The sequence below is a fragment of the Chiloscyllium punctatum genome, chromosome 10 (genome assembly GCF_047496795.1).
Source record: "Chiloscyllium punctatum isolate Juve2018m chromosome 10, sChiPun1.3, whole genome shotgun sequence".
NCBI lineage: Eukaryota > Metazoa > Chordata > Chondrichthyes > Orectolobiformes > Hemiscylliidae > Chiloscyllium > Chiloscyllium punctatum.
The window spans coordinates 44190721-44767436 of record NC_092748.1 but is presented as its reverse complement, the minus strand read 5'-3'; the positions used below and the strand labels follow the sequence as shown (position 1 = coordinate 44767436).

At 40.6% G+C, this 576716-nt stretch overlaps 1 protein-coding gene across 13 annotated transcripts; it reads left to right on the top strand.

The window, feature by feature from the left end:
• The first annotated feature begins 110821 nt into the window (after positions 1–110821).
• On the top strand, positions 110822–485950 carry gulp1b (GULP PTB domain containing engulfment adaptor 1b). 13 transcript variants are annotated; one of them, XM_072579026.1, is made up of 14 exons: positions 111231–111815; positions 212848–212977; positions 260754–260806; positions 265773–265850; positions 325323–325400; positions 353582–353643; positions 377129–377200; positions 405900–405998; positions 416115–416252; positions 421482–421598; positions 433886–433978; positions 466316–466451; positions 466897–466991; positions 483137–485950. In XM_072579026.1, exons 5-14 carry the CDS (start codon positions 325373–325375, stop codon positions 483206–483208), a joined length of 912 nt encoding a protein of 303 aa, XP_072435127.1. In that variant the 5' UTR covers positions 111231–111815; positions 212848–212977; positions 260754–260806; positions 265773–265850; positions 325323–325372; the 3' UTR covers positions 483209–485950. The 13 variants fall into 13 exon arrangements, with proteins under 13 accessions (XP_072435128.1, XP_072435131.1, XP_072435138.1 ...); XM_072579037.1 differs by lacking the exons at positions 260754–260806; positions 265773–265850 and adding an exon at positions 462040–462264 and having other exon boundaries at positions 111212–111815; XM_072579027.1 differs by lacking the exons at positions 111231–111815; positions 260754–260806; positions 265773–265850 and adding an exon at positions 110822–111047.
• Positions 485951–576716: the final 90766 nt, after the last annotated feature.

Below are 576716 nucleotides of genomic sequence, written 5' to 3'. Positions count from 1 at the left end.
AAATAGATGATTTTCCTCAGGAATTGTTCTAGAAATCATGCTCAGGAGATCAAGAAGTTCTTTCATGCGTAAAGATAATCCCCATGTATTTTCCTTCGAAGACTATGAAAACAAACATGTGGTGACTTATCCTAACCTCATAACTTGTTTAACGTGTAGGAAATGAGGCAATTTCTAAGAATGGTATGTGTCAATCTGTGTAGATAGATTCACATAATTGGCAAATAATCAAATAAGCACAGTCACTTGGCAAAATTTGCTAATGCAATGGAAACATTTACCCAATTGACATTTTGCATTTCCAAATTTGTAAAATGTGCATCAGCTGATTTTTCAATCTCACAGTGATTCACTAGTACTTTGCGTATAAGAATATTGCTATTCAGATTCATCAGAGCTGTCAATTAAAAGTATTACATTTTTTTGTCTTATCAATCCTCTCAGTTTTGATGTTATATAAAATGGTCTCACCAAAGGTATTTGCTGAATGAGAAACAGTGCACTCATCATTTAAATTAAGAAATTTGGCTGAGTTATTTCGAAAGCAGTAAATTTATAACTTGCTTTTCTATTCATATCCCTTAACACAAATTATTTTTTAATTCAATTTCTACAAAAGCAGTTTTGAATTGGTAAGAGCAAAGTTCAATGCATAGAAGAAGAGCAAAATTAATTAAGATCAAGAAACTAAATGTATTTGCTGATATTGAAACCTTCACTCATCCAGACTACATTGCAAATATCTTTAGATATAAGAAGACACAAATGATTTTGAGGTTTCTTATTGTTTTAGTGGAGAGCTATAAACTTAGTCAACTAACCTGGGAAAACTAGAATAAATCCCACAAGTAATTGAAATGTTAGGGAATCAGTCAGAAGATAGTGGAAAGTAATAAAAGTATTATTGACCAACATCCTTAATAAGCGATTATAATTGGGTATGAGCCACCTAACCAAGCTAGGACTGATCATGTGTTGTTCATGCATTCATATGTCAAGCAGAGCACAGAAATGCAACTGGCCATGCATAAATGTAGTGGATAACTCAGGTTAGAAAGCAACAACTCTTAGCATCGAGGCATACAGTAATAGAGAAGATAGAAGAAGCACTTTGGTTAATCTAAGACAACAGAATAGGAGTCATGCACTCAGTCAGCTAGAAGTCATGAGCCAATATCCCATTGTGGACTGATGGAATCCACTATCTTAACCTTTTGTACTTATTATGCTAAACTAAATAAGTTCTGTAAAACTGGTGAAAACATGTTAATACCCATCCTGGTCTTGTAAAGCTAGTTAGCACAGAAAAATCTTTACATCAGCTCTCTCAACTCAATCTATGATTGTAATTGACTTAAGTCTTACAATTAGAGTTAAATAGAAAACTCTAAAACCTTACATGTCCACCATCACACTTTCCAGGGTAAATTGGCAGAAAAGTAGAACATGGCTGAAAGAGAGGTGCTGGAAAAGCACAGCAGGTCAGGCAGCCTCCGAGGAGCAGGATGATTGACATTTCAGGCAAAAGCCCTTAGTTTTTCTCTTGTAAATGGAAAGTTTGGAGTCATTCGTCATGGTGGGTGGATGTGTACAGGGACTGGATGTCTATGATGAAGATGCAGCAATGAGGCTGGGGAAACAAAAGTCTTGGAGGAGGTGAAGGGTGTGGGTGGTGTCCTGAACGTAGGTGGTGAGTTCCTGGACTAAGACAGGACTGTATTAAGGTAGGCAGAGGTGAGTTCAATAGGACAGGTATAGGCTGAAACAATGGGTCGACCGGGGAAGTCAGGTTTGTGAATCTTTGGTAGGAGGTAGAATTGGGCAGTGCAGGTTCACGGACAATGAGGTTGGAGGCTGTGGATGGGAGATGCCCAGAGGTGATGAGTTTGTGAATGGTCTGGGAGATGACGGTTTGGTGATGGTGTATGAGGTCATGGTCAGGTGAGCAGTAGGAGGTGGTATCTACGAGTTGGTGCCTGGCTTCAGTGGTGTAGAGGTTGTGGCACCAAACTACCACTGCACTCCCCTTGTCTGCTGGTATGGTTGGGGTTGGAGCAGAGGGAGTAGAGGGCTGTGTGTCGTGAGGGTGGGAGGTTAGAGTGGGTGAGAGGGGTGGAGAGGTTGAGGCAGTTGATGTCACAGCAGCAGCTAGAAATGAAGAGGTCAAGGTTGGGTAACAGGCCAGCACGTGGTGTCCCAGTGGATGGGATATGTTGGAGGTGGGAGAAGGGATACTCAGTGGGTGGGTGGGAGTCTTGATTGAAAAAGTGGGCCCAGAGGCAGAGGTGGCAGAAGAGGATTGCGACATGTGTCAAATGCATTCGGGAGCATAGAGGGATGAAGGTGAGGCCTTTGTTGAGGACTAAACATTCATCCTCAGTCAGGGGAGCTCTGCGGGAATAGTAAAGACATGGGAGGAGCTGGGAGCTAGAACCTGGGGGTGGGGTTGGAGCTGGGTGTGGGGCGGAGACAGTCACTTGAGTGGGCATGATTGTAGGGTGAGGAGTGACGTCATCAACAAAAGTAATGCTCACAATGGGGACAGAGGTGGGTCTTATTGCAGCATACATGGGGGTGGAAGTGACGTTGCACGTGATGGCAGCAATGTTACAGACTGGTTTTTGATGAGTGAAGTCATTGGTGGTGGACATGATGTTGCCGTTGAAATCATCCGTGTCCAGGTGACTGACATCTTTCAGGATGGAAGTGGCTATGGTGGCAGCAACTGCGGGGATAGTTTTCCGTATCCATAGTATTTTGCTTTCATTTCAGAGACAAGAATGTGTGATCTAATGCCTATCTAGCAACTCATTTATTTGGTAATTAGTTTCTTGATGATAGTCCTCCAGGTAGTCATTCTGAGAGTAAACTTCAACCCATTTACTGTAATGATATTGACTCTAACTGCAATCTAAGCTGCTGTTCCAGCTGAAAGCTCCATCTTGGCACCTTAGAGATTCTTCAGAGCCTGAGCAAACCAACAGAAAACCATTCCCTGACTGTCTGCAAAACTGTAATAAAACAGAAGCAGGAGAAATGATAATCACATAACCTATGTACACTTTATACCTGTAATATCACAACCAAGAAATGTACAGATGAATACATTACTAAGAATAAAAGCAGTACTGAAATAACTCAGCAAGACTGGCAGCATTTGTGGAGAGAAAAACAGTTAACTTTAAATTTCAAGATGAATACAATTAAACTTTGAATGTTGTCAGAGTTCCCAAGAGAGTCGTATTTTAAAATGTTAATTTTGTTTCTCCACAAGTGCTACCAGACTTGTTGGGTTTTCCTAGCATTTCCCATCTTTATTTCACTTTTCAGTATCCATAGTATTTTGCTTTCAGTTCAGGGACAAAAGTGATTAACTGGTAGGCTGAAATGAATGTTAAAAATACCAGTGAAACACCTAACTTATTAAATCTAATTAAATTCATAGTAGCTTGATTTAATCCATCGTAAAGGAGGACCGAATAAGTCAAGGAAAACTGGCCAATCAATTTGGTCATCTTTCAGAACTGATCATTTACGAATAAGCCAGTTTATTTGCTTATAATTTGCTTATAAAAAAGTGAGAACATAGGCATGACAATTATGGGTCTTAAATACTAATAAATATATCAATAAAAGGAAAGCTCTGCTGAAACTGCAAATCTGAAATAAAAACAGGAAGTCCGGGAGAAATTCTGCAGGTCTTGTGTTCTGATCCGAAGAAGAGTCATATTGGACTCAAAATGGTAACTCTGTTTTTCTCTCTCCACAGAAGCTGCAAAACCCAACATGAGTCTGTGTAATAAATTTGGTAATTAATGTTAGGGAGCTACAAAATGCTTCTAAGATATAGGCCTATCTTTCCAGTTTTGCCATGGATGTTGAGTTAGAAATGTACAAGTTCGGAACAAATGTAGGCTATTTGGCTACTCGAGCCTGCTCTGCCATTCAATAGGATCATGGCTGATCTGCTTGAATTTCAAATTCCAAACTGTTATCCACTCCTGACAAACTTTGATTGCATTGCCTAACAAATATCTATCTACCACTGCTTTAAAAATTGGAAGATTTTAGTCACAATTCCCAGGGTCTGAATGCTGCGCTTTCCACATAATATTGAAATGGTTATAATACATTAAACCTGAAGAAACAAAGTATAGGGACAAGTTGCTATGGATTGGGAAAATACGCTAAGAGATTTGACAATGGCTTGTATTTGAAGAAACATTATGTCATTTACAATGGATATACTTTCCTCTAAGTCACTAGCAACCTAACAGAGAGGTCAATCAAATGTGGTTAACAAAATAAATTACAGATTGCTTTAGATGAGGGGGAGGGGTCATGAGGGTGCCAGAAAACATGCTAAGCCTGTGATTGGAAACAATTTACAACCTAGTAAGAGGACCAGGGAACTGTTTTAAGAAAAAGAAAAGGAAACATGAATGCAAATTAGCAAGGAACATAAAAGCAAACTGTGAAAGCTGCTTCTGTTTTTGAAGTCACTCGTGGGATATTGGTAGCAATGACAGTATTCATTGCACATTCCCAGTTCCCTTCAGAAAGTGATGGTGAGCTGCTGTCTGAATCACTTCAGCCCATATGCTATTGGTAGACCCAGAACGCTGTTAGGGAGGGAATTCTAAGATTTGACCCAATGGCACTGAAGGAATGGCAAAATATTTCCAATCCAGAAAAGTGAGTGGCTTGGAGATGAACTTGGTGGTATGCCCATTTATCTGATGCCCTTGCCCTTTGAAATGGAAATGGTGTGGGTTTGAAAGGTGTTGTCTAAGGGTCTTTGGTGAATTTTTGCAATGCACATTGCACACAGTACACAATGCTGTTATTCATGTCAGTAGTGGAGGAATTGGATGTTTGTGGATATAGTGCCAATCAAGCAGATGCTTTGTCCTGGATGGTGTCAAGCCTTTTGAGTTTTATTAGTACTGCACCCATTCAAGTAAGTGAGGAGTATTCCAGCACAGTCCTGCCTTGTGGTTTGTCGATGTTGGACAGACTTTATGGAGTTAAGAGGTGAGTTACTTGCTGCAATATTCCTTGCCTCTAACCCGTCTTTGTAGCCATTTTATTTATATTGCTAGTCTGATTCAGTTTCCAGTCAATGGCAAACTCCAGGATGTTGGTGGTGGGAAATTCAGTGAAAATTACACCAGTGAATGTCAAAGAGAAAAGGTTAAATTGTCTCATTGATGATGGTCATTGCCTGGTATTTGTCTGGCGGGAATGTTACTTGGCATTTTTCAGCTCAAGTTTAGATATTGTCCAGGTCTAATAGCTGATACAGATTAATGATCCACTTATGGCCTTTAACTGTTTTGAACTCGGGAGGGGAAGATGGGAAAGAAGTAGTAGATTTTGATATTTGTCCAAACATGTTCAAATTCAGTAACAAAGTAGCTAGAAATTAGTTTGAAGTAAAAAAAAACACAGGAAGTGCTGGCAAGTCTCAGCAGGTTTGTGGTATCTGTTGGGGGAGGAATCGGAGTTCTGAAGAAGATTGGACTTAAAACATTAACTTTGGGTCTCTCTCCAAAGATACTTCCAGACCTGGTGGGTTTTTCCAGCACTTTCTCTTTTCATTTCTTCTGTCAGCATCTATAGTTCTTTCGAGTCAGAGAGACATACAGTTCGGAAACAGGTCCAACTCGTTCCATCCTGATTAGACATCCTGAATAACTCTAGTTCCATTTGCCAGCATTTAGCCATTTTCCCTCCAAATCCTTTCTGTTCATATATGCATCCAGATCTCTTTCAAATGTTGTCATTGTACCAGCCTGTACCACTTCCACTAGCAGTCCATTCCATACATGCATCACCCTCTGAGTGAAAAAGTTGCCCTTTAGGTTCCTTTTAAATCTTTCTCCTCTCACCTTAAATTTATGCCCTCTAGTTTTAGACTCCCCTATCCCACGGAAAAGACTTTGCCTATTTACCTTATCCATGCTCCTCGTGATTTTATAAACCTTTATAAGGTCACCCCTCTGCTGCTGACGCTCCAGGGAAACATCCCCAGCCTATTCAGTGTCTCCCTATAGCTCAAATCCTCCAACCCTGGCAACATCCTTGTAAATCTTTTCTGAACCCTTTCAAGTTTTGCAACATCCTTCCTGTTGCAGGGAGACCAAATTTGCATGTAGTATTTCAATAATGGCCGAACCAATGTCCTGTACAGCTGTAATATGACCTCCCAATTCTGATACTTAATGCAATGACAAATAAAGGCAAGCATACCAAATGCTTTCTTCACTATCCTTTCTACCTGCAACTCTACTTCCAAGGAACTATAAACCTGCAATCCAAGGTCTCTTTGTTCAGCAACTGGCCCCAAGACCTTACCATTAAATGTATACATCCTGCCCTGATTTGCCTTTCCAAAATTCAGCACCTCACATTTATCTAAATCAAACTCCATCTGCTATTCCTCAACCCTTTGGCCCATCTGATCAAGATCCCATTGTACTTTGAGCTAACCTTCTTCAATGTCCACTTCCAATTTTGCTGTCATTTGCAAACTTACTAACCATACCGCTTATGTTCACATCCAAATCATTTATGTAAATGATGAAAAGCAGCAGTACTGATTCTTGTGGCACACTGCTGGTCACAGGCCTCCAGTCTGAAAAACAACCTTCACCACCACCCTCTGTCCTCTACCTTCAAGCCAGTTCTGTATCCAAATAGCTAGTTCTCCCTGTATTCTGTGGAACCTAACCTTGCTAACCAGTCTACCATGATGAACCATGACGAATGCCTTACTGAAGTCCATATAGATCACGTCCACCGCTCTGCCATCATCAATCCTTTTTGTTGCTTCTTCAAAAAACATAATCAAATTTGTGAGACATGATTTCCCACACACAACGCCATGTTTGCTACCCCTAATCAGTTCTTGTCTTTCCAATACATATAAATTCTGTCCCTCAGGATTCCCTCCAACAACTTGCCCACCACTGACATCAGGCTCACTGGTCTATACTTCCCTGGCTTTTCCTTACAACCTTTCTTAAATAGTGGCAACCTCCAGTCCTCCAGCACCTCACCTGTGGCTATTGATGAAACAAATATCTCAGCAAGAGGCCCAGCAATCACTTCCTTAGCTTCCCACAGAGTTCTAGGGTACACCTGATCAGGTCCTGGGGATTTATCCACCTTTATGTGTTTTAATTTGTCCAGCACCTCCTCTTCTGTATTATCAAAATTCTTTTTCAAAATGTCACTATTTATTTCCCCACTTTCTCTACCTTATAGAAATTGGTTTAGAATTACATTTGTACAATGGAACATTTTGAATATCATATTTTTAAAGTGTCGTTTTCATGACAGATAAAAAGGATAGTTCTGTGCATTTCAATAAGAACACAGGAATCAGGAGATGATCATGAATTATATTAAGCTTACTCCAATATTCAATCTGATCTTGGCTGATCTACAATTCCACTCTCCTGCCTGTTCCCGATATTCTTTGATTCACTGAGAAAACAAATATCTGTCAATCTCAGCCTTAAATTTATTCAATGATGGTGCATCTGATGTCAAGCGAATTCTGAAGTGAGTGAGATTTCTCCTTGCTTCAGTCAAAAATGACAAACCACTTATCCCAAAACTGTGCCCATGTCTTTTACATTCCCTGACCAGCAGAAACAAAGTATCCGTACCTACCCTATGTGGCCTCTTCATGATCTTGAATGCTTCAATGCAACCACCTCTAAATTCCAGAGAGTATTTATTCAGTTTCTTATCAGAGGATAAGCCCCTCATCCCAACATCTATTCTAATAAACCTGAGCTGTACTACCTTCAATGCAAGTATATCCTTCTCTAAATATGAACATTTTACATAGTAACTCAAATGTGTTTTCACCAAACCCCGATACAATTATATCAGGACAGAATTATTCTTATACTCTAATCCCTTTGCAGTAAAGGTGATTGTGTCATTTGCTCCATTTGGGGTGAGAGATTAACTTATTCTAATGGCCCCAATATATGCACAATGTAATGTTTACCTTTCATCGCCTTGATCTTATCTGTGTCAATTATATATCTTTCTGTGTACCAGAAGGTTGTGTAATCATTTTAACTTTCCAGGCCATCTGCAATTATTCTTTTATAAACTTGTTTTCTTTCAATCCATTTTTTTCCATGTTTCACTTTCCATCTTCAACTGTGTTTGTGTTCTATCTTTAAAAAATGTATATCCCTTTAATTTATCTGCGTCTCAGTTATCTCTATGTTTTATCATTCACTGGTTCTTTGTTTATCGATCTTGTAGGTACTTATCTCTGCCTCGTGCATTTTTTGGCTATGTCTCCATCTTGTCATCACATCTGATTTTCTCTGTCCTTTTCTGTTTTCAATCTGTATCTCACCTTTGTATTTTATTTGTTTATTGCTTTCTCATATGTTTTACCATTTATCTTGTTTATTGCTAATTTGTTTTCTTGGGTCTTTTTTATCTTATTTCTGCTCTGTCTGAGCTATATCTTATTGTTTTGTATCTTCTTTGTTCTCCTCTCCATGTACACTTTGTCTCTTTTCAGAATTACATCTTTTCTTCAATGATATTATTTTCCGTACCAGTGTCTCTTTTGTTATCTCCCCTCTCTTACTTACATATTGAATTAGAATCCCTGTGTAGAAACTGGCCCTTCGGCCCAACAGGTGCACACCAACCCTCCAGAGAGTAAATCCCCCTACATTTACCCCTGACTCGTGCACCCAACCTACACATCCCTGAACACTATGGGCAATTTGACATGGCCAATTCACCTAACCTGCACATCTTTGGAGAGTGGAGGAAACTGGAGCACCCGTAGGAAACCCAAGCAGACACAGGGAGAATGTGCAAACTCCACACAGACAGTTGCCTGAGGCTGGAATCAAACCCACATCACTGGCGCTGTGAGGCAGCAGTGCTAACCATTGAGCCACCGTATCACCCTTTTCTTTTGGACTCTCTTGTATCTCATTGTTAGGATTGCTTCTCTGCCACATCTCACATTCCATTTTCTTGTTCTTATCCATTCAAAAGTTTTCTGTGTTAGATAAAGTCATAGAGTCATGAGATGTACAGCATGGAAACAGACCCTTCAGTCCAACCTGTCCATGCCGACCAGATATCCCAACCCAATCTAGTCCCACCTGCCAGAACCGGCCCATATCCCTCCAAACCCTTCCTATTCATATACCCATCCAAATTCCTCTTAAATGTTGCAATTGTACTAGCCTCCACCACTTCCTCTGGCAGCTCATTCCATGCATGTACCACCCTCTGTGTGAAAAAGTTGCCCTGTGCCCTTTAGACCTCTTTTATATCTTTCCCATCTCACCCTAAACCTAGCCCTCTAGTTCTGGACTCCCCCACCCCAGGAAAAAGACTTTGCCTATTTACCCTATCCATGCCCCTCATAATGTTGTAAACTTCTATAAGGTCACCCCTCAACCTCCGACGCTCCAGGGAAAACAGCCCCAGCATGTTCAGCCTCTCCCTATAGCTCAAATCCTCCAAACCTGGCAACATCCTTGTAAATCTTCTCTGAACCCTTTCAGGTTTCACAACATCTTTCCGATAGGAAGGAGACCAGAATTGCCTGCAATATTCCAACAGTGGCCTAACCAATGTCCTGTACAGCTGCAACATAACCTCCCAATTCCTGTACTCAATACTCTGACCAATAAAGGAAAGCATACCAAACACCTTCCTCACTATCCTATCATAGCTCCACTTTCAAAGAGCTATGAACCTGCACTCCAAGGTCTCTTTGTTCAGCAACACTCCCTGGGACCTTATCATTAAGTGTATAAATCCTGCAAAGATTTGCTTTCCCAAAATGCAGCACCTCATTGAGTAGTACAAATCAAATAGTTCATAAGTCATGTGAACAATACGTAATCAAAACACCAATAGACACTGGATTTTATAATATAATTTATTGCCGATTTGAAAATAATATATGAACTGATAAAATATTTCAGCTTGTATAATAACAATCATTTTAACTTACTCTCGTAAGGACAGAGAAGAAATAAAATAAGGGAATCAGATAAAAGAACAAGGGGTGAGAAATTCATATGTTTTATGACATGGGGGTTGCAATTCATGGTCCATCCATTTTATTTCCAATTAAGGTGAACAGCACGGGAATTTGGTAAATCCCCCTTATTTGTTTCGGATGGCATGTGGTCAGCACAGACATGGTAGGCTGAAGATATGTAGCTTAGGTGAATTGGCCATTCTAAATTGGCTATAGTGATTAAATTAGATTCCTTACAATGTGGAAACAGGCCCTTTGGCCCAACCAGTCCACACTGACCCTCCGAAGAGTAACCCACCTAGACCCAATTCCCTCTGACTAATACACCTAACACCATGGGCAATTTAGCATGGCAAATTCACCTGGCCCACACATCTTTGGACTGTGCGAGGAAACCAGAGCACCTGAAGGAAGCCCATGCAGACACGGGGAGAATGTGTAAACTCCATACAGTCGCCCGAGGCTAGATTCGAACCTGGAACCCTGGTGCTGTGAGGCAGCAGGTGCTAACCACTGAGCCACTGAGCCACCAAGCCACCCATAGTGTTAGGTGCATTTGTTGGGGGTAAATGGAGGGGAATGTGTCTGGGTGCATTACTTTTCAGAGGGTCGGTGTGGACTTGTTGGGCCTGTTTCCATACTGTAGGGAGTCTAATCTATTCTGGCCTTTATTTTTTGGGAGGGAATGGAGTATTAAAAAAGGAAAGTCTCACTAAAACTACACAAGACACTAGTGAGACCACAGCTGGAATATTGTGAACTGGTTTGGTCCTTCATCTACGGAATGATGTATTGGTATTGGAGAAGATTCACTATATACTAATCCTGGGTATGGAGGAGACACCTTATGAGGAGTGGTTGAGTAGATTGGACCAGCATTCATTGGAATTTAAAAGAATGAGAGGCAATCTTATTGAAACACACAAGATTGTTAGGGGACTTGAAAGACTGTTGCCCTTGTGGGAGAGTCGAGGATCAGAAGGCAAATCAAAGATGAAGAGGAATAAATCTGTGCATTTCTTTTACTGCAGAGGGCTGTAGAGTTTTGATTATTAAGTATATTCAAGGTTGAGAGAGACTGATTTTTAATCATGAAGGAAATGAAGGGTTATGGGGGAGAAACAAGAAAGTTGAGTTGAGGATTGCAATGTTGATTGCATTGATTGGCCTATCAGACACCAATCTATTATTATCAAAATTCCAGCACTTGGTCCACCTTGCATCTCCGCAGCTTTTGTTTGCAGAAAGATGGAGGAATACAGCCTGGACCCTTGTATTTGATATTGTGGTACCACATCTGTTATGAAGTTGATCCATTATTGTTGTTTATTTTATTTATTTAAATACTTATTAAACAGTTCATTTGAAAGACTGAGGATTTGCCTGGACACTTTTTTATAAAAAGGTTATTCAAAGGACACCAAGCACTTTGTATTAGAAACATTTGCTATACAAAGTACTTTCCTATTACCTGGCATTCCATCCGCCTGGCACACTATCCTCCTCTTATTCCCCTGGCACCCTAAGCCCACACTTACCTTCCACACTGTCAGACAGGAGCTGTCAACCTCTGGCTGTGATGCTGAGCATTTAAGTCACAGAACTCAGCACACTGAATGGTGCAATAGGAGGCATCGATGCTCTCTGCCACTGGATGTGTAAATTCCTGAGGTAAAAACAATGACTGCAGATGCTGGAAACCAGATTCTGGATTAGTGGTGCTGGAAGAGCACAGCAGTTCAGGCAGCATCCAAGAAGCAGTGAAATCGATGTTTTGGGCAAAAGCTCTTCATCTGGACAGGTTGATAATATGATGGCCCTATCCAGGAATCTCTACCACGGTGAACACCTAAAGGTAAATGGATAATTTTTAATCTGATGAGGGCTGGATGTAGAGTTTTGATTCAGATTGAAATATCTGGCCCATGGTTTCATACCTTCCAGTATATGCAGGGAATACCCCTCGCTTACGTCATTTCAGTCATGGAACACCACATTGGCTGTGTGGACAGTGGGAGAGGGTGCATTGTGGTCCATTAACGTGATACTCGAGCAGCGTTACAGATTTCAGATACTTACTTGAGACCTTCAGCATCCACCTTATTTCACTATGAGGCTCACACTCAGGAGCTTTACTTAGGTTAAAAAAAATCAATGAGGAATAAAATCAATGGCGTTCTATGTGTTCGACTACAATTCCAGATTTGTTCTATTGCTTTTCAAAGTAAAAACTGTGCAAGAGCTCTTACAAAACATAAAACCACCATCGACATAATAGTTACTCCTCCTAAAACAAGTTGAACTGATGAGCACCAAAGAAAGTTGCAGGAGTTTCAATTTAAAGTTTGCTGACCTAATTCATAAAGTATGTGTACAAAAGTGAAATGCCTGGTGGGGGTTGCCAAGAAAGTTCCTACTCATTTGATCATAGATAATTTAATTCGAAACAGATGAATACTTGCATAGGAATATTTGACACATTCTGGAGAAATCATTTGAGCAGCATTGATAATCTTTGCAATCCAAAGAATCTTTTGCATTTCTGTTAGTGAATGAGGCCATAGTGGAAAAGATCAGTGCCAATAAAGTAAAGATTTGCTCTATTTTGTAAAATATATAACTTGCTTTTCAGCAAAATGGTGTAGAATGACAGAAAAATGATGTATAATTGATTATATTAATAAATATTACCTTTGCAAAAAACATAGAGTTGGATTTTCACTAAATTGGCAGACTGACCTTGGTTTAAAGAGCCCTAATACACTCAACTGCTGTTTCAGGTGTGGGAGAATGGGATAGAGTTGGCCCTGCTATCCCCTGAAGCAGCCACAGGAGGAGGTAAGTGCTGAGATGGGCTGCTTAGAAAGTGTGCCTTGACTATCTAGGATTCATCCTTAGTTATGTTAGATGGTGCTTGATCTTCTAGCCTTCATCCTTCACAACATCTCACCAACCCACCCACTCCCCATGTCTCATCCATACTATCTTATGCCTCTGAGCCATTGTCTATGACACCTCCGTGGATAGATTAGACTCTCCACAATGTGGAAACAGGCCCTTTGGCCCAACCAGTCCACATCGACCCTCCAAAGAGTAACCCACCCAGACCCACTTCCCTCTGACTAAGGCACCTAACACAATGGACAATTTAGCTTGGCCAATTCACCTGGCCCGCACATCTTTGAATTCAGCACTAATACCAAATGGTTGTGCTGAATTTGGGTTTCCCAACTGTGTGATTCACACCCCTCCTCCTTCCACCTGGAGACAAAAATAGGATCTATTGGCGTGGGATTTCCACATTCAGTTCCCATTCATCACGCTTAAAGGTCTGAGGAGGTCGACAACTTCATTAAAAAAGCAGGCCCGCAGTTTCAGATACCCCTCAAGGCCTTCTCATTAAAAATGTGCAGGAGAATCAATTTCTTTGATAATATCTTCCAGCTGCTGGATTGGATCTGTCAGCATTGTTGTGAGTACTAAATATTAATACAGAAGTGAATCCTGCTGCATGCAACTTGAGCAAATGTGCGATGCTCTGTTGATTGCAAATGGAGCCATGCTGTCTGTTTAGCTGAATGCTGGGAAGAGAAATTCCAAACATAAAGGAGTTCTTAAAATGACAGTGTTTTGTTTAAGTAAACAGATTTATTCTGGCATTTTCGTTGCTGCTTCAATTCTTTTTTGTAAGGTATGTTCATATATTAATTTTTTTTCCTCTAGTTTGCCTTTTTACGAACATTTATGGAAATGAAAATGGCTGAAAATTAACATAGAGAATGTTAACATACAGGCACTTAGGAAGTAAATGGTACATTTACATTTCTTGCAAGGGGGTTGGAGTAGGAGCATAACGGCATTCTGCTAAAATTGTACAGGGCTCCAGTAGGAATATATTTGAAGGACTGTGTATAATCTTTGGTCACTTTTTTTTAAGGAGAAATGTATTTGTTGCGGAGGACAAAATGTAAAATTCATTGGAATGCTCCAAGGCTGATCAGGCTGTCCTGGAATGACGTATTGGGTAGAATGGACCCATACTCTCTGCAGTTCAGGACAAGGTGAGCTGATCTGACTGAACCATGTATGACTTTGAGAGAGCTTAACAAGGGAGATGCAAAATGGCTGTTTCCCCTAGCTTCAGGACAAAAAGAAGGCACTCATTGGAAACTGAGCGGAGGAGGGATTTATTTACTTAGAGTATCAAGACTTCAACGGAACAGAAGATGGAATAAGACTGAATTCAAACAAAACATTACAATATCAATTTTTCCTTAAAGAATGACATTTAAGCCTATTCCTCCCCAGTTCTAATGCAAAGTTACAACGTAAAAATAAACAATTGGGTTTTAACTTGTGCTTAAATTGCAGTAAAGGTTTATAAGATGATGGTCAAGGTTTTCTATTTTGCTGTTGAAGTACAGTAGTGAGCATCACAGGTGATGCCGTATCTACCAGTGCCTGGGGTGAGCTGTGTCATACAACCAAACATTTTTCAGCTCCAGATCCAGCTAAGGGAGAAGTTGTGTGAGGTAGTTGAGAATCTCAAGTAGTGAGTGAATCTGAATTCCTCACCACTTTAGAGGTGAAAGATGCTGGCACCATATATAAGGCCAATTAGGAAACATTTGAATAGGAATACTTTTCGTCAGTATTCACTCAGGAACAGGACATTGTTGTCGATATGAATACTGAGGCACGAATAAGTAGAATGGATGGCTTTGAGATATGTAGAGAAGAGGTGTTGGAAATTCTGGCAAGGGTGAAAATAGATAAGTCCCCTGGGCCTGATTGCATTTATCCTAGGATTCTCTGGGAAGCAAGGGAGGAGATTGCAGAGCCATTGGCCTTGATTTTTGTGTCCTCTTTGTCTACAGGAGTAGTGCCAGAGGACTGGAGGCTAGCAAACGTGGTTCCCTTGTTCAAGAAGGGGAGTAGGGATAATCCTAGTAACTATAGGCCAGTGAGTCTCACTTCTGTTGTGGGCAAAGTCTTAGAGAGAATTATAAGGGATAGGATTTATGCACATCTGGATAAGAATGATGTGATCAAGGATAGTCAGCATGGTTTTGTGAAGGGCAGGTCGTGCCTCACAAACCTTATTGAATTCTTTGAGAAGGTGACGAAGGAGGTAGATGAGGGGAAAGCGGTAGATGTAGTATATATGGATTTTAGTAAGGCGTTTGATAAGGTCCCCCATGGTAGGCTACTGCAGAAAATACAGAGATATGGCATTGAGGGTGAGTTGGAGGTTTGGATTAGGAATTGGCTCTCTGGAAGAAGACAGAGGGTAGTAGTTGATGGCAAAGATTCATCTTGGAGTGCTGTCACTAGTGGTGTTCCGCAAGGATCTGTTTTGGGACCATTGCTGTTTGTCATTTTTATAAATGACCTGGAGGAAGGGTTAGAAGGTTGGGTGAGCAAGTTTGCGGATGATACGAAAGTCGGAGGAGTTGTAGACAGTGAGGAAGGATATGGCAGGTTACAGCGGGATATAGAGAAGCTGCAGAGCTGGGCAGAAAGGTGGCAAATGGAGTTCAATGTAGCTAAGTGTGAAGTGATTCACTTTGGTAAGAGTAATAAAAAGATGGATTACTGGGCTAATGGTAGACTACTTGGTAGTGTGGAAGAGCAGAGGGATCTTGGTGTCCATGTACACAGATCTCTGAAAGTTGCCACCCAGGTAAATAGTGCAGTGAAGAAGGCATATGGCGTACTGGCTTTTATTGGTAGAGGAATTGAGTTCCGGAGTCCTGAGGTCATGCTGCAGTTGTATAAGACTCTGGTGCGGCCGCTTCTGGAATATTGTGTGCAGTTTTGGTCGCCATACTATAGGAAGGATGTGGAGGCACTGGAACGGGTGCAGAGGAAGTTTACCAGGATGTTGCCTGGTATGGTAGGAAGATCCTATGAGGAAAGGCTGAGGCACTTGGGGTTGTTTTCTTTGGAGAAAAGAAGGTTTAGGGGTGATTTGATAGAGGTGTACAAGATGATTAGGGGGTTAGATAGGGTTGACAGTGAGAACCTTTTTCCGCGTATGGAGTCAGCTATTACAAGGGGGCATAGCTTTAAATTAAGGGGGGGTAGATATAGGACTGATGTTAGGGGTAGGTTCTTCACTCAGCGAGTCGTAAGATCATGGAATGCCCTGCCAGTAGCAGTAGTGGACTCTCCCTCTTTATGGGTATTTAAGCGGGCATTGGATAGGTATATGGAGGATAGTGGGTTAGTGTAGGTTAGGTGGGCTTTGATCGGCGCAACATCGAGGGCCGAAGGGCCTGTACTGCGCTGTATTGTTCTATGTTCTATGTTCTATGTTCTATTTCACTTGCTGCAAGCCAGGAGCTTCCCAGGAGCTTGCCTTGGCCACCCCTAGAAACCTAACGAGAATCATAGAAGCCCTACAGTGTGGAAACAGGCCATTTGGCCCAACAGGTCCACACCAACCCTCCGAAGAGTAACTCTCCCAGATCCAAAACCTACCCTATTACTCTAAACTTACCCCTGATTAATGCACCTGACCTACACATTCCTAAGCCCTATGGGCAGTTGATCATGGCCAATTCACCTAATCTGCATATCTTTGGATTGTGGGAGGAAACCAAAGTGCCCAGAGGAAACCCACGCAGACACGGGGAGAATGTGTAAACTCTACACTGGCAGTCACCCAAAGGTGGAATTGAACCCATGTCTCTGGCACTGTGAGGCAGCTATACTAACCACTGAACCACTGAGCCAAAGACTGTGATGGTCAAAGGCACACCAGCAAGGCTTTCAGCTTTGTTACCCACCACCATAGGGACATTTACCTCTAGCTAGATTAGATACAGGGACACAATCAAATAAGCAGTGCACCACACATGTCTTCGAAATTAGCTGCAAGTCGCATGACTGACTTACTGAGAGAGGTAAAGAACCTCAGGAAGCTATCCCCATGGCCATCAGTGTACTGGAATGCAAGGTGTAGGACTCCATCCTCTTTCTCATGACTCCAGCACACAAGCACTTGGCGACCTCCAGGGAAAAAGTAGTAACTGCCGTGGAGACCCAGGTCTCCAGCAGAATGCTCAGTGACTGCCAGATCTGTGCTCTGGCCCATACTCCATCACTCTAGCAATGGGATTTAACATCAGTGGAAAGGTGAGGGGGAGAAAACACGTCAAACTCATTCCATGGTCCCTTCTTCTCAAGTAAACTGGGTGGTGCCAAATGGAGGAGCAATAGACAGGCATCCAGAGGGGGCTTCTTCTCACGACTGCCCAGAGGTGGCCTGTCACCTCCCCTTTGTCAGTGACCACACAGCCTTCAGCAGCTCAGACCAACAAAGCTGTCCCTGCACCCATTCAGGATGCTCTCAGCAGATCAGAAACCACCAGGCCCCGAGCTCTCAGCAGAGGTCTGCCAAAGATTTCAAAGTGACCAGTGCATGCCAGTCAGCTGTGGACATCAGGCCTGTTTCTGGGTGGAGTGGGAAGGAAATAGAAAGGAACCTTCTAACAGCACAGTTTTGTCATGGGTGCTCAATCATTGTGTGTAACCTGCACTTTTGTAAATACAACTTCACTTAATCTGTACTAATGTCTTTTGTAATCTTACTGTCCCAAAAAGACATGATAAGCTTCTTTGAAATAATGGATGAGGTGGGAAATGGAAAATGGGAAACTCGCATGTCAGTTTATGGTAATAGAAGAGGTGAATGGAGGGAAACATCTTTAAGCAAAATGTGCTACATTTTAGCAGCGTACCTTGGAACTGATAACTAGCGAGGTGGAGAACACAGCTATCATTGGGAATTGCAGTTAGAGTGCTACAGTTGAACCTCAGTGATATTGAGGAGAATAATAAGTGTGGGGTGGTGGTAGTGATGGAACCAGGCCAGAATGTCCACTTGCTGAACTATGGACCCTGCGAATGGATCTCGTGGGAGCAGTGGTGGAATCTATCACAGGCCCCAGGAAAGAAAGGTCTGTCACATGTCTGGGGTTCTCAACACCTTGCTATCACATTTGTGACTGCAAGGTGGGAAACGGGAAATGGTAATTCATGATAATGGTGGAACTGTAAGAACAGGACAGGTCTGCACTTTTTACCAACAGTAGCAGTACCTCAATGAGTTAGCTCTGGCATCACGAGGGTGACAGCAAATGCTGGGATAGTGATGGTGTAGAGCGTATGAAGAAAAATCTCAGAATGTGGGACTAGATGGCAACTGCTCTGCCCAAGACTGCAAGAAATTATAGAGAATTGTGAATGCAGCCCAGTCCATCGCAAAAACCAGCCTTTCACCCAGTGACTCTGTCCACACTTCCTACTGCCTTGGGAAAGCAGTCAACATAATTAAAGACCCATTCCACCCCGGTTATACTCTCTTCAACCCTCTTCCACCCAGCAGGAGATACAAAAGTTTGAAAACACATACCAACAGACCTAAGATCAGCTTCTTTCCCGCTGTTGTCAGACTTATAAACAGACCTCTCATATATTAGAGTTCATCTTTCACTTCTCTGTAGCTGTTAACACTAGATTCTGTATTCTGTTCTATAACTCAGATGTCATTATGTAACATATGATTTGTTTGGGTGGCACAATGTTTTCCCTGTATCTCAGTACACACGACAATAATAAAATCAAATCATGATGTGACACGTATGTCTTTGGCACAAGGTCCAAATATCTAGGAGCATGGGGTAGAGAAAGTGTTCACTGTATAACAGATGCTTCAGCACTAATGTTGGTCCAGGGCACGGTTTGAACATGGACTTTAACACTGATACTGGTGAAGGTATCAGAGCCTAAGTTGAAGTTTATTGCATTGAGAATCAATAGAAATACTACTGAGTCATTGCAGGCAGAGTGCTGAGAGCCAGCAGCATGAATTGAATTCTAAACAAGAACTGAAAGTGTCTCAATCAGTCTCAGTTGTGCTGGAAATGGGAAGCCATAAGGCTGTCTGCAGCCTCTTTCTCTCTCAGTGGAGTTCAAATCAGCCATGGTTTCACTGAAGACTGGAGAAATCCTGATGAGCTGAAAGACCTACTCTCGCTGCTATGTCTCCCTCTGCCAGAGCTGCAGCAGTTGCTGGCTGATGTTGGTGCTACTGTTAAGATGGCAGGTACTTTATAGAACTGCAGTCGCAAGATTTCTGCCATGCCTCTGCTGCTTTCAGCAGTAGTGTATTTATCCCTCACAGCAGTGTGGCCATTAGATTAGCTGCCAGCAGCCTGCATATGGAGGTCTGGTGATGTCAGCGGGCTGTGACAGAATCCAGGAATCAGCTGTGCATACATTGCTGCCCTCACCACATTCCATCCACACCAGGGCATGCACTGATTTCCACAACTCACTCCTAGCTCCTCAGGCCAATTCAGTCCAGGACGGCATCTGGGGAAGAGGAGCAAGTAGCTACTCAGAAGGAAGGGAAGCTTAGTGAGCCAAGATCCTGGTGTCATGCCAGGAGAAAGTGAGGACTGCAGATGCTGGAGATCAGAGCTGAAACTGTGTTGCTAGAAAAGCGCAGCAGATCAGGCAGCATTCAAGGAACAGGAGAATTGACGTTTCGGGAAAGAAGGGCTGATGTCCAAAACGTCGATTCTCCTGTTCCTTGGATGCTGCCTGACCTGCTGCGCTTTTCCAGCAACACATGATACCAGCAGTGCTATATGAGTGACAGCCACTGCTGCCACTTGGCACTTCATAGTGGCGTTGCACTGCATTGCTGTGTCCCTCCAAGTCAATGCTCATTGCTCCACCTGGTGGTCAAATTTTAAAAATCACACAACACTAGGTTATAGTCCAACAGGTTTACATGTATTCAGAAGCGCTAGCTTTCCGAGCGCTGCTCCTTCATCAAGTAGCTGTGGAGCAGGATCATAGGACACAGCGTTTATAGCAAAAGATTACATTGTCATGTAACTGAAACAATATATTGAACAAACTTAGATTGCTGTTAAGTTTTTCATCTTTTAAAATAGGTTGCAGGTTTTGGTTCATTAATATGTAAACCCCAGAATTTCTTTTAAGTCACATTCCCAAGATAACATAAGGTTTTATTTAAAAAAGGTGACCTGTCAGCTCAGACAATGCATTAAAGGTATGAGGTTAGAGTCCGTCTATATCTCCAGTTTGTCACCTAAGCCTTTGGAATACTTTATATTCCAGTCCTGAACTCCACCCTGATTCAAAATATCTGGACGGAGAAAGCACGCTAAGGTGCATCACACTTCTTGTCTCTCTTTACCAAGGGGATGGGTTCTACCAATTTCATAGTCATTAAAAGAAGTAGTTGGGAGAATTGATGAGGGAAACATAGATGAAGTGGAGCACCAGAAAGTAGGCTGCTCTTAAAGGTGGTACTCCCCAAGCCCAGCTGGGATACACTGGAGAATGAGGATGGAAGTAAAGGTGAAAACCGCAAAGGTACTGGTCCTAATTTTCCAACATTTCTGGGATACAGTTCCTGAGGTCTGGGGAGCTGTCAATGATATATCCTTGATCAAAATAGGGCAAAAAAGAAAACTATCAACTAGAGAAATAATAATTCGTGGTAAAAGCACAAGTATGGATGAATTGAGAAAGCATAGAAGTAAATCATAGAATCAGAGTTAACAAAAACAGTTGATGCAGGCAATGTAATTCATGTATGACTTTTTTTCTATGTCGTGGTATGTGAGCAGAGCAGTTGCCCATCCCGAAATGTCATTGTGAAGGTAATGCGATCCTTCTTGGAGTCATTGCAGTCCAACTGGTTTCGGGACACAATGGTGCTGTTAATTTGGGAGGCTCAAATGTTTGACACAAAGGCCAGTGACATAGCCCAGCATTAAGATAGCATGAGACTTAAAGTGAAACCACAGGTGCTGGTATTCCTATGCATCTGTTACTATTGTTCTATTTGGTAGGATTTGAGCTTTTGGAGGGTGTTGTTGAAGGTTTGGCAAGTTGCTAGAGTAAGTCTTGTCCATGGCATACTGTTGCTACTAATTTCTGGTGGTGAAAGGAATGAAGTTGAAGGTTGAGAATTGATGCCAATCAAGTGAACTGCTTTGTCCTGCATGGATTCAAGCTTCCTGAGTATTGTTGGCATTGCACTCATCCAGACAATAGGGGCATTTTCTATCACACATTCCACCAATCCCAGGGGATACTTCAATGGATTTCCAAAAAGCTTGTCAGCAAAATTGAAACTAATTAAATATAGATGTCAGTAGTTGCGTGTGTATGAATAAGTTACAGGAAACATCGAATCGTGAAGAATGGCTGTATTTCAGACAGGAGAAAGGTATACAGTGAATTTCCACAGGGGTCAGAACTCGGATCACTGCTTTGCTTCATCTCTATTCATGACTTCAGCTTTGGTGTGCAATACACAACTTCAAAGTATGTGGATGAGACAAAAGTTGGCAGGAGTGTGAACTGTGAGGAGAATAGTGATGGACGTCAAGAGAACACAGACAGCTTGCGATGAATATGTGACAGGTATAATTTAATGCAGAGCAGACCACACAGGACCCTGAGCTTTATAGAAGCTCAGAGACCAAAAGCAAGGAACTTAAGAAGAGAAGAATAATTTGGTTTAGCCTCCATTGGAGTATTTTATTTAATATTACCCTTGAGGGAGGTTTCAGAAAGGTTCCAATAAAGAATGATAAAGATGGTTTTGCAGATGCAGGGCTTCAGTTACATGGGAAGCTTGGAGAAGCTGTAATTGTCCTCATAGAAGAAAGGTTTGAAGGGAGATTTGATTGAGATGTTTCTCAATGTAAATTGAGAAAAGCTGTTCTCAGTGATGGTTGGGTCAAAAACCAGAGGGCTCAGGGATAAAGTGATTTCAAAGAAACCACCAACATCAGGAAAGAAGATTTGTTTTGCACAGTGGGTGCTCACAACTTGGAATGAAGTGCCTGGAAGCATGTTGCAAGTCGATTCACTTAAACCTTTCAAACAGAATTAAACAAACATCTGAAGAGGTTACAAAACATAGAAGGGCGATGAAGAAGGATGTCAGGGAGTGGAATAAGATAAACGGCTGTTGCAGACAGCCTACAGTGAAACAGGCTGAGGAGCTACTTACTGAATTGTAACCATTCTGTGGTGGGAAAATATGACGCCATCATGGCGCAACAAATACTCAAAGAAGACTTCCCTTTGTCATACTTTGGAGATGAGATTGACCTCATTTAATTTTCTATTTCAATTTATCCTCTCCCACACACTCTACCAATGAATTAAACTCAAATACGCATGCAATTAATTGAACGCAATTGCCACGTATGCTTACAGTAGAAATTCAGTAAAAGCTATCCTAATGCCATCCTAGATTGAAACTGACTAACTGATTTTGGATGAAATATATTTTAGGTTTCCAAGGGAAGAAATACTGGAGGTTCTAACCATCAGTATTACTAAAAGGGGAGAAAAATCAGGTAAAGCTATCTTCCCAAAACTGCTCTGTGCTTCAAGGCATGGTAATCGTTTGAACTTTGACTCTGCTTGAAGCTTAACTATTTCATACTTGGAATGAATGGAATTGAACCCCTTAGGAGAACACTCCTGGCAGCGGCACAACTGAAAGTGAATGAAATAGAAAAAGTTAACAGCTGGCTAAATTTTCAAATGTTTTATTTGCTTAGTAAAGCATTTTGCTAATATGATGGCCCATGGTTAGAATTTTATGTTTTTGGTTATGTGTTAGGTTTGCCAAGTTTCGTGGATGGTTTCATTCTGCGAGGCCTAACAAGATCTCTCACCGTATCTTATCCATAAACTCATACCATTAACTGCCTACCATATACGTACAATGCACCTCTCACTCATTTTTAACCCCATTCTACCATCTGTCTTTCACTAGATATTGACCAAAAGATCAGCATCCCTGGGGTCAATGCCACCTTCAAAAGGCTACTGTGTACCTGGACAAGCATTGGCAATCTGATATTACCCTTCACTGGCAATACCATTCTCTCAGACTAATCCAAATAGGTTCCCTGTACTTATCTATATCCTATCTAAACACCAGTCATCACTACTCTGTCCATAATGTCCATTGGACACTCAAATCTTATTGTTGTTCAGTAGGGGAGCATCACATCCAGAATAGCAACTAGACACGTTCAAACATATTGACAGTTAGATAAAGCAAATACAATAATATGAATGAAAGTTTCAGTTCACCCCACAGTGCAAACCAAATAATGGTCAATGGCTATTTTACATTCCACGATTGCTTGTTGCCCCCAACTGTCTTCTACTGGGACCTGGTATCAATCAGACTCATGAGAGGTTGGCACTTATCGAATGCCAATGTCTGTGGATGAGAGGTGAATGAGGCTGTGCCCTTAAATAATGCCCTGACATGCTGCTGGGTGGTGATCAACATAGAGATTCTTTACAGCCAGTGACAAGCTTAGATGACCACATATCCGCTCTGATTTCCAAGTTGAGAATTCTCTGCATCTAGCTTGCTCGCACAGTGGATCATAGGAAAGAAATCTGGACACTAATGAAGTGAGATGTACAGTTAATAATCCTCAAACAAGTAATTTGCTGCTGCCTCATGAGGGTCTATCCTTGACGTCTGGAATTTCATTTCAAGATGCAGCAAGTTTCTCCCAATGTAAAGAAAGGCTTTGTCAGATCTCACATGATTCTGTCACATTTCTCCACATACCCTCATGTCTCAAAACATTTCAATGTGTAGGCTATAAGGAACATTATTTTGTGCAAGGAAATGTAAATAACGCATCTTTAAAAGCATTAAAAGGCATCTACATCAGAAGATATGACCTTTAGAAATATGAACATCTTGTTGTATATTTCTTAATTCACTTTAAGTACATTGACTACTGCAGTAAGATTAACTGTGGAAAATGTTCTGTCCTTATTATGGTCTACCTTATATTTGAACTTACTACAATGACAGATCAAAAGAAAATGTTGATTCAGCAAACAAAATACTAGATAGTATCTATGTAGTTATTTTGATAAATTGATCAAATAATAGTGCACTTTATCCATATATTTTGAAGTATTCCAGTTATGTCATGAAGTGTTAGTGCAACAATGTGAGTGTGTTCTTTAAAGGACGACATCATGTTGCAGAATTTATGAGAAGACATCAAATAAAAACTGATGGAATTATCACAGCTGCCACCAATACTCTTGGGAGTCAAGAAATATGGAGTCACTTAGGCATTTTATAAAGTTCTGTACAAAATTTAAGGACACCATCAAGGTTCTATCTTAGTAAGTTTTCAGAAATACTAAGAATACAATGCTGAATTTTGAATTATCTGATTGCACCTAAAAACGTAGGTGATAGACACAGAATTGGTGACAAAGACTGTTTACATGAATTTATGAGATGAGAAATAGGCTTGCAAGCCTGTTACTAAGACGTAAATGCTGGTTACACTCTTTAACAGTCCATATAGGTGGATATAGACATTAACTACTTATGTCGAATGAGTCTTACTTTTTTTGTCGAAGTGTCAGTTTTGTTAAGTTTCATGGAGGGTTTCTCTCTGTGACACCTAATGAGATTTCTTGCCACGACTTACCAAAACTTGCCTCATTAACTACCTGCCCCAATCCCATGGCATTCCAGTTCTAGCCCAGTTCTACCACCTTGCTGAATGTAAAGCATCTTGTCACCGCTGGGATTTCCTGGAATGGACTGGTATCCCTGGCATTGGCATCATCTTTAGAAGGCCATTGTGTAACCGGTCAGACACTGTTAGTCCAGAGCTGCCTTACACCCAGTTTCTGACACTTGTCCTGGAAATTGCAGACAAGGGAAAATTTACTTTGCAGAGAGCTAGAGGTCCTGGTGAATATGGTGGTGCATAAATAGAACATCCTCTTCCCCCAGGATGAGTAGAGGAAACCACAACACCATGTCTGACAAGGCTACCCAGGTCAATGCAGTACCAGTTGTCTGGATGAATGCAAGCATTGTAGGGAAAGGGTCAATGACCTTTAACTTGCACAAGTGTCTGTAGAATCATTGTTTTGTCCAATGCCTCACACTACTTTATCTCTGCTACTGTACCATCTCCCACCAAGAGTTTTGGTCTATCACTCTCACTGAAACATTTTTCCTTACTCAGGATCACTACTCCAACACCCATCATCAACCAATTCTGCGTGACCTATGCACTGCCAATTCACTCACTTGAGCTAACTCCCCATTTGCAGCAATGTTAACAGCAGCGGTACCCATTTATAACTCCTTTAATACTTGACTTAATACCCCCTGACTGAAGGCTTTCTCCCTGACTTGACAGAACACTGCTGGCAACCCATGACAATCCTATTGGCTTTGTGTCTGTGCTAAATGGAGAGGCAAAACAATGGTACTGTGAGCCTGATATCTCTGGATGAAGGGCGAGATAAGGCAGAGATGCTGTGAACGTCCAGGTAGGCTCTCACTGAGTGAGCAAGTGAATAACCCAGAAATGCAGCTTGGCCCAGTTCATGATATGAGTGTGTGTCCCTGAGCACACAGTGTCCTTCCAACAGCAGGTAAAGTCACTATGATCCCTCTCTTATCACCATGCCTCAGGCAAAGTGCAAGGTTGAGAATGCAGAACTTCAGCCTCTGCAGGAATTGAAGCCATGTTGTTGGCATTACACACCAGCCAGCCAACCAACCAAGCTAATGAACCCTTTATTTCACACCAGCTTATCAAGCGGTCTATGGATTCGATAAGATTTTGACTAAATAACATGAAATTGAGTCAATGAATGAGGAAGTTTAATCTGATTCTGAATTTGTCTCATATTATTTCTAATACTTTTTGAGATCTTTTAACTCTTTGGCTGTCAGTTCTGATGTTAAGTCTGTGCATAACGCCATTCCTAACTTATAAGCAAATCACAATGTTTTGTTTTCCTGCATGAGATACACCTGAATCTAGAACTCACAGCTCTGAAAACTATTTAAACATTAACATTCTGTTCGAACATCTGCTGTGTTCCAATTTAATCTTTGTACTTTATGAATATCTGACAATAAGCCTATAACTATCCTTACTTGCTATTGATTCCACATACATTCTGATCACTTATCATTCTCAAGTGAGCTAAACTGTCTTCTCAGTCAGAATTTTTCTGATTACCGGGAGGGTGTCTCACACACTTTAGCACAATCTAAGATGTGTCGACTATGTGTTTCACTTTAGAATATCTTGCTTTCTTACTACTCAAGCTTCATCAGTAGGCTTCATCAGTACAGTGCTTTCTGCTGCTGTTTACCATGTTATGTGAATGATGATGGTCTAAATAATCACTCACCTGGGAGTGATGAACTTCATAAGTTATATTATCTAAAACAGGAAAACACATTGCAGGTTATGAAGAAGACGTTATGGCAAACCAACTAATTTTTTTATTAGCAGTTTGCAGAACCAAGAATTAACTGCCAAGCAAAGTGACAACATTGTGTTAACACAGCACATGATATTCTCAGGTGGACTCTGTTAAAGGCAAGGTAGTCATCCAACAGATTTTGGCGCATTGCAGTCCAAACGGTAAGTCTTGTATGTGGATCAACACATCACCAGGTATAAGTGGGATGCAGAGAGATAAATGCAGTAGGTTGGCATATATGTAAACACCACAGACAATCAGGTTACAGTTGAGTTTTACTCCCAAAAAATACAAACTGCGACCGTGGTGCAATGGAAAGTGCACCAGGCAATCTCCAGTCATTGGCTGGGGACATGGAAAGGTTTAGATGCACTTTGGCACAGGACAATATCCCAGGACTGGAACCTTTCCTTGCCACGATGGAAGAATTAGGTGTCAGCGAGCTGCTAACTCACTTCCACTTCTGCATAGGTAGGGGCCTCAGGAATTTTCAGATTCTCAGTGAAACCTCAAAACTGTGTATAAACATTCACCTGCATTACACTGTGAGCAATAGAGTTGATTTTTTTACCCCTGCTTTAATTGAGGGCCCAGCTAACATTTGTCTTTCATGTAGCCTCCAAGTCTGCTCCTAAGTTGAGTTACTTTGTTTCTGTGAGCAAAAACACGCACACAAAAAAAAACACACTTTTTATTCGTCGATCTGGAAACTACATGAATATTTAAATTGTTTTTCAAATTAACTGTAAACATCCTCTCCCCACCAAACTCAGAAGGGTCTTTCATTGTTTTAGTTCCACTTCCAAAGCTGACCTTATTAAATAAACACAAGCTGTTCTGCGAACTGTAAGTATCTCAGTTTTATTTATTAGTTCTTCAAATGGGTTTTTCCATTTACCTGCATTCAAATTCAATTCCCAAACTAAAGGTCATTTTCTAAACCATATGAATTATGGAACCAGATATTCACAGCGCCCATGTGATACACTGATAAGAAGCTGATTATAAAGTCTACAAATGTCACCAGCAATCCCCGAAAGGAGCTGAATGCAAAGAAATTCATGGCTTTGACAAACTTGATGACCATGAGCAATGTGCATATACTTGGAAGAAGATTATTCTCCCTATTGCAAATTTACCACAAATAGCAAGAAGATATTGATGTCAGTCATGTCCAGAAAGCTAATTGCTTTCCATTGCCATAATTTTGTCCTCTTCAATTTCATAGCTTTCTGTTTTGTGTATTACCTCTACATAGACAAAACACTGCTGGGACATTTTTCAATGCAGCATTATGATTCACAACCAGGAGGTGTGAGAAATGGACAGGAATAATTCTCTTGAATTTGTTCTCCTTGGTTATGAGAAAGTTTTGATTTCCACTTGTTCGTTCTCTCAGAATCTAAGTTGTTCTCCCCCAAGCCCGTGAGGCATCTTCATGGTGTATGGTTCTTCAGCCACTCTTTAGCTGTGGAAGATGTGATGACAAGGAAATCATGTTAATTACTTACACTATTAGTCTTTTCAAAACTGGTGTTACAGACCATACAAACTTATGAAAAGTGATGGATAAGAAATAACATGCAAGTCCATCCAGTCTGTCCCATTCTGTTTAGAAGCTTTAAGCATTCTAATACCCACAGTCTCCCAGAATTCCTGAGAGGAGCAGAAAGGGAAAACAGAACAAAAACAGTATAGCAATAAGTACAAGAAACACTGGTTAATTCAGCATCATTACAAAGATTATCAAGAACCAGGGAAAAAATGAATAACTCCATTGGGATCTAGAGCCGGACTGTTCCAAGATGTGGGACATTGTCAGATTGGGTGGTGCCTTATGCAGTCTTCAACTTTTCAGAACAGTGACCTGTTCCATAAGTTCACCACCCCCTAACAAGGAGCTTGATTATCAGCATGGGCAGAAAATAATGCAGCATTTTAAAAGGGAAGACTGAGGGACTGATAAATCTCTTCAAACATATGACAGTACTTGATTGAGTAAATATTTTACTTGTGGTTGAGACCAGAATTAAAGACTAGACATATAAGATAATAATACACCCATCAGGAAATTTAGGAAAAACATTTTACCCTAATAGTAGTTGCAATTTTGAGCTCATTGCAGGAATGATTAAGGCAAACATGTCGGATGCATTTAAGGGAATACCAGGTAAGGACATGAGGGAGAAAGGCAAAGAATGATATACTAATAGGCTTCATTGAAGTGCAATGGGAGGATGGCAGCATGGAGCACAACTCCACCATGCTGCTATTGGGATGAAAAACCTGTTTCTCTGCTGTAATATTTTGAAATAACTTATGAAAACTGTTGTATTAGCAGGTGAAACATCTGAAAGGGTTAATGCTGAAGAGTGGCTGAAGAACCACACATCATGAAGATACCTTATGGGCTTGGGGGAGAACAACTTAGATTTTGAGAGTAAGATATGCCATCTGGGTCTTCCTCTGGGTCTCTGTAACAATAACTATCATATCAATTTAACTTGTACCTAATTGCTTTCATGCAATAAACTCCGTCTTGATTAAGACAACAGTCTCTTCTTGTTAGACTGCCAAGTGATTTCTCTCCACCACATTAGGCCAAGCAGACCCTATGGATTCTGACCTTACAAGTGGATGGTAGCAGCAAATTAGCCAGATATTTGGCAACAGCACTGGGAGCTCATAAAATATGATGAGGCGTAGTACAGATTGCTCACATATTAACAGGAACTGTACAGCTACAGCTTTTAAAGTCTATTGCTACTGTGTTGAGAGCTCAATATTTCTTGCTTGACAAGAACACCTCAGTTTGGTAATGGTTCATGTGCAAGTTTTGTAACAAAAGAGGGGTTCACAGTAAGGAATATCAAAGCAACAACCAATGAAATTGAAAGCAGTTAAGGAAAAATACCAGCCTAAAATACCTGCTGAACTGAAGCTCAACCAGTATTGTACAATGTCAAGGAGATAGGTAAATTATGCATGCCAGAATTGCTTAGCCCTTATGTTGCTTAGCAACATAATTCAAGATACATGCCGAGGGGTCACAAAACAGTTTCACATATTTTTCTGTACTTCAGCAGGATTCACTCCATTAGCATCACTACAAGGCAAGACTATTTTCTTTTAAGCTCATGTCCATCGACACATGTATAGGTTGTAGAGCAAAAAATTTAAGTTTAATTTTTGTTTCTCTTCCAATTCGCAGCATTTCATTACTTCTTTGCAAAATCTGGGGCTGCAATAACAGAATACTTAACAGCAGTTCCCCAAATTTTAAACTATTGAATCAGTCTGAACACACCATACTTAAAATCCTGGGTGTGAGAACAAAGGGCAAGTGGTCCAGAGTGATGCTGACAGTTGCCTGAAGCAGCACGTTAATACCATCTTTCCTCTGTTCATTCAGTCTCTTATATACCTTCCAGTACAGCTACATAATGTATCTTATAAGCAATGCAACAGCTTATAAACAGATATTTTACAGCCTGCACTGTAATATATTTTCCTGTTCTGTTTCTATAGGTTTACCCATTGGAGTTGGTGACTGTGCCTGCAGGGGCACAGATGTTCATATTGATGGATTGAAATTTGGGCTAACCTGCAATAAGAAAACAAAAATTCTCTGTTTCTACTTTCTGTCACTTGTCCCCAGGATGATGATGGGTCTATTCCTTGTGTTGAGCATTTCATTAATTGAATTGACTGACCTTACTCTGGAAGAAGAGTGAAATCATTGGAGGCATGAAAGTTTTGGGCAGTGGTTATTTTCATTGGTACCAGCAGTGGCATTCCTGTGCATTGTGGGCTCTCTATTGATTATCTTTAACCAGAGAGCACAACACATACATTTTTTTGTGTGGGCAATAAACTCTACAAAGGCTGTTTTAATTGGACATTGTATATACACGTGCCTGAGTACACAGACACGGCACTGAATTTTATGATATTTTGCTTATATGTCAGTTCCAGCAAGTTTCATAGAAAGTTTCTCTCCACAAGGCCCAATGAGTTTTCTTACAATAAAGTCCCAATCATGCTTCATTAACTACATAACCCCTTCCCATGGCACCCCTCTTGTCCGATGCTAGTCCAATTCTACTACTTGCCATGTCCAAGGAACTCTCTGTAGCTGGGATATCCTAAAATAGACCTGGCATCCATGGCCCTGGCGCCATATTTCTAACTCCATTACACGTTCAGACAAGCACTGAAGTAACATGATGACATGCAGCAACATGTCGACCCCCTTGACCGGTTACTGCTAACACTATGTGTCTGTAATGAAAGGAATGGCTTAGTCAGCTACAGCAGGACAAGGTAAAGCACAGGAAGGCAAAGATACTGTGCGCAAGGTCAGTGAACGGGAAAACTGCAATAAGCATTCCTTTGATGCAGCATGGTCCAATCCGATAGCTGGGCACCTGTCCCTGCATACAAAATATCATTGCAGCAGCAAACAATAACGTGTGCCAGAGAGCTCCAAATTGGACCAATCAAATGCAGAGTGATGCTGTAAGTGGATCAGAGATGTGCCATGATTGTGTGGGATGCCAAGATTCACTGGCAAGGGGTGGCCCTTGTGCTTGTAGCGTGCCCTGACATTGATGCCAGGTATCCAAGATAACAGCCATGAGAAGCTGGAATTGCTAGGTGTCTGCTTTGACTTCCATGTTGAGAACTTTTGGCACCCAATTCCTGCTGGTGCATTGTAGAATAGGAGAAAGCATATTAAACCATATGCATTTGTATTTTTAAAATTAAAATAAGGTGCTTATCCTTTTGGATAAGCTAACTGTAGATTGGCAAATCACTAGTGAGTGGCACAGAATAAAGCCAGCAAAACAATCTCCCCCTGAACTTGTGGCATCTTTTTGCCTATTAGCCATATAAACAGAAGCCATGTCCTGTTCAAATGCAAAATATTGGGGATTTCAGATATCTAAAATAAAAGCAAAGAGTCTGGAAATACTCTCCGGTCTGGTAGCATTTGGGGATTGAGAAAAAGCTCCACCACTCAACATTCTAATTCTAAAGCAATAGACTTATTATGGAGCCATAAGGATCTAACTTCATTCAATACCTCTGAAACTTTAGCACGAGAAAATGTCTGAGAATGTCCAGGCACCTTTTTCCAATTTATATAATTAATGCAAATACAAAAATTTGACAAAGGAAATGATTAGTTGTTTCAATTCAGTTGCATTAAACTGATTACAAGCCATATCGATGATCGTAGTCACTTGCCAAATTACATTCAAAACCACTAGCACGGCATAAAAATGTGACCAGGATTCACAGTAGCATTGCTGAGTAGCTGAACTCCTAAATTTATTAGTAATTCTTTTAATGGTTGAACTGTACAAAAATAAAAATAAAAATGAGGATGCAATTAACAAATGGCTCTTGACATACACCTTACCAATTATGTTTACTACTAACTTGCAGGAACATTTTATTCAAATAAATATGTGAGATGAGGGTTTCTATACTAAGCAGGCATTGCTTGGAGAAGCAATCAATATTGTAGTTTTCTGAACTGAAAAATAAGATTTGGGTTATGCCCATGCCATCACAATTTTCTGGATCCAGCTCCTTACATGTAGATTCGATTCCCTACAGTATGGAAACAAGCCATTTGGCCCAACAAGTCACACCAACCCTCCAAAGAGTAACCCACCCACACCCATTCCTCTACCCTATATTTATCCCTGACTAATGCACCTAACACTATGGGCAATTTATCATGGCCAATTCACCTGACCTGCAGTTCTTTGGACTGTGGGAGGAAACCCATGCAGACATAGGTCAAATGTGCAAACTCCACACAAACAGTCGCCTGAGGCTGGAATTGAACTCAGGTCCCTAGCACTATGAGGTAGCAGTGCTAAACACTGAGCCACCACACCATCCAGTACTGAAATACATTTCAATATTTTACAAAAGCTGATTTGGTATATTGCTGCTCTAGTGTCACAAATTGTTAGGAGATTGATTTGTGCAACATCATTTGATAAACTCCATGAATTCTTGATCTGTGTGCAGCAGTTTATTGCCAATATCCCACATATTTGAATAATAGAAGCAGCAGAAAGCTCAGTTTTGAAGTGGATTTGAGCAATAACCTATCACTTCAACAAATCACTTGCCTTAGGATAGACTTTCACAAGCCAGAATGAGAATTTAAATGATGGGTCTTTGTAGATCTCCTTCTTGTATATGAGGTTGATTATTGAATCTGAAAATAAAAAGTGGTTTAATGCAACCTAGAATGGAAAAAGGAAGACCATTTTCAGTTTTTGATATTTTTATTTTCTTCAGCAGAATTTGAGATTGAGCTATGTTTGAGAGTTATATTTTAAAATAAAATAAAATTGCACATCCTAAAATGAAGGATTACAGGGATTGATGATGTAATAAAGCCAAATGAGCCAGTTTTTGAACTGTCACAACTCCGTCTATTTCAAGCTGGTACAATGAGAATCTATCATTTTGTCAAGGCTGTTCATCTTAGCTGACTGGGAATATTAAGCAATTTATCATCTCATCTTGATTGGCCATTACCATTCCCATCTATTCTGATAGCGGTGATTATATCCATGCATCATGACACAAGTGTGTATAGGGATATATGCCGAAAAGTGGAAGTGGTTTGTTTTTATAACAGTCTGATTGTGAAACCATGTTTGGGAACATTTCAGAGATATCAACCATCTGAATCTTGTTGTCAGAATTAAACATAATAGGAGGCCCAGAAACAGTCAGGTAATGAAAGGAAGAGTGTCAATAGTGACCTAAAAATGGGATAAAGTAGGTGGATTCTTACTTTTGAAGGAACAAGAATAAGAAGGAATGAAATTAAGAAGAAACAGATTTTATGCAGAAATACAAATTGCAGTTGAAACAATGGATCCTTTTATTTTCTTTCTAGACTCCTTCTAGTACTCACATACATAATACACTTAATTGGAGAAAGTGCACAGTGCAATTCACAAGAGACAACAACTCTCCCTTTCATTATAAATGAGAAGCATAGCACGCTTCAATGGTGTGTTTTCAGAAGTGGAGACAATAAATATAAACACTACACTGTTACATATTCCAACTTTTGTGTTAATTTGGCTATGTATAGCCATGAAGTAAACTTGTCACATTCTCCAGATATGATATAGATTACAATATTTATTCTTAGTTAAAAATCACACAACACCAGATTATTAGGTTTAATTGGAAGCACACTAGCTTTCGGAGTGTCGCTCCTTCATCAGGTGGTTGTCATGAATATTTATTCTGTTCTTTTTGAATGAGATTCGCGTAACAGACGTTCTGAGAACTTTCAGTGTTCCTTAATATTGTAAGGGAATATTTATGTGTTCCTGACATGTATTATGTATTATATTGACAAATGCTCCTGTATCTATTACCAAATAACCTATGTTCTATGTCATACATGGCTGGGTTGCTTTTGCCCAATGAGAGTAGAAAAGTATATTCAGAGCCATTCACCTCTACAATGGCTACATCTTTCACTCTCATGTGTATGTATACATGGCATCTTTCTGGTTGTATTGGTAAGTCATCCTAATTGGACATTACTCTGTGTAATGTTAGAGTCACAGAGCCTTTCAGCATAGAAACTGGCTCTCTGGTCATCATTTATTTAAATGATTCGGATGTGAACATATGAAGTACAGTTAGTAAGTTTGCATTGGAGGCATAGTGGACAGCGAAGAAGATTACCTCAGAGTACAACATGATGTTGATCAGATGGGCCAATAGGCTGAAGAGTGACAGATGGAGTTTTTGTTTTAAGATTAGATTCCCCACAGTGTGGATCAGGCCCTTCGGCCCAACCAGTCCACACTGACCCTCCGAAGAGTAACATGCCCAGATTCATTTCCCCCTAGCTAATGCATTGAACACAATGGCAATTCACCTAACTTGCACACATTTCGAATGTGGGAAGAAACTGGAGCACCCAGCAGAAACCCATGCAGACACGCGGAGATGTGCAAACTCCACACAGAGAGTCACCCAAGGTGGGAATTGAATGCAGATCCCTGGCGCTCTGAGGCAGCAGTGCTAACCACTGAGCCACCATGTCACCCTTAGCCTACTGCACCTGGCATTCCCAGGCAGTCTCCTATCCAAGTACTGACCAGGTCTGAGCCTCCGTAGCTTCCGAGATCAGACAAGATCGGGCTTTCTCAGACTAGTATGGTCATATTTAATTTAGATAAATGTGAGGTGCTGCATTTTGGAAAAGCAAATCATAGTAGGACTTATACACTTAATGGTAAGGTCCTGGGGATTGTTGGTGAACAAAAAGACCTTGGAGTGCCAGTTCAAAATTCCTTGAAAGTAAAGTCACAGGTCGATACTTCTGTTGTAGGAAAGGTTTTGGAAAGGATTATAAGGGATAGGGTTTATAATCATCTAGCAAGTAACAATTTGATTTCAGATAGTCAACATGGTTTCGTCAAGGGCAGGTCGTGTCTCACAAACCTCATTGTGTTTTTTGAGAAGGTGACGAAGCATGTAAATGAGGGTAGGGCAGTTGACGTAGTATACATGAACTTCAGTAAAGCATTTGATAAGGTCCCACATGGTAGGCTGATGGAGAAAATGCAGAGGCATGGAATTGAGGGTGATTTAGCAGTTTGGATTAGAAACTAGCTTTCTGAAAGAAGGCAGCAAGTGGTGGTTGATGGAAAATATTCAGCCTGGAGTCCAGTTACTGTTTGTGTGCCACAAGGATCCGTTTTAGGACCACTGCTGTTTGTCAGTTTTATAAATGACTTAGATGCAGGCATAGGTGGATGGGTTAGTAAATTTGCAGACGACGCTAAAGTCGGCGGAGTAATGGACAGTGTGAAAGAGTGTTACAGGTTGCAGGGGGACTTAGATAAACTGCAGAATTGAGCTGAGAGGTGGCAAATGGAGTTCAATGCAGCTAAATGTGAGGTGATGCACTTTGGGAAAAATAACAGGAAGGCAGAGTACTGGGTCAATGGAAAGATTCTTGGTAGTGTGAATGTGCAGAGGGATCTTGGAGTCCATGTACATAGATCCCTGAAAGTTGCCACCTAGGTGGATAGTGCTGTTAAGAAGGCATATGGTGTGTTCGTTTTCATTCATAGAGGGATTGAGTTCCGGGGCCGCAATATCATGCTGCAACTATACAAAACGCTGGTGCGGCCACACTTGGAGTTTGGATACAGTTCTGGTCACCATATTTTGGAAAGGATGTGGAAGCATTGGAAAAGGTGCAGATGAGATTTACCAGGATGTTGCCTGGTCTGGAGGGAAGGTCTTATGAGGAAAGGCTGAGAGACTTGAACCTATTCTCATTGGAAAGAAAAAGGTTAAGGGGGGATTTGATAGAGACATACAAGATGATCAGAGGATTAGATATGGTAGACAGTGAAAGTCTTTTTCCTCGGATGATGATATCAGCTTGTACAAGGGGGCATAAGTACAAATTGAGGGGTGATAGATTTAAGACAGAACTTTAAGGCAAGTTCTTTATGCAGAGAGTGGTAAGGGCATGGAATGCCCTACCTGCTAATGTAGTCAACTCAGCCACATTAGGGAGATTTAAACAATCCTTAAGTAAGCACATAGATGATTTTGGGATAGTGTTGGGGACGAGCTGAGAATAGTTCACAGGTCGGCGCAACATCAAGTGCTGAAGGGCCTGTTCTGTGCTGTATTATTCTATGTTCTATGTTCTATGATAGGATAGTGAAGAAGATGTTTGCTATGCTTTCCTTTATTGGTCAGGCATTGACTATAGGAGTTGGGAAGTCATGTTGCAGCTACACAGGATGTTGGTTGGGCCACATTTGGAATATTGTGTGCAATTCTGGTCTCCTTCCTATCAGAAAGATGTTATGGAAGTTGAAAAGGTTCAGAAAAGAATTACAAGAATGTTGCCAGGTTTGGAGGATTTGACCTATAGGGAGAGGCTGAATAGGCTGTGGCTATTTACCCTGGAGCATCAGAGGCTGAGGGGTGACCTTATAGAGGTTTATAAAATCATGAGGGGCATGGGTAGGATAAGTAGACAAAGTCTTTTCCCTCGGGTGGGGGAGTCCAGAACTAGAGGGCATAGGTTAGGGTGAGAGGGGAAAGATATAAATGTGACCTAAGGGGCAACTTTTTCACACAGAGGGTGGCGCATGTATGTAATGAGCTGCCAGAGGAAGTGGTGAGGCTAGTACAATAGCAGCATTTAAAAGGCACCTGGATGGGTATATAAATAGGAAGGCCTGAGAGGGATATGGGCTGGGAGCTGGCAAATAGAACTAGATTGGGTTGGGATATCTGGTTGGCATGGATAAGTTGGACCGAAGGGTTTGTTTCCGTGCTGTACATCTCTATGACTCTATGCCTTCACCGACCAACAAACACCAAACTTCACTAAATCCCATCTACCTGCACATTGTCTGTAGTCTATTTGCTCTGGCATTTTAAGTGCTCATACAGATGCTTCTTAACTGTTGTGTGAGTACCTGCCTCCAGTATATGCAAGTTCCATATTTTGGCCACTCTCTTTGTGGATTTTGTTTTCTCAGATCTCCTCTAAACTACTTCCTCCTCACTATAACTCTTCCCCTCTTGTCTTAGACATATCAGCTACATTCTCACAATCTCACTCTGGCTGTGCCCTCATAATTTTGCATACATCAATGAGATCCCCTTAGCATCAAGAAAAATGTTAACCTACTATTTGTTCCAAAGCTTGTTCCTTTAAATTGCTCTGGCATTTCCAGTTTTGTGTATTGCCAATCACTGTGTCATCCTGCATTAGAATCATCAGATCGCATGAAGCGATTGCACCATGACAACTCTGAGCAAAACAGAGGTTTTACGAGTTTCACATTTGCCACATTTCCCCACTGCTGTACTTCCAAAAATATTAAATGTATTGGTCAGATCAGCTCTGATAAATGAATCAACACATAACATGCAAATCTTTTTTTGTCTCTAACCATGTTATCACCGTTGTTTTCGATTATTCCGTTTGGTGGCATTTTTTTTCTGATCAATCTATCTTCTGATTCTGTGGCCTTAAATGTTGTAACATTTTCAAACATATTGAACGCAAGGTCAGAGATTCAAAGCATTAAATAAATTAACATCTTTGTCTTTAGAAAATAAAATGCATTTCTTGCCTCCTCCTGGATGGAAGTCAATGCCATCATTTCTTCAGCCTTTGAAACTGACAAGATTTCACTTCCAAACCAGATAGATGAACTTACAAAAGTAGCAGCTGGAGTAAGCTATTCAGCCCCTCTGCTCTGCCACTTAATAAAGTCATGGCTGATCTGATTGTAACCTCAAATCTACAATAATAACATTTTCACCCCTTAATTAATTAGAATATATTTACGTCTGTCTTAAAAATATTCACGGTCTCAGCTTCCACCACCTTTCAGGGAAAGAGTTCCAAACACTCCAACGTTCTGAGAGAGAAAACTAAATGGCTAAAACTTTGTTTCAAATGGGCCACCTCTGATCCCTGGTTATAGATTCTCCCTAAAAGGGAAACCCCTTTCTGCATCTACCCTGACAAAACTCTTCACGACTTTATATGTTTCAATCAAGTTGCCTTTTACTCTTCTAAACTCGGCTAGGTATAAGCCCAACCTGCTCAAGCTGTCCTCAAAAGACATGCTGCTCATCATTTAGTAATCGTTCCCTGAACTGTCTCCAATCCCTTTACATCCTTCCTTGTGTAGGAGTATAAACCACCTCTGACTGGGGATGGAGACTCAGGAGGCAGGCAGGATTCAGGCAGACTTTATTGGGCTTATGCCCGAAACATCAATTCTCCTGCTCCTCGGATGCTGCCTGGCCTGCTGTGTTTTTCCAGCACCACATTTTTCAACTCTGGTCTCCAGCATCTGCAGTCCTCACTTTCTCCCAGACTTTATTCTTATTCAAGCAGCAACCAGTTAATGCAGGGGGAGGGCCAAAGATCTTCCCCGAATCTGGCCTCGACGTGAGAACCCAGTCATTCTCTGAATCTTACATGCAGATCAGAAGAGAGATCAATACACTTTCGGGTTTTTACAGTGAAATACAGCATTTTTATACATTTTGTGTTGTAATAATCACATACAATATGGGCACTGTGTTCTTCCCCGCATTCTATACATCCAATCGTATGAAACATCTCATTGACATCTCCAGGTTCCCATGATCTTATGGTGTTTAACAGACATTGTAATCTTCAGGCCTTGAGATCTTTCTATGTATCCTATTAATCCATACTCCAAAGTTACTGGTTATACTCCTTCAGACCTTCCCAGACTTGCTTATCTCTAAGGACTACTCGAATTCTGTTATTATTGTATTTCATGTGCTATCTCTATCAAATTCTGTTATTCCTCTTATATTTTGCACTTCCCAGTTTTATATATATATAATGTATATATATAAAAGAAAGTCGGTTCTAACTAACTGCTATAAGATTTGTAATATTAATTTCTATTATACAGTTATATGTGAAGTTATACAGTTACGTCTACTGTTCGCACTTTTTCACTGAGTTGCGAATAATCTATTTTGTTAAAAATCACAAGTACAAATAAATCCATTTGACTAGAACCTGGTGTTGGGTGATTTTTAACTGTCCACCATAGTCCAACACCAACACCCCCACATCATAGCTACAATCTACTTTGTGCCATACATGTTTGTTTAGAGATAAGGAAAGTGTTTCCTGAGACTAATTAACTTTTCACATCTATGTTTTAATGTTTTTCCTTTATACTCCTATTATATTTTGGTTATATACGTATCTATAAATATGTTTCTGTGATTATCTGATGAATCTTTAACTGGAACCTATTTCTTATTATTGTGAGTAACTTCAAAGAAACAATTGCTTCGTACAAAACAATTTTTCAGCTGTTGCTTTCACAGTCAAGCTGACTGTTTCATGGACTGAGATTTATACCCCTCATTCCAACTTATGTTGTTCACCTAATGGGACAACATCCTTTTATTAATGAGGGTGTAATCAATCACTTATTATAGTTTAATGAACTTGCGTCTACCCTTAGACATCTTCTTCTTAAACTGTCTCGGATAGTTGTTTGAAGTAACCGAGTTCAAAGGTACCATTGTGCTTCACTTAAATGCAGGAGCAGGCATTTAATTCTGTTTATCCCTTGTTGGCCATTTTGTGTTTTTCAAATATAGGCAGCCCTTACACCTTGAATAAGATGACCAATACTGTGCTCCCGGTGCAATCTCACCAGTGCCCTGTATAACTGAAATACAATCTCACCACTTCTTTATTTAGTTCCCCTCATGATATATGATAACATTCTGTTCACATTCCTAAACAGCTTTTCGATTTGCATACTAACCTTTTGCAATTCATGCATGGCAGATCCCGCTGCTTTTCAGAGCTCTGTAATATCTCACCTTTTAGATAACATGTTTTTCTCTTCTTCCTGTCAAAATGGACAAGTTCACATTTTCTTACATTATATTATTTCCATCACATCTTTATCCACTAATTTAATATTTCAATATATTTTTCAACTTTGTTTGTTTTCTCTTCACAACTTAATTGCGTACCTATCTTGCAACCATGTCTTCTGTCCTTTCTTCCAAATCATGGAGTCCTAGAGTTATGCAACATAGAAACAGACCCTTCAGTCCAACTAGTCCACGCAAGGATGTTCCCAAACTAAACTGGTCCCATTTGCCTGCATTTGAGCCATATCCCTCCAAACCTTTTCTATTCATGTATTTATCCAAATGTCTTTTAAATGTTGTAACTGTACCTGTATCCACCACTTCCTCTGGTAGTTCATTCAACACATAAACCACTCTGTGTAAAAAAGTTGTTCCTCATATCCTTTTCAAAACTTTCTCTTCTCACCTTAAAAATATGCTGCCTAGCTTTGAACTCCCTGACCCTAGGGAAAAGACCTTTGCTGGTCACCTTATCTATATTCCTCATATTTGATAAATCTCTATAAGGTCATCCCTCAACCTCCTAAGCTCCAATGAAAAAGGTCCCAGCCTATTCCTCCTGTTCTTATATCTCAAATCCTCCATTCCCAGAATCATCCTGGTAAATCATTTGTGAACCCTCTCCAATTTAAAAATATCCTTCCTATAGCAGAGCAACCAGAGCTACACACAGTACTCTAGAAGAGGCCTCCCAAAGTCCTGTACAAACTCAATATGACATCCCAACACCTATAGTCAAAGGTCTGAGTAATGAGTGCAAGCATGCTAAGTGCCTTCTTAACCACCTTGCCTAACTATTATTTAAATACATTGTAAATATTTGAGATTTCACCACTGATCCCTATGGGCTATGATTCATTACATCTTGACAATCTGAAAAAAATTTATACCTATTCACTGCTTCATGTTAGGCAATCAATCATCTGTCCATATCAGTATGTTGCCATCTACACTATGAGTTTTTTTTTATTTCCTGCAATAACTTTTTGATTTGGTACCTTATCAAATGCTTCTGAAACTCTAAGTACAGTGCATCCACTAGTTCCACTTTACAGCACAATTACCTTCTCAAAGAACGATACAGTGACCTAACATGATCTCCATTTCACAGAACCATGTTGACTCTGCCTGATTACTTTGAACTTAATCAAAAATCCTGTTATATGTTCTTCAATAAAATAGCTTCTAATGTTTTCCTTTTACAGATGTTATACGATATAGACTTGCAGTTTCCTGCTTTCTGTGTCCCTCCCGTGTTGAATAAAGGAGTTACAATCGCGATCATTTAATCTAATGGGCCCTTCACCAAATCAAAGAGGTTCTGGAAAATTAAAACCAATGCATCAACTGTCTCACTGACCATTTCTTTTCGGATTGTAGAATGAAGTCCATCAGGCCCAGGACTTTTGTCAACTTGCATCTCCAACAATTTACTCAATATCACTTCTCTGGTGATTGTGATGTTCCTGTGTTCCTGCCTTCTTTCCATTTTCTGATTTATTGCGGCTTCTCAGCTGTCACTTATATCCTCCCTAGCGAAGACAGATGCAGATACTTGTTATTATAGCTCTTTCATTGAGTAATTTTTAGGACCACACTTAAGAGTTTGGTTTCAAGACAGACTGATCAAGAAGAAGGCAAAGACAAGCACTGTCTTCAAACTTAGGCTTTTAAATAAGTCTTGTTTAGTACATGTTAACACCACGTACAATGCATAGTAATCTGAGATCTACCATATTCTGGTCTAAATGTTACATTGTTATGAGACTGTTATTTCTGTGTGCTGTCCTCTTCAAATCTAATTAACTCCTCCTATACTATTATATTCATGCCCATTCCCTTTGACATCTTTGTAAGGATGTTAAAACATGCTAAACCTTGACACAACACCCCTCTGCAACCTTATTTTCCCTCTGTCACAAACATTGTTTAACATTTTTATACATCCTCATGATTTACGTGATTTTGTTTACATTTGTTTTCACAATATTCTTTTCTTTATGTATCACACCTCTCCCCAAGTCGTTGGCTTTATTCATCTGTGGTCACAGGTAGCCATTTAATGTCTATGACAGGGTATAAACATCTATGAGGTAAATTTACTGATCTTTCTGTTCCTCTTCTGGTTTCCATTAGATATTTAATCAATCTGATAGCCTGATCACATGTCCTGAATGGGTATTCTTTGCATTGATGTGAATGCAGAAATATTGGGTGGTTAGGTTGTTTAGACCATAAGACAAAAAGAAATAGGAACTGAAGTAGGCCATTCAGCCCCTTGAGCCTGCCCTGCCGTTCAATACGATCATGGCTGATCTGACAAACCTCCTGTCAACTTTCCTGCCCTTTCCCCGTAACCCTTAATCCCCTGACTGATCAAGAATCTATTGGGTAAAAGTGAGGATTGCAGATGCTGGAGATTAGGGTCGAGAGTGTGGTGCTGGAAAAGCACAGTAAGTCAGGCAGCATCCGAGGAGCAGAAAAATCGACGATTCAGGCAAAAGCCTTTCATCAGGAATCTAAGAATCTATCTCAACCTTTGATATACATAAGGAATCTCTCTCCACAGCTAACTGTGGCAAAAGTTCCAAAGACTCAAAACTTTCCGAGAAGCACTTTCTCCTCATTTCAATCTCAAATTGGCATCCCTCCATTCTGAGACTATGCCCCCTGATTTAGATTTTAGATTTTATTTTCATGTGTACACAAGTACAAAAGTATATAATGTTGCCACATCCTAGGTACATTGACATAGGTAGAAAACAAAGTAATAAGAGAAATGAGAGTTAAAAAGTTAATCACTACTTCATAAAATAGTAGAAAAATAAAGAAATAGGTAATAGTTTACATTAAAGTCTTTCATAGTTTAGACCAGGAAAACAATGGAATAAGTTAAAAGTTCGACAGTCTTTGATGAGTCCTCTGTTTGTCTCACTATGATGTCTGTTAATGATGTTCTCTGGTCCGAGACTTTCCCATAAGGGGAAGCATCCTCTCAGCATTACCCTGTCAATCCCCTTAAGAATCCTATATATTTCAATGAGATCACCTTTCATTCTTCGAAACTGCATAAAGTAGAGCCCCAGCTGCAGCAGCACGGTGGCTCAGTGGTTAGCAGTGCTGCCTCACAGCGCCAGGGACTTGGGTTTGATCCCAGCCTCAGGTGACTGTCTGTGTGGAGTTTGCACATTCTCTCCATGTCTGCGTAGGTTTCCTCCGCGTGCTCCAGTTTCCCCCCACAGTCCAAAGATGTGCAGGTTAGGTGAGTTAACTGTGCTAAATTGCCCATACTGTTCAGAGGTATATAGGTTAGATGCATTAGTCAGTGGTTTGAGTCTGAATTGGTTACTCTTCGAGTGTCAGTGTGGACTTGTTGAGCAGAAGGGCCTGTTTCCACACTATAGGGATTCTATTAATAAAACCTGTTTAACCTTTGCTCATAAGATAATTCTTTCAGACCAGAGATCTTCCCAATTAACCATCTCTGAACCATCTTAATGAAATGATGTCTTTTTTAGATAAGGGATCCAAACTGCTCACTGTACACCGGATATGGTCTCACCAGCACCTTATGCCATTTCATTAAGATGTCCTTACTACCATGCTTGAACCCCTTTGAAATAAGGGCCAATATTCCATTAGCCTTCCTGAGTACCTACTGCCTATGTAGGCTGTCTATGTTTTATGCTGACCCCTAAGTCCCAAGTCCCCTTCTACTGTTCTTCTTTTTCCAGTTAAATAATAGCCTGTTCTTTTGTTCTCCCTTCCAAAATGAACAACTTCACATTTTCCACCTTCTATTCCATTTGCCAACATTTTGTCAATCTATTTAATATTTCTCTGTAAACTGTTTGTATCCTTCTTACAATTGATTTGCCACCTAGTTTTGTGTCAGGTACAAATTTGACTACAGTACACTCACTTCCTTCCTTCAAGTCATTAATATGTATTTTAAACAGTTGCAGCAGTTTCTTCTTCATCATTAGCGTCTAGACCAGTTGATGGTGTTACTCCTGTAAGAAAAGAGTGATGTTATTCGTCCATATGCCCCATTGTAATAATGACTTGTTCTTTAAGATTCTGTTCCAATACACAATTATACATGTTAGCTTGGAAACTATTTAGCTCAATATTTATGTATTCTTTAGGCTGCAGCACATCTCTGAGAAGTAATCTCCTTTCCTGCATTAAACACCTTGTTGGACTAAAGCTGAACAATTTCTGACTTCATTGATGTGAAATTTTGCAACTACACCTGTGACAGGATACTGTTACATTGAATTGCTTAGAACTTTGAATACAAATTCTCAGACACAGTATATTTTTGAAACATGAGTTCTGTTTCCTCTGGTCAAATACTCTATTGTTCTTCAGTCAACTCTTTCTGTAGAACGTGTGGAAGATTTGGTGTATAGTACTTCTTGAACAAAGTTCTAGACTCTGTATCCACTGATATTTGAACTGTTCATTCCAGAGTAGATCCTTTGTTGACTGAAAAAGTTAAGTGATAGATTTATCTAATTAATCAAACATGATTTTGTCATAAATATGCTGTTGTCATATGTATCCAATGCTTACATGGTTGAATGGTGCACAAAGTTCATTGATTAAGCTATCCACAGTTTATTTAAGAGTGGTATTTGTTAACTATGATATCACCAGGGTCAGCTTCATTCTTGATGTGAAAAGTGATCAAAAGCTGTTATGAGACTTTTAAATGATATTTGCTTCTCATTGGTCTATTGCTTGTGTAACGGAGGATCTAATATTCTTCCCATGTAATGGAGAAGTGGGCTCACCTGTTCTGCCTTTGATTTAGCATCCAATTCTAAAGCTGTCCAAAACATGAGGAATTGAGCTTTCCTTATTTGTCAAGTTGCTGTTTTATCTCATTGAGTCACAGAGATATACATGGAAACAGGGCCTTTGGTCCAATTCATCTTTACCAACCAGAAATCCCAAATTAATCTGGTCACATTTGCAGCAATTAGTCCATATCCTTCCAATTCATATCAACATCCAGATGCCTTTTAAATGCTATAATTATACCAGCCTCCATAAGGTCACCGATCAGCCTCCGATACTCCAGGGAAAACAGCCCCAGCCTATTCAACCTCTCCCTATTGCTCAAACCCTCCAACCCTGGCAGCATTCTTGTAAATCTTTCTGAACTCTACCAAGTTTCATAACAGCCTTCCCATAACAGGGAGACTAAAATTGCACACAAAAGTGGCTTAACCAATGTCCTGTATAGCTGCAAAATGACTTCCCAACTCCAAAACCCCTCAATGCACTGACCAATAAAGGCAAGCATACCAAATGCCTTCTTCACTATCCTATGTGCCTGAGACTCTACTTTCAAAGAACTATGAATGTGCACTCCAAGATCTCTTTGTTCAGCAAACTCCCAGGACCTTACCATTAAGTGGTGATTGATGCTGTGGAAATTCGTATCAAGCTCCAAGTGCTGGCTGTCACATGGGACCCTCAATGTACAAAAAGATCTTGGATTCCTTTGATGATAAGACTGGTACTGGTGAGATTTGCTAATAGTAGCACAGGATACTGTGTTGTAATTAGTCTCCATTCTTCCTTGAGACATCCACAAATATGAAAACTTGTTTAAACCACTGGATTTCCCAAAACTACCTCACTATTTTTGGTTAAACATTATGCACATAAGATTTTTTTTCCATTTACAAGTAAGTAACTGATTACTACAATTTTTCTTAAGCAATAGCAAAACATAGACAAGTTAAATTGCTAATCTATAACTGTATAGCTGAAATTTTACACCTTTTACAAATTCCCACACACCTATGGAGAGATGGAATGTTCGGCTGAAATATCTTTATTGGTTTTTTAAATTCTGATGAAAATGAATACATGACACATGCGTTCTCATAAAATGCAAATTTATTAGTTTCAACTACTTAATTTATATTAATATTACTTACTAGCTTAATAAAGTGATTACTTTGATATATTCAAACAAGGTGAGTTTTATATCTTTTTGTACATTGAGGGTCCCATGTGACAGCCAGCACTTGGAGCTTGATACGAATTTCCACAGCATCAATCACCAATCACCCAGTCCGATAGTGAATTCCGACAAACTGTCAAAAGTCCCTGATATTAATAGTATACTGGATTAGATACTGAATTGTCCCTTGGGAGTACTTTTCCCAAGCATTTCTGGTGTCATGCACTACAACAGACACACAAAGGTGGACAAGACATAATATTATGGTGGATGACAAAACAAATCAGGGAACAGCAGCTTGAAGCATCATGGTGGTTGAGTGGTTAGCACTGCTGTCTCATAGCACCAGGGACCAGAATTCAAATCCTGGCTTAGATTACCTATAATGTGGAAACAGGCCCTTTGGCCCAACAAGTCGACACAGATCCTCCAAAGAGCAACCCACCCAGACCCATTTCCCTCTGACAAATTCACCTAACACTATAGGCAATTTAGCATGTCCAATTCACCTGACCTGTACATCTGTACATCTTTGGACTGTGGGAGGAAACCGGAACACCTGGAGGAAACCCGTACGGAGAAAACGTGCGTACTCCACAAAGAGAGTCACCCGAGGCTGGAATCAAACCTGGGACCCTGGTGCAGTGAGGCAGCAGTGCAAACCACTGAACCACCGTGCCGCTCTGGCTTAGGTAACTGTATGTGTGGAGTTTATACATTCTCCATGTGTCTGTCTGGGTCCTCTGCTTTCCTCCCATAGTCCAAAGATGGGTAGGTTAGGTGAGTTGTCCATAGTGTTGGTTGCATTAGTTTGGGGAAGGGGGCTGGGTGGGTTACACTTCAGCAGGTCGGTATGGATTTGTTGGATCAAAGGGCCTGTTTCCACTCTTTAGGTAATCTAATTATTTTAGATCACAGATATTGATGAATTATTTCCTTTTGCTTTCTTTCAATTCTTTTTGAAATGTTGCTGATGACATGAGGCTGTTGCTACCCTGATTCTTGAGTTTCCCTTCACTCATTGACAATTGACACTTTCAGTGCCTCTGAATGTGGTTTTCCCTTTGCCTTGTGACAGAGTATTTGCAGAGTGAGTAGCTTACAGAAGGAAGGTAAAAGAGAGTAACTAGCTGCTAGGGATTTTCATTTAATTTGCCGTCCAGGAGGGAGAGAAGGAGAAATTGCTGCTTTCTCTTTCCACACCAGGTTTTTCTACATCATTGTCCACACAAAAGGCTATGTGTCACCTTTCCAGAAACTGATCAGGAAGTTGTTACTATGTTGAACTCTCATAACCCCACAACAACTGGTGCTAATTGAAAAGCTAATCAAAAGACCGACTCAGGACAGAGTCACACAAACACACTTGTCCGGAAATCTCCCTCACTGTTTCAGTTAGGCAACATTATAGATAGAACTCACAACGTGCTGCAGTAACTTGTTTTCTTTAAACTGCAGTTATCTTCTGACAGTTTCCTTGGCTTAAAGCAGTATCATTTTTCATTTTTCACTCTACGATCCAAAAGATAAACCTTACAATAGACACTTGAGGTTGCTGATTCGTTTCTGGACTAGAAGATGATTATTAGAAAATTGATCTCCTTGAACTATGTTAATTTTGTTGCATATGTTTGTATTTTTTGTGGATTAAAGGTATTTTTATAAAGATTGTTGCTGACGTACTAAAGGTGAAAGTCGTTGAAGCTTCTGTTCATTTAAATGCTGTCAGGTAAAGGAATCTTTCCATCTTTCCTTTACCAAAATGGTGTCCTCATATAGATAGATAAAGATATTCCTTTTAAAAGATGATACGGGATTTTCAAAGGCTCGGTGGGTAGAATTTCTCAACATGGCTTCAATCAGTGAAATTCATAGACGTTTTCAGGAAATCGCAGACAGTTACCATGACTTCAATCACACCATTATTTTCTGATGTGACATATTTTTGCACCAAGTTCAGCACAATATGATCAGATCAATGCTGTGTTTGTTTGTATTCAGTGCAATTTTATAAACAATTAAACTTGATAAACTCATAACTACTGGATAAAACTTGCATCCTTTTACCCAAAACGTTGAACATTAACAATTTAGCTCACTTCACTATTAAGGCTTTAATAACTTCAGTCTTGCAAACAATTTTTACTTGCAAATTTTCTTCAATCAATCAATCAATGTACTTTACATCTGTCACTGAAATAATTTTCCCGACTTGCTTATAAATTTTCCATCAGATAAATAGTCTAAAGCCATTAAGTGACTATTAAAATCCTTACTTGTACTGCCCAGGCTAGTTTTTTGTGTTCTTCTGTAAGGTTGGTCTAAAATCCTGAAACCGCAATGCAACACTTCTCCCCAAGCTTTTTTCTCCCTATCATAAACAAGGCACAAGCTGCAAAAAATGTTACAAATTGGAAAGTAGTTTCATAGATATTTTTCAGTTCTCTACCCACATAGTGGAGAGATGAAGATGTTTTCATCTCTTCTATGATTGCAAATTGTGCCATTGTGCTTTGAAGTATCATAGCTACTTTTGCCAAGGTTTGGCAAATGATTGGCTCTTAATGCACTTCAAAATGTGATAGATATGTGATAGTACCACTTTGATCAGCAGTAGAATGATAGAGCATGATCAAGGATCTAGGATTGCATTACTTTAAAAGAAAATTTTCTCTGGAATGATCTGAGATATTTCTTTTTCCAATTAGATGGTTATTTTTATGAAAGGGATGTGTGTGTGTGTGTGTGTGTGTGTGTGTGTGTGTGTGCGCGCGCATGCGTGTATGCACACACTGTGAAGGACTATCTTGTTGTTCAACCCCAGCTGGAGTGCCTCAGGTGTGGAACGAAGTGGCGAGAGCTGCAAATTGTTCCCAAAATTCCCAGTTTAAAACAATGTCCTCAGAAACGCCATCAAAACATCTTAAACCTTCAAGTAATGTTCCATATTTTCACAATGTTCTTCACCATTGTGTAGTTTTTGGGAATGATTCAATAAGAGGCATTCAGAAACAGAAACAGACTCCCCTCATCTGTATGTGTTCACAATAGATTTAAGTAGACAAGTCTACTGTACACTACAGAAAGTAAAACTTTAAATTTTCACCACCTTAGGATATTCCAAAGTGCTTTAGCACCAAGGAAGTTCTTTTGGAGCATAGTCACTGTTGAACGCAGTACAGTGGCAAAGTTGCAGTCAGCAAAGTCACACAGACAACAAGCTTACATGGCTAAGACATCAAGTGAAGTTAACACCTCACCCATAAAATTGCACATCAACAGTGCTGTGAGGCAAGGGAAGAAAATCAGAAATAGAGGGGAGACAAACGTGCACCAATCTGAATTTTCCTGCATTAGTCACAATCCTGACATCAACCTTAAATCTGGTTGGAGAACTTGTAAATGACCATGGCAGATCTTCACTTCTGATCTTTCTGGGAGTGGCCAATTCTAAAGTTGCTCCCAGATGCTCCATCCAATTCAAGCTGACCAAGAAAATAGGAGGTCCTAATGGAGGGACTGCAGCAAAGACCAGCTGCCAGTCTGACAGGTGTTATGACCATGGCAATGAACCCTTCTGTTAATTAAAGTAAACACCCAGAAAAGCTCACCTCACCTCACAATCTATTAAAAATGAAAGACAGAGAACTCCCAAATTCCACTATTTGAAGAAAATAATCTCAATTTATTCTTTGCCTCCAAAAGTGAACATTAAACAACAACCATTCACAAATCTAAGCACCCCCCCACACACTTTCTCTTAACTGCTTATTACCTGCCTCCAACTCTACAATACTGTTCTAACAAAATACTTACTAAAATCACAATCAACTTAATTTCAAAGCCAAACAGCCGCTGTCATCTTTGGTGTTTGTCTTCTTTCAGCTGAAGATCTCCCTGGGTTGTCTTCTTTATTTTTACTGGGAAGATGTTTCATATGAAAATGTAACTTTGATATAGAGTGTTTCAATATCTTGGGCCTCTCTCTTGATAGCAGTGAATCCTCAATGGAGTTACTCTGTCTGACTTACAAACTACCTGCCTATTTTATACCCCAATTTCAGATCGTCTCATTGGTTCAATGCTGACAAAACAATAAATTCAAACTCGCAGGAAACTTTTAGTTTCCTGGGGCATAATTTAAATAGATTGGTTAAATTTGAATTGTCGAAACAGCAATCAACTTGGTATCTATTTCACAGCCACGTATTACATATTTTCAATTTTCCAGTACACTCCGAGACTGCTAGTTAGTCATATGACAGGTGCTTGGAAGCTCGCAGTTCAAAACAGCATTCACTGTCTCTTAAAGGTACAGCACATGCCTTCAACTTCATAACACATGGAACAGTGGCCAATACCAAGTCAGGTTCAAGATTGTGAGGGTGCCTTAGAGTTAAGGTGAAGTATGCAGCAATGGAAAGAAATTTAAACAATACATAACCATAGCTGTTAAGCCATTATAGCTCAGGGACTTAGAACATAGAACATAGAACATAGAACAATACAGCACAGAACAGGCCCTTCGGCCCACGATGTTGTGCCGAACTTCTATCCTAGATTAAGCACCCATCCATGTACCTATCCAAATGCCGCTTAAAGGTCGCCAATGATTCTGACTCTACCACTCCCACGGGCAGCGCATTCCATGCCCCCACCACTCTCTGGGTAAAGAACCCACCCCTGACATCTCCCCTATACCTTCCACCCTTCACCTTAAATTTATGTCCCCTTGTAACACTCTGTTGTACCCGGGGAAAAAGTTTCTGACTGTCTACTCTATCTATTCCTCTGATCATCTTATAAACCTCTATCAAGTCACCCCTCATCCTTCGCCGTTCCAATGAGAAAAGGCCTCGCACTTTTAACCTATCTTCATACGACCTATTCTCCATTCCAGGCAACATCCTGGTAAATCTTCTCTGCACCCTCTCCAAAGCTTCCACATCTTTCCTAAAGTGAGGCGACCAGAACTGCACACAGTACTCCAACTGTGGCCTAACCAAAGTCCTGTACAGCTGCAACATCACTTCACGACTCTTGAATTCAATCCCTCTGCTAATGAACGATAATACTCCATAGGCCTTCTTACAAACTCTATCCACCTGAGTGGCAACCTTCAAAGATCTATGTACATAGACCCCAAGATCCCTCTGTTCCTCCACCTGACCAGGAACCCTACCATTAACCCTGTATTCCGCATTCTTATTTGTTCTTCCAAAATGGACAACCTCACACTTGGCAGGGTTGAACTCCATCTGCCACTCCTCAGCCCAGCTCTGCATCATATCTAAGTCCCTCTGCAGCCGACAACAGCCCTCCTCACTGTCCACAACTCCACCTATCTTTGTATCATCTGCAAATTTACTGACCCACCCTTCGACTCCCTCATCTAAGTCATTAATAAAAATTACAAACAGCAGAGGACCCAGAACTGATCCCTGCGGAACTCCACTTGTAACTGGACTCCATGCTGAATATTTACCATCTACCACCACTCTCTGACTTCGACCGGTTAGCCAGTTTTCTATCCAATTGGCCAAATTTCCCTCTATCCCATGCCTCCTGACTTTCCGCATAAGCCTACCATGGGGAACCTTATCAAATGCCTTACTAAAATCCATGTACACTATATCCACTGCTCTACCCTCATCCACATGCTTGGTCACCTCCTCGAAGAATTCAATAAGACTTGTAAGGCAAGACCTACCCTTCACAAATCCGTGCTGGCTGTCCCTAATCAAGCAGTGTCTTTCCAGATACTCGTAAATCCTATCCCTCAGTACCCTTTCCATTACTTTGCCTACCACAGAAGTAAGACTAACTGGCCTGTAATTCCCGGGGTTATCCCTATTCCCTTTTTTGAACAGGGGCACAACATTCGCTACTCTCCAGTCCCCTGGTACCACCCCCGTTGCCAGTGAAGACGAGAAGATCATTGCCAACGGTACTGCAATTTCCTCTCTTGCTTCCCACATAATCCTAGGATATATCCCGTCAGGCCCGGGGGACTTGTCTATCCTCAAGTTGTTCAAAATGTCCAACACATCTTCCTTCCTAACAGGTATCTCTTCTAGCTTATCAGTCCGTTTCACACTCTCCTCTTCAACAATACGGTCCCTCTCGTTCGTAAATGCTGAAGAGAAGTACTTGTTCAAGACCTCTCCTATCTCTTCCGACTCAATACACAGTCTCCCACCACTGTCCTTGATCGGACCTACCCTCGTTCTCGTCATTCTCAGGTTTCTCACATACGCATAGAATGCCTTGGGGTTATCCTTGATCCTATCCGCCAAGGATTTTTCATGCCCTCTCTTAGCTCTCCTAATCCCTTTCTTCAGGTCCCTTCTGGCTATCCTGTATCCCTCCACTGCTCTGTCTGAACCCTGTTTCCTCAACCTTATGTAAGCCTCCTTCTTCCTCTTTACTAGACATTCAACCTCCCTCGTCAACCAAGGCTCCCTCACATGACCATTTCTTTCCTGCCTGATCGGTACATACATATCAAGGACACGTCGTATCTGCTCCTTGAAAAAGTTCCACATTTCCACCACATCCTTCCCTGACAGCCTATGCTCCCAACGTATGCTCCTCAAATCCTGTCTTACAGCATCGTAATTTCCCTTCCCCCAATTGTAAAAACTTCCTTGTTGTGCGCACCTATCTCTCTCCATAACCAAGGTGAAAGTCACAGAATTGTGGTCACCATCACCAAAATGTTCACCCACTAACAAGCCCACCACTTGTCCTGGTTCATTACCGAGTACCAAATCCAATATGGCCTCCCCTCTGGTTGGACAATCTACATACTGCATTAGAAAAGCTTCCTGGACACACTGCACAAACACCACCCCATCCAATCTACTTGATCTAAAGAGCTTCCAATCAATATTTGGGAAGTTGAAGTCGCCCATGACTACGACCCTGTGGCTTCTGCACCTTTCCAAAATCTGTTTCCCAATCTGTTTCTCCACATCTCTGCTGCTATTGGGGGGCCTATAATAAACACCCAACAAGGTGACTGCACCTTTCCTATTTCTGACTTCAGCCCATACTACCTCCAGAGGCAGATCCCCCTCAAACTTCCTTTCTGCAGCCGTTATACCATTTCTAATTAGCAATGCCACCCCCCCCCCTCCTTTTTTACCACCCTCCCTAATCTTACTGAAACATCTGTAACCAGGAACCTCCAACAGCCATTCCTGTCCCTCATCTATCCATGTTTCCGTGATGGCCACAACATCGTAGTCCCAGGTACCGATCCACGCCTTAAGTTCACCCACCTTATTTCTGATACTCCTTGCATTGAAGTATACGCACTTGAGCCCATCTCTGTGTCCGCAAGTAGTCCCTGTCAGTGCTACCTTCTCCACAGCCTCCCTACAGTCTTGGACATCCTGACACACAGCTAGCTTACTTGCTGGACTACAAGTCCGGATCCCATCCCCCTGCCAAATTAGTTTAAACCCCCCCGAAGAGTGCTAGCAAACCTACCCCCCAGGATATTGGTGCCCTTCTGGTTCAGGTGCAACCTGTCCTGTTTATACAGGTCCCACCTTCCCCAGAATGCAGTCCAATTGTCCAAATATCTGAAGCCCTCCCTCCTACACCATCCTTGCAGCCACGTGTTCAACTGCACTCTCTCCCTATTCTTTGCCTCTCTGTCACGTGGCACCGGCAACAACCCAGAGATGACGACTCTGTCTGTCCTAGCTTTTAGCTTCCAGCCTAACTCCTTGAGCTCTTGAATGACCTCCCCACCCCTCTTCCTACCAATGTCGTTGGTGCCAATGTGTACCACGACTTCTGGCTGCAACCCTCCCCCTTAAGGATTCTGAAGACACGGTCCGAGATGTCTCGGACCCTAGCACCCGGGAGGCAACAAACCATCCGAGAGTCTCGCCCATGTCCACAGAACCGCCTGTCCGTCCCTCTAACTAGAGAGTCCCCTATAACTAGCGCTCTCCTCTTCTCCCCCTTTCCCTTCTGAATCTCAGAGCCACAGACCCCTTCACTGCAGCTTACACCTGCAAGGCTGTCCCCCCCAACAGTTTCCAAAGCTGTATACTTATTTTTTAGGGGAACGACCACAGGGGAACCCTGCACTGCCTGCTTCTTCCCCTTCCCACCTCTAACTGTTACCCAGCTACCTCTGTTCTCCGGCGTAACTATGTCCCTGTAGCTTCTATCGATCACCCTCTCAGCCTCTCGAAAAATCCTCAGCTCATCCAGCTCCAGTTCCAGTTCCCTAACTCGTTCGGTGAGGATCAGGATCTGACTGCATTTCCTGCACACGAAGTCGGCAGGAGTATCGGTGGTCACCCCTTGCTGTTGTAGTCATCATGTTTTATATAAGTCTATCCTTTGGTGAGTGAAAGGAGATGTCAATGATCCTTTCGCCAGTGATTGGGAGGCCACTGCAAGTTAATTGGAACCAGTCCAGTGGGAAGCTCATTCACAATTCATAAGTTCCTTGTGGAACAATGGCCTTATAACAAGTGGCCAGTTCATGGGCCGAATCGGCTACCTGGCACAGTTGGGCACTTAACCACTGTCATACTGACCTAACAACTGGCAAAAACCTCTTAAGATGGAAATGTGTTGGATGGCTGACTTGTTGTTTTATTTTACAACTTTGCTTCCAGTCCTGTCTCCAAACTGACCTTCCCAGGTTGGAAAATTGCAGCGAGCAGTTTCTGTTCCAGTTGTCATGCTCTAGGATGCTTTCGGTTTTTTTTTTGCAGAAGGTATGTGCTGCCATTTGCTATTTCCAAAATGTGTGAGTTCGTCAGGGACTTGAATGATCTCGTGTTCATGAGGATCACCAGGATCCGGTCTAACAAAAGGAGTCTTGTCAAGTACACAAGGTGTCATTTGTTGCATCTTTGTGAGTATGTACAGGTTATGAGAATTGGTTCAACATTACTACAAAAACTATGAATCCTCAGACATTTGAGAGGTAGTTAATGTGTTTTGTGCAAGTAGTTTTTCCAGCAGTCCTCTAAGTAGTTTGTGTCCATGAGGGATAATAACATTGGGAGCGTTTTATTTTCTGATGTTTGTGCACTGTACCAGTCTTAGGTCTGCCTCTCACAAAATCCTACTCTATCTTCCCCCATCTTATCACAGTAGGTGGTGCATATTGTAATCAGACTCTTTCAGATTCATATACAATTGGAAGTGGTGGAATATGAGCTATTTTAAAGTATATGTTGAACTGAATCTTAACGTGCTTAAGTTCACAGGACAGCCTCATAGTGGGATATGAATCCACAGACATTTGAAAGGTAGTTAACATGTTTTGTGCAAGTAGATTTACAGCAGTCCACTTGTGTGTCCATTGTGGATAATAATGTTGGGAGCATCTGATGATTGCATACTGTCTGAAATTAGGTAGAGTCTCAACACTGAAAACATATAACCTAGATGTTGGAAATGGAAGTGCTCAGGAAGGCAGTGCAGTAGAAAAGTTTAAAAGATAAGAGGCTACAAAAGATATAATTCTGTCATTCTGTCCTATAATTCTGTAGGACAAAATACAAAGACATTGTCCCAGATATTCTGAGCTGGATTGAAAACCCTATTCCAATCCTGGTTTGGATTAAATTTTACTCACTTAACCTTTGGTGACTTCTGCGCAAAAGTGTCCTGGACAGGGGCTTTCTGTTATAAACCTGCCCAGGAATCCAAAACAGAATCAGCCTAACTACTATAGCTTTTGCAATTGTCCGTGTACACAGTTCTGCGATTTAAATGTCCAGCAACACAGCCAAACACTTTGAAAGCTCCTATGGTGGTGTTGGGTTCCAATGTGGTAGAGATGGGAGAGGTATCATTGTGTGTGTGTATGTCCTCAAGAGTGTGTGGTGTATGTGCAAGTGTGTGTCGTCGTGCGTACGTGCGTGCGTGTGTGTGTGTGTGCATGCATGGTTGAATAGTGAATGTAATGTTTAGTTTAATAGCCACCCAAGGGTTAGACTAGGTTTTCAATCCTGTCACCTTTTCTGGGTAACTAAAAGTTTAGGTGCATCTGTGCCCTCTCTATGATTCACTTGGTTGGCTCCATATATACAGACATCTCCCATCAGAGTCAGCTGCATCTTGGATTCCTAATGCTGCTGATGAACAAGCATTCCATGTCGCAGACACAACTCTCTGCCCTTTGGAATAGCTGGGTCCATATTTTCTCAGAATTAAATGCAGTAGTCCATCGAGATGGTTCAATCTTCTCTCTCTTTTAGCTACATACATTGTTCCAAATAAACTCAATGAACTGCTAACGGGAGTGAGGCAAGAGCAGGCTTTGGGTTAATCCTGCCTTTTTCTAGCTTTAACTTGAGCATATTTCCAGGTGAATGGGAACTCATTTGGAAAGTTTGAAATATTTACATCCCAAATTAACTCAGGATTCAACTCCAGTTTCTGGCTTTAATAGTTAGCAGAGATTTTTTTTTAAGATTCCCTACAGTGTGGAAACAGGCCCTTCGGGCCAACAAGTCCACACTGACCCTTCAAAGAAGAACCCACCCATTTCCCTCTGACTAATGCACCTAACACTATGGGACAATTTAGCATGGCCAATTCACCTGACCTACACATCTTTGGACTGTGGGAGGAAACCGGAGCACCCAGAGGCAATCCACACATACACGGGAAGAATGTGCAAACTCCACACGGACAGTTGCCGAGGCTGGAATCGAACCTGGCACCCTGGTGCTGTGAGGCAGTAGTGCTAATCACTGAGCCACCGTGCCGCCCCAAAAGATTTGCTGAGAAATGTAGAAATTGCCTGGATCAATCAGGTGAGTGCAAGGTGGAAAATGCTTCTTCAATGGAACTGACATGTTGGGAAGCCTTTAAAGATTGAAACTGAATAACTTCATCCCTGTTGTGGGAGAGTCTGTTACGACAGCACTTCTTCTGAGTGTGTTTTCACTGCTTCACAGTTGTCTTCTAGCTCTTTGGAATTCACTTTAGACTTCACTCACCCTGATCTGACTTTTCCTGTATTCAGCCTTCACTGTCACGTGGCAGTAGATTATACAGCTCAATGTTGGACTCTGATTAAGAATTAGAGGAGCAGCCACAGCAGCAGCACCGACAATCCCAGAAGAATTGTAGCAGCCTTCTCCTCAGGCAGATGATGTTCTATCGGAAAAGGAATGAGACAGATATCCAGCTCAGAAAAAGTGAAATTCCCCAACACAGAGTCTAGCCAGAGGATTAGCCCCCTTAACATGTGCACCTATCAGTATCTCCAAGGCATAACCTCCCATGGCAAAGTGGCACTTGCAGCCATCTTCCCAATGGACCTGGAAGGCAAGTGATGCCAATTTTTTGTCATTATAGCAATAACTGGGGAGCCACTAAGCCAGTTACTCTCCATGGATGTCTGCAGTTTGTCCTCCTGTAAGGAGAGAAAGCTGAGAGTTGTGAGTACGCTAAATAGATCCTGTGGAGAGCAGGGATAAACAGAAGTCAGGGAAGGTGACTGTTGAGCATGGGTGTAAGATAGCATAAAGATGGGATTGATTGTGACTGTTGGAGAGAGATGAATGAATGGAGCTATACAAGTTGTTGTCCTGCTATGTGGGAGTTATTGGAGAGGTTAGGGTGAGAAATGACACATTAAAATGGCACGCCAAGCATCTTTCCAACTCTCCTGAGATCTCTGAATCACAAACAACACTACATATGTAAAAATAAAGTTTTAAAATTTATGCAGCACATTTATGACTACCGGTTGTCTAAAAGTGCTTTATAACCAATTATATATTTTAATTTTAGGTTATAGTTACTGTTGAAATGTAGGAGATGTGATCACTAATGATTGCTAAGTAAACCCTCAGAATCTGAGGGTCCATTTCTTAATTGTGATAGCCTGAATCCTGGAGATAATAGATCAGGGTAGTCAGGATTTATTGAGAAAGCCAGCAAGTGGGACACTAATGCCTGACTGCGTTTCAGTGTCATGACAAAGCTTGTTTTAAGTACAGACAAATTTTCTATCTGACATTGCCCCACATTCCACTGGCTATGGTGGATTGATGAGAAGAGTCACAGTCCGTACAAATGTTCCACTCCAAATGTAATCTGTAGCCTTCAGTGGTATCTTGCCCCATTCATGTCTGTACTTTTATTCATTTCCCCTGTGAAGAGAAAAAGAAAGGGAAGCCAATAAAATCAGACAATAAAAAGTGACGAGTTAAGACGAGTGAAAAAGTAGAGAAAAGGAACAAAAATGACAGCAACCAAAAGACATTGTGTCAATGAGTGATTGACACATACAATGTCATGGGAGGTGGACTAGCAATAAGTCATTTTAATTACACATGAAGAAAATTTTAAGACAAATGTAATTAATCTAACAGTGATGTAACAGTGATTCATAGTTCCACATTGAATAATATCCTGGAACTATGAAGATGATATTTCGCACACCTATACTCACGTTACCACTGAAATTATAACAGTGGTCAATTTTTTATTTATTCATCATTATAGGATGAATGACAGCTCACTTTGAACAGTGAGAAATCACCTCACACTAACTGAAAATACTCTACGGTGCCACAATCATCTAATAGAAATCACAAAGAGCAGAACATTTTGCTTACTCCTTGATCATAGGTCCTTGTACCACTTTGACATTTTCCTGCAGGCCTTTGAAGAAGTTGCCAGCAATATAAACCATTTAGCAACAATTTACACTAACCAGTATTCCAGCAGGAAAATGTGGTAGGAGCAGTGCTGATTGATCTTCTGTAGGATACACTATAAATCAAGAAAAAAATGGGGCTTTGCATAATCCTGGGAGAATTTAACTTCGTACAAAGCGTAATGATTAGATTAGATTACTTACGGTGGAAACAGGCCTTTCGGCCCAACAAGTCCACACCGCCCCGCCGAAGCACAACCCACCCATACCCCTACATCTACCCCTTACCTAACACTACGGGCAATTTAGCATGGCCAATTCACCTGACCTGCACATCTTTGGAGTGTGGGAGGAAACCGGAGCACCCGGAGGAAACCCACGCAGACACAGGGAGAATGTGCAAACTCCACACAGAGAGTCGCCTGAGGCGGGAATTGAACCCAGGTCTCTGGCGCTGTGAGGCAGCAGTGCTAACCACTGTGCCACCGTGCCGCCCATCTATTGGTAAAAGTAGACTGGAGGATGAGCTCATAGAGTGTATTCAGGACATTTTCTCAGAATAATATATTGCAGAAGCAACCAGGAAACTAATAATTTTGGCCCTGGTAACTATTAGGCAGGATTAATACATGTTATTATAGTAAATGACCCTCTTGGTAAACGTGCTCATAACATGATAGAATTTTAAATTCAGTTTGAAAGCGAATGTATTAGTCTGACACTCACATCTTAAATTTAAATGAAGGCAATTACAAAGGTATGAAGACATAGTTGGTTGATGTGGTTTCAAAAAAATGCTCATAAGAGGTTAAGATAATGAAGAAGCAAAAGCATAAAAATAAGGGACTACTCCATAGCTCTCAACAAAAACACATTTTATTGAATAAGACAACTCTGAAAAGGATATACCATTCACGACTGACCAAGGAAGATAAGAATGGCTAAGATTGAAAGAAAATATTAAAAATTAGTGATAGAAGATTGAGAATAAAACCATAATACATAGGAGTAGAAATTAGGCCATTCAGCCCATCGATTCTGCTCCATCGTTCAATCATGGCTGGTGCATTTGTCCACCTCATTCTCCTGCTTTCTCCCTGTAACCCTTGATCCCTTTGACAATAAAGAACCTATCTATCTCCATCTGAAATATACTCAATAACCTGGCCTTCACAACCTTTTGTGGCAACGAATTCCATAAATTCACCACTCCTCCTTATCACCATTCTAAAAGGTCTTCCCTTTAGTCTAAGGCTGTGCCCTCGGGTCCTAGTCTCTCCTACCAATGGAAATATCTTCCCGACATCTACTTTGTCCAGGCCATTCAGTATTCTGTAAATTTCAATTAAATTCCCCGTCTTCCTCCCCAACTCCATCAAGTATAGACCCAGAATCCTCAAATGTTCCTCACACGTTAAGTTTTTCATTCCGGAACCTTTCCTGTGAACCTCATCTGTACCCACTTCAAACCAATATAGCATTACTATAAAAAGAAGTTCAAGTATGAGAAAAAAAACTAGCATTGAATATAAAAATAGAAAGTGGATTCTTCTATAAGTATATTAAAAGGAAAATAATGATGACAGAGAGCATTAGTCCCTGAGAGGATGGGACCAGGGAACTAATAATGGAAAATAAGGAAATAAACTTTGAACTGGTATTTTATATCTAACTTCACAGGAAAAGATTAAATAAAATCCTGAGAAACAGTAGAAAAACAGGGACAAATGGAAGGTAGGAACTTAAAATAATCACTTCTAATAGAGAAAATGTGTAGAAAAAAAAATTAAGACTAAAAAGTGCCAAGCCCCCTGGATCTGATGGCCTGCACCCAAGGATCCAAAGGCTGCAAAAATGATAGATATATTTCCTGCAGTTTTCCCAAGCTTCTGAGAGTATGGAAAATTCCCAGCTGATCTGTAAGTGCAAATAGAATGCAACTATACAAGAAAAGAGGAAGACAAAAATCAGGAAACTGTAGGGCAAATGATCTAACATCTGTCATTGGAAAAATGATAGAATTCATTATTAAGGGAGTTGTAGCAAGGAAATTCCAAAATCACAATACAAACCAACAGGATCAACATGGTTTTGTGAAAGGAAATGTATGTTTGAGAAATGTATTAGTGTTCTTGGAAGATGTAACAATCACGATGGATAAACAGATAGAGTGGGTGTACTGTATTTGCGCTTCCAAAGGTAATTGACAAAGTGGCACATCAGGTCACTGCAGAAGGCTCATGATGTTGGTGCTAATAAATTGGCACACATAGAAGATTACAGGAAACAGAGACTTGGCATAAATGAATCATTTTGAGAGACATAAACTGTATTGATGCTGTGGCCTCCACTATTTGCAATTTATTTTAGTGATCTGGATGGAGACACTGCCTACGTTTAATCCTACAAAAATAGGTAAAACATGCATATCAGATGTAAAATAAAACTGGGGCTGCGTCCTGCAGCAAGGATAAAATTTTCCAGCAGAAATGTGAGGTGATTCATACACTAAGTATTGGCTTAAACCTCATTTTTTGGCAAAAAAATGTTGTCCAATACAAAAAGTTAACTTAAGCACCACAGTCCATCCTACCGTCCTTTCTCAGGTATTAGCTGAAGTTTGATCTTGCATTATGACATTTCAAAAATTGTGTCATTGGCTGTGAACTGCTTTAGTTATGTAAACATGCTTACAGATTATTTGCCTAAAGATTCAAAGTAAATAAAACTTTTCATGCTGTTTCTAGCTAACTGAAATATTTTAAACAAAAAGGTTACAAAGTAAAATAATCAGGAAAGAATCAGAATTTTCCTGAAGTGGGAATTCAAAAGCTCGTTTTAGTAAGTGGATGAAGAAAGCAGTAAAACTGTACTAAGTAATGTGCTTTTGTTTGGAAGACCAATGCTAACAATCTAATAGAAGCGTAACACAATCTTTTTCTCTTGCACAATCTGCTTAGGACACTAAAGTAATCAATATAATTGTTATGTGAACATCAAATATTGTAAAAGCATGAATAATGTTAGTAACAATGCAAACTATTATTTGTATCTCCAAGGAAAATGTTACACACAAAGGTGAGCCTGTAATTTCCTTTTAAGGTACAGGTGATAGTATAAACGATTAAAACTCAAAATTAGGTAGAAATTTATAGCTTTGAACTTGAGTACAGCAGCCAAGCAATGTATTGCAAAAATACTACATGCTTTCTTTATACTCTGTCAGTCACATTTTCTACCAAATGTTTATGCAATATCCTTTTAAGTTATCTGAAGCTAAACTCTTAGCTTGCTCACCTGTCTTATTCGGAGTTATTAATATGTCGGAATTTGTGCTCATGCCATAAAGCTTTCCATACCTTGAGCACAAGTTACATCTTCCCATCTGGGAAAACAACCTTATTGTGAAGCACCCTCATCTCAGAATTCCTATTGTGAATTTGTATTATGTGATAAGGTATCCTAAAAGCAATCAATCATTAACATAGACATCTTAGAACATTTTGCTTTTGTTGGGGGGGCAGCAGTGTTTGCTGTCCCTGTAGCCCATTACCTCTCAATCTCCCCTCGTTCTTTGAACCCCTTTTACATAACTCTTAATGACCCCACATTAACCCAACCAACTTATGAATTTGGAAACCTCAATGCACTCATTGGCTTTACATCCTCCCCACATGGATGCGAGAGTAATCCTGACCTGTTTACACCTCCCTCAACTGTCCACAACACCTTGCTTCCCCCCATTCACATATGTGTCCCAATCAAGCATCTACATTTTCCCCCCTATGACCATTGCCTCAGATATTGAGTCCAATGAAACAGACTTCAAACATATGTAGCTCCCAGAGATGCTCATATTAAGACCATTATCAACCTAACCCCCATATTTTTAAGGTGAGAGGAGAAAGATTTACAAAAAACAAAAAGGGCAACTTTTTTACACAGAGAGTGGTTTGTATGTGAAATGAAATGCAGAGAAAGTGGTGGATGCATGTATACATACAACATTTAGAAGATATTTGGATAGGTTCATGAATAGGCAAGGTTTCGAGGGATATGGGCCATGTGCAGCAGGAGGGACTAGTTTAGTTTGGGATTATAGTCGACACGGACTGGTTGGACCGAACGGTCTGTCTCCATGCTGTATCACTGTATGACTCTATAACTGACCACTCTCCAGAATGATGTCTCAATAGCACCCTGACTATCCTACCCGTTTCTTTGAACTGGAGGCAGTTGAACTGCAGACCTGACTGTAGTTCACTCCCTGAACTGCGAGGACATGGATACCTGCACTTTGGGAAGACCTGACTGACAATGGCCAATGACCTGCAGTGTAAACAAATAAATGCTTTGACGACTGTAGTTCCCCATTCATCCCATTAAGGATTGCTTCTACCTGATTCATACTCATAGTTATTTGCTTGAGGCACATGCAGTGTTTTAACTAAATAGCCTACTGGCACACGCTGCAGCTCTGGCATAACAGTGCTGCACTGGAACATGGGGACCATCATTATCTGATAGATAGATTGACTCTTCATTGCTCCCTTCCATCACAATCTGCCTGGCTGTCCTTTCAATGATAAAAAGTAATGCAAGCCCTAGAGTCTGACAGACTGTATCTGAGCAATAAAGGCCCTGTGTATTACAAAATCAATGTGAAACAGATGTTGTGGTGCACTGGTAGGGTCCTTATCTCTAGCTCTGAAAGTCCAGGATCCAGTTCAACCCATCACAGAGGTTTGTCATAACATATCCCAACAGACTGAGCTTTTAAAAAAAACACAGCAACGTGAACATCATTGAAGCTGGATAGCTGTATGTTTGTGCTGAAGTCAGTGCATAGTAGGAAAGCAGTATGAAATGGAGAGAGGCTGACAACAAGTAACTAAGCACTGAAGACCATGTGCACTATGAAATGCATACAACTGATGCAGAGGCACCCCCTCCAAATAAGTGCTAAAATGTGAGAGTGCTAGGAAAGCAAACCAATAGTCGTAAGCTGCATGTTTCCACAGGAGTGCAAAAACATCTTACACAGATGCACGAGATGCTTATGTGTCCCTGCACCCAAAGTGACGTAGCAGAATATACAAGTTGTCAGTGCTCCCGAGCTCCAAAGAAAGTGTTGAATGTCAAAAACCCAAGTGTTATGTTGTGTTGAGTTTGGTTTGCCGATGCTGAATCACAAGGATGAAATGTCAAAGAGGTTGGGAATCATATAGCACGCAGGAATGCCTGAGGAAGCAGTTCATGAGCTGCAGCCAGGAGGTGCTTGCTCTATTTTAAGGGTAGGGAATGTGCACTGAATAGTTTCTCAGTGGAGGAGAATTAGAAACAACACATAAGTAAAGCAAGTTAGGGTTTTAATCAGATGCAGATGAATGGAAACGATGTTGTTATTGCTCAATGGTGAGATTTTGATGTCGCCATTTAAGCCTTAAAGGGAAAATCAGAACATGAATCTTGATGTTGAGAATCTGACTTTCTTCATTGTCATCATATTTTCTCACTCTTCTCACCATTTCTTATTACATTAAGGAGGAGAAATCTCTGTCCTATGAAAAGGAATGAACCTGGTGTGACCTGGGTTGTACAGATCCTTTAACCAAGAGCACTTCGCACAGAATGTTTGTTAAGTATCACGTTTTTGTTTGTAGGACCTTGGAGGAAAGGATTAGCGGACAGGGGATTTCAGAGCAGTCATGCAGAACCCAGATGGTGGTTAAACAGTGATATAAGGTGCCACGACTTAACTAGAAAGAGACCTCCAATAATCAGTTTCAGCCTCGTCTGGGTGACATTTGCACATTCTCCCCATGTCTGTGTGGGTTTCCTCTGGGTGCTCCAATTTCTTCCTACAATCCAAAGATGTGCAGGTTAAGTGGATTGACTATACTAAATGACCCACTGTATCTGGGGGTGTGCAGGCTAGATGGATTAGCCATGGGATGTACAGGGTTGCAGGGATGGGTCTGGAAGAGATGTCCATCGGAGGATTGGTGTGGACCCGATGGACCGAATGGCCTGCTTCCACACTGTAGTGACTCTATGATTTCAGAAATCAATTAATAGTCAAGCATATTCAGAGAGCAGTTAAGAGTCAAACTGTTGCTCATTGACCAGATTAGGTAGTGACAGCAGGTGGGCAGAAAGCTTTTTCCTGTATGAAGCTTTTCTTTTTAACTTTCTTAGTTTTTCTGTATACTGTATTCTTCACAGGAAAGAGAGAGAAAGGGAGAGATGGGTGGATCCTGTCTGAAGGCTCTGAATGCTCCCCCTCTGCTGCTCATAGCACTTGCGGCATTTTAGCACTATGCTTAACCAATCAGAAGCCAAAATCCTTAACGGGAAAATCCTTTTGATGGGCTCCGTCTTGAATTCTTCCTCTTATTGCTTCAAAAGGCAACATAATATTGTGCAACTGCACAATATAAGTAGCACTTGACTTTTTATAAGCTGCAAAGCAGACATGATATTTTAATGATATCTATCTAACTTCTATTTCAGTTGATAGTCGCAAAAAAAATTTAAAAATGTATTCTCTTTCAGAAGTGAATCAAATAAAACAGTTTAGACTGAATAGGACAGTTCACACTGAATTGACAATTCACACTAAATGTGGCAATTTCCACTTAATAGGGCAATTTACATTGAATAGGACAATTTGAATTGAAATAGAATAGCTAATTGCAGGAAAAGAATCAAAACCAGAGGTAATCGCAGTGAGACAAAAGTCTCTTTATCTAGCTAAGCTTGTGCAGAACAAATTTTGGAATACACTAACCAAACTACTACAATCATGTAGGAGGAAGAAGGGCTCATGCCCGAAACGTCGATTCTCCTGCTCCTTGGATGCTGCCTGACCTGCTGCGCTTTTCCAGCAACACATTTTTAACTACAATCATGTAGCCAACCTACAAATCTACACACCCAAAGAGTATTGTGCATTTGCTCATTCATATACATTTCTCATGATGTTTGCAGACCCCTTGCCAGATGACACAGACAGAAGTTAGGAATCAGTATGAAAAGTCCAGATGAACCAAAACAGGAAGATACAGGTCTTGCCCAGGCCAATCACCTGAAGCATAATTGCCTGATGTAATTGAAATTGTTTTGTTTAAATTTCTATTTAATTACAGTAAAGATGTTCGATTTAATTTGTCAATTGTTAGTCTTGGAATTTAGGAAACAAATGAAATCACCTCCAGCTTTGCTGCGCACAAGTTGCTGTCTGCAATTCCCACTTACAAAATCATTGCAATTCAAAAGTTTTTGATTTTCTTGTCGCATTTCAGAGATCTTGAGGCCCGATCTACTGTTGAGAGGTCTTGTTGTGTGATGTTGTATTTTGGGGGGTTAGAATGGTGGTGCTGCTGCAATTCCCTCAATGGAAGAGGGAGAGGTCCACACAATAGCTGAAACATGTTGAAGGTATGCAATTGCAGTCCCTCTGCTCTGTTTTCCAGGAGGCAGGTGGAGTACACACTAAGGAGAGAGCAAGCTCTGCACTACGCTCTTTGCCAACTTCATTCTTCATCATGACAAGAGGCAGTCACCCAGAGATGGTGAATGCATTGGTTGTAATTTTTCAAAAACCCTTGGATTCTAGAAAAGGACCGGAGGACTGGAAAACTGTCAAAGTGACATCGCTATTCAAAAAGGGTGGGAGGCACAAAGTGGGTAACTGTAGGCTGATTAGCCTGAAATCTATTGTTGGAGAAATGTTACATTAATAATTAAGGAAGTAACAGCAGACCATTTTGAAACTCATAATCTAAGCAAGCAGATTCAATAAAGCGGGAAAATCATCTGACTCATTTATTAGCATTATAACCATAGATCTCAACCAGACTGGACAAAGAGGAACCAGTGGATGTGTTGTATTTGAACTGCCAAAAGGCATTCAAAAAGGTACCTCATAAAGGATTAAGTCACAAAATAAGAGCCGATTGAGTTGGAGTAGTATATTGGCATGGATTGAGAATTGGGTAAGAGCAGAAAACAGTGAGTGGGGACATTGATGCATATTTTGTTCCACAAGTTTCTGTACAATGGTAGATGCTTTATTATCCGACAGCCGGCGAAAGATTCTCAATGTCCCCAAAAGTAGCTGTGTGTCCACTTGTGTGACACTTCTCCACGAATCTCTGCTCTACTCACAAAGGCAGTACTTTTTATAGGAATAATGCAAAAGGTCTATAAGTCACATGGTTGATTATCATTACATTGTTTAAGATATGCAATTATAATTTTCCAAGGGCTGGTGAATGTCAATGTCCTGTAATAATGAGTGAATGGATTACAGGGACTGATTTTCATATTCTTCATGATCATGTGTTGATGGGAAGAGATTAAAACAGAAGGGTTTTACCTGTTCTCAATGGGGATTCACATACCTATGCTAACACAGAGGGGAAGCAAGATAATGGGAGCAGGAGGCAGTTTAACAGCATTGTGGCCAAGGTTATCAGTCTTGTCTGGGGAGGACAAATGCCTCTGTCTAAGGCTGCAGAAGAATCCACATGTGTGGCTTCAGTCAGCCTCCTCCCTACTCAGATGTTCTGTCTATTCTGTAAGAGGACAGACATGCAACTGATACTGCAGTGAGTCTCTTTGGTAGTGGAATGTTTAACCCTTAAAGCTCCAGTATGCCTTGAAAGAGAAGTAAAACATGGAACTGGTCCCTTTGTGGCTTTCTAACTTCCTCAGGGATAAGGGTTTTTATTCTCTAGGTTGGTAACCCATAACCAGTGGGCTTCCACAGGGGGCAGTGTTAGCTACTATTAACAATATATTAGTGACTTCGAGTAAGGAAGCACTGTAGCCAGATATGCAAACAATATAAAAATAAATGGAAAGGCAGGTTGTGAAGGAGGTACAAGCCATTTACAGAGATATATTGATGTGTTAACTAAATGGGTCAAAAAGTTGACAAATGATGTATGATACAGGAAAATGGAAACTTGTTCATTTTGCAAGGGAGAACAAAAGAACAGAGTTTTATTTAAGTGGAGAAAAGCTGCAGAAAGTTGCAGTATAAAGGGACTTGAGGGGTAGCAGTGAACGAAACACAATTCTTGATGACCTGCACACAGAATGTTGACCCCTATTTCAAGGAAATTGGTGTATAAGAATAAGAAAGTCTTCCTCCAGCTGGACAAGGTACTGGTAAGGCCACACTGGAGTTATGTGAATAGCGTTAGTCCCCTTATTTAAGAAAAAGATATTATTTCATTGGAAGCAGTTCAGACAAGGTTCACTAAGATGGTACCCTGCATGTATGGATTATGTTATGAGCAAGATATAAACTCACTGGAATTTAGAAGAATGAGACATGATCTCATTTTTAAGGGATTAGACAGGGTAAATTTTGAGAGGATCTTTCCCCTCATGGGAATGTCTAGGACCAGAGGGCATAGTCTCAACAAAAAGGACACCAATATAAGACTGAAATAAGGAGGAATTTCATTTCTCAGAGGGTTGTGAGTCTTTGAAACTCCTTGCCTCATAAAGCTGTGGGTGCAGAGTCATCGTGTATACTTAAGGCTGAGGTAGATAAGGGCGGCACGGTGGCACAGTGGTTAGCACTGCTGCCTCACAGCGCCAGAGACCTGGGTTCAATTCCCACCTCAGGCGACTGACTGTGTGGAGTTTGCACGTTCTCCCCGTGTCTGCGTGGGTTTCCTCCGGGTGCTCTGGTTTCTTCCCACGGTCCAAAGATGTGCAGGTCAGGTGAATTGGCCATGCTAAATTGCCCATAGTGTTAGGTAAGGGGTAAATGTAGGGGTATGGATGGATTGCGCTTCGGCGGGGCGGTGTGGACTTGTTGGGCCGAAGGGCCTGTTTCCACACTGTAAGTAATCTAATCTAATAAGTAGATTCTTGATCAGTAGGGAAATCAAAAGTTATGGGGAAAGGACAGGATAGCAGACATGAGGAATGTCAGATCAGTCATGATCCTATTGATTGACAGAGCAGACTCAAAGGGCTAAGTGGTGTCCTCCTGTTATTATTTATAATGCTGTTATCTTCATGTTCATGATAATCAGTACTCCCCTGCATGCATCAAGTTCCTTTTCTGAGATCTCTGCAACAGAACCTGTCCCTGCCCCCACTTTACTGTGGGCTGGTCGATGAACCAAATACTGGATTAGTGGTGCTGGAAGAGCACAGCAGTTCAGGCAGCATCCAACGAGCAGCGAAATCAACGTTTCGGGCAAAAGCCCTTCGACGAACCAGTTTTCCTCCTGATCAGGCTGCAGCCCACTCAACCTGGATATTCAATAGGAGCAACGCAAGTGCATTTACCTCCTTGGACATAGGATATGCATGTGTCCTTGATCCCTGGTAGCTCTGCTCTGCTCACTTTTATTTTGTAAACATTGACTGTAGGAGCAGGCGTAGCCATTCAGCTCTTCAAGTTTGGACTGCTGTTCAATATTGTCATGGCTGATACTCCATGCCAGACTCCTGCCTTTTCTTCATACCTTTCGATGTCTTTAATATCTAAAAATGTGTCAATCGCTTAAAGAGTGTTAACAGATGTCTAGTATACTGTTTGAAGAATGTTTCTGCCCTGACTGAATACTTAAAGAATGTAGAGACAAAAAGAGATGGGTGTGAGCCTGCAGCATTGAATACTGTTAGGATATCATACAGTATCTGGATTTTAAGCACAAGTCCCAAGTTCTGCACATTGTTGCTGGCTGAAGGATGGGGGTGTGGTGGATTGAACAGAGAAAAGCTGGTATTCATGTTGGTAAGCTGCGTCACGTGAAATGCATTTACTGATTTTCAACACTCGTGTGAATTCTTTCAACATTTTATGGCACAGCTGCAGATCATTGGGTCGAGATACTGTAAATTGATCTTGTTGATCACATCCTTTCAGAGAGCTGGGATCCATGAAGCAGTTCCTGGGCCCCTGGGAAATGACTGTCCCCTTGCATCGTAATGGCACATTTCCCACATCTAAGAATAGGGAACCTCCCTCTGGTGTTCAAATTTTCTTCTTTAGAATCACGATAACAGTAATCGCTGATGGCGTCCTGATGGTCAGTTCCGATGGACTGACTGCCTTGAGGAACAGAAGGCTGGCTGCACCATGGAATATCACTGAACATTCCCCTAACCTTTGCTAAATGCACAAGTAGCAGCACAGGAGAACTCTGTTCCAAGACACAATAATTGAAATGTGCTGCCTACCACTAGGACTGGCATGAGCAGGTTACGAATCTTAACTCCTCCACCCAAAAGATGACAGTTTTTAGTCAGTTATCATTTCTTCTGGCTGTACATCATAAGATATTCATTTGGTTTTTGTGAGCTACTTTCTGACCCTGCATCTTTATATGTTTACTTCAAAATTTTCGCAAATTGCTCCCCTTTCCAGTCTCATTACTTTTCGTTTATCCATATTAAATGGTCAGTTACTTGTCAATATAACTTCTCAAATGATCTAAGTTTCCCTCAGCTGCATAGGACTGCTCTCACATTCTTATTGAGCTGATCATAACCTGAGAATCACTTTTAATGATTCCCTTCCTATTTCCTCATTACTTCCGCTGTCTGCTATGGACTAACCCTTGATCCCTCCTATTTCTCATCTATATGATGCTCTTTGGCAACATTGTGTGAAGGCACAGCATTAGTTTTCACATGACCACAGAAGACACTCAGCTATATCTCAACACTACATGCATTCCACTCCTCAATTGTTGCTCTGTTATCAGACTGCTTAACGGCCATCCAGTATTGGATGAGCAGAGATTTTATGCCATTTTAAGGTCAAAACCATTATTTTATTCCCTGCTCCAAACTGTATTTCTTAACTTCTGACTGCATTCTTTCCATAGTAAGAGTCTGGGATGAAGCCAGTTGACTCACAACCCTGGTGTCCCATGTGATCCTGAGAAAACCTTCCAACCTCATACTCATGCCTCCAAGGCTGCCTGTTTTCACCTCTGCAACAATGTTTGACTTCACTCCTGTCTCTGTTTATTTGCTGATGAAATCCAAATCCATGCCTCCAATATCTCAAGTCTTGGCCATTCAATGTCATTCTAACTGGCCTCCCACATTCCATCGTCTATACACTGAGGTCATACCAAAATACAGCAGCCAATATCTTAACTTGCAACAAGTGCCATTGGCATATCATCCCAATCTTGCTGACATACATTGACTCTCAAAGACTTAATTGGAAAGTTCGCATTCTTGAGACATTGTCTTGTCCCTCTGATCTCTGTAATCTCTTTGAATCCTCCCACTGTCCAAGTTATCTTTGCTCTTCTAATTCTGGATTGGATCCCCAATCATGATTGCTCCACCATTGGCAGCCAGGCTTTCAGTTAAGCTCCAAACTCTGGAATTCACTTCTTACACCTCTACGATTCCATACCTCACTTGTCTCCTTTAAGACACTTAAAACACTTTTTCAATAATGTTTTTGGTCATCTGAAGTAATGCCTTCGCATCTTCTTGTGAAATGTCACAGGACAGCTCATTACTTTTGAAGTTGCTTTACAAATATAATACCTTATTATTATTGTTACACTTCCAACATCCTCATCTCCTCCATCCTGCTCTCTAGATCACAGCCAACTTTATCAGCTTTGTTTTTGCCCTTTTTACAATGCACGTATCTGTATTATATAACAATGGCTGGTATATTGACCCCGAGGGACTTTGCAGGTCTCTTTCTTCTCAGTTGATACATGTTCATGTACTTCTCATCTGTGTTCATCTGGTTTTGTTAATCTCTCAGTTAATCATTTCTACAACATTTTTACCATTCCTCCATATCTACTAACCTTCTGTGTACCACAGTAATTATAAAATTATTACAGGTGGATGGCATGGTGCCTCAGTGGTCAGCACTGCTACCTCACAGCGCCAGGGACCTGGGTTCAATTCCTGTCTCGGGCAACTGTCTGTGTGGAGTTTCCACATTCTCCCTGAGTCTGCGTGAGTTTCTTCCCAGAATCCAAAAAGGTGCAGGCCAGGTGAATTGGCCGTGCTAAATTGCCAGAGAGAAATGGGTCTGGGTGGGTTACTCTTTGGAGGATTGTGTAGACTTGTTGGGCTGAAGGGCCTGTTTCCATATTGTAGGGAATCTAATCTAAATGTGTAACATACACTGAACTCTTCTTGTCAGGTTTGGCAGACAATGACATACTTTCCAAAAAAGCTACTATAACTCTCTTTCATAATTTCTAGATATCTCTTTATAGCCATTGTTTTTAGCTTTTCACAGTATCATGTTCAATACAGTAGTGTGTATTTCAGAAGGTTCTCTTTATATTCCTCCCTAATAAACTAATTTTGAATCCTTGGGTAACACTTGTGTTTCTTCCGATTCACTGACAATACCCACAAGGATGTGACTGATTTCATTAGCTGCTTCCTCAATTATCCTAGCAAGTTGACCTTCTCAAGTCATCAGATTCCATGCTTATTTCCAATGAATCCTCAAAGACCACTACAGGATGTGGTCAGATTCATTAGTTGTTTCCTTGATTGCTTTATTGTTCTTGCAGCTGTCTTGTCCTCTTTCAATGTACTCAGTCCATCATCTCTTGTAATTTATTTTGAATAGTTCCCTTTCTTGCCCTGAAAAGTCATCGATGTTGAGAAAACAATGCTCATGGACATGACATAGAGAATGATCTTATTATAATTATTTTCAATAGTTTGCTTCAGGGAAACTATTGTATTCTGAAGTCCTTCCTTGTTTGCACTAAATTCATAAAAGTCTTGTATGTCATGCTGTTCAGTTCTGATGGGTTACTATTCCTCTATTTTAGCTGTCCTGATCACTTCCATAACCATCGGTATATTTCACTTCAGCTCTTGATGCCTTGATCTATACTAGAAGTAAGGATGCTTTTGCCGCTTTCTCCTATGATGGTTTGCTGTTGTCTACATTCAATTTTTTGTATTCTTTCTTATCAAGCTATAATGACCATACATTTAGTTTCCTTCTTACTTTCTCATAATCCACTTCTTTAAAGTTGGAAATTTCTGTAAAATTTCTCTATTCTGTATTTCTCTATTCTGTAAAATTTCTCTATTGTGAGCTTGAATTCAAACTCTACCATAAGGAGATTACCATTTCCAAGGTGTTCACCCATTAGAAAGTTGTTTAACACCATTTGAGTGGTATCCAGATCAGGAACAGTATTCCAGCACCAGCTTCCTCTACCCATCCTTGTATACATTCCTTAACCATTTGATTTATAAAGCAAAACAGCATCTTGCCAAGATAATAATTTTGTTTTGTTCTCTTTGCCCCATTATATTACTCCCAATCCTTTCCTGGTAAGTTGAAGTCTCTCACAATTGCATTCTACGTGTGTTTCTGTGACTTGAATATTGAGTTCCGAGCTCAGTTTCTATTTCTGCTCTAGTAGCCTATGAACAAAAAAGAATCTACGTTTATATTCTACAATACCTTTGGAATAAGTGATACTCCTCTAAGCTTACCTACCAACCTACATTATTCATGTTGGAATCAACCAGTACAGGTCAATTAACATCTCTGGAGAGTGAAGCAGGGTTAACATTACAATTCAATAACCTTCCAGCACTGACAAAGTTATAAAATATGAAGCAATTCCTTGCAATTTTAAATTTTCGCAAATCAAAATAATTCCCATGCAAATTATTTTTCTTTAAATGTTTAGCAGTCACATTTTAAAAACATACATTACTCTTCTAGAATGCATTAAATATTATAATTAATCCCTGGAAAATGAAAAATTTCAATAAGAATACACAAAAAATCATTTTGAAAAGGAATCATACGATTTCCGATCATCTTTTACAATCACAAGAAAAAGAAATCCACCAGCAGCCACAATGGTATTTTCATGTCTCAAGCTTTCAAATACAAAATAAACTTGAAATGAATTTTAGAAAGAAACGCTGTTTGGAGTAAGTCCTTGTCAAGGTTTTAATCCAGTCTCGGAGTTGGAGAAAGGTCAAAATCCATTTCATGTTCATCATTAAAAATCAATTCTGAAAATCTCAGTTAGATCAAAGCCTTATAATCACACCCTGGTAGTTTGATTTTTTTTCACTCTGTGTTTCAATATAATGTGAGCAATAAAGATTGTTTCACTGATGCATGAACAAGTAGCTTTTTTTTGAGTCCAGACATTATTTTCCTTTGTGAGAATGAGATTCCATAATTAAACAGCTGTAAAATGAAGGCAGATTCATTGAACATAGTTTTAACTGCAAGACGTCCACAAACAGTAAATGACCTTGTATTTTAATGTGACGCTACTTTAGTATTTCTATATTAGTGTGCTGAGTAGAGTGCCCATGGTTACGTTAAATAGAATGATTTGAATATTTCTTGAACTGTTTACAGAGCAGACTTTCAATATAATTGACCTGCATGCAACAAGGGGGCTTGTCGCACATCAGGAAGATGTCTGTCAAAGAAATTGTCTTTGCCATAGATCTTTTACTCGTTAAACATTCCCTCCCACAAATATTGTCATTGCCTCATTCCCACTTCTAACACTGATAACACTTCCCTTTCTCTCCTTGCAGGATATGAGAGCAACTAATTCCTGAGAAAGACAGCTCTTGTCAGGGGAAGTGGGAAGGTAACTCCTCAATTATATCCAGCAATCTACCAATCTGGCCCACCAGAAAGGAGATCTTCTTCCTGCAGATAACTTGTCATAAATCATAGAATCCCTGCAGTATGGAAGCAGGCCATTGGGCCCATCGAGTCCACACCACCCCTCTAATGAGCATCCCACCCAGACCACCCCCTGACCCCAGCCCTGTAACCCTGCATTTTCTCATGCCAACTCACCTAGCCTGCACATACCTGGACACTAATTTAACGTGGCCAATCCACCTAGCCTGCACATCTGTGGACTATTGTGGGAAACATGAGCACCCAGAGGGTGCTCCTCACAGTCCTGGGAAAATGTGTAATCTTCACATGGACAGTCATCTGAGGTTGGAATCCAACCTGGGTCCCTGGCACTGTGAGGCAGCGGTGCTAACCACTGAGCCACCGCACCACCTCCTGATGGTTGAGCCTCCTGAGGCACTCAGGAACTTCCAGGAATTTGATCCTTCACTTGTAGAGTCAGTGTTATACTCAACATTCAGTACTGGTAGACCTCAGGATGTCATTTAAATGGACATTAAAAGAATTAACAAGGTTTCATATTTAATGATCCTTAATATGATTTTGTTTTAATTCTTAGAAGCTATTCAAAATGCAAACACACTCTTGATTGACCTGCCATATCAAACAGGTGGTCATTTAATAAACTCATTAAAGTCTGAACATGGTCCTTTGATGGGATAACTCGTTGAGATCCCTAACCTTTATGAAACATAGTTGTGGTCGAGAACCATGTGCTCAAAATTGACCCATGGCCAGAAAAATCAAGTCTGACAGAAAATTAACCAAACTAAGTTAAACAGGAGCCAGCAGCTACCGGTGACAGATAACAGTGAAATCCAACATCAAACAGGTTACAAAGGTTCAAGGGGAACCAGTTACATTGATCTGGAGAAGTATCAATCAGACCTTCTGGCATTTTGACTGCCTGAGTATGTGCACATTATACTTCCCAGCATGGCAACAGTGCAAAGTGTTGGTGCAACCTTATTGAATAATTTGAACCCAGCTCATGACTGCATTGACCCAAGGCCAAAGAGCAGTCTGGAAGGTCCTGTGTGAGGATGGAGAAGAACATATACTTGGACACCACTGTCTCAATGAAGATGCAGTGAAGACTTGTAAAGACTCGACCTGGCCCAGTAATGGAACTCCGACCATCTGGAGAGACAGACAGAGAGATAGCTACCCTGACCTGAGAGACCTATATTCATGGAAGAGAGTCAGACCCACAGAGGCGAGGAAGGAGATTATAACCATCTAGCTCAAACGCACACATCATTGCGGGTAATATCCTTAGTCAGAAGGATACAGCTAGAGATAGAGAGCAAATACTGTGGAAGCTTAGGAAATATTCAAATTATATTTTTAGTAAGGAACATTTTGTGAATAAATTCAGTTGAATTGCAAAATGATTTCTGTGACCCTTTGTCCGCCTCATTGAGAACAGCGCTGGGGTAAAGTGTTTTAAATACATAAAATGATTGATGCATTCAATGCCTAGACAACATAGTCCAGCATCCATACTAATCCTGGTTATACCAAAACACTAGGAAATATAAAAGAAATGAGTCCATTAAAACTGAAAAATCAATTGGCTTTGTTTTGAGCTGCATATGTGTTTAGTTTCCATTTCAAATTGCCTGCGAATCAACTGAGTAGTATATGCTTAGATTATTTTGTACTTTCAACAACATTGCAATTTTTTTTTCAAAATAAGTGAATTCGGTACATTTAAATATCAGATTGAAATATGACGGGTGAATTTCTCAGCATATTCTTCTCCAGTCTGGAATGTATATTGGCTCTTTCTCCATTTAGAATAAGACTGTAACACATTTCAACGTTTACACAATAGTTGTCAATGTGGTGGCCAATCTATCTCTGCAGGAGTGAGCATTCACTGTTTTAAAAACACATATACATTGGAATATAACACCTAATTATTGCATTTAAAGGTGCAAAAATATTTAACACTTACCTGTAAGAATATTCCAGACTCCTTTCAGGCTGATTGCAATGGTCACAAACTCTCAATCCTCGGGAATAATTTTCAGGGCTTCCAAAACCTACAGAAGTGCATAAAAAGATCCGATAAATCTCCCAACCTCAGTAGGGCTGCGAAAGGGGTTCATACTCAATGTGTTACTGTACATCAAAAGGCCATACAAAACGAGTACAGACTTGGGAGGTATTGCAAATTGGAATTTATTATTAATATTGCAATAATTGTTGCATTAATCAACAATATTTTTAAACGCTTTTTCAGAAAGTGCAAGATTGCTGGCTAGGCCAGCATTTATTACCCATCTATAAGAGTCAACCACATTACAGTGGGTCGGGAGTTACATGCAGGCCAGAGTAGGTCAGGACTGCAGGTTTCCTTCCCCAAAGGACAAAAGTGAACCAGATTGGATTTTGTAACAGTCAACAATAGTTATATGGTCACCATGAGGACATTTCTCCATTCCAGGTTCTATTGAGTTCAAGTTTCACCATGTTCCCTAGTTTTTAATCAAGGCCGAGCTTTGAAAGTTATGTTTAATTTTACCCGTTTAACTAAATGCATTGTTAATAATCTTGAGAATCCCTTTGGAATCCATAAATTTGATATATCATTGATTTTCCAATTTTATAATAATAGGTACAGTCTGCAAGAAATATAAATTCAAACTACTAAAATAAAGAATTATAATGCTACCTGATCTGGAAAGAACAGCCTAGAAAATTAACAGGGTATCTGCTCCAAAGCGATATGCTAATGTTGTTTGGAAGATAAATGGACGACAGGCAAATCACAGAAAGACATAAAAATAAAAGAAAACAAAAAAAAATTGCATTCATCTATCAGCTTTTGTGACTTCAGGACATCCTAAAGTGCTTTATAGCCAATTAAGCACTTTTTTGACATACAGTTACTCTTAATATAGAAAATATGCTGCTAATGTGCCCTGCCAACTGTAATGTGATGTATTTTAGTGATGTTGGTTCAGGAATAAAAAGAACTGGTGGCTGCAAGGGACACTTGACAAAGAAATATTAGAATTTCAGTTAGCAAGTAATGAAAATTACAGTGACCTTGCAACATACAGGTGAATTATGAAGTTATTTTACGTGTGAAGCATTTTGAAGACATAAATGTCTTAGGATTTCATTAAGTCTTTCCAAGTAAAGCAGTCAACATTATGTAGAGATGGCATGAAATACTGACTGTCAATTTTTTTCACATTTATCAAACCCATGATAACACCCACCCTCACCACTTCCCAAAGCGTATACCCTCACAACTCTTTCCATGTTTATCATCCATGGGATTGATGGAGCAGGAGGTGGATCTCAAGGAGGATATGAACCCAAAGAGAGCATGAGGTGACATCAAAAAAGAAACAAAATCAAGATGTGAGTTCAGAGCAAGGACAGGGTGGGTGTATACGTGCGTGTGTGTGTGTGTGTTTGTGTGTATGGAGGCAGGGTGTGAGCCCTCAGAGGTAGTTAAATAAAAGCAAAATACTGTGCATTACTGGAAATCTGAAACACAGAGAACTGGAGGCATGTAGCAGGTCTGTCAACATCTGTGGAGAGACAAACAGAGTAAACATTTCGAGTCCACTATGATTCTTCTTCAACTGCCTCTAAAATGACCTTCTGATCATTTAAAAAGAAAAAAAAATCACCTTCCCAGAACTTAAAAGCAAGAACCCAATTAACTCCAAAATCTAAATTCCCAAACACAAATAACATATGACAACCACCCCCCCCCCCCCACCCCCCACTCCCCATCATATTATTTGTATGTCCATGTGAAAGTTTATTATGAGAACCTTCTTCCCATTCTGCTAAGGTTTTGAAATTACTTCAATTATAGTTTGCTTTCTTGGAATAAATGTGACATTTAAACTTTATATAATCAAACAGATCCAAATTTTGCTTCAAAAATAATGGTGCAACCATCAGTGCTCATTGCGAAGAGTTTTCCTCACCATCATGTGGTAAGAATATTGGTGATAAACATGGAAAAGTACTGTGCGAGTGAAAAGAATTGGATTCTCAACATCAAGCAAACTTGTTCCTGATTTTCTCTTCAAATCTTAAATTGCATCATCAGAATCTCATCATTGAGTGGTGACTATTTTATGTCGATTGACTTGTCTCTCTTAAAACTCGAGCTCCACTTTTTTAGAGGCTATTTCTGATTCCCCTCTCCTTCACCAGAAAACCAGAAGGTGCAAATTCTCATCGAATAAGTCAAACTGGGTGCCTGCCAGCTGCGGTTTGCCATATACTGGTCATAGCCATCTTAAAATTGCTTCTTCAGTCATCCCTGCATGCGCCATGGCCTCCCTAATCCTTGATCATCGCAATTCCACATCATCAAGCCTGTTCTTGCAGGAAGTGTAGAGGTCAGGAAGGATTATTATCTTATGATGACGAAGCAGGTCATTGAGCAGACATGATACATGCAGTTGTGAGAGATATAGTCTGATAGACACCTGGTTGTTGGAGGTCAGTCAGCTCAGCTCTAAGGTCTCTCTGATAGAGTTCCTCAGGATAATGTCCAAGGCCCAAGCATCTTTAGCTGCTTCATTAATGATCTTCCCTCCATCATAAGACTAGAAGTGGCAATGTTTGCTGATGATTCAACAATGTTCAAAACCATATGAGACTCCTCAGATACTGAAGCAGTCCATGTTCAAATGCAACAACAGCTGGACAACATCCAGGCTTGGGCTAAAATGTGCCATATAACATTTGTGCCACGTAAATGCCAAGCAATGTCCATGTCCAATCGGAGATGATCTAATCAATGCCCCTTGACATTCAATGTGAATCCCCTGATCAACAACCTGAGGGCCACTATTCACCAGAAATTCAACTGGACGCAGCATATAAATATACTGACGATAAGAACAAGGCAGGGGCTAGGAACACTGCAGCAAGTAGCTCCCCTCCTGACTCCCCAAAGCATGTCCACCATTTACAAAGCACAAGTCAGGAGTGTGATTGAATATTCCACACTTTCTTGGATGAATGCTGTTCCAGCAATACTCAAGAAGCTTGACACCATCCCGAACACAGCAGTCTGCTTAATTAGCACCACATCCATAAATATTCACTCCCTCCACAATTGATGCTGAGTAGCAGCAGTACTTACTATCTACAAAATACATTGCAATAATTCACCAAAGATCCTCAGACAGCACCTTCCAAACCCATATCCATTTCCATCTAGAAGATCAAGGACAGCAGATATGTGGGATCACCACCACATGCAAGCTCTCCTCCAAGCCGTTCACCATCCTGACTTGGAAATATATCACCTTCACTGTCATTGGGTCTAAAGCCTGGAATTTCTGTCCTAAAGGCATTGTGGGTCATCCTCTAACACATGGATGGCAGCAGTACCAGAAGGCAACACATTACCACTTTCTCAAGGGCAACAAGGGATGGATAATAAATGCAGGCCATCTAGCAATGTCCAAATTCCACATGGGAATAAAAGAAAATCATTGGTGAGGTGTGCGTGCCAGTGGCAGAGCAATTGGTGATCCTGTAAGTGTAAGGTAGATAATGGCACTTAGTGTTGTAGAGCGCAGATTATCATTGCAGCACTGCTGGGCACCTCACTTTACTGGGGATGTGGCACTGGACTGGGCTCCATTCTGTAGCTTATCTGCCAAGGTATGGTGGCACGGCTTTCTATGACAACCAGCTGGAAAAAGGCCTGCCCTTCTCTCCACAAATCAATGCACCATGACCTCTCGGTATTGTCTGTGAAACAGGGAATGGGTTTTCCTTTTTTCTATGTCATGTGATGAATGTTGAGCCTCACACACGATAGTATGAGGGCCAGTTCCCGCACTGTAGTGTCTCAAGTGATTTCTGTCTGGGCTTTACTATGTTGCCAGAGGTATCAGCAGCAGTGAGCATTTTGCCTTTCCGGCCATCTGATTCACATAGGAAGATGCCCAGGAGTTCAGTTGTACAACAAATAAGGTGAAAGATAGAAGTTTATGTAAGAAAAGTCCCTCCAAACTATGGCAGACTGAGCACCATGAATTTCATTCAACATAGCAATTTAACTGAAAATGAGACAACTCAAACCATTGTTCCTGATGAGTAAATTACACAGGTATATCCAGCAATGACATAATCACAGTTAAAAACAATAGTGAAGAAGTTGTTGTCCAATTTCCCCTGCTCTTCCAGATTGCTCTTCACAATATCAGTACCTCACATCAAAAGCTGCATGAAGTCATGAAGCTTACACGTACACGACAGATGCCCACTAAAACTCACCAGAATGTTTCGCACATATCCATTTGTGTGAAGAAACTTTTAATGGCATAAAATTTCTGAATTGCTGTCAACTTCTCTAAGACTTTAGTAAGTTTAGTTTTAAAGTTGTGTTGTTCCATTCCTTTGATCGCAATTATTTATGGGAAACTGACAAATCAAAAAATGTAAACACACGTTGAGCATTTTACCTGCCTCATTAAGTTAGACTTATATTTGGCACACTTTCTTTATTTTGCTTTAGTTGATAACCTGACATTAAAGTAAATATTCTACTGAGTACTTCCTGGCTCAGAATGAACTGGGTGATTGAAACAGTCTTTATTTGGATAACATCAAGAAGATGTTATCTTGTTCATTCAGATCCTGAGTTGCCTGCAGAGGGCACTATGTCGAAACAGTTCACTAATTATAGCGAATTCTAAAGTTCACAAAACATTCGTTTGGCAGTCTCCTCATGTGGTTGTTTCAACACAAACAAAATGCCTGTGGGAGCATAAAAAGGCCCTTAATTGGCAACGTAATTGATTCAAAGGGCTGCATTATTTCCTGCCACTAGCAATATACTATGAAGGTGGGAGGATATTTGCAAGGCACTTTTAATTTCTCTTGTGTTTCTGTTTGTAAGTAACTGTAATTGGTTGTAATGTATACCAGCGTGTGGAGCGCAACATTGAGTGGGAGGAACATCGAGTGCAGATGATGACGGGAGAAGGATTCCAATTGAAGACATCATGACTGGGAGTCATGCCTTTATTAAAAAAATAGTTGTGGGTGAACAGGAACACTGATGCAGACAAGTCAAGACATATCAGTGAAACAGTAATGCACTAGAAGACACTCCGTCAACAATAACTAGGCCAAACACAGGCAGGTGGGACTAGTTTAGTTTGGGATTATGATCGGCATGGACTGGTTAGACTGAAGTGTCGATTTCTATGCTATATGACTCTATAACCCACAGACAATGACATAATAATGCAAAGAACTGTAGATGCTGGCGATCTGAAACAAAACAGAAAGTGCTAGACTCAGCAAATCTGACAGCAGCTATGGGGGGAGAGAAACAATTTGCTGAGACTTTTAGCTCGCTTGTTATATTCAATTACATTTGGGGATTTTCTTTTAGGAGACCATCTTGGGATAGTGTAAAGAACTGACCAAAAGGTTTCACTTCATGTCACGTATGACAATCTGTGGCATGAATCTGAACCAGATTGTCCAACATGAGGTGAATTATTCTTTGGCACAGCTATGCACTAGGCCATAACATTTGAAAAACAGACTCCAGTAACAACTACTGAAAAAAATTATGATTTATTCCCTCCAATATTCTTGTTTGATTGTTTCTATTTTCGAAGTCAATTTTTTTATAGACCTTCATTTTTTTTATTCCTTCTGCCTTTTTAACATTCCATCAATTACCTGATTACTCTATTCTTTCCACTTCCAATTTATCGACAGCCTGTGGTCATCTGATTTATTCAGTCTTTTCACAGTATGACCTTTCATCTTCTTTCACCAAGCATCAGTTATAACAGTCAGACATCTGTGCACATTGCGTACACATATTCTGACTATGCAGAAAATTAATTCTCTCCATCAAACAACGTGTAGACAGAAACCTGACAGCGCCATCAAAATGGATCATCTTTCTTCAGATGAATTTCACGATCTTCTTCAGATATCCAGAAATCAATATTTGGTCAAAATATAGGAAAGGTGAAAAGGTGCCAGTGAAAAAAATTGCCCAGTCAATCAAATACTGCAATTTTCGATAACATTTTAGCATATGTCAAAAACTGTTCATTGAACAGGCGAGCAAATGTTGTATAACTGAAATTCAATGGATGCAATATGTTCTAAATGATTTGGATGCAAGCATAAGAGGTACAGCTAGTAATTTTGCAGATGACACCAAAATTGGAGGTGTAGTGGACGGCAAAGAGGGTTACCTCAGATTACAACAGGATCGTGACCAGATGGGCCAATGGGCTGAGAAGTGGCAGATGGTGTTTAATTCAGATTAATGCAAGGTGCTGCATTTTGGAAAGCAAATCTTAGCAGGACTTATACACTCAATGGTAAGGTCCTAGGGAGTGTTGCTGAACAAAGAGACCTTGGAGTGCAGGTTCATAGCTCCTTGAAAGTGGAGTCACAGATAGATAGGATAGTGAAGAAGGCATTTGGTATCTTTCCTTTATTGGTCAGAGTATTGAGTACAGAAGTTGGGAGGTCATGTTGCGGCTGTACAGGACATTGGTTAGGCCGCTGTTGGAATATTGCAGGCAATTCTGGTCTCCTTCCTATCGGAAAGCTGTTGTGAAACTTGAAAGGGTTCAGAAAAGATTTACAAGGATGTTGCCAAGGTTGGAGGATCTGAGCTACAGGGAGAGGCTGAACAGACTGGGGCTGTTTTCCCTGGAGCGTCGGAGGCTGAGGGGTGATTTTATAGAGGTTTACAAAATTATGAGGGGCATGGATAGGGTAAATAGACAAAGTCTTTTCCCTGGGGTCGGGGAGTCCAGAAATAGAGGTCATAGGGTTAGGGTGAGAGGGGAAAGATATAAAAGAGACCTAAGGGGCAATGTTTTCACGCAGAGGGTGGTACGTGTATGGAATGAGCTGCCAGAGGATGTGGTGGAGGCTGGTACAATTGCAACACTTAAGAGGCATTTGGATGGGTATATGAATAGGAAGAGTTTGGAGGAATATGGGCCGGGTGCTGGCAGATGGGACTAAATTGGGTCAGGATATCTGGTCGGCATGGACGGGTTGGACCGAAGGGTCTGTTTCCATGCTGTACATCTCTATGACTCTAAAACACTGATCCCCCTATAAAGTCCACCTTACACGCACACACACACAGATAAACAGACAGGGTAAAATCAGTTGTCGGGCAGAGGGGAAAGACTGGAAAGACAATGGTGTAGTCTTTGTTCTCAGGTACTGTTGTTAAAATTTTCTTTATGATTCTTCTGCCGGCCAGCTCATTGTTTCACTTGTCTTCCTCTGAATGCTTCCACTGCTTGGTAAGAGATGCAAGGTGGTTGGTTCACTGACAAAAAATATCGGACTTATCAGTTAAAAGTCCCAGCATTCAACAAGTGCTGCAGGAATGAGTTTTACAATGACCTTTGACAGCAGGGAACAGGGAGACTCCTCCTGAGTTGGGGAAGAATTGAAAATGTCTCTTTCTTTCTTTCTCTCTCTCTTTCTCTCTGTAACTTGTTCCCAGTTCCAAGCTGTTCAGTTACCTGAGAACCAATTAGCCAAAATCTCCTTTATCCTGCAATGATAGTTTGTTTGGAACAAACTGAGAAATGATGCAACCAACTGGTAAAGTTCATTAAAAGTATAAACTTCTTCCTCGCTGCATGGCTTCCAGAAATGGAAGGCATGCAGTGGCATGATGATCAGTGTGCTCACAGAGAGGGACTATGGAGAGAGCCTCTGCAATCAACCAGTCAAATACAATGCATTTGTTGGTGACCAGGGACTTAGACATTCATTGGAATTACCATTGCTGAAATCTTCATCGTTGATATCTTGAGGGTCACTATCAAACAGCAACTTGGACCAATCACATAAATACTTCAGTTACAGTGAAGGTCAACACGAGAGTTTTCACCTCCTGGCTCCCCAAAGTCTTTCCACTATCTATAAGGCAGAATACACGTGTGTGATGGAACACTGTCTCCTGGCCTGAATAGGTGAAGCACCAACAACACAGATGAAGCTCAACACCATCCAGGGCAAAGCAGTCTACCTGATTGGCATATGCTACAGCAGGACTCCAACCACAGCACAATCTGTGTGGCACACAATCTTTAAAATTCACCACAGTAACACACCAAGGAATTTTTGACAGCATCCTCCAAACCTACCATCTCTCCCACCTCGAAGAACAGCAGCAGAGAACAATGCTCACTTCAATTTCAAATCCAAGTTGCACATCATTCTGACCGTGAAATATACCTTCACACCCATCACTCTCATTAGGTCAAAATCCTGGAGCTCTCTTCCTAACAACACTTTGGAATTGCAGTAATGTTAAAGGCACCTCACTATCCTCTTTCTCAAAAGTAGTTAGGAATGTGCAATAAATGTCAGCTGAATGAATGTCAGTGAATGAGAAAGCCATGTAGTCTAGCACTTGAAACGAACCACATACAATAACATGAGAGCATAAGAATGGGAGCAGCCGCAGTGACAATGGTTACCTAGCCGCTAGGAGGTCCTGTGCACACTCTTCGGTGTCATATACATTGACTGCAGCTTTGGGATAGCCCACAGAGCTCAGAGGCTCACGCAGAAAGAGGAAGTATTACAGGGAACGTCAAGCATGAGCAGACCATATTGCTTTTCAGGCTGCTTTGCCATTCAATACTATGTTGGCTGCTCATCATTTGCTTCAAATGTTCTCACATCCTTTGATATACATATATCCTTTCAATGCACTCAATGATAGAGCATCCACAATCATGTGGGGTCGAAAATTCTAAACATTCACAACTTTTTAATGATCAACTCCTTAACCTAAGAATAGAATGTAGAAATGTTGTAGCTGCTGGATCATTTGGCTGGATGGTTGGTTTGTGAAGCAGTGAAATGTCATAAAACATGGGTTCAATTCCCACACTGGCTGAAGTTACCGTGAAGGACTCTCATGCTCAACATCTCCCCTCACCTGAAGTGTGGTGACCCACGGGTTAACTCACTCAGTTTGCTCTCTCTGATGAGAGAGCAGCCCTGTGGTCTCATAGGACAATGGTGACTTGGCAATGATAGTTGCTGCTATGGTCTGAGATGCAGCATTGAAGTGCAGAAACATACTGTAAATAGATTGGAAAGTGCCATGGTGCATGAGGCACATGTAGTCATTGCCCATGCAGTATACTCTGAAATGAGTGTGCCCGCTTGCTAAAATAGGAAGTCGTTTGGAGCAAACAATGAGCTATAATCACCAGGTCAAGAGTGTAGTGCTGGAAAAGCACAGCAAGTCAGGCAGCATCCGAGGAGCAGGTGAAGCAACATTTCGGGCATAAGTCCTTCATAGGAAGTCCTCATTTTCTCACAGTGGAAAGCTCTGTCTTAATGAGGTAAGAACATCCCCTCCATATCCCCGTAACCCCACCATTTCCCATGGCTAGCCCATCTAGCCTGTACATTCCTACACACTATGGGCAATCTAGCATGGTCAATTCACCTAACGTTGAACTGTTGGAGGAAACCAGAACACCCAGAGGAAACCCACGCAGACACAGGGAGAATATGCAAACTCCACACAGACAGTTGTGCAAGGCTGAAATCGAACCTAGGTCCCTGGCATTGTGAGGCAGCAGTGCTACCCTCAGAGAATTTGGAGGACAGTTAGGTTTAAGGCAACTAATAAGTTCACTAGAGGTTTAGAGGGATGTGGGCCAAATACTGGCAAATGGGACTGAATTAATTTACGATATCTGGTAGGCATGGATAAGTTGGACCGAAGGGTCTGTTTTTGTGCTGTACATCTCTATGACTTCATAATATCAATCAGCAAAGTAACCCAAAATATTTGCTTACTAAAAGGACAGTCATTTTCTTTCAGCACATTTTTGTTTAATGAAGCATGATTTTCGGAACATTGTAGCATGTCTAATGAGGGATAGCTGGATTCTTATTAGGACAAAATTTGCTGGCAGCTCATGATGTAACCCCTTGAGTAAGTCTTTCTGTCACCATTTAAGCTCAAAAAATTTGTGTTGCAAATTACTGAAAGTACAAAATAATAATGATGTGGCAAAGTCAACAATGCATTAAAATTTTGGTAAATAAAGGGGCCAGAAAGTGCACCTTCTTACGCAATTTAATTTGCAAGATACCGAAGAACATGGCCAAGGGAAATGGGGTTAAGCAGCCTCTGATGAGATACAGGAAAAAGAATAAAGACATGGAAAGAAAGATTGGATGAAAAGATAGAAAGTAAAAGCAATAAGACAAAATTTTAAAAATCTGTAAAATCTCCAGAATTCGACTTCACTATTTAAATTGTACTCATTTTAGGTCAGATATTGAGTCGCATTACAGGACTATAAAACTCAGGGTAAAAAAAAGCATCTTTGCATCATTAAGAACCAGTCCCAATTAATTGTTGTGGGTTAAAATCATATTATCAGAGTAAATGCAGTAATTTATGGAGTTCCACATAAAAATTGATGACCAGCTGCTATTATTGTGAGGCTTATGATGAGTGGGATAAACTTTGCAGAAATCTGCATGGATTTGCAACTCAGAGCATGTTTCTTCCATATTACAAATTATACATCAATATCAGAAAGTATATTTAATCAAGAGGAACTTAGAAAATTATGTTATCATGTTACAACTGACATTTAACTGATGAATTGAAGAAAGGTACATGTGTTTACCATTTTAATATGTCAGTGGTTTTCAAAGAATGGCTTCTAGTTGGATTATTATTTCACATATGTGGTATAAACTCAATCTTAGCAAATTAAGTTTTGATCTCAGGAGATCTTAAGTTATAAAATTTGACCACTAAGGCCTCAAAAAATTCCACACGTCAGTTGTGTTATTCGAGTATTGCACAATAGTTTGGAATTTAACACTTTAGACAGCATAACCAAGATTACCAAAAAAACCACATGAACAAAAATACAGAATAAATTTATGATTGAAAATGAAGCAGTGATGAACCCCATTTTTACTCTTATACAACACAGACTCATTTTGTAATCAGGCTGCTTTCTAACTTTAAAAATGATTTAAAAATAATATTTTTCAAATATCAGTGTTAATCTTCAAATACTTGTTGCTGTCAATAGAAACCAAGGATGTGAAATAAACATAGGCATTTTTATTATTTTCTATTTTCTTCCAGGAACCATATTCCCACCCTTCAGTTTTGCTTGTGTTTGGGTTTAGGCTTCCTGTCTGATACAGAATCACATACTGGCTTGTTAACAGAGAGAAAGTTCAGTTAGCTTCAACTTCTCACTGACATTTTGCCTTGCCAGGAAGTAAGCTTGTATGTGTTTCTGCGTACATGCATATTTGTGTATACTTCTCCCTCTCCTCTATTTACTCTTAGATACATGGCATTTTTGTCAGGGAAGTGAAAAAAATGAATGCGTGATTTCTGAGCTTGCAATTCTGTGTGCAGAATTTCATCAGAAATATAGCATAATGTAGCATCGTTCAGGAGTTTATTTTCTATTTTCTCTATTTGAGAAATTTTTGCCAATTCAACATTTGTAAATATTTCATAAACGCTTTTGCATTAACTAAAAGTTAAAGGCTTAAATTTCAAGGCAGAGATTGCAAAACCTTGTTGCCAATGCAATGCTTCACTTGAAATGAGTTAATAATCAAACTAGAGTGTTAGATTAGATTACTTACAGTGTGGAAACAGGCCCTTTGGCCCAACAAGTCCACAGCGACCCTCCGTAGAGCAACCCACCCAGACCCATTCCCCTACATTTACCCCTTCACCTCACACTACGAGCAATTTAGCATGACCAATTCGCCTAACCTGCACATTTTTTTTTGGACTGTGGGAGGAAACCGGAGCACCCGGAGGAAACCCACGCAGACACGGGGAGAATGTGCAAACTCCACACAGACAGTCGCCTGAGGCGGGAATTGAACCCAGGTCTCTGGCGCTGTGAGACAGCAGTGCTAACCACTGTACCGCTGTGCTGCCCCCAAAAAAAGAAAAAAAATCTACAGTGTGGAAACAGGCCCTTCGGCCCAACTAGTCCACACCGACCCTCCGAAGAGTAACCCACCCAAATCCATTCCCCCTAACTAATGCATCTAACTCTATGGGCAACTTAACATGGCCAATTCACCTAACCTACACATCTTTGGACTGCGAGAGGAAACCGGAGCACACCCACGGGGAAGAATGTGCAAACTCCACACACAGTTGCCCAAGGCTGGAATCAAACCCAGGACCCTGGCACTGTGAGGCAGTAGTGCTAACCAGTGAGCCACCATGCCACACTGTGTCATATTGCAACTCTGTGGCAAGAGGCATTGATATGTATTGGTTCTCTGCAACATCATGGAATCTTTGTAATATCTGCTCTTGGATTTTTATTATGGCAGATGTGGAGGAAAATCTACAAAGTTACTGACAGATAATTGTATCAGATATGGGTTAACATTAATAAAAGAAATATATTGCAGATGCTGGAAATTTAAAACAAACACATAGAATGGTGGAGAAACTCAGCAGGTCTGGCAGAATTGGTGGAAAGAGAAACAGAATATGCATTTTGAATCTGGTATAACTCTTCTTCAGAACTGAATGGTGTTGGACTTTTTAAAATATTTTTGACACAGGTGGAGGCCCAGTACAAAAGACAAAGAAAGAGAAAATAAAGTGCCAAGTGGGTGTAAAGTAAGGTATGAAAGGGAGGAATAAGATCAAGTTAAACAAGACACAGACAAGGCTGTGTGTATGTTTGTGGAGGGGTGGGGCAAGTGGGGTAACAGAGTGTAAGAAAATGGATAACAAACAATGGTAAGATTCCCCTTGTCCTTACTTTCTACCACACTCATCGCCACCTTTAAAGGATTATCATCTGCCAATTCTACCACCTTTGAAACGATGCCACGACCAAACACATCTTCCCCTCCTCACCATTGTCAGCATTCCACTCCCACTGAAACCATTCCCTCTGCGATTTGCTGATACTGTCCACTTCTCAAACACTTCAACCCTGCTTGCTCACTCCCTGTGGCACCTTCCCAGGAAAAAGGTGTAATGCTCGCCTCTTTTCTCATTGTTCAAAGCCCCAAACATATCTTCCACTTGAAGCACTATTTTACTTGTACTTCTTTCAATCTGGTCTACTGCATTTGCTGCTCACACTGTGGTCTCCTTTATAGTGGCGAGACCAAATGCAGAGGAGAAAGTGAGGACTGCAGATGCTGGAGATCATAGCTGAAAATGTGTTGCTGGAAAAGCGCAGCAGGTCAGGCAGCATCCAAGGAACAGGAGAATCCACGTTTCAGGCAGGAGCCCTTCTTCAGGAATGAGGAAAGTGTGTCCAGCAGGCTAAGATAAAAGGTAGGGAGGAGGGGCTTGGGGGAGGGGCGTTAGAAATGCGATAGGTGGAAGGAGGTCAAGGTGAGGGTGATAGGCTGGAGTGGGGTGGGGGCGGAGAGGTCAGGAAGAAGATTGCAGGTTAGGAAGGTGGTGCTGAGTTTGAGGGATTTGACTGAGACAAGGTGGGGAGAGGGGAAATGAGGAAACTGGAGAAATCTGAGTTCATCCCTTATGGGTGGAGGGTTCCTAGGCGGAAGATGAGGTGCTCTTCCTCCAACCATCGTGTTGCTATAGTCTGGCGATGGAGGAGTCCAAGGACCTGCATGTCCTTGGTGGAGTGGGAGGGGGAGTTGAAGTGTTGAGCCACGGGGTGGTTGGGTTGGTTGGTCTAGGTGTCCAGAGGTGTTCTCTGAAACGTTCCGCAAGTAGGCGGCCTGTCTCCCCAACATAGAGAAGGCCACATCGGGTGCAGTGGATGCAATAAATTATGTGCATGGAGGTGCAGGTGAATTTGTGATGGATATGGAAGGATCCCTTGGAGCCTTGGAGGGAAGTAAGGGGGGAGGTGTGGGCGCAAGTTTTGCATTTCTTGTGGTTGCAGGGGAAGGTGCCGGGAGTGGAGGTTGGGTTGGTGGGGGGTGTGGATCTGACGAGGGAGTCACGGAGGGAGTGGTCTTTTCGAGACCAAATGCAGGTTGAGTGATAGTAGGAATCTGGAGGAATGATCCTGACCTCCCAACAGTTTGCCATTTCATTGCATCACCTTGCTCTCATGCTAACATTTCTGACCTGGGACTACTGCAATATTCCAACAAAGCAAACTTCAGGAACAATACCTCATTTTCTGTTTAGACACTTTATAGTCTTGACATCTCAATATTGAATTCAATAACTTCAGAAACTGATTACATTATATCTCTTCTCTATTTTTGTTACATTCTCCTCTGCGTGCCCTCTCCACACTTACCCTGCCCACCACACACACATAAGGCATGTCTTGTTTGTGTCTCATTTACTTTGCTCCTAGTATATAGGACCCATTCTTCCCCTTTCACATCTTAATTTATATCCACTTTACATTTCTTTTTCTCTTTCTGCACCATTCGCTTTGTCTTTTGTACTGGGTCTCTGCCTCTGTCAAAATTATATATTAAAAAAAACAACTTCCAACATCTTTCAGTTTCAATACTGGATTCAAAGGGTAAATCTGTTTCTCTCTGTGCAGATTCTTCCAGACCTGCTGAGTGTCTCCAGCATGCTGTACGTTTGTTAATTATTATCATTAAACTCAGCAAATCAATACGCATGGCCATGTAAAAGAAAATAATTCTATGTAAATATAAAATAACAGTGGAACAGAAAAAATCAAAACAACTGAAACCATTTCCTTACCTGAGAAACCTAATAACATTTGATGGGTAAACTGTTCAAGACATCAGGAAGTGCTCAGCAGTACAAATAAAACTGTATCAAAAATAAATGGAAAGGGAACAGAGATGCAGTTTCTGAGATGTACAATTGAGATTGTTTGGTCAACACACGCAATTGATGAGGAAATTTGGAAGACTGTTGATGCACAAGAACAATTTTTGAAGAGAGTCACCAAGAGGCAACAATAACTCTTTGGGCACGTAATTGCAAAGAAACTAGAACATCTGTTGGTGACTGGTAAAATTGAGGGTAATGGAGCAAGGAGGAAATCAAAGCAGAAATAAACTGGCAGTTTAAGAAGCAGAACAGATATAATATTTAGAAGGAAAACGCAATGATGTTGGACAATATCGAGGGCTTTGAAAATTGAGAGCTAAGATCGCTGATGTTGTAAACAATGGTGCCCGAAGGAGAATGACCTCTATTGCACCACCGAAATGCACCTTAACAGACTTAACTGACTTCAACTCATAATATTTTGTTCTTAATCTGTGAAATCTCAAATTTAGACAAATGTTCCAACATTTAATTTGCTTAGCTTTGATGCATTTTAGGCAATTACTTTACATACTTCTCTCTCAGAGCATAATATTAGCTTATTTTAAAAAAGTAAATTTTAAAGGATGTCTTAAAAACATTTGTAGCCAGTCAAGTGGGTTCCAAATTTAGTAACCATTGCAAAGTAGGAAGTATGGTAACCAATTAGTATATAAGCAGTCTCCTACAAGAATGACACTGTTTACCAGACAAGTTATTTTATGTAGATTGAGCAATAAATATTGACCAAGATATCCTGCTGTTCATTGAAAAGTGTCATGGATATTTTACATCCATCCAAGTGGGTGATAAAGGCTTCAATTAAATGTCTTGTCATCTGTCCCTCAATTTTACACTGATGTACCAGCAGAGACCATGTGCCTAACTGACTGAATTTGGATGTGAAGCTACAACCACTGATTCAGAAGAGAGCATATCACCTAATAGAATGGTGGAGCAGATCACGGATCATCTGTGTATTAACAAGATTCAGGGGTTAGATGGGCCCTTTCCTTTCCAAGCTTTTTCTTTATATACCTGCAGATAGATTTTTGGTCCGGAATTTGAGTTGGTAATGTTAGCAAAACTGCCTCTTCACTGTCTGTTATTACAGTGAAGAGGCTGACAACAAATACTGACGTAACATCTACACATATGCACTTAAAAGTGCAAATTCAGAAATTGCCATCAATGTTTTCCCACTCATCCAGAAGGTTTCATGTTGAGACTCCCACTGATATAAACCACTTCAATTGGCATTACCTTCTATTTTTATGTGGTCTTTTTACGGTAAAACTCCTGAAACATTCTACCTTCTTTAACACGGTGCAAGTTGTCTTTTAACATAGTACTAAATTCGTAATCACTTCTGAACAACCTAAAAAATTAAGTTTATATTCTGAAATGTCAAATTTCCTCTTTATGCTAAAAATATTACATGGCGTTTTGATAAGAAAACTCTGCACTTTAAAGTCATATTATGATATTATAATTCCATACTTAATCTATATGTATATATCCCATAGTTTATTTTATTTTCCATTAAATTTATAAAATGTGAAGTATAATCATTGCACTACACATTCTGTATTGTTGTACCTTGGAATTCATCAATGTGACTTGCTGCTTAGCCTGTTTTATGATACTTATGTTGCTGGACTCCAAATAATTGGCATCAAAATCAAATCAAATTAACATCAGGAAAGATGAAATCTACATTACAGAGATCCTACTGGGCAGCTTAATTCAAGATCAGTGTTGAGTACATCACTTTGCCCTTGATTGCAAAATCTATACCATTGTTGCATCATGTACCAGGTTATGAACCAAACTAGATGAATATTGATCTCATTTCATAGGATCTTTTTTTGTTTCTGTTCATGTTGAAAACAAGCTCTATGGGTATACACTTAACATTGATTCTTTTAATTAAATAACATCATTATAGTCTTGAAGTGAAACAGTAGGAAAGACATAATTTACACATGATATACTTTGCTAATTGTCAGCTATTTCTGATTGATCATAACAATTCCCTAATAACTCTGTACTACAAGTGCTGGCATTTAGTTTACTAACTAAAGCAATTATGCTGATTGACATGATCTGACAATGTTTGACAGTTGCAATTAGTTTACTCCAAAAGTAATTTGAACAGATACAAAGTGAAGTGTCCCTGACATTTTAATTTCCAATGGCTTTAAATATTGTACCATGAACTATCACTATACTATGCAGTTGAGAAATCGTTACCTCCTGTTCTAGTCATTAGCAGTCAGTGGGTGAAAAAATCTAATTAAAAATTTGATTAACTGGCCAACAATTATGAGTCTTATAGAACAGACTATTTTATAGTGACATCCAAAGAGCAAATTATAATAAAATATGATGAAATAATAAAGCATAAATATTATCCTCTGTCATTACACAGCTGGGACATTGAATCATAGAAAGTCATGCATAGATGACAGTTATTCAGCTGGAGTTATCATTACTAATTTTAACGCCTTACCGATCCTTTAATGAATTTCCTTTTCAGGTGCGATTTAAAATTTAATTTTAAATGATTTAATCACTGCCTCAATAGTTACCTATGTTCTCATAACATTATGTGTGAAACAATTTTTCCTAGTATCCGTATTCCCTTCCTTTGATCACATTCCTTAGTCTATGTTTCCTTGTCGCTAACTAGTTGAAACAGAAGAAACAATCATATTAATTATATCACAATACTTCAAATTTAATTTGAAAACCTGATATGTTTCTTGCCTAATCTTCCATGCTCTCATGGAAGAAGACCAAATTTTGAAATTTCCTTCATAAATGTAACTTATCTTGCCAGTCATCTTAGTGCATTTTCTCAACACATTTTGCATTACTCAAATACATTTCAATAAAGGGGGGGTGGGGGCGGGGGGTTGGCACAGAACAACTTACACATTTTGTATTAAACAACAACAAAAATAGTGATTACTGGAAAATCTCAGCAGCTGTGGCAGCATCTGTGGAGAGAAATCAGAGTGAACCTTCCAGGTCAAGTGGCTCACTCAACCCAAAACATTAACTCTGATTTCTCTCTACAGAAGCTGCAGGACCTGCTCAGCTTTTCCAGCCATCTCTATTTTTGTTTCTGAGTTACAACATCCATAGCTCTTTCAGGTTTTATTTCGTATTAACCAATGTCTTGTATAAATTGATCATTACTTCCTTGCGCTCAGTGTACTACTCAAGTTCTCAATTACTTTGTCCACTGTATTTCTAACTGAACTCCAATCTTCAAAACTGAATATACCTGAGCGAAATCCCAGCTCTGTGATCCAGACTTTTAAAAATGGACACATTATACATGAGGGAGAGAAATTGGCTAAGATAACTGTTGAGTCAGAAGACCCTAGAAGGGTCAAAGATGCAGCCAGCTCCTGGGAATGGTGGAGAGCCTTTCTGGCAGATCTAACTTTATAAATAAAGTTTTAAGATAAATGAGACCCCTTATGCTCTGATACGTGCTACCTCCTCTCATTCTCTATGCCATACTCATGTTAAATATCTGTGCCACCTTATGTCCAATTACCTATCTCAATGGCCTCTCATTCCTTGTGCACTCCCAAATATTTTCATTCTCTTATAATCGCCTATCACAACTCAGTGCTAGCTCATATTTCCCCATCCACCCCTTCCTTTTCCATAATCGCCTATCACAACTCAGTGCTAACTCGTATTTCCCCACCCACCCCTTCCTTTTCCATGTTGACACAACAGTTATTCATCACAGGCATTGATCATGCCTCACCTATGCCAATACATGCAATCTGATCCCCTCTAGCCATCCCCCTATGGTCCCTCACACCCCTATTCCAACTTAATACCTACTTCCACCTACCATCCTTTTCCCCATCACCTACCATACCAACACATTGAATATCCATGTGTCTATTCACATAGGAGAACAAAACATAACTCCATTACTTAAAGTTCTATTTTTCAAATTATCCTCTACTGAGAAAAGCACCCTTATTTGCAAGAACACATTCTAACACTTGTGAATATGTCTCGACAGACTAACAGTTCTTGACAGGCCTGAGCAAGTTGCAAGGGTTTATATATATATATATATTTTATTTCAACCCGCTCCACAGTTAAAAGGCATCTGACACCTCACAAATGACAACGAAGGTGAAGAAACATTTGTTTTCAATGTCACAGTGATGTTCATTTAAACTACTTAAAGTGCTTTTGCCAAACAGTGTTTTCTTCAGTCTTAAATGCATTTCCAATCAGAAAAGATGCTCCAATGTATTTCAGCATTTACACATTGCTGCTGAATTTAGTGGTCACATTACCTTTGTAAAACAGAGTCATGAAACATCTACTTTAAATGCAGAATTTAACTATTAACACTAAGACGTAGTGTGGTTTAAGTCTTTGAGAGAAATGCAAGTTTTTTTTTGGGTTCCACAATTTCCCCATGGTTCATTACTCCCCTAAGGAACCATGGAATATGTATTCTGACAGAATGGACTCACCTTCTCAAAAATTGTGACAGGAAAGTTCAAAATACTCACACTCACAATGGAGCAGGCAAAGTGATACTTATGCGAGGGCTATCTGCATCTTTATTATGCACTGACAAAAATTGCCATAAACAGGATTTTGAGTAGGAATCTTGGGAATTGGGTCCTTCTTTTCTTAGAGGGCCATTTTTAGAGTGCTTATACATGAGCCAGACTCAAATCTGGCCCTCACATCAATGCATTGTTTATTTATACTGTGTTTGATTAGGTTTACATAGTTTACAATTGATATTCATTGATTTTGATTAGTTAAGCATGATTATGGTTTGAGTGAAAAGTAAACATGGCTGGTTGTCCTGGTTGAAGCACAGTGAATAAAACCTGTTACATCCATAGAAAATAGTCTCATCTCTGCCTCATTTTGAGATTCTCAGGAGGAGAAAGTGAGGACTGCAGATGCTGGAGATCAGAGCTGAAAATGTGTTGCTGGAAAAGCGCAGCAGGTCAGGCAGCATCCAAGGAACAGTACCTACAACATCTCAGATGATTCTGAAGAATTAGAGATATATGGGCCAAATGCTGGCAAATGGGACTAGATCAGTTTAGGATATGTGGTTGGCATGGACAAGTTGGACTAAAGGGTCTGTTTCTGTGCTATGTAACTCTATGACTCTATAACATGACCACACACTTAAGGTGGTAGCAGTGTTGAGCAATATTATTGCTTTTTACAATTTTAAGACCTAATACAGGACTTGGCAAAAAAAAAATTAAGGCTGATTCTCCAATGCTGTGCTGAGAAATGATGCACTGTTGAAGCATCTGCCTCCATAAATGTCTCACTACTTTCAACAAGAGAAGGGGAGTCATACCTGACATCCTTGTCAATATTTATGCCTCAATCAACATCACAACAAATGGGTATCTTGCTATAATCCTATTGCTGTTTATGGGAGGTTGCTGAGTGCAAATTGACTGCTGGATTTCCAACAGCACCACAGAGACTGCAATTCAAAAATACTTCAAGGGCAGCAAAGTGTTTTGAGATGCCTGGTGGTCATGAAAGATGCTATATTAGTGCTAACCTTTCTCGTTCTTTTAATTTTCAATGAGTTTTGAAGCCTAATTATAAGTAATAGCTGTTTGTTGAATGGATCTCCTTTGCCTTGTACCCTATGGATGGAACACATCTACAATCATAGCTGAGCACAGCTGGTGGTATTGGAGATTAGAGCCTCAAAATCCCAAAGGGGAAAATTAGCATATTAACTCGGTCAGTTCAAGATTGCCTGGCTAACTGCCTCAGGCTTTTTAAATGCTGCATGCAAACAATCAAACTGACTTGAGAAACAGATAAACATCGCAATCTGTAATGGTTGACCCGTTGGGAATCTTCTTGAAAGGAAGGCCACTGTTGGTTCATCAGATAACTTTACTGACATGAAAAGTTTTGTTTTTTGTCAAGTAAATGCTTCTCTGAACAAACACAGGATTACAGTCCACATCATTATCTACTTATAAAATGGTAATATTATAATATTTACTGTTCAAAAAGAACTGAAGGCATTTTCAAAGTAGCTGGCTTCTACTTCAAAGCAAATGAGCAGTGTATTTGAGCAGCAGCCCCGTGTTGTTTTGTTCATTCAGATTAACCTTTCTTCACTCCCTGTAATTGCACTGTAAAGGGACATCCTTGGGGATTGGTTTTTTCTATTTAAAAGTGATCAAAAGACTCTGAAGTAGGGAAAAACAAAAAGGGCTCCACCTACTTGATAATGGAAGAGCATATCAACCATAGTGCTGTAGCATGAGTCTCAACATTCCTCTTAGATAGCCTTCAGCTAATTCTTTGAAAATCTGAATGGCTCTTCCCACTGTGCAAAAGGGAAAAACTGTGAGCATGCTACAGCTGCATACACCATTGACCTGCGGGCTGTGCAGCCTGAGATTGAAGCAGTTTCAATTCAGCATCAAAGAAGAAAGAGCTTCAATTTGTTTTGAAAATTAAATCTCTTCAAAATGTACAAATGGATTTAAAATCAACATCGCCGGTTGTTAAGTTGGTAAATGTGAAAAGATGGTTTAAATCATATTCATGGGATGTGGACATCATTGGCTAGACTAGTCACTAATTGCCTTCTTGAACTGCTACAGTCCATACAGTGTAGCAACTTTCAGTTTTGATAGGAAGAATTTAGGATGGGATCTAGCTTGGAAGGGTATTTGCAAGTGTCAGTGCTATCCTTGTCCTTCTGGGTTGCAGTTTGAAAGGAGCTGTTGGAGGAGCTTCTGTGGGTTAATGAAGTGCAGCTTGCAGATGGTACACCATGTGCACTACTGGTGCATGGTGTAATATTGAAGTTGGTAGATAGGAGTTTCAATTACATGGACTATTTTTCCTGATAGTTATGAGTATTGATGGAGCTGCACAGATCTAACCAAGTGGAGGTAATCCATCACATTCCTGACTCATGGCCTTTGGCTGGTGGATAGCGACTGAAGAGTCAGCAGGTGGGTTACTTGTCATAGAATTCCTAGCCTCTGATCTGCTCTTATTGGCAGAGTATTCATATGGTTGATGCATCTGGGTTTCTGGCCAATGGCAACCCTAGCCAGATGAGTTGAGGGTGTTGATTAGTACATGAGGGTCTGACATCATTACGATCACAGAGACATACTGAGGAATTGACAGGACAGACAGGTCAGTGTTCCAGGTATTAGAAACTTCAGGGAAGACTGAGTGTGGGTTGTAAAAGAGGATGTACCATTGTAATATTGAGCAAAGAGTCAATTATTCAATAAAGATAATTTGCAGAGGACAGTCACCAGGATATTGCCATGGCAGGTGCATTTCTACTGTGAAGAGAGAATGAGATCGAGTGGGGTTATATTTCTTCGAGTAGAGAAGGTTGAAATTAGACCTAATTGAAGTATACAATATTATGAGAGACTTAGATAGGGAAATAAGAAAAAAACTCTTTTCTCCTTAGTAGAGATGTCAAGAGGCTATTATTAAACTTGCTCCTGCAATTGTACGTTTAAAATAAAAGGGATTTCAGAATCTGAAGAGAGTTTACAGTGATCAATCCACAGGTCAAATTACTCTGAACAAATTGTTACATTCTATTTTATTTTAATTACTCAGTTCTTGTAGTTAGTAAAACAAAAGAAGCAAGTTGCTTTTAAGCTGCATCTAGGTGACAGTTATCCAGGTAAAAGAAACCTTGTTTGTTCATATCTCAGGGATTTTGTCATTAGAAATCTTGTTATGATTGTGGTAATAATAGACTATCACTTTCCAATTTCAGTAACCTGATATTATTAACATCTGGAACCTTAATCAGAAATCTTAATAGTTTTTTGAAAAGAAAATCAAACACTCAAATATGTGCAGCTATCAGCTAAAAGCAGGTTGAGCCAACTTGTGAAAATGTCAATAACCAATAACTAGTTTGAGCTGAAATTAACCTTATTATTTGAAGGCATTGAATTCAGATCTGCATCTCCTGTTTGACTTCCATATTTATGGATATGTTTAATATAATGGGATGAAAGCCTCACCGGAAAATTATCCAGCTTGGAGGAATAATGAAGGCAGACATTGGAACACATAAGTGAATTGTATTTCCAATGGCTGTTTTGGCCACTGATCAAATAATAAGCTGAGAGGTAAACATCAATTTTAAACAGTAGAACTGCAAGACTCTCTCTCTCTTTCCACTTTCTCGTAGTCTTTTAAAAACACAAAAACCATTGATAAATCAAAATTGAGAGACATCCATTCACCGAGAACTCCAACACTCTTGCTGCTGTTGAGGATTCAACACAAAAATTAAACAATTGTGGGCAACTATGGTCTCAGGTTAAAATCCAGCCTTTCCAAGACTTTGAGGACTTTAAGCAGTTCATTTGGTTTTTTTTTAACCAGATACTGATGCCTTTTAAACACTTTAGATGTATATATGTGAGTGTATGTGTGTGTTTGGTATTGAGACTATTTTTAGAGATTAGGTTAGGAAGTAATAAAATTTATTTCATTCCAGAAAACTTCATAATTAAATCACGTTTAATTCACGCAAACTAATGAATTACATTTTAATTTAAGTGAGAGACAGCTGTGAGCTGAAAAGAAATAAAATGTTTGTTACTGACAACAAAGGGAGTAAAAAGAGGAGAGTTAATTCACCCCTATTGTTTATTTAGAAGTACAATAAGATAAAATTAAGCATTTCCCTTACCTGGCAATCTGAATTATTTTCTTTGCTCTTTTTGCTAGTCTCCTCTATCCTTCCTGCTCTTTTGTTTTTTTAAGTATTTGAACATATTTGACACATGATGTGATATGCAAACACTTCAATAAAGCTTTCAAGGCATTAAATGACGTATCTCCTGTAATAAACCCAGTGACAGATTATTAAAAAAATACACACAACACCAGGTTATAATCCAACAGGTTTATTTGGTAGCACTAGCTTTCGAAGCACTGTTTCTTCATGAGCTGGTGAAGAAGCAGCACTTCAAAAGCTAGTGATTCCAAATAAACCTGTTGGACTATAACCTAGTGTTGTGTGATTTTTAACAATCTGTCACTGGGTTTGTTGCAGAAGATGTGTGACAGATTGAATGTGTATTGCTAACTGATTTCTAGTAACTACACTCGTTTAAGACTAAACGAGATTTGGTTTACATTTTCTGTTTATCGGGGTTCAAAGCTTGGAAGATGAAAAGAATATCTGAAACAAAGACATAGGAATGAATGCAGTAAATGTGGGGGTGGGAGGTGGTGGGAGGGTGGAGTCCTTTTTTTTCCAATGGGAGCCAAACAAAATTGCTTTGTTTTTCCTAATGTTGAGCGAATGGATGTTATATAAATTGTCTCAGACTTGGTGTGGTTTATAAGAAATGTGTTAAAAAGTGTGTGTTACAAGGATATAATTTCATAGGTAGTGCTTCTGGATCAAGGCTAACTTGCTACCATGCCAGTGTGTTATGTATTGCTTCGTCCAACGCTTGACAGGTTGAGTAGATGGCACGCTTGGACGCTTGCTTACTTTTTTTGATACCTTCATCTCACCACAGTATTCAGCACCTTCCTGAATTAGCATTCTCTACTTTGGTCAGCCATATGGCAGGGATAGGTATGCTTGACCTCTTCCTGAATGTTTTGAGGATATCACTTATGCAATTCTGCTGTTTGCTCAAGAGTCTCATGCATGACTGAGTTCCACGTGGAGGATTTGCTCCGGAATTTGGTGTTAGGCTTACAAAATACATGTCCTAACCAGCAACGCTAGTTTTGTGTGATTAGTGCCTCAAGACAATCAAATTGGCTGAGCAAAGGTACCATCTTTCCTTCCAATTAGATTTTTGGTGATCTTGTGAAGACTTCTCAGGAGGCTTTTACAATGTTTTGAGATGCAGTTGTCTAAGTCTCTAAAACGGATAGGGGCTTGAGGTTACTCCTGCAACTAAAACATGACTTTTGGCTTGAGTTTGACATCCTGGTCATCTGATACTCTTTTCCTCCGTTGGCCTCAGGCTGAGCTGGCACATTGAAGGTAATGATGAATTTTGTCATCTACATATGCTTTTATTGAGAAAAGGCTTCCAAGATAAAGAAAATAGTCAGCATTTCCCATGATCTTGCTGTTGATCTAAATTAATATGGTGAGGTGTTGCACTGTACAAGTTATTGGGAGAAGAGTTTTCAGTTTTCAGTACTTATAATACTGCTTGGCAGTGCATAAAAATGATATCACTGATGAATATAATGTCAACAATGAAAAGTAGAGGCCTCACCATTATTATCAATATGAAGGCTGGAGGATAAGTCATTGCAGGAAATAGTGTCAAAAAGTGGGAGAGCGGATAGGTGGGTAGGAAGATAAACAGACCCTCCCTACTGACCTATCATAACCATCTCCTTCATTCATCCACCTCTCGCCATCCCAGCTACCTTCCCCCCAGCCATACCACCACCCCCACTTCCCTATTTATCTCCCATCCCCCTTCCCGCAACCCCTCACCACATTCCTGATGAAGGGCTGACGCCCGAAACATCGACTCTCCTGTTCTTTGGATGGTCCCTGACCTGCTGTGCTTTTCCAGTGCCATACTTTTCGACTCGGACTCTCTAGCATCTGCAGTCCTCACCTTCTCCTAATTGCAAGAAATAGTCAGACAAAAGTGAAACCAGGCAAAAATATTGGATTGTAAAGGATAGATAATACAAGAGGATAAAGTGAACTATGTTAAAAACTCTTATGAATGTCAAAGTGAATATGGAATCCTGGATACAGCGACAGAGATGAAATAGATAAATTTTATCTGAGTGGTCTTGATAGTGTAGACAGAGTAAAATCTGATTGAAAGAATTCAATGTCCTGGTAGAGGTGGTAGCTAATGCATGACCAAGAAATGAAGAGAGGAGTGAAAGTTTGGAAGCAGATCAGTAATTGGGAAGAAAGCTTTTGAGAAGAGACTGATAGCAATCACTTTGAAAGGTGAAGAGGACAGAACTCAAAGTGACAGAGCTGATAATTTCAGCAAACTGTAGGTGGAACAAACGTGTGATGAGAAGTTGGACCTGGGGACCATAGAGGGTTGCATGAAGGTAATGAGCTTGGTGAGAGCAGGGGAGTGGACAGGAGAGATATAGCAAGGTAACTCTGCTGAGACAAAGCTATTGGAGTGCATGATCGAGTCTCCAAAAGTGCAATTTCATTAATGTCAGTCTCCCTACTGTCTTCATGACCCTGCACATTGTAGCTTTTCACATGACTTAATTCACTTTGAATCCTTGAATTATCCCGTCTCCACCATACTCTCGGGCAGTGCATTTCAGACTGATTGTTTGAAAAACCTTTGATCATGTAACTTTTGTTTCTGTTGCTAATTACTTCAAATTTGTGCCCTCTCAGTCTCTATCCTTTCAGAGTGGGAACAGCTTCTCCCTGTCTATCTGTCTAGATCCCTAAATTTTAAATACTTTATCAAAGTTACCTCAGATTACAACAGGATCTTGACCAGATGGGCCAATGGGCTGAGAAGTGGCAGATGGAGTTTCATTCAGATAAATGCGAGGTGATGCATTTTGGGAAAGGAAATCTTAGCAGGACTTATATACTTAATGGTAAGGTCCTAGGGAGTGTTGCTGAACTAAGAGACCTTGGAGTGCTGGTTCATAATTTCTTGAAAGTGAAGTCGCAGGTAGATGGGATAGTGAAGAAGGCGTTTGGTATGCTTTCCTTTATTGGTCAGAGTATTGAGTACAGGAGTTGGGAGGTCATGTTGCGGCTGTTCAGGACATTGGTTAGGCCACTGTTGGAATAATGCATGCAATTCTGGTCTCCTTCCTATCGGAAAGATGTTGTCAAACTTGAAAGGGTTCAGAGAAGATTTACAAGGATGTTGCCAGGGTTGGAGGATCTAAGCTATAGGGAGAGGCAGAACAGGCTAGGGCTGTTTTCCCTAGAGCGTCGGAGGCTGAGGGGTGACCTTATAGGCATTTACAAAATCATAGGATAAATAAGCAAAGTCTTTTCCCTGGGATCGGGGAGTTCAGAACTAGAGGGCATAGGTTTAGTGTGAGAGGGGAAAGATATAAAAGAGACCTAAGTGACAACTTTTTCACACTGAGAGTGGTACATGTATGAAATGAGCTGCCAGAGGAAGTGGTGGAGTCTGGTACAATTGCAACATTTAAGAGGCATTTGGGTGGTTATATGAATAGGAAGGGTTTGGAGGGATATGGGCCGGGTGCCGGCAGGTGGGACTAAATTGGGTTGGGATATCTAGTCGACATGGACGGGTTGGACCGAAGGGTCTGTTTCCATGCTGTACATTTCAATGATTTTGACTCTATAAATCTCTACCCAGCCTTCTCTTGTCCAAGAAAAATAAGCCAAACCTCTGCAAACTATCTTCATAACAAGAGCTCCTCATCCTTGAACCATCCTTATAAATCTTTTCCACACTCTTTCCAATGCTTTCACAACTTTCCTAAATTGCAGCATCCAGAATTGTTTTAGAAAATATCACCATACTCTCCTCTACACTGGTGAGCTGAAACACACCGAGTGTTTGCTTTACAGAATATATCGGTGAAAATGACCTGAGCTTCTAGTTGCCTGCTACTTCAACACACCACCATGTTCCCACACCAACATTTCAGTCTCAGGTTGGCTTCAGTGCTCCAACAGAAACAATATCACATCCTCCACAAAGATACTTTACAGATCTCAGGTCTCAAAATTGAGTTTTACAATTTCAGAGGTGAACAACGTCCTCCATGTTCATTACCCATCTGCACACTCCGAGGTTCTGTTCTCTGTGGGTTGCTCCCAGCCCAGCCAACCCACTTTCAATTATTCACGCTTCCTGTTAGCTCTCATGCAGTATTTACCTCTTTCCTGGATTATCATCAGCAAACCCTTAGTCTGCTTCACCTTCCTTTTCTCTCTCTGGACACAATGTCTATCAATTCGACTCAGTTCCTCTTCCCTCCAACCCCACCCCCATCATCAGAACAAAGACTATCAATTCCCAGCTGCTTTCAGTTCTTGAAAAGGGTCATTAGACTCGAACCATTAACTCTGGTTTTCTCTCTACAAATGCTGCCCCGACCCTCTGTGTTTCTCCAGTATTGTCTATTTTAATTTCAGATCTCCAACATTTGTAGTTCTTTGTTTTACATTACTCCATGCCTCTAATAATAAAGCATAGGATAGTATAAGATTTGTTAACCTCTCTTAAACCATCCTGCCACCTTCAATGGCTAATGCACACATATAAACAGGTTATGTTAAAGCAAAATACTGCGCTTGATGGAAATCTGAAACAAATATGCTGGAAAATCCCAGCAGATCTGGCAGCATCTGTGAAGAGAAAGCAGAGTTAACGTTTCAACTCTGGTATGTTTTTCTTCAGAAATGTGTCATTGAAATGGGTACATCTGCTCCTGCATTCTCTTTAGATTTATACCCTTTATATTCTCCACAAAATGAATCACAATAGAGCCAGGTCTGGCCATAGATAATCAGGCTTGTTCTGCACCAGGTTCATACATAGAACATTACAGCTCAGTGCAGGCCCTTCGGCCCTCGATGTTCCTCCCACCTGTGAAACCAAACGATCTAACCTACACTATTCCATTTTTGTCCATATGTATGTCCAATGCCCATTTAAATGCCCTTAATGTTGGTGAGTCTACTACTGTTGCAGGCAATGTGTTCCATGCCCTGACTACTCTCTGAGTAAAGAAACTACCTCTGATATCTGTCCTATGTCTATCACCCCTCAATTTAAAGCTATGTCCCCTCCTGCTAGCCATCACCATCTGAGAATATCCAACCTATCAAACCCTCTGATTATCTTATATGCCTCAATTAAGTCACCTCTCAACCTTCTTCTCCCTAACGAAAACAACCTCAAGTCCCTCAGCCTTTTTTCATAAGACCTTCCCTTCATACCAGGCAACATCCTAGTAAATCTCCACTGAAACCTTTCCAAAGCTTCCACATCCTTCCTATAATGCGGTGACCAGAACTGTATGCAATACACCAAGTGCGGCCGCACCAGAGCTTTGCACAGCTGCAGCATGACTTCAAGGTTCTGAAACTCAATCCCTCTACCAATAAAAGCTAAAACACTGTATGCCTTCTTAACAATCCTATCAACCTGGTGGCAACTTTCAAGGATCTATGTACATGGACACTGAGATCTCTCTGTTCAACTACACTACCAAGAATCTTACCATTAGCCCAGTACTCTGCGTTCCTGTTATTCCTTCCAAAGTGAATCATCTCACACTTTTCCACATTAAACTCCATTTGCCACCTCTCAGTCCAGATCTGCAATTTATCCACATCTCTCTGTAACCTACAACATCCTTCATCACTATCCACAACTGTACCAATCTTAGTGTCATTCGCAAATTTACTAACCCATCCTTCTACGCCCTCATTCAGGTTATTTATAAAAATGACGAATAGCAATGGACCTAAAACAGATCCTAGGGGTACCCCACACCTAAATGAACTCCAGGATGAACATTGTCCATCAACCACCACCCCTGTATTCTTTCTGCTAGCCAATTTCTGATCCAAACTGCTAAATCATCCTCAATCCCATGCCTCCGTATTTTGTGCAATAGCCTACCGTGATGAACCTTATCAAACAACTTAATGAAATCCATGTACACTCCATCAACTGCTTTACACTCATCTACTGGTTTGGTCACCTTCTCAAAGAACTCAGTAAGGTTTGTGAGGCACGACCTACCCATCACAAAACCGTGTTGACTATCCCTAATCAACTTATTCCTTTTTGGATGAATACGAATCCTATCTCTTATATCCGTTTCCAACACTTTACCCACAACTGAATTAGGGCTCACAGGTCTATAACTTCCAGGGTTGTCTCTACTCCCCTTCTTGAACAAAGGAACATTTGCTATCCTCCAGTTTTCTGGCACTATTCCTGTAGACAATGACAACATAAAGATCAAAGCCAAAGGCTCAGCAGTCTCCTCCCTGACTTCCCAGAGAACCTGAGGATAAATCCCATCCAGCCCAGGGGACTTATCTATTTTTATACTTTCCAGAATTGCTAACACTTCTTCCTTGTGAACCTCAATCCCATCTTGTCTAGTAACCTGTATCTTAGTATTTCACCTCAACCACATTATCTTTTTCTAGTGTGAATACTGATGAAAAGTATTCATTTAGTGCATCCCCATCTCCTCTGACTCCACACACAACTTCCCACCACTATCCTTGATTGGCCCTAATCTTACTCAAGTCATTCTTTTATTCTTGATATACCTATAGAAAGCCTTAGGGTTTTCCTTGATCCTATCCACTAATGACTTCTCATGTCCTCTCCTGGCTCTTCTTAACTCTCTCTTTAGTTCCTTCCTGGCTAACTTGTAACTCTCTAGTGCCCGAAATGAGCCTTCACGTCTCATCCTAACATAAGCCTTCTTCTTCCTCTTGACAAGCGATTCAACTTCCTTAGTAAAACCACAGGTCTTGCACTTGACAACTTCCTCCCTGCTTGACCGGTACATACTTATCAAGGACACACAGTAGCTGTTCCTTGAATAAGTTCCACATTTCAATTGTGCCCATCCCCTGCAGTTTCCTTCCCCATCCTATGCATCCTAAATCTTGCCTAATTGCAGCATAATTGCCTTTCTCCCAGCAATAAATCTTGCCCTGCATGACATACCTATCCCTTTATATCGCTAAAGTAAACATAACTGAATTGTGATCACTATCACCAGAGTGCTCAACTACCTCCAAATCCAACACCTGGCCGGTTTCATTACCCAGTACCAAATCTAATGTGGCCTCTCCCCTTGTTGGCCTGTCTACGTACTGTGTCAGGAAACCCTCCTGCACATATTGGACAAAAACTGACCTAACTAAAGTACTTTAACTATAGTATTCCCTGTCAATATTTGGAAAGTTAAAGTCCCCCATAACAACTACCCTGCCAGTCTCGCTCCTATCGAGGATGATCTTTGCTATCCTATCCTCTACATCTTTAGAACTATTAAGAAGCCTGTAGAAAATTTCCAAAAGGGTAACCTCTCCTTTCCTGTTTCTAATCTCAGCCCATACTACCTCAGTAGACGAGTCCTCACATGTTTTTTCTGCAACTGTAATACTGTTTTTGACTAACAATGCCAAGCCACCCCCTCTTTTACCATCTTCTCTGTTCTTACTGAAACATCTAAAACCCGGAACCTGTAACAACCATTCCTGTCCCTGCTCTACCCTTGCAGAATCATAGATTTATAGAAATGTACAGCATGGAAACAGACCCTTTGGTCCAACCCGTCCATGCCAACCAGATATCCCAGCTCAATCTAGTCCCACCTGCCAGCACCTGGCCCATATCCCTCCAAACCCTTCCTTTTCATATACCCATCCAAATGCCTTTTAAATGTTGCAAATGTACCAGCCTCACCACTTTCTCTGGCAGCTCATTCCATACTCGTACTACCCTGTGTGAAAACGTTGCCCCTTAGGACTCTTTTATATCTTTTCCCTCTCACCCTAAACCTATGCCCTCTAGTTCTGGACTCCCCGACCCCAGGGAAAGGACTTTGTCTATCTATCCTATCCATGCCACTCATAATTTTGTAAACCTTTATAAGGTCACCCCTCAGCCTCCAACGCTGCAGGGAAAACAGCCCAAGCCGGTTCAGCCTCTCCCTATAGCTCAAATCCTCCAACCCTGGCAACACCTTTGTAAATCTTTCCTGAACCCTTTCAAGTTTGACAATATCTTTGCGATAGGAAGGAGACCAGAATTGCATGCAATTTTCCAACATCTGCCTAACCAATGTCCTGAACAGCCGCAACATGACCTCCCAACTCCTGTACTCAGTACTCTGGCCAATAAAGGAAAGTATACCAAACACTTTCTTCACTATCCTATCTACCTGCGACTCCACTTTCAAGGAGCTATGAACTTGCACTCCAAGGTCTCTTTGTTCAGCAACACGCCCTAGGACCTTACCATTTACTGATTAAGTCCTGCTAAGATTTCCTTTCCCAAAATGCAGCACCTCGCATTTATCTACCACTTCTCAGCATATTGGCCCATCTGATCAAGATCCTGTTGTAATCTGAGGTAACCTTCTTTGCTGTCCATTACACCTCCAATTTTGGTGTCATCTGCAAACTTACTAACTGTACCTCTTGTGCTCACAACCAAATCATTTATATAAATGACGAAAAGTAGAGGACCCAGCACCGATCCTTGTGACACTCCACTGTTCACTGTACTCCATTCTGAGAAAAAAACCCTCCACCACCACCCTCTGTCTTCTACCTTTGAACCAGTTCTGTATCCAAATGGCTAGTTCTCCCTGTATTCTGTGAGATCTAACCTTGTTACAGTCTCCCATGGGGAACCTTGTTGAATGCCTTACTGAAGTCCATATAGATCACATCTACCGCTCTGCCTTCATCAATCCTCTTTGTTACATCTTCAAAAAACTCAATCAAGTTTGTGAGACATGATTTACCACGCACAAAGCCACGTTGACTATCCCTAACAAGTTCTTGTCTTTCCAAATACATGTACATCCTGTCCCTCAGGATTCCCTCCAACAACGTGCCCACCACCGACGTCAGGCTCACAAGTCTGTAGTTCCGTTGCTTGTCCTTGCCACCGTTCTTAAACAGTGGCACCATGTTAGCCAGCCTCCAGTCTTCTGGCCCCTCACCTGTGAATATCGATGATACAAATATCTCAGCAAAGGGCCCAGCAATCACTTTCCTAGCTTCCCACAGAGTTCTAGGGTACACCTGATCAGGTTCTGGGGATTTATCCACTTTTATGTGTTTCAAGACATCCAGCACTTCCTCCTCTGTAATATAGACATTTTTTAAGATGTCACCATCTATTTCCCTATATTCTATATCTTCCATGTCCTTTTCCATAGTAAATACTGATGCAAAATACTCAATTAGTATCTCCTCCCTTTTCTGCGGCTCCACACAAAAAATGTCTGTGAAATGGCCACAGCATCGATATCCCAGGTACCAACCCATGCTGCAAGTTCACCCACCTTATTCCGGATGCTCCTGGCATTGAAGTAGACACACTTCAAACCAACTTCTTGTTTGCCGGCGCCTTCTTGTGGCCATGGAACCTTAGTTCTGACCTCACTACTCTCAACGTCCTGTATACTCAAACTACAATTTCGGTTCCCATCCCGGTGCTGAATTAGCTTAAACCCACCTGAAGAGTATTAGCAAATTTCCCCCCCCAGGATATTGGTACCCCTCTGGTTCAGGTGAGGACCTGTTTGTAGAGGTCCCACCTACCCCAGGAAGAGCCCCAATTATCCAGGAATCCAAAACCCTCCCTCCTGCACCATCCCTGTAGCCATATATTCAATTTTTTTTTCTCTCTCTCACTCTATTCCTCACCTCACTAGCACGTGGTGCGGGCAACAAACCAGAGACAACAACTCTGTTCTAGCTCTAAGCTTCCACCCAAGCTCCCTGAATTTCTGCCTTAAATCTCCATCTCTCTTCCTCCCTAGTCTGCAATTTTCATATCTAAGGGATAAAGAACTGGGAATTTTACTGAGCTTAAATGTGGATGAGCCATTGAGGGACTTAGTGACAACAAGAGAGTTGAAGACAAAGTCAGGGAACTGTTGTCTGCACAGTAGGATTGAAATAGCTCTTGGGTCCAAATGGCACAATTTAGAAGGGTCGTAAACATTCTGTAAGGCTACAAAACAACGGAGTAACGGAGGTGACAAACAAACATGAAAAGATAAATATAAATGAATGATGCTAAAGTAGAAAACTAAAAGTAACAACAAACAGAAAAGAAACTGCACGTGTAACTCACACTATTCCTTTTATCTGAGGAAGCAAATCTAAAACATTCACAGAAAATATTGTAATACCCAGTAGGTTTTAGACAAAGGTTGAGGTGGAAGCAATGGTCTCTTGTCCGCCAAGACTGATGGGCACCACAGGACATGATGGGAGGGGATAGCAATATTATTGTTGAATTTAAAAGATTTTTCTTAAAGAGAGTTGTAAGTAGCGCCTACTTTGTCTCAATCTTGTTCTTTTGGATGATTCGCAGCGCCCCTCTTTTTTTTTGGTTGTTGCTAGATTTACCAGTGTTTCCCCTTCCCTCCGGAATCTCTGAACATGTCTTTGATTTATTTATTTTTAGATTATTTGTTGTAGTAATGATTTGTCTCAGGGCGGATCTGCTTATGTCTCCGTGTTCTTTGTACCCTTTCTGAGATGAAGAATCATCTGGACTCGAAATGTTAGCTTGCTCTCACGCCGTGGATGCTGTCTGACTCGCTGTGATCCCCAGCATCAGTACAGATTGCAGCATCTGCAGTAATTTGTTCCTGGTCTTTTGACAGTTCTTTTTTAAAAAATAGTTTCACAGATCTTGGCCAACCCAATATCTCCTGATCATTCAATTTAAAATATAGCATCTGTCAGGAGGAGACAAGTCAACGTTTTGGCAATATTTACGCAAGCTTCTTGCAATCCTCAGAATGACTCTTCTGGTATTGCCCTCCATTTATGGCAGCCTTTCAAATAATGTGGATGAGAATTCAAGCGCAGGGGTTTTCGACTCTGACTAGACGACCCAGCATGATTTTGTGTTCTCCTGGGTGATTGATCAAGCGCCGTGACGCCTTTTCCCCAGCAACATCCAGCAAACGCGAAGTCGCGGATATAACAGGACACTGGATGCTATGCAGATGGTCACATTGGGAGGTCAGCCTTTCACCCTCTTTAAACGGAATGCACACTGTGGGTTTTGAAGCTGGCGCCTTGTGTACAACAGTGTGCTGGCCGGCTTTACGTCATTCAACTTTCCAACCTCAGAGATTCCGGAGGGAAGGGGAAACACTGGTAAACCTAGCAACAACCAAAAAAAAAAGAGGGGCGCTGCGAATCATCCAAAAGAACAAGATTGAGACAAAGTAGGCGCTACTTACAACTTTCTTTAAGAAAAATCTTTTAGTAGTTGACTTCTAGTATTTGAAAGAGTTGTTGTTGCATTGAGATATTGGTTGAAACTGTCCTCTGTGTGTGTTGTGTGTGTCTGTGAGAGAGTGTGGAAAAGAGCGACTGCAGTCAAGTCTGCTGCTTGAAATTTGGGATTAACACCGATTGGGAACAAGTGCAGCACGGAAGAGGGCAGTCTGTCTGGTCTCTGTTTATCTCCAGCGCTGGTCTGTTTGGGCAGGAGGAGGCCACTGGCTGGACAGGGCGACACGCCTGAAGATGAAAACACGGAGAGAGAGAGAGAGAAACTTCTGCTGGATATGCCTTTGGCTGTGACTCCAGCTCCTTCACACAGAAACATACCCGGACACTGCGCTTCTCTCTGCTTTAGACTCTGAAACTTTAACTACCCTCACACTTTTTAACTTTTGTAGCACGGAATCTATTTTTTTTTAAATCTCGGAGAATTCGCGGTGATGAGCTTTCTGCGTGAACGCGCGTGTGTTGAAGCGCGCCCCCTAGCCCATGCCCGTGTCCGGGAGGGAAGCTGCCTATGAAAACTGGGGAGCTCAGCTCAGTGTGTGCGGCTAGGGGTCCTCACATACTCTAACCTGCTCGCTTCTAAGTGCATTGTTTAAGGGACCTGCACAAAGTGGCTCTCACGTCCGCGAGGACTGGCTAGTTCTGGAGGCTGTGCTATTAACTTCAGAACCATTTTTTTGGAATTACAGTTTCGCTAAGAGGTACTGGAATGTCGTTTCTGCTTATAACTGAAGTATGCGAAATTAAATGGCCTCTGTTCTTTGCTTAATTAATGCATATGTTTGTCAAATGGACTTGAGGCAGTCCGGAAAGAAAGCTTGTAGCAATCTATATTCGATAACGTTAAGACTTAATAGAGGGGTGGGTCTATTCAAGACTTGTACTTCGTTGGCGCCTGCAATTGATGGAGCTTAAACTGTTTATAGAGTCAATGTTTGTGTTATAAGTGAAACAGTTACTCCTGCGTGGTTTCATATTGTTTGTTTATTTGCAAAACTGTTGGAAAAGCTCTCTTAACCAGCATTTTGGGGTTCTTTTTGCAGTGAAGAAGGTTTATTTACTGGCATGGGAATTGCTGGTCTTTTGATGTTGACCATTTACAGCAATGATTAATCATTATCCGTCAAGGGATTGATTCTGCGTTCATTCTGATTTTTAGCATGTCAGTGTCAGGAAGAGTTATCACAGTGCTGTTGTATGTCAGGAGACTAACCTCGAAGTAATACCTTTGCTTTGCTTTTGTCAGCTTCTAATGGTGTTGATGTAATTTTTAGTTTCTTAGACATGCATTTTTTTAACAAAAGCATTGTTCTACAGAGTGCAGAGGTAGACATGAGTTTCAGTCTCATAGTCCTGTTGATCATAGTCTTTTGGTTTACACAGTGCTTTCTGTAAGCCCCACTTTACATTGCAACCCTGCAACATAAAGAAGGCAGCACATGTATCTTCAGACACTGTCAATATAATCTCGCATAATGGTTCATTCCCTGTTTCTGTGCGTTAAGTTACTGGTAGCAATAAAAGTAAATGATTGCTGCTGGTGCCCCTCGCTGTGAGTTGCTCTCTGTTAAAATTACATTTCAGAAAAGTAATTTTTCGCCAACTGCCCCCTTTTACATCAGACTGATGGAGGAGCAGATATTTAGTGGCTGTCATTCAGTGCATAATCAGTTTGGATAGTGCTATCTTCGGCCACAAGAAAATGGCCACATGGGGAGTTTTCTTTTCTCTTCAGTACCAAACATTTCCCCTGCTTTTGACATTTTGTTGTGACTGAAAATTACTTACAATGATTCAAGCTCAAAGAGAGATGCTGGTTTCTGCTACCTAGATGTCAGGTCTTCGTTTCTTTGTGACTGTTAAATTGAATGCTGAAAGATTTATACACAGAACCGATGAAACCAAGGAGAGTGAAATTTAGAAAGATGTCCTGCTTAGTTGGGTAGCTGGAGACAAAACTGATTGGGATGGAGCAAAGAGGAAGAGCTCTCCCAATAAGTTGACCAGAAGAGACTGAGTGACCTTAAGCTTGTGGGGCTTGAGGAGAGTTTCTGGTGGTGGGATTTGTCATGTTTGCTCTGTTGGGTTAGTTTTCAGCTTCTGTCTTTGTTTCTTGATTCTAATCCATGCTGGATTGTTAATGTACATTTTGTTTGAATAGTTCAACATAAACTACTTGGATTGTGCCACCTGACGTGAGCACAATAATTGAAAAATTCAATAAGGTTACTTACCATGTGGAAACAATCCTTCTACATTGGTCTATTTGATCTCTTTGCACTGGTATCTATAATTTAATTCTAGTTTGAACTGGAATTATTTTCAACTCAAAACATTTCCTTTAATAAATGTGGTATTTTGCCTATATTTTAAAATATCAACAGTAAAATCAAGTTTATTCCCTTAAGTTTAGTTTTGTTAGTTACACAGAGAGGGAATTGGCACTGATTTTACCTTCAATATTCAAACAGTGATATTGTGCATATTGCATGTTTTTAGCTTTTGAATTGGTAGGAAATCCTGGGAGGTTTGGTTGTTCTGGTCATTTTACATTAATGGGTACACAAAAAACAAATTGTACACAGTTCTCCAGGTAAGACTTTGAAAATACCTCAGTAGGGTGAGATTTGGAATTTGGGACTTGGGTGGCTCAGCTTTTACATATTACAAACCTAGGATAACAGTCTCAGAGCAAATAGTAGAACAAAACATTGGAACAGCTGAACTTTGAAATTCAGTGGACAATCAGTGAAGTTGCATTTATGTTTGTCATAAATCTGTTTGCCCTGATTTTGAGTTATACTGTGAATTTGAAATCTGTTCATTCATGGATTTATAAGAGTGTGTTTCAAGTCTGCCTTCTGTAAGAATAACAACATTGTAGCATTTATTTGCTCACAATATCACATTATAAGATAGTAAGTGACAAAGAACTGGTAGATTAACATATGTAATATATTTATGAGAACTTCTGTACTTATAGTGGGTATCAGTGGAGCAAATAATGAAAACAAGGGTTGGGTATGATCTGTATCTCTGTTCACAGATGCTGCAAGAGCTACAGTTGTGTTTCTCTTGTGCTTTCTGCATTGCATTCATTTCAGATCTGCAGCATCCACAGTAGTTTGCTTTCATATTATTGTTTTATAATTTCTTTCATGATGCTTCATGAGATCTTGGGCACTCCAAGAAAGCAACGTGAGGTCAATTGATGAGAGAGACCAGGGACGTTATGCAGGAGAATGTTCGTTGCAAAACCTAAAGCTACTACCACAGCTTATGTTCTAGTTTTCTTCACCCTGCCACCATAAGAATATGCTTTTTACTCAATTTTAATTGTTTCTTGACTGAAATTCTTTCACTGATCTGTTTTCAACATCTGATATAGTTGGCTTAACAGTTTATGATAAGTACTGCAACATTTTCAGATGACTTACTATTGTTTCATTGGATTTTTATAATAGAACCATACATATTTACAATAGTCCAAAACGCTGCATTGTATATTTTGTCCCTGCCAACTCTGTTCATCCATAATTAATCCAACTATCAAAGTTCTTTCCTATTATCCTGTGTCTTCCTATACTGCAAATATTTATCTATTTTTCTCATAAAACAACAATGGTCTTTGGATTAATTGTTCCCAGTTGGACATTCAATGCTTCAGCAAACGTTTTGCATGAAAAAAATGATCCCTGCCTTTTTCTTAACGGCTCATCAATTTAAAACTGTCACTGGCATTAAAATGCCAAAACATTATTTCACTATTTACTCTGTGGATAGTCTTAACTTTTAAAAACTCTTATGAGTTTGTATGTATTAATATTCCAGTTCAGTTTTACTTGGCTGTTTTACATAGTGAAAATTTGGGCAATCTGCCTTTTTTATTGTGCTCCTTCAAGAAGTAACAGTTGTATTTGATATTCTGAGCAGTCATTATTTATCCAGTTCCTGAATATCTGTGAATATCTTGGGATCACCTTTCATCTCCTGTATATAAATTGCTGCATCTTTAGTGCCTTTAATTAACATGAAAAATAAATGTCCAAGATCATATCTTTCAAATGTAGTGTTTGGAACTTTTTTTTTCATGTTGAACCAAATAGAATCATAGAGACATACAGCATGGGAACAGACCCTTCGGTCCAACTCGTCCATGCTGACCAGAGATCCTAACCTAATCTCTTCCCATTTGCCAGCACTTGGCTGATACTCCTCTAAATCCTTCCTATTTATATACCCATCTTGATGCCTTTTAAATAAAACCATAAAACCATAAGACCATAAGACATAGGAGTGGAAGTAAGGCCATTCGGCCCATCGAGTCCACTCTGCCATTCAATCATGGCTGATGGGCATTTCAACTCCACTTACCCGCATTCTCCCCGTAGCCCTTAATTCCTCGAGACAACAAGAATCTATCAATCTCTGCCTTGAAGACATTTAGCGTCCCGGCCTCCACTGCACTCTGCGGCAATGAATTCCACAGGCCCACCACTCTCTGGCTGAAGAAATGTCTCTGCATTTCTGTTCTGAATTTACCCCCTCTAATTCTAAGGCTGTGCCCACGGGTCCTAGTCTCCTCACCTAACAGAAACAATTTCCTAGCGTCCATCCTTTCCAAGCCATGTATTATCTTATACGTCTCTATTAAGTCTCCCCTTAATCTTCTAAACTCCAACGAATACAATCCCAGGATCCTCAGCCGTTCCTCATATGTTAGACAAACCATTCCAGGGATCATCCGTGTGAATCTCCGCTGGACACGTTCCAGTGCCAGTATGTCCTTCCTGAGGTGTGGGGACCAAAACTGGACACAGTACTCCAAATGGGGCCTAACCAGAGCTTTATAAAATCTCAGTAGCACAACGGTGCTTTTATATTCCAACCCGCTTGAGATAAGTGACAACATTACATTCACTTTCTTAATCACGGACTCAACCTGCATGTTGACCTTTAGAGAATTCTCAACTAGCACTCCCAGATCCCTTTGTACTTTGGCTTTACAAATTTTCTCACCGTTTAGAAAGTAGTCTGTGCTTTTATTCTTTTTGCCAAAGTGCAAGACCTCGCATTTGTTCACGTTGAATTCCATCAGCCATTTCCTGGACCACTTTCCCAAACTGTCTAGATCCTTCTGTAGCCTCCCCACTTCCTCAGTACTAATCTGCCTGTCCACCTAACTTCGTATCATCTGCAAACTTCGCTAGAATGCCCCCAGTCCCTTCATCCAGATCATTAATATATAATGTGAACAGCTGTGGCCCCAACACTGAACCCTGCGGGACACCGCTCATCACCAGCTGCCATTCCGAAAAAGAACCTTTTATCCCAACTCTCTGCCTTCTGTCAGACAGCCAATCCTCAATCCATCCCAGCAGCTCACCTCGAACACCATGGGCCCTCACCTTGCTCAGCAGTCTCCCGTATGGCACCTTATCAAATGTTGCAATTGTATAAGCCTCTGCCACTTCCTCTGGCAGTGCAACATGCACCACCTTCTGCCAGAAAAAGTAGTCCCTTTTATATCTTTCCCCTCTCACCCTGAACCTATGCCCTCTAGTTCGAGACTCCCCCACCTCAGGGAAAATACCTTGTCTGTTTACCCTATCCATGCCACTCATGATTTTATAAACCTCTATAAGGTCACCCCTCAGCCTTCAATGGCCCAGGGAAAACAGCCCCAGCCTGTTCAGCCTCTCCGTATAGCTCAAGTCCTCAAAACCTGGCAACATCCTTGTAAATCTTTTCTCAATTCGTTCAAGTTTCACAACATCCTTCCAATAGGAAGAAGGGCAGAATTGCACACAATATTCCAAAAATGACCGAACTGATGTCCTGCACAGCCACAACATGACATCCTAACTCAGATACTCAACATTGACCAATAAAGGAAAGCATCCCAAATGCCTTCCTCACAATGCTGTCTACCTGCGACTCCACTTTCAAGGAATTATTCAGCAACACTCTGTAGGATCTTACCATTAAATGTATAAGTCCTGCTCTGATTTGCTATTCCAGAACGCAGCACCTCACATTTTATCTAAATTAAACTCCACCTGCCCCTTCTCAGCATATTGTCCCATCTGATCAAGATCCTATTGTAATCTGAGGTAACCTTCTTCGTTGTGCACTATATCTCCAATTTTGGTGTCATCTGCAAACTTACTAACTGTACCTCCTATGCTCACAACCAAATCATTTATATAAATTATTATAAGCAGTGGACCCAGCACCTATCCTTGTGGCACACCACTGATCATAGGCCTCCAGTCTGAAAAACAATCCTACACCATTACCCTCTGTCTTCTACCTTTGAGCCAGTTCTGTACCCAAATGGCTAGTTTTCCCTGTATTCCATGAAATCTAACCTTGCTAACCAGTCTTCCATGGGGAACCTTGTCGAATGCCTGACTGAAGTCCATATAAACCACATCTACCACTCTGCTCTCGTCAATCCTCTTTGTTACGACTTCAAAAAACTCAATCAAGTTTGTGAGACATGATTTCCCATGCACAAAGCCATGTTGACTATCCCTAATCAGTCCTTGCCTTTCCAAATACATGTACATCCTGTCCCTCAGGATTCCCTCCAACACCTTGCCCACCACTGACGTCAGGGTCACTGGTCTATAGTTCCCTGGCTTGTCCTTACCACCCTTCTTAAACAGTGGCACCATGTTAGCCAACCTCCGGTGTTCTGGCACCTCACCTGTGACTATTGGTGATATAAATATCTCAGCAAGAGGCCCAGCAATCACAACCCTAGCTTCCCATAGAGTTCTAGGGTACACCTGATCATGTCCTGGGGATTTATCCATTTTTATGCATTTCAAGACATCCAGCACTCCCTCCTTTGTAATATGGACATTTTTCAAGATGTCATCATCTATTTCATACATTATATGTCTTCCATGTCATTTTCTACTGTAAATACTGATGCAAAACACTCATTTAGTATCTGCCTCATTTCCTGTAGCTTCGCACAAAGGCCGCCTTGCTGATCTTTGAGGGGCCCTATTCTATCCCTAGTTACTCTTTTGTCCTTAATGATTTTGTAAAAACCCTTTGGATTCTCCTTCACTCTGCTTGCCAAAGCTTTCTCATGTCCTCTTTTTTCCCTCCTGATTTCTCTCTTAAGTATACTCCTACTGCCTTTATACTCTTTCGAAAGTATATAAATTGGCCTTCCTCCAATTTAGAACTTCAACTTTTAGATCTGGTTTGTCCTTTTCGATCACTATTTTAAAACTAATAGAATTATGGTTGCTGGCCACAAAGTGCTCTCCCACTGACACCTCAATCACCTGCCCTGCCTTATTTCCCAGGAGTGGGTCAAGTTTTGCATCTTCTCCAGTAGGTACATCCACATTCCGAATCAGAACAATTTCTTATACTCTCTTAACAAATTCCTCTCCATCTAAACCCTTAACACTATGGCAGTCCCGGTCTATGTTTGGAAAGTTAAAATCCCCTGCTATAACCACCCTATTATTCTTACAGATAACTGAGATCTCCTTACAAATTTGTTTCTCAATTTCCCTCTGACTATTGGGGGGGTCTATAATACCATCCCAATAAGGTGATCATCCCTTTCTTATTTCTCAGTTCCACCCAAATAATGTCTCTGGATGTATTTCTGGGAATATCCTCCCTCAGTACAGCTGTAATGCTATCCCTTGTCAAAAATACCACTCCCCTTCCTCTCTTGCCTCCCTTTCTAACCTTCCTCTGTAGCATTTGTATCCTGGAACATTAAGCTGCCAGTCTTGTCCATCCCTGAGCCATGTTTCTGTCATTGCTATGATATCCCAGTCCCATGTTCCTAACCATGCTCTAAGTTCATCTGCCTTCCCTGTTAGGCCTCTTGCATTGAAATAAATGCAGTTAAATTTATCAGTCCTACCCTGTCCCTGCTTGCCCTGACTGTTTGTTTGACTCGCCTTTCCTCTCAACTGTACCTGTCTCAGATTGAAATCTTTCCTCACTATCTCCCTGGGTCCCACCCCACCTTACTAGTTTAAATCCTCTCGAGCAGCTCTAGCAAATCTCCCTGCCAGTATATTAGTCCCCTTCCAATTTAGGTGCAATCTGTGCTTCTTGGACAGGTCACTTCTACCCCAAAAGAGATTCCAATGATCCAAAAATGTGAATCCTCCTCAGCCATGCATTCATCTGCTCTGTCCTCCTATACCTGCTCTCACTAGCTCGTAGCAACAGGTGTAATCCAGATATTACTACTCTCGAGGACATTTTTAAAATTCCTGCCTAACTCTCTAATCTCCCTTCAGAATCTCAACCTTTTCCCTTCCTATGTCGTTGTCCACATTCGAACCAATGACCTCCTGCTGCCATTCTCCCCCTTGAGAACATCCTGCACACTCTGCAAGACATCCTTGATCCTGGCACCAGGGAAGCAACGCACTATTCTGATTTTTCGCTACTGGCCGCAGAAACGTCTGTCTGTACCTCAGACTAAAGAGTCCCCTAAGATAATCGATTGCTTGGAACCTGACGTATCTCTCATGACATCAGAGGCAGTCTCAAGACCAGAGACTTGGCTATTCATGCTACATTCCCCTGAGAATCCATCACCCCCTACATTTTTCAAAACTGCATACTTGTTTGAAATGGGGATAACCATTGAAGACTCCTGCCTACCTCTCTTACCTTTCCTGGAGTTAACCCATCTATATGACTGTATCTGAGACTTTCCCTCCTTCCTATAACTGCCATCCATCACATCCTCTTGCTCTTGTAAATTCCTCATTGCCTCTAACTGCCTCTCCAACTGATCCATTTGAACTGATAGAATTCACAACCAACGACATTTAATGCAGATATAATCCTAAGTAACCCGTAAACTCTCCCTAAGCTCCTAAATAGCACTCTACTAAGGGCCATTTTTGCTTCTTTCAATCGACATACCCAGAAAATAGCACTGTCTTATTCCTCTACAAAACACTGCTCCAGGTTAAATTAATACCGTGGGGTGGCACGGTGGTTCAGTGGTTAACACTGTTGCCTCACAGCACCAGGGTCCCAGGTTTAATTCCAGCCTTGGGGGACTGTCTGTCTGTGTGGAGTTTGCACATTCTCCCTGTTTCTGTGTGGGTTTCCTCCGGGTGCTCTGGTTTCCTCCCACAGTCCAAAGATGTGCAGATCTAGTGAATTGGCCATACTAAATAGCCCGTAGTGTTAGGTGCATTAGTCAGATGGAAATGGGTCTGGGGGGGGGGGGTTATTCTTCGGAAGGTCGGTGTGGAATTGTTGGGCTGAAGGGCCTGTTTCCACACTGTAGGGATTCTAATCTAATATGTATGGCTTATATTTTAAGTTTAATCAAGAGACATAGCTCAATAAAGCATATAATCAAGAAAGAACTCACTCTACTCACTACTGCAGAGGCTCACTCAAAATTGGCCCTCTTGCTCTTTTCATCAGATTTACAGTGAGCTGTGAACATACACTGTAATAGGTTCCTGGAGGAAGCTGACATTCCCCAGGGTGTATTGGTTCAGCTGTCTCACAGGTCATCGGGACACCAGCAAACGTATCATAAGTTATCCCTTCGCCCACGTTTCCTAATTGCTCAAGTTGTTCTTTTTTTTTGTTTTCAGCAGTGTGCTAGTTACTTTTTCTTACATCCATTTAATTATGAGATCTTTTAATCTACTTTAACCTTGTTCTTTTTCTTTTGGCCTTTGCTGTGCAATGGAAATTCAAACATAAACTTGGCAGCGTTAACTGTTTAGTTTGGTTGATTTCCACTTTCTGTTGTTTCATGACGTACAATTTTCTGATAATATATTGAACAGTATTTACTTTTCATGGTCTTGCTCTCCAAAGTAATGAATGGCAAATTTTGATTTGGAGTATGCAAAGCAGTGTTGATGTCGATGGAATAGCATTGGATTTCCTCCCTACTTGCCTTGACAAGCAAAACAAATTCTGATACCTAAAAGATTGTGGTATCTTGGTTCAGAGTTGCACATGTCGCTATACTATGCCAAGCAGTCCTCGATCCTATCAGGTTGGCTGTCGATCTTTCTTTCTACTCAAAATTAAAGTACATCTGTGGCATAAGAGCAGGTAGATCTTGTGAATTCTGTGGCACGTAACTCTCTCAAGGCCTATTCATCACCAGGAGCAAGTCAGGATTGTAAAATACTCTCGACTTGTCTGATTGAGTGCAGCTCCAACACCATCCAGTACGATGTAGGCTGATTAATCAGCACTCCATTTAAGAGCTTCAATATTCATTCCTTCCACTATGAAACACAGTGGCAGCAGAGAGTACCATCTACAAGATGCGCCGCAACAACTCATCAAGGCTCTTGTGAACACACCATCTAATCGCAAGCATAAGGGAAGCAGAAACATGACAACATCAACACCCTTCCCTTTAGGCCATTGTGACATGGAAATATATTAGAATCATAGAGATGTACAGCGCGGAAGTAGACCCATCGGTCCAACCTGTCCATGCCAACCAGATATCCCAAGCCAATCTAGTCCCACCTGCCAGCACCCGGCCCATATCCCTCCAAATCTTTCCTATTCATATATGCATCCAGATGCATTAGGCTCCACCACTTCCTCTGGCAGTTCATTCCATACATGTACCACCTTCTGCATGAAAACGCTGCCCCTTAGGTCTCTTTTACATCTTTCCCCTCTCACCCTAAATCTATGCCCTCTGGTTCTGCACTCCCCCACTCCAGGGAAGAGACTTTGTCTATTTATCCTAATAATGCCCCTCATGATTTTATAAACCTCTGCAAGGTTACCCCTCAGCCTCCGATGCTCCAGGGAAAACAACCCCTGCCTATTCACCCTCTCCCTGTAGCTCAAATCCTCTAACCCTGGCAACATCCTTGAACCCTTCCATGTTTTACAACATCTTTCTGATAGGATGGAGACCAGAATTGCACGCAATATTTCAATAGTGGCCTAACCAATGTCCAGTACACCTGCAACATAACCTCCTAATCCCTGTATTCAATACTCTGATCAATAAAAGAAAGCATACCAAACATCATCTTCACTACCTTATCTACCTGCAACTGTACTTTCAAGTAGGTATGAAGCTGCACTCCAAGGTCTCTTTGTTCAGCAACACTCCCGAGGATTTTACCATTAAGTGTATAAGTCCTACTAAGATTTGCTTTCCCAAAACACAGCACCTCACGTTTATCTAAATTAAACACCAAATGCCATTTCTCATCCCATTGGCCCATCTGATCAAGATCCCGTTGTAATCTGAGGTAACCTTCTCCACTGCCCACTACACCTCCAATTTTAGTGTCATCTGCGAACTTACTAACTATACCTCTTATGCTCATATCCAAATCATTTATATAAATGATGGAAAGTAGTGGACCCAGCACTCCATTCCTTCACTGCTGTTGGGTCAAAATCTTAGAACCCCATTCTTAACATGCACTATTTGAACAGTGTGCAACACATTGATTGTAGTGGTTCAGGAATTCTGCCGTCAACCAGCTTCTCCAGAGCAATTGAAAATGTTAATGCTAGTCTAATATCCCATGACTGAATTACAGAAAACTCTATAGCTCACTCAGCCTTTAAGATCAGCTTCTTAGGATAGTGCTTGTTCAAAGATGCTACTACAATTGTGGCCAGATTTTCAGGCTCAGAACAAAACAAATTTTCACCAGCTTTTTAAAGCATTCATCCTCACTTATTCTTGTGTGTTGTTTTTTCTCTTTTGATGCATTTTTATGCCCTTTTGCAAAATCCCAAATTTAAAGATGATAAAGCTCCTTTAACTGTGTGGAGTGATAAATAAAAGATGGAGATTCTTAATGGAAGATGAGTCAACGTTATGGGTTGAAGCCTGGAAGTAGATCTGAAACCACGTTTACGAATAGACCACCCTTAATCCTCCGAGTTCCTAAATGGTAGTTGAGACTTTCATTTTTGTATTTTTCAGATATTAAAAGTGTAACTTTGGTGCTTTCCTTGGGACTTAGTTGTTTGTACCGTCATATGGTCATTTTTGTGTTTAAACATATTCTAATGTGACTCACTGTAAATTTGAATGTAAACATTTCACTGAGACAGAGTGGACGTAGAAATGAAGCACATTTACAGGTCCAATATTTTGTGTTGTTTTTATGGAGGAAATTCCAGGCCAATAAACTAGCCCTATGAGTGGTTGGAAACTGGCAAGTATGTTTCAGCCCATTAACACGGAACATAGAACATTACAGCGCAGTACAGGCCCTTCGCCCCTTGATGTTGCACCGACCTGTCATACCAATCTGAAGCCCATCTAACCAACACTATTCCATGTACGTCCATATGCTTGTCCAATGACGACTTAAATGTACATAAAGTTGGTGAATCTACTACCTTTGTAGGCAAAGCATTCCATACCCTTACTACTCTGAGTAAAGAAACTACCTCTGACATCTGTCCTACATCTATCACCCCTCAATTTAAAGCTATGCCCCCTCGTTCTCTCCGTCATCATACTTGGAAAAAGGCTCTCCCTGTCTACCTTATCTAACCCTCTGATTATCTTATATGTCTCTATTAAGTCACCTCTCAACCTTCTTCTCTCTAACGAAAACAGCTTCAAGTCCCTCAGCCTTTCCTTGTAAGACCTTCCCTCCATACCAGGCAACATCCTAGTGAATCTCCTCTGCATCCTTTCCAAAGCTTCCACATCCTTCTTAGAAAAGAATAATTTGATTAAGGAGAGTCAGCACGGTTTTGTGAAGGGTAGGTCATGCCTCACAAACCTGATTGAGTTCTTTGAACTGTACACAGTATTCCAAGTGTGGCTGCACTAGAGTTTTGTACAGCTATAGCATAACCTCATGGTTCCGGAACGCAATCCCTCTACCAATAAAAGCTAAAACACTGTATGCCTTCTTAACAACCCTGTCAATCTGGGTGGCAACTTTCACGGATCTGTGTACATGGACACCGAGATCTCTCTGCTCATCTACACTACCAAGAATCTTACCATTGGCCCAGTACTTTGCATTCCTGTTATTCCTTCCAAAGTGAATCACCTCACACTTGTCCGCATTAAACTTCATTAAACTCTCAGCCCAGCTCTGCAGCTTATCTATATATCTCTCTGTAACCTACAACATCCTTCATCACTATCCACAACTCCACTGACTTAGTGTCGTCTGCAACTTTACTAACCCACCCTTCTACGCCCTCATCCAGGTCGTTTATAAAAATGATGAACAGCAGTGGACCTAACACCGACCCTTGCGGTACACCACTGGTAACTGGCCTCCAGGATGACCACCCTCTTGTATTCTTTCAGCAAGCCAATTACTGATCCAAACTGCCATATCTCCCACAATCCCATTCCTCCGCATTTTGTATAATATCCTACTGTGGGGAACCTTATCGAAAGCCTTGCTGAAATCCATATACACCACATCAACCGGTTTACTCTCATCTACCTGTTTGTTTGGTCACCTTCTCAAAGAACTCGATCAGGTTTGTGAGGCATTACCTACCCTTCACAAAACCGTGCTGACTATCCCTAATCAAATTATTCTTTTCCAAATGATTATAAACACTATCTCTTATAACCTTTTCCAACACTTTACTAACAACTGAAGTAAAGCTCACTAGTCTATAATTACCAGCGTTGTCTCTACTCCCCTTGAACAGGGGAACCACATTTACTATCCTCCAGTCTTCTGGCACTATTCCTGTAGACAATGACGATTTAAAGATCAATGCCAAAAGCTCACCAATCTCCTCCCTGGCTTCCTGGAGGATCCTAGGATAAATTCCATTCGGCCCAGGGGACTTATCTATTTTCACACTCTGCAGGATTTCTAATACCTCTTCCTTGTGAACCTCAATCACACCTAGTCTAGTAGGCTGTATCTCAGTAATCTCCTCGACAACATCGTCGTTTTCCAGAGTGAATACTGTTGAAAAATATTCATTTAGTGCTTCCCCTATCTCCTCTGACTCCACAGACAACTTCCCACTGCTATCCTTGATTGGCCCTAATCTTACTCTCATCATTCTTTTATTCCTTAAATACCTATAGAAAGCCTTGATCCTATCCGCCAACAACTTCTCATGTCTCCTCCTGGCTCTTCTGCGCTCTCTCTTTAGGTCTTTCCTGGCTACCTTGTAACTCTCAAGTGCCCTAACTGAGCCTTCACATCTCATCCTAACATAAGCCTCCTTCTTCCTCTTGACCAGAGATTTCACTTCCTTTGTAAACCACAGCTCACATGCTCTACAGCTTCCTCCATGCCTGACAGGTACATACTTATCTAGGACACACAGGAGCTTTTCCTTGAATAAGCTCCACGTTTCTAATGTGCCTAGCCCCTGCAGTTTCCTTCCCCATCCTATGCTTCCCAAATCTTGCCTAATCACATTATAATTGCCTTTCCCCTAGCTGTAACTCTTGCCCAGTGATATACACCTATCCCTTTCTATCACTAGAGTAAACATAACAGAATTGTGATCGCTATCACCAAAGTGCTCACCTACTTCCAAGTCTAACGCCTGACTGGGCTCATTACCCAGTACCAAGTCTAATGTGACTTCGCCCCTTGCTGGCCTGTCTACATACTGTCCGGAAACCCTCCTGCACACACTGGATAAAAACTTACCCATCTGTAGTACTCGTACTATAGTGTTCCCAGTCAATATTTGGAAAGTTGAAGTCCCCCATGACAACTACCCTGTCTCTCTCACTCCTATCGAGAATCATCTTTGCTATCCTTTCCTCTACATCTCTGGAACTATTCGGAGGTCTATAGAAAACTCCCAACAGGGTGACCTCTCCTTTCCTGTTTCTAATTTCAGCTCATACTACCTCAGTTGATGAGTCCGCAAACATCCTTTCCGCAACTGTAATACTGTCCTTAACCAACAATGCCACACCTCCCCCTCTTTTACCATCTCCTCTGTTCTTACTGAAACATCTAAATCCTGGAACCTGCAACAACCATTCCTGTCCCTGCTGTATCCATGTCTCTGAAATTGCCACAACATCAAAGTCTCAGGTACCAACCCATGCTGCAAGCTCACCCACCTTATTCTGGATGCTTCTGGCGTTACCCTACAAAACCTGTTTTTATCTATGTGACCGAACGTTACAGGTTCACTTGAAAAGTTACAAAACCCTTTTTGCTTCAGTACACCGCTGTCAGAAAGTTCTGTTCTATTAAATTGGGAAACAATATCATAGTGTTTGTTTTTTAAGAAATGCGTCCTTGTTACTAAGCTTCATTCCACTTGGGAGAAGATACTTGAGTTGAACTACTGACATGGACATATCTCAATGCTGCTCACAACTCTCACTATTCTGATACAGACAACTGAGCAGAATTATTATCCACATCCTTGAGCGTAATCTCATTTTATGATTTTTTTTCGAAAGGAGTTTGTAGGTGTACTAAGTATCAGAATTTGAACATTTTCTAATATGAATGATTTCTGTTTTGACCTTGAAATTGGAGGGAAGGAAAAAAGAGAACTGGGTCTTTGTTTATTAACAGTTCCTCATCAAACCCAGATTCACGAAATACCTAATTTATGTTTATTAATAAAGTAGCTTGGTGGTGTGAGGAGGCCTTGCTCGGCTCATTAGCAGCACCATCAAAATATGTATATGGCTATCTGGGTTCCACTTGTCAGAAATTATCTCTCTCAGTTCAAGTGTTACAGGGTATTGCTGCCAGTCGAGGTGATATTGAAGTACAGTCCAACCTTTTGTGTTTTTGTTTTGAATTCTTGAATGGCAGTTCTTTTGTAAACAGCTGTCAGAATATAGAAGTAAAAATGGCATAGATTCATAGTTCTTTTGTTCCTGCGGTTTTGTCACATATTCAGGACACTCTGTAACAAGAAATCCTCCAAAGCATGCTTATACAAAATAAGTGCTTAATAGATTACAAATCAAAAAAAAATAATGACATTAATGAACTGTTGTTTTTCTTTTCTGTTTAAAATATTCAGAATTATGTTATATAAAATAAACATTTAAATGAAGCATTTTTTAGATGAACGTTCATTTATGTTTTGAACTATGTAGGCTGTTGACATGCTTTTCCCTGGCTCAGCACAGTCTGGTGTATGGGACTTGCTGAGTTAATTGGTTCCCAATAAGCAACTGGGTTTTATATTACCTTATTGAATGTCGTAGAATAACTCAAAAAAAAGTGTTTACCGTAGAAGGGCTTAACTTGTAGCTATCCTAACCCACCCAATTTTCAAATGGTATCAAACTATCTCAAATGGATAGGTTTACCTCTGGCAGTTCACTTTTGGTGGAGAGATCATGTGACAATGTATGTCTTCTCTCATTCTAATTTGAATTCCTTGACCAAAAATAAAAACTAAAACAACTTAAACTTTGGAAGAAAATAGTGGAGACAGGATCATTAATTATTTTTAAGGATGGGTTAGATGGGTTCTTCTTTGACAAGGGAGTCAATAGGTATTGGGGTAGTCACAAATCGATCAGGAATGATCTTATCAAATTGCTTTAAGGGACTGAATGGCCTATACCTCCTCATTCTTATTTCAAGATAAGTGAGAAAACATAGTTTTTTTGTAGGGCAGACAATTCAACTATATCAGATAGCTTGGATCATTTTTTTGCAAGATATAGCAACACTGTTGAAATTACAGTGTTCTGTGTGCCATGTCTGGATTGATGAGATATTGTGAATCAATTTGTTTATATCACCTTTGAGCCAATGGAGGAAATATGTCTGTTAATACAAGGGGCAGATTTGTATTTCTAGTTTTGCAATTATTTTTAATCACGAAATTTTTGTTGCTTGTGTTTCAAAAAATAATTATTTTTTTTTCCTTTATGTGCTTTAGCAACCATAGAGTGCGTACATAAATTTAATTGCGTGGATTTATTTTGTTCATGAGGATGAATGATTCTCATTAATTGTTACTTGATTTTGGACTAGTATCAATGGATTTTGCCTGTGGCATTGTGTGCAAATTATTAATGCTCATCCAAGTAATGGGAAAATAATTTACCTGTTCATGACAATTTGAACTCCATGGTTTTCTAGCAGATGTGATATTAATATAGATTGGCTTGGTGCAACACCTAGCAACTAAAATGATGTATTGGAACTGTTATGTTTCTGGTAGGCATGACTGTTTAATCTGCCAATGCAATTTTAGAAGCTTAGCACTTGTCAGCTGGATAATTATGTGGAGCTTTAGGTTTCTTCTTCACTGCAGAGTTCAGTTTGGGCGAGTTTTGAAACTATTTTCAGCTCAGGTTGAGGTTCTGGATGCAGGCTTGCTTGCTGAGCTGGAAGGTTTATTTTCAGACATTTCGTTACCATACTAGGTAACATCTTCCAGACAAAGCACTGCTAGCGTTTCCTGCTTTCTATTTATATGTTTGGGTTTCCTTGGGTTGGTGATGTCATTTTCTGTGGTGACGTCATTTCCTATGGTGATGTCATTTCCTGTTGTTTTTCTCCGGGGGTGGTAAATGGATTCCAAGTCAATGTATTTGTTGATAGAGTTCCGGTTAGAATGTCATGCTTTGAGAAATTCTCATGCGTGTCTCTGTTTGGTTTGTCCTAGGATGGATGTGTTGTCCCAGTTGAAGGGGTGTCCTTCCTTATCTGTATGTAAGGATATTAGTGAGAGAGGGTCATGTCGTTTTGTGGCTACTTGATGTTCATGTGTTGTGATGACTAGTTTTCTGCCTGTTTGACCATCCAATATAGTGTTTGTTACAGTTCTTGCATGGTATTTATTAAATGACATTAGTTTTGCTTGTTGTCTGTATAGGGTCTTTCAAGTTCAATAGTTGTTGTTTTAGTGTGTTGGTGGGTCTGTGGGCTATGATGTTGCCAAGGGGTCTGAGTAGTCTGGTAGTCATTTCCAAAATGTCTTTGATGTAGGGGAGAGTGGCTAGGCTTTCTGGACATGTTTTGTCTGCTTGTTTGGGTTTGTTGCTGAGAAATCGGCGGACTGTGTTCATTGGGTACCCATTCCTTTTGAATACACGGTATAGATGATTTTCCTCTGCTCTGCATAGGCCCTCTGTGCTGCAGTATGTGGTGGCTCATTGAAATAATGTTCTGATGCAGCTTCATCTGTGGATGATGGGATGATTGTTTCTGTAGTTCAATATTTGGTCCATATGTGTTGTTTTCCTGTAGATGCTGGTTTGAAGTTCCCCATTGGCTGTTCCTCTACTGTGACATCTAGGAATGGCAGTTTATTGTTGTTTCCCACTCAAACAAACAGCTCTGCCAACCATCCAACCCAAACTTTGGGTCCGCTACATGGATGAAATCTTTGTCATCACTAAACGAAACAAATTAGAGGAAATCTTCAAGACCATCAATAATACCTTTACTGGCATGAAATTCACGAAAGAGGAGGAAAACAACAACAAACTGCCATTCCTAGATGTCATAGTAGAGTGAACAGCCAATGGGGAACTTCAAACCAGCGTCTACAAGAAAAAAATACATACAGGCCAAATATTGAACTACAGAAGCAATCATCCCAACACCCACAAATGAAGCTGCATCAGCTCATTATTTCAATGAGCCACCACACACTGCAGCACAGAGGAACTATGCAGAGCAGAGGAAAATCATCTATACAGTGTATTCAAAAATATTGGGTACCTGGTGAACACAGTCTGCCAATTTCTCAGCAACAAACCCAAACAAAGCAGACAAAACACGTCCAGAAGCCCTAGCTAGTCTCCCCTACATCAAAAACATTTTGAAAATGACTGCCAGACCCCTTGGCATCATGGTAGCCCACAAACCCACTAACACACTAAAACAGCAGTTATTGAACTGAAAGACCCTATACAGACAATAAGCCAAACTAATGTCATTTAATAAATACTATGTAAGAACTGTAACAAACACTATATTGGATGGCCATCAGGATACATGAACATCAACGAGCCACAAAACACCATGACCCTCTCTCACTAGTATCCTTACATACAGATAAGGTAGGACACCACTTCGACTGGGATGACACATCCATCCTAGGCCAAGTCAAACAGACATGCACGAGAACTCTTAGAAGCATGGCATTCCAACCAGAACTCTATCGACAAATACATTGACTTGGGTACCATTTACCGCCCCTAGAGAAAAAGAACAGGAAATGACATCACCATAGGAAATGATGTCACCTCAAGAAATGATATCACCAACCCAAGGAAGCCCAAACATATAAATAGAAAGCAGGAAATGCCAGGAGTGCTTCATCTGGAAGCTCACTGAAGATATTACCTAAGTATGGTGATGAAACGTCTGAAAATGAACTTTCCAGCTCAGGCCTACATCCAGCATTCAGTTTTATTTTCATTTTATGAACATGTTTTATGTACATGCCACTAGATTGTTTTCTTTCAAACACTCTTTTGATTTGACAGCACACTGAATTATTGAATTTGTTCTTTTGAATTTTTGTGACCAATTAAGAAATAGGCATTCAGCACATGAATTAAATTGTACATTGTTTGCAAAGATATTTTTTCAAATTGCATAGTTATATTTCATCATCACTTAGAATTGGTAAAGAATTAATATTGTAGCCGAAACTAAACTAAAAGTTTCTTGAACTTTTATTCTTGAACTTTAATGAAAAAGCCACATGGGAAATAGAGCAAAAACCTGGAAGCACTCAACAGGTCAGAAACATGGGTGGAGAGAGAAACTGAGTTAATGTTTCAGATTGAGATGTCCTTTAATCGGGACTGTTATGAGTTCTCATGCCTCCTGAAAAGTTCTGATGAAAGGACGCCAATCTGAAGCATTAAATATATTTCTGTGCAACAAATGTGTCTGTTCTGCTGAATATTTTCAGGATTTTGTTTTGTTTTTACTCTTGAATTTAAGTTTTCACATTACTCTGCACAGAGGTAGCAATAATAATTTTACTTTTCCTTTCACTTCAGCACTACATACTGAAGTGTGTTAATGAAGCCAGAGGACATTTATACAGATTTTATTGTGCAGGAGAGCTTATTTAAACTGCTATTTTTGTTTAGTAACTCTTTTTTTCTTTTCCAAAGCAATGACATTAATTTTGAATTAATTTCCACAAAGTATCCGTTTGACATCATTTAATTTGGATATTAGTTGCTTGTAACACCTTTGAAGAACGACCATCAAATATTTTCCTGCATAATTTATTGGGGTTTTATAAAATTGAGAGTGTTGTGCCAAATGCCAGGATGAGTCATAAATATTGGGGACAGCCATGGGGCCATTAGCAAGAGATCCAGTTCAATGTTTGATAATACTGAACTGGTGCCTTAGGATCTAGCAATGTTATGAAGTCGATTCCCGGAATCTGTCAGCACTTAAGATGAAAAGATTATAGTCTCCTGTGAGTACTGCAGAGGAAGAATCTGATACCTTTGGTACTTGATCTATGGTCACTTGCAGGGATGCTTAAATTGGAAAACATTGTCTGAAAGAGGTGTTGGATTTAGTGGGGATCCAGAAAATACCTGCAATGTTACTGTGGTGTTTGTGAACACAGAGGTATCTAAATGGGAGATGGGGAGCAGGCCCCTGGAATGTAGAAAGTATGAGAAGATAGATTTGAAACAATTAAAAGTTATATTTTTAGACTTTTCTGGGTGCGGAGAGGGATTGGAAGCTCTGGTGCTTATTTTTGGCAAGATCATTACAAAGGCATTCAAACAGCTCTTGACTCATTTTGAAGCCATCCTTGCAGTAAGACTTCATCTTCCCTTCTTGTTTTTATCTTTTGGCATCTCTTGGCACAGTATCCATTGTGTTAGAATCCCTGCAGTGTAGAAGCAGGTCACTAGGCCCATTGAGTCCACACCAACCTTCTGAAAATTATCTCATTCAGATCCAATGACCACCCCACCCCCCATCTTATCCCTGTTACCCTGCACTCCCTATGACTAATCCACCTAGCCTGCACATCCCTGGACACTATGGGCAATTTAGCATTTCCTGTCCACCTAACCTGCAAACCTTTGGTTGTGAGAAGAAACCAGAGCACCCGGAGGAAATCCACACAGACATGAGCAGAATGTGCAAACTCCACACAGACAGTCACCCGAGAGTGGAATCCCTGGCACTATGAGGCAGCAGTGCTGACCACTGAGCAACTGTACCACCCCAGTGTTGGTTAAAACATTTAGGAGGATATTGTCTTTTTAATGAATTAACAAGGATCTGCATAGTGGAGAAAGATGCATGTCACCTGGTCCAGATGGATTACCTCCTAAATTATAAAAAGAAACCAAAGTAGATATAACAGAGATTGGACACAGTCTAACAATTCTTATTGGATATCAGATTGGTGCTGGACATCGAGTGGGTTTATACTTAAATTCACAAGAAGAGAGTGGGAGAAATTGGGAAACCGCAAGCCAGTGAGCCTGACAGTGATAATGGAAACCATTACCTGGAGCTAAATGAACTTTTGTTTGAGAAGGCATAGGTTAATCAAGGACAGCCAGAATGGATTCGTTGAAGACAAATTGTGTGGTGACTAATTGGATTAAATTTGTTGATCAGATAACACCAAGTTGGTTAAGGTAGTGCAATAGATTTTGTATTATATGGACTTTAAGAAGATATTTGACAGGAGACTTTATTAAGAACATGCGTGGCACAGTCACAAAATAAGCTTGGTGACAGGAAGGAAAGCATAGATGTGCTTTAAAATGGGAGATGCTTCTTTTTTAAGGATCAGTTTTGAGTGCATTCCTCTTCCATTTTTATAAATGGCCTGGACTTAACCTTTATGCTGTTCCTTACATCTAATAAGATAGGAAGCTTGGCAACATATTAGACATTGATGAAGGTAAACCTATACACTTAATGGTCAGGTCCGAGGGAGAGTTGCTGAACAAAGAGACTTTGAAGTGCAGGTTCGTAGCTCCGTGAAAGTAGAGTGGCAGGTGGATAAGATAATGAAGGCAGCGTTTGGTATGCTTTCTTTTATTGGTCAGTGTTTTGAGTTTTGGCATTGGGAGCTCATGTTGCGGCTGGACTGGACGTGGGTCAGGCCACTGTTGGAATATGGCGTGCAATTCTGGTCTCCTTCCTATCGGAAGGATGTTGTGAAACTTGAAAGGATTCAGAAAAGATTTACAAGGAGGTTGCCAGGGTTAGAGGATTTGAGCTACAGGGAGAGGCTGAATAAATTGGGGCTGTTTTCCCTGGAGCATCAGAGGCTGAGGGGTGACCTTATCGAGGTTTATAAAATCATGATGGGCATGGATAGGGTAAATAGACAAAGTCTTTTCCTTGGGTTAGGGGAGTCCAGAACTAGGGGGCATAGGTTTAGTGTGAGAGGGGAAAGATATGAAAGAGACCTAAGGGGCAACTTGTTCACTCAGAGGGTGGTATATGAATGGAATGAACTGTCAGAGGAAGTGGTGGAGGCTGGTACAATTGCAACATTTAAAATGCAGCTCGATGGGTATATGAATGGGAAGGTTTGGAGGGAGATGGACCAAGTGCTTGAAAAAGAGACTCGAGTAGGTTAGGATATCTGGTCGGCATGGACGAGTTGGACCAAAGGGTCTGTTTCCATGCTGTACATCTCTATGACTCTATAATTGTGCCAATTAGGTTAATGAAATATCTATTGAACTAATTGAAGTGAGCTGTGAAGTGATGAACTTTGTAAGGGTTAATGCGGAAAAGACAGTTTACTAAAAATAGTATAATTTTGAAACTCCTGGATGAGCAAAAATATTAACGTCCATTGAAGAGCAAACTTTGATTTCTAAAGAAAAAAAGAGATTATTTTTGTTTATAAATACTTCAGTTACAAGGATAGGTTGGAAAAGTTAGGATATCTCTTAACCTTCTGTGGAGCAAGAACTTAGCTAATAGAGATGCTGAGGATGATGAGAGGTTTTGTTAGATGGAGATAAATTATTCCCTGCGATGAGGAGCTCAGTGACAAGAAATCATAGAATTGACATCGCTGAGAAATGATCTAGAGGAGGGAAGAGGAAAACTTTTATTTTTCACTGAGAGCTGTTAGTATGTAGGACGTTGCCACTGAATAAATGGTGCAAGCTAATTTCATAAATAATTTGAAAAGGGAGTTGGACAGTTATTTGAGAATGATAAACTTCAGCTTTGCAGTCAAAAAGCAACAAGGTGAGACTAAGCACTGCTCTTTTAAAGAGCTAGCACAGATGCGATGAGTCAAAGCAGTTCATTGAGTGCGATTTATGCAAGATGGATAATTTTCCTGAAGGGCACTTTCAATCTATATGAGGAACACAGAAACAAAATGTATCCTCTAATGCTGTGGTGTTGAATGTGTCCAATACGATTAGAATAAATTTTAACAACTAAAATATACCTCCGTAAAAAATTGAAAAGTTCATTTATGTAGTATCTAATTTCATATAAAATAATTGACATCCTTCCGAATTGGTTAAGAGGGGGGATTACTTTAATTGAATTTACAGCAACAATGAAAAGTAAGAATGTCAGCAAGATAACATCTGGTCATGCTTACAGAGGAGATGGGCAAGGATGTTACCAGAAATGATAGATTTCCCTTCCAAAGTGATAAGGGGTTTTCTCTTCACTGTTTCTGTTTATCTTTGAGATACTTGGAACCGAAAAGCGCGATTATTAATATGTTTGTGGCTTTCTTCATTTGCTTGAAATAAAAGCTTTTGAGACTTGTGGAGAAGTAAATTATCCGAGAGGATAATAATAATCCCACCTTCTACCCTTCAGTTCCTGTTAATATACAGATGACATTTCAAGGAAATTCTGCAGAGAACACATGAGTCAGAATGCAGAGATGTGATTTCTGGTTGTTAACCTTAAATATCTTTCACCAAACCAATGAATGTTAGATTTGATTTTATTGTTACATGTACCCGAGTGGTAGAGTACGGGACTACAGTGAAAAGTGTAGAGTTGCCACTCTCTGGCACCATCCTATAATACAATAGTGAGAATTATAAGCAAGAGCCAAAATTGGCGGCATGGTGGCTCAGTGGATAGCACTGCTGCCTCACAGCACCAGGGACCTTGGTTTGATTCCCACCTCAGGCAACAGTCTGTGTGGAGTTTGCACATTCTCTCCATGTCTGCGTGGGTTTCCTCCAGGTGTTCCGGTTTCCTCTCACAGTCCAAAGATGTGCAGGTTAGTTGAATTGGCCATGCTAAGTTGCCCGTAGTGTTAGGTGGATTAGTCAGGGGTAAATGTAGGGGAATGGGTCTAGATGGGTTGCTCTTCAGAGGGTTATTGTGTACTTGTTGTGCCAAAGGGGCTGTTTCCACACTGTAGGGAATCTAATCCAATCTAAGAATCTAATCTAATTAAAGAAACAGAAACAAAAGGAAAAGGGAATGTCCAGATCACAATTGAGCAGGGTTCAGCATCCCAACCTGCACTGGACCCACCAACAATACCACTTTAAGTCATGTGCATCGCTGCTGCCTGCTCCAGACTAACCAATGTCAAAGTTGCCATGTTCTGTGCCATCAGTTGTCACTGCATCCACCTCGCTGATGCCTCTGCCATCTTGGAATCAGTTGAAGTATCAGAGTCCACAACCTTCCTGAACAAGCTAAAAAGTGATAAGTTACAATTCTGGGGATATGTTTGAACATAGCATTGTGAAATTCATAGCTTTATTTTGTTTCAAACGGTACAGATTTCTTTGGGAAATGTTTTTAGTGTTTTGTGGAAAGTAGATAATGCAACACCATCTGTTGACGGATTTCAGTAGGTGATCGACAAGGTTCCCCATGGGAGACTGTTGAGCAAAGTTAGATCTCATGGAATACAGGGAGAACTCGCCATTTGGATACAGAACTGGCTCAAAGATAGAAGACAGAAAGTGATGGTGGAGGGTTGTTTTAGACTGGAGGCCTGTGACCAGTGGAGTGCCACAAGGATCGGTGCTGGGTCCACTACTTTTTGTCATTTACATAAATGATTTGGTTGTGAGCATAAGAGGTACAGTTAGTAAGTTTGCAGATGACACCAAAATTGGAGGTATCGTGGACAGCGAAGAGGGTTACCTCAGATTACATGAAGATCTTGATCAGATGGGCCAATGGGCTGAGAAGTGGCAGAGGGAGTTTAATTCGGATAAATGCGAGGTGTTGCATTTTGGGAAAGCAAATCCTAGCAGGACTTATACACTTAATGGTAAGGTCCTAGAGAGTGTTGCTGAACAAAGAGACCTTGGAGTGCAGGTTCATAGCTCCTTGAAAGTGAAGTCGCAGGTAGATATGATAGTGAAGAAGGTGTTTGGTATGCTTTCCTTTATTGGTCAGAGGATTGAGTACAGGAGTTGGGAGGTCAAGGTGTGGCTGTACAAGACATTGGTTAGGGCACTTTTGGAATATTGCATGCAAATCTGGTCTCCTTCCTATCAGAAGGATGTATTGAAACTTGAAAGAATTCAGCAAAGATTTACAAGGTTGTTGCCAGGGTTGGAGGATTTGGGCTATAGGGAGAGGCTGAATAGGCTGGGGCTGTTTTCCCTGGAGTGTTGAAGGTTGAGGGGTGACCTTATAGAAGTTTATAAAATCATGAGGGACATGGATAGGGTAAATAGATAAGGTCTTTTCCCTAGGGTGGGGGAGACCAGAACTAGAAGGTATAGGTTTAGGGTGAAAGGGGAAAGATTTAAAATGGACTAAGGGGCAACTTTTTCACACACAGGGTGGTGCATGTATGGAATGAGCTACCAGAACAAATGGTGGAGGCTGGTAGATTACTACATTTAAAAGACATCTGGATGGGTACATGAATAGGAAGGATTTAGAAGGAAATAGGCCACATGCTGGCAAATGGGACTAGATTAATCTAAGATATCTGGTTAGCATGGACGGGTTAGGCTGAAGGGTCTGTATGAGTGCTGTACATCTCTCTGACACTAAGTCACTGTTTCTTCTTGAGATTGGAACTCCCACTAGAAATACATGCCTTACATAAGTTTCCAGATTTTGTACTAATAATAGGGATAAGACTGTGTCACTGCTCATCTTATAGAGAAGATCAGATAGCAACTTTGGGAGTATGTAAGTTTGCAATTCACAGCAAAACTCTGGTATTACTTAAGGAAGATTTGCAGTGTTGAAAAAAGAAACTTTCCTGGAGAGGGTAAAGACTGAATCGAGAGTGTGGTGCTGGAAAAGCACACCAGGTCAAGCAGCAGCCAAGGAGTAGGAGAATCGACGTTTCGGGCATAAGCCCTTCATCAGGAAACGTTGATTGTCCTGTTCCTCGGATGCTGCCTGTCCTGCTTTTCCAGCACCACACTCTCGACTCTGATCGCCAGCATCTGCAATGCTCACTTTCTCATAAAGACAGAATCTGTTTGACATTGAGAAGTAAAAAGAAAGTGTTCGAGACTCTGGGTGTATCCACTGGACCTCCAAATAGTGAAAGTGAGAGGGATAGGCTAGCAAATCTGCACAGGAGTCTCAGATAGTGATTTGAATAACATGAATATAAAAGGTAAGCAAGGGTTGGACATTCTGAAAATTGTTCAGGAGAATTTTCTTGGAAACCTGAATATTTTTTGGGTAATGAGGTAAAGCTTGGGTCAAAGTACAGGTAATCATCATGCCATAACGTTTAGCAATGTACCACTTCTACACTGGAAGAAGGCTAACTTCAGTGGGATGAGAGAGGATCCAACTAGAATTAAATGAAGTTGAAGAGTGAGGAAAACTAGGATGATGTTCAAAGAGGAGAAAATCCAGCCTTGATGTCATTAACCTGCCAATGGCTTTTTGTACCTGCACACGTACTTTCTGGTCTTGATCAATCCTTCTTTCCTGGTGTCTTGTTACAGGGCAAACTTTTCTTCTTGATTATTTTACTACTTCACATCATAAAACTAATTTCTGTATTTTCCATTATTCTTATTTCACACTCAGCTTTTTTATGCCTAAGTTTATTTGTGAAATCTGTTCAGCAGCAGTATATAATGGCTGTTCAATTCAGCAATTGTTATTTCTTATTAGTCTATTGAACCACAGTTCTGTTCAGTGAAATAATTTCTATTGTACTTGCATGTAAAAATAAACTCTTAGTTTAGTGAGCACGTTTAGTTCAGTAAAGTTAGAATTGGAAAGCCTAACACAGCTTTATATTTTGGTTGCTGCCCACTACTGCAAAAGACCTTGTCAGTCCTTAGGCTCCTTTTTAGGCGTGGCCATCGTTGCACAAAATTAATGAACCCGCAATTTTGTATCTATGGAAATGAAATATGAAGCACTTTCCATAAAACAAACATTCCAGTATTAGCCATTCCATTTCTTTATTTTATCCTAGGTGTGTGATCATAGAGTCATAGAGACGTACAGCATGGAAACAGACCCTTTGGTCCAACTTGTCCATGCCGACCAGGTATCCTAAATTAATCCAGTCTCATTTGCCAGCATTGGCCCATATCCCTCTAAACCCTTGAAGTACCCATCCAGTTGCATTTTAAATGTTGTAATTGTATCAGCCTCCACCACTTTGTCTGCCAGCTCATTCCATACACGTACCACCACCCTCTGTGTGAAAATGTTGTCCCTTGGTCCATTTTAATCTTTCCCCTTTCACCCTAAGCCTATACCTTCTAGTTCTGGACTCCCCCACCCCAGGGAAAATACCTTGCCTATTTACCCTATCCATGCCCCTCATGATTTTATAAACCTCTACAAGTTCATCTCTCAGCCCCCAACACTCCAATGAAAACAGCCCTCGCCTATTCAGCCTCTCCAGCTCATATCCTTCAACCCTGGCAACATCCTTGTAAACCTTTTCTGAACCCTTTCAAGTTTCACAACATCCTTCTGATAGGAAGGAGACCAGCATCAATTCTTCTGTTGCTTCTCTGGATGAGTATTCAGCAATTAAAATGTTTACAGTTTCATTTAATGTCATTTCATGTATGTCATTAAGCCAAGACTCATTTTACAGTAACTAGCTCAAGAACCAGCCTGACTAGTTTGCTAGAATTCTTTGAGGAGATGACAAGCAGGATAGATAAAGGGGAATGTCTGGATTTTCATATATCATATATGGATTTTCAGAAGCATCTGATAAGACTACTTGCTAAGATAAGATCCAATGATGTTGGATGTTTCATATAATCCTGGGTAGAGAATTGCCCAACTAACAGAAGACAGATTTGGGATAATGGCAACTCTTTCAGGATAGCAATCTGTAATTAGGGAAGTGCGACAGGAATCACTGCGGGGCCAAAATTAATTTACAATGTATATTAATGACTTAGAAGAGGAAAGTGATTGTATCACAGCCAGATTTGCAGAAGACACAAATATAGTTGGGAAGGCCAATGGTGATGGTGACACAGAGTCTATAAATGGATATAGACAGGTGAGTGGGCAAGAACTTGCCAGATGGAATATAAAGGGGGAAATGAGAGTTTATGCACCTTTGTTGGAAGAATAGAGAAGTTGAGTATTATTTCAATTGAGAAGAACTGCAGAAAGTTACTGAACACAGAGATTCGGGCTTCTTTTTCAATGAATAACAAAAAGCCAGTGCCTAAATTTAGTGGGTGACAGGGGAGGCAAATGGAATATTGGTCTTTATTTCACAGGGAATGAAGAATAAAAATAGGAAGGTTTTGCAAACATTAGAAAAGGCATTAGTCAGATCACAGCTGGAACACTGAACAGTTTTGGTTCTCTCATCTCAGAAAAGGGATTGATTCCCGACAGTATGGAAATAGGCCATTTCGCCCTATAAGTCCACACCGACTCTCTGAAAGGTAACTCACCCAGAACCATTCCCTTACCCTATATTTACCCCTGACTAATGCACCTAACATTATGGGCAGTTTAACATGGCCAATTCACCTAACCTGCACATTTTGGATTGTGGGAGGAAATCGGAGCACCCAGAGGAAACCCACACAGACACGGGGAGAATGTGCAACCTCCACGTAGACAGTTGCTCGAGGTGGGAATCAAATCCGGGTGCCTGGCACTGTGAGGCAGCAGTGCTAACCAGTGAGCCACCCTAAAGTTCAAAGAAGGTTCACTGATAGGGCTGACACCAGTTTGGAGGGACTGTCTTATGATGAAAGGTTGTATTCTTTGGTATGTAGAAGAATGAGAGACAATCTTTTGAAATGAACAGGATTCTTAGGAGAATTGACATGGAAAATCTGCTTTCCCTTGTGGGAAAGACTAGGACCAAAGGGCATAATCTCAGAATAAGGGATTGTACATTTATGACAGATGAGGAGGTATCTCTTCTCTGAGGGTGGTGAATCTGTGGAGTTCTTTACCATAGAGGGCTGTTGAGGATACTCAAGACTGGCTTAATATGGACGATGAAGGCTGAGATAGATATGCAGATATTTGAATAAGTGAATCAAAGACAAATGGGGGAAAGCGGGAAAGTGAAATTGATTATTAGATCAGTTGTAATCTTGTTAAATGGCAGAACAGAGTCAATAGACAAATGGTTTACTTCTCCTATATCTTGCGATCTTGCATTGCGTATATTGAACTCGGTGGAGTTGGTCTCGAACCTACCTTGCCTCTTCATCCAAGGCAGCTATTACTGCAGTACTACATCATTTGCCTCAAGTGTAGCAGCTGAAAGGCTGCAGGTCTGATTTAGAAATCATTCTTCTCTAAGATGAGCTGTTGAGACTGAAGAGCCTCATTTATTGAGTTTGGACAAGATTTGTGGCTCAGGTTGAGGTTCTGGATGGAAGTTTCCTCGCTGAGCTGGAAGGTGCGTTTTCAGACGTTTCGTCATCATAGTCGGTGACAATGTCAGTGAGCCTCCAGTGAAGTGTTGGTGTTAAGTTTCTCTTTCTATTCATGTGTTTAGGTTTCCTTGGGTTTGTGATGTCATTTCCTGTGTTGATGCTGTCATTTCCTGTTCTTTTTTTCAAAGGGTGGTAGATGGGGTCCAGATCAATGTGTTTGTTGATAAGAGTTCCGGTTGGAATGCTTCTCGGAACTCTCATGCGTTTCTCTGTTCAACTTGTCCTGGGATGGAATGTGTTGTCCCAGTCAAAGTGGTGTCCTTTCTCATCTGTGTGTAAGGATACTAGTGAGAATGGGTCATGTCTTTTTGTGGCTAGGTGATGTTCATGTATTTGGAGGCTAGTTTTCTGCCTGTTTGTCTAATGTGGTGTTTGTTGCAGTTCTTGCAAGGTATTTTGTAAATGGCGTTTGTTTTACTTGTTGTCTGTATAGGGTCTTTTAATTTCATTAGCTGCTATTTTAGTGTGTTGGTGGGTTTATGGGCTACCATGATGCTAAGGGGTCTGAGTAGTGTGGTAATCATTTCTGAGATGTCTTTGATGTAGGGGAGAGTGGCTTGGCTCTCTGGATGCGTTTTGTCTGCTTATTTGGGTTAATTGCTGAGAAATCGACAGACTATGTTCATTGGGTACTCGTTCTTTTTCAATGCGCTGTATTTTCCTCTGCTCTTCGTAATTCCTCTGCACTGTAGTGTGTGGTGGCTCATTGAAATAATGTTCTGATGCAGCTTTGTTTGTGGGTGTTGGAATGATTTGCTTCTGTAGTTCAGTCTTTGGTCTGTATGTGTTGTTTTCCTGTGGACGCTAGTTTGAAGTTCCCCATTGGCTGTTCGCTCTACTGTGACATCTAGGAATGGCAGTTTGTTGTTGTTTTCCTGCTCTTTAGTGAATTTTACGCCAGTAAGGGTATTATTGATGGTCTTGAAAGTTTCCTCTAATTTGTTTTGTTTAGTGATGACTAAGATGTCATCCACGTAGCGGACCCAAAGTTTGGATTGGATTGTTGGCAGAGCTGTTTGTTTGTATTACTGCCTCTGCTAAGAATCCTGATATCGGAGATCCCGTGGGTGTTCCGTTTCAGAAACACTGACTACACTGTTTGAAGAACCAAAGACACATACACCACCAACCTCATCAGCAAGGACAACATTGTCACGCTAGTGCACCTATGTCTTACCATGCCCTTCACTTTCAATAACAAAACCTACAGTCAAACCGATGGAGCACCCATGGGATCTCCGCTATCAGGGTTTTAGATGTCACAGGAAAACAAACAGTCAATGGGGAACTTCAAAGCAGCATCTACAGGAAAATAACACATACGGACCAAACACTGAACGACAGAAGCAACCATCCTGACTCCCACAAACGAAGCTGCATCAGAACATTATTTCAATTAGCCACCACACACTGCATACAGAGGGACTATGAAGAGCAGAGGAGAATTACCTATACAGCATTTTCAAACATTACGGGTACCCAATGAACACAGTTCGCTGATTTCTCAGCAACAAACCCAAATAAGCAGACAATTTGCGCCCAGAAAGCCTAGCCACACTTCCCTACATCAACGACATCTCGGAAATGACTGCCAGCCTACTCAGACTCCTTGGCATCATGGTAACCAACAAACCTACCAAGATACTAAAACAGCAGCTAATGAACTTATAAGACCCTATACAGAAAACAAGCAAAACAAATGTCATTACAAAATCCCTTGCAAGAACTGTGACAAACTGGCAGAAAACTAGCCTCCAGGATACATGAACATCACCTAGCCACAAAAAGACATGATCCACTGTCACTAGTGTCCTTACATTAAGATGAGGGAGGATACCACTTTGACTGGGACAACATATCCATCCTAGGACAAGGCAAACAGAAACACACATGAGAATTCCGAGAAGCATGGCATTCCAACTGGAATTCTATCAACCAGCACATCGATTTAGACCCCATTTACTACCCTTTGAGAAAAAGAACAGGAAATGACATTACCAACACAGGATATAGCAACCCAAGGAAACCAAAACGCATAAATAGAAAACGGGACAGAACACCAGCGCTTCACTGGAGGCTCACGGTTGACGTCACCTACTATGGTGACAAAACATCTGAAAAAGAACTTTCCAGCTCAGCGAGCAAACTCCCATCCAGAGCCTCATTTTTCTTTATCATCATGGACCTATCTGTTGGCACTGTTTGTGTTCCTCTGCCCTATAACTGATAATAAGTAGTTAATTTCTAACCAATGACAGGACTTATTCAGAGAGTGGTTAGCAAAACATAGGGGATTGTGGGGTTCATGAACATGTTTTGAGCACACAATGAAGGTTAATATATTATTTATTATATACTATAAAGCTCTGATGAAGCCACAATTAAAGTATTGCATCCATTTTGTTCACCACAAAGTAGGAAAGTAGGGTGCTTAGGAGAGTTACCAGAATGGTTCATAGGTCAGGGGATTTTAGATATAAGGTTTGGTTGGAGAAATTGGGTTGTTCTCTGAGCAATGGAGAGTGGAGGAAAGATCACTTAATCTGAACTATCACCATCTTTCCCCTCCTAACACTACACCCACCGCCCCAATCTATAGCGAACAGTGGATTAGTGAACAGAGGAAGTATGCTTATTAGTTTCCTGGTAGTAATTTTAGAAAACCACTTTGCAAACATATAGATATTTAATTAACAAAATGGCAACAGAGCTGTGGAGAAAGCTTAAAGAAATTCAGGCAGCATGAAGTAGGAGCCTGTGACTCTGACATGGCATGCTGGGAAATGCTCACATGTTTACATAGCATTTACCTGTCAGAAACAAATACATTGAGATATTCCATACTAACTACAATATACTCAATATCAGGGCAGATGAAGTAAAAGTTTATAAACAAATGTCAGCTGAGTTTGAGTTCAAGGTGGGTGATGTTTGCAATGCGCAACCAGTTTTTCTGTGGTCTCTGTTCTGTCCTTGGCTTTTATTTATTGGTTTAATTTCTTTTTAAAAAAAATTTGAAGGAAGTGTTGTGGTCTAGATAAAGGCTGATGATTTCCAATCCCATGCAGTAACTCTAATTCCCCCAAAGTTCTCCCTCAACTTCCCTTTACCGAAAGTTCTGCAGATCCCAGCACTAGTGTTGTTGAATCACCCTGAGACTGCTATAACTCTTTGTCACAACTAGGAGGGCTCATACCCCGAGGATTACTTCAGATTGTCAGGTGGCCTATTGCCATAATGGTTATAAAAGGCAAAAATCACACGACACAGAGCTATAGTCCAACAGGTTTGTTTGAAACTACAAGCTTTTGGAACCCTGCTGCCCGATGAAGGACTGGGGGCTCCGAAATCTTGTGGGTTCAGATAAATCTGTTGGACTGCAACTCGATGTTGTGTAATTTTTGACTTTGTCCACCCCAGTCCAACACCAGCTCCTCCACATAGTGGTTGTCAACTGTGAGATTGGTGCTTTGCAAGTCTGATTGTTACCGAGGTGACCCTCTACCTTCCCACAACCAACATTTATAACAAGTCCGTTTTACAATAATGTGTGTTTTGTCAACGTGAATTGGCTGTAACACGAGTGACAAATAGGGGATGCTATTTCTGAAGCATGAACTTTACAAATGCATGTTGGCTATAAAGCGTTTAGATTGCCAACACTCCTGGTGCTATTTATATTGCACAACTCTTGTATAGCGCGGAGTTGCACAAGAGCGTGACTGTCATGCTATCGAAGAAACGATTGTACTCCAAAATATAAACCACAGAACCTCAAGCACTCTGTTTCAGAACCAACTCCCGCATGTCAGATACGGGAGTATCATTTCAATTTCACAGAAACCCTGGAATCAGCTATTCTCAGGAGTTGACGTTTCTGCAAAGGTACAGAATTCATTGTAATCTGCAACAAGTTGCTCTCTTTTTATATGTGGGACCTAGAGTCCAATGGGACCATTCTTTGGCATTGGTGTTCTGGAGAGTCATTATCAATCAGAAACTTAACTAAACCCAAGAAAAGCAGAGAAGCTGAATACTCTGAAGAGGTGGCTCAGCTCCTGATCTATAAAAATTGACACCATTTAAAAAGCTGAAGTGAAGAGTGTGATAGAAGGTTCACCTGCATAGGGCAGCTATTCCAATAAGCCAAGACTGAGCCATCTGTTCAAACAGTGGTTCTACCACTAACTTGAAACATTCTCCCCACACTGGTACACTTGAACTTACAGCAATGCATCTTGTACATATACTGTAATTTTCCAATCATATTTTGACAATCTCCATGACTATTTAAAAACAAAAGTAGCCTCCAGATCTACATCCAAGTCACACTCCATCCTGATTCCAAGGGATGTTCCTTGCTAGTTGCTGCACCACTATTACTGGTCTCTTCAATTTTTCATGTATGCAGTGCAGAGCACAGTTATTTAAATACACGCTCTTTGTTCATTAACAAGGTTGATTACAGAGTTTGAATAAAAAGGAAAGAACGGATTGAGAAACAAAATTAAAGTGCAGTTGATTTTTCAGCAACTGGATAGAACGATTCACATATTTGTCTCAACCTTTAATCAGAACTCGAATCTGGGACATAAGTAATTTTGTTTTTTCAAGATGATGAAAGGGAAAAATAACTGCTTCCCATTGGGAGAAGGATAATTTTTGGAGTAATTGTTTAACAGCATGAGGCCATTGGGTCAAGATGTAATGATGATGTATCATCTCATGACTGGGTGGGATGCAGAGAGGCTCTCTGAGCTGGTGTAGATCCATGATTGTGTGTAGCATTAGACTGAAAATTAGTGCAATTGTTAAAATGTACCTCAACCACAGCAGAGACCAGCAGACTTCCTATCATGCGAAGCAAAAGATGAGACAATCCACTGGTTTTGCTAACCATATTGATAGGCAGTGAACAACCTGACAGCAAGTTTTCTGAAAATCTGTGAAGAGATTAAAATGCACCTGATGCATCACAGTTGGGCTTTGAAATTCAGAAACTAGGAAAATAAGTGGAATTCAAAATGGGTGACAAGAGCACCATTATAGGAGGTATTTGAGCGAAAATGGATGTAATAAATAAAGGAGACAGTTAAGCTCTGAAGTTAGTAAAATTGTTCTTTCAACAAGGACTACAGAAAGGCCTAATGGAAGATTTGGGTCCAAACTGAAGCTTTTGAGAGACTTGCTTAGAACATTATAGAAAGCCAGAAATGAAAATACTGTCCCAGGTAACAGCTATCACACATTCTTGAAGCATAAAGACTTGAAAGTAAAATTTCAGACTGTCACCTCTTGGCTCTTGTGAGAAAATTATGTACAGCTGGACATGATTGTAGATCAATGGTGTCTTTTCACTTGCTGTTTGGATGGATTATACAACTTAGACTGACAGCTTCTTGTGATACTGTTTATTGGAAAACTGATTATTTGGTAATCTTTTGCCTTCTGTGGATTTTCTCAGATGTATTATGCTACCCTGAGAGAACAAAGCTTCCAGAGGTTTTGCATTAGCTTATTTTATTGGTGGTTCAGCATATTTGAATAAGTGATCCAAACCGGCTCTGGCAGAAGCTATTAATACAATGCAAGTTTCTCCAAACTGCCAACTAATTCGACCTTAACCTTCAAAAAATTTCTATTTTTAAGAACCGTTTAGTTGCTGCTACTACATTAAAAACATTGAATGTCACTAGATACACTGTGCTTGGGTGATATCCAAATAATGTGTACCAATTATTGATTTGTGCTACCTTTCCAAAATCACTTTCATTTTTGTTCTGTAATTTTGTTGTTCCAGAGAGATAGCCCAATTACATGTTCTTTGCCTTTCAGATGTGCTTAACTCTGCATGTGGGTATGAAACCTAAAAGTTGTTGGTATATTTTCAACAGTCAAGGTTGTCTAGGTGGTCAATTGTACTGTTATATATGTATTGTTGCATTCTTGGAGTATCAAGCCCACTGACAAATTCCTTAAAGATTTCTATTACAGAGTCATAGAGTTGTAAATGTTATTTAATTAGATTAGTTATGGATAGCTTAGTAATTGTCACTGTAAAGTCAGCTTTTGGAACTACCTGTTTGTGCAAAGAGGTGACTTTGTCTGGAAAAATGTATCTTGGCTTTGCAAAACACGTTTGCAAGTCTGTCAAAGGTTAGTGCTGAGGGATTATATTATTGACTTATGTTATGATCTTGGGGGAAGACCAGAACATTTTTTTTAAAATTCAAACTCCCAGCTTAACTGAGATTTTATATTTTAAAATAAAGTGACTCCAGGAGGCAAAGCAGATCACCTTGCAAGAGAAAAGCTTCTGACTTTCCTCTGAGTTCCTCAAATTTTGGTTGTGGCTGGTTCCTGACATTACATAACTGAAATGCTGGTGATGAGCCATGCATATATAATGATTTAAACTGGAAATGACAGAGTTGTTCAAAGGAATTGTATTTTTAGAGCCACTGTGTTCAAATGTTAACCAGCGTAATGTAAAATGATTCTGTGACTGGCTTTGAGGATGCATCCGCACTCGTTCTGTTGGTCTCCCCACATTCCACCCATAGTGACATTACCACAGTCAACTCCACCTTTATTTCATGTTAATTGGTACTGGGGGCTGCTTCTTCTCCAGGATGCTTTATTGCTGCAATATTTTATGACCCCATTATTACAATTGCACACTTACTAGCAGATCATTGAGTCAGGGATGCACCAGCTGGATCGAGTTTTGTGCAACTAGTCTTATTTACAGACTCTGTTTGCACTTTCTCAACATCAGAATAAATTTGCTGACTTAGTCACCCCCTTTGCTGTTCCTCCTGGCTCTTTTGTACTGAATCAGTCTGGGACATGGATAAGCAGTGCTGACTGGTGCCTTGCACAATCTATTTTGTGCCCTTTTGACCCTTGTATCTCCTATTTGATGAGGATTTTCTTACTGCATACTCTCCTAGAGCTGATGTTTGAGCCATTTGCTGTCATTATAACAATTTCTCTGACTTCCCAAGGATGTCAGCTTCCTCCTGCACTAAGTTAAAAATCACACAACACCAGGTTACAGTCCCACAGGTTTCAGCCATAGAGATGTACAGCATGGACACAGATCCTTCAGTCCAACCCGTCCACGCTGACCAGATATCCCAACCCAATCTAGTCCCACCTGCCAGCACCCACTCCATATCCCTCCAAACCCTTCCTATTCATATACCCTTCCAAATGCCTCTTAAATGTCGCAACTGTACCAGCCTCCACCACTTCCCTTGACAGCTCATTCCACACACATACCACCCTCTGAGTAAAAAAGTTGGCCCTTGGGTCTCTTTTATATCTTTCCCCTCTCATCCTAAACCTATGCCCTCTAGTTCTGGACTCTCCCACCCCAGGGAAGAGACTTTGTCTATGTATCCTATCCACGCCCCTCATGATTTTTTAAACCTCTAAGGTCACCCCTCAGTCTCTGACACTCCAGGGAAAACATCCCTAGCCTATTCAATCTCTCCTGATAGTTCAAATCCTCCAACCCTGGCCACATCCGTGTAGATCTTTTCTAAACCCTTTCAAGTTTCACAACAATTGGAAGCACTAGCTTTCGGAGCGCTGCTCCTTCATCAGGTGGTTGTGATCCTTCATCAGGTAGTCCTCCTGCAAACATGCTATTTGCACCACCCACCCTGATATTTGAATCATTCACTCTCCTTTTTCAATGTGGACTTTAAATTTATGGTCGCAACAGTGTGCACCCTCTAAAAGGTGCAATGCAGCAATCAACAAAGTTCTTTAGACAGCACTTTCCAAGTCCAAGAACTCTGCCATCTTGAAGGTCAAGGGCAGGTACATGGAAACAGCACGATCTGAAAGTTCCCCTTCCAACCATTCACTATCCTGGCTTGGAAATATATCACCATTTCCTCATTGTCACTGGGTCAAAATCCCATTGCTCCCTAATTATACTCACACAAATGGAAGGCACCACCTTCTCAAGGGCAACTATGGATGGAAAATAAATTTGGGTCTAGCCACGGCACCCACATTCTGAGTGAATAAAAGAAAGATCCCTTTTTAAAATGGAAAAGCTTGATGTTCAACCATGGCAACCTTAATCTCCATCATTTTTGTAACTATGGCTGATATTATGTTTAATATTTGGGTCCCAAAATTGTGCGAATAACAATGATTGGTGTTAATATTTTGGAAGCGTGAAGATAGACAACCTGGACTGTTCCAAGAGATCCCTTCCATATTGATGGCATATGCCTCCAAGATCCTAATGTTCAGCTTCATTCTATATAGTTTCATTCTTATGAACATGCAGCGTTAACATCCAGACTTTGACAAGCACATTGCAAGAAGGTGAAAGAGAGGTGATCTTGGGCACACTGACTCTGGACAGGCTATCAATGAATCAAAAAGTATGGGCACTGGAAAAGCACAGCAGATCAGGCAGCATTCGAGGAGCAGGAGAGTTGGCGTTTTGGTCATAAGTCCTTCATTAGGGGGCTAATGCCTGAAACATTGACTCTCCTGCTTCTTGGATGCTGCCTGACCTGCTGTGCTTTTCCAGCACCACACCTTTTGACTCTGACTCTCCAGCGTCTGCAGTCCTCACTTTTTCCCAGGCTATCAATGAATGACTAAGTGCCAAATTTCCTAAAAATATTCTCACGTTGCTCTGCAGTATGCACCATTTTATCCCTTTGCTGTGATGCTTCTTTTTACCAAAGTCAAGTACCCCACAAAACAAAAATAACCCACTTAACTTTATCCAACAGCTCTTCAAGGATGCTTAAAAATGAACTAGTTATCTCTGTGCTTTCCATTTTTCTCTGCTTTCTGGTTGTCTTTGCCTAATCTAGTGCTGATCCAGTGGCTGCAGTATTCCTCGTGGAAGATTGCTCGACTTTCACAGGTTGACCCTTGCAGGGTCACCTCAGGAATTGCTAGTCTCCAAGAGCCTGTGTTCTGACTACTGCACTGCATTTGAGGTGGGCTGGCTGATTGAGAGGCTTGTAAAGGTGCACTCGTGCCATTGCAGAGGTGGGAGCGATAATCAAGAGAGACAGGGACAGGTTTGTACAGTTTGGCGCCTATGTCACTCAACAATTATTGATTTGTGCTACCTTTCCAAAATCACTTTCATTTTTGTTCTGTAATTTTGTTGTTCCAGAGAGATAGCCCAATTACATGTTCTTTGCCTTTCAGAAGTGCTTAACTCTGCATGTGGGTATGAAACCTAAAAAGATGTTGGTATATTTTCAACATTCAAGGTTGTCTAGGTGGTCAGTTGTACTGTTACATATGTATTGTTGCATTCTTGGAGTATCAAGCCCACTGACAAATTCCTTAAAGATTTCTATTATAGAGTCATAGAGTTGTAAATGTTATTTAATTAGATTAATTGTGGATAGTTTAGTAATTGTCACTGTAAAGTCTGCTTTTGGAACTACCAGTTTGTTCAATTCTACTAACCTACTGATGTGCAAATTATTTTATTGCTGTGAGACCCTGCATGTCACTTTGAGCACTGTTATTCACAACTGTAGTGAGAGCGCTCTGATCCTGCATGGCAACAAACTGTGATCATATGACTGGTGTTTGAAATTCCATTGGAACACAGAGGTTGGGTTACTTCCATATGTGTTTCGATGGAAGCTGAGACATATGCTACCAGATGTTCGAAAGTAAATTCAGAAGGATCTAAGTGAAACAGTTAAACTGCTACACGTACAAAAGAAGCTTTGTGTCTGTGGAATGTGCCAACTGAGTCATACATAAATGGCAGGAAGCAATAACTGGAAAAATTGCTAGTTTGCTATAAATTCTGGTGTCCAGATTTTTTTTTGGAAGGGAAAACACTGCATGAATCCCTCTGCTCAATTTTCAGCTGAAGGAGATATCAGTAATCTCCGGTGCCCATTGAGTTTTATATAAACCCTTGTAATCTATATGCATAGTTGCACACACATCCACTTTGAAAGGCATTCTTTTGTCTTGGGTCTCCTTGCAAATTCTCCCAGATCCAGGCACAATCTATTTCTTTCACATTGCTAACTCTTGCAACAATTTGGTCAATTGGCAGGTATAATTATTGTCCTCCCTGTGTCTGCATAAGACCAGTTAAGAACATGAGGTGCACAACACTGAGCCTTAAAAATTCCGGTTCATGTCCAGTTTTCTTTGAAATGTTATGTCTGGCTTGATATTGAAACAACAATGAGGCTGATTAGCATTAGATGTTGTTGAATTATTACTTGATCGGGGGTGTACAATTATCAGACGTCAGGAAGTTGTCAGAGTTTAATTGTTCCCTTTGAAGCTGTGTGATAATTCTAGCTCCTGAGGGATTTGGCAATAATGGATTTCAAAGTTATTACACTTAAGTACCCACTAAACTTGCCAATGAGAAATTTAGAATGTATCCATTTGATTGCAGGCAAACTTTTAATGTGGTGTTTCTTAATTTTGCCAATCAACCTCTGTGGCATTGAAAACCAACTTCTATAAAAATGGCATCTCATTCTTTCAGGTCTTAATTACTGTTGGAGATTTTAAAGACATTTTTCTCTTTGACTCTGATTTGTCTCTGTCTTTTACTTCTAATGTGCTTTGTTTTATTTTGCCTTCTTGATTTAATGAGACATTGATTTAAGCATTCAAACTTCGACTGTGTACTCAGACTGGTTCAGACTGTGTACTCAGTAATGGGCCTTCAATCTAATTGGTTGAAAAGTCAATTTGTTTTGTTCACAGATCTTTGAATGCCTATAGAGGGCACCACATCAAATTCATAGCAAGTTCCAGAACAATATCTTCGAGGAAGTCATACTGAATGATTGCGATTTGTTCACTGCTGTGCCCAGTATGTGGCTTTTGAATTCTGTAGTTACAAGAGCAGGCCAAAAGCTAGGCATTGCATGACATGTCACGTCTCCTGTCTTCCCAAGACCTGCCCACCACCTATAAGGCAATAGTCAGGAATGTGATGGAATATTCCCCAATTTCCAGAATAAATGCTGCTCAACACCATCCAAACAGCTTATTTGATTGGCACCCTCATCCATCACCTTCAGCATTTGCTCCTTTGTTGTCTGATTCAGAGGCATCAGCATGTACCATCTACAAGATGCAGTGCAGCAACTCACCAATGTTCCTCTGATCGCACTAACCCAACTCAGAGCTTTACTACCTAGAAGGGCAGGGTAACAGATGCTTGGGATCACTATCACCTCCAAGCTCCCTTCCAAGCTGCACATCATCCTGACTTGCAGCCATATCACCTTCCTTCATCGTCCATGTGTCAAAATCGTAAGGCTGTCTTCCAGTCAGCACTGTTGGTGTCCCGACACCTCTGCAGCAGTTCAAAAGGCAGCGCACCACCATTTTCTACAGGCAATTAGGGATGCGCAATAAATGCTGACCTAGCTAGTGATGCCTCTGTCTTGTGAACAAACAGAAAAGTAAATGATTCAGTGACTTTAGTGTCTGTGTGTTCTATTTTTATACTGCATTTTTCTTAGCTTTTCATTTCCATTCTGATTTGTTCTATAATTATGAATCTGAATCAGTCTGCATGATGTGACCTGGATCTTAACTGAAATTGGCTCAGTGTCAGTTTTGTCGAGTTGCAAGGAGGGTTCCTCTCCTTGAGGCTGAGTGTGTTTTCTGGCACTGTCATTCCATAACCACCTCATTAACTACTTACCATGACCTTGTGATGACCCACTCATCCAGTGTTAGCCTGATTCTGCCACTGCTGTGGGTGGAAATACTTGGCCCTGCTGGCACATCCCTTATTCTTAGCATTGGTACCATCTTTAAAAGGCCATAATACTCCTGGTTAACTGCTGCCCTACTTGGTACCTGACACTTGCCCTGAGGAAATTGGCACCCTGTTTTACTGATTTGGATTTGGATATCCTGATGTGGACAGGATGCTGCAAGTAGGGTTATCAGCTTCTATTTCCACAGAGGTGGAGTTGCCTGGTCCTACTCTGACTTTCATGTTGGGAATTATCAGCATTTAGTTTGTATCCAGCACGTGAGAGAATATGAAATAGCATATTAATGAGGTGAGAGTAAAGAATAGAGGGTGTCACTGAGTGATAAAGCATTTAGGTAGGATTCTTGCTGCTCACTAGTGAGAATCTCATCTCATTTTTGAAAACTTGGTTGGAAAATGGGGCATTTTAAACTTGACATCAAGACATTTCTCACTGGACCTTGCTCCTGATTCTGTTCCAGTGGTCTGCGCTGTTTGGAGCAGGAAGGTTCTGCCCATGGAAAAGAGTGATACCTGAGGAATGTTACAGCCCCTTACACCTGCTCTGTCACTCGATTAGATCATGGTAGATCCTCCCTTATCTCCATCTTCCATTTCCATCCCCAGGTCCCTTGATACCCTTAGCATTCTGTTAAAACAAAGGGTCATGAATTTTCCATCGTAGCAGAATATTCTAAAAATTCACAACACTCATAGTGAAAATATTTCTAAAGTTCTAAATGACTGACTGACTGAATCCTGATCTTGATGTTGTAAATGCCCACTGAGGGGAACTACCTCTGTGCTTAATAACTGCCAATATTATAGATGGCAAATACTATTAAAAACTGAGGATCTTTTTGTTGCAAATGTTATACCTCTGACACCTTTCTCTGAACTCTGGTAATACCCTGTTTTGAATGTTAGAAGAGTGTTATTGGTTTCCTTCTGAAGAATTTTAGGTAAGAAGCGGTGTGTATTTTTCCTTTCAAATATTTTATCCCATTGATTCCCTTCCAAGCTAGAAATCTTAAATTTGTTCCTCTTGTTGTTTGCATTAGGTTTACAAGTTGTGATTAAGTTGCATAATATTGAGCTACAAATAATCAACAAGACAAGTAAGCACAGGAAGATGGCAGTCTGCCAATATAATGAAAATCAAATATGTATGACTCTCAATTATCCTGGGGAATTGTGCCATCGCAATAGTACATCTATGGTGTGGCACCCTTAAATGGTGCAAAAGATATTATGGCTAATTGTTTTCCATTATTACTGTAGTTACCATTTTTTATGAGGATGGTTTGAGATGTTCTTGTCCTCATTACACCTTTTAATTATTGTACTGTATCTTTGACCTCCATTAACATCAACAGTAATATGATCGTCCTGGATTATAACAATTATTGCATCCAGTCATTTATTTAATTGCGATAAATCTCCCACTCATTTGCCTTAGCTGTATAGTGCTTTTACAACAACGGGCAGTGCTTTCACAACAATGGGGCATCTCAAAATGCTTTGTAGCCAATTAAGTAATTTTGTTTCTATTATGTAATAAAGGAAACACATCAGACAATCTGTGGAAAGCAAAGCCCCACAAACTGCAGTAATGATCAGATAATCTGTTTGTAACATTAGATATTGGCTTGGAGATTGGAGAGACTCCCCATATTCTGCCTCAAAGTCTTGCCAAGGGCATTGATCTCAAGTCTCCTCTGAAAGTGAGCACATACAAAAATGCAGCAGTCTTTCATTAGGAATGTTGGTTTTAGAATGAATGATTGATTTTGTGCTGCAGGCTTTGGAGTTGGATCCAAAACTGTTCCACTCGGAAGCAACACTAAGCCAAGTCGAACGCCTTCAACATTGCTGATATTTGGGATCTTGTTGCTTTCTTCCTCCTCAATGTTGGCACCTTGCTTTTCACATTTCTTCATTTTGAAGAATTTTTCTCGAACATCCGGTTAAAATTTAATGCCTTTTGCCTATGGTGTTGCACAATGAACACTTTAATATTGGAAGAAGGCCATCTTTTGAAAGCCCAACCCAATTCAGTTACACAACCTCACTTCGGTCCCTCTGACTCCGCAAAACATTTTCTTCAATTATGCGCAATTTCCTGTTTGAAAGTTCCTGTCAAACATGCTTTGACCATCCTTTCAGTTAGTGTGATCCGTCCATCAACCCTTTATGTGATGAAGTATATTCTCCTCATTTGCTTTCATTCCTCTTCAAGCAATTAATTTACAATGATTACCTCTGGTTTACTAACCCAGTTAGCAGGTAAAGCAATTTCTCTCAAACTATTACAAAAATGTCCCTCACAATTTGAAAACATGCATTTAATTTCCTCTTGACTTCGACTGCACAGGAAGAAAAATATCCAGATTTTCTCCAGCCTCTTTAATCTCGCTGAAATTCTTTATATCTTCCTGATGAAAAAAAACTTCCAATAGCTACTGAGTTTTGTTGCCCAGAATCCTACTTGATACCAGTGGTTACAAACATTTTGCATGATTTTTTTTTCCATGTCCATTGTTTCAAAGACAAATATCACATTTTCTTAATCTGTTATTAATTTGCCCTGCTCCTTCCAAAGATTTAGAAATGTGCACCCACCAGTCCCTCTGTTCTTCCTAATGCAAAACATTTTTGTTTTTTGGGCGGCACGGTGGCACAGTGGTTAGCACTGTCGCCTCACAGTGCCAGAGATCCAGGTTCAATTCCCGCCTCAGGCGACTAACTGTGTGGAGTTTGCACGTTCTCCCCGTGTCTGCGTGGGTTTCCTCCGGGTGCTCCGGTTTCCTCCCACAGTCCAAAGATGTGCAGGTCAGGTGAATTGGCCATGCTAAATTGCCTGTAGTGTTAGGTTAGGGGTATGGGTGGGTTGCGCTTCGGCGGGGCGGTGTTGACTTGTTGGGCCAAAGGGCCTGTTTCCACACTGTAAGTAATCTAATCTAATTTTACAGGATTTAGCATTAAATTTCCCTTTCCGCTCTGCATCTCCGTGAAGTCTTCCATTCTGCAGCTCATCATTTCCTGTACAATCTGAATTTATATTCCAAGTCATGGAATTCAATCTGGGCAAATACCAGGAAATTCATTTTGGAAGATCCAATTCAACAGTGAGCTATATGGAGAATGGAGAACACCTGGGGAAGATTGGTGTACAGGTGTTCAGGTCCATTGTTTTCTGAGGTGGCAACACAGGTCAGGAGAGTGTGAAGACATACAGCATGCTTACCTTCATCGGCAGGGTATTTAGCAGAAGAGTTGGCAGGTCATGTTACAGTTGCATAAGACTTTGGTTTGGCCACATTTGAAATACTGTGTCCAGTTCTGGTCACCACATTACCAAAAGGATGTGGATGTTTTGGAGAGGGTGCAGAGGAGGTTCACTAGGTTGTTGCCCGTTATGGAGGACGCTAGCTATAAAGAGAGCAGATTAGGATTATGTTCATTAAAAAGACGGAGGTTGAGGGGGATCTGGTTGAGATCTACAAATCATGAGGTGTATCGACAGGGTGGATAGCGAGAAGCTTTTTTCAAGAGTGGGGGTCTCAATTACAAGGGGTCACGAGTTCAAGGTGAGAGGGGAAAAGTTTAAGGGAGATATGCGTGGAACATTCTTTATGCAGAGGGTGGTGGGTGCCTGGAATGTGTTGCCAGCGGAGGTGGTAGAGGCGGGCGTGATAGCATCACCAAAGATTTATCTAGACAGATACATGAATGGGCTGGGAGCAAAGGGATACAGATCCTTAGAAAATAGGCGACAAGTTTAGATACAGGATCTGGATTGGCACAGGCTTGGAGGGCCGAAGGGCCTGTTCCTGTGTTGTCCTGTTCTTTGTTCTTTGTTTGTTCATGTGTGTATCTGTAAGAAAAACAAAGGCCTGAGTAAAGATTCCTATGGTGTGTACTGCACACCTCTCTCTGTTTTAGAATCAATATAGGAGAAAGTGAGGACTGCAGATGCTGGAGATCAGAGCTTAAAAATGTGTTGCTGGAAAAGCGCAGCAGGTCAGGCAGCATCAAAGGAGAAGGAGAATCAATGTTTCGGGCATAAGGGCTTTAACATTCCTGAAGAAGGCCTTATGCCTGAAACGTCAATTCTCCTTCTCTTTTGATGCTGCCTGACCTGCTGCGCTTTTCTAGCAACACATTTTTAAGCTTAGAATCAATATAGTCCTGTTCTTGTGCTGGTAAATTAGAAAATGATTTGTCTCGGTGTTTTATTCCTTAGGTTCTTCAAGCACTGTTTTATTATCATGGAGTTATACAGCATGGAAACAGACCCTTCTGTCCAACTTGTCTATGCCGACCAGGTATCCTAAACTGATCTAGTCCCATTTACCAGCATTTGGCCCATATCCTTCCAAAACTCTTCCTAATCATGTACCTATCCAAATACCTATTAAATGGTATAATTGTACCAGCCTCTATGACTTCTTCTGGCAACTTTTCCCATTTACGCACCAACCTCTGCATGAAAAAGTTGTCCCTCAGTTAGGTCTCTTTTAAATCTTTCCCCTCTCACCTTTAACCTATGCCCTCTAGTTTTAGATTCTTCCTACACTAGGAAAAAGACCTTGGTTATTCACCCTATCCAAGCCCATCATGATTTTCTAAACCTCTGTAAGGTCACCTCTCATCCATCGATGCTCAAGGGAAAAAGAAAAACAGCTTATTAGTCTCTGCTGATTATCTCAAACACTCCAGTCCCAACCACATCCCTATAAATCTTTTCTGCAGCCTCTCAACTTTTTCCTTGGATGCTGCCTGGCCGGCTGTGCTTTTCCAGCACCACACCTTTCGATTCTGACTCTCCAGCATCTGCAGTCCTACTTTCTCCAAGTTTTTCAGATGTCAGGGCGACCAGAATTGATCGCAATATTTCAAAAGTTGCTTCACTAATGTCCTGTACAGCTGCAACATGACCTCCCAACTCCTCTACTCAATGCACTGACCAATGAAGGTTAAGCGTGGCAAGCCCCATTTTCACCACCCTGTCTACCTGTGACTCCACTTTCAAAGAACTATGCATCAGTACCTAGGTTTCTTTGTTTGACAATACTCCCCAGGGCTGTACCATTAACTGTATAAGCTCTGTCCTGACCTGGTTTGTTTTACCAAAATGCAATACCTCACATTTAACTGAATTATCTGCATCTCCTTGATCCATCTGATTAAGGTCCCGTTGTACTCTGAGCTAATCTTTTTCACTGTGCAATTCACCACTAATTTGGTGTCATCTGCAAGCATAATAACAATATTTCCTATGTTCACATCCAAATCCTTTTATATAAATGATGAAAAGCAGTGGACCCAGCACCGACCCCTGCGATACACCACTGGCCACAGGCCTTGAGTTTGAAAAGCAACCCTCCACCACCACCCTCTGTCCTCTACCTTCAAGCCAATTTTGTATCCAATTGGCTAGCACCCCGGAAACCCATGTGATCTAACCTTGCCAACCAGCCTACCATGTGGAACCTTGTTGAATGCCTGGCTGATGAATACCTTCATCAATCTTCTTTGTCAACTCTTCAAAAAACTCAATCAAATTAGTGAGACATGATTTCCCATGCACAAAACCACATTACTCTCCCTAATTAGTCCTTACCATTTCAAAAACACAAAATAGTGTTCCCAGGAATCCCATCCAGCAACTTAACCACTACTGACATCAGGCTCACTGGCCTATAGTTCACTGGCTTTTCCTCACCGCATTTCTTAAAAATGTGGCACCACATTAGCCATCCTCCAGTGTTTTTACATCTCACCCATGTCTGTTGATGATATGACTATCTCAGCAAAGGGCCCAGTAATCTCTTCCCTAGCTTCCCATAAAGGTCTGGGATACACGCTTAAAACCTCCATCGCTTCCTCTTCTGTGAAAGAGATATTTCTGAGGACATGATTGTTTATTTCTCCAAGTTCCCGAACATCTGTTTCCATCTCTACTGTAAATGCTAACATGAAATATTTGTTTTGTATCTCACTCATCTCCTGTGGTTCAACACATGGATAACCTCGTTGATCTTTAAGGGTCTGTTTTCTCTTCCTGGTTAGTTTTTCGCCCTTAATGCATTGTACTACCTCTTTGGACTTTCCTTAACCCTATTTGCCAAAGCTATTTCATGTCCTCTTTTTGACCTCATGATTTCCCTCTTAAAGAAACTCCTACTGCCCTCATACTCGTAGTTGTCTAAAGCTTATACATGTCTCATCATTTTTTCTTGACCAGAGCCTCAATTTTTCAAGTCATTCAGTGTTCCCTGCACCTACCATGCTTGCCCTTCATACTAGCAGGAACACACTGTTTCTGAACTCTCATATTCTCATTTTTGAAGGCTTTCCACTTTCCCACCATCCCTTTATTTGTGAAAAGTCTCCCCCAATCAACTTTTGAAAGTTCTTTCCTGATACTATCAAAAATGGCCTTACTTCAACTTAGAACTTTAACATTTTCAAGTGCTCTTTTGTTTTAGGAAAGTAAATTTCTTGATATAATTTTAAATTTTTATATTTTGCTTTTGAATATCTTGGGGTCAGAGTAAGTTTCAAGTTGGTAATCTAAGCAAATAAAATACACTAACAAGGGAGCATATCACTGATGGAGGGTGCTGTTTTTCAGATGAAGTATTAGATTGGGCTTCTATTTGCTGCTTCCGTGATCTTGGGTGATCATAACAGCAGAAATCAGAAGTGCAGTGGAGTTTTCTGGATACCCCGTATAGCACACATTCTTAAAAGTTACCAAAATACAGGAGCTCCATTTAATTACTATTTGAGGGATTGTGTTTGTCTATAATGCAATTTCCAAAGTAATTCATTTCCTAAGTGTTTTAATTCTAAGGGCCTAAAAGGTTTGACAGTTAAATGCAAATCTAGGAATGATCACCAAAGAGGTGCTTTATTTGATTTTGTTTTCATTTCTGTGATTTAAGAATTTAACCTTTTTATTTAATGGGTTGACCTTTCTTGACATTGCAATCACAGAATCAAAGTCAACTATAATTTTCAGGTAATAAGGCATGAGGTACAAGTGAATAATTGAGTCAAGCCATCCAGTCCTAGATCTATTCTTATTTTGGTCTTTATTTTGGTCATTATTCAAGTTTGGTCTTTATTTCAATATTTCTATTATAAAGGTAATATTTTGATAAATCCTGAGAATCAACCTTTGAAATTGAATTTGGCAATGTAACTTGATACCGCAGTTAAACCATTCTGCCCAAGGCAGCACAGCACCTCTATTATCTACTTGTTATTGCAAATTTACCTTCCAATTTTCAATATAAGTCTGCACATAAGAATTTATCATGAACAAAAGTTGACAGAAGTGTAGGCAGAGTTGAGATATTTAATGTTTTATGTTCTTATAAAAGTAATTTTCCATATTATTGGTACCTATAGCCAACTGACTAATAGACTTAAACCTAAGGTGAGTCTTAGAACTGCAACTCAGTTTTGTTGCTTCCAGACTCAAAGGTTTTCTGGCTACCCTGAGCTAGACATTTGGCTTCCTCATGCTTACAGTGCTACTTTGACTGCCTTCTTCCCCATTTTGTCTACAATCAGCTGTTCTTGCTTGTTGTTTCAATCGCCTTCATTGGCTTCTTGTCCTTTTTAACAATTAGTATTGCATTGATTACTGTTTGTGAATCTTTGCAAAATCTAATGTTGTCTGTATGATCCTTGATTGCAGATCTTTCAGCTTTCTCAGTTTTATTCTCTGGAACTTCATTCTCAACATAGTTTCCACATCATTACTTCACTCTCTTCTATATCTCTGATATTCTATTATTTACTGAATTCAGCCCCCTCTGCCTCTGCCCCCATGAAACAATTTCAGAATATTCTTGGTGCTAAGCATTGTTTTATAAATAGATGTTCCTGGCCTGGATTCCTATTTTTAATCCCATGGTGTATTCTGGTTATATGGTAGCTTAGTTTAAATGTGTACATTTATTCTATACCAACATTTTTTTTTCTCTGCATGCGGCTCTTTAAACAAGGGACCTTTTGAATCAATCTGGGTATCTGTTAAAAATTTAGTAAATCAAATGTCAATAATAAATATATCTTCCATTGTTTTAACAGTTGCTTAAAGCACCATGGCAGAACTAACAGATTTGGTCGCTGGTAGATTCAAAATATTGAATCCTAGAATGATTGCAACACCGGAGGAGGCCATTTGATTTACTGGGTTCATACCAACTTCCTGTAACAGTAGTGTAGCTAACTCCACTCCCTTCTTCTGTAGCCCTTTTTTTTTAGTTTTCCCTGCAGGTGCTTGTTTCAACTCATTCCTTCCATGTTCCAATTGAATCTGCCAGAATTGCCTTTCCAGGTGATACAGTCCACATTATAACCACTTCTTCTGCCTTTTACAAGAAAGGTTATTCTTGGGTCATTTGTCGTTTCTTTTAGCCAACTACTTAAAATCTGTGTTCTTTGAATCTCAATAAGAGCAGGCATCAATTCGAGTAAACTCCTCTCTAACTACTCTCTCTTGACCTCTTGTAATTTTGAATTCTTTAATAACTCTCTCAACCATCCGTTCTCTAAGGGGAACAATCCCAACTTCTCCAACCAATGAGGTCTCACATTTTTGGAACAATTCTGGTAAATATCTGTCCGTTCTCCTTTACATCCTTTCTAAAATGCAGTGTCCAGAACTGGACATTCTGGGTAGAATTTTCTGCCCCTTGACTAGTGTGGGTAATGATGAGAACATTGGGAAAATATGGTGAAAATTTGACAATTCACATTCTCTATGTCCAGGCAAAAAATTTCTGACTTTCCACTTGGGGTTTAAATGGCGAGATTTTAATCTTGCGACCGAGTGACAACTAATTTATTTCCGTGCTTTTGCATCTCGTGTATTATTTAATGTTGCCTCCTTTTCAAGGCAGCCCCCAATTCTCTCTCTTCCTCAGAAACCCAATGGTGTCAGTTTCCAGCACAAAAGTTGGCTTTGCTGCTTTCTTCACCAGGCCTTCAGCAGCTCTCTCTTCTCAACAATTTTCATTCCTTCTCCGTGGATGCTGTCCTCCTCTTCCATTCTTCATGTTCGGAAGCGGGCATCAACAAGGAACCAACCATGTCACATTATCATGGCTGCTTTCGGACCAACTCTCTCACTACCTCAGCCTTCAGAACCCCACTTTGGAATTCAGGGACATATAACTTTCTTGTTTGTGTCAAAGTTAAAAATCTCACAATACCAGGTTATAGTCCAACAGGTTTAATTGGAAGCACTAACTTTCGGAGCGCCGCTCCTTCGTCACCTGGTTGTGGAGGACACAATTGTAAGACAATTGTTTGTGTCAGGCTTCTTTGCATACAGGTACTGATGCATCTGCACAGGATGGATCTTATGGATCTTTACTTTCTGAACACTCATTTGCTTTGAATTTACTTGGAGGGTGTCAGCCTCTGTTTCTTACATTTCTTATGCCATATAGGCTCTTCAGTGCTAACCTACAGGTTGTCAGCCTCTGAGGCTTGCATTTCCCTTTAGCACAGAAGGCAAGTAGGCAGCTAGTCATGGCGTTGAGAGCACTGAACAGTAAAAGGAGGTGGACATGTTGGTCTACAGTGACATGCAATGTCAATGTCACACCTACAGCATATGCCAGCAGTTTTCATAGTGAACACACTGCGTGTACTTTGACTAAGTAGCACGTTCTGAAAGACAAATGGGAGCAGTTTCTAAAATAGTTCCCAAAAATGGTTCAATTCCTGTAAGTGTTTTCATTCTAAGGGGTTAAAGCAGACTATACTCAGTTAGGGTGTACTACCACACTCAGTCAAGGGATTGTCTAATCCAGGGGTTTGGCAATACCAGAGTTCAGATATCTGTGACCTTGCAGTCTGAGGATTGGGCTATGGTGCGGCAGGTCAGTTGCAAACAGTCTACAGATTATAGACACATCGTTCAATGGTGTGGTGACTACCAATCTGGGCGATGGACCACTTTTCCTGCAGTGAATCAAAGTGAGAGATGGTGTATGGTGGCAGTGAATAGAAAGCAGTTGGTGCTAATGCATGAGCAGCAAGCTGTTAAGATGCTGATAAGTGAACAAGCAGGAAGCACAAAGGACAAAAAGGTTAGTCATTTGGGAGGGTCAGCGATGTGAGAGCAATTGAGGGGACATTATACATACAATAGTGAAAGATATAACGCATGAATGTTGGTGAGACATGTGTGCAGTGATGGAATTAGTGAATGGTTGTCCTGAGGTAGCAAAGAAAAGATGACGGTGCAGGAGGGAGGATTTCGGGTTTTGGGATAATTGGAGCTCTTTCTGGGGTAGGTGGGACCTCTACAAGCAGGATGGTCTTCATCTAAATCTGAGGGGTACCAATATCCTGAGTGGGAAATTCACTAAAGCTATTAAGGTGGATTTAAACTAATACAGCAGGGGGATGGGAACCAAAAATTGTAGGACAGGTACAGAAGAGGATGAGAGTAGGGAGTTCCCAAATCAAGTATCTGACACTGGCAAGCGAGAATCTGGATTGAAGCGTGTGTACTTCAACGCGAGGAGCATCCGAAATAAAGTGGGTGAACTGGCAGCGTGGGTTGGTACCTGGGAGTTCGATGTTGTGGCCATTACGGAGACATGGATAGAGCAGGGACAGGAATGGTTGTTGCAGGTTCTGGGATTCAGATGCTTCAGTAAGAACAGAGAAGATGGTAAAAGAGGAGGAGGTGTGGCATTGTTGATCAGGGACAATATTACAGTTGTAGAAAGGATGTTTGGGGACTCGTTAACTGAGGTAGTATGGGCTGAGGTTAGAAACAGGAAAGGAGAAGTCATCATGCTGGGAGTTTTCTATAGGCCTCTGACTAGTCCCAGAGATGTAGAGGAAAGGATAGCAAAGATGACTCTCGATAGGAGGGAGAGAGGCAGGGTAGTTGTCATGGGGGACTTCAACTATCCAAATATTGACTGGGATCACTCCAGTACGGGTACTACAGATGGGTCAGTTTTTGTCCAGTGTGTGCAGGAGGGCTTCCTGACACGGTATGTAGACAGGCCTACAAGGGGCGAAGCTACTTTAGATTTAGTACTGGGTAGCGAGCCTGGCCAGGTGTTAGATTTGGAAGTAGGTGAGCACCTTGGAGACAGCGATCATAATTCTGTCAGATTTACTTTAGTGATAGAAAGGGATAGGTGTACTCCACCGAGCAAGAGTTATAACTGGGGGAAGGGAAATTACGATGCAATTAGGAAAGGTTTAGGAAGCTTAGAATGGGGAAGGAAACTGCAGGGGATGAGCACGTTAAAAATGTGGAGCTTATTCAAGGAAAAGCTCCTGTGTGTCCTAGATAAGTATGTACCTGTCAAGCAGGGAGGAAGATATAGAACGCGTGAGCCGTGGTTTACTAAGGAAGTGGAATCCCTGGTCAAGAAGAAGAAGAAGGCTTATGTTAGGACAAGATGTGAAAACTCAGTTAGCTTGAGGGTTACAAGGAAGTCAGGAAAGACCTAAAAAGAGAGCTCAGAAGAGCCAGGTGGAGACATAAGAAGTTGTTGGCGGATAGGATCAGGGTTAACCCTAAGGCTTTCCATAGGTATATCAGGAATAAAAGAATGACGAGAGTTAAATTAGGGCCAATCAAGGATAATAGTGGGAAGTTGTGTGTGGAGCCAGAGGAGATAGGGGAAGCACTAAATAAATATTTTTCGATAGTGCTCACTATAGAAAATGAAAATGTTGGCGAGGAAGATACAGAGATACTTGCATCTAGACTAGAAGAGATTGAGGTTCACAAGGAAGAGGGATTAGAAATACTGCAGAGTGTGAAAATAGACAAATCCCCTGGGCCAGATGGGATCTATCCTAGGATCCTCTGAGAAGCAAGGGAAGAGATTGCCAAGCCTTTGGCATTGATCTTCAAATCATCATTGTCTACAGGAATAGTGCCTGAGGACTGGAGGATAGCAAATGTGGTTCCCTTGTTCAAAAAGGGTAGTAGAGACAACCCTGGTAATTACAGACCAGTGAGTCTCACTTCAGTTGTTGGTAAAGCGTTGGAAAAGGTTATAAGAGATAAGATTTATAACCATCTAGAAAAGAATAATCTGATCAGGGACAGTCAGCACGGTTTTGTGAAGGGTAGGTCATGCCTAACGAATCTTATTGACTTTTTTGACAAAGTGACCAAACAGGTAGATGAGAGTAAACCAGTTGATGTGGTGTATATGGATTTCAGCAAGGCGTTCGATAAGGTTCCCCACAGTAGGCTGTTATACAAAATGCGGAGGAATGGGATTGTGGGAGACATAGCAGTTTGGATCAGTAATTGGCTTGCTGAAAGAAAACAGAAGGTTATAGTCGATGGAACATGTTCATCCTAGTGTCCAGTTACTAGCGGCGTACCGCAAGGGTCGGTGTTGGGTCCACTGCTGTTTGCCGTTTTTATAAATCACCTGGATGAGGGCTTAGAAGGGTGGGTTAGTAAATTTGCGGACGAGACTAAGGTCGGTGGAGTTGTGGATTGTGGCGAATGATGTAGTAGGTTGCAGAGAGACATAGAGAAGATGCAGAGCTGGGCTGAGAGGTGGCAAATGGAGTTTAATGTGGACAAGTGTGAGGTGATACACTTTGGCCGGAGTAATCGAAATGCAAAGTACTGGGCTAATGGTAAGATTCTTGGGAGTGCAGTTGAGCAGAGAGATCTTGGTGTCCATGTACACAGATCCCTGAAAGTTGCCACCCAGATTGACAGGGTTGTTAAGAAGGCATACAGTGTTTTGGCCTTTATTAATAGAGAGATTGAGTTCCGGAACTAGGAGGTTATGCTGCAGCTGTACAAAGCTCTAGTACGGCCACACTTGGAGTATTGTGTACAGTTCTGGTCACCGCATTATAAGAAGGATGTGGAAGCTTTGGAAAGGGTGCAGAGGAGGTTTACTAGGATGTTGCCTGGTATGGAGGGAAGGTCTTACGAGGAAGGGCTGAGGGCCTTGAAGCTGTTCTCGTTAGAGAGAAGAAGGTTGAGAGGTGACTTAATTGAGACATACGAGATAATCAGAGAGATAAACAGGGGAGCCTTTTTCCAAGTATGGGAACGGCAAACACGAGGGGACACAACTTTAAAGTGAGGGGGGATAGGTATAAGACAGATGTCAGAGGTAGTTTCTTTACTTGGAGAGTAGTAAGGGTATGGAATGCTTTGCCTGCAACGGGTAGTAGATTCGTCAACGTTAAGGGCATTTTGTTTAATATATTTTTATTAAGAAAAAATAGATTTTTAAATATTACAATAAATACAAAACAATGCAATTCAAAACAGTACAAAAATAGTACAAAACAAAACCCAAATAATAAAAAGGATTCCCCAACCCACCCTCCTATATGAATGTATAAACATATATAGAGAAGTATAAAATTTAAAAAAACATAAACTAGCTATTTAACTAACTAAATAAATACCTATCAACAAACAAATAAATAGTAATAACTCAGCCCAGCCAAACAAAACACTCATACATTCACAGTTCCTCCTCCCTGGACATTGGACTCATGAAACACAATCGTTACGGCTATATAAAAGCCCTTGTTCATGTGGCAGATAAATCTGGGTCCAAAAAGGGTTGCCATGGCTTGTAAAAATTCTCAGTTTTGTGCTGTACCATATTTGTGAGAAAATCCAGGGGAATATGCTCCATAACAATCTTCCGCCAACCCTACAGGCCTGGGGGGTTTTCTGATATCCAACCTAGCAAGATATTCTTCCTTGCACAGAATGTAAGAATATTGAAAAGTTTTTCCTTATGCGAGTCTGCAGGAAATGCAATGGGTAGGCCCAAAAGGAGCGAAATAGGGTTCTTCTCCACCCCTACACCTAAAATCCTCTCCATTACACCTACCACAGCGCTCCAATATGTTTGAAGCCTGTCACAAGACCAAAGACAATGGGTAAGAGTACCCGTACAGACCTTGCACTTGGGGCATGCTGAAGATACCCCGGTTTAAATTTTGACAAACGGTCTGAGGCTAAGTGGACCCTGTGGAGAATCTTCAACTGTAAAGCATAGGTCCTATTGCAAATTGACATCTTCCTTGCATTCTCTCAAATATCCTCCCATGTCTCTGAAGAAACTTCAACATCCAGCTCTCTTTCCCACGTCTTGCAGAGTCAATCAGACTCATCTGAGGTGGCACCACCCAATTGGTGATATAGAATACCGACAGAGAGTGTACTCTTAGCCCTTAGTACCCCTCTTTCTATGTCAGATTTGTAGGGATCAGTCAAAAGTGTGGTCTTTTTTTGAATAAAATCCCTAACTTGAAAAAAACGAAAGAGGTCTCTATTAGGTAACTCGTACTTCCATACTAACTGATTGAAGGACATCATTACATCTCCCTCAAATAAATTAGCCATGCAAGATCTACCCCTAGCTGCCCAACATTTAAATCCTGAATCTATCATACCTAGTTGAAAACTCAGCATACCCACTAAAGGTGTAAACAAAGATGTTTTGCTAATATTACCTTCCCTCTGCCGAATTACCCTCCATGCTTTAACAGTATTGATGACTATTGGGTTATGGCAATATTCCCTAACTGTCCTCACTTTGTCCAAAAACAGCAAACTGGTAAGGGGGCACCTTGCCTGGGAGACTTCGATATCTCGCCATATTGAAAGACGGTTCCCACAAACCCAATCACTCACGTAGGTCAAAAGTGAGCTTAATTGGTAATTTTTAATGTCCGGAAGGTCTACTCCCCCCAATCTGTGAGGCAACTGCAGTTTGGCTAATTTAATGAGGGGCCGTTTACGATGCCAGATAAAGGAGCTGAACCAACTGTTCAGTCTCCTGAGTGTTTGTTTATTGAAAATCAGGGGGAAGCATCCATATAGGCTGTAGCAAATGAGGGAGAATAATCATCTTAATAAGCACTATTCGACCCAACCATGAGACTGGAAGTGCCTCCAATCTTTGGAGATCTTGTTTAATTTTTTCAAATAATTCAGTAAAGTTGGCTTTGAACAGCCAATCCAGAACTGGAGTAATGAATATGCCCAAATACACAAAACCCCCCTGTGACCACCTAACTGGGAAACTATAGTCACTCTCAAGAGCCAACTCTTTCGTAAGACCACCCATAGGCATAGCCTCTGATTTAGCAAAATTAATCTTATACCCTGAAAAAGCACCAAACGCATGAATGCATTGTATCAGGCAAGGCACTGAGACTGCTGAATTTGTCAAGAAAATTAGAACATCATCTGCATACAGCGAGATCTTATGTAATTTTGACCCCACTTCTGGAGCTGATATATTGAGATCCTCACGAAAGGCCTCTGCCAACGGTTCAATCACCAACGTAAAAAGTAATGGTGAAGGGGGACAGCCCTGCCGGCTGCCCCTAGAAATGTTAAAATTGCTTGACCGTACCCCATTGGTAATGACCGCAGCGAGAGGTACACTGTAGAGAACCTTTATCCATCTTATGAAAACTTCGCCCAGACCAAACTGATCTAGAGTGTAGAAAAGGTACGGCCACTCAACTCGGTCAAATGCCTTCTCTGCATCTAAAGAAATCACCAATCCCTGTATTGACTACTGTTGGCATGCTTGAATTACGTTAAGCAGCCTCCTAAAGTTATTGGAGGATCTGTGACCCTTTATGAAGCCCATCTGATCCTCTTTAATAATAGAGGGTAACACAGTCTCCAGCCTTAATACAAGAGCCTTAGAGAGGATCTTAAAGTCCACATTTAAGTGCGACATGGGCCTGTGTGAAGCACAGTCTTCCAGATCCTTCCCTTTGTTTAAGGATAAGTGAAATATTGGCCTCTCTCAGAGATGGTGGGAGACAAAAATGACTGTATGAATCATTAAACATATTCAGCATTGGGCCTGACAGTATACTTATAAATTCCTTATAGAATTCACTGGGAAGTCCATCAGGACCGGGCGCCTTTCCACTCTGAAGCTGCCTCACAGCTTCCTGCACTTGCTCTGTTAATGGGCATTGAGAAAGGACTGTTGTTCGGGAGTCACACCCGGGAGCTTCAGATCTCCTAAAAAAGGATTCCATTTTGGCCTGCCCCTCCTCACAATTCTCAGACTGATATAATTTAGAGTAGAATCTCTGGAACACCACATTAATCATTTTAGAATCACATATTAGGTTCCCAGACCCTTCCCTAATCGCTGTGATGGTTTGTGGGGCACTTCTCTTTCTGGCAAGGTATGCTAAGTATTTGCCTGGCTTGTCACCATGCTCATATAACCTTTGCTTTGCAAAAGCCAGCTCCTTCTTTGCCGTCTGCATGAGCACGGAATTTAGTGTAGACCATAGTGCCGTAATCCTCTGTAGTTTGACCAATGAGGGTCTGTCAAAATAGGCCTTCTCGGCTGCCTTCAACTGTGCTTCAAGGAAATGTTGCTGCTCACCCTTCTGCCACTTCCTATTGGTGGAATATGAAATAACTAACCCTCTAGCATAAGCTTTGGCAGTTTCCCAGAGAACAGATGAGCTATCAACCGAGCCTATGTTGATGTCTAGGAATGCCCGAAATTCCCTAGAGAAATACTCCACAAACTTGCTGTCCATGAGAATATAGGGGTCCGTTTGCCAGTACCTTGAATCCACTGTTACGTCCTTAATTTTAACCATAAGGTACACTGGAGCATGATCAGAGATGGCAATATTCCCAATTGAACAGGATGCCACCAGATTCAGGGTTACCGCAGGGGTCAGAAAAAATCAATCCTCGTGTGACATCTATGCGGATTGGAGAAAAACGTGAAATTCCTACCTGTAGGATGGAGACACCTCCAGATGTCCACCAACCCTAATTCCCCACACAGACCCAATAACTGTTTAGTTTGTGCAGAGGGTATCGAGGGACTTTTAGGCAACCTATCTACTGTGGGGTCCATGAGGCAGTTAAAAGCTCCCCCTATAATGATGTGCCAAGACTTGAGACTTATCAGTTTAGAAAAAGCATCTGCCAAGAATTTAAGAGGATGAGCTGGGGGACAATAAACATTTAAAGTGCCATATTCCTCCCCATTTATCAAGGCTCCCATACGTGTTTTTAACACATTCCAACAATTTAAATGAGAGATTTTTCCTTACTAATATAGCCACTCCCCTACTTCTGATATTAAATGATGAAAAATAAACTCAGTCAAAGCCATTCTGCTGTAATTTCAGATGCTCCTTGTCATCCAAATGTGTCTCCTGTAACAAAGCAATATCTACCTTCTCCTTTCTAAGACTCAAGAGTACCTTCTTCCTCTTAATTGGTGAGTGGCTTCCCTTGATATTCCAGGTACACCATTTAATCAAATCATTAGCCATAATCTTCTGCAATTACATTTAAATTCCAGAGAGGAGGAACCCGAACCACAAATTGCTGAGCCTTAGTGTCGCATTGTCCACCAAATATAAAAACTACATAAACTAAAACCACTGCATTTAACAAACATACAAAATTATTAAAAATAAAAAACAACAAAAACCAGAAAACAAACCAACATATAAAGCGCCGATAGTGCTGAGTAGGGGAACTCACCCCTTGCCCGGGGGGGGCAAGTACCTGTCCCGAACTGCCCATAAATAGGCATCTAATCATCTCAACCACATTCACTTCTCTTGGCTAGGGCCGCATCGCAAGCATAAGCTAAAAAGAATAAACGCCCCATAGAATATCAATATGAATAAAATAAATTCATAAAAAAAGGGGGAATAAATACCCCACCCGTCCTTTGGTATGTCCTAACTTAGATATTTAAAATGCACATCTTAACTACCGCCAGACATAGTTTGAACCAAATTATTATCAATAGAGGAAAAAAAAAGGGAAAAACAAAGCTCCAACCAGATTTCCTCCATTTCTTTTACAGAATGTTAAACGCATACCCAAGCAACAATATTTGTACATACTACAGTTGTTTAAATTAGGTTAGTTTGTCCACAAAGTCTCTTGCCTTATCCGATGTGTCAAAGAGATGCATAGATCCATCTAAGGTGATCCGAAGCACTGCCGGATATCTTAGGGAGTACTGAATCCCAAGCTCCTTCAATCTTCTCTTGACACCATCATACGATTTTTGTTTCTGCATCACCGCCACTGAAAAGTCCTGAAAAAACATGATCTAAGACCCCTCATAAATTAGGGCCTTTGGATTCTTCCCCTGGAGTATGGAAGCCTCCATGACTCTCTCCTTATCCCGGTAATGATGGAACCGCACCAGGAAAGGACAAGGGCGTTGACCCAGACCCGACCTCTGTGCTGCGACCCGGTGAGCCCTCTCTATCTTCCACCACTGTGACCCTGTGCTCCACCTCATCCATCCTCTTCTCCAGGTCTCCCAGCTGCTGCTCATGCTTCTGCAGCATGAGAGAGACTGGAGCCAGCTTCTCTTCAATCTGTTTCCCCAACGTCTCACGAGATTTCGAGAGCTGGTTCACCAGGTCCTGGAGAGTAATCGGCTCCGAGGCTGCTGCAGGCCCGGCCTCAGATGCTCCTCCTCCTTTTTTAGGCATTTCTGGACAGCCGAAAATACAGGTAAGTCAATTTTTAAATGTTTCTTGGGGCTCCACAATCTTTCCAATGCCCCAAGAAATCCTGATGACCTGGGTTGGGTGGGTTAAAGGACCGTCCTGCTCCTGCTGTGATGCGAAGCCCTGCAGTGTGATCTTCTCAGATCGCCGCCATCTTAGATCCCCACATTAAGTGCATTTAAGTCGTCATTGGACAGGCATATGGACGTACATGGAATAGTGTAGGTGGTTGGGCTTCAGATTAGTATGACAGGATGGCGCAACATCAAGGGCTGAAGGGCCTGTACTGTGCTTTAATGTTCTATGTTCTATGATGGCCTTCTGGGGTGCGGGAGATTATTCTCATAGCTGTGAATTGCGTTCCATTTGAGATACTACGCACTCCCAGGTTGCTACCGGAGTCCAGGTTGCCTCAGTCTTGTAGACTAGCTTCCGGTCAGATTGGAGAAAAAAAAAAATGACCTTCCTCTCCTCCATCCTATCTACTAGACCCTTGAAGTCCCTGTCAGCAAAGTGGACAGCTAACTTGATTTTCTGGGTCATTTCCTTCGGGAAAGCTATTTGGGTTGAGAGGGTGGTGCTGGAAAAGCACAGCAGGTCAGGCAGCATCCGAGGAGCAGGAGAATCAACGTTTTGAGCATAAGCCCTTCTTCAGGAATCTTGGAATTTGCTTGCTTTTGTGCACTAAAATTCTCTTTTCAAATCCAAGTTTTCATTCACCTTTTTTTTGTAACTGCTTTCTCAACCAGTCCTGCCACCTTCATTTGATTTGTGCATGTACAATATTGAGGGACTTGAGACAGTATTGCGATTTTCTTTATTTACCTCTCATTGTTTACCCTATATCACATTGCACTTCTCTGCATAAAATTTTATTGGTCACATGTTCATCCATTCCATCAGTGTCCTATTGAAGTCTTGTTATCCCCTTCCTTATCCTAAACTTCTAGGGTTTCATGTCACCTGCATATTTTGAAGTTGTGCCCTGTTTATCCATGTCTAAGTCATGAATATAGATGAAGAAAAGTAATAGTAATAGTACTGATCCCTGGGCATCTCCTACCGTATACAATACTCCTACCCAAAAGTACAACTTTTTATCATGGCTCTTTTTTCCCCTGTAACCCAACAAACTCTACACTCCAGCTGTCCATTTTATTTCATATGCTTGTCAGCAAAGATTAATTCTGTCTTGTGGCACTTTGTGAACTTCCAATAGGCAGTTGATATACACTATGTTAATGATATTATCTTCTCAACTCTGCGTTACTTCTTCTTGCAGACTTGACATCTTGGCACCAGTTTCATATTTTAGCATTGTGTATTTTTCACCAGCTGCATTTGCACTATAGAGTTATGTGAATGGGAAACAGAATTATTTGACCCTTTAAACCTGTTCTGCTATTTTGTAAAATCACAGCCGGTCCATTTGTATTTTGAATTCCACATTTCCATCTAATGGAATTAACTCTTGATTCCCTTGTAAAATAAAAATCTAACGACCTCCATCTTGTAAGCATTGAACAAACTGATCTCCTCCACTTCAGACAGAGTTGCAAAATTTCTTCCGTCTCTGAGGAAAAGAATCCTTCTAATCTGACCTAAAAAGGCTACCTTCCACCCCGACCTCAAATTCACCAGGACCGTCTCTCAGACTCCTCCCTCCCCTTCCTTGACCTTTCCATTTCAATCTCGGGCGACCGAATCAACACGGACATTTACTATAAACCGACCGACTCCCACAGCTACCTAGACTACACCTCTTCCCACCCTGCCCCCTGTAAAAATGCCATCCCATATTCCCAATTCCTTCCTCTCCGGCGCATCTGCTCCCAGGAGGACCAGTTCCAATACCGTACAACCCAGATGGCCTCCTTCTTCAAAGACCGCAATTTCCCCCCAGACGTGATCGACGATGCCCTCCACCGCATCTCCTCCACTTCCCGCTCCTCTGCCCTTGAGCCCCGCCCCTCCAACCGCCACCAGGACAGAACCCCACTGGTCCTCACCTACCACCCCACCAACCTCCATATGCATCGTATCATCCACCGTCATTTCCGCCACCTCCAAACGGATCCCACCACCAGGGATACATTTCCCTCCCCTCCCCTATCAGCGTTCCGAAAAGACCACTCCCTCTGTGACTCCCTCGTCAGGTCCACACCCCCCACCAACCCAACCTCCACTCCCGGCACCTTCCCCTGCAACTGCAAGAAATGCAAAACTTGCGCCCACACCTCCCCCCTTACTTCCCTCCAAGGCCCTAAGGGATCCTTCCACATCTGCCACAAATTCACCTGCACCTCTACACACATCATTTATTGCATCCGCTGCACCCAATGTGGCCTCCTCTATATTGGGGAGACAGGCTGCCTACTTGCGGAACGTTTCAGAGAACACCTCTGGGACACCTGGACCAACCAACCCAACTACCCCGTGGCTCAACACTTCAACTCCCCCTCCCACTCCACCAAGGACATGCAGGTCCTTGGACTCCTCCATCGCCAGACTATAGCAACACGACAGTTGGAGGAAGAGCGCCTCATCTTCCGCCTAGGAACCCTCCAACCATAAGGGATGAACTCAGATTTCTCCAGTTTCCTCATTTCCCCTCCCCCCACCTTGTCTCAGTCAAATCCCTCGAACTCAGCACCGCCTTCCTAACCTGCAATCTTCTTCCTGACCTCTCTGCCCCCACCCCCACTCCAGCCTATCACCTTCACCTTGACCTCCTTCCACCTATCGCATTTCCAACACCCCCTCCCCCAAGTCCCTCCTCCCTACCTTTTATCTTAGCCTGCTGGGCACACTTTCCTCATTCCTGAAGAAGGGCTCATGCCCGAAACGTCGATTCTCCTGTTCCTTGGATGCTGCCTGACCTGCTGCGCTTTTCCAGCAACACATTTTCAGCTCTAAAAAGGCTAACCCTATTCTTTATAAATAGTGCCCCCTAGTTTGGGACTGATCCACAAGAGGAAGTATCCTTTCTACATCCATCTTGCAAAAACCATTCAGCATCTTGTATAGTTCGATCAAATCACCACTCATCTTCTAAATTCTAATGGGAACAAGTCCAGTTTGTTCAGCCTTTGCTGATAAACCAACCAGCTCTTTCCAGGTATCGATCTAATAAACCTCCTTTGAACCAACTCCAACCCATTTACATACATCTTAAAGTAAGGAGATCAAGATTGGATAAAGTATTTAAAATGCGGTCTCACCAATGCCCTGTATAACTGGCGCATAGCATTCTTACTTTTCCATTGAATTTCTTCCATAATGAAGGATAGAAATACTTAGTTTTGTTAACTACTTGCAAAATGAGTATTCTGACTTTCTGGGACTCTGGCACTGAGAACACCCACATTCCTCTGCACCTTAAAATTCTGCAGTCCATCTCCAAAATTATGTTCTTTTATTCTTCCAGCCAAGTGAACAATTTTCACATTTTCTTATATTGGACTTATCCACCAGTTTTTGGCCTACTCACTCAACTTATTCAAATATGTCTGCAACCTCAAGCCGACTTCACGACATGTCTGTGTGACATTTGCAAGTTTAGCTGCCTTGCCATTGCTCGCTCATCTCTTTTTAGATCCAGAACTGTTATCACACACAACCAAATGACTCATTTCCCCAACACTAAATCATCCATGGCACCTTTCATGTATTATCTGCCACCACTTATCCCTCCATGTTTCCAGTCAATCAGATTATCACTCCCTTATCTGAATCATTGAGATAAATCGTAAAAGGCTGAGGCCTCAACACAGACCTCAGCTGGACTCCATTTATCACACCTTGTCAATTTGAAAAAGAGCCTCAAATGCAAACTTTGTTTACTGCTAGCCACTCAATCTTCCTTCATGTTAATATATTTCCCTTTACATCAGAACTTCTACTTTGCAGAGTGATCTTTTATGTGGCACATTGTCAAATGTCTTCTGGAAATCCAATTGCAGTGCATCTACAGGTTCCACTTTATTTGCAGCACATATTGCTCCATCAAAGAAATCTAATAAACATTTTTAAAAGTGATTTTCCCTTTAAGAAAGCCATGCTGACTCATTCTGACTACTGTGCGTTTTTCAAAATGCACACTGATCTCTTTAATGATCAATTCTCACCCCTTCTGTATGGCTTATAGTTTCCTTTTTTTGTGCCTCCCTACTCACTTGAATAGTTGGATAATGTTTGTAACTTTTCAGTTTGATAAACCTTTTCTCGAAACTAGCGTATTTTGGAAAATTACCACCAAGGTGTTAACTTGCACAATGACCCCCTCTTTAAGACCCCAGGACAAAGTCAATCAGCACATGGGGACCTGTCAGCAGACAGCTCCATCACTTTACTTACTACCACATCCCTGTGATTGTAAGTTCCCAAATTCCTCTCTCCCTTCCACCTCCTGATATACAGCTGCCACTGGAAGGTTTTTGAATTCTCTTCAGTGAAGACAGGAATGAAATATTTGTTCATTTGATCCACTGTCTCCTTTATTATCTACTGTTAACACTTCATTTTCACTCTCCAGAGGAACTGGACTTGCTTTCCATTATTCCTTTTTAAATACCCATAGAGGCTCTTGCTATGTATTTCATATAAATTGAAGCTCTTGCTATCTATTTCATTTACATTTCTAACCAAATTCCTTGCATACTTTATTATTCTCATATTGTAATTTCTTTCTCATAAATTAATCTTTCGGTTATTCTATACAGTTCTTTTATATTTGCCTAACTTACCATGCATATTTGCTCAATGATATGCCTTTATTCTGACAATTTATAGAATTTTAGTGGATATTTTAATTTTGAATTTGAGTGATCCAGGTTTTCTGTGAAATTTGAAGATGGTTTGTTTGTCTGTCTGTGAGTCTTATTATCTGATGCCATGTCTAACACACAGATTAAAATCATTTGGGTTTTATTAAGAATTTCATGAATGTCCTGACAGGATGAACTGCAAATTAATTGATTTTTCCAAAAATGTGTCTCATTTTTATCATGTCATGTTTTGTCTCTGCCTTTTTCATAGAAACTTTGTTCAATAGCACAGGGATCTCATTAGAGATTGTTATGAGTACTCATAACATGGCTATTTCCATTTAGTTCAAAGGAAATTACATATTGAATGGCAGAGGAGGCTCAAAGGGCTGAATGACATACCCTTTCCTTTTTCTGTTTCTATGAAATCTATCACATTCTCTTTGATATTTCATCTTTCTCACAGATTTCATCTAAGGCTTCTAATGGAAGTTTGAAACCTTCAACAGAATCAACTGACAGGCATCTATTTCACAAAGTACTACCTGTAAGAACTAATAATGACAAAGTATACTTTTTCTCCTTTGGTAAGAGCATAACCTTTGTCCAAATATCATTCCTCCGTTGGGCACGTGCTTCACACTCTGAGAACATTGGAAGGTAATTGTGCTCAAGCAATTAACACATTTGATTATCCTTTTTCCACACTGACCATGATTTTGCAAACCATCTCCTGCGACTGTGCTGTATTCCTTCAAGCCTGGTCGTGTGGAACCACTTTTTAGACTTTGGCAAACATCAACAGCTGCAAACTGCCCATGCACATCGAAACCTATGAATCTTATGCAGACTCCATTTGTAACAACAACTAACCTCTATTTATTTAATTAAAGCCACAAAGTATAGGAAGTAGATTATTAAAAAAAAACATAGTTAAGTGAAGATTAATGCTCAGTGGGCAAAAACAAAATACATTGTTTTTGTATAGACAATTAAATTTATAAAAGGCAGACCCATGAATGGTTCTATAATTGAAATGCTGCACTATTGCCTGGCTTTCCTCGCCTGTTTGCTGATCTCACACTTCCTGTCTGTCTGCACACACTTAAATAGCAAATGACCATCTCTGAACATTTGATATCCATGGAGCTCTTGGCCTTGGGGCTTATGCTGAACTGGTGCCATCTGCTGCTCAATCTTGAAAACCCAGAGTTTGAGCTTCTCCAGCTGTCGGAAATTCCTGCACAGGAATCAGGAAATCCTGATCCCACATGGAACACTGTGTACATTCCATTGGTCTCAGGTGCCCTGCCATGCTTCTGTTTATTAGATTGTCAACAAACCAAGCAAATAACAGAAGTAGCACTTTCTTCCCCATCTGCTCCATTTTAGCATTTGCACTAAATTTGATTGTATTTCTCTGTTGATCCTGCCCTCAGTTCTGCCATCATTCTATTACTGAGTCTCAAGAATGTTCCTTTTTATGTGCTTAATATGTAAACCTATAAAACATGTTTAATCTAAGGCAGTGATTTGTATGCTAATAACCCAGTGAAATTATACATTATTTATTGTATCATTAAGAGAGCACTTAAATTTTCTTGTATTTCAGTGAGGTATGACAAACACAGTAGTTTGTAGAATCTGAGTGTTGTATTAGTTAACTTCTTTTTGTCAACAATTGCTCAGCCTCATGTTTAGTATTAAACAGATGAGGCTAATAAATGCCTCATACATTTTCTTTCCCATTTCAATACTTAGAAATATTAAGATACTGCATTTAGATGATTGTAGCATATTTTAATCTCTGTGCTGATACATAGGTATGACTTTGTCCCTAAGTTAAACTAAAGACACAAGTACCATCAAGCTAGGGGAACTGACCATGGCATCACAAAAATAACTCTGTTTATTAGATTGGATTGCTCAATTTTGAGTTTCTCAATGGTTGCAAGTTCAACAATAGATTTGATGTCCATATCTACATTGATCAGAGTTTGAAAATCAAGTAAATAGAGATTGGTTAATGTTACAAATTGAGTCTGTATAAGGTTCATAGGTTTCCATCATTCGAGGTAAATCCCATTCTGAGAAACACTAACAACCTCAGCAATCTTTATTTCCAAACTGTTTCCCTTGAAATAAGTTGTTAAACTTATGTCTTGTTCTATGGTATATGACAACTTTTCTTTTTTTTTCTTCTTCAGTAAGCCCTTACTGTTTAGTTCTATTTAATTGTCTGAATTTGAATTCCTCAGTCATGGTGGTGGATTTCAGTGATTCTGGATTCCACTGTACGTGAATACTGCCTACCCTGCCATTGTACCCTGTCAGTAGTAGCATAAAGGTTATGTTATTGGTTTCCCAGAAGTCTGGACTAATAACATACATAAGCAGAAGTTTAAAACCCTCCATGACAGCTTTGGAATTTAAATTAGTAAATTTTAAAAAGTCTTATATGTTTTAAAAATGCTTGTATCATTAGTGGTAAGCGTAGAACTACTGAATTGTTGCAAGAACCAAATGATTCATTAAAATTAAGGAAATCTGTAGCTCTTGACTGGTGTTGCTTTTATGTGATTTGAGACCTACAGCCTATGGTTGACTTTGTTTTAAATTTCTTGATTTGCTGGGCCTTTTCAATCAATTGAATTCAAGATAGGGTCTCACGGTATTCGCAAGGACAATTGTATCTTTACTATCAACATCTTTAGACAATGACTATTATTTTTATAACAAAAAAAGGGGAAACTTTATTAAACAATGAATAAAAAAAAGTGTCAGTTGTGCACTCTCAAAGCTTTGGTGGATAGTTCGCTGTGAGTTTTGTCAGTGTATTAACTGTGAATGTTTTCAGTGTGGTCAGTTTTATAAATATGATCTAAGTTGACTGATGTTTGTGGGTTTGAAACTTTCACTTTGTGTAATAATCTATGAACCTAACAACTGCCTGATTGTGAAATCTATGATATATGTCATCAAAGCGGAGACTAAGATTTTTTTAGTATGCATCCAGAAATCCTTCCTGGATCAGCAGCAAGGAGTATAGCTTCAGTTAATTCTGGGAAATAAAATTGAGAACATAACTGATGAGACTATGTCAGTTGGGAATGATGATATAATTAGGATCAAGGTAAGAATGGAAAAGGCTAACAAAGACTCCCAGATAAGTATGCTGAAGTGAAGAGAGGTAAGGTTTAGTCAGAAAAATAAGGATCTGTCCCAAGTGAATGGAGCAAATTGTTAACAGAGTTTAATTAGTCAATGGGGGGGGGGGGGGGGGAAGGGAAGCTTCTAGTTAGAGATGGCTAGGTAACAGAGCTAAATAAATTCCTACCAAGTGAAAATGGACCAAATTAAATAATGTGTGTTGTGCAAAAAAAAGGTGAGAATAAAACTTAAGATGGTAAGATTTAGATGACCGAGTAAGGAAAGTCATTAGCAACACAAGGGCAGCAAGGTATCCATGCTCCTGTGCCTTCCCACCTGCTGACTCCCTTCCCAGCCCCTTCCCCTCTCTTCCATTCCTCTCATCAACCCTTCCTTCTTGCCAACAGCTTGATTCATTCCTTCCATTGACCAACCAGGTCATACCCAGTGTTCACCTATTCCTACCTCACCAATGTGCCCTCGCCTCCCCCTTTATGTACAGCTCCCCTTACACCCACCCCCACTCCTGAAGAAGGGTTACACCCGAAACTTTGACTTCTCCACCTCCTGATGCTGCCTGGCTTGTTGTGTTCTTCCCGTGTTCTGCTTGTCTACTCTGTACTTGAATTGTCTCACTATAAAGGACAATATCTGATTTGCCACCTTCACTGCCTGCTGCACCTAACATGTTTACTTTCAATAACCTGTGCATGAGGGCATTGAGGTCTTGTTGCACCACCCCCTTTTTTCAATTAAGCCAAATGAAATACTTTACATTCTTTGACCCATAGTGGGGAGGTGAGAATGTAGGGAGACCAGAGGATGATGAGGAATCAATTCATTGAAAGGACTGTAGGACAGGGATTGATTGTAAATGCAGAACTGAAGGTAGATGGGTCAAAATGTCACAAGCCATAGAGTGTTGAAAGAAATCAGAGGAGCTAGCAAGAGATTCCAGCTATTACGTTTCATTTTTGTTTTGCTTGAATATGTATATTTTCAAAATAGAAATTTTGCAAGAGGATTGGAGGGGAGCCATAGGAACAATTTGTAGAAGTGAGTGAATATTTCAGGATCAGCTAAGGTGAATGTCAGCTGAAGGTATATTTTTAGAACCTTTAATTTGAGATTAAATTAATAAGGGATTAAAAATGCATGTGTTAGTTATGAACAGCCAGCATGGATTTATTAAAAACAGATCCTGTTTGACAACTGTAATAAATCTTTTTTTGTGTGCAAGTAAGCAAATTGGATAAAGTTCAGACAATTTTTGTAGTTTGTCAGAAATCTTTTTGACAACGTTTGTCACACAAGGTCTTTTTTTAGAATAATTGAGATATACGGTACATGTGGAAATATGGTATCATTTATGTAAGTTCTAAACAGAGTTGAGGAAACAGAATTTGTTTGGATTGAAAAGGGGTCGAAGCAATGTAATTATATTGGTTGATGTAGGGGACAGTGTTGCATGGCATTGTTACTGGACTAGTAATTCAGAGACCAAGCAAACAATATTTGATTGATTTATTATAATTGTCACTTGTACCAAGATGCACTGAAAAATTGTTTCATATGCTAACTAGACAAATCATACCTTACATCAGGGTAATAGAATAGAATGCAGAACATAGTGTTACAGCTACACAGGGTGTGGAGAGAAAGATGAACTCAAACATGAGAGGTCTGTTCATAAGTTTGATAATAGCGGGGAAGAAGCTGTTTTTAAATCTTTTGTTACATGTTTTCAAACTTTGGATTTTCTGCCTGCCAGAAGAGCTTGTTCGACAGTATAACCGGGGTAGGAGGGCTCTTTTGATTAGGTCAGCTGCTTGAATGTAAAGCCTGTCTCAGGGAGGTGAGCATTTGCAAAAATAGATGGAAACATTTTCTTTCCTCAGTAGGCTGTAATTTAGTATAACCTCAATCGAAACCTAAAATGGAATTGCATTTTATATTAAATTCAATTCAGTATTAAATCCATGGTGAGTTCTGAATCCATTAATGCATCATCTTAGATGGTTACCAGGCTTTCTGTCAGCTACATTAAATTGCTGTGCCACGTGGTTTGGGGCAGCAGGCAATTACTAATTCTAGTTTTGAACAAATGCTGTTGTAAGTAATGATAGTTCCTGGGGCAGATTTATAAAGACAATGGAAGCAGCATGATTTTGAACTGAGGAGTGCTGAAAAACTACGCATGTGTTGCTCATTTAAAATGTAGTATTAATTCTCTTGAGTTGTGATAACTCATGTATCATGGTGATTGTCATCCAGTGTAATTTTATAGAGGACTACGCTACCACGTAATAGCTGGAGAGCGCTGTGTCTTTTCTGAATGTGAGAGCATTGGTGGGACTTCTATCAGCAACAAATGCGGAGCAAGCCGTGGATTTTCTTTTGCTTTGCCAACCACAAGACTTGCTGTATTCCTTCACTGAACTGATGGGCTCTTATCAATCATTATGATGCTAGCTGTGAGAATTAAGATTCAAGTTTCATTAAAGATTTGTATGAGCCGCTTTAATGTTGGCTTAGGATTTTGTAGAATAGATTGTAACATTTTTCAGAGTTAGGTTATTTCAAAATACATTGAATGTCATTATACTGACAAATTTTAGAAACATTTTCTGCCAGTTAATCCTTTTTTTTGGTCATTTTTGAGAGAGAAATGTTTATAACAATATTGGAATAACTCCATCAACTCCTTAAGTAGTGTACGAACCTAATACGTGGTCATTTGAATTACAAATATAGTACAGGTAAAGGGAGCTTCAGTTGAAACGTTATCTCAGAAATGCAGCTCCCCCAGAGGAGCCATTGGGAGGGCTATCATGTATTTGACACACTCCTGTCTAAAACCCTGCAGATTTTATAACAAAGATTCAACAACTGAACAAAAAGAACAGTGCCGATTATTGCAACAGTTGCTGGTTTTTGCTTGCTGTTTACTTTTCCTGGTAACAGTCGGGTCAGTTGTATAAATTAAGAACATGGAATTAAGTTTCGTATCAAAATCCCATTGATTTTTGTTTTCAGTGTGAGAATCAAGCTGAGAGAGAGAGGTGCACTTCTTAGTTTCTGATTAAAATGTGTCCTGAGGCAGTAATTCATTCCTACCTACAGTGGACATAGAAAATGTGAATTAATTTTCCAAGTTCCTTTTATCAAAAGTGTGCATCCACTCTCATTTTCAGGCAGTAACACATGTGTGAAAGTGGTATAAGTCATAAATTTCACAATATTTAGTCAAAACTTTCCTTCCTCGTTATATAGCTTGCTAGAATGCTGCTCCCATGCTGTTCAGGTATAGACTGTCCCAATGATACAGACCCCACTTTTCCCAGTGCAAGTGCCTGTGCCTCTCAAAATAGAATTTACTTTTGGGGCACCAGTCATGCAATCGTTTCCCTAATTTTATTTGTCTTATGCCAATTTGATGGTGATTCAGGTAATAATCTGGAAATTATTACTGATTTGAGGATCTGCTTCATAATTCAGTGCCAAGCTTCTCATTCTGGCTATGGACTACATGTGTCATTGTTATGGTGCACAATGTTTGCATCCTACACCTCCCATTGTAAGACCCTCCCCAGCCTTGGGGTCGAAAAGTGTGGTGCTGGAAAAGCACAGCATCTGAACAGCAGGAGAGTCAACATTTCAGGCATAAGCTCTTCATCAGAAATGTCCAGACAAGCTGAAAGAACCTCCAAACCATTCGACAATTGTAAAAACAGAGGCACCCCGGAGCCCCCTTACCTGCCTCACATGCAGTCATGTGTTCTTTTCCTTGAATAATGATTGAAGCGCAGGTATTATTCTCTGGGCTGTGACCGTCTCTTGATAGAGTGGGTTTCTCCAATGCGCCCCAGCACCATCACCATTAATGTGATACAGGAGTGTTTGTAGTTTGCCTCCAGCTCATTGAAGCATGAGCCAAAGCTGCCTGAGTTGCAAACGGTTACTGCAGATGTGTTTGCTATGTATCAGACTGGCGTCCTGGAGCTCGTTTGTACTGAAGGTACAATATTTTACCAGATCTGCCATCCTTTTTTGTGTATTAATTAGGTAATGTTTCACTCAGTGCAATTAGATCTAAACCATCTTTCTTTATTTATGCCACCATTTCATCCTGTCGTGATGTGGATGTGCCATGGATCCAGATAAAGTAATTTAAATTTTATTCTTTTGCCACTATTCCACATGAGAATTTACTGCCTCTTCTATAATTGTTAAACTCAGAATTCCTTTACCCACATCAATGCAATTTCCTTTAACCACGGCTTTTATCTTTGGATCTGTAAATCTGTTCCCTGAATGCACTTTCCCCTCTGATAGTTTAAAGCCATTTTTCTGAACTCAGACTGTTTGGAGCAATCTTGAGTTTGTTCGTTCTGTCTCTTGCTGTCATGCTGTTGTTCCCATTTAATATTATTGCTGCCCTACAAGATTGCTTTACCCTTTTCTGTTTTACTTTCCAACCTGCCCTCATGTGATCTCTCGACCTTACCTTCCCACCTACCAAACAGTTTAATTGAAAACCCTCTCTACATCCTGAGTGAATTGACTTACCATTACCCTGGTTCCAGCACAAGTTCAGCTGACACATGGTACAGCATCCTCTTTTCTCTATCACTCATTCTGTTTCCTCATGAATTGAAACCCATTTGTTTCACGCCAATGTTTGAGCCATGCTTTCAACTTATTAAAAACGCCAAGATCTGTTGACAGAAAAGGGGAATTATGGCTTTGAGGTAAAGGATCAACCATGATCATTTTCACTGGTGGAGTAGGCTTGAAGGGCCGAATGACCCACTGCTTCCCCCCCCCAAGATTCTATGTTTTCTAATTCTTTGATATTGTTTACCCTATGAATATTTGCTTGTGTGGTTCTACTTTTTTGATTTAGTCCATAGATGCTTATACTCTCGCAGCGGAGCCTCTTCCATCATCCCACCCATATCATCGATATACACTTGGGCCAAAACAATTGCATCTTTCTCCTCCAACACCGAGTTTCTCTCCAGACCGGAGGAGAAGTCCTTAACCTGGATGCCAGGCAAGCAACACAATTTCTGGGACTTTTTTTTTAAAGCTGCAGAAAGCTGTATCTAAACTCCACTAACCCCTGTGACAATATTCCTTTTTGCCTTCCCCCACCCCAACTCTGCCTCCAACTTGCTTAGTTCCCTGCATCATGTGCTGTGGTCAATTCACACCCTCCTCACGGTTTCTCATCATTCACACAAGCTGCAAAATCTCAAACTTGTAGGCAAATCATAGGAGCTGAGAATTCTCTATCCTTATTTTCATCCTTATCCTTTATCCTTCTCTACCTCTTTTCATTAAAACAATGTACTAAACAATGAAACAATCTGGCAAACTACATACATATGTTTCTTGAAGCAGTTTTATGTTTCTTGTTCATATCAAGTATTGCCAGTGCTTTTTACAATAATAAAATAATACATGTATGATAATATTTACAATCTGTCTGTGGTGCTACACAGAGATACTCAAGACAATGTGGAGGAGTGAGTGTGTGGAACTACATGAGAAGGTAAGGGGGGAGAACTTTATTAGGAATTTTGGGAGGAAGTGTGAACCGAAGAAGGGATTGCTGAGAATGGAGGTGATTGTGGATTTGGAAGTGAGATATGGAAAGTCATTTGTCAGAGTGGAGAATCACAGCCGTTGGGAGACTGGGCTTCGAGATAGGAGTAGTGGGATGATGCTGCAAATCAGAGGAAGTGAATTGAGAGTGAGCAAGATTGTGGGGATTGTAAATCAGCAGATGAGTCAGAGTGAGAAGTACAGCAAATGGGAAGCATTGAAATGGTAGAGAGGGGTGGGCCTTAAATTCCTCCAGTTAAAATATTTGTGAAAGAGAAGCCATTATCTCTTGTCCCGGCACCAGCTTAATATCATGTCCACTGATTCCGTTCCTTGTCCAGCAATTGTTTCATGAACAAATCTGTTCACAATCTCATCATTCTATTTTCTCTATCATTGAAACAAGATGTTTTAAACCAGTGACATTGCCAGTTTCTATTTTCTATTAGCTCATCTGCAGTTGAAACTATCATCTGTGCCCTCTTTTCTTTTAACCTCCTGACTTGACTATTCCAGTATTCTGTTTCCCATCTGCTTCTCTTCCTTTCTAAGGTGATGTTTCCGTAGTCCTACACAATATATGACTGCTCTCTCATTACAGAGAGACAACGGACAGTGGTTTAATGTGAGAGTCACTGCTCCTCAGGTAAAGGGAAAGATTCAGAAGAAGAATGCTTCATGGTAATCGCTGCTGGTGCAGGAATTGAACCCACACTGTTGGCATTACTCTGCATCACAAACCAGCCATCCAGTCAACTGAGCTAACCAAACCCCAATGCTTGACTGACCATATCTTTTACTGTGTCATGTTTCTTGTATTCATCACTCCTGTCTTCATTATTCAACATTTGGCATGATAATTTCGCTAAATATGATTCTTCCCTGGCCTGTATAACCTGAGAAATTTCTATCTATCTCAGAAGAAACATTGATTAGAAAAGATTATGTTACTAATCTCTCTGAAAATGCTGATCAACAGCTGTACATTACTTTGAGCCTGTGTTTTTCTATCTTGCAGCTCTTCTGCATCCCTCATTGATTTCCCCTCACATTCAGCAGCTTTGCCATTTGCCAGCTGGAACTGATGCTGGGGAATTCCTTCCCTAAACCTCTCAGCCTGTCTTGTCACTTAATACCACCATTTAAAATCTACCTCTTTCATCAAGCTTGTGGTCATCCCCTGGGTTTATTTTGATGCTTGCATGATGTGCATTAAAACATGTTAATGCTGCTATATAAATGCAAGTTGGGTCCTGTTATTACATTCTAACACATTGTGTTCTAGTCCAAACAGTGAGTAACTTAAAATTAATATGGCTAATTTTATAGCCTGTACTTACACTCTTAGATTAAAATTACATCCAAATTGTGGTTGTCAACTTGGCTTAGCTCTTTGCTGATTATTCCAGATGCATGATAATTTAAATGTTTCATTGTTTAAAAATTTTAGTTTAACAATGGTCATGACTTTCTCTGTAAGAGTGACAATTTACCTGATGGGAGATGAGAACATTGCTCCAGATTTGCAATCCAGTGACCAAAATGCAATACGGAAGTTAAGTATCAGGCTTATACTGCAGGCATCTGTGAAGTAAAAGCTTCATTATAGCTGGTTGATGGACAATGTGGAAACTTTTCTTCCCTACCTCTGGTAAAGCTCAGCACAGTTCTTGCTTTGTCAATGGTTCGACTGACCGATGTTGAGACTGTACCGCAAAAATGTGTGCATTTAAGAGAAGACTGCAATTCCTTGGAGCAGTCATTAACATGTCCCTCACAAGAGATCGTATCTCGATTAGCCTTTCACAGAATCAATGAAGGAATGATGAGAACTTGTGAAAAAAAAATGTTAGAACTCCAGAAGCAAAAATAGCTATATTGGATTTTGTTTCCTCCCTTTATCTAAAAGCACATCAGCAGCTCATTTGTAATCTTTCTGGAGATTGTGTAGATCTCACAAAGGTAATTTGAAGTACAATGTTTAACTAAGATTATCACTTTTTAACAGAAGAAAAAAATGTCTGTAGTTTCAGATTTTACTTTTTTTTTATTCCCCAAATTTTGAGGTTCAGTTTTAGAGCCAAATTCTAAAGAAAATGGATATTTGGAGCTAGCGTTAAAATCTATAATCAGAATAGCAATTGTTACAGTGCCATAAAGACTTCAGAGGCAATGAGAAAAGAGTATTCATAGTACAGAAGTTCTTGTAATAGCGTGACACGATGGCTGCAGATGAATGGAAACCAGATTCTGGATTAGTGGTGCCAGAAAAGCGCAGCAGTTCAGGCAGCATCCGAGGAACAGGAAAATCGACTTTTCGGGCAAAAAGCACTGCTGCCTCACTGAGCCGGGGACCTGTGTTCGACTCCATCCCCTGGTGACTCTCTGAGTGGAATTTGCACATTCTCTGGTTTCCCACAGTCCAAAGATGTGCAGATAAGTGGAAATTGCTCTTAGTGTTCAGGGATGTGTAGGTTAGTTGGGCAATGTGTATACTAGCAATGGGAAATGCAGGGTTGGGAGGGGGTATCTGAGTGAAATGCTCTTCGAAGGTTTGGTGCAGGCTCTATGGACCGAGTGGCCTGCTTTCACACTGTAGGGATTCTAAATACAGAGCCCTGGAAGACAAACTTCATCTGCAAGAATACAAATAAAATGACACATTTAATGTTCTAGACAAATATTACTAGAGATTAGAACTTCTTCAGGGAATGTGAATTCTATATCCAGAACTAACCGCAGTAGACTTTAAAACAATTAATCCAATATAGTGTTGCTGATGTCTGTCAAAATTCAGAGGGCTATTGATTCTCTTAAAGCTGCATTGACTATAAAAATGTGGTTAAACAATGGAATATATTAAGATAAATTAGTATTGGCAAGCATTTGAATCAATTACGACTAGAACATTAAAATCTATGCTAATTATATTTACATTACAATGAAATTGAGATTTATTGAAAGTAGAGTTTCAGAAACATCAATAAAACTAGATTAGATTCCCTACAGTGTGGAAACAGGCCCTTCGGCCCAACCAGTCCACACTGGTCCTCCAAAGAGTAACCCACCCAGACCTGTTTCCCTCTGACCAATGCACCTAACACTATGGGCAATTTAGCATGGCTAATTCACCTGACCTGCACATCTTTGGACTGTGGGAGGAAACCAGAGCATCCCCACGCAGATGCAGGGAGAATGTGCAAACTCCACATCGACAGTCACCCAAGGCTGGAATTGAATCCTGGACCCTGGTCCTGTGAGGCAGCAGTGCTAGCAACTGAGCCACCATGCCACCCTATTGTGACTTTGCTTCAGATCTGACTAAATATGACTAGAAAGAAAACCTATTGATAAGTTAGATTTACCATCAGTACTTGAAAACTCGTAATGCCAATATGTTTTTAATTCGTATATGCATTTCTTAGCACATTTCGGAGCCTGTGACAACGTTATTCTTTGGTACTACAGTCACCTTGCTGGAAAGAAAGAACAACATTTTATGCAGTCAGTTTCCTGACCTCCAGTAGTACTTCACAGCCAGAAGTAATTTTGAAACATAATCACTGTTGTAATGCAGGAAACATGGCAACTAATTTACACGCAGCAACACTTCATGAATGGCAATGCAATAAAAAGCCTGTTTTAATTCATCTTGGTTGGAGAAATAAATTTTGATCAGGACACCAAGGAAAACTGTCATACTTTTCAAAATAATGTCATGCAATATTTTAATTGACCAGTCTTGCCAATGCATCCATATCCTTGGAATTTTTGTTTTATCATTGCCTGCTGTATTCCCAGATTATTATTATTTGCTCATGACAGTCTCTTGGTACTCTTCAATGGCTTTGATTTTGAAGTAGGTTTTTTTAAACAGAGTGAAGAATGATTCTCTAAATTCTTTCAGCAGTAACTTCACATTATTACTATCACGTTCTCAGATTGTAATAACACTTCACATCATATTTCATTTCATGCCACAAATAATAACTAAATTTATCCAGTCCAGATGAAAAATAAGATGTGGAGCAACATCTATACTATTTCAGTGGGTTCACAGAATCTTTTCTAAGTAATGAGCAGGTATTAATTTCTGATAGACACTTTCTTGTATTAGCTTTATTATAACATCTTTTGAATATGCCATCTCCCTGGCCCTATAGTCATCCCTTGTTATCAAAGACACCCATGTCCGACTCCTATTTATTGACATTAGCTCTGTCTTCAACACCATCATTCCAAATAAACTCATCTTCAAACTCTTGAGACTTAGGGCTCTGCTCCTCCCTTTGTAACTGGATCATTGACTTCCTGACCTGCAGATCGCAATCAGTACGAATAGGTATGATAGGTATATTCTTTATACACACATGACTGTGTGGCCAAATTCAGCTCTAACTCCATTTACAAATTTGCTGATCACACAACTGTGGTGGGTCACATCTTAAACAATGCAGAGATAGAGTACAAGCAAGAGAGAGCACGGTGTAAAGAAAACAATCTCTCCTTTGTCAGCAAAATGAAGGAGCTGGCCATCAAGTTCAGGAAGCAGAGTGAAGGACAACTCCCACCCCCCATTTGTATCAATGATGCTGAGGTGGGGGTGCTCAAGAGCTTCAAGTTCCCAGGAATAAAGATCAGCTACAATCTGCCCTTGCCCATGCATCTCAACACAACAGTCAAGAAAGCACACCAATGCCTCTACTTCCTCAGAAGGCTAAAGACATTCGGCATGTCCACTATGACTCTTACCAATTTTTATAGATGCACAGAAAGCATCTTATCCAGTTGCATCACCATTTGCTATAGCAACTACTTTGCCCAAGACTGCAAGGAATTACAGAGAGTCGTGAACACAGCCCAGTCCATCACACAAACCAGCTTTCCATCCATTGACTCCGTCTACACTTCCAACTGCCTTGGGAAAGCAACTAACATATTCAAAGACCCCCTCCCCTCTGTTATACTGTCTTCAAAACTCTTCCATCGTGCAAAAGATACACAAGATTCACAAACCCCACTGTTATCAGACTTTTGAACAGACCTCTCATATATAAGGAGAAAGTGAGGACTGCAGATGTTGGAGATCAGAGCTACAATTTACAACGTCGAGCAGGAGAATCGACGTTTCGGGCCTAAGCCCTTCTTCAGGAAGGGCTTATGCCCAAAACGTCGATTCTCCCCCTTTGATGCTGCCTGACCTGCTGCGCTTTTCCAGCAACACATTTTTAAGCTCTCATATATATAAGGGTTGATCTTTCTCTGCACCTGCTTTATAGCTGTCACACTATATTGTGCATTCTGTTCTATTACCCTGTTGTGTTTGTATAATTTTGCCTGGATAGCATGCAGAATAATACTTTTCACTGTCTTTCAGTAGATATGCCAATAAGTCAAATCAAATTAATATTGGTGATAGTTTAGTGAAAGTAAATTTAGCATTATATCTTTTTTGATTATATTTTGGTAAACTTACTCTCATTTCATGTCTTTTTTTTTCTGCATGTGTTTGGGTGTTTTACAGTACCTTAAGCAATATAAGGGGAAGTTGTGTTCTCTTTATGCAATGTAAACACATAGATACAGTGTAATGTCTTCAGTTCCTCACTCATTTTAGTTGATCAGTACATCAACTCCACTTAACTACCTTTTTAATTTGTATCTCTTTATATCCTTGCTAACTTAAAGAATCATGTGTCTTCATATTAAATTGTTTGATTAACCTGGTGTCTCAGCTTTATTAAAGAAGATTATTCTAAATTCTCAGGGTCCTGTGTGGGCTTCTTCATTTCTCACTTAAATAATTGAACTCTCCCACATGAACATTATGCCCACTTCATGATTGCTCCCATGAGGAGACTGTTTATCTGAGCAACCCTATTAAATCCCTTTCTAATTTTGCATGTATGAACTGGTTTTCATTTGTTGACGTTGTTCTTCCATTATATATTCTTTTCCTCTGGGTCTCTGTACTTTTTCTGTTTTCTCTTCTCTCCCATTTCTTTATAAGCATAAGATGAAGAAGCAATAAGTAGGATACATCAGGATTGAATCGAGTGAAAGAAATGAAAAGAGAAATTGAGAACCAAGAGGCTCAAGTTTTGAGAGCTATGGGGGGGAAGAATTAATTACTGTAATTTGATTTAGTTAATGAGGTTTCCTTCAAAATGGATAAATGGAAGCAGAAAGTAAGGAAAGTACTTGAGACAAGAAGTTATATTGGATTTGACAAACGTAGGGGTGAGAGAAAATGGAAAACATAATGGGTGAAAAATGCAAAATAACATGAGCAACATTTCAAATTGTTCCTTTTCTCCTTTTCTTTTGTGGTCCCTTGTATATTCATTCATTTGTGGCATGGTTTCACATATATCAGTCTGTCTGTCTTTATTAAAGAGACTATTCCTTATTTCAACCCAAACTATGACCATGCACGCAAGCTTCAAGAGAGCTGTCCTTGAGCAGCTTCCATGCAATTCCTTGCAGCATGTTCATCTGGGCATTGGGATAAGGCTTGTGAAAAGATGAATGAGATAAGGAAATAAATGTATGACACTTGCTCACCTGGGCACTAACAGTAGCAGACACCTGGTAACAATGAAAAGGTAATTTACCGGTCCATAAGATTGGCACTGTCAGTCAGTAATTATCAATCATAGGACTGTAAACTGTGAAAATAATGATTCATGCCATATCAAACAGCAGTACAGTATTATGTTTTTTTTGTGATTTCCCTTGCATCTATTCCACACCTTCGTGCAAATCTCTTTGCTTTTGAGAAGCAGCAAAGCCACTAACAGGCAACTGGTGAGCACTAGATTTCTCTGAGAAGTGTGAAATTGGCCAACTGCAGTAGCATGGAGATAACTGATAACAAATCAGCAGCTTATTCGACAATCTGCTGAAATTACTGTTCCAAGAATAGTCGATCAGCAAAATTGAAATTTACCAATTTTATCCCCCAAATTTCCAATAGAAATGATACCCAGTGCTTGTTCTGAGTATGTAGACAAATGATATATAATTTGCAAAACAAATGCTAAAGCCGTATTTTTTTTTGTGTAGTGCTGCCTTAATGCAGTGAAGGAACTGTTGCTTCTGGTTGAAGTTTCTCTCTTGACCTTGAGCATGTAATGTTGCAGTTCAGTGCTGCAATGTTCAAGGTACTGTCCTTCAATGAGACATTAACCTAAGGTTCTATCTGCTGTTGTGGGTGAATGTAAAAGATCTCATGCTGTTTTCTGGGAAGAGTGTTAAGTGTGTTGGAAACAGGGTTCCGAGTGGCTTGCCAACACTACTTTGAAATAAAAGACTCATTGGTCATCTGCCTCATTATTGTTTGTCGAGCTTTTTATTGTGTGCAGTTGAACTGCGATACTTTAATGTAACAAAATATCCCACAGTGCTTCACAGGATAGGAATGAAGCAAATTTGACTTGGAAATAATAAGCTGTGCAGCACTGAGGTCATGGGATACTTTGTATGAATGTAAGGTTATTCTGTGATGTTTAAAATATTTTCATTGATTACGGAAGGCACTGTGATTGTGTGGGGAAGGCTGGATGGAGTAGAGTCTTGATCAACATTGTTTGGCTGTATTCAATTGTTCCCAGAAATCTAGGTCCTCGGATAAATTATCTTCAAAATTTCTCAAAAATATACTTTATAATCTGAAAATAAACAAACAAATTAATTCCCTTTAAACAGCGACTAGTGTCTTGTGAACTTCAATTGTTTTTAAAAAATAATTGGGATCAGTCTTCGAAACAAGTATCATTCCATTGGTTATTTTTAATCAAAGAAGCTGATGATTTCCCAACCCAAGGAAGTTTTTGACGGTTGTATTTTGTTAATCTGGGCTTTGGCTTTTGTAAATGATACCATGACGTCCACTGGGAATCAGGAGAAGGGGAAAATCTGCTTCTCAGTGAGGAGCTGTGTATAGTTAATTTTCAGTGTGACAAGGTTTTAAAACTGTAATAGTTTAACGCTGAAATATACAATTTTATATCAAGAAAGGAAATATTGCAAGGGACAGTGATGTCCAGTTCATGCAAGATGAGGGAGCTCCGAGTCACAGACGTTAACTCAAATAGGGACATCTGCAAGAAGTTCCACTTAATTTTTAGATTTTTGAGTATGAGATGGAATTGGAAATAACTTGAAATGTCACGCAGCAAGATTTTCAGGATAGTGACCCTGCTATGACATTGGGAGCCAACAGTTATAGAGGAGTTATGATAGTTCATAAGTAAAAGAAATTGAGGAGGGATCTGTTCGGAGCAAGAAGGCAGAAAGCAGAATATCTGTGATTCTGACTTTGATCTGAGCTTAGAAACGCTGCAGGATATGTTGTTCGACTAGAGCCCTTTCATTCTGATGGCTCTTATTCTGTGGCATCCCTTTCACTTCTTCTCATACACAGAGGATAGAAAACTATATTTGAGATGAATAACATAGATATCTTTTTGTGGAAAAATCATTAAGTATATAAAACAGCGATAAAAGTATATTCAGATAGGATTAGATGAGGTAGGTGGGTGAAATCAAAGCAGAGTACTGTGCATGCTTTGAATCTGAAATGAAAACAAAGTGCTGGACAAACTCTACTGAGCTGGCAGCATCCATGGCGGGAGAGAAACAGATGTAATGTTTTGAGACTCTTCTCCATCAACTTTGTTTCTCTCTCTAAAGATGCTGCCAAAGGGTGGATGGAACATACTTTCTGGTGCAAACTAGTTGGACTGAATATCTTGTTTCTGTGCCATAAATCTAGATCATTCTTGTCAACATGTAGGACATTTTCTGTCAACATTCCACAAATTGATTTGTTGACAGTGGCAACTGATGTTTTACAAAAGTTGCAGTTGCACAAATGAGACGAATAGGTTACAGACTGTCTTTGTTGGTTTGTTTGTTTTTAGTGCCATAAATACCTGGAATCGTAAATGTGAATTTGAGATTTTGTGCACCTTTCACAATTTCAGATGTCTCAAACTGCTTCATAGCTAATTTTTGGAGCTGTTGTAATGTGTAACAACCAACTGGCAAACAGCAAGGCCTTACAATTGAATTGAGATCAGTAACCATCTTCAGTGAGAATATTGTTTAGAATTTGATTTATATTGTAAATGATAATGGTATGTTAATCTTTGTTCTCAAAGATAGGTGTTCTATTTCTGTTTAAGAGTGAATTTACGGAGAATAAAATGTAAAGTTCACTTTTTTTAGTAGTTACAAATAGTAATCTCTACATTTTCAGAAAAAAAACACATTTTCAATGCTAAAGTACAAGTGCCAATTGATAAGATTTCTACCTCCAAAATCATTTTTTTTCAGGAAGTGCTGAGAATATTCAATGGATTAGGCAGCGTCCATCGAAAGGTGATACATGATGTGCTGAGTATTTCAGATTATTTTAAAAAATCATTTGTGGGATGTGGGCATCACTGGCTGGCCATAATTTATTGCCCGTCCCTAGTTGTCCTTGAGAAGGTGGTGGTGAGCTGCCTTCTTGAACCACTGCAGTCCATCTGCTGTGGGTTGACCCACAATGCCATTAGAGAGGGATTTCTGGTTTGTGCTGCTTTTTTATAAAGTTCAGAATTTCAATGCCTGTAGTGTTTTTTTTTGTTGAGTTGTACTTACAAAACATTTGCAAAACTATTAAAGTAAGCATGATTAAAAGGAATATCCATTTTGGAGGCTTTATGTAGAAAGGGTTGAGGAGGTGAAAAAACTTCAAATTTCTTACTTTCATGGGATTCTGTTGATGATCGTTAACAGACAAGATGAACGTTTGCCTCTGTGATAAGGAATTGACTATCTCAATCTAGTGAACATCGATTTTTCAAATCAAAATGAATGCACTGCAAATAATGTGAAAGGAGAAAACTGGAGAATAGATTTTTACCTATTGCTTGTCTTTTGTTTTCGAAATCCTACCATGCTCCCATTAAATTTATCTTGAATCTGCAAAGAGTTTTGCTTTTAATGTAAATTGCTATAAATGGATGAACATTGATGATGTATGTCCTTTGTTTGCTGCTCAGTATGTTAGGCATTATGCCATTGATATTAATGTTTTAGAAAAGTGTACTTTTTATCATAATTGTCCATTTGAAAGCTTTTCCTGCTTTTGACCAAAATTACAACCTTTAATTTTTTTTTGTCTTTTTCTAGTTATAATTTTACCTTCATTTTATTCCAGATAACTCATCTCTTGCTCAAAGGTCAGGAATGGTTTATATTTAGTACTGTACTCAAACTGGAATAAATTCCTTCGAGTAACTGTAGGTAGTAAATGTTGTTGCTTCAAAATTGCCTAGATTAGTAATTAATGCTGCATTTTGAAGTGCTTGTTCATTTGTGGGACTAGCATCTGTAGTTTCTTCTTGATGAAGAGTAAAGCCAATTAAGTATGAATAGTGAACCAAATTCCAAACAAAGTTGTGTAAATTGAGCTACTTGAGTTTATTTGAAAAGATTTGAACTTGGTCCAAAATTGTTTTTTGAATGAGTTTTGTGTTGAAGTGAATGGCATTACTGAATAGCAAACATCAGGCAATAACTTAACACAAAAATGATGCTGAAATACAATGTTTTTAAAAAAACTTATTTCTTGTTGACTTCTTTTGAAGTGGGAGGATTTTGATGCCTATTGTTTAAAGCTTGAACTCAAAAGTAAAATTGTTTGGTGATGTGTGTGCAACAATTTTCATAGCTGCTGGTGACTGATCAACATGTTTTATGTGGGGTGGAGTAGGCTGGGGAATGAGTGCACTAGAAGTAAATGTGAATCCACCTTCATTTGAGCACAGAGAAAATGGTACTTAGATCGATTGAATGCCTTCTTTTCATTCTCTGATTTCTGGTACAATATGTAGCCATTTGTTGACTGCACATCCAACCAGATTGAGAGGTTGGCTGAATGGCAAGAAAATACTCAGATTAAATCATCTGATAATGTTACTTTTTAGTGTTTTTGGAACTCCAAAATGTTTTAGAAAAATGAGTTTCTGGCTTCAACAATAAATCACCTTTCGATATACTTGTATGTGGTTCTGACTGAGAATATGTCTAATTTGACATGATTCAGTTTATGTATGGAAAACATTATTTGGAAGAATGATCCTTGTATGCTAAATTCCAATTGTTAAAATTTATAGCTACTACATAAATGTTTGTTCTTGCCAGAAAATATTAAACATTCACATTTTCCCAGGAAAGGTGAGTGTCTTTCTGAAAATCTGCTTGAACTGCCTTGCTCCTAAATTGAAATTAGCTAGTGAGGAAATGGAATGTAGTTAGACCTTGTTTTAGAAAGTATGGGAGATTCATTATTTGCAAACCAAACATAAGAAAATCACGAATTGTATTCAGTGTTCAATAAAGCAATGGTTAATTCAGTAGTGTGTGTAGTATTTACAATATTTTTGATTTAAATATTGCCACTGCTTTTGTTTTAAGTTCATTTGCTTTTCAAATTTTTCTTGTAGGTTAGCAGTGTAATCCCAAGTGATTGGGTCCTCTGCTTTACAAATTCCAGTACTAAGTGAGTTGAATAAAATGCACAACAATCTTGCTTGTAAAAATAATCATCTTGTTACCTTGGTAACTCTTGTACCTGATGCTGTTTCTTTTGTTGTGTTAAATGCTTCAGAATTTTTTTCTGAAATGTATTTGTCTGTGTCAATTTTGTGTTTTAATTTGGATGCGCAGTTTGTTTTTTCCCAAAGCTCTCAATGTTCGACTCTCGTGAAATTCTAAAACACAAAAGCAAATGTTAAAGTTACCTGTAATGGGATATTAAGTATACTTCACATGCAATCATATGTTGGAGAAAGTGAGGACTGCAGATGCTGGAGATCAGAGTCAAGAGTGTGGTGCTGGATAAGCACAGCAGGTGAGGCAGCATTGCAGGAGCAGGAGAATCAATGTTTATGCTTGAAACGTCGACTCTCCTGCTCCTTGGATGCTGCCTGACTGGCTTTGCTTTTCTAGCACCACACTCTTGACACTGCAATCATATGTTGTTGATGTATGCCAGTTTTGTATACATACTGTATTTTTTTTACATTTCTTGTTCTGAGCTTTTAGACTATCTTGATTTAAATTGCATTCAGTTGTTTTTTTTAAATTTTGTACAATTCAAATATGCTTCAAGCAAATATGAGAGTAAGTTAGGTGGTAACTTGTGAGCTGGCATGTCTGTATTATGTTGTATGATGCTTGTTGTCAGCAGCCATTCACTAAAGAGTATGATTGTCCACCAAAGGAATTCCCTGTCACTGGTCCTGGGTTCTGGGGGTCCTTGTCTGGCTGATGAGCCTGATCCCAGAGCTACATCTCTGACTAAACATGTGGCAGATGTTTCCAGGAAGTGGAATTGACCTTGGCCTTGGAGCTCATTGGAATTCCTTGCTCTGGTTCCTTTTCGCTGCTTGAGTATTCTTGAGAAATTGTCCCTTCATTTAGGAGTTTCCTCCAAGTCAGTTTATTCAGAGCCAGGGCTTCCCAGACGCCAATGTCTACATTGCATTTCTTGAGGTAAGCCTTCAGTGAGTCTTTGAGACACCTCCTGGGTCCACATCTCATTTGAATGCCTTCCTTGAGTCGAGTGAAGAAGATTCCTTTAGCAATGAAGACCAATTTTTCAGCCTACTTCTGCAAAAATGTTAAGCAAAGCTCTTCCGAGAGAATGGAGAGGACATTGCCATCCACATACTGAAGCTCCATGAGTGATACTGGTGTTGTTTTCATCTTGGATTGCAACTGATTGAGGTGGAAAAGTTTTCCTTCCATCCTGCAGACAATATCCACATTACTAGGAAGTTTGTTCTTACCAAGGTAAAGAATGGTGATGATGAAGATGGAAAAAAGGGGGTGATAATGATGATGCATCCCTGCTTGACCACGTCTTGATCTCAAAGGATACTGTCAGTGAGCACTGCTGCCCATATCTTGTCATGGAGAAGATGGAGGATGTTGATGACTATCACTGGTGAACTAGCCTTTGACATAATCTTCCATAGCACTACCTGACTGTGTCAAAAGCCTTAGTTGGATTGAATGTAGAGTAGTTGGTGGTGTTCCTGACATTTCTCTTGGAGTTGCTGAGCAGTGAACATCATGGTCATCATTCCGTGGTTTGGTTGAAAACCACACTTTCAGGAAGGGTTCACTGAGAGTGGGAGAAAGTGCCTAGTGAGGATTCAGGCAATGATCTGGTGATAGAGAAGCTGAAGAAATCTGAGGTGTTGTGCTTCTCAGCCAGTGATGCCCATGTCCCACAAATCAATTTTTAAAAATATAGTTGCAGCTCCTTGACTTTCTCAGCCCACCATTGGTTCTTAATTTCCCCCGTTCTGCTTTATGATTCTGACTTTTAATGTGACTATTGGTCCATCCAGTAGTCATCTGCATTGGTCATCACTTTGGTAACGTGGTTGTCCTTTTTAGCTTCAGGAAGACGACATAGTTGATCATATGCCAGCATTAGATTGTTGATGCTCCCAAGAAGTCTTGAGGATTTTGGAGCTTGAGTTGGTGATGACCAGTTGGGAATCGGCACATTTGGTTAGCAGGAGAATCCCACTGGATTTGCAATTCCCAATTCCTCCTTCCTTTCCAGCGGTTCCTTTCCAGAGTTGGGAGTCCTCCCCAACCTTGGCATTGAATCATCAAGGAAGATAATTTTATCTTCCATCGGGATGTTGGTGAGTATGGGGTCCAGGGTGGATGATGCTAGAGAGCAGGTAATAAAAGTTTTATTCTTTCCGTGAAAATGAGTCACATTTACCATTCCTTTATTGTTGCTTGCTGGTTTAGTCAATTTTATGGCATCATTTGGTAGGGTGTGATTTAGAATCCAGTGTAATTTGTTTTCCGCTGAATATTTTCATTATAAGCTGGAAAGCATGCCAGCCCCAGAAGCTACTTCAGTGTTCAGAATACTAAACTCAGTCACTGCAGTATGTATGTCAGCTACAGTCAATAGTAAAATGATTGAGATTTGTTGGTAATATTCAACAAATCATCTCCCATCGAGCCCTTGTTGAATTTCAAATGGATAAAATAGCAGCTTATTGACAAGGAGAACACCATTGTAAGACTGAAATTCGCAAATGAACTATACTACTCAATGAAACTAAAGTAGCATGTAGCATCTGAAAATCTGTCAACTTTGACTTTTCAGAAGTTGTTCTGTTTGGTCATGAGGGTGAGGTAGGTGTAACAGTGTGTCTGCTTTGCATTTGGAGAACTAGGAGAACCAGGTTTCCTTGTGGTCTGCCAAGTATAATAGCAGGACCTAGTCGACATTTTGTTGACTCCACATGCAACCCAGTTTGAGATGCTGGCTGGTTGGCCATTCAACACAAGGTTGGGACTATGGAATGGAGTACAGGAAAGGACGAATTGTAGACCTTGGGGAACAAGGAGGGGGATGTGTGGGGGGTGGGAGAGGGTGAAAGAGGGATTAGATTAGATTAGATTAGATTAGATTACTTACAGTGTGGAAACAGGCCCTTCGGCCCAACAAGTCCACACCGCCCCGCCGAAGCGTAACCCACCCATACCCCTACATCTACATTTACCCCTTACCTAACACTATGGGCAATTTAGCATGGCCAATTCACCTGGCCTGCACATCTTTGGACTGTGGGAGGAAACCGGAGCACCTGGAGGAAACCCACGCAGACACGGGGAGAACGTGCAAACTCCACACAGTCAGTCGCCTGAGGCGAGAAATGAACCCGGGTCTCAGGCGCTGTGAGGCAGCAGTGCTAACCACTGTGCCTGTGGAGTGAAATTTGGAAGCATTGCCGATAGAGAAGATTCATGCCATTGCATTGAGGGGATTTGTGGCTGGAGAAAATCAGAAAGGCCTCAAAGGGTTGCCGTTTGTGAGACATTGGAATGATTGGGGGATGGGGTTGTTGGAAGGGGTCAGGAAATTGGGGAATAAACTGTAAGGCAGGTGTCCATCTGTGCAAAGTGAGTGAGTTAGGTGAAGTAGTCCCACCAAGCTATTGGAAAAGCACTTAACTCCTGAATCCTGTAATGTGTGCCTTCCTTTAAGCTGATTGGTCTCCCAACATCAGGCTTAACTTCTGAACAAAGGTTGAAACTGATTCTGAGAATTTTATATTGTTAGGATCCCAGCTTGTGGTACCATTGGTATCCCTGAATGAAACCTGGTTGATAGAATATATATTTCTTTTGTTCAGTTAGTTCACATGGTTATTATTGAAACATTTTCACACATGTTATCAGATTTCTAGTACAGAAGTTGATTCCACAAAATGAGTGAGAGATAGCACACTAAACTATTAAAAATAAAAGTCAGAGAGAATGATCTTAAAACATATGAAAAAACAAAGTTTCATCTCGTATCCCCCTACCATCTGTTACACAGATGCGAGTCTAGAAAATGAAACCACTATCTTAACTCTGCAGGATCCTACAAGTGTCATTTCTGACATTCCTTTGCTGTGGTCTGTGGAGACAATTTTGATCTATCCTTTCCAAGTCTGGCAACATGAGTGTTTCACAAACAGGAGAACCTAAACTTTCTTAGTTCTAATAACCTGCAGATTTCAAGCCAAACTGTCTTGGTTTGGAAGCTTTACAAACTAAAACTTTCCACTGAGCTCATCCATGAAGAGGATACACGTTGCCCCACCGAATAAGGAAGTACAAGTTTGAAATATAATCTTCTGCAAATCCATGTGCAGCAACACAATAAAGAAGGGGAAGAAAGATGCAATTAGACAGCATTTAAGAAACTGAAAATGAGATGGAAATATAATCCTATTATTTTATAATCTACGACAATATTTAATCTCTGAAGCGATTTGTTAGATTGAAAAGGTCACAATTTAAGCTTGATAGATTTTTTTGTTGGGTAATTGTATTAAGGGATATAGAATGAAGATAGAAAAGTGGAGTTAGATGCAGGTTAGTCATGATCTAATTAAGTAGTGGAACAGATTTGAATGGCGAAAATGCTTGGTTGTGTTTCTGTGTGATGTTAGCATGTTATGTATTCCTACAGGAGATTCTGTATATCAATTTAAATGTCTTGATTACACTGCTGTTTAGTCCATGAAGAAGGCCGGAATGCCAGCCGAGCACTCATTCACTTAGTTTGATCATTCTTCACCATCCCTCCTCTATCACTCCAGGGCGAATATGAAACAGCTAGGAGAAAGTGAGGACTGCAGATGCTGGAGATCAGACCTTTTATTTTAGCCTGCTTGGCACACCCTCCTCATTCCTGAAGAAGGGCATATGCCCGAAACGTATATTCTCCTGCTCCTTAGATGCTGCCTGACCTGCGCTTTTCCAGCAACACGTTTTTCAGCTCTAATATGAAACAGCTATCCAGCTATACAGGGCCACTCAGCTCCTGACCTCTTCACAGCCTTGGTTCAAACATCAACAAAAGTGCTGAACTCCCGAGGTAAGGAGAGAGTGATAGCCCTTGACATCAAGGCTACATTCAAGCGAGTGTGGCACCAAGGAGCCCAAACAACACTGGAATCATTGGCAATCAGGGGACAACCTCTCTGCTGGTTGGAGTCATACCTGACACATTGGAAGATAGTTGTGGTTGTTGGAAGTTCATCTTCTCAGCTTCAGGACTGCAAGAGTTCCTCAGGGTACTGCCAAGGCCCAATCATCTTCAGCTGGTTCATCAATGACCTTCCCCACCCCACCCCACCCATTATAAGGTCAGAAGTGGGGATGTTTGCTGATGATTACACAATGTTCAACAACATTCATGACTTCTCCGAAACTGAAGCAGTCCATGCCCAAATGCAACAAGATCCGGAGAATATGGAGGTTTGTGCTAACAAGTAGCAAGTACCATTCACTCCACATAAATGCCAAGCAATGGCCTCCGCGAATAAGAGACAATCTAACCACTGCTCCTTGACATTCAATAATGTTACCATCACTAAATCCCCCACTATCAATATCCTGGGGATTACCAGTGACCAGAAACTCAACTGGACTCCCTATATAAACACAATGGCCACAAGAGCAGGACAGAGGCAAAGAAATGCTGCAGAAAGTAACTCACCTTTTGACTCCCCGCAACCTGCCCATCGTCTACAAGGCACAAGTCAGGAGTGTGATGGAATACTCTCTGCTCATCTGTGCAGCTACAACAACACTCAAAAGACTTTACATCACCCAGGACAAAGCAACCTGCTTGATTGGCAACATATCCACAAACATCCACTCCCTTCACCACTTTTGCATGGTTAGCAGCAGTGTGTACCATCTGCAAGGTGCACTGTATAAATTCACCAAAGATCCTCAGACAGCAACTTCCAAACCCTCAACCACTTCCATCTAGAAGGACAGGCCAGCAGATGTATGGGAACACCACCACCTGCAAGTTCTGCTTCAAGTCACTCACCATCCTGACTTGGAAATATATTGTTATTCCTTCAGTGTCACTGGGTCAAAATCCTGGAATTCCCTCCCGAAATGCATTGTGGGTCAAACCAGAGCACATGGACCACAGTGGTTCAAGAAGACACCTCACCACCATCTTCTCAAGGGCAGCTGGGTATGGGCTATAAATGTTGGCCAGCCAGTGACGTGAATATCCCACAAGTGAATAAAAAGAAAAATCCTCAGCATTTATGTCCATTAACAATGGCCATTATTTTACTTCAAATCTCCAGCTTTTTGAAATATCTGTGTTTCACAAAGGAAACTGAAGAGTTTCCAATGTTTTAAAATTTTCAAACTCTATAATTTTCATTGAAAGGAATTTGATTTTTCAATTCCAAATCATGTACTATTATAGAGTGGATCAAATTTATCATTTGTTTAAATTCCATTACAGTAATAGAGATGTGCAGCATGCAAACCAAACCTTCAGTCCAACTCATCCATGCCGACCAGATATCCTAAATTAATCTACTCCTATTTGCCAGCATTTGGCCTATATCTCTCTAAACCTGATCATGGAAAGGATGCAAGATCAACAGGTTTGTTTTAATGGGTGATTTTTAACTTCCATTATCATTTGGCGCACCCTTAGTTCCAGGGGCTTAGATCAGACAGAATTTGTTAGGTGTATCCAGGAGAATTTCTTGAAACAATATGTAGATAGTCCAACACTAGACCTCATATTGGATAATGAGCCTGCCATATGTTGGCAACATTTCTTATTTGGTCAGATTAGTGATAGATCATTTGTTTCTGTGTGCTCTTTAGTGAATGCTAGCATTTTCTCTTTCAGATTCTTGCAAAGCTACTTTGAGTCAGTATGATGGATTAATAATTAATGCTAATGATAAATCATTAATAACCAGCTTTTTGCTCCCAATAGAGGACCTCTACTAATGGAAAATAAAGTCATAACGAACATATTAAGCATTTTCAAAAATGAATGGCATTTCTCTCTCTGAATGTTTAATTTGTTCATGTACAGGTGAACTCATTTTCTCGGATTTTACGTTTAGAATAAAATAGCCCTGCGATACTTAGAAGGACAATTTTACATTTTCTTTACAGCCACAGATCAGAAATTGTGAGATTTTATTTGCTACTAACACATTTCTCAGTCTGCAGTCTGTGGAATTTGTGAAAGGGGTATTGTATATGTCTAAATTTGTTGGCTTAGATAACTTGAGATATTCTCCATTTTGAGCAGAGTCTACTCGACACATGATTTAACAGTCATATGTTTAACGTTGCTGAGTTTTACAGTACAGAAGGAAGCTCTGATACTCTTAAAATGTAATAAGCTTGGTTCCATTCCCCTCACTGCGCAATCTACAAATTTATTTTTCAGGAATGTATTTAATTTCCTTTTAAAAGCTATTTTTGAACTTGCATCCAATATACTTTCTAGTGGTGCAATCTAATAGTGCACTACTTTTTCTATTTTCTTTCTTTCATAAATATGTCCAACATTGAGCATAATATTCTAACTGAATTTCAACGTTCAAATCTCTAGCTTCAGTGTTGTTTTTCTCTTGGACTTGATGCACCTGTTTATTAAGCTTAATGTGTTAAATTTATTTTCACTTTTATCAACATATTATCCATGTTTATAATCAAAAATGTTTTATAAATACATAAAGAGCACAAATGAGAAAAAGAGGACAAAATGAGAACCTGTGTGTGAAATGGAAAGGGTATGCAATAATTCATCTGAATAATTTAGTTTCACAACTGTTCTATCTTTCCCTCTTCAGCTGTATTGGGCAGCATCTTCCAGAAATGGCAAGTTAATATTTCCAAACTTGGCTTACCTCCTCTGTGAATACTTACAGTAATCTAGCCTCCAAAACTCTCCAGGTAGAAAGGTCTCGGTATTCTCTACCCTCCTCCGAGAAGAAATTATATTGCATCTGTTTGAAATGAGTGTCCCCTTATTCTGCAACAATATCCCCTCGTGTGAGATTCCCCTTACTAACACCTTGGTCATCTGTTATCTCATGTCCTCCACTGTGAGGACAGATGCAAAGTATTGATTTAAATTATCTGCCATTTCCCTTATCCCTAGTTGCATTCTCCAAGGATCCCACACTTTCTTTAGCTCTTTCTTTTCCTTATATAGCCATAGAAGCTCTTGCTTTTGTGTTTAGATTTCTCACCAATTTAGTTTTAAAATCCATTTTATTCCTCTTTATTATGTGTCAGCCACACTGATTCCTAAGAAGAGATCCCAATCCTCTGAGATTTTTGCAGGTTTACATACTGAAGTTTGTGATTAATAATTTCAGGCACCTTTGCTGCCTTTTGTTATCTACAGGTGCTTTACCCTTCTCATTGAATCCTTTTTGATTGGAATAAAGTTTGCTGAGATGTTATGAAGCATTTGGTTAAATAGCTGCCTGTGTTCATCAGTTGACCTTCCCCTTTGTCTATTTTCCCAGCCCAAATTAGACAACACTTGCCTCGTCTCTATGACTGTTCTTATTTAAATTGAGGACATTGAGACCTGAGCTGCTCACCCTAAAAAAACTGAGATTGAATTTCTCCCATGTTGCGATTGCTATCCCCTCAATAATTCTCAACTGCGAGGATTTCTCATTAATCGTGACTCATTACACATAATTGATCTTAAATAGCCTGTTCTCGGGTTGGTTGTGGAATGAGTTGTGAAAAGAAACAACCTCTGCAGTCTAAAAATGTATTTGTCTTTTGTGTTAAACACAAGAAAAACAGAAATTGTTGGAGAAACTCAGCAGCTCCAGTAGCATCATTTGCCTCAGGACACAACATTACCTCTGCTTTCTCTCTACAGATGCAGTCAGACTTGCTGAGGTTCTCCAGCAATCTTTATTTTTGTTTGTTTCAGATATTCAGCATCCACAGTTCTTTGTTTTATTTTTATGTAATTCAAGCTACCCTTGCCTACCTGACTTACCAAGTAAATTCAGGTTATCTTCGGCCACGACAATTGTGGGGCCCATCTTACACACCTCAACTATTTCCCAGTTTGTACTTTGTCTTAGTCTGAGGCAACACTTCAGGAACTTACAGACAACTCTCTCCTTTAATATGTTTCCTTTGCTATTCCTTATTTACACCCATGATTGGCTGAATAGCTTCCATTTATGGCAGAGATCCTGCTATTTTTCTATTTAATAATGTATCTAAACGCCTGTTTCTCTCTGCTCTTATGTTAAATATTTTACCATTGAAATAATGTTCTCCCTTTTGCTGCTAAAATGTGTTGCCTCATTTTTTTTTACATCAAAATATTATCCACAATCTGTCATTCTAATTTGCAAAACTATCTTTCTCTTTCTAAAGTTCTGCACTGTCCTGTTGACAGCTGTTTTGTGTTTTCTACAAATATGGATCATGTGTTTCCATGGTCATATCTAGAGAAAAGAATGTTCGCAAGTTGATACTGGTGAAGCAACGTTTATTAACTACTCAACATTTTTCAATTTGCTGATGGAATTGCTGTAAAAACTGGTGGGGGTCACTCCTAGATTTGCATGTATGTTGCCATAATTTCATTAACTGTATTGGAGCACCCTTTAAATGTTTAAACACCATGCCTTCTCTATATTTGCTTTGTCAACATACTCCATCATTTCCATTTCATGTAGAATTGGCCTTTTACAAAACTCATCATTTATTAAGTAATGTCTGAAATTATTAATTTACTCCAATGTCATGGCAGAAACATTTCTATTCTTTTATTGGATAACTCAATTCCTTTTGTTCTTTTTGGCAACTTGCTCTGGCACAAATTTTCTCAAAGGATATTGTAAATGTAGGGGCAGATCCTTCAGCATTCTCTCTAATTTCTTACTGTTGTGTACAATTTTGACCCCTCACCATTTCCAATTTGAGTTCTAATCCTTTATTTTTGGTACTATTTCCTTCTCTATCAATATGATTATTGGTCTGCTTACTCACAAGATCACTTCATTCCTGTTATCACATTCCTTTTTGAAATGGAGATTCTAGTGAGTCCAGCTGAGGTATTATTTTAATAAAATCACTAGTTCCTCCTTAACAAATTTAAAAAAAATATTTCATTTGTTCCAATCTATGTTCAATTATCTTTTTTTATTTTGCAATTGTACTATCCTTTTGTTACTTACCCGTGTATATCCTACTGTATTTTATATCCTTGGTTGCATTTCTTTTATGTTACTTTTTTTTTATCATAGACTACTTTAAGTTTTAATGATTGGTTCTGGTAGTCTGATTCCAGCTGCATTTTCACCATTGTTGGGTAATTCCTCTGTACAGAGATTGGCGTGAAGGATTTCTGCTTCATCCTTAAAAAAAAGGCTTGAACAGGCCTGATCCCCTTCTTCGCCTGACTGAACTCATTCTCACTTTGACTAACATTGCCTTGAATTAATTTCACTTTCTCCAGGTCAAAGGTTGTAGCCATGGGTACTGACATGGCTTCCAGATATGGCTGTCCCTTTGTGGGGATATGGAATATTCCTTGCTCCAGTCATTCTCTGACCCCACCCACAACTCTTTCTCCAATATATCAATGATGTGTATGCAAGTTAGCTCGCTGAGCTTGAAGGTTTGTTTTCAGACATTTCGTCACCATACCAGGTAACATCTTCAGTGAAAGTCTCTGGTGGTATGTCCCACCTCTCTATTTATAGGTCTTGATTTCTTAAGGTGGGTGATATCATTTCCAGTTCTGATTTTCAGGGGAAGGTAGATATGGTCTAAATTGTTGTATTTATTGATGGTGTTTTGGTTAGAATGCCATGCCTCTAAGAATTCTCTTGCGTGTCTTTGTTTCACCTGTTCTAGAACGTGTGTTGTCCTAGTCAAAATGGTGTCCTTCTTTGTTTGTATGTGTAGAAACTAGTGATAGTGGGCCGTGTCGTTTGATAGCCAGTTGCTATTCATGTATCCTGGTGGCAGGTTTCCTGCTCGTTTGTCCGATGTAGTGTTTTTTACAGTTCTTGTATGGTATATTGTAAATTATGTTAGTTTTGCTAATGTATCCTTTAGGTTCATTAGTCGCTGTTTAAGTGTGTTGGTAGGTTTGTGGGCTACCATGATGCCAAGGGGTCGGAGTAGTCTGGAAGACATTTCTGATATGTCTTTGATGTAAGGTAATGTAGCTATAGTTTTTGGTTGGGTTGTGTCTGTTTGTTTGGGTTTTGTTTCTGAGGAATTGGCGGATTTTGTTTATTTTTCTTGAAAACATTGTATAGATGTTTTTCTTCTGCTTTTTGTAGTTTTTGGGTGCAGCAGTGTGGTGTAACTCATTGAAATAATGTCTTGATGCAGCTCCGTTTGTGGGTGTTGGAATGATTGCTTCTGAAGTTAAGTATTTGGTCTATATTTGTTGTTTTTCTGTAGACGCTGGTTTGAAGCTCTCCATTAACTGTACGTTCAACTGTCACATTTAGGAAGGGAGTCTGTTGTTGTTCTCTTCCTCTTTTGTGTACTTTATGCCTGTCAGAGTATTGTTAATGGTGTTGTATGGTTCCTCTAATTTGTTCTGTTTTTTGATGACAAAGGTGTCATCTATGTAGTAGATATGAATGATCTCTTCAGTCCTAATTCCTTAGCTTGTCTAGAATTGTAAACAAAACATCTCTTTTCCTTCTAATTTCTATCCTTTTCTCAATTTTGCCAGGTCTATCTTTGACTGGCTCATCCATTCCTTTCTTGACTTCTCTATTATCTTTTCTGCACAGAGGCTCTACAAATACCAACCACAAATGCAAATGCACTGAGCGTTATCGGCAAGGATTCTGACCAATTCTTCCAGTTTCTCCATCTCTGTCACATCTGTTCTAATGATGTGACCTTCCACTGGGTTGCCTCTGACGTGACGTCCTTTTCTCTCCACCTGGGATTCCCCTCCATCCTGGTTGATGTACCTTCAACCGTACCTGATCCATCTCACACGCTTCTGACCTCACCCATTCCCCTCCTTCCCTGAACAACAATAAGGTTCACCTTGTCTTCCCCTTCCACTCCGCCAATCTCTGCATTCAAAGGATCATCTTATGCCATTTCCACCATGGTACCTCCTCTAATTCACTCCTCCTTCAGGAACCTTTGCTGTCCGTGTAATCTTGGCCCACTCCTGCGTCATGCCACCTTCCAATGCAACCGCAGAAGATGTAAGGAATTAGACATTACCATTAGAAAGAGAAACAGAAGTGGACTGTTTGTTCCCGCTAACCTGCTCTGCCATTCAATAAGATCATTGCTCATCCAACATTCCTCACGTCCACTTCCCTACATTTTCTCTCAATTCCCCTACTGATCTAGAATCTATCCATCATAGCCTTAAACATACATAAGGACTCTGTCCCCACCCCACTGGCCTCCCATAGCTCTCTTTGGCAAGACTTTCCACAGACTTTCAACTCTTGGAAGAAATTACTCGACATTTCAGTCTTAAATTGGCGTCTTTAATTCTGAGACTATGCCCTGTGATCTCAGACTCTGTCATGAGGGTAAATATTCTGTCAGCATTTATTCTGTCAAACTGCTTAAGAATCCTACACATTTCAGTGAGGACTATCAATCTTCTAGACTCCCAGCCTGTTTAGCCTTCGTTGTTAAGATAGTCTCTTCGTACCAAGGAGCATCCAACTGAATCTTCTCTGAACTGCCTCCAATGAAATGCGATCTTTCCTTAAATAAGGGGACCCAAACTGCCCACAGTTCTGCAGATGTGGTCTCACCAGCACCTGTATAGCTACAGTAAGATTTCCACACTCTCTTACTCCAATCCCCTTGGGCCAACATTCCATCGGCTCTCCTGATTACCTGCTATACCAGATGTGCTAAAAGAGCTAAATTAAAAAGAATTAATTTAACAAGGATTTCCTGAGTAAACAAAAGAGTGAACTTATTCATTACTAAATGCAAGAGGAAATGACCGCATAACACACATGAGCATTGAGAAGCCAGCCCAAAATCAGATATAAGTTTAACAAAATTTTAAGTGTCTGGGTCATTCATGATAAGTGGATGGTTGAGCAGTCAATTTTGAGATTAATGACTTTGCAGGTTAGCCAAGTTTTATTTCTGTCCTTTGTTCTTTTTGAACTGGTTTGCTAACTAGCTTCTAACACTTGGACCAGGAGGGTAATTTAGCTGCAACACTGAGTCACAATTAAATGTTATTTTGAATGTAACTTTTATACTGCACGATCACTTGTACCCAGGCAAGTACTCAGGAATACCTGAGCCTACTGACACACACAGGCCAGGGATGAAACTGAATTTTAACTGGTGTTGCTGTGTGTTCTTGAAAGGGAAAATGAAAGCGTAAATCATGCCCACTCTCCTGCCTTTTCCCCCTATTATTTCCCACTACCTGATATATCATAGGTTCATTTCTACCTTTGAAGCATCTTTGACACCTTCACGTGTAACATTCCAGAATTCCTCTCCAGATAGCAGTCATCTTTTAGCTGCATAAGCCCACTTTTAAAAATCATTGGTTGGAATTGAAAATTCCATATGGCCAAGGCTGATGTAGGGTTATGATCTGTGGTCATGACCTCCACTAGTTTTGAAATTAGAGTTTTGATTCCAAATGCAAATCTTTCACACCTTAGCAGTGGTCCCAGTGCTGACCTGTGTGAAGCACCACCAGCCACCTGAATAACTAACCTTTACTCCCAGTCATTGCTTTCTGTCTTAAAACCAACCAGAAGTCCATTTTGCCCATTGCCCCATGACTCCACGTTCTCTAACCTTATTCATTAATTCATTATGAAGCAACTTATAACATGCCTTTCGAAAATTCAAGTATTACCTATTAAATAATCTGCAGTTATTAGTCTTTTGACCATCAATTGTCTGATTGCATTTGTACTTTATATTTAAAAAAAACATAAGAACGTACATGTAGCATTTTTAGGACTTGGGGTGTTTCAAACAGCTCAGAAGTGATGGCTTAATTTTGATGACTGGATAGTCCGTTTCAGTGGTATTGGCTGAGGAACAAAAGTTGGCGAGGGCATTGTGTGAATATCCCCATTTGAATATAGCCATGGGGTTTTGTCTTCATTTAAGAAGGCAGGTGGAATCTTGGCTTAACACCTTACCTGAATGTTGTCACTTTTGACAGTTCAGCAATCCCTTAGTACAACAAAGCAATATCAATCAGGATTATGACTTGAGGTCTATGGAATAGAACTTCAACCCACAACCAACTGACCCTCTGCTATCATTGATCCAAGACTTACAGTTTCGGCTAAAGACAGATAAAATAAGATGGAAAGCATTGAAGCATAGTTGTTGAGATTTGACTTGGATTAAGTGAGATCACCACAATATGTGAAGGTTGAAAATTATTGAAGACCCATTGTCAAGTTGAAGACTTTGTGAACTGAATCTTATAGATTCTCGACTGGAGTCTCCAACCCTTCAGTAATCCCTGCCATTATCAACACTTGACGAAGAAAAATATTGAAGCATTTTGGATCAGGTGTTGAAAAGTATTTTGCTCAGAAGCCAAGGGGCCACCTAGCACACTATAAACTGTGCAAAAAAGAAAAGGTTTCTAATTGTGTAACTCTTTAACACATCATTGAGAAATATTTCAAGGGTTTACATACATTGCTTTATGAATACAGCCACTGTTATTTGGATAAATATCACATCTAATGAACACACACAATTTCACAGCAGTAGGATTATGAATGATTAGTTCATCTGTTTTTGTTGATTTGACTGAAGGAAGAATATTGATTTAAGACACCAGGAGAGCCCCCTTCTGTTCTTTGAGAACTCCAAGGCATCTTTATTCTTGTGTTAACAGTAAAATGTCCAACTTCAATACTGCATTGAAATATTAGTTTAAGATTAAATGTTTGAATTAGAATTCCTACAGTGTGGAAACAGGCCCTTCGGCCCAACAAGACCACACTGAACCTCCGAAGACCTGTTCCCTTACTACTCAGCATTTACCTTTGACTAATGCGCCTAACCTACACATCCCTGAGCACTATGGGCAATTTAGCATGGCCAATTCACCTAACTTGCACATCTTTGGATTGTGGGAGGAAACCGGAGCACCTGAAGGAAAACCCATGTAGACATGGGGACAACGTGCAAACTCCACACAGTGTTCCCCATCATAGGAATCGAACCTTGGTCCCTGGCACTGTGTGGTAGCAGTGCTAACCACTGAACCACTGTGCCGCCCCAAAATTGATTTAAACTTCCGGTCATGGTGGGATTTAATCCCAGGTCCCAGTAACATTATCTAGGTCTTTGGGTCCAGCGATAATATCACTAGGCCATCACCTCCCCCATTTGTTTATTTGAGTCCTAGATTTATTTTCAAAATAATAAATATTTATTAGTATGATATTGAAATAAGTGGCCAGCTTCCTTTAGCATCTTTGTACATGCTTATTTATGTGAAGTTCAGCGATGCTCTATTGTCATGGAATAGACTGAAAAATTGATGCTGGAAATTAATTTGTTCATAGTAAATTTGAGGTTTAGAAGCACATTGGTCCTTTCTCATTTTGCAAACAAGAAATATGCAAAAATGACTAATTTTGCATGAAGATGCCTGCTGCAAGGACTCTTGAAATGTATTGAGTGCTGTCTCAGCGATGGGTAATTTTCAAATAATATTATTTTACTTAATACCTTAAACATGCCAACAACAGGTCAAAAGATGATTCATGAGTGCTTCAGCTAAGTTGTCAGTGGTGAGTCTTCCACTCATTCTTTTTCTTTCACTGTTCTTTGCAATTTTTCTCTCTCTCCCTGCATTTTCTTTCTCTTGCTGGGATTAAGGGAGCTTGTGCAAAATGTGTTGAGTATGACTTCAACTTGTTGAAAAAAGTTGTGAAAGGCAGAGGCAAATACTTATTCATTCAGCCCTATAAAACATTGAGGATAAAGGAAAATTAATTTTCTACATATCAGCTTATATGCTGTTGACATCTTTGGAGATCGCGATTGATGGTATTGCTATGTTTAGGAATCATTATAATTTGTGTTCCTGTAGCCAGGTAAAGAGAAACAAATTAAATGACAGAAGTATATAATGATATAACAGCAAGTTGTCAACTTGTGATGGACAATTTCATTTGTAGTGAGGCAATGCAGAAAACCCCAACGCAAAATAAAAAACCATTATTTCATTTTACTCGAGCATAGATTTCGCGATCACAACCGAGTTTATTGTGGACTACATACATTCCCAGCAACTGGTGGGTAAAAATGATTCCATAAAATCAGAGAATTCCTACAGCCCATCAAGTCCACACTGACCCTCCAAAGAGCATCCTATCCTGACCCAACCCCTTACCCTATTCTATCCCTAAAACCCTGCATTTCCCATGGCTAATTCACCTAGCCTGCACATCTCTGGACACGATGCGTAATTTAGCATGTCAATCCATCCAACCTGCACATCTTTGGACTGTGGAAGTAACTCAGAGTACCCGGAGGAAACCCATGCAGACTTTGGGAGAATGTGTAAACTCCACACATACACTTGCCCGAAGGTGGAATAAACCCGAGTCCCTTGCCGTGAGGCAGCAGTGCTAACCACGCTATCTTGGTCCATTAGAATAATTTCCATTATAATTTGCAGGCCATGCCATTGGTTGCTAATTTTTCTTTTTTAATATTTATTCCAGTTGCTGATGTTTGACTAAATGATGGACACTCAGTCATTCCAAAGGAAAGGCATTGTTGTGGAATGAGAAACTCCTATCGTCAGCTTGGAGAGGGCTTAAAAAATTCAAAGGTTACTTATAATAAATTCAGGTGAGGTGCTCTAAAATGATGGTGGCAAGATGTAGAAGCATGTGTGTGTTATGCTATGGCCAGGCCTACGCAGTTGTGAGGAAAGTGGCATTGACAAAAGCTTTCTTCAACTTGACTGACTATCCACCTCAGGTTCATTTTGTCTTGATTCCGGAACCACAATTAACTTAGAATCTTCAGTACATCAAATGTAATTTCCCTGATTCCAAAAAAAAATTCAATGAGCTACACACTTGCCTTTTTACGTAAAGTAAGAACTATTTGGGTTCATTTCAATTCACTAATTTTTGAGATCAATGATATTTTATCTCCATAAAATGGGGAAAAAAACTGTGTTGTCCCAATGCGGGTACATTGATCTTTCCTCCAGCTGGTGGGATATGTTCTTTCTTGTTTTAGTACTTGGAAAAGAAAAATATAGTTTATGAGCAAACCAGCATTTAATTTCTTACCCTGAAAGTCTGAACAATAAAAAAAAATGATTGATATATGAGGAAAACTGTTATAGTAGAGTGGTGCAGGAAGAACACCAAAACATTCGCAATATGAAATGAGTGGTAAAGTCAGTCACACCCATATTGAGTTAATATTCTTGTTGGATTACAGTGGTAAAGTCTTGACATTTCATGTATAAATCTCTTGAAGGTGGCACTGTGATCTGTAAGATTATTCTGTGGCTTAACAATTTTGATTCATTATCTAGCTCTCCCCATTATCAATGATTTTATTATCTTGCAGTTGAATTCCAATAAAATGGGTGATTTTTATTTTGAGAGCATGTTCCGAAATTTAGGTGCTCCTTCTTGGGGATGATACCAATTAAAGGACTGATCTGAGTAAATTCTATTGATATTTCCTTGAAAATGTAATCTAGCATTTACATTTGAAAGAAATGCAACCATTAAATTATGAGTTAAGATTGTTATTTTAATAAATTAAAGATTCACATATCCTTTTTGGGTTTCTACCAAACAAGTTATGGTTTTATCTCACTTTCATATTTATTTGTAAAAGGTTGTTACCATTAAGTGTTTTCAAGCAAAGTTTTCCTTCAGCTGTAGTTGATGAGATCCTGGTTAGTGACTGCTTTCATCTGTGGTGTTTACATACTGTTAATTCTGCCCTTCTTAGAACTGGGACTATTTTTCTTCCTTGTTAGCTTCTCCATCCTTTCAAACCTCCATTTACCATCTGGAGTTTGACCCTAAGGTAGCACATTGTTCCATTAGCAGTTGTATGTTTTCTGTTTTCCACACATTTACCTTGATCACTATTCCATCCCCCTCACTTCTGGTTTTTGCTTTCTCCTTTTCATGTACTTCAGTATATACATTCAAAGCAGATATGAAACCTTTCTGTCTACAATACTGTGTCCTTATGTAAAAATTTAGATGTTATGCTTGCTGCTTGTGTTCTATGTTTGCTCAAATTGTAACCACTTGTTTGCTGATGGGTTGACTTTTTAAATCATTTATGTACGTCTCCCAGGATTTTGAGGTATAGGGAGAGGCTGAATAGGCTGGGGCCTTTTTCTCCGGAGTGTCAGAGGCTGAGGGGTGACCTCATAGAGGTTTATAAACTTATGGGGGGCATGGATAGGGTAAACAGACAAGGTCTTTTTCCCCATGGTAGGGGTGTCAAAAACTGGAGGGTATAATAGGTATAAAGTGAGCAGGGAAAGATTTTTAAAAAGACCTGAAGGGTAACTTTTTCACGCATGAGGGTGGTGCATGAATGGAAGGAGCTGCCAGAGGAAGTGGTGGAGGCTCGTACAATAACAAAATGTAAAAGGCATCTGGATGGGAATATGAATAGGAAGGGTTTAGAGGGATATGGGCCAGATGCTGGCAAATGCGACTAGATCAGATTAGGATATCTGGCTGGCAGGTTGAGATGAACCAAATGATCCGTTGCTGTGCTGTACATCTCTGTGACTCTATGATCATGATATTTAGCATCTTGTCATTAGCACTTTAATCTTTCTGGCTTTGGTCTTCCCCACAGCATGTTATCACAGGCTTCATGAATGTGTTCTACCTTTCTTCGAAAGACTTCATAAGTTTTGTGCTGAATATTAACTTTGGCCATTATCCAGGCTGTGTAGTTTAGTAGTTGTCATACTAGATTAGTGATCTAGTGAACTGAACTGAGAATCTAGAATTAAATCAGCAATAAAACAAATTGAGAGACAAGCGATTCATGCCAGACAAATGCCAGACAATGACCGTCACCAATAAGAGACACTCTAACCACCACCATCACTTGATATTCAACAGTATTACCATTACTGAATACCATCATAATCAACATCCTGGGGATTATCATTTACCAGAAACACAACTCACAACTGGATTTACCACAGAAACACAGTAGCTACAAGAGCAGGTCAGAGACTAGGGATACTGCGGTGGGTAACTCACCTCTTGACACCCCAAAGTCTATCCTTGTTCTACAAGGCACAAGTCAGCAGTGTGATGGAATACTCCCCACTTGCCTGGGTGGATGCAGCTCCAACAATGCTCAAGAAGCTTGACACCTTCTGGGACAAATTAACCCACTTGATTGGCAGCACATCTACAAACTTTCAATCCCTCCACCACCAGCGTTCGTAAGAGCAGAATGAACTGCCTACAAGGTGCATTGCAGAAATTCACCAAAGATCCTTCAACAGCACCTTCCAAACCCACAAGCACTTCCACCTAGAAAGACAAGGACAGCAGGTATTTGGGAACCAAGCACTAAGTACCACCAGCTGCAAGTTGCCCTCCAAGTCACTCACCACCCTGGCTTGGAAATATACCGCCGTTTCTTCACAATCATTGGGTCAAACTCCTGGAATTCCTTCCCTACCAGCATCGTGGGTCAACCCACAGCAAGTGGACTGCAGCGATTCAAGAAGGCAGTTCACCACCACCTTCTCAACGGCAAATAGGGATGGACTATCAGTGCTGGCCAGCCAGTGACACCCAAGTCCCACAAATGAATAAAACAAAAGAAGGACAGTGTCTTTAAAAGAAAGATTACCGAGAATACAAGCTTATGAAAGAATGGTACTTGTTCCCCTGGAAAGTATAGAGGACTCTGTACAAATGTGCTTACCTGGGCTATGCAGAAGCTTGATCTTTCCACACTCTGACCTCTATTCTATAAGCCACCTCTTGCCTACACATGACTATGTGCTGGATCCCTTGACAATCCTCTACCTTTGGTACATTATATGAATGGCAGCAGCCACCACCTCCCCTGTGACGCAGCCAAGCAATGATGAGTTGCTGGCCTCTACTGGGGTTCTCCTGTTACTCTTCTTCCTATTTCTTATACTCTTAGTAATTCATATTTGTGATTGTATTTGTACTTTTCCACTGCCACCAACCCCACTTAGGTGTGGTCTCATTTTTCCCTTCATTCGAACCTTTAAGCATCTTGACGCCCCCCTATTAAGTGACCTGTTAACCTTCTCTGCAGTCATGAGAAATGCTGCAATTTCACCTCTCTTCATAAATCAATAGACAATAGGTGCAGGAGTAGGCCATTTGGCCCTTCGAGCCAGCACCACCATTCGTTATGATCATGGCTGATCATCCACACTCAGTATCCTGTTCCTGCCTTTTCCCCATACCCCTTGATTCCACTATCTCTAAGAGCTCAAAGTATCCAGAGACTTGGCCTCCACTACTCTCTGGGTGAAGAAGTTTCTTCTCAACTCTGTTCTAAATGGCCTACCCCTTATTTTTAAACTATGTCCTCTGGTTCTGGACTCACCCATCCGCGGAAACATGTTTCCTGCCTCCAGCGTGTCCAATCCATTAATAATGTTATACATCTCAATCAAATCCCCTTTCATCCTTCTAAACCCAAGTGTATACAAGCCCAGTTGCTCCAATCTTTCAACATATGATAGTTCCGCCATTCTGGGAATTGACCTCGTGAACCTATACTGCACTCCCTCAATAGCCAGAGTGTCCTTCCTCAAATTTGGAGACTACAACTGCACATAGTACTCCAGGTGCGTTCTCACCAGGGCCCTGTACAGCTGCAGAAGGACCTCTTTGCTCCTGTACTCCATTCCTCTTGTTATAAAGGCCAGCATGCCATTAGCTTTCTTCACTGCCTGCTGTACCTGCATACTTGCTTTCATTGACTGATGTACAAGAACACCTAGATCTGGTTGTACGTCTAATCCTTTATTGTCCACTTCCATGTACAGGTTTTCCCATTCCCTTTAAAAGATGCAATGAGATATATTTTCATCCCTTATCTTGTTTTCAAGATGTGCAAACATTTCTTTTATGATGTGAGTTGGATATCTGTTCTAATTATTCTTTCTGTCTTTGCAATCATTACCATCTTCTGAAATTCCCAACTTAATGTCAGCATATTTTAATATTGTTCCTTTGAGTTTCAGTACGGTTTTACTATTATGTAACTAAGAGCAACTTCCAGCGCAGATCCTTGTGAAATACCATTGGTTGCACCTTTTAATAATCAGTCCTTCCACCATGTTTTGCTAACCCCAGTCTTTCTAATTTATTGATCCATTTATTGTTCTCTTCAGTTTCTTTTGTGTTACGTTAATAATTGCTTGGAGAAAATCTCGAGACACATTTATTTTAGCTATTTTTTCTTGTTTGTTCCAAGATGATTTTTATTTTGTCAATATATAAACAATTTCCTGTGTGGCATTTAATGATGCCAGTGATTGTGCCTGTTTAATTACAGGAGATTGCTTTGGATCTCAATCTAATTACTAAGTTGTACTGTGTGCTTTCTATATTACTAAAATAATCAGTGCAAAAATGTGCCTTTAGTTTATTAAGTGTTCTTTTGTTAAGCAATCTTTTCTTTTCATTAGTAAGGTGTCATCAATAGAGCTATCAAGCAGCACCTGATTAGCACTAACCTGCTCAGTGACGCCCAATTTGGGTTCCACCAGGGCCACTCAGCTCCTGACCTCATGACCCCCTTGGTTCAAACATGGATAAAGAGCTGAAATCCCGAGGTGAGAGTGAGTGCCCTTGGCTTCAAGGCTGCATTTGCCTGTGTGTAGCAGAAGCCCTGGCATAACGGGCATCGCGCAGCAAACTGCATGTGTTGTCCTATGTACGTTTCTGGTCACTGTACTTATGGAAGGATGTTATTATGATGACAGTACAGAGAGGATTTACTAGACAAAGCACCTGACATAAGTGAGTCCTCTTGTGAGGAGAGACTGGATAGGCTGGACCTGTATCCTCTGGAGTTTAGAAGAGATAGAGGTGACTTAATTGAAACATTTAAGATCATGAGAGGACTTGGCCAGGTTGGGGAGAGGGTGTGGAAAAGGATGTTTTCTCCTTTGGAATAATCTAGAACAAATTAACAGTAAGGTTCACCCATTTAAGATAAAGTTTTTTTTTTAATTCTGAGGGTTCATTTAGTCTTTGGAAGTTCCTCCTTTAAAAGGCTGTGGATACAGGATCTTTATATATTTTTAAGGCAGAAGTAGATTCTTGATTACCAAGGGGATGAAAAATTATTGAGGATGTAGAGGAATGTAGAGTTGCAGTTAATATCAGAACATCCCTGACCTTGCTGAATGGTGGAGCAGCCTTGAAGGGCTGAGTGGCCTACTGTTGTTCACATGTTTGTGTCTCAGCTCCAAGACACCTCTGCAGGAGTTCCTCAGGGTACTGTCCTAGACCCAACCACCTTCAGCTGCTTCATCAATGACCCTTTCTTTCAAATTGATGTCAGAAGTAGAGATGTTTGCTGATGATTGATTGCACAAATGCTAGCACCATTCGCGGCTGCTATGATACTGAAGCGGTCCATATTCAAATAAAGAAAGACTTGGGTCACTATCCAGGCTTGGGCTGACAAATGGGAGAAAGTGAGGACTGCAGGCGCTGGCGATCGACCTTGGGTTGACAAATGGCAAGAAACATTTGCACTACGTAAATGTCAGGCAATGACTATTTCTAACAAGAGACAATCTAACTACCGACCATGACATCAAGTGGTATTATCAACATCATAGAGGTTACCATTGACCAGAAACTGAGCTGGACTCACTATGTTATTACTGTTGCTGCAACACCAGATCAGAGGCTAAGAATAGTGCAGCAAGTAACTCAACTCCTGACTTCCCAAAGCCTGTCAGTCATTTAGAAGGAATAAGTAAAGATTGTGATGGAATATTCCCCACTTGCCTAGGTGAGTGCGGCTCCAACAACACTCAAAAGCTTGACACCATCGATGTCCATTAGCCTGCTTATTTGGCAGCACATCCACAAACATTCAGTCACTCCACCACCGATGCTCAGTATGATCTACAAGATGCACTGCGGAAATTCGCCCAAGGTTCCTTTCAAAGATAGCATTTCCAAATTCATGAGCACTTACCTCTAGAAGGACCAGGGCAGCAGATATATGGGAACTCCACCAGCTACAATTACCCCTCCAAGCCACTCACCATCCAGACTAGGAAATATATCAGTGTTGTTGTGTTAAAATCCTGGAACTCCTTCCTGAAGGATATTGTTGGTTTATCACACAGAGACTGCAGTAATTGAAGAGGCAGCTTACTATCATCTTCTCAGAGGCAATTATGGGCATACAGTAAATGCTGGCTGTGCCGGTCCTACCCACATCCCATGAGTGAATTAAAAAAAAATCTATACTGCTGAATTAAATTCATCAATTGGTTTAAAAGAAGGTGTAGACTGGATTTAAAAATGCTGCACGTTTAGTGGCAATACTAGTTACTTTACTCAATCGTAGATCAATGCTTCATCTCATATTTTTAAATACACATTATTGTGGAGATAGTGAAAATTTTGAGGGCATGAAATATTAATTCAAATATCACTGCATATTGTAAGCAATGGGTTCAATGTGTATTTTATACACTTATCAATGTGTATAAAATGCTTGAATTCATCTGATATAAAATGGGATGTCAGTGCAACTTCTTTATATCAGCGTTCTTCTCAAACTTGATTACCCTTTAACGTTTCCAGACCAGTATCTGAATCCGAAGTGATGGATAAAGATACAAGCTTCATGTGTGGAATGTGAAAATGGCATTTAATTTCTTGTCCGATAGGTAGGTTCACGCAAATCATTTGAATAAAAAGCTGCAGCAAGTAATTTGGCCCATAGAGTCCACATTTACCCTCTGAAGAACATCCCACCCAGACCCACCCCCCTACCCTATCCCAGTCACCCTGCATTTCCCGTGGCTAATCAACCTAGCCTGCACATCCCTGACACTATGGGTGATTAGCATGGCCAGTCTACTTTGTCTGCACATCCTTGGACTGTGGGAGGAAAGCAGAGCACCGGGAGGAAACCTGTGCACATACGGGGAGAATGCGTAAACACTGACATTTGCCTGAGGCTGGAATTGAACCCGGCTCCCTGGCATTGTAAGGCAGCAGTGTTAGCTACCATGCTGCTCCAAAGAGATCTGCAGTAAATTGGAGTAGATTATAGATTGAATAATAAGCTATATATTTAATTAAAGCATGAACTTCCATTCACATCGTCATAAGGCATTAAGTGTTGAACCTCCCCAGTCCACTACTTACTGCAGTGAGCTAAATTAGCTGTGGTTTGTAATCCATGTTTGTCAGGAACACCTATTTGCCCAAATCATTATCTGTTTCCCCAGCTAAGGGAAAGATCCATTCTTTTAAAAAAAATCTTTTTTCTCTGAAGTCACCACTGAAAGCATTTTCTGGCTTATCATCTGGAATCAGATGTTCCAGTTTCTGAAAAAGAAAATCCTACGACACATGAAGCGTTTACCTGCTGGCCTAATTCATGCCCCTTTGCATCAGTTGTCAAGTCTTGCTGTCTCTCACTTTTCTGTTGAACCTCTCCCTGCTCAATAAAAGATTACTGCAGTACCCTTGGTGCACTGTGCCGAGTTCCCCAATTCACCCAACTTTAGTATCCTGCCAGCACTACTGTGTGAAGTTGGCCACCATTGCTGCTTAGTCAACTTCTGCTTAAGTTTAAATGCCAGAGTTTAAATTGCACTATGTTATGTTCTGTATTATGCATTTCTTTGGAAATTAGGAGTTGGGGCTTAATCTGTCTCACCCCAACTCTGATTTTTAGCTGAAAAGGCAAAGTCAAATTCAATAAGTTAGCTTTTTGCTTGGTCATTTTTTATGATTTGGAGATGCCGGTGTTGGACTGGGGTGGACAAAGTTAAAAATCTCACAACACCAGGTGATCATCCAACAGTTTATTTGGAAGCAGTAGCTTTTGTAGCGCTGTTCCTTCATCAGATAGTTGTGGAGTATAAAATCATAAGACACTGAATTTATAGCAAAAGATTATGGTGTCATACAGTGATATATTGAACAAACCTGGATTGTTAAGTCTTTCATCTTTTAGAATGTAGGCTTCGATTCATTAATATATAAATCCTAGAACAACTTCTAAGTCACCTTCTTGAGATAACTTAAGGTAACTTTAAAGATGAAAGACTTAACAATCTAGATTTGTTGAATATATACTATATGACACTGTAATCTTTTACTATAAATTCTATGTCTTATGATCTTATACTCCACAACCATCTGATGAAGGAGCAGCACTCTGAAATCTAGTACTTCCAAATAAACCTGTTGGACTATAACCTGTTATAGTGTAATTTTTTATGCATCAGTCACAGATTTGAGTTATTAATTTACTCTTCTGGAATTGCTTTTATTCCCTGAAATTCCTGTTTACTATTGTGCCAAACCTTATCATTCTACGTACACTACCACCACCACCAAATAAGAGAAAGTTGATATGTGACCCTCCCTTCCCCACTCTGCTGTCCTGATCATACAGCAAAGGTTGGGCAGCCCTATATTGAAGCATTTAGGCATTAACTTTCTCAATTAACATGTGTGGCTCTTCATCAGATGCTTGCTGTTAAGTCCTTGCAAACTGCATCTATCATTTGTCTATAATTTTATGTATCTCAAAACCTCCACTGCTTAAATCAATCACAAGTCTTTTTATGTAATCAGTAAGCATATGAATTATTACCTTTTGCTAGTTTAAGTTACTTATGCTTAGAGTTTCTATTCGTTTTCCATGCTGCGCAAAGCTAACTAACTGCCTCACTTACCTCATTCCTCATTTCTGAGCAGATATTTAGCAGTCACTACCTTTGTGTGTTGCTCTCCTCATGAAATTTGAAAAATCGGGGTTAGTTCCAATGTTACATCCCCACTGTCTACCTTCAGTATTCTTGGATGTGAACTGTCTAACGCTTGGCAATCAATTGTTTGGCCTTAACTCGTTATGAATCATTTCCTCATTAATCCTCCTCCATTGAAGATTTCCTTCTCTTTCTTCTGTAAACACTGTGTACAGCAACTGGTTACTAAGAATATAATTCTGTATCTACCATGGTATTTTTATCACAACTATTCTAATGCTGACTTTACCAATCCCTTAAAGACTTTTATTTACTGAACCTGTTTCATAGAATCCCTACAGTGTGGAAGCAGGCCATCCAACCCATCAAGTCCATACCAACCCACTGTAGAGCATCCCACCCAGACCCAACCCTCCTACTCTATCTCTGTATTTCCCATGGCTAATCCATCTAATCGGCACATCTTTGGACTATGGGAAGGCAACTGGAGCAAACCCACGTGGACACAGGGAGAATGTGTAAACTCCTTTCAGTCACCCAAAGTTGGGATTGAACCTGCAACCCTGGTGCTGTGAGGTAGCAGTGCTAACTGCTGTGCCACCCCAAAAGTCAGAAAAGCTGTTTGTGGTTTCCATTAGTTTGTACAATACCCCTTGATTTCCTTTAAGAACGGTGAGTTTGAGTTGAAAGCATAAGAGGTGCGCAACAAATATTAACCCTGCAATTAATTTGAGAAATACCATAATACTGTAATTTGTATAAGGGAAAATGATGAAGTTGGTTGTCTGGATCATAAAGGAAGTATAAAACAATTCCTTTGGTGGTCATTCGAATAAAAAAGTAGTTTTTATTAGCAATAGGTATCCATTTCTATGAGGTGCCTTTTATAAGACATACTTTTATGATTTGTTCCAGTTTCAGTGCAGGTGGGCTACTTTTTTACAACACTTGCCATCAGTTTGGATTTTGGCTGCTTTATGCCATTTTCTAACCAAGAATTGGCTTGCCATCTATTAATGTGGCTAATGCTAGATTGGACTGAAGTGAATCACCATCAGAACAGAAAAGAATATTGTTAATAATCTTTATTTGTTCACTGAACTCATTTATAATTATACTGGATCCAGAATAATAGCTCGAACCAATCTTAAATGTTCAGGATGTCTCAAGGATGAAGTTGTATGAGTTTGTATGAGTTGGAGATTTAATAAACACCTTAATGTGATGGAACAGAGTCTCCTTGAAAGGAATAGTATTTTCAACTTCACATTTTAGTTTCCTTCCAAATCAGTCTACTCTCAGTCATCAGTAAAATGATGGGAAGTGTTATTAAGCAGTGCCTGCTTAGCAATAATCTGCTCACTTATCCTCAGTTTGCATTCTGCCAGGCCACTCAGCTCCTGATCTCATTACAGCCTTGGTTCAAACATGGACAAAAGAGATGAATTTCAGAGTTGAGAGTGATCGCCCTTGACATTAAGGATGAATTTGAAGTGTGGCATCAAAGAACCCTAGCAAAACTGCAATCAATGTGTATCAAGGGGCAATCTCTCTGCTGGTTGAAGTCATTCTTGGCATACAGGTAGATGTTTGTGGTTGTTGGAGGTCAGTCATCTCAGCTTCAGGACATCTCTGTGCAGAGTTCCTCAGGAATTATCTTCAGCTGCTTCATCAATGACCTTTCCTCCGTCATGAGGTCACAAGAGGGGATGTTTGCTGATGATTGTACAATGTTCAGTATCTTTCACAAATGTTCAGTCTGAGGCAGTCCATGTTAAAATGCAACAAGATATAGACAATATCCAAGCTTTGGATGACAAGTGGCAAGTAACATTTGCAGCACACAAATACCAGGCTATGATCATTCCAATAAGAGATAATCTAATCGCCACCCCTTGACATGCAGAGGTGTTACCATGACTGAATTCCCCACTATCAACGTCCTTGTGGATACCATTGACCAGAAACTCAATTGGGACTTGCCACATAAACACAATAGCTACATGAACAGGCCAGAGCCTAGGAATACTATAACGAGTAACTCACCACCTTATTCCCCAAAGCCTTTCCACCATCTACAAGGCACAAGTCCAGGAGTGTGATAGAACACTCTCCAGTTGCCTGGAGGAGTGCAGCCCCAATAACACTCAAGGACCTTGACACCATCTACGACAAAGCAGCTTGATGGCACTGTCATCAATCCACTCCCTCCATCATTATCTACAAGATGCACTGCAGAAATACACCAAATATTCTTCGATAGAAGTTTCCAAATGCATGACCACTTCCATCTAGAAGGACAAGGAACACCACTCACCATCCTGACTTGGAAATGCATTGTTGTTCCCTCACTGTCTGTGGCTCTAGATCCTGGAATTCTCTCCCTAAGAACATTCTCTCCCTAAGGACATACCCACTGTGTATGGACTGCAGCGGTTTAAGAGGGCAGCTCACCACCACCATCCCAAGCACAGCTAGGGATGGCCTATAAAGGCTGTTTAGGCAGTGACACCTACATCCCATGAGTGAATAAATTAAAAAGGAAGGTTCCTGTGAAGGCTGAGAAGAATTGCAGAAATCTACTGTGTAAATGTATGCAAATAGCTGGATTTTAAAATTAATGATGTTACTGTATATACTCGAAAACTTGTTGATCTCATGTAAAAGTTGACCTCTGACTTTCAGCCAAAATGTGATTAATTTTTGATAGACTTGAGTGTATATATCAACTGCTAACTTTTGGCTGTAAAATTCATTTACCCATAGCTCACTGTTGAAGTCAAACTTGCCCTGGTGCAAACCTATATGATATAGTCATAGAATAGCAAAACATGGAAAGCATCTATTCAATTCTTTAATGTCTCTGCACATCTACATGTGAGGTCAAGGCTGCCACTTCATTTGTAGGAATATGGCACAAAACAATCGTATTCTTTTAATATTTTTATGCTATGAAGACAGACACTAAATCAGATCAGCCTCCTTGTCCCTGTATTTGCAACACAGTAAAATTGAAACATTCACTGACCCTTAAAATTTACCACAATGGTTTCGAACCAGACTTTGTGAATAATCAATACCAGACACTGAATTTATAATTTAAAGAAAATAATTAATAACTTATTAATGTAGAGTTATTGATGCCAGACAGAGTTTATAGCTTTGACAAAGGAATTTATGATTAAAATGGTAGTTTTAACAGAGCCAGGCTAAACAACAAGGTAATCTGATTAATGTCTGTGGCTTAAACCCAGTCTTCTTTGATTCTAGTACCAACTCACATAGAGACAGACAGACAAACACACACCGTTAAGGGATAAATCAAAAGAAAAATAATAAAGTGTAACTGATGACTTCGACAGTCTCCACAATCCATAACATAACAGGCACATGGGATTGTGTCTTGGCTGATTTCTGAAGACAATAGTCAATGCAAAGATCTTCCATGGAATGTTCCTTTAATTCGTATAACTGAGATTCTATCTTCTGAACTTCTAATAAGTAGATAATGGGATGATAATCAGGGAGCAATCAAACCTCTGTCCTGTACCTTTGACAATTGCACTCCTTCTGACAAGAGCACAGATTTGAAAACCAGTACAAACTTTGGTTTCTTAGATTTGTTGACACTGGCTCCCAGTGAGGCCCCAGTTAATCATCCAAACATCTGTCAGCTTTTTCAGCAAAATTTTCTGAAGTCAAAGTATCTACAGAGTTCCTTGAGCAGTAATCTATTTGCAATTAACTTTCAGACCTAGCCTCAAAAACAATTATCGGTTTGCTTGATCTCTTTTTTAAAAAAAACCATGCGACAGCTCAAAATCCGAAGGTCAGCTTCCACTCTCGGCTCATACTTCAAAACAAAAATGATAAAAATAAAGTTAATCAAGGTCTCATCAAGATGGTAATATGGTATCATGGAGCAATGGTAGATATACAGTCCAGTTCAAATTTCATGCCATCTTGAAAAGGAGACAAATAAATCTGTTGCAGCTAGAGACTTTGAGATATCAGAGAATAATGTTAGAGATTGGCTTTCTACATAGCTTATGTTGATGCCAATGATTAATATCAATGGGCCAACAGAGTGAAGCCTAACATGTGGCTATAGTTGCATGATGATGATGTACAAGCAAAATTGCCAAAATGGACTCTTGTTTTCTTGTGTACCGGACTGAATTTTCATCCCGAAACTAGCAAAATATCAGTGGATGTGAAAAGCAATCCTGAAAGATTATAACATGTTTATGAAAAGAAATAATATTTTACTGTGACAGAAGACCAAGATTTCAGATTCTGCCACCAGCCTAGTTGACAGTCTTATTGCATTTCAATGGTTTATAATAAAACATTGATAAAAGAATTGAGACAGATTGAGCTGCGTTGGGAATATGAAAGAAATGCCCATGAATTTTGACATTTAAACCAATTAAATAGTGAGAAAAGCTGGATGCACTAACAATGATGACAACTAACCAAGAAAAATGTGATTCGCAGTAGTGTTGTCCTGTCTGCCTGATGGGCCAAAGCCTATGCCAGGGGTGATATTCGAGAAAAAAAAAATCCCTCTTGAATGGGTCACTACCAAAACGAGTAGTTGTCCAAGTTCATAATAAAGGTAAGTTTGAGGAATATCCGACCACGAGAAACATCATCACACCATCAACTTGTTAAGATCATAGCTTTTCGATGTTGATGTTGAAGTTATGTTATGAAACAGTGACACTCTAGTGATTCCTAATGGTCCAATCAGGCTCATTCAACCATTGGATGTCTCTCAAAATCAACCAATTGAAGATAGCATCAGAAAAAAGTGGAATGACTGAGTGTTTGGAAGAGAGTAGACTTTCACTAAGCAAATGGGGTCTGACCACAGCAATTCTATATGACTGAGTTGTAAACATTTGGAATGAAGTCATAGTGGAAATTGTTATTAAATTATCCAAGAAATTATCGGATGTTAGATACACTTGTTGTAACAGACGATAGTTAATTGTGGAATTATGTGGCAGATGATGACATGAATGCTGATGAAATGATGTTGAGAATCCATCCAATGAAACTATTCAATCAGCTTTCTCTTTCGATATCTATTCAAGTTCGTTGAATGATTTTCTAAAAAATAATGGTTTCAACAGTGGACCTATCTAGAAAACTATCTTTTGTGCACTTCCATTCAGCACTTTTACCAAAACAAATAATTATTTTCATCTTCAATTTTTTTTTGCTTTCTAATTTCATTAGCAGGTTGATGTGTTCAGTTTTGGTAAAATGCTAACTACTCTTGGCAAGTATCATTTGACATCTAGGGTTTCTAGCATTTTCTTTTTTATTTCTGGTATGCACTACTTGTTTTGTATCATTATGGCAATGAGGAAAGTTTTTAAGACCACACGTTATAGGTAAGTTTATATTTGTACATTTTACAGAACTGTTGTCAGCTGATTAGAATGAATAACCTCTGCACTTGCAACTGTACAAGTTTAAGAGTGAATGCCACAGTTTGAGGAAACACTTTGTGGAAAATTTCTTAACGTGCAATAGTAAGCCTTTCCTAAATTGCAAATACAGTATAACTACAATCTCGAAGTACTTTGTTCAATGTGAAGTGCTTTGGACCCCAATACATATAGATATTGCAAGTTCTCTTTCTTACATTGCCTTAACAGACTAACAGAAATATAAATGTCTATTGTCTGACTCTAACATGATATCCCTGAGTGTGCATTCATTTACTTGGCCACAGATTTTCTATGAAATTATTTACAAATTTCCAAATCTTTGAAAGAAAAACTAAAATAAAAGAGAACATAGAATAATGTAGTGGTTGTAATGATAATGTCACAACTTCCTGAAAGTCATATTATTAAAATGTATGAAGCCAGAGACGTAGTATAATAGTGGGTGGGAATTAATTTGTTCTGAATACAATACCGCTGGGGAGGGTATTGATTTAGAACAAATTTGCTTAGTGGGGAAATGTTGTATTGTCAGAGATATTGCATTATAGCTGAGACATTAAACTGAGTAACCATGCATCACTTCAGTGAACATAAAAGATCCCATTGCTGTTTTTAGAAAAGCGGAGAGTCAGACCTGGAATCCTTGCTAATATTTATCCCTCAATAAACATCACAAGAAGCAATTTATCTGGTCATTATCATTTGTTATTTGTGGGAGCCTGCTTTGTGTAAATTGGCTGTTGCATTTCCTACATTACAAAAGTGAATGACTATGCTTCATTGTCTGCAAAACACTTCTGGGATGTTTGGTGGTAATGAAAGGAGCTGTGTAAATCATAACATGATTTTAGTACAGCGTTGGGATGGCACAGTCACTTAGTGGTTAGCACTGCTACCTTACAGTGCCAGGAACCTGGGTTCAATTCTACTTTTGAATGACTGTCTGTCTGTGTGGAGTTTTGCACATTCTCTCCGTGTCTGCATCGGTTTCATCTGGGTGCTCTAGTTTCCTCCCACATTCACAAGATGTGCAGGTTAGGTGGATTGCCCATGCTAATTCTCGGAGTGTCCAGGAATGTGTAAATTAGGTAGATTAGCCTTGGGAAATACAGGGTTACAAGGATAAGGTGGAGGATGTGGGTCTGGATGGGATGCTCTTCAGAAGGTCAGTACAGACTTGGTGGACTGAATGGCTTGCTTCTATACTATCAGGATTCTATGATTTCTATTCTTCTATGAGAAGGCAACTGTGTGGCCTACAGAGCTTGTGCTACCTCTCCTCAACAGCAATTCAGCTTGTTGCATTCCAAATTACTTTCCCTATGTTCCTGCGAATTATCCTTCGGGTCTTTATCCACTTCCTTTTTGAAATCTACAAGTGAATCCACCTCCATGCCACACACAGTGTATTCCAGGTTTAGCTCCCGGTTATGTAAAGAGGTTTTCCTGCTGTCACCTTTTTGATTCTTTCGTCAATCATTTTAAATTTGTGTTTTCTGATTCTCAACTCTTCCTGTTATTAAAAGCGATTAGTCTTTATATGCATTGTCTAAATACTTCAAAATTTTGTGTATCTGTACAAAGACTCCTCTCAGTCTTCTCCTTTCCCCCCCCTCCCAGGAAGCACAACTTCCAACTTTGCCAGGCTGATCTGTTTTACCCCCCATCGGAACTCCTTTCTCTGCATTGACCTTGTTACCCCATTGAATCCCGTGAATGTATCTCTTAGACAGCTGGAAGTTATCCCACGATGTGACAATGGAAACACTCAATCCTTCACCCATCCCATCCACCCTCAGCACCTTCCTTTCTGGCTGGAGGGGTGAACCTGGGGCAATTTCATATAAACCTCGGTGTCCCTGATTACTTGTCTTCCTTACACCCTTGCACCTTGTACACTTAGGTTTGTTGCGGTGACATAAAAAAGCAGTTTGTATTAGTGGATGAGCTTATAACTGTCACCCATCACAGCTGCCTGTCTCACTGTTACAATAGTCTGGCCTCACATTTACTTGGCAAGAATTTCATATTTGGAGGAGATGGAGGAATGGGAGATGTAAGCGCAAACATGCATGTACACATTTATTTTATATCAAGCTGAAATATTGGGAAGCAGTTAAAGCAATAAGAGAGCATTCAGTCTGTTAACACATTAGCATACAATTTTGTATCAAATGGAAAATCTGACAAACTAAGTACTCACAAAACTGAAAGTATGGAAAAAAAGTTTTGTGTATGATACTTGTTTTCCACTTGATAATTGGAATAATCTGGGCACATTGGATGGAGACTTTATTGGCTATAGTGGTTTTTGTATATTTACATAACTGGGGAGGTAGTTGTAGTTTAATATTATAACTAACAATCCATCCAGTGTCTTCAATGGATGTGAATATCTTCAGGAATTAATCTCTTGAGGGATAGAGTTCAGTATGTCAGTGACTGATTTGGATAGCCACAGCACAAGTTGAGCTATTTCTCATATTCCACCTGTGGACCAAGTGGCCACATCAGCCCTGACCTGACTTCAAGTGGTCAAGGATGGTCCAGGATTTCCAGGGAGATTTAAAACCTGCGACAACACCACTCAGGTTGGTCATTGGACTTTGGCTGGTGATGCTACAGTCACCTGGGAGATGCACGATCAGGAAGTGGAATAGGTGTCAGTTTGTAGAGTGTGGAGTATTTTACATTGGATTTGTGGGATTTCAGATAAGTATGTGCTGTTTTTCTGAGGGCTGGCCTGATTAGGAGTAAATTTTACATGGTGTTTTTAGATGAGGATCTTATCCCTTGTGCTATCAGATGGTTCAACATGCATTACCAACAGAACCCACTTGAGCTACATTCGTTTCAACTTGCCTGGGAAACCACCTTATGATTTTGTGGAGGTGGATATCTGTCTTATGTGTGGAATAGCACCTAAGTCATGTTGAATAGCAGTACTCTGCTGCTGATTACTGGGGGCTTATAAAACAGTGCGTAGTATTTAGGCTCTGTTACCCCAGAGCTGCTTGTTTCTGTATGAAATTCGCTCTTGTTCTGACCTTGGCTCTCATGTTCTGGGATTGTGTAGATTGTCATTCATCCAGGTCTTATTACCACAGAGTGCTGACGATATATATTGGAATGGCCTGTGAATTGATGCTTAATCACCAAAACATGCGGAAAATAGTGTGGATTCTGGATATCGGGAATAAGAACAAAATATTTGAACTCCTGGGAAAGAAACAGCATTAAACGTAGAACAGAGCTGGAAAAAGATAGCAAATTGTATATCAAAGAGGATGACGGCAAAAGGTAAAAAAGGATGGTAATGTGAAAAGAGACAAAAAGCAAGGCCCAGCAGAGGTGTAAGTGGCATTAGTACACACATTATTACCATATGTTAATATAAAATCTAAAACAACTGAAAATCTGAAACAACCCCCCCCACCCCCGAATGACTCATTTCTAAAGGAATGCAAACACTTTAGTTGCTGTTTTAGTCAGTACTTCTTCAAACTTTTCTGGACCTAAAATATTAATTTTGTTTCTGTCTCCATAGATATTTCCAGACCTGTTCAGTTTCTCCAGCAATTGCTTTTTTTTTGTTATTACTATATGTTGTTTGCCAAAATGGGAGCAATGAACAGAACAGTTGGGTACATAGGGCTCTTGTGGTACAGTTCCTACCTTTGGACCAGGAAGCATAGATTCAAGCCCTCACCTGAACCAGAGGGGTGGAATAACATCTCTGTGCAGGTTGATTAGAAAAATAGGTTGAATGAAAAAAGTGCTGGGTATAGATTATCACAAGTGGTGCAATGGTAATATCACTGGATTAGCACTCCTGAGGCTCAGGCAAGTGACTTGGGGTCGTGGGTTCAAATCCCTCTGTGGCAGTTCTTGGGATTTCAATTTGATTAATTAATCTGAGGCAGAAATATATAAAATCCTTCTGGGTCAATTATGTCCTTTTTAAAAAAAACAAGAACTGGGTGTGGGGTTTGCTGTGGTGAAAGATTAAAAAATGTTTGGGTGCTTTGACGTTGGGTAAAAAAAATAGTTCTTGTGTCAGAATACTTCTGGATACAAGCAGGAAAAATGTTTTAAAATGGTGGGTTCTTAAAGAGTTCTTGTTTGGTTGCAGTGTCCCCACTCTAAGCCAGGAGACCTGGGTTCAAATCCCAACGACTCCACTGGTGAGTTAGAAATATGAGAAAAGCGGAGTCTCTTTTATTTATTTATTTTGTGGGACGTGGGCGCTGCTGGCTGACCCAGCACTTATTGCCCGTCCCTAGTTGCCCCTTGAGAAGGTGGTAGTGAGCTGTCTTCTTGAACCGCTGTAGTCCACCTGCTGTGGGTTGACGCACAATGCCTTTAAGGGAGGGAATTCCAGGATTTTGACCCCGTGACAGTGAAGGAACGGCGATATATTTCCAAGTCAGGATGATGCGGGGCTTGGAGGGGAATTCGCAGGGGGGTGGTGTTCCCATGTATCTGATACCCTTGTCCTTGATGGAAGCGGTCAGGTGTTTGGAAGGTGCTGTCTGAGGATCTTTGGTGAATTCCACACAGGTCCAGGTAGTAGACTATGGAGGAGGTGCTTTTGCCTCTTCTGGGGCTGTGATTGTAACAGGTATCGTTGGAGAGGGACCATGTGTCCATTAACACCCTCGAACCCTTGAAAGGGATGGGCACTGTAGAGGTTGGAGTGAATTACTTCACCATGTAATTCCATTTCAATGTAGTTCCCTCCCTCTCTTCCTAGCTTCCCCTCTATTTGTTGCTGCAGTTCCCCTGGTGGGTGGTGTTTGTTAATCGATCTCTAAGAGCCAGAAGGCTTGAGTTCAAGTCCCATCTGCCCGAGATGCTTACGACACATTTGAACAAGTTGATTTTAATATGTGTGGCTTCTTGGGTGGAATGCATTATTGTCCCACTAACTCCAGTGTATTTCATTTCCTCCCTTGTTTCCCCAATGTTTATTCTGTTATTTGACACTGCAGTCATTTACTAACTTAGGTGATTTGGCAGTGGATTTTGTTAATAAAACAACAGAGTTGGAATGTTGGGGACACCTGTCATGCAACCATAGTATCCCTCCCTCTGAGGGAGAGACCTGGTTAAAGTTTTTGCTTCGTTGGTGTCTCTGAATAGGTTGATTTTTAAAAGACAATAATTATTGTTTGGATGACAAGATTGGGGCATTACGAGAGAGGTGTGTTCTCCTGTGGGGGCTGGAGTGCATTATCTCCCCATCCAAGATGATTTTGATTTAATTCCCTCCCTTGTTATCTCCAATTTTTCTGGATTACTGTTGCACTGCCCCATGTAGGGAGAATAGGATGAGTGAGCAGATCCCTCACCGCTGCACCAACAACCTTTGCCATTCTCTTGGCACAGTAGACATTGCTGGCCCATTCTCTGACCCCTCGCTCTCCACACCCACAGCAAAGCCCACAACCTGCTTGGAAATCAAGCTAGATTCTCAGGTACTGGTGGTGGGTTCCAGTCTGAAGTTTTTGTTGAGACTGGAAGACTGTGAGTGTACTTGTTCCATCAAAAGATGAGGTGCTGCTCTTTGAGTTTATACTGAGCTTCGTTAGTTTGGTGTTGGAGAATGAGGACAGAGAGTTTGAAGAATTAAATTGGCAAGTGACAAAATTTAGCATTATGCTGGTGGATTATGTGAATGTGTTCAATAGAATGATCACCCAATCTATGTTTGATCTTCTCTCAGTAAGGTGATGAAAGGTATATGTTTATATACATATGTATTGTAACTAAAATGTTTTTGGAGTTTGGATTTCAAACGAGTGGCATATGGGTATTGTGTTTTGTTTTGACACAGTTTAATAATTAACTAGATCAGCTTTTTTGGAGCCATGATTTTAAACAAGTATGTGTCAGAGTACAGATAATTACAGGTCTCCTAGAAGTTTGATGCAAGTTTATTTATATTGTAGAATTTTACATTAGAGGAGAAAGGACATTGAAATATCTTAGCTTGTTTTCAAGCTTAGATTAATCAAGATTTGCTTTCAGCTTAGAAAATCCCAAAGCTGGGAAAGCTTTTGGTTCAGGTTGAAAGAACTTGACTGAAGTCACATGTATGGATGTCTTCTCCAAGATAAGTGACTCAGAACAGTTAAGGAATAAATCACCTGGACTTCTGCAGATATTTAAAGGACTGAATAAGTCTAAGGTCTAAGTCAGTGCATGGTTAAGGTAAAAGGCCTCTTAACTCACTGGACTAGAATTAAGAATAAGCAGTTTAGCCAAGTGTTCAGATTTGATGGGGGATAAACAAATGTGAGGTTTGATTAACTGGAAAGTGATGGTGTTGGCAAATAGATGGGATTTTGTTTTAGTGGATGTTTGAAATCTCTTAAAGTAATTAAATTGTACCCATTTATTATTTGTTTTTAATTTCTCCTGTATAATAAACATATGCTTTGGTTTTAGGGACAATCTGCAGATTGGCTCAGTTATGTTTCAGTGAAAGACTTCATTGAGTTAAATATACAATGGTCTATCTTGCTAGATTTCATTGTGGGATCTGACCTGTCCAGTCGTATCATGAACTGGGATTACAATAGTAGTAAGACTGTGTCACTAACAATTAATACTATGTACTAACAAGTACTGTAGTTCACGTTTTCACCTTGAAGAAACATAGAACAGAACAACACAGGAACAGGCCCTGTGGTCCACCATGTCTGTGTTGACCATGGTGCTGTTCTAAATGAATGCCATTTGTCTGCATATGGTCCATATCCCTCTATTCCCTGCCTGTTCCTGTGTCTATCTAAAATGCTTCTTAAACTTTGCTATCTTTTCTGCTTCTACCACCTGCCCTGGCTGGGCATTCCAGGCACCCTCTGTTTCAAAAACAAAATTCCACATACACCTTTTAAGCTTTCTCCCTCTCACTTTAAACCTTTACCCGCTGGTATTTAACATTTCCGCCCTCGGCTTCTGTCAGGTTGCTGCTCAGCCTCTGAAGCTTTAGCAAAAACAATCTAAATTTGTCCGACCTCTCCTTTACAAGTAAGACACACCAACCCAGGCAACATCCTGGTAAACCTCTTTTTTAACCCTCTCCAAAGCCTCCACATCCTTCCTATAGTTCAGCAACCAGAATTGCACACCATGCTCTGAATGTGGCCTAACTAATGTTTTATACAGTTGCAATATGACTTGCCAACTTCTCTACTCAATACCTTGACCAATAAAAGCAAGCATGTCATATGCCTTCTTTACCACCTTATCCACTTGTGTTAGCAACTGCAGGGAGCTATAAGTGTGCAGCCCTTTGTATATCAATGCTTCTAATGGCCTTGCCATTTACTGTATGCTTTCTTCTTATACTTACCTTCTCAAAATGCATCCCCTTACACTTGTCCAGATTAAACACCTGCCATTTCTCTGCCCAACTTTCCAACAGATCTGATATTCAGCTGTATCCTTTGATAAACTTTCTCACAATTCACAACTCCACCAATTCGTGTCATCCGAAACCTACTAATGAGACCACTGATCGTTGTGGAACACCACTGCTTACAGACCTCCAATCAGAAAAACACTCCTCCACAATTACCTTCTTGTCTTTTGTGGCCAAGCCAATTTTGTATCCAAGCAGTGTTTGGACCTCTAACAGTGAGGAGGGAGGAGGTGAAAAGAAGGTATTGCATTTCTTGCACTTGTGCAGGATAGGATGAGGGAAGACTCCACTATCGTATTCATTGTGTTGCAGATATATTTCATGAACTGATCAAATGTGGCTCCGGCCTTTCTAAGCTCAGACTTTGGCTAATCTTTTACTCACTTGTGGACATTGCTGACTTATTGCCTGTCCCGACTTGTCCTTGAGAAGGTGGTAGTGAGTTCCTTTCTTGAACCACTGTAGTCCATGTGCAGTAGGCAGACCCTCAATGCTGTTAGATCGGGAATTCATCAATGATCATTTTAGTGTATTCTGTTATGTATAGATAATACAGATTAGATGACTGCATTATTGTAACTCTCTAATTATAGCTCTAACTTTCTTGTAGTTTACCACTTTAATCCCTTCTATTTTCACGCTGGTTATAATCTCTCACTATTCTAATGAAGTGCAGTGCGTTACCCAAAGAAGGATTTAATGTTTCTGATTGGTACTCTGACCTGAACATTAACTTCAACAAATTTAGACTTTATTACCTTTTTCTTGTGTGAGAGATCTGGAAAAGGGCTGTTGACACCTGGGGAATAAGGTTGAATGACAGCATGGATGTTCACTTGGTTACAAGCCCAAGATATAGTTTTCTCTCTGTCAGTGAAAGTCATGCCTTGCTGTTGTTTTGTTTGATGTTTGTACTTGCAATTATTTTTTTCTTCCTTCTCTATAGATTTTATATCTATTTCCTGTGGTTTGCTACTCCTCTAACTGCCTTGTGTATATGTCTTTATCTCTCTACCTTTCTGCAGCATTTAGTTTCTTTTTCTATTGTCTAATTATATTGCCGTCTATTGAAGAGTTTGACTCTCAGTTAAGCTATCAGTGTTCCCTTTTATTCGAGTAACAAATGACAACTACTCTTATTGTTGTTTTCTTTCCCCCTTTTTCTAATATTCTTAAAATTGCAACTGATCGTTTGAGATTTATCTGTAATGTAGGCCACTGTCCCAAAACCGAGGCATCTGTTAGATGTTTGGAGAAAGTGAGGACTGCAGATGCTGGCGATCAGAGCTAAAAAATGTGTTACTGGAAAAGCACAACAGGTCAGGTAGCATCAAAGGAACAGGAGAATCGACGTTTTGGGCATAAGCCATTCTTCAGGCTTATGCCCGAAATGTTGATTCTCCTGCTCCTTTGATGCTGCCTGACCTGCTGTGCTTTTCCAGCAACACATTTTTCAGATCTGTTAGATGTTTTCCAGGACTCTCTGTTTTTAGTTAGCAATTTGAGTGTTTTGCAGATTAATGAGGAAGATAACAGTCGCCTACTTGAGCTGAATGTCAAAAACAGACATGTGAAAGTTGGGCCCATACTTTTGCACAGTGTTGACAAGGGCTGGCATATAGATAATAAATCACTTGGGCATGTAAATTAGGTTCAGCTAAAATTCACTGCTCAACAGTTTATCTGTGCCAGAGTACAATACTGTGAAGCAGTCATTTATCAATTCTGTATGGCTTTGGAAAGGCAGCCAAACAAATATCCGAAAGTCTATTTTATACTCCTTCTGATGTACTCTGCCATGGTGTTATGAACTTAATTTTAATTGTCCAAGGTCAATAGGTAACTTCCAAATAGGAGATTGCAACTTACAATTTGAATGGTTGAAAGTGTGGTTCAAGAGTGTTGGCAAATGTGCAATGAGGACATCAGAATAGGAGAAAGTCATTTAGGTCCATATACCCTCCCTTGTTCCATAACCCATAATACCTTTAGCAATAATCAATCAATATCAGGCTTAAAATTAACATTTAAGCCAGCAGAAAATGTCATTTGCAGAAGAGAATTCCACTTTGTACTGCCCTTGTTAAAGGTTGCATCTTCATTTCACTCCTGAGAAGCCTGATCGAAACTTTAATGCCCACAATCCCAGCTGATGATGACACCAGTCAGATCAGATCTCAGAGTGAAACCTGACTGTACAGACCATGGATTTTACTTTTGTAATTTGGTTACTGTGCTGCTCTGTCACTGTACAGATTCACAAAAGGCTGACAGTGTAATTTTTTACAAAGAACATAAGTTTTGTTACAAAAGAGATTGGAAGAGAAACAAAGCTTTTTATGTGATAGAAAAGTTGAAACGGTCTTATCAAAAACAGCAAAAGAAAATATTTCCTAGCAATATCTTTTTACAGGCCCTCAAGCCCAGTGAATTATCACTCTATGTTTTTGTGTGAAAGTTTCTTACTCTAATGACAAGGTTGATAGCATTTCTTTTCAGTAAATTTCTATGCATTCACCAGATTTCTGCTGCCCATATGCCCCTCTATGATACATTTGGATATGTATCAACTCACTGACCTTTCCTCACTGAACTGTAAGAAAAATCTCATAGTTTTTCTATTTATTTTAGCTACTTCAGGACTGCTAAACAGCACATCCAACAGCACGGAATCTCTTTTCTGGCCTTGAGTCTCTACATTTGCCTCTCTCTGTGTTGTAAAAGTTCAATATAGTGAACATTTTCAGATATCATCAGGTAAGGTGGCTGAGGAGGATTCTGGGAGAAGTCAGTTCGCTCACCGCAAATTGGCTGTGGCTTTGAACCAGCAAAGCCTCAGCTGTGTGGTCGAAGTGCTGCTGTTGAAATCAAAATGTGGGCTTTGGTGAGCATCAGGCTTCATGGAGGAGGGCAGGAGGGATCTGTCCAAGAAGGATGGATTGCAGCCAAATTGGAGGGACACCAACATTCTGGTAGGGAGTTTTGTTGGTGCCATTTGGGACAATTTAAAATAGTGTGGCTGGGGAGGTAGGAACCTGACCATTACATCAACAAAGGCAGAGCGATGGATGCAATCTACATGGACTTCAGTAAAGCATTCGACAAGGTTCCGCATGGTAGACTGGTTAGCAAGGTTAGATCACACAGAATACAGGGAGAATTAACTATTTGGATACGGAATTGCCTCGAAAGTAGAAGACAGAGGGTGGTGATGGAAGATTGCTTTTGAGACTGGAGACCTGTGACTAGCAGTGTGCCACAGGGATTGGTGCTAGGTCCACTGCTTTTTGTCATTTACATAAATGATTTGGATGTCCACGAGGTACCGTTAGTAAGTTTGCAGATGACACTAAAGTTAGAGGTGCAGTGGACAGCGAAGAAGGTTACCTCAGAGTATAATGGGATCTAGATTAGTTGGGCCAATGGGCTGAGGAGTGGCAGATGGAGTTTAATTTAGATAAATGTGAGGTGCTGCATTTTGGAAAGGGAAATCAGAGCAGGACTTATACACTTAATGGTAAGGTCATGGGGAGTGTTGCTGAACAAAGAGACCTTGGAGTGCAGGTTCATAGCTCCTTGAAAGTGGAATTGCAGGTAGACAGGATAGTGAAGAAGGCATTTGGTATGCTTTCCTTTATTGGTCAGTGCATTAAGTATAGGAGTTGGGAGGTCATATTGCAGCTGTACAGGACTTTGGTTTGGCCATTACTGAAATATTTCATGCAATTCTGGTCTCACTGTCACGAGAAGGATGTTGAAAGGGTTCAGAAGGATTTACAAGGATGTTGCCAGCGTTGGAGGGTTTGAGCTAGAGGAAGAGGTTGAATAGGCTGGAGCTGTTTTCTGTGGACCATCAGAGGCTGAGGGGTGAAAGTAGTTTATAAAATCATGAGGGGCATGGATAGGGTGTATAGACAAAGTCTTTTTCCTGGGGTGTGGGAGTTCAAAATAAGAGGGCATAGGTTTGAGGTGAGAGAGGAAAGATTTAAAACAGATCTAAAGGGCAACATTTTCACACACGGTGGTACGGGTATCGAATGAGCTGCCAGACAAAGTGATGGAGGCTGGTACAATTACAACATTTCAAAGGCATTTGGATGGGTATATGAATAGGAAGAGTTTAGAGTGGGGGCATTTTGGGAACAATGTTCATAATTCTGGATGCTTTAAGATATTTATAGATAAGGATAAGACTGGTCCCTGGGTGGTAGTGCCAACTTGCAAGAAGGCTAATTAGAACATTTAGAACATAGAACATTACAGCACAGTACAGGCCCTTTGGCCCTCGATGTTGCACTGATCTGTCATACCAATCTGAAGCCCATCTAACCTACACTATTCCATGTACGTCCGTATGCCTGTCCAATGCCGACTTAAATGCATTTAAAGTTGCCGAATCTACTACCGTTGCAGGCAAAACATTCCATACCCTTACTACTCTCTGAGTAAAGAAACTACCTCTGACATCTGTCCTATATCGATCACCCCTCAATTTAAAGCCTTGTCCCCTCATGCTCACAGTTACCACACTTGGAAAAAGGCTTTCCCTGTCCACCCTATCTAACCCTCTGATTATCTTATATGTCTCTATTAAGTCAGGGTTGTCTCTACTCCCCTTCTTGAACAGGGGAACCACATTTGCTATCCTCCAGTCTTCTGGCACTATTCCTGTCGACAAAGACGATTTCAGGATCAATGCCAAAAGCTCACCAATCTCCTCCCTGTCTTCGCAGAGGATCCTAGGATAAATCCCATCCAGCCCAGGGGACTTATCTATTTTCACACTCTGCAGGATTTCTAATACCTCTTCCTTGTGAACCTCAATCACACTTAGTCTAGTAGGCTGTATCTCAGTAATCTCCTCGACAACATTGCCGTTTTCCAGAGTGAATACTGTTGAAAAATATTCATTTAATGCTTCCCCTATCTCCTCTGACTCCACACACAACTTCCCACTGCTATCCTTGATTGGCCCGAATCTTACTCTTATCATTAATTTATTCCTTAAATATCTATAGAAAGCCTTAGGGTTTACCCTGATCCTATCTGCCAACAACTTCTCATGTCTCCTCCTGGCTCTTCTGCGCGCTCTCTTTAGGTCTTTCCTGGCTAGCTTGTAACCCTCAAGTGCCCTAACTGAGCCTTCACATCTCATCCTAACATAAGCCTCTTCTTCCTCTTGACCAGAGATTCCACTTCCTTCGTAAACCATGGCTCCCACGCTCTACAGCTTCTTCCCTGCCTGACAGGTACATACTTATCTAGGACACACAGGAGCTTTTCCTTGAATAAGCTCCATGTTTCTAATGTGCCTATCCCCTGCAGTTTCCTTCCCCATCCTATGCTTCCTAAATCTTGCCTAATCACATTGTAATTGCCTTTCCCCCAGCTGTAACTCTTGCTCAGTGGTATGCACCTATCCCTTTCTATCACTAAAGTAAACATAATAGAATTGTGATCGCTATCACCAAAGTGCTCACCTACTTCCAAGTCTAACGCCTGACCGGGCTCATTATCCAGTACCAAATCTAATGTGGCTTCGCCCCTTGCTGGCCTGTCTACGTACTGTGACAGGAAGCCCTCCTGCACACACTGGACAAAAACTGACCCATCTATCGTAGTCATACTATCGTGTTCCCAGTCAATATTTGGAAAGTTGAAGTCCCCCATGACAACTACCCTGTCTCTCTCACTCCTATCGAGAATCATCTTTGCTATCCTTTCCTCTACATCTCTGGAACTATTCGGAGGACTATAGAAAACTCCTAACAGGGTGACCTCTCCTTTCCTGTTTCTAACCTCAGCCCATATTACCTCAGTTGATGAGTCCCCAAACATCCTTTCTGCAAATGCAATACTGTCCTTGACCAACAATGCCACACCTCCCCCTCTTTAACCAGCTTCTCTGTTCTTACTGAAACATCTAAATCCTGGAACCTGCAACAACCATTCCTGTCCCTGCTCCATCCATGTCTCCGAAATGGCCACAACATCGAAGTCCCAGGTACCAATCCACGCTGCAAGTTCACCTACCTTATTCCGGATGCTCCTGGCGTTGAAGTAAACTCACTTCAAACCAACTTCTTGCTTGCTGGTGCCATCTTGCGTCCCTGAAACTCCCTACTCTCAACCTTTTCTATACTTGAACTACAATTTTGCTGGATTAGTTTAAACCCACCCCAATAGCCTTAGCAAATCCCCCCCCCCCCACAAGCAGATTGGTACCCCTCTGGTTCAGATGAAGACCATCCTGCTTGTAGAGGTCCCACCTACCCCAGAAATAGCCCGAATTATCCAAGAATCCAAACCCTCCCTCCTGCACCATCCCTGTAGCCACGTGTTCAACTCCTCTCTCTCCCTATTCCTCGCCTCACTAGCACATGGCACTGGCAACAAACCAGAGGCAACAACTCTGTTTGTCCTAGCTCTAAGCTTCCATCCTAGCTCCCTGAATTTCTGAATTACAACAGTATTAGGCAGGAATTGGAGAAATTTGAACTGGGGCTGGCTGTTTGAATGCAAATCCACATCAGATATGTGGGAGTCTTTTAAAGGCCAGCTAATTAGAGTTCAGGACCAGCATATTTCTATGATGATAAAAAGGATGGCAAGATTCAGGAGCCCTAGATAAGAAGAAATACTGAAAGTGTAGTCTAAAAGAAAAAGGAAGCATATCTAAGGTTTAGGAACCTGTAATTTGTCAAGTCCCTTGAGGAATATATTGGATGTAGGAGAGAACATTTTAACAAAATAAGGAAGGAGGTGGGTTAATAGAGGCCATGAAATGTCCTTGACCAGTTGGATGAGGAAAATCCCAAAACATTTTATACACATGTTAGGATCAAGAGGGTAATTAGGGAAAGGATAGGCTCACTCAAGGGCAAAGAGAATTTTTGTGCGGAGCCAGAGGACGTGTTTGAAATTCTTGATGAGTATTTCTTATTGGTATTCACTGAGAAGAAGGATGTAGATGTTGGTAAGATTGGAGAGGGGTATGTTAATATTTTACGGCATGTCAATATTAAGAAGGTGGAGGTGTTAGGTGTCTTGAAAAACACTAATGTAAATGAGTGCCCAGGGCTTATGGGATCTGATCCAGGATACTGAGGGAAGCAAGGAGGAAATTGTTGAAGTCTTGACAGAGATCTTTCTACCCTCTTTTTTTTTCAGACAAAGGCCAGGTTCCAGAAGACTGGAGAATAGCCAATGCTGTTCCTTTGTTTAAGAAGGGCAACAGGGATAATCCAGGAACTGATAGGCCAGTGATTCTTGTATCAGTGGTCGGAAAGTTATTTGAGAAGATTCTTCGGGACAGGATTTAATCGCATTAGAAAAAGAATGGACTTATTAGGGATAGTATTGCTTTGTGCAATGAATGTATTGTCTCACTGTTTTGATTAAATTGTTTGAGGAATTGAAGAAGATGATTGAGGGTAGGGCTGTGGACATTGTCTGCGTAGACGTAATAAAGCATTTGATGAGATCCACATCGTAGGCTGATTTCAGAAGATTAAGTCACATGGGATCCATAGTGAGTAGGTAAGTTGGATACAAAAGTGGTTTGGTCATAGACAGAGGATAGTAAATCATTTGAATGAAAATGTGGGTGGTCTAATTAGTAATTTTGCAGATGACAAACAAAAATTGGCCTAACCTATCATTTGTCTGTCCTAAATGCTATGACTATCTGAGGATCTCTGTAAAATGCCCTTCATCACATTCTGCTAATTAGGTTAATTGCCCATTGTATTTTGTCCACTCGGCCAATTTACTAACATGGTCAATAATTTGTCTTTTTAATAGACAGCGATTTGATGGTGCAAACCATGCAACTCCATTGTGACAGGAAACTATTTACGTACAGATACTTCATAAATGTTATAGAGGGACTTTCTGTTATAAGTGGTGATAAAAATTGAGACAGATAAAATAATGTTTATGGTCATTGAATGTGTATAATTGGCTGGATTTTAAATATACACATCATGCAATGATTATCATGGTACTGCTGTGCATCAACAGTCAACCTACATCTTGTTTGTTTTTTATCATTCTCCTTATTATGTAAGCAATTAGATACATTCATTACAATTGAATACATAATTCTGGCAGCATTTATATTGTTTTTTAAATAGGAATTTAAAATCATATTTCTGATCTTTGTTAATGCTTAACTTGAAAGTCATTTTGAGATTAAAAGGCTGTTTGAAAGGCAGCTTTTTTGGTCTAATGCTTTACATTTTGGGAGCTATCTGTGTGTGCTTTTCCCTCTATCCAGCGGGGTCTCCTGGTTGAGATTGCCAGGTGTGTGGACTCCAGGCGGCAGCGAGGTGGTGGCTTCAGTGGTGCCAGGGACACCTGGTTGTTGCGGGGCAAGTGTAGATTCAGCACGGTACCTGGCATTGGCGGCCCATTGGTGGGTTGGGCCCAGCAGGGAAGAGATGACGGCTGAAGAGTGGCGCAGGTGTCGGTGCCAGGCCGAGGTCAGGGCTCAGGACTCATGGTGGAGATAGAGGAGTGTCGTTTTGATCTTGAGGTTTTTGAATGGCTCTGGATTGTGGTGACAGTTGGGGCTTTTCACTAATTTATTGTGTTGTTCATTGTAGAGTAAGAGTGACAATAAATCAAATCATCAACTGAAAACAATGTTTTTACGAAAGCAAGACTCACCTACTTGTATAACTTAAAAACACATGGTTCATTTTCATCCCATTTGTATTTTTAAAAACTGCAAAACTCACTCTCAAAGAGATAAAGAGCACATAAAAATTTGAAGGACATGAATAGGTAACCTTCCAGTGTGAAATTACTAATGACGTGAAGAAAGTTAATCAAATGTACGGTCAGAAAAATGATAAGAGAGAATCAGACCTTTTTTTCTTCCTTTCTCCAGTACACTGAGTGTACATGCCTTATTAAACAAAGTTTTATGAAATTTACATAAAGACCTAAACTTGCCCATCAAATTTGCAAACTGTTCAAATGTTATTTTTTTAAATAAGTGTGAGATGTCAGTTCATTCAGATTGCTAGCCTATCAGATGAAGTGTTTAAAGCCAGCAGGCTCCAGGATGGAACTTTGTTTATGATACCTGAACTCCTTGAGGCAAGTAGAACAGGCTAATCATTGCAGAATTAAGATTTACTATTGTAAGGTGTACTGCTCCCCACCCCACTTCAGCACCTGCCCCACCCTTCATCCTGTCCACTTCCACTCACCCACCCCCATGCAGCCATATCTCAGCAGTGAAATTAGAATGTGTTTCCATTGTGGGGTTGAATTTTCCAATTTTTACTTTGTTTTTTGGCTGTGCAAGCATTAGCAATCCAATGATGGCCCTCATCAGCATGTTAGCACAGTGGTCACAAAGCCACACTGCTCACAACACATAGCCAGCATGGCTGACTGTCATTCACACATACAAGACCATTCTCTTACCTAAATCACTGTTTAATTGTCACAAGTAAGTGTGCTTCACCATGCCCTGCTGAAACATTGTCTCTGAGTCCCCAGTACTTTTTCACCAAGTGCCCACTGGATAACTGCATCCTGTTGGTTATCCAGTCGGGAAACATCACATGCAAGCAATTGGATAAATCAGAAGACATTTTGTTGACATTCAAAAGAAAATTAATACAGACTGCAATATGCCCCCACAATAGAAACTAGATGTTGGCATGATAGCCTTGATAGTCCATGGATGGTCCGCTGCACACAGATGTCTTCCACAGGAACCCAGTATCAATCAGATCCTGTCTGTCTTGTAGTGCCTGATGCAGCTGAGCTCTGCTGTCCACCAGGAAAGTTTCTGAGAGCTCAATATCTCAGAACATTGCACCCATTCCACAGGCTCCTTTGCATAACTTCAGCAGCCCCATCGTCTGCAACACTATAGCCACAAGCACAACATATGCACTAACTTGGTGAAGGTGTTGCACTGGCTGAATGACCAACAAACTGGGGACAGAAGAGAGTCCCTGCTGTGCTCTGAGCCACTTTCTTTCAGCCACAAAACATTCCACTTCTCATTGAATTCAATGTCATATAGACATAACCTATAATGCAGGATTGTTGCCCTCATCTTACAATATCCTTGTAAGTTCCACATATGATGGGTGTTTTGGGATATTTTTGGATATATTTGCTTCTTGTAAGTTGTTGCTGCATCACTGAGATGACCGTATTATGATTACAAAGCAGCTTCTAACACAAAATGACCAGTACCACTGCAGTCTTCTACATCATGACATTTGTGGCAGAGTTATTTGAAACATACTGATGAATTCAATAGCAAAATAGTTTTTACATGGTTGCTGCTAGTAATTTAAAAATATATTTATGCTAGGAACTTGAAATTAATAATTCTTTGGAAAAAAAAATGCATGCCACAACATGCAGAAATATTGTAATAAAGTTTGAAGAGAATTTTTAATGATGACACATTTGTGGAAGGTGCAACGAATTTCCAATGTATAGGACATGTGATCAAAGTGGCAACAATGATGAGTAACAGTAACAAATGCAATATCTGTGGGGACAAGTAGGGTTTATGTTTCAGTTCCAGATTTGGGAAATGTAACTAATTAACAGTTTATTGAGTGAAACACAGACAGGAAAAAGAAGGCAGAGAGGAAATAAAAGAATGATTTGTTAAGTGGTGGAAGACAGACTGATCGATGGTGACTGAAGTGGTAACAGCATGATTAATGGAGGCTTTTAATGATAAGAAATCTGTTTCCTAACACCGCAAATAGTTAGCTTTGAACTGTTTTAGGTTGTGCTAAGCAAAAAAAAAAGCACCAAATAAGTACAAGTTCATTTTTTGTTGCATCAATATTGAATTGACGGAGATTGTGTAATGTAGATAAAATATTGAATGTCCCTGCGTGCTAATGGATGTAAAAATCCGACTGCATTACTTCAAGAAGAAAAGGGAGTTCTCTTAGTGTTCAGTCTCCTATATTCAATCCACTGAGTCATGTTGATTTGGGGTACTTCTAGAACACTTTTAGATTTGATTAAATTTGAGGAGCAAGGATTCTGTACCAAATATAAAGTATCCTCATAAATTTATATATATGAAAAAGATTTGACTGCGGTTACAGAAGTTACGAATAATGCAGCAGAAGAGGAGGCTATTAAGTTCACTGTTCCCAAGATACCTCCTTGAAAGTGCTATCAAATGAACTCTATTAATCTGTTAATTTCCCATTGCCCTACAAATTTGTTCCTTCAGGGACAGTAAGTCTTCATTTAACATTGCCACATATAATTGTTTCATTCTGATACTATTGAATTAATAGGTTCAGTAATCTCATTGAGTATAACCCACTTCATTTTATTGTCATTTCCCATGTGATCCAAGGTTTCTTCTCCTCTTTAACTCTCTAACTTGCAGCCTCTCACTGAAACTAAACTGCACTTAAAGGTATGTACTCCCCTTCCATCAGCAGTCCCTATCTCAAGTGGTATATCTCGATCACACAGAGGTTTCAACATATTTGCTGAAGAGATTCATCAAGAGATGAAGATTAGTCTACAGATTCCCCAAATCATTTTTCTGCTAATTTGCACAAGGATGAGAACAGTCTTCCATTAGAAGTTACCAGAGTTCTTGCCTCTGTCTTCGCTAAGCGCAACATTAGTGTGGAAGCAGATCTATGCTATTAGAGGTTCAGTCAGTCCAGAGAAAATGTGATAAAGCCTTTCTCCAAATCAGTTCTGCAAGGCCTCAAAGAAGATCTGTTTGTCCCAGTGGCACATGTTGTATTACACACAGGGTAACTAATGAACCAGAATGTGTCTTGTTTAACCAGCTTGTCTGATAATCAGGACCCAATTGGCACCACAGTACAAAGGAAGAGGGAGAGAAAGAACACAGGGGAATGGAGAATGAGTGAGTGAATGGAAAAGGAGGTGGAGAGAAACAGAGGGTGGAAAAGTCTGTACTATTTAGAGATCGTAAATCACTTTGAACACAAGCCAGAGAGAATGAGCCGCGTTTCTGAAGTGCTGTGGGTGACATACTGAAGCCAGACTTAACATAGCCTAGTGAATCTTACCTAATTTGAACATAAACAATATTTACATTATATTCCGTGATATATTTCACTTTGCATCCTCACTCAGTTAGGAATGCATGATATTGCATTATTACTGCATAGTATTTTCTCCTTTTCTGTTACCTCAGATGACCAGTCAAGATCAATGAATCTATCTTCAAATGCTCTATGCCTCCAATCAAGGCACGAGCTACATACTGCTCAATGTACTATATCCCCATCATCCACCTACACACAATACTTTAGCAATGACAACTTATGCTTCAAATCCATGTGCTGTAACTCAAGCATTTAACACTGCTGGAACCCTCACCTCAATACCTCCCAGCTTGGACATATTACCAGGCATTCAACAACGATGACCTATTCATCAGACCGAGATTCCACCACACACACCACCACGTATTCCTCTCTGTGGGCAGTCAGCATAGAACTGCAAGAATAGCAGTTACTGGAGGAGATTTTCATGCCAATTGTTGTCATGATCTGTGCACATTTCATGTTGTTGGTGCAAACTTCCTCCCCAGTACTGATTATCAAAATGACATCAGGTGTGACTAGACCAGAAGTGTGTGGAGGACATGGACAATGTTTCGTATATCAAACTGCACCTATAATCACAAAACAAAAAATGAGATGCTATGGAGCTTTCAGTGATTGCAGACAATATATTAGGTCATTGAAATACAATATTTCAAAAGAAAAAGGGTGAACCCTATCATATTTAATAATGCTGTCAATTTGAAAATGATCAGAAAGTTTGTTTCTGTCGATTTGCAGGGAGGTGGCTGACGTACCTTTCCTGTTTGCTGAAGCTGTTTAAGTTTGGATGGAGTTTTAATCAGTGCAAATAGGTATCTTGCTCAACTGGAGTTTACAATCTGTAACCTCACAATGTGTACACAACAGTTTCTTGAAGGCACCAAAAGATATTGGAGCAGAATTAGCCCATTCAGCCCATCTGGCCTGTTCCACTATTCGATCATGGCTGGTATGTTCCTCAACCTCATTCCTCCTGCTTTCTCTCCGTAACCTTTGATTCTCTTACCAATCAAGAACTTAACTGTATCTGACTTAAATGCACTTGGTTTCCTCAGATTCACCACCTTCTGACTGAAGAAATTCCTTCTCATCTTTGTTCTAAAAAGTTGTTTCTACTACTGGAAACATCTTTTCCACATTCACTCTATCAAGGCCTTTTAGTATTTTGTAAATTTCAATCAGATTTCCCCCTCATCCTTCTAAACTCCACTGAGTGCGGACCCAGAGTCCTCAACTATGCCTCACGTGACAAGCTCTTCATCCCAGCGATCATTCTTGCAAATGATCTCTGTCACCCCACTAAGACTAGCATGTCCTTGCTTAGATACAGGGCCCAAAACTGATCACAATATTGCAAATGCAGTCTGATTCGAGCCTTACACAGGCTCAGCGGTACATCTCTGCTCTTGTATTTTAGACCTCTTGAAGTGAATGCTCACATTGCATTTGCCTTCGGAACTGTCAACTGAGGCTGTATTGTTAACCTTAAGAGAATCCTGAACTAGGACTCCTAAGTCCATTTGTCCTTCAGATTTCTGAATCCTTTCCCCATTTAGAAAATAGTCTGTGCATAACCTCCCACAGTCCCAAGTTGTATTCCACCAACCACTTCTTTGTTCACTCTTCTAACTTTTTCACGTTCTCCAACAGTCTCCGCTTCCACAACACTACCTGTCACTCCATCTATCTTTGTATCATCTGCAAACATAGCAACAATGTTCTCTCTTCCTTTGTCCTGATCGTTAATGTATCATATGAATAGTCATGGTCCCAACACTGACCTGCAGAACTGCACTGGTCACTGCCATCCTGAAAAATATCTCTTATCTCCATTCTTTACCTTCTGCCAGTCAGCCCATCCTGTGCATCCACGCCGGTGTCTTACCCCTAACTCCACAGGCTCTTATCTAGCAGGTTCTTAATTAGCAGCCTCCTCTGTGGGACCTTATTAAAGGCCTTCTGGGAATTCATCTTGGTCATGTCCACTCGCTCTCCTTTGTTTAATTTGCTCATTACCTCCTCAAAGATTTCAAACAGATTTGTCAGGCATGACCTCCCATTGATGAAGCCATGCTGACTCAGCCTTATTTTACCATACTCTCTGTAAAAGCATCCTTAATGATGGATTCTAAAATTGTGCCAATGACTGAGGTCAGGCTAATAGACCTGTAATTTCCTGTCTTGTGCACCCCTTTGTTCTTAAACAAGGGTAGTTACATTAGCCCTTTTCCAGTACAGTGGGACCCTCCTTGACTCCAGTGATTCCAGAAAGATCGCTACCAATGCCTCCACAATCTCCTCAGCTATCTCCTTTAGAACTCTGAAGTGCAGTCCATCTGGTCTGGGTGGTTTATCTCCCTTCAGATTTTTAGGTTCCCTAGCACTTTCTCCTTCATGATGGCCACGACTCTTACCTCTGCCTCCTGATTCTTTTGAAGTTCTGGTATGCTGCTGATGACTTCCACTGTGAATACTGATGCAAAGTACCTATTCAGTTCCTCAACCATTTCTTTCATCCCCATTACTACATCTCCAGCCTCATTTTCCATTAGTTCAGTGTCCACTCTTGCCTCTCCCTTACCTGTTGTAAATCTAAAAAACCTCCTTTAAGGCATAATGTACGGAAACAGATTCTTCAGTCCAACTCATCCATGCCAACCAGATTTCCCAAACTGAATTTGTTTGATTTGCTTGTGTTTTACCCATATTCCTCTGAACCTTTCCTATCCATGTACCTGTCCAAATGTCTTTCAAAAGATGTAATTGTACGCACCCCATCACTTTCTTTGGCAGCGGGTTAAATATATGCACCATCCTCCTTGCAAAAAGGTTGTCCCTCATGTCTTTTTTAAGTTTTGAAGCACTCCCATTTTTAAGCCCCTGCCCTGGGGAAGAAAACCTTGGCTATTCACCATATCCATGCTCCTCACGATTTTATAAACCTTGATAAGGTCACCCCTTGGCCTCCTGCATTCTAGGGGAAATGTCCCACCCTCCCCTTATAACTGAAGCATTCCAGTCTCAGTAACATTCTTGTAAGTTTTTTTTGCGCCCTTTCCTAACTCCTTTCTTATAGCACGGTGACCAGAATTATGCACAGTATTTCAAATGTGGCCTTACCAATGTCTTATACAGCTGCAACATGATGTCCCAACTCCTGTACTCCATGCTCTGACCAATGAAGGCAAGCATGCAAAATGCCTTTTTTCACCACCCTGTCTACACTACTCTCAAGGAGCTGTGTACTTGCAACCCTGGGAGTCTCAATTCAGCAACACTTTGGGGGTTGCACGGTGGCTCAGTGGTTAGCACTGCTGCCTCACAGTGCCAGGGACCCATGTTCGATTCCAGCCTCGGACGACTGTCTGTGTGCAGTTTGCACATTCTCCCAGTGTCTGTGCGGGTTTCCTCCTGGTGCTCTGGTTTCCTCCCACAATCCAAAAGATGTGCAGGTCAGGTGAATTGGCCATGCTAAATTGCCCATAGTATTAGGTGCATTAGTCAGGGGTTAATATAGGGTAGGGGAATGGGTCTGGGTGGGTTACTCTTCAGATAGAGCAATGTCATCTAAATGAATACTTCCTTCATCTGTATACACATGTCTGCCTAATTTTTGAATGCTCATTTACTCATCTCTCTCTCTGGTAATGTTTCTATTGACCAGTCTAAGTGCAGGTTTTGGTTTTAATCTGAAGCAGCTGTAAAAACAATTAAAATATTTCCTTCACTATTTTTCCTGGATATAATTTTCTGAAAATTTTAAATTTAGTTCGAATGTAATATATGAGTTATATACCAAATAATGCTTTATCTTATTTCTCATTTATGACTTTTGCCTTCATTTTCTCCGCTCAAGTATAATAAGAGCTAATTCAACATTATTTAATACAAAGCCAAGTTTTCTTAAAATTCTAAAACCAACACAGATTTTACATTGTTATTTCCATTGAAGCTGCTGTCATGACTCTAAATGGTCAGAATATTTTCTGCCTTTTTTTTCATATAAAACAGGACTCTGCACACAAATCAGGAGGGTTTATTTTTCTCAGTCCCACTCTCCCTAACTTATTCCATCACAAATGTAAGTATTTAAACCTGGTTGTTTAAGACTTGGAGATAGTGAGGACTGGAGATGCTGGAAGTCAGAGTCAATAAAATGTGGAACTGGAAAGATGCAGCAGCTTAGGCAGCATGGGAGAAGCAGGACAGCCAACATTTCAGGTTGGGACCCTTCATCAGATTTGGGCCTTCGTCAGGAAGGGTGTCGACCTGAAATGTCGGCTCTCCTGCTTCTCTGATGCTGCCTGACCTGCTCTGTTTAAGACTTGTACTGCTTTACCTAACAGAATAATCAGTACAGACCATCAGACCTCCTGAGGAAATGTCTTTCTCATTAATGGACAATGCTATCATTTAGAATTATTCATTTGAGAGAAGCTGCTACCTTGATGTACATTTTACTGTCAATTTGACCCTAATGACATTGTCTAACAGAGAGACTAGTCAACAAGTGCCCAATATGTTAGCTTGTCTTTTGTAAACGTGGCCAAATTTATGCTTTCAAAGTCAATGGTAATTGAAACATGTATTGGATATCAAGATGCTGAATGAAGTGAGCAATGGTGATAGTTAATAAACAATAGACAGATAGATGAAATTCAGTGCAGACAAATATGAAGTAATTTAATTTAGCCAGACAAATAAAGAGGAACCATATAAAGTAATTCTAAATAGGATACAGGAATAGAATGATAAAATGTATATTGAAGGTGACAGGACAGTTTGAGAAAGTGGTTCATAGAAATGTATGGCATTATAGTCTTTAATAGCAGGGGCATGCAGTACCCTTACAAAAGAAACTAAGTCATGTTAAACTTGAATAAAATGCTGGTTCGGCTCCATCTATGCGCCACATTAAAGGAAGGATGTGATAGCATTAGGATGAATACAGGAAAGATTCAAGAGAATGATTCCAAGTTTGAGGATCTTAAGATTCATAGAAAAATTGGAGAGAGAAGGTTAAGAGGAAATATAGAAATATTTAAAATTGCAAATGAAATGAACAAAGTGTATGTGAAAAAAAAGTGGAAGAGTTGAGAACCAGAGGACACACTTCTAAGGTATTTGACAAATGAAACAACAGTAACCACAACATTATTTTCAGGCAATGAGTGTTCAAATGTGGGACACACTCAGTATTTAGAGGAAGCAAGATTAGTTGCACTTTCAAAAGGGGATTTGATCATTATCTGAAAAGGGAAAGAAAATATGGAGCTACAGGAAAAGGGCAGGTAGTCTGTGACTCTGACTCTATAAATGGACTATGTGAATGGACTATGTCTTCTTCAGAGGGCTAGAGAGAATGGACAAAATGACATGCTGTGCTATGACCATTCTCTAGTCTCAGTCCTGAGTCAGAGATTAGGGATTCATGATCTAATCCAGCTGTAAACTCATTATCTATGACTACTTCATTGTGTACTGAGAGAGTATTGAGTTGTCTGAGAGCTTGTCTTTTGAACACTATTCAATTTGTTTAGCATGAAATATCCTACTCTTGTCTTTTGAAGTGCAGCAGGAAATTCACCAGTGGACTGCCTGACATTCACCAGCAGAGCACTTACCGTATCTGTTCAGACTTCTCTGAGATCAATTTGAATTCAGCAGTTGTCTATAAAAGAAAAGGGATGACTTCAAAACTAATTCATTGATTTAAATTGCTTTGAAGTTTCAAGAGGACATAATAAAGCACTCCATTAATTCAAATTTGTTCCTTTCGAACTGGATCAGTCAAAATGAAAAGAAGTCCCAGTGTTAAGTGGCTTGTTTATTGCTACTTGATTTGGAAAGACATAGATTACATTGGCAAAGATACTGTCCTAAATTAGACCTTTTGAGACACTTTGTAGTTTATTATTAGAAAGAAAATGTACATTTTGAGGTTTGGATTTAAAGGAATCATCTCTAATTTACCTAAGACTCAGAGAAAAAAAAATGATGTGATTATTTTTAGATCAATTTCTAATAATTGATCTTAGGAATTAGAAGAGAACATGCTATTTTGAAAAGAAAATGTGATTTTGAATACACATTAACTGAAACTAAATAAAGGAAAAGTGAATGTTGTCCCTACACTTGATTCTGATAAATGTATAAATTCTGATAAATATTCACTTCCTCAGTAACCTGGTTTCCAAATGGTGCTGATGTTCATTTAAAATTAACTGAAGCTTGATCAAGTTTTTGAACAGAAATAAAACTAATCAATTCAAAAGGGAAAGTGATTGGACAATATTTTCAATTTTTTTGATGGCTGGATATATATTAGTTTTGATTCTACAGTGCCTAGACTATTAAAGAAAAGTGTCTTGTGATTTAATGAAATGGAGTCATTATCCCATAATTAGGAATATTATGAATGTGTGAATAAAATAATGTTATAATAAAATCAGTCACGGTATAGCTAACATTTTAATGATGTATATCTGCAAATTTACATTGGGAATTTTGTACCCTGTTATGATCGAGATAATGAGAGTAGACAGGTGGTGATTGGATATGTAGATTTTCATGACTTTGGTTTAGAAATTTTGAAATCCTGTGTATCAAGTTCATGTTTAAATCGGTGATTTTTGTTATCATGTTTTTAAAAAGCAATGCATTATCTATTAGCCATATGCGACAAGTTGGGAAACCAAACATGCTGAATTACATTTCTGATGAGTAACTTGTGATGAATTAATGATTGTAACTCCTGAAGAGATGCTCCCTGGTAATGTGCATTAGGAGTTTGTGCAATGATGCTGGCTTATTCTGAACCTGTTTAACGAGACCCAATGTTACCATGATAGTTCAGAGCCTGTCATTTGGCAGATGCTAATGACTTGCTGTGTTTCCCAATCCTTGATCTGCACGATGTTTTCTGGTAGATGTTCTGATGAAGGTGCAACATATGGCACTAAGGTGGAAGGCAGGTAGGAGGCAAATTGAGCAGGTCATTATGGAGTGGATAAGTGATATGCAACACTGATGGTTTCAACCTTCTTGTGTGTGTTGTCATTTGGCAGCTGTGTTGAGGGTGTGATGAACAGGATCTGGGTAGGCATGTTGAGTTATAAACAAAGTGCTAGAGAAGCTCAACTGATGTGGCAGCATCTGTGGAGCAAGAAACTGACCTAATGTTTTAAGTTCAGGATGACTCTTGGTTGGAACTGAAAGGAGCTGGAAAATTGTGGTCTTCATGCTGTTGACAGAGAGGAGGAGGACCTAGTAGAACGGTTCTTGAGGAAGCACAGGATAAGACAGAGGAGTGCAAAGGAGCCCATGGGAGCAGATTGAGTGACTGCTTTGCAAAACACTACCTGTGCAATCATCAGGAAGACCTCAACCTTCTCTTGCTTGCCATCACAACAAGACATTTTACTTCCATCTTAGCATTTATGTCCTGGGCCTGCTACAGTTTTCCAGTGAAGTTTAATGTAAGTTGGAGGGACAACACCTCATTTTCTGCTTAGGGATTTAAATCCTCTAAAAATCAACATTGAGTTCCACAGCTTAAAAGTGTGTTTTGTTTTTATCTTATTGACTTTGCAAAGCAGAACTACCTTTTCCTTTGCACACCTTCACGTGCACCCATTTTGCATCTCTCACTTCTTTACCATCATTCTTATTCCTTTTGTCTTTTGATCTGGATTCCATTACATTTTTTCTGTTTGCCTCTCCTCTCTTTCAACAGCATAAACCCACCATTTTCTAATTTCTTTCAGTTCTGACGAAGTCACATTGGATCCAAACTGTTAACTCTGTTCCTCTCTCCACAATGTTGCCAGACATTGAGTTTCTCTATCAATTTTTATTTCAGATATCCAGCTTTTGCACTATTTTGCATTACTTAGATGTTGAGTGGAGGGTTCCAGATGTGATGTAGTTTGTTGCAATCAATTGATTGCCGACAAAGCTTGATTAGTAGGTTGTTTCTGCTTTTGACATTTGCTGCTGTTGTCTTCAGATGTTGTGAGAAGGAGAAGGAGCTAGAGTCACTCCCAGATGTGTTGGGGGAGGATTGTACTAATATAAACAAGTAATAGCACATTCAAAGGGCATGTGATCTTTGTGCACATACTTCATACTATATGAATGTATACTGACTATGTCATGCAAATATTACTATACAAGAAGGACAAACAAGAATGGTTAAGACTTGGAGATGCCGATGTTGGACTGGGGTGTGCAAAGTTAAAAATCACACAACACCAGGTTATAGTCAACAGGTAAACCTGTTGGGACTATAACCTAGTGCTGTGTGATTTTTAAGAATGGTCAAGTGTTCTTTTCAATATTGAGAGTGCATGGCTTACTTGGTACTGAATGGTGTTGGATTTATATCAAGTGTACACTTAAGTATTTTATCGTTGTTTAATTCCATTTAAGATATTTTTGACTAAAATAAATATGCAACTAAAATTGTACCATTCTAGCCACAGTCATTTGTATTTAGCAGTTTCTGTCAGTTAGTGTTGATGGATAAAAATTAGTTTTCTGAAGATCATTAGTTTTCCAGGATGTGCGCTGCATTGAAAGTAATTTTGTTCATTAGAGAACTATGTTCCAAGTCATAAGTGAGGAGAACTGCATTTGATCTCTGCTGCATTCAATCCCCAATGTGAACCTCTGTAATTCTGGAAGGGATAAGTACACCTAAATATAGAAATTGGAAATCTGAATAAAACTAGAAAACACTAGGATAAATGTTTGGGCAGTATTTGGGATGGGGGTGGGTGGGGGGGGGAGAAGCAGTTCATGTCTCAGGTCAATGACCCTTCATTTAAATTGGGGACATTTAAAAATCTAACGGGTCTTAAATATTTTCTCTGAACCTCTGACATGGTTCCTTTTGCCCATCTCTAACTTCCTTTGAGATGATGGTGATGAGCCATTTTCTTTAACTGTTGCAGTCAATTCAGTGTAGGTACATCCTCAGTGCTATTCAGAAGAGATTTCCAGGGTTTTGACTTAGTGACACGAAGGAACGGTGATATACCTGGGAGTCAGGATTATGTGTGATGTGAAGGAGAAACTGCAAGTGCTCATGTTCTGCTGTATCCATTGTCCTTCTCCTTCCAGATGGTAGAGGTCAGGGATTAGAGGTTGCTGTTTAAAGAACTTTGCTGAGTTGCTGCAGTCCATCTTGTAGATGATGCACGCTGCTGCCATTGTGTCTTGGTGGTGAAGGGAGTTGGCAGATTGGGTGCCAATCAAGTGGGTAGCTTTGTCTTGGATGGAGTTGAGCTTCAAATGTTGCTCGATCTGCATCCATCTAGGAGACTGGAGAGAATTTTATTGCATTCTTGAACTTGAATCTTGTACATGGTGGACAAGCATTGAGAAGTCAGGAGATGATGCCACCTAATTCTACACTTCTTCTAACCACAGTAATTTATATGGATCACCCAGTTCAATGTCTGGTCAATCATAACTGTCAGAATATTGGTAAGAGGGGATTCTGTGATCATAAAGCCATGGAAAATCAAGGAATGAAGGTTAGATCATCTGTTGTTTGAGAATAGAGATTGGCTGGCACTTGTGAGGCATGGTTGTTATTTGCCACTTAACAATCGGTCTGAATGTTATCCAGGCCTTGTTGAATATGGACACAATCTGCTTCAGCTTGTGAAGAATTGTGAATGTTGCTTGAATGCATTTGGCTGCATTGGAACACTGTAATAAACCAAGGACAGAAGTGTCAGTGCGTGAAAGCAAGGTTCAGAATTAAACTGACAGGCTGTTGCTTGCTTGGCCTGTGCTTCAGGTCTGAATGGAAGTGTTTGGAAAGCAGTCATCCAATCAGCTTTTGGTCTCCCCAGTGCAAAACAGACAAATATAATGTAAACAATGAATTTGGTTTGCTGAACTGAAAGATGGAAATCACTGGCTTATCTGAAAGGAATGTTTGTAGCATTGGAGGGCTGAGAAAGAGGAAGCAAAAAGACAGATATTCTATTACCTGTGCAGCCATTAGAAGGGCAGAAGAAAATGATAGATTGTAACAAGTATGTTCAAGGGAGAGGGAAAGGGGCAGATAACTTTGGTAAGAAAGATTAGTTTTTGGAAGGGATTCTAGGATTTATTACTTAAACAGTTGAGGACACAGCAGAAGCTCGGGTGAATAAATTGGGAATGTGAAAGAGATTACAATTGGAGGAGCACATTGATGTAGAGAGGAGTTGGGCCATGAAGAATTTGAAAGTGAGGATTTTGTCTCGGATATTTTGTTGAGTTTTTGAGGAAATTATAGTGGCGAACACGATTTTTGAGGGTAGAGCAGTGGATGTTGTCTATATTAATTAACACATTTGACAAGGCCCTTCATTATAGTCTGATCCAGAAGATAAAATCACATGGCATCCAGGTTAAGTTGGTGGGTTAGATACAAAATTGGCTTGGTAGTTGTGGCGTTTTTCTGACTGAAGGTCTGTGATCTTTGTGCATTCTGCAGAGATAAGCACTTGGACTTTTGTTATTTTGTAATTTCCATATATTATTTAGCTGAAAGTATATGTAGAGTCGTGGGTTGTGAGGAAGGTTGTGAAAGGTTAGAACAGGATATAGATCAGTTGGAAAGTTGGACGGAGAAATGCCAGATGGAGTTTAATCCAGACAAATGTGTGGTGAGGCATTTTGGGACGTCAAATGTAAGAAGAAATTGTACAGTAAATGGCAGGGCCTTCAGGAACACTGATGTTCAGAGAGATCTTGGATGCTAGACTCCAGCTCCCTGAAATTGGCAACACAAGTTGATAAGGTGGGAACGAATGATAGGACATGTACAGGGTATAGGGTTTAAAATTGGCAAGTCAGGTTGCAGTTCTTTAGAACTTTTGTTAGGCCACATTTGCAGTATTGTGTGCCGTTCAGGTCACCACACTATATAGCAAGGAATTGGAGGCTTTGGAGAAGGAACAAAAGAAGTTAACCGGGATGATGCCTGGATTGGATTATATGAGCAATAAGGAGATGTTGGACAAACTTGTTTTTGCTAGAGCATTGGAGCCTGAGGGTGACCTGATAGAAGTAAACAAAATTATGAGGGACATGGTTAGGGTAGATGATCTGTCTTCTCGCAGGGTGAAAATGTTAAATACTAGGGGTGCAGGTTTAAGGTGAGAAGGGAAAGTTTAAATAAAATGTGTGAAGCATGTTTGTTACGCAGAGGGTGATCAGTGCCTGGGATGTACTGCCAAAGGAGTGTGGTAGAAGCAAATGTGATAGCAATGTTCCAGAGGCACTTAGAGAGACACATGAAGAGACAGGGAATAGAAGCAAACAGACTATGTACAGGCAGATTGAATTAGTTTAGAATGGCATCATGATTAGCACAGATGTGGTGAATGGAAGGGCCTGTTCTTGTGTTCTGTATTCTTATATTTTTAAAATTGTGACAGACTGCTGTAAATCACTGAGCATGGATGAAAATTGGATGGGATTTGCTATGAATTAGGAAGTGTACAACATGGTTATATATCTATAAAATACACATAAGAAATACTTAAATAACAAAGGAAAGAAGAAAAGGAAATGCAAAGAACTTTGAGAAGTTTAACCAAACCTCAGGTAAGCAAAGATCAAATCAAACTTCAGGAACTTAAAAGGGAGTAGAGTTCTGTAGGTGCATAAATAATGAAAGGAAAATTGCCATGAATGTAGGACGACTAAAGGCTGAACAATATAAACACACAAATAATGGCAAATAAATATTTGAATGAATAATTACTGTGCCTCAGTTTCTAATAATGGTAACAAAATAGGCTCTTCAATATTGATACGTTTAAAGAAAATACAACTTTAGGATAGAAAGGGTGTCTGCACTCACACGTTCTGAAGGTAACTGGGGAGGAAATCAAAAATATTTGATGATATAGATGAAAAACACAAGTTTCATAGTGTGTGGATTTTTTTTTCAATGTTCATTCACTTGATGAAGGCATTACTGTCTCGGGTCTGATTTATTCCTGATTGCCTATAGCACAGTTAAGATTCAACCACATTGCTGTTGGTCTGTACTCCAGACCAGGTAAGGATGGTAAGTTTACTTTCCTTAGGGACATTAGTGGACCATCTGCCATGGTGGGATTCAAACCTGGGACCCCAGAACATTGCCTGGTTCTCTGGATTGATAGTCCAAAGATAATACCACAAGCTCATCACGTTCCCACTAATGCTAGAGGATTGCTGGATACTTAGTATTGGCTTACTAGATTAGATTACTTACAGTGTGGAAATGGGCCCTTTGGCCCAACAAGTCCACACCAACCCGCCGAAGCGCAACCCACCCAGACCCATTCCCCTACATTTACCCTTTCAACTCTTATTATAGGCAATTTAGCATGGCCAATTCACCTAACCTGCACATTTTTGGACTTAATTTTCCTGGTCCTTTTGTATAAGACATTTCTTGTTTAAAAAAAAAATTGCTGGAATAACTATTTAGCAATTTGCCATATGGATTTTTATTAAATGACTAAATGCACCTGGAGAGCTCCTGAATTCAGATTTCACCCCCTATCATGTACGTATTGAGCCCATGTCCCCAGAACATTAGCCTGAGGCTCTGCTTTACATTGCCAGTGACATTACCACTACGCCACTATCACTTCCTTTATTTCAAAGGTGTAGCTAATGCTTGATTGTTGTTTGGTTAAAACTAAACTGTAAATGTGGAATCTTCTGACTACTCAAAGTGATTACGTAGTTTATTTAGTATCAGGTATCAGATATTTCACTGATCTATTTGAATGTAAATCTCACTAAATGACAAAGCTGCTTTGTTAACATTTTAAAAGCAATAGTGCACTTGTAAGCTTCCATATGACCAATGGCAATGTCTGTGTGCTTTTGGATATTAATTATTTTTCAAAAGGTAACGTCAGATTAACTTATTTTGAGTAATTGGACATTTTTATTGCGCAAGGTTTTGAGATTGTAAAGAAAAAAAAAATTATGAGCACTGCAACTTTAAATGTTTCACAATTTAAATTCCAAGTTTATTTCTCATGCTTATGTTTCAGAGTACCTTTGACCAAGCATGATTAAGTTACATAAGAACTGAATTCATTATACAACACAGTGCCAAACAAAACAAAATGCTCTCAAAAACTAAGCTATGGAGGCTCACTACATCTTCAGCTCAGAAATTAATCTAGATTAAATGATTATATTTAAATTGCATTTGCTGTGTTTTACTAAGTATTTCTGAGGAATTGGGCAAAATGTTCTTGAAGAATCAATTTTGTATTGATTCTGAGGGTGGACTCTTTATTAAGTAATGTAACTTTTCATTGTTATGCATAATTCATACACTTGAAATGGCCAATTTCCAAAGAGTTCACACCTAATATAAGATTCCACATGAAGAGTTTTAGTTCAGATTTGAGCAGGAAATCAGAATTGACTTGCAATATTTGGGTGAAATTCTGAAATTTCCCAACTGTCCTGTCACTTCTTGAAAACAGGCTGTGATGCTGAAACTTCCAACTGTATTCATAAAATATTATTGGCAACAAAACTAATAACAAATATTTAAAAGTATATTTAATGTAGACTAATTTTCTGTTTATGTCTTCATCTAATGAATTTTAAGGTATTGAAGTGGTGACATTGAGGACTGTATAGAAGAACTTCTTAATGTGGAAGGTAATTGGGCTGACTTTTATATGAAAACAAATGCCTTAAGTGAAAAATATTTCACAACTGATAAAACAACTTTAATGTAAGAATTATGCAGAGATATACATTGCAATATATTTTGATAATATTTAGGTAATTATATGCTTCCAAGCAGGATTTACAAAGAACATTTATGAAGGCCATGCTTGTTTGAAGTATACCATTAATATTCCTTTGATGAAAACTATTGTGTTATATCTGCATACACCCTCTCAGTTTCCTCCCACACACCAAAGATGTGCAGGTCAGGTGAATTGGCCATGCCAAATTGCCCATTGTATTAGGTGCATTAGTCAGGAGTAAATACAGGGTCGGGGAAGGGGTCTGGGTGGGTTAATCTTCAGACACTCAGTGTGCTCTTGTGGGCCAAAGGGCCTGTTTCCATAAGGGGAGGCATGGTGGCTCAAGGAGCGTCACAGTGGCTCAGTGGGTAGCACTACTGCCTCACAGCACCAGGGTCCCAGGGTTGATTCCCGCCTCGGGCAACTGTCTGTGTGGAGTTTGCACATTCTCTCTGTGTCTGCATGGGTTTTGTCCTGGTTTCCTCCCACAGTCCAAAGATGTGCAGGTTAGGTGGATTGGCCACACTAAATTGCCCATAGTGTTAGGTGCATTAGTCAGAAGGAAATGGGTCTGGGTGGGTTACTCTTCGGAGGGTTAGTGTGGACTTGTTGGGCCTGTTTCCACACTGTGGGGAATCTAATCTAATCTAAACCTGCTCCTAGTTCTTATGTAAAAGAAAAGTCCTGCATGGTAGGCATTCATGGTTAAAGGCGTCACCATGGATATCCAATCCCTCTACACCTCCATTCACCATGACCAGGGCCTCCAAGCCCTCCGTTGTTTCCTCTCCAGACATCCCCAACAGTACCCTTCCACTGACACTTTCATTCGTTTGGCCGAACTGGTCCTCACCCTTAACAATTTCTCCTTTGAATCCTCCCACTTTCTCCAGACCAAAGGCGTAGCCATGGGCACACATATGGGCCCCAGCTATGCCTGTCTCTTTGTTGGCTATGTAGAACAGTTGATCTTCCATAATTACACCGGCGCCACTCCCCACCTCTTCCTCCGCTACATTGATGACTGCATTGGCGCCACCTCGTGCTCCCGCGAGGAAGTTGAGCAATTCATCAACTTCACCAACACATTCCACCCTGACCTTAAATTTACCTGGACTATCTCTGACACCTCGCTCCCCTTCCTGGACCTCTCCATCTCCATTAGTGATGACCGACTTGACACTGACATTTTTTATAAACCCACTGACTCCCATAGCTACCTGGATTACACCTCTTCCCACCCTATCTCTTGCAAAAATGCCATCCCGTATTCCCAATTTCTCCGCCTCCGCCGTATCTGCTCCCAGGAGGACCAGTTCCACCATAGAACACACCAGATGGCCTCCTTCTTTAGAGACTGCAATTTCCCTTCCCACGTGGTTAAAGATGCCCTCCAACGCATCTCGTCCACATCCCGCACCTCCGCCCTCAGACCCCACCCCTCCAACCGTAACAAGGACAGAACGCCCCTGGTGCTCACCTTCCACCTCACAAACCTTCGCATCAACCAAATCATCCGCCGACATTTCTGCCACCTCCAAAAAGACCCCACCACCAGGGATATATTTCCCTCCCCAACCCTTTCCGCCCTCCGCAAAGACCATTCCCTCCGTGACTACCTGGTCAGGTCCACACCCCCCTACGACCCACCCTCCCATTCTGGCACTTTCCCCTGCCACTGCAGGAACTGTAAAACCTGTGCCCACACCTCCTCCCTCACCTCTATCCAAGGCCCTAAAGGAGCCTTCCACATCCATCAAAGTTTCACCTGCACATCCATTAATATCATTTATTGTATCCATTGCTCCCGATGTGGTCTCCTCTACATTGGGGAGACTGGGCGCCTCCTAGCAGAGCGCTTTAGGGAACATCTCCGAGACACCCGCACCAATCAACCAAACCGCCCCGTGGCCCAACATTTCAACTCCCCCTCCCACTCTGACGAGGACATGGAGGTCCTGGGCCTCCTTCACCGCTGCTCCCTCACCACCAGACGCCTGGAGGAAGAACGCCTCATCTTCCGCCTCGAAACACTTCAACCCCAGGGCATCAATGTGGACTTCAACAGCTTCCTTATTTCCCCTTCCCCCACCTCATCCTAGTTTCAAACTTCCAGCTCAGTGACTGTCTCCTTGACTTCTCCGGACTTGTCCTACCTGCCTATCTTCTTTTCCACCTATCCACTCCACCCTCTCCTCCTTGACCTATCACCTTCATCTCCTCCCCCACTCACCCATTGTACTCTATGCTGCTTTCTCCCCACCCCCACCCTCCTCTAGCTTATCTCTCCACGCTCCAGGCTCACTGCCTTTATTCCTGATGAAGGGCTTTTGCCCGAAATGTCGATTTCGCTGCTCGTTGGATGCTGCCTGAACTGCTGTGCTCTTCCAGCACCACTAATCCAGTATTCATGGTTAAAGCCTATTTTTGAATTATTCTTAATTATGTATGTTAATGGAATCAGCCTGCAGAACAATTTTTCTTTGTTTTATGTCTAGTTCAGACTTAACAGTCATTTAAATATTAAAAAAAAGTGGTGTAAAGTAATAGTGTTCATTACTTACCTCAAGGAAATTTACTAACAAAATCTGGTGAATTCTGTGCAATGTTGATGTTACTTTGATTCCAGTATCAGCACAAGGGAATCTTAGCCATCGAAAAACAAGCAGGTTAAGCAAATAATGATGTTGGTGAATATACGTAGACAAAAACAAAATCAAGGAAATAAAAGAACTGATAATCAGACACATTTTAATCATTTGCAAACAGTAAAATAAAGATCATGATTTTGGGATTAAGTCGAAGCTGAAATACCATAAATTTAGAAACAAAATGCTCACTTTAAAACTGTTTTCTTTTTGCTGTGGGGGGAAGACTTGATGTCCTAAGAATGTAAAAATATATTTTTAAGGCAGGAGAAGATGCTCAGCAGTAATCAAGTCCCGAACCTGTCATTAAAAGCCCAATTACACTGAATTCAGAGTGGCACAATTTTTTCAAGTGGTTTTGCAGTAAAATTAAGAATGGAGAAACTCAAGTTCATGTTAACTTGAGTGATTTCTGCAACTTTCCATCCGCTGGAATCTCAGCACGAAAACTATTGAGGAGAAGGAATCATTGATGACAACTTTTGAATGTCAATATTTACATGGGCATGATGGTAGAAGGGAATTTCAGAGTTTTGACCTTGAGCTCTTGAACGAATAATTGTTTCTGGATGATTTTGCGACTTAGATTGGTGGTGCTTCTATGCTATTGCTGGGCATATTCTTTCTTGATGCTATCTATCTACATTATTGGGCAGGGAAGTATTGAAGACTGATTGATGGGATGCTGTAGTGTACTTGTGATACAGCCATAGAATGCTGATGAGGACAAGGGTTAAGTGAGTTTAGTGTCAATTTGCCAACCAAGTAGACTGTTTTGTATTGATGGTGTCAAAATTTGTTTGTGGGGAATGGAATAGTTCAGGACCTGTTTCTTTTTGCTCTTTTATGGTGCAGAAGATGTATATGTTAGGATTTTTTTTTTCAGTTTTTGTCAATATTGATTTCCTTTCCTTTATTTGTAAGAATATTGAGTACAGGAGTTGGGAGGGCATGTTGCAGCTGTACAGGACATTGGTTAGGCCACTGTTGGAATATTGCGAGCATTTCTGGTCTCCTTCCTATCAGAACAATGTTGTGAAACTTGAAAGGGTTCAGAAAAGATTTACAAGGATGTTGCCAGGGTTGGAGGATTTGAGCTACAGGGAGAGGTTGAATAGGCTGGGGCTGTTTTCCCTGGAGCGTCGGAGGCTGAGGGGTGACTTTATAGAGGTCAATAAAATCACGAGGGGCATGGATAGGATGAATAGACAAAGTCTTTTCCCTGGGGTCCGGGAGTCCAGAACGAGGGGGCATAGGTTTAGGGCAAAAGGGGAAAGATATAAAAGAGACCTGAGGGGCCACTTTTTCACGCAGAGGGCGGTAGGTTATGGAATGAGCTGCCAGAGGAAGTGGTGGAGGCTAGTACAATTGCAACATTTAAAAGGCATCTGGATTGGTATATGAATAGAAAGGGTTTGGAGGGATATGGGCTGGGTGCTGGCAGGTAGGATTAGATTGGGTTGTGATATCTCGTCAGCATGGATAAATTGGACCGAAGGGTCTATTTCCATGCTGTACATCTCTATGACTCCATGACTGTATTTGGCAAAGTACCTCAGCAGTGCTATTTGTATGACTTTTATTAAAATTCAGCGTGCCTGGTTACCTGAGGAAGGCAACCGAGTATGTATTTCAGATTCCCAAAAATTATGCTTGCCCCTTTCCTGCTTTTGTTTTTGGTTGACCACCTTCAAATCTGTGAATAATTTTAAAACTTAAATGCGTGGGTGTTGGCCAGAAAGCTGAGGTTTAGTTGGATGTCTGCCACCTCATTGTCATTCTTCTCCTGTCAAAGTAAGAGAAGCAAAATGTTCTTGGTCACAAAAACTGGTGAATGGAGTCTTTACTTGGGGCTGGTCTGCTTTACTTGAGCCGATTGTTCCATTTTGGCAGGCGGTCAGCCTAATCCAAATGGAAGCTGTAAAAATTACACCACACCCCAATAGAAGGGTGAACATTGTTTATGCAACGTCTAGCTCAGAGTTAAACATTATTTGCACTTTAGAAATAACAGTGGGAATATACTGTAATCCATCCAAGTTGTTGATTACTCCATGTTTATAACATGGACTTCTTTCTGTCTGGTTTCTGTATTATATCCTATACAGTGAACATCTGCAACATATGGTTATATGAAATTATGTTGCTAAATATAATTATTTAAGAAGTACATAAATCACTGCATGTGCTATACTGATATGCAACTTTGATATTTAACTAAAGGAGGAGCTCAAAGATAGGAACCAAATGAAACAAATTGTTCCAGTAGCGACACAAAAGATTCATCAACTGAACAACTACGTAAGATTTAATTAAGTTTCACTTAAACTCTGTTTTTCCTCAGTTGTTATAGTCATCAATCTAAGTGTCTAGGATGAACAATAAAGAGAGTCTAGAAAAGTGAATGCTTGAAGGAAATGCATTGCATTATAAAATGATCTAAAGTTGCACACTTCAAATCAAAATTATTAGCTATATTTTCAGTATGCATTGACTTGTGTAATTAACAGTATCATATTGTTCATATATTAAATATGTTCAGTAATTAAAGTATGTCTACATTGTCTTCTATTGCCTGGTGACCAATGTTTTAGTTCAGAGGTCATGGTTGGCAACATCACAGTAATACTGTACTGAAAAGAACTCTGCAGTTTAACACTGTACTGATTAGATTAGATTACATTGTGGAAACAGGCCCTTCAACCCAACACCGACCCACAACCCACCCATACCCCTAACCTAACACTACGGCAATTTAGCATGGCCAATTCACCTGACCTGCACATCTTTGGACTGTGGGAGGAAACCGGAACACCACGCAGAACACGGGGAGAATGTGCAAACTCCACACAGTCACCTGAGGCAGGAATTGAACCTGGGTCTCTGGCGCTGTGAGGCAGCAGTGCTAACCACTGTGCCACCATGCCGCCCACAATTGAGCTTTACAATGTCAAGTTGAAATGGTATCAGAATTCTCACCAAATGGAAGAAAGGAGTCACTTTTTAATGTTAATTCAGTGTTGATTTTGAGTTATTTTGTGACTTTTCAATTAATGTGCAGACATTGGGCCATTGCATCAATTTGGAAATAGTTGTACTGTATATCGAACTCCCTTGTTAAAGAGCTCACTTTATCAGCCATTTCAATATTGTTTTAGCAAAGTATTTCCTCTCTTTCTCTGAACAAAAATATTATCATCCTTTTTCCTAAAATATTATTTATTTCTTCTTGGAGTTATGTGTCACACTTATCCTACACTGCTACAAAGGAAATTAAGTCTGACTCTTTGTGAAGACTTGAATGGTTCATTGTCTGTTGAGCTGAACCCTTCCGATCTGTCGACTGCTTAGTTGGATGACGCACGTTCGGCAGTAGAATGAGATATAAAAATAATGGTGTATCATGTTCCCCATAACCCTACAACTTGTGTCTATTACATGGGTGACAGAGAGCAGGGAAAATTCAAAATATAAACAATCCAATTTTAAATGTTGAGTATTTTAACTCCTGGGCCTTGTTGATGTTTGACTGCCATATTTCCCATCTCAACACACCTGATACAGACAACACTCACTTCCTCAATGTACTTTTCAGTCACTCTCTTGGATCTTATTTAAATCAGAGATCAGGAATATTGCATTTTGGTACATTGAGATTGTGCATTTCACAGTATTACAAGTCAGCCATGAGCTGCAAATCAGCTCCCAAGATTGTTTGATGCCTCACTAGATGTCCTGGTTGAAGAACTGGCACATTTCGGTGTCTAAGAAGGATTATTGCCAGTGCCTCCACAATTTCCACTCTGACTTTCTGCAGAATTTTTTGACGAACCTCATCTGGTTCTGACACAGTATCCAGTCTGTCCTTATACTTACTGCTGCCCTATCAATTTTGAACCTTTCTAGTGACTGAATTTTCTCCTCTGTCATGGAAACCTATGTAGCATCTATTTCATTAGTAAAGACAGATACAAAGAATTTATTCCATGCCTCAGTCACGCACCTTCCTCTATGGTTTAATTTTTGTCCCTGCTCACTAATGACTGAACAGGTGTGTGCTTTCAAAGCATTACTTACTTGCTGCTGAAAACAGCCAATGCTGGAGATCACAGTGGGTCAAGAAGCATCCACGGAGAGAGAGCAAGCTAACGTTTCGAGTCTAGATGACCCTTCATTAAAGCTGGTGAAGTCTGGAGGGTTTGGGGTGGGGAGTCTAGTAGTAGTGGGTGTAGGGTGACCTACTGTACATTGGAGAAACTAAGCACACACTGGGTGATTGCTTTGTGGAACACCTCTGGTCTGTGTGTATGCATGACCCCAACCTTCCTGCAGCCAGTCATTTTAACACAGCTCATTTGCCCACATGTCTGTCCACAGCATGCTGTAGTGTTCCAGTGAATGACAGTACAACCTGGAGGAACAACATCTCATCTTCAGGCTGGGTATTTTACAACCTGTTGGACTTAATAATAGTTCAGCATCTTTAAATTGTGAATCATTTCTTCAGTTTCTTTTAGCTTGTTACATCATGTTATCATGTCCTCTCTCCCCTCCCCCCCATTCCAGTGGGACTGTCTGTCCTTTCCAGTCCTGCACTTAGACACACCATCGCTCTGCCATTCTCATATTCCGATCACTTAATCTGAAATGTCAATCTTTTCTCCACCAGCACCCATACCCATTACCCATCTGTTAATTTTCAGGACAGATTCCAGCATCTGCAGTAATTTTGATCTGACTTACTTGCTCCCGACTTACTTGTTGGTTCCCCAGCAAATCACTGGGACTGATGGGACACTGCCATTTTCATGAGACTGAAGCTCAATGGGAAATGTTCATGTTTCCTTCTGTCAGGATGTTAGCGTATGGACAAGTATGCCAGTATGATGGAATGAGGCTGGGCACTACCAACTTTGAAAATCTTGACCTCCCAAGTCACTCGCATCTTAGATTTCAACACGAGCAACTGCAGCTGTCCTGAAGTCATTAATTAAAGTCTCTCCTGGTGAAAATGAAAAGACCTTCTGTGAATACATACTGAGTTGAAAAATCAATTCCAGGCAATTGTTGTGTTTCGCCTGAAAATAATCATTTAGTTACACTTTGACTTCTAGCTTTTGCATTGCCAGTAGTTATTCATCGAAAAGTTGGCTCAATGATTTCAATGTTCTTTAATGAGGGTACTAAGGAAGTCCAGTAACAGCTTGGAAAAGACTTATGATGTGAAGGGATATAATTTTGAGAGATAAGAAAGGACCACTTTTCTATCAACTGAAACCTGGCATTCTGGCTACCGATTGATGTATTTTCCTTTGCCGTCAGTCATTTACTTACATCAGATGGTGATGTAGACATCCTCCAACCGCAGTTCTTTCTGAATTGTTAAATTGTGTGACATGCAGCACACGCAATTGATGCAATAGAATTTATGTAGTGGTATATTGTAAGCAGCTTCCAGATCCATTGTTTGCATCAATAGTTCTGTAATATGCTCAATAATGTCTCTATCAGTGTTGTGGCAATAATTGTATCAGTGCTGTTCAAGCAAAATTAGTTCGCAGAGGTCATATTATCATTAAGCATGCTGATGCCACTTTTATAATACTGTGTACAGTTCTGGTTGCACTGCGTTTGAAGGATATTATTAAACTAGAGAAGGTTCAGAAAAGACTTGCTGGGACTGGAATGTTTGAATTATGAGGATAGGTTCGGACTGTATTCGCTGGAGCAGAGGAGGCTGAGGGGTGACTTTATAGAAGTTTATAAAATCATAACTGGCATAGATAAGATGAATAGCAAGGATCATTTCCCTAGAGTGAGGGAGTTCAAACTAGGGGGCATATTTTTAAGGTGAGAGGAGAAAGATTTACAAGGGACCTGAAGGGCAACATTTTTAAGTAGAGGGTAGTTCCTAAGTGGAATGAACTGCTTGCGGAAGTGGTAGATGCAGGTACAGTTACAAGATTTCAAAATCATTTACACAGGTACATAAATAGAAAAGCTTTGAAGGGATATTGGTGAGCTGCAGGTAAATGGCATTAGTTTAGTTTGGGAAACTTGGTCAGCATGGATGAGTTGGACTGAAGGGTTTGTTTTCGGGCTGTATGACTCTGACTCTATGAAAGAGGCAAGCTGCCTCTGTTGCATTGCTCCTCAATCATTTGAGGGGATATGACTCTTGCTGTACAGACCTTGCACAAAGCCTTAGCAGGTTTCTCTCTCGCTGTCTTCCAGCAAATGCAGCTAAAGCTGTGAACTGTGATAGGACGTGAAAGCTTAGCTCACCTGAGTAGGAGAAAACAAAAATATGAATCAAATATTTCAGGTCAAATTTTCCTTTGCAATCCATTAAGAACAATGTGCAATTAGCGTCTGCAGTAAACCAATTGCTCACTGAAGCTAATCTCACTGTTCTACACAGTGATTTGATTATTTGGTGTGGATTTTAATCTACTCAATTACGATTGCAATGGAATCTTCAATTGTGTGCATTCACGAGACACACTAAGTGCAGTGAGAATTTAAAACTGGCATCTAGCAGAAACCAGTCCATGTAAGTCAATATGTTTGATTTTACAGCTTGTTCATTCTATTTTTGAGTGGATGGGTTAAAATTGATCCATCAACATTACATCTTCTGTTCTCTTATATTTTGGGCTCAACAATAGTGACTGACTAATGAGCTAGTGCTGTGAAGGATAATAGTAAAACATGTTTCTTTCTTCTTTTACAAATATTTCCATTTGTCGCAGAATTTTTGTTTTGAGCAACGTTTTATTATTTTGCTGGCTCTTAAGGCGTATCACAACCTTGTTTATTTCTTGCTAGAAACAGTCAGAATCGTTTGTAGCAAATCCATTATATTGAGGCTTTTAACATTACATTCCTGATGCAGAGTTTCCATAGAGCACACCCATGTTTCTTGGGTGAAGTTTTGACTGATATAAGGTTCCATCTTGACTGGCAATGTCTTCCAATTTTTTAATCAACTTTTGTAGTGTCTCTCAATGTTTTATTCTGACATGCCACTCAACTGACTACAGCTGGTTTTCAAATATTCTTAACAGTTTTGCAAAGGGTGTGTACATTTTAAAAATGCAATTTGTACAAAAGCAGTACATTCCCAGCTGTTTTTTTTAACTCTTCTGGTTCAAAAAACCAAACCTACTTTAATTGCATCATCATATCTAATTATATTAAATATACGCAGAATAAGTATCTGTGAAGTATGTGAGGAAGATAAAACCTTTTGACCTAACCACATGAAATTGCGAACAGACTCTTCAATATTCAAACCAGATTTCGCTGTTGCATTCAAGAAGTTGGTTGAACGTTGAACACTGAAAATTGCAATGTTGAATTTTACTAAAAATCAGTCAGATGTCAATTTTGAGGAGTTTTATAGAGGGTTTCCCTCCATGAGCCCCAGTAAGTTTACCCATGTAATTCTCCATTGCTCTCATTATTATGTATGCACTAGACCTCATTGGTGCCACTTATGTGCCAACATGTTCTCACCATTGGAGGAGTTACTTCCCAGTGTCAGGACCTTCTAAGATTTATTTAGAGCCAGCTATAAGTAGCCCTTCACAGTCCACATTGTTGGAGGGAAGTGAAAAAGAAAAACTGCTGAGGGCACATATGTGGCACAAGTGACCATTTGTTTCAAATAGGAACTCTCACTTGGAAATGTTTTACTCCTTTACATTATTACCTGTCAGATCAACTGTTATTGTAAATACAGCTACAAGCATCAAGCTACACAGGTTACCTGTTCTGAGTGCCATACCATGTAAGAACCCTGCCTCACGGAGTGCTGCTGCTTCCCTCATGCCCAGCATTGCATGACATCTTATTGTTCAATGTGGGAGTATCAAATGTTAAACTTTTCAAAGTTGAAAATGTTAACTTTTATTAAACAGATTGAAAAAGCAAAGTTAATGTAATAAACAGAAAAAGCTGCACTTGGTTACAGATTAAAAAGGGACTGTTTTCCTTTCAGGCACAACAGATTTATAATCAGTGGATAATCATTTCATCCAACTCATCTGTTGGAACTTAACTGTTGATTAAGTCTTGTCTGGCTTTTTTCTCCTGATGCTTCTATGCGGTATCATGCAGAAAGACATACTCCTCCTGTTCAATGTCCTCAACTTTGTCCTTTGAAGACTACCTTTGCTGTCCCAACTCTGTCCCCTTTCTGCCGTTGGGCAGCATGCAGCGTGCTGGGATTATACACCACACTCTGTTTGGACTGTACTGCAAAGCCTTCCAGGCTGATCCAGGGATCAGAACCTCATCTCCTCGTGGTCTACTGCTGCTCCACGGTGACGCTGGTTAAAAAAAAGGGCTGCATGTGTCAATGCTTGGCCTCTGTCATGGGATTATTTAATGGAGCCATGGTTGTAGAATGTATCCCTTGTGTCCCAGTAACCGACCTTGTAAGGTATTGAAACAAATCAGGAATATGCAAGGTCTCGGAAATATGGGCGTCATAGCAACTGCTAAAGAGCCTTACATTCATTGATAATCACAGATAGCTTGTACGTTGACATAATGGAATGCTTATCTGTTGATGATGTCAGCCATGTTATGATATGGCACTCTCAGTACAACGTGTGACCAACCCATAATGCTTTGCTATGTTGGCAAAACCTACTGCTTGGGCTGCAGCACTGACTTCATTGTGAACAAATGAGATGAAAGGTGTGATCTGACACAAATGGCAATAGCAACTCTCTTCATACATTTGGGGGTTAAAGATTTAAAGATCGCATATGGCTCCCCCGTAGATTCTTGGAAGCAACACGGGATACAAAGATTTAGTGCAGCTGATAGCCTCCGTGTCAGGATGGCCAACTCCCCCCTTCAGGTGGTCTGTTCTGTACCAGCAGATAGCACAGTTCTGTGAAGGTGCCCCATAACATTCTGAGTTTGCAGCAGCCAGGCCACTTGCTCACCTGCAGGAAATGGCATTCTGGGCAATGGATGCTGGGCCTCCAGGAGCTCCTCCCCCTTCACATCCTCAGGGGACCTTCAGCTGCAACTTCCTCATGATGAGGCTATTTGGCATCCACTGCACATTGCTACTGGTCCTGGACTTGCTGGTCTTGCTGTGGCTTGATCCATTTGTCACAGTTCCAATGAACCTATCTGAAAGATTTCAGAAACAGACCAGGGTCCTTTGTAATGTGAGCAGTTCAGCATTCACATTGCTCACAAATAGTGGTTTCCCACAGTCCTTATTACAGAGGGAGATGGAGGACTAGGGCAAGGAGAGTCTTGGAATGCCTGTACATTGATTTTGACATAGATGATGTATGCAGTACAAGCCATGTCAGACACACACAGTAGGAGACTCAGAGTGCAGCCATTCCCCCTCCCCCCCCATTGGCTTGCAGGTGACAGTTGTATGGTCATTGTGATTCATTCTGCTTCACCAACATGACATGGACAGCCTGTAATGTGCAGTGGCATGGTCAAGGTTGCTTCTGGCTAGGATTTGTATTCTGCACAGTCAATAGCTGCATGTGTTTCTGTACGGAATGAATGCTTGATTAATGGAATTGCCCCTTGAAAAAGCTCTCATTTATCACAAATGGAATCTGAGGCTAATACGGCACTGTAGTAGTGCCCCTATCTTTGAGCCAGGAGGCCTGGGTTCAAGTCTCACCTACTCCAAAGGTGTAATAGTAGCTTCTTTGAGCAGGTTGATTAGAAAATACGTGCAGGTAAAGCCCAGATCCTCACTCAGAAAAATAAATAATCTACACCCACTCCAGGTGTGTGCTGATGGTTATTTCTCATTTCCATTTGAAATTTGGATAAGGAGGGGAGGCAACAAGGCTAACACCTCACAGTGAGAGTCATAGGCCACCCTGAAGTCTTCATGCTCCTTTTAATCTTGCACTCCCCGTTGACCTCATCAGTTCTGAATTTCCACACGTTTCCACCCAACTCTTATTCCCTAAGTGTCACTTCTCTTGCTCCTTGGATGCTGCCTGACCTGCTGTGCTTTTTCTGTACCGCACTTGTTGACATTTGCTCCATCAAGTCCACATTGACCCTCTGAAGTGCATCCAGACTCATTCCCCTACCCTATTCCTCTAACAATGCATTTCCCATGGCTAATCCACCTAGCCTGCACATCCCTGGACATCATGGGCAACTTAGCACACTAATCCACCTCACTTGCACATCTTTGGACTGTGGGAGGAAACCGGAGCACCCGGAGGAAACCCACGCAGACACAGAGAGAATGTGCAAACTCCACACAGGCAATCACCTGAGGATGGCATAAAACCCAGCTCCCTAGTACTGTGAGGCCGGAATGCTAACCACTGAGCCGCTGTGCCAATATGAGACATGCCATTTAGTTGGAATACATACAGTGTATTTTCTGTGTAAGTTGCTGGCATAGGTGTGATATTGATGAAGAATACTGCAGTACAGCAATGTGTCCACCCTTTGACTGATCACTGCTGACAAGAGGAAAAGTTGCTTGGCTCTGTGCCTATGCTAAAAGCAAGACAATGCAGAAGCATGGTGAGACTGAGGTTTTTGAATGAGGTGGCAAAGCAAAACAAGGCAAGGCAGAAATGCTGTGATCATCCAAGTAGGTGGAAAGTGAGTGAGTCTGAAGAGAGCAAGCAGAGAGCCCTGAGATGCTCCCTGCCCTGATACATGAGATGGGTGCCTTTCCCTACTCGCAAAGCATCCTGACAGCAGCATTAGAATGAATCGTGTCACTGCACTCTCAAGTGCGGTGTTGAAGTGAATAACTGCATTCCAACTGCAGTGATGATGTGTTGAGGCTGGTATGAGTCGGGTGCCAACCTGTGTGCACAGGGGAGCAGGCAGTCTCTGCCCAAGGAGAGTGACTGGAGATGTTGGCAGTTTGCAGGCCAAGATGAGACCCAGAGTACCAGGCAGCAGGATGAAGTTACCAGGTATCCTCTCTGACTTTCATGTTAGCAATCATTGCTACCTTGTTCCTTTTCTGTGCTGCTTTCGAGATAACAATGGGATCAAAATTAGATGAGAACAGATAAGAGATGTTAATTCATGCCACTCACTAGCAAGATACCTGGCATGCTGGTAAATCCTTGAGTGAAAAATTGGACTTGATTTTTCTTGATGTTGCAAATCTCCTTTTTCAGAGCTAGACAATCACATATTTTCTTGTGATTGTCTGAAAGCACTATTTGATTTTAATAAATAATAGTGCAAATAAATAATAATTCAAGGTTATGTGAATGTTTATTTGAAGAAAGCTTTCAATTATTGCAGCCCTTTCATAATTCACTTCTATCTTGAAATGTGTAGATGTTCTCATTCATAAAGTTTATCTGTTAGATTTTATCACAGTGTGAAGTCTCACTGTACTTTGCATGAGTGTTATTCGCGGAGCTTCAGTGTGGCTACAGACAGCTTTATTAGTATTTTATTTTATTGAAAATTGGGTAAGAGAGCCACAAATAATGCTGCACGATTTCATTATTACAATCATAATTACTGGTCAAAATCTAAAAGCAGAGACAGCTAGCATGGTTGTAAATGCATTTTTCAAAATTGAAAACATTATGGAAATTGTTTATGTAACACTGCTTCGTTGCAGTGCTGTACAAACCTACATAAATTTTCTGGAAGTAGACAATGCCATGATTTACTTCCTGTCATTGTATCATTGAAGGAATATAGACAAGTTACGCAAATAGAAGCCTGCAGCTCTCTATGTTCCTCTAGGATATTAATGTAGTCTACATAATTTCCATTCTGAAGAAGTGTCTCATAAACAAATTTATTGTGTCATATAACTTTGTACTTTTTTTTGTTTATTTGTCCAAGATATGTTGAAAAATATTAAATATTTATATTATGTTGATTAAAATTGTTGATGTTTTTGAGGCCTAGTATGTTATTGTCCATGTGCAATTTACAATTGAAAATCTATCCCATCATGTGAATATGTTGTAGCTTCTAGCAGGTGGTGGCATGATGGCTCAGTGGTTAGCACTGCTGCCTCATAACACCAGGGTCCTAGGTTCAATTCTGGTGTTGGGTGACTGTCTGTTTGGAGTTTGCACATTCTCCCTGAGTCTGTGTGGGTTGCCTCTGGATGTTCTGGTTTCCTCCCACAGTCCAAAGATGTACAGGTCAGGTGGATTGGCTATGTTAAATTGCCCATAATGTTAGGTGCATTCAAGGGTCTGGGTGGGTTACTTTTCAGAGGGGCAGTATGGACTTGTTGGGCTGAAGGGCCTATTTCCACACTGTAGGCAGTCTAAATCTAATCTGAAGGTGTAAATGAGCTACATTTCAAACCCAACTGATGACTTTTAATTGGTTGTTCCTGTAAATCTTAGCACAGGTGGGATTGGTTAATATGTGCTACCTAATAGCAGAGTCATTACATTCTGAGTTTGCAAGCATTGGCTGGCTGAGCACAGTCAGTCCTCTCGTCTATTTTGAGCAGTTGAAGGGTCACACTGATATAATCTGACAGTCAGTGGACATATGACCTTAGTACCTGCTATCACACCAGCAATGAAGTGTGTATAATACATAACTTATTTGACCTATAGACAGTGTCTTCTGGCTTGATCACAACGTTCTGTTCGTGGAACATATCACTTGTACTGCTACTGGCATAATAACGAAAAGAAATGGTAAGCTTTGTTGCTCACATTTTTGAGATAAGTTAATTTTCTGGGGTGATTTGAGGTAGACTGTGTACGTCTCATGTCCAGAGGTGGTGGTCTGTGGCCCGTTGATGAAAATGTGCACAGCAGGGTGCATTGTCATTATCATTATCCTGCAAGATTACTTTAATGTGCTGAATTTTAGCTGCAAGCTTGCACACTGAGAAAATGGCTGAGCCTCAAAGTATGAAATTGCCGATATACCAAGCATATCAACATTCGGGGCCAGAGGTGTTCCAGTACTTTAATGATCAGCTACCACGCTCCCATTGTCCATAGATTTAAACTCTTCTCAAGCCCAACTGCACAAAGCCTAATGTGCATGAAGTCTCATTCACTCATTATTTTTGTGTTGGTTGTCTGACACTAGCTCCATGTTTATCAAAACTTCTGTACAATACTATAACAGGAAATAGTTTGCTTTATAAATAACTTTGTATGCAGCATATTGTTTCCATTTCTGGAAATGTTTTCCATTGGTTGTCCAGTAACTTACTTGTTATCAATTTGGGGGATAAACTAAAGATATCAACAAGAACTTTAAGTTTAAATCTCTGTATAGTTTGCATTTGATATGTCAAAATACAAATAATTTTTGGCGGTTTCCAAAATTGAAATTTTTTTTCAAAATAATGCTTTTCAAATTCTGCCTGACTTGTTATGCACATGTTAATCCTTGTGGAGTTAGCTCAAAGCACTTTGTGTTTTAAACAAAAACAAAGTCTTTTTTAATGAAAAAAAATTCAATTCATTCAACACATCTTGCTCTTTTTCAAAGATATTTTCTTTACGATAGTTTTTATGATTAAATCTACATGAATGTCAACTAAAAGTGCAATGTTCCTTACAGTTTAAGAACAAATTTTTGTTAAAAAAGGTTGAACATTCAATATGTGGTTATAAACCCCACAGTACGTAGCAACATCTGTCTTGCAGCTGCAAGTCATTAAGTTGAGCTAGAACTTCCTCTTCAAAATTCCAGGCTTTTTCCGAGATCAGTAAGTTGTTTCAGTTGTATTTCAGTATATCTCCAAGTCAAATGTGAGGTGCACAATTGTTTCACTTAAGACACCAGTAGTAAACAATTGGAACGAGATTAGTTTTGGGATTAATAGACAGATTTACATTTCTGCCTGATACAGATTCAAAGCTATTTCGATGCTTGGCTTCATGTTGCTGTAAGTAGACGGCAGTCAGATCTCCTTTGTGTTGTGTATGGAAATGAAAGAATCAAATACTTCTGAGATTTATTGATAAGAATATTAGGATAAATATCAAAGTGATATCCAAACAATTTGCTCACTTAAGCAACAATTTAAGTGATGGACTATTTTATGTTCCTGTTGTCATTGCATTCTGTTGGCGGAATGAGATGCAGCTAAATTACCCATAAGGTTTACATTAGTAGACTGAGGAATGGTGCTTTTGAAACAGAGGTGCTTCCTGATCATTATTGATAACTGTGTATTTTATAACCTTTTTGTAATGAATTTCTAACTCTGGTGACACTGAAATTTAAAAAGAAATGCAGTAAAAAGGTCCTCATGTTTTCAGATGTAATACTTTTTGTAAGATAGTACAATTTAAAACAGTTTAGAAATAGTGTAAAGTTCTCAAATTTAGTGCAGTGATGTGCAAGAGTCTATAAAACTATAATCTGTGTAGTTAGGGGGTGGAGAGGGCATAAATTCAGTAGGTCTTCCTTACTTCAGCTAATTATGTATTAACTTGTGGAATCTAACTTACGACTTGCTTTCTGTAAAACAGAAGCAAAGACTTTAACTTACTGGCAATAATTAGTTATCCATTACTATGTAATTGGTTATCAATTATTATGACCAAGGTAACAACTGTTTAAAAAAAAACTCTCAACTAATATGTAGGTTTTTTGTATTTCCTTCATGAGTCAACTGGTTTTATTCTGTAATGTTATATGAAATTATAATAAAATTTGAATTTAAATGGAGATCTCTGATTCTCTTGTAATGTGATTTTAAAAAGTAATGTGTCACCAATCGGAAATTTTCCAAGGTCAGTGTGCTACCCAAATAAAATTGAGGCAGGTCTCTGCTGCTCAGTCATAACATTCTTGCATCTGAGTCAAAAAATTGTGGTTTCATATCTAGTTCCACTGACTTCAGGACAAAGAATAGATTGTTGGAGAGGTTTACAAGACGATGAGGGGCACGGATAGGGTAAATAGACAAGGTCTTTTCCTCGGGGTGGGGGAGTCCAGAACTAGAGGGGATAGGTTTATGGTGAGTGGGGAAAGATTTAAAAGGGACCTAAGTGGCAACTTTTTCACACGGAGGGTGATATGTGTATGGAATGAGCTGCCAGAAGAAGTGATGGAGGCTGGTACAATTACAACATTTAAAAGGCATCTGGATAGATATATGAATAGAAAGGGTTTAGAGGGAAATGGGTCAAGTGCTAGCAAATGGGACAACATTTATATAAGATGTCTGGTCAGCGTGGACAAGTTGGACTGAAGGGTCTGTTTTCATGCTATACATCTCTATAACTCTATGATACACCAGTCCCAGTACAAAGAGGACATTGCACTGTCCAGGTTGATGTCAATGGGGTCTTAATGATGAAAATATAGAGAAACTGTTTTCATTGAAAAAATGGCTAGTAACCAGGGGGCACAGAGTTAAGGTAATTGGCAAAAAGGGAGATGAGAGCTTTTGTTTTAACCAGTTCCACTATGGAATGCATTGCCTGAATTGGTGATAATAGTAGATTCAGTCATAGCTTTCAAAAGGGAATTGACAGATATTTGACAGATAAGTTATTAGGAAACAAATGTAATGGATATAGACTGGACCTTTTTGCAAAGCTTAGCTTGTGGTCAGGATAATAGGGGTGGGGCAAGGTGTACACATTGTGCCACGGTAGCAGTGCTGTGTCAGTTACCCACCTGTCAGTGGCATAGACACATCAGGTGGCCCACTTGTGTTGCCACATTCAGGGAACTGTGGACCTGAATGCCTCGATCTCTCTATATGTTGATGCTGTGAAGGATTCAACCACTTACTGTATACTTGACTCTTGCATTAGATCATCCAAGATGTGAGGTGCCAGAAAACTGGAGGTTGGCAAATGTGGTGCCACTGTTTAAGAAGGGCGGTAAGGACAAATCAGGGAACTATACACCGGTGAGCCTGACCTCGGTGGTGGGCAAGTTGTTGGAGGGAATCCTAAGGGACAGGGTGTACATGTATTTGGAAAGGCAAGGACTGATTCGGGATAGTCAACATGGCTTGGTGCGTGGGAAATCATGTCTCGCAAGCTTGATTGAGTGTTTTGAAGAAGTAACAAAGAGGATTGATGAGGACAGAGCAGTAGATGTGATCTATATGGATTTCAGTAAGGCGTTCGACAAGGTTCCCCATGGGAGACTGATTAGCAAGATTAGATCTCACTGAATACAGGGAGAACTAGCCTTTTGGATACAGAACTGGCTCAAAGGTAGAAGACAGAGGGTGATGGTGGAGGGTTGTTTTTCAGACTGGAGGCCTGTGACCAGTGGAGTGCTACAAGGATCAGTGCTGCGTCCTCTACCTTTTGTCATTTACATAAATGATTTGGATGCGAGCACAAGCGGTACAGTCAGTAAGTTTGCAGATGACACCAAAATTGGAGGTGTAGTGGACAGCGAAGAGGGTTACCTCAGATTACAACAGGATCTTGACCAGATGGGCCAATGGGCTGAGAAGTGTCAGATGGAGTTTAATTCAGATAAATGCTGCATTTTGGGAAAGCAAATCTTAGCAGGATTTATACACTTAATGGTAAGGTCCTAGGGAGTGTTGCTGAACAAAGAGACCTTGGAGTGCAGATTCATAGCTCCTTGAAAGTGGAGTCACAGGTAGATAGGATAGTCAAGAAGGTGTTTGTTATGCTTTCCTTTATTGATCAGAGTATTGAGTACAGGAGTTGGGAGGTCATGTTGTGGCTGTACAGGACATTGATTAGGCCATTGTTGGAATATTGTGTGCAATTCTGGTCTCCTTCCTATCGGAAAGGTGTTGTGAAACTTGAAAGGGTTCAGAAAACATTTACAAGGATGTTGCCAGGGTTGGTGGATTTGAGCTATGGGGAGAGGTTGAACAGGAAGGGTTTGGAGGGATATGGGCCGGGTGCTGGCAAATGGGACTAGATTGGGTTGGCATATCTGGTCGGCATGGACGGGTTGGACCAAAGAGTCTGGTCCTGCTGTACATCTCTGACTCTATGTATTACCGCACATTTGTCCAGATTAAATTCCATCTGCCATTTCTCTGCTGAATTCTCCAGCCTCTCTCTATCCTGCTGCATCCTCTGGCAATCCTCCTCACTATCTGCAGCTTCCTGAATCTTTGTGTTGTTTGCAAACTTGTGAAGGAGGAGAAAGTGAGGACTGAGGATGCTGGAGCTCAGAGTTGAGAGAGTTGGTGCTGGAAAAATACAGAGGTCAGGCAGCATCCGAGGAGCAGGAGAATCGACGTTTCAGGCATAAGCCCTTCTTCAGGAATGAAGTCATTTGGGATCAGCTGTGAGCTGGTAAGATGGATACAGAACTGGCTTAGTAACAGAAGGCAGACAGCAATGTCATTTTTCTGACTTTGTGCTCAGCGATCAGTGCTGGGATCCTTGTTGTTTGTACTATATATATCAGGAATGATGAAGGGCTTATGCCCGAAACATTGATTCTCCTGCTTCTTGGATGCTGCCTGACCTGCTGTGCTTTTCCAGCACCACACTCTCGACTGCAAACTTATGAATTAGACCATCTATATTCTACTCCAAGTTATTTATTTATATATTACAAACAACAAGCACTGATCATTATGGAACACCACTGGTAACAGATCTAAAGTCAGACTTTGCTACTGTCTGCCTTCTATTACTCAGTCAGTTCTGTATCCATCTTACCAGCTCCCAGCAGATCGCAAGTGACTTCACTTTTTGTATCAGCCTGTCATGAGAGACCTTGTCAAAGGACTTTGCTAAAGTTTGTGGAGACAATATTCACTGCCTTGCCCCCATCAATCATCTTTGTCACTTCCTCAAAAAACTTCATGATTTGGAGATGTCGGTGTTGGACTGGAGTGGACAAAGTTAAAAATCACACAACGCCAGGTTATAGTCCAACAAGTTTATTTGGAAGCACGACCTTTTGGAGCACTGCTCCTTCATCAGGTGGTTGTGGAGTATAAGATTTTAGGACACAGAATTTATAGCAAAAGTTTATAGTTTGATGTAACTGAAGTTATGTATTAAAAAGGACTTTGATTGTTCGTTAAGTCTCTCATCTTTTAGAATGAACATATTGGTTTCAGTTCTTTCTTATACAAATCGCAGAATTTTTTTAAAGTTACATTCTCAAATGAACTTTAACAATTGGTGTCATGTCGGCCCAGATAATGCATTGAAGGTGTGAGGTGCCCTGTGTGAGACTGTCTGTGTCACAATGTTCACACTGATTCTAACTTTTAAAAAAACAGATTTACAGAATCTTACATGGATTCATGCAGTTTTTGAGCAAAATAAAATGTAATTCTGCAAGTACAAATTCACCCCACAAACTTATATGTGTGTTGTGCTCGTGGGTGTGTGTTTGGGTGGGGGGGAGGTGGGTGGGAAGATTGTTATGAGCGTCTGTGAGAGAATGTGTTTATGTGTGTGAGTGTAAATGGGTATAAGTCTATGAGAGGGTGAGTGTAGGAGTGTATGAGAGAGAGCTTGTGTATGAGAGAGGGTGAGTGTGTGTGCAGTGGTGTCACTTGTAACGTGACATGAACCCAAGGTCCCATTTGATGCCATCCCGATGGGTACTGAACTTGTCTATCAGCCTCTGCTCAGCCACTTTGTGTTGTTGCTTGTCCCGAAGTCCACCTTGGGAGGGTACACTCCTGTCTGTTGATTGTTGTGCGGTGTCCATTCATCTGTTGTCATAGTTTCTGCGCAGTCTTACTTATGTACAATGCCTCAGGGCATCCTTGTCGGCAGTGTAAAAGATAGACAAAGTTGGCTGAGTCACATGAGTACCTGCCATGTACACTGTAGGAGGTGTATCCGTTACATTCGTGAGACATCACCTACCTCACACAAAGCTGTGCTGCCTATCACTGATAAGTCCATATTTGTCCAAATGTAAATAAATCCTGCCCTAAGAATCTTCACAATAATTTCCCTACCACTGACATAAGGCTCACTGGTCTGTAATTTCTCAGATTATTTCTGCTGCCCTCCTTAAACAAAAGAACAACATTCACCAGTCCTCTGCTAACTCTCCTGTGACTAAAGAGGATGCATTAAGACTCCAGCAATTTCCTCACCTGCCTCCCTCAGCATTCTGGGATAAATCCCATCAGATCCTGGGAACGTCTTTACCTTAATGCTTTTGAAACGCCCAACACTACCTCCTTATTTTTAAAAATATCAACACCCCTTAGAATATCAGCAAAACCCTCTCGAAAATCACCATGTCCTTCATCTTTGTGAACACCGATGCAAAGTATTTGTTAAGGTCCTTACTAACATTCTCCTGCTCTATGCATAAATTTCCTCCTTTGTCCTTGAGTGGACCTACCCTTTCCCAAACTACCCTCTTAATCCTAATGTATAAAACACCATAGGATTTCCTTTAATCCTATTTTCCAAGGACATGTAATGGCCCTGCTTAACCCTTCTAATTCCTTGCTTTAGTTCTTTCCTGCTTTCGATATACCCATCGAGGCCTCTGTCTTCAGTTTCCTACACCTTACTTATGACTCCTTTCTTGTATTTGACCAAGCTCAAAAGTTCTCTGGTTATTCAAGATTCCCAAATCTTGCCATCCCTATCTACCATTTTCACAGGAACTTATGGTCCTAAACTTTAACCAACTGGCCTTTAAACAATTCCCACATGTCAGATGGGTATTTACTCTTAAACAACCACCCCCATTCTACATTTCCCAGTTCTTGTCTAATATTGTGGTAGCTAGCCTTCTCCCAGTTTTGTACTTTCACCTGAATGCTGTCCTTTTCATAATCCATAAGTAGCTTACTTGTACAGACTTTGCAGAGAGGAAAGGTTAAACAAACATTAGCTTGATTTTTGCTTTGGCGAAGCTGAAGGCCTGTCTGACTCATGGAGTACATGGCTGTCCTCGGCCTTAAACACACAGTAGCCTTAATTGACAACTCCAGAAAATAGGTTGGGAAGTGAGCATCCTGACCAGATTTTAGGGTAGTTGACTGAGTTCAAATGACCTGCCCAACTTCTTATTCCAAAATGAAGTAAGGCATGTTAAGTGGCTTATGCTTTTTTAAAAAAAATCTGGTAATGATAGTCCTTTACTTTGAACAGATAAATAACAATTAGGTTGAGCAGCTTGGTGAGAAAATGTGGGTGAGGAGCATATCAGCTAATAACCATTCCTTATCTTCAGAAGCAATATGATGCATTCTGCATTTGTTGCAGTGAAATTCAGGTTTGACTATGTTAGCTGTCCTCTTTTACACATGTTTTCCTTGAATTTCACCTTAGCCATTTGCTTGGCTGTTTTGAAACCTTAACAGAGGGCTGAGTTTGTATTGCTTTTGCATTTTGGCTCTTTCATCTGTTTGGCACTTTTGAAGCTTTGGCATAGGGGCCAAGTTTTTGGCTGACATCAATGTATTCATCTCTGGAGGTTTTGTTCACACAGTTGTTGAATGGAATGTCATTATGCATGCTTTAAAAATTTCCAGACTCAATTATGGATTCAGCTTAATGGGGCTGTTGACAAAACTGTCAAGAGTACTGTGAGCTTTGTTACTGTCACAGATTTGAGTAACTAAGAAGATGATGTAGGCTATGTCTAGCTATCGAGGAGAATGATGTGAGAAGACCATGTGACAGACTCCTCTTGGCATGAGGCGCAGTTGCATTTTCAAACAGAGGTACCGGTATTGAGATGAGATTCTTTCTGGACAGCAATTAGATACCTATTGATGGGGATTATTGTTTGTTCCCAACCGAATTAATTCCACATCCTGCCTCATTAATTGCAGCTTCCTAAATTACAACGCAACACAAGGAAATTAAATGCCTTGAATTCTCAGCATGGATGTCTGGTCATGCACTTGGTGACTACAGCTTGCTCCTTGCTCCTCCAGACTGCCAACTTTGAACCCAGTTTCAACATGTCATCACCTCCACTTCCACATCGACAGGCACTGACAGATAACAGGGAGAAAGTGAGGATTGCAGATGCTGGAGATCAGAGTCAAGAGTGTGGTGCTGGAAAAGCACAGCAAGTCAGGTAGCATCTGAGGAGCTGGAGAAGGGCTTATGTCCTAAACGTCGATTTTTCCTGCTCCTTGGATGCTGCCTGACCTGCTGTGCTTTTCCAGCACTACACTCTCGATACTGACAGATAACAGCTTCTTTGCCATCATGTTACAACTCAGATGCCCTTGCACAATGCTGCTGCACAACTGGAGTTCACCCTAGCATTGAAAAGCCAATGCAGGGGCATGTTTTATGCAGGGGTAGACACCCAGCTCCTGGATTGGACCTAGGAACATCTCCGGGCTGCTCGTTTGCTTTCTTCGCACTCATTCACTTAGCGCCACCCTGAGTGCTGGCATCATCCGGCCTTTCCTTGCCTCTGCGCACTCTCCCTCAGCTCCAGATTAAACACTCACAGCTCTGCTGTGCTGTTCTGCTGTGTAGTGCTGACCTGGAGCCAGGTAGCTTGTCATGGTTATGAACGGTCAGCAATCAAGGAGGTGGCTATGTCACTGCACAACAACAGTGTTACTTCTTCAACATATGCCAGCAGCATACATGGCAAACACACCTATGTCAGTGACTCAAAGTCTGTGAGGAGTAGCTCTCACTGATGTCTAAAAAGGTACCCTAGTCAGTCGAGAGACCCGGCCCAGTAAATGAAAGGCTGCCTCAAAAATGAGTCTGGGGTCTTCTGCTTCTGACATTAATGGTCAAGTACCTCTTCAGTCCAGGAGTGAGTCACAGTGAGGCACGTAGGTCTAGAGCAGTCAGTCCAGCAGATAAGGGGTCGCAAATTTAAAACAGAGTTGAGGAGAAACTACTTCTCCCAAAGGGTTGTGAATCTGGAATTTGCTACTCCAAGGAGCAATGGAGTTAGACAGATTCTTAAATGGTAATGGCTTGAAGGTTTATGGGGAGAAGGCAGGAAAATGGGGATGAGGAGCATATCCACCATGATCGAATGGCAGAGCAGACTCATTGGGGGCCAAATGGCCGAGAGCCTATGAACTTATAAGTCGCAGGAACACATTTGAGAATATTATTCTGAGATCTTGCCTCTCTTTGTTTGGGCCTGTATGTGTTTTCTCCTCCTGTTGTTTGCCTACTGCCACCACCCAGTCACCTTGTGAGGAGGGAGAGTGAGATCAAGGCACCCTGTCTCCAGCCCTGGGTAATGGAATATAGGTCCATTCGCACATCTGACAGCCTGAGAGACTGTTTGACGTGATTTTCCATGGAAGCTACTAGCCTGTCTATGGAGGCGGTGAGACAATTGCATGCCTGAGGCAACTGGTACTCTGCGGCACTAGTGCAATCTTCAGCTGTTGCTTTGTAATGGAGACTTTCTTCATCCACAACCATGCACCCACTCTCATTCACTCTCTCTCTCCCACTCTCTCACACACGTCTGCTCACACACACAAAACTGTCCACTGCTCCTGTGTCTGAGTGCATTTGTATGATGTCATGAGTAGCTGACACTGTGGAATCCTTTCCTGCCTGGAGTTGAATAGATGCCTGATTTCCAGCAGTCCTCCCCGTGCCAGAGATCTGGAATCATTCTTCCACGAATAATTGCAGAGAGATGGCAGTGAATTGCTCACCAGCAGGTGCTCCCAACTCTTACGTAGCTATAATAGTTACTGAAGGCCAGTACCTGAATGGCTGTGGAGTGCAGGAGACAGCCTTGCCTTTGCTTCCTCTGAAGAGCCTGTGGCTTCTTTCTCGGAGGTGCTGAAGGAGATATGTGAGTGCGACCCAACACTGCTTGACCATGGGTACATCACTGGTGCCTGAAAGACCTAAGGGGCGTGTTGTGGCCAAGGGATGTAAGGCAGGCAAGTAAGAACTAACTTGACATTGTTTGGAGATGCCAGTGTTGGACTGGGGTGTACAAAGTTAAAAATCACACAACACCAGGTTATAGTCCAACAGGCTTAATTGGAAGCACTAGCTTTCGGAGCGACGTTCCTTCATCAGGTGGTTGTGGAGGGCTCAATTGCAAGACACAGAATTTATACCAAAAGTTTACAGTGTGATGTAACTGAGAGTATACATTGAAAAATACCTCGATCTTTTGTTGAGTTTTTCATCTGTTTGAATACCATGATAGTTTCACTTCTTTCATGTATAAATCACAAAACGTTTTTATGAAGTTGCATTCTCAGGTTAGCTGTAACAATTGGTGTTAGCTAGACAATAGGTTGAAGGTGTTAGTCCCCTGTGTTCTCTGTCTGTGCCATAATGTTTAGACTAATTCTAATCTAAAAAGTGAGATGACAGAGTGTTACATGAATTCATGCAGTTTTTGAGCAAAGTACAATGTAACTCTGCAAGTACAAATTCACCCCACAAACGAATATGTATATGTGTGCATATGGGTCTTTTGTGTGGGTGTGTGTGGCGGGGGGCGTGGTGCGGGGCGAGGGGCGGGGTAAGTGCAAAGGTTGCACTGCAAGGAACATTGCTTCTCACTCGGTTTGCTTCTCACTGTGTCGGCAGAACACAGATGTTTTGGCATCTCCTTTCCAGCCAGTGATAGAATTCTGCCAGCATCTTACCCTTTCACCAGCCTGTCTGTATTCTTCAGAAATTATTGATTCTCCTCACTCTTTATTACTTTTCTGAGTTGGCTGTCGTCTGCAAACTTTAAAAATATGTCCTGTACACCCAAGCCCAGACTGCTGACACATTATTTAATGGTTCAGTCATTCTAAGTGGCATCTGCTGATATTTTTTTTTCCTTGAAGTTGTGGACAGGAATTTCACTGAACCACTGCAGAAACATGACCAACCCCACCCTCCCAACCAATATCTGCAATTGATGCCTGCATTTTCAGCCAAGAATACACAATGAAACCTGTCAGATAGCCCAGACACCCATTTCCCTTTAAACACCTGAGCACCTGCTCATTTGGCCAATCTAGCTGTCTGATGTGTGATATATATTTCAGTGTTTGCTCATGTAAGGTTAAAAAGTTTAAAATGCTTACAGTTCCAATTTTTGAAACTTTAAAGGGTCAGAATGACATTTTACTATCCTTTAAATATTTTTTAATGTCGTGGGAAGTTATCAATGAATGATTTATTACGGTTTTTTAATCCATCCACCTAGTCACGGTTGTCACCATACTGATAAAATATTGACTGGTATACTTAATATGTTATTGTTGATTTTAATGGTTTTCGTGGAATAAAATGGCTTAAAAATTGAGAAAGAAAATACTGATGTAAAAGTTGCTGCTATGACTACAGGGTCAGCCAAAATTGTGAAACAGTCAATAGACCTAAGTGAGTCTGAATTAAAATTAATACATCTATCAAAAATGGCTGGAACCAGTCAGGCTTGAAGCAACCAATATGTGTGTCTGATTTATACCTTTATGAGAAGTTCATATACAACAGATTTTTAAAAATTTCCTGCGATTATCCAGCCTTGAGATAAAAGGCCAGACATGGGGATATTAGAATGAGCTGTATTTTCAGCAACTGCTTTGGCAGAACTGAGGAAATGGATTTGTGAATGGAACTGGAGAAACTGCTCTTTCCTCCTCTGCTCTCTCAAGAAAGTCAAAGCAATTGATGGCGTGCTTCACCAATTTATTTTACCAATGACAGGAACTCAAAGATATCTGCAATATTCATAGCTGCTGGTGATCCAGGATATCCATGATCTACTGTAGTCTCAGGTTAAAGTCTAACAACTCAAGAACACCTCAAGGATTTAGACTGCATATTCTTTTATCCTTATTTTTGTGTTGGAAATTCCCTTTTTAGCTTTGTACCTGTATTTATGTGTATGTGATTGCTGTCCTGTCTTATTATTTTTCTGTTGGTTACAAAGTAATAAAATTGTTCTTCCTTTCACTCAAAATATAGTTTGTAACTGGCTCCATATAGGTTCTGGTGAGCTAGTCACCTATATTTTAATCGGAGACCCCTGCCCTACAAGTATAGCCTCATGCTGCAAGTAATTAAAATATTGTGTTTCAGCTGACCTAGGGATTAGTAAAATGGCTGCTGCTTCTGGTTATGACATTGTATGTAACTGTCACTGTTTCCATTTAGTGTATAGTATGTGAATGGGAGTCAAATTGCCTTGGCCTGACAGAAGGGGCATAAGATTTCATGATGTAAACCATGGTTCACGACACCATTTGAGGTACAGTGAATCGTGACTCCCTTTAAGAAGTTAGCTGAATTCCTTGCAAATAGTAGGGGGTTGGGGGGGGAGAGGGGAGGAGTATTGCCCTGGAAATTGTTGCCCGCTTTTGTTACAGGGCTCCCATAGTATTCTGACTCTGAAAATCCAGAGCAACTTTTTATATTAAAAATAATTGTTTGTTTGAACTGAAAAAAAATATATGAACAACATAGGACACTAGCTAGTGGAAGTGAAGAGGAAGCAGAGGGGAGGGAAAGAGAAAGCAGAGAAGAGGAAACACTGATAGTGATTGCATTAGTTATGATATTTCAAAATCCCCTGGATTCTGGGAAGGTACCAATGGATTGGAAATATGCTTATTTGACACCCTCATTCAAAAAGTTGGAGACTGTAGACCAGTTTCTTTGACCTCTGACTCCAGCAACTTCCCCACCGCAATGATAAAGGAGGAAGTAACTGAACACATGGAAACAGAAAGCTCAATTCACCAGTGTCAGCACAGTTTCGTGAAGGGCAGGTTGTGTTTGATAAACTTGCAGAAAAGCTCTTTTAGGACATAACCAGCAAAGTAGATAATGGGGATCCAATGGGTGTGGCATATCTTGACTTCCAGAAGACATTGGACAAGGTGCTGCATCAAAAGACTGATCCAGAAGGTCGGATACAAGGGTGTTAAAGGTAGAGTACTGACTTGGAGAGAGGATTGGCTGATTTATAGACAGCAGAAGATTGGGATAAATGTGTCCTCTGGATAGTGGGGTGACGCAGGATTCAGTTCTCAGACATCAACAATCTGTATCAATGATCTTTAAGTAGGGGTAGGGTGTTACATTGCAAAATTCGTGGATGATGTTAAAATAGGTGGGAAGACAGGCTCTGGTGAAGAGATAGAGAGTTTACAAATGAATATTGATAGGCTAGGAGAATGGACCAGAACCTAGCAGATGGAATTCAATGTGAATAATTGTGAAGTTGTCCATTTTAGCCAAAAAAATTAAAAGGGAAAGTTATTATTTAATTGGAAGAAGATTCAAAGTGGGTCAGTGCAAAGGGGTCTGAGTGTCTTGGTGTATAAATCGCAGAAAGAAGGATGCAGGTCAGTACAAGCCAAATGGAATCCTGGCATTTATGAATAGAAAGTTACAATTATATAAGTCTTTAGTGAGAGCACACCTGGAGTACTGTGTCCAGTTTTTGTCTCCTTGCTTGAGGAAGGATGTGGTGACACTGGAGGCAGTTCAGAGGAAGTTCACCAGGTTGATTCCAGGGATGAAAGGGCTGTCATACGAGGAGCGGATACACATTTGTAAAAGGACCTGAAGCAGTGTGACACTTCAGCAATTAACTAACAAAATCTAATTGGTGAGAATTTGTGGATTTGTATCTTTTGCAATTTGTATTCATTTTGAATTACACATAGTGAGAAATTACATTTTACTGGATCTTTTACTTGAAGTGTTTCTTTATTGTAACATTCAGAATCTTGGTTTTCTTGTTCACTTTGTACTCCAGTAAGTGCTGAGAATATATAATTTCTATTTATTTCATCCTGTCAAGTGAATTAATCCTTCAACCAGGAGTTGGTGGCTGGAGTGTTTCCCATCCATGCTGAGTCGCTGGCATCAGTTACAAAAGATTATGCTCATTCAATGTTTTTTATTGTGGGACCGGTCCTATTATTCTTTCTCTAATGCATTTGATTAGACTCCTGAACGTTACTTTGCATACATATACACAGGGGAGGTTTTAAATCACCAAACTGACCGAGTAGGATTTATTATTGACCAAGGCTCTGCAAATCACTGAGAACAGGATCCAAACATTCATAGGTTCGCCTTCAGTAGATGACTCAAACATTCTGTAACAAGTGAGGTTGCCTGGAAACAGATTTTATAGCACTCTTTCAGAACAAAAGATTCAGCTGTCGGAGCCAAACTAGCTGAGTGTTTTTTTCAAAGCTTGGGCACTGCTGTACACAGCAAAATTTGTTTGTTTGACTTGCATTATGAACTTACCGAGATGAATAGTGAATTATCTGTATTTTATAGAAAGCAAAGATTAGAAGATAGTATTAGAATGAAACTGATCCATGTCAAGAACACAATACGTAGACAACAAACCTCTTAGTGCAAATAGAATTAAAGACTTAAAGTTGCATGGGATTCTGCAAGTTTTCATTCTGTAGACTTATTGCAGATCCTGATGAACTGTAAAATGTAACACAATAATATAATTGACCCTGATTGAGAGAGACCAGAATGGTTTTTACCTTGTGAACCACGCACGGAATTAGAAAAATGTTATTGACTAATGTTTAGTTGCATTCCATGTATAATTTGAAAAGGGGTTGACATATACCAAATTGATGATGTTCCACTAAAGCTATGGAAAATTACTTCCACAAAATTGAGTTGCTGTCCTTGGTAGGAAATTAGCATCAGTACTTGTAGGAAGAAAAAGAATGACAACATTAGTCTGCTAATAGTTTAGATCATTAATTCACCTTCTTAATGGGTCATTATTAATAGTATTGTAAATGTAGCAATTAAGAACAAATTGGTTCATTGTTTCCATTTGTTAAGAGATTTTTGGGATTCGTGTTTTATTTTTGTTAAAATGAATCATTCATCTCACAACTGTAAGCAAATTCTTTATAGCTTCAGGGTGACATTTTAAAAAAATATATCTGTTCTCACTTTATCAAGAATGCGTATTTCCATGCTTGGACCCTGGGTCTGTGCACTTGCTACTAAAACCGTATCCTTGCTGCATTTACCAGCAGATTCGCCTAACTTGTGCTGGCTGATCATCTTTTGTCGACTTCACTCAAACTCTGCTGCCTTTACCCTAAGTTACAATAAGTCCTGTTTGCCTATTGCCTCTGTGCTAGCCAACCTTATTTTGGCTCCTGGCTGAGCTAAGTCTCAAGTTTAAAGTTCCCATCCATGTATTTAAATACCTCCTCGGGTTTACTCCATTCTATCGCTGTCATCTTCTCCAGTCCCGCTTTTGCTCTTAGTCTCACAGTCAGTATACCTTTAAGGGTTGGAGGTGTGACGACATCACTGTTATGACCTGAGAATGTAAAGATTTCAAAATCTGTCTTATCTCAGGCCACTTAAAGCTTGACATGTTGTTGAACGCCTATTGTGCTTTGTAACCGAAAAGCCTAATACTAACTCAGACGCCTCTGTGTTTATGAATATAATAAATGCATGTAAATGTGTGCTGTAACACATGTCCTGTTGGTTCTTCAATGCTACGGGTTATCAGTCATAAGGTCAGAATGGAAGCCCAAGTGAAGATCAACCCATCAATAACCAATCAATCAGGTAAAGCATTCGGATAAGCATCAGCTTCTGAGAGTAAAGCTCTGTAGATATGACATTGACTAACCAAAAGGCAGAGCTGACTTCACTCAGATTGAAATCTAAGTAATTTTGTGTTTGAAGATCTGTTTTAAAAAAAGAAAAACCTGAGTGCCTGAAGTTCGCAGTTTCTCACAAGGTGGTACAAAGCTTTCCTAAACGTTAACACAGCAGCAAGAATAGCTTAAATAAGGTTTTCCACACGAAGAAAGCTCACCTGTATCCAGAGGTCAGTTGGTTTCATATTCTGCCTCTCCAAACCAACACTTAAATAACCCAGAAGCCTATGTGATGCCATCACTGCTTATTTGCCATGACCACCCTCTAATGGCTAAAGCCTGCAACTGCAAGCATGACATTTCGAACTGATAGACTGTGTTTCTTAAATCAACTCTCTTAAATGTTCACCTGTTTTGTGTCTTAAAGGTATTAAGCGATACTGACTGTGAGACAAAATACAACACTACAACAATCCACTTTCCTCTAATTCTAGACTTATGTGCATGTCTGATTGTCTGCATCCCACCATTGATGATGCACTTTCAGCTATCTGGATCATAAGACCTAGAAGTGCCTACCTAAACCTCCCTTCCCCAGTATTACTCTCCTCCTTTTAGGATCTAACTTGGAAGTAAATTCCTTGACCAATCTTCTTTTCAGCTGCCTAAATATCCCACATGGCTCAGTATCGAATTGTTTCTAATACCTCTCCAGTGAAGAGCCTCAGATATTTTGCTACATTAATGACACCTTGTAGATGCCAAGTTTTGTTATTGTTGAATGTGTACTTCAGTTGTGAATTGACGAGAACTTTTTTTTTGCATCAGTCAGTTTTTCAAACTATGTAGGACTTCTACTATTCATTGTCAAAACGTGTGGCACTGGAAAAGCACAGCGGGTCAGGCAGCATCCGAGGAGCGGGAGAATCAACATTCCTGATGAAAGACTTATCCCCGAAACGTCGATTCTCTAGCTCCTCGGCTGTTGCCTGACCTGCTGTGCTTTTTCAGCACCACACTCATGACTCTGATCTCCAGCATCTGCAGTCCTCACTCTCTCTCTCTCTCTCTTTTATTAGTCCTTCCCAAGAAATGGATATCACTTACTAGACCAGTAGTTGCTGCCCTTGAGAAGCTAGTGCTGAGCCACCTTATTGAACTGCTGCAGTTCATGGGCGGTAGAAACACCCATATTCTTGTGATGTGAAGGAAAGGTGATTGTAGTTCAAGTCCCAATGGTATGTAGCTTGGAGGAGAACTTGCAGGTGTTTTCACGCACCTGCTACCCCAACCTGTTAAACTGTAGAGGCTGTGGGTTTGGAAGATGCCAACAAAAGAGCCAGGAGTTGCTGCAGTGTGTCTTCTAAATAGTACACACTGTTGCTGCAATGTATCAGTGGTGCACTGAGTGGATGTTGAAAATGGTGGGTGGGGTGCAAATCAAGTGCAGGTCTTACAGCATCTGTGGAGATAAATTAGAGTTAATGTTTTGGGGCCCAGTGACCCTTCCTCAGTGATTTTTTTTCATGGGACCCTAAATGTTAACTCTGATTTCTCTCCACGGATGCTGTCAGACCTGCTGAGATTTTCCAGCAATTTCTGTTTTTGTTTCAGATTTCCAGCATCTACAGTTCTTTAGATTTTTTGTTTTGCAAATCAAATGGACTGCTTTGAACTGCTGGAGTGCTTTGTTTTTAGCTTCACCCATTTGGGCAAGTGGGGAACAGTGTCATTTTAGTTCTGATTTGTGTTTTGTAAAAATGCTTTGGAGAGTAAAGAAATGGCTTGGTTGCAGCACAGTTTCCAATCTCTGTTCTCATAGAATCATCATAGAATAATCCCAACAGTATGGAAACAAGCCATTCGGCCCAACAAGTCTGCACTGACCCTCTGAAGAGTAACCCAGCCAGACCCATTCCCCTACCCTATTACTCTACATTTACGCTTGACTAATGCACCTAATCTACACATCCCTGAATGCTATGGGCAATTTAGCATGGCCAATTCACATAATCTGCACATCTTTGTGAATGTGGGAGGAAACCAGAGCATCCAGAGGAAACCCACGCAGACACGGGGATAATGTGCAAACTCCACACAGCATATGGAGGCTGAAGTTGAACCCGGGTCCCTGGTGCTGTGAGGCAGCAGTGCTCACCACTGAGCCATCATGCTGCCCCATATTCTATCTACAGTATTAAGTGGCTGGTTCCACTTCAGCTTCTGATCAATGGTAAATCCCAGGATGCTGATAGTGGGGATTTCAAGAATGATAATGTCATTGAATGTCAAGGAATGATGATTAGATTCTGAGATGTTGAGACTGTCATTACCTAGCATTTGTGTGGTATGAATGTTATTTGTCACGTATGAGCTCAGGTTTGAGTAATGTCCAAGTTTTGCTGCATATCAACACAGAGTACTTCAGTCTCTGTTCTATCGCAAGTGGTACTAAAGAATGCACAATCAGCAGTGAACATCTCCACTTCAGACTGGTGATGGAGTGAAGGTCACTGATGAAGTACTTAAAGATGGTCACGTTTTGGACACTGCTACAGTGATATCCTGGATGACATACTTCTAATAACCACAACCATCTTTCTTTGTGCTCTCTATGGCTTAAACCAGTACAGAGTTTTAATTCTGATTGCTCTATTTCAGTTTGGTTAGAGCTCTTTGATGCTGGACTTGGTCAGATGTGACCTTGATGTCCAGGACAGTCACTTTCACCTCACTTCTGGAGTTTCCCCTTTTGGACCAATGCTGTCATGAGATCAGGAGCTGATTGGTCCTGAAAGCACCCAAATGAGTTTCAGTGGGAACTTGCTGAGTTATTGTTGCTTGATAATGCTGTCGACGACCCCTCTTTTTGATGATTCAGAATAGACAATGAGGTAGCATTTTGCAGAGTTAGATTTGCCCTTTTTTTGAGGATAGGACATAGCTGGGCAACTTTCCTCATTGCCAAATAAATGCCAGTTTTATAATTGTACTGGAACAACTTGGCTGGCGTGCAGCTAATTCTGAGGCACACACTTTCAGTCATATTGTCTGAATATGGTGAGGGCCCATAGCCCTTGCATTACCCAGTGCCTTTATAAGCTGTTTCTTGATCCCACATCGAGTGAATCGAATTGGCTAAAGACTGGCATCTGTGAAGGTGAGGACCACAGCAGTTTCCACTCGATATTTCTGGCTGAAGGGAGATGCAAATTCCTCAGCCTTGTAATGATGTGCTGGGCTCCTTCATTGACTATGGCAATATTTGTGGAACTTTGTCCCCTGTTTGAATGTCCACCACCATCCATGACTCGATGTGACTTCAATCTGATCCAATGGTTGTGGGATCACTTAACTCTGTCTATCACTTGCTGCTTCCACTGCTTGGCATGCAGGTAGTTTTTGTGTTACTGCTCCGGCAGTGGACATCTGATTTTGAGTTATGCCTGTTGCTGCTACTGGCTTGCCATCCTCATTGAACTAGGATTAATCTTTTGATTTGATGTTAACGTTAGAGTGGGAGATATACTGGCCCATGAGATTTCTGAAAACCCTTAGGTCAGTATTATTCCGGAGCAAAATCTTCACGATGCTTTCACATTATTTTGCTTCCCATGGGGTGAATGAGGAGGTGTAAGTTATCATAGATTACTTAGATGTCATAGAACTGATATAGCATTACTTTGCTCATGGTGAATCAGAAATTTTATAACAATTATGGAAAATAATTGGCAGCACTGACTTCTCTATACTGAAACTAGTATTACAGTCTTCAAACAAATGTGAGTGAGACTTTGGTTTCTGGCTATGCTTTGATATGGCTTCAGTATCAAATTACTTTGAAAGAAATGCTTGGGTCTACAATTCCTGGGATAGGCAGTTAGATCTAGAAAGGGTGCAAATAAGAGCTCATGAAACATCATGACACATATTGAACTTCGAGACAGAAAAGTCTTGAGTACTGTGAGGTTGGTTTGGAAGGTTCCTGATTATTCAGGAGAATTAGGTGTGATCCTGTGGTCAGAGAGTATAGGCTTAGAGTCTGTGATTAACGCAAATGCTGCCAGTATTTGGAGAGAGATCCCTGAAATGTAACATTAGAGAACATCCTGGAAAGTAAATCCATGAGGCAAGGGGGTGGGGGTGGTGGGTAAGAAAAGAATTTCTGAAGCGGTGGGGAATGTCGTTGGAAGCAGAATCTAGAACTGTTGGGTGAGAGAAGCTTCTCTGTCAATCAGACACCAGCCATCCACTAAGTTATCATTGTCAGCTGCTCCCTTTCCTTTATGTTCTAGCATTACTTAAAATCAAGGTCAATGGCAAGTGACATTAGCGTTTTGCATGTGAACTGCTTTGCTAGCAGCAGGTTAAACAAAAAGAGTCCCAGGAGAAGGGTCACAGCAGGCAATCTAACCAGTGTGGATTTGAGTGCAGTTTACTTGGGCTTCCTTTCAAAACTTTATTGAAAATTTAAAATAAATTTTAAAAAAACAGTTACATGCAAATGTAGTTGGAGTATTGAGCAGGTCAGACAAAACGCCTGCTCTGCATATCATGAACTAATTTTATAATATACACACAGCCCAACTTTGAATCTCCAAGGCTAGAAAATGGAACTTATTAAATAATTTGTCCAGCAGTTTAGGGACAGGCCATTCTACTACTAAATTTGGTAGTGCAGTGCATGTTTTCACTTCAAAAATGTTTCCTAACCGAACAAATGATTCATCATTCAAGCTTCAATTTTTAAAGGTGAGTTAAATTTAAGGCTCATACATGTTTTGATTCTCTAAAGGTAAACATGCAGGCTGAGTCCGTGGTTAAGAAAGCGAATGCAATGTTGTCATTTATCTCAAGAGGGTTGGAATATAAAAGCACCGTTGTGCTACTGAGACTTTATAAAGCTCTGGTTAGGCCCCATTTGGAGTACTGTGTCCAGTTTTGGTCCCCACACCTCAACTTGCCCAGTAAATAAACCATCACTGCTTTACAGTGCAAACATGAAAGGAAATCTAAATTATAACAAGTTATGAATATTAGCCAAATCTTGAATTACCAATTAGCAAGTTCATCATAGAATAAAATAGTTGTCAATGATTTAAAGTTAAAACTGCTTTGAACTCTGTGTGGAAGAAATTTGTAAGTTTACGCAGGGCCATGTAGCCCTGTTAGATCTGTAGGGGCAAGCTGTGAGGAATGCCATTTAAATAGCACCCCATGGCACTGCCTGTGCTCTGGGAATTGAAACAAGTTTGTGCAGTGCCGCCAATTATGGTACAAAATGAACAGATTTCTTCCCCAGAGAATTTAGCCTCCTTTTGGTTCAACCTCCTTTTTCTTCGGCAAAATCAAATAAACACAAATCCTCCCAGGATTCTCTTTATAGTTTGGGGGATGCTAGAAACTCCTGAAAAAGCACATGCTCACATTGTACAATACCTTCAGTAATTTGCTTCAACTTCTGTGGAAAAATAATGCATCCAGCCATAGCCCAGGAGACAGACTGGGGCTGAAAAGTAAAATGTATAATAAATGCATTAAACGAGACAAAAATTACCCCCAGAGTTCCCTTATGAACCTGGAATTGATTTTTTTTCATTGTTTGTTTTTCTTATTTCAAACTCTTGGAGACTTAAAAATTGATTTTCTTTTATTGACACATTCTTCTCATCAGTTATTTAGTATGGATTCTATTCATCTATATTTATTAATTTCTCATTGCTAGTTTTCAGGCTGTTATTCCTGAGTTTGTGGCAGTAAGCTAATGAAGAACTGACCATTAAAGGAAGAAAACATTATATAATAGACTATGGATCCAGATGCAAAACCTTTAGCATAAAATTTATGTTGGGGTTTAATGTAAAATTAGTGTTAAGATTTTAATGTAAAGTTAGTTAAGCTTCAGAGGCTGAGGGTGACCTTTTATAGAGGTTTATAAAATCATGAGGATCATGGATAGGGTGAATAACCAAGTTTTCTTCCCTGGGGTGGAGGAGTCAAAAACTAGAGGGCATAGATTTAAGGTGACAGGAAAGATTGAAACAGAACCTGAGGGATAACTTTTTCACGTAGAGGGTGGTGTGTGTTTGGAATGAGCTGCCAGAGGAAGTGGCGGAGGCTGGTACAGTTACAACATTTAAAGGGCACCTGGATAGACATATAAATAGGAAGGGTTTCAAGGGATATGGGCCAAGTGCTGGCAAATGGGACTAGGTCAGATTTGGATGTCTGGTTGGTGTGGATGAATTGGACTGAAGGGTCTGTTTCCATGTTGTATGACTCTAAGTATCTCGCTAAAGGACTTAATGTATACCATGTTGTTATCGTTTATTTATTTTGCTTCAAAAAATGTGTTTACAATTCATCCGGAATGTGAAGTAATTGACCTGTTAATATAATAATAAATATTTTTTAAACGCTGGTGGCTATTTTTAAGATCCACCTCAACCTACCATGGCCCTTCTCCTGATTTCTTTTGCAGCTTTTAACCCTCTTAGGTAAACCCTTCTACCAATATTCACAGCCATTGACTGTGAAGTGCTGTCATCTTTACACCCATGGCTTGAATTACTAACATGACTATTTTTGACTGCTGACTTGTATCTCCCACTCTTTTCAACTGCATTCGCCCTGCTTCTGTGTCCTCCACAGGAATAAAGAAATTCTATCTGTTTAATTGAAATCAGTCTGTTTCATCCTGAGCTCTAATAACAACAAGTGGTCCCTTGCCATCTTTGTAAGTCAGAATGAGACTCTGTTCAGCTGTCTATGAAGTTTTCCATGCCCCCACACCCATCACTTCACCTTGCTTATGAAGCTAAATCTTGCCTCAGGCTCACTCCTGATCAAGCCCTGAACCCATCTCTCCACCTACTTTCATTAAGCATATCCTGACCATGAAACCTAGCTCGTGTTCTCTTGCCCAAATCCCTGTTAAAGAGTTGACACCAGATGCCTCTTCCTGGCTCAGTTGCTATTGTAATGTCATTGAATGTGTTGTCTTCCAAATCTATGTCCATCTTTCCTAGGCTTGAATCTTTCGAATGAACTTTCCACCCCAGCCATAGCATTCATTTGACACTAATCAAACCGAGAGTTTACATCCTTTTTGATAGCAGACTAGACAAGCAAAGGAATAGGGCTGCTATGATTAGTGTCTCTCGTGTCTGTTCTGTTTTTAGAATCATGTCTGTTGGTGTGCAAAAGGTTGTTAATGGAAGCAGGCTGATAGTGCATTGTGCTCCCCGCACTCAGATTTTGGGGACGTTAGAACAATGCAGATCCCTTGGCATGGGCACTATGTCGATCCAGGTGCCCAATGGCAGCAAGTCTGTGCCCCATTGTTTCTGGGGAGCTGCCAGAATTTTGCGAAGTGTTCTTTTATCACTCAGAGCTGCAAAAACTTTTGTTCTGTTTGTTACATTGTAGTTTAGTGTGCCAGCAAATCTTTACAAATTAGTGCTGATTCCTCTTGAACAACAACAAAAAGAGATTTGAAATTCTATCTAATGTCAACACATTTAAGCTTTTGTTTTCTTGATTTTATTTGGAAAACATCTACTTAATCATTTATCTTTTCTTAGACTGATATGATAAATCATACTCCATATTTTCAACATGTTCTTGAACGATGTTGCTTTCTCTTGTTGATTAGTCATTTTCCTGACACAAAGAAGACTTAATAGGAAATGATATAGGAGATGTTCCACTGGATTGAAAATGTTATCAAATGTTGTCTACAGAATAGACTTTGCAGGCTACAGACTTATTTGTCGTACATTGATAGTGGGTAATGTTTCGATAGTGATAAATATGGTGAGCAAATTTTAACATGCAACATTTGATTATACTTGAGACCTTTCACAGACTAAACATTACTTTTAAGGAGAACAAATACTAACTTAAAACGGCTGCTTTGATCACTGACCATGGACTGAGATAAAATGAGGACTGCAGAAGCTGGAGATCAGACTCGAGAGTGTGGCACTGGAAAAGCACAGTCGGTCAGACAGCATTTGGGGAGCAGGAGAATCGACGTTTCGGGCAAAGCCCAATTCCTGATTTTCTCTCTCTCTCTCTCTCTCTCTCTCTGTCTCTCTCACTCTCTGTGCCACTATTTTCCCTCACCTCAAGACAATATCTGGTGACAAAGTAATCGACCAAAGAACCATTCACTAAGAACTCAAGAGTATGTCCAAATTTCACCAATGCTGATGATATCAGGCAACAATTTGATAGCTGTGGTCTGAGTTCATTACGCCTCTCAAGCTGTAAGGACTCTTTAAACTGCATAACCTTCATTCTTCCACTTTTGACCCAATGTTCTCCTTTCTGAACTTACAACCTGAGCTTGTGTATGAGTTTGATTTAACACTTTTAGTTTCATACTGGGGGTTAGTAGGTAATGACATCCTTTTTGCTTTCATTAAAGAAAACTGATAATTAGCTCTTCCACCATCCAGTGAATAAGGTTTTAACTGAAGTGCATTTTTTTATAAAAAGTTCATTTATGGAGAGTGGACATCACTAGCCAAGCCCAGCATTTATGGTCTGTTCCACTTGCCCTGTAGAAGGTGGTGGTGAGCTGCCTGCTTTAACTGCTGCAGTCTATAGACTCTGGGGACACCCACTGTGTTATTAGGAAGAGAGTTTGAGCATTTTAATGCAGTGACATTGAAGGAATAACGTCATAGTTCCAGGTCAGGATGGTGTGTGGCCTGAAGAGTAACTTGCAGGTGGTAGTGTTCCCATACATTTGCTTCCTTTGGCCATCGAGGTGTTGGAGGTCACATGTCTGAAAAGTGATTTCAGAAGATCCTTGGTGAGTTACTGCAGTACACCTTAAAGGTGGTACATGTTTCTGCCCTGTGTGTCACTGGTGAAGAGAGTGAATGATGACGATCATGGATGACGTATCTATCAAATTGGCTGCATTACTCAGGATGGTGTCAAGCTTGAGTGTTGTTGGAGTTTCACTGAGCTATTCCATCACACTCCCAACATGTACCTTGTAGCTAGTTGACAGGCATTGACAAGACAGGAGGTGGTTGCTATGTGTATATGGCCAGTCCAGTATGGTTTCTGGTCAACCCTTAGGATGTTGATCGTGGATGATTCAATGATTGTAATGCCATTGAATGCCAAGGGGAGATGGTTAGACACTTGTTATCTTTTGCATTTTCTCTCTCATAAAGTACTTGCTATTTATCAGCCTTGAGACAACAAAAACTGCAGATGCTGAAACCTAGGAGGCTGGAAGCAGCAAACCAGGCAGCGTCAAGAGGTGGAGAAATCGGCATTTTGGGTGTAACCCTTCTTCAGGACTGGGGGGGAGGTGGGTAGGTGTATGGGGGAGCTGCAGATAAAGGGGGAAGGAGTGGCAGGGTGGTGAAGTGGGGATAATCTAAGACAGGGCAAAAGTGAGGACTGCAGATGCTGGAAACCAGAGTTTAGATCAGAGTGGTGCTGGAAAAGCACAGCAGGTCAGGCAGCATCCGAGGAGCAGGAAACCGATGTTTCGGGCAAAAACCCTTCATCAGGAATAGAGGCAGGAAGCCTCCAGAGTGGAGAGATGGCGGGGGGTGCTGGGGAGAAGGTAGCAAAGAGTACAGTCGGTGAATGGGGGTAGGGATGGCGGTGATAGGTTAGAGAGGAGGGTGGAGCGTATAGGTGGGAAGGAAGATTGGCAGGTAGGACAGGTCATGGGGACAGTGCTGAGCTGGAAGATTGGAACTGAGGTAAGGTGGGGGGGAGGGGAAATGAGGAAACTGGTGAAGTCCACATTGATGCTCTGGGGTTGAAGTGTTCCGATGAGGCGTTCTTCCTCCAGGCGTTGGATGGTGAGGGAGTGGTGGTGGAGGAAGCCTAGGACCTGCATGTCCTTGGCAGAGTGGGAGGGGGAGTTGAAATGTTGGGCCATGGGGCAGTGGAGTTGATTGGTGCTGGTGTCCTGGAGATGTTCCCTAAAGCCCCCTGTGAGGAGGCGCCCAGTCTCCCCATTGTAGAGGAGACCGCATCGGGAGCAACGGATACAATAAATGACATTAGTGGATGTGCAGGTGAAACACAGCAGGTCAGGCAATATCTGAGGAACAGGAGAATCGATGTTTCGGGCAAGAGCCCTTAATCAGGAATGGCTTTTGCTAGAACCATCGATTCTGCTGCTCCTCAGATGCTGCCTGACATACTGTGCTTTTCCAGCACCACATACTCAACTCTGATCTCCAGCATCTGCAGTCTTCACTTTTCTGAGTTAAAAAGAAGAGCACTGATTCCTCTTCCTCAGCTAATAACAAAGTAATGAGTTGATAATTAGGAATAGTGTTGCTTCTTTTATATGACTATGACTTAGTTGAAGTTTGTATGAAGTTTGAAAGACCAGACTTGCAGCATTCCAGTTGGATGACCCAGACCGATACGGGAGATCCAGATATGACCTCCGCAAAGCTGTCAGTGATACAGAGGCTGTATAGGACCAAATTAGAGGGCTAAACCAACCACACAGGCTCCTGCTGCCTGTGGCGAGGCCTAAAGAACATTATGGGATACAAAATGAAGCAGAGAAAGATAGTGGACAAAGGCACATGCCTCCCTGATGCGCTCAATGCTTTTTCTGCTCAGTTTGAGCGGAATGCCAGCAGCACAGTGAAGAAGCTTGTTTCCTGCTTACCTGGCCTCTTCTTTTCTCAGACAGCCTCCATTGGCTTCACCTCGCTGGTTCCCATTGCCAAAGGGGCTACTGAGGCGCACGATGGTAATGGTGGTGGTGCTGGTATTGCAGGCAGCCGTTTCGCCGCCTCATTGCTCTCCTGATGTCTCAGCTTATCCTCTTATACCTCCGCCATCTTCTGTCCACCCCTAACCCCCGCCGTCATGTGACCCACGATCTCCCCTGCACCAATCAGAAAACGCCAAGGCTGCACATGGACCGCCATGCCCCCAGCTTGTTATCAATCATGTGACACCCCCTGCTTTGTCCTCCCTGTTGAATTTTGTAGCCCATCCACTCCTTACCTAACCCATCAGACCAAAGTTGTCGTGCACCTTACCCCACACAATGGGGCTGAAATGATCCAATTAAGAATTGGAAGAAGGTTGTGAAATGATTGTAAAGCAGGGGTCTGATGCTCACTGGCTGAAAGGTTGGCAGATGCAGAAACCCTTAATGCATATTGAATTGTACTTGAATTGCTGTAACCTACAGCCGTGGTTAAGAACTGCAAACGATAACAAGGTAGGAATTTTTCTTGGTGAGCCCAGTCATGACAGGTTGATAGGGCCTATTTGTGTAGCATAAACATCTAATTTCAAAGCAACATACTTTAAATCAATGCAGGTGCAAACTTTCAAAACCTGTTAACCACCCATCTCTACCCCCCCACCCCCCCACCGTGATAAGCCTCATAGACAACCCACTCCCAACCTCACTATACTTTTTAGAAGTGCAAATTGAGGCCACCATAGTAATCACATTCAAAACTTATGTTGAGGTCATAAGTGAGAAAATTCAGCTCAAGACAGGAAAAAACTTGTCAAACTCCCAATATGCCAGCTGGATGTGAAGATATCCTCAATGCCATTAAACATAGTTAAGGCTTTATTTGTAACCAATGCAGCAGAGGTGACCCGCCACACTTATGTGCACACAGATCATTATTCTTAAAATCACATCCACAAAGCACCTTGTACTACAAATGGATGTCAATAGCGTTCATTGGAGCATTTGGGACAAATTGTCCCTGGGATAAAATTCAATGTAAGGGGTTTCTGACCCATTCTGCTGCCAAAGAGATTTATGTCAAAATTCTCCCACCAGGCAATACAACCCAACTATACAGAAAATTTTTAAATGTGGCGTATTATACTGCAAACTCAGAGTCACAATTTATCTTAATTTCAGTGAAACACACAAAGACTTTAGTTGCATTGGATACAGGAAAATCATTGCATTTTGAATTCCAATGACCCTGCTATTACTACATGTTACTACTTTTGATGATTTCATATACAAAGCAAGTACATTATGCTTATAGAATGATTTGTTGGATGCAACTGCAAATAAATCATGGTGACCACATTTAAAGAGTGTCCCATCTCATTCACTGATCACACATTTCGTTCATTTAAATTGTAGTTCATACACAGGTGCTGTTGTAACAATAAGCTTTAATGATAGAGAGCGGAGGAGTCTTAAAATAAAAAAAGCTTCTGACACTGACCGCGCCCCCACTGGTGACTGGATTGGAGAGGACAATGCAGATGGTGTTCGCATGTATCTGCCACTTTTGCTAATGTTTGAGGGTTTGGGAGTTGCTATCGAAGGAGCTTTGGTGAATTTCATGTAGATCATGCACACTGCTGCTACTGAGCATCAGCGATTGAGGGAGTGGATGTCTGTGGATGTGGTGCCACTGAAGTCAGATGTTTTGCCCCTGGGTGGTGTCACGTATATGGAATATTGATGGAGTTGAGTCATCCAGGCACAAGGGAAGTATTCCATCAAATGACTGACTTTGCCATATAGATGGTGGACAAGCTTTGAGGAGTCAAGAGGTGAGTTACTAACAGCAGGACTCCTAGCCTCTGACTTGCTCTTTTAGCCACTGTATTTATATAGCCAGTCCAGTTGAGTTTCTGGTCAATGGTAACCCCAGAATGTTGATAGTGGGGGATTCAGTGATGGTGTCGCCACCAAATATCGAGGGGCATTGCTTAGATTGTCGTTAGTTAGAGGTGGTTATTGTCTGGCACTTATGTGGCACGCATGTTACTTGCCATTTGTCAGCCTGGATATCATCAAGGTCCTGCTGTATTTGAATATGCACTGTTTCAGAAACTGAGGAGTTGTTAATGCTGCTGAACATTCTGCAATCATCAATTAACATTTGAATTTCTGATCTTATGATGAACAGAGGTAATTGCTGAAACTCATGAAGATGGTTGGGCCTAAGGCACTTTCCTGAGATACTTGGACATATAGGGCTTGATTCTGAGGGCAATCATCCTCATCTCACTCTGGAATTCAACTCTTTTGGTCCATGCTTGGAACAAAGCTCTTTGAACCCTGGAGCAGAGTGACCCTAACAGAACTTATACTGAGCATCAATGATCACTGCATTGCTGAGTAGATGCCACTTGATGCTGTTAACAACACGTCCTTCTGTCACTTTACTTATGATTGAGAGTAAACTGATGTGGTGATAATCGGCCAGATTGGATTTATCCAGCTAGAAAACAATGGCACATCAATGGCACAGCTCGTTGCAGAGCATACATCTTCAGGGCTGTCAATGGAATACTATCAAGGTCCAATGTCCAAGACCTCAAAAGTAGTATTCTGTTGACTACTCCCTGTTCCATGCAGTAGTGAGTATGGGATTAGATGGATACAACAGATAATTTGCGCTGTTGAGGTAGTACAGAGTGGAGGATTAAGATTCTTGAAGCACTAGGACTGTTTTGTGTTGGAGATGAGACACGAACAAGATCGATGGGTTATATCTGAACAGGAACAGGGCTGACATCCCTCATGGGGAGGTTTGCTAATGTTGGAATAGATTGAAACTAGGTTAGCAAGAGAATGGGACTCTGATTAAAAGGTTGAGATGGTGGAGAATTTGAAATGGATTAGAAGTTAAACACAAATAAGTGAATGCAGATGCAACAGAGGGTAGATGAGAAAGAAGTGAATTTAGCAAGGCAAAGTGGAGTATATTTTAATTCAAGGAGTATGAGGAATAAGATAGACTAGGTGGGGCACAGATAGATATGTGAGCATGATCTCATGGCTATAATCAAGAATTGGATCAAAGATGGGTGGCAGTTACGGCTCAGAATTCATGGTTATAAAGTATTAGATGAGATAGAGATGGGCTAGAAGAGGATGGAGGTTCACAATATCAAACAAGGAACCAATGACGGCAATAAGAAGTGGTGATGTCTTGGAGAAATCATCAAATGTGAGCACATGGATAGAAATAAAAAACATCGAAGAGGCAAACATGTTGTTAGATATGTTGTAGGCCCCCAAACAGTCAGGGAAAGTCAGAGAATCAAATATGTAATCACATTTCAGCAAAATATAAAAATAACAGAGAACTTTAACCATCTAAAAATTAATTGGGCTTATTTTGCGTGCAAGATAGGGAGGGAGTAACTCTGTTGGATTTGAGGTAGTGGTGGATAACAACAAGAGTGTACCAGGAATAGAAGTTGTAAACTGCAAAAAGGCTAATTTAACTAAAATAAGGGATGCTTTGGGCCAAATGATCTAGGAGCAGCTACTTGGAGATAAAACTGTATAAGAGGAGGGAGGCATTCAAAGAGAGAGAGTTTGGGCAGATATGTTCGCATAAAGACAAAGGGTGAGATCAAGACTGGAGAAACCACCTCAAGGGCGTTGGAGGTTCAGGTTGAGAAAAGAAGTGAAGTTTATGTCACTACCAAGGGCTCAATATGCCAGAGTCCCTGGAGAACTATAATAAGTGCAGTGGTGGGGAGTGGACTTAAAAAAGGAATTTAGGAATCTTAAGAGAGTGAATGGAAAAGCATTGGCAGATGGAATAAAAGAAAAACTTTTTTTCAAACATATGAATAATAAGTAATGGATAACAGGTCAGATTAGGGATTGTGTAGATGCTGTATATAGGAATCTCAATGAATGCTTTCCGTTGGTCTTCAGAAAGGAAAAAACACGATGCAGGTATAGAGATCCGAGCGGAGGACAGTGAAATAGTAGAAGAAATTAACATAGAGAAGAGATACTAGCAGATTTAGAATGTCTTAAAATTGGATTAATCCACAGGCCAGAATGAAATGTACTCCAGGTTGTTGAGGAAGACAGTGGGAGGAGATCTTAAGGACTCTGGCAATAACTTTTGAATCATCTCTAGCCACAGGTGAGGTGCCAGAGGACTGCTAACTGCTTAGAACCAGAGGTATACTTCTTTGAAATGTAGTCGTGTAGGAAATGCTGCCACTAATTTGCACGCAACAATCTCCTACAAGCAGTAATGTGAGCATGACAGGTCAAACTGATTTATGTGGTGTTGATTTCCCTCCAACTGGTTTCCTCTGGCACTCCCAGACAACTCTGTTGACTCTCTTCTTGCTTTGTCTCCTTTCAAAGCTCATACTTTCCCAGAAAGTATCAAAAAAATGACTATCTGCCTGTCAGTACCTGCACTCATGCCTTACACATTTAGCAATCAGAGCATTATCTGCATTCAATCAGCTTTGCTTTTCCTTTCTCAGTGAGTCACCAGAGATAATCTATTGTCTTAAATTCAACTGGTGACATTTTATAATTAAAACCATTAGCCTTAAAGAAATATTATTTCCCTCTCTCATTTAAATAGATATTCTAACATTTACACAAGAGTTTGAATAATCTTTCCTAACCCTTTATAGATTCATACAACTCCTACAGTGTCAAAGGAGGCCATTCTGCGCATTGAGTTTGAACTGATCCTTTGAACATAAACTTACCCAGTCCCACCTCCAGCTTATCCCTGTAACCTTGCATTTACCAGGGCCAATTCACCTAAGCTGCACATCCCTGGACACTACACTCAATTTAGCATGGCCCATACACCTAACCTCTACATCTTTGGACTGTGGGAGGAAATTGGAGCACCCAGAGGAAACCCACGCCGATGCAGGGACAATGGGCAGACTTTACACAGACAGTCATCTATGGTTGGAATCAAACCCGGTCCCTGGCACTGTGAGGCAACATGCTAGCCACTGAACCACTATGCTGCCTGTATCTAGCTCTGACATATTTCCACTCCACAACTTGTTTTTGGGACATTGTCATAACAGTGGGAGGTTGAAAGTGCTATAGGATTATTGATACCTTGCTGTCACTTTCACTCCTCATTGCACTCAGGATAGTTAACATCACATACAAGGGGATGTTAGTGAATACTTACAGGTCAAGGTGGGAGGAAATCAGTCTGTGTCCTTGTGAAGCATATGACATTTTAGATTGTTTCTGTGAATTGTGGCCTGCAGGTAACAATTTTAAGGTCATTTGTGATTACATTTACTTCATAAAGATGAGAATTTTCAATTTGCAATGACCGATGGCGTGATCAAGACTACTTATGATCAGGGTTTGTACTCCACTAAGTTAGAGACTGCATGCATTTCAAATGCAGAATACCATGATTATAAATGGCTTCAATCTGTACAGTGGAAGAGCCTGATTAATTTAATTACCCTTGAAGGGTCTCACGTCACTCACAAGTTGAGCCTATGTGCTCAGTTTGAAGATAAAAATATTTTTTCTGCCTTCTCCAGGTGTATTGTCAGCCATTTTCTATTTCCAGCTCACATTTACGAGTCTCATGAGTGTAAAAGACAATCGAAGTTGCCTTAGCACAGTGCCCCTTCCCCTTCTCTAAAACCTCCGGGCTTCTTGTCTTGGCACTCCATATTGAGCTTATCAATATCATGCCTTCATCTTCCCACATACCTGTTTGAATTATGACTTCATGTCTTTAACATTACCTCAGCCCACCAACTTCATCATGCCACCAATCGTGCTGCACTGACTTCCGTTGAAGCCAGGGTAGTGTGGACCATCATTCACCACCCTTCCCATGATTTCTAATGCATTATCATCCCCGTCAGTATCACCCCCATCTGCCAAGTATGTTGATTTTTAACCCCGCCTTTCCCAATTGTTGTTCCTTCTCCATCTTAGCATGCTATCACCAAACACCAGAATTGAGTTCTGCAGCATCCATTTGAAAGCAGTCGCCCCTGATAACTATCCTGCTTCCCCCTTGCCTGGTTTTCAGTAACTTGGATTGATGGCTCAACTGATGAGTGACCAGATCCCTGCAGCTCCTTGACAGAATTACCGTGACTCCCTGGACTGGTTGCACGGGACCCACAGGACTGACTATGTCCCACTCCTAAAATGAAGAGGTTATGGATACCTTAACAATGATTTGGAGATGCCGGTGTTGGACTGGGGTGTACACTAGTGTGCTTCCAATTAAACCTGTTGGACTATAACCTGGTGTTGTGTGATTTTTAACTTTGTACCTTAACAATGGTTACCTTCCTGATGATTGACTAACCCCAGGACTCTAGACTGATTTCGGAGGCTGCCCTTGACTTACTGTGGTGGGACCCCCTCACTGAAAGCTCTCTCTCCCTTGACTTGACGGAAGAATGCAGCTCTGACTTTCAGGCTGGGAATTTGTCATCTTCCATTTTTGACCTGGTAAATGGGAGAATGGCAAACTGCATGTAAATGAGGTGAGACTAACTAATAATAACATGCTAATGCATGCAAATAGATGCAAAAAGGCTGCTAGCCATTCATTTGCATGATTGTTGTTTTGCTGTTCAACACTTAATGGGAGAATTGGTCATTTTGCTCTCAACTTTATGCATCTCCTAGTTGGCGAACTTATTCTATTTTCTTGAGTTTCTCACCAATGCTTATGTTATTTAAGTGGCTGGGAAGATCCCATCAATAGTCACTCTTACTGAAGTTAGTGTTACATTTTAGATTTATTAATTGAATTCAAGTTCCACAAGTTGGCATGATTGGATTTGGACTGGTGTTCCAGTGCATTAGCCTGGGTCTCGATTAACAAGCTGGTGATATCAGCTGTAAGCTATCTCCCTCAGCAGTACTGTCAGGCAGGGGAGCATAGAGGCAAGGTGAACAGTTAAGCCAAATATTGCCAACTTGGAAAGCATGACATACAAGCTGCAAGCTCCTATTCCTCACTGACCTCCTATTATGTGCTTCTCTTCAAATGAGTTCAGAATTGTTGCCTTTCTGTTATTGATCACCTTTCCTAGATTGATGCAAAACAGATTGGCCGTGCTGCCATTGCTGACCTCATTCGTAAAGTCATTCACAGCTTATGGGGGTAAAGTAAGTGAGTCAGTGGGAAAAGTGCAGCTGACAAAGTGATTTGACCGTCTTTTATGGAAGAAAAATGCATGAATATGCTGATGCAAGATGTGGAGAACAAGTTAGAACAAAGAATTTAGGAATTAAGAAGATGAAGTAAGAGTTGTCAGAAAGATTTAAAAACAATTACGCAAAATGGAAACAACAAGGCAAATTAAGAACAACAGAGCCATTCAAAGGTGATATAGTCACTATAGAAGTTGAATTAATAATCTCACTGAACAGATACAAAGTAAAGGAGGGAATAGGGTGAGGTACCAGTCAGAAATGGTATTGTAGTAATGAATTCAGGGTGAAATGGGGAGGAGATTGCATGGACTAGGTGAGCCTGATAATAAATACGTAGTTAGAGAATGGTAAAAAGTGAATGATCAGCAATAAAGAATGTCACAAATGGAAATGTGATTGTTGTAATGAGAGCTAGAGCACATGAAAGCAAAACAGTTCCTGACAGGTTATATAAATAACTGAAACCTCATTCAATATTTAACCATCTAGAAGGAGCATTATAATGTCAATCATCCCTGACTACACCAATCCTTGCCTAAAACCTCCCAGTTCAGCATCTTGCAATTCCCCATAAATAGTTTCTTGCAAGTAGGTAAGATTAAGTGACATTATTTTTGCTTTTGAAACCTGAACCTTTTCCGTTGAAAGAGGCTTCATTGAACATTGTCAATGTGCAAATTATAGAGAAATTGGAAACAGCAAAACCATGGAGGGCTCAATGCATCATTTTCTGGACATACCCATTCATATTCATTCCCTCTCCTTCATCATTGGAACAGTCTCTGTCTTTATTCTATTAGCATTGTTCGATAGGAATTCTTACAGCCAACATTATAATGTTACATTTCCTTTTTTTATAGACATTGAATGGCAGCCAGTAGAGTGAGTGCCCAGAACAACTAGTACTTCATAACACTGTGCTTCAATCCTGCCAACTGTTGCAGGTAGCAACACAACTACATTCACCCGAAGAATTTCAACAACAAGCTTGAAGAACCAGTCCAGGGCAGTCACTGCACACATAAGTCATGCTATGTTTTTGTAATGATCTATGGGAACTCACTGGAGCAGTTGTTCTGTTTTTTACTCCTTGGAGAGGCAGTATTCCTCAATACTTGTAAGATAACTATGCCTGTTGAGCTGATTATTTGTTCCATCTGAGGTTCCTTCACTCTTGCCAACTTTTCTGTAAACTCTTGTGATAGCAAGGAATAGGCATGAATCCTGAGTTGTTGACCAAACTTCTGTCAATGAAATTACTTGCATCAGCAAGAATCTTACCTGTGTTATCATTTTGGTTTCATTTAACTTACAGATCTGTCTAGATGTCTAAGGTATGTTTGCTCATGTGTATCATTCAGAGACACGTGTAGATCCTGACACCTGTGGTCAAGACAATAAAATAACCTGTCATCCTTATCAGATAAAGCGATTCATAAATGATAGCAAACTGAATAGAAAAGTTGAAACAGAGGGCTAGAAAAATACTGGAGACAATGAGGACTGCAGATGCTGGAGATCAGAGACGAAGAGTGTGGTGCTGGAAAAGCACAGCCGGTCAGGCAGCAGGACAGGCGATGAGCAGGACAGGTGATGCTTCAAGCGTAATCTCTTCATCAGGAATGAGGTTTGTGGGCCAAGGGGGCTGAGAGGTATATGGGGGAGGTGGGGAAGGCCGGTGGCGGGTGGGCTCTGGAGGGAAGGTAGCTGGGAATGTGATAGATCGTTGAAAGTAGGAGGGAAGGTGATAAGTCAGAGAGGAAGGAGAGGGTAGAGCGGATAGATGGGAAGGAAGATGGACAGGTAGGACAGTTCAAGAGGAGAGTGCCAAGTTGGAAGGTTCGATCTGGAGCAAGGTGGGGTGAGGGGAAATGTAGAAACTGGTGAAATCCACATTGATTCCAGGTGGTTGACAAAGTTGACAAAGATTTCCAGCATTCACAGGTTTGTGTTTATTTGAATGGAATAGTTGTTCTTCTATGGGACTGAGAGGATTGTACTTTCAAAGGTTCATTGTACTCTTCTTCAATACAGCTTATAGATTATTTAGAAATGCTTCAAAATTCTCCTCTCTTGCTCATGTAGTCAGTCTGCTTTCTGAGCAACTCTGTGCATGATCAGCAAGGAGCATTTGTTCAGTGATGAAAATGACCCATTTGTGGTCCTTTCTGCAAAGCAGAACCCAATCATTTTATATCAGCTTTCCATGGTCATCACAGTGTTTTATTGCATGTTGTTACAGTTATGAGATTGTTATGATTTAGGATTGTGCCTTTAATATAAGGTGAAATGAGGTGAGTCATGTGACCAGTTCTGAAGTCTGCTTAAGAGCAACCAAAAGTGGCTTGACTATTAGAGAGTGAAGGTGACCCAGCTTGTTTTCTGGGGAGGAAAGTATAAACTATTGATCTTGCAAGCAGTGGCAGCAGCCCGTGTACTCGGTAGATAGTATGCGAATCTCCAAAGTCCCAGAAGTAAACCATTGTGCTTTGGTCTGTCCATTTACTTTGAAGACAAAGAGCACTGGGGTCTCCAGGATCACTGATCAGCATTTCTGACTGGATGCAGGGTCGATTTGATTTGTGTTCTGGTGGAAGTCTGATTTGGGAGGAGAAGGGTCCGAGGTGTCCCTGAAAACTCTCAGCTAAGATTTGTTTGCCAAGGTCTGGAAGAAGGACTGCCAGTGAGATGCCATGATTCACACACAGGAATGCAGCTGGAACCTTGCCCTCAGATTGAAAAGACCAAACTCATGAGCAGTAAAACTAGGATAGAGATTTCAGTTTGGTTGAGCAAGAAGACAAATCTCCAGGAGAAATCTCACTGTGAATGGTAGTTCTGACATCAAAGGTTTCCAGTCTGGGAAAGGGAAAGTTTGGGAATAGATCCTGAGGAACAAAAAAACCATATTGGACTGCTTCAGGGAGAATAGAAACCCTTTGGAAAAATGTATTGATGAAAAGTGTTTTTGGTTGAGCTAAAAGAAACAGAGGTATGCTTTGTTTTGGGTTCTAAAGTATCAGTTCCTACAAAGGTAGTTGAGTCAATTGTGTTTTATTGTTTGCTCGAGTAAAAATTTTAAAGCATGGAATTTTATTATGCTGTCCTTTCAGCCATTCCCTGGAGGTTTGGGTTTCTCTTAGTTATTGATCTCTACTCCGATCTTGAACAATATTTATGTTCTAGATTGAGGAATGTCTTACCTACACTACTGAGATTTGTGGTTCAGCTACCTCAACATACTTGGTAGCACGGTTGCTCAGTGGTTAGCACTGCTGCCTCACATCGTCAGGAACTCAGGTTTGATTCCACCTTTCAGCAACTGTCTGTGTGGAGTTTGCAGATTCTCCCCATGTCTGCGTGGGTTTCCTCTAGATGCTCTGGTTTCCTCCCACAAACCAAAGATGTGCAAGTTAGGTGAATTGGCCGTGCTAAAATTGCCCATTGTGTTCAGGGTTGTATAGGTTAAGTGCATTAATCAGGGGTAAAAGTGGAGTATTAGGGGACTAGGTCTGGGTGGGTTACTTCTTGGAGGGTCACTGTGGACTTACTGGGCTGATGGGCTTGTTTCCACACTGTAGAGATTCTAAGATTCTATGATTGTAAGTTCAACCCGAGACCTTTCTGGAAGGCCTATGTATATTTACATTGATATTTTCAATGAATTTGCTAAGGGGACTTTTAGCTATTTTTGATATTGGTCTTGCTCCTCACAAGATCATTAAAGTTGCAAGAGAAAAGTGAGCTGAGCCAAAATTCTCAACTTGCATTTGGGAGATCTAACAACTGGTGAGCAAAAATGAAAATACAGCTGCAGCAAAGTTCTAGATGGCAGCAGTTATCTCTTTGGTGTAGTTTGTTTTTGGCTGTCTTAATTGTAAATTTACTGAGGCTATCAACTGAAATGTTCCTAGGCTAAGATGTTGGGTGTGATGACAAGCAATTTTATGGAGACACCAAATGGCAGGCTGACTGGATCTGGTACTGCTACATGGTTCAAAGAAGAGAAGGAGGGTGAGATGTGAAACCTTCCTTGGTTGCTACAATAGCAACAGTTGCACAAACAAAAGATTATAAGTAAAACACGAGATTCAAGAAAACAACAAAGGTCTTCACAATGCCATCCCAGATGGTAGGCTGAAATAGGTTTAGCTTCAGACTACCAGAGCACATATTGGCTGCTGCCTTGTAATTAGAATTGAATTGAATTGAATTTATTGTCATTTGTACCGAGGCACAGTGAAAAGCTCTGTCTTGTGAGCAATACAGGCAGATCACAGAGTTAAGTAGCATAGATAAATAAATATTAGGTAAGTGGCGACAAAAACAAAAACATAGTTACAGGCGAATGTTAAGAGTTTGTGAGTCCATTCAGTCTTCTAACAACACTATGGTAGAAACTGTTACGAATCCAGCTGGTGCATGTGTTCAGGCTCCTGTACCTACTCCCTGATGGTAGAGGTTGTAGATGGATGGGATGGATCTGTGAGAATGCTGGCAGCCTTTCCTTGACAGCAGGCCTGGTAGATGGATTCTATAGGTGGAAGGTTGGCCTTTGTGATTGTCCAGGCCGAGTTCACCACTCTCTCTAACCATCTCTGATCTTGAATGGTACAGTTGCCATACCAGGTAGTTATATATCCAGACAGAATGCTCTCGATGGCGCACCCACAAAAGTTGGCAAGGGTATTCGCTGTCATGCCAAATTTCCTCAGCTGCCTGAGGAAGAAGAGATGTTGGGCCTTTGTAACCAGTGCACCCACATGAAGAGTCCACAAAAAGCCAGTTGTGGATGACCACTCCCAGGAGCTTAACACTCTCCACTTGTTCCACCTCTGTGCTATTAATGTGTAGGGGGCATGGGTAGCATCCTGCCGAAAGTCAGTAATGAGCTCCTTGGTTTTGCCGACATTGAGTGCACCATTATTTCAGGTCCTCCACCTCCTCTCTGTAATCTGTTTCATCGCCATCTGAGATTCGACTGACTATGGTGGTGTCATCAGCAAACTTGTAAATGGCATTAGTCTGCTATTTGGCAGTGCAGTCATGGGTATACAGTGAGGGGCTCTAGTGTTGAGTGTTAGTGAGGATGAAATATTGTCCCCAGTCTTCACTGATTGTGGCCTACGGGTCAGGAAACTGAGGATCCAGTTGCAGAGAGTGGGGCTTAGTCCGACATCACTAAGTTTAGTAATCAGTCTCAAGGGGATAATAGTGTTGAAGGCTGAACTGTAGTCAATGAGTAGGATTCTTCTGTAGCTGTTCTTGGTGTCAAGATGTTCTAGGAAGGAGTGAAGGGTAAGTGATATAGCATCTGACATGGATCTGTTGGTCCCATAGACAAATCGGAGTCAAGAGTGGTGGGGAGGCTGGAGTTGATTAATGCCATGACCAGCCTTTCAAAGCACTTCATGACCACCGAAGTTAGGGCCACTGGGGCGGTAGTCATTGAGACATGCTGCATGAGCTGCCTTAGGCACAGGGATGATGCTGGCCCTCTTGAAACAGGCAGGGACAGTGGCCTGCTACAGGGAGAGGTTGAAGATATCAAGAAGACCTCTGTCAATTGATCTGTGCAGGCTCTGTGTGCACGGCCTGGTATTCCGTCTACTCCCATCACTTTCCTTGGATTCACACAAAAGAAAACTGATCTGACCTCTGATGCAGTGACTGTTGGGATAGGTTCATCAGGACTTGTTGGAATAGGTGTTACCTCTCCGCTGAAATTCTGCTCAAAGTGAGCATAGAAGGCTTTGAGACGATCTTGGAGGGGTATATCATTGTCTGTTCTCTTGCACTGTCCCTTTTTAGAACCTGTGATGTCTTTCAGTCCTTGCCATAGTCACTGGGTATCTATCTGGGTTCCTAGTTTGGTTTGGTATTGATCCTTGGCTGCCTTAATGGCCCTGCGATGGTCATACTTAGATTCCTTATATTTGAGTGGCTCTCCTGATCTGAAGGCCTCACACTTGGTTTTTAGCAGGTTCTGTATGTCCTGATTCATCCAGGATTTCCTGTTGGGGAACACCCGGATTGACTTCCTCAGTATGCAGTCCTCCACACACTTACTAATAAAGTCTGTGATGGTGGTGGTGTACTTGTCCAAGGTACCTGTGGACTGTTTGAACATGGCCCAATCAGCTGATTCCAGACAGCACCAGCGTTGATCTTCTGCCTCTTCCAACCAGTACTGGACCTGTATCTGCGAGAGGGTCTCCTGCTTGAGCTTTTGCCTATAAGCTGGGAGAAGAAACATAGCATTGTAGTCAGAGTTCCCGAAATGAGGGCAGGGATGGAGCAGTAGGCATCCTTCAGAGTCGTACAGCAGTGGTCTAAGATGTCCACCCCTGGTGGGGCAGGTAATGTTCTGGTAGTACTTGGGCAATACTTTCCTTAGATTAGCTTCATTGAAGTTGCCAGTTACAATAAACAGAGCCTCAGGTTGAACCACCTGTGTTAGTGGTGGAGTTCAGCACATCCAGAGCCACCTCAACCTTTACTTGTGGTGGTTTGTACACAGCAGTTAGTATAGCAGCGGTAAATTCCTGTGGTAGATAGAAGGGGCGGCACTGTTGACTTTCTGCACCACAGACCACAATCAATAAGGATAGGCAACAATGCCATCTCCATGGTAATCCTGAATACTGGCTGCCTCACAAGGAATTGTACCCAGCCCCCTATCATATTCCATATATACTCACAACTGTGTGGCCAAATTCTGCCCCAACTCCATTTACAAGTTTTTTGATGACACCCATGTTGTCAGTTGGATCTCAAATAAGGACAAGACAGAGTTCAAGAAAGATATTGAGTGCTTAGCGGCATGGTGTAAAGTCAACAACCTCTCCCTCAACATCAGCAAAATGAAGGAGCTGGTCATCGATTGCAGGAAGTGGAGTTGAGGGCACACCCCTGGTCTGTATCAATAGTGCTGAGGTGGGGATGGTTGAGCATGTCAAGTTCCGAGGAATGCCAATCACCACAATCTGTCCTGGTCCACCCACAACAATGCGACAGTCAAGAAAGCACATCAACATCTAAGGAAATTCAGCTTGTCCCCAAAGACTCTGACCAATTTTTACAGATATACTGTAGGAAGCATCCTATTTGGATGCATCACAGCTTGATACACCAACTGGTCTACCAAAGATCTCAAAGAATTACAGAGAGTTGTGAGCACAGCCCAGTCTATCACAAAAACCAGCCTTCCATCTATTGACTGCGTCGACACTTGCCACTACCTCAGGAAAAACATCCAACATAATCAAAGAGCCCTGCCACCCTGGTTATACTCTCTTCCACCCTTTTCCATTGGGATGAAGATATAAAGGTTTGAATACATGTACCAACAGATCCAAGAACAGCTGCTTCCTCGCTGTTACCCGATGTTTGAACGGAACTCTCAAATGTTTGTGTTGATCTCTCTCTGCACCTTCTCTGTGGCTGTAACACTTTGGTCTGCTACCTAATGCCCTTTGCATGGTATGAGCTGCCTGCAGAAAATGGAAAAGATCACTTTTCACTGTATCTCGGTACATGTGATAACAGTAAATTAAATTTGGGGAATTCAGGAACATGCACTTAGTCTGAATATGCATTCCTTGTAAGTGAAGCTCCACACAAGAAGTAGAAATGATCAAAGTTATGCTGAATAAAAAAAAAACAGTTCACAGAGTAAATTGTGATCTTTGTTTTTACACTGAACAGATAAGAAACAAGAAATTGATGCATGATTCACAATTTTGTAAGGCCAAGACATCATCTGGCATGCCCATTAGTTAAACCTGTATGCGGACAGCTGTTTTTTCCCTTGTAAGAAGTTGCTGGAAGTGCAGCTAACTCTGGAACAGCAAGGGCACCAGGGCTTTTGAGAGTTCAATGAAAAATGGGACAAGTGGTAGCTGTTTAATGAGGAGATTTAAGGTTTCAGACTAAAGAAACAAAGGACAGGGGAATGGTTGAATTTTACAAAAGCAAGAACGTTAAATGTGGAAAAACTTAGCTGATCAGGCAGCATCTTCAACAAAACAATTAAACATTCAGGCTGGTTACGTATGTTAACATATCAATGCTAACAAACATTTCAAAAGTCCTTTGAAGCTCACTGAACATGAAAGTATGTCCATACTTTTCAATCATTATCCCTAAAATACAAACACACCTTTATATTAAATTTACTGGCCAGGTTTTCTGTATGCCACACTCTGTTGGTTCGCAGTGTATACAGTGTGGAATAAATATCCAAAAGAGCTGAGAAATAAGAATGGGGGGGCAGTCAGCCCACAGCAAGTGAGAGTAAGTTTTTGCACACAGCTGTCACAGAGCAGAAATGTGATCCTTTCATGGCATTTTTCCACCAAATGCTTATTTGCTTTGTTGCTTTGAAATTTTTATTTTCAATTGATTTATTCATCTTGCTGACTTCAAGCATGAATAGGTAGATGTTTCATGCCGGCACTTGTTAATAGTCCTGCTATCAGTCTCTGCTTAGTTCCTTGTATATGCAAACAAAGAATCTTGAGCCAAAACATTCTTTCAGTCTATGGACTGACTTTTATAGTGGCCTGAACAACATGGTGGGAAGTATAGGAGAACCATGTGAGAAGTCAAATGAGGCTTTTCTCCACATCAGGACCAATTTGTTACATTTTCAAACCGGGTATTAAGACTAAATTCTTGTTAAGTGCCAATGAGTTGCCTATTCATGGGGATCATTATCATTGCTTATTGTCAGCCTCAGTAACTGCATATCGTGCCTCATTAATACACTGTTTACTATTCTACGACCTGTCATCAGGTAACAAACATCAACAATTTCAAAATGAAAGTCAGACCGGGTACCTGACTATAGTCTTTCTGCTTCTTTTATTGAGCTGCCATCTTGGAAATCCTGGTGTCTGACACCTGCTAGCCTTTTGGGAGCCTCTCAAATGTTTCAAAATGCACTTAAAAGGTCCATTACAGGATTCACTTACACTGCATTCCGGGATGTGTCTTCAGTTAGAATAGATATGCTCCAACAAGAAGACTTTATGCACAGGAACAGATTGAACCAGGTTGCATCTCAGCTGTTTACTTGCCCTCTCAGCTCTCTCTCACCGTGAATGTATCTGGACGCTCACTGCCTTTGCTCGCCCATGACCACAGCAACCTGGCTCTCCTTATGTCTATCTGGCACTGATACAAAGCCAGGATGCTTTTCCTGGGTTGTCAGCAATCCTCAGTCAAGTCAAAGGAGATAGGCTTCAGTTAATGGTTCCTGGTACAGTAAGTCAAGGGTATCCTCAGATATCAGTCTAGAGGTTTGGGTAGGGTTAGTTGGCCACTTTGGGTGGTTATAAGAACAAAGAGAACAAAGAATAAAGACCAAAGAGCAATATAGCACAGGAACAGGCCATCCAAGCCAGCACCAACATATTTTGCCTTTCTGTACTAAAACTGTTTTCACTTACAAGATCCATACCCCTCTGTTCCCTTTCTATTCGTGAATGGTGCTATTGTGTCTGCGTCCACCACCAATTCTGGCAGCACGTTCCAAGTAGTCAGCACCATTTATATGGAAAATTGCCTCATACCTCTTCCTTAAACTTTCTGCTCCCCGCAACCCCCCCCTCCCCCACCCCATTGACACCTTGGACCTGTATCCCCTCATAATTGACCCCTCCACCCCAGGAAAAAGCCTCATACTTCCTACTCTATCCATTCCATTCACGAACTTATGAACTTCTATCAGGTAGCCCTGTTAACCTCCAGCATTCCAGTGAAAACAAATCCAGCTTCTCCAACCTTTCTTTATCACTAAAATCCCCCATACGAGGCAACATCCTGGTAAACCTTTTTAGTACGCTCTCCAAAGCATCCACATCCTTCAGGTCGTGTGGTGACCAGAGTGGTACACATTATTCCAAATGTGGCCTAACTAAAGTTCAATAAAGCTGCAGCATAACCTGTCTGTCCTTATACTCAATGCCCCTTCCAATGAAGGCAAGACTGCCATAAACCTTTTTCTTACTACCTTAACTACCTGTATTGCTACCTTCAGTGATCTGTGGAACTGTACACCCAGATCGCTCTGCATGCCAATACTCCTAAAAGTTCTGCCATTCACTGTATAATTTCCACTTGTACTTGAATTTCCAAAGTACATCACCTCACATTTGTCTGGATTAAACTCCATCTGCCATTTTTCTGCTCATGCCTCCAACTGATCTATATCCTGCTGTATCCTCTGACAATTCTCCTTACTTATCTGCATTCCACCAATCTTTGTATCGTCCACAAACTTACTAATTAGATCAGCTAATAATTTAGAGATTCCTCTAAATTATTTATGGAGATCATGAATAGTAGATGTCCCATCAGTGATCCCCATGGAATACCATTAGTCACAACCCTCCATTCCAAAAAGCATCCTTCCACCACTACCCTCTGTCTCCTGTGACTAAGTCAGTTCTGTATGTATCTTGCCAGTTCACCAGGATACCTTGTTACTTCATCTGTTATGAGGGAGCTTCTGATAGGCTTTCCTGAATTCCATGTAAACATCAACAGCTTTTCCCTCCTCAATCATCTTTGTCACCTCAAAATACTGAATCAAATTAGTGAGGCATGACTCCCCCGCACAAAATCATGCTGTCTAAAGGTCAGGATCATCTATTCGTAATGGGTGGGCAGCATGCCACCTATCTTGGCTCCATTTTTGGGCTGTTTTCATTTGAAATGAGAAAGAGAAAGGAAGGGATTGAATGAGATGAAAGTGGGTGGTACAACACCTTACCCTTATGTTTGATTAGATTAGATTAGACTTACAGTGTGGAAACAGGCCCTTCGGCCCAACAAGTCCACACCGACTCGCCGAAGCGCAGCCCACCCATTCCCCTACATTTACCCCTTACCTAACACTACGGGCAATTTAGCATGGCCAATTCACCTGACCTGCACATCTTTGGACTGTGGGAGGAAACCGGAGAACCCGGAGGAAACCCACGCAGACACAGGGAGAACGTGCAAACTCCACACAGTCAGTCGCCTGAGGTGGGAATTGAACCCGGGTCTCTGACACTGTGAGCAGCAGTGCTAACCACTGTGCCACCGTGCCGCCCACCAATGTAAGCTAACTTTATCAGTACCATCAGCTATTGACTTTGCACTTCACTGCTGGGCATTCTTCCAGACAGGTGAGACCACAATGACCCAGGGTGTTCGGGTTGAATGGCATAGCATCTTCCACATGTCCCTGGGGGGAAGAGTGTGTCCCACATCATCCACCCTGAGCTCCAAGTGCCTGTCTGCAGATTTATGCAGATTTACCACATCTGGGGCAAATGCCTCAAACCACGAAGGGCAGCTCCAGCCTGATAGTGCTTGTCTGGATGCACAATAGCCTATTAAAAATAGTGTGGGCATCTAGGATGCCAATTTATCCTGAGAGATCCCACACCAGCCAGTTCTCCTGGGTATAGCATGATAATAGACTCAGCCAACACCAGATGAGAGGAGCACCATAGATCCATGATCGATAGTTAACATGACATGTTTGGGATGATATGGCAAGAAATTGGAATCTGCTTGATGGAGACAAATTATTTATGAAATTTTGTGAGATTGCAACTTACCCAAAATACCATAAAATCCACAAGTTTTTTTTAAGCCAAAAAATGCCGTCAGACATTTCCTTTAGAATTGAATAATGAGCAAGCGCTGTCACATTGAAGTACATTGCAGATCGTTTTTTGTAATGGGTTTAATACTAGTTAATGAATTTTTTTTAAAGCCCCTTTCAAAACTTGGACCAGGATTTTCGAAGGGTGACGATGGGGAATTGATGATGAAATGTTGACAGTCACTATCATTACCATCCACTGAACACTTTCACTTTGTTCTGTCCACCATTATTTACGATTCTAGCTGGATTCTCTTTCGGGAATAATTTCATTATCACTTCCATTCTTCAGAGAGATAAAAGTACCTATACACAAAACTTCTGGCGCATTAATGAAGGCTACAGGGTAGAAGAAAGTAACTAGCTGGTGCCTTCACAGACATCTTTGATTCTTGAAAGCCCAATTATATTGTCCTGCTGTGAAGTGATCTGCCATTACAGAAACCATCAAAATTCTTAGAAGCTGTTCCTAGTGCCTTGATGCCCAAACAGTCCTCTCAAATATTATTGCCTATGTGGTGTTCTGCAGTTTGTGAAATACTACTTATATTACATGATGTGTGTGGATCATTACAACAGTAACAGGTAAATGTCTTGCACTGTCTGCTCTTTAACCCCTCTATGTTTATTAGTGTTTTCAAGACAGACACCATGAGGTCTCGGTCTTCTGCGTCCTTAGTTAGAATCCCTACAGTATGGAAACAGGCCCTTCAGCCCAACAAGTTTATCCCACCCAAACCCATTGCCCATTACTCTACATTTACCCTTGACTAATGCACCTAACCTACACATTCCTGAACGCAATGGGCAATTTAAGATGGCCAGGTCACCTAACCTGCACATTTTTGGATTGTGGGAGGAAACCCACGCAGACACAGGGAGAATGTGCAAACTCCATACAGAGAGTCGCCCGAGGCTGGGATTGAACCCTGGTCCCTGGTGCTGTGAGGCAGCAGTGCTAACCACTGTGCCACCGTGCTGCCCGCAATGAGTTGAAGACAAGCATTTTGGTTTTCTCACTCCCAAGTCTTCCTTTTCATGTTTGCATTGCTCAGTGACAGCTCTGCCTGGCAAGGGTGTTTTTCTTGTGCCATTCTACTGTTTCTTGAAAGGGCTCCTTTCACATGGTGGTCTTCCTTGTCCCTCTAAAGATTGGCAGCTCTCCACTTTGGTCTTACTGCATGGTGCTTCAACATGGAAAGTAGATGCTTTGCCCTCAGATTTACAAGTTTTAAATGACTGAAATAATTAAAATTGGTTTAAAAGAACTCTTCTGTTAAACCTTACTGAGAAGTAACACTTCAACCAAAAAAAAACTTTATAGCTTGATATTTTGTATACACTACAAAAATGTTTTCTCAACATTTTAAATGGAAGTATGAATGAACCTTGTAGGAACTAAATCATTCTCATCAATCAATTGGTATCAGAATTTAGAGTGAGCGGTTCATGTTCCATTCATGTCCATTGAATGGGCATTAAATTTATCTCCATTAGGTTATATTTATAAGCAACATTATTCTTTGGAGATCATTAAAGGTAAAGCAATCTAATGTTCAAAAAATTACTTACTTCTTCCTGAACTTCGGTTTTAGCAAGTTGTGTGCATGATTGAAATGACTTAAATAAATTCCTTTTCACAACAGTGAAGGTTAAGGGAAAAATTACAAGAAATATTTCATATTTTGATACATGTTTGGCTGGGGTCTGGGGAAGGTAACTGTTTCGACAGGCAAGAGAAGCATTAACCAGAGGAGATGTACGTCTAACATATTTGATGAAAGAAATTCCAGGGGGAAAAGACAGCATGTTTTATGCAGCAAATTTTAATGATCTGGATTGTGTTACCTCAGACTGGTGCTGGGAGCAATTGAAAGAACAACTTTCAAAGAGGAATTTGTTCTTGTTTTGCTACTGGTGTAACCTTTGCTTGTGTAGTTACTTCAATATTGTAAAGTGCCTGGCAGCAGTAATTTTAGAGGCTAGAGAAAATTGGATGCTGAGGCAAAGGGGAATAGATCATGAGGGTGCTCAAACTTGTGGCTTAAGAATTGGGTTTTTGGGTGGGTCTAAAGGAGCAATGGAAGATATAGAAAATTTTTTAGACGCAAGCAGGTGTTTGCTTTTGTGCAGTGATCTTAAACTGCAGTTATGTCTTAAAATTCATTGGTTGAGTGGTAATTTTAAAATATTCATTGCAATGTTGGCTGCACTAACTAATGTGTTTATTTCTCACTGTACATAACTAACACACCATTGAGCTGATCAGTGGTTTGAAAAATATTGATAATTTGATGTAGGTGATAGCTGCCGGCTATTGTTGAGATGTTGCTGAAAAGGTGAGGTGAAAGTGACAGACATTGACATCAAGACGGAAGTTGACTGAGGGTTACATCAAGCAGCCCTAACAAAATTGAAGTCAATGAGAAACAGGGGGTGTCTTTATATTGGGCAGAGTCAGACTGAGCACAAAAGAGGATGATTCTGGTTGTTGAAGACTAATTATCTCAGCTCCAGGTCATCGCCACAGGACTTCCTCAGGGTATTATCCTAGGCATAACCCGATTCAACTGTGTCATCAATGACCATCCTCCCATCATAAAGCCAGAGTGAAGAAGTTAATTGATTATGTAAGGTTTAGTGCCATTCATAACTCCTCAGAATGTGAAGCATCTGTGTCCAAGTGCAGCAAGACCTGGGCATTATTTCGGGTTGGGTTGATAAGTGGCCAGGAACATTCATGTCAGAAGTGCCATGCAGTGACCATTTCCAAGAAGAGAGAATCTAACAGCCTTTCCTTGACAGTCAGTAATATTACCATGATTGAATTCCCCTTTATCGATAACCTGGGTGTTACTGCTAACTTATCTAGGCCAGTCATGTAAATACGGTGGCTACAATAGCAGTTCAGAGGCTGGAACTTGTGTGACAAGTAACTCAGTATCTGACTCTGTAAGGCCTGCACACCTCCATAAGGCACAGGCGAGGAGTGTGATGAAATACTGTCCACTTGCCTGGATCAGTTGAACTCCAACAATACTTGAGAAGCTGTGGAGCACAGCAGTCCTTTTGATTGGCACCCCGACTATCACCTCAAATGTTCAGGCTCTCTTCCACCACCAGTAAGTTGCTGGCAATGTGTAGCTTCTGAGAGATTCATTGCAACAACTTGCCAAGCCTCCTTTGACAGTGCCTTGTGCTCCCAAAAGAATGAGGGCAGCAGGTTGTTGTGTACATCACTCCCTGTAAGCTCTGCATAATCTTGACTTGTTACTGCTGCTTCACTGTCACTGAGCCAAAATCCTCAAACTCCCACCCTAACCGAACGAGTGGGTATACCATCAGCACATGGCCTCTAGGGACTCGCCACCACTTTCTCAGTGATACATAGGGATGGGAAAAAAATGCTGGTCTTGTTATCAATGCAGACACCCCAAGAATGAAATAAAGTAAACTGAGCCTTTTTCTCCTCCCAAATCTGCACAAGTCATTCATGAATATTTTTCAAGAAGAGTCTTTATCATTGAAAATCACTTTATTAGAACTGTAATGCATTATTAAGCTGCTGGTTTTTACAGAGTTCAAATAGATTATAGTGCTTGATATCTAATTATCTGCCTGAAGACTGTAATCATCACAGAAGGACTATATGATCTTATGCCTGTATGTCATTTTCAGATAAAAAAACGCTGGAATACTGCTACTGTTTGTGCTGAACACTTATCAACATGAATCGGGCTTTCAGTAGAAAAAAGGGTAGGTGGATTTCTTGTCTTTATTGCGATAAGTAACTTGATGACTAAAACGTTTTTGTTAACCACTAATAATTTCTGTCAATGTTAGTCCAGTATTTTAAGGAAAGAGTTAATGATTAGCTACCAAATTTGATTAGATTAGATTACTTACAGTGTGGAAACAGGTCCTTCGGCCCAACAAGTCCACACCGCCCCGCCGAAGCGTAACCCACCCATACCCCTACATCTACATCTACCCCTACCTAACACTACGGGCAATTTAGCATGGCCAATTCACCTGACCTGCACATCTTTGGACTGTGGGAGGAAACCGGAGCACCCAGAGGAAACCCACGCAGACACAGGAAGAATGTGCAAACTCCACACAGAGAGTCGCCTGAGGCGGGAATTGAACCCGGGTCTCTGGCGCTGTGAGACAGCAGTGCTAACCACTGTGCAACCGTGCCGCCCACAAGAATATTTGAGGTGTATTTGAAAATTACCTACTAAACTGCTATATTTATTTCAAATAAGGTCCCACATAAGAAATTACCATGTAAAATTTAAACAGTTTGGATTGGCGGTAGTGTCGTGACTTGCATGTACCGACATGGATAGAGAACTAATTGGTTGACAGGAAACAATGAGTAAGAACATAATAAGTCTTTTTCTGAGTGGTGGCCAGTGACTATTAGAGTATTGCAGGGATCATTGCTTAGACCCAGCTATTCACAATATCTATTCATGATTTAGATGATGAACCTAAATGTCATGCCTCCAAATTTGCAGATGACACAAAGCTGGTGGGAGGATGAACTGTGAGCAGGATGCAGAGATGCTTCCGTGTTATTTGGACAAGTTGAGTGAGTGGACAAATATAGGGCAGATGCAATATAATATGGGTAAATATGAGGTTATCTGTTTTAAAAGCAAAAACAGCAAGGTAGCTCATTATCTGACTGGTAATAAGTTGGAAAAGGGGGTTGTGGAATGTAACTCAGGTACACCAGTTGCTGAAAGTAAGCATGCAGGTGGTGAAGCAGATAAATGATATGTTATCCTTCATTGTGAGAGGGTTCGAGTACAGGAGCGGTGATATATTGCTGCACTGGTACAGGGGCTTGATGGGATCATAGCTGGAGTAGTGTGTGTAGGTGTGGACTCTTTACCTGAGGAAGGATATTCTGGCTGTAAAGGGAGTGCTTTGAAGGTTTACTAGACTGAGTCCTGCAATGTTTGGATCAATGTGTGAAGAGAAACTAGATCTCTGAGGGCTATAGTCACTGGAATTTAGAAGAACAAAAGGGATTTCTTGGAAACATATAATTCTAAAAGGATTAGACAGGAAGGATGACGGGGTATCTGGAACCAGGGGTTGCCGTCTAAGGATATGAGGTAGGCCATTTAGAACTGAAATGAGGAGACAATACTTCACCCAAAGAGTCTGTGTAACTCTCTGCCACAAAACTTTGAGGCCAAAACATTAAATGTTTTCTAAAAGGAATTAGATATAGTTCTTAGGGCTAAAGGGATCAAACTGTATGGGTAGAAAGTGGGAACAGTGTATTGAATTGCTCAAAGAACCAAATATCCTCCTCCTCCTCCTGCTCCTGTTGTCTATGTTTCTATGAATGTTATTTAGATTGATAGATTTGAGGAAAACCATGTTGAGCACAAGTTAGAGACGCTCACAACAATGCCACAATTACTGCCACTTGTATCTTGGTGTTTTCAAATTGTTTGTGGTTTCTAGATCTTTATCTTTGCACATTGTTAGTTATGGGTTGAAAAGTGTGGTGCTGGAAAAGCACAGCAGGTCAGGCAGCAATCCCTTCATCAGGAAGGGCTTATGCCTGAAACATTGACTCTCCTGCTCTTCGGATGCTGCCTGACCTGCTGTGCTTTTCCAGCAACACACTCCCGACTCTTACCTTCAGCACCTGCAGTCCTCACTTTCTCCTACATCTTTAGTTATCCCTAACTATGGTTCTTTGGCTCTTTCATTCCTCATGCTTGCATTTGCCCACAAAATCTAGGTTCATATCACAGTGCAGTATTGGAGGATTGCTGGACTGTTCGAGTGCCATATTTTGAATAAAACATTCGACTAGGTTCCTTCCTTCCGACCACACTAAATGTAAAATATACATGGCCTAATCTGAAGAGGATTGCTGTTATCCTGGCTCCCTTACCGCCCTCAGCCAACATCATTTATTGATCAATGGAGTTATATATCTCGTTTTTCTGAAGATAGAATCTTGCTGTGTTCAAACTGACTGTTGAATCTAGCTAATTAACAAGTGATGACATGTCAAACCTCAGTGATTGACAGTAAAGTGATTTGGGGTATTGTAAAAATGTAAAAGACAAATAGTAGTTAAAAATCTGGAACAAAAACCCCAGTTTTTAATATGATGGCCAATCAAATCAACAGAACATAGACTATCATGTTTCAGCCTGTGACACTTATTTGTGTTTTGTTTTTGTGTTTTGTTTGATTGTACCTCAAAAAGCACACATGAACTATGTTAAGGAAACTTGAACCTATCGAGCATATTTTGTGCATCGTTTGTGCAAAGCTGTCCTTGAGTTTGTCCAGTGTGTGGAGTGAATTCGCAGTGGTTTGTGTGTTTGGGACCAAAAATGGGCAGGCCCAGGATTTCCTGCCACCAACCAGTTTGCTAGCTCTGACCTGCCTCCAAGCTGTTTGCAAACCTGATGGTTCAAGGGTAAAACAGCTATAGATGGGGGATAGCTAATAACAGCAATGAAAATGCCTACCACTGCCCCTCCAGCTAGCACATGAAGTCCCTGGTGTGGCTAAAACACAGCCTGTAAAAGGAGATAGACTCCTTGTAGCAGACAAGAGAATCAGATCTGCAGAAACATTTTAACCCCTACCTCTTTCTGTATGACTGCCTTTGAGATTCCCATGTTTGGGAAGCTGACCACAATACCACCATCTGGCCATAAATTTTCCTCTCCATTGAATAACATGGCTGGGCTGGAATTTCATAGCCTCACCTGAGGCGAATTTGGTGGCAAGGGAATATTTCATCAGGTAGGAGTGTTGCAACATTGTCCAATTATGGGCCTCATCCTTCCATCAATGGTGTTCTCCCATGGCGACTGGGGAATCTGAAAACTAAAGACTTATTAGCTTTAGTTGCAGGCTACATCCCACCTCTGATCTATCCTCTGGTTTCAGGGATGAGGAGCTTCAATGTGTTCACGCCTTTCCTATAGTGTGGAGAATAGAACTGTACACAGTACTCCTGCTGAGGTCTAACAAGTGTCGTGTCCAAGCTCAGCAACATCATCTTGCTCTTGTATTCCATGCCTAGTAACAAAGCTGTAACAATACTGTATGCGTAATTGACTGCTCTGTATACCTATCCTGTCACCTTCAAAAATCTGTGCACAAATACACCTCAGTCCTTCTGCTCCTGCACCTATGTAAATTATGCTCATTTGAAGTTGTCTTTAAATATTCTTCCTATCAAAATGCATCACCCCTCACTTGTCTGAATTAAAGGTCATCTGACACCTATCGGCCCACTGCATCAACTTGTCAACATCCTTCTAAAGTTGTACACTATCCCCCTTATAGTTAAACTGCTTCCAAGTTTCATATCATCTATAAACTTTCTGAAGTTAAGCTGACTGGTCTGTAATTATCCCTCTAACCTTTTTTGAACAAGCGTGTAATGTTTGCAATTCTCTGGTCTTCTGTCACCTCTGGTGAGGCGCAGGAAGATGGAAGGAATTTGGGCAGAGGCCCTGCAATTTCCACTTTCACATCCTTTAATTTCCTCAGATATATCTCACCCAGCTTTGTCAACTTTAAGTGCCAACAATCTATCTAGTACTTCCTCGTTATCAAGTTTGAACGCAGGGAGCGACAGAGTTTCCTCTTCTGTCATCTTGGTCTGGGTAGCAACTCCCTCCTCAGTAAAGACAGGTGCGAAGTATTTATTTAATACCTCAGCTAAGCTCCAACATCCCCTTTTGGTCTCTAATCAGCCCTGCTCCTCCTCTTGTCACTCTTACCATCTGTATGCCTAAAGACTTCAGCATTACACTTGTGTTGGCTGCCAGTCTATTCTGATAATTCCTCTTTGCCTCTAATATGTTGCCACCCAATTGTACTTTCTAACCAACACCTGTCATACGCACACTTTAACTTGTTTATCTTGATCTCTGTTACCTTTGTCATCTGGAGAGCTCTGGATTTGTTTGCCCTATCTTTCATTTGAGGGAATACACTGATCAATCTCCTCTTTAGAAGATAAAACAATACAGCGCTGAATAGGCCCTTCGGCCCTCAATGTTGCGCCGACCTATGAACTATTCTCAGCTCGTCCCTCTACACTATCCCAAAATCATCCATGTGCTTATCTATGGATTGTTTAAATCTCCCTAATGTGGCTGAGTTGACTACATTAGCAGGTAGGACATTCCACGCCCTTACCACTCTCTGCGTAAAGAACCTGCCTCTGACATCTAGGAAAAAGTCTTTCACTGTCTACCCTATCTAATCCTCTGATCATCTTATATGTCTCTATCAAATCCCCCCTTAGCCTTCTTCTTTCCAATGAGAACAGACCCAAGTCTCTCAGCCTTTCCTCATAAGACCTTCCCTCCAGACCAGGCAACATCATGGTAAATCTCCTCTGCACCTTTTCCAATGCTTCCACATCCTTCCTGTAATGGGGCGACCAGAACTGTACACAATATTCCACGTGTGGCCGCACCAGCGTTTTGTATAGCTGCAGCATGATATTGCAGTTCCGGAACTCAGTCCCTCTACCAATGAAACCCAGCACACCGTATACTTTCTTAACAGCACTATCCACCTGAGTGGCAACTTTCAGGGATTTAAGTACATGGATTCCAAGATCCCTCTGCACATCCACACTACCAAGAATCTTTCCATTGACCCAGTACTCTGCTTTCCTTTTATTCTTCCCAAAGTGCATCACCTCACATTTAGCTGCATTGAACTCCATTTGCCACCTCTCAGCCCAATTCTGCAGCTTATCCAAGTCCCCCTGCAACCTGTCACATTCTTCCACAGTGACCACTACTCCACCGACTTTAGTGTCGTCTGCAAATTTTCTAATCCATCCACCTATGCCTGTGTCTAAGTCATTTATAAAAATGACAAACAGCAGTGGTCCCAAAACAGATCCTTGTGGCACACCACTATTAACTGGACTCCAGACTGAATATTTTCCATCAACCACCACTCGCTGCCTTCTTTCAGAAAGCTAGTTTCTCATCCAAACTGCTAAATCACCCTCAATTCCATGCCTCTGCATTTTCTCCATCAGCCTACCATGTGGGACCTTATCAAAGGCTTTACTGAAGTCCATGTACCCCACATCAACTGTCCTACTCTCATCCACATGCTTGGTAAACTTTTCAAGAAACTCAATGAGCTTTGTGAGACATGACCTGCCCTTGATGAAACCATGTTGAGTATCTGAAATCAAATAGATGATTGCTTGCTAGATGATTATAAATCTTATCTCTTCTAATCCTTTCCAAAACCTGTCCCACAACAAAAGTAAGGCTCACAGGGCTATAATTATCTGGGTCATCTCTCTGCCCTTCTTGAACAAGGGCACAACATTTGCAATCCTCCAGTCCTCTGGTATTACACCTGTAGACAATGATGATTCAAATATCAAAGCCAAATGCTCTGCTATCTCCTCCCTAGCTTCCCAGAGAATCCTCGGTTAAATCCCATCCGGTCCAGGGGCCTTGTCTACTTTCACTCCTTCTAGAATTGATAACACCTGTTTGTAACTAACCTCGATCCTTTCTAGTCTAATATCTCGTACCTCACTCTTCTCCTCTACAATATTCTCCATTTCCTGAGTGAACACCGATGAGAAATGTTCATTTGGCACCTCTCCGATCTCTATAGGGTCCACACTCAACTTCCCACTTCTGTCTTTGACTGGCCCTTTTCCTACCCTAATCATCCTTTTATTCCTCACATACATATAGAAAGCTTTAGGGTTCTCCTTTATTTTATTTGCTAAAGACTGCTTGTGTCCTCTCTTTGCTCTTCTTAACTCTCTCTTTAAATCCTTCCTAGCTGATCTGTAACTCTCCATCGCCTCATCTGTACCATCTTGCCTCATCAACACAAGTCTCCTTCTTCTTAACAAGAGATGCATTTCTGTAGTAAACCATGGTTCCCTTACCTTATCATTTCCTCCCTGCCTGACAGGGATATACCTATCAAGGACACGCAATATCTATTTCTTAAACCAGCTCCACATTTCCATTGTCTGCATCCCCTGCATTTTGCTACCCCATTCTATGCATCCTAATTCTTGCCTAATCGCATTATAATTGCCCTTGCCCCATCGATAACTCTTGACCTGTGGCATGTACTTATCCCTTTACATCACTAAACTAAACGTAACTGAATTATGGTCACTCTCTCCAAAGTGCTCACCTACAACTAAATCAAATACCTGGCCTGGTTCATTACCAAGCACTAGATCCAGTGTGGCCTGCCCTCTTGTCTGCCCTTCGACATACTGTGTCAGGAAACCCTCCTGTACACATTGGACAAGAACTGATCCATCTGATGTACTAGAGCTATAACATTTCCAGTCAATGTTGGGGAAGTTAAAGTCCCCCATAATGAACACCCTGTTCCTTTCACTCCTACTCAGAATAATTTTGCTAATCCTCTCTTCCATCTCCCTGGAACTCTGCGGAGGCCTATAAAAAAAACTCTAAGCAGTGTGACCTCTACTCTCCTGTTTCTAACCTCAGCCCACACTACCTCAGTAGACAAATCCTCATCAAGTATTCTCTCAGCCACCGGTATACTATCTTTGACTAACAAGGCCACGCCTCCACCTGTTTTACTGCCTTGCCTGTTTTTAGTGAAAGATCTAAACCCTGGAACCTGCAACATCCATTCCTCATCCTGCTATATCCATGTCTCCGAAATGGCCACAACATCGAAGCCCCAGGTACCTATCCATGCTGCAAGCTCACCTGCCTTATTTTGGATACTTCTGGCATTGAAGTCAACACACTTCAAACCAGTTTGCTGTCTGCCAGCACATTCCTGCGACCCTGAAATCCTGTCTCTGTCCTTCCTACTCTCATCCTCCTGTGCACTGCAACTACACCTCCAGTTCCCATCCCCTTGCTGAACTAGTTTAAACCCACCCGAAAAGCACCAGCAAATTTACCACCCAGGATATTAGTACCCCTCTGGTTCAAGTAAAGGCCGTCCTGTTTGTACAAGTCCCACCTTCCCCAGAATGAACTGCATTATCCAAAAATCTGAAACCCTCCCTCCTGCACCGTCCTTGCAGCCACGTGTTCAACTGATATCTCTCTCTGTTCCTTGCCTTGCACGTGGCACGGGTAACAAACCAGAGATAACAACTCTGTTTGTTCTCACTCTCAGCTTCCACCCTAGCACCCTGAAGTCCTGCCTTACATCCCTATCCCTCTTTCTACCCACATCGTTGGTACCTACATGGACAACGACTTGGGGCTGGTCACCGTCTCCCTTCAGGACCCCAAAGATACGATCCGAGACATCATGGACCCTGGCACCTGGGAGGCAACACACCAACCGTGAGTCTCATTCGTTCCCTACAAACCTTCTATCTGAGCCTCAAACTATTGAGTCCCCAATGACTAACACTCTCCTCCTTTCCCTCCTTCCCTTCTGTGCAACAGGGACAGGCTCTGCATACCCCACTGCATACTCTTGGTAAGTCGTCCCCCTCAACAGTATCCAAAACGGTATACATTTTTCAGGGGAACAACCACAGGGGATCCCTCTACTGACTGTTTTTTCCCCTTTCGAATAGTCACCTAGCTTTCTTTGTGCCTAAGAGTAACTACTTCCCTGTAACTCCTACCTATCACAGCCTCTGCCTCCCGAATGATCCGAAGTTCATCCAGCTCCCACTCCAATTCCCTAACCCGGTCTTGGAGGGGCGAGAGTTGCGTGCACTTCCTGCAGATGTACTTGGTTGGGACTCTAATGGTGTCCATGACCTCAAACATCATGCAGGAAGAACATTGCTCTCCCTGCACAGCGATCCCTGCTAGTCCCCTAGTCACAGTAAAAAAGAGACGCTTACCTGATATGTCCCTGGTCCTTAAGGTGGGAGGCCCTGCAATGGTAGGGTCTCGGGTTGAGAAGACACTGACTTATATAGCAGGATGGTAATAAACATAAGAAGTCCCTCCTTTCCCAGAAACTTCTGCTCTCTGACTTCAAAATTAAAAGCACAATCAGTGACCCCCCCCCGCTCCCAGCAGGCCCCTGGTGCAAGCTCCCACCCTTTGAGTTGCTGCTACTGCTGAAAAATATTGATGCCGCTGATGACATGAACAAGCTCCCAATGGCCTTCCTTGCCCAATACTTTACCTGCTCTTCGCCAAGTATCTCACCAGGACCAACTTGCCCAGTTATTTTCTCCTGCTTGCCAGTACTCTCACCACTTCCAGGAAGGCAGAAAGTTCCTCCTACAATCCCACCTAAGCACTGTTGGATTCTAGATCTCCTCCCAAATCCCATAGTCGACCTGAAAATTGATTAATTACCCCACATTGATTATTGATTTATACTACAACTGCACTTGCCATTAAGAATATTTTCAGCTGATCAAGCCATGCGATTTTAAGATTGGCCTTGTGTCATGTGAGATCAGTTATTGTGTACAAACTTCTTGCAGATAATTGGGTTAATTATTATTTTTATTAAACAATAAACAACAACTCTTCTTTCAATGGAAAATATACTTGCAATAAAAATCCCTTGAGAAACCTGTAAAGCATTTATTTTGCATAAAACATAATGCAAGGTAAAACATGACCTCACTATTTGCTGAGTCAAGTTTGAAAACAAATATCCATGTACACACCAGGTTAAAGTGTCTGTAACTAGAATAAACAGGTACATTAAGCAACAGAATATCGATACAGTTGAGGAGTAAACATGGTAGTTGGAAGTGAATTGGACCAGCTTTTATTACAAAGTAATTTTTTGTTGCAAAGGCTGTGCCAGCTACCCTTTATTATTAATGTTCAAATTAGGAGTTGAATAATTCAATTATTCATGTGAACAGCAATGCATTTGTTGAAAAAAAAACTTCAAGTCTGGAGGGGGTGTCCAAGAATATTTCCCAAACACATTTATTTTGTTGAGGATGTCAAATATTTTCGTAAATCTCATAGAGAAAACAGAAACTCACCTTAAGTTGTTGGACAATAAAGATGGGCAATACCATTTTATTCAAGAGATTGATTTTTTTTAACATGTTGTGATATATGAGGTGGTAATAATTTATCCAATTATTAGACATATTCTCAAAGCCAAATTAATTGATAACTCACTTTTTCAGTTAAGCATCCACGTTGCTCATTAATCACCTCTGATTTTTGGATTATGTCCCTAATAAATGTTCAGATGATTTTATTGTGGCTGTTGCCAGACAAACCATCTTAAAACATTAACTGTGTTCCAGTCTTTATATTGTAGTTCTCATTTTGTTAAATTGTTTCAATATTTATGAGCTGCTGCATTTGTGTAGCTGTATCCTAATCTGTTGTGACCAGGTTGTCATATCCTTGCTTTTAGAGGCTAAATCTGTCAGTGTTTTTGCTGAAATGAACACATCTTGTCGAAAACTGCCTCCTTTTCCCCAAGGGCCATGATCTTTTTTTTATGGTAGTCACGTCAAAGAATTCAGTCTCCTGATTAATGTTTCATAATTTAGCCTTGAAACTATTCACACTTGATCCTTCTGAGTCCAATGCTATCTGTAATATTAGTCCTCATTACAGAGTAAAATTTGTGAAATGTTTCAAGCAGTTCTGCATATTTCCCTGGGTTGAACATTACTGATAACTTTCTAGCAAAAAGTTAAAGAAAATAGTGGCAGGTCACCAGGGAATAAACCCTGCTGTGCTTTGAACTAGTCTCGATGTTTTGAGCAATTTGCAGCATCGTTTATGAATTTGCGGGCCGATGAGGCAACTTTCTTACTAAATATCAGCAAGTGGCCAATTAAAGGGATAAAAGCTTGTTAAATGTCTTACTAATGCTGCAACTCACCTCATTAATATTCAACTTCCTATATTATCCAAGGTGCTGAGCATACTCGATATGAACAAACCTTGATGTGGAAGTCATCTTATGATGCACTATTGGATAGATCGTGTCAAAAAAAAGCAACCTAAAATGCCTTTCTCTCAAAAGTGAGCCGGACTTTAACTCACCATTTTTAAACTGTTTATTTTTTTTTAAATGATTTAATGTTCGATTGCATTCTCTGTTTCTAATATGTAAAATTTAATTATCTTAGTGCCTTTTAAAGGTAGCCTAAATTGATTCAGAGAAAGTACCCACTTTGTCAAAATCTCTCTTGTGTAACTGCAGTTCCGCAATAATTTCAAGTTAAGACTGCATCTCGCCTGTTTATGCTCGTACTTCAGAATGTTTCAGCCTATGCTATTTGACTCTCTGAGCTCTCTACAAATTCCACCCAAGTCTCATAATGTCAGATAAGCCATTTTTTATTCAAAATTGGATCTGGCATTTTATTCCTAATGCCTCCTTAAGCAGTTTGTTCCAGAAGAAACATTTGAATTTGGTGCCCTTGTGTTAAGTTCCTTGGAGGGGGGAGTTGGCAGTGATTGGTGGAGGAATCAGAGAACTCATCAGAAACTGATGGGTTGACAATCTGGCTGGAGTCTAATGTCCAAGGGAACCTCCCCCTGTTCCTTCTGGCTTCATAACTTGCGATCAGTAGCCATAGAGACCACTTGCAAATTCTTAATAACATTACCTTACAATGGAGCAAGTTCTGGTCAAGGGATTCTACAATGTTATTTCCTCTTTGCTTAATATATTTATAGGCTGACAGCTCATCCGTTCAAGGTACTCAACCTAATCCCCAGGCTTTAACACAGGGACCAGCACACATTGGGGTAGACTGCATCAGTGCTAAATTGGTATATGTACTGCCTATTTTTTGGATGTGTCTGTTTCAGGTACAACACATACTAATTTCTGCCCAAATGCTACAGCAAGTTTTGCATTGGTGTTGAAATGGGCAAATTGGCACCAAAAATTGGCAATGGGAATGTTTTTTTCCAAAGAGCTTTCTCAAATCCTATGAAAATCACTGGCCAAACCAAAAGCATTTGGCTTCCTGGGCAGATGTTAAAGTATTTATTCATCTCTCTTCTTTAACTCTGCTGAAATGTAGATGTAGCTAACACTATCCTTCAGAAAATACACTATCTAAATCTGTAAAAAGACATGAGGCAGAGTTTGAAATTCTGTCATATTTTATATTTTGCAGAATTTGCAACTGGCTTGCTGACAAATTCTTCTTTCAAAAGAAAATAAATCATTTCTTTGCCTAAACCAACCAAACTAATGAAAATAGTTATTCAATTCCTTTTAAAAATAATGAATATTTGAGTAGAAAATGCTAACGTTAGCTTTTTTAATGTCCTAAATGTATTTAAACATTAAATGTTGAGACATTTAAGGACTGATTTTGTTTTGATGTATTTTCAATCACATTTTATTTCCTGAGTTTTACTTATTTTCTGTCCTCTTTGATACAGATTCAATGTGTTTTGTAAATACTGTTAGTGATCTTGTTCTTACTTCTTATTATCCTAACACGTTTAGTGCCCCAATTAAAACAAGATGGAAGGTAATTTGAGACATATATGCCAAGTGTTTGTAACTATTGTCATGTGGCTGGAGGCACTGTTTGAATTATAGAATCCGTGCAGTGCAAGTAGAGGCTATTCAGCTCATTGAGTCTGCACTGACCCTCTGAAGGGTTTCCCATCCGGATGCACCCCAAACTGTATCCCGGCCCCTCATTTATACATTCCTGGACAGTACAGGCTTATTTTTAGCATGCCGAATCCACCTAAACTATATATTTTGGACTGTAGGAGGAAACCGGAGCACCCACTAGCAACCCATACAGACCCAGGGAGAATGAACAAACTCCACATAGACAGACACCCAAGGCTGAAATTGATCCTGGGCCCCACCACTGTGAGGCAGCAATGCTAACCTCTCTGTCAATGTGCTGAGAGGTTTGGTCTAAAACATACTGGTCAAGAAAAAATTCAATCTTAGGGGTTAGTCTTCAATGTTAAACTATATTATACACTAGTACTAACTTGTATATAAGAATCATTGACATACAAGGCTCTGATGTATTAGGGAAGGATTAAACTATCATCTTTGTACATACTTGCCTAGATATGCTTTGTTTCTTATAGAGTATGTTACCCTGATTTGTCATGGAATGTTCCTTCCAGTCTGTCCTGACTCCATCCACGTGATCCTATTTATATTCTGTGACGTGCAGCTCCATGCCATCATTCCAAGATTGCTCTGGGTTTCTGAAGAGTTTCCATGATACCCATCCCCAAGCTTTTCTCCTCTTCAGAAACAATGATTAACAGTTGCATACATTCTCAAATGGGTTGTCTTTTTTATAACATTTACTGCACAATTTTCCTACTTCTACTACCCTCCCCAAACCTTTCACTTGTTTCATCTGTTTCAATAGATATAATAGGAAAGTCCATGATAAAATATAGACATAATTAAGGAAAACTGATGATCTTGACTTTTCTTTGCTGGCTGTTGTTAGATCAGAGATTCAGTAGATCTGGCAGAAGGGACTTATGTTTATGTATCTGCAGGAATCTGTAGGAAGTTGATTTGGTTTGTCTTGAAGTTTGTTTCTTCTAGTTTGTTATAACTCTGTCCATGCTGTTCCATTTAAAGTCGATGATATACAGCTCCATGACCACATTGCAAGGTTGCTCCTGAGTCATAAAGCTAACACTAACTGAAATGTTTAAAAGAAAGTTAAACTTTTGTTACAGAGCATCTTAGTTTAGTTACATAAGTCTAAGAAGGCAGTCTACTAATGAATTTGATGTGGACCATTTACATTCTTACATTAGCAAGACCTCAGGCTCTACATTCATTCATTGTTGAGCCATTTATGAAATTCCTTCACATTCTGCCTTCTGTATGTAGCCTGTACATTATAAAATCAGGAGCAAGCCATTTAATCTCTTGAACCTGTGTTGCTATTCAGTGAGATCACAATTGATCTATATCCTATCCTTACCCACCTCCCTTGTCTCCTTATCCGTCAATGCTTTTGAAAAGTAAAAATATGTTGAGTTCAAATTTTAAAATATTAATTGAGCTGGAATCATTTTTTTGGTGGAGAAATATTCACATCTGTAAATGGGAGGTAGACAAAAAATGGGGAATTATAGACCAGTTAGCTTAACCTCTACACTGGGGAAGATGCTTGAGTATATTATCAAGAAAGAAATAGCAAAGCATCTAGATAGAAATTGTCCCACTGGGCAGATGGAGCATGGGTTCATGAAGGGCAGGTCATGCTTTTGGAAATCTATGAAGACATTCCGAGCAAGGTGGATAATGGGAACCCAGTGGATGTGGTGTACCGAGATTTCCAAAAAGCCTTTGACAAGGTGCCACACAAGAGGCTGCTGCGTAAGATAAAGACGCATTGCATTAGAGGTATAGTTTTGGATGGATAGACGATTGGTTGATTAACAGGAAGCAAACAGTGGAGATAAATGAGTGCTACTCTGGTTGGCAATCAGTAACTATTGGTGTGCCTCAGGGATTAGTGTTGGGACCACAATTATTCAATTTATATAGATGATTTGGAGTTGGGGACCACATGCGGCGTGTCAAAGATTTTAGATGACAAAAAGATGAGTGGCAGAGCAAAGTGTGCAGAGGACTGAGAAACTTAGCAGAGGAACATAAATACTTTAAGTGAGTGGGCAAAGATCTTGCAGATGGAATACAATATTAATAAATGTGAAGTGATACATTTTATTAGGAGTAACAGTGAAAAGGATTATTATTTGAAAGGTAAAAGGTTGCAACATCCTGCAATGCAGAGGGACCTGGGTGTCCTTGTGCATGAATCACTGAAGGCTGGTCTGCAGGTCATAGTCATAGAGATGTACAGCATGGAAACAGACCCTTCAGTTCAATCCGTCCATGCCAACCAGATATCCCAACCCAATCTAGTCCCACATGCCAGCACCTGGCGCAACAAGAAATTAAGAAGGCAAATGGAATTTTGTCCTTCATTGCTAAAGGGATTGAGTTCAAAAGCAGAAGGTAACGTTGCAGCTGTGCAATGTGCTGGTGAGGCCACACCTGGAGTACTGTGTACTGTTTTGGTCTCCTTACTTGAGAAAGGATGTACTGGCACTGGAGAGGGTGCAGAGGAGATTCACTGGGTTGATTCTGGAGTTGAGAGGTTTACTTATGAGGAGAGACTGAATAGACTGGGATTATATTCATTGGAATTCAGAAGAACGAGGAGGGTTTTCTTATAGAAATATATAAAATTATGGACAGAATGGATAAGATAGAAATAAGGAGGATGTTTCCATGAAGCTAGGACAAGAGGACATAGCCTCAAGATTAGAGGGAGAGAGTTAGGACTGAATTGAGAATCTTCTTCACCCAGAGGGTTGTAAAACTATGGAATTATTTGCTCAGTGAAGTAGTTGACACTACTTCATTAAACGTTTTTAAAGCTAAGGTAGATTCTTTTTGAACAATAAAGTAATTAAGGGATACAGTGAGAGGGAGGGTAAGTGGATCTGAGACAATGAAAAGATCAGCCATGATCTTATTGAATGGCGGAGCAAGCTCGAAGGGCCAGGTGGCCTACACCTGCTCCTAGTTCTTATGTTCTTATGGACACAAAGTAATTGAGCACTCAAAACAAATCTGGGCTTTATAAAGGGTAGGTCATGTTAACAAACTTAAGTTAATTTTTTTGAATAAGTACTCAACTTAGTAACAGTGAAATGACTATGGGTTCAATCTATATGGGACTTCCAAAAGCCATTTGATATTGTTTCACATTTAAGTCTTTTAACTAAGATCAAAGCTCAGGAAATTGAAAAATCCTGATCTATTTGAAAGATTGATACATTTGAGAAAGTTGGAAATGCAGTGATAATGGATGATAATTTGAAGCAAGGGTTTGTGCTTCGATCTAAATCACCAACATGTTTATTATTGCTTTAGATATTAGGAGTGAGACCCATACATTCAAGTTTGTTATGGAGATCAAACATAATTTTTCTAAGTGGACATAACTGGGGCAGATAGATAAGTCTGAGGATCTCCATTTTGGAATAAAAAAGAAATATTAGAGGTAACTTTTTCAGATTGCGACAATGTAAAAACAGTGACGGTCCAAAGAGATTTAGTGGCGCATGTACATCATTAAAAAGTAATAGGTACAAAGGAAAAATCAGAGAAGCAACAAAGTGTTCACTTCAATAACTAGATGACAAGAATACAACAGTGATAAAGATTTTCTACAGTTATGGTTCAGCCATATCTACAGCATAATGTACAGCTCTGGGAACATGACCTCATGAAGGATATATCAGTAGCATAAACTAATTTGCTGTTATATTAGATGTTGGGATGAGACTTAGATGTTATATCAACAAAAGGTTATAGGGAAAATTAATGGAGCCTTTTAGAATTTTTGAAAAGAATTGATCTGGTGGATTGAATTAATTCTTCTTGCCAAGAAAAAACATTTAGGACACAGAGACCTAACCATAAAAATCAGATCAAGGTTATTCATAACAGCATTTATGGTACATTGCCTTAATGTGCTGTTTTCCAATGTGCTGGAACTGCCCCAGAGTGCTGCAAATTTTGGAAAATTATCACAAGTGCACTTGCTATTTCTCCCGCCATCTCTTTTAGTACCCTGGGGTGCACTCATCAGGGCCAGGAGACTTGGCCATCCTTAGCTCCAATAGCTTACCCAACACTATCTCCTCCATGATAATGATTGTTTCCAGGTCCTGACCTACCTTTGTCTCCTTGTCACTTACTGACATGTTATTAGTATCCTCCACAGTGAAGACTGATGCAAAGTACCTGTTCAATCAGCCATTTCGTCATATCCATAACTAACTGTCCCTTCTCATCCTCTAAAGGACCAACATTTACTTTAGCCATTTATTTTTGTTTTATAAATTTGTAGAAGCTTTTGCTACCTGTCTTTATATCCTGTGCTAGTATTTTCTATATTGTGTCTGACATTTCTTTACACGTCTCTTTTTGTGGCTTTCTGCTGACCTTTAAAGTTTTCCCAAATTTGTCGTTTCCTCCTGTTCTTGGCCACTTGGTTTGTCTTCTATTTCAATTTGATAACCTCCTTTATTTCCTTGGTAAAAACAAGGAGTGCAGATGCTGGAAACCAGAGTCTAGATTAGAGTGGTGCTGGAAGAGCGCAGCAGGCCAGGCAGCATCCGAGGAGCAGGAAAATCGACATTTTGGGCTAAAACCCTTCATCAGGAATAGAGGCAGGATGCCTGCAGAGTGGAGAGATAAATGAGAGGGGGTTGGGGGTGGGGAGAAAGTAGCATAGAGTACAATAGGTGAATGGGGGAGGGGATGGAGGTGATAGGTCAGAGAGGAGGGTGGACTGGATAGGTAGAAAGGAAGATAGGCAGGTAGGACAGGTCATGGGGGCGGCACTGAGCTGGAAGGTTGGAGCTGGGGTGAGGTGGGGGAAGGGGAAATGAGGAAACTGGTGAAATCTACATTGATGCCCTGGGGTCGAAGTGTTCCGAGGCGGATGTTGAGGCGTTCTTCCTCCAGGTGTCGGGTGGTGAGGGAGCGACGATGAAGGAGGCCCAGGACCTGCATGTCCTCGGCAGAGTGGGAGGGAGAGTTGAAATGTTGGGCCACAGGGTGGTGTGGTCGATTGGTGCGGGTGTCCCAGAGATGTTCCCTAAAGCGAGGAGGCGTCTAGAGGAGACTGTGTCGGAAGCAACGGAGCACGCCAGATTTCCTCCTCCTTTACAGACCGCAATTTCCCTTCCCATGTGGTTAAAGATGCCCTCCAACGCATCTCTTCCACATCCCACACCTCCGCCTTCAAACCCACCCCTCCAACCGTAACAAGGACAGACCCCCCCCCCCCGGTGCTCACCTTCCACCCTACCAACCTTCGCATAAACCACATCATCCAATGGCATTTCCGCCACCTCCAAACGGACCCCACCACCAGGGATATATTTCCCTCCCCACCCATTTCCACTTTCCGCAAAGACCGTTCCCTCCGTGACTACGTGGTCAGGTCCACACCCCCCCCAACAACCCACTCTCCCTTCCTGGCACCCTCCCCTGCCACCACAGGAATTGCAAAACCTGCGCCCAATCCTCCTCCCTCACCTCCATCCAAGGCCCCAAAGGAGCCTTCCACATCCATCAAAGTTTTACCTGCACATCCACCAATATCATTTATTGTATCTGTTGCTCCAGATGCGGTCTCCTCTACATTGGGGAGACTGGACGCCTCCTAGCAGAGCGTTTTAGGGAACATCTCTGGGACACCCGCACCAATCAACCCCACCGCCCTGTGGCCCAACATTTCAACTTGCCCCTCCCACACTGCCGAGGATATGCAGGTCCTGGGCCTCCTCCACCACTGCTCCCTCACCACCCGACGCCTGGAGGAAGAACGCCTCATCTTCCAACTCGGCATACTTCAACCCCATGGAATCAATGTGGATTTCACCAGTTTCCTCATTTCCCCTTCCCCCACCTCACCCCAGCTCCAACCTTCCAACTCAGTGCTGCCCCCATGACCTGTCCTACCTGCCTATCTTGCTTTCCACCCATCCACTCCACCCTCCTCTCTGACCTATCACCTCCATCCCTACCCCCATTCATCCATTGTACTCTTTGCTACCTTCCCCCAACCTCTTCTCTGACCTATCACCTCCATTCCCACCCCCATTCACCTATTGTACTCTATGCTAGTTTCTCCATACCCCCACCCCCCTCTCATTTATCTCCCCACTCTGCAGGCACCCTGCCTCTATTCCTGATGAAGGGCTTTTGCCCGAAACATTGATTTTCCTGCTCCTTTATTTCCTTCTACGCCCATGGCAGATTACCCCTTTTATTATATCTGTTCTTTTCACTGGAAAATAGTTTTGCTGAGCACTTTGAAAATTGCTTTGAAAGTCCTCCACTGCTTGTCAACTGTCCCACTATAAAGTCCTTGTTTCCAGTCTACTTTTGAAAAGTCCTCCCTCACTCTATTGTAGTCTCCCTTGTTTAAGCACAGGGCCCTGGTATTGGATTTTATCTTCCCACTCTCCATCTGTATTCTAAATTCAACCGTACTATGATTGCTCCTTCCAAGAGGATCCCTAACTATGAGGTCATTAATTATTCCTGTCTCATTACACAGGACCAGATCTAGGATAGCTTTCTCCCTCATTGGTTCCATTACATATTGTTCAAGAAAGCTATCATGGATACCTCAATGAACTCTTCCTCAAGGCTACACTGTCTGAGCTGGTTCATCCAATAGATTAAAACCCTCCATAATAATTTCCATACCAGTTTTGCATGTATTAGTTATTTAGTTGTTTATTTCCATACCATTTTTGCATGCATTAGTTATTTTGTTGTTTATTGCCCTCCTCAATGTGATGTTATTATTTGGTGGCCTGCAGACTACCCCTATCAGTGACCTTTTCTTCTTAGAATTGCTAATTTCCACCCATATGGATTCAACCTTATTCTCCATAGAGCGTATAACATCTCTCAGCACGGTCCTGATGTCATCCTTGAATATCAGAGCTACACCACCTCCCTTGCATTCCACTCTGTCCTTCCGATCACTCTGATGCCCCCTGGATACTTACCTCCCGGTTGTGACCATCTTGGAACCATGCCTCCCTAATGGCTACTAAATCATATTCATTCATGATGGTTTGTGTTGCTAACTCAATGATCTTGTTACAAATGCTACAAGCATTCAGGTAAAGTGCCCTCATGCTAGCTTTCTTACCTCATGATTTCCAACATCTCTCATAATCTCTCCTGAGACATCCTTCCTTTTCACTTCTTTCATAGTCTGCCTCGGACGTAAACTCTCCTACATACATGATAACTTGCTGCTTTCCTTTCTATTGACCAATCATACTTCTTGTTCGATTTCCCTTTCCCTTTTCCCCGACTCACTCGTTTAAAGTCCTAGTGACCACCCTATTTATCCTTATTGCCAGAACACTGGTTCCAGATTGGTTCAGGCGGAGACCATCCCATCAGTACAGATTCTCCCCGGTTCCAAAACTGATTCTAATACCACTTAAAATGGAATCCCTCTTTTCCACACCACTCCCTTAGCCACATGTTAACATCCCTAATTTTCTTATCCCTAAACCAATTTGCATGTGGCTCGGTCAGTAATCCACAGATTATGATCTATGAAGACCTGTTCCTTAATTTTGTTCTTGATAATCCCCCAAACAGGTCCTGCATCCTAGCCTTGCCTATGTTGTAAATCCCAACATGGACCACAACAACTGGATCCTCCCCGTCCCGTTCCTGTATACTCTCAAGCTGGTCAGAGATAACCTGCACCCTGGCACCGGGCAGCACAGCTCCATGCAGGACTCCCGATCCGGCTTGCAAAGGATACTATCTATCTTCCTTATTATAGAATCCCGGTTAGTGATACATTTCAGTCAAGGCAAATTAATAACAAAGTATTTCCTTCAGTTGTGAAGTTTATCTCAAAGTAGTTGTTCAACAATCCTTTCATTGATTATTTCATTTGCAATAGTATCTAGGATTTTGGGTCCACATTGAGTACTCTGTTTCTTTAAATAGATTAATATTTTTGGTCAATATTTAATTCTCTCGTTTCCATTGGTAATCCTTCTTTTTCCTTTGACTTCTTTTGCTATTCTTAACACTTCACCTTCTTTGGGCCTGAAATGTTCTTTCACTCTTTCCCTCTTTCCTGAAAATTTACCTCACTTTTTTGTCAATTATGACTGCTCCATTTGCGTATTAGGGGAAATATACTACTGCTGCTTTAAGTTAAATTGCTTTATGAACACCTCCCACTACTATCTGTATTTTTAAGAAGAGTTTTGTCTAGTTTCATTCATATCTTTCTTATCCTATTTGAGTAATCTGCAGCAAAATCTAACTTCTTAGTAACCGTGCCGTGCTTCTTTCTTGTCAAAGCTAACATTCATTTCAATTGAATTATGATTGTTATTAGATGAACGTTCTCTTAATGTCATATAATTAACCAAATTTGGCTCATGGCTCATTACAAAATCTAATATATGTTTCATTTTTAGTTTAAAACAAGTTCTGTTCTGATCCAAAATCACTTAAGGCCTATGGTGTCATTTTTTTTGTACATTTGTTTCTGGGATATGACCATTACTGGCAAAGCTAGCATTTATTGCTCATCCTAATTTGCTCTTGATAAGGTCAAGAATAAGTTTTGTCTTTGCAAAAACCCATTATCTTTTGCATCAAAAAGATTTGTAAGTTACCCATTGTAGTTGTCATTTCTCTTATGGTATCTTGTGAGTTGTCAGTACTCCGTTGTGTTATTTTGTCAGTTTTATGTTTATGCCTGATACTAAAACAAAAGAATATTATCATCTTTCCACTCATATATAGCGTACAATATTTCCTAGAAAGGGACCAATTTATTCCCAAGCCTCTGCTGTCGGACTTGATGGTCTTAAATGGAGGCTTTTGGAAAATATACAGACTGAAAACTCACAGTCAGCATTGAAAGAACGATGCTCGATATTCTTCATGCTCACAGCTGCCCACAAACCTTTCAAACGGCAGTTCATGATTATCGGGATTCATTTTTAAGCCACCACTTTTCCACGGAATCTGTGATGTGTGTGCATAAGGTAAACACTAATGTGTCTCTTCAAACAGTCATAGCAAAGAATCCGCACTCAGACGTTGGAAAAGAAATTAGCTTGGGAGCTTCTAGAGCACTAGGCAGCCTGAGACCTATTCCCCCAGTGCAGACAATATCATTGCTCATTCTTTAGAAAGAGAAGAATAACCAGACCGTAAGACTAGCCCTGCAAAAGTATTAGTTCAAGGGCCAAGGTTAGCAGTCAAGTAAAATTTATTGAACTTCTAACACTGGAAAGTATATGAAAGTACTCCAACATATTTTTGAAGGTATTTTTGTATTGGGAGAGTATTGTCATACACATGGTAGATGTCTCTGTGATCTATTATAGAAAGGCAGCAACAGGCATGAGAGCAATAGAAGCCCTCTGTCAACTAATGCACGCAGCATCTCGATGTGAATGCCAATACAACGTTCCCCTGCCGGCTACCCGATAGAGGTGCTCATCTGAGGCTGCTGAAGCAGCACTTGCTTGCAACTTCCCCCTACTGAGAGTTGGTAGATCAAACATGTGTGACCTCAGGCATGGCTGTGGCCACTTACTTCCAGATTACTTAGCACATGTTAATCCCAACTCTGCACTAACTTCTAAAACATGTGCATTGCCAAGATTTGCGCTGGTTGCTCAGTCAGATCAAGAGATGGCAGTCTTCCCTGTCTCTCTCTCACTCACTCTCACTCTCACTCTCACTCTCACTCTCTCTCTCTCTCTCACTCATTCCCTCTCACTCCTGTCTGAAATCAGGAAATTAGTAGGAAAATGTTTCTGTGGAATCCGAGGCTCATGGTCACGCTAGCCACAGCATGTCACAAGGCAGAAAGATCGCAGACTCTGCAATATTCTCAGCAGTATTAATATTGCAGATGTGATCATGTCTGAACTTATCATGCACGGAGCCTTCAAAAGGGTCAGGTGATAGAGGTGGTTTTGTTCCTTGATTTGGAGATGGCAGTGTTAGACTGGGGTGGACAAAGTTAAAAATCACGCAACACCAGGTTATAGCCCAATAGGTTTATTTGGAAGCACTAGCCTTTGGAGTACTGCTCCTTCATCAGGTGGTGTTATGTGATCTTTAGTTTTGTTCCTTGTCAAGTTTACACTGCTCCTTTTGTCCTGTAGGAGACAGTACAACTTGCCAGTAGTTGTATAAAACTGTGTTTGATGATGTACCTTTATGCCCTTTTCCATGCAATGTTTGGTCTTTTGCTTAGCCTTTTGCTCACAGTCAGCTCTAGGCACATTTTCTGTTTCTTTGTTTCTTGTCTTGACCGTTTTAATTGTTCATTTGGACCTGGAAGAGACTATCTGTTGTGCTGATCAACCCTGTCTGTATTTCACTCAATTGCAGACTTTTTTTGCCTTTGTCCTACCCACTCCTATCTCAAAACTTATTCCATTCTACCCTGCCCCAGTCTGATGAAAGTTTATTTGCTTGCATCTTTAACTGTTTTTCTCTCCATAGATACTGCTATGGTCTGCTGAGTGGTTCTAATATTTTCTGTTTTCATTTCAGAATTCCAGCGTCTGTAATATTCTGCTTTTTCTAAAGGAATTCTTTAGTTGAAAACAGAATTTATTAACTTGCCTGGAATTTCCTGGTGGAAGGAACTGAGACAGCTTCTGTTTTTCTTATTTCCTTACAACAATGAACTTATTGCTTGTCGCCAAATGAACCAGGAAACTCACCCACCCATCGTTGTGCAGTTAAAACTATTTTATCTCCTGGAATTTTCACTTCTTCACAGCTTAAGACATTAACTGAGCATGTAGTGTGATGTTTGTACACTTTTGAGGAAGTAAAACTTGATGACTTTTGGTTTCTAACTGGACCCTGTACATGTCACGAGTTCTTGGTGCGAGAACACCCACAGGAATATTAACCTCCTGTGGAAATAAAATTCATTGGTGGGAGGGAGGAAAGTGTTGGGGAATGTCAAGCTATGTTATAACTTACATTCATTTTTGATTTACAACTTTTGCAAACGCAGCTGAAATGTAACACTTATTATCTTTGCAATGTTCAAGAGTCTTTTGTCTCTTGTTCTTAGTTACATTTGTTTTGCCCTGGTATTTGGTTTCTACTTTCAGAAAACTTTGCACTGTTACAACTTTATTGTTGATATCACTTGACAATGACCACTTTGAATAAAGGCCACATTTCATCCAAATTACAGCTAGCAGCTCTACTCATTTTCAGTCCATTAAGAAGTATTGCACATGATATATACTGGTAAGAATATGTAGGCTTTTAAAAAAAATAAAGTCAGTTTAAAAACCTTTGCTTATTTAATATGTTGTTCATGTCATCTTTGTTTACAAATAATTTATTGTTAATCAGCATTGTGCTTTCCTTTTATGTATATGATTTGGAACAATATATGCAATTAGCTTTTATTAGATGATTATTTATCTTGTATTCAAATAACCTAATAGTGCAAATCCACTTCCAAAACCATTCCTTAGGATTAACCTTTGACTGGTGGCACAATGTTGTTACTATCCAGCATGTTTCCTGATTTCCAGTGGTTACATTTGGTCAAGGTGCTGAATTTTGATTTTTTTTTTGGTAGATAGACAGTCTGCACCATGTCTTGCAAGACAGTCAATAAGCAGCAAGATTGCCTTCTTCAATAGTTAGTTCTGCCTAAGATGTTTTATAGTTTTTGAAATGACTCCATGGTAGAATCAGTCTTTGAAATTTGATGAAGTCACCCAGCCTTTGGCACGACTTGAAGATTGACATAGCTGCGAATTTAGCTTTACATCTTGGTCTGTTTAGGTTTAGATGTTTGGTCACCCTCATCCGTCTCTGTTGACATGATTTTTCATTTCTTGTCATCTTTAAGCCATCCATAAGAATGGATTCAGTGACCCCATTCTTTGTGAAGTGATTATCTGAATAGTACTAGTAGGAGATTTCACATAGTGCTCCTGGGAGAGGCTTAATGTGAGTGCCGTAATGCTAGTGGGAATGATTAAGAGACTACTTAGAATCTGAGATGTTACAAAGTGGCAAGTCAGGGATCCACTATGCGTACTCTTGCATGTATGCATCACATTGAGTCCTTCAAGTCATATCAGACACCCCCAGAAATGTGATCACTTGTCATTGTCAGCACTCATGCCACCCATACCCATAACCTAACTGGCAATACAGAGCCCAGCTTTGTGACGCATACCTCAGAAGTCAGTCACTTTCAATTCAGTGGAGGGGAAGCTTCTCAAAACAATAATTTGGGACAAAATTAATGGTCAGTTGGATCATTGCAGGTAGGAAAGGTAGCATAGGTTTTGTAAGGTCAAAATGTGTTTCACTAATTTGCCAGAAATTATTGAAGGGATAAATAAGAGTGAGGTTTAATGAGGATAATACTGTTGGTATGATGTGTGTAGACATTGAAAAGACACTTGCTTTTGTGCTGCACAAATAAATGGGACAGTGGCAACAAGGATATGAAATTGGTTGAATGAACGGAAAGACAGTAGCATTAATGAAGTAGTTTATGACTGAGGGAAGGTTTGTGGTGGAGTTTGCGAACCTGGAAGTTGAAATTCTTGCTCATTTTGATAGTTACAAAGAACTTCGATCTTCTGTGTACAGGGGACAATTTGAAAGTGATGTACAACATGGAAGAATTGTCAACTGAGTGCAGAGCTATGTCGAACTTCAAAATGATATAACCCAGTTGGTGAAATAGATGAAAATGTGTCAGATGACGTTTGGTACAAAATGAAATGACTTATTTTGGCTGTAAGGACATGGCAACACAATATAAAACAAAAGGTAGAATTCAAAAAAGTGCCTATGTGCATGTCATTAAGGATGGGAGGACAAGTTGAAAGAGCATTTAATAAAGCATACAGTATTTATTATTAGCAGCAAGAAATGCAAGAGCAAGAAGTTTATGTTAAACTTGAATAAAGCTCTGTTTCTGTTTCATGTAGTATTTTGGCCAATTATAGTCAGTAGACATTTGGAAAACTATGAAGGCATTAGTGACAGTTCAAGATAAATCATGAGAATTTATGGTTCTAGGATGATAAAATATAGGATACATAGATTGAAAAAGTTGTAACTGTTTTCCTTGGACCAGAGGAAGTTGAGAGCAGGTCTGATGAGAGGCATTGAAAATCATGAGAACAAACAGAGCAACTGGGGGGAAACTGTTCCGACTGAGCAAGGATTAATAATAGGAGGCTGCAGATTGGAGGTAATTGACAGCTGGAGAGATGGAAACATGAGGAGAAATGTTTTCATACAATAAGCGGTTACGATTTAGGGTGCACTGCCCGAGGGAGTGTTGGAAGCATGTTTAAGCTTGGAGTTGGATTGTTATCTGCAAAGGAAGAGAATGTACAGGGTCACAGGGAAAGTCACTGCTCTGGGAGTCGGCTGGTGCACATTCAAACAGCCAGATAAGACAAAATGAAACATATGACCTCCATCTGTGCTGTACCGTTCTGTAATTCCATGTTTAACAGTAAATGTCAAAGATATTGCATTCACTATGTTGAAGGCTGCCAGCAGAGATTTAGCAGCTCCTGGTTTGGAGTCTTGCTGTTGCTTGGGGTTGACTTTTCAAGATTTCAATCCAGACCAGATGGAGGCCAGACAGCAAAAAATACAGCTACTCAGCGGCTCGACCAGTGGTTCTGCCTCTATTCTTGTCCATGGGAATTTTCACGAGGATGGGGCCATAAGTGCCCATCCACACATTAAGAAAGGAATTGATAGCGTTGTGAACACATTGAGGGTCCTCCCTGATATGTTTGTTCTTGATATTCAGTGAGTTTAATAGCTATGTGGTTTTACACCAGCTGGCTAGCAATATGAACCCATGGAGTGGGAGTAGGAAGCTTTTAAAAAGTGAATAAAATGATTTTGGCTCCTTCTCTATTTGCTGTGGAATGCTGTGCCTGAGCTGTGTCTGTGTTCATTAAGATCCATTAGGATAGTGCTGTAATTGGAAAATGTAATGACCCATTAAAAGTTCTCCAGACGGGTAGAACTTCAAATGGCAGGCTATCAACCTAAAAGATCATTATTTCAGAAATGAAAAAGGCTTCAGATGACTTGAAAAGAATGTATAGATCTTCATTTAATAAATAATAGGTGGACTACTCTCCAAACAATTGTGGGAATAACCTAGTGTTGTAACAATGTGAAAATGTTTAATCTTTTTCCTTGGCTTTTATGTTTTCACCTGAGACAACTGCTGAAAGAACACAAATGAAGTCAGTTTTTGGGGTGTTTTATGTGCTCTTGTCTGTAATCTGGCTCTCTAATCGTGTGACAGATGCTTGGCTTTGTTTATGCAGTTGGTTTTGAAGTTTGTTTACTTGGGATATTTTCTGAGCTGTTCAAAGATTCCAACTGTTGTAATAAGGCTTGTAAATTCTGTTTATGAAGTACACAATAGGTGATTGAAAGCTGAAGGAGATAATAGCTTATGAGCAAGGGAGGTAGGATGGGGAGCAGGCCTTTAAAATTGATCAGAGAATTTATATAGGGCCATTCTAATATAGTTCAAGCTCCGCTGGTAATTCTATTCGAAAGCCTGGAATTAAATCTGGCCTCCTACCTCTGATTGAAAGATTCAATCCCTACTGCCTCTCCAGGGTATTCCTGCCATCTAGAATACACTGCTAAGATCTATATTTACCTAAGCCGTACTATATCCTTAGTTAGTTTTCTACTGAACATTAGATCAACATAATGTTTAGTCTAAATTAAAAATGATAAAAAGTGTGTCAGGGGATGAGAGTCCATTAAATTGCAGTTAACCGCCATTGCCTTTGCTTCAATCTTACAGACAGAATGGAGAAGATATCCTTGCTATTTTGCAGCAAGATTATGAAGAATTCATTTGTAAACTAATTTACAAAGTCAACTTTACATTTCTCATGGCGAATATCTCCATCATAGTAATCATGAGAAAAGCTCACTCTCAATGGGAAATAAATTGAATCAAAAAGTCTTATTAGAATAAAAAGTAGCCCATAAAATGAACAACTTTAAAAATCTTTTTCTGTTCTTTTGTTCTTTGTACTAAACTTATTCATAATGAGTACATGTCTTTGTCTCTTTCACAAAAGTATCCCATATTAAATCCACTGATACAAACTGAAATAGCTCCGTGAAGGCTGGTATTCTGTCACCATGTCAGCTTTTGTTCACACAGGCATAGTACTTGAACTCTTGCCTGGCTTCCTCAGAGCCAGCCCTCTGAGTGAACTGGATATCCAACACTCCTGTTTATATCTGTCAACCAGGGTTGCCTGATTGCACCAGATTTACAGCCCGAACCAGGGAACTCATATGCTATGATATCCACCAGGCTGATCTCGTTCCAATCAGTACATAGACAAGACTACTTTTCCATCTGGATGATAAATTGTAGTTAACTCTTTAACATCCAGATATATATAAAAAAGGCAGATTTTCAACACCATGACACAAATCAGCATCATCAAGACTGGAATTGGATTGCTTGATCTTCAATATGAGGATCTAAGAACAAACTCTATGCCCTGAAATTGAACTGTAGAGGTAGATAATAGAAGTCAGGACCTTTCATGCCTCCTAAGCCTTCCCCTGGAGTGGGGCAGTGGAGAAAACAATGATCAGCCCATTTTAGCTCATTTCTGTTTGTGTCCATATGGTGAAGTAATTTTGCTCAAAGAATTACTAAGTACTACAAGTTTTGTTTAAGAACACTGTTTGTTAATAAGGAGGAGGGGTGCTCCCTGAGGCTCAAAATGAAAATCCAGTGCTTCGTTGCCTCAAGCTCTGTCTCTTCAAGCTGTGAGAATTATAAGGCTCCCTAACTATATTGTATGTCCTACCCTCACCGTTCGACAGCTCTCAGTGGCTATTTCAGTTTCCTGCCTGAATTTGGCAGCTGTTGTAATTTGCTAAGTCTCTGACAAAGACACTCAGCAAAGATGGACTTGTATCCCTATTGTTAGTCATTATTTCTGTAATTTTAGTAGCATTGTAATTTTTCCAAACTTTGACACAGCATGAATGTTTCTGACAATTCTTGGTTTTGATAGAATTGACTAATAACTTATTAACTAAACTTGAAATTCAACTTCCCAAACACTTAGTGATGAGACTGTGGAAGAAAATTTAACCTAATCTTAATATACTTTTCAGTTAGCAATACATCTAAAACTGGAGTGTTTTTTTCTCAAAATTAAAGAAGTAATTTGTAACACTGAATTCAACAAACACTTTGTGCTCAATTTATAATTCCAGACTAAAATTTTTTCATTTTAATTGAACAAATGTATTGTTGCTAGTACATTTTAGCTACATTGCTATATCATTTATTTTTGTTTCAGATAAGAGTTGGATGCATTCGCCTGAAGCTCTCACAAAACATTTTATACCATACACCGTAAAGGTATGTAATGATCCATAATGATACAGGAAAAAACAATGAGTGCTTTATGAAGGAAAATCTACCAATGATTTTTGATATAAAATGTGAATGTTTTGTTAATATAACTGAAGTTTTGCTGTTTGCGTTTCCATTGACTTCTGGCCGAACGCACTAAATTTTGAAGAAGTGTCTTTTTAGTTCATTAATTTAACCTGTTATGGAATATTAAGGAATTATTACATTTGACATATATAGGCTATTGGGTGAATTTGGACTTTAATAAAGGAAAACCCAAACTTAACTTGATGCTCTGGACATTTGCTGATATTTTATGCAGTCTTCAATATGTCAGGAATAAAAGAATGACTAGGGTAGGAATAGGTGCAGTCGAGGATAGTAGTGGAAAGTTGCGTGTGGAGGCTGAAGAGATTGGGGAGACACTGAATGAATACTCAGGAACAGGACATTGTTGCCGATGTGAATATTGAGTCACAATTAATTAGAATGGATGGCTTTGAGGTATGTAGGGAAGAGGCATTGGAAATTCTGCAAAGGGTGAACATAGGTAAGTCCCCTGGGCCTGACTGCATTTATCCTAGGATTCTCTGGGAAGCAAGGGAGGAGATTGCAGAGCCATTGGCCTTGATTTTTATGTCCTCGTTGTCTACAGGAATAGTGCCAGAAGACTAGAGGATAGCAAATGTGATTCCCTTGTTCAAGAAGGGGAGTAGGGATAATCCTAGTAACTATAGGCCGGTGAGTCTCACTTCTGTTGTGGGCAAAGTCTTAGAGAGAATTGTAAGGGATAGCATTTATGAACATCTGGATAGGAATAATGTGATCAAGGATAGTCAGCATGGTTTTGTGAAGGGCGGGTCGTGCCTCACAAACCTTATTGAATTCTTTGAGAAGGTGACTAAGGAGGTGGACGAGGGTAAAGCGGTAGATGTGGTGCATATGGATTTTAGTAAGGCATTTGATAAGGTTCCCCATGGTAGGCTACTGCAAAAAATATGGAGGTATGGCATTGAGGGTGAGTTGGAGGTTTGGATTAGGAATTGGCTGGCTGGAAGAAGACAGAGGGTAGTAGTTGATGGTAAAGGTTCATCTTGGAGTGCAGTTACTAGCGGTGTTCCGCAAGGATCTGTTTTGGGACCATTGCTGTTTGTCATTTTTATAAATGACCTGGAGGAGGGGCTAGAAGGTTGGGTGAGCAAGTTTGCGGATGATACAAAAGTCGATGGAGTTGTTGACAGTGATGAAGGATGTGTCAGGTTACAGCGGGATATAGATAAGCTGCAGAGCTGGGCAGAAAGGTGGCAAATGGAGTTCAATGTGGGTAAGTGTGAGGTGATTCACTTTGGTATGAGTAACAAAAAGATGGGGTACTGGGCTAATGGTTGGATACTTGGTAGAGTGGATGAGCAGAGGGATCTTGGTGTCCATGTACACAGATCTCTGAAAGTTGCCACCCAGGTAAATAGTGCGGTGAAGAAGGCATATGGCGTACTGGCTTTCATTGGTAGAGGAATTGAGTTCCGGAGTCCTGAGGTCATGTTGCAGTTGTATAAGACTCTGGTGCTGCCGCATCTGGAGTATTGTGTGCAGTTTTGGTCACCATACTATAGGAAGGATGTGGAGGCACTGGAACGGGTGCAGAGGAGGTTTACCAGGATGTTGCCTGGTATGGTAGGAAGATCGTATGAGGAAAGGCAGAGGCACTTGGGGCTGTTTTAATTGGAGAAAAGAAGTTTTAGGGGTGACTTGATAGAGGTGTACAAGATGATTAGGGGTTTAGATAGGGTTGACCATGAGAACCTTTTTCCGTGTATGGAGTCAGCTATTACGAGGGGGCATAGCTTTAAATTAAGGGGTGGTAGGTATAGGACAGATGTTAGGGGTAGATTCTTTACTCAGCGAGTCGTGAGTTCATGGAATGCCCTGCCAATAGCAGTGGTGGACTCTCCCTCTTGTATGGGCATTTAAACGGGCATTGGATAGGCATATGGAGGATAGTGGGCTAGTGTAGGTTAGGTGGGATCGGCGCAACATCGAGGGCCAAAGGGCCTGTACTGCGCTGTATTTTTCAATGTTCTATGTTCTATATTGAGCAACATTAGTGTAACATTCAAGAAATCAAACCATTTTACCAAATCAAAATAATTCTTTACCCAACAAAATTTCTGTTGAATTATGGAATATTTGTGTAGTGACACAATGTTTATTGGTACAGTTGTGCATATATATAAATTTCTTATTTTGATCGCTAGATTAGGTTCTGGACAAAGTTAAAAATCACACAACACCAAGTTATAGTCCAACAGGTTTATTTGGAAGTGCAAGCTTTTTGAGCACTGCTCCTTCATCGGGTATCTGGTGGGGCAGAATTTATGGTGAAAGATCAAGGTGTCATAAAACTGATGTGATGTATTGAGCAAACTTAGATTGTTATTAAGTCTTTAATTATTTAGAATGGAGATGCAGATTTCAATTGATTAATATGTAAATCGCTGAACTACTTTCAAGTCACATTCCTGAGATAACTTAAGGTTTTGTATTTTAAAAAATGACATCTAAGCTCAGACAATGCATTAAAAGTGTGAGGTTAGAGTCTGTCTGTATTCCAACTTTGAGACATTAATAGCTGGAGTTATTTTAGGCATTATTTTCATAATCATTCACTCTTTGGTAAGGAAGTCCTAATATGCTAATTTGTAAAGGGATAGAACATGAATAGAGGAGAGGAAATGCTATTATTCTGATTAGGTTTCTAGTTAAAATGGTCTGGACTAAGTTAACACACTTTCTCATACTGTTTATGGGACCTCACTCTGTCAGATTGGCTGTTACATTTGCCTGTATCACTGTATTTGAAGAAACTGTTACATTGGTTATAAAACATTAGAGTATGATAAGGTGCTGCATTTCCCCTACATTTCTCATTTAATTTTCTCCTCCTTCTCTGACATTCTAGTGTCTATTTTAAAGAATATTCTGTCCTTACTTGTTAATTTATCAAAATTTCAATTGGGTCTATGTTATGAGAAACTCAAGGAATAAGAGAAAAGAGAGGAGTCTATAGATTTTCAATGTTCTTACTTTCTTCATTTCATTTAATGGCAAAGATTAGTCAGCAGATGTGTTTTCATTAGCTTTCTTATATAATTGCCTCGGATTTCATTATGAGTTTAGTCGAAAACATATAAGGCATCTACCTAATCAAAATTAGGTGACATAATTCTACTCAAAAGCACGTAATCCCTGTGAACCATTGTGATTTTGTTGCTTATTCATGCCTTTTGAAATATGCCTTTTGAAAATATTTTATACAGTTCAGACTGTGCATATTTGTGATAGTCTCTATCCTATGTTGTATAATAAGCAAAACAGACATTAGTCTCCATTGTATTGATTATTGTGATGATAGATCAACATAATATGAGTTCACATTACCACTAGTCAGTTTCTTTTAAAAGATATGGCTTCCACTTTTAATAGCAATATCAAAAAGCTTGTGCAGCTGATCTATATTGCAATGCAATATGAATGGAGGACCCTGGATGTAAGTGGAGAGTTCGCATCGGGCTAATCAACATCACATGAAATGAAAAGCAAAATACTGCCTATGTTGGAGACCTTAAAATGAAAAAGTTAAGATCATATTGCTTAGCAGGGCAGACAGCATCTGTTGAGAACCTGAAATCAATTGCTTGACCTGCTGAGTATTTCCACTTTTTTTCTGTTTTTCAATCACGGAGTGGGAAGATGTTTTAGATGGGCTCCAATGACAAGTTCTCAAACAGCTTAGCTTTTTCTATCTTTTCAAAGTCTGATAACCTTTCAATGCATATCTCTAGAATTTTTTATTTTATTCCAAATTTCCACCATTTTTAAAAGAATCTCTGGCTTAAATGATAAGGTTATTGGAATTGTACTTCTTTGTTATACTTGCTCAGACCATTTAAATGAACAGTTTTGGCCCACTTGTCTGTAACTTCTATTTTCACATAATTTTCCATCAAAACATATTTATGTAGCCTAGAATTTGACTCTCTTTTTCCATCTGGAAGCAGCTATTTGAGACTTTATAACCTTCAGTCTCCTGTTGCTGTGCCAACATTTAGGTATTTTGCTTCTGACAAAGGTCCTTTCAGTGGAGTGCTACGGAATCTCACCCTGAAGAGCCATAGGAATGAAGTTGATCTCATGTCTTGGTCTTTTCTATCTTTTTGTTTAAGTGTCCGATTTAATCTTCACCACCAGTTCTCAATGGTTTATTAACATTTCTGAAAGCCCCCTGATTGTTTTGGGAGACTACTTAATCGGTGGCAGTGAGAGGATTTAGCTGATTTTTGATAAAAATCTCCAAATCAGTTTATTTACAATATTGAAGACTGCGCACTAGAATCTCTGAGTTGTGCCAACACTGGAGACCTTTACAATTCATGGGCATAATGTGGCTATGAATGTCTTCACCCCCATTACTGACATCCAGATTTTTTCTGACTTGTGAGAGGGGCAGGAACGAATCATGCATGTGGAAAATTAAAACTTAGCAAGACCATTTGAAATTAGCACTGAGTTCAAGCAGGCCCCATTTTTGAAGAGATTTTACTCCACGGTGATGTCACAAATGGACAGCAATGGAGTAGATGCTGATGAGGCATGTCTAGTCCATTTAAGTATCATGGTCTGAATTCTTTTTCAAATCATTGCTCTTTAACTTAACAATAAAAGGCATAAGCTATGAGTAAGACTTCTTTAAAAAAGCTTGATGAACTGCATGGATTGATAGGCTGTCTGGTGTAGGTTTACGAAAAGAAACTGCTTACTCCACTTTTTCAATAGAGAATTTGTTGAGATTTCCCAAAGGCTTTTATTACAACTGGGACCTTTATAATTAATTATCACAAAAATGTCTCTGAGTGCACAGGTTGACAATTCAAACAGGCTAATAACAGATTAGCTATCATAAATCCTGGGGATGAAAAGAAGTTTGTTTGTTTTATAAGTAGTTGAACGTCTGAGATCTAAAAGTTTTCAGTGAGTGTAATGAATTTTTTTTTGTCGAGAGCATCAGATATGAATGAGAGCAACATTAGATTGTCCAAAGATTATTCGGCTTTCATTCTCCACGTGGTTTCTGACCATGATTTGCCATGCCAATAACACAGGGCAGAGGAGGGTACATGGGTGATTGTTGAGAATGGAATGGAATGGAGAACCTATGAAAAGTGAATGAGGCAGTGGAAGGGCATGTGAGGTGAGATTTGGAAGGCCTAACAACTTTGAAAGTAAATGAGATTAAGTCCCGAAGAACCGAGGTAGGCCTTCTAACCACCTGCCTCTGCTCTGATTCTGGGACCAGTGAAGCCGCTCCCTCATATTACATTTTCCTGGAGTGAAGCTCGCAACTGATGGGACCTTCTAGATGCAGGTGGGCCTACCAAACTGGGAAATTTCCCAAATCACACTACCCACCACCCAGGGCAACAAATGGGAGAATTATGTGTTATGGTGAAAGTTTTCTAAACTATGATACCTCAGATGTGTCAGATTTTGAGTACACACTTTTATTCCCAATAACATGTTTAATTAATACATATTGAACTTAATATGTATTTCCTAGTAAGCATAAAGAAAAAAACAACCCAAAGAAAAATGTAATCCATCTATCAAAATTTCTTCAAGCACATTTTAAGAAAAGTGCTTCTAGCAATAATTACTGAGGCTGTTTACTGAGCGTAGCATCCTAACTTCACCATCTAAGCAATTAGGAAGAGACTTTCTTGTATCTCAATGTGAACTGCTTGTAGAGAGTGGACTTCTGTGGAGACTGTTTACTAAGTTTGAAGGCAACTTAAAAATTAGTGGAGTTGTGGCTAGTGAGGAAGGTTGTCAAAGACTACAGCAAGATATTAGACCATTTGGAAATTGAGTGGAGAAATGGTAAATTAGGTTTAATCCAGACAAGAGTGAGGTGATGCTTTTGGGAGGTCAAATCCAAGAAGAAAATAAGCAATAAATAATAGGACCCTTAGGAGCATTGGTTTGCAGTGGGATCTTAGCTGTGCAAGTTCATAGCTCCCTGAAAGTGGTAACACAACGGATCAAGTGGTAAAGAAGGTTTATGACATGCTTGCCTTCATCAGTTGGGGCATTGAGTACAAAAGTTGGCAAGTCATGTTGCGGCTGTATAAGACATCAGTCAGGCCACATTTGGAGTATTGTGTGCAGTTCTGGTCACCACCCTGTTGGATGGATGTAGTCCCTTGGAGAGACTACAGAAGAGATTTCCCAGGATGTTGCTTGGATTGGAATGTATTACTTATAAGGAGAGGTTGAACAAACTTGGATTGCTTTTACTAGAGCATTGGAGGCTGAGAGGCAATCTGATAGAAGTACAGTAAACTTTATTTTAATTAGCACTTTATGAACTTACATTCTTGATAAACCGACAAGAATTATATTCTTCAAATACTGCATTGTTTACTGTATTATTCTGTCCAATTCTTACAGTTTTTGAATTTATTTACCTCAGTCTAAATATAATTGTTCAATTGAATGGCCACACAAAATATCAACTATTGATTCGATTTTGAGTCCAATTGCTCCTCAAATATCACAATCTACCACAATGTCTAAGTAATCAGTTCAGGGTCCAAGTGAGAAGCTTCTCTGCCCATAAATTTTATTTAAGGCAAAATTGCATTATTATTTAAATGATTTGTGCTGAACATAAAGTATAACAGTGATATTTATATCACCTCAACTTTGTTTTTATTACGTAGTGTGTGGTTTTACATTGATTATGTCAACCTTTTGATTATCTGGAATATCTGCTCAATCAGCTCACTCCTCATCCCATAGGTGCCAGATAATAAAAAGTTCACTGTACATAAAATTGTGAGAAGGATGGACCAGACGGATAGTCAGAGTCTTTTTCCCAGGGTGGAAATATCAAAATATTGTAATTTTAAGGTGAGAGGGAGAAAGTTTAAAGGAGATGTGTGAAGTAAGTTTTTTTACATAGAGGGTGTAAGTGCCTGGAATGTGCTGCCGGGGGGGATGTTGTAGGAGGAGATATTATCGGAACATAAGAGGTATTTAGACAAATACATGAACAGGCAGTGAATAATGGGATATGGACCATGTGCAGCCAGATGGGATTAGTTTAGAATGGCAATATTGTTGGCATAGATTTGGTGAGCTGAAGGTTCTGTACCTGTGTTGTACTGTTCTGTGTTCATTTGTCTGCACTCCAGCACTGAATGTAGTCTAATCTTCACTTTGTCTTCTCTGACAGGTTTGTGATAATGAGTACTTTGGTCGAGAAAAACTGTCGAAGCCTTTAACACAAAGGGACTCGGGGAATTTTTGTGCATGAAACACAGAAAGCTAGCATTCTGGTGCAGCAAGTAAACCAGAAAGATAATAGAATATAGGCCCTAATTTCAAGGGGGTTGGAGTATAAGAGTAAGCAAGTCTTACTGCAACATACAAGGTACTAGTGAGACCACATCTGGACTACTGTGAGCAGTTCTGGTTCCCTTATTTAAGGAAAGACATTATTCCATTGGAGGCAATTGAGTGAAGGTTCACTAGAATGATCCCCAATATAGAGGGATTATCTTATGAGCTAAGGCTAAACAGGTTGGGATTCTAATCATTGGAGTTCAGAACAAGAGATAATCTCTTTGCAACAAAAGCAATTCTTGAGAGACTTGATAGGGTCAATTCTGAGAGAATATTTCTCCTCATTGGAGAGTTTAGGACCAGAGGACATAATCTCAGCCAAAACGGGGTGCCAGTTTAAGACTGAGATAAGGAGGAATTTCTTCTCTGACAGTTGAGAGTCGTTGCAACTCCTTATCACAGAGAGCTGTGGTGACTGCGTCCTTGTGTATAATTAAAGCTGACATAGATTTTTGATGAGGAGGCGAGTCAAGGGTTATAGGGAAAAGGCAGGGGAATGGACATGAGGAATGTCAGATTGGCCATGATCCTCTTGAATGGCAGAGCAGGCGGAAGGGGCTGATAAGCCCACTCCTGTTCCTATTTCTTGTGGTAATGAGTTGTGAGACCCAATTCCCTTGGTCTTCAAGGCTGTTGTGGTTGGAGGAAGGTGTTGAATGGTTGATAGGAAATAAAAAAGAATGTATACTCTTCTGATACCTTCATCAGTTAAGGTAGTAACCAACCGCCTAGAATAAATTCCCAGTAATACTCAGCAAAAAATATCAATATCTAACTTCTGAAAATACATGGATAATAAACACAAATGTCCTATAGAATGTCCTGTAACAAAGGAAATCACATTTGTAAATTCTGCAAACTGATGCAAGATTATGGCATTCTAACCCGAGTTACACATTCTGCGTTTTTGCTTCATAACCTTTAAACATTTCAGGTAGAAAGTTGAAGAAATTTTTCCTGGAAAGACTAAAAGAAGTGCAGTACAATCTTTGAAAGAATCTATGCACTTTATCTCTAAAGGTAGTTAGTTTATGACATTTTCTCCTTCTGCACTATTCTTAACAAATATAGCTAGAAAGCACATTTCACTGGTACACATGCATATACTACTCAGCACTTGTGAAACAGTACTGTAGACTAATAAATACTTCGATACATGAAGAAACAACCATTTCTTGGAATAACCTCCTTCTCGAGTACAATTTTTGTAATTTAAATGTAAATTAATCTTCTTGTAGTTATATTAGTAACATACTTCAGTATAGTGTACCTGTACTTATAGTATCACTGGCTTCCTTTAAGAGGCTCTGGAACAAATATGTTCCACAGAGCAACTAGTCATCACTGACTGAAGTTATCTTTCCAATCCAGTGTAATTTATGTCAGATGTCAGAGATTTTTTGAAAAGCCGAATGTATTAATAACTGTTTTATCTCAATGTCTACTCCACATGTCTGGATGGGAAAATGTGAATCCTTCTAAATCCTTGTCTGGTTGGAAAATTAGAAATTCTATGCTTCAGTATACTCTCCACTTCTAGTCCAAGTTAAGTACCCTGTCTACTTTTACTTTGCCTACTCTTCACAGCGTTTTGAAAATCAAGATAGTTTCCTTCAGATAGAACTCCTTAATGCTGTCTCCCTGAACCATTTTCCATCAAGAAACATTGTGTTCTGGCAATGTACTGGACAACATTCTCTTCTCAATCCGAGCATTAAAAACAAAATAATTGATAACCCCATCAATTTTTGTGAGATACTTCCTGTGCACGAGCTGTTCCGAAACTGTTGACTCCTAATAGGTACTGCAACTCATTTTTACTTTGAAATATGACGTTGTCTATTATGAAATGAGAAGTTCTATACCAGTTGCAATTTCTGTCCCTTTTTTCTGTCTCCCTCATTTTTTTAACTTGTTTGCTTTAAAAGAAGAATCAGAAGTATTTTTCATAGTTTAAAGCTCAAGAATAATCAGAAGATCAAGGTTCTGGGTGAGTAGTGTCTGGAGAGAGATAAAATACTTAGCTTTTCTAGTTGTAGTCTGCTAGGAATAGAGAGCAGGAGTGAGATTCTGAGTTTGGATAAGTTTGTGTACTCAGTTCCTGGATTTTTGTCTGTAGTTGATATGCTTGGTTTAATCGACAGTCTTAGAGTCATAGAGTGTTACAGTATGGAGACAGGCCCTTTGACCCAAACTTGTCCATATTGACCAAAATGTCCATCCACGCTAACCCCATTTCTCCCACTTGGCATACATCCTTCTAATCCTTTCCTATCCACATATTTATCCAAATGCCTTTTAAATGTTGTTAATGTACCCACAGAACCACTTCGCTGGTGGCTTATATTTATGCGTACTATCCTTTGTGGAAAAAAGTTGCCCCTCAGATTCAGTTTTATTCTTTCCCTCAACCTTAAACTGATGCCCTCTAGTCCTCCATTCCTCCAACCCTGGGACAAGGACTGAGTGCGTTCACCCTATTCATGCCTCTAATGATGTTCAATACTTCTATAAGATTCCCCCCTCAGTCTCCTACGCTCTGAAGAAAGAAGTGCTAGCTTGTCCAACCTGTCCCTATAACTCAGATCCTTGAGTCCTGGCAACATTTTTGTAAATTTCTACTGCACTCTTTCCAGTTTAATAACATCCTTCCTATAGCAAGGTGAGCAAAACTTAACACAATACACCAAGTGCAGCCTCACCAACATCCTGTGTAACTGCAACATAACTTCCCAACTTCTATATTCAATGCCCTGACTGATGGCCAGTACCAAAAGCCTTCTTCATTGCCCTGTCTACTTGTGACTTCACTTTCAGATAAGGTTTGAAATGGCAGAAGAACTCAACCCTGGGAAATCAGGGATACTTCTAGTCTCTGTGGTGACTATAAATGCAGGAGCTGTGTTCAACTGCAGCTCCTGACTTACCAGATGGAACGCTGGAGCTGCAGATGGACTCACAATGGGGCATTCATGGGGTTGAAAATGTCGTAAATAGCACGTTTAGTGCACTGGTCACACCATCAGTAAGATCTACCCAGACAGAGAAGCAAAAATAGAAATTGCTGGAAAATTTCAGGAGGCCTGGCAGCTTTTATGGAGAGAAATCAGAGTTAACATTTCGGATCCAGTGATCCTTCCTCAGAACAGAGAAGCATTGGGTGACCACCAGGGCAGGCAGTGCAGGAGTCCCCTGTGGCCATTCTCCTCTCAAACAGAAACACCGTTTTGGATACTGTTGGGAGGAATGGGCTCTCGGGGAAAGCAACGGCAGCAGCTTTGCCGGTGACATCATGACTGGCTCTGCTATACATTAGGGAGGGTCAAAGTGTAGGTGAGCGGGAGTGATGGGGGGCTCTATAGTCAGGCATTTCTGTGGCTACAAGTGAGACTCTAGAATGGTGTGTTACCTCTCTGTTGCCAGAGTCGAGGATGTCTCTGAGCGGGTACAGGATATTCTGAAGGGAGATGGTGAGCAGCCAGAGATTGTGGTCCATAAAGGCCCTAATGAGAAAGAGACATAATTTCCTATGAAGGGAGTTCAGGGAGTTAGGTAGAAAGTTGAAAAGCATGTCCTCTAAGGTTGTAATCTCAGGATCACTTTCTGTGCCATGTGTCAATGAGGCTAGAAATAGGATGACCGAAATTGCAGTTAAGTATGTGGCTAAAGATCTGGTGCAGACAGGAGGGCTTCAGGTATGTGGATGATTGGGTAGTCTTCCAGGTCAGTTGGGACTTGTAAAAGAAGGACGAGTACACCTAACCTGGAGGGACATCAATATCCTGGCAGAGAGATTTGCTAGTGTAACTCGGAAGGGTTAAAACTATCGGGATGGCCGGGGGGGTGGAGGTTGTTGGCGGTTGGGGTTGGTAGGAACCTGAGCAGAGGTCAGCAAGTGAAATGACCAAGGAGGAATCTGAGACTAAGACCAGAAAGTTTAAGAGGAAGAACAGATAGGGAGGGGTTACTGAGCAAAGCAGCACTGGTGGTCTGTAATGTATTTGTTTTAATGTGAGGAATGTGACAGGTAAACTGGATGAACTTAAAGTTTGGATTAATGCATATAACTATGATGTTGTAACTATTATAGAGATTTGGTTGCGAAGGACAAGATTGGCAGTTTAATGTCCTCAGATCTAGATGTTTCAGGCAAGTTTTAGAGAAGGATGTACTGAAGAGATGGGGGAGTTGTGCTACATATTAGGGAGAATGTCAAAGCTGTATCGAGGAAGGACACCACGGAGTGCTCATCCAGCAATGCCACATGGGTAGAGTTCAGGAACAGGAATGGTGTAGTCACTTTGATGGGATTACCCTCCCAACAGCCAGCAGGAGATAGAGGAACAGATATGCAGACAGATTATGGAAAAATGTAAAAACAACAGGGTTGTTATGAGTGATTTTTAACTTCTCCTCTCTTGACTGGAACTCCTTAGCACCAGGATCTGAGATGGGGGCAACTTGTTTGGTGTGTCCAGGATGGTTTTTAAATAGTCTGACGAAGAAAGGGGTTCTCGTAGACCTGGTGTTGGGGAATAAGCCCAGCCAGATGGTCAAAGTTTTAGTGGGGCAGCATTTCGGGAACAGTGATCATAGTTCTGTAGGTTTTAAGTTACTTATGAATAAGCACAAGGATAGTCCTCGGGTGAAGGTACTAAATTGGAAGAAGGCTAACCACCACAATATTAGGCTGGAACAAGGGATTGTAGAATGGGATGGGAGTTTACAAGTCAATCCATATCTGGAATCTTTTAAAGGCCAATGTATTAGAGTTCAGGACCAATGTGCTGCTGTGAAAGTGAAGGATAAGCATAGCAAGACTCGAGACCCTTGGACGACAAGAGAAATTGAGAGCTTTATCAAAAAGGAGGCAAAGGTAAGGTTTAGGAACCTGAAGGCAGACAGAATCCTGGAGGAATACAAAAATAGCAAGAAAAAATTAAAACAAGGACTTAGGATGGCTAAAAGAGGCCATGAGGCAATCAGGATTAAGGAAAATCTCAAGGCGCTTTGTACATATATAAGGAGCAAGAGGATAGCTAGGGACCAGGCATGTCCACTCAAGGACAAAGGAGGGAGTTTAAGCATGGAGCCATGGGAAGTGGGTAAGATCGTTAACGGATACATTTCATCAGCATTCACAAAGGAGAAGGACGTGGTGAGTGGTGAATATTATTTGAAAAGAAGATGAAGTTAGAAGTCACTTGACACCAGGTTATAGTCCAACAGACTTATTTGAAAAACAAGCTTTTGAAGCGCTGTTCCTTCGTCAGGTGGAGTGCATAACCATTTCAGTGATTCCTCACCATGAGTCCAAAGGATAAATGTCATTGATGCATCTGCTGTATAGCGTTAGTTGGGATTCCTGTGTAGCGAAGACGTTTTGCTTGAACTGATGCATGAAATTGTCGGTGTGCAAATTTTGTCCCCATGGTTGTTCCCCATGTGTCTGGATGAAGAACTGGTTGTGGAAGTTAAAGACGTTGTGGTCGAGGATGAAGTGAATGGGTTGTGGAATGGCATCTGGAAATTGGCAGTTGTTAGTGTTGAGTATTGAGGCTGGTGCAGCGATGCAGTCATCGTTGTGGATACTGCTGTAGAGTGCTAAAACATCCATTGTGGCGAGGAATGTTCCTGGTTCAACTGGTCCATGGTGCTGAGTTTCTGTAAGAAATCTGTAGTATTGCGACAGAAGCTGGGGATTCCCTGTACAATGCATTTCAAGATGCCCTCGACATAGCCAGAGAGGACCTCACGCAGAGTCCCATTCCCCTGATATGATGTGATGTCCAATGTGTTGCTCTATGTATCTTCAGAAGGCAGTAGAAGTCTCCTTTGTGAGAAGTACATGGGATGAGAGTGTATAAAATAGTCTGAAGGTCTGGATCAAAGATTTTGATCAGTCAGTTGAGTTGAAAGGTGTGTTCTTTGGTTGGATTGGCCAGTAGTTGCCTGTAGCCTTCTTGATTGTTGAGTTCTCGATACACTTCTTTGCAGTAGTCTTATCTATTCTGCATGGTGATGGCCCCTCCTTTTTCAGTGGTTTCGAGAGCATGGATAGAGTTGCATTGTGTTTGGGTAACGTTCCACACTACCTTGTGAGTATGGCTGATGAATCTGGCATTCATGCATCTCCTGACAGCTTGAGAGTTCGTGGTGAGCTTAGGGCAGCAGCCTTCTGGAGCAGTTCAATTCGATTCTTCCTTCTTTGGTTGCTGCACTACGGATCTCTTTGTCAACGGTTCCAGTTCATTGGTTGTATCATTGGGCTTGCTGCTGACATCTTCAGGTTTGTGGAAGAATTCCAGTTTTGTGCAGGGAAGGTTGTGTCTCATAAACTTGGATGAGTTTTTTGAGGACGTGACAAAGATGATTGATGAGGACAAGGTGGAGGATGTTGTCTACATGGAATTTAGCAAGGCTCCTTCATCTGGTAAACCTGTTGGACTATAATCTGGTGTCATGTGTCTTCTGACTCTATCCACCCCAGTCCAATATCGGTAGCTCCACATCATGAAAAAGTAGACGGTGTTAGATGTTTTGGAAAGCATTGATGTGTACACTCCCCAGGACCTAATTGGATGTGAAATAACTCCACCGAGGTCAGTATCCCATCATCAAGTCACCCTTCATTTACACACAGACAGACCTTGACCATAGAATTAGAATTAGGTTTTATTGCCGCATGTACTCAAATATAAGAGTAGAATGAAAAATGTACCAATTCACCATTCTCTGTTGCCATCTCAGGTAGAAAAGCCTGAATTTTTTTTTAAAAAGCAGAAATACAAAAAGAAAGACAGCCAAGAAAAAAGGAGGAAACATTCAGATTTAAAAATAAAGAAAAAAAAACACAGGAAAGTAATAAAAATAAAAGTGGACTCTGCAGCTATCTTGGACATGAGCAATATAGTCATGTACCAAAGTGTCAGTAACTCTGACACTCATGTGTTTTATATGCCAGATTAACAGCCCCAGACAGGGAACTCCTATTCTATAATGTATAGTTGACTGACTTCATTACAGTCATTACAGTATGTAAGCCATAATGTGAAGGAGGGAGGTGAGGAAATTGCCAGAGTCTTGTATGAAATCTTGGTATCTTCTTTAGTAACAGGAGAGCTCCCAGAGGACTTGAGAAAAGCCATCATTGTTCCTTTGAGTAATAAGGGAAACAGGAATAATTAAATAAATTACAGAAGGCGAGACTTATGTCAGTGTTCGGGAAATTATTGGAGAAGATTCTTAGGGATAGGATTTACTCAGATTTGGAATAATATGGATTCATTAACAATAGGTAGCATGGCATTGTGTGGAGAGGGTTGAGTCTCACAAATTTGAATGAGTGTTTTGAGGAAGTGACAAAGATAATTGAGGGAAAGGTGATGGATGTTGTCCACATGGCTTTAGCAAGGCCTTTGACAAGGTTTCTCATGGCAGGATGATATGAAAGGTGAGGCCACATGGGATCCCTGGTGAGTTGTTCAGATGGATACAGAACTGGTTTGGTCATAGCAGACAAAGAGTTGCAGTGGAAGGGTGTGTATCTGACTAGAGATCTATGACCAGTGGTGATCTGCAAGGATCAGTGCTGGGATCCTTGTTATTTGTAAGATATACAAATCATTTTGAGAAGAATGAAGGTGGTCTAATTATTAAGTTTGTGGATGGCGCAAAGATTGGGGGAGCTGCAGATGGTGAGAAGGATTTCCACAGGATACAGCAGGATATAGGTAAGCTGGATACTTCGGTGAAGAAATGGAAGATGGAGTTTAATCTGGACAAATGCGAGGTGATTTATTTGGAAGATCTAATAGTTAAAACCTTCCAAACCAGGCAATATCCTGGTAAACGCTTTCTGAACCCTGCACATCCTTATGGTAGTGTGGCGACCAGAACTATACACAATATTCCAAATGTGGCCTAACTAAAGTTGTATATAGCTGCAACATGACTTGTCAGTTTTTATATTCAAACTGCTAACTGAGGAAGGCAAGTATTCCGCACGCCTTCTTGATCATCTTACCCACTTGTATTGCCACTTCTAGGGAAATGTGGACCTGAATCTTAAATCTATATACAGTAAATGGCAGAACCCATAGTAGCATCAACATACAGAGGGATCTAAGCATACAGGTCCACATTTCCCTAGAAGTGGCAATACAAGTGGGTAAGATGATCAAGAAGGCGTGTGGAATACTTGCCTTCCTCAGTTAGCAGTTTGAATATAAAAATTGACAAGTCATGTTGCAGCTATATACAACTTTATTTAGGCCACATTTGGAATATTGTGTATAGTTCTGGTCGCCACACTACCATAAGGATGTGCAGGGTTCAGAAAGCGTTTACCAGGATATTGCCTGGTTTGGAGGGTTTTAACTATGAGGAGAGATTGGACAAATTTGGTTTGTTTTCACTTGAATGTAAAAGGATTAGAGTCATCCTGATAGAAATTTACAAAATTATTAGAGGCATGGGTTAAATGGATAGTCAGCACCTTTATCCCAGGGCAGAAATGTCAATTACTAGGGGACATAGATTTAAGGTAAAACCAAATAAGTTTTAAAGGAAATGGGAGAAAGAGGTTTTTTACACAAAAGGTGGTAAGTGCTTGGAATGCGCTGCCAGAGAATGTGATGGAGGCATATACAACAACATTTAAGAAGCCTCTTGACAGGTACATTAACAGGCAGGAAATAGACTGCGTAGAAGCAAAAAGCTTTTAGTTTAAAAAAGCATCAAGGTGTCGGCACAGTCTGGAAGAGCCTATTCCCGTGCTACTCTGTTCTTTGTTCTTTCATTCAATGGTTATGTATGAAATGAGACCATATGATTACTTATGGAGAGAAAGAAACAGTGATGTGTTTGCTTTACATTATTATGAACATTTTGTAGTAAAATTGATGAAAATTTAATGGTTGCAATGCTTTTTACAATGCCACAGTTCAATGCTGGACTATTGTAAAATAAAGCTGTAGCAGTTTTCATTCAGAATGAAAACTTTGTCGAAGAGTTTGTTTTATATCATCAACAAGAAGCAAGAGTAAACCTCCCAGTAAATTGTCAAAGGTGTTTTTGTAATTGCTGAGCTTTGCTTGTCACTAAGGTATGGGTATTACATTTGAATGCAAATAATTTGTTTTTAATTCATTCACCAGATGTAGGCATAGTTGGCTGGGCCAGCATTTATTGCCCATCCCTAGCTGTCCTTGGCAAGGTGGTAGTAAGCTGTCTTCTTGAACTGCTGCAATCCATTGGAAATGTCCATACATGATTTTAAAATGTACTGCTCAAAATCAGACCACATGGCTCAGACATCCTATGAGACATTGAGGTCCCCCAATACAATTGCAATTGCATATGATATTTGTAATATGCAACCCGAGGGGTGTTGCACAGTTTTCAAGCCTCGATATTACGGCAGACAGACATTACACTGTCCTTTCCCAGTTGAAATTTTGTGGAAGCTACCTCAACATTTTATTGAGTCACATAGTGTTGTATGGAAAGAACTAGTATTGCCCCTCAGCTAGTGACCGATTTGATTTCGATATGGTGCAGCAGGGAATCGAGGATTGTGCTAATACACTGAGCTGAGGAAAGAAGCTTGATTCAAATTTAAATATCAGGATGGGTTGATTAGGTAAACTGGTGTCTGATTCTCTAGATTTTAAAACCATGTGTACATATTTTAAATTGATCACCGTGGTTCAACAAGACAGCTTACCAAGACCTTCTCAAGGGTTGCTAGGGATGGACGATAAATGTTGGCCTCGTCTGTGATGCCCATATTCTGTGAATGAGCAAAACAAAAGTCCTGGGCCATGGAAAGTGCCAGTCTGTACAGCTCCTTGAACTGGATAAACACCAAGTTTCAGGTAGACCAAAGCATATCTTTCTTCAGGCCAATGGAGGTCCAGTAGCAGTTAATATTTGTCTCGGTGTTTGTCCTGGAGAACAGGCTGTAGAGCACAGTGTCCCGTATCATGGAACAGTTCAGAATTAAGAAAATACATTTTTTTGTTATCAAGTTTTAAGAAGATCCTTTTGCCTTCTGGGCTTTCTTTGCAAAGGGCCGTTTCAGAAACCAATTCCTTACCACAGCTCCCTCGAGGGCTATGTGCAGTGGGTCTGTAACTCTGACATGCAGAAAGTAACTAACGGGAACAACCTTTCTCACCACCAGTTGAACTGAGTCTTTGTGTTTGTTTGTAAGTCTTGGTATTTGGAATGCTTCCAGATGATTTTGACAGTTTGCTCACGATTCGTCAGGATCCACTGTCTAGTTCTCTTGTACACTTTGCAGATGTTCAGTGCAGACCACTACCTGATATGGTACGTTTGTGCATAAGCCTATCCATGAGGACAGGTGATGCGACACAGCCAAGGGTCACTGAAGTGACAATGTAGTCATGACCACCCTTTGGGACACCAAGGACTCAGCATTTAGCGACACTTGGTGTTTTGGGAATGGAAAACCTGATAGCAACTTGATATAACCATGTACAAAGTTGGTTTTTGGGATGAATGATACAGTAGCTAAGTTTTCATTCTCTGTTGTTTGGAGATTTGTACGTTGAATCCCTACAAACATAGTCCATGTTGATTCTCTAGACAAAGCAGTAAATGGTTTTGGTGATTGCCAAAGTGCAAGTGTCAGGAATAGGCTAGCAAAGCAACACCAAGATCACCTCATCCCGAAATGGCCAGGGTATTAACTGCAATGGGGAAGAAGCATCACTCACACACCACAGCGTTGCTGTTCACTATTCAGTTTTGGGGCACAGCCCAGCCCCTCCAAAAGCTGTATGACCTGATGGTGCAAAAAAGATCCATCAGCCCAGATTCCAAAGAACATGAGCTCACTCTTTCTGTGACTGACTTTGGCTCTTGAAGTCCGTTTGACCTGGTCACTGATGCTTATCTGTCAATGAGCTGACAGTGGATCTGAGAAGGAGACAGTGGTACCGCCTGTACACAGGGAAGCTTTGACCCGCGTGCCTCCAGTGCCTGAGATTTTCACCCTCCTTAATGCTCATATTTTCTGCTAGTTTGGTTGGATTTGTTAGAACATACAAATAAAATCAATCCAAATACCTTTTGATTCTTGACTATTGATTGAAATTGCCAACTGATAGTTTTCCCGAATTGCACATTCTCTCCACAAGTTCCATTTTGGCAAGGATCTGTTTTGTAAGTGTGCAGTATTCTACCAATGGTCTTCTCATGGTCCAAGCTCATGATCCACATGTCCCCATTAAAATTAAATCATATTTAAAAATGAACATACTGTATGCAATGGTGCTCCATTTTGAAATATACAAGATGCTTCAGGCCAGTGCGTGCCATTTGCAGATTTTCCTAGTTCTTTTCCCTTCTGGAACAACCTCTGTCCTGCACAAAAGCAGTTGTTTCTCTGAGCCACACAAGGTTATCAAAGATCTCCTGTCAGGTAGAGTGCAAGTTTGATAGAGGTGAACCACCAACTCCAGAGTGGACAAAGCTGAATTGGAGATTGAGGAGAGAATGGACCAGGATAAAAGTGGGAGCACAGGCCCAAGATATAGTAATGCTAGGGTTCAATACCTGCCTTTTCACTAAGGTGAGAGTCAGCAGATGAAAGTGGTCTGTGGCGTATCAGAACTCAAAAAAGTGAGAGATAAAGAAGTCAAACTCTGAGACCACAGGCAGACTGAGTCAGTTGGCTTCTGAGCAAATTGCTGTTGTGTTTCACTTCTTGCAAAGTAAAGAGGTTAGTCTAAGCAGCTGGGAAATTAATTTTTAAAGTTTTAATTTCTAAAAATAATGCAATAATGTTTCCATAGATTTGGGCTCAGACTTTCATTCCTGAGGTGAAGATTTCCAGGCTGACTGCGTGAGCTCAAAAACATGTTCCAAATAATGGGATCACTGTTTTATTCCAGGCATGGTTGCATGCTGGAATTGCCCCTGCCTTGCTTCCAGACACAGGGGCGGCCAGGTGCTAGGATGGACTGGTAATAATGAGCTCTCTGTGATTTGCAATTTCATCCCTATTCTTTATTTGGATATTAAGCCTTCTAGCTCACACTTCTCAGGTGTGTCACATGGTAGCCCAACCAAAAACTATCAGTCAGAGATCTTCCATATTTTTGTGATGTCTTTGAGAAGCAGGTTTACTGTTACAGGTTTTGCAGAAGCAACACAGATCACAGCTTTTCCCCCACATTACACAATGGACTTAACCTGCCTACAGTACAGTTGATACTATATTAGTGCAGTGGGTTAGTGCTAATTATGACCTGTCATCCTAATGAAACATTTACAGCAAACATCAATTGTAAGAGCTAAGTCAGTTGCAATTACAAGCTGAGTTCATTTTGGGAGAGAAGCAATCCATAACATCTACTGATCCCGATGAGTTAGAAACCTATTGGGGTACAAGTATACTTTGACATGTTTCTCAAAATGTTTTAAGTTTTAACAAAACATTAATATAGGCATTCCCACACATTATTATTGGTCATGTTGCAAGATCCAAAGATATTGGAGTACTATTGTAAGGGAGTTAAAGGACATTCTGGAGATTGAAATTAACATGGATCCAGTAATTCTTCTTTTGGGACTGCCAAACTTGCCCTCTCTGGGATAACATGGGAAGAGACTGTGTAATATCTTTGTCCATTTTGTGAAGAAGAACATTTTGCTAAATTGGACGTCAGAAAAACCAGCAGGTCTTATGGGGTGGAGTAAGCTGGTGATGGAGCATCTCCCCGAAGATTACCTCACAAATATGGTGCACCACAAAATGGAAGTTTTATAAGATGTGGCAGCCCTTTTTAAATTATATTGAAACTGACTTGTCGGCAATATTAGTCAGGGCTGTGGTAAAGCCGTGGGAATCTTGATGGGCGCCCATGGGTCCCTGGTAGGAGGAGACTGGAAGGAAAAGAATATGGGTACTATAGGGGATAGTCCCAGGGATGGGAGCCTCAGTGGAGGTGTGATGAGTAAGACAGAATAAAGTAGTAAGACATCATCTAATTTAAGTAACTTGAATGTAATTTAAGCTAGTATTTATTCAATATGTTTGTAGTTTAGTTTTAGTCAAGTAGATAGGTTTGTTTGGTAGGATAGTGGGTTGTTCAGTAACAATGGTACTCTGTTATGAACTTGTTCTTTGTACTGTTTTTTTCTGTTTTGCTTAAATGTTTTCTGAAAGATTTTAAAAAGCCTTTCAACAAAAATATTTATAAAAGTAAGGTTTAACTAAACAAATACAAACAAAATTGATTTTACTATTTAAGATGGTAATTTGAGTTGATTCTCAAAACAATACTAGCTCTCAACTTTTGTTTGACTGGACGTCTCATTTTTTTTTACTGATAGAAGGACAACTTCTATCTGTTCTTTCTTCCTGTGCATGGACATACTAAGAGGCACCATTGATTGTCCTTTGCTCATCATTACCGCCCCCCACTCCTCCGCCTTTCATGATTTGAGGCATCCCGAATTCCAATTGGTTTGTCATTGTGTGAATCATACATGATCAGATGCAGCTTGACGAAACAGTGCGTGCCCTCACTGGTTTCTGAAAAACCGATGGTCATCTTAATGATACTATTTCTTTCTATATTCAACTTGAACCTTGAAGTGTCAGTATTCTGTGGAATTATCCCTTTTATGACTGATTGTCTCTCTTAGTTTATAACCCTTATTGATAACTGCAAAGGTAATGGATCACCAGTAGAGTAACTTATGCATCTATTGTGGTGACACATCCTAGTGATGAATATCATCGCAAATATTCCAACTGATACAGTACATCTAAGCTATCTGGAAAAGTCCAAAGACTTTTAATATATTTGTGAGCTATATTTGTGTGATTCCACAATGATGATGATGCCTGGAGCAAGTTAATGGAGGTTACTTTCAATCTGTATTGTATTTACTTCTTTTGGTCAACAAAAGAAATAGGACTCAAGTTAACAATTCCATTCTGCAGTATATTACTACAAGGTACAATTGCATGATATATCAAAATACATAAAGCTCAAAAATAATGTATATAGGCCTGTTGCATACTTTAAGTTACAAAATTTAAACCACTTTAAGAGCTGTGTCCTTGACTGAAGGCTTTTCACGCCAAGCTATGTTGATATTCAGTTGCCTGAGTTTAGTCTGAGCCATAAAACAGCTCTAACATCATAAATCCATGACCTTAATTTTGATCTGATCATGGAACTAATCTTCCTTACAGAAGGTGTTCTATCATTATTAAGTTTAATAAAAGAGTTAACTAGATTCTTCACTTGAATCGAGTCAAAATTCTTGATAAAATATAACTCAATCCCACGGCTATGCTGATGAAGCCTGGCCTTAAAAGTGGATCTGGCCTACTGCTGGGGCTGCCACTGCCCAATATCCACGAGGAGTAAACAGCTATTTCCTTCATCTCTCCAGCCAACTTCCAAACTGCAAACTACTGGAACAAAACAGTGGATTACGATTTCTGCTTTTGGTCATAAAACTGTAGCCCCATAGGCCACCATGAGCTCAACTAAGTTTGGTCATCATTCTTTCCAAAATTTAGACAGTCATTCAATTTACTTTCTGAGTTCTTGAAGGATGGATACATGGACAATGAACCAGAATGTTGCTAATGTTTGTAAAATGGTATCCCACTTTGAATTGATGTCTCATTGGAAAGGAAGAGGGCAGTGTGAAGCGCAGGTTAGGATTTCCTATGAAGGTTTACTGAATAGGTTTCACACAACATAGCAGGCAATCAAGTAACTGTTTTACTGATGACAATTTATGCCTGAATGTATGTCTCATTAGCAGTCCTGACTGTAAAAACCAAGAAGCAAACTGGCAGGAGCATAAACAATCAGGGCCCAGGGAATGCATGGAACTCAGGCTATTTGTTCCTTCTCTAAGTATGTAAATTAAAATTTCAACATATTTAACCATCACTCATACACTTGTTTATGAACCTGCTACTAGAGAAGCTTTTCAATTTTATTGAGTTGTATCGATGTCAAAGAAAAGTGACATCCTAACAAAAAGAAAAACAAATTACATCCTAATTGAAAATATAGTGCAAGTGTCAGTGAGGATAAATAAAGAAAATAAATTGCCGAAAAACTATCCCAGAGGTGAAATAACTATTTCCTGCTTCACCCAAAATTCTGGGCTTAATTTTTTAATCATTTTTATATAATAGCTGGCTGTTTAGGTATGTGCTCCTTACCCTGGGTGTGGAGCCATTACAAGAGTCTGGATGCACACAGATAAAGATATTGTTAGACGTGCATTAATGAGAAATGACATTCAGCTCTAATGTAATTATACGTGTAACAAGAATGATAGGACATTTATTCTGGGTATTTGTTGTAAATCCTGTTTACTCATATCTCCAGATGCAAAAGTTCAGAAGATTCTCCCGATGAGAAACATCAACAGTGCTGAAGGAATATTGTGCCATTCTGTCAAGAATATACTTAGTACTTGATTTTAAAAAGTGTGCATACACTGTATTCCAGGAGCTGTAATTTAATAAGTTCTTCAACAATATGAACAAAACATTCTGAGTCTTTGAAAAAGTAACGATTTTAAAAGATAAATGTACAGGCAATACTCAGATAAAGTTGATTGCATTTTAGTTTTGATGTAACAGTATGTCAGGGGTTGTAAGGCTGGGAGAATTCACATCAATGTAGTTTAAGGTTTGGCTTCCATCAAATCTTTTCATTGGGGAAAATATCTTTGCTTCAGGGCAATTTGTTGGGGAGAAGATCCAACTGAAATTTGGAAGTGCTGAAGTGTTTTGTTTTGTTCTTTTATTTGAATTATGATTGATAAATAGTTCAATTGTTTGTAACAAGTCACCCAATTCTGAATGCTGCATTAGTTCTTTTGTTTTTTTTTGTTACTGCTCGTGTCGTTACAGATATACCTTGAACTGCCTTCTCAATAGAAGTGTAGTGAATGCTTTGAAGCTTAATGTTGAGCAGATATTTATTCTATAAATTACAATTCTCTCTTGCAGTTTCTTGGCAATTCTGAAGTTGAACAACCAAAGGGTACAGAAATTGTGAAGGATGCTGTTCGTAAACTCAAGGTATACATTTTCACAGTTTTTACTTGATGTTATTCCTCTTTACTTTGACCTCAATTTCTTTCTTAACCAAGGGACTAAAAGCAATATCTACCTAATCCTTTGGTGCCAGTGATTGATACATGAGAATGAAGAAGTTTTAATCAGCGACAGAGGCTCCTTACACATCATCCACAAATGTGTTAAGGTGTTTAGTCCTTGCAATCTTGAAGAAGGAATTTAGAGTTAAGTTCCTTCAACTGTGCAATTAATCAGTAAAAAGATATTCTCAAACCAATTTAGCTACAGATATTATTTCACTTAGATTTCTTTTATTCTATTCTCCAAGACTGATTTCTGTGATCCATATAAATGTAATAGCATCACTTCTTGGTAAAAAAGGAAAAAACTTCAGTGCATTTGTTTGTTATTACTTGTAGATTCATGGGAATTAGGTGTAACTGCACTCCTCTGCGAACTTCCAAGGAAACAATTCAAAAGCTTCACTAAAGTATGCCCGTGAATTTCCTACCAACTAAATGTACTTTATTCAGTACCTTACATGAGCAAACAAATGCATTCTGAAATAAGCCATTTTTCCTCAATAAATGGAAGTTTTAATATTCAATTGAGCATTGAAGCCAACTACAAACCCTCAACCATTGTTACCGTGGCACAATTACCTTTGTCCATTGAACTATCTTTTAATGCCTTCATTTAAGATTTTATTTGATCTTTTTCAGAAGCGTTTGGTAAGGACTTGATATTTTTAACGAGCCCTGTGACTTGAATTTAGATTGTGTAGTCTGAGAATCGGGCAATATGCTTAATTTCTGGGGTTGCATCAATGCTGTTCAAACTTTTCAAGTTTATTTCCTTCAATTAGATTAAGTTTTTAGTGTAATTTCCATCTCTTCCAAGGAAGTTGCATTGCTTCCGGTCAAGAGAGCAGAGTCAGGAAGGAGATATATTGTGATGCAGTATTATGCATCAAGCTCAGCAGCAGGTTTCAAATGTACACTGACGACATCTAGCTGTAACACATCACCACATCTCTCAGCGTCAGACTGCTTGCCCAACATCCAGTAATGTATGGCAAAACTTTCCTTCAGTTTAATGACACATAAATAATGGCACGGGAATAGTAATCTAGAGGCCCAGGCTAATGTACTGCGAACATGGCTTCAAATATTACCTTGTTAGCTGGAGAAATTTGAATTCAAATAATAAATCTGGAATATAAAACTAATCTGAATTATAGTAACCATGATGGCTGTCACAGATCATTATCTAAACTCATCTGGTTCACTAATGCCCTTTAAGGATGCCATTGTTACCTACATATGATTCTAAGTGCATTCTTAACTGCCCTCTGACATGGCTAAGTAAATCACTCCATATAAGGGCAATTAAAATGACAAATATGAGCAATGCCTATCTCCCCAGAAAGAAGTAGTAAATAAGAGTTAAATATTAGTAAGATGGAAGCAATTTTCTTTGGTCCTTGCTAAAAGATTTAGTCCCTAACTCTGAATTTCATCGCTCTGCAAGGTGATACGGGAACCTGAACTAGACTCTGATGTCTTATTTGATCCCAAAATGATCTTCTAAGCATGTGTCTGCATTGCCATTGACAATGGCTATTTCGCTGGTTATTTCTGTTTGCTTCAGTCCAAGTGATGTGGACTAGAATGGATATGGTGGACAAGTGCTAGGTCATTCATCACTGGATTCGATGATAATCCTGGAATATGAACTATGTTCTTAAATACTTCTCTTCTGTTGTCTCCACCCTCACCTCTAACGGCAACTGAGGAACTCATGGGTTTCTTTGCAACATGGCTATACTTCCTTCCTGTAGGAACCCTTCTACTCTCCAACCCAACCTTGGCACACACAATCACAGCTATGAAGTTGTATCTTACTCTAATTTTTCTCCTATCTCCATCATGTCATCTTCAATCTCACCTTGTATAAGAGACCACCTCTTACCCTCTTGCCCCTACTTCTACTGAACTACTGACTCCCAATCTCTTCCTACATCTTAGAATCTGCTGTTCTCTCCATATATTCAAGAAACTTGCTCTTTATCATCCTAGCAAGCTAGCTTTTCACCTGGCTGTCCTCTCCAGTGTCCTTGAATCCCTACTGAATTATAAGCACCTTTTCCAGGACTCCATGTTAGAATTCTCCAATCAGGTATCTACCCCTGTCACAGTACTGACATGGCTCTTATCCAAATCACAAATGACAACTTTTGTGAATGGGAGAAAGGCAAACTATTATCCCTTATCCTCCTGAACCTGGCTGCAATCTCTGACCCTGTCAATCACACCGTCAATCCTTGAGTCCTCTTCACTGTTGTCCAGCTGGATGGGACTGCATTCTCCTGATTTCATGTTTATCTATTGAATCTTAACCAGAGAAACACCATCAATGGTTTCTCTTCCCAATCTCTCACAGTTGGTTGATGTATATCCCAAATATCTGTCCTCAGCCAACTCTTATTTTATTTCTGTGTGCAGTCCCTGGTGACAGTAGCACTGGGCAGGGATGACATTGTCAGTGGTTATCAAACTAAATGGGAGATGGAACATTTTCTGCCCGTGGATCCTTGCACATTGGAAGTGGAGACAAGGCAGACATCGTTCTCTTTGTCCTCCATCCTTGCAAAACTATAGAGGTACAATAGCCAGTCAAGAGATTGTCATTGTCTTTTCATAGAGACAGAAGCAGGAAGCATGCCTGTGTGCTAGGCCAACTATTGAGCTTTTCCGTGGTGCAGGGTGCCATTGACTACTTGCATGTGGTCATGGGCAGGTCCTCAGGTGTACCAAAAGCACTGAAAGTACCAGTCACTATTGAATTGTTATGTTACTATGGTCAGCATATCACACTGCTGAGTGTCCACTTTCCTTGCAGCAATAACCATTTCTTCATTCTGTGCACCTACTGTGCCACCAGTCTTTGAACAACAGCGATAAAGCACATGGTGGCTACTGTAAGGCTATCTACTGGAGACCTGACTGAATACTATCCCTCTCTGACCAACCCAATCACAACCAGCCTTCCATCCATTAACTCTGTTTACACTGGCTGCTGACTTGGGAAAGCACCCAACATAATCCACGGCCCCTTCCACCCCAGTTAGACATGCTTCCATCCCATTCCATTGGACAGAAAATACAGAAGTTTGAAAACACATATCAACAGATTTAAGAACAGCTTCTTCCCTGCAGTTATCAGACTTTGTACAGACCTCTCATATATGAGAGTTTTAACTTTTCTCCGCACCTTCTCTGTAGCTGTGACACTATATTCTGCATTCTCTTCTGTTACCCTGATGTGATCATGTAAGGTATGATTTGTCTGGTTAGTACACAAAATAATAATATTTTACACTCTATCTTGGCACATGTGACAATAATAAATCAAATCAAATCAAAAATCAAATTCAAGGTCAGATCCATGCTGTCCCAGTATTATTAAGCAGATTGTTGCATTCGAATGTATGGACGACTTCAGCACATACCAGAGTGATGTCTGATTTGTATTTGTCTGCTCCAACCTCCACAAAGTGTTCTTCATGAGGTACAATCCTTGCCATTGTAGATTTGACTAGCACCTACAGAGGAAGAAAAGAAAGGGAGACAGTCCGCCCGACTGTCAGAGAGTAGATCATCAGATTCCAGTTCCCTTCTACAGTGTATCAGATTGTATGGTTTAACTGTTCCATATTTTATGATCCCTTTGTGACAGATTATCACAGCATCCATCATACTCCTTAAATAAAATCTATCAAAAAAAATCAGATCATATAAATACAACTTGATCCAACAAACTAACTAATATTGCACACTGTACTTTTTCCATCAGTCTTGTACATCCCATTAATTCCTGTCTTGTGGATGCCTTTACCGAAGCAAAGGATTGCAAGTATTACAAAACTGAAATAGAAAGAAAAAAGTGTTGGAAATACTCAGCAGACCAGGCAGTATCTGTGGAGAGAGAAAAACTGTTGACTTTTGTTGCGGATAGATTTGAGTGCACGAATAAAGATATCTTGTTTCAGTTATATAGCACCTTGGCAAGCCTGTGTCTGGAATAGTTTGAACAGTTTGGTTCAGGAAAGATATACTGTACCCTGGAGAAGCGCCCTAACTAGTTATGTAAAGCTGTCTGGTTCACTAGTGCCCTTAAGGACAGAAGTCTACCATTGTTACCTACATGTGATTCCAGGTGCAAAGCAGTGTGATTGACTCTTAATTGCCCTCTGAAATGGTTAAGTAAATTACCCTATACATGAATTCTGAATTTCATTAGCCAGGATCTCATTTTGGACATTTGAAAGGCAATTTTAGCTGAAAAAGAACATTGCGTTGAAACAAAGGGACACTGACTCACATTAAAGTATGCATTTCTGTGTCAGCTGCATTCCATGACATGACGACCTCTGGCCTATGAGAACCATTAGATATGATAAATCAGTGGAGAGATATAAACAGCTTTCATCCTACCTTATCTGAAGTAGAGATTCAAAATATGTCGCAAGGGATTAAAGTCATCTTCACCTGTGGGCATGAAACAAAAGCAGGTATGCTAAACCAAAATTGCATCTTGAAATAAGCAACAGATTTCAGAACTTTTAGAAAGTGATCATGTGATCAACCAAGTTGCGGTGATGTAAACAAGAAGAGAGAAGAAAAGACTGCTCTCCTTCTCCATCTCATTCCATCTCCTCCAGCAGCCAGGCCTCTCATACTGTCTCCTGGGTTCTAAACTGTGTCTGCCTCACTCCAAGCAGACAAATGATTATACAGGAAAAGCTGCTGACTTTCTACAATAGTGTCTCCAGAAGTAAAGGTACATTCCATCTACACATTGAAAGACATTCTCAACTGAGAACCAAAAGCCTGCAAGCCTAACAGCCAGATCAGGAAGCCAGGTCCAAACTCTCAACTGATTCATTTATTTTTCATGATTTAGTATTTGGACATGTTTACATACCTCAATCTATAATCTTCAGCAGTGTATGTTGAATTCGGTGCATGTATTGCAATTCTTGATGTGTATTGACCATTTAATATTTTTAGTGAGATCAGTTTCAGATCAATAAACTTGACCTAATTGTGAAAAGTTCAAGAATATCTGCCTGTTGAATCCTTTTTAGTCAGCAGAATAGCAGTTAAGTGCATACACTGGATTGGCAAGTCTGTTTTACCAAATAGAATGAATCTTTTTAATGGAATGGTGGGGAGCAGATGAATGTGCTGCTAGAGGAAGGACAGGAAAGCCAATCCAGCCCTAGTTTTCTGCTCATAATACTTGTCACAGACGGAGTACAATAAAGGTTTATCAGACTGATTCCTAGTATGGTGGGATTTGGTCTATGAGAAGAGGTTGAGGATAGGCAGGAGACTGGAAGAACGCACCAAGAGGTTGAGGATACCAGGCCTGTATTCTCTGAGATTCAGAAGAATGAGACATTATCTCTTCAAATGTAGAAAATTCCTCCCAGACTTCACACGCAGATGCAGGACAGATGGATGGTCTAGCGCAAGGGAATATGTCTCTCAATAAGGGCCAGACCATTTCAGGCTGAAATAGGAAGGAATCTTTTCATGCAGAGGGTAGCAGCACATCTTTACATTACATAGCTCAGAGGGCTTTTGGGGCTCAGTCAAGTAGTTTCAATACAGTGTTACGATAATGGGTTCCAGACTTAAAGTATTACAGACATTTTAAGCCCTTAGTTCCAATTTTTTTTTTCTCTTTCATTGGCATACAGGAGGTTGAGGGGTGACTTTATAGAGGTTTATAAAATCATGAGGGCTATGGATAAAGTGAATGGCAAGTGTCTTTTCCCTAGAATGGGGGTTTCAAGACTAGGGGACATATTTTTAAGATGAGAGGGGAAAGGAATGAAAAAGCCATGAGGGGCAACATTTTTACACAGAGAATGGTTTGTGTGTGAAATGAACTTCCAGACGAAGTAGTGGATGCAGGTACAGTTACAATGTTTAAAAGGCTTTTGGATAAGCATATGAATAGGAAATGTTTGGAGGGATATGGGCCAAGCATTTAGGTTGGACCAGCTTAGTTTAGGATTATAGTCAGCTGTTTAGACTGAAGGTCTGTTTCCAGTCTGTATGATTGTAAGACAGCAGGAGAGACAAAATAACTGTGGATACAAATTCATTAGCAGCTGGCAGCAGTTTTGTGTGGGACTGATGGGATGTGTCAAAGCAATTTCAAAAAGACTGGTCTGTGGTCTCGTGGGACTATAAAGATAATGAGGGGCTGACAACCTCTGCTCTACAGCAGCCCACCCTCCGTGGATTACGTCCCAAACTGCTTTTCTCTTTGAAGAATATACCAGGTCAGGAGTTTATAAAGTCAATTTCAACTTGTCGGCATTTTGTTGGTACGACTGAAAGTTTTCATGTACCCCAGCCTGGGTCTGAGCATTAGCATGTTGTGAAGGTCACATTGGTAATTTGGTTAAATGGTTCCTCCTGGATCTGAGGGAGAGCTAAAATGCAAAGCAAGGGATCATTTTGAAATTAACCTAGTAACGACCAACCAAGGAAATGGTTCATCTCACTCGATAAGTGTGAGATGATGCACTTGGACGGGACAAACAGGGTAAGGGAATGCATGATGTGTGTGTGTGTGTGTGTGTGTGTGTGTGTATTCACCCATCCGTTAAGATATACCTGGACAGGTAATTAGGAAGGCATGCTTACCTTTATCAGCTGAGGCATTGAGTTTAAGAGCAGGGAGGTTATGCTGCAATTGTGCAGGGGTTTGGGAGTAGTTAACAGTGATAGAGGGAACAGACAGCATTGGGGGTAGGGTTTGGCGGTGAAAGAGGGAGCAAGCAGGCAGCATGGGCGGGGATGGGGATGGTGGTGAGAGAGGGAGCAGGCAGCATGGAGGGGTTGGGGATGGTGGTGAGGCAGCATTTAGTGGTTGGTGGTGTAAGAGGGAGCTGGCAGAAGGGGGGTTGGCAGTGAGAGATGGAGCAGGTAGCATGGGGTGGGGGGTTTGGTGGTGAGAGAGGGGGCATGCGACATAGGAGAGTTGACTGTGAAAGAGGGAGCGGGCAGCCTGAGGGAGGGTTGGTGGTGAGAGGGTGAGCCTGGTGGGTGGTGCTGGCAGTGAGAGAGGGAGTAGGCATCCCGTGGCAGCGGCGGGAGCAGGTACAGTCTGAAAGGCAGTGAGAATGGGCAGCCCGAGCTCAGTATGGTCAGGGGCTAATGGACTGTGGTGTTGAACTGTTAATTGTGTTTCTTTGTTTTTTCTTTTTTTTTAATAAAAAGGACTGTAATGTTTAACTTTCTAACTTTGATTTCCTTATTTTTCTGCTTTACAACTAAGATTCTGTAACTAGGTCCCTCTGTAACTAAGACAGCACTATAAATGGCGACTTGTTAACTGTCTACTGTACTCATGTGAGTACGTGATAATAAAACGAATTCAATTCAATTCAGTTAGAAACAGGCAATAAAACTGTTGGTCAGCCAATGACACCCACATCTTGTGAGTGAATAACTAAAACAAAAGTGTGCAGAAGAGATGTGAATGGCAAATTAGCAGTGGTCTGAATGCAAAGTGAAGGAGTAAAGAAAGAAGTCAAAATCTTGTCGCAGATGGTATGATCTGAAATGATTAAATCATAAAGCTGTAGAGTTCAGAGTCCAAGGAAGGGAGCTGTATCACAAGCTTTTGTTGGGCTTCATTATGACAGAAACAGAAGATTGTGAGTATAAGTTGGATCTTGAAATAGCAAGTAACAAGAAGCTCAGTGTCATGCCTGCTGACTGATCTGAGGTACTTTGCAAAGTCTCTTCAGTGTAAAGGACGCCACAAAGTGAACAGTAAATACAGTCTATTAAATTGAAAGAGGTACAGTAAATTGCTGTTTCACTTGGAAGGTGTATTTAGGGACTTTGGATTCTGAGAAGGGAGAAAGTAAAATGTCAGGTTACGCATCTGTCGCGCTTGCACAGAAAAGTGCTTTAGAAAAGAGTGAAATGTTGAAGATAACTGGGTAGTGGACTAGATTGCAGCACATGGACAGCTAATAGGAGAAGATGTGCTGTAATCAATGATATTTACCACAAACCCATGGACTCCATCATCAACCTTGACTATTCTTGCACACAATTCCTGTTATTAGGAGCAAGTTGGACATATGATTGTTGATAGGAGCTACATATTAAATTCGTCTCTGCAAATGCAATCTTGTGGGATGTTGGGCTAGAATTTAGTCTCAACAAATTGTGCTGTCTTTACTATATGGTTGTCCTCATCTTTGCCCTTCTCCTTACAACTGAAGATTGCTGTAAGTTGAAGATTCAAGTGGTATGGGATCCTCTGCAGGGCGGCTGGGTCAAGTACGAGCCGGGAAAACAACTGTGTATTCCCTTAAGCAATCAGGTTAGGATATTATTAATATACAATCCAGTGTCTGCACCAGCAAGTGTGATACAAATAAAATGTTTGGTTTTCACATTTTTATCTCCATCAACAATTACATTCTGAAGGAATAATGCTGCAACTGGTGAATGTCAATTTTTAGTCTCAGAAGGTAATTAAGACTTGTCACACTGTTGAAAGGGTACTTAGACTGAAATGGACAAGCTTTAACCTTGTGTGATGTGATTAACCCATATATACCATACAAGTACAACAATATCACACTATTCACTATACACTGGGTTTGTGATAGTGTCATAAAAATACATGACCACTGCCAGTCTTAAATGAATTATCTCACCTACTTTATTACAGAATGCTTTGTGAGTAAAATGAACAGGTCACATCAATAAATAAGAAGTGTCTTAGAGTTTTATTGGACTTAATCTCATTTAACTTGGAGATAAAATCTTGTCAGGAATTCTCAGTCTAAGAGCAGTAACTTAATCACAGAGAGATGAACCATCCTATCTAGGTACAGTATAATTGCTTTAAAAGGTATAAAAGTGTCTCTCAACTCCTTTGTGCTGCTTCCAAGTTGTAAAGTCAGTCTGTTGAGACAGTACGTAGTAACTTTTCAGGCATTTAATGCAATTGGCATGTTGTTGACCGTGTTTATTAAAGTAAGTTATTGACGTTTAGATGAAGTACAATGCATATGCTATTAAAATAAGACAACTTTATTCTTAGGCAGTAGAAAAATATAATTGTGACTCTTGTATTTCATGCATGTGAACTCTCAATTTTTGAAACATTGTGAGGAAGAGAAATTATTACAGAGGAGCCCTGGCTATGAGCAGCCGGTTAACAACAGATTCAAGTGAAATCAGCTTCACCAAAATGAACAGTGAATGAGAGACATTGAAAGGAGGCTGCTGTGGTTAACAATGTAAAAAGCTGAAGAGCGGGGATAGTACATCACATGCGCAGAATATGTGTAAATGATAGTAATGACTGAAATGAGGGATTGAAGTGTAAGATGTTTGGTATAACAATAAAGTTAGGTAGGAAAGTAAGCGGTGAGATAAGTGCAAACAAAACCGTAAAGTGACATAGATACGTTGAGTGAATGGTCAAGACCATGACAGATAAAATACAATTTGTGATTTTATCCACGTTTAGTACGAAACATTTAAACAAAAAGATTTCAGTAGTAAGATACAGAAATGTTTGCATTTAGAGAGACCTTGGGGTGTCTACCTGTGCATGAAATCTCACAACGTTAAAAGAATGTTCCAGCTAGCAAATAGAAAAGAAAGGACGTATTAGCTTTTATTCCAAAGAGATCATACGTGGAGAAGATAGACAAATATAAAGTTCGCCCAGAGATATTGGGTGCCAATTTGATCTTGCACAATGAGCGACATATTCCCTGGAGTTTAGAAAAGAAAAAGGTGGTAGGATACACAGCTGCTGGGAATCTATTTCCTGTGCCTATGGCGGTCCTGATTCAGGGTAGGCATTGGTGTACTATTAACATTATGGGACTAACAGTTCAGAGCCCTAGATAATATTCTGAGGACACTGAATTTCAGATGGTGAATTTTGAATTCAAAAATGATTGAAATAAAAACCTAATGTAATTGTGACCAGTGTAACTAATTTTGATTGTTGTTTAAAAACCCAATGATGTCTTTTAGGCAACAAAATCTGTCATCCTTACTTGATCTGACCTAACCTTGACTCCAGACCCAAAGCAATAACAGACTGAAATGGCATAGCAACCCATGCAGTTGGACCAAAATTGCTTCAAAGAAAGCAATGAGCCTGTCATCAACCTTGACCATGGAAACTATAACAGCAAACCCAGTCCTGTCGACCCTACAAAGTTTCCCTTGGGTAAAGCTCTGTGTGGGTTGTGCCAAAATTGAGCAAGTTGTCCCAAAGACTAGTCAACTGACAGCTCAACATAGTCATACTCATCGAATCTGACCTCGGTCAGCACCATCATAATCCCAAAGTATGTTTCATCTCACTGAGAGGAGAGGCCGGACTGAGGTGGTCGCATATTGGTGTACAATTGAAAAAGAGTTTCCTTAGGAATCCTTAACATTCTCTCTGATCTCATGATGTCTCATCACATCAGATCCAACATAAGCAAGGAAACCTGCTGCTGATGACTATGTGGCAATCTCCCCTTGACTAACGAGTCAGCTTTCCTCCATGTTGTGTTCAACTTTGATGCAGTTAGAGTGACAAAGGCACCAAGCATTGTCTGGATGAAGAACTTCCATGTCCATGACTAAGAGTAGCTCAGTAGCAGCACTGCTGACTGAGTTTGCCAAATACTAAAGCACATCACTGTTAGACTGGGCCTGCAGCAGATGGTGAAAAACCAAGAGGGAAAAATTTACCTTCTCCGATCTATCTGTCGTTGTTGAGTCTGTCCCTGACTGTATCGGTGGAACTGGTTACCACATGCTCACTGTGGGACAAAGTCACAGCTTCACAATAAGAATACCCTCCATCATGTGTGGCTTTGAATCGATGTAGTTATTCAGAGCTGGGTATTGATGATTCACTATGGCCTGTCAGCAGCAGAGGAATTATATGCTGATACAATCTGCAACTGAGAGTCCAGCATAGCCCATACTCCACCAGTAAAGAGACTAATGATGGAAGAGGGGCTATTCATTAAACCAGCTTCAATGAAGAGGGCAGGTGGGCCTAGGTGCTGGTACAGTTAAGAATGTGGTGCAACCTGGTAACTTCTTCCCAAGGCTGCTCATATGCCAAACAGCAGAAGGGGCATGTCATATACAGGGATGGGTGATCGATAACTGATGGACCAGATTTCATAATCTCAGTCCTGCCTTGTCCAGTCATGAACAACATTGGACAACTAAACAACTCAATAGTGGAGGAGGCTGCACAACTACCTATACCTTTAACAATTGGGGAGCCCAGCACAGCAGTGCAAAAGACTAGGCTGAGGCATTTGCATCCACCTTCAGACAGAGGGGCCAAGAGAATGTTCTATTATGGCCTCAACTTGAAGTCTCCAGCAACAGAGATGCCCATTTTCAACGAATTTGATTCCCTCCAAACAATGTAAAGAAAGACGAGCTACTGGATATTGCAAAGACTATGGGTCCTGACAACATTCTGGTAAATAATACTGAAGATTTGTGCTCGCAGGCGAGCCTTGTCCCCAGCCAAGCTGTTCCAGTCCTGCTATGACTTTGGCATCTACTATATAATGTAGATAATCTCCCAGGTATGACACTACAAAAAGCAGGGCAAATGCAACCCAGCTAATAAATTCCAAGGGATAGAATTTACATGTATTTGGAAAGGCAAGGACTGATCAGGGATAATGGCCTTTTGTATGGGAAATAATGTCTCACTAACTTGATTTTTTTTTTAAAAGTGACAGAGAGGATTTATGAAGGCAGAGTAAGGCATTCAACAAGGTTTCTCATGCAAGACTCGTTAATAAGATTAAATCAGATGGAATTCTGGGAGAACTAGCCATTTTGCTACAAATTGCCAAGAAGGTAGAAGATAGAAGGTGATGGTGGAGGGTTGTTTTTCAGACTGGAAGCCTATGACCGGTGGTGCGCCACAGGGATTGGTGTTGGGTCCATTGCTTTTTGTCATCTATATAAATTATTTGGAAATGAAGATAGGGGGTATGGTTAGTAAATTTGCAGATGACACCAAAATAGGTGGTGTAATTGACAACAAAGAAGGTTACCTCAGAGTGTAACAGGACCTTGATCAGATGGGCTGATGGGCCAAGGAGAAGCAGATGGAGTTTAATCTAGATAAACATGAGGTGCTACATTTTGGTAGGGTAAATTGAGACAGGTCTCAGACACTTAATGGTAAGGTTCTGGGGAGCATTGCTGAACAAAGAGACCTTGGTGTGCCGATTCATAGTTCCTTGAAAGTGGAGTCACACGTAGACGAGGTGGTGAAGAAGGTGTTTGGTATGCTTGCCTTTATTGGTCAGAGCATTAAATATAGGAATTCTGAGGTTATGCTGCAACTCTACAGGACATTGGTTAGGTCACTTTTGGAATATTACATGCAATTCTGGTCTCCGTCCTATCAGAAAGATGTTGTTAAACTTGAAAGGGCTCAGAAAAGATTCACAAGGATGTTGCCGGGGTTGGAAGATTTGAGCTATGGGGGAGGTTGAACAGGGTGGGTTATTTTCTCTGCAGCATTAGAGGCGGAGGGGTGACGTTTGTGTAGGCTTATAAGATCATGAGCATGGGTAGGGTGAACAGTCAAGGTCTTTTCCCCAGAGGAGTCCAAAACTAGAGGGCATAGGTTTAAGTGAGAGGGGAGAGATTTAAAAGGGACCTAAAGGGCAACTACTTCATGCAGAGGGTGGTGTGTGTATGGAATGAGCTGCCAGAAGAAGTAGTGGAGGCTGGTACAATTGCAACATTTAAAAGGCAAGTGGAACCATGTCTGATTCAGAAGGATTTGGAGTGATAAGGGTCAAATGATAGCAAATGGGACTAGATTAATTTAGGTTATCTGGTCAGCGTGAACGAGTTAGATCGAAGGGCCTGTTTCCATGTTGTGCATCTCTATGACTCAGACGCAGCTCTATCAGTTCACTCTTGATCATCAGCAAAGTGGTGGAAGGGTTCATCAATGAAGATATTTGACAGCACTTGCTAACCCTAACACTATCTTATAATCTGCTCATTAGCCCTGTCAGAATTAACCTAAGTATCACTCAGCTCCAGCCTTGACCCAAATATGGACAAAAGAACTGAATTCCAGAGGTGAGCCGAGAGTGATTTTTCTTGATATCAAGGTAATATTTGACCTAGTATAGCAGGAAAGAGCCCCGAGTAAAACTGGAATCAGTGGAGATCAGCATATTAGAATCATATGTGACCAAAAGGAGATCGGTGTTTGCTGTGGGAGGTCAGTCAGCTCAGTCCAAAGTGCATCACTGCAGGAATTGCTCAGGGTAGTGTCCAAGGCCCAACCACCTACCTCAATGATTTTCTCTCCATGCTGATGTGAGAAGTGGGCATGTTACTGATGATTGCACCATGTTCAGCTTCATTTGCATGTCCTCAGATGCTGAAGTCATCCATGTCCATATGCAACAAGTTCTAGTCAGCATCGAGGCACAGACTGATTAATAGTCAATAACATTTGCATCACACAAGTGCCAAGCAATGATTCTAGCCATTGTGCCCTGCCAACTACTGACATTTCAACCATGAACATCCAGATAATCAACATCCTGGTGATTGCCCATTGATCAGAAACTGAACTGCACTCAAGAACACTTGAAACTTGACACCATCTCGGAAAAAGCAGGCTATCTGATTAATATGCTGCTCACCACCTTCAACCTTCATTCCTATCGCCGCTATATCATCGACTAGATGCATGACCGCAACACACTGATAGTCCTTTGATCACAACTTCCAAAGTTTCGACAGCCTAAAAGGACACGGACAGCAGATACATGGGAATATCACTATCTACAAATTCCTCTCCAAGCCTTACACTATTCTGATTTTGAAATACGTCACTGTAGCTAGGTCGAAATCCTGGAACTTACTTCCTGCCCTCACAGTGGGTACCCCTACACTACAAGTACTGCATCAGTTCAAGAAAACAGCTCAGCATCATCTTATGCAGGGTAATTAAGTGCAGGCAATAAATCTACCCTAGCCAATAGTGTCCACATTAAAGGCAAAACAAAATTGCAGAATTGGGCTGACTTTTTGAACCTTTTTGACCTGATGTGAAAGTCCTACCACCATTTCGAGAAGACATTGTTTTTGCTAGCAAGGGGAATTGGACAGACTGTGAATCAAACAGGCAGGAAAACTAAACTCAGGAGACCAGCTTGACATCAGTGCTAAGTTAAAACACACTCCATTTTCATTGCTGCACAGTCTTTGACTTGTAGTGTTGAAACCACGACAGTTTTGCAGGAGCTGTAAATACACCTAACATTCCAATGAGAATGTTTAAGTGTCATGATTTGAAATTATTTAAATTGTCCAACCTCTTTAAAAATGAAAAGAAGGAACAGGCCACAGCTGTAAGTTGAAATTTTAAAAAAGTAAACACTTGCTGTTGGAGTGCAGTAACTGACAGGACATCTGGTGTAGCTCAGAAACAAGCCAGCTGTCCCAGTTCCAATAATTTCTATGCTGACATTTCCAAAGGGTTGTCACTACCTCTGAGCTTGTTATGAATACTTGGCTGAATGTAAAGGCTCTAACACTGATTATTCCACAAAGGAGGGAGGTTATTGAGTTCACAATTTGATTCACAGCTCAAAGTGCTTTGAAAGGACTTTGATGTGACTATTGAATTGCTTTTTCATTACGACACATTTGCCACTTGAGATTTAAACTCTTTGAATGGATTTTATGAACATTAATGAGTTTTCTTTCAGTGTTGAGTACAATGAGAGATTTCTGAGATGACTAATAAAGTTTTTCTTTTGCAATCTCTGCAGTGCTCCTGCAGTCTGTCTACAGTAGATACTGGGTGATTGGTTCTGCAGTTGATGTGCATATGTATGGATGGATGTTGATGTTGGTGGAAGATGGAGAAATGAAGACTTAAATATCTTTATACAGCTTAACCAAATTTTCAAAAAGCCAAGTTAGATTTTCTAAACAGGTAATGTTGGCACTCAGCCACATCTGAGAGCACCTTCAAACTCCCTCCTGAGGCTGTTGACTGTGTTTCATCCTGCTGTCTCCTCCACAGAATAAAAGCATGGTGGGTGACATCTCTTCAGATGTACCCCCTCAATGGCAAAAGTTTGGCCTAAATTTTCAAAGTAAGAAAGAACCATTAAGGACTGACATGAAGAGAAAATTTCTTCACTCAAAAGTGCTGTGCAAATTTGGAATTTCTGAGAAAGTAATAATGCAGTTTATTTTTAAAACCATGAAGTGGTACCTGAATGGATTGGTAGTTGATGAAATTTGAATCCAACAAAATTTAGAAAGATTTATGGGCGGCGCGGTGGCACAGTGGTTAGCACTGCTGCCTCACAGCGCCAGAGACCTCTGTTCAATTCCCGCCTCAGGCAACTGTCTGTATGGAGTTTGCACATTCTCCCCGTGTCTGCGTAGGTTTCCTGGGTGGTCCAGTTTCCACCCACAGTCCAAAAATGTGCAGGTTTGGTGAATTGGCCATGCTAAATTGCCTCTAGTGTTAGATGAATGGGTAAATGAAGGGGAATGGGTCTGGGTGGGTTGCTCTTCGGAGGGTCAGTGTGGACTTGTTGGGCTGGAGGGCCTGTTTCCACACTAAGTAATCTAAAGAAAAATGGTGACTGTAAACACTGTTGATTGTCATAAAAACCCAAGGTCACTAATGTTCAGTCGGGAAGGAAATCTGCCATCCTTTCTTGGTCTGGCCTACAAGTGACTCCAAACTCACAGCAATGTGGCTGATTCTTAATTGCTCACAGGGACATTAGGGATCGGGCAATAAAAGCTGTTGCAGCCAGCAATTCTGTGAATAAAGTTTTAAAAAGTAGAAGCCAGCATTTCATGTCTATAATGAAACTAAGCAGGAAGTTTTAAAAAGCAATAATATATGATATCTTTAATTTTTTGTTTCTTCAAAAATCAGAGACATTTACAAGACCATTAACACACATGCATACAGTGAAGTTCTGGTAATTCAGTACTGTTTTTGAAGCTGGTTTCAATACCAAAATGTGTTCTGTGCAAATTAGCACATTTCAAAGAAATTTCCAATGTAATTGCTGACAGAATTTACCTGGACCTGGAATCCTGAAATGAATGATGGAGTGCTTGACTTCTCCAGCAGACACATATTTCATTTCAATTATAGGTTCTGACATCGTGTCTGTGAAGGTCCTTTCAGTGCATTGTGAGAATGCCATTGTAATTGAAAACAGATGACAGTTTTTAGGTGCAGAGTAGAGACAAGAGAGATTGAAATGAACCTTCAATGAGCTAGTCTACAATTTATCCAATTTAGTTCATATTTAAGCATGATATTTCAGACATTACTTACTTACCTAACATAAATCTAATGCATAAAATGCATGAAGAGTAATTGTGGATATGATTTCTCGCCCGTCACCCTTTATCATATGCCGCTTCTGTTTATCCGAGATAGTGACATTTTAGAGGGTAGATTTAAAATTGATCTACTGAAAATGTTGAAATAAAGGACAGTAGAATTGTTTATCTTTTGATAGAATAATATAACCGAAAATGCAATGCATGTGCAAGCAATATTCTGTTTGTGATGATTGAATTACACTGTAGGTTTCATCAAAGATAGACACCTGTTTGTGCCATTTAAAAATTAACTTCAATGCAATTAAAATAATTAATGAGAAGTGTTTTCCCATCAATTGTTTTAATTGTGATCAGAGTATATTCAATAACCTTGAAAAAAAAATGGATCTGTCACAAAAAACTGGCAAGATACAGCTAAACCATGCTAACGGTCACTACGGATGGTACTTTAGTGTACAACAATTGTTGTCAGGATCAGCTAGAAGTGGTAGTGACTTTTTGACTTCTTTTTTTCATTTTTGAAACATTTCCATTAGACATTACAAAAGGATATGGTTGAAGTTCAGTTGATTGAATATATTTGCAAGGCGTGCTGTGTCATGCATGCTACATTATGCAAGGTGTGTGTTACAGTGAACTTTTTGTAAACTTGTCATTGAAAAGAATATTTTTGCTTCTTTCTACTCTTAAGAGGAAGTTGATGAATTAAAAAAGCCCGTATTTTAATGAAGTTGGATTATAATGAGCCAGTATTGCATAAGTAACCATGCATTATTCGTCAATTTTTACACTAGGTTCTTTGTGAATGTTAAAAAATGAGGAATTTGATTAGATTACTTACAGTGTGGAAACAGGCCCTTCGGCCCAACAAGTCCACACCGCCCCGCCGAAGCGCAACCCACCCATACCCCTACCCCTTATCTACACTACGGACAATTTAGGATGGCCAATTCACCTGACCTGCACATCTTTGGATTGTGGGAGGAAACCGGAGCACCCGGAGGAAACCCACGCAGACAACGTGCAAACTCCACACAGTCAGTCGCCTGAGGCAGGAATTGAACCCGGGTCTCTGGCGCTGTGAGGCAGCAGTGCTAACCACTGTGCCACCGTGCCGCCCATTTGAAATCAATTCCTGGTGTTTTGTAACATCCATGTAAGCTCAAGTCTTCAAGGTTCCATGGGAGTTCCTGTCATCATGTTTCTTTCCTTGATCACAAGATGAGAATAGCAAGTCTAAAAACAATCATCTGTTGGTATTCACCATGAGACTGTAAGAAATAGGAACAGGGGTAGGCCATTTGGCCCCTCAACACTGTTCTACCATTAGATCAGATCATGATTCAATTGACACTCCTCATATTCACTATTTTTTCACCATCATACTCGTGTCCCCTGCTGATCAAGAACATGTCTATCTCAACCCTAAATATACACATGAAAACATCTTCTTATCATTTACCCTTTCATCTTAAGAATCCTATATTTTTCAATAAGGTCACCTCTCATCCTATACTTTGCCTTTCCACAACCAGTGTTCTTTGTTTTAATCCTTTCTTTCACAACTGTTTATACCTTTGCTTCTTAAATAAGTTGTCCAATCATTCCCTTTGGGCCAGAGAGTCAAATCATTCAAGCCCCACTGCTTAACAGCAGAGAGAGAAATGTTAAAACCTGCAGGAAACTGAGGGATGGTATAAAACTTACCGTTCATTGGTTTCAGTCTTGGTAATTACACCACAGTGAGAGTGGTCTTCAGGCAAAAGACCATGTGCATTCATTCACCTATTTAGCTGGACATATGCAATGAAAAACAGCCAAGGTGAAAGCTTCCATGCACACAAAGAGAATGCTTCTGCAGCGGATGCGACCACACAAACATTTGAAAATGGGATATTCTGCCCACAGACTGTGTGAATGACTGGAATGGAAATTACTTTAATAATGCAAGTAAAGGTGAGTTTATATGTCAAAATTTGAGTAATACGTCATATTGCAGATTAATAGATTTGACCCTGAGTATGTAAATGAACAGAGTTGAATTCAGCCTGACATGAATACGATGTCAAACAATCTTTGAAAAACAAACCAAGACAATAAAAAAAACGAACTGGAAATCGGAAACAAAAACAGAAATTGTTGGGAAAACTCAGCAAGTTTGGCAGCATCAATGGCGAGGAAGCAGAGATAATGTTTCAGGTCCAGTGACCCTTCTTCAGAAAAATACTTGGCAATACTTCAGCATTTTTCACTATACTATGGTGTTGATTCAAACGTGCAGAGATCGTGTGGCTGCTCATATTTGACTGGCACCCAGACTGTAATCTCTAATCGAAACCAAAATTCTGTATCAATGCAACATTTGTCAACCATCTGTAGAGAAAGAAACAGAGTTAATGTTCTGAATCCAGTGTGATGATTCTTCAGAAATGAAAGGGGTTGGAATTTTTTAAATATATGTATACTTTGGGCTGAAGTGGAAGCAAAGTGAAAGGAACAGATAGTGTAGATGCCCAACACAAAGAGGCTGTTCTTGATGGTGGAAGAGGAAAATGGCTGTAAAATAAATGTATGTTAACATCTGAAAGGAAGAGAATGAGTCCTCTCTACAGACTCTTCCCTTCCCTCCTTGACTTCATTGTTTCCATTTCTGAGGATAGGCTGTCCTCTATATCCATTATGAGCTCACTGTTACCTCATTCATACTCCTTACATCCTGCTTCCTGAAAGGATTCCATTCCATTTCCCAGTTTTGCCATCCCCATTGCATCTATCTTGATGATGGCACCCTCCAGTGAACTGCCTCCAATGTGGCTTCCTTTGTCATTAACCACGGATTCCCCTCACCTTGTGGTTCATATAGCCATGTCTGATCCATGTCCTGAACTTCCAGGACAATGATACGGTTCCCCTTGTCTTTACTTTCCAGCCGACCAATCTCTGCATTCAAAGGATCATCTCCAGCAGGTTACCGCCACCAAACACATCTTCTCCTCCCTTCTATTGTAAGTATTTTGCAGAGACCATTCCCTTTATGATGTCCTGGTCCACTCTTTCATCGTTCCTAAGTCTTCCTCATTCCCTGTGGCACCTTCCCATGAAATCACAGAAGGTGTGACACTTGCCCATTCACTTCCTCCTTCCTCACCATCTAAGCTCCCCCATCCCCCAACACACCTTCCAGCAAAGTAGCGTTTTACTTGTATTTCTTTCAATCTAGTCTACTCACATTGCAGTCTCCTTTACACCGGCAAGATCAAATACAGACTGGGTGATCGCTTTGTGGAATACGTCTGCTGTCTCAGTTGAAATGATCCTCACCTCCCAGTTGCTGGGAGTCAATGAGCATTGTGGTCTCACGCTAACAATTCCAAACAGGGCCTGTTGCAATGTTCAACAAAGCACAAGACAAGCTTGTGGTACAACACCTAATTTTCCATTTTACAACCTGGAGGTCTCAATATTGCATTCAATAGCTTCAGAGGTTTGACTGCATTGTATCTGTTCTAGCTTTTTCCAACATATCCCCCAGTCCAGACCAATGTCTTATTTACTTTGCTCTCAGTAGAGAGGACACATTCACAACTTAACGCGCACGCATCTTACATATCTTTATTTTCTTTCATCACTATAAATTATGCCTGTGTCTTTTGCACTGGGCCTGTACAGCATCTGCTCCCTTTGCCCTTCCTCTGCCTCTGTCAAAAGTTTGAAAAAAATATAATTTTCCAAGTTGTTTCAATTCTGAAGAATTCATACTGGAATTGAACGTTAACTCATTCTCTATTGCACAGATGCTGCCAGACCTGCTGAGTTTCTCCATCATGCTCTGTGCTTGTTTCAGATTTTCAGCAACCGCTGTATTTTGCCACTATAACTCAGTCATCCTTCTTGAGATATATAAAATCATGAGGAGCATGGATAGGAGAAATAGACAAGGTCTTTTCCCTGGGGTAGGGGAGTCCAGAAGTAGAGGGCATAGGTTTAGGGTGAGAAGGGAAAGATTTAAAAGGGACCTTGGGGCCAACGTTTTCACGCAAGGGATAGTGTGTGTATGGAAGGGGAAGTGGTGGTGGCTAGTACAATTACAACATTTGAAAGGCATTGAATTACTGAATTGCTTTGCACAGAGGGATTGCAGTTCTACAGTGCGACCCCCACTCTTGATGAGTACATGAATGCTAGCTTGTTTCTAACCCAAACCTAACCTTAACCATAATTTAATTCAAATTTCAACAGATATACAATATATCACTTTCATTGCTCTTCCCTTCTTCAATACATTAGAGGTGGTGTAAAGAAAAGAGGGAATGCTGGGTGGTAGATCTCCTTGCAGCAGATGGACTGTACCGAAATTCAGTGACTGATACCAATAGCTATACTCCAAGCAAAACAATCTGATAATGTCAAAGATGTCTTAAGTTCAGAGAAGGTAGTTGTTGGAGGTTTGTCATTTGTCACCATTGATCTATAGACGACTTCATCTGCAGTGACACATGATCACATGTTGCCCAAAGATAATTGAGTAATAACAACCTTCAGCTCTGACTCAGGGGCACTATTGCCTTTGAGTCAGAAGGATGTTACTTAACTCCAAAGACATGTAAACATACACACAAGGAGTAAATTGGGCCACTCAGTCCTTTCAGCCTGTGGTGCCATTCAACCAGAACATGGATGATCTGATTTTGACCTCAAATCTACATTCCTGCACACCCTTATAATCTTTCATCACTTTGGTAATCAAGAGTCTATTTGTCTCTGCCTTAAGACATTTAAAGATTCTGCATCTACTGTCTTTCAAGGAAGGGGATTCTAAAGAATCAACACTGAGAGAAGAGATGTTTCCTCACCTCTGGTTTTAGGAGGCAAGTCCTTATTTTTACACTAGATTCTGCCACAAGAGTAAACACACTCTCAATGTTCACCCGGTCAGTTTCCCTCAGGCTCTTAAATGTTTCAATTAAGTCACGTCTGACTCTTCTAAATTCCAGAGGGCAAAGGCTAACCTATCTAACCTTTCCTCCTAAGGTAATCCACACATTCGAGATATTAGTCTTATAAACCTTCTCTGAACTGCTTACAATGCATTAGTGTCCTTCTGTATGAATGGTGATTGATGCCTGACAGAGTACTTCAGATGTGATCTTACCAGTGCCCTGTGTAACTGAGGCATAACCTCCTTACTTTTACTCTACAGGTCCCAGGAACTTGCTGTGCACCATTACTTACTGCTGCTCAGTGATTAATCATGTGTCCCCTCATTGAGCTAAACTTTTAGGCTGATGTACCTGCACTTTAATGGTTGCAACAATTGATGTGAGTGATTATGTGATGCTCTGAGGTACTGACTTCTAATTTCTGACTGGATCATAGGATACATGCAGAAATGGAAACGAACAAGTGGTTCTATTTTCATTCAACCCACTAGATTGAGCAGTATAATGAGGCAGTTAGATAGTAGAGTCAAAAAACGTGGCACTGGAAAAGCATTACAGGTCAGGCAGCATGAAGCAGGAGGAGCAGGAGAATCAATGTTTCGGGTGTAGTAGTTGGAAGCGAAATATATCTCTGGTGGTGGAGTCTGACTATGGATGGCAGAAATGGTGGAGGATGGTGCATTGTATCCGGAGGTTGGTGGGGTGGGAGGTGAGGACCGGGGGACTGCCCTTGTTGAGGTTGGAGGGGTCGGATTCAAGGGTGGAGGTGTGGGAAGTGGAGGAGGTGTACTGGAGGGCATTGTTGACCACGTGGGAGGGGAAATTGTGGTCCTGGAAACAAAAGGTCACCTGGGATGTTCTGGAGTGTAATTTATCTTCTTGGGAGCAGATGCAGTGGAGGCAGAGGAATTGGGATTAAGGGATAGTTTTTTTTTACAGGAGGCAATTACACTGACACCATTCCCCACCTTTTCCTCCATTACATTGATGAGTGTATGTGTGCCACCACGTGCTCCCACAAGAAGGTGAAGAGTTCATCAACTTCACAAACACCTTCCACCCTGACCTCAAGAGTTCACCTGGACCATCTCAGACCCTCCCTCCCCTTCCTGGACTTCTCCATCTCCATTTCCAGTGATCGACTCAACATGGACATCTACTTCAAACCCATTGACTCCCACCTTCCCTCCCCCACCCCTGTAGAAAGACTATCCTTTATTCCCAATTCCTCTGCCTCTGGCATATCTGTTCCCAAGAAGAGCAATTCCACTCCAAAACATTCCAGATGGCCTCTTATTTCAAGGATCACACTTTTCCCTCCAATGTGGTCAACAATGCCATCCAGAGCATCTCCCCCACTTCCTGTACCTCCATCCTTGAATCCCATCCCTCCAACTACAACAAGAATAGAATGCCCCCCTCGTCCTTAGCTTCCATCCCGCCAATCACCAGATACAATGCATCATCTTCCGCCATTTCCAACACCACAGTCAGATCCCACCATCAGAGATATATTTCCGTCCCCGCCTCTACCAGCATTCTACAGAGACCATTCCCTTGACAACTCCCTTGTTATGTCCACATCCCCCAGCAAACCACCCACCCACCCCTCCCGGCACCTTCCCTTACCACTGCAAGAAGTGCAAAACCTGCGCCCTCACCTCTGTCCAAAGCCCCAAAGAATGCTTCCACATCCAGCAGAGATTTTCCTCCACTTCCAAACACCTCATCTACTGTGTCTGTTGCTCTCGATGTGCTCTCCTCTACATCGGGGAGACACGACACCAACTCACAGACCATTTCAGGGAACATCTCTGCAACACGCACCAAAAAACCCACCATTCTGTGGCTGAACATTTCAACTCCCCCTCCCACTTCACCAAGGACATGCCTCCTCCACCACCAGATCCTAGCCACCCGACACCTCCGAGAGGAACGCCTCATCTTCCATCTTGGGACCCTCCAACCATACGGCATCTACGTCAATGTCACCAGTGTCCTTATCTCCCCTCCCCCCCACCTCATCCCAAATCCAACCCTCCAACTCAGCACCGCCCTGTTGATCTATCCTACCAGTCCATCTTCCTTCCCCCCCATTTGCTTCACCATCCATTCCGACCTATCACCATCACCCCCCATCTGCATCTACCTATTGCCTTCCCAGCTACCTTCCCCCCCCCCAACCCTATCCCCCCACCTATTTATCTCTCACCTTCCCCCCCCCCCCCCCCCACAAATTCCTGGTGAAGAGCTTTTGCTCAAAATGTTGACTGTTCTGCTCCTTGGCGCTGCCTGACCGGCTGTGCTTTTCTAGCACTACACTTTTTGATCATGGAGGTGGCTGATGGAGTGGGCTGGCGGAACATTTCCAAATGCTTCTACTCTATGCCATTTTAACTGAATGGTCATTTACACAACCGTGTTATTGAGGTAATATATTGCCTCAAATGTGGACCTGCAAATTTACAAATCAAAACAAAATAAATCTTCACTAAAATTTTAATTTTTTTGTCTAAACTTGAATAGCCTTGGCTGGAGTTGACCAGCTCAGTGGCTAATTATTCAATCAAGAAGTAAGGAATCATTATTATTAGCGGTGAGACTGGAATTAGAAGAGAGCTAAATTATACTTAAGAAGTACACTCAGCAGAAACCAGACATTTTAATTTGTTGCTGCTAAAGTTGAGTCAGGGAGGTTAATGCCCATGCTTCTAAAAGCACAATTCCGAAATCTTACCATCAAGTGAGTTTAGAACAGAGAGTACAGTAAGTAATTATTTTAATGAAAGAATGATGTATTCTATATTATTCCCCAGAGGTACCATGAAAAGAAAATTAGTTGCCCTTCTGGACCTTTTAATCAGTTAGTCCTGTCTCTATGCAGATCAACAGAAAGCAGATGGAATAACCAGCCAACTGTACCTCTGACAGCCTGGAAAGCCAGCGACTGAACAATTTGGAAACTGAAAGAAGCAGTTGATGTGCATCATAAATAGTTGCTAATAGTTTTTATAAAATTTGCATTGAAAATCTGTAAATCATTTCAAAAGAAGGCAACCTTTCTTTAATTCTCACTTTTTTTATTGCTTTTTCATAGTATGTTTTAATGCTGTTTTAACAAAATCACACCATAGTTGGAGCTGTTTCTTTACTATTGCCCTAGATTTAGTTTCATGTTTTTTTGAGAAGATTTGTACCTCAGGTTGAGGTTCTGGTTGTAGGTTTGCTCGCTGAGCTGGAAGGTTCATTTTTAGACGTTTTATCAACATACTAGGTAACATCTTCAGTGAGCCTCTGGATGAAGCACTGCTGATGTTTCCTGCTTTCTATTTATATGTTTGGGTTTCTTTGAGTTGGTGATGTTATTTCCTGTGGTGATGCCATTTCTTCTTCTTTTTCTCAGGGGTGGTAAATGGGGTCCAAGTCAATGTATTTGTTGATATGTCTCTTATTTCACATGTTCATTTGACCAAAAGATTGGTCAGGACCTTTACAGTCTGCTCTTGAAAAATCAGAACAAATAATTAGAAAATAAACATGGTCAGGTTTATGCTTCAATTCTGGCACTAAATTATGCAATGTTTTACATGAGTGATGTGTAAAATTGAGCTCGGGTTAGGCAGATCTCCTATGCTTGTTATGGATCAGACCAAGTCCCTTCAAAATTTATTAAGAAGATAGCCTATGCCCGAACATTTTATGACTTTAAAAGCAAATGCTTTGCATTGCATTTTGGATGCAATTCAATTGGTTAAACTACCAGTCTTGAAGCAAAATGTAATTTATTCATGTACCACAGCTAAAGTGCAATAAACAAAAGAAGAAATTGGAATACCTTAGCTCTGTTGGGAAATCTAACAGAAGAGTATATTATTTAACTACTAAACGGTAACTGTTCCAATATAGTAACATCCATAAACCCAGCCTTGGCAAAGGCAAGTTTCAGTACAGTACAATGTCTCACATGCAATTCTGGCAACAGGAAGACAACCTCCAAGTTTTAACTTTAATAGAGAGAGGAAAAAGAGTTTCTAAACCCAGCTTCGAGATTCCAGCAGCAACTGCTACTGAAAAACTAAAAATAAAAATCCTGGTTTTGTGGGAACTTGACCCACCCATTTAGGATGCTTCTATTGCTCCAACTTCAAAAAAAAGAAATACTCAAGGCCTCACCAGCTGTTTACACTATTGACTCAGAGTAGACTGCAGAGTAGACTCTCTCAACCTTCATAAATATATCTCTTGAAGCCGTAGTATCGTCATATGCCGATTACTGCAAGTATTTAGAACAATGAAGCCTTCACAACCATCTACAATTCTCTGGTCTCTTGTTCATTTTTGCTCAATTTTCCCATTTTTGGGAGAGATGAAAATACATTAGCTTCGGACACTTTCAGCATTCTCTGATTTTAAAAATAAAACAAATTTATTTTAATATTCCCTTAATTGTAACCAAACAGGGGTCAAGAAGCTTTGGATCAATGTTGTCCCTAAATTGCATTGCTACATGATGATACAGAAGTTCCTATTGAGGACATGCACAGATTGGCCGTTTAAGTTGCTGTATGAATATGGCCACATGAAAGAAATTAAAAGGCCGCATTTAAAGCAGCTTTTCTCAGTAAAGAAAATTCGAGGATGCATTGTCTCAGATCCACTAGTCACTATGCATAAATGATTTCTCCTTCTACATGTCAGGACATTGGTTAATCTGTCTTTAAAGAACCATAAAGAACTAGGCTCTATTACTGTCCTCTCACAGTTAGATCATTCTTTGCAAAGTTCCAAACAAACTACTGGTTACCTGTACTGGTCTCTCTCCATTCTTGCTCCACCCTCACTCCCTTACCAGTGGAAAAATGGTGGACCATCAGTTGCTGCCTCCTGCAATGGCTGTACTTGTCGTGTAGGGTTAGTAGTACCTCAGATGGAATGCATAGGAATTGGGCAGGTTGGCAAACCATTGATCACTGTCATTATTTATAAATAGGATGCAGTACACAGAGCTACACAATTAAGAAAGCAATTAATGTTTCTGAAGACATAAAGCTTTAGCAGTAGGATATTGAACTTCAAACAATAAAATAAGATAGATTTTGAATTCAGGCTGTATCTAACCATCTTATTTCTATGGTGAGATTCATTGAGCTCTCAACTACATTGCTTGATCTATTACTTAATTACTGATCCAGTAATCTTGGACTGGAATAATCCAAAAGAATGAAGATGTCCTCCTACTCCAAATAAATATTTCCCAACATCATGAAGAATTTAAAACATTGGTACAAATAATTTCACTCTGCTTAGAAAGACGAAAGCAGTGAAGGGATTGTCTCATGAGGAATGGCTGATCAGATTGGGTCTATACTCATTGGAGTTTCGAAGAATGAAAGGTGTATTTGTTAGTCTTGATGTTCTTTGATTTTTGTGCAGTAAAATTCAATTGATCCAAACTGTGAACTTTGTGGTTTCATTGTTTTCCTAAGTACCTGGATTTTTGAAGTTAAAACCAGTCTGTGTTTAAATCTTCAAAGTACATCTGTCTCAGAAGGACTGGCAGTGTTGTGAACTATTTCTGAATCACTCCTAAAGTTTTGGCAGTTCCAGAATATGTTCTGTTCTTCTGTGGAATACTTGTGTCACAGTGAAAGTATTTTTATGTATTTGACATGGAACATATTTTAACCTCATGTCTTCTTGATACCATCTAAGTTTAACAATGATATTTGGAGGTAATGAACATCATTTTCAATGAAGTTTAAGAAAAAGTTAAGAAGGGCTCAGTGACAAGAAACAGGGTGCCAGAATGAGACTGGTGGTATCCTATAAGGATCTCTGTTGGAACTTCCACCAATCACGATTGATTAACTTAGAGAATGGGAAAAAATGTAGACCTCTGAATATGCTAAAAGCAAAGATGGGCAGCATTGCAACCAGTATAGATGGATGGACTAAATTAGAAAGATTTATTGGTGCTTTGTCAAATGAGTTGACAAAACTAGAAAATGTATCCTATTACAGGCAAATATGAAGTCATCCACCTTTTGGATCTAAAGAGGGTAGAAAGGGCTATTTTCTAAACACTTTAGTGAAAAAAGTGGAAATGGTGGAGGCCCAAAGAGACCTGGGAATCCAAATACACAAATTATTAAAGTGGCATCATTGGACGGAGAAAATGATCACAAAGGCTGATGGAATCCCATGTTATACACAGATGATTAGAATGCAAGGGATTACAAGGTATGCTTAAGCTATTCAAAGAACTTGTTCGACCAGACCTATAGTACTACGGACAGTTCTAGGAATTATATCCCAGGTAGGGTTTATTGATGTTGGAGGGAATATTTTTGGAAATATGGAGGAGGTACTTCCACAATGGTGGAAAATACCTCGACCTTCTTAAATAAAGTATTGTGATCATTTTGTCATAAGCTGACTTGTCAGCTGGTGGAAGGTAGAATTTTGAGACCAAAGGTTCTATTCTGTGGTATTTCTCTTATAGAACAGAGCAATTTCTTTTCAGAACCAAGTGTGTAGCAGAAGCAGATTTGCAGTAATAGCCTATAACTGTGGATCTAGAGGCCAGTTGTTCATGATACCAAAGGTAAATGGTTATTTTTCCTTGACCTTTCTCTAAGATGATTGGCAACTGCAATGGGGGATGTGGTTCCAGTATTATCTTCCAGTATAAATAATTCACAAATGGCAGCGCAGTACAACCTCCACTAGAATGATACTACAGTATTGTTACAACCAGTCTTTGGGCAATGTGGTATGGTTGATAAGATATGTCAAACCATAAAGCTCCTGGGTAAGGAGAGGTCAACTGGCTCTACTTAGTAATTGGCACTTGAACCATTGGCACTTGAACCATTGGTCCAGAGGTAGGCACAACTAGGTGCAAGAGTCCTCAACATGGGGATAACCATTAAAACATGGTTAAATAATGATCTGATGGAACGCATAATGAGAAATTGCAGCACCAGGTTTTAAGAAGGCTAAACATGTCGTTTTGTAAAGCCGACAAAATTCCTCATACAGTGAGATGTTCAAAGTCACAGTCGTTAACTGTTTTGGATCCAGTCGAATTTATTAGAAATGCAGCTTCAATGTTTATGTAATTTTTTGTAGATTGTCTAAAGCGTTAAACAATCTTAATACAGCATCTGTTTTTCAGATTATAATTTATGGTAAATTTGTTCAGGTTGTTAGAAAGTTTTTCTCAAAATTGTTGTTTTGAGCAAAAACAAAACTGGGGTAATAACAGGCACAATTTTGACTTTTTGTTTTCAGTTTGCGAGGCATATAAAGAAGTCTGAGGGTCAGAAGACTCCCAAGGTCGAACTACAAATCTCCATCTATGGTGTTAAAATCTTAGACTCCAAAACAAAAGTAAGTCATTCTTTGATTTTTGGGTAATTATTAATGATCAAGTACTTAGACAAATATGTTTCACAACATGCAACAAATTGTAATTAAAAGCTGAACAGCTCACTTGTATAAAGTTAAAACTAAAATAAACCCACATTTGTTGCATGTATACAGCAATACAGGGTATAGTTATGCTTGATCCCAAATAAATGAGAAAAATACAGCAAGCAAACGTTAATTTGATATATGCCGTAAGGAAGGGCTGTTAGTGAGACCTGAGGTGACTGAGGGATCCTATTCAGTGGTGCTGGAGGTCAGAAGCCACAACAGGGGGCATGGGGAAGGTTAAAAGCCTGGAGATCATTGGAAGCTGTCAACGTGAAGGAGATAGTATGAGTCCAGATAAGAGGGTGAAAGGAATCAGGATTCAGTTGGAATTCTGACATTTAAGGCTTTAAGTCCCTTCTTCTTCATCACCACTTGACCCAAATTCATCTACTTTCTGATCTGCTTCTGTTTCCATAGAACTTATATGACTAGTCCCCATTCAGTGTCTGTTCATTAGTACCTCCTTGGATGTTGATCTGGGGGATTCAGTGATGGTAATGCCATTGGATGTCAAGGAGCTACTGTTAAGTTCTGCTTTGTTCAAGATGGCTATCACCTCTCACTTGTGAAACAGAAATGTTCTTTGTCACTTGTCTACCAAAACCTGGATAACTTCTGCATTTGGACGCAGTCTGCTTCAGGACCTGAGGCAGTATCTGAATGATGCTAAACATTCTGAAGATCCCCAATTGAAAGCTTAAGATGGTTTGAAGGTCATGGATGAAGCAGCTGAAGATGGTTGAGCCAGAAGAAATCCTACAGAGACATCCAAGTCCAGAGTTGAATAACCTCCAATAACCACAGCCATCTTCCTTCGTGCCAATTCTGACTCCAACCAAAGGAGAATTATCCCCCAATTCCCATTGACTGCAGTTTTGTTAGAGCTCCTTGACGCATCACTTCATCAAATGTGATGTTGATATTAAGGGCAGCAACTCTCACCTCACCTCTGGATTTCAGCTCTTTAATCCATGTTTGAACCAAGGCTCTAATGAAGTCAGGAGCTGACTGGCCCTGGAGGAACCTAAACTGGGCGTCACTGAGCAGGTACGGCTTGATAGCTCTGCTCATGACACCTTCCATCACTTTACTGATGACTGAGAGTAAACTGATGGGGTGGTAATCCCAGAGCTCTGCACCTTTTTACCATTTAAATAATACACTTAGATAATTCATTTTAATTCTTCCTGCCAAAATGGGCAATCTTACATTCTCCCATATTGTACTTCCTTCCCAGACCTTTGACTCATTTTCTATATCCCTTTGTAGTCTCTTTGCATCCTCTTCACAACATAGTTACTTATTAACAAATTTATCAACCAGACCTTCAGTCATATCATTGAAATCATTCACATAAATTGTTAAAAGTTTAGGCTCCAACACTGATCAGTATGGCACTCCAGTCATTACATTTTGCCAAGTAGAACGTGACCCATTTTTGCTTGTTCCCTGCTTCCTGTTAGCCAGCTGTTGTTCTATACATTTCAACATGTTAACCCCTATACCATGAGCTTTTCTCTTCTCCAATAACCTTTGATGTAGCACCTTATCAAATGCCATCTGGAAATCTAAGTGCAGTACAACCACTCATTCCCCTTTATACATACTATGTGTTACTTCTTCAAATAACTACAACAACATGGTTAACATGATTCCCTTTCACAAAACCATGTTGATTTTAGTATGACTTTAGGTATGAAAAAGTTGAAAGCTACTGTTGGAGTTCTCCCTCTATCATTTCTGCCCCTGTGATTTTTCATCTGAAGTAAAGTTTGAAACACTGTTGAAATCTCCACCTTTCATCTTGCTTAGTGCATGACAGGATTGATAGTCTATCCACATTGTCTTGGAGACTCAAAGTATGGAAGATTAATCCCTCGAGTATTGTTATGAACAGCCCAGGAGACAATAGGGATCACATTGTCACACCTGGTACATGCACCACGCAGATACAGTTGGCTCCTGTGAGTCTGCCCCTCTCTTGCTCTCCCAGTTTAATGGATGAGCACTTCTCAGCTCCCATCCCCCATGCTGCCTCAACATTGTCGATGCCAATTACAGCATTTTAAATTCCTGAAGAAACTGAACAACACATAAAACACACAATCATGCCATTTGAGCATGACAAATTTCCCGCACAATAACAATAACACTTTGCTGAAAACAACTATTCCTAACAATCAATTATACAATCCCAATTTAACTCCCTCAGTGAAGTTGAGGATAGCTTATATTTTCTGTGAAGCACAATGATTGGATTCTACTCATTGCTTGTTCTACTCAGCTGTTGCATGTAGGAACATGGTGCGTAATAATCAAGTCATGTTGAAATCAAAAATGTAATTTTCCTGAAAAACTGTAATAATTTTTCTACACAAATCCTTTTTAGTCTCCAGGTAATAAGTGCCCTGCAATTTCTCTATTGAGCAATAGGTGCATAACAGCATTTAATCAAATGTGTTTTTTTTTTCAAATTTAAACAATTTATTGTAATCTTGAGTTACAAGTGATGAACACTGTTAAAAGACTGACTGCTTTTTTTTATGTGTGATGCATTTTCAATGTGTTTAGCTTTAATAAGAAGTTATATTCAAAAGTGTCAAAGAATATAGTTTGATTAAATCCTAATGTTTGTGTTAAATATGCTTGGGCTTTATCCCAGATTTCCTTTGGCGATTTAAAACTATCAAGAAAAGAACTGCAATTGCTGTAAGTCTCAAACATAAACAGAAAATGTGAGAAACACTCACTTCAGCGGTACCTCATGAGGCATAAAAATAGAATGATAGAGCATAGAAGGAACCCATTAAGCTTATGATGCCAGTGGTAGCTCTCTAGCCAAGCAGTCTAATTATTCCCACTGCTCTTGCCACATAATGCAACCAATTTTCCCTCACAAACTTATGACCGGCTTTATTGTTCCAATATTATCATTGAATTTGCTTCTACCATTTGTTTTAAAGCAGTGCATTTTAGATCACAACAATTTCCTGTTTTAAAAAAGAAGTCCACAAGTCACCTCTGGTTCTTATACTTGTAAGCATAAATCTGTGTCCATTTGTTACTGCCTCTCCTGTTTGTGCTGGCTCTGTAGTAAAACTATTCAGTTATTTCCAGCAATTCTCACAATATGTCATGAATAACCTTTAGGTGTTTCCTTTTCTTTGCATCGTGTTCACTCTGCTTGTATTCAGATTTCTACATTTAGTGTGACTTGTAATCCAGGAATACAAGGCATATTATCACTTAGCTTTCATGCTGTCAGTAGTGTCATATGGGGCAATAATAGCCTCCAAAAGAGGTTGATGGTTTCGTAATCTCATTAACATCAGTCATGCAGCTGGATAAGTTTTGAAAAGGTACAATGCAAAATCTTCACTTTTTTCACATAATAGGTCGCTTTTAATGTGGAATTTTTGGCCCGATAAAGCAAATGCATCTTCAGTTGTCACTTTAGGTTAGAATCTGCATGGGTGCATTTTGACCAATTCCATGGTGGACCTAAATAAGCCTGCCAAAGGGAAATAGCAAGCTTTTCTTTAATTTGCTCATGGAATATGAGCATTGCTAACAATCATTTATTGAATATCTTTAATTGCTCTGGAGAAAATGATGGTGAACTGATGCAGTCCTTGGGGTGCATGGGCACCAACACAGTGCTGTTAAGTAGGGAGTTTCAGGATTTTGACCCTGTGACAGTGAAGGAATGGTGTTATAGTTCCAAGTCAAGATTGTGTCTGACATGAAAGGGAACTTGCAGTTGATGGTGTTCCCATACATCTGTTGTCCTTGTTCTTCCAGTTGTCAGATGTCATAGTTTGGAAGGTGCTTTCAGAGTAGCCTTGAATGTTACTGAAGTGCATCTTGGAGCTGATACTCACTGCTACCACTGTACGTCGATGTTGCAGATGATAATTGAGGTACCAATCAAGTGGAATTCAGTGATGGTAACACCATTGAATATGAAGGGATGATGACTGATTTCTCTCTTGCATAATGTCATTGTCTAGTACATTTGCCCTCGATGTAGTGCCAACCTTTTATCCTATTCTAAGATCAGACTAACCTACGTACCTTTCATTTTACTATCTTCCATGTGCCTAACCAAGAGTCACTTAAATGTCCCTAATGTACCTGACTCCACTACCACTGCTGACAGTGCATTCCATGCACCCATCACTCTCTGTATAAAGAACCGACCTCTGACATCTCCCCTAAACCTTTCTCCAATCTAAACCTTAAAATGATGCCCCCTTATGATAGCCGTTTCCACCCTGGGAAAAAAGTCTCTGTCTATCCACTCTTTCTATGCCTCTCATAATCTTGTATACCTTTATCAAGTCACCTTTTATCCTTCTTCACTCCAACAAGAAAAGCCCTAGCTCCCTCAACCTTACTTCCTAAGACATGCCCTCCAATCCAGGCACCATCCTGATAAATCTTCTCTGCACCCTCTCTAAAGCTCCTACGTCCTTCCTGTAATGAGGTGACCAGAACTGAACACAAGATTCCAAATGTGGTCTAACCAAAGCTCTATAGAGCTGCAGCATGACTTTTAGATTCTCTACAGTGTGGAAACAGGTCCTTCGGCCCAATCAGTCCACACCGACCCTCCGAAGAGTAACCCACCCTTTGCAGCTCTTAAACTCAATCCCACTGCTAATGAAAGCCAACACACCATACATCTTCTTAAGAACTCTATCAATTTAGGTGGCGACTTTGAGGGATCTATAGACATGGACCCCAAGATCCCTATGATGTTCTACTTTGCCAAGAATCCTGCCTTTAACCCTGTATTCAGCATTCACATTTGACCTTCCAAAGTGAATGACTTCACACCTTTCCAGGTTGAATTCCATCTGCCTCTTATTGGCCCAGTTCTGCATTCTGTAATGTCCTGTTACAACCTACAACAGCCCTCCACTCTATCTACCATGCCGCTAACCATCGTGTCATTGGCAAATTTACTAACCAACCCTCCACTTCCTGATCTAAATAATTTATAAAAATCACAAAGATTAGAGGTCCCAGAACCGATCCCTGCAGAACACCACTGGTCACTGAGCGCCAGGCTAAGTACTTTCCATCTACTACCACCCTCTGTCTTCTGTGCGCCAGCCAATTCTGTATCCAGATAGACAGATTTCCCTGTATTTCATGCCTCCTTATTTTCTGAATGAGCCTACCTTAGGGAACCTTATCAAACACCTTGCTAAAATACATGTACACCGAACCAGTGCTCTACCTTCGTCAATGTGTTTTATCACACCCTCAAATAATTCAGTAAGGTTTGTGAGGCATGACTTGCCCCTCACAAAGCCATGCTAACTATTTCTAATCAAACTGCGGTTTTCCAAATAATCATAAGTCCTGTCTCTCAAAATCCTCTCCAATAATTCGCCCACCACGGACGTAAGACTGACTGGCCTGTAGTTCCCAGCATTATCCCTATCCTCTTTCTTGAACAAGGAATAACATTTGACACCCTCCAATCATCAGGTACTACTCCAGTGGACAGTGAGAATGCAAAGATCATCGCCAAAGGCACAGCAATCTCTTCCCTGACTTCCTGTAGTAACCTTGGGTACACCCCATCTGGCCCAGGGGACTTGTCTATTATTATGATTTTCAAACTTTCCAGCACATCCTCCTTTTTTAAAGCGTATCAACCTGTTTCATGCTGGCCTCACAAAGGTCAAGGTCCCTCTCAATCATGAATACTGAAGCAAAATATTCATTAAGGACATCCCCTACCACCTCCAACTCCAGGCGCAAGTTCCCTCTCCTATCCCTGAACAGCCCTACCCTCACTTTGGCCATCTTCTTGTTCCTCACATAAGTGTAGAATGCCTTAGGGTTTTCCTTAATCCTATTTGCTAAAGCTTTTTTATGCCCCCTTCTAGCTCTTCTAAGTCCATTCTTCAGTTCCTTCCTGGCTACCTGTGACTCTCTAGAGCCCTGTCTGATCCTTGCCTCCCCAACCTTATTAAGCTTCCTTCTTCCTCTTGACTAGATGTTCCACATCCCTTGTCACCCAAAGTTCTTTCATCTTACCATCCCTTCCTTGCCTCAATGGGACAAACCTGTCCAGCACTCACAGAAAGTGCAATTTGCGACACAAATGTTACTTTCTACTTGTCAGCCCAAGTGTGGAGGTTGGCCAGATCTTGATACATATGGACACATATTATTTCAGGACCTGAAGAGTTGAGAGAGGTGCAGAGCTTTGTGCAATCATTGGCGAACATCCCCACTTCTGACCTTATGACGGAAGGAAGGTCATTGATGAAGCAGCTCAAGGTTATTGTGCCTGAGACACTATTCTGGAGAACTTGTGCAGAGATAACCAGGGACAGAGTTGTTTGGGATACCAGATACTCTGCCATAAAAGTATCTGGGGCTGATAACCCAGAAACCCCAACCTCTGCAATAGATAACATTTCCCCAAGCCCTGCATTTTCACATTGCAATCCTGCAACGCTAATGCTCTCAAGCATGTTGCTGGACACCATGTGATAGCTCTGCAGGGCCACTTGGGAGTTGCAGAAATAACAGCAGAAATGCTTTTTGTGCTCATGAATGGCAGTTTTGACACTGAGAAGAGGGACCAAGGGGAACTCCTGATCTTTCAGACCAAGTGAGTTATAGCCTGGAATATGTGGCTACATAAGGTGTAGCATAGGGGGGAAACAAGCAATTTAAATAATAAAAAGGGCCTGTAACCTCTATCACTTTAAGTAAATATAGTTAACATTTCCTTCCATGTAGCAGAATGGAAACTTTGCTTGGGTTTCTGCAGAGTGACTATTGAATAAAACACTATGACCCTCATACTCCCAGTGGTACAGGGGAAATCTCCAAATTAATGGATTTCTATATTGGAATGGTCACCCCAGTAGGCAAGGAAGTGAGGGATAAACAGCAATAACCAAAGGCATTCCTTGCTTGCACATTGGAAATACACAGTTTAAATTTCTAAGAGGATGGTCATGTATGAGGAGACAATACCACAGGTATATTTTGCAGCCTCAGGTTGATGAACACTAAATGGGGGATGAAGTTAGGTCGAAATATGGTGAATTATAAATGGCGCAACCTTATTGACTTAAGGAGAGAGATATTAACCCAGCAACCAAACTGCAATCAGCCTAACATCAATAGTGCTAATACTTTGGACTATATTAATCTGGGAAAATATTAATTGGCACTTGGAACAATATGGAAAGCCAACAGGAATATTTTTTAAAAGAGCATTTATGTTGACAAAGTTCATTTGATCAAGTCATGGATATAGTTGATGAGAATTTTATGGAGGTATGGACTTTGAAAAAGGAATTTGCCAAACTATCTAATGGACTTCAAAGCCAAGTTGAAACCCATGATTTTAAAGAGGCGCTACCTGCAAGCATTCAAAATTAATTAATTGATAGAAAGCATAGAGGACTGGTGAATAGTTTAAGTTTGTGGATAACACAGAATGGGAAATGCTATTAGTACTGAAGATGATGGTAACTGACCTCCAGACGACCTAATCTGGTGGAAAGGGCAGATGCATAACACAAAAAAATTAATGTAGTAAATTGTGAGTTAATTAGTTTTGTTATGAAGAGAGGGAATGGATAATATAAACAATGAGTACAGTCAATTTTTTTTATACACCTCAGATGTTTTTGATTCACCTCCTCATAACCAAGATGCGCACAAAGCTGGAGGAAAACATGGGACCCTTGACATAACCCTGTTAAATTAGTGTCAGCTGGAATACAAAGGACAGAAAAAAACTCTGAAAAAGCTATTCAGATGAATTAGACATTTATGTCTATGTATAATCCTGAATGTGATATAGACAGTGCACTTGACATGATTAGTCAATCCTGAAATGGATTGCTCTTAGCTTGCAGAAGAGTTTCTACCATTTTACACTAAATGCATTCAAAGTCAGACAGAACAGTACAAAAGATTGAGGAATTTTAAGCACAAGTTACATCCTGCATAAATTAAGAATCTGTGATTTTTTTTTCCCCCAATGCTGATGTTAAAAATGCCTTGCATTGGAAACCAGCATTATCCACAAAACTGGCCTGATTTATTGTTTTTTGAAAGGTTGCCCATTTTGCAGAAGCTCATGATAATTCACTAGGTGAGTCTGCAAATTTGCTTACTGACAAAAATTAAACTGCAATTACTTTTGCATGGACTGACTGACTCCATTTTCTTTTAATATTTTGACACTATGGAGCTAATAATGTGGGCAAATATAAAGAGTGGAACATTTTAAAGGAACTGGGAAGAGAATAAATTTCTCATTTCATCCCCTTTTGACAAGTTCAGTTACCAACCTATGTTTCTGATCCCCTACCCCAGCTGCTCAAAAAAAATTGTTAAATTTATGGAAATTGTGAATTAAGTAGCTGTTGGCAATCATTTTTTTCATATTTTTGTGTGTAATTCTTTGTTTTTACTTATTTATCTTTTACCATCTTTGCTGTTGGTTACCATTAAATGGAGTTAAGGCTTCGGACTAGCTCGTTGTAGCATCGATTGATTGGAAGAAATGATAGTCTAGCGTGTAATTGCAAGGAGTGATCATATAAGTGATACATGAAGGAAAATGTCCTCACTTCTGTTTCTTAATCTGATGTGTTTAATTATTATTTAGGGTTGCCTTAAGTCTCGGGTGAATTTGGAGAGGCAGTGGCATAGTTGTAATGTCATCGCACTATTAATCTCTAGACTCAGGCTCTTGATTTGGGGGACAGGGGTTCAAATTCCTCCATGGCAGGTGGTGAAATTGGAATTCAATAAAAATATGGAATAAAAGATGGTCGAATGTACTCTTGTAACCACTGTCATAAAAACCCTTCTAGTTCGCTATATAGCTTTCATATGACTCCAGACCTCAGCAATGTGGTTGACTCTTAACTGCCCTCAGAGCAATTCGGGATCAGCAACAAATGCTGACCTAGCCAGCAATGCCCGTATTGCATGAATGTATAAAAAGAATAGACACATGTTAAAACTGTGTGATGTAAAAGAGTAATACTTACAGTTATTAAATTATCTTTTGGTCCACTGAAGGATTGTTGACATAGATATGCTATTACAACTCCCATTGATTTAAAAAAAGAAATTTAGAATTACCTCTGTGTTTCACTGTGCATAACAGTAAAATATACTTGACTTCTTTTGAGGCTGTCATCACCACTTAGGTTACTGGTGACACACACAAACTAAGTGAGCCTCCCTTCTGTAACTCATTGTCATCTTTACTGGTGCTATCTATTAATATCCACTTACTAGCGTTTGGAAATGTGCTGTTTACCATCGTACCCAATGTTTACAGTTCTGGGGAGCTCATTGGTAATGAACAGGGAAGGCGTCTTAAGATTTTATGAAAATCAACTCACCTGGGTAAAGGACTTTGGTGGACAGAGGCAGAATGAAGGGAAGTTATTCTTCCAGTTGAACAGAAGAGTAATCTCAGAAAAGGAGACCGGGCTTTCTTCAAGAAGATCAAAGGAAAGTAAGAAGTTATTGTAGGCACATAAGGAAGAAAATTACCCAAAATTGTTTGCAGATTCCAGATCATGCTCAAAATTGCACAGTGTCTTTGAAGCCAAGTTGGTTGTTTGCAATTCCAAAAATATCATTGCTACAGGAAGATTGATGTGCAACAACAAACATATTTTGTTCATTAGTATTGTTATAGGTTTCCCATGCTACAATTTCTGCTTTCTGTAATTGAGAATAGGGGAATCTGTTTGGCAGAGATAGTTGGAGAGTTATGGGGCAAAATGATACGTTCTGGGTTGATTAGGTTTCACGCAGGTCAAAATAGGGTATGGTAATTAGAGGCAACTAGGCATGTTAATTTAAACAAATGAGACTGGTCTTAAAAGATTCCCCCTTGGATTTCGCAAGGAGCAGTCAGTTCATAAATACTAATCTGAATTCATCTTTTGGTACTTGATTTATTTTCCATTATGTATAATGTCACAATAAAGGAAACAACATTTGTTTACATTGCAGGAAATGCTGCATAATTGCCAATTACACCGAATATCTTTTTGTGCTGATGACAAAACTGACAAGAAGATATTTACTTTTATTTGCAAGGATGCTGAATCGAATAAGCACATGTGTTATGTGTTCGATAGTGAAAAGTGTGTAAGTATAAAACACAATGAACTGTTACATTAATGGCTAGACTGTTTAGAAAGTTCCTACAGTAGAATGTGTGCAACACAATTTCTAAGTGTGATCAATCAACTGTAATGGTTAATTTGAATAAGTTTGTATATTTTTACAAAATGTATGGGTAAATCCAACATCATGCAGATTCTAAATAGGCATCCAAATGTGGCTTGCTGGATTCAGGTTTTAGTTGCAGCTGCTTGCCTGCATTGACTTCAGGAATATGAGAAATGATGGGACTGTTGAGACTGCCAAATGCAGAAGCAGAAAGAGAAAACATGGCAGACCCACGGAGCTTCAATGAAGTCAGCAAGGACACATGATTCAAGAGGGCCCTTTAGCCACCACCTTTTCAAAAATAAAACATTTGATATCAACATCATCGAGAAAAACTAAGTGCGGCACTTGTCAATGACACCTGTTTACAGCAAGATTTGAATTCAACACCAGAGCACACATAGTCCTGCTTATGACGAGTGAAGTCATGGTGGCACTAAACTTTAGTAATGCAGCTTGCAGATGTCTTTTCGCAAGAAAGTGACAATGGTTTACTTTCACGTGCAGGTTTTTGTTCAGGAGGAGAAAATGTTTGGATTTTCCCAAGTATAATGTGTAATGAATTGACTGCATAAGCATTGTATTATATTTTTCTCCTTCAAATGCTGGATGTGTTTTCTATTGGGAAGAAGTATGATTCCCTGAATGTTTGAACAGAAACATTTGAATGTCATTTGGCATAGGTATTACTTCTTTTTACTGCAACTCCCTTTGAAACTCTTAATGTGTTATAACTGGATTAGTCTCCAAGAGGGACAGTGTTTACATTGGACGATAATAATTTGAGCAAGCTATTCTGATCAGCCATTAGTTCTGTGAACTTGTTTTAAACCTAATGTGTAAAAAATGATTTTTAAAAAGTTTTGGATCGATGGATGTAGTTTACTGCTTGTTCACTCCAGAGGATTTACTGGCAAGCATCTAATGAGGTTGGTGGTTGGGGAGCTGACCACTTTCCTGCTTTTATCAGAATTTAATGGGAAGGCTTGTGGAGAGTCTGGCTGCACTATTGCCAATTGAAAACCTCTGGGGGCAATTCAAGCTCACTTAAGGTCCTCATGCTGCCACCTCTGGTAGTCATCCAGCAGTGGATGGGGTACCAACTTTGCATGGGCCCCAAAGAGCAAGCAAGTTAGGAGTCATCTACACATAAAGTTTCCTGACCAAGTGAGTGGTAATGGAAAAAGGTGAGCTATGGAGAGCCATCCCCCTGCCCTCCCTATAAACAGCCTTACGCCCCACCCCTCCCGCTGGCTCTCATCTGTGCCTAGGGCAGACAACTATTCTGGATCTCAAGTGGCTGTGATACTTGCTACAGCCACTGCCTCCCAGTGGCACTGCTGAACATTGAAGAGCTGCCAGCCTGTAATTGCTCAGCAGGTCTTGGTGAGCAGGTCTCCAAGCTCCTTAATGCTGGGATAGGCTGGCCATCTCATAGCTAAGTGTCTCACTGGCACTTAATTTAACCGGCATTGCCAAAAATAAAAGTGACATGATGCTTTGCGATCACCTTCATTAAATTAAATATCATTCTCTGTTTCAGGCTTTAAATTGTTTGGTTATCTAAAATTGCTGGAAAAGTTCAATGACAAATAGTAAATATTTTATAATATTTTACCCAATGGATAAATCAACATAACAATCTAATGGCTAGATAAATAGCTTTGAAATTGAGGTGTTGCTATATGCAAAGATAGCCAGCAAGGAGACTGTGTTTAATTTCCTGAGATAGCTTACATGTCTTGCAGTATTATTGACCCCTCAAGATGATGGTTGCAAATAACCAAAGCATAACGCTTACAATTACTCTCAGTAGTAGGTTAAAGTGCCTATTGTTGGAGCCCCTACACACATTCAAAAATGATTTCACTTGGGCCAGGCTGAAAACATTGAGAATGAGCATTGCAGTAGTGATAATTTGTTTAGCATTCCACAATTCACTCCTCATGTAAAGGGGCCCAAGGTAATGATTTTTCAATACTTGAAGCATCAGAAAGAACAAACAAGTGTGGACTTAGGCTATGTCTTGTTTAAAATTGTAAGCAAATATGGGATTGGTGGGACAAGCAATTCCATTGCAACTGATAGTTGGTGACAAAAAATTGCAACTTCTAAGTGTGACTCATGAGACTAGTGCCAAGTTCGTAGTGACCTAAGTTGACTTCAGTGATTATACCACAAATTTAATATATTGGGACAAGCTGTCAAAGTACAACAATATTCCAATAAAGACATTAGAAAGAAATGAAAACTTATGAACTTGAAATTAAAAAAAGAAATATTGCCTAATAAATAAATGGCAGAATGGTTAAACTAACAATAAGCTCAAATTCTGTTGTTGGGAAAGGGGGAAAATATTCCAGAATGACCTTCAATTAGACACATATGGTCAACATCACCTGTAGACCAATCGGAAATTGAAAAGAAGATTATACTGAGAGCACTCTCTCTTCCCCACATAGGAATTAAAACCTATTAAGTAGGATGAGTGAATTCAAAAAATATTTACTTCTGACTAAAACCAGATGGAAGGTTACATTTTATGCATTTTTATTGTTTTGTGGGTTTGGACAATTTATAACATTTCTAAAATAATACCAAAAATAAATTCTTAAATTTCATTTGGAGGAACAAAAATCAAGTTTATAAATGACTTTTAAAAGAAGACGTAAATCTCGATCAAGTTATAGCTGGAATGGGCCAAGGTTTGTTTTAATAAAAAGTCTTAATTATGTTATTACAAATATGCATTTGCTTAACTTGACCACTTTTGATATTTCCTTCAGGTTTATAGGGCATATTACAATGATATTTGACTGCAACTCAAAATGTGTTAGATTAAGATATTACCTTGCTTCCTTGTTGGTATTTTACATAAACACCATTCACAAAAACAATAAAGACACAATAGCTCTATTATTCACCTGCAATCAATAGAGATAGCTTAGATTTCTTATAGCGTAGGAACAGGCCCTTCGGCCCAACAAGTCCTCACCAACCTTCCAAAGGGTAACCCACCCAGACTCATTTTCCTCTGACTAATGCACTTTGGGCAATTTAGCATGGTCAATTCACCTGACCTGCACACCTTTGGACTGTGAGAGGAAACCAGAGCACCCAGTGGAAACCTGCGCAGACACTGAGAATGTGTAAAATCCACACACTCAGCCACCCGAGGCTGAAATTGAATCTGGGTCCCGGGCACTGTGCGGCAGTAGTACTAACCACTGAGCCACTGTGCTGCCCCAAAGCATGAAGGTGTCATAATTGTGCCCATTTGTATGGTCCAATCAAATCCATGTGGACATTTTCAGAACCAATATAATTGTGATTTTAAATTATTAACATAAATAAATAACTAAAGTAATGTTTAATGGTGGTTCTTAGTGAATGGTTCTTCAACCTAAAAATAGGTTGAAAGCATCTAGTACCTGAGAGGGAGCAAACCAGCTGGAAATTGGTCTGTTCAGTATAAAACTGAATGAATCAACACCCTACTGCCAGTACCAATGTCATATTTCTCATTTGCTATGTATGTCTTTGTATATGTACTTGTTATGACAGAGGTGAAAATGGACTAACAATATTCAGCTTGCATAACTTGACTAGAATACTAGAAACTTTCATGGAGTAAAAATAGTTTTACTGACCAGGCATTGCTGCTGTGATCACCTGACAATCCAAGACAAGGCACATAGAATATGTGAAGCCCTCTGTATCAGAATTATCATTTTAATCAAGAGGCACTGGAACTCAGTGAAGCATCAAGAAATTCTCTTCTTATTTTACTCTCCTATATATGGCAATTGAGAGTTGAAAGATTCCCTACGACCATCCAGCTTGAAATGAAGCAATGATAGAGATACCAGAATCCACAGAATGGTATATCAACAACCTTGGAGCAAAAAGAGAGTAAAAGCAAGGACTGATAACAGCAAGGATTTTGAAAACTCTTCTGTCCTTCCTGCTCTCTTTGGAAAGGTCAGGAACTAGCTAACAAAAAATCAACTTGAAACAACTACATCCATTCACTGAGAACCCCAGAATATCTGAAGCTTCAACAGTATGGAAGAAATAAGGCAGCAGCACCACAGTTGGACTTTGGTCTTTTCAATCTCTCAACCCAAAGGACTCTTATGATCTGTAACTTTACCTGCTTTTATAACCCCTATATGTACTAGGCACCCTTCTGCATGGTCCCTTTACTTTAAAATTTTATTACCTGTGTTTGTATGTAAGTTTTAGATGTGTTCTGTTATGTTTTTCAATTTTAATCGGCAATAAAACTCCACTCACTTTCACTCAAGAAAATCTTGGAATTCTCTCTCATTTATTTTTGATCTGGTTAACGATGTTTAATTGGAGTGTGATATCTACATGCTGGAGAAAAGATAAAATAGAAATATTTGTTGTGAGCAATAAGAGGGGATTAAAAAGAGGGAAGCTGACCATCTCTGCTTACCTGGTTGTTAGCACACTGTTTCATCTGACAAACCCATTTGCCGTAGGTATTGGTGTGAGAGTGTTACAAGGTAACTAGGAGCATTTTAGGGCCCAGTTGACATGTGTCTGCTATTTCACTTCTGCCAAAAAGCAAAATAAGAGAGATTTGATAGATTGACCCATTATGCAAAAAATGTTTAATTGGCACACAACCTGTGAGCAGTACTAGCTGGGGAGGGCGGAGAAATGCAAAAAATGTTAAAAACAATATTTGATTACAGATATAATCAGAAAACAAAGGGTTGCCTTAAAACAAAAACAGATACTTTTAGCCAAATATTGAGTTACAGTCTCGTTTTATTCCCAATTATGTGGGTTTAGGAAATATGACAAAAATGTTACTTGCTTTTGTACAGGTTCAATTTCTGAGGTTTCAGGCTCTGATATATACTCAATGCACATTAATACATGATTCTTTAAATCAAGTAGAATATTCATTCACTTGTAAAACTTCCAATTCCGATAAATATGCCTGTTCAGCAAATTTGCCTAAAACAACTAATATTAATAGCATTTATATAACAGTGCTCACAGTCTAATAATTTCACAGCCAAAGATATAGTTTTGAACTGATATTGGTGTAGCAATATCAATATCAAAATTTCAAACACCAGTTGAGATTTTTTTAAAAATCTGTTTCAGGCTGAAGAAATAACATTAACTATTGGCCAAGCTTTTGACTTAGCCTACAAGAAGTTTCTGGAAACGGGAGGAAAGGATGTTGAAACAAGAAAACAGATTGCAAGTTTACAGAAACGAGTGAGTTTTAAATAGTTAAGCTATGGAATGTAAATGCATTGAAAAAAGTCACATTAAATTGATTAATGTAGAACATGGTAAACTGCAAATTTCTTCCAATACTTCTCAAAGCTTTTAGATCTATTTGTTTATCAAATTACTATGAAATTACAATGTTTATGGCTACATACGTGAGGAATATTGTGGGGCTATCTATGCCAACTTTGTACACTAACAAAGATTAATTATTTGAAAAACTGCATTGGATGAGAAATTTATTGCTTCATTTGGCACTATTCGGTGTGAACTCAGTTTCCCAGGCAGTGCTTCACACTGTGTCCCTTGTGGGTGCCAGAGCCCAGAAACATTGTGTAATCCTGACATCTCACAGCTAGGACAGCTGGTATAATGCCAGGTTCCAGAATTGGCCAATACAGGTCAGCAGTCCAGAACTAAAACAAAAACAGTAGTGTGCAAGCTGTGTTCTGCTTTAGTCGAAGCTCCAGATGCATGGTCAAGAACACATTATGGAAAATAATGGATATTTCTTTTTTGTGTGTTTTGATATGGTTATCACAAGAGTGTTTCTGTCAACTCACAGGGTGGCAAAGATGCACTAAAAGGAATGGAGGCAGGTTTATTTGGAAGTACTAGCTTTCAGAGCGCTTATCTTTCACCAGGTAGCTGTGGAGCTGGATCAAAAGACACAGAATTTATAACAAAAGATTACAGTGTCTTGCAACTGAAACGATATATTGAATAAACTAGATTGCTGTTAAGCCTTTCATCTTTTAGAATGGGTTGCAGGTTTCAGTTAATTAATATGTCATAGGGTACAATGCTCAACTCATCGATCACCAGTTCCAATGTGCCACAGCGAGAAACTGTAATGACCTCCTCAAGAGACAGACACGGGACACAACTGATAGGGTGCCCTTCATTGTCCAATACTGCCCGGGAGCGGAGAAACTACATCATGTTCTTCGCTGCCTGCAACATGCTCGATGAGGATGAACACCTCGCCAAGACTTTCCCCACACCTCCACTTCTCACCTTTCAACAACCACCAAACCTTAAATAGATGATTGCTCGCAGCAAACTACCCCAGCCTTCAGGACAACATCAACCACAACACCACACAACCCTGTCATGGCAACCACTGCCAGACATTTCAGAATGTCGACTTGGATACTACCATTACACATGGAGACAGCACCTGCAGCAGGAACTCATCTGACTTGGCCAACATTGTCTGCCTCATAAACTGCACGAAAGGATGTCCTGTGGCATGGTATATTAGCGAGACCAAGCAGATGCGAATGGATGGACACCGCACAACAATCACCAGGCAGGGATTTCCCTCCCAATCAGGGAACACTTCAGCGGTCAGGGACATTTGACCTTGGATCTTCGAGTGACCATCCTCCAAGGTGGACTTTGGGACAGGCAACAATGCAGAGTGGCCGAGCAGAGGCTGATAGCCAAGTCTGGTAACCATGAGGGTGGCCTCAACTGGCACCTTGGGTTCATGTCACACTACAGATGACCCCACTACAGTATATATACTCACAAGCACACATACACACACACTGTTACTTACTCACACACTCACACAGATGCTCATACACATGCTCTCTCTCTCATAAACACACACATACACCACCCACACCCATGCATACACCCTCTCAGAAGCCTGTACTCAATCACACTAATGCACATACTCCACCAAGCATGCACACACACAAACACACTCTCTCATGCACACTCACACTCACAAGCACACTCACCTGCACACACTCACACTCAATCACTCTCTCATGCATGCACACACACACATAAGTCTATGGGGTGAATTTGCATTTGCAGAATTATATTGCAGATACATTCTATTTTTACTCAAAAAGCACATAATCTGCAGGCAGTCAATCCATTAACATTTCGTAAATTCCTACTTTGGAAATAGAACCAGTCTGACTCAAGATTGGGATATAGACAGACTCTGACCTCACATCTTTAATGCATTGTCTGAGCTGAGGTATTACCTTTTTCTCCTAAAACCTTGTTATCTTGAGAATGTGACTTAAAAGAAGTTTTGGGATTCACATATTAATGAACCGAAACCTGCAATCCATTCAAAAGGATGAAAGACTTTACAGCAATCTAGGTTTGTTCAATATATCATATCAGTTGCATGACACTGTAATTTTTTGCTATAAATTCTGTGCCTTATTATCCTGCTCTACAGCTACCTGATGAAGGAGCAGTGCCCCCGAAACCATTGCTTCCAAATAAACCTGTTGGGCTGTAACCTGGGGTTTTGTGATTTTTAACTTTGTCCACCCCTGTCCAACACCGGCTCTTCTACATCTAGAATGGAGGCAACAGTGACAATGCTTCTGGATCTATAGCACCAAAGGAGCTGAGTAGAGTGCAAGTGCTATGTCATCTGCTGGTTTGATGCCAATCTCCTTTCAACTCATCAATAATGACAGGAGGCGAGACAATACACTGAGCTTCTCACCGTGCAAGCTAGCGTTTTGTTCTGTCTGTTGTCCATCAAGGTCTTCATCTGTCTCCTCTGCAGCATAATTTGCTCACAATCTCTGTCCCTAAAGAATCAGCATATGAGTTAGTATCCTTTACCCTTGTTCTGCCTGCAGCCCATTCAAGTGCTGATTCTACCCCAGTATTAATCTCTAAGATGTCCTATGTTTCAGCATGAGCTGCTGATTGTAAATATCAGATCAAATGAAGTAATCTCTTCACTAGTGCTTTACTGTTGCTCTCTCCCTGTTCAACTCCTGTAGCTGGGTAGGTGCCAGTTCTTCAATTCCTGAAGGCATCAGATGTGATGGGGTAAGGTTGGGCTGAGGAAATACGGAGTGGGGGGGAGGGGTGGGGGGGGTGGGGGGTTTTGCGGTTTGGGGGCATGGACCATGTTCACAGTCAGCAATTTGCTCAGCATGCCAGATAACTGAATGAAAGTCAGTAGTGTATTAAGAAAGGGTATAAACCAGAAATATGCCATTCTCCTTGATGTTCTCCAGTGTCTGTTACAGCTTTTGCAGCTGACCCCCATGATATTCAGGTCTGTTTGCTCCACTGGCTCAGGAACTGGGTGAGTTCACATTTCATACTGGCTCTACTCAGCTCCCTTCCGTTATGTGTCACTGTTCTCTGCAAAAGAGAGAGCAGAATTCCCTGCTGCTGTAATGAGACTGTATTTGTGTGAGATGCGCATGCCACATCTGGAGGTATTGTAATCAGTGGCATGTGTCATTGGCAGTGTTGGTGGAGATTCCTGGAATTAAGTGTGAGTCCTGAGAGTCAGTGAGTGCTTCTGGTTGATGGGGTCATGGTGCATGGCTGGTGGTATGGTGGGGAAGAGATATCACAGAAAAATGCATTCACTCATGTTGAGGCACAGCTGCCTTGGTTCCAAGTCTTCCTGCTCATCTCCATTCCTTTCTGAGGATGGACCTTGGGTTCCTTCTGGTTCCCTGCAGGGTTATGTTGCCAGTACTGTGGTGGGATCATTCTGTGTAATCCGGTGTTTAGGTTTTTTTTCAGAAATTTCCACAGTGGCAGTCATGTTTTTTATTTCCCATCTTCCTTTGAAGATATGACCTGACTTTAAGAAAACACACATCACTATTGGAGTCCCCTGTTCTGTACATGTTATCCTTACAACATTGAGAAGAGACGGTCCCAAGTTGTCCTGCTGAAATAATGCAGATGAAATGTATAGACCAATTTGTGCTTTACCTACACTAATCCAGTGAGTCATAGTCTTAGAGTCATAGAGATCTACAGCATAAAAGCAGGCTTTTTGACCTGACATGTCTATGCTGCCCAGTGTTCACAACTTAAACTAGTCCCACTTGCCATATCCCTCCATACCTCGCCATCATTTACATGTCTAAATGTTTCTTAAATGGTACTTGCTTCCACCACTACCTCTGGCAGCCCATTCCAGACACTTACTACCTTCTGTCTGAAAAACAAAACACCCCCTGCACCCTTTGGTGGACCTTGCCTCTTACCTTAAACCTATGCCCTCTAGTTTTAGACTCCCCAACTTGGGGAAGATCTGTTGGCTATCTACCTTATCTGTGCCTCTCATGATTTATATGCCTCTCTAACATCACCCCCACAGTCTCCTACGCTCCAGGGAAAAATGTCCAGTCTATCCAACCTCTCTTACAACTCAAACCTTTCAGCCCAGGTAGCAATTTTTTTTTGCTCTCTTTCTAGTTTAATAATATCTTATTTATAGTAGGGTGAGCAGAACTACACACAGTACTCCAAATGTGGCCCTACCAACATCTTGCACAGCTGTAATAAGATATGCCAACTCCCATACTCAATGCTGTGATTGATGAAAGCTAGCATGCTGAAAGCCTGTTGACTCCATTTTCAAGAAGCTGTGAACCTGAACTCCTAGATTTCTTGGTTCTGTAACACTCTGCAGGGTCCTACCATTGACTGTGTATATGCTGCCCTGGTTTGCCAACCCAAAATGCAACACCTCACATTTATCTAAATTAAACTCTATCTGCCATTCCTCAACCCACTAGCCCAGTTAATCAAAATCTCATTGCATTCCCAGGTAACCTCCTTCACTGTCCACTATACCACCAATCCTGGTATCATCCACAAACTTACTAAGCATCTAGATCATTTAGAAAAGTGATGAATAACAGTAGACCCAGCTGGTCAAAGGCCTTCAGTCTGAAAAACAACCCTCTACCACCACCTTCTACTGTCTCGCCAATTTTGTATCCAGTTGGCTAGCTCTTCCTGGATGCCATAAGATTTAACCTTACTCAACAGTCCACCATGTGTACCTTGTCAAAAGCCTTGCTAAAGTCCATGTAAACAACATCTGCTGCAAGGCACTCATCTACTTGTTTGGTCACCCCATCAAAAAAACTCTTGCCAAATTCGTGAGTCACGATTTCCTACACACAAAGCCATGTTGACTAGCCCAATTGAATCTTTGCCTCCCCAAATGCCTGTAGAATATTTGCCTCTCCAAATGCCTGCAGAGGTACAGCAAGCTGCGAGTCATGACCCTTGTGCTCAAACATTGGGATGATTAACTTTTGCAGTGCTTATGGTTTACCAAGCTTCAGCAATAAGTTTGTGTGAAACCACTTTTATGACTGATATTACAAACCATATCTCGATATCAATGCACTTGAAATTCAACCACAGTTAATAATTGTAGCAGGATATGATAAATGCAACAATGGCTTTTCACCATTTCATGGATTGCTCTCCCTAATTAAATTTAAAAGCCATGGATTTTGAACATATTTTGAATCCCTTCAGCTTCAAATGAAAACTAAAACAGATACATAATATCATTTTTGGGACAGCTTTTGCACTAGTTCTTTTCACTATTTTGTGGGTAGAGGACGAAAGGGAAGCAGCAATTAAAGGGAATTTTAACCTTGAGTAAGCAAATTTGCTTTGATTCCTAAATGTAATGAGAAAATACTTGAATAAAAAGGCTGAATGCTGGGAACATGTGGTTCCTCCGCTGGCACCTGGAAGTGTAAAAGAAAGATTGAGTGAAAAACTTGTATCATAAGTGGTATTTATCCAAACTGTTGATTTGAGTTTTCTTCCTTACATTCTGGTACATCTGTCTATGTCCAGATTTTTCCCATTTCAATTTCCTGCACTTTTTATCTTTTCATTTTACCTGTTGGGCATATTAGGGCAGTCATAACTTAGAGATGCCAGTGCTGGGCTGGGGTGTACAAAATTAAAAATCACACAACACCAGGTTATAGTCCAACAGGTTTAATTGAAAGCACTAGCTGTCAGAGCGCAGCTCCTTCATCAGGTGGTTGTCCACCTGATGAAGGAACGTCGCTCCGAAAGCTAGTGCTTCCAATTAAACCTTTTGGACTATAATCTGGTGTGTGTTTTTAATATTAGGGCAGGTTTTTATATTTATACCAAGAAGTTTAAAAAAATCAAGTAAAACAAAATACGAAATGCTATGAATGTTCAGCATTTCTGGCAGCATCTGTGGAGAAAAGGTTAATATTTGAGGTGAGGGAGTCCAGAACTAGAGGGCATAGGTTTAGGGTGAGAGGGGAAAGATTTAAAAGTAACCTAAGGAGCAACTTTTTCATGCAGAGGGCGATGCATGTATTGAATGAGCTGCCAGAGGAAGCAGTGGAGGCTGGTACAATTACTACATTTAAAAGTGTACGTGGATGGGTAAGTGAATAGGAAGGGTTTAGAGGGATATGTGCCACATGCTGGCAAATGGGACTAGATTAATTTCGGAAATCTGGTCGGCATGGAAGAGTTAGATCGAATGGTCTGTTTCCGTGCTGTACATCTCTGTGACTCTATGACTCTCAGTAACATTCTCATCAGCATACATATGTGCTCATACATTGGGTTGGACTTTGCGATATCAGTGGCAGCATCACACCTAACGTTGCCCATCACTGAACATCAGAGAGGCTTCACACCTTCCAAACCTTACACATCATTAGGTGCAACTCCAAAAGCAGAGCCCACATGCCACAATGTGTTAACCCAACAGTTGGAGTAGGCTAATCAATGATACTCAGAAGAGCTCACTGCTTCAAGCAAGATGTGAAACCAACACAAATTGGGGTAAGTTATCCACTAATTACAAAAAAATTTCTCACATCAAATTTCATACCCGCATTTTTGAAATACCACTGCCACAGTAACTCAGGCACATACTATTGCAGCAGTGTGTTGATGTCAATGGCTGCTGACTGCCATTTCCAGGCCTTTACTTGTGAGTCAAGCATTTACATATTATTCAAATATTGACTGGTCATGAAGACAAAGCAAAAACTATGCCAGTGGAGAGAAGGCTAATGAGACAGGATGGGTCAGCCAGGATACAAAAATAAGGCAGGAATGGCCTTAAGATTGTGGATTCATGCCATTCCCTTGATATTTGCATATAATCCATAGGCCCTGTCACACATGCATACTGTGAGCAACAAGGACTGTGACATGATATATCCTTTTTCAGTCATTATTTCTGTGAACTAACAAAGACACATACTAACAACACAACAATCGACTAAATCTTCATTCTGTTTTACTCTTGTACAGTTGTGCCAATGACAGTTGAGGCATCTCTTTTGTGTATAATAATCTTAATACAGTAGCGCTCTGGGCAAGGGACTTAAAATTTTGCCAGACAAGTGATTAAGCAGATATATATACTTCCTTTGACCTCAAGCAGGACAGAAGGTCAGTTAAGTATCATTGAGGTTTGGGAATTATTAGGCAATGCATAGTCCTTGAAGTAATCTACTGCAAAAGCTCTGTTTTATGGCCACTGTGTTGGTTGTAATCAAAGTTCTTGCTTCAGCATGTAATTTTATAATGCAGTTTTCATATTAGTTATCCTTATGGGTTTTTTTTATGTGCTTACAATTGATGATGCAGTTGAAGTCATTGTGTAATGGATGGTTTTATATTGCTGTGTTTAAGTTCTGAGAAATTTCATTTCATTGATATTGATGACCCTCAAACTTGATTTGAATCCAGTTAACTTGATAAATTTAGTTCAATTTTGATAACTTCACTTAATCTTCAGGTCACAATGCAACTTTTGTTGGATTATTGAGTGTGGGATAGCTGAAAGGTGCATTAAGTCAAGTATGAGCTGAAAATGTGTTGCTGGAAAAGCGCAGCAGTTCAGGCAGCATCCAAGGAACAGGTGAATCGACGTTTCGGGCATCAGCCCTTCTTCAGGAATGATGCCTGAAATGTCGATTCTCCTGTTCCTTGGATGCTGCCTGACCTGCTGCGCTTTTCCAGCAACACATTTTCAGCTCTGATCTCCAGCATCTGCTGTCCTCACTTTCTCCATTAAGCCAAGTATGTCCAACTTGCACCTGCATCATTGAAGCTTTGCAGGAAATCCTCAAAACTGAGACAACTTGGACCAATTTCCACTTGTGTTTTGTTGGCTGTGATTTGCCATTTTTATGTTTGAAGGTTTAGAAAGAATTGTTAGAAAGAATTGGTTATCACACTGGAAAAGATATCAACATTAGAGTGCATGTTTGAGGGCACTTTAAAACTTCCAGATTAAAAATATGTTCAAGTTAATGGGGATATACATTTAGACATTAATTAAGTTCCTGAGACTTCATTGTGCATACTTGTGTGACTCATAGTTAAAGGTCAAAACAAGGTATGCAACATTTCTCTGTCATATTGTAAATACATTCACCTTTTATGGAGTGCATCAGTTACCAAGCAATCAGAAACATCTGACTTTTTTATGAACAGATTTTATTCTATATGAATGAGAGCATAAAAATGGGATCTCAATAATTAATTACAACACCATCTGTAAAACACTGTACCTCATTACCACACTGTTACCCCCTTGAGGCTTGAATCTGTTTGGTAATCACAATGTACTGAAATGTCCAAATGGCCAAACAACTGTTTTCTATGTATTAGAACCTCATTGATCTTAAGTGGATTCTGTTTTTGACCGTACTGTCCTAAGAAGGATGAACTTTCAAGTTGTATCTCCAAATCTGATGATGGGGTATCTGGTCTGCTGCTGCAAACCAACGTCTTAAGAACCCACAGACCTACTTTTTAAAAAAAGCATTATTCATTTAGAGGAAGTGGATGTTGCTAACAAGGCTAACGATTATTGCATAGCACTTACTGTCCTTGAGAAAGTAATAGTGAGCTGCCTCCTTGAATTGCTGCAGTTCCACGTATTGAAGATCCTCTGATAATACTATTAGGGTGCAACTCCCAAGATGTTGATAGAGCAACAATGAAGGAAAGTGATATATTTCCAAGTAAGAACAGCGTGACTCCCAAGGGAATTTGGAGATCTTGGTAGTCCCTATTTCTTCTCGTGCTCCATTCTGATGAAGAGTCACTAAACCTGAAATGTTAACTTTGCTTTCTGTCCATAGATGCTGCCAGACCTGCTGAGTTGTGCCTGCAATTTCAGTTGTTTCAGATCTCCAGCTTCTGCTGCTTTTTTTTTGCTTTGTTCTTCTTGTGCTTGTCCAGGATGGTAGAGATTGTGGGTTTGGTAAGTGTAGTCTTCCTGGTGGTACCATTCAATGATGGCACCTCCCGCCTGTCATTTTAAACACTTAAGAAGTTGTGAATCCTACTCTTACCTGACCAGCTAAGCTCATCATTTTACAGTGTGGACGGCTCAATATCAGGGTCAATTGAACTTTTACCAAACTCAATTCGCACTTGATTATTTACTTACATATGGTGACCGCGCAACCGATGTTGCGCCTGCCCATCTTCTATGACAGGGTTTAGCTCTGGAGTAAATGGGAATGTGGCAAACTAACTGTCTGACAGATAATTACATGTGTATTTTCCCCACATCCAGTCCATAGTGTTGTGCTGTGTCTTCACTAGGTTAACACTTCACTTTTAAGCATACCTGATGCTTTTTTTGCCATAGTCCCCTGCATTCCTCATTGAACCAGCTCTGGTTGCCTGGCTTAACAATTATGTGAGTGAGAGATGTGCTGGACCATAAGGTTGCATGTGATTGAATATAGTCTTGTTGCAGCTGATACCCATATTGTTTCAAGGCTTTGATCAACAAAATTTGATCTGCATCTCTATGCATTTAGTATGATGGTATATCCAGACAGACAGAAAGACCATCATGCTAAATGTGTAGAGATACACAATAGATGGCATCCTCAATAAAAAGGACTGTGCAGTAATCGCTGTTGCCAATACTGCTAAATCCAGTTGTGTCTGCAACAAGTCAATTGTTGAGGATGAGGAGAAGTAATTTTTTTCTCTTTGGTTCATTCACCAACTTTCATTGGCTTTGACTATCAGCTAGCTCCTTCAGAATTCAGTCACGTCAATCAGTACTTGTGTTACTGAACCTCTATTTGTAATGGATATTGGAAATAACTTATCTAAGATACTTTCCAAGTCCTTGTTACCCTTAATTTTATTCAAAGAGATGTTCAACTTGGAGGAGTACAGATTTATCAGTTGTGGGAGGATAGTTAGTGGTAAATACTTGGTGAAATTTCTCTCTGGAACTAGATTACTGAAGATGTGTTCATCTAGTGCAACCTTGACTACCAAGCCATCATGCTTTTGTTCTTTCTTTGTGAGCTACGAACTGGCTAATGAACAGAGAGAGTTTGATGAACAGTTTCAGAATCCCTACCTCAACCTGCTGCAAAGCTGGCAGCTAAGGCTTGGGTGGCAGAAGTTTATGTTTCCTCCACGCCTGAATGTATCCAATCAGGTTTCTACTCTGCCACGACACCAGAAGAGCTCTTATCACACTCTCAAGTGATATCCCATATGACAGTCAAAAATATAAACTTTCCCTCCTCACCCTTCTCTCTCTGTCTGCAGTCTTTGACCTAGTTGATCACATTATCTTCCTTCATCTCTACTGGCATCCAGCTGCATGGGATTACTCTCACTGGTTTCCATTTTTATTGAATTGTCACCAGCGAAGCCCTTGCAATGGCATCTCTTGCTGCTCATGCTCTGTTGTATCTGGTATCCCTCAAGGATCTACCCTGAAACCCCACAGATTTCTCACTACATGCTGCCCCACAGATACAGCATCCATAAGCAGGGTCAATTTTCACACATACCCAATTGTAAGTCAGTGTCTGTCTCCATTCCTGTACTGTTTCTAAATAATCAAATTGCCTATCTGCACTGAATGAGCAAAAACGTCTTCCAGTTAACTGTTGGGAGAACCGAAAGCCAATATTTTTAAGTCCCTGCTCAAAACTCCGCTCCATAGTCAACAACTCAATCCCTTTCCTTAACATCAGTCTGAAATTAAGCTGGTCTGTTTTCGCTTCTTATGTCACATTTGATTAAGGACAAGCTGTCAGTATCATATTTGTACAATCATTAAAACCATCTCCATTATGTTGTTCATGCATATTCTGTCTCAGCTGTTCTGCTGCTGAAACCATAAGTCATGCCTTTGTTACCTCTAGACTTGACTTTGCCAATGCATTTTGATTGTATCTCTCATTCTACCCTCCAGAAAATTGACATCATCTAAACCTCTGCTTCCTTACATTCACTCACACCCAAGTCCTGTTCACCTATCATCCCTGTGCTCACTGCCCTAAATCAGCTCCCAATCACTCCAAATCTTGATGTTAAAATTCTCCTCCTCCTTTTCAAGATACCTCTATTGTTTCACCTCTCCTTGTCTGCTTGATCTCCTCCAAACCTGAAGCACTCGTGGATGTCTAAGCTCCTTTGATTCTGCCATTTTGACTAATTACACCATGATGTCACCCTGCTTTCAGTTGCCTAGGTCTCAAGCTTTAGAATCTCTCTACTTCTGTATTTCACTTGTCCTCTTTGAGACTTGTTAAAACCTTTTTTTTTGCACAGCATTTGGTCATCTGACTGAATATTTTTTAACATAGCTTTGTTGTATAATGTTCTTGTGAAGGCCTTGAAATATTTGCACTGTGCATTTATACAAACAGTGTGTAGACTGTTGTTGTTCTCTTGCATTTCATGACCTAAAAAACTAATTTCAAATTTTCAGTGATAGTTTGTAAATCAAAGATTGCTATGTGTACTTGGGATATTACCCCAGTTTACTCCTTGCCTCAATTCTGTAGGATTAGTCTAGTTTTTTTGTCATAATTAAAGATTCCGAATTACGTCTCGATACTAAAGTTAGTGTCTGTTGGATTTTAGTAAGTTTTGGAGCAACAGTTCAGGACGCAACCACTGATGCAGCCACACCAACATGGGGATCATTGCCAGTTTTCATGCCCTGTAAATGAGTAACACTGGCTGCAAAACAGAAAGCGACCAAATGAAAAATATGTGACACCTCAAGGTGGTCAACCAGCATTGAGGTGATCCCATGTAACACGGGAAAAATCAAAGGAGAAAGGATGAAGCAGCAGTTTACTTGGATACAAGCAGTTTATAAAATCATGTATAAATCAATTACCAATCATGAACTTCCAATAAAAACAAGGATTATTTTCCTTCAAACTCAGCGCAGTAGAGCTTGCTGTTGTATTCTACATCCTTCACATTCCTGTAACAAAGTTGCAACATTTTAATTTATCCTGGTTGTCATGATTTATCCTAGTCCCTCATGCATGTTAGGTCTCCTCCAATGCAAGTTTTTCTTATTCTTGCCAAAATCAGATGATTTTAGTTCTGAAGTCTGCTTTTTTGAACACTAACATGATATAAGTTGCAATACATTTGAAACCATAGTTGTACAGTTTCAAAACAAGGTTATTTTACAGATTCAGGAATTGGAAACTGAGAATATTGAGTTGAAAAAGAAAGTTCAAGAGATGGAAATTAATGTCAGGGTCACTCAAGGTCCATCATCACCAGTAAGTACAAAAACGTATGGTTTGTTATCCCTTTCTTTTTATTCTGCCATTTAAGTGTTTGATATTTGTTAATATAAATTGTATTAAAGAATAAAGACACTCAGTCCAATAGAGATCACTATTCTAGTGAATTAAGTAAATCTCAAATCTTTTGAATCTTTTCTAGTTCTATAGTCAAAGAAGGTTTTTCTTATAATACAACCCTCTTTTTCTGTATCATTGTTGACATGTAAGTCATTAGGATAATGAATAATGTATATACTTGAGTAATAGTCAAATTTTTTTGACTACTTTTCAAGGTTAAGTTTATAGGGTCGACTATTACATGAATACTATTTTTGAGGGGCTGAAATTCATGCCCATCAAAATTCATACCGTATCATTAGCAGAAGCCCAACTGATGTCTAAACGAATAAAGAAAAACAACAATGAATTATGGTAATTCTGAAAACCCGAAGCATTACACAGCAGGCAGCGGACTGGAAGACTGGGAGTGAAGTGGAACAACTGACAGACTGGAAGGCTAGAATGGTACGTTACGGCCGGCACACTGACTCATAAACATTGATCTGTTATCTGTGAAGAACTACAGTTGACTTTAACATGAGATATATGGAAAATTCCAGCTTATTTGGCCAAAAATAGGGGGTCAACCTTTATATGCGATCAACTATTACTCAAGTATATACAGTAGATTTATATTTAATATTTTGCTGTTGATATGTTTTGACTGCTTAATAAGAAAAGATCTTTTTAAAAAAAAAATAACAACCATATTTAACTTGAGGCTTATGCTTGCAGGTTCTGTTGTGGAATATTTGTCCTGTTCTGACAGTTAATTTGAATGCTTTTGCACTATCTTGTTTAATAATATAAAACTCCTTTTAAATAGATGAATCAATTTCATAACCAAATGCAAATGCCAGCTTAAAAGGATTCATTTGATAAACTCAACACCTTGTATGATGCAAAGATATTTCATTAAAACGCTTTTGAATTTGAATCCTGCTTTTGATCATGTGAAAAAAAACAAAATGTTTGCTATGAACTGATTTATAATTTATACGTAGAACATGTTGCCATGTTTTGAAAATAGTTTGTAAAGACTTCAATGAAGCAGATGGCTTTCCAGTTTTCTTTGTTGCTATTCTCTCAATCTGATAGCATAGCATTAAGAGCTGTGGCAGCATCATCTTGGATGCTGACAGTTATTCATTCAGCTAGTTGACGATGATTGCATTTCTTTAATGAATATTTCCTAGCAACACAACAAAGTTCCAGTTGTTTTCATTTGTGATTGTATGCAAATTGGACCAGCACGATTCAGGATTTTGTATTGAATCTTACCTTTCACCTAGCAAAAATAATAAAGGAAGCCGTATATATTGGCACGTCTTTATGGATTGGAACTAAGTAATAGTGCTTATTAGATAACTTGTTTTTTTTTCTAATGAGCTATGTATTTGAGCCCTGGAGTGGTCCTGCCTGCTGCTCATTTTACAGAATTACTATTTCCTACCAATATGAAACTCCAATCTACTTGTATCTTTCTGTTCGGGGGAAATTTTTTTTTGATGTATTAGTTTTTCATCCTCTGAAGGTGATGGTACTGAAAGTCCTACTAAAAGAGTTAACACAGAGTTCTAAAAAATATATTGTGAGGGAATGAGTAAAATTCAACTGAAGACTTCTGAGCGAAGCAAAATCACAGTTGGATTTATGTAGCGTCTTCCACAATTTCAGGAGGTGGCAAAGTGTTTTTCAGCCAGTTGAATCATTTTGCAATGTAAGTACTGTTGCTAAGTGGGTAATTCAGCTGTCAATTTACACCCAGTCAGGTCTCAAAAACAAAGCAGTGAGGTCATTGAACAGACCATCGATTTGATTGAAGTTGTTTGAGGAATAAATTGTCGACCCTTGAACCTTCTATATTCACTTGAGCAGGCAGATGAGGCCTCGATTTCACATCCAAAGGATGGCAAAGCTGATGGTGTGCTGAAGTATCAACCTAAACTGAGCTGTTACAAATCTGGACATGGATTGAGCACTGAACCTCTGAGTTAGAGTTGAGAATGCAAATCTGAGGCAGAACTGACACCTGAAAATGTATTGAACATTTCCCAAGCAGAGTCAGAGGACTTTTTCCAAATAGTTTACTTAACACTTATATTTCTATGGGCTTAAATTTACCGGATATTGACTATGTGTGGATTTCATGGAGGGTTTCAAATCATAAGATCTAGCAAATCGATTGGAGTGATGGAATCTCATCTTCAGTGCCCCTCTCATTGGCTCCACAATAGCCTGGAAAGAGCAGCATTATATTTGCATGGCTCCTCAGTCAGTGCATTGTGAAATGAGCCATTAGTTATATTAGTAGAGGATATTGCCTGTCTTCCCCTATCTATCTTTGAAAAGGCAAGGTCACCATAGTCTTACCAGACTGTGGTTGGTCTTACCATAGGGCTGCTTTCCCATTAGAGAAAGAGAGAGAAATGATTCATGGTGGTTTAACCTGAAGTTGATTATGCCTCAGGCAGGAAGATGAGTTACGGATGGACAGTTCTTCATGGTAATCATAGCTAGTGCAGAAATTGAACCAATGCTGTTGGTATCAGTCTGCATTGCAAATCATCCAGCTAACTGAGCAAACCCACCCACACCACCTTCCCCACCCCCCCACCCCCCCCCCCCACCCCCAACTCCCACTATCCATCCTTAACATCAGTAATCAGAGAGCGCAGACTGTGTTATGGTCTGTGATATTATATCAATGTAAGTAGTTAACGTTGTTAATAAACTTCAAGATATCTGTCTCAACAAGAACCTGATCTTGCAGTACATGTTATATTAGCTAACATATGGGAATGCACTAGGATCATATACTGCCAGTGGTGTTTGACCCAAGAAACCACATCACATTCTGTGGTTAATTTAGCCCACGACTTCATGCATAAGTAATTTGAATTTGCTGCCAACAAGAATGACACAAATTAGAAGCTATGCACTCCATTGATAGTTTAAAAATTAATTTATTAATTTATTGTTTTTGGTGAGAATTTTAACAATTTATTGCTGTTTTAGTAACTACTAAGAGCTATTAATACAAATGAAGATAAATCATAGTTGAGAGATATTGATTTTAAGAAACCATTGGCTGTACACTTCCTCTGAGTGACATTATAAAGTTAATTTTGGAACTAATGCAGAAAACAAGTGTCCCATTTTACACATAATCAAAGGTTACTCTGATTTTTTTTTAATGATAGTATTTAGCAATCCAGAGCTTCATTATATGTAATACATTTTTGCATGTATGTGCATAGGTGTTGAAAGATTAGTATTCACATAGATGCTATAACAAAATGTTGCATTAAGTGTGTTCCTGTTATGATTCCTGCTTTTTAATTCACCAGCGCCATTCTGAAAATGATCTAATATTTGCTGTGGTAATCTCAGTGGCTTTCATTCAGGAAATTCTACATCAATTTTTATTTCACTGATGACCTATATGGAATAATTTTCTGGTTAAAATTGGGAAACAAGGAGTGTCAGAAGTAATTGTTGAACTTATTATTACCATAAGTTTCTGGGATTTGAGAGGGCACTTAACCAGCAGTGATGCACCATTCTGATTGCACTATTCCTTGCAAATTCATGATCAACATTTAGTTGAGTCAATTAGAAAACCAGTTCAGATAATTTTTCACAGAGTGGGAACATTTTGAGCACAGCAATTATGTATGAATAGATTATTTTGTTCACAGGGAATTATTGATTGTTGTGCTAGAATTAAAATCTGGGTATCTGGAAAATAATTGGTGCAAAACAGTTGGTTGCAGTTGCGTTAGCACTATTGTTTCAAGGTCTTAATCCTATCATTTTATCCCTTTAAGCAGCACAAACATTTATTGCCGTAATACTGCAAAACTCCTTATGCTAATTAACCCAAAAACAGAAACAGTTGCACACACACACACACACACACTCAGCTTGCACTGTGCCCAGTGTATGTGGGATTTCAGGTCAGAGGGATTAGTGCCATGCATGATTTCTCAAATCACAGACCAACATTTGGCAGTTACTGAGATATCTGTCTCAACAAGAACCTCCTCTTTACAGTACATGTTACATGAGCTAATATATGGAAGTACACTAGGATCATATGCAGTCAGTGGTAGTTGCTTTCTCTTACTTGAGAAATATGTGCAGCATTGTCTGTTGTCCTGCCTCAGTTGGTATGTTAGTATATCACGAAGAGACATGCCCATGATACTATCACTACTAAATGTGATCTAAGATTATAAAACCTCATACTTCATCATATTCCAGAATCACTTTACGTGTGATACATTGCTAAAAGCATCTTGTTCTAATTTAAGCCTCTAACTTAATACCTAACCTAGACACTCAGGTGCCTGTGAAAATAAGGTTTATATGTATAAATTAGCTGTAATAAATATGACAATATTTATGTGCAGTTTTTTTGTGTTACAGAAGATAACATAAGTATTGCTGCATCAGGTAAAATACCCTGCTGAAGGCAAACATACATCATAGTTGACAGTGGTGACCATCAATTTTTAAAATACGCTCCAATATTTCAGTAACATAACTTTAGAAAACTAATTAAAGACCAACCAAACAACTGTTTCACATATGAGAGAATTTGAACAATGAGCATCAGTTTCTGTACATATGGACAGCTGTGCAGCTGTCGAGATAGGGCATTGACCACCAAAAAAAGATAATTTCCTATCCAACAAAATATAAACTTTTAATTATTGTCCTCAGGTCAGCCAGCTAGAACTCTTAGTTCCCTGATTGGGGCTGTTAATCTAGTTCAATCAGGGATGCCTGGCTAAAACATTAGGATCAATGTCAGTGATACTGAGTCCCTGAATACCTGACTCTGTGAGAAGCAGTGCCTTTATCAAAGGCTATGCATTTGTAAATAAAGTGTAATTGGTGATGGGATGCCAGCCTCTGAAGAGTTATTTTAAAACTCTTTCAAGATAAAAGACATTTCTAAGTGTACCTTACTTAAAAATAAAATGGCTGAAATTATACGGTGGCACTGCTGCCTCACAGCACCAGAGACCCGGGTTCAATTCCCGCCTCAGGCGACTGTGTGGAGTTTGCACATTCTCCCCGTGTCTGCGTGGGTTTCCTCCGGGTGCTCCGGTTTCCTCCAGTCCAAAAATGTGCAGGTTAGGTGAATTGGCCATGCTAAATTGCCCATAGATGTGTTCGGTGTAGAGGTAAATATAGGGGAATAGATCTGGGTGGGTTGCGTTTTGGTGGGTCAGTGTGGACTTGTTGGGCCAAAGGGCCTGTTTCCACACTGTAAGTGATCTAATCTAACCTAATCTATACAAACAATCAAAACTAAAGGATTAAGACCTGTCCTGAAGCACAGTGAATACCAAACCACTCCCTCTCTCACTAAAAATAACCCAAGAGGCTGGTAATCTTTTTTGTTAAACAACACTTTAAATGATCATAAAAACACAGCTGTACAACTTAATTTGTTTGGGGAAAATCATAAGCTTATATTCGCTTGTTAAATGACTTTCAAAGGGTTATTTAGAAATATGATTTATTACAATACAACATAAAGACTATAAAAATGTTCTATGTTAAGAAGCCTTCCCTGTGTTCAGACCTCAGTCATTTTTTACTATTTTCATTCTCCGAGAGTGAAAATACAAAAAAAAAGCCTGTGTGAAATCATCACTCCTTATTGGCCTTGAACATTGCTAAAGGCAGAACCTTGCTCCAACAAACAGTCTCTGACGTTTGAGCATCGCAAAATGTAATGAATTGTTTTAAAGCATGTATTGTATTATAGTTTAGAATAACCAGTATTCATGCATTTGGCAATGCTTGAAGGTAGAAATGATCCTTAAGGTAGACATTATATGTGCATTAAAAGCTGGCAGTTTGTCGGTATGCTTTATTGCACAGAAACTCTCGGTTTTCTGTAGACAAAATAGCATGTTTATTAACTGCACTGTATTAAGTATGTTTGAATTTATTAATACACTATCTTCCTAAAAAATACATGTAGCACTATTTATGTCTTGCATGTGAACGTGGTACAATGATCTATGCTAAGTTAGCTTCAGCATGGGTGACAGCAGAGCTAATACAAACAGACTGTGTGCTTCGAAGGTAAGATTTTGAATTGAGTTGCACTCTTTTCCTCCTTCTGTCTTTGTTAGATCTGTGCCAATTTTGATGCAGGCAGCAAGAAATGCACTCTCTGCAGTTTCAGTGTCTTAGTTTTTCTACAATACCTTCTTCTTTGGTCATCACAACCACCTGATGAAGGAGCGGCACTCCGAAAGCTAGTGTGCTTCCAATTAAACCTGTTGGACTATAACCTGGTGTTGTGTGGTTTTTAACCTTCTTTGGTGTCCTTTTGAGCCCTGAAGTGGTACAGTGCCATCTAAGTGCTTCTCTCTTGACCAAACCAAAAACTATGACATCATTTGGAGTATTTTCTGTAAACATGAATTTCTATTTGACTTCAGTTACACCTGCCTAGACTGTTGGTAAGGAGATTCTAAATTGAATCAAAAATTATATGTATGGTTTAATCACTTGCTGCTGGTGTACAAATCATTCAAGTATACATTCTATTAAAGTTTGTGGAAGCTGGATCATAACATTTATACCTAGTAACACAGCAGACTGACTTTTGCATATTTTGATTTATCTAGGCATTAGATGAAATTGAGAACTGGAACACAATTATGAACTGTCCATTCTAAAAGGGCAGTCATAAAGATTTTACTGTTTATTTTATGTACTGCCACAAGGCGTCACTATAACCACTTAATAGCATTTTTGATTGTATAATTTTGTTTTGAATGGTTTGCAGTAATTTTGAATAAATTAATTAGAAATAAAGTTATGCTTTAACTATAGCAAAATTATCCAGATATATGAATTGCTCATTCAGATTCTAGGACTTTTATGTTCTTCTAATATAGTTATATATGTAGCAGAGAATATTACTGTATTCCACAATTGTAATGCAATCTAAAATTAGAAACTTATTTCTATCCACCGTTTTTAAGCAAATTCACGGCTTTAATGCTTAGCAAAATAAAACATTACTAAAATAATAAATCATATTTCTAAAGTTTTCTTTAAAAGCTGTTCAACAATATTGTCAAGTAAAGAGTAAGCTTGTGCTCTTCCTTCCCAAACCAAGGGGCAGAATTCAGCATGCGAAACTAGAAACAATGACACAACGTAACAGGCATGAGGGGCTATGAGGTAGAGCAGAACAGGACTGAGGATTGAGTGGGGTATGGAATTTTAACATTAAAAATAGCTAGAATTCCAGTTTATTAGAACTGCACCTTGGGAAAGTTATATTGTTAGAACTTGAACTGCTGTGTGATTATTTTCCATCCTGGAATTAATATCTATATTTGAACAAAAAGTAATCGATAACATTCAAAAGTCAGATTGTACCTTTAAAGAAGAATGTCTTCATGATTTGACATTGCTACTTATTTGCAAAATGTGCCCTGAGTTTCTTGGTGTAAGAAACTTCTTGTTTTGCCACATTTTGATGACCCCCATCAAGAAGGTGCCCAAGATGCAATCTGGTTGCATGAGCACCCACTGCGTAATGGAGGGGAGTTGCAGGTCATTCTGCTTATAACACACATTTTGCTAATGCAAGTTTGCTATAACGCGATCTATAATTTGGGTACATTATTTCTAAAGTGCGTACTTTTAAAACAAGTGTTGGCTGTAATGCAGTTACATCGCCAACGGTTTAAGCGCTGTTTCTAAAGCACGATATTTCTCTAATGCAGGGCTACACAAGAATGCAGCCATCGCTTTATAGAAGAACTATCTGTACACCTAATGCTATGTATTCCAGTGGAGTCAGTGATTCCTGGTGGACATTCCTTTTACAGGAATTATGTTGTATGAGTTGTTGAAGCAGTGTTTTTGTTCGACAAAATGGTGCCTTGCCTCATCATTATTAGTAAATTGAGCTGCTGCAAATCTTTATATATAAAGTTTACTTCAATAAATTCTTTCTGGCAAATGTATCGGTCAGAATTATTTATGTGAAGACAAAACTTGTAATTCTGGTTTTTCTTCCAAACCAGTGAACTATTAAAGTTGACTGTTTATTTTCAAGGAAGATATTTCTGTCATGGAATTAATATTTAATTAATAAATATCTAGGGTATAAATTTTGATGTTTTCAATTGAATAACACCTTGAAGTTTAAGGAGAGCCCAGAATAAACTGAGAGAATATCTATTTCAGTTAAATCAACGACAAATCAGGAAATGTTGCTCAGTGCAAAATTTATTTAGTGTCCCTGACTTTAGGCCTCTCAAGGTCTGAAAGCCTCTGATCATTGAGCTAGATAATGCTCTGTGAACTCCATTTTCATCTTTGTCATTTTGCAGACTTCATCAGATTGCTGCTTTGAGCAGAGAATGATTTTAGTCAGTTGAACACTTCTAAAATGCTTAAAATGCCTTCTTGAGAGCAAAGTTAGTTGCTGGTCAAAGGGGGAGCCAGCTTTTCTAAATACAGCATTGGGATCCAAGAAAACACTTTCCCACTGATACTCCTGGTGTTCTGCCTCAACAATGATCTTTCACCAATACACCAGGTCCTCACTACCATTCCTGGTCACAATCTTCCCCTCTGTCCCAGTGTGCTTCTCCTTGGTTTCCTGCAAACATGTCGGGGGTTCAAACTGTGTGGCCAGGACCTGCTATGTTCATCTAACATCATTGTAAAGCAAGTTACTTACAAACACTGGAAGTGTTTAAGGAAACTAAAGTGGCCCAGTGGTTAGCACCACTGCCTCACAGCGCCAGTGACCTGGGTTTGATTCCAACCTCAGGTGACTGTCTGTGTGGAGTGTTAACATTCTCCCTGTCTCTTTGTGAGTTTCTTTCGGGTGCTCCGGTTTCCTCCCACAATCCAAAGATGTGCAAATTAGGTGTTCCAAAATTGCCCCTAGTGTTCAGGGATATTTGTTTAGGTGCGTTAGTCAGGTGTAAATGTAGGGGAATGGGTGTGGGTGGGATACTCTTCATAGGATTGATGTGGACTTGTTGGGCCGAAGGGCCTGTTTCCACACACTAGAATTGTAATTCTAAAGCCTGTGTGCACTAATAGAATGATTTCATTATGTGGCAACATAGTTTCTTTCTGTGGTGAAAGCCCTTAGTTTATTTAAATGGTAGCTTGGGCTATATAATATCTGGAAAATCTCACCTAGAAATGTAAGTGCATCTCATTCAACAATGTGACTGTAATCTTACCTTAATATTAAAAGTTAAGTTTAAAAAGGCCAAAATTGAAATGGATGGTTTAAAGAGGTAAGGTAAATGAAGAAATGACATGAAGATAATTGTATTGTAAGAAGCCTACAACTGTTGTTGTCTGGAGAGAAGTCTGTGATAAATAAGATGTTCATTCTGCAATTTCCTTTCTGTGCATTAGAAATTAAAGGAAGAAATTAACAACCATGTTCTTGTTATTTCAATCTGAAATCTTAACTTCGTAATCAGCACTCTCAATTTCTATACTATCAACTTGCATATGTTAAACAAAGTTAATAAGATTGTATAGTCATTTTAATTTAAGCGAAGCTTACAACAACTTTGAGTCTGAAAGGCTAACCAGACAGTGTATTTTGTCTATCCCAAAGTATGATATTTAAAAATGTGATGGTAATCAGGATCTTAACTTTAATTCTTATGCATGTTATCAATTCTTCTGCTGGCCTCCATCTTCTATCTTCTGTAATTTTAGCTCATTCAAAACTCTATTCTAACTGACATCAAATTCTGTTCACCATCACCCCTCTTTGATCTCCAATGGCTATTGGTCTGACAGTGCCTCAGTTTTAAAGTTTTTATCTTCCTTTTCAAATCCATTCAAGTTCCATGCCTACAGCTCCCAAGGGATTAAGCTCAGGAATTTTCTCCTCCATTTGCTTTGTCTCTCTTTTTTTTTCAAGCAGTTTCTTTAAACATTCCTCCTTTGACTAAGCTTTCAATCACTAGTTCCAGCATTTCCTGATGTGACTCAAAATCAGATTGTGTTTAATGTTCCTCTTGTGAAGCACCTTGGCACACGAAAGGCACCTATGTAAATGCAAATTATTGTTGTTATATTTGAAAATCATTTTTATTAGCTGATGTGATCTAATAAATCATTAATGTGCAGCAGCATGTTAGACTGGGGACATTTGTATTTGCATCTATTGCTTTCCAGAGCAAAAATTTCAACTCTTATTGCAAGGAATGGCAGTATGGTGCTGTTACCTATGGTTGGGGACAGGCCAGCAGCTAATCTTTGCTATTTGAGTCCAAGGGCACCTTAGACCATTGAAAGGAATTTTGCTTTATGAATCTAGAAGCAGGTATTTTTCACACAGGGAAAGAAAATGATTATCATTAGATTTCAGAGTTGTATAAACGTGAACATTTCCAGGAGGTGCAGTACTCCTTAGGGCCTCCCAGTGGTGCTAGTGAACCAACAGACTGTGTTCCATCGTGCTGGCAGAAGGAACTTTCAGGTACTCCATTCCGCATAGATTCATACAGCATGTAAATTTAAAAGAACCATTTACTTTTAATTACATTGCAAACTTGTGATATTTTTGCCCATTGTTAAAACATAATTTTGAAATACATCAAGGTATAAAAATCCTAGTGTTGGCTTTCCTTCCAAAGTACAAAATGGAATGTCTAGAATGAGCTGATGTTCTGCAATTAGATAACATTCAATAAATAATCCAGTATGTGCTAAGAAATACATTTACAATCGACTTAAGGTAGTCCTTCAGGCACACTTGCGAGTACTGGAAGCTATATACATATATAGTATAAGGCATTTTTCTTGGCAAACAAACAATGTAGACGTATACACAAATTGTGCCTTCTTCGAATTAACAATGTAGGCAAGATCCATTTTCTGATTTGTTCTTCAGGTTAATGCTTTGGCCTGTGAGCAGGACTTGTGTACAGGCCTCTGAGCAGTGGTCAAGATGTGGGGAAGAAAATAAACGAAGAGCTGAAAAAGGCATGTCAGAAAGGCATATTACAATAGTCATGGGAGATTTCCACATGCAGGTGAACTGGGAAAATCAAGTTGTTAGCCAATCTCAAAAGAAGAAATTGTAGATTTTTATTTGAGCAGTTTGTGAGCATATTAGGCAACAGGCAGTTCTGGATTTGGTGATGTGTGATGATGCAACCTTATTAAGGAGTTTAGGTGAAGGAACCCTGAGGGGACAGTGACTATAATATGAGAAAATTCACTCTGCAGTTTGAGGGAGAAGCTGGAATCTGATCTAATAGAATTACAAATGAGTAAAGATAGCTACAAAGACTTGAGTGAGGAGCTGGACAGAGCTGATTGGAAGGGGAACCTAGCAGGGAAGACGGTGGAGCAGCAATGGCAGGGGTTTCTAGGAGTAATTCGGGAGGCACAGCAGAAATTCATCCCAAGGAAGAAGAAACGTACCAAGGGGAGGTTGAGGGAACCGTATCTGAGTAAAGACAAAAACAGACAACGTGGTGAAGATTAGTGGAAAGCCAGAGGATTGGGAAACCTTTTTTTAAAAAAGCAGAGGATTACACTAACTAAGCAACCAGAGGGGAGGTGATGAAATATGAGTGTACGCTAGGTCAGAAGATTACAAGAGGTTTCCTCGATACCTAAAACAGAGAGAGAGGCAACAATTGGACATTGGATCACAGGAAAATGAGGCTGGAGAAAAGCAATGATAAAGAAAGAAATGGTGTAGGAACTGAAAAAGTACTTTGCATCAGTTTTCACTGTAAAAGATACCAGCAGGCACACCAGAGTTTCAAGACAGTTGGGGTCAGAGGTTGAATACAGTGCCTATCACTAAGGAGGTGGTGCTGGGGAAGCTGAAAGATCTAAAGGTGGACTAGAGTTCTGAAGCTGAGGACATTATAGAGGCATTGGTGATGATCTTTCAAGAATTACTGGAGTCATGGAGGGTCCCAGAAGACCAGAAAAAGACTAATGTAGCACCCCTGTTTAAGAAGGGAGGGAGAAGACAGGAAACTATAGGCTGGTTAGCCTGATTTCATTCATTGTTAAAATTTTAGAGTCCATTATTAAGGATGAGATTGCAGAATACTTAGAAGTGCATGGTAAAATAGGGTTGAGTCAGCATGGTTTTGTCAAAGAGAGGTCACGTCTTACAAATCTGTTAGAATTCTTTGAGGAGGTAACAAGCAATTTAAGCAAAGATTTCCAGAAGGCCTTTGATAAGGTGTCATACAGAAGGCTGCTAAATAAGATGAGTATTAGGGGCATGGTACTGGCATTGATAGAGGATTGGCTGTCCAGCAGAATTAGAGATAAAGGGGTCTTTCTCAGGATGACAGCCTCCTCCATAGGAGCCAGTGTCGGGATCAAAATTATTCATGTTATACATTAATAATTTGGAAAAAGAAATTGAGGACATTGTTGCTAAGTTTGCAGATAACACAAAGAAAGATGGAGAGACAGGTAGTGTTGAGGAAATGGGGAGACTGCAGAAAGATTTGGACAGGCTTGGAGAGTGAACAAGGAAATGGCAGATGGAATACAGTGTGGGAATGTGTGAGGTTATGCACTTTGGTAAGAAGAATAGAGGCATGGGCTATTTTCTAAATGGGAAAAGGCTTCAGAAATCTGAAGCACAAGGGACTTGGGAGTCCAAATTTCTTAAGTTAACATGCAGTTCCATTTGCGAGTTTGCAAGACTAATTCAATGTTAACATTCATTTCAAGATAGCTAGAATACAAGAGCAGAGATATACTGCTGAGCTTGTATAAGGCTCTGGTCAGACTGCATTTGGAATATCATGAGCAATTTTGGGCTCTGTATCTAATGAAGGATGTGTTGGCCTTGGAGGGGGTCCAGAGGCAGTTATATGAGAATTACATCAGGGATGAAGGCCTTGTCACATTAGGGGTGGTTTCGATGGGCGGCACGGTGGCACAGTGGTTAGTACTGCTGCCTCACAGCGCCAGAGACCCAGGTTCAATTCCCGCCTCAGGCGACTGACTGTGTGGAGTTTGCACGTTCTCCCCGTGTCTGCGTGGGTTTCCTCCGGGTGCTCCGGTTTCCTCCCACAGTCCAAAGATGTGCAGGTCAGCTGAATTGGCCATGCTAAATTGCTGTAGTGTTAGGTAAGGGGTAAATGTAGGGGTATGGGTGGGTTACGCTTCGGCGGGTCGGTGTGGACTTGGGTCGAAGGGCCTGTTTCCACACTGTAAAGTAATCTAATCTAATCTAATCAAACTCTGACTGCACTTAGTGGAGTTTGGAAGGATAAGGGCAGAATCTGATTGAAACTCCAGGCTACTGAGAGGTCTGAGTTGTTTGGGTGTGGAGAAGATATTTCCACTCGTAGGTGAGATTAGGACCTGAGGGCACAGCCTCAGAGTGAATGGACAACTCTTTGGAACCGAGATGAGGAGGAATTTCTTCAGCCATAGAGTGGTGAATCTGTGGAAATCGCTGCTGCAGAGGGCTGTGGAGACCAAGTCATTGAGTGTAATTAAGACAGCAATAGATAGGTTCTTGATTAGTAAGGGGATAGAGGAAGAAGACAGGAGAATGGGATTGAGAAACATATCAGCCATGATCAAATGGTGGAGCAGACTCATTGGCCGAATGGCTTAATTCTTATCCTCTGCCTTATGATCTTATGGTGTAATTGTCAACCATTCATCTAACTGATGCATTTTTCATGGCAACTGCCAACGAATCAGCATCCACTACTCATGCAATATATAACATTCCCCTTTAAAATTTCAAATGCCCTTACACACATAAGGTGAAATGCTTTCCAAAGAGTATATTTCCATACTGTACAGCTCTATGAATCTATGACTCTATAAGGTCTATTTTTCAGCAATATTAAAGCAGTGCTTTTATCATACAAGACCACAAGCTGCAGGAACTGAATTAGGCCTCTCAGCTGCTTTAGCCTGCTCTACCATTCAATAGGATAATGACTGATCAGACTTCCATATGTCCACTTTCCTGCCTTTTCTCTGTATCCCTTCATTCCCCTACTGATGAAGAATCTATCCATCTCACCCTTAAATATACACAAGGACTCTGCCCCCACAAATCTCTGTGGTAAGGTGTTCCAAAGACTCTCAACCCTGAGAGAAGAAATTCCTCCTCATCTTAATCTTAAATAGGTGTCCCTTTATTCTGAGACTGTCCCTTGAGGGGAAACATTCTGTGAACATTTACCCTGTCAAGCTCCTTCAGAATCCTTTATGTTTCATTAAGATCACCTCTCATTCATGTGAACTCCAGTGGGTAGAGTCCAACCTCTTTAGTTTTTGCTCAGACGACAATACCTCCATACCAGGAATCATTATTGTGAACCTTCTCTGAACTGCCTCTAATGAAATTATATCTTTTCTTAAATAAAGGGACCAAAACCACTCACGGTAGTCCAAATATGGTCTCATCAGCACTTTGTACAGTTGCAGTAAGATTTCCCTACTCTTATATTCCAATCCCTTTGAAATAAGGACGAGTACTCGATTTGCCTTCCTGATTCCCTGCTGCACCCGTATGCAAGCTTTCTGTGGTTCAAACACAAATATTCCCCAAGGCCCTTTATGTTGCAGATCGCTGCAGTTTTTCTCCATTTAAATAATATGCTATTCTATTGTTCTCCCTTACAAAATGAACAATTTCACACTTTCTCACATTATACCCCATTTGCCTACTTTCCGCTCATTTCCTATAGCTATAAATATCTGTTTGTAAACTCCTTGCATCCCTGTCGCAACTTACCTACTTCAGTGCCATCTGCAATTTGGTAACAGTACATTCACTTCCTGCCTCTAAGTCATTAATATATATCAGAAACATTTGGTTTCTGGCACTGACCCCAGTGATTTACAGATGCTTACATCCATCTGCTGATAATTCCCAAGACTGTACTAATTTTTGGGTGGTAACTGGGCAAACAAAGTCTAAAAGAGGAATTGAGAGAAGGTACAAACACCCAGTGTGCTGGACACCTCTTATCAATCAGTTGTCATGGCCTCAGGTTTTCAGTGGATTGCCATTTCAATTCTCCTTTCCACTCAACTGTGACCTCTATATTCTTGACCTTCTATGTTGTTCTAATGAATCTCAGCAGAAGCTCAAGAAACCGCATCTCACCTTTGAATTACATGCTTTAAAGCATTCCAGATACAAAGTTGTGTTCCGATCATCACCATTGCTCTTTTTGCTTATGGACTTCAGGTGCTGGTTTTGTACCACTGTTCCCAGCTGCTTGACCAAATTTCATTTCCTAACCAGTTCCTTTTTGTGAAGGTCTTTTCCTAACCTGTTTGAATACAGTGTTTATTACAGTACCTGAAATAATTTATGTTCAGAACTCAGACAATCGCCATATAGAGGATACAGCATGCGTGATAGCGGAGTAAATTACCTTGTCAACGTTCAGTGAATTATATCATTTGTCACTAACTGAAATCACTTCTCAATAAATCATTCAAAACATTTCCAACAGAATATTCTAAAGTGAATGGCCTTCAAATTTGATTTATATAGCAAATTATACAGCTGATGTTCTGTTGCACGTATCTTCACTTCCACCAACTTATTGCAAATTGCACCTCATTGCTACTTTAGTTCAGCCAGACTAAATTATATATGCATTCATGGGATATGCACATCACAGACAAGGTTAGCATTTATTGCCCAGACCTGATAGTTGTTGAGAAGTTGGGGGACAACAATCTTTTTGTACTTCTGCAGCCTGTGTGGTGTTAGCGCACTCACAGTGCTGCCAGGTAGGGACTTGCACCCAGCAACAGTAAAGAAACAGCAACATATTTGAGTCAAGATAATGTACGAGTAGAAGGAGAACTTGAAGATGTTGGTTTTTCCATATGTTTCCTGCCCCTGTTTTTCAAAGAGGTAGGACTCATAGATCTGGGAGATGATGTCAAAGAAAGTACCAGCAAGTTGCTATAGTGCATGTTGTAGATGGTATGCATTGCAGCCCTGTTTATGGAAATATTTTGTGTGCATGTGGTTTTGTGTCTAGTTTCACCAGCATGATACTTATAGGAATGCCGAGTGTTGTATCTAGCATTCTCATTGAATCAAGAGCGAAGGATATATTAGGATCTTGTCAACTATGATTATATTGTTACTGCAATAGGCTTAGGATAATCAAGGGCCTCATACTAGCCTAGCTTTGAGCTGATGGATTTGTTCTATACTTTCTCTGTTTAACAGTGAAGGTCTTTTGTCAAAGTCAAGTTGGACCATATTCTCATCATGAAGATCAAACTTTGTCAATAAGAAATGTGCTGTGGTGATTTCTATGGGTGAGGATTAGGCTAAGCAAGAGTTTTCCTGAGCACCCTACCAAGCTGGGCTTGTGGAGCTTGATCTGCCAATTATTGGTGTTGGACAGAGTCATAGATATCTACAGCACAGAAACCGATCCTTGGGTCCAACTCATCTGTGTCGACCAGATATCCTAAATAAATCTAATCCCATTTGCCAGCATTTGGCCCATATCCCTCTAAACCCTTAGGTCCTTTCTAAATCTTTCCCCTCTCACCTTAAAGTTATGCCCTCTAGTTTTGGACTCCCCCACCCCAAGGAAAAGACCTTGTCTATTTATCCTATCCATGCACCTCATGATCTTATAAACCCCGATAAGGTCACCCCTCAGTATCCGACACCCCGTGGAAAATAACCCAATATATTCAGCCTCTCCCAGTTGCTCAAACCATCCAACCCTGGCCACATCCTTGTAAATCTTTTCTGAACGCTTTCAAGTTTCACAACCTCTTTCCTACAGCAAGGAGACCAGAATTGAACGCAGTATTCAAGGATAATGAAATCCTTTACTCTGAATACACGTTGTGCCCTTCCCAACCTCGGTGGTTTTTCCAGACTTTGTTCAAACTAAAAGAGTGTTGAACTACCAGCTGAGTGGAGGTGGGAAGTGGTATTAAACTGGGGATTTCCTTACCCTTGATAAATGCCATGGTCATCTATGGTGCCCACAGTCAATGGACGGTAATGGCCTAGTAGTATTCGACTATACTATTAATGCAGGGACCCAGGTAAAGTTCTGAGGAGCTGGGTTCAAATCCTGCCATGGTAGATGGTGGAATTTGAATTCAATAAGAATCTGAAATTAGGACAGCAATAATAATTAGATTATTATCATTTGTCAGAAAAACCCATCTGGTTCACTAATGTCCTTTAAGAAAGGAAACTGTTGTCCTTACATGGTCTGGCTGACATGTGACTTCAGAAACATAGAAATGTTGTTGCCTCTTAAGTGCTGACTGGGCAGTTAGGGATGGGCAATAGCAATGTCCCCATCCCATGAATGAATTTTTTAAAATGTTGAGGACTCCTGCGGCAACTTGAGACTAACTGATTATCAAAGTGTGGCCACTTTGGTTCTGACCTGCTGATGGGATAGGACACTTCCAAGGATGGTGATGCAGCAGGCTGGGAAATTGCTAGTTACGTATGATTCAATCACGAGTATTCTGTCATTCTGTTCCTTGACTAGCCTGTGTGGCAGCTCTCCCAGTTTTAGTATAAATAACAGAGATTAGCAAGGAAGACGTTGCAAGGTCATCTGTGCTGAGTTTATCTTTGTCTTGTTCAAATGCAATGCATGGGTGGTCTATGTGATTCTGTTCTTTTTTTGAAAAAATATCCATTATTTCATGAAAAGTTACAGTTTCTTTATTCATTATAGTGCTGCGATCAAATGTGGTATACATATGTATTTTCTGTAATTTAACTTAAATTTTTAGGAGTTCAAACAAATATTTTATGAATATAGGGTGTATAACGTGGAAATACTTACGTAGGTTTTGGGCATAAGAGGTAATTTAGAAGAAAAAGTGGACTAATGGAATATCTCCAAACAATCTAGACAACTAATGAAATGTTGTCTGTTTCGATGTTTAACTGCTAAATGTTAGCGTGTTTTTCCTGTTGTACTTTCCATTCAAGGAGAGCCGTAGTGTGTAATCATTTTTCATATCTCTTGAGGGGTAGAGGTCATGGGAGAAAGGAAGAAATCTGAAAGAGACAAAAGTAGTTCATACTTTTGTTTCAACTGAACAAAATGCATTGGTTCACTTTTGTAAAAGCAGAAAAAAATACGGAAGGGAGGCAGGTGAAGACCAAAAGTTATCTTTATGGCTCATGTGCAAGTTGCCCAGCTCCACACCACTCTGATACCAAATCAAATCTTGCTTTAACCTCATTTTGACATCATCTAGTGATTCCTTGGATGTTGAGGAGGTTTTAATGGATAGTAATCCTATTCATGTCAAATGAAGGTGGGTTGAATCTCTCCTTGGCAATAATCAATAAGTATTGCTTTGGAAATACAAATGAATTTAATTGATGAAGCAGCTGAACATAACTGGAAAACAAATGATTTTGATGTAAAATTGATCTTGTACAGGAAAGTGTGGATCATTTTCCACATTACAAACTCATAATTGAAATTGAAAGCCAGTTAACATATCTGCCTGCCAAGATTAATCTGTTTTGCAAGGTAAGTACAAAAGATTTCCCCCATCTAAAATTAGGAAGCAAACGGTTTTCCAATTTAATAGTTTTAGGAGTAAACTTCTTCAAATAATAAGACATGTAGCCACAAAGTAAGTATTCTATGCTTCAGAGTAAAAAATTGGTTTTGATTTATGGAAGGGGACTAATATACTAGCAGGGACATTTGCTTGAGCTGCTGTGGAGGATTTAAACTAGTAAGGTGGGGGGGGGACCCAGTGAGGGAAAAAAAAACAATCTGAGACTGGTACAGTTGAGAACAGAAGCGAGTCAAACAGTCATGGCAGACAGGGACAAAGCAGAGAACAAGGTAGGACTGATAAACTGCATTTATTTCATTGCAAGAGGCCTAACAGGGAAGGCAGATGAACTCAGGGTATGGTTAGGAACATGGGACTGGGATATCATAGCAATCACAGAAACATGGCTCAGGGATGGACAGGACTGGCAACTTAATGTGCCAGGATACAAATGCTACAGGAAGGACAGAAAGGGAGGCAAGAGAGGAGGGGGAGTGGGGAGTGGCATTATTGATGTGGGATAGCATTACAGCTTTGCTGAGGGAGGATATTCCTGGAAATACATCCAGGGAAGTTATTTGGGTTGAACTGAGAAATAAGCAAGGAATGATCACCTTATTGGGATTGTATTATAGACCCCCTAATAGTCAGAGGGAAATTGAAAAACAAATTTGTAGGGAGATCTCAATTATCTGTAAGAATAATAAGGTGGATATGGTAGGGGATTTTAACTTTCCAAACATAGACTGGGACTGCCATAGTGTTAAAGGTTTAGATGGAGAGGAATTTAAGTGTATACAAGAAAATTTTTTGATTCAGTATGTGGATGTACCTATGAGAGAAGGTGCAAAACTTGACCTACTCTTGGGAAATAAGGCAGGACAGGTGACTGAGGTGTCAGTGGGGGAGCACCTAGGCCAGCGACATAATTCCATTAGTTTTGAAATAGTGATGGAAAAGGATAGACCAGATCTAAAAGTTGAAGTTCTAAATTGGAGAAAGGCCAATTTTGATGGTATTAGGCAAGAATCTTCAAAAGCTAATTAGGGGGCAGATGTTTGCAGGTAAAGGGACGGCTGGAAGCCTTCAGAAATGAGATAACGAAAGTCCAGAGACAGCATATTCCTGTTAGGGCGAAAGGAAAGGCTGGTAAGTATAGGGAATGCTGGATGACTAAAGAAATTGAGAGTTTGATTAGGAAAATGAAGGAAGCAAATGTCAAGTATAGACAGGATAGATCGAGTGAATCCTTAGAAGAGTACAAAGGCAGTAGGAGTATACTTAAGAGGGAAGTCAGGAGGGCAAAGAGGGAACATGAGACAGCTTTGGCAAATAGAATTAAGGAGAATCCAAAGGGTTTTTACAAATACATTAAAGACAAAAGGGTAGCTAGGGAGAGAATAGGGCCTTCAAAGATCAGCAAGGCAGCCTTTGTGTGGAGCCACAGGAGAAGGGGGAGATACTAAACGAATGTTTTGCATCAGTATTTACTGTGGAAAAGGACATGGAAGATACAGAATGTCAGGAAATAAATGGAGACATCTAGAAAAATGTCCATATTACAGAGGAGGAAGTGCTGGATGCCTTGAAATGCATAAAAGTGGATAAAGCTCCAGGACCTGATCAGGTGTACCCTAGAACTCTGTGGGAAGCTAGGGAAGTGATTGTGGGGCCTCTTGCTGAGATAATGGTATCATCGATAGTCACAGGTAAGGTGCTAGAAAACTGGAGGTTGGCTAACGTGGTGCCATTGTTTAAGAAGGGTGGTAAACATGAGCCAGGGAACTATCGACCAGTGAGCCTGATCTGATGTTGTTGGTGGGCAAGTTGTTGGAGGGAATCCTGAGGGACAGGATGTACATGTATTTGAAAAGGCAAGGACTGATTAGGGATAGTCAACATGGCTTAGTCCATGGAAAATCATGTCTCACAAACTTGATTGGGTTTTTTGAAAAAGTTACAAAGAGGATTGATGAGGGAAGAGCAGTAGACGTGATCTACATGGACTTTGGTAAGGCTTTCGACAAGGTTCCTAATGGGAGACTGTTTAGCAAGGTTAGATCTCATGGAATACAGGGAGAACAACTATTTGGATATAGAACTGCCTCAAAGGTAGAAGACAGGGGGTGGTGGTGGAGGGTTATTTTTCAGACTGGAGGCCCGTGACCAGTGGAGTACCTCAAGGATCGGTGCTGGGTCCACTACTTTTCATCATTCATATAAATGATTTGGGTGGGAGCATAAGAGGTATAGTTAATAAGTTTGCAGATAACACTAAAATTGGAAGTGTATTGGACAGCGAAGAAGGTTACCTCACATCACAATGGGACCTTGATCACATAGGCCAATGGGCTGAGAATTGGGAGATGGAGTTTAATTTAGATAAATGTGAGGTGCTGCATTTTGGGAAAGCAAATCTTAGGACTTATACACTTAATGGTAAGGTCCTAGGGAATATTGCTGATCAAAGAAACCTTGGAGTGCAGGTTCATAGCTCCTTGAAAGTGGAGTCGCAGGTGGATAGGATAGTGAAGAAGGTGGTTGGTAGGCTTTCCTTTATTGGTCACAGCATTGAGTACAGGGGTTGGGAGGCCATGTTGCGGCTGTACAGGACATTGGTTAGGCCATTTTTGGAATATTGTGTGCAATTCTGGTCTCCTTCCTCTTGTAAAGATGTTGTGAAACTTAAAAGGGTTCAGAAAAGATTTACAAGGATGTTGCCAGGGTTGGAGGATTTGAGCTACAAGGAGAGGCTGAATGGGCTAGGGCTGTTTTCTCTGGACTGTCAGAGGCTGAGGGGTGACCTTATCAAGGTTTATAAAATCATGAGGGGCATGAATAGGATAAATAGACAAAGTCTCTTCCCTGGGGTCTGGGAGTCCAGAGCCAGAGGACGTAGGTTTAGGGTGAGAGGCGAAAGATATAAAAGAGACCTAAGGGGCAACCTTTTCACGCAGAAAGTGGCACGTGAATGGAATGAGCAGCCAGAGGAAGTGGTGGAGGCTGGTACAATTGCAACATTTAAAAGGCATCTGGATGGGTATATGAATAGGAAGGGTTTGGAGGGATATGGGCCGCTTGCTGGCAGGTGGGACTAGATTGAGTTGAGATATCTGGTTGGCGTATACAAGCCGGACCAAAGGGTCTGTTTCCATGCTGTACATCTCTCTGACTCTGTGACTATGACTTACTGCATGCAAATTTGTAAATTTAAACATGCTACCAGTGAGAAAGTGTGTTAAGATGCAGAAGTCAAGTTTTAAATACCAACAATTAAATGACCAAAATAATTAAAGAAGGAGAAAATGAAATGAACTTGAGAGATTAAACTTGCAGGTCATCTCAAGATGGGCAGCAAGGACTTCTTTAAATATATTTTTAAAAAGGAGAGAAGCCAATGGGAGCATAGGCTCCTCAGAGAATGAGTCTGGGGAAACAATAATGGCAATCCAGGAAATAGCAGGAGAGTTGAATAAATATTTTGCTCCAGTCTTCATTGTCGAAGACACCAATAGCATTCCAAAGTTATTAAATAATCAAAGGGGCAAAGGGAAGAGAGAGGAAATTCTTGCAATAACTAATACTTAAGAAACATTGCTAGGGAAACTAATGTGTCTCCTGGACCTGGTGGTGTGCAGGAAAGGAAGTAGCTGCAGAAGTGGGGATGCATTGGGAACTTTGAATCTTCCAAGAATCCTTCGAGCCTGGGAAAGTCTCGGCTGATTGGAAACCTGTCCATGTGACACCTTCTTATAAACAAGAAAGGAGACAAAAACAGCTAACTGCAGGGCAATTGGCTTAATGTCAATTATTGGGGAAAGTAACAGAACTTATTATGAAGGATAAAGTGGCTGAGCATTTAAAAATGAATGAAATGATCACACAGAGTCAGTATGGCTTCATGAAGTGGAAATTATGACTGAAGAATTTATGGGGATCCTTTGAAGAGGCAGCAAGCAGGATAGATGAAGGGGAAGCAGTGGATATAATATATTTGGATCTTCAGAGGACATTTTGAAATGTGCCATAGTTTAGACTACTTAATAAGAGTCCATGGTGTTGGAGGTAATGAACTAGCATGGACTCAAGATTGACTAATAATAAAAAGGTAGAGTTGGGATAAGGGGTGGCAGTTTCAGGAGGGTAACCTGTAAATAATGTTGTGTCATAGGGATCAATGATAAGACCACAATTATTTACACCATAGATTAAATGATTTGAGTGAGGATGAAAACCAGCAAAGCCAGTCCCACTGTTATCTCTCGCTGCCCAAATATTCTGCATTGAAGGAACGTTCTGTAAACTCACAACAGGAAAGAATCGGTTGGTTTCCATTTGAGAACTTTTCCTCAGTCAAACTAACCTTCGGTCCCTTATAAGGTTACTCCCATATTGAGAAAAGCTTACCTTGAAGGTACACGGTGTGGCTTTATCCATGACATTCCTCATTCAGCAATACACAAGGAATTTGTATCCATTTGCATTATTGTGTATTCCATGTGTGTACTTCCTTTGGACTCTTTCTGGCTTCGGTCTAACAGTGGGCGGCACGGTGGCACAGTGGTTAGCACTGCTGTCTCACAGCGCCTGAGACCCGGGTTCAATTCCCGCCTCAGGCGACTGACTGTGTGGAGTTTGCACGTTCTCCCCGTGTCTGCGTGGGTTTCCTCCGGGTGCTCCGGTTTCCTCCCACAGTCCAAAGATGTGCAGGTCAGGTGAATTGGCCATGCTAAATTGCCCGTAGTGTTAGGGGTAGATGTAGATGTAGGGGTAGGGGTATGGGTGGGTTACGCTTCGGCGGGGCGGTGTGGACTTGTTGGGCCGAAGGGCCTGTTTCCACACTGTAAGTAATCTAATCTAATCCATGCCAACCATATTCCCAAACTAAACTGTCCCACTTGCCTGCATTTGGCCCAAACCTTTCATATTCATGTATTATCCAAACGTCTTTTAAATGTTGTAATTGGTTGCCACTCATGTCCATTTTAAACCTTTCTCCTTAAACATATGTCCTTTATTTTGAACTCCCCCACCCTAGGGATAAAACAAATCCCTTGGTATTCACCTTATCGATGGCCTTCATGATTTTATAAACCCTTCAACCTCCTGCATTCCAATGAATAAAGTCACAATCTATCTTTATAACCCAAATCCTCCAGCACCACATCCTGGTAAATCTGTTCTGAACCCTTTCCAACTTAATATTATCCTTCCTGTGGCAGGGTGACCAGAACTGCACACAGTACTCCAAAAGTACTCACCAACGTCCTGTACAACCTCAACATGATGTATCAACACCTTTTATTCAATGGTCTGAGCAAAGAAGGCAAGTGAACTAAATGCCTTCTTAATCACCCTGTCTGCATGTGACACAAATTTCAAAGCATTGTGAATCTGACCTCTTCTGAATGGGACTTTGAAACAAACTAAATGTAGTTGTAATAGAACATGGCAATAATTTCTATGTATTCTATGTATGTTCCATTTAAGCAAATTTTGCAATTATTTAAGCATATTTAAGAATATCAGGGCTCAATTTTCCAGCTAGGAGGTGGGTGGTTCATACCATTCTGGAAGGAAGTCAGCACCATACCTACTGACATTCAACAAGGCTGTCATGTAGCAATAATATTCTCCAGATAGGCTCAAGCTGGCAAAGGTTGGATTTCTGCCCCTTGGTGGAAGGACATCCCACTTCAGAGCAGACAGCCAATCCCACCAGTTACAGCCTGACTAGTGGGAATCTCTTTGGACTATAGGTAGGCCCTGGGATGATGGGAGCATGGTTACCAGACTCTAGCAGGTCTCGGGTTTGGACAACAGCAGATCAGTGAGCCTGAAGATGTAGGATGAATGAGCAGGCAGGGAGGAACAAAATGAGGCAGTAGGGGAGGGAGGCATTAACAAATTGTAGTGGCGAGGCAATGTCCCCACTGCTGACAAGAAACGCCCCAAAAAAAATGTCATCACCATCACTCTGCATTGCCTTTCCACAAAATCAATGAAAAAGAATCACCTGCTGAGTCTTACAGTGCCTTCTGCCCACCGGGTTGTGAGCGCCATGCCAGGGAAGGATGGAAGGCGAAAAACTGGACTCCCATCCACCATCTTTGATATGGCCCCTGCTGTGTAATAGAGACACACAGTTTGAGTGAGAAGCTGTAAAATAGAGCTCGTGGTAGTTTTTGCTGCTTTACACTCTTAGTCCCTACGGCTCAACATGATTAAAAGCATATGAGTAGAGATAAAGAAAATCTGCACTGAATTTGAGTTAGGAAATTAGAGTGGGCTGTAAAATGAAAAATGATTAGGTTTTGGGTTATTTAGCAACATTTGATATTTGAGTACAGTGATGGGAAGAAAATTAAAAATTGTATTTAACAGCATTAGAAGATAACAACCACTTTAAAGTTTGTACCATGACTTTTCCAAGAACTACATTTAATATCCAAAAGTGTAGAGTTGCTTAAGACACCACTAAGTAAATACAACTAGAGCTTAACGAACCATGGTCTAATATTAGTGGCTGCATGCAGGCTGGTCTGGCTACAGCTGTAAACTACTTCAACCAGTTAACAGTTTTGTGGTTTCTCACCATCAACTTAATTTGCACAGTGTACTTTCAAAGGTCAGTAAAGACACTAGAGAGTCAATTTTCTTCTGCTTTGAAGTCAGAATGCTCCAAGATTGGCTGGTGAAAGACAAAGAGCAGTATGGAAGGTATGGCCTGAGCTTAAAGGAAAGTATGAACCAGTGTAGATTAATCCTATTACAATGGTTTCACCTTCCAAACATATACATATTCAGGTGAAAATCATAGTTTGCCTAAAATGCAAAGTTTAAAGGAAAGGAAATCAGCCCCTGCTGAGTTAATGTCCAATCTACTTAACCAGTCCTTGTAACAAAATCCTTTGATGAATTGGATCAACCCCGTGAACCTTGTTTGGACTTCCACCAATGCCAGTATATCTTTTCTTAGTTAAAAAAGAGGAACAAAGCTGTTCTCTGTATTATGGGTGCCCTTAAACAGAGCCTAGATTTAGCATTTGCTTAACCACTTCAGATGATAGTTAAGTGTCAATCATGTTACTGTGATCGAATGTTACATGTAGGCCTGACATTAGTGACCCAGGTGAGCTTTTGCAACAATGTCATGATTGGTCATGATCACAATGACTGAAATTGGCTTTATATCCCAGATAGTTACTTACGCTTAAATTCCACCAGCTCTCATGGTGTAATTTGAACCCATTTCTCCTGATGTTAGCCTGAGCTATTGGATTACTAGCCCAGTGATATGACCTATGCCATTCACTTAATGTGGTAAGCAAACAACAGTTACCTCTTTTTAAGATTATATGAAGGAGAAGCAAACTGTCTTCTGAGACAAAAAGAGACAGAAATAGCTGAAAAAGCTCAGCACGTCTGGTAGCATCTGTAGATAGAAAGAAGAGTGACCCTTCCACAGAACTTAGCTTCTGAGATCCAGCATTCTTTATTAGGCGTTGGGCTGATATTAATTGTCTAATTCTGATTTATTTCCCAGAGATCATAAGGTTTTCTCTCCATTTTCAAAAGGTGGAAATTGAGTGAATAGATTAAGGGTGCAATATTCTAATGTCATAGAGTCATAGAGATGTACAGCACGGAAATAGACCCTTCGGTCCAACTTACCCATGCTGACCAGATATTCTAACCTAATCTAGTCACATTTGCCAGCACTGGGCCAATACCCTCCAAACCTTTCCTATTCATATCCCCATCTGGATGCCTTTTAAATGCTGTAATTGTACCATCCTCCATCACTTCCTCTGGCAGCTCATTCCATACAAGTATCACCCTCTGTGTGAAAAAGTTGCCTCTTAGGTCTCTTTTATATCTTGCCCCTCTCACCCTAAACCTATGCCCTCTAGTTCTGGACTCCCTCACCCCAGGAAAAAGACCTTGTATATTTATCGTACCCATGCCCCTCATGATTTTATAAATCTCTATAAGGTCATCCCTCACTCTCCGATGTTCCACGGAAAACAGCCCCAGCCTATTCAATCTCTCCCTATAGCTCAAATCCTCCAACCCTGGCAAAATCCTTGTAAAGCTTTTCTGAACTCTTTCAAGTTTCACAACATCTTTCCGATAGGAAAGAGACCAGAATTGCACGCAGTATTCCAACAGTGGCCTAACCAATGTCCTGTACAGCCGTAACATGACCTCCCAACTCCGATACTCAATACTCTGACCAATAAAGGAAAGCATACCAAACACCTTCGTCACTCGCCTATCTACCTGCGACTCTATTTTCAAGGAACTAGGAACCTTTATTCCAAGTTCTCTTTGTTCAACAACACTCCCTAGGACCTTACCATTAAGTGTATAAGTCCTGCTATGATTTGCTTTTCCAAAATGCAACACTTCGCATTTATCTAAACCAAACTCCATCTGCCACTCCTCAGCCCATTGGCCCATCTGGTCAAGATCCCGTTATACTCTGAAGTAACCTTCTTCGCCATCCACTGCACATGCAAACTGACTAACTATATTTCCGATGTTCATATCCAAATCGTTTATATAAATGACAAAAAGCAGTGGACCCAGCGCTAATCCTTGTGGCTCACCAGTGGTCAGAGGCTTCCAGTCTGAAAAGCACTTCTCCACCACCAACCTTTGTTTTCTACCTTTGAGCCAATTCTGTACCCAAATGACTAGTTCTCCCTGTATTGCATGAGCTCCAACCTTGCTAATCAGTCTCCTATGGGGAACCTTGTCAAATGCCTTACTGAAGTCCATATAGATCACATCCACTGCCCTGCCCTCATCAATCCTCTTTGTTACTTCTTCAAAAAACTCAGTCAGGTTAGTGAGACATGATTTCCCACGCACAAAGTCATGCTGACTATTCCTAATCGGTCCTTGCCTTTCCAAATACATGTAAATCCTGTCCCTCAGGATTCCCTCCAACAACCTGCACACCACTGACGTCAGGCTCACTGGGGTCTATAGTTCCCTGGCTTTTCCTTACCTCCTTTCTTGGTACCAACGTAACCAACCTCCAGTCTTCCAGCACCTCACCTGTGACTATCGATGATACAAGTATCTCAGCAATCACTTCCCTAGCTTCCCACAGAGTTCTAGGGTACACCTAGTCAGGTCCTGGGGATTTATCCACTTCTGTGCCATTTAAGACTTCCAGCATCTTCTCCTCTGTAATGTTGTAGAAATTGTTAATATTTTTTCTGCAAAACATCATTATTTATTTTATTAAGCAAATTAAATTTGAATATTGTTCCATTAACAATCTAATGCATGATTGAAACTAGTGAACAGAGCATGAACGTTGTACCAAGTGAATGGATCAATGTTAGTTTCTCACAATCAACAGTTCCTTCTTTTTGTTACTTTCTTCACAGCTGTTACACTTCAGTTCTAACAAGCAACTGCAGTTGTGTCAGAGGCCACCAGCTTTCTTCTGGTCCCATGACATGGAATACATGTCATTTCCTGAAATAACCTCCTTTACACTTAGCCCAACAAGTCCTTCTGGCTCCAGCTTAACAGAGAGTCTACTAACACCACCTTCACCCAAACACGCAACTCAACGAGCAATGAATGGATTTAGTATTCCACGACCTCGTGTAATTTTAACATGCATGTTTTCTACTGGTTAACAATTCTGTTGCATTGCTTTTTTGTGCATGTCTCATTATGTTGGTCATGATGGGGAGAGGTCTGGAGGCTTTCCAGCATCCTGACTTGTATAGTTTGCTAACAGCTTGACCAATTTTGATTTAAATTCTATGCATGTAGCATGTTTGTATTTTGATGAGAGAATTGCTGACAGATAATGTCATTTATCTGTGGGCATGTACATACACAACTGAATAATTCAGGGATCTGTACGCAGGACTGCTTTGCACTCCTTTTACACCCTATTAATGCACAAAAGTTAAAATGCCCAATTGTTGTATGACAGAAAGACATACCAAGCATTACACAACCAAACCAATTAATTATAATATCTACCTTGCTGCACAGCTAATTAATTAAAAATGTCAAAATCTTTTTGATAAACTTATCAAGTCACTGTCAGTACCACAGCATTTAGCAAAATGGCTTTTAAATGCAAATGAGAATTGTAGGTTCTAAAAAAGATGACATTGTTTAATATTTTGTCTGCAGCTCTTCATAATTCTTTCAAGAGTAATGACAGTTGGATTATGGGCTTTCATTCTAATTTGCAGTTAAGTCAAATGCCCAAATCAAACAGCTGCAGTATGTGATGAGCAGTGTTATCTTTACAGAAATCATACTCCCACACAGTCTCAAATTCTGTGGAACTGGCAGCAACTTGGAAGTCTTATTGAAACAAGTTGTGTTTCAACAGCTTGACAAATAGAACAATACTTAAAGATGTTCATGTGAATTGACCTTAGACATAGCATTGGGTTAGTGCCTAGGGATTGTATTAAAGTTGTTCTGTCTTTCAGTTATATTTTTCAACACAAGTCATTCCTAATTGAGACTATCACCTTAAGTATAAGCTTACAATGCTGTACAAACTTGTAAGGGCACACCTCCACAAATCAGAACCTTAGACCATGTACAGGTTTTTAGCTTTTTCACACTTGAGATTGTGATTTCCATTAAATAATAAAAGACACCTTAAGGGTAGTAATTTAAACTATTAATCATCAAACGTACCTCTTCATATTGCCATTTTCATGTGTTTCTAGTTATCGAAGTGTTTATTTTAGTATCGGTTTACATGATGAAATACGTTAGAGTTAGTTACACAACTGAGTTTCAGATTACATGACAAGATGCAAAAAACAAAATATGGACCATTCTTGGGTATTAGGTCACAATTTGCTGTTAGGGCATTTAGCTACATTTCGGTCAGGATTTTACTGATGATGTCTGAAAAACCTACTAAAAATCATCCCCATCCAGGTTGAGCTTTTCCTTAGCCCTTTCATCCTGTGAGAAATGTTAATTGGATGAAGGCTGGCCTTGTACTCCATCTGAATTGGAGGTCCCACCACCCAGAGTCAACCTGATTGGCCAGCTGCTTTGATCCCAGCAGCATTACCATGAGCTGAGGCCACTACTGGGAATTCCATAAAGTCCTCAAAGAGCAGTAGCCATGTGACAATGAAGTTGGGCAAGAGTTCTTGGCACAGGTAGATTGAGAGGCCCTGAGGGAAGCTGAGGGGAGGGAAATGGATGTCAATGAAGTCCTGACTGTATGTGGAAGCTGACCGGGAAGTTGAAACTTCCGAAACGCAATTACCCAGTGTCTGGAATTCTCCAATTAAGTTCCCCCAGCACTGACTTGGAGCCAGACACATAAGGTTACCTTTAAAGCAATTAAAACCTGCTCTAAAGGTCAAACTGAAACTGACCTCAGTGCAGCATTCACATAACACCCCCACTGAACACTGGACTCAATATCCTAACCTTGCCTCAGAAACAAATTGACCCACTCACCCACTTGGCTATAATCTATACCCCGTCATCCACTTGCCATCTGTAACTAGTCACTTGTAGCTGAACTCTGATCTACTGGCTCGGAAGTGGGAATACTACCATAAGACCACCTTAAGTAACTTCGTGACCATTATAACACTGACCAACATTGAGTTTTTTAAATAACTCAAACATGTAGGAACAAACTCAAAAGCTCATGTACTTCATTTACCACTACATTTGCCTCACATTGATCTGAACCCTGTGAGAAGTGACTCCCGACCTTTAACACTAGCATAAAGGGAGTGCATTTCATTCACTCAGAAAAGCACTGCAAGCAAGCTATGATTCCTCTCTGTCTAGCCCTAGCTCTGTTCACACACTGCCTTTAAAGGGGTTTCACTTCCACAATGGGAGTTTGGTTCCTGAAGACATTTCTTCAAATATCAAACTTGGAAAAATGGGAGAAAGTGTACCTCATAGAGACACTATCTCTTACCTGAATTGCAAACTGTTATCCTTTCAGTGTTAAGGATCTTCTTTTGGTCTTCCAATTTCTGAAGTCTGTCAACCTTAGATAAAGAGCAAACTCACCCTGTGGCCACTATTGTCCAATATAGGGAAAATCATTCCAGGTCAACTGTCATCATAGACAGTTAATGAACTCCATTTGGCCCTCAGGATCGGGTTTCAAACCCCATGTACAAAATAAAATCCTGCCCTTAGGCCTCAATCATGGACCATAAACACATTCATTGTTTGAAAAGGAAGCCTAACACAGTTTCAAATGATAAGCTGAACTGGCCTGACTGAATTCACCATTCTTTGGTTAATCTGGTAAATGCTCACCTTGTGAAGGAGGAAGCAGGAGCCAGTCTGTCTTCTATGTCCATTTATTCACAGTCCTCCCCAAATGTAAATTCTCTTTTACAGATTAGTCTCCTCCTGAGATGGAAGCACTTTAAAATTTTTCTGCTTAATATTAACTTATTTTTTTAATCAGCCTGTTCAGGGATGTTATTGCACACCTCTGCAGCAGGTGGGACTTGACTCCAAATCTCCTGGTTCAGAGGTAGGAACATTACACCCGAGCCACTTTAAACGATCATTGGAACAAGACAATTTGAAGTTCCACCAAAATTTGAACACGAATCAGTGGATTTGGAGTTCAGAATGCTAACCATTACACCACGGAAATAATTTAAACAAATGCACCAGTTCACTTCAGCTGCTCTGAGTCATACCTGGAGTATGTACAAAACTACATTCCGTTAACTCAACATTTGCAACATGTAAAACTGTATTATCCTTGAGTCGAGGGTATGGTTCTGGCAAAGCACAGCAGATCAGGCGGCATCCAAGGAGCTGGGAATTGAGGTTTCGGCCATAATCCTTCATCAGGATGAAGGGCTTATACCTGAAATGTCAATTCTGCTGCTCCGTGGATACTGCCTGACCTGCTGTCCTTTTCCAGCACTACACTATCAACTCTGATCTCCAGCATCTGTAGTCCTCAATTTCTCCTACCTGTATTGTCCCTGAAGCAATCTTTCTTTAAATGGAAGGAAACAATGTTGATTAGATTTAGATTTGGTTAGCTGGGGTGGCACAGTGGTTCAGTGGTTAGCATTGCTGCCACATAGAGCCAGTGTTCAGTTCCAGCCTTGGTCTGTGTGGAGTTTGCACATTCTCACCGTGTCAGTGTGGGTTTCCTCCAGGCTGTGCAGGTTAGGTGGTTTGGCCATGCTAAATTGCCCATAGTGTTCAGGAATGTGTAGGCTAGGTGGATTAGCCATGTGACTTACAGAGTAGGGGGGTGGGTCTGGGTGGGATGCTGTTCGGAGAGTCAGTGTGGACTCAAAGGGCTGAACAGACTGCTTGCCCACTGCAGGGATTCTATGAAAGTAAGACTTTTGTGAGTCTTTCTCAAAGCATTTCTGAAAGAAAGCAACTTCAAGTGAAAATTTCTATGACTTATAACTTACTCAAAACCCCAAATTTACTTCTGTGCATTTTAGTTCATCCATCAAGATACCGAATGTTGGCTGTTTCTATTAGAGTCATGTATTTGGACGTGGTACTGCTGGAAAAGGCTTACAGCATGCACTGTTTGTTGTAAAATATGAATGTTAATTCCATATTTAGTTAATAAAATCAGCAATATTGATAGTGACCAGTATACTGTGTCTCTGCTAATATCTTGCTTTAACTGAATTATAGAGAGGAATGACTCCTCGCTCTCCAAGCACAGATCTATTTGACATGGTTCCATTTTCACCAGCGTCGCCTCTTTTGCCAACACCATCCAGCAATGGCACAGAACTTCCTCCTTTACCTGTCAGATCTTCTGAGACCAGTAAGATTTTTTTTTCCTTACAATACCTTTTTGTCTTGTAAATAATTTGAAATATTTATTTGATCAGCCTGAACATGTTTTGAATCACTAAAGTGTGGCAATTATTGTTTTACCATATCTGATGTAACTTTTAATGCAAGAGTGCTTTTTGAATTGGCTACATGTACTTAAGCAAATCCGACATCTTTCATTGGAGAATCAAATGAGGCTTCAAAAGCTACTTTATTTTTTCAACTTCGTTTTGTGTATAAGTTGATTTCAGAATATTGATGTTTACGTCAGCATTTAGTCCAAACTAACTATTGCAATGACAACATCTGTTTGGACAGCAAATGTACAAATTATAACTGCTATGATTTCTTCATCCATTTGTTTATTTCCTCATTTCTTCATTGTCGTCATTTGGTTTTGCAGAATCTAAAATTTTTCTTTGCCTTCTTTGCAGGAAGAGATATTTTTGGTGCTGAACCATTTGACCCTTTCATCTCAGGTGGGGGAGATTTTCCACCAGATATTCAGTCCAAACTGGATGAAATGCAGGTGACTAATTCAGTCATGCATGAAACATAGGCATGAAGAGTTTAATTTTGCAAGTTGAAATTCAAATGTGGAAGCAACACTACCAGTTGTGGAAGGTTATGACTGTATGTCAGCATTATGTTACAATTTTGTGATATAATGCTTGCAAAATCAGCAATTCAGCTGTGAACATTTTAAAAAGAATCACTTCAGCACCTTGACTGAGATAGCAGTAAGCAAATATACTTCATTTTCATCCTGAATCTGTGACCCTTTAAGATATAAATCTGTGAGAAAATGCACTTTCAGAACTTTGAAGGAGCATACAGGCTTGTTAACCAGAAGTTATACTATCCAGATTACGACTGCACAATGCATTTGGCTTCATGTCGACACAGCATATGGAATATATTTCAAGTACAGCATTGGTTTTGTGTCAGATCAGAAAGGCAAGGATGTTTTCTCATGGCAATATTGGAGAGTAAACTTTAAAAGATTCCTTTTCGATGGCCCAGAGTTTTTTGTCAGCGCAGAAGTGAGGAGACTTCACCCAGATCTCGATCAATCTCTCCAGTTTGAATTTTACTTCCAATGCTGTGCCCGGATGCTGTAGCTGATGGTAGCATTCTTCCCTGGGTTTTCATAACACGAAACTGCAGTAATGCCATCAGGCTGTCCAAGTTACCAATCATGTTAAAGGATTTTCATGGACACCAAACCAGGAAACAGAAACTTCTAAAATTCGCTCACTTTAAAGATCAACTATAATGAATCACTTTATAGCTCTCTATGAATGTAAAATTAGTCTTACAGGGTTGAATCTGTTGTTTAGTAAATTTGGTCAAGTTGTAACTTTTTCTCAGTTTGTATTGGCAGTGAGGAGGTGAGAAAGTTGAAATTCTCATTGATTTCAGTGATCACTCCCTGAGCGATACAGGGAGCCACAGTCTGTCAGAGATCTGGGTGACAGTCAAGATTGCCATGCTAATCCATGTATGCCTAATATCATGGAGTTGTGAGGCAATAAAAGTGCAGATGCTGGAATCCAAAATAGACAAACAGAAGGCTGGAGGGATACATACAGCAAGTCAGGCAGCATCAGGATGTGGAGTTGATATTTCGGGTATAACCACTCTTCAGGAATGGGAAGAAAGGTTGTACCCAAAACATCGACTTCTCCACCTCCTGACACTATCTGACTTGCTGTGTCCCTCCAGCCTCATGTTTGTCAAACCTGAATTTGTGGGCATTTTCATTTACAGTTCACCATCAAACTCCGGGGATGGCACGGTGGCTCAGAGGTTGACACTGTTGCCTCATAGCGCTGGGGACTTGGTGTGTGTTGCACTGCTTGTGTGCTGAAAAGAGTAAGCATGCTTCCCTTAGCTGCTGTAGAATGAACAGTCCACAGCAGTCCACTTCGACTTGTATATTCCACCACTGCTAATATCAAGGCAGTCACTAACCTTTTTTTCTAAAAAAAAATTAGGCACTGTAAAATTGTCTTATTGGAATTTGAGTTCTACACTTCTCCATGATGAAGATGTCACTAGAGCATTTACAAGTTTCAGCCCTATACTCCATCAGCGTTAGTGATGCACTACTGTTTTAAAGTGCCTTCCATTAATTGGCCCAGAGATGAGTTTGCCACCCAGATCAGGTCATTGAGTATATTTAAGACAGAGATAGATAGATTCTTTATTGTCAAGGGGATCAAGGATTGCAGGGAGAAAGCGGAAGAATGGGGCTGAGAAACTTATCAGCCATAAGTGAATAGCAGACCAGACTCAATGGGCTGAATGACTTCTATGTCTTATGGTCTTAGGGTCTTTGGGTGTGGGCGAAATGTTGGAGCTGGACATGGAACCATAATTTTTCAAATGTAACCAGCAGCCGTCGTAGTTTTACTATTACCTCTGGAAGTGGGAGAGCAAGGAGAGCAGAGAGCTACTGATGCTTTGTTTAACTATCCTTGGGTGACCCAATGGTCTTCCAACCCTCCCTTGAAGTTGTGGTAGTGACTAGACAAGAGACGGAAACTCTGCCCTGCATCTGAAAGAAGAACGCGAATAAACCAGATTCACAAGCATGGTTCGAGGTGGCCTCAGATATCAGTAGCTGTACATTTCCTTTAAGTTCAAACACTCTCAACTCACAAAATCAAGCTTCACAAGTGCAGAAAACCTGTGGCGATTCTGTGCTTCTACATGAGTAACAACTGAGTTTAAATCTCTGCTAATATATAACTTCCACCACTGCAATCACGAGCACTAATAGTTCACCACTATGCACAAACTCTTAAATCTTCCATGTTCCCCTTGTTAACCATTTCCCCTGTTATCTGTTGCCTCCTATTCCCCTTTCTGTTCCCCTTTTATGATGGTTCTTGAACGTTAAGATTTTAGGAACAGGCACAGCATTTGGCTCAACCATAAACCTGTTTATTAAAATAAACCTCCTAACGCCTTGGTACAGATCCTCCAAGCTTGTAAAAATGACACAACACCTTGATTGGCTTGTCGGACTTAATTCACTCAGCTTCCATCCAAGCATACCCACTCACCACAATGTATTAAGTAAACCAAACTTTATTGAAAAACCAAACCTCAAGCTTCTGTCCAAACCTTACTTAACTCCAACCGAAAAGCAAATGAATTTGATTGTTAACATTAAGTTATCTTAACCACTCAGCCCCAATGTCCCTTTGATTTGGCTGAGACCTTACAATCCTCCACATGGTTGGTCCTTCCAGTGAGAACTACAGGCCAGGTTAACATTCTTGACCTACCTTTGAGACTGCAGACTCCTCCAGACCAAGATCACTATGATTTTAGATTTTGGAGAAGGTTTGTAGCTTAGACTGTGGATCAGGTTGTCGGTTTGCTCGCTGAGCTGGTGTGTTTATTCTCAGACGTTTTGTCACCATGCTAGGTAACATCATCAGTGAGACTCCGATGAAGCATTGGTGTTCTGTCTCGGTTGCTATTTATCTGTTTTGGTCTGTTGAGTTGGGTGATATCACTTTCGGTTCTTTTTCTGAGGGGTTGGCAAATAGGGTCCAAATTGATATAAATAGCAAGTGGGACAGAACACCAGCGCTTCACCAGAGGCTCATTGGTGATGTTACTTAACTAGGTGACAAAACATCTGAGAACACACAACCAGCTCAGCAAGGAAACTTACAGCCTGATCACTATGACTTGGTTGGAGCACTTACAATCCACAACACGGCCAGCCCGTCTGAAATTGACTGTAGGCCTCAGTCAGGCTGACCGGTCCTAACCCTTCTCCTTACTACAATAAAGTTCCTTCAACATTGCCTTCTTTTATATTGATTCATATTAAACATGCTGCAACCGCACCAAACATTTCCTGTTGACCAGTGTGTCTGAAAACTAATCCTCCTTGGTGTATTTTACAGACAGTTCAGCCAGGTATGATCAGTGAAACAATGCAGTCTTTTCTATGAAAGAATTCCAGACAACATGCTCAGTTTACATTGGCTCTAAGTTTTACTCGTTCTGTTTGGAGTTATCATGTCAACAGCATCTGGTCCCCATATGGATGGAGGTGTGACTTATCCATTTCCCTCCTCAATGGGAATTCATTGCAGTAACTATGCCAGATTCCAATACTGCTGCATTGCGTGATCAATCTTTTGATTGCATCAGGTATAGGCAGCTAATGGCGTTTCCCTGTACAATTTGTCCTGTGATAGAAGTCGGACAATGAGGAATCCCTCACTGATGAGGCACTGTTAATCTCGATGTATTTGTGCTGAAGTCAGAGGTCAAATGACACCAGGTTATAGTCCAACAGGTTTATTTGAAATCACAAGCTTTTGGAGCATTGCCCCTTCATCAGGTGAAGGAGCAACACTTGTGATTTCAAATAAACCCGTTGGACTATAGCCTGGTGTTGTGTGACTTCTGACCTTGCCCAGCCCAGTCCAACACTGGCACCTCCATATCATATTTGTGCTGAGAGTTGGCTTTTATTTGTGGCACTGAATCCATGGGTATTGAGACTTTGTTTTCCTTAAAGTCCAGTTGGATTGTATTCAGATCCCTCACTATAGTTCACAACAAACACAAGCTATTAATGAATACTTATTGTTAGTTGTATTTTACTGTGAATAATACAGTAAAATCCAGTGAAAAGCATCAACAGCTGCCACAATCTGGCGCTGGTCTGAATAATGTAAGAATAAAAAGATATAGCTGAGAGAGAGTCCATCTTGATTCTGTCACCTCCACACGAGTCCTGAGCCAATTCACCAACTACGCCTGAGCTACACCCCTCCTCCATTACCTCGCCTCCGCCTGCACTAGACCGACCAGCGTCGGTGTTGCCACTCTTCAGGTGCCATCTCTTCATCACTGGACCCACCTTGCCAATGCTCCTCCAATGCTAGATCCCATGGCTAGACCCACACTTGCCTCACAATGGGAGCCTCTGGTGTCGCTGCCTGCCTGAGAACCAGGAGTCCCTAGCTCAGGGTCTTTCATTATCTGAGGAAGGATGTTCTTGATTAATTAATTGGAGGCCTCCAGCTTTCTAAATATCCTGATCTCTACCCTTTGAAAATCTAATCACATCACCAAAGAGTTTAAAAACCAGTGACACATTGTGTCCAGACACAGCATTCCAGATCCAGCTGCCCCTACGGACAGTTGAAAATTCAGTCCAACAAATCAGCTAATTTTTCAAGTTAAGACTGAGCTAACAATAAGATGTTAAGCAAAATCATGTGACTGTAAGTTTTCTGCTTGATTAACTTATGGTTATGATCATTCACAGAATAGCAGTTGTATTCTACCAGAGGTAATACCAGTGAGTTCAAATGTTTTATATTAGCATCTCTTGAACTGAGAATGTTAGCATCTGAATGTACTTAACAAAAGCACACAAATGTACACAAACTGCAGCCAAGAATTGTTCTTGAAACACCGACAATCTCAATCAACTGTATGGAAGCATCCAACAAACCCAGAAATCCCGCTTCTGATGTGTTTTTTCTTTTCTCCTTTGGCGACCCACTGACATTTATTCAGGAATTTCCCCCACAGTGGGAAATTCAACAGAATAAGGAGGAGTTCACTGTCAATTCGACTGAAGTGCTTAACATGCAGTGTCAGTAACATGGTATTTCAAACACTAATAGGCACAAGGATAAAAATAAATGGTTTACAGACCGACTTAATAGTATGAATGCTATTTGGTGTACAGAGGAACCTCAATTATCTGAAGACCATGGGTGGGGAATGCTTCGCTCGGTTCATCAAATATCAGATAATCGAATCCCAGGTAATCGAACGTCCGATAACACAGTTTAGCCATGCACTGGGACCTTGCAATCTTGTTTGGATAATCAGAAACTCTGATAATTGAATGCTGGATATTCGAGGTTCCTCTGGGTAAACGCAATTTCACTGACAATTTTACTGAAATATTTCGGATAGATGATGGCACTTCCTCTGGTTTTAATACCAAGTTTGTTACATTCTTAAATATATCCATCCCTTTTTGTGAACTGTAATTGTCTTTTTTATTCAATCTCTTGAATCCACACCACCCCAATAGCTGGTTATGAATCAGGTGGTGAAATCCAGGATTGTGAATAGGAAAATCCAGCTCAGTCCCATACTCCTAATACCAGTGCAGCTGCTCTCTTCCTTGCTCCTCCTTATTATGCCTCCTTCAAATTGCTCCTTGTGGAGGCATTTGCACTCGCAAAATTTTGACCTTTGTTGTGCAGATAAAGCTTCACACCATGAATGACTAAGTCACTATTCCTACCTCCACCAACCCCCAAACACATCCCTGTCAGTATTGAGGCCAATGTTTCTTAAACCAGCAAAAAATTGCATTAAGTGCTGAGGCTAGTAATTCTTCCTCTTTCCTTTATTGAAATGTTTCTGAACAATATAAACTTCCATTAATGAATGGGGGGAGGATATGGCAGCGAGGTTGGAGGGAGAGTACTCTTTTATGGCTAATATTCCCTTATTCCTTGCATTATTGGCAAATATTTCTATATTCTTCAGTTGTGAGGAAGGGTCACTCCACCTGAAATGTTAACTCTGATTTCTCTCCACAGGTGCTGCCAGACCTGCTGAGCTTCTCCAGCAATTTCTGGGGGTTTTTTTGTTTCAGATTCACAGCATTCTTTTGATTTTTTTTATTTCTATATTCTTTCTCATTGAATAAAGTAGAAGTTGCCATCTTTACCACTTTGAATTTCAACTCCTTAATCATTTGCATAAACAACTGCAACTACGAATTCACAGAATGGTTACAGTTTAGAAGGAGACCATTTGGACCATTGTGACTATACTAACTCTCCAATACACAATGCCATTCCCATTCCCACCCTCATCTCCATTTCCCTGCACATTTTTCTGTATCAGATAACTGTCTAATTCCTTCTTTGACTCAATTGAACAGGTCTCAACCAGATAGCCAGGCAGCCCATTTCAGACCCTAACCACTCACTGCATGAAAATATTATTCCTCACATTTTATTTATCTTCCTTTGCCTAATACTCTAAATCTGTGCCAGCTTGTTCTCAAAACCTTCATGAGTGGGAATAGTTTCTCCCTATCCGTCCTATTACTCAAGATTTGATTAACTCTATCAAATCTCCTCTTAGCCTTTTCTTGGGGAAAAAAAGAGTTCCAACTACTACAATCTCTCTTCAAAACAGAATATTCTTACCCCGGAACCAACTTTTCAACGTCCTTTTGAAATTGTAAATTCCTGACAGCGCACAAAATTTCCAATTTTCAGATCATATGTAAATATTGAAGTTGTTCATTGTACACTAAGGTCTCAGTCATTAACATATATCAGGAAGAACAAATTCCCAAACTCAGTCCCCTGGGAGGTCGACTAACAATCTTCTTCCAAACAAAACATTCATTCAAATTTGCTGTGTTTCCAGTCTCTCAGTCAATTTCATTGCAGCTCTCACTATTTCATGAACTATAAATTTGCTCACTATATTAAGTCACTATATTAACACCTTTTGGAAGTCTGTGTGTCCAACTTCAACAAATTTCCCTCATCTAACTTCTCCATTATCTCTTCAAAAAACTTTTAGCAATTTAGTTAAGCATGATTTTTTTCTTAATGAATCCTTTTCTTTACTTAGTTCACATTTGTCTGCTTGACTGTTATTGTTTTTTCCCAAACTTTTAGTTGTAAAAATTTTGCATCATTGAAGTTAAACAGACTGGCCTGGAGATACTAGGCTTATATTTATACCTTTTTTTGATCAAGTTTGTAACTTTTGCAACTCTGCAGTCTTCTGCCGCTATTCCTGAGTCTAAGGAGACTGAAAAATTATGACCAGTGTCTCTGCAGTTTCTGCTGTCACTTCCTTCAGTATCCTTGAATGTATCTTACACACTTCTATTGCTTTCTCAACTTTAAGTATAGGGCTACCCAACCTAATGCTATGCTACCTAAGTGTATGTAATCAATAAGTGTGAATTTTTCTTCTGTGGATCACATCTTGAGTGTTTGCTCATTATGCTCAGATTCATCCATTTAATTTCTATTGAAATTGATAATAGATCCTTATTTCTGTAAAATGCTACCTTCTACTCCTGACATGGCATCTCTGTTGTTTGAAAATGAACAATAATGAAATAACACTCAAAGACAAATTAAGTATTAGCATCTTGGCTGCGTTAGAGTGATACAATGAGCCTGCTACAATGTACCCATTAGCCTAAAATGTATAATAAGAAATTATATAACCATAACTGAGAAAGCAATTAAACTTCCTGCTGTCAAGTGCCCTGGACAGTTAGCACTTATGCAACAAATCACTTATTGCAATAATTTTTTTTCCCACACAGTAAATATGACGTTTAACTGAGAAAAGCTTATTAAAGTCCATCCTAAGCTACAAATGTCCAATGAAGTCTCTAAATCTTTGCTCGAGCTATGATATTGGAGAGCTCTAAACAGTGTCCATGTCTTAAAACTTCTTTCAATCATTTTCACCCTCCCTCACGTACAGGCATGGGCAGCAGGTGGTAGAGTGGCTGGTGGGTGGGGTGACAGAGTTAATGGTAGATACATGGATCAGCTGGAAAGTATGTTAGGGTAGGATTAATCAGGAGGTGTTTCGTTGGGGAGGGGGGCTTGTCATTTCAAGTTCAATAGTTGTGGGTTTGTAGTAGAATCTGGTGGTTGGGTTGGATTAGGTTGGGTCAGGGGAAGTTGTGTCAGATGGGGACTAGTCAGATCGTGCCAAGGTGTTTTTGGAGATGGCAAGGTGAAAGTAGGGTTATCAGTTATGTAGTTACTCAGTCTTCTCTATCCTATGATGTCCTGTACAGCAATCCAGGTAAGTAAGTTGGAACATCCAAAGTCTCGGACTCTAACTCCAAATCTGAGACTTTTTCAGAGGGTACCAGTTTGGAGTGGTGAAAGATTGCTCATCAGAAGTTCCAACTTCTCATGCACATCCCATGGATTTTCTACATTTATACTTCCAAGGGATCCCATTCCACCTATTCTCTGACCCAAAGATCTGAACTGGGGTGTGGTTCATATCAGACAAACAGATTTCTGCCTATCTTCACAGTCCCTTCATGCCTTGTGTTCAGGCACAAAGAGGTGTGCTGATAGAAAAATTAGCTCTTAAGCAATTTGTTCCAGCACAGAAGCTCAATTTCAGACTGGTTTGGGAATTGAGGATTAGCAGGTAATATATTGGCCAAATTTCATTCTGTGTCCATTGGCATGCTTGAGAGAAAGTATTACCTAAAGCAAAGTGTGAACATTTTCAGTCCAAGTAAAATCTTTTTGAAGTTCCTGAACTCTTAGAATGGCTCATATTTTGGTTAACATCATTTGCAAATTAGCTACCTGAATCAATTTACATGCTTTTGACACCTCAGAATGATTAGATGAGATTCCCTACAGTGTGAAAACAGGCCCTTCAGCCCAACAAGTCCACACCGACCCTCCAAAGAGCAACCCACTCAGACCCATTCCCCTACACCTAACACTTCGGGCAATTTAGCATGGCCAATTCACCTAATCTGCACATCTTTGGATTGGGGGAGGAAACTGGAGCACCCAGAGGAAACCCACACAGACACTGGGAGAATGTGCAAACTCCACACAGAGTTTGCCCAAGGCGGGAATTGAACCCCGGTCCCTGGCGCTGTGAGGCAGCAGTGCTAACCACTGAGCCACCATGCTGCCCTTATAACTAATTCAGCATTGTTATAACTCACCATTACTTGGGAGCAATTATTATTTTTTACACAATTTTATTTCTGTTTGTGTGTATGGTAATATTTAATTAATGAGGAAGAATGTTCCATATCTTCCAATCAGTATGATATTTCTTCATTCTTTCAATGAAGATCTACTTGCAAACACAAAATATCCTAATGCTGGCCTGCTTTTTACTTCTGTTTCTTTTGTAGTGTGCCTTGCAGCTATGTTATCTCATGAGGGTTGCTTCAATGATCTTTGCTATTTCTTTTTTTTTAATTCTGCTTACGAAAAATCTGAAATTGAACATTTAAATGCTGCCTATAGGTACTTACGTAATGACAGTCCAAGCAATTCATAGTTTGAGAATCACTTTCGGATATTTTTGAAAAGATTTAACATTTGTTGTATGACTTATCTTTTTTAAGCATTGGGGAGGTTGTGGGTTGCTTGAGCATCCTATTTAGAAATTTCCTCAAGGAATGTTGATTCCAAGAGATTTTTGTATTTAGGATGATGTAATCCACTTTTGTTGAATTTAAAGAAGATGTTGATGTTACAGAAGTGCACTGATTGTGAGATTTCATCTTTAAGTTACCTGGTTTATTCTTTCTAAATGATAATAGAAAACATCTTGAATGACTTTATTTGCAAATTAAGGTATTCATAATATTATAAGTTTGGTCATGATTATTTTCAATTATCTAAGTTCTTACTTTTGATTCTGTAGTATTATAATTGTGCTCTCTTACTGAATTGCATTTTTTATCCTTATGCCTACGTTTCTGCCCAGCAGCGTCAGCGATGGTTGGTATATTGTATTTTGAATTATTATTAATTTACATGCATATTGGTTGCACTTTTAAACATGATTAATCCATTATATTGTTTTGTAATGCTTCTGAAAATAATAAAGAATCAACATTCAAGTCCCCAGTATAGTTTGGCATGTCCAAGATCTTTCATCCTGTTCCATTTCACCTTGCTAAAAGCACAATCCATTCACAGATTTAGCCATTTTTTGGAACAATTCCTGTATCCTGGAAAACTATTGCTCCTCTCGATCCTCTTCTCTATGAAGACCTATTTCATTTTATTCCAACTTCATTTATTTTGACAGACACTCCACAATTCATAGCAGCTTCAATATTTTGATAATCTTGTTTACAGCTTCTGTTTTATGAAGCTCTGTTATTTTGTGCATGGTAGCATCCCTGCATCTTTCCCTCAGCCCTCATCTACACAGACACAGTCTTCCAAATGCCACATTGTTCTTTCTCATGAACATTTAAGATATGGGTTTTGGACTTTTTCCTGATTGATGCAATTTGCTTTTTGAAAGTATATTTGAAAACAATTTTGATTAATGGTTAAACTGTTCCTAGGCAATGTATACATGTTGTTACACAACAATACATTATTGCTAAAATAATTACCTCCCCTCCTGTTTCTTCAGGGCCTGCTTGTGATGCACACCATTCCATAGTCATAGAGGTGTACAGCATGGAAACAGACCCTTCTTTTATGCCGACCAGATATCCCAACCCAATCTAGTTCCATCTACCAGCACCAGGCCCATATTCCTTCAAACCCTTCCTATTCATATACCCATCCAAATGCCTCTTAAATATTGCAATTGTACCAGCCTCTACCACTTCTTCTGGCAGCTCATTCCATACACGTACCACCCTCTGCGTGAAAAAGTTGCCCTTTCGGTCTCTTTTATACCTTTCCCCCCTCACCCTAAACCTATGCCTCTAGTTCTGGACTCCCTGACCCCAGGGAAAAGACTTTGCCTATTTATCCTATCCATGCCCCTCATAATTTTGTAAACCTCTAACTCCCTCAGCCTCCAACTCTCCAGGGAAAACAGTACCAGCCTGTTCAGCCTCTCCCTGTAGCTCAAATCCTCCAACCCTGGCAACGTCCTTGTAAATCTTTTCTGAACCCTTTCAAGTTTCACAACATCTTTCCGATAGGAAGGAAACCACAATTGCATGCAGTATTCCAACAGTGGCCTAACCAATGTCCTGTACAACCGCAACATGACCTCCCAATTCCTGTACTCAATACTCTGACCAATAAAGGAAAGCATACCAAACGCCACCTTCACTATCCTATCTACCTGCGACTCCACTTTCAAGGAGCTATGAGCTATGAGCACTTCAAGGTCTGTTTGTTCAGTAACATTCCCTAGGAACTTAGCATTAAGTGTATAAGTCCTGCTAAGATTTGCTTTCCCAAAATGCAGCACCTCACATTTATCTGAATTAAACTCCATCTGCCACTTCTCAGCTCATTGGCCCATCTGGTCCAGATCCTGTTGTACTCTGAGGTAACCCTCTTTGCTGTCCACTACACCTCCAATTTTGGTGTCATCTGCAAACTTATTAATTGTACCTCTTATGCACGCATCCAAATCAATTATATAAATGACAAAAAGTAGAGGACCCACCACCGATCCTTGTGGCACTCCACTGGTCACAGGCCTCCAGTCTGAAAACAACACTCCATCACCACCCCCTGTCTTCTACCTTTGAGCCAGTTCTGTATCCAAATGGCTAGTTCTCTCTGTATTCCATGAGATCTAACCTTGCTAATCAGTCTCCCATCGGGACCTTGTCGAATGCCTTACTGAAGTCCAGATAGATCACATCTACTGCTCTGCCCTCATCAATCCCCTTTGTTACTTCTTCAAAAAACTCAATCAAGTTTGTGAGGCATGATTTCCCACGCACAAAGCCCGAATCAATCCTTGCCTTTCCAAATACATGTACATCCTGTCCCTCAGGATTCCTTCCAACAACTTGCCCACCACCGAGGTCTTGGCTCACCAATCTATAGTTCCCTGGCTTGTCTTTACCACCCTTCTTAAACAGTGGCACCATGTTTGCCAACCTCCAGTCTTCCGGCACCTGACCTGTGACTATCAATGACGCTAAATATCTCAGCAAGAGATCGAGCAATCACTTCTCTCGCTTTCCACAGAGTTCTCAGGTACACCTGATCAGATCCTGGGGGTTTATCCACCTTTATCCGTTTCAAGACATCCAGCACTTCCTCATCTGTAATCTGGACATTTTGCAAGATGACACCGTCGCAATGCAAAGTACTGTCAATGTTGTGGTAGAATTAGCAGCCAAAAATTCTACAAGTCTAAGTTGAATCTTGTTCCTGTTATTTGTCCATTCCTCATCAAGTTGTCGATTAACTGTGCTGCAAAAACCAAGAAAGTTCAAAACACATGCAAAATTAGCTGTCTGTTACATTTATCTTTTGAAGATCAAGAACTGAGAAGGAGCCAGTTCCATAAGCTTTTGACATTTCATCTTTAATATTTTGTTTTGTCAATGACAGATCGGTGAGGCTGAGTGAATACTGGACAGCTAGTCACAGAACATAGTCTAGATTAGAGTGGTTCTGGAAAAACACAACAGCATCGGAGGAACAGGAAGATTGATGTTTCAGGCAAAAGCAGGGTGGAGAGAGAAATTGGTGGGGGGGGGGTAGAAGGTAGCAAAGAGTACAGTAGATGAATGGGGGTGGGGATGGATGTGATAGGTCAGAGAGGAGGGTGGAGTGGATAGGTGGAAAGGAAGATTGGCAGGTAGGACAGGTCATGAGGACAGTGCTGAGTTGGAAGTTTGGAACTGGGGTAAGGTGGAGGGAGGAGAAATGAGGACACTGGCCCACCCCCCCATTTATCTCTCCACCCCAGAGGCTCCCTTCTCCATTCCTGATGAAGCACTTTTGTTCGAAACGTCGAATTTCCTGCTCTTCCGATGCTGCCTGACCTGCTCTGCTTTTCCAGCACCACTCTAATCTAGTCACAGAACATATTCAACAGAGAAAACCAATAGGGCAAAAGTGGAAGTGAAGAATTGGGAAACGCAGTGATGTTAACGCTCTCGACATCCTATGTCAGTGTCACCATTACCAATCTTGATGAAGGTGGGGGTAGCATGGACTTGTCAACTCACCCAGATCCCTAATCAATCCAAGAAACTTGTAGAGACCCACTTCTGGAAAGGTTTTGGTCTTCCTAGAAGGCGCTAACATTCCACGGCTATATTCAGACCAATGTTCAGACTGATCAATGAGGGGCCAGAATAAGTTTTAAAGGCTTAAGGGTGATGTACCTTTAGAAATTGAAGCCGCCGGGGATGTGCACAATATGAACAGAGGGCAAAGGGTTTACCAGGCTAGAGGAAAGTGACCCAGGGCAGAAAGGAGAAGGAGACATAGGAACATAAGAACCAGAGGCAGGAAGTAGGCCATCTGGCCCTTCGAGCATGCTCTGCCATTCAATAAGATCATGGCTGATCTTTTCTTGAATCCAGCTCCACTTACCCACTCTCCACACCATAACCCTTAATTCCTTCACTGTTCAAAATATTATCCATCTTAACTTTAAAAACATTTACTGAAGAAGCCTCAACCACTTCTCTGGGCAGAGAATTCCATAGATTCACAAACCTCTGGATGAAGAAGTTCCTTCCCAATTCAGTCATAAATCTGCTCCCTCTAATCTCGAGGCTATGCCTTCTTGCCTTAGTTTCACCTGTCAGTGGAAACATCCTCTCTACTTCTATTGTATCTATTCCCTTCATAATTTTATGTGTTTTCTGATTAGATTCCCTACGGCGCGGAAACAGGCCCTTTGGCCCAACAAGTCCACACCGACCCTCCGAAGAGTAACCCACCCAGACCCATTTCCCTCTGACTAATGCACCTAGCACTATGGGCAATTTAGCGTGGCCAATTCACCTGACCTGCACATCTTTGGACTGTGGGAGGAAACCAGAGCACCCGGAGGAAACCCACGCAGGGAGAATGTTTGTGTGGAGTTTGCACAGTCACCCAAGGCTGAGAATCGAACCTGGGACCCTGGTGCTGTGAGACAGCAGTGCTATCCACTGAGCCACCATGCCGCCCATCTGTAAGATTCTGTAAGATTCCACCTCATTCTTTCTAAATTCGAATGAGTATAATCCCAATCTATTCAGTCTCTGCTCATAAGCCAACCCCCTCAACTCCAGAATCAATCTAGTGAACCTCCTTTGTACCCCATCTAGTGCCAGTACATCATTTCTCAAATAAGACCAAAATTGCACACGGTACTCCAGGTGTGGCCTTACCAGCACACCATGCAGCTGCAACATAATCTCTTGGCTTTTAAACTCAATCCCTTAAGCAATGAAGGACAGAATTTCATTTGCCTTCTTTATTACCTATCCTGAGCATAGAATCTCCAGACAGAGGTGAAGCTACCTGAACATGACTTGGAACGAGTGGCAAAGGATGTTGCAGCTCTCTGCGCAAATGGCCGTGCCATATTCAGGGAGACCTCAGCAGCATCTCACAGGCAGCTACACACCAGTGCATCACTCAGATGTCTGAATGAGTGCCCATCTTCATCTGACCCAACTCCGTTACCAACCCCACCAACTTTAACTGGACAGGAGTGTTGTTTCCGTACCAATCAAATCATTATCACACCACCTCTTCCCTCCTCCCAAGCCAATAAAATCATGAATTTCAGTCAATTCTCCAATGGAGTTGGGCTTTGGACACAGAAACAATTGTCGTTCCTGCTTTCTACCCTGTGGTGAAAATCTAGTTTGTGATTAGTTACTGTGATGATGGAAGGTGTTACGTACTGTAATTTTGAAGGTGCCCAGAAGGCACCCATTAGGTTCTTGCTCCCTGCAGACAGTAAATCACTCACATCAGTATACATCGTTACATAGCAACATGATGAATATTAGAGATGCCCTCAGTAGGTCATTGAAAACATCCAGAGATAGGTCATTGAAAACATCCAGAGATAAACACATTTTAAAAAGATTATCACCTTCTTTGCCTCAGCTACAGTATTCTCTGCAGATGAGATGGAGGTCTTCTTGCAGCACATTACACGACTTGAAACACCACAATGTAGGGTCTTTCTGCCAAAGTGCAATGGGGTTCCGTTCAGGTATAAGACCCTCTTTGTGCCTCAAATGTACATAAATATTGTCCTGTGTAAGGAAGAAATGTCTTGGTTTGTTTTTTGCAACAGCAGGGCATGCTAAATTCCAATGTTTTGTTTGTTCTTCATGCGCAAAGACTGAACAGAACTGCTTCAGTAACTGCCTATGTGCATAAAGATGTTTCAATTAATAAAGTATAATTTTTCAATAAAAATATCTTTCACAGCACTTCACGAAGGAATTGCTTATCAACCTAAAAAGAGCTATGCTCCCAAGTGTCCAAATTCCCAATTCAAGTCTCACACAAAAAATCTCAAATCATAACAATAATTATTTTTCTAAAAGATATGCTGAGAAGGTACCAAAGCCAAGTTGATTCCTGCTGTTATTCTGTTAACCTAAAAAGACTGCTCAATTAGCATAGCAAGGAACCAAGCAGCTCGTAAACTATGGGAATACTCAACAATACTTAACTACTAATTATCCTTGCAATCTCTTTCAGTAACTGGTCCACTGCTTTTAGAAAGTAAACCACGCCCAGATCCAAACTGCACAGGAGAGTAGACAGTATTATTAATTTGTTAGGTGTGCTATCTCATAAATGTACTTTGTGCCTGCCTGCCTTCCATCCCAAGATGTTAAATCCCTGATAAGTTACCATTAGTTTTATACATCTATCATGAACAGCCTTTTAGGCGAATTCCTAGGTTCCCGCACACACATGATTGATGTTATGGTTACTTTGTTATAGCTTTCTTTGACTTTTTGAAGAGCTCTGTTCAAAGCCCGAGAATAATTCTGGCTGATTATAAAACAAAATCAAAAATTCCAATTAGGACGCAAAATAACATGGGTTTTTGTTTTGGAGTTTTACTGCTATTGTTTTAAGTGCAATTGCTTGTTATTGAAAACTAGTATCTGCTGCAATCACAAACCTGTTTTCTGTTTTCTAGGAGGGGTTCAAAATGGGACTAACTCTCGAAGGCACTGTGTTCTCTCTCGATCCTCTGGACGGCAGATGCTGACATTAACAAACTGAATATTTTCACATTTGGATCATTAAACATATAGTGCCAATGAAGTGCCAAAAAATAAGTTTTTTTTTTGTTTTCCACATTGTTTCATAATACCTCCCTTGTGTGAATTTTTAACTTGATCCTGCTTGCATTCTCTTCTTAATTTTCTTTGTCAGGTGAGAAAATAACATAGAAAAGTTGGTCCCAACTTAAGTTAACATAAAATTTGCATTCTCCCTGACACTTTATGAAGCTATCTGTTTCTAATTTCTAATACATATCCAAGGAATTGAGCTCTTCTTTAAAATTAGAATTAGCATTGCATTATAATTGTCCTGATTTTGAAAAGGATTTTTATTCAAGAAGTAAGTTCTACATATATTTCATCCGTCTATGTATTTGTGTGAAAAGTTAATGATGCAGAGTGTAACCAGAGACATTGAATATAATGCCTTGCATTTTCACTGGGTCTGTCTGACTTGGGGCCCTTCCGAAATGGTGAGTAAGGTCTAGTTCTGGCATTCCCTCTTCCATTATCATTTCCAAAAGCTTTTCCCAGAGTCACAAGTAGCCAGTTTGCAGACAGAACACCTGCTCTTTCCAATTCTGTTGAGGGTGGATAATTCGAACCTCACATCTACCCCCACCTCACATCCAGCTTATTTCCAACGGATGGCTTTCCCACATCCTTGGAAGGATATATTTAAAGCATCACTTACAAACGGATAATGGGATACCAGAAGGTATGTCCCACTGGATAGTTTTAACTACTCCTCTGGCCTCTTACAGACTCGCAGAGTCAGACTTTCCTTCTAGTGTAGGTTCGGCAAAGATTGGTCAAGATGAGGAAAGTCATCAGTTCCATCCAACTCTTCTTCCATGGGCATCTCTGGTGTCACTCTCACAGAAGTTATCCACCTCTTGGCTTATCTAAAAGATCATTTCAGATACCAATTACTGTGCATGAAGATGTGTATTCTACTAGCAGTCCTTTTGCTAGTTAGTACCTATGCCTCCTTCTACTGCAGTTATGGTTTACTTTCAAGCTGCTTTTCTATTCCATGTAATATTATTTATGCCCATATAGGACCATCTCTTACCCAGTGCAGTTGAAAATGAACAAAAAAGATGTCTAGCTCATAACTCTTCCCTCAAATATAAATGATCAACCATTTGGCCTTTTCTCCACTGCTTCCTGGACTTGGATGTCTCCTTTGTGCCTGAACTAAAGATGAATGTAGTACTAAAAGTGTGGACTGAATAGAGGATTGAACACTTTTGGCTTTATACCTTCAGATTTATCTCTGCTGATCTGGCAGTAAAACCTAATCCTCAGCTTGACTCTCTACAATAAGGGGATTATGGTGTAAAACTATTAAGTGTAAAACTCTCTTGCAACTTTTCCTCTTTAAAAGTTCAATGTAATTGAGCAGTTTGTCCCCTTTCTGTTCATCCAATATGTAACATCTTTGAATTTCCTGTGTTGAATTTCTTGCCATTGTTATCAATTCATAATTATCTAAGTTCTTCCATAAATTAGCTTAGCTAAATCATGAAGTTACACTGATGCCCTCTCTAGATTTAGTTGTATCTACAAGTTTGGTTAACCTGCATTAATTTTATGAACCCAGGTTATTTAGGTAAATAGATCCCAGTAGCAACCCCTGAGGAATGTCACTCAGTACGAGTCAGCCAGTTATCAATCTCTGTGTTTTTTGTGAGACATTTATTTTTCAAACATAAAAGCAAATTACATATTACTTAAGTCATTTATTGGTTTTTAAAATTAAAAACTAATGCAGATTATTTAAATATTAGCAATCATTTTAATTTTATCTCCAACTGTATTTGGAGTAGTTTATTATTCTACCAGGTTACTTAGATATGTTTGAAGTGTATCATCTGAGGTGTAATACTAATCTATTACTTGAACACTGCAAGATGATGAGTTAAATCAAGACACATAAAATGAAGGGTAAATCATTTAAACCGAGCATTACTTTTACAAAACCAATGTATTTCAATAAATTATTATAAATAAATATCTGCATGCTTTGCCAGTATTTCATATAACTGTCTTTCTTGTTTGTAATATGCAGAATCTAACAAGTCTTCCTACTTCTATCTGCACCTTTTTAAAAATGACATTTTTTTTCGCTTTAAGATTGGTCACAGTGATACTTTTCAGCGCTTTAAATATACTTATCAGTAACCTGAGTATATTGTGAGGGTGGTGTAGTGTACCACTGCTTATATTATCAGTGATACCTTTTTTCAAAAATCAAACTGCATCTCTCAAGTAACTGTGTAGTCACTGGTCAGAGATTATAACAGAATAGAGATAACTTTACATGCACATAATTGTCTTCTTTTCAAATCATTTCCTGTCCCAAATGTTAAAATTGCGATTGTTAGCACAGAAATGGTGTTGGCAATATTTGTTTAACTTCACATATCTGTTGGGATTACTGCTAATGAATTAACAAAACTTTGATTTTTGTCAATTCACTAGAGAATAAGTATAATTTAGATTCATAACTATAAGTGTTGTACCAGTATCTGGTACTATTAAGTATACATAAAGAATACGCTGAACCAAAAAAGTTACGATTGCTTCATAGATGCGTACTATTATTGACCTTTGTAAATTGGAGGTAGACTATGTCCGTAACACCAGTGTATCTTTGTAATGTCTATTAGTTGTGAAAGTCTCCTTCGATTACTGATAATAAACTTTTTTTAAAAAGTGAAGATTGACTTATTCACACTTCCTAATTTTTTTAGATGAAAACAGTTCTTAGAAATAGAAACTTTGGATAGTGTTATTTTCTAATGCTGTAGAGTTTGGTTTGTTATGGAAATACAATTCAATGAATTTCAAATGTAGGATGGAGTTGACCAAATAGTAACCAGACAAAGAAGAGTGCAAGAACATAATGCCCACAATATTGAAAACGTGGACTTGGCTTCACTAAGTTCAGCATGGAACACATACATTATATTTGATACAGAAAATGGGATCAACATATGATCTACTATTCAAAAGTAAACATGTATAGCATATGCTATGTTTTTGAGTAATAATTTTGTATTGAAGTTCTCTGCTCAGCATGTCTTAACTTCTGGGTGAGTATGGCTCCATGGATGTTAACACCCATTTGATATATTTCTGAAATTGTCTTTCTTTGATGCAATCCACAGCTAAGCTGAATGATGTTATTATCCAACATCCATGCACCACCACGTGTAGCAAGCAGAAGTTACTAGGCAGGATTCAGGCATCGGAAACTCTGATGTTGGCGTCCTTCCCCTCTGGGTATCTTGAAACCAACTGCAGGGTTCTTGTCATCGTTCTGGTGAGACAGGCCACCAGGAGATAGAAAGGATTACATCTAGTCTCTGGAATAACCACAAAATGTGGTGCTGAGTAACGTATAATTTTGTATAATATTTAATGTAACTAAGTTTAAATCACACAAAATTGATTTAACCAAGAAACAGATGTCATAGCTGAGTTTTCACTGCTGATTGTGTTAGAAATGCAAGCCTGAAATTTCTCCAAGTTTTATCCCAGATTTCATGCCATAACAGTTTATAGCTATTTACATCTCTTCTCATGGAATTTACCAATTTCCAACTATTGTAGCAGTGATGCATGACTTGTGACGGTTGAATAGAACTGAGAGTACAAGCACGAAGAAAATATATTTGAGTGTCAATTTGTAAAATATTTTCCATAGTGACAGTATCCAGTTCCCTACATCGGGGTCAAATACAGCCTTTCTTCATCAAATTAACCCTCAAGAATTCTAGCTTCTGATCATACTCAGTGGAGGGACAACTAATTGACCTTGTGCTGTAACCATTCTGTGACTTGAGCAGCTGTTGAAAGTTTTAAAATCCCCTTTATTTCTGCCTGCTGCAGCTTCGTAAGTGCAGGACCCTGACAGTTACCAACCACTTGCAGTATCGAGGCTGTTATTTTGTCAGAGCCTAAATTCTAAAGTATTCTTTACGGAACAAGCTAAGTTGTTTGAAATACTCCAGCATTTTAATTTTCCTGTAATGATCATTAGTGTACAGCTTATTGCAGCAATCTTGAAAGTTCCATCTTCATTCAGATACTCTAATGAATTTCTGTGAGATTTGAACTTTAATCAAAAACTGATTTTTAGGAGTATTTTAGTGAAAGTATCTAAAGACTGAATAGACTTCACTTTATTTGTGTGACAACTAGAGTCTGGGTGATTTTCCCATTTTGTTACAGTTTGAAACAAGATAACACAAACTGATAAGCTGCTGGGTGATCTGTCTCCTCTTCTTTATTCCCCCATATCCTTAATTGGTTGCAACAAGATTAATTTTAAAAAGGATACCTTCCCTAGTAGATATCTTCCAGACTCGAGGAACAATATATTTTAAAAGGAGTCGATTTAATTGGGCTTTCTCGAATTAAGAAAAAGAGTGAATTTACTAAGTACTACACATGAGAAGAAATATGGATGCGTCACAGGTACATTAAATGAAAAGATAGGCTTTAGTAGGACAGCATGCTTTTGTCAATTAAACATCATGTCTATTGTAGAAAGATAGAAAAGTATTGCAAAACGGTAGGTGTTAGAACATAAGAACTAGGAGCAAAGGTAGGTCATCTGGCCCCTCGAGCCCTGCTCTGCCATCTTTTTATGGACTGAGCTCCTCTTACTCACCCAATCACCATAATCCTTAATTCCTTTTCTGTTCAAAAATCTATCTGTCTTTGTATTAAAAACATTCAATAAGGTGACTTCAACTGTTTCACTGGGCAGAGAATTCCACAAATTCACAACAATTGGTTGAAAAGGTTCCTCCTCAACTGAGTTGTAAATCTGCTACCCCTTATTTTGAGGCTATGCTCCCCCCATCCACGCACAGTTCTAGTTTCATCCTCGTTCAAATCAATAAAGAGTCTGGAATTAAGAGTCTAATGAGGACCATGATGCCACTATCAGTTGTCAGGAAAAACCCATCTGATTGACTAATTTCCTTTAGGGAAGGAAATGACCACCCTTACCTGGTCTGGCCTCCATGTGACTGCAGACCTACAGCAATGTGGTTGGCTTTTAACCACTCTCTGAGCAATTAGGGGTGAGCAATGAATGCTGGGCCAGCCAATGATGCCCACATCCTGTCAATTAATTTTTTTAAAGTTAAAAATAAAATCCAAAAGGATAAAAATTCTTTAAAATAGTATGGGTCAGTCTCTGAACTGTTTGTGAAAAGCAAGTAGTTGAACAATGCGGCCATTATGGTAGAGATTTCTAGTTGCATTGACATTGTTAGTTGAATAGTTGCTTTTTGAGATTCTTAGTTTTGTAAACTGATTAACTTTTCTTTATCCTGTTAATATTTTAAATGCAGCAGTCAGAGTAAGAGAGAGTCTCCTTTTTACCTGTAACACAGGGATGACTATGGGATAACTCTTCAACTGTGACCTTCAACACATGCTAACACTTGACCATTGGGTAGCTCACGCAACAGTATTCAGTCCTAGTAGTGCAGCTTAGTGGAATTGAACCTAGGTCTTTTTAACCCCTGTCCTTATGTATTTCTTAAGAGGATAAATGTAAAATGTATTTGGTTCACAATTTGCTGTGGGTTGCTTGCAGGAAGCTTTCAGCTCCTCATTGGATGAATGAGTCATAAGCCAGTCTACTTGGAATTTCTTTGTCATTTTCAGTGTTGCATCTCACTGGTCTCTGTCTCTGTCTCTGTCTCTAAACAGTCATGTTATTTACAATTGTAATCACTCATGGCTGAATCTCCCTCTCACAAAAACATACATTTCAGAATTGCAAACTAAATATTTTTGCAGTACTTCATGGTTCTGACCCATTGTCATAGCAATTTTGGAATTTACTAACTCATGCTCAGCCTATGTCTTAACTTTTTTGCCATTGCATCAGCCTATGTTTAGCCCATCTTAGCAAAGGCTTTAATTGAATATATACAGCAGACAAGAGGACTTTGTTTTCAGAGGTGAAGTCTTCTCATTGTTTGCATTCATTGTACCTACTTTACTGATTTAGGTATAGGTTTGAGGATCGCTTAGAGAGATGACTGGATATTCCAAGACTTTGAAATAAAAATTGTTTTCACTGACTTGATGCAGTATGAATAAAAGTACTGAAAAATGTTAGAATAGAACAGCTTTAGAGATTTAACTTGTATCTGCATTTATTGCTGATTATTGCTAAGGGATTATGTAGGTAAATTATACAGAACAAAGAAACAAAAATGACTTCACTTACAATATTCCCCATGTTCTTTAAGTAAAAGGTTTTGATTTCTGGATTTTGTCTCTTGTATGCTAGATTTTAAATACCATTTCCCTTCAACTTGTTCACAGTCCATAGATTCTGGCACATATGCCCTTTCGATTGTGTATTTATAATTATTTTACTTTTGAGTGGATCTATTTCTTTTTCAGTTACCAGATTAAGTAAGGTTTTCCATGTAGAATAGAGTGTTTGCATAAATTTGAAATTTATCTAGATGAGATATTACATTAAAAATGTTACAAAGAATCTTGTTGCACTGATTTTGATTAACTTTGGTACAAATATAGCCTGAGTGAGTGTAACTTTGTGCACAATGACTCAGTATAATTTTTAAGTCCAGCAGTATTAGGTTTCTGGCTACAAAATGAATTTTAAGAAAGGGTTGCATTTAACTGTTGGACTTTTAAAGCAAAGTGTACTCAGATGCTTTTATTTTTCTTTCGAAAAGCCAAAATGGGACAATGCAGTAAAAGGTGATTAAAATGATTGTTGGTTAAGCACTGAGACTCCTACTAACTAGAACCAAAACTAATAAACAACTTATTGACATGGCCCCATAATTGTAAAAAACATCTCTCACACTCTGTTCTAGAAAGTCTGTTTTCCCATAAACAATGCAAGATGTTAAAACCAAGACCTGCAGATTCTGGAAATCTGAAACAAAAACAGACACTACTGAGAAACTCAACAGGTAACCTCAACAGGTATGGAGAGAGAAAAAGAGTCAACAAAATAGACCGATATAGGCTGTTCCTCAGGTTGTGAATACAGAGATAAACAAAAATACAACACTTGAAGGCAAAACCTGTTGTGGAAACTTGATTTTAAATGTTTAGATAGAAAATATATTATTTAAGTAAAATGTCTTTCACCATTAATGTGAGGAAACATATTGGCACGGATCTTCCAGTCATTGCAGCACCATAGAGTGAACTTGCAAATTGCCAGGCCATTGCAAATGCCATAACTCCCCAAAGTCTGCTGGAAGTGCCCAAGAAATTGGAACTTCCACAGTTATGTAATTGTCTGTTTCAATGTGCTCACCAAAGTTAACAACTCAGAGATTTGGAGTGCCCATCTTGCTTACCTAAATGTTAACAAGTTATGTAAAGGGTCCAAAACCTGCTCTAACTACCCAGGTAATGATAAAACTGACTCCTGTAACTCGCCCTCCACTTCATACACATACCCTTACCAACAACCAACCTCCCCTCATCCACTACCTGAAACCCCCTTCCACCTGAGACCTGACCACTCAGACCTGAGAGCAAGTACTCCCAAGCAACACCACCCCACCCCAACAACCTATTAGACATCTTCACCGGTTCGAATCTCCTCCTCCACAAAGGGCTTCTGACCTAGATCAGAGCATTTGACCCAACCATTCTTTTATTTTATTAAACAAAGATAAATTTGCATTGATTGGGCTAAGCACAGAGGGAATTTTAATTTTGGGTGCTCTTCTACATCCAAATAATAACGCCTTTCTGACCAAAATATTATTGGGCATGTAATATGCAGCTAATTTGATGCTGCCCATTTTAGACCATTTGCCCATCTTTACTCTTGGCCTCTTTAAACTTTAATTGAATGAAAGTGAAAGGGGTTTTATTTTACATTTGCCTGTTGGGCATTGAATTGGTTGGCATCTCTGCCATCTAAGATTTCCTCTTGAAAAAGGGGTCAAAGTCTTGACTTTTATCTGTTAAAACTGCTTTCCATGTTAAATTGCCACTGTGTCGTCCTCAGGACCTTGGACAGGCTGCTGCCCCAACTCATCATAGCCCAGGGGGTGGAGTAGAAAATGGAGGGGGTGATCACTGTTGTCCGGTATATCCAGCCCATTCTTTGTGTCTGTCCTTTGCCTCTCTTTCTCACATTGATATATTTGATTAGATCACTTGTCAAGGTAGGCTTTTTACTTAGCAGTTCATGTCTGTGTTGCTTTCTGATTTTCGTTTTTATACTGTCAGAACATGTAGATGCTTTGTTAAGATTTTCCTTCAACACTTAGAGTCATACTCATAGAGATGTACAGCATGGAAACAGACTCTTTGGTCCAACCCGTCCATGCCGATCAGATATCCCAACCCAATCTAGTCCCACCTGCCAGCACCTGGCCCATATCCCTCCAAACCCTTTCTATTCATATACCCATCCAGATTCCTATTAAATGTTGCAATTGTACCAGCCTCCACCAATTCCTGTCGCAGCTCATTCCATACCCGTACCACCCTCTGCAGGAAAAGGTTGCCCCTTAGATCTCTTTTATATCTTTCCCCTCTTACCCTAAACCTATGCCCTCTAGTTCTGCACTCCCTCACGTCTGGGAAGAGACTTTGTCTTTTTATCTAATCCATGCCCCTCATGATTTTATAAACCTCTATAAGGTCACCCCTCAGCCTCTGACGCACCAGGGAAAACAGCTCCAGCCTATTCAGCCTCTCCCTGTAGGTCAAATCCTCCAATCTTGGCAACATTCTTGTAAGTCTTTTCTGAACCCTTTCAAGTTTCACAACATCTTTCTGATAGGAAGGAGACCAGAATTACATGCAATATTCCAACAATGGTCTAACCAATGTCCTATACAACCACAACATGACCTCCCAATTTGTTCACAACTGTCTCTGTATTATAGTTTATCATTTGTTTTGTAATAAATTAATCTGCCAATTTGCCTATATGCATCAAAAGGTTACCTTGACAAGATAATGCAAAATTGCAACTGTCTGTGACTGTACTAATGATGTAGGCATGAGTCGAGAGTGTGGTGCTGGAAACGCACAGCAGTCAGGCAACATCTGAGAAGCAGGGGAATCAACATTTTGGGCATAAGCCTTTCATCAGGAACCTGATCAGCAACACAGTAGGTGACCATTTTCTGTTGTGTAGTGTGTGGCACTATCACTTCTATAAATTGGAAAATTTCAAATCTGATATCCAGCAGTTGTGAGCTGCCCTAGGCCATCAGCAGCAGAGTTGTATGGTGTTGTAATCTGTATTGTCCAGTAATGTCCTGCACTCTACCATTACTATAAACCCTGGTAGTCTGTGGTTCATGAGGAGCATAGGAGTGAGTGCCAGGATCAACACCAAGTCAACCTCATTTGGAATTACCAAATGGATGAAGCTACCACACTGGGCTTACTGAGCAGCAGAAATAGCATATAAACGACAAAGCTATGTGAGCCAACAGATCCGATCAGAGTCCTACAGTTCCACCATGTTCAGATGTCACTGATAGTGGGCATTTTTAACAAAAATGACAGGAGAAGGATCCATAAATTATCTGTCCTCAATGACACAGTGGTTCAGTGGTTAGCACTGCTGCCTCACAGCACCAAGGACCCAGGTTCAATTCTAGCCTCGGGTGACAGTCTGTGTGGAGTTTGCTCTGGTTTTCTCCCATGGTGAATTGGCTGTGCTGAATTTCCCATTGTGTTCAGGGACATGTAGGTTAGGTGCGTTAGTCAGGGGAATCGTAGGGTAATGGGTCTGAGTGGGTTACTCTTCGGAGGGGCAGTATAGACTTGTTGGGCCAAAGGACCTGTTTCCACACTATAGGAATTCTAATTCAAATTCTGATTTAATTAATAAAAACATACTCCAGAATGAGCTGCAGCTCTAGTCAAGCTGCTCCAAATGAGCAACAGCACTGACAGAATCCCTACTGTGTAGGAACAGGCCCTTTAGCCCAACAAGCCCACAGTGACCCTCCGAAGAGTATCCCACCTAGACCTATTCCCCTACTACTCTAGATTTACCCCAGATTAATGCACCTAACCTACAACATAGCTACCAACCAAATCAAACATTGTCCAGATATGAACCATTCTCATAATCAGGATAGATCATTTGAGCAATACTCAAGCATGAACAGAAGGCTGGATACCAGGCATGAAGTGAAAGTGACTGCCCTTGACATCAAGGCAATGTTTGCCCAAATTTGGCACCACAGAGGCAGTGTAAAACTGAAGTGAACAGGAATCAAAAGAAATCTCTCCACTGTCTAGTGTTATGACAAGCACAAACACAAAGCAAGGTATGAAATACAGAAGCTTGCATTTGGCTCTTCCAGCCAGCTCCACCATTCAATATGATTGTAGTTGATTTGCTGTTTTGATGCCATATTCATTTTTTTTGTGATTGAACTCTTACAGTGCAAAAAGAGGCCATTTGGCCCATCAAATTTGCAGCAATCATCCAAATAAAATCTCACTCAGACCCAGCCCCCATTCCCATAACCCTGCATGAAGTTTTTTGGCATACTAAACCACCTAACCTGCACATCCCCGCACACTGTAGAGCAATTTTTAGCATAGGCAATCCACCTAAACCTGTACATCTTTGATCTGTGGGAGGAAACCAGAGCACTCCAAAGAAACATACACAGACTCTGGGAGAACATCCCATCTCTCTACAGTTGAATAAGGTTGGAATCGAACTTGGGTTCTGGTGCTGTGAGGCAACAATGCTAACCACTGTGCCACAGGAATTAATTTCTATAGACTGCCGATCACATTCCTGAAGAACAATGAGCTCACTGAAAACAACTGTCATATTTCTTGGAGTAATATATTGTAACAACACCACAACAGAACTCATGGCATTTGGAGCTGGAGAGTCCCCACCAGGGAGTTGATCCTCATACCCTGTTGTATAGAATAGTACTAGAGTTAAGAAGCTCTAACTGTGGCCTAATCAGCAGGATGGGCAGAGGGGAAAACAAATTAGCAGGACGATATGACTGATAAGTCGAATTCCAGTAGCTGGGAGAAAAAGAGGATAGAAGAAAGAATATAAGGCAGGAGAACCTGCACTGAGAGAGAGAGAGACCGGGACCCAATTTATAGAAGACAGCTTGAAGTTAAGACTGCACCAGGCCTGTTCAACCTGAGGACAGATAGGTCATATCATGTTGGAACATTTGATGGTAACTACAGCATTTTGTTAGTTTCCTTTAGTGTAATAAAGCCTGTGATTTTTCAAACATAAACTTGTGTCTTCGGATTGTCACCACCGACAAATATGTGGGATGTGCTTCCAAACGCAGGTCAAAACCTTATTGCTATGTCCCTTGATGCCTTAGCTATCTAAAAAGGCATCAATGAATCAGCTTCCATACCTGTCTGGGGTAGAGAATTCCACAGGTTGACCAGCCTGAGTGAAGAAATGTTTCCTCATCTCAATCCCATATCCTGAGACTGACTCCCAAACCAGGGGAAGCATCCGGCCTGCATCTCATCTGTCCAGTCCTTTTAGAATGTCGTACATTTCAATCATATCCCCTCTCATTCTTGTGATTGTTGTTGGGAACCAATCATTCCAGTCCCAGGTCAACACTGCAAATGCTCTTCAAGCCAGTATCGTTGATCCAACCATCTTTAGCGTTCTTACTATTCATCCATGAGATTTGACCATTTTCAGCTAGGCCAGCATTTCTTGACCATTCATAATTGCCCTTAAGATTATGGTAGTGAGCTGCTTTCTTGAATTGTACTGTATTGAGGGAAAGCATATTTTCATCAATGATCCTCTGTCCATCATAGGGTCAAGAATGAGAATATTTGCCGATGCTTGCACAGTATTCAGTACCATTCTCAAATCCACTAAAGGTGAAGTAATCTGTGGCTATGCCCAAAAGACATGAGCAACATTCGGGATAGGGCTGATACGGGGCAAGTAACATTCATAACACATAAGTGCCAATCAATAATTATTTCCAACAATGGAGAATCTAAGAGTCTTCCCTTGACATTCAATGGCATTACTGTTGTCAAGTTACCCACTATCTGCATCTTAGGAATCACTATTGAGCTGAAACTTAACTGGACCATCCGTATTAATACTCTGACTGTAAGAGCAGGTCAGAAGCTGGGGATTCTGTGATGAATAATTTATCCCCCGACTCCACAAATCCTGTTGGCCATCTAAAAGGCACAAGTCAGGAATATGATTAAATTGCCCGTAGTGTTAGCTGAAGGGGTAAATGTAGGGGAATGGGTCTGGATGGATTGCGCTTCAGCGGGTCAGTGTGGACTTGTTGGGCCGAAGGACCTGTTTCCACACTGTAAGTAACCTAATCTAATCTACTTTCCACTTGACTGCAAGGGTGCAGTTTAAAGAAACGTTCAAACAACATTCAAGAAACTTAACACCATACAGCACATAGCTATCTGTTTAATTGGCAACCCCAACCACCACTGAAACACTCAGCTCTGCTGAAGATGCAAAACACACATACGAACAGATTCAAGAACAACTTCTTCCCCACTATTATTAGACTTCTGAATGGACCTTTCAAATTTCAAATTTAATGTTGACTTCACTCTTTGTACACCTCCTTTGTAGCTGTAACATTGCTTTCCTTACTCTGTTCTAGTACCCTTATGCACTTTGTATGGTATGATCTCCCTGTATTGCATGCAAAACAAAAAAACTTTTTACTGTACCTAGGTACATGTGACAATAATAAATCAAGTCAAAACCTGTGCCCGCTACAGGGTGAAAGGACAAAGGAAGCAGGCATGTGAGAACACCATCATCTGTAAGTTGCAAATGATTTACTACTATTCCTTCAGCATTGCAGGGTCAAAATCCTGAAACTCCTTATCAAACAGCACTGGGTGTAACTATGTCAATGAAGCCGTTCAATATGTCAGCTCACTGCTACCATCAAAAGGACAATTAAGAACAGGCCATAGTTGCTGACATTTCGGGTGGTTTTCACTTCCTATGAATAAATAAAATTTAGTTTTAGGAGTTTATTACAAGACAGAGATTGTGCAATTATATGTGGTTCACAGCCTGCCCTTAATATATCTCCATCAGTTGCAATGTGTCAATTGAATACTTAGTGCATGCTTGAATGGATGCGACAGCAGCAAATGGAACAGTTTCACATCAAACCTCATCTGTGTGCATCTAATGGACCAGGGCAGACCTGACATGTGATGTTTCCTTATCACACAGATGCAATTTGTAAAATTACAACAATAGATTAAACCCACCCTCTGCTATTTTATTTTACTATCTCGAGCCAAAATGTTTTGCCAAGAAAACTGTTGCCCAAATTTGTGGAAGATATCTAAACTGCATGTTTAGACAGAGCCACAGTCCATGTCACAGACCTATTGTACCATGGATTGAGAATGATCATTGACTCTAAAATTAGCATTCACGATGTGCAGGTCCCACTGTTGGGACTGGGCTGGACAAAGTAAGAAGTTACATGTTGGACTATAACCTGGTGTCATGTGACTTCTGCTTAAAGACAAGGATCAGGGAAACAAAATGTTAAAATGTCATGGGATAGGCAATGGATCCAAAGATCTGTCAGCTTTTGTTTCTCTCAGCTTGTTAGTGTATTGTTGGCATTCTGATTAAGAAAAAAGATCTTTGTAGGGTACAATGGTTTTATCTTCTCTGAAAGACCATTACTATGGAACATTCCAAAAATGTGTTCTAAATGTAAGAACACATTCATGAATACATAGCTTCACTAACTGAAATTAGCTTGTGCTCCTGACTTTCAGATGGGAATTGGGGGGGATATTATTTATTTATATCTTGTGTCCAACTCACTTGGCATGTATTAATCTGTAGACATCTACTGTGTTTACCGGTAATTAAATAATCGCTAAGTTTGGTTCATATTACTAAAATTCATGAGTGCAACAATCTTGTTTAATACATGGATGTATTTTGATTAAAGGCTGTTAAAGATCAAATGATGGGAAATTTGGTAGTTCGCTCATGCTTGATACATGCTACGCATAAGACAAGTGGTGTGACGGGAGTGGAAGGTATTGAACAGTCTAGCATCAAGCACATGATAAAACTCCCCCATAGTGTTTTAATGGCAGCATCTGATCTCAGTCCAGGGACTTGAAGTGGTCATCAGCTGCACTTGTTTTGATAGCTGAACAACTCAATTCTGGAAAGACAAAGTCAGTGATACATACCACACATGATGTTGTCACTTGCAGGTGGTGTGAGGTGACCTCTGCTGATGCCTTATATGCAGGACTGGCATCTGCTTTGAAGTTTTTCCTGAACAACATAAAGACAGTTTGGAAATTTGGACATGCAACCTTGTGTGATTAATTAACAAGGCATTCGATTTTCCTTTTGCTGTTGTGGATCAAAAGGGTGAGGCAAATGTTAAATTTTACCATCTGCCATGGCACAATTCAAACCTGGGTCCTCAGAGCATTAGCTGAGTTTCTGGATTAATAGTCAAGCAAAAATACCACTAGGCCAAGCAAAAATACCACAAGGCCATCATCTCCCCATGTTCAGGTTGCATTGTTACTTCTTATTGATTATACAATGTTAGTCTTTCAGCAGGGATAAAACCCCAAGAATAACAAAATACGCATCAATATTTAAAGTTGCCCTTAAGAGAACAACATGGATGCATATTTCTAGGATAATGCTTAAATGTTACTTCATCAACATTCCCTGTGTCTTATTTAACTTCGCAGTAGCAAAACTTACGCACTCTTCCAGTTTACTGTACCTCTTAAAATAAATGAAAAATTACACTAATCAGACTACAAATATTTAAGTAATATGAAGCCCATAGGGGGAAATGCAAAAAAAGGTCTTCATCTTGATCAGTCATACCTAGTATCTGTTCTAAATTGGTATTTTCAGTTCAATCATCTCTTATGCTGAATGTAATTTTTTTTTAAGGAATTACTGGAACACGTAAAGGTTGAAATCTATTATGGTAGGAAATGTTATTCATCTGTTGGTAATTATATTATTATGACAGAGTAACAGTTCAATGAATCCTTAAGTTTTACTGTGCTCAACTGCATTATAATTATTAGTAAATGAGCTACAGATGTATTTACAATCTGTGAACAAGATTTATTCTTCAGAATGACATGGCTTTCTTTATTTTCTGACTCCTTATTGCATTTTGCGATTACAAGAGCAGATTTCTATGTAAAAGTGATTTAGGATTTTCATAATGATTCCTCTTTAATAATTCAAACTGAAAATCTTGGAGTTGGAACATTGGTCCCTAGATTAATATTTTACCAAATCCATAAGAGCTTTACTATGTTAATACTGCATGCAAATTATCCCATATTTTTGATTTTCATAAAGAATATTTAGTTTTAAAAAGTTACTGTCTGACTAAAAAATGTTGAACAAATTGTTGATAGGAAGCTGACCAAACAATGAAAACTGGTGTACGATGGGAAAACCTATACTACCGCCACCAAAGTTGACATAACTCAATGTTATGCCTACGGATTCAAATAATATTGACTGCTGAATAAAACACAATGCTAGTGCTAAAATATGAGGAAGCAATTTAACCCCAAATCAACCATTGGCACATAAATTGCAATGCCATTTTTACACGCGAAACACTCTCATCCCCTTTGAAGTCGGTGGAGGGTAATATTTGGCAGGGCATAAACCAATATTCTATCTGACTCCTGTCAGTTCCTAAGATCCAGGTTAAATTTGTTGTCAGATGGATCTTCTCATTGTTGTTATGTTTTATGAGAGAGATTTGCTATCATCTCTTTTCTTATAGTGTTGTACAGGGCCTGGTTAATTTATGTGTGGTAGAATGATTCCATTTAGTAATCTCATGAGAATGGCTTTTGTTTAAACAAGATGTACCATTGCATGATATTAACTCTATGCAACTTATAGTAATGATATGGTAAACATTGTTACTCTAAAAAGGACAAAATGAGATTTTATGCTGTTGCCCCCCCCCCCCCCCCCAAACCCATATGACATTAGCATGATAGGTAGTGCACAGGGGATGCTTCAGCATTAACATTTTAGACCTTTACACCGATAAGGCATGTGACAATTAATGTATAATCCGTACAAACTACAGTGTTCATCTTCCTTAATCCTTTTTAAAGCAAGTGAATCTGCATAGTGCATCTGGCTTGGTGAAGTAGTTTACTTACTCTGAACATTTGGAAATCATTGTACAAGCGTTTAACAATGTGTGTTCAGTGTTGCTTTGTCCCCCAGGAAACCAGACCATACTGAAGAATAAACAGTAAATTTAGCTTGTGCTGGTCACTGTACGAATCAGAATTCACCAGTAACCAGGATTTTGAGACGACAAACTGCTGTTCCTTCGCCCTTTTCACAAAAAAGACTTCTAAATGAAGCATGAATTATGCAGAACTTATTTGGGTTCCACCAAAGAATGCTATTATTTAACTACAACACAGTTGCTTAAAGGTAACTCTTCTGGTTTGAAGCAAGGGTCACCTAAAGCTAGGTGTTCCAACATCCAGCTCTCAAAGGCATTGGCTTTTCCCACAAGTAACCACAAAGTTGGGTAAAGAAGAACACACTGTTTTTCGTGATGCTTCTCTCCAATTTAGTTTCTAGATTATCAACTTCATATAAGAGTAACCTTTTAAAAATTCACCTCCATGATGTGAACATTACTGACAAGGCCACATTAATGGTCCTGAGGCAGGTTCTTTCTGTAAAGGATGTGAGTGAACCTGATGGGTTTTTCTAATTGGAAACTCTGTCACAGCCAGATTAGACTTTTAATTCCAGGTTTTAATTGGACTGTAATTCCATTACCTGCCATGGTGGGATTCTAACCCTTTTCCGCAGAACATTGCAAATGTCAGATTAATAGTCTAGCAAAATATAGATTCAGTAAGAATAGTTCATTGTCAATCTTCATTCTCAGACCAGCAAGGTAGAGATTAATTGGTCAGGATGTTATCATGGGAATGCAGCAGAGGTTAGCAGACTCCGTTTTGCAATGAGAATGATACTTTTTGCAATGAGAAAGGTGTAATGTAAGTATAGATTTCTTTTGCCGACATAAAGTAGTGTGATAACATATGTAGCTTCTAGTACATGCAAATACATCACACTGTGAGCCTGACTGATAATGTTAAATTAGATCCTATTGCAATTCCTTGTGCAATCTGATTATTCCATAAATCTTTTCCAAAAACAGAATTACCTCTGATGTTGGACACAGTGCTGTGCATAGGCTGAAAGAGCAGGTTCGGCAACTACAAATTTTCATTGGGATGTGTTTGAAGCTATTCAATAGGACATGTAGATTACATGTTTGGCATTACACTGGCACTAAAATTCATCTATTACATTAATCATTTGTGTGGCAGGCAAGAGTTCTTCTTGGCTTGACAGAAACATCACTCATGTCTTTACTGAAAAGCAGCAGTGTCAGCTGGCTTGACCTGTGGTTCCAATTTTGCAACACCTTTCACTTTCAGACTAATCTAACAAAGACTGAGCATCATTCAGGACTAAATGTGGTGGCTATTGAGCCTTACGTGAGTTTGTACTATCTCCAGCGAGTGCTGATTTTATCAGGGTAGCCAGTACCACACAGGTTTCTCAGAAGATTGAAGGAGAGGACGTTTGGTAGTTATTGGATGTTATCATGTAACAAAATGGAGAAAGGTAAACTCAATGGGAAGCTGGAAGTGACTGTAGCCTGTTTCCAGAAATGATGACAATACTGGGGAAAGCATGCTGCATTCTACATTTGCAAGGTGGGGTCATTGGTTGCATTAAGACTTTATTTAAGTTTGGCCATAATCTTCCAGCAAGCATCAAAGTTTATGCGAATGATGCTGATTAGTTCAAAAACTGACTACTTACCGACAAGGGGGTCTTTTGGTGAAGAAATGCCAATCCACAAAACAGAAGTCCACACCGATACGTGAAGTGGATCAATGCAAAAGACACAACCTTTCTTCACATCATCACCTCCACGATTTATTTAAGTCTTAGTTAAATTCATTGTCCATCCCTAATGCTGAGGATAGTTAAGAGTCAACCACATTGCTATGGGTCTGGAATCCCATGTAGGCCAGACCAGGAAAGGATGGCAGTTTCCTTCGCCAAAGAACATTAGTGTTTGAAGGACCCAAAGATTTTCAATGTGTTACTGAATGACTGTGTGTGTGAATGGGCAAGTGATTACGTATTAGTGAGTGAAATGAGTATGTGGGTGAAAGGGTCATCAGATTGGGGTTAGTTGGATGACCAGTGTGGTGTCAGTGGTTGGGGCAGGATAATTCGGAGGCTTGGGGAATAGTTGAATGATTGAAGGAGTAAATTGTGAGGTTACTAAGGTTAGTCCAGGTTTTAAGATGTTTAACATTTTGTTTGTGACTATCAAAGCAAATTACATGGATCTGTCCCAAGTCTCTAACTCTGGCCCTGAGTTAGGAACTTTCACATAAGGTCCTGGACATCAGTGGGATTGTCCATTAGAGGTTTAAGCATCCTGGGACATTCCCATATAAGGCTGTGTGTTAGGATTTCCGGTATATTTGTGACACTACACCCTACAAGATGCATCACATCATCAATAATCTGAAGACTGTACCGTGCTCTTTAATGTGGTTTAGAGTTTTAATTGTTGTGTTTAGTTGGGGGGAAGAAGTTTTGCATGTTGGCTTTGCCTGCCTGGATTCCAGCAGCTAGCCTGGAGTTGTGTGTCACCTTCCTGTGTAAGACTGAAAGAAGTTGGTTTTGAGTTTTGCCATGTGTTTGGAAAAAATGTCATGGTGAAATATTGGTGCATCTGTATGTGAGACATGAGGGTTAGGTCAGTGAGCTGCTGTTCAAAGAGAAGAAGGTGCTGTGAAGTGTGTGGGTATTGTCAGAAAGTGAGGGGTGATGGCAAGGGCAGTATTGTGAATGGTCTTAATGGTGTTATTAATGAGGCTGCAAGTGATGGAGCTAAAACCTTCATTCCAGGTATAGTTCAAGTTAGATCATTGGATTTATTTCCAACATTGCAGCAATGTCCTGGCTTCTGGCATTGGGTGTTCAGTAATTCTTGACTATTATCAGCAAAATACATAGCTAGAGTGTGGTGGGATGGAGTGTGGGATATCCCTTCTTCCCTGTGCTGTCAAAACCACCAGTGCAGTAACAAAGACCTGTCAGTCTGATCTTTAGCCATTTGGTCAGCAGTTATTGCTGAATGACTGCAGCCAGGGGACACCAGCCTTTTAAAAAGCTACTGATTGTCTTTCATTTGAGCTCTGGGACTAGATGTTCAACTGACTACAAGGTCAAGTTCAAGCAGAGGCACACATTGAAAATTGTGTTTCTCTTGTGCATTACACCTCTCAAATGCAAAGCAATTTTCAAAGGAATGGTGGGGATTGCAAACTCACACACCTCCAGTTACCTGGTCATTCAGCTCATTGTGAAGCCCATTAACGGGCTTTAGAGCAGTCCATGCCAAATATTCTTCCCAAATTGTTGCAATCTCTGAGTAAGAACTGAGAGAACAAAGAATTGGGGTTGAGAGAGCAGAAGCATGCTACAGTGGGAGTTTAAGTCAATCAGAATTCTATAGCAATTGTTGGTGCCTCAGAACTCCTGATCTCAAAGATTTTAGCTTGCTGTGTGGATTGGGCTCCTAACCCCCACTGCATTGAGGAATTTTGGGGTAATGTTTCAATTGGGAGGCACAGGGAATATTCGGCATCTGTGACATTTTGGAGGGCAGTTTTTGTGAGGAGCCATCAAGGCTCAAGCTGTGTTCAGAGCTTTTTTTTGAGAAGAGAAGATAACACACAGCAGCACGACCAGCGGCGGAGAGTTATCAGAACTGGTGCTGAGAACCTGGCATCTGTGAGCAGTGAATGGCAGGAATCTAGAGACTGGCATGAAGCTGCTGGCATCATCTGGACATCAGAAGAAACCTTAATGAATGAACAAGGGTAGGCTGAGGGTGCAAGGATAGGAACACATTATTCTGATATTGACAGAATAGTGGTCTAGAGGAGATCAATAGAGACAGCAGCAAGGAACTACAAGAGGATGTGGTGGCACTACCCAAGACTTTGAGTGTATACAGCCAGAGTACTTAGCTAAACTGACCAAGAGTGAGCTACTTGTAGATGGTAGTATGTCACTGCCGTAATATGCTGGACTTTTGCATGTAATTGGTCTTGGATATTTGTACTCTGGTCTTTGATAATGTGTGCCTTCATGTTCCCAGAGCAGTGGCCTTTCTGCAACCATCAAGGTCGCTCGCTGTTGGAGTGCTATGTTTACATCCAGACCATTCACAGTAATTAGTCAATTCCCTTCAGGTTAGGTAGTCATGGATTGATTCCACGTATCCATCATGGCATCAATAGTCCAGAAACAGTTCACCACCCACCATCTCCAAGGCAGTTAGGGAATGCACAATAAATGCTGGTCAAGCTAGTGATGCCAACATACCATGGTTGGTCTTTTACAAAGGTACATATTCAATGTCTGATTGGTTCGTGACTACAAGAATTGAACCTTGCAGATCTGCACTCAGGTTTCTGACAGTTGTGATTGCTTCATTCTGTGAGAGTCTGAAGTGAACCTGAGCTTATTCAGGCCGACATACTGACCCTGAGCTGGGAGGGCAGTGGGTGGTGAGGATTATCCTCTGACGTGGTGGCTGTTAATGTCGTCCAGATGCTGGTGCTCCAACCAAAAGCATTTCCTAACACATGCATTGAACACACCATCACCATCTTGAAGATGTGTTATTATTGTCTAGGGTTCTGGAAGTTAGCCAGTGTGGCTGGTATTGTGGTTGTGTGGTGCTGGAAAAGGTCAGGCAGCATCCGAGGAGCAGGAGAATTAATGTTTCGGGCATAAGCCCTTCATCAGGAATGAGGCTTGTGGGCCAGGGAGGTTGAGAGATAAATAGGAGGGGGTTGGGGCTAGGGGGAAAGTAGCTGGGAATGTGTTAGGGAGATGAAGGTGGGAGTGAAGGTGATAGGTTGGAGAGGAGGGTAGAGTGGATGGATGGGAAAGGAAATGGACAGGTAGGATCAGTCAAGGGGGCGGTGCTGACTTGGAGGTTTGGGATTGGGATAAGGTTAGGGGAGGGGAAATGAGGAAACTGGTGAAATCCACATTGATTCTGTGTGGTTGCAGGGTCCCAAGGTGGAAGACTTTAACTCCCCCTCCCACTTCAACAAGGACATGCTGGTTCTGGGCCTCCTCCATCGCCAACCCCTTACCACCCGATTTCTGGAGGAAGAAAGCTTCATCTTCCACCTTGGGACCCTCCAACCACGTGGCATCAATGTGGATTTCACCAGTTTCCTCATTTCTCCTCCCCTAGCTTTATCCCAGTCCCAAGCCTCCAACTCGGCACCACCCTCTTGACCTGTCCTACCTATCCATCTTCCTTCCCACCCATCAGCTTCACCCTCCCCTCTGACCTATCACTTCCAAACCAACCTTCATCTACCTATCACAGTCCCAGCTACATTCCCCACAAGCCTTATTCCTGATCTGGACGAAACTTCGATTCTCCTGCTCCTCGGATGCTGCCTGACCTGCTGTGCTTTTCCAGTACCACACTCTTGACTCTGATCTCCAGTATCTGCAGTCCTCACTTTCTCCTGGTATTGTGGTTGTCTGCTGGACACTGCACAACATGACAATGTCAAGAGGCCTGAAGTTGGATAGGGAGAATGAGCTGGAATGATAATGTATCTTGTGGATGACAGAGAAGAGGAAGAACTGAAAGAGTTGGAAGAAGGACCAGCTCCAGGGCTGCAGAGCTCTCTGGCATAGGAGAGATCTGCTCCATTGTCTCTGCATCCAATTGAAATCATAGTGGATTCTGGTCTCATCTTGGAAGTGCACTGGAAGGTTCCTCCACTGAATAAATGGTTGCCTCAGTCACAAATGTCTCAGCACAAAGTTCAAGTGAGCACAAAATAGTGCAGTATTGCAGGAACTGTACACTTTGGAGGTGCTGTATTTCAGATGAGATATTAACCTGATGCTATTGTTGACTTGTCAGTGAACATAAAAGATCATGTGCCAGTATTTGGAAAAGAGCAGGCAAATTTTCCTGAGTATTTATGGTCATTAAATATCCTTCAATCAACATCCCAAAATAGATATTCAAATCGCTATCACACTGAAAGACCTTGATGGTTGCCAATTTGCTGCTGTGCTTCCTGTTACAACAGTGAGTACACTTCAGAAAGTATTGGCAAAAAGAATCTTAGGATGGCCTGAGGGCATAAAAAGTACTGCATAAATGGAAATCTATCTTCCTCTTCATGGAGTTATATAGACAGAATAGAAAAGGCCCTTCTGCCCACCATGTCTATGTTGACCAACAACCCCAAACTGCATTAATACCATTTACCTGCACTTGGTCCATAGCTTACTTTTGCCCTGGCATTTTAAGCACTCATCTAGGTGCTTCTTAAATGTTGTAAGAGTATCTGCCTCCACCACCCTCTCAGACAACACGTTCCATATTTCTATCACCCTGTTGGTGAAACAACTCTTTCTCATCTCTCCTATAAACCACTTGCTCCTCACCTTAAACTCGGTCTGTGCCACTCATAACTTTATATTCCTCATTCAGATCCTCCTCAACTTCCTCTGTTCCAAGGAAAACAAAATCAACCTACCCAATCTTTTCTCATAAACTGAGATTTTCCATCCCAGGCAACATTCCTGGTGAATCTCCTCTGCACCCTCTTCAGTACAATTACATCCTTCTGATAGTGTGAGGACCAGAACTGCACACAGATTCCATCAGTGGCCTACTCAATATTATATAAAGATATACCAATACTTCCTTCATAGAATCATAGAATCCGTACAGTGTGAAAACAGGCCATTTGGCCCAATAGGTCCACATCGACCCTCCGAAGAGTAATCCACCCAGAGCAAACCCCTACCCTATTACTTTATGTTTCCTGTGACTAATGCCCCTAACCTACAAATCCTTGAAGCACTTAGGGAAATTTAACATGGCCCATCTAACCTGCACATCTTTAGACTGTGAGAGAAAGCCAGAGACCCCAGAGGAAACCAAGAAGACACGGGGAGAATGTGTAAACTCCACACAGACAATCGTCCAAGGCTGGAATCAAACCGGGTCTCTGATGCTGCAAGGCAGCAGTGCTAACTACTGAGCCATCATGCTGCCCCAATTCAAGATCGATATTCTACATCCCAACTAATGAAGGTAAGCATTCCATTTGCACCAGCCTGTCTACCTGTGCTCAATCTTCAGACTTGTTTATCAATGTCCCTTTGTTTCTCATTATTCCCTAGGGATCTACAATTCATTACTAATTCTAATTCTGCTCTCACATCCAAGTCATTAATGTAAATTATAAACAGCAAGGGTCCCAGCACTGAACCCTGTGGTACAGTGTTAATCACAGGCTTCCAATTACAAAACCATTCCCCCCTCCATCTCATCTCAAACCTCCTGTTTGTAATCAATTTTAGATCCAGTTTGCCAACTTGCTTTGGATCCCTTGGTTCCCCTTTGGACCAGCCTTGCATGTGGGACCTTGTCAAAGAACTTGTAGAAGTCCATGTAAATCACATTAACTGCACAACCCTTATCAATGTATTTGCCATATTTCCAAATAAAAACTCAACTAAATTAGAGATAGGATTTCCCTCAAACACATCTGCGCTGACTGTCCCGAACAATCTCTGTCTTTCCAAATGCTGACTAATCCTGTCCTTCGGAAATATTCCCAGTAATTTCCCTACCACTGGCATCAGACTAACTGGTCTGTAATGGCCTAGCCTATCCCTGCTGAACTTCTTGAACAAAGGAACCACAGTAGCTATCTTCCAGTCGTCTGGCAGTTCACCTGTAGCCAGCAAGGTATTAGATATATTTTCCATGGGCAGAGAATAAACCTTTTCTAAAGCATTGTACTTTGATTCTGAATTAAATTGGAAAGAATTCTCTGAAAAATTACAAGCAGCATGCCAGACAATGACTCAGATTTTCCTGTAATTGGACAAGCAACAAAGAAATAAAATACTGGACTAATATAAACTCTCACATTAGAGTTATATATCAACCATGCTGATGAGTACATTTCCAGGAAAAGGGAATGTGAACAAAACAGAGAATCTAACCAGCTGTTTGCTCCTCTGGCCTATTCTTGGATGACTTGCCATTATTCATAGGGATAGCATTGGCACAGATAACTTTAGTTCCTACTTGTAACAGAAGAAGAGGGAAGGTATTTAAGTAGAAAAAGTGCCGTGAACTTATACAAGAGAAACTTGCTCAAGGTCAGTTCCAAATTGTGGCTGGGATTTTACTGGCCTGGAGGTATTGAGCTAGAAGGTGGAAGGATTGATAACATGCCAGGAAGCTGTCTCAGCTTAACTCTCCAGTACAGTCACACGACAGGGGAAGTTTCCTCATACTAGGTTCAGGGCTGGAATGGCAGCCTACACCACAGAGTTAGGCAGCCAATTTTGAAAAGCATAATTAAGAGTTATTTTCTCAAACCATTGACATTTTGCTGGCAGCGGAGCAGTGCCCAAACTTGAGAGTTGCACGGAGGTAGCTTCCTGGAGTTGTATTGTAGCCAAAGGCTCAACGCGTCAAAGGGAGATGACTGAGGACATCATCTACGAAAGCCTGTGCCCAAGACCTGGAGGAATGGTCCGCCATCCAACTTTTTTTTAATATCGACATTACTTTCCCGAGGGTGACCCGCAACACCCTCCACCCCACCCCTCCCCCACTGCCCCCACCCCACCTTTACCAGTCTGTCTCAGCATCATCTACACTGTCTGCTAAATGTGCTGCAATTGCTCCAGATCTGCTTTTCTGATTGGGATACCTGTATCAGCAGTCTAAGCACTCACGTTGAGATGTTGAGCTGTTGATATGGTGGGAGTGTAATCCCAAAAGGCATTCAATATGGTGGCAACCCGCTAGACTTATGGGTAAGTTAATAAGTCATGGAGTGCAGGGGACAGTGACAGCATGGATACGCAATTGGCTGTGTGGCAGTAAACAGAGGACAACATTCCATGGGCATTTTTTGAGCAGGAGAAAGGTTTGTAGTGGATTTTCCCCAGGAGTAGATATTGGAATCCTTGCTTTTCCTAATATTTACAAGGGATTTAGATCTAGGTGTTTAGGGAACAATTTCAAAGTTGTGAAAGAAAAATTAGAATTGTCAACTGTGAGGAATACAGTGCAGAACCTCAAAAAGACTTTAAAAAGTTGTTGAAGTGGGCAGATGGGTTGCAGATAAAGTTTAATGCAGAGAAGTGTGAGGTGTGAAGTCTGATTTATACTTTGGTGGCAAGTACATGAAGAGACAGTGTAAACTAAAAGGTCCTGTTCTAAAGGGTGTGCAGGAGCAGACAGACCTGAATGTGTATGTAGTAAATTTGTCAGAACAGGTAGAGCCAACTTTTTAAAAAATGCATACAGTATTCTTGGCTTCATTACTAGCGGCACAGAGTACAAGATCAGGGAGAGTATGTGACACTGGTTAGACCTCAGTTGGAGTACTGAACACAGTTCTTGGTGCCCTGCTTTAAGAAGGCTGTGAGTGAACAGCAGAGAGTGCAGAAGAAGCTTTTCAGAATGGTTCGAGAGATAAAGCACCTCATTTGGAGGATAGACTGGAGAAGATGCGATTGTTTTCCTTGGAGAGGAGCAAGCTGAGGGAGATTGATCGATGTTTTAAAAATCTTGAGAGGTCTGGACAGAATGGATCAGAAAAAACTTCCTGTTTAAAAAAAAAATCGGGAACTGGAAGACTGTTTTATTGTTTTGCAAAAAAGCAATTGCGTATTGGAAAAAAAAGCTTTTACACAAAGTGAATTGTTCAATATTTTTAATGTACTCCCTGGAAGTATGTGAAGGCAGATTAAATTGAAGCATTCAAGAGGGCATTAGCTGATTCTTTAAATAGAATCAATATGTGGAAAAGGCAAGTGTTTGGCTCTAAGTCAAAATGCTTAGAGAGCTGGTACAGACACGATATGCTGAAAGGTCTCCTTCTGCACTGAAACAGTCCTATGATTATTGGATTCTGTGAAATTCCATGCTCTGTTCACCATTGTAAATTGGATGCCATCCAAATATGCCTTTGTTGAGCTATCCTCCTACAAACTTGCTTATCTCCCCAGTCAAGAAACAAGCAGCCAAAATAGGCAGATATTCATAGACCTAGACAGAAAGTGAGCAGTATAATGCTCTGTTTCTTGTTGAAAAGGTCATGCCACTAAGCCTGCCAAGAAAGGTAAAGTGAAATATAGCATACCCTGTTCACTGCCTTCAATTGTATACAAATCACATCAGGTTTACATTGGGCCAAACATCTGGTGAGAGGTTAGATAATGTCTAGAAGAATAGGACCTTGAAGCAGAATGGGAAGTTTCGGTTTCTACTACTTTGCTTCACATACGGCTGCCCAGAATTAGAAATTATTCTGCTCATTTGAAGCCCTCTGTTTTGTTTCTGGACCTGAGCTAAGGAATGAATGCAGTGAAACGGTGAGGAGTTTGATGAGGATAGTCCATTACAGGCTGCAGAAAGTGCAGTAAGCTTTAAATACTTCTTGAGAGTTTGATTGCAGCAGCAGAGGAAATGGTGCCCTTACTTGAGTCAGACCTTTATTATGCCAAGAACATAAGAGCTCTCTGTTGTGTTTCATCAATCCTAAAGACTCCAAAGTATACCATCAATGCGAATCTGAATTGATTTATTTTCCTCTTGAGTAACTCTCTCCAGACAACGTCATTACCTGAACTGAGTCCTTGGAGTCTCCAAAGCTTCTTGAGCAGATAAGCTCATTGTACTTGGTAGAAATATAATGGATGGACTAACAATCCTTCTTTAAGATGTATTGAGTTCTTCTTGACTTTGAAGGCACCCATGTAAAATATAACTATTCAAGACACTTATTTTTATCCCTTCCTCATTAAACAAAATCAAAAGTAATTTTGATCAACAGCCAGTTGCTGAAGAGGCAGCAACTTAAACATCTTTTTTCCCCTAGATTTGAATGGACATGTCTTGTGTTTTGAACAATATTTGTTTTGGCTCATATTTTCAGCATTTGGAATTCCTGTTATCTCAAAATTTTGAAGTATGTGGGCATAATACAGGTTGACACTCCCAAGTCTTACAGAACAGAGGGCCGCAATTGAGCCCATTACTTTGGTGCAAGTTCTTTGAAAAAGCTGCTTTGATTAGTGCCACTCTCTCCTCTGTCCCCATAGCTCCCTATTGTTTTCCTTTTCAAGTCCATATCAGATTTCCTTTTGAGAATTATGTTGAATCTACTTTCACATTCCAGTGAGGCAGTGTATTATGGATCATAACTCAAATAAAGGCAAAGTATAGCAGATGTTGGAAACTGCAACATATACAGTACTGGAAAAACTCAGCAAGTCTGGCAGCCTCTGTGACGAGAGCAACAAAGTTAATGCTATGAGCCCAATATAACTTTTATTTGGCACAGTTCCGAAGAAGAGTCAAACTGGACTCGAGATAACTGATCCAGTCTCTCTTAATACGTCAGTCCTGCCATCACAGGAATCAATCTGATAAACCTTTGTTGCAATCCTTCCATAGGGAGCCAGAACATTCTTCCTCAGATAAGGAGTCCAAAGCTACACACAATAATCCAGGTGTGGTCTCACCAAGGTCCTGTACAACTGTAGTAAAACATCCGTGCTCCTTCACTCAAATCCTCTCACTATAAAGGCCAGCATACCATTTAGTTTCTTCACTGCCTGCTGCTTGTCTGCTGAACCAGCAAGCTTACTTTCAGTAACTGGTATACAATACACAGGTCTCATTGGGAAAGAGGGAAATTGGGAAATAGGTACAATCTATTGCCATTCAGATAATAATTTACCTTCCTATCTTGCTATCAAAGTGGTTAACTTTACATTTATCTATATTACACTGCCATGCAATTTCCAACTCACTCAATCAAACCACGCTGAAGCATCGCTACATCTTCCTCACCGCTCATCTTCCCTCCCACCTTTGTGATGTCTGTAAATTTGGAGATATTGCATTTAATTCCCTCATTAAAATCAATATATATTGTCAATGGTTGAGACCCTCGCACTGATCCTTGGGGTCCCCCACTAGACACTGCCTGCCATTTGGAAAAAGACCTGTTTATGTCTATGTGTTACCATTTGCCGACCAGTTCTGTATCAATGTCAGTACATTAACTCCCAATCCCCTAAGCTTTAATTTTAAGTGCTAATCTCTTAGGTGGGACCTTATCAAAAGCCTTCTAAAATACCAAGTAAACCACATAATGAGTATATCCTCATGACCATACTAATTACATCCTTGAAAAATTCCAGTAATTTGCCAAGTATGATTTCCTTTATATAAATGAATACTTGGCCATATGGAACTTTGGACGGATGTCCAAGCGAATGTTTCTGCATAACCTGTGCATCAACCAGCTTCCATTCAACTCAGTCCTGCTTCATAAGATGGTAATCCTGACTCCAATTCTCACCCCCTTGGGATGATAGTTCTTTTTAAATTGGCTGGCCTTCAGACAACAGAACGTGAAATTGGGAAATTCAATGTCCCTGACTCTGAGAGAAAAATTCAGTACTATCATGATTCACATAATGAATGCAAATATAACTCATGCTACAAAATTTTATGATGAATTGTAAAGGTGGTAAAGCTATTTTAACCACAGTTTAGACCTTCCCAACTTCAGTTCATGTCTCCATGCAGCTGGTATAAAACTCAACAGTTGCTAATTACATTGAAAAAAACCATAGGAAAATGGTCTTTTAATCAGAACAAGCATGTTGTAGGTCCCAATTCCTCCATCACCCTCATGAACTGACAGGAACTCTGGGTACACTGCTTGACAGTCATTTTTTTTCTAGTCCTGCCTCCATTTGGACAGAGTCAGGACAATAAAAACATTTGATGTGTAGTCTTTAGTAACTGTTTAGATCCTGACTCTACAAAGTTTCTGATCATAAGATCCAGAACTTTATCGATGTTCAATCATACCTTGATTATTGTTAATGTTGTGATAGGTGCTGTTATGAATAACACACCCAGAAATGAGATACTTTCAGTAAAACCACCAAAGTTCAACTTGTTCACCATTGTCCCACTTTTAGTACTATGTTGCACCAATCTTATCTCACAATACAGACTGAAACACCACATGCTACAACTCAATCTGTACAGTCAGCCAAACTGTACATTGCTAAAATGATGCCAAATGCTGCAAATTACCAAATTAACAATTTCATTATCTCAAGTTATACAAAGTTAAGACTGAAAAGAAAGCAAGAAGCCTTGATCATAAAAGAACACACCAAAACCAATTCCTATATCCTCTTGTCTGGTTCAAGACTTACTCTCAAATATGAGCACTGTCTGACGTGAAACTGCCTAGAATGACCTTTCAGTACAGTAAAGAAAAATTGTGAGACATTAAGCCAAGACCCCAATGGCCCCCTCCAGTGGATGCTAAAAACATCACTGCATACATTTTTAACAAAGCAGGGAAGTTCTGTCTTGTCCTGAACAATATGTCTTTCTCAATCAACGTCATCAAAAAACAGGTTAAATATAAAATCATTCTAGTCCTAGTGGATTATAGACAGAGAGACAACTGCTGTTGAGTTCAAGAAGGTTGAACATTCATAGTAACTACAGCCATGACAAGAATCAAACTCCCACACTGTTGGTTTCGCCCTACGTTACAAACCTGCTTCCAGCCAACTGAGCTAACCAGCAAGTTAGCCAATTGTTTAATTCATTGCTCTTGTGGAACCTTGCTCGATGGGTACTGCCTGCAAAAGTTACTACAATCATTGGTTGTAAAGAACTTTGATAATCCTAAAGTCATGAAGGCTGGAGAGAAATAGAAGCCCTTTTTCGTTCTAAATTTCTATCATTGGAAGATTTCTTTCTTCAAAATGGAGTACCATGTTCAGATTGGATATGATCAAACCTTCAAAGATAAACTTGAATCTTTGTAAATAAACCATGAATATTAAGATATGCATCCAAGCAATATTTGATTCATCAGCATATGTTTTGATGTTCGTGCTTTGGAAATTTTGACAAACTTATAAATTAAAAGCATTTCACTCAAGCGTTCCTGTTAGTGAGGTGGACAAAGGGACACACAATTCACTTCATGGTCCAAATCAATTTTATTAACAAAATATTCCTTTTTAAAAACATCATGTGAGCCTTTCCCAAATTCCCACAGTATTTACTTTTTATCTAGCTGTGTCCGTGTGAGAAACAATATCACCTGCAGTGATCCATGTGTTTGAGCTGGGCCATCGGAATCACCTTGCTCTCCAATATAGGGCTGGCTGTCTTCCACGAAGGTGGGTCTCACAGGTCAGGGTGGATCTTTTCTCTCTCTCTCTTTCTCTCTCTCTCTCTATCTCTCTGTCTTTCTCTCTCTCTCTCTGCAGGTTTTCAGAGTTCTGCGACTGAACCACGTTGAATCTTCACTGAATCTTCACTGAGACTTCACTGCATCTTCACTGTCTTCACTAAGAGTGAGGCATCCAAGTGTGTGCTCTTATCCCCCCTCGCCCCTGACCTTCCCCAATGTTCTTTGGCCAATGGAGTCATAAGCAGGGTTTAACGCATCTAATGGGACTGTGCCAACACCTTTCACTGTTGCCTTCCTGGGGAGGTGTAAAGTGTATGTTCTCAGGCGCTGCTGGACATCAAGATGCCAGAACGTCTGATCAATGCTTCTTCAATACACAACCCATTGGTGCCCTGAACTTTTGTGGCTTCTTTGATCTTAGTTTCCACTGTTCTCTGCAGCCGACAGCTGCGGTTGCTGTTTAATTCAATTTGGTCAATTTTCTGTTGAGCCCAGTTTCTCCAGCTATGGGTCAATTCAAAATGTCTGACTTTCAGCACGTGATCACTTGATCTCAATTCCTTATGGAGAAATGGAATAATTTACCTTACACTTTGAAGATAAGAAATTGAATTGGATAGATGTCAAACTATAAAGACTTTAATGAATTATGTAAATAAAGTCAGGCTAGTCTCAGAGCAGTAGGTGGGAGTGAGAATGATTCCCACAAACACAGCTGAAGGAGATGTCTCCAGCTTCAATCTTTCTGGCACAAGATCGCTGAGTTGGAGTGTAAGTTAGAGTGTTTTATGCCCCTTCCATATCTCTAATTATTTCTCCATTCCTCATGTTTCAATTCTATCCAGAGTTCTGTAATATCCCAGGGTGAGACATGGCATCAGAGAAGAATGTTGGGGTGGGGGTGGGGGGAAAGTGTCAGGAGAAGCACCATGCCTACCTAAAATGAGGCAGCAGCCTGGTGAAGCCACAAAATAGTATTACTTAATAGTATTTGTTTCTAGTATGAGTCAGTGGTATCAACGGGTATCAGGGGGCTAGAGTCATATAGGAACATGATCGAGAATGTTGGAGGTCAATCATCTCAGTTCCAGGACATCTTTGCAGGAGTTCCTCAGGGTAGTGTCTTTGGCCTTACTATCTTCAGCTGCTTCATCAATGACCTTCCCTCCAACAGAAGGTCAGAAGTAGGGATGCTCACTGATGATTGCACAATGTTTACCACTCCTCAGATACTGAAGCAGTCCATGTTCAAATGCAACAAGATGTAGACATTTAACCAGGCTTGAACTCACAAGTGGTAAATAACATTTGCACCACACAAATGCCAGGTTATGACCATCACGAATAAGAGACAAATTAACCACAGCCCCTTGGCATTCAACTGTGTAACCATCACTGAATCCCCCCATATCAACATCCTGAGGGTTATAATTGACCAAAAACTCAATTGGACTCACCACGTAAACATAATGGCTCCAAGAGCAGGTCAGAGGCTAGGAATACTGCAGCCAGTAACTCACCTCCTGACTCCTCAAAGCCTGTCCACCTACAAGGCACAAGTTAGGAGTGTGATGGAATACTCTCCACTTGCATGGATGAGTACAACCCCAACAACACTCAAGAAGCTTGATACCATCCAGGACAAAGCAGCCCTCTTGATTGGCATTACATCAACAAGCATTCACTCACTCCACCACTGATTCTCAGTAAGAGCAGTGTATACTATCTACAAGATGCATTGCAGAAATTCACCAAAGTTCCTCAGAAAGTGCCAAAACCACAACCACTTTCAGCTAGAAGGACAGCAGATATATGGGCATACCACCACCTTGAAGTTCCCTTCAAGCCACTCACAATCCTGACTTGGAAATGTATTGGTGTTCCTTCACTGTTGCATGGTCCAAATCCTAGAATTACCTCTGTAACAGCATTGTGGGTCAACCCACAGCAGGTGGTCTGCAGCGATTCAAGAAAGCAGCTCACCAGCACCTTTGAGGGCAAATAGAGACAGGCTATCAATGCTGGCCAGCCAGTGACACCCACATCCCACAAATGAATTTTTAAAATTGCTGACCAAATATCGTAAATAGCAAATGGCTCTTAGTGCACAGTGGTAATGTCCAGAAAGTCTCTCTTATTCCTGATATGAGTCATAATGCCTGATTAACTGGTTTCAAATTATCCAAACAGCAACTGATAGGCATAGCTTATTTACTCCACAACCAATGGATCAGATTTAAGATCTGCAGTCCTGCCACACCCAGTCATGAATGGTGTTGGAAAATTAAACAAATCACTGGAGGAGAAGGCTCTACAATTACCCCCATGCTTAATGATGAGGGAGCCCAGCATATCAGTGCAAAGGATAAGGTTGAAAGTATTGGCAACAATCTCCAACCAAAAGTGCCAAGTGGATGATCAATCTCAGTCTCCTTCAGAAGTTTCCAGTATTTTAGATGCCGGTTTTCAGCCAATTTGATTCACTCCACATGATATAACATTTGGAAGCAATATATACTGAAAAGGCTATGGCCCCTGACAACATTCCAGCTGTAATACTGAAGATTTATGCTCATGACTTTGCTACATCATACCCAAATTGCTCCAATGCAGTTGCAACACAAGCATCTACCCAACAATGTAAGTCCTATACACAAAACACACTGCAAAACCAACCCAACCAATTTCTGTCATACTAGTGTACTCTCTGACAAGTGGCAAGTAATATTTGTGTCATACAATGACAGGCAGAAATCATTTCTAACAAGAGACAATCTAACCCTAATCCTTGCCATTCAATGGTATTACCCCCACTAAATCCCTGCTCTCAACATCCTGGGGGTTACCATTGCCAGCTGAACTGGACTAGCAATATACATATAGTAGCTTCAAAGCAAGTTAGCGACAGAGAATCCTGCAGTAAATAACTGATCTCTTGAATCCTGAAAGCTGTCCACAAGGCGCAAGCACAAAGTGTGACAGAGTACTCCCCACTTGCTTGGATGAGTGCAGCACCATCAACACTCAAGAAACTTGATACCATCCAAGTTCGACTCAACGCTCAAAAGTTTTGCTACTGGTTCACTAACAGACACACCCTTCCTGTTTTTATTCACTTACGAAAGGTGGACATCACTGGCTGGACCAGCATTTATTGCCCAAACCAATTGTCCTCAAAAGGGTGATGATGCTTTTGTGAACCGCTGTAGTCAATGTGCTGTAAGTAGACCACCAATGCTAATAGGGAGTGGATTCCAGAATTCTGACCCAATAATACGGAAGAAACAGCAATATATTTCCAAGTCTGGATGGCAAACAGCCCACTTGATTGGCACCATACCGCTAACACCCATTTCCTCCACTAGCAATGCTCAGTAGCAGCAGTGTGCCCTGTCTGCAAGATGCCCTGCAGATATTCACCAGAGATCCTTAGACAGCACCTTTCAAATTCCCAACCACTTCTATCTAGAAGGACAAAGGCAGATACATGGGAACATATACAAGTTCCCCTCGAAGGCCACCAATCAGGATTACTGAGATATTGTAACAAATAAACGAGGACTGGGAATAAAACCTTGTGGAACATTGAGGAATGCTTAGAAAGGATAGGGAGAGAAATAGAAAATCAACTGAACTTGATGGAGATAACATAATAGCATTTAAAAAAAATTCAGCTTTCAGCAAGACAAAAATAGAATTCATGTGGATGGCAAGAAAAAAATCATTAAGAATCCATCCTGGGAATTTGTGTTGTCTACAGACACCCGAACAGTGGTGGAGAGATGGATGAAAAATGCACAAACACATTAGGGAGTTCTGTGAAAAACACAGAATAATAATCATTGACTATTTTAGCTAAAAGGCCAAGACCCTGGAGAGGGGAATTACATGAGTTGTAAAACACCAGGCTCCATGCCCTAGGGGGAGTCGGGCTCAAGTAAATGTTTTCTATGTATTTGATGATTTCATGATTTGGGCAGTTCCATATTTTCCTGAATGCTAGATCAAAAGGATTTTCAGGGAATTTAATCGAATTGGATCACACCAGAGTGCAATATCTACAATAAACAGATTCCCCAAGCTTGCCTCCAATAATTGGTCAATATGCGTGGGGATGGTCCAATGCGATGCTAAGTCCAGCAGAGTTTCCAGTTTGTGTGGGTCCTACGGTTAATGCATTGGGTCTTCAGGGCAAGCATCCTGACCTCGTAGGTAAGGCAATTAAATGTGTCCAAAACATATTCTACTAGAGGAAGAGCAAACTAAACACATTTGTCTCCTTGAGTAACTAAATTCAAAACTAAATTCAAAACAGCTCAATCACGAATTTTCTATCAGCCACTTCATAGTAAGAGATAACCATGAGGAATTTAAACATGAATATTCAGATCATTGTAGCCCCGAAATTCGACTTGTAGGAAAAGTTAAGGAATTTTCTCACACCATGTATACCAGTATTAAATATAGACATGGTAAGTGATGGAAAAGCATCTTTAAGACAGCTTTAAAAATGATGCCCTTCACATTTTTGCCATTAAAAAAAAATTGTATTCATGGAATTTTAACTCATATGATGAGTTTAATCTGCCATATCTAACTTAACACAAATTATAATTTCAAAGTCTCAAATTTAAGATAGAGTGATGCGAACTTAATTAAATGGCTATAAATTAATCAAAGTTTTTTTGGTTTGTTGGAATTAAAGACTTCAATAGAGTTCATAAAGTAGATAAAAAGTACAATGAAAAATCTGCAGGAAACATTATATGTATAGGGATTCAATTAATGTAACATGCAAAATGATAAATGAAACAGGAGGGTGTCAGAAAAGCAGAATATAAAATCTGTGAGGAAATATTAGACTTTTCTTCCATTCCCTGAGGTGGAAAGAATAATGGTGAGCATGATGACTTAACTGGGTGAGAATTTCTTAGATTGCAAAAATAAATTTCTCGCCATCAGGTGATGATGACCCTATTAACATTTATTTGGATCTCATCAATTGCACAACCTAAGTTACTAACTTCCCCTTCCTGATTAACTACTTCCCAACCCAGAATCTCAATGACTTGAAAACACAATCTAGAGATTACTCAGGTATCTGTCAAGTTCTGTTCTCAGTGTTGATTCCAAGTGAATTCACAGCTTTATCAGCTATCTTCCTTTCCCTTTCTTTATTTGGAAGTCACTAAAAGGAGAATATATTGGATAAGTAGGCAATGCAGAAAGGGACAGTCAATGAGAAGAATACAGGGCAATATGCTGGAGTGACCAAGACCACAAAAAAAACTTAATTGGCAGATGCTTCCAGGATTACTGAGGTAGTTGCAAGCTTTCCATTTGCAAATTCAAATATAATTGGCACAGTTGGCATCCAGTCCTCTGCTTTGTGGCTTACTTAGTCCCATTAGTCTCTTTTGCTGTTGCTGGTCATTATTGTGCTCAATAAAGTTTTTTTCATTCACTCATGGGATGTGGGTATCGCTTGCTGACCAGCATTGATTGCCCATCCTTACTCACTTTTGAGAAGGTGAGCTGCCTTCTTGAATTGATGCAATCTATGTGCTGTAGGTAGACTCGCAATGCCTTTAGGGAGGGAATTCCAGGATTTTTGCACCTTTGGCAGTGAGTGAACAGTATATATTTCCAAATCAGGATGGTATGTGACTTGGGAGGAAACTTGCAGATGGTGATATTCCTGTGTATCTGCTGCCCTTGTCTTTCTAATGAAAGTGATTGTGGGTTTGAATGGTGCTGCCTCAGGATCTTTGGTGAATTTCTGCCATGCATCTTGTAAATAGTACACATTGTTGCAACTGAGCAATGTGGAGGAAGTGGATGCTTAAGGATATAATGCCAATCAGTCAGGGGGCTGCTTTGTCCTTTGTGATGTTAAGTTTCTCGAGTGTTATTACAGCTACACTCATCCAGGCAAGTGGGAAATATTCCATCGCCCTCCCGACTCGTGCCTTGTAGATGGTGGACAGGCTTTGAGGAGTCAGGAGGTGAGTTATTCTGAATCTCGATCTTTTTACAAAAAAAAACGTTAATATACAATTTGCCCTCCCAATTGCTTTCTGGAACTATCTTTCTACTGTCCTTGACAGGTATATAAGAATGCCTAAATCCCTTTATGAATCCACATTTCCCAATATATCACCATTCTAATAATACTCTTCCTTTTTGTTTCTCACACCAAAGTGTCTAACTCGATTTTTAGCCAGCTTCTACTGCATCTTTCATGTGCTTGTTCACTCACTCAACATATCCAAATCAGCTTGAAGTCTCCTTGCATCCTTTTCACAAATCTCAATCCCATCTAGCTTTGTGTTGTCAGAACACTTAGAAATGTTGCATTTGGTTCCTTGCCACTTCCTGCCAATCAGTAAAAGATCCATTTACCCTCGTTCTGTTTTCTGTCTGTCAACCAATTCTTGATCCACTCCAATATATTACCCTCTATTCACATGTGCTTTAAATTTGCCCACTTTTGTGAAGGCAACACCAAAGTATGTGTTGAATTCCTCTGCCATTTCTTTCTTCTGCATTATAAACTCCCTGGGCTTCTGACTGCCAAGGATTTACATTTTTCTTTACTAATCTTCTTCTCTTTTCAAATTTATGTAAGCTTTTATTGTCAGTGTCAGTTACCTGCAATTTTACTTTCATACTCTATTATTCCACTCTTATTTAAACATTTTTCCTCTTTTGACAAATTCTTCTTGCTGCTTTTTGTGATAATTTTATATGTCTCCATGTTGGATCTAATACTGTCCCCAATTTCTTTTGTAAGCCATGGTTGAGCCACCTTTTTTGTTTTGTTTTTGCACCAGACAGGAATGAATAATTGTTGCAATTCCTGAAACTATTCTTTAAATATGAACCAGTGCCCAACCACTTCAACCCCTTTAGTGAGGATCTTCAATCCTTCCTTGCTAATTCACAACTGGTGCCATGACATTTATTTAGATTCAAGACTCTAGTTTTGGAATTAACTATTTCACTCTCCCCCTTAGTTAAGAATTTGATTATGTTGTGGTTTCTCTTCCCTCAGGGACCCTGCACTAGAAGACCTCATTAATCTTTTCTTGTTGAACACATTGCACACATTATATTGCACACATATTCAGAAAATCCACCTCTCCAAAACCATTGCTAGTTTGGTTTGTCCAATCTATGCATAAATTAAAATCAGTTGTTCTCTAAATCACGCATCTCTGATATTTTGTTTACTGCTTTCTCTTACACCTCCAATACTGTTTGAAGGCCTCTAAACAACTTCAAACAATGTTTACCACCTCTTGGTATTTCTTATCTCTCTTTAACATCATGATTTTCCAAGCCAATATTCTTCCTCACTTTTACTTTGATTCATCCTTTACTAACAATGTTGCCCACCTACTTTCCTAATTGACTGTCATTTCTAAATAATATTCAGTTCTCAACTTCCATCACCTTGCAGCTAGGTATCTGTGATTACAACTTTATCACAGCCATTTATATCTACTTGCACTGCAAATTCATCGACCTTATTGTGAATGATTGACACATTAAGACGCAACGCCTTTGGACATTGTTTTTAACCTTATAAGGTATCTTAGTTTTATCTTTCACTGGGAATCCTTTTTTATAACCTTGTTTTTCTGCCTTCCACCTCTGCTTCATACCTTTCTAGCTTCTGTTTCTATCCTTGTTTGTCCTTTCTGAATCTCCCAGCTCAGGTTCCCATCCCCCGCCATTCTAGTTTGAAGCCTCCCCCCGTAGCACAAGTGAACACACCCCTCCCACATTGAGTTGATTGGTCAGCAAATATATTAACACTGACCCCAGTTTCATATTTAAAATTAATTGGATGACCATTGCCTTGTATGTTCTGTGTAGTATCTGGTTCAGATGAGTCACCTAAAATAGATTCATTTGTACCTTCCAAGGTGCCCTATCATCTATGTGTTCTATTGAAAGTCTGGCTTGCTATTCTGAGTTTTCTTCCAATGTTTCTTATTGTGAGGTGTTAAACTCTTTATGTGCATTAGCATTATGAATTCTTTAGTGCAACAATCATTTTGGGTTGTTGTATATTCTATGGAAATCTCCTTCTTCATCATAAAAATCGCATTGGCATGATAAAGTTTGACATTTCTTCTTTTTCTGTGTTTTTTTTACTGCACACCTAGACTAGTGAGTTCTAACAGCAAAGGATAAGAGAAGAATTTCTAGAACAGAAATATAAAAATACAATAATGAATAGTTAGAGTGGATTTCCACAGGGAAAATCTTGCTTGACTAAACTTGAGGAGTCAGGGGGTGAATTATTTGCTCCAGAGTTCTCAGCGATTGACTTTTGTTAACAGTTACAACAACAGGAAGTTATATTCAGATTCAGTTATACAGATTGTTTTGAGAAGTAACAGAGAGCGCAGTCAATGATAATGCAGTAAGTGGAATTTATCTGGATTTTCCAAAGGCATTCAATAAAATGCCGATACTAGATTGCTGAATAAAGAGACAGAGGCAAAGCAGATTGCTAACTAACTTCAAAACAAAAAAAACAGAGTCCAATCAGATGCACTGTTGAGGTCAAGCAGAGTTAGATAATGGGGTTGTAAGCGATTTTGTGTAAGTGAAACTGAGGTGGATTAGGCATTTCAGGTGACCATTCACTCCAAATACCTTGGTACAGCTGAAGAGATGTTGGTGTCAAGGTTAGGTTGGTGGGTTGATTCAACATTTTGGTCTCATTCCAGTTACAGTGAGCAACAAACTGATTTGCTGAGTTGGATGGGGCAAACAGAAGGAATGACAGACACCAAGTAAGTTGGGTTTCGATCCCATTTATGTTGACTGCTCAGCAGGGTCGAATATGGTGTTCTGAGCCACAGCTAGTGTTTCTAATTTCTGAGGAAGGAGTATTAAAATATTCATCTAAACGAGGCATTTCATCTCTGTTGGAAAGGAGAAGGAAGGTATTGACAGTATTTTGGGTGCAGTCCTATTCAGGAATTTCTGTAGGTTTTGAGGATTGGCTTTTGTATCAAGTTTTCAGATGTTTTCCTATGGGACGTGTGTTATTCTGTGGTACCAGGATTTATGCTTTTGGCAGGAGCTGAGTAGAGACCTAATTTAACTTTTACTCTCTAACTGGTAATTGGGATTAAGAAGAGTTGCAAAAGCTTTTGTTTTGGGGTTGGACAGTTAATTGGTTGGTGATGTTAGTGAGTTGTTAGCCAGTTGCCGTATGTGCTCATTGAATATGTGGGGGGCGTGATGGATTCTACTCGGTAGTGGAAGTTTCCAAGAATCAATTTACTGAAGCTTGCATACTTAACAGCAACAGTATTGTTCCCATTTCATTGATTGAAATGGTGGAATTTCTGTGTCAATTCCCACAGTATAACTTTAAAGGAGTGTTGCAGCAGCTTTCCATATGGCAGGAACTTTGGCAGTCAGTTGTGTTCAATAATAAATCCAGAATTGCTTGTTCCTCTGGATTTTGCATTGTTTTAACTCTACATCTCAGAAAGAAAAAAAAACTGTTATAATGAATTAAACTTTGAAAAGCATGTTCTGGAACTCCATTTTAATGTATGCATGGTAAGTCAAAACTTATTTGCCAGTTTTACTGATCTTTCCTTCTGGGCTAGTAGCTGTCTTGAAGAATTGACTCTTATGAAGCATTGTCATCAAGACTTATGATTGTGTTTTGCAAAATAACAGTAATAAATCATAACAGTCTTGTAAAGAGGTCTCAGACAGTCAACCATCATGTTTCTTGAGCTGCTCCTGTAGCCAAGTTTGTTGCATTGTGTTTTTTTTTTCAAATGTATATTTGTGTATTTTTTTCACAGGACATGAGCGTCACTGATTAAGATAGCATTTATTGTCCATTACTATTTGCCCTAGTGAAGGTGGTGATGATCACCTTCTTGAACTGCTGTCCTCCATGTGGTGTAGTTGCACCTTCAATGCTGTTAAGGAGGGAGTTCCATGATTTTGACTCAGAGACAGTGAAATCATATCGCTCCAAGTCAGGATGATGCATGACTTGGAGGGGACATTGCTGAAGTGCATCTGCTTCCCTTGTCTTTGGGGGTCGCTAACTTGGAAGGTGCTGGTAAAAGGGTCTTGATGAGCTGCTGCAATGCTTGTTGCAAATGGTACACACTTCTCTCACAGTGCACTGGCATTGGAGAGAGTCAGTGGATGGAGTAGTGATCGAGCTGGTCTGTTTTCTCCTCAATTGTTTCAAGCTTCTTGAGTGTTATTGGGGCTGCATCCATCAAGAGAAGTGTAGGTAAACCATCATACTCGATGGTGCAAAGGTATTGAGAAATTAGGAGGTAAATTATTTACCACAGGGTTCTCAGCCACTGACCTGTGTTAATAATAACAACAGGAAATTATACTCAGCTAGAATCTTTAATGTAATAAAATATTTCCAGTTGCTTTACAAGAGCATTATAAAACAAGGCATAACATTAGCTCACATAAGGGGAATGTTATTCCAGAATGTTAGTCAAGCAGATAGGTTTTAAGGAAAGCCTTAAGGAAGAGAGTGAGGTTGAAGTGGAATGGTGTAGGAAGCATATTCCAGACTTTTGGGGTCTGGGCAACTGAAGGCAAAACCCGTAAACATGAAGCAAGTAAAACTGGAATGCCGATATCTTAGGTGGTTGTAAGGCTGAAGGAGTTTAGAAAGTTTGTAAAAGACAAGGACATGGAAGGATTGAAGACAAAGGATGAGAATTTTAAAATCAAAATCTAGGTCTTTAAAAGGTGTAGCTGCTCAAAATTCCTTAGATTGTCCAATTAGATGATAAAATAACAACTTTTTTTAATTAGACTCCCTAAGTTTGGAAACAGGCCCTTTGGCCCAATAAGTTCACACCATCATTCCAAAGAGTTATGCATACAGATCCATTCTCCAACATTTACCCCTGACTAACACAGAGGAGAAAGTGAGGACTGCATATGCTGGAACAACTTCTCTTTCCAAATCTCCCACTTCCTCCAAACCAAAGGAGGGGCATGGGCCCCAGCTATGCTTGCCTCGTCGTCGGATATGTGGAACCGTCCATCTTCCACAGCTACATTGGCACCACCCCCCACCTTTTCCTCCGCTACATCGATGACTGTATTGGCGCTACCTCGTGCTCCCACAAGGAGGTTGAACAGTTCATCCACTTTACTAACACCTTCCACCCCGACCTCAAATTTACCTGGACCATCTCAGACTCCTCCCTCCCCTTCCTAGACCTCTCCATTTCTATCTCGGGCGACCGACTCAACACGGACATTTACTATAAACCGACTGAATCCCACAACTACCAAGATTACACCTCCTCCCACCCTGCCCCCTGTAAAAACGCCATCCCATATCCCCAATTCCTTTGCCTACACCGCATCTGCTCCCAGGAGGATCAATTCCAATACCAAACAACCCAGATGGCCTCCTTCTTCAAAGACCACAATTTCCCCTCAGACGTGGTTGACAATACTCTCCACCGCATCTCCTCCACTTCCCGCTCCTCCGCCCTTGAACCCCGCCCCTCCAATCACCACCAGGACAGAACCCCACTGGGCCTCACCTCCAGATACATCGTATCATCCTTCGTCATTTCCACTACCTCCAAACAGACCCCACCACCAAGGATATATTTCCCTCCCCTCCCCTCCCCTATCAGCGTTCCGGAAAGACCACTCCCTCCGCGACTCCCTTGTCAGGTCCACACCCCCCACCAACCCAACCTCCACTCCCGGCACCTTCCCCTGCAACCGCAAGAAATGCAAAACTTGCGCCCACACCTCCCCCCCTCACTTCCCTCCAAGGCCCCAAGGGATCCTTCCATATCCATCACAAATTCACCTGCACCTCCACACACATCATTTACTGCATCTGCTGCATCCGATGTGGCCTCCTCTACATTGGGGAGACAGGCCGCCTACTTGCGGAACGTTTCAGAGAACACCTCTGGGACACCCGCACCAACCAACCCAACCGCCCTGTGGCTGAACACTTTAACTCCCCCTCACACTCCACCAAGGACATGCAGGTCCTTGGCTTCCTCCATCGCCAGACCATGGCAACATGATGCCTGGAGGAAGAGCGCCTCATCTTCCGCCTAGGAACCCTCCAACCACAAGGGATGAATGCAGATTTCTCCAGCTTCCTTATTTCCCTCCCCCCACCTTATCTCTGTCCCAACCCTCGGACTCAGCATCACCTTCATGACCTGCAATCTTCTTCCCGACCTCTCTGCCCCCACCCCCTCTCTGGCCTATCACTCTCACCTTCACCTCCTTTCACCTATCGCATTCCCAACGTCCCTCCCCCAAGTCCCTCCTCCCTACCTTTTATCATAGCCTGCTTTGCACACCTTCCTCATTCCTGAAGAAGGGCTTATGCCCGAAATGTTGATTCTCCTGCTCCCTGACTAACACACCTAACACTATGGATAATTTAGCATGGCCAATTCACCTGATGTGCACATCTTTGGATTGTGGGAGGAAACCAGAGCACACCCACACAGACACAGGGAGAACGTGTAAATGCCACACAGACAGTCGCTCAAGGCAGGAGTTGAACCCGGGTCCCTGGTGTTGTGAGGTAGCAGTGCTCACTACTGAGCCACCATGCTACCCCAACATGCTTTCTCTACCCAAAACAGGAGGAAAAAGAAAGGAGACAATTATAGGCTAACTATCTTAGCATTGGTCATAGGGGAATGCTGGATTTCCCTTTTGAGGAGGTTACAGTGGATCACTTAGAAAATTTCAGTGCAACCAGGCAGAATAAAAATGGTGTCATGAAAGAGGAATGATGTTTGACTAATTAGTTGGAGGAAGTGACAAGCGATGTGAATAAAACAGAACTAGTGGATCTGCAATACTTAGTTTTCCAGAAGGCATTTAAAAAGGGATCACACCAAAGATTGTGACACAAAGTAAGAGCTCATAGAATAACAGCTAAAATAATATTGTGGTTTGAGGATTGGTTAGCTAACGGGAAACAGAGAATAGGTACAGATGGGCCATTTTGATTTTGTAGGCTGTGTCAAGCAGATTACTGCAAGAATGAATGCAGGATCCTATACAGAGTTAGATAGAATCACACAATCATCATGATGCAGGAGGCCATTTAGTTTATCATGTCTGTATTGGTTCTGAACTTTCTCGCCTTTTCCCCATAACCTTGCACATTGTTGCTTTGTAAATAATTATTCAATGCCGCGCGAATTTTCAGTTGAACTTGCATACACCAGACCTCTTGGTTGCAAATTCTAAGACTAAGCCATTTACTGTCTGAAAAAGGTTTTCCTCACCTCACATCTGATCTTTAAATATTTTAAAACAATGCACACTGGTTCTTAAAAAACAGGAACAGTTTCTTCTGACCTCCTCTGTCGAGATTCCTCATGACTTTAAAGACTTCTACTAAATCTCTTCTCAGCTTTTTTTTCTCCAATGAGAACAATCACAACTTGGAACTATTAATGAATCCTCGAACATTGTATGCTTTATTAACAACTCTACCTTCCTGTTCGGCCACTTAATGACTTATGTACAGATACATATGGGTCTATCTGCTCTTGCATACCCTTTAGCATTGTGCCCTTTATTTTATACTGTCTCTCCATGCTCTTTCTCCACATTGAACTTTACCTGCTAACTCAACTGCCCACTTCATCAACTTGTCAATGCTGTTCTACACAGCTCTCTTCACAGTTTGCACTTTTTCCAAATGTTGTGTTATCCACAGAAACAATTCTTCCAAGTTTGTGCCATCCACATTAATTTTACATCAATGACTTGGACAAAAGAGCAAAATGCATGTTGCCAAATTTGCTGAAGACACAAAGATAGGCAGGAAAAATATTAACCACCTTACCTAGCTGTCACTCTACCCTCTTATTCACTTCTTCCCTTGTCTCTATTCATTTACCTCAATTACCCACAGTCAATCTTAAGAAATCACCAAATAACATTGAATACTAAAATAAATAAGAAAGTTACAATTCTAATTACAATTAAAATTATTAAATAATAATGAGGTTAAATATTTGAAAGATTTTTTTAAAAATCATTGCACTTATGCTTAATCAATAAACAGAAGGCTAAATATTTATTTGGCGCAGAAAGTAAATGAAATGGTACTTATTACCTTGAGAAGTTTAGTAAACGTACCTCTCAGTTTATGTTTCTATGGTATTTACTGCTGCCATTTGGGGCATTTCCATCTCCTCTGTTATCATGGGGTGTTCCATCATCTCCCCCCTTGTGCTACAACAGACTTCAATGGAGGCATCCAACACAGAAATATAACTGGACATTTTTTGATCTTCTTTTGAAGTTCTATGTCTAGGATTTGGGCTTATATTTTCTACATGGGCAAGTTCAGGATTGCAATTATGGTGTGAGTTGGGTGATACATGTTGGGGGTGTGTGCATTGGTGTCAAACCTAGGGTGTACATTTTTAATTGTTAGCAACTTCTGGTAGGCAAGTAAATGTTAGAGATTTAATTTCAGTTAAATTCTTGTCAACTGAATTTCCACGTGTTCTAACATGAAGCTGATGGATAAATCCACTGCGAAGAGGCCATGAGCTGACAGCAACACAACTTGGACAGCATTCAGATTTGGATTGATAAGTGACAAATAACAACTGTGCAAGAGCCGGACCATGACTAACTCCAAAAAGACAGAATCTAACCATTTCCTTTAACATTCAATAGCATTGTAATTATGAGATTCTCCAATCTTCTAACATCCTGAGAGGAATTGCCAATTATAAGAAATATAATTGCACCAGTCATATAAATACTGTGTTCAAGAACAGATCAGAGGCTGCATTTTCTGGAGTGACTCTCCGCATTTCTCTCCAAATCTTGTACATGTCCATAAGAGCATAAAACATAGGAGCAGAAGTATCGAGACAATGGCTGATCTGATAATCCTCAACTCCACCTTTGTGCCTTTTCTCCTTAATACTTGATTCTATAGCTGATTAAAAATCTGTCTATCTCAGCCTTTAATATATTTAACGACCCAGCTTTTGTGGTAATGAATTCCACAGATTCACTTGCCTCAGAGAGAAAACTTTTCTGTCATTTCTGTTTTAAATGGGTGACCATTTTCTCTGAGATTATGCTCTCTGGTCCTAGACTTTCTGAAAAGGGGAAACAATGTTTCCATATCTACCTTGTCAAGTCTCAAGAACATAGTATGTTTCAATAGCGTTGTTTTTCATTCTTCTAGACTCCGATCAGTATAGACCCAACTTACTCAACCTCTCCTTATAAGACAGTCCACCCATCCCTGGGACTAATCCAGTGAATCTTCTCTGGATTGCTTCCAAAATCAGTTTAGCTTTCCCTAGATATGGAGCTAAAACTGTTCACTGTTCCAGCTATGGTCTAAGATATCGCTTAGTTTTATCAAATTTTTTTATTGTCTAACCTCTTTGAAATAAAGGCCAATATTTGGCTTCTCTATTGCCTGCTGACATTGGATGCTAACTTTTTGTGATTTATAGGGGAATGTGTCTGTGCTGCGGCTTTCTGCTATCTTTCTCTAATTTAAAACAAAATCATTCACAGGATGCAGATGTTGCTGGCTAGGCCTAGCAATTATTGCCCAGGGAAGCAGATAAGAGTTAACCACACTGCAGTAGTCTGCAGTCATGTGTCAGCAGGGATGAGAGGTGTCAGAGAGATGTCAGAGGTGTCAGAGAAGTGGCTGATTTGGTGCCTTAAAGGACCTTGGTAAATCAGATGTATTTTATGAAAATTGATACTAATATGGCTGCCATTAGATTAGCTTTTTATTCTAGATTTCTTTGAATTCAAATTTCACCATCTACCATTGTGGAATTCAACCCTATGTCCCCAGATCATTGGCCTAGGCTTTTAGATTGCAAGTCTAGTGACATAACCACTACTTCATTACCTCTCCAATAAATTTAAATAAAATTCAGCTCTTCTATTCTTCCTGCCAAAGTGCATAAACTCACATTTTCCCACATTATGTTCCATCTGCCAGGTTTTTGCCCATTCACTTAACCTGTTCATATCCCTCGGCAGACTCTCTGTGTTGTCCTCACCACTTGCCTTTTTATGTTATCCACAAACTTGGCTATAGGACATTCACTTTTTCAATCTAAGTCATTAATATATATTGTAAATAATTGTGGACCCAGCAGTGGTCCTGAATGGTGCTACACTGGTTACAGGTTGCCATCCTGAAAAAGCACCCTTATCCCAACTCTGTATTTTGTGAGTTAGGTGATCCTCCATCCATGCTAAATACCACCTCCAACACCATGGGCCCTTACTTAATTAAGTAGCACAACATGTGGCACTTTATTAAACACTTTCTGAAAATAAAAATATATTACATGCAGTGCTTCAACTTTATCCCTTCTGATTGTTACCTCCTCGAAGAATTCTAGTAAATTTGTCACGTACAATTTCCCCTTCATGAAGCCAGGCTTCTCCGATTGATCATTTTTCTAAATGTTCTGCCATTAAATTGTTTTTTAATAGACTATAACATATTCCCAATAATGGACATTAAGCTAATTACAGTTGCCTGCTTTTTTCAATCTCCTTCCCTTTATAAATAATGGTGCATCATCAGCAATTTTCCAGTCCTCTGGGACTTTTCCAGAATCTAAAGGCTCTTGAAAAGATTATTACAAGTGCATCAATTATTTCTGTAGCTACTTTTTTTCTGTAACTCATCCTAGGATGCATCCAAACAGGTCCAGGGGAATTGAACCGATGTTGACTTTCCTAGAATAAGTGCAGTTCCTACGGTCAAGAAGCATCCAGGTCAAAGCAGTCAATTGATTGACAACCATCCACTATTTTAAATATTTGTTCCCTCCACCTCAGAAGAACAGTCTCAGCAGTGTGTACTATCCACTGCAGTAACTCACCAAGGCTCCTTTAAACAGAACCTTTTGAACCATGACCTCTAACACGAGAAGGACAAGAGCAAAAAATACATGAGAACACAACAATGTGCAACCTGCCTTCTAAGTTAAGCAATATCCTAGCCTTAATTCACCTTCACTCACTATTGCTGGGTCAAAGTCCTGCAACTCCCTTCCTAATACACTTTTGGTGTATTTAACCCACAAGGTCTACTGCAGTTCAGGAAACCAGCTTCTCAAGACCAGATTGGGATGGGCAATAAATGCTGGCCATTCTATGCTGCTGGGTTGATTTGGTGGAAAATATACAATTTCCCCTTAAATTGTGACATAACACTTCAGCATTACTGGGATTCTATGTTCTGATATTTAATAAGTGCCATCACTGATGAACTTCAGTATCCATCAATTCCAGATATGCAAAAATGGTTGAGTGATGTGGATAATTTTAACTGGCATTCCTCTCAGTTCTGACTAAAACATCATATTGAGATTGCCCCTTAAATTCTTTGAGATGTAAACATGAGAAGGGAAATTGGAAACAGAGTCAACTCTAATTCACTCATTTAGCCATATAAACATTGGGACAAACAGAGTGGAGGATAATGAAAGGAAATTTCATTGGATAAATTGTCAACTTTTGCTGTTGCACAGATAATTCATTCTCTTGAATCTAGTGCAGATTCAATGATCAATTGTCCAATACACTCCCTACTCTGTGGAAGGCTGACAGTCTAGTGTTGGCTTCTAGAAGGTTGCAGAAAGTTTAGAAGGGGGTGTCACATATGTCTTAAGACACTGCCAAGGTGATAGAGGGAGAAGCAGCACCATCAAGACCTAGGTGTAGAATCAAGGCATTATATTCACTTTGCCCAACATCTTCAGAATGACTGCCCATTTCTGAACAGGGCGGTTTTGGAATGCTAGCGCTCCTTTGGAGGAACAGCATCTATTTATAGATGACACGGGTGCCAAGGATGTTAGTGTTTTGAGGAAGTGATGAGTTCTGCTGGGAACAGCACATGGGAGAATAGGGCTAGAGTCAGTGAGATGGCACCATAGGGACCAGTGGATGGTTAATAAGACAGTTTTATAAGAGGCATTAAGAAAACTCACCCAGCCTCGTGGAAAGCAACCATCTGTGAAACTCAACAAAACTGACACTCAGCCAAATGAACGGCAGATGCAGTTTGGGTTTCTCATATGCATCTGTGAAGGTGTTGCTGGTGGAAGAGATGGACATTGAGGAGAACTCTCATGACAGAGCAGTAAACATAGCTTGGAGGAAGGAGCAGGAACAGTTTGTGCAATGTCCACCACACCAGCAAATGCGAGATATTCCTGAAAGGTCCAAAGACTTTGAGTTGTTAAGTTATGCCAATTCTCTGCTAGCAACACTCACCTTCCAACTCTCATATTCTTTCATTCACAATCTCGGAGTCAGGAAAACCCATTTATTTAAAGAGTCAGTGAGTGCCACAAGGATTGGTGCTGGGTCTTCTACTTTTTGTAATTTATATAAATGATTTGGATGCGAGCATAACAGGTATAGTTAGTAAGTTTGCAGATGACACCAAAATTGGAGGTGTAATGGACAGCAAAGGTTCCCTCAGATTCCAACAGGATCTTGATCAGATGGGCCAATATGCTGAGAAGTGGTAGATGGTGTTTAATTTATATAAATGCGAGGTGCTGCATTTTGGGAAAGGAAATCTTAGCAGGACTTATACACTTAATGGTAAGGTCCTCGGGAGTGTTGCTGAACAAAGAGACCTTGGAGTGCAGGTTCATAGCTCCTTGAAAGTGAAGCCACAGGTAGATAGGATAGTGAAGAAGGCGTTTGGTCTGCTTTCCTTTTTTCATCACAGTATTGAGTACAGGAGTTGGGAGGTTCATGTTGCGGCTGTACAGGACATTGGTTAGACCACTGTTGGAATATTGCGTGCAATTTTGATCTCCTTTCTATTGGAAAGATGTTGTGAAACTTGAAAGGGTTCAGAAAAGATTTAAAAGGATGTTGCCAGGGTTGGAGGATTTGAGCTATAGGGAGAGGCTGAACAGGCTGGTGCTGTTTTCCCTGGAGCGTCGGAAGTTGAGGGGTGACCTTTCAGAGGTTTACAAAATTATGAGGGGCATGGATAGGATAAATAGGCAAAATCTTTTCCCTGGAGTCAGAGAGTCCAGAACTAGAGGGAATAGGTTTAGGGTGAGAGGGGAAAGATATAAAAGAGACCTAAGGGGCAACTTTTTCATGCAGAGGGTGGTACGTGTATGGAATGAGCTGCCAGAGGAAATGGTGGAGGCTGGTACAATTGCAACATTTAAGAGGCATTTGGATGGGTATATGAATAAGAAGGGTTTGGAGGGATATTGGCCAGGTGCTGACAGGTGGGACTAGATTTGGTTGGGATATCTGGTCGGCATGGACGGGTTGGACCAAATGGTCTTTTTCCATGCTGTACATCTCTATTACTCTGTGACTCTATGTGAGTATTAGGATATGACCATGTCAAACCAAATAAAGTTCCTTCAAATTGTCCCTTTTTGAAAAATTCATAATAAACTTCAAATAACAATTTAAGTAAAATGTCTGCACTCATTAATAGAGCACTTTTAATGTAATAAAACATCCCAAGGCATTTCACAGGAGCATTATAAAGGAAGTAGCCACCAAGTCCACACTAGGGCAGACGGATACAAAAGAGCACATTAAAGGAAGGAACAAAGATAGAAAGCTGGAAATAATATTTTATAATCGTAGCATTTCTTGACCAAGAGCTAATGATGATCCATGAGCGTATGGTTGATAGTCTAAACAGAGTTCATTGCAAATAAGGACACAGGCTGCAGAGGTTTGGATAACCTAATGTTTAAAATGTAGGAAGCCAGCTTGGAATGTATTGGAGTAGTTAACTCTGCAGTTAAGGTTTAAATGAGGCCTGCAGCAGTATATAAACTGGGGCATGGCTAAAGACAGACAATGTCACTGAAGTAAATGTAGACAGTCTTAATAATAGCATGCTTATGTGGTCAGAGGGTTACTTTAAGATCAAACTTAACACTATGGCCTTCAGTATTCTAATTTAAATGTAGACAGGGAGAAAGCAATGACTGCAGATGGTGGATGCTGCCTGAACTGCTGTGCTCTTCCAGCACCACTAATCCAGAAGTAAACAGGGAGAAGACCGGGATAAGTTGCAGGGAAACAGAATTTGGGCTGGGGAACCAAATGTAATGAATTGTTATATATTAAAAGAAAGTAACCTTCCTGGATAAAAATTTAAAACAAATGGTTTGATTATTGATTATGTGTCACTAGTCCATGAATAAATCATTTTTTTTGTCAACATTTAAGGTGTACAGAAAGCAAGTGTCTTTGGCAAAAACCCTTTTGGTTATTGGCTGAGCTTTTTATGAAGTAATCACGATTTTCATGAAAGATTGATAAGCGTAGTGCATATGTCTCCAATTTAATGGGATTATCAAGTGTTATTTCCAAATACTTGGACAGTCTATCACAGGCCAGACTTCCTTTCTACATGTGAGCCATCACTTCTTTAATGGTTGTTGCGTTGTCAAATAGGACATCAGCTTGACTGAACTCTTGAGAGTTCATTTAAAAGACGTTGGACACGCAAATCAACAATATAAATAACAGAAGTTAATAAACTATTTTTAAAACAAGCCGGATTTAATAAATGGAATACCAGAATTTGATGAGCCAAATCAAGTCAACAGACCTTGAAAAATGCAAATGAATCCACACTGTCTCCTTGACTTGTCTGGACTTGTCCGACCTGCCTATCTTCTTTTCCACCTATCCACTCCACCCTCTCCTCCTTGACTTATCACCTTCATCTTCTCCCCCACTCACCCATTGTACTCTATGCTACTCTCTCCCCACCCCCACCCTCCTCTAGCTTATCTCTCCACGCTTCAGGCTCACTGCCTTTATTCCTGATGAAGGGCTTTTGCCCGAAACGTCGATTTCGCTGCTCGTTGGATGTTGCCTGAACTGCTGTGCTCTTCCAGCACCACTAATCCAGTATTTGGTTTTCAGCATCTGCAGTCATTGTTTTTACCTGGATGGATTAGTCCACCCCCATTTCTAAGAGATCCCTTTTTTTGTCAGCAAGGGAAAGGGGGCAGAGCGTGATTCACACAAGAAGTAAAGTCCAAATTTAGCAGGACTTTTTGAACTCAGCTCTGAGGTTCAAAAAGGGCCCAATTTGGTTATGTTAAGGGCTTTAACCCACAGTGTAAGTGTTGCTACTTATGGAATAGATATAAATGCTCTTGATAGGGAAAAGGCCTTCTCTATTTATCCTACCCATGCCCCTCATGATTTTATAAACCTTATAATGTCACCCCTCAGCCTCTGATGCTCCAGGGAAAACAATCCCAGCCCATTCAGCCTCTCCTTATAACCCAAACGCTCTAACCCTGGCAACATCCTTATAAATCTTTACTGAACTCTTTCTCATGTCACAGCATCCAGTGGCCCAGCAGTTAGCACTGCTGCCTCACAGCACCAGGGACCCAGGTTCGATTCCAGCCTTGGGTGTCTGTCTGTGTGGAGTTTGCACATTCTCCCCGTGTCTGTGTGGGTTTCCTCCGGGTGCTCCGGTTTCCTCCCACAATCCAAAGATGTACAGGTCAGGTGAATTGGCCACATAAATTGCCCATAGTATTAGGTGCATTAGTCAGAGGGAAATGGGTCTGGGTGGGTTACTCTTCGGAAGGGCCTGTTTCCTTACTGTAGGGAATCTAGTAGAGGGTCTAGAATTGCATGTAATACTCCAAATAGAGTATTCTGGGTAATCTAAGATGGAGGGTGGGAAAAATTTATGACTGAAAGAACTGCTCCTTTTTTTTTGAGGTACTTTCAGTGTTGAAGCTGGTTTCCTTGAATTCGAGGAGCACTAATTACTGTTTTGTAAGCTGTTTCATTGTCTTGACAAAAAAGAGATCAAAACAGCGGCACTTCTGAAAAAAAAGAGGAAGAGAGACAAAGGCACTGACCACATGGGAAATGTATCGACAGAGAAATGAACCTGCACAGCTGTCTGACCCAGCACATCTACTGCCTCTGCTATTTGATTTCAAGTATGTCTGGACATGGGAGTTCATTTAAGAAAAGTAAACAAATAGCGAAGTTCACGGTTGACCTTGGAAAAACCCATGTGAGGAGATCACAGCAGGGGAGCAGCTAAGTAGCGAGTTTTTTTGTAAATCTACAATAGTGAGTAGGATGGGTTCTTTTTTGACTTTTTTTTAATTGAGATCTGTCTGTTCTAGCAGTCTTAGTAGTTGTTTGATGACCTTTCACGAAGGAATTTTATGAATGCTTTCTTGATTTCCACAATCGATAACCTTCACAATGGATGTAAGGCGGTTCTAAGTTCATAGTGTAACTCTTAGCTTAAAGAGACAGTTATAAAATTAGGAAAATGAACTTTTAAAAGTGTTTTTAATGAAATGATCCATTTGTGATGTAAAAGGTTTAATTGAGCTTTCACGAATAGGAGGCTTCCATAAAAACAGTGTAGTGAGGAATGTTCTAGATATTTAGAAGTTTATTTTGTGTCATTTTCCACATAATTTGTGGGGTCTGCCCATGTTGGATATTATATGAGTTGGCAACGAGAGTATAAGTATTTATGAAGGTCAGGAATTGAAATGGAGGGTCAAAGGGCGTCAGTTAGCTTAATTGGCTGGTCTCAAATGCAAAGTGCTGCCATCAATGTGGGTTCAATTCCCACACCAGATGATGTTATCAAGAAGGTCCTGCATTCTTAACTTCTCCACTCACCTGAGGCATAGTGTCCCTTAGGTTTAAACAACCACAGTTGTCTCTTTCTAATGAGGGAGTGGAATTATTGTGATCTTACAATAAGTGGTTAAGGGAGAGATAACTGTCATTGGAGAATTTTGTCTTCTAAGCTCATTTACCATCAGAGATGTAAAAGGTAAGGTTATTCAAAATAATCATTTGTATCCATTTATCTTCAGAAGATTTCCTTACCATGTTGCTACTGGAAAAAAATATTTTAGGATCTTTTGGTGAGTGGTAACATGCTTACAATGTTACAATATAATTGACAAAGCCAGGGAGAACTGAGGTTCAGGCCTCAGCCACTCCTGCTGCTGTCTACTCCCTGCTCACTACAGGGAGTAAATGTTGAATCTGACAGGACACAATGTTCCAGATGACGTTTTTTGATTCAGAAATTTCCCTACTCGAGCTCACTAACTTATGAGCAGAAATTTGGCCATAGAGTGCAAAAGCAAAAATGAAATGACATATCTTTATAAATCATTGGCTAAGATACAGTTAGACTGTCATGTCTGTACTTGGCAAGGTGACCGGGATAGTGAAAGCAAAGAAAGAATTCAGCACAATTTCATCTGGGATGAGAGGTTCTCGGTGTGAAAATGGGTTAGAGAAATCACTATGCTTTACAATAGAACTCATTTTAAGAGGAGAGATTTACCAGAGGTTATTGAAATCTGAAAGAGTTTGGTGAAGTAAACAATGAATATTGCCACTAGATGAATGGCTGTTTACCATGGAATATAACATTAATATCATCACTGAAGGAGTGGAATGATGGATTAATGAGGACACTTCCCCAGACCAAAATGAATAGTAGAAGCAGAATCTACTTAATGTATAAACATTTGAAAAAAAAAGCAAAGTTTTGGGGGAAAAGACAGGAGAAAGCAATTAAGTGGCAATCTTTCCCAAACCTAGCAACTGAATATCAAACATTTGACTTGGCTATTCTTGATTCTTAACAGCAGAAATCATTTGTCCAGTAAATGAGGATGATTATGAGATTTTGAAGACTTCAAGGATGATGAATAGTGTATAAGTGGAAGAATGGAAGAAGGTAGGTGAAAAATGAAATATCTGTCAAATTGATTACACTGTCTATATGGAATTTTCCTGCTATGTGGTCCTGAATTTCTACAGGAAAACTTCTGACAAACATTAATTTTGCTCTTCTTTTCATGTACATGTTGCTGTGGAACTTGTGAATCATGGCTGGAGAAAATAAGTTATTCTGCCTTTGCACTTTCCAACTGAATTTAAATGCAAATTATGTCTTGCAAAAGCGCTAACAGTGTATCTCTGCTATTCACTGACACCACATGGGAATCAATCATCGTGTTCTTTTGTGGTCATGCAATGCAACAGCAGGGAATATCACAAATGCAAAGGAAAATCCTTGCTGTGGTCTTGGTCAGGCAAATACATTCCATCTGATTTTGTTACAATTTCTGCCATTTCCTGGATCTGAGAGCTTTATTTTGTTTTGCACAAGTGATTGAGAGGTCACGTTTATTTATCAAACAAAAACCTGGTGAGCCTGGGAACAAGTCTAGGCAACCCATAGACTATCTGCCTAAAAGTACTGATTAATCTTATAGTCCCAGCATTATAACTTAAAATACATGAGAAATAACTACTCCTTGCTTAACCTTTATTGCTATCCATTCTCCCTCCCCCACTGCTATGTGCAGCCACAGCAATCCAATAAGTACATTAATGTTTTCTTGGAAGCTGCTCAGGTTACATAGCATCTCATGAGGTCAGTGTAGCTCATACTTTTTCATACAAAATGCTAAGAGGTTCCATTTTGCATGCAGAGTACATCGGGACCTGGGTCAAATAACTTTCCAATGACATATTACAAACTTGCCCCAATGCTTTTGATTAACATAAAATTAACACATTTACTACTTCTTCATGGAATGGAATAGTTTTGAACACTGTCAGCCAATGTATACCATTTATTTGACCATAAAGAAATATAAAGGTCATGCACATTGTTCCTCTTGTAAATTTAATAATTATATTATTAAACGCTGATTTTAAACAGAATGTATTTAAGAATTTAGAATTGCATTATCTGGATCAGATTAATTTGTTATTTTGAAGACAGTTTACTGGTTAGGAAATTACATCTTTCTTAATAGAGTGGACATCAGAGAAGCAATGATGGTGCATCAATTGGACACAAAAGGAAAAACAAGAAGAAAATTAGTGATTTTCTTTTCACAAGACTGGTAATGGAAATCTAAACCTCAGCATCATTTTGTTTTGATTATGGCAGAACCATTGCCTCATGCCTTTGGAAATGGTCCAAAGGCACTAATTAACAATGTAAAAGCAGCGTACTATGGGTACTAGGTCTGCATTCAAAGCACAAAATGCTGGAAATACTCAGTAGGCTTGCGCAGTCTATGGACATATAAACAGCGTTAACAGACTGAAGTTTTCAGATGACCTGAAGATCATCTGTCAGGACCAGAGGCAGGAGGTGATCCTGCCTTGACATGTGATAGAACCCTTAGGCCAGTACTCACCAACAATGAGTTATTTACTAGGGCTGCCATAAAGAAGATTGATATGGACAGAGCGGTGGACGTGATCTATATGGACGTCAGTAAGGCGTTCGACAAGGCTCCCCATGGGAGACTGATTAGCAAGGTTCGATCTCATGGAATACAGGGAGAACCAGCCACTTGGATACAGAACTGGCTCAAAGGTAGAAGACAGAGGGTGGTGGTGGAGGGTTGTTTTTCAGACTAGAGTTCTGTGACCAGTGGAGTGCCACAAGGATCGATGCTGGGTCCACTACTTTTGTCATTTACATAAATTATTTGAATGCGAGCATAAGAGGTACAGTTAGTAAGTTTGCAGATTTCACCAAAATTGGAGGTGTAGTGGACAGCAAAGAGGGTTACCTCAGATTACAACAGGATCTTGACCAGATGGGCCAATGGGCTGGGAACTGGCAGATGGAGTTTAATTCAGATAAATGCGAGGTGCTGCATTTTGGGAAAGCAAATTTTAGCAGGACTTATACACCTATTGGTAAGGTCCTCGGGAGTGTTGCTGAACAAAGAGACCTTGGAATGCAGGTTTATAGCGCCTTGAAAGTGGAGTCTCAGGTACATAGGATAGTAAAGAAGATGTTTGGTATGCTTTCCTTTATTGGTCAGAGTATTGAGTACAGGAGTTGGGAGGTTATGTTGCGGCTGTACAGGGCATCAGTGAGGCTACTTTTGGAATATTGCATGAAATTCTGATGTTGTGAAACTTGAAAGGTTTCGGAAAAGATTTACAAGGATGTTGCCAGGGTTGGAAGATTTGAGCTATAGGGAGAGGTTGAATAGGCTTGGGCTGTTTTCTCTGGAGCATCGGAGGTTGAGGGTTGACCTTATAGAGGTTTATAAAATCATGAGGGGCATAGATAGGATAAATAGACAAAGTCTTTTCTCTGGGGTGTGAGACTCCAGAACTAGATGGCTTGGTTTAGGGTGAGGAGGGAAAGATACAAAAGAGACCTAAGGAGCAACACATGGGTTCCTCTGTAGCCTCAGACCAAAGTTATCAGTCTTGTCCTTGGCCACAACCCTGTTAAACTGCCTCCTGCTCCCATTGTCTTACTTCCCCTCTATATTAGCATAGGTATGTGAATCCCCATTGAGAACAGACAAACCCTTCTGTTTTATTCTCTTCCCTTTAACACATGATCATGTAGAATACAATAATCAGTCGCTTTAATCCATTTACAAGTTATCACAGGACATCAACATTCATCGTGTTTAATAAATTCATAATTGCCCACCTTAAACTATGTAATGACAATCGACCATGTGACTGGTAAACATTTTGTTTAATCCCGAAAAAACTTGTGTGTAGGGCAGAGATTCGTGGAGAAATGTCACCACAAGTTGCACACGGCTACTTTTGGGTACATTGAGAATTTCTTGCCGGCTGTCTGATAATAAAGCATCTACTGTTGGACTGAAACTTGTGTCATCCGGATTTGTGGAACAAAATATACATCTGGTACAATTGCAACATTTAAGAGGCATTTGGATGGGTAGATGAACAGGAAGGGTTTGGAAGGATATGGGCTGGGTGCTGGCAGGTGGGACTAGATTGGGTTGGAATATCTGGTCAGCATGGACAGGTTGGACCGAAGGGTCTGTTTCCATGCTGTACATCTCTATGACTCTATAACATTTGGTGCCGTGACTCGGACCTCAACATAGGGAACATCTCACTGGGCTGAGTAAGTGACACAAAAGTCTGAATTTAACAGAACAGAGTGGTAAGGGCGCCCCAAGGTATTTTACCCCAGACTGCTCCTTGTGTTCAGCCAGACAATCTGTCCCTCATTCAGTGGAACTGTTACCTCGAAGAGGTCGAACGAACCGCCTTTACCCAGCTTGTAGGGTAGTTGTCAGATTACTCTGAGTTGCTGCAGGGTGACATTGGCTACTCTGTATTGTTCCTGTCAGAAAAAGGTCGGGACTGGGGAACCCGGTCAGGGAAGTGTTCATCACTACCTGATGGATTTGGTTTAGGGTGCTGCCTCTTTCAGATATGGCCAGTGGAAATTAATACATAATAAGGAAAGAGGGCAGGCTCGATAAATTTCTCACCCTGCAGTATTGATATGGCTGGTGGAAATTGTTTACAGCAGAGCAAGGATTCATAAGATAAAATTGGACAGTCCCTCTATGTAGTTGGGAAGGTAGACAATCTGTGAGAAAATACCTGATCAGGAGAATAGTTTGGTCATTTTGTTAAATTGTTATATACAAATTAAAGGATATCCAGTTTGAATTTTTGAGTGATTGTGATGGTATGTATTGTGAAAGCTTTCATTTGAATGGTGAATTGATTCCAAAATTATGGTTTAGCATTTTTAATTGCAATCGCATTAAAACAATTGACCAGGGTGCCAGTGTTTAGTCCTGTCTGTGTGGGTTTTGTGTTGCTGTTTGTTCTTTGTTTCTTGTTTGTTTGCTTACAGATTTCTGGGCTGAACTCTAAAATGCCAGAGAAAGGCTGCCCCAGGGACAAGTATGTGTTGTCTCATTGAGAAGGGTGGCCAAGCATCGGCCTGCCATCTCACGGAGGACACTGAAGTATTCCATTGCAAGAGTAAGGTGGGGGGAGAGGAAATATAGAAGGTGGATGCAGACACCCTTTGTGTGGTAGGATTCATGTGATCCAATGTCTGGATGCATTTGGGAAGGTGCCTGGGGGCCATCAGTCCCCTAAAATTAAAGAGATTGCAGACAGCATCCCGGGGGCTCTTTCGGGAGGCCCTTCCACCACCCTGTCGCCTTATTCCCCTCAGTACCCCCAAAGTTATCGTCAGTGCTGAGCAATCTGACCCTCAGCTGGACAAGGTCACTGCTTTGGTCACTCCCGACCACGCAGGGGGAGGCTGTTACAATTCTTAATACTGGGCTACAAGTTCCTCATAGGAAAAAGTGAGGACTGCAGATGCTGGCGATCAGAGCTGAAAATGTGTTGCTGGAAAAGCGCAGCAGGTCAGGCAGCATCCAAAGAGCAGGAGCCCGTCTTCAGGAAACAAGTTACTCATGTCCATACTCAGCAGGGTCCTAGTGTCCGGACAGAAATTGTTGGTGATTTGTAAAGCTTATCTGCTCATTTCTTGACAAAGAAATCTAAAAGTAACATTGAGGAAAATCACCTCAGACTTTAACATTTGTTTATTAAGTGGAGGAATTACAGTGAACTTTTTATAGTTTAATCAAAATATTGTGAAACAGAGTGTAAAGGTGGATCTGGATATTCTAACAATATTGTTTTCAGAAAATGATACTGATTGAATTGAATCTTTGTTTCAGACTCGTTTTCCTCCACTTAATTTTAAGCTGCTGCATACCTTTGTCAGTATGGAGTGCCAGTTATAGCTTTATTCTGTGTCAATTTCCCTTCCTCACTGAGAACTGAAGTGTCAGTTCAACATTATCTTGCAAATAAAATCATGTAACAAAGGTTAAGATACTGTTGTAAATATCTGTGTCTTTGGGTTAGTTATTATTTGTGCATATGAGACATCTTGACAAGACTTTTATTAATGCTGCTGCAGTCATTTCACAGCCTAGGACATTATAAATGAGCAATGACTGATCAGAACTGCTTGAAAAAAAAATTGGGGATGTAAATTGAAAGACTAGAACCAGGTAATCATATTGGAGTTCAGAGTTGGAAACTGTGTACATTTTACATTATAGCACTGGATTTTGATTAAATTAATTTCCAGCTCATATTGCAGACTCTTAACAAAACTCCTACTCGATAGGAAAAAAAACTTGTGATTTGGTCAGCTGAGAGGGATATGCATGTAATTGAACAATCCTGCTACAATTTCATATATACAACACTAAGCAGATTTGAATCATTTCTGTGACTTTGAAATCTGTTTGTTCATTCTTATTATTTCACAGTAGGATGCCTAGTCACTTGTTCAGTTTCCAGCTCTCATTAAATATGCTTATTACTCAATATTTTAAACAAGTTGTACTATCCTGAACTGCATTATCACAGTTAGTTAATTAATTAATTGGCAAGGCTTTATACCTTTCCACATTGTCAGTGATTTGTGTCATTGCCTCATGGTTACTTTAAAGTATGGCTGCATTGATTAATATTCAACTGGTGACAGAGGTTATGGCAATATGAGGATACATGTAGGTAGCATAGCAAGTGAGGAACCATTAAGGGAAAATGAGACTTTGTGTACCTCATGCAAAGCACAGGCACTGAAACAAGAGGTTGAAGAACCTTCTTTGTGGTAGCCACTTTTATTTTTACACGATAAGCTTGCCTCGGAGTAGGACAAATCTAATAGATGGGATTCTTTACACTACTATTTCTGGACAGTATGGAGGCGATACTTCTCTTAGATGTTGAAATTGGATGAATTAATGATATGTTTAAAAAAGGAACAGGAGAAAAAGCATAAAGAAGCTAAAGCTGAATAAGATAAACAAGAGGGGCTAAAGCAACAAACCTAAGCACTTCTCAGGATCCTAAGCTCAGGTCTGGTATACCACCCCAGTTTGAGGAGGAAGGGAATGATATCGAGGTAGAGGGGAATAGGGATGTTACCTTAGTGCACTGGCACCTCCTGTTAAGCCACCTATGACTCCACCCCCGCTGCTGTACCCAAGTCCCTGTATAGCTGATTGGGTTAAGATGCGCTCTAAGAAACCAGCAGTACCCTGTTACCTTTGCACTGGAGTTCACCATCTCCATGTCACCGCTCCCCCACCAAAACTATGCTTCCCATAAGACAACTACTGAACCCCAAGGCAGATGAGGAAGATGAATTATCGGGGTCTATGTCCCCTGGAACCCAAAGAAATTATCATGATAATAAATCAGGCTCCGGATTGCTAAAGATAAACTGTCTAATTCATTCAAAACGTCCAGCACACAATTCAAATGGACAATGCAACACCCCAGGATCTGTTTGCTCTCTGTTGTATGATCTTGTCACCAGAAGAAGTTACTAAGTGGCAGGAACAAATGGGTGAGGGTGACGGAAAGGGACCAGTCCATACTTATGATGATTTAAGTGACAGATTCAAAGAAGACACCTCGAGTGTCGCGGATATGGTAAAGACATATAACATGGATTGGTCTGAGAACACCAGGACCCAGATGAGGAAAGCCTTTATTTATTACTGAGATGGCCAGAGCGATCCCAAGATGTGCTCTAAAGGTCATACAAAAACTGAATTTGTTCAGCTGCCCCACAATCACAATTCACCTTTAGCCAGTACTGAAGGTGGTTGGCACGATTGCTGATAGTGCCAGGGACCCACGTTCGATTCCAGCCTCGGGCGACGGTGGGGAGTTTGCACATTCTCCCCGTGTCTGCGTGGGTATCCGCCGGGTGCTCCAGTTTCCTCCCACAGTCCAAAGGTGTGCAGGTCAGGTGAATTGGCCACTTTTTAAAAACAAATTGCCCATAGAGTTAGGTGCATTAGTCAGAGGGAAATGGGTCTGGCTGGGTTACTCTTCAGAGGGTCAGTGTGGACTTATTGGGCTGAAGGGCCTGTTTCCACACTTCTAATCATCATCTCAGTACTGAGGAATTTCACAGAATACCACAGACCTGCCACTTGAACATGTGGACTTCACTTTCTATGTGGATGGCAGCTCCTTTATTTCACCCACAGGTCAGCAATGCTCCGAATACGGGATTGCTACAGATTCTGAAGTGGTTGAGTGTCCAGGCTTTGAAACTCCATTGTCAGCACAGAAGGCTGAATTGTTTGCCCTCCCTTGGACTTGCATCCTGGTGGGAGGGAGTTCGGCTAATATTAATACGGACCTTTGCTATGCTTTCAGCATTGCCCACGACCACGGCGCCTTATAAGATCACAGGGGATTTTTAATCTCAATGGGGCAACCCATTAGTAATGCTGTTTTTGTGCATAATATTTTGCAGGCCTCACAGTCACTGTCCAGCCTAGCGGTGATCAAACCTTCAGCTCACACTGGTGCCACTGACAGAATCTCCAAGGGCAATGCATAAGCAGATGCCATCGCCAAGCAGGCAGCCTTACACCCCACTTTCCTGGTTCTGTTGGGCTCACAGCAACACCTTGCTACAAAACGTATGAGGACGGATATGCCAGACCTGGGTGAGATACGTCACTTACAGGGGGACGTTCCCTGCAGAGGAACACAGACTGTGGGTCACAGATGGGATGCACCCTTGATGTTCATATCAAGCTGTGGGACAGGTCTGTGTCCCTTCTTTGCTTTTACCAATCTTAGTGGATTATGTACATAACTGTACACACCTAGGCAAGGAGGGAATGGTCAGCACTTTGCTACCCTGATTCCCAAAACAATGGCTAAGAAATGAGCCAAAGCATGCTTGATCTGCAAAAAGACAAATGCTAGAAAAGGGGTGCCTTGCAGTTCAGGGACTACTCCCTTGCCTGGTGGGCCTTTCAATTATCTACAACTAGATTTCATAGAATTACCCAGGGTACAATGTTATAAGTATTGTTTGGTAATAGTAGATGTCTTCCGCGGATGGATTGAGGCCATCCTGACAAGGGACAGCACGGCTGCAACAGTGGTAAAAGTATTGTTGAGGGAAGTAATTCCCCACTATGGACTCCCAGAGATAATAAGCTCAGACAATGGGCCACACTTTGTGGCTAAAATTAACCAGGGGATCTGCAGGGAACTAGCAATAAAATGACAATTTTACACCCGAAAGCAGCTGGAATGATGGAATGAGCAAATGGTACCATAAAAAAATAAGCTGGTAAAGCTAAAACAGGAAATAGGCCTAAGTTGATTGAAGGTCCTACCCTTGGCCCTGTTCCACACGAGGGTTACCCCTTCAAGCAAAACCGGTCGGTCTCCTGCTGAGGTGGTTTATGGGAAGCCCACGAGGACCCCATGGGGACCTGGGATAATCCAAGCCCCCCTCCCCAAGAGGCTAGACATGAACACCCTGGGGGAGGAGGTGAGGGCGCGCCTGCAGGGGCTATCCAAAACTCTCCAAAGTTTGCATTCACAGGTACACCAGGCTTACAGAGAGCGCGATGATCTGCCTGAAGGGGACTACCCAGCTGCCAAACCAGGGAACTTCATCCTGGTAAAGGGCTGGGAACGAAAGAAGCTGGGACCAAGATGGAAAGGACTGTTCCAGGTGCTGCTGACAACCTCCACGGCTGTGAAAGTACAAGGGCACTCCTGGTGGATACACAGAACCGACTGTAAAAGAATCAGCGTGGAAGCAGACACCGATTAAGGACAAGGATATTTTCCATACTTGTGACCTCAGTGACTTTGGGAGAGGGGGCCTTGGGAATCGATGGATCCCAAATTGACAGCCTGCAGTACCATACCTTTTTGCAGCTAGCCTATCATACGGCCCACATAACAGGGAGAGACACCCACTGCTGGGTATGTGCCCACATATGACCCCACTCAGTAGGAGGAATCCCTTTGTGGCCCGTACCTTTTCACTGGCACAAATTGGCCAAATGGCTATTGCGTCAAAGCCTTTCTGATGACCTTGCTAAGACCAATTACGCACGAGAGTGGCAGTCGGCAGGGCATAACCTGACCTCATTCAGGGACTGGCATCGCCCTAATTACAACCAATCGCATAGGCCTCCCTCCCTTGTCATTCTCAACAACACCATCAACTACACCATTTGTTTCAGGCGGGAGGGGAAGCCCCCCAAAGGCACTTATGTGGAAACGAGTGAATGCTCCTTTACCATTCCCTGGGTCGAACCTATTTGGAAGTTAACACATTGTGGGTATTTTACATTTGATTGGCCCACTGTTCCCAACAGAACCTCAGGCCACCTCTGGAATAATCCTGCTCCCAGGCCTTTTTTTTGGGGGGAGCAGTGATTTGGGGGGGGGAGGATTCTGTTTCCACCTTGACAGCTTACAATGGCACATACTTTATTTGTGGCTTGAAAGCCTACATCTGGCTTCCCTCCGATTGGGAGGGGTCATGTTACATGTGGTACGCTGTACCCGGCATTCACATTTTGGGCAATTTGCTCTCACCCCCAAGACCCAGAAGGTCCCTTGCTAGGATGCTCACATGAAATGTTCTCTCCCCCAACAGGAATCTATTTACATGCCCAAGAACTTAGTCAGCTCAGGACTGTATGGGAAAGGGTTGCCAATGATCCAGCTAGTGACTTAAGTGAAATTAACACAGAACTACTTGCAGTTAGAACTGTGGCCCTTCAGAATTGTTTGGCCCTGGACATCCTACTAGTCAAGGAGGATGGTACCTGTGCTATTGCTGGGGCAGACTGCTGCACTTACATCCCTGATGAGTCCAATAACATCACCAACCTCTCTAAACACATCACATGGGAAATCCAGACTCACCAAACTATTGACAAGGGGTTTAGTGATGGCATGGAGGAGTGGCCACTAAGGGGAATTCTTAGAGGACTGGGGGCCCTGCTGGTACATATCGGAATTACAATACTAATTGTAATCACCTGCATTCTAGTACTCTAGTGCTTATGGCTACCGTTGTCTGAATGTTTCCGCTATAGACTCCAAGGGGACCTGGTTTATCATCGAATGATCAATAGGAGGAAATGAGGAAGTTAGAAATCCACAAAGAGATCAGTTCTATGTTTTACTTCACTTTCAAGGCATGCTGGGGACTCAAGAGTTAAACATTCCACTACTGAGGAGACTCACTGCAGTATCAATTGGAAGCCTGTCCTTTTACAATATCGACAGAACATTTCAGTAGGAGGGAGGCTGACTGTATCCCAGAAAAGGAGCCCATTGGAAACACACATGTGGATTCTTCTGCAGCCTCAGACAGAGGTATCAGTCCTTTCCAGACAAGACTGATAGCCTTTGCCACAACCCTGTTAAACTGCCTTCTGCTCCCATTGTCTTGCTTCCACTCCATATTGGCATAGGTATGTGAATCCCCCATGTGAACCCCATCAACACATGATCATGAAGAACTCTCACAAGTTATCACAGGACATCGACATTCACTGGGTTTTGTAAATTCATAATTACCTATCTTAAACTATGCAATGACAATCGACCATGTGACTGATAAACCTTTTGTTTAATCCCTTTAAAAAGTCCTGTCTCTGTGTGTAGGGCAGAGATTCATGGAGAAGTATTGCCACATGTAGACACACGACTACTTTTGGGGACATTGAGAATCTCTCGCCAGCTGTCCAATAATAATAAATCTACTGTTGTACAGAAACTTGTGTCATCCAGATTTGTGGAACAAAATATACATCAACACATGCCCAGCATGATTTTATTAACCTCTATAAGGTCACCCCTCAGTCTCGGCCATAAAACATATGAACAAACAGCTGGGCCTAAAATTGTCACATGCTATATGCCCCAAATGCTTCAAAATAACAAGTTTGAAATGCATGTGCACTCCTGATCGGAAAGATGCTGGCTGCCTCATTGGAAAAAGACAAACACATAGCATCCTTCACTCATGTGTGTGTTAAGTCCTTTGTATATGTAACTAAGAAACCAATTGCCTTATATCGAATGCACTCAAGGAAATCAATTTTCGAGCTGCCTGCTAACCAGGAACATACGTTTCCTGGATTTGTTCCATTTGACATGAAATTTAAGACCCTATTGATGCTATCAATCCTCATTGCATTACTGCTGCTTCTAATGCGGCCATTATTGTCACTTACAAACTCCAGTTGTCCTGCAAATTCCACCTCTGAGCTGCAGAGGATGAGCTCCATCCTGATCTCTCAATGACATTTACTTAGTTTACCACCTGAGTTTTTTTTGTCTTTGTGCTGACTTAACAATGACAGTTGTTCAAGATGTCACCATTTTACCATAGTATTTACAGAGGGATGCGAACAGCTTGTGTAACTAGACGAGACCGTGATAGACGGAAGGAAATTCATTGAAGTACAAAATTAGCCATTTTAGTAGGAAAAGTGTAAAGCAAGAAGTTTTTTTCTATGGTACAAGACTGAGAAATGTTTTCATTCAGAGGGACCTATTACAGAATCATAGACTTGTTATAGCACGGAAGGAAACCATTCGGTTTATCATGTCTGTACTGGCTTTCTGAAAGAGTTTCTCACTTAGTATCATTCTCCTGTCTTCTCCTTCTAACCCTACACATTCGCCCTTTTCAAATAATCTTCTAATTCCCTTTTGAATGCTTCAATTGAACCTTGCTTCGCCACACTTTTAGGAACACTTTGCCTAACCACCCACTGCTTGTATTTGCATTTTTCCTTATATTTCATTTACTTCTTTGACAAATTATTTTGTATCTGTCCCCTCTTGTTCATGATCCCTTCATAATTGGGAATATTTTCTCCCACTCTAGACTCTCCAGACCTCTCATGATCTTGAATACTTCAATCAAAACTCCTTTCAGTCTTCTCTTGGAATTTGGAAGAAAGGGAGATGATCTTATTGAGAGGTGAAAGCATCTGAGAGGCATGACTGCTGGAAATGTACAATCTAGGAGGCACAGGTCTCTCATTTCAGAGGGAGATTAGGAGGAATTTATTCTCTCAGAGGGTTGGTGGTCTTTGGAATTCTTTTCCAGAGAAAACAGTGAGTTTGGCTCATTGAATATATCAAGGCTGATTTCGAAAGATATTCAACTGGATCAGATTTAAAAGGAATGAAGGGTTATGGTAGACAGACAGGAAAGTGGTATTGAGGCCACAATAAGGCCAAACATAATCTAATGAATAGTGAAACATGGTCAAGAAACCAAATGGCCTACTCCTGCTCTTAACTCACAAGATTTTATGATTCTTTGTAATTGGCTCTTACACAGTGAAAACAGACATTCTCCAGTTATTCTATAGAAATCTTAACAGCTAAACAAAAAAATGATTAAGATTTCCCTTACCCTTCTGTGTGTGTGTCTCACATCTTTCCCAGTAACTATCAGGCTAAACATTCCATGAGTCATGTAGCCGAGTATTGGGATTCAATGTGTGCTACTCTGTAGCTGGTGAGAGTGATTACGACAGCACACAAACATTGGGCTCCTTGTTCATCTCCATGATTGTGGTGAGCAGTCCAACATGAAATGCATTGTTGAGAGTCCATGCACTCAACCAAATTTAAATTAAATATCACCTGCACATTATTTTAAAGCCAGTGTGCACCTCTTCTGGCTATGGCAAGGGCTGGATGTGTTGGTGAAGGAATTTTGGAGCAGGAGGAATTCAAAGTGAAGGAGCTGCCTGCCAGAGAGAGAATTCTCAGGTTCTCAAATTCAACACTGACAGCTAATACTGGATTAGTGGTGCTGGAAGAGCACAGCAGTTCAGGCAGCATCCAACGAGCAGCGAAATCGACGTTTCGGGCAAAAGCCCTTCATCAGGAATAAAGGCAGTGAGCCTGAAGCATGGAGAGATAAGCTAGAGGAGGGTGGGGGTGGGGAGAGAGTAGCATAGAGTACAATGGGTGAGTGGGGGAGGAGATGAAGGTGATAGGTTAAGGAGGAGAGGGTGGAGTGGATAGGTGGAAAAGAAGATAGGCAGGTTGGACAAGTCAAGGAGACAGTAACTGAGCTGGAAGTTTGAAAGTAGGATGAGGTGGGGGAAGGGGAAATGAGGAAGCTGTTGAAGTCCACATTGATGCCCTGGGGTTGAAGTGTTCCGAGGCGGAAGATGAGGCGTTCTTCCTCCAGGCATCTGGTGGTGAGGGAGCGGCGGTGAAGGAGGCCCAGGACCTCCATGTCCTCGGCAGAGTGGGAGGGGGAGTTGAAATGTTGGGCCACGGGGCGGTTTGGTTGATTGGTGCGGGTGTCTCGGAGATGTTCCCTAAAGCGCTCTGCTAGGAGGCGCCCAGTCTCCCCAACGTAGAGGAGACCACATCGGGAGCAACGGATACAATAAATGATATTGGTGGATGTGCAGGTGAAACTTTGATGTGGAAGGCTCCTTTAGGGCCTTGGATCGAGGTGAGGAAGGAGGTGTGGGCACAGGTTTTACAGTTCCTGCGGCGGCAGGGGAAAGTGCCAGGATGGGAGGGTGGGTCATAGGGGGGTGTGGACCTGACCAGGTAGTCACGGAGGGAACGGTCTTTGCGGAAGGCGGAAAGGGGTGGGGAGGGAAATATATCCCTGGTGGTGGGGTCTTTTTGGAGGTGGCGGAAATGTCAGTGGATGATTTGGTTGATGCGAAGGTTTGTAGGGTGGAAGGTGAGCACCAGGGTCGTTCTGTCCTTGTTACGGTTGGAGGGGTGGGGTCTGAGGGCGGAGGTGCGGGATGTGGACGAGATGCGTTGGAGGGCATCTTTAACCACGTGGGAAGGGAAATTGCGGTCTCTAAAGAAGGAGGCCATCTGGTGTGTCCTATGGTGGAACTGGTCCTCCTGGGAGCAGATACGGCGGAGGCGGAGAAATTGGGAATACGGGATGGCATTTTTGCAAGAGATAGGGTGGGAAGAGGTGTAATCCAGGTAGCTATGGGAGTCAGTGGGTTTGTAAAAAATGTCAGTGTCAAGTCGGTCATCACTAATGGAGATGGAGAGGTCAAGGAAGGAGAGTGAGGTGTCAGAGATAGTCCAGGTAAATTTAAGGTCAGGGTGGAATGTGTTGGTGAAGTTGATGAATTGCTCAACCTCCTCGCGGGAGCACGAGGTGGCACCAATGCAGTCATCAATGTAGCGGAGGAAGAGGTGGGGAGTGGTGCCGGTGCCTCCTTCCCAAGATCCACAAGCCTGACCACCCTGGCCGACCCATTGTCTCAGCATGCTCCTGCCCCACTGAACTCATCCTACCTACCTTGACACTGTCCTATCCCCCCTAGTCCAGGAACTCCCCAGATACGTTCGAGACACCACCCACGCCCTCCACCTCCTCCAAGACTTCCCTTTCCCCGGCCCCCAACGCCTTATCTTCACCATGGATATCCAATCCCTCTACACCTCCATTCACCATGACCAGGGCCTCCAAGCCCTCCATTTTTTCCTCTCCAGACGTCCCCAACAGTACCCTTCCACCGACACTCTCATTCGTTTAGCTGAACTGGTCCTCACCCTTAACAATTTCTCCTTTGAATCCTCCCACTTCCTCCAGACCAAAGGCGTAGCCATGGGCACACGTATGGGCCCCAGCTATGCCTGTCTCTTTGTTGGCTATGTCGAGCAGTTGATCTTCCGTAATTATACCGGCACCACTCCCCACCTCTTCCTCCGCTACATTGATGACTGCATTGGCGCCACCTCGTGCTCCCGCGAGGAGGTTGAGCAATTCATCAACTTCACCAACACATTCCACCCTGACCTTAAATTTACCTGGACTATCTCTGACACCTCGCTCCCCTTCCTGGACCTCTCCATCGCCATTAGTGACGACCGACTTGACACTGACATTTTTTACAAACCCACTGACTCCCATAGCTACCTGGATTACACCTCTTCCCACCCTATCTCTTGCAAAAATGCCATCCCGTATTCCCAATTTCTCTGCCTCCGCCGTATCTGCTCCCAGGAGGACCAGTTCCACCATAGGACACACCAGATGGCCTCCTTCTTTAGAGACCGCAATTTCCCTTCCCACGTGGTTAAAGATGCCCTCCAACGCATCTCGTCCACATCCCGCACCTCCGCCCTCAGACCCCACCCCTCCAACCGTAACAAGGACAGAACGCCCCTGGTGCTCACCTTCCACCCTACAAACCTTCGCATCAACCAAATCATCCACCGACATTTCCGCCACCTCCAAAAAGACCCCACCACCAGGGATATATTTCCCTCCCCACCCCTTTCCGCCTTCCGCAAAGACCGTTCCCTCCGTGACTACCTGGTCAGGTCCACACCCCCCTACGACCCACCCTCCCATCCTGGCACTTTCCCCTGCCGCCGCAGGAACTGTAAAACCTGTGCCCACACCTCCTCCCTCACCTCGATCCCAGGCCCTAAAGGAGACTTCCACATCCATCAAAGTTTCACCTGCACATCCACCATTATCATTTATTGTATCCGTTGCTCCCGATGTGGTCTCCTCTACGTTGGGGAGACTGGGCGCCTCCTAGCAGAGCGCTTTAGGGAACATCTCCGAGACACCCACACCAATCAACCAAACCGCCCCGTGGCCCAACATTTCAACTCCCCCTCCCACTCTGCCGAGGACATGGAGGTCCTGGGCCTCCTTCACCGCCGCTCCCTCACCACCAGACGCCTGGAGGAAGAACGCCTCATCTTCCGCCTCGGAACACTTCAACCCCAGGGCATCAATGTGGACTTCAACAGCTTCCTCATTTCCCCTTCCCCCACCTCATCCTAGTTTGAAACTTCCAGCTCAGTTACTGTCCCCTTGACTTGTCCGGACTTGTCCAACCTGCCTATCTTCTTTTCCACCTATCCACTCCACCCTCTCCTCCTTAACCTATCACCTTCATCTCCTCCCCCACTCACCCATTGTACTCTATGCTACTCTCTCCCCACCCCCACCCTCCTCTAGCTTATCTCTCCATGCTTCAGGCTCACTGCCTTTATTCCTGATGAAGGGCTTTTGCCCGAAACGTTGATTTCGCTGCTCCTTGGATGCTGCCTGAACTGCTGTGCTCTTCCAGCACCACTAATCCAGTATTTGGTTTTCAGCATCTGCAGTCACTGACAGCTAATGTACTGTCAATGGAAATACCTTACTCCCTGTAAGGTATCTTTCAGTATCATCTCACAGGCTGTCCAAGCATGCATTTGGAAGAAAAAGAGATCAGATAACTATAGAAGTCAATGCTCTGAGTCTGGTTTGTGGGTGAAACCATAATGTCAGAGAAAGTTCACTGACTACATAAGAGTGGTCAAGGTCAGTTATTGTGTCTTTAACTGTCATTTCCCACGAGTCACATGACCAAGTAACAGTGCCAAATGAATAACTGATCAGGGTCTCTTCCTGAGGTCTCCAGCCTCACAGATGCCAGTCTTCAACCAATTTGATTCATTTCAGAAACAGGGATACCTGATACTGCAAAATCGCTGACCACATTCAGGCAAAAAACTTTTAAGATTTGCTGCATCCAAAGTCACGTTGTCCAATTGCAGCAACAACACAGGCATCTATGCAACCATGTAAAAAAATATTTCCAGATCAGTCCTGTATGAAAAAACTAGAACAAACCCAATCCAACAACTCACATCCTCATCAATTTACTCAGAAACATCTGTAAAGTGATGGAAGATGTCATCAACAGTGGTACCCAGCAGTACCAGCTCGGCAATAAACTGCTCACTGACACCCACTCAACACCTGCCCACATTACAGCCTTAATTCAGACTTGGACTAAAGAGCTGAATACATGAAGACAGGTGACAGTGACTGCCCTCAAGATCAAGGGAACTTTTGACTGAGGAGTAGGGGAATCAATGTTTCAGGCATAAGCCCTTTATCAGGAAAGTCATTAGGATGTCAAAGAGCCTCAGGAAACTGAGTCAACAGAAATATGGGGAAAACTCAGCATTGTTTGGAGCCATCCCAGCCCAAAGGGAGCTGGTTGTGGGAAATCAGTCAACTGGGCTCCAGAACACTTTGCAGGAGTTCCTCAGGGCAGTGTCCTCAGCCCAACCAGCTTTAGCTGCTTCTTCAATGGCTTTCCTGCCATCACAAGGTCAGAAGTGGGATGTTCACCAATGATTGAACAGTGTGCAGCATTATTTTTGATTCAGTCCATGTCCAAGTGCAGTAAGACCTGGACAATGTCCTGGCTGGGCAAGTGGCAACTAGTATTCACACCCCACATATGACAGGCAATGATTATCTCCAAAAGAGAGAATCTAACTATCATCCCTTGATATCCAACGGCATGACTATCACTGAATCTCTCGCTATCAATATCCTAAACAAATACAATGGCTGCAGGAGCAGGTCAGATGCCAGGAATCTTAAAGCAAGTAATTCACTTCCTAACTCTCCAAAGTCTGTCCATCATCTACAAAGGCAAAAGCCAGGAATATATGGAATACTCCCCTTCACCTGGATGATGCAACTCTAACAACACTAAAGAAGATTGACACCATCCGGGACAATGCAATCCACTTGATTGGCACCACATTCCCAAACATTCAGTCCCTGCACCATCAACACTTGGTTGCAGCACTGTACATTATTCACAATTGCACTGCAGAAATTCAGCAAAGATCTTAGGCAGCACCTTCCAAACACACAACCTATCTATAAGAACAAAAGCAGCAGGTACATGGGAACATCACCACTTGCAAGTTCGCCTCAAAGCCACACCCCATCCTGAGTTGGAAATATATCACTGTTCCTTCACTGTCACTGTGTCAACATCCTGGCAATCCCTCCCTAATGACATTGTGCATCTGCCTATAGCAAATGGACGACAGTCATTCAAGAAGACAGCTCACTACTACTACCACTTTCTCAGAGTCCACAAGGGATGGAGAATAAATGCGAGCCAGCAACATTCAAACCCCTGACTGAATAAAAAACCTTATGTACTGCTCATTGCACCACACCGCCATCACTTGTCCATCAGCAGTTTCTAACAATCAGGAGTTGTGCCTTATTTCCATACTTTCACACATGGCACTGATGAAAGTACCAAATCCACAACTTACAACCTCTACACACTGGAAGCTAATCCGCGATGACATATATATCATTCAGATTCATATTTAATCACTCTCTCTGCTTTCTCACAGAGCAAAATGGCACATAATAGATGGGAGTAACAGAGAGATTTTGAGTGACAGTCAAGAAACATGCCCTTGCCTCTGTGGAGGAAATCTTCGTTTTTTGCACAGTACTGAGGCAGCAAATGTTAATGAAGCCACACAGGAGTGTTCTGCTTTAAGGACTTTTTCAAATTCTCTTATTACCTGGACTCCACAATCCGGTATAGATATTTTCTTATCAACCTGTTCAGAGAAGCCATCAGACCCCTCTGGTGCAGGAGGGACTTGAACCTGGGCTTCCTGGCTCAGAACTAGGGACACTATCATTGCACCACAAAAGCCCTATCACAATCAGTTAATAAGCACAAGCTGTCACAGATGTAACTTTGCATCACATGTTTTTTCCTCTACTCCCTGTTTCCTCAAGTCAATGCTCCCTTTATGCTTTCAGAAGCCCAAGCTCAGTGAGATGAGAGGAAGAGCAAATGTCTGGTGAAAAAGCACATCACTTGATTTGGCACTCATGGCAACCAGCTCAGATATTGACTAAATTAGCCATGGATACAAGTACAATAGCATATAAATTATTAAAGATATATAAGAGACTAGCTTAAATCAATTAAGTTGCTAAGTTTGTGCTGTAGTTATTAGTGATTGATTGATGATACAGTGTGCAGGATAAAATAACTCAAGGTCACTGTGAGTATTGAGAAATCAAGTTTATAATCAAATTAAACAGCTTGTTGTTTTCAAAAGCGTAGTCCAATAGAAATAAATAGGGGACTTTCATACAAATATTAATAAAATATGCTCAATCTGGACTCACAACTCACTTCAATCACTACTGAGAGCCTTTTGCCTTTTTTGAGCATTAAATGCTAACAATGGTTCACAAATCTCTCTACATTGCCACATTCTAGAATAATCTGAAAGTTGCTGTCTTATTTAACTCAATCTCTTCTGCCATCACAATGACCTTGGAAAAGCAAATGCAGTTTTTTTTAAAAATTATAACGTCAATTAATGTGGTATGACAGGAAGAACAAACTGGCAGTTTTAGTACACCTTCCACATACTCAGGACCTTTCTGAGCATGCGATATTGAATGAAACAGTTTTGCAATGCCATTGTTAGTTTGTGGTGGGAAAATTTGACAGCAGGTTTATGCATGGTAAGATCCATGACAACCATTGAGTGGCACAGTGGCACAGTGGTTAGCACTGCTGCCTCACAGCACCAGAGACCTGGGTTCAATTCCCACCTCAGGCACCTGTCTGTGTGGAGTTCGCACATTCTCCCAGTATCTGTGTGGGTTTCCACTGGGTGCTCTGATTTCCTCCCACAGTCCAAAGATGTGCAGGTCAGGTGAATTGGCCACGCTAAATTGCCTGTAGTGTTAGGTGTAGGGGAATGGATCTGGGTGGGTTGCTCTTTGGAGGGTCAGTGTGGACTTGTTGGGTCGAAGGGCCTGTTTCCACACTGTAAGTAATCTAATCATAACCTGCTTAGTGCTGTTTTACTAAAGAGGCAGCCAGGAAACTGGGAGAAATGGGGTGACAGTCTAACAATACAGGATAAACCATTCAAGACTGAGATCAGAAGAAATGTGGTTGGTGAGTCTGTGGAATGCTCTGCCACAGAAAGCAGTTGAGTCCCAATCAAAATGCTTTCCAGAAGATGTAAGAAAGAGTTCTAAAGCCTAAAGTGATCAAAGCGTGTCAGGAGAGAACTGGAGCAGAGTACCAGGTTGGATGATTAGCCATGATCGTGTTGAATGGCAGAGTGGTTATGCGGAGCCGGGTGTGCTTTTACTGTTTGGGAAGTGTGGCTGAACTATTGTATCCAGGCTGGATATGTGTTCACCTCATTATTACAGTTTCTTTTTTTATGTGCATTTGATCTTTATTTTTGAAACGTAATTCACTCTTAAATGGTATACTTGCAGCTAATGCTAGACTTATAAGCAAAGTGCTGTAAGGTTAAAAACCATTCCAAAGCATGGAGTAATGTAATTCCAACCTCCATACCATTAGGAAATACTTCATGCTAAGTTTAGGTTTTAAACTGCATTGCACTTATTCTGAGAGAAAGCATGTGAAAAGTTAAATGTTTTGTTCCGTACTAATGTCTATTATCTTTGTTTAGATATGACATTTTGTTAATGATTGGGTTTTAATACCTGCTTTTTGGGGTTTGAGGTTGTACATTTTTGTCGAAAGAACAGAGGCATAAACTATTTCTGAGTGGGGAAAGGCTTCAAAAATCTGAAACACAACGGGGCTTTGGAGTCCTCATTCAGGATTCCTTAATGGTAAACATACAAGCAGACAAATGTAATGTCAGCATTCATTTCAAGAGGGTTAGAATACAATAGCAGGGATGTACTGCTGATGTTGTAGAAAGGTTGGTCAGACTGCAATTGGAATATTATGAGCAGCTTTGGGCTCTGTATCTAAGGAAGGATATGCTGGCACTGGATTCGGTCCTGAGGTAGTTTGCAGGAATGATCTCTGGGATGAAGGACATGTCATATGAGGAGTAGTTGAGAACTCTATTCGATGGAGTTTAGAAGTGTGGGGAATGCTTACAGAACACTGAGAGGACTTGGAGAAGATTTTTTCACTAGTAGGAGAGACTAGGATCCAAGGGCAAACCTCAGAGTGCAGGGACAGCCCTTTAGAACTGAGATGAGAAATTTCTTTAGTCAGAAGGTTGTGAATCTGTGGGACTCATTGCCATAAAAGATAGTGGAGGTCTAGCCATTGAGTATATTTAAGATGGAGATAGATAGATTCTTGATTAGTAAGGACATGAAAGGTCATGGGGAGAAAGTAGGAGAATGGGCGACACAGTGGCACAGTGGTTAGCACTGCTGCCTCACAGCGCCAGACCTGGGTTCAATTCCCACTATCAGGTGACTGACTGTGTGGAGTTTGCACATTCTCCCCGTGTATGCGTGGGTTTCCTCTGGGTGCTCCGGTTTTCTCCCACAGTCCAAAAATGTGCAGGTTAGGTGAATTGGCGATGTAGTGTTAGGTGAAGGGGTAAATGTAGGGGAATGGGTCTGGGTGGGTTGTGCTTCGGCGGGTTGGTATGGACTTGTTAGGCCGAAGGGCCTGTTTCCACACTGTAATATAATCTAATGGGGTTGAGAAACATATCACCCATGGTCAAATGGTGGACCAGACTCCAGGGGCTGAATGGTCTAATTCTGCTGCAATAGCCTACTCCTGCTCCTATTGTTGGAGATTATAAATTTTTAACTTAGTCTGTTCACAGACAATTGATAACACTGTTTAGTTCAAAAGACAGCGCCTCTGACATTGTAATACTCTTTTGTGCTTGCTGAAATGCCAGCTTGGGTCCATGCCCAAAATTTTGTCTGAAGCTTAAACCCTAGACAGAATGTTGCCACAATACCAAACACCTTGTTTCACCATTGTATATTTGTTCGCCTGGCTATTGGAGGCTCCATTTTGCCAGACCATTCCAACAAAGTCCAAAGCAGACCTGTTTATTACAGAAACAGCTGCATTTTGCAATGCCAGTCATTTTCTTCCACATGGTTTCAAATCATGTTCCTGCAACATATTTTATCTTAGTTTAATGTGGAGAGGAATCCACATTTTCTCAGCACAAACTATGATAGTTGCTCAACAATTCCCTAAGTTACCTTGAAGAATGTCTGGCTGATACTGAAAGAGTCAATTTAGTCTCCACAATTGAAAATGTATCAGTTTGTCATTTTAAAATTTGCATACAATTTACAAATTCTGACATTTTATTAGAATCACCGTATATCTAACCAATTATAAAAAAAGCCCTCATTTTCCTTCCAAATTCTGACTTGTAGTTTACAAATGCTTGCATTGTAGAAATCTCAGAAAGGTCCTCTGCGTAACACCTTTGATAAAGTTATCTTTCATTTGCTGTTTAAAATTATGCTGGGAAATGGGGATGGCTGAAAAGGCAATAGGGTCAGTATAGCAACTTGCATTTATATAGCACTTTGAATATAATAATTTTCCCCTCAATATTTCACAGGAAAAGAAGTCAGACAAAAATTACCATTGATCAAGAGAAGAAAGCCTTTGGACAGATGAATTGAAGATTAACAAAGGGATATGTTTGAAGAGATGTTAAAACAAAGAGTGGGACTGGAAAGTTTAAAAAGGAAACTCCAATGGTTTGGGGCTTAAATAATTGAAGGTGGAGAGTCGGAGTTTCCACTTCTGAAGTGGATGAGCAATGGCAAGAAAGGTGGGAAAATATTGGTAAAAATGTAAAGAAAAATCAGATTCTTAACACTGAGAAAATATTTTTCAATCTTCCCCTTAAGCTTTACCTAATGACTTCAGAATCTCATTATTGAGTGGCGCCTACTTTATTTCTATATATTTACATCTCATCAGTAGCCCAATATAACTTATTTATACATTTTCTCCTCTCCTTCCCTGAGAAACTAAATGGCACATGTTTCGTGGGTATCTGGTAGCTGCAGCTAGCTAAGTCCTCCTCCTCCTGCCCATCACCCAGTTGTGCCTTCCCCACAATAAGTCAGCTTTTCCATCCCCAGGATTAGCCTACTCTGTGGGATTTCTCCTGCCCAAAGTCAAATTGAATCTGGTACAAGTGAAGGAGATCTCCATGTATCTAGCAAAGAAATGACATCTAGCAGAGCAACAACATTGAAGTGTTCTCATCAGTAGTAAAGCAGCAAGTTAAAAATGATTGAATTTGTTCACTTTTATAGAACATAGAACATTACAGCGCAGTACAAGCCTTTTGGCCCTCGATATTGGGCGGCCCTGTGGAACAAATCTGAAGCCCATCTAACCTACACTATTCCATTCTCGTCCAAATGCCTATCCAATGACCTTTTAAATGCCCGTAAGGTTGGCGAGTCTACAACTGTTGCAGGCAGTGTGTTCCATGTCCCTACTATGCTCTGAGTAAAGAAACTACCTCTGACATCTATCCTGTAGCTATTACCCCCTCAGTTTGAAGCTATGTCCTTCATGTTATTCCATCACCATCCATGGATCAAGGCTCTCACTGTCCACCGATCTAACCCTCCGATTATCTTAGATGTTTCAATTAAGTCACATCTCAACCTTCATCACTCTAATGAAATCAGCCTCAAGTCACTTAACCTTTCCTTGTAAGACCTTCCCTCCATACCAGGCAACATTCTAGTAAATCTCCTCTGAACCCTTTCCAAAGCTTCCACATCCTTCCTATAATGCAGTGACCAGAACTGCAGTCAATACTCCAAATGGCGCCACACCAGAGTTTTGTACAGCTGCAACATGACCTCATCGTTCCTAAACTCGATCCCTCTACGAATAAAACCTAACACACCATATACCTTCTTAACAGCCCTGTCAACTTAGGTAGCAACTTTGAGAGATCCTATGTAATGGACACCAAGATCGCTCTGTTCATCTACACTACCAAGAATCTTACCATCCACCCAGTAATCTACATTTCTGTTACTCCTTCCAAAGTGAATCACCTCACACTTTTCTGCATTAAACTCCATTTACCACCTCTCAGCCCAACTCTGCAGCTTATCCATGTCCCTCTGTAACCTACAACATTCTTTGGCACTATTCACAACTGTACCAACCTTAATGTCATCTGCAAATTTACTTATCCATCCTTCTATACCCTCATCCAGGTCATTTATAAGAATGACAAACAACAGTGGCCCCAAAACAGAACTTTGTGGTATACCACGAATAACTGAACTCCAGGATGAACATTTCCCATCAACCACCACCATCTGTCTTCTTTCAATTTCTGATCCAAACCACTAAATTGCCCTCAATCCCACGCCTCTGTATTTTGTACAATAGCCTAATATGGGGAATCTTTTCAAATGCCTTACTGAAATCCAAATACACCACATCAATGGCTTTACCCTCATCCACATGTTTGGTCACCTTCTCAAAGAACTCAATTGGGTTTGTGAGGCACAACCTACTCTTCATGAAATCATATTGACAATCCCTAATCAACTTATTCCTATTGAGGTGATTACAATTCCTATCTCATTTAATCTTTTTCAACACTTTACCCATGACTGAAGTAAGGCTCACTGGTCTATAATTACCAGGGTTGTCTCTACTCCCCTTCTTGAACAAGAGAACAACATTTGCTATCCTCCAGTCTTCTGGTACTATTCCTGTAGACAATGATGACATAAAGATCAAGTCCAAAGCTCAGCAATCTCCTCCCTGGCTTCCCAGAGAATCCAAGGATAAGTCCCATCCGGCCAGGGATTTACCAATTTTCACCCTTTCTAGAATTTCTAATGCCCCCTCCTTGTGAACCTCAATCCTATCTGGTCTGGTGGCCTGTTTCTCAGTAATCTCCTCGACAATATTGTCTTTTTCCAGTGTGAATACTGATGAAAATATTCATTTAATGCTTCCCCTATCTCCTCTGACTCCACGCACAACTTCCCACCACTATCCTTGATTGGCCCTAATCTTACTCTAGTCATTCTTTTATCCCTTGTATATCTATAGAAAGCTTAAGGGTTTTCCCTGATCTTATCCACCAACAACATCTCATGTTCCCTCCTTGCTCATCTTAGCTCTCTCTTTCAATCTTTCCTGGCTACCTTGTCACTCTCAATCGCCTAAACTGAGCCTTCACATCTCATCCTAACATAATTTGGAGACGGCGGTGTTGGACTGGGGTGTACAAAGTTAAAAATCACACAACACCAGGTTATAGTCCAACAGGTTTAATTGGTAGCACAGTAGCTCCTGATGAAGGAGCGTCACTCCGAAAGCTAGTGTGCTTCCAATTAAACCTGTTGGACTATAACCTGGTGTTGTGTGATTTTTAACTTTGTACATCCTAACATAAACCTTCTTCTTCCTCTTGACAAGCGATTCAACTTCCTTTGTAAATCACGGCTCCTGCGCTCGACAACTTCATCCCTGTCTGACAGGTACATACTTATCAAGGACTCACAGTAGCTATTCCTTAAATAAACTCCATATTTCGATTGTGCCCATGCCCTGCAGTTTCCTCCCATCCTATGCATCCTAAATCTTGTCTAATCACATCATAGTGTGAAAGGAAAGACTGGTAGGTGTAGGGAAGGCTGAATGACTAAAGAAAGTGAGGGTTTGGTTAAGAAAAAGAAGGAAGCATATGTTAGGTATAGACAGGATAAATCGAGTGAATCCTTAGAAGCCTATAAAGGCAGTAGGAGTGTACGTAAGAGAGAAATCAGGAGGGCAAGAAGGGGACATGAGATAGCTTTGGCAAATAGGTTTAAGGAGAATCCAAAGGATTTTTACAAATACATTAAGGACAAAAGGGTAACTGGGAGAGAATAGGGCCTGTCAAGGATCAGCAAGGTAGCTTTTGTGTGGAGCTGCAGGAGATGGGGGAGATATTGAATGATTATTTTGCATGGAAGATATAGAATGTAGGGTAATAGATAGTGGCATTTTGAAAAATGTCCATATTACAGAGGAGGAAGTACTGGATGTCTTGAAGTGCACAAAGGTGGATCAATCCTCAGGATCTGATTAGGTGTACCCTAGAACTCTATGGTAAGCGAGGAAAGTGATTGCTGGGCCCTTTCTGAGATATTTGTGTCAACAATAGTCACAGGTGAGGTGCCAGAAGATTGGAGATTGGCTAACGTGGTGTCACTATTTAAGAAATGTGGTAAGGACAAGCCAGGGAACTATAGACCAGTGAGCCTGACGTCAGTGGTGGGCAAGTTGTTGGAGGGAATCCTGAGGGACAGGATGTACATGTATTTGGAAAGTCAAGGACTGATTTGGGATAGTCAGCATGGCTTTGTGCGTGGGAAATCATGTCTCATGAATTTGATTGAGCTTTTGAAGAAGTAACAAAGAGGATTGATGAGGGCAGAGTTGTAGTCATGAGCTATATGGACCTCAGTAAGGCGTTCAACAAGGTTTCTTGTCAGGTTTGAAGGACTGTTTTTCTAAACCTTTTACTTCTTCATTTTTCTAACTTATTCCTATGATCTGCAATGCTGGACTTAAGATGATGCCTTCAGTGGCAATTTGTAAACTTTCCACTGACTCATTTGAGTACATGAGAGAATAAAGTTCATTCTAAGAAACTCCAACTGAGCTCCCAAGAAGGCAGTTCCCAAATTTCGGCGTATAACTGCACATGTGCAAAATGTCAGAAGTTGCTATCAGCTTCAGTGCAATAAAGAAGCAAAATGCCGAGAGTTTTTTGCCTTTAGCACCCCAAGTTGACCAATATCCTGCTGTTCTTCTTAGATGATTAAGGAAGTATCTTCTTTCTTTTAAATCTTGGAAAATCTGAAGCAATTTCACAAAGCGAATAAAGTACCTAATATTTCTGATATTTCAGCTGTAAAAAACATTATTTTAATGTTCTGTGGACTCGGTGGTGGGGGTGGTGGGAGTGGAATGAGACGTTTCCTGTCAACTGAATAAGATCAAAAGTTTTTTTGGCACATTCACACTACTCTGGATAATGATCCAAAAGTATGATCTAGATAATGTGGTAAGATTGTGAAAACATACAACACAGTCTAAAACTGTCAACATAGCCATATGATGGCATGGGTTCAGTACCAGAGAAAAAAAATGGTTGATAATCATTCAGACATAACAGATGGTGTACATTTTTGTGTCTGGCGGATACAAAGAGTGTCCACTGCCATCATTTTCTAAGAACTGATACCAAATTCTGTTGCCTTTTTTCAGCTGTTACTACAGTGCATTGCAACATGGAATGTTTGTGCTGTGCAAAGAAGGGTGTGCCATGATTTAGACATAAAGAAATTATCAATACTTACAATGGTTTGACTATTGATTTGAATAAATGTTGCAGGAAATTTGCATGAACTATATAATGGATTACACTTCAAACAAAATCCTTGAATGCTGTCGCTTATCAGAAACAGATTAAGTCCAACCTGTTGACGAAGTTTCAAGTCACACTTTAAATACTGCTGTCAACATCCTTCCTCCTGTATAAAATGATGGCTATGCAGCAAATTAAATCTCCAGGAGAAAGGGTATTTCCATAAAGTCGTCAAAGAGATTGTTCTGTGAGAAGCAGACTCGAACACAAATGTGGGCGAAAGCGAGGACTGCAGGTGCTGGAAATTAGTGTCGAGAGTGTGGTGCTGGAAAAGCACAGCAAGTCAGGTAGCATTCAAGGAGCAGGAAGATTGATGTTTCTGGCAAAAGCCCTTCATCGACTCTACCACAAGTGTGGCATGTGACGTGGTTATCAGGTGTCATCATAGGCTGTTGTTTTTCATCATGATGCTTGTTGCTAGTCATGTGACCACTGAATGGGTTAGTAATACAGACCAGCCCACAGGTCACCTTTCTTTTTTCTGTCGTCAGCAAGGGTCTCATTGGCATAAGAATTGGGACCTACAGGTCATGTTTGCAAGCATGCTTGATGTAGAGGTTTGGACATCCTATTGGTCAACAGGCTTGCTGTTGCCTTGCTATATGGATAATTCTTAGGCAGACAACTATTTTCCATCCTCCAAATGTGCCTGAACCAGCAGAGTCATTCTGCTTGATGACTGCCATCACACTTGGGAGTTTTGCTTTTGAAAAGAGTGTTGGATTCAGGATGTTGCCTCTCTGAGAATTGCCCAGAGTGTATTGCAAATAGCAAAAATGAAAGTTGTTGAACTTTTTAATTGCTGTAAGGCCTGCATATTTCACAGCAACAGAACAAGGTATTAAGAAAGCAAGTCTCAGACACTGGCTCCTTGGTTCTGGATAACTCCCAGAGTAGACGTCACTGGGGACCCATGGTGGAAGAATTTGCCAATTACACCCAGTGGGGTGAAATTTTGTATGGTCAATGGTGGAAGTATGACACACTCGACCATTACCACAATTTTCCTCACTGTCGTCTTCAGGGAAAACAAAGTACAAGACATGGGGGATTTCACAGCAGAGATCACTTCAGTTGTTCTCTGAGGTTTATTTCAAATGGCAAAGAGTTATTCATCCCAGAAGATTTCAATGCATATGTTGGATCAGACAGAGATTCAGTGTGCTTCAGTTATCCTGAGGTGAGTAAGATCAAGGACAAAGAACAATGGCTTCTTGAACTAATTACCTCTACATCACCGACACTTCCTCTCAGGGTATGCATTGTCAAAAGTATTATCTGACTAAGGTAACCTGATTATCACCAGAAGACAAGATCTGCCCAATGCTCTTCACATCTGTATCCACCACAGAGCAGATTACAACACTAAACCACTCTCTTGTCAGTTGCAGAATGAAGATGGAAATTTAAGCAAATCCCCAGCTCCAAACATGATGTCCTCGCATGCATGACTGTCCCCAGGTCAAAAAATAGTGCCAAATAGTGTGTATTGCATTCACACTAAAGCAATTGATATCCACCAAAAACTGTTACTTTGGAGATGGTAGTGGTGATGCAGATGCCTAAAGTATACAGATCCAGGAAATGTTTCTTTTCCACAAGCTGCCCTACCTGACTGTATTTATTTCTTCAAATTCCAGACTGTCGACATTGCTGCCCTCACCATCCACTGCATGCTTATGGATATCATGTCATTGACACTGGGTGCAATGGAGGCTCTGGAGTTAGAATGGCCAGTTCATTAATGTTAGTAGGTCAGTAAGGACTGACAGTCACCCCTCACCTCTTTTCCAAACCTAATTTTAGTGCTTTATAGTCCATTGACTTTCATCTCGAGACAAAATTTAAATTTGAATGCTTAAACTATTAAACTATTAAACTTAATCAATTAAACAATTTACAAAATTTGTGGTGTATGAACAAAACAGCTTTGAATCTGCAACAATACTGAAATTATCTGTTTCACAAACAATGATTTTACTAAATCAATATGTTCATTTGGAGTTTGTGGACTTTCTTGGTATATTGTGGATCTTAACTTTAGAAACAAATTTGTTGAAAAAGGATTCAGCAACTGGTTAGAGGAAAATGTCTGTCTGCTTTTTAAAGCTGTGTGTGAAGTTTACAAAACACAACTGATTGCTAACAGATTCTGTCTGGGGTTAACCACAGAATTGAAGAGAAGCCATTATACAAACAATAGCTGTCAAGGCATTAAAAGTGGTGTCATTGCTTTTTTTTTGTATGTCTTACAAATTAGCTTCTCCAATTTAACTGAGGCCTTGTTTTCTCCTCGTAATGGTGACATTATACATATACTGTAAAAGGTGGTGGTGATGGGGAGAGGGTTAGAAGGTGGTTTGGGGAATTTTGGTGATGAGTGGGAATGGTTGCACAGTGAGGAGGTCTGTGGCCTGTGGATTCCCAGGTGATAATGATGCAAGGCCCTCTTTGACATCAATGCTGTTGGAATCCCAGTTTAACATGGCCTGATCCGCAAAGACCGTTCCCTCTGTGACTACCTGGTCAGGTCCACCCCCCCCTCCCCCCCCCCACGACCCATCCTCCCATTCTGGCACTTTCCCCTGCAACCGCAGGAACTGTAAAACCTGTGCCCACATCTCCATCCAAGGCCCTAAAGGAGCCTTCCACATCCATCAAAGTCTTACCTGCACATCCACTAATATCATTTATTGTATCTGTTGCTCCCGATGTGGTCTCCTCTACATTGGGGAGACTGGGCGCCTCCTAGCAGAGCGCTTTAGGGAACATCTCCGAGATACCCGCACCAATCAACCAAACCGCCCCGTGGCCCAACATTTCAACTCCCCCTCCCACTCTGCCGAGGACATGGAGGTCCTGGGCCTCCTTCACCGCCGCTCCCTCACCACCAGATGCCTGGAGGAAGAGCACCTCATCTTCCGCCTCGGAACACTTCAACCCCAGGGCATCAATGTGGACTTCAACAGCTTCCTCGTTTCCCCTTCCCCCACCTCATCCTAGTTTCAAACTTCCAGTTCAGCACTGTCCCCTTGACTTGTCCAGACTTGTCCGACCTGCCTATCTCCTTTTCCACCTATCCACTCCACCCTCCCCTCCCTGACTTATCACCTTCATCTCCTCCCCCACTCACCCATTGTACTCTATGCTACTCTCTCCCCACCCCCACCCTCCTCTAGCTTATCTCTCCATGCTTCAGGCTCACTGCCTTTATTCCTGATGAAGGGCTTTTGCCCGAAACATTGATTTCGCTGCTCGTTGGATGCTGCCTGAACTGCTATGCTCTTCCAGCACCACTAATCCAGAACCTGATCTATCATCTGCCCACTGGACAGCAGTGGAAATTCATGGTGGGGAGTCAGAGTCAGTGTTTCGGGTTCAAACGCTTTTCCAGCAATTTCTGTTTTTGTTTCTGATTTACAGCATCCACAGTTCTTTCGGTTTTTATTTAGGAATGGGAATTCTTTTGTTAGGCGGCTGCAAACAGGATTTCATTGGAAAAACCTCACATTGAGGAGGAGAGGTCTTGCGTTTATGCAGTGAGAAGCCAGAAATGGCGAGGGCAAGAACTTCTTAACCAGACTGACAGAGAAGAGTCCTAATGCTTCTCCTTGACCTAAGGGAATGTTGACAAGTGCGCTTTTCACAGCTGAACTTGGCATCATCTGATGATTCAGCAGTTGCTACTACGACTCAGCAGTCAGCCTTTACAGTTATCATTAGGCAATAATTTTCGAATGCTAAACTGCTGCCTGTATTTCGTAAAAACCTTGGCCCGCAAGCAAGTTAGCAAAGGTGGCATGCTTTGCCAAGTCTTAACTTTTATGGTCTGGAATATTCAATTTAACTTTGATTGCAGGACTTAAATAAAGTACAATAATGGGCTGAATTCTAACTCTCATTGCTGACTAGTTACAGGTGCACTCAGTCATGAGTATGTTTTCACATGTTACAACAGTGAGAGGAGGAATTTCTGATAATCAAACCCTACTATTCCAACCAGTCACACCATTGGTGTCAAACTGTTGACTTAATTACCAAAAAGGTCAATCATTTTAGTACTGCTATCAAAAGCAAATAAAAATCCTTCAGACTTTTTTAATGTGCTCAAAATGATCTGTTTGTTATGAACAAAATGTATTCTTAAAACAAGAGGCATATTCTTGTTGACACCTAAACCTTGATGTGGAAATAAAGCAGTATTCCTTTCTTTCCTCATATAGTCATACACAAAGAGACAAGAACACTAACAAAGGTTGATGGAAAAACTCAGCAAGTCTGGTAGCTTCTGTGCAGAGAAATCAGAGTTAGTGTTTTGGATCCAGTGACCCTTCTTCAGAACTGATAATAGCTAGGAAAAGATTGATATTGATACAGGAGTTGGGTTGGTGGGTGGGGTGAGAGTAAATGAAAGGTAGAAATGGCACCCAAAGAGATGGAAAAAAAAACAAAAGACCTGCAGAAGCTGGAAATCTGTAACAAAAACAGAACTTGCTGGAAAATCTCACACAGAGGAGGAAATGTGCAAGTCTGGCAGCACCTGTGGAGAGAAATCAGAGTTAATGTTTCAGGTTCTGTGCCCCTTGTTCAGAACAAATGGCAGCTACAGAAAGGAATGTTTTTCTACAGAAGATGGGGTGGGGGGAGGTGGGAGAATAATCAATCAATGAAAATAGGGCCAAAGAGAGAGAAAAACAGTTGGAAAGACAAAGGAACAATTAAAGCTCAATCTGGGGGGGAATTAATAGCTCCAAATGGAGGCTATTAGTAACTGACAATGGGTCATGTGTCGTAGCAGCCCATATGACAAATGTGTGTGGGGATGGGGAAAGCATGGGGAAAGGTGTTCAAATACTAAAATTGTTGACCTTGCTATTGAATCCAGAAGACTGCAGGGTTCCCAGCAGAAAATGAGGTGCTGTTCTTCCAGTTTGTGCTGAGCTTCACTGGAGCACAGCAGCTGGATACAGAGATGTTGGCAGAGACAGGTCTTTATACAGAAGTTTGTACATTCTCTCCGTGTCTGTGTGGGTTTCCTCCTGGTGCTCTGGTTTCCTTCCATAGTCCAACGATGTGCAGGATAGATGGATTGACCATGGGAATTGATGTCTCGGAATATGCAAGCTAGGTGGATTAACCATGGGAAATGCAGGGTTACGGGGCTAGTGTGGGAGAGTCGGGGGTTGTTTGGGTGGGATGTTCTTCCAAGGGGCAGCACAGATTCAATGTCACTTTCTGCATTTCAGGGATTCTATGATTCTATGGTTCTAAGATAGTTTAAAAAAGAATAAACAGGGAAAAAAAAGTGTGGGTCAATAAAAGATAACATGTCTTTTCATGTCCACTTTTTTCTCAATGAAGCCAAATCGCTGATAACCCCAGATTGATGATAGATGTCCAATCCCAATACCAGCCAACTCAAGTCCCTAGAGCATTGTCACAGTGCAGCTTCTCAGGTTTAACCAGGTGAACTGACGTACTGGTATATTGAAGCTGTATCAGGTACCAAGGGATTTCTAGTGAGAGTAGGATTTGAAGAGAAAATTTTGCAGCATCAGCAGTAGCTTCTTTGCACTGACTCCTGGCTGTGGAAAACAGAATTCAAAGTCCGGAGTGGGTTACTATGCAAAGATTAGCTGAGGAGTCCCTCGGCTTCTCAAACCCAGAGCTTTTGTTTTGTTAACTAAGGCATTTTTTTTAATCTATCTCCTTGAAAGCTTTGCTGAGCTGTTTCACTAAAGTCACTTGATTTCAGTAACATGCAGATAATCCATAACACAATGCTGTTAGGGAGGGAATTCTGGGAATTTGACCCAATGGCAGTGAAGCAACAGCAACATATTTCCACATCAGGCTGGTGAATGACTTGGAGAGGAACATGTGGGGAATATGTTTAATCCAGGGCAGAGCTTGTACCTCCGGGCTGGCTGGGTGTGACTCTCTTGTGTCAGATTTAGAAATGCCGGTCCTTTTCAGACTCAAACAGATCAGCTTCAGAGTCGACTGACAGCAGGTGATGCTCAATCCCACCTGTTCTGGAGGTATGTAATAACATCTCTGAAAAGGTAGGTTAGGAAATAAAGTGGAAAATTCTTGATGAAGAGCTTATGCTTGAAACATTGACTCTCCCGCTCCTCAGTTGCTGCCTGGCCGGCTGTGCTTTTCCAGCACCACACGTTTTGACTCTGATCACCAGCATCTGTAGTCCTCACTTTCTCCCAGATTAAAAGCTGAATTCTGAGGGCCCTATTGTGGTGAAGTGGTAGTGTCGCTACCCCTGACTGGGAGACCCTGATTCTCGACCCATCCTGCTCCAGGGGTGTGTAATAACATCTCTAAATTGGGCGATTAGGAAAACAGGCTAATTTTTAACTAATGAGCTGAAACCCCCTCCCGCCACTCTTCGCTTTTAATGGTTTACAATGCCTATAATGGACTCTCGTCTAAATATCGAATTGGGTGCATGGATTTTACTGGTGGTGGATTGTAATTTTAAAAAGTGACTATGATTTTGGTGGTGAGAAGGTGACAAATAAAAGAGCTGAACTGTGTAATAAAGAAAAAAACACAAAGAGCTGGACTGTCTGCCCCTCTTCTATGGTTACATACATGCTTTGGTGTCCTTGGAGGCAGATGCTCTCGATGTAGAGGTGGGCACAGAAGGGGATACCATGTTTTATTTCTCCCTCCAACTCCATTTTGGGCTTTGCTTGTAAATATTCAGTTGGCTTTCTGGATGATTTACTGGTGGTGGTTAATAGTTTTAAAAAAAAGGAAAGTCACAATGTTTTGTTGGTGAGAAAGTCCTTTGGTACTGTGTGAGAGCACTTCTGGACATGAAAAGAAAAACATAAAAGAATTGAGTTTTATTGGCAACGAGGGATTGCATCCCCCTTTTAGTTCTTGAAAAATCTTTTGTTGTGCTTTTGGTTGCGCTTCAGCCCACGGTCTAATCTGGATGCAGAGGGCTGTTGGCAAGTCAGAAGACCTCCTTGTGGGCGTGCTTCTACGCCTGACCAAGTTGGCTATTAACAGGTCCAGGCAGCGGGCTGTGGAGGAGGTCATATCTGCTGATTGTCCCTTTTCCATGGCTTCATTTGTACCCGGGTGTCATTGGCGAGGGAGCACATGGTGATCACTAATGCTCTTCATACCTTTAGAGCGAGATGAGTACCGCAAGGAATGAACTGCTTTATCTCTCCTTCCAACACCATTCTGATTTGCCCACTTCCCCCTCTCCCTATTTCTCCCTCACCTTCATGGGTTGCATTTCTATTAACAATCTTTACACATAAATTATTCAATTGGGAGCACGAGCGATTAACTGGTGGGGCTTAATAGATGGAAAAACATCCACAGGTCATTTGGTGATGCGAAAAAGAAATAAAGAGCACTTCTTGATATAAAGAAAAGAAAGAGCTGAATTCTAATTGGTAGTCGATTCAGGCTTTGGTTGTGAAAAGTAAAGTTCAGTGGTATGTAAAAATAATCTGGATTTAAAAAAGGCTGAATTCTTCTCCAGTGGAGATTGATGTTTGGACAAGGCAAGGGTTCAAAAAGGAAAAGTGGAAACTAATGTTTATACTATGTTATAAGTTTACAAAATTAAGAATTGTTCTATGACCTAATTCAATATGTTGTTATTGGTATATGAAACATATTGTTTTTCTTCTATCTTCTGCTGTTACTTTGTGCCTGTCTGCTGGAAGTTAGCGAACTTTAACCCTTGCTAGGCATCACCTCAATGCAGGGTCAGGTGTATCACTGAGCTTTGTTTGACTCGCCCGCACATAAACATCACTCAGTTGGTTTTGGATTCAATTTGTGCTCAATTTCTGATTTGTTTGTTAAGGATGATGGTCGTTTTAATGGTACAGCCTGAATTGGTTCTCTGAGGTATCACCCACTTGTAAGTGTACCTTTTTCATTTCAGCTTTTTGCCTGTCAATTTGTCAAGTTTATAAATATTTTCTAATCAATCTGTTCAAAGATGGTATTATGCAGATCTGGAGCAAGTGGATGTGAACCTGGGTGCCCTAGCTCAGTGGTCAGGACACTGAGGTACCAGAAAGCAACTTGTATGACCACTTACAGAATATGTTCTGGTGAACCATCAAGCGACATATATTAACTAAAGGAGCCATTTATTAATGTGTGACTTAACAATGACTAAAACAAGTTAACTAAAAATAATCAAAGAGTACAGGTTGCTCCAACATGAATTCTGCTTATAGGGACAATCGGAGTGTTAAAACCAAAGATACATATATAAGCTAAAACATAATGCATTCAAAGTTTGTGAGAAGATTTGTAGCTTGAGTGCTCACTTTTGTGGTTCTGTTCGTCGAGCTGGGAATTTGTGTTGCAGACATTTCGTCCCCTGTCTAGGTTACATCCTCAGTGCTTGGGAGCCTCCTGTGAAGCGCTTCTGTGTTATTTCCTCCGGCATTTATAGTGGTTTGTCTCTGCCACTTCCGGTTGTCAGTTCCAGCTGTCCGCTGCAGTGGTCGGTATATTGGGTCCAGGTCGATGTGTTTGTTGATAGAATCTGTGGATGAGTGCCATGCCTCTAGGAATTCCCTAGCTGTTCATCCGTATTCATGAACACCAACTAGCCACGAAACGACACAACCAGCTATCCTTAGTAGCCACACAGACAGATGACAAGCAACATGAGTTCAACTGGGACAACACTACTATTATAGGACAAGCCAAACAGAGAACAGCCGGGGAATTCCTAGAGGCATGGCACTCATCCACAGATTCTATCAACAAACACATCGACCTGGACCCAATATACCGACCACTGCAGCGGACAGCTGGAACTGACAACTGGAAGTGGCAGATTCAAACCACTATAAATGCCGGAGGAAACAACACAGAAGCGCTTCACAGGAGGCTCCCAAGCACTGAGGATGTCACCTAGACAGGGGACGAAATGTCTGCAACACAAATTCCCAGCTCGGCAAACAGAACCACAACATAATGCATTCAACTAGCACATACAAATGTACATATGAATACATACACATATAACTGCAAAACTACAAACTAATTATAGAACTTAAGTAGCGTATAGGTCTGTTACACGTTTTAAAAGAAAATGACTGTTTCTCTTTAATGTACTTTAGGTTACAAAATTAACCCAAATTAGGACATAATTCTGTATTGAGACCGAAAGTGGTTTCACTTTAATAGTCCTTATTTGTCCTGTAATCAGGCAAGCCATAAAAGCAGGACACTTCCACAATTGAGTTTATATTGGCCAGGGCCTAACTGAAGATCTGACTTGGGAATTTGGATACAGACATGAGGCATGACATCAGCATCTTACATTTTGATAATAATTAAACAAAATATAATATTAATACCTCATGACATATGTTTAAACTGCAATTAACTGTCAAAAAATAAACTGCATCATATAATCTACAACTCACAGATGGAAATTCCTGGGAATTTGATTCCCCACATGATCTTGCAATATGTTTAATTTAATTAGATTCCCTACAATATGGAAACAGGCCCTTTAGCCCAACAAGTCCACACTAACCCTCGAAAGAGTAACTGACCCAAACCCATTCCCCTACCCTATATTTACCCCTGACTAATACACCTAACATTATGGGCAATTTAGCATGACCAGTTCACCTGGCCGGCACATTTTTGGATTATGGGAGGAAACCAAAGCACCCGGAGGAAACCCACACAGAGACAGGGAGATTGCGCAAATTCCACACAGACAGTCGGCCAAGATGGGAATCAAGCCTGCATCCCTGGCACTGTGAGACAGCAGTGCTAACCACCTTTGCCACCTGACTGAATATGGATCCAAGGTTGCATATATTGCCATCTTCTTTCTCCAATTCTTTACAATCATCTTCGGCCTGCTCTAACTTGAAAGGGTTCAGAAAAGATTTACAAGAATGTTGCCAGGGTTGGAGGATTTGAGCTATAAGGAGAGGCGTAACAGGCTGGGGCTGTTTTCCCTGGAGTGTCAGAGGCTCAGGAGTGACCTGATAGAGGTTTACAAAATTATGAGGGGCATAGATAGGGTAAATAGTCAAAGTCTTTTCCTGGGGTCGGGGAGTCCAGAACAAGAGGGCATAGGTTTAGGGTGAGAGGGGAAAGATATAAAAGAGACCTAAGGGGCAACTTTTTCACGCAGAGGGTGGTACGTGTATGGAATGAGCTGCCAGAGGAAATGGTGGAAGCTGGTACAATTGCAACATTTAAGAGGCATTTGGATGGGTATATGAATAGGAAGGGTTTGGAGGGATATGGGCCAGGTGCTGGCAGGTGGGATGAGATTGGGTTGGGATATCTGGTCGGCATGGACGGGTTGGACGGTCTGTTTCCATGCTGTACATCTCTATGACTCTATGAGTTAGTTCTGGATGAGTGGTGCTGGAAGAGCACAGCAGTTCAGGCAGAATCCAAGGAGCTTCGAAATCGACGTTTCGGGCAAAAGACCTTCATCAGGAATAAAGGCAGTGAGCCTGAAGCGTGGAGAGATAAGCGAGAGGAGGGTGGGGGTGGGGAGAAAGTAGCATAGAGTAAGAGCTTCAGGGCAGAGGAAATGACCTGGGAGTTACAGTGGGAGAGGGACTCCCTGGGATTCTTGTGGAGAGAGGAGGAAAACTTCTTCAAGGCAGGCATCCTTGCAAGAGGATTCGCAGTAGGGTTAAAATACTTGTATGCATTTTGCAAACATTATAAATATTTTCCTAATGCTATTATTGACCAACACAAATTCCATTTTTTTTAAAATTCCCTTTAATAGCTTGATCAAAGTTCAGCCTAATTATTACAAAATCAGTATCTCTAGAAGATATATGTCAAAGCCTTGATGACCTAAAAGCGTCTTCTTAATCTTAATTTTAACCATGCTGTGAAGACTGTGTGTTTGTATATTCTTGTATTTTAGATCATGAATTAAAATGGGAAAAGGGCTGTTTTAATAACCAAGGATTGTGGAAACGATTATAGCAAAATTTAAAAGCAAGTTAGCTGACACTAATTGTTAGTGCTGTTTGCACTGCTATTTGTTCACACAGTGGGACTGGTCACCATAGACAAGCTGGAGTCAGAGAATGTGTACAAACAGAGATTTGGCCAGCACCAAATGGTTGATTGGTTTATGGAATGGTGGCCAGTTGTTGATGCTGAAGGTTTTCTGCCTGACAACAACTATCTAATTGGCTCCCAGGTAGCTGAACAACATGTAGATATGAATATTTAGTCTGAAACCATTGGACCTCTGGAAAGGAAGCCAGTTTATTTACCCTCACCATTTGCTGTAAGCTGTGGCTTTTAACCAATCAGTCAGAAATTTTATAAGTGTGAACCAGTCACTATGTGCTTCACGCAATCAAGTGAAAGTACCTGGCAAATGAACATTGAGGAGCAACAGGTTTTGACAAAGGGACAGATGGTCCCATCAAAAGGACTATCTGAGTGACCCCTGTGGACAGAGACCATTGAGCTGCCTCTTTGACTATCACTCTGCCATGTTTCTTTCCAAATGTCTGCAAATGTTTAAGGAAGAGTTTATAAGGGATTAGAGTTTTAACTAGTAGAGTTATATGTTGACCGTTTACAATTGTTTATATACAGTAATTGTTTAATGTATAACATCTGACTTGTTTTGTTACAGTGTACCTCCAGAGTCTGCCTAATCTGGTTAATATTTATTTTAGATAGTGGAAACAAGATAGGTGGCAGCATATTAACAACCATAAACTACTAGAGATTAGTCACCAACAAATGCTAATATCCATTCTGGTTAGTCCCAATATCCTAATGCATTTTTGCCTTAACTCTACCTCACACCATCTTTTATAATCATTGAAGGGCCTTTACTAATCACTACAGAGTTTGCAATGCTTTTCTTTTATTGAGGGGTAAAACTTTCCATCTGAATCCAGGCCTTGTTTTGTTTTATTAAATTCCAATCTTTACATAACGATTAATTTGTTTTTGTCCTAATTGTTCTGATAATGGGATCCAAGCTGGTTGACTTACACCCAATATTTATACAAAGACATTGTGGAAAATTGTGTAATACTAATGAGGCTTACTGGAAGTATTAAAAAGCAGTCTTAGAACCTCCAGTTTCCCACAGGACAAGATGTTATTGTTTATTCTCTCATCACTGTCATTGACCACAGTTTTGTTTAT

Bases quoted from the DNA above. Each gene is read 5' to 3' on its own strand.
- gulp1b (XM_072579037.1), top strand. From the start codon at position 325,373: ATGAATCGGGCTTTCAGTAGAAAAAAGG. The intron at 353,644-377,128 runs GTATGTAATGAT...TCTCTCTTGCAG, and splicing joins TTATACCATACACCGTAAAG to TTTCTTGGCAATTCTGAAGT. The intron at 377,201-405,899 runs GTATACATTTTC...TTTTGTTTTCAG, and splicing joins ATGCTGTTCGTAAACTCAAG to TTTGCGAGGCATATAAAGAA.